Below are 520,831 nucleotides of genomic sequence, written 5' to 3' on the forward strand. Positions count from 1 at the left end.
GGTAGCCGCTGTTGACAGAAGAGTCGGGCACAACAAGCGGACCACCAGAGTCTCCCTGTGAAGTAAGATATATAAGTATAGTTGTTGTTTTCTGACAGCATATAGTTACAAAACGAAGAGTGGATATCATAGGTAAAAAACTAAACAACCAAATTGGCTTAAGCCGGCTGACAAAATTTCATCTTGTTGAGTGCTTCCTTATAACCGCATTTCCTAACGCATGTTGTTCTTACCATGCAAGACGTGGCGCCTCCGTTTCCAGCAGCACATTGGATGCGGTCGGTTATAGTTATTGCGCTACCCCACACAGCTTGGCAGTCGGCGGCGGAAACCAAGGGAATGGTTGCAACCTGCATTGTATCAGGAATTGTGGCTGTAAAGAAACAAAAACACGGTTGGAATACCACTGGTAACGTGATTTTATGTCGTTTTTGTAACTGCTTTAGATACGTTTTCAAACTTTTAAGTACTATACAATTGTTATTGTGTCTTTATGTACAGCAGTGCTTCTTTATTTTGGGGGGTTTAAATCCGAATACCTGGGAAACGGATGATGTAGCCCCATCCAGTGGTGGTTGCTATGGTTCCGGCTGCGTACTCGACTCCTGCGTCGGCGAGATCCACCAGCGCAACCTAGCAACAACAAGACGTGTGATTTAAATTTATCATTGAAATTGGCCTCTAAGCATTTATGGATGTGACTTGTTTACTTACGTTGGAATTCAAAGTGGCTGGAGATGCAAGAGTTGCAACGCTGTAATCGTAGTCAAGAGTTTGGTCATTATACTGTGGATGGGGCGTGAAATCGGTCACAGATATGGATTGTCCTGGGTTTTTCCACTCGATTGATCCCATGTTGGCTGTGACGCCACTAGAAAAGTGAAATGTTTTAGAGAGTTAAAGCAAATTCAGAAAACTCGCGGTGTTGTTGATCAAGGGACAGGTATTTTTACCGCTTTTTTAATTTGTTTTGGGTCTTTTTGACGATGTAAAAGGAAATTATACGGAAATGCTCATTTCCCTGTTTCATGACTTTAGCCTCAACAAACTAAACGAAATGCAGTGTAACAAATTGGCAAAAAATATAACAGGGGGCTAAATACCTTTGGTAAACGGTGCAGTGAGCAGCCGACATCACATATCCTGCAGCAATGAGCGAACCTCCACAAAAGTGGCTTCCAAATCGTTGAAGAGAAACCTTAAAATAAAAGCAATCTTACTTGCCCCAACTTATGCTAAAAAAACATAAAACTATTTTAATAGGTTTGTTGTTACCTAATTTACTTTTGTTATTACAAAAATCTATGTTTTTCGAATATTCTAAAAAATGGAAATATTGAAAATTTTAGCAGTTCTCTGTATGCATTCTTTGTGTTGCTATTGACAACAGTTTGTTTACCTGCCAAGGAAAGTCGCCCAGCGCGGCATCCTCACCACCGATAATTTTGGGGTTGCTTCCCGGCATTAATGGAGCATTCAGAGGGTGGAATGGAAGCTCTAAAGCAAAATCATGATAAAGTCGAAAATTTGTGGGTTCGAATCCCGTCGAAGCCTTGATGAAATTTGAAAGGCAGTCAGCACTGCTTCATTCATTAAGAACGAAAACAGTAAATCAAAGCATCTTACCGCTGAGAGCAAGTCCGATGGCGCAGAAGAAAGTAAGAACGGCGAAGACCTTCATCTTTTTTGTCGTTGTCACTGAAGTTTACAATGAAACTGTGGATTCCTTTGCAGCTCGCTTGCTTTATACCCGCGTTACTGTGGAGGTCTGGATAAGTTCACACGCAACGGCAGCAAATTCACGAGTTATTTTCGGGAACCAACAACCACGTGGGGAAACTACCACGCGTTGATGACGTGCGGAGGTTATGTCATGTTCAATCAATGACAAAGCGTCTTGTGCGTTCAGGTTAGTGGCCACAAGATGACACCAGAGCCAATTGGTTGTGCCCTGTCGCTGCCTAAAGTAAGGCCAGTCGGCAGGATGGGCTAGGAATGTGGCATGCAGTCGTTATAAATCTTTATACCCATAACTCCTGGAGTTAAACCCCGTAAAACGTTTGTTGTTTGCATTTGCTTAAAAGAAAAGACCAGTAAATGACTTTCATGTAGTTCTTTGCCATGCGCCGTAGATCTTCAAACAACCGTTTTCCAGTTCAAAAAATATTTTGCGCAGTAGCAATCCCACAAACCGCTTTATGAGGTTTACATTTAAGCGTGTTAATCAAGAAATCAAGACAAAAGCTGAAACACCTGGTTATAATTACGATGCGTATAATTACGATCTTCATATTGCATTTATAGTTTCTCTTTGCCTTTCGTAAACCAAGTCTTTACTTTAAGCCATAAAAACTCTGTCAAACGTCAAACCAACTTTCTCCCGAGCGACAAAAACTTAAGTGTTCCGTGCTTGTGTGTTCCGTGGGAGAACTCACACCTGATGTTTGCGACGTTCGTGGCCTTTGTACGCAGTTTGTGTCTCGATAAAGCGATCCCGAAATACATTATCAAGGTCTGTCGTTGTTCTCACAAGATATGATGCTGGGAACTTATTTTTGTTTTCGGCGAAACGCAATAACGTTGTAGCTTAACAACTATTGCGTCATGATAAAGTAAACAATGTCAGGGTGACATGCGAAGGTATAGTTAAACTTATTCACCTGATCGCATCAAGAGCTAATAACGCCACACCCCTCCCATATTTAGCAGACCACATTAAGCTAATTTTCGATAGTTGGCGCAAAGAGCTAAATTATTTATTTAGCAGCTAAAGAGGGGTGGATTAGGGTAAAAGTTTTAAACAAATGACATCAGCAACTTCAAATTACGAAATATATATTCCTTCATTTAAAACCGACTGATTCTGTTTAACCAAGGATTTACAGTCTATTGGTTTTAGTGTACATCAGGAACTAAGTTCTATTGCTAGTTTATTACATTTTGAATCCTGACACCTTACCCTGACCATAATAGCCTTAACAGTGAGCAGAGATACATTGTTTTAAAAGGGTGCTCTTTGTGCCACCTATCGAAAATTAGTTAAATGTGGCTCTGCTGTGAGGTATGGTGTTAGTAGCTCTACCGTATTAAGTGGCCAAATATATTAATCTTGTTGTCACCTAAATCTTCATTAACAAAGATTGTCCAACCCATCGTTATGCGATACAGCCTCATGGACGTCATTTTGTGTCCGAAACATCTAATCGATGTAGAAGAGTGTCAAATGAAAAGCTGTTTGTACCTACAGTGATGGTTGGCTTTTCAGCCTTGAACTATTCTAAAGTGTACTTAGCTTGTGTGTATGTTTAGACACGTAAAAATCTATGCTCCACATATGAACTGGTGTGTGGCCACAGCGTGAACATCTTATGTTGCTCATAGTGGTATCAAGTGTGCTCAGGAAGCTTGTGTGTATGCCCAGACACGTGAAAGTCAATGCTACGCATAAACTGGTGTGTGGCCACAGCGTGCACATCTAATGTTGAAAAAAAATCATCGGGTCGAAATTACCCATACATTGATGTAATTAACAAACTAATTTCCAAAACTGTCATAACAAGTTAATGTTGCCAACTTTGTTAACCGCATGCTTTCAGCGTGGCTATGAAAAGTGTAAAACCTGTGCTAGTGGAAACCAAATCAGTTTAATCATGCCTTTGTTTTCCTGAGGGATGTTAAAACTTCTGCTTACTTGTTATTTTTGCTTAGCCCTAAGACTAAGTCATAGTTGAAAGTCTTTGATGTACCACAGGGGTGTGTAACCTTTGTCACAGTGGGGCCAAATACAACTGCCAAGATTAGATCGCGGGCCACACCTTTATATAACACAATGTGATTTTACTTTGCTGTATATACCAATTAGGCTTAACTACAAGCAAGTAAAATTCGCATTTGATTTTAGCCACACATTGCCAGGTCGCAGAAAAATAGCACCGGGCGCATTAATCTGCTCAAAAATATATAATAACTATACTCGTTTTCCAGTACGTTTAAAATGCAAGCGTGATTGCGGGACGCGCTCAACCTTCAATCAACGGGCCGCAGGTTGCACACCCCTAATGTAAAGTATTCACCATTACGAAGTTTGACATCTTTCTAACTTAAAATCTTATCCCGTTTTTACATACTAAATCCGTTGACACATGAGATTTTTTGCACATTTTATTGTTTAAATCACGATGACACTATTACGGTGTCGTCAGCAAAACCAATTTGATTTTTATTAGTTGCCGATCTGGCTGTCGATCCAGGAACGGGCTGCGCTGATCTTCGCATAAACTCCCGGCTTAGAAGTGTCACAAGTGCCGCTTCCCCAAGAAACAGCCCCGATGAGACGGTATCCGCTGTTGGTAGAGGAGTCAGTTACAATAAGTGGGCCACCAGAGTCTCCCTGTGAAAGAAAAAACAACAATAGACGTTATATCGGCAACCCCTGAGCGATATTCAGACAATAGATTCGTCTTCGGGTGTCTCATGGATTCGAACTCTGAAAAATCAGCAAATAGTTATCTTGGTTATAATGCCGGTGGCATCACATTTACCTCTTTTAACATTTACAAATTTCTACTAGGGTTCCACACATTCCTATAAAACAATTTTGAAGTTGCAGACAGTGGTTTGACCGATAAGGTTTCAGTTTTAGAATAGGTTTAATCAAAGCGGGTGGTTTTACCATGCAAGACGAGGAACCACTGCCAGCAGCACATTGCATACGATCAGTGATCGTCTGGAGGCGCCATTGTCTTTGGCAATCTGTCTGGGAAACCAAGGGAACAGATGCCACCTGCATTTTATCTGGGAGGATATCTGTCAAAAACAAAAAGATACTTGAATTAAGTTGTCAAATTTCAAATTTTTGCCACCGCTTCATCCATAGGCTTCGAATATGAACGAATTTTTACTTGGAATAAAAATTAGAATAATATACTATTTGAAATAATTGCATACCAGGACTAACGGAGGTTAAACCCCATCCAGTGGTGATGGCCATGGTTCCGCCTGCGTATTCGGCTTCTGCGTCGGCAAGATCAATCAATCCAACCTAGCAACAAGCAAATTAAATCAATGAAACATGCGAGATATACTTAACTGTAACTCAAAGCAATTTTATTTTTTTACCATGGGATCTGCTAGATTTACGTTAGATGAAAGGGTTGCAATGCCGTAGTCGTAGTCAAGAGTGCGGTCATTCCAGCTGGGATGGGACTCCATCTTTTCTACTGCGATTAGTTGTCCCGGGTTTCTCCATTCATTAGTTCCAAGGATGGCAGAGACTTCTCTAAAAACATAGAAAAGGTAAAACTAAATTTGTTTTCAAAAAGCATTTTAGATTTTTCGAAAGTACAAAACAGGTTTAACTCTTGTAACTTCAAAATCGTTGTTTTTATAGAAAACGTATGGTGGGAATTTTGCCCCTTGTCCTTCAAACCAGGTGTGTGCAGCCTTTGTCACTGTGGGGCCAGATTAGATCGCGGGCCGCACCTCAAGTTGATTTTACTTTGTTGCATACCAAATATGCATACATGGAGTTAACAAGTAAAATTCGCATTTATTTATAGCCGTATTATTGCCAGGTTGCAGAAAAATACCACCGGGCGCATTAATCTGCTCAAAAATATCTGATAATTGGACTCGTTGGCAGTAGATCAGAAATTTCCAGCCTCTCCGCGGGCCGCACAACCTTTATCAACGGGCCGCATTTATCCCGCGGGCCGCAGGTTGCACACTCCGCTTTAAAACAATAAATTCCCACCCAATAAGATCGGTGCAGTGAGCAGCCGTCATCACGAATCCTGCCTTGATAAGCGAACCTCCGCAGAAGTGGCTTCCAAACCGTTGAAGAGAAACCTGCAGAAATAATATAACAGCAGTCTGCAGTTTATACCACAAAAACGTAAGATTCGTAAATATTCGTTGTTTGTCTGTCCAGTTTGAAACGGCATTCAAAGCATTCCAGTGATTCGGTGCAGTTTAGTGTTTCCGTATCACTACTTTGTTTTAGTTTCTTTTGATTTTTTTGATGTTTTTATTTTGTGGTTTGATAGAAAATAAAGAAGTATTTAAACAAAATATATTATATTTCACGATATTCATCGACTGATTGCGTTACTAGGAAAATATTTTTCATTCTTTGGTATAAAAAAGTAGGATTTGAAATAGGCCAGGTTTTATTTGCAATTGGTAATGTTTTCTCCCTACCTGCCAAATATATTGACCCTCAGGGGCAACGTCTCCATTAATGATTTTTCCCTGGTTGCCCGCCGTCAGAACGTGCATCGGGTGCACAGGAACCTCTGAAACAAATTCATGTTATTGACATAATATCCACACGGGACCTCAACGTTCTTGGGTTCAGTTCGAGATTAAACACAAAACTCTTTACATATTTCGCGTCGTATTTGTTCTTCCTTTACACAAAGAGTGGAGTAAGCAAACTCAACTTCTGTAGAAATGCGAATAAAATGTTTGAGCACGTGGCGTTAATGACTTGTTAAATTTGAATCATCTAAATACAGATATTGTGGTTTCGAATCCCATCAAATCCCACAGATGCAGCTGGAAGACTGTTGAGCGTTTAATCGGGCATTTCATTAGAAATGAAATTAAACAAAGCATCTTACCGCTGAGAGCAAGTCCGATGGCGCAGAAGAAAGTAAGAACGGCGAAGACCTTCATCTTTTTTGTCGTTGTCACTGAAGTTTACAATGAAACTGTGGATTCCTTTGCAGCTCGCTTGCTTTATACCCGCGCTACTGTAGAGGTCTGGATAAGTTCACACGCAACGACAGCAATTAACGAGTTATTTTCGGGAATCAACAACCACGTGGGAGAACTACCACGTGTTGATGACGTGCGGAGGCTATGACATGACTTTTAAGGTTCTTTGCTATGTCCACAAGATGACTCTAGAACCAATTTGGTTGAGCCATGTCACCTTATGCGTTTTTTGATGAGCAGGAACTTGGCTGATGGGTCCAGCGCGCCTGACCCATATACAGACAGTACCTTGATCGGGATTCGTCCCCTGGAGTGTCGTGAGTTCGAACCCCGTGAAAAACAAATTATGCATTTTGTTTGGATAAGAACCTGGCCTATCTGATCAGGTTTATCCCTGCCAGCGTCCTGGGTTTGAACTTGGTGAAAAATTAAATGCACATAGTGTGTAGGGCAAGCATTTCGAATCGTATAAAAATCCAAACCCCTAAACTTTGGGCGCCTGACTCATAGAAAGTAGTCTCATGTCGGAATATGTAAAAGAGTGAAAAAAAAGATTGAAAGAGAGAGAGAGAGAGAGAGAGAGAGAGAGAGAGAGAGAGAGAGAGAGAGAGAGAGAGAGAGAGAGAGAGAGAGAGAGAGAGAGAGAGAGAGAGAGCGAGAGAGAGGACGAAGTGAGAGAGAGAAGAGGGAAAGAAAGAGAGAGAAAGAGAGAGAGAGAAAAAAGAAAGAAAGAGAGAGGCATTAAACTTAAATAAGGTTATAAATAGGATATCAATTTAAAAATACATATTTGTTAGCAAACAACGTGTTGCATTTTCAGTCTGTTATCATACGCAATCCCTCATACTGAGTCTCTGGTGACCTACTATTATATAATAGACTACATACAGTTTACAAAACATATTCCTGATTAAATTTAGTTTACCGATTGATACATTGTGAACTTAGTCCCCCTTCCAAGCGAATAAACACTTATGATCCGTGGGAGAATTCACATCTGATGTTTGCGACGTTCATGAACTTTGTACGCAGTTTGTGTCATAATCAAGCGAGCCTGAAATAAATTATCAAGGTCTGTTATGGTTCTTACCAAATAAACTTTGACGAAAGACAATTACGCCGTTGTCTTATGTCGGATATTTGGCTTGTTAAAAAGCAACGAGCCAGATTATAATTATATTTACGATTCAATAAGCTATTTTCTCGTGAATTTAAACTAATAAAATACAATATGACCAAAACGACTATGCTGGAACTGCTCAAGTTCAATGGGTGGACAAAGTATAATAGTTTGCAAATATTTCATTGCTTTTAAAATAGGAAAAACAATTGCACGAAGCGAAATAACACTTGCTTCACGAGTTTAGTGACAATGGCCGGCGACTAATTGACCCGTAATTCTTGAGAAACTATCTGCTTTTAAAACAAAAGTCGTCTCAGAGTGAATTGCCGTTCCGAGATGCGTCATAAAAGGGACTACAACGGTTCCGTAAAAGTCTCTTTATGTTTTCAAGTCCTTGTCCAAAGTTGGTAAGAAATCTTCGCCGCGAGATAGAGCCCAAGGGCCTTAACTTAATTTTTGTCCAAAACCGCTAAAGCAAATACAGTTCATAAACTTCTGATATTTTGGACAAAGTTTAAATACTACAAATATAAAAGTAGATGTATTCGCTTCTTAATACACACGACATTTGTTGCCTTACCTTCGCCTGTGACCGACGCAAAACAGACGTAGAAACACATATTATATGAATGCGCCTTATTCGGTTCGCGTTGCATTGGTGCGTCAATTTACGTTTCAACATGACATGCAAGAACGACAAACGCGAAATCATTTGCAATGATGACATTCCAATCGCGTCAATGGGAAAGTCCCTTCTTTTGGTTCAAATAGCGTTGAATGTCGAATAATTCTCCCTTTTGCGACGAGAGGGAGCTTAGTGGTTTATATTATTGTGTACTGATGCAGAGAAAAAGGGTGCCTTTGAATTGGCCAAATAACAATTATTAAAAAATACAACCGAGTATTTATTTAGACCAAAATGTGAAATGCGAAACAGCATATTTCAATTATTACTAAACAATCTCTTATTAATGAATCAAAAACTGTATTATAATAATACACAAGGACTGAAACGTTAATCTAATGCAAAATTTAAACAAATTTACTCAGCAAGTAGCACATTAGTTGTTAGCATTTGTTGACTAATTACGTGAATTGCCCATGAAAAGGCAAATCAGGCAGTTGTTTGCTCAATTAGTTGCAAATAAACCAAGCAATTCAGGTTTGCGTTGCACAGGTAACGAACCGCGCAGAATAGCGAGCAACCAATAAGTTTGTTATGGTTGTGACGTGCTATCACGTGATGGTGTCTCGTCAGCTGTTCGGAAAAGAAAAATCAATAGCTTGGGCGCATACGGCGTATCAAAACATAAATGCCGCTAGAATATAATTTAAAATATTAATATTTACAGTTATCTCGAGCCAAAACGCTATAATGTTAATATATTTTATTAAATTAAACACAAATATTTAGTTTAAATGATCATTTTGGCTTCAAATTGGTGACAATATGAGAAAAGGTTGTATTTTGTCACGGCGTGTATGTTGATGCGTAACAGCTTTATGTTCAGTCGACGACTCTACCTCTGTTTCCTTTTGTGCCAGGCAACTGTACAGAACGCTAGTCCAGTAGAAACGCCTAACAACACGGCCATACCTCTGTTATGTGCTTGTTTTTAATCAACTAGAATCATTTCTTCGCATGGTCAAACTCTTACCCTGCAACAATACAATAACTGCAACTTTCAAATACTTGTACATTGAAATTATTAATTTTGCTGTTAATCAATGCTCTAAAAAGCTACGCACAAAAAATTTTCAGGGTTTTTACTAGTTTTGCTGTTTGCACAGGAATTTATATTTAGTTTAGGAATCAGTGGTTTGGGTAGACAGTACAATAAGGAAACAAAGTGTGGAAGTCAAGACAAGCCAATATGAAGGACATTTGTATACCAGGTAAGTGATGTGTGTTTTGCTGTTACGGTAGTTGCGTGTGAACTGCAGGTTTCGTTTCCTATATGTGTCTGTACATACTAGGCCCTACAATTTAGTTCGCTCGTTTTAACTGCGCACCACAATATTTGTTTTGGTTTCATGAATGCCTTGTTAATGGATGAACGCAGTTGGTAGGTTTCTCTGTAAGTCAAGGGATGTACAATCTAAAGGCCCGTACTCTAAGCTATATCTTGTAAACCTAAAGACAATTGGATTTCTATCATTGGTATTTTAAACTGCAACAGTTTGCTATACTCAAGTTAAAAAATTTGAAAATTAAGGTGAATTTTTGTGGCATTATGTTTAATTATCGAGGACCAACTCCAATGAAATGCATTGTGCACCAATACTGCAGCTCTACAAGGTCACTGAGGTCCACTGATAAGGCTTGCGAGCCGTAATTAGGACACAAAGCAAGGCTACCTTGACTTGGACGCGTGCAATGCGCTATGCACACACAAGGACGCACGCACGCGCACACACGTAAAGCTTTTAAAGATGCGGTGATTTTAAACTAAGTCGTTACCGCAGCAGGTCATTGCTGACACTGGCTCGTCTGTAATAAGTTGAATCATAATATTTCTAAATAGAAATGACACATCAGTGACTATTTGTCAACTGTGGTGGCTGGTAAAGTTATAAAAAACGCCATGTAACTGCGCTCTACTTACCCTTGGGCGAAAGCGTCTTCTGTGTGCTTTGGCATGTTGTATTGTTGTTTAATCAATCAACCAACAAACCAATTCGTAATAAACCCTATTGTTCCGTGACAAACTTATTGATTTTGCTACGTAACGAAACGTCATTGCTGCTATAAAACTGATTGCAGTGACAAGTATTACAATTTAATTCATTTGCTGATGCGTATAGCTTAGTATTGAGTCATTTGACGCCGAATTTAAATGCCTAATCAACAATTGTTCTTGCCTTAGCCTTTAAAACCTTGTCATAATAATGTAACTGTAATACCTAATGTATTTGGTCACATCCTTTACGAATCAAGTACGTTAGGCGTGCATCAATTTAATAGCATGTTAAAACTGCATACAATCATCAAAATATCCACACCATGTTTTCCAGGCGTGAAAAAAAAACATCATTACAACACAAAAATCAAAACAAATAATTATTTCCACGCTTCAGCCGTGAAAATCAAATAGCATTATGACGTCACAGTTAAAGGGTACATTGTCTGCAAATTAGTTTAGTAAATTGTAGCTTTGTCATTCAATTGGATAAATGTAGGTTTAGCGAGGTCGAAATGCTTCTCCATTTTAGAATGTAAGTAAATTGTGCTTTTTACGTTGTATCATGTTGCTGTAAAATATAATACGCCGATTTTCGTAGCTGGTTTTATCATTTTAAGTTAGTGTGTAAATGTTAAAACGTTTGGTTCAGAGGATATTGTAATTTATTACTTATTGCTTATCTTTATTTGCAAGATTTCATTAATAAGAAATTATTTACTACTTTATTTGCTTGGAAAATATACCATTTAAAAGCACCCTGTCAGGAGGGCATTGTAATATGCGTGGTGTTTATGTTAACTTTGAAACATTGCTAAATAACCCACAAAAAGTTGGTGTCTTAACCAGGAGTTCGCATTTGCACCCCTGTCGGACAATAAAAGTGAATAATCTTGGCACGCCAAGCGAATTACGCGTCCATATTCCAATGCTGTTTGATACTTAAAAACTATTACAGTATTTTTACGATTGAGTAGTACTTTGTGTGACTACTATTTAATTCAGCTGGTTCTAACCAGTGGTGGGATTCAATTTTGTCATCAGCCGGTTCTATCACAAAAGTCATATTTTTCAGCCGGTTCTGTTACAAATGCCATTAACAGTAGCCAGTAATGCTAACCGGTTCGCTGATCGCATAAAATTTCGTGAGCCGGTTCTACAGAACCGGTGCGAACCGGCTGAATCCCACCGCTGCTTTTAACCAATTTGACACGAAATTTTGTTACGCCAGGTCATTACTATTTTTGCATTGCATTTTTCCCAGTTTCAAACTCTTATTATTTTTCACACAGAGGGTAACAAGGGGTCACAACAGGAAACCCAAGATACCGACTTCTACATCAACGAAGGAACAGATTCAGAACAACAAAGTGATTTCAAAAGTGATTCAACACAACTGACGAACTTTAATTATTGTCAACACGAACATTCTTCCCAAGGAGATAAAAACTTTGCCGACCACTGCACGAAACGGGTTTTGGAGCAGGGACAACTAAGTGCAACATACCACTTGTGTCGGTTTGAAGGAAAAGCTTCGACTCGAAAACAAAGTCTTAGGACTCGTAGTTACGGCAGCACATCAACTAACAGTTTGAAAGAAGCAAGTTTATCTCAGAAAAACAGCTCAGATTCGTTGTCTTCGATCGGCAACGCGACAGAAGACGACATATTTGTGGAAAATGAAAGTCAGCTCTCACCAACTTTAAATCTTCAGTCCATAAATACAAGGTAAAAAACAGTAAATGAATCAGCGGTTGTCCAATAATACCGAAAAACTGGCAAACAAGTCAATTATTAGATATTTTTGAGCAGATTAATGCGCCCGGTGCTATTTTGCGACCTGGCAATTGTGGCTAGAATCAAATGCGAATTTTAATAGTTAACTCAATATAGGCATATTTGGTATGCAACGAAGTAAAATCACCTTGTGTTATATAAAGTTGCGGCCCGCGATCTAATTATGGTGATTGTATTTGGCCCCACTGTGAAAAACGGTGTACACCCTGTGCTAAAGGATTTGGTAAAACAAGCCCTTCATCCAAAATGTGATGCTATTCTCTCTCGACATAAAATGCATTATTAACCATTAGTTGACAGTCATAATGTTTAAATGCCGAAAACTGCAGTGTCTGTTAAATTAATTAGTTGGTTGGACTCGTGGACAACTGTGTTTGTTTTTACGACTATGCATATGTGCAATCTTGTATTGCATATAGCGAGATATCGATGCAAAGTTGCCCTATTTTTTCCTACTGGTGCTAAAAAAACTTTATCTGATATAAAAAAACATGTTTTTTGTCGGAAATTCCAACCAACGACGACATTGTTTTTCAGACAAAGCACTGATTGTGCGGAAACAATGGGATGCACGACAAGCATAGATGTGCACAACAGCGACGCCTTGCGACAAGAAAGCTCTAGTTTAGCTGACGAAGATTCGGATGACAACAAACATGCGACACCTAGCGATCAGGATGTTGGCCTAAAAACTGCTAGCAATGCCGATTTGCTGCAGACCCAGCGTTTGGCTCCTACTGATGTCACTAAGGGCCTGGCAAAGCGATGGCTTCGAAGTCATTTTGACGAACAAACCGGCAGAGATGCAGAAAAATCGGCTGCTGGCGGAAAAAGGCGGAAGGGAGGCAAGAAAACTGTTTCTAACTCGGATTTGGAACTTCACAAGGAAAAAAAGAAAATTGCGATCAAACCTCTACCACGTGGGGTGAGTTTGTGTGTCATTCATAGGTTGTGCTGGGTTCGAAACTCGGTTTAACCGCTGTTTATGGGCTCATTCATTGTGGTGCAAAATACATTAAAATTATTTACGCAGGGACCGTAGTGCATGGTTTTTGCGGTGAATATTTTGTTCAAGGTATAGTAAAGTGCTGTGGCTTCAAAATAAATTTCAGCAAATATTTTTTTACCACTAAACAAATTTATAAAAACGACTTTTTGGGCCAGAAAATTTATTTAATCTGAATGCGCCATTAAACATTACTTAGGCTTTCTCTTGACGCTTTGCATTGCTTTTTACGAACCTTTAAAATCTCGGGATAACCAGAAAACAGTTTTTTACTTGTGCGTCTGTGTAATGGGGAAATCATGTGAACACCTCCATATTAATGACGCATATGAGTAGGTTGAAGTATTGCAACTTTAGTTGTGTAAAACCTATGAGTGTTACAATACTATACATAGAATCGACCGTAGTGATTCGTTCTTACGTTTCATATTTAACCTCCTACTTTGACCAAGAGGTTTTTACCGGCTGACACAGATATCATATAATTAACCTTTATTGCAAAACGGTTTGGGTGTTATTTTTGAAATATCTTTAATCCCTTCATAACTACCCTGAAGATTTTGTACATGGAAAGTACATTAAGTTTTTTTCAACAAGTGTTAAAAGGGTTGCATCAAAGTGTACGTAACAAGCTTGGTTAGTGGTTAGTTTTGGATCAAGTGTTCCTAGTTTTTTTTCTTTGTCGTAATAACGCCCTAAATTTTCCAAACTTACAAAAAGGTTTTCGGTTTGAGTTAAGTTGATAGTCTTAAATAAAAGTAGCCCTCTAAGCCGATGGTTCCGAGACCCTTTCAGTTTGTTAGAAACAAACTTCTCAACTTAATAGAGCTCTTCTGGTAGTTGTATTTTTATTCCTACGTTTCGATGTCCTATACAGGTCGCCTTCAAAAGTTTTGAAACAATTTAGGTTTGAATTAATGCTTTATACGAAGCAACCGGCTTCGAAAACAAAACATAGGTCGACATTGAACGCATGGTTCTCTGAGTTTGTTTAACGATCGAGGATTACCGCAATAAACTAGGGCCACTCGCGTCCTCCGAACGAACCTCACTGCATAATTCATATCCGGCATGTGACGTGACCGAGCCTGGCGTATCGACGTCGGGGAGTACCCTGCTAGCGGAGCAAGATTTTCACCGGGCGAGAAAATTGATTTTTCTGTTGTTTTCGATCTCATCCCACGTGTCTACTCTCTTGTTACATAAGGTCGGAAGTGACAATACGTGCAGAGCATGGGGTTATGAACTGCGGGTAATTAACCCCGAAGAGATATATTTGACTTCTGTGGGTATAAGTTTAGTATGTGGGTTTTTGAAAAAATACATTTTTATTTGTTTTAGTCAATCAGGGGCTACTTCTAAATGTTACTTTCAATTCTTATGAGAAATGTTAATTAGCTTTATTGATCTGCGCTCGTTACAAATGCGAAGTATTGAATTGCCCGTGTAGGCTTTAAATCTTAACAAGGCCCAAGGGAGGTTTTTAATTCCTTGCTTCACCAGGTCAAACCAGGTCAAATTCTCAAAAACCACCGCCCATCTGGTGGTAAAAACAAGCCCTCTAAACCGCAACTGTGAAGTAAATGAAAAATACGCCTAAAAAGAGCCAGATTTTACCGTCATTTAACTGCTTATCAAAATCTATGCCAAGTAACAAAAAGGCATTTTTGGCAATCCGCAACTAGTGTTTAAAACCCGCAACTTTATGTCAAAAGCCAGCCCAATTGGGCGGGAAACCGCCACCATTGGAAAACTCGTACTTGTTACTGGGGATTCCCGTAATGGAAATCCAACAGCGCTACCAACGAGCGAATTGTTTCGTCACAGCTGCGCTCTTGTGCGCTTTGTGTGTCGGTTCATTAGGTGAAGGGCGCACCATTGTGTCGGAAATATCTGTCTCTTTTGTAATGTTTGGACGCCGTGAAAAGCCCAACTTAGTTTATTGGGTGTGTCGCTAACAGCTCGGCTTTATGCGAATGTACGTAGGTGCGCCATGTTTTGTCTGTGAGGTGAAAAGGCCATTGACTGAGTATTATACAAAAATATGCGACACTTTGAAATATGTTTTGTGTGTTGAGATCAAGTTTCAAAACAAACTGTGTTAAGAATTTAAACTCTACATTCTTTCGAATCAACAAATATGTCCTGGCTGCTACTGCAACATTCCTAAATAAAAGTGACAAAAAACGTAATTATCCGATACGTTTGTGAGATAAAAAATCTGGTTTAATGAAAAACTGTTTCTTTGAATTCTCAACAGTTTTTGCTTTGAGGCGATTGGTAACTTTTTGTGGGCGTGTCACTTGCAAGGGGGCGTGGAACATCACAGCTGTTTACATCAAGACATTTAACTGTTTGTTTCCAATCCACCTGGTCTAATATATTAGATTTTTACTGTAATATATTTACTGTACATTGTTTCAGGTTCACAACCGACTGAGTATTCTCCATTTTAACGACGTTTACGAAATTTCGGAGCGCACCAGGGAACCAGTAGGGGGCGCAGCACGCTTTGCCACCGCTATGACGCAACAAGTGAATCGAATCACCCAGGAAACGGGAGTGCGACCCCTGATTTTATTCGGGGGCGATTGCCTCAACCCTTCGACGCTCAGCTGCGCCACCCAGGGGGAGCATATGATCAACGTTCTCAACCAATTGGAGGTGAGTAAAAGGATTGGTGTGTGTTGCATAGCAACAATAGATTTAAACCAAGAAACAAGTAACTTCAAATATCGAACAGGTTTTGGTCAAGCAGTTTAGAACGCTACTTATACTGTGCAGTAAATTGCTGCTGTGGTTGTAGAGTCGTAAGGTATAAGATCCGGTTTTTGGGATTCTTGTCAATCCGACTCCATTTCGCTTCACTGAGTATATAACTACCCCAGACACACAGTAGGCTAGGCTCATTAAAAGCGTTACCGAATCAGCCAGTAACCAAGCATTCCCACATGTGCAAGGCACAGCCTAAAAAAATCTAGCCTGATGTGGGATTCTAACTCACGACTGGAGCTTTTTCCCTCTATACTAAATGAGCTACGCAGGCTCAGTAATGAACCCGCCGAAGTTGAATCACAGGCACCGTTTCTGCCTCGTATGCTGCACGCAGACTACTTTCGACTCGTGTATTGATAGGTGCTTTCATCACCTGCTGTTCTTCCCAGGTCGACGTAGCGGTGTTTGGCAACCACGAATTTGACTTCGGAGCCGAACACGCGGTGAAATGCATCTCCAAGATGAACTCGGTCTGGTTGCTTAGCAACGTGGTCGACAACTTGACTGGCAGAAACCTCGTCGAAGGCGTGACAAAGCACATTGTGACGTATAACAACATGAAAGTGAGTGATGTGGTTACCTGTAATTGTTTCCGACCCAAGTTGTGTGATTTTCTTTGTATCCCTTTTACTCCATAAACTTAAACTAAAACCAAGAAATTTCTAGAGGACGTGTATATAGGTGATATATTGTATGTGTTGACAATCGCTGTGGTTAATGTCTACAGCGGAGTTGTAAGTTGGTCGGACTTCTTGGGCCGGGTTGGACATGAGTTTCGTTAAAACGGGCTTGATTCCGGCCTAGCTTTACAGTTTTGTCGCATTTTTTACCAATCAAATTTCATATCTTTAATGGTGAAAATAACGGCCCAAATAGACGTAAAAAGCGACATGCTTTATTGTTCAAACGTTTCGGCAAATGCTCAGTGATATCACTGTTTGGGCCGTTATTTTCACCATTAAACTTATGAACAGATCCGTATATAGTGTTCCAAAATTTCATATCCACTAACAACTATGTTCTCTAGTGTACTTTGTCAGTTATGTGTTTGACCTTGCTTCTGTGAAAGTCCGCGGATAGTGTTAACAAATCTACAAATCTTCATGAAAACACGTCAAGCTCATGAATTGTCATCACTTAAACTCTACAATTTGTTTTATTCAGATCGGCTTCGTGGGTTTAGTGGAAGAGGAATGGTTAGACACACTCGCCACTATAGAGAAAGATCACCTTGACTTTCAAGACTACGTTGAAAAGGGGAGGATCGTCGCCGCCGAGCTGAGAGTAAGTGTGTGACGTCATAATAATATATGACGTCAGTAGGTGACGACATAATGGTATATGACGTCAGTGTTTGACGTTAAGCGCCAATTTATTCCAGATTTAGAGTCCCAGCTTTATGTACGTTAGTTGTTGTGGTCAAGTTTGTAACTCTCTTTTGCTGTTTTAGGCTGAAGGAGCAGATTTTGTGATCGCTCTCACGCACATGAGATGGCCTAATGATGAGCGACTTGCGCGTCTCGTACCTGATGTGGATCTGATACTGGGAGGGCACGACCACGAGTACGGCGTGAAGGAGATTGACGGTGGGTGGAGTTGAGTGTTGAACTTCCGCTAAATGAAATAGGCTATTGTTGCCAGCTGCCAGGCATAATGTACAACCCAGTATTGCTCATTCACCAGTTTTATTGTAAACAATTGACGTTTCGACGTCCTGTACTCATTCTGGTAAATGAGTTAATTTCACAGTCGCTAAGTCATTTACGAGTGCAACAATAACGTCTGAACTATGAAGTATTAACTGTATAGCAGCCGGCAGTTCAAAAAAATTGTTGTATTGTTATTATTCACGATTGAAACACCCAGTTCACTTTATACAACCTCCATCACTTGGAACTCCGTTCACCGCGCAAATCTCGTTAAGAAACCCGTTTAAAGCTTTCTCTAAAGCCTTACTTGAGCAAACTGATTTGTGTTGTGACGTAACAATAAGTAACGTTTGTGACGTAGAATGCCTCGTCATCAAAAGTGGGTCGGATTTCCGAAACTTCTCGAGCGTGGACGTATTCATGCGTGACGACGGCTGTGTTGACGTCAAACTAACGCGGTATGACGTCACAAAGAAAACAAAAGAAGACAGCGAGATGCGCGATATTGTGATGCATTATATGTCGGCTCTGGAGAAAAGTTTGGACAGAAAAATTGGTGAAGTTTGGGTAAGTTGTGAAAAGCTTACTTCACCTTAAAAACCAGCTGTGTATTCTAAATCTAAATCAAGGGGTGTACAACCTAATGCCGCTAAAATGACCGGTCGCAAATTAATGACAACGCGGCGTTCAAAACGTAGCAGCCGATAGGGAAAAGGCTGTACAACCTGGCCTGAACCAACCCTGATGACTATTACTTCATAAGGAACTAAAAAGAAATAATACGATAGTTTAAATAACATCAACAAGTACTTTAATACAAAGTCACAAATCACTTGCGTGTTGTGCGAAATCACCTCGCATGCCAACCGTGGTATCCGTACTATATTGGTTGCCCACTCCTGGTGGAGATTGTGATCTTACCCAAAAAATTAAAACCAGAATAAAATTTGGTTGTTTACAACTTGAATATTTTAACAAACGGCAATCGTGTCGTATTGGTTACCGCCCCTGGTGTAGATTAAATATAGAACATTGTAACGCAGTCCGCTTAAAGGCTTACGATTGTAATGTATTGTAAAAACGCAACTAATTAAATCCTACCAAAAAAACTAGATTAAAATTCGATTGTTTATGACTTGAATATTTTAACAACCTGGTGTTTACCACTGGTGTCATATTAGTTACCGCCCCTGGTGTGATTTATAAAATTTTGTACGTTGTTACGCAGTCCGATCTCGATGGCCGGTTTAAAACAGTTCGGACCCAAGAAACTCGTCTCGGAAACTTCGTGGCTGATATAATGGCTGCCGCAACACGAGCTGATATCGTCCTCATTAATTCCGGGACGTTTCGCTCCGATGACATACACAAACGTGGCGAGTTCCGATTGGACGACCTGATGAAGATTCTGCCAATCAGCGACACCGTCGTCACCATCGAAGTAACCGGGAAACAGCTGCTAGAGGCGCTAGAGAACGGAGTGAGCAAATATCCGAAGCGGGAAGGGAGATTCCCTCAGGTGAAAAACATTTGCTGTGTGTTTGGGACTGATTGAAATCGACTCGGTTAAAAGTATGGTTTCAAGCTATACAATTTACACACCCTTTACTGTGTGTTTTGAATCATTTGAAAACAACTGTATAATACCTGTATATTTTAATGGTCTTAAAAACGTCCCTGTTTACTTTTTTTACATTCTGCATTCTATCGAGGCAACTTCATAACTTAATTTATTGAGATATCAAGATTTGTGTCAACGAAAATATTAACTCGTTGTCGCTTGTAATTACTTTGTTGCATATAACCTAGGACCTGGGAGATTTTTTCTCGATGACAACAGTGGCTGTAATTTCATGTATATTTCTTCAAAGTTTCTAACAAACAAACAAGCCTAGCATCTGTTGCGTATCTTAACCACAGTTAATTTGACTCGCATGTTACTGAGCATCAACTATGACCATGATGGGATTTGTCCGCAATATTATTTAGTATCTACGATGCACTGTAGAGTTGCCAACTTGTTAAGGCCTAAGTTTATTTTAAGAATAAAATTAGAACCTAGGGCGGGTTCCGTTCTTTCGCTTATGAGTTTAGAGCCTAATCTCGACCTTGCAATTTTTTTTGCACCGTAGCAATAACGTTGTACTCCTGTCTCTTTGACGTAGGCTTAATAGCGCCAACCTCTCAGGAAGGCCGTGCAAAACTTTACGTCAATCTTTTTGTGATTTTTCAGGTTTCCAACATTTGCTTCGGGTTCAACCCCGAACATCCTCCTGGCCACCGCGTCATCAGGGACACTATAAGGATAGGGGGTTCCCCTCTCGATATGACGCGCGAATACACAGTTGCGACGAAGGCTTACGTGGCGCGTGGGAAGGACGGATACGAATGCTTGAAGAATTGCAAACTGAAGACCGACCCCGATTCTGGTCCGCTTCTCTCAACTGTCGTACGAAATCACGTGAAAAATGTTTTCAAACTTTTGGAGTTTGAAAGACGAGAGTCGTGCAAGGTGACTTTATGTGTAACTGCTTATCAGGTTTTGTTAAGTATCCTAATATCAGTGATTCTTAAACTATTTCTGAGACATGTCTTTACAGTCTTACTCAAATTGCAATTCATCAATCCTTGCTTTATAACTTTCAAGTTTTCCATTTTTTATGTCAAAATTCTCTAAGATTAGTGATTTTTAAACTGTTTCTTCGGCACGCAGTTACCTTTGGCTAATGCTAACACTGCTGCTTCCTATAGAACAGGGTTTCTTCCTATAGAACTGTTATGGCTTGCGGCTATGTAACAAACATTATTTTTGGCTTCCTGTTACAAATTACTACTGTAAGACCAGCATGCACCACTGATTGAAAAAGACCGCCTTACATATTTAAGCAGCTTTTGTTCAATACAGGTCTGAGCAAACGTAGCCATACTACGCCAGACCCACTGAAGGCACTGGATTAAAATAAGCTGGTCTCCCAAGCATCCGCACATTTGGCAAGGGCTAGAAAAATCTAGTCTTTGGTTCAATACCAAATTATTAGTGTCCCAAATCGGTCGTTCGCTTTTGCAGCCTTTATTTAAACGTAAAACGTTAATCACTGATTTAGGATCATAAAACATTGGTTAGAAAAAGAGGTCCAAATGTGTTTTAATGAAAGCAAAAGACGTTTAGTAAACTGTACCTAATCTGTCGCGTGGGTTTTCTTCAAGGAAATGTATTTTTTGACAGGTTTTCGTGTCAGAAGATGGACGGAAGCTTTCCACAAACAACAACCTTGACCCACACCAGGCATTCGTCGAAGTCGGTAGCCAAGACGACGAGACGCCCTTGGCAATGATCCAGAGGTCAATGGGTTACCTTGACGACGTTAACAACAATAAAACCGGGACAGAAAATCTGAACAACGAGACAAAAATTCTGCACACTCCCAATTTTATCTCGTACGCCTCTAGTGGATTGGGCGGCGATGCTTCGTATGTCCACAAGGGGGCAGAATTGAGACACCGAGTCTTGTCGGCGAATGGTGACGAGGAAAACTTGCGACTCTTGAAAGAACGCGACAGCATGCGGAAACCCGAGCTAGAGTTGAGATGGCAGGTTCTGCCTCTGCTGGAAGCGCGTATTTTTCACTGCAAGTCATTAGACGGATGATTCTTGTTTTATTGTTCCTACCGCGCCACGTTTTAGTACAGTTTCATTCTTGTTTATGCTTGTGGCAATATGCAAATTGCACGACATTGCTTTTACTGACAGAGTCTATATTTTTCAAAAATATTTTATTGCAGATACATTTTATGCTTGTTGTGTATTTTGTGTGAGATTTCTGCTTGGTGGTTCACTTTCTATCCTGGAAACTTTATTTTAGCTATAATCCTGTCATACACGTGAAACAAAAAGCTACCTAAAAATCCCATCTTTTATTTTGCTTCTATGCTAGTGTTTCACTACAAAAAAAGCTTGTTGGCTAGACAACAATCAACCCAAAACTTGAAAAAAGATACAATCAAATTGCCAGAGAGCATTTTGTTCATCACATCACCATATTTATTCTTGTTTGCGCGCTACATATATAGACCTTTAAACAATCTTTGGAAAAAGTTTTAATTTTGATTTTATTGTTGCAAATCGACAATTTTCCTAACGATCCAGCAACATTTATGTTGCGGTGAACTTAACTTAGTGGTTTGGTAATTTCACATTTGAACACCATTTGTCTTGTCACCAGTGGGTAACTTTCAAAGTCAACAATAAACTTCTTTTATCATCACAACGATTTCTTGTAAGACTTTTATTGCAGATATTCTACTTTTTGGTTTTTCTTCGGTTGCGGAAATACTTGTAACCTCCCATTGCCCTCCTCTTGGCCTGGATTTCATTGAACCTACAAGAAAGTTTGTGTAAAAATAAGACAAGTCTAATTAAATATTTAAGGTTTAACAGACTGTCACTTTTCATAATTAAGTCCAAGGGATAAATAAAGTCAACTTGTTTAAATTGAAAATAGCAAAGGAAAAGCTTTCATATAAAATACATACTTTCTCTTTTGATATCGCTTGAAATTTGCATCAGCAATCAGTTCATCGGCCAATGTTGCTTTGCGCTGCTTCTTAGGAACTCTGGAGCTATAGAAATCAGCTGCATTGTCCATGATTTTGCCAATCTGAAAAATTGATACAGTTATTAACACTTCAGCAAAACAACTAAAATGAAATTTAAATCAAGTAATTTACATTTGTTGGATATACAAAGTGCTGCATATAATTTGGTTCAGTTTCAAAGCAACAAACCTGGAAATATTTTGGAATTGTTTTTCTGTCATTTTTCTTGTAAAATCTCTTCGGGTCAAGAATTGAGCGCATTTGTAAGATTTTCATGTCGCGCTTCACTTCATCTGTCAGCTCCGGTGCTTTCATGTCAAACCTGCGAAAATGATGTAAAAGTTTAAATTTTTGCTACAAACCATAACAATTAGAAACTCAAACTATGGCATGTATTAAAAGTCTGATCCCACATGATATATACATACATGTACAATAATCCTTGGTTAAATCGGACATGTTTAGACCAAACGAATTATCCAGTTTAGATCCAGATCAACTGATGTCGATTAATTAAAGCCTTACCACATTACACATCATTTGTGCCTCAGGTTTTGTCCAAATTCGGCGAAGATCCGGATTAACTGAGTCCGGTTTAACCTAGGTTTACTGTATTTCAAATTATGTTTTGTAATATAACCGTAAGATACACGATGCAACACAATACCATTTCTTTCCAGAGGTTGCATTCTTTATAGCTCTTCTTTGTTTCTTTCCAGCTCTTGTCCCAAGTTCTTTGGGAACTTCATGTTTCGTTTCAAAATCGGGAGTGATAACAGAATATTTCATCACCTACAAATAATCGAATTGTTAAAAAAGGTCAGGCAAGTTATCATCATTTATTTGCAGTTGCATACAAGACAAATTTAATACACTGGGCATGCAACTGGTGGATGGCAAAAGTACAATACGTTAGGTATGTTTTTTACATATATTAATAAATATAAATTACTGGATCATCTTTTTGGCTTCCAGCGTACATGTCGATGATTTTTCTGTTTCCTTCACTTGGAGTATCAACAGAAATGTAACCTTCAAGGTTAAGGTCGCTCACATCAATTTCTGAAGATCTAAAACAAAATGCAACTGATTAAAATTTCATCAAAGAAAATTACAGAAGAACAAAAAACGGTTATTTATTACTTAAATGTTTGAACAAAACTGTTGTCATCATTAGTAAATTAACCTTATAATCAGGAAAGTGCCACTTGATAAATAAATTTTCAAAATAGTTGATTATTTTGACTTACAACTTGTCATTTTCTTTGCGTTTTTGCCGTGATGAATGTGCCTTTACATCCGAAGAATTTTCTTTACTGTTTTTAGACAGTCTGTTTATTAATGAATCTGCGAAAGTGTCTGCAAATGCTTCTATATCATCACTGTCAGATTCAAGTTCTTCGTCACTAACATCTTCATCAGTAGAAGAAACTGATGCATTTTCCCAGGATTCTCCTTTTAAGTTTGTTGCAGATGAGGACTCAGCGATTTCAGTTTTTACCTCTTTATCCTTTTCTATGATGGGAAAAGGTTGCTTGACTTCAGAAGTCTCGCTATCATTTCTTTCACGCAAACGCATGCTTCGTCGAGGCATGGTGACAGATTCAAAAACGGTTTTGCTATCTGTTTTTCAAGAACATTTATCTGTTATACCACTTTGTGCTGAAACAAAGGAAAAGGGTTAGTTACACCGTTAAATTTTCGTTTACTGGCCCAAATATCCACGTTGAATGCTCAACGTACAATAACTTGCAAATAGGTGAACTGCTTTCCTGTAATCTGGTTTGTTTAAAACCTCAAGAAAAATCCCCTTTTCGTGTGAAAAAATAATTGTTTTATTTCTCCCTGTAGCCATTATTACGTTGGTAAGTAAGGCAAAAATACTTTTTAGAGTTGTTATATTATTGCTGAAAGAAATTTATTTTGTTTAAAAATGTTATAAATCGAGAGTAATAAAACAATCATAAAATGTTACCAATTAGCTGTAGCGAATACAAGTACACGTGCCGTTGCAAAATCCAATGAGAACAGCGTTATGCCCATTGTTAGTTACCTTTTGCTTTGAATTTTAGATTTACATTGGTTATTCTGCTCTTAAGCCTTTAAATTGTGATTAAAAAACAACTATTTGTCATCAGAAAAGGTTTGTTTATCCAATTTGTTTTAAGTTAAAACTCAGCATCGTGCAAAACTTGTTTTCTTGTGACTTGTGTCAGTTATGAGCTCCCATAACGCCTTGTAATGAAGATGTAACTGTACACGTCGTTTAGCCATAGTCCATTTGTTGTGCCCAATGTTTTGTGCGATTCAACGTCGTTCCATTGCAATTGTGTCACTAACTTGCTAATTTTTTTTCACACAGCGAATAAATGTACAAAGTAAACTCACTCATAATTAAAACTTTTAAAAGCTTTCTTTTTTACTACAGACAGACTTGCCATCTTAATTTTTGTGACGTGCTTAAATACGTGTCAGAAGATGGCTGATCATATGAGAAAAGTAAGAAAGAAACTCAACAAACGAAAGCAGAGACAGGAACAACTTAAACTGCTCAGAGATCGGGTTCTACAGCAAGAAGAAATCACTGTTTCACAACAAAATGATTATTCCAAACTTCATGGCCAAAACAACCCTGGAGCGATAAAGGTGGAAGACGAAAATGTTGCCGATTCAGTTAATGAGGAAATTGCAAATGAAGAGTCAAGTGGAGAAAAGAAATTAGATGAAAAAGTTAACACAGTTGTTTCCACAGTTCCAGAAACCTCACTTGAAGTCAAGGTGCTGGAGGAGAATGTGATTGATGACACATCATTTGCATCCCTGGCCAAGTTGGGGGTCAGTGACTTGACCTTGAAAGCTATAGAGGACATGGGATTTTCACATATGATGGAAATTCAGGCCAAGTCAATTCCACCGTTGCTGGAAGGACGTGACTTACTTGCAGCTGCAAAAACTGGAAGCGGAAAAACACTCGCTTTTCTTATTCCTGCTGTTGAGTTGTTGTACAAGCTGAAATTTATGCCAAGAAATGGGACAGGGATTATTATAATCTCACCTACTCGAGAACTGGCAATGCAGATCTATGGTGTCTGTCAGGATGTAATGAAACACCATTGTCAAACATTTGGTCTGATCATGGGGGGTAGTAATCGGTCATCAGAAGCCAAAAAGTTGGGAAATGGAATTAATTTACTGGTGGCCACTCCTGGGCGACTTCTGGATCATTTGCAGAATACTCCTGAGTTCATGTTTCGTAATCTACAGTGTCTGATTATAGATGAGGCGGATAGAATCTTGGAGGTTGGTTTTGAGGAAGAAATGAAACAGATTGTGCGGCTTTTGCCCAAAAGGAGACAGACTATGTTGTTCTCTGCAACACAGACCAAAAAGACTGAAGACTTGGCAAGGGTGTCTTTGAAGAAAATGCCTTTGTACGTTGGAGTTGATGATGTTAAGGAGGAGGCCACGAGAGAAGGTTTGGAACAGGGTTATGTTGTCTGCCCATCTGAGAAAAGGTTCTTAGTTCTGTTCACATTTTTGCGTCGCAACAGAGACAAGAAGATAATGGTTTTCTTTTCATCATGCATGAGTGTGAAGTATCATTATGAACTTCTTAATTACATCGACCTGCCCTGTCTAAGCATACATGGAAGGCAGAAGCAAACAAAGAGGACAACTACGTTCTTTCAGTTTTGTAATGCTGAGAAAGGAACCCTCCTGTGCACAGATGTAGCAGCTCGTGGTCTTGATATCCCGGAGGTGGATTGGATTGTTCAATATGATCCTCCAGATGACCCAAAAGAATACATCCACAGAGTTGGGAGGACTGCCAGAGGAGTTCATGGAAAGGGACATGCACTCTTGATTCTTCGTCCTGCAGAGCTTGGCTTTCTACGCTACTTGAGACATGCCAAAGTGCCTCTGAATGAATTCGAGTTTTCCTGGTCGAAAATTGCCAACATCCAAAACCAACTGGAAAAATTGATTCAAAAAAATTATTTCCTTCACAAGTCATCTCAGGAAGCATACAAGTCTTATATTCGATCCTATGCTTCACATTCCCTAAAGTCAATCTTTAATGTGGAGACCCTGGATCTACAAAAGGTTGCGTCTTCTTTTGGTTTTACTGTTCCTCCTTACGTCGATCTCAATGTTCACAGCAAAAGGGCGAGCAAAGAAGTGAGAAGAAATCAGTACAAAGGGCAAAGTCAAAAGGCTAAAATATTTAAACAAGTTGGAACAAAGAAAAATGATAGGAGACAGTTTTCTTAACAAATATGGTTTCATGTGTTGGGTTATAAATTACGTGTAATAAAAAAAAAAAAAAAAAAAAATGTAAAAAAAAAAAAATATTTGCAGGAGTGGTGAAATTAATTTTGAAAAAGTTTGCCATGTATTATTTGGGTACAGGCAGTAGATTTAAACAGTAAGATAATCACTTAGACTTAAGTTTTAAAAAAAATAATGCTGCAGCCTCATTCAGGTCGGTGATGGGTTAAAACTGTTTACAAACTTGAAACGAAACCATCGAAGTCAAAACATAATTTTTTGATTTCTATTGTAACTAGGGAAAACCCGGTGGAAAAAAGTAGTTTTAACTTGCTAAATTGGTTGAGGTTCCTCTTCAAAATCAAATCTTTTTTTAATTCAACCCCTAAACTTAGCAGGATTTATGCTAGGTGTTGTTTGTGATTATAAACCTTGTTCTAACCCAACCACTCCTAGTCGTGAGCAACTGTATTTTCACAAAAGTTGTGTTAAATTAACTGCACGAATATTTACCTGTTTAACGATAAAAATCAATTCTTTCGTGTCTAGAGCCGCAAATTTTGAAGTGCCTGGAAATTAAGTGTGCATAATGGCAGGTAGAAAGACTGCTTCGAGCAAAGCAAAGAAAAAGTCACAGACCCCCAACAAAACACGGAAAAGGAGTGAAAGTCTGAGTGAAGAAAACAGCAGTGCAGCAGAACAAACACTGAGCTCACAAGATGATCCTGACTTTGTTGCAAGCACAAGTGGGTTGGACGAGACCACAACTGATGGTTCTGATAAGGATGTCGATGTATCTAGAGTTTCGGAAAAATTTGAATCACCAGTCAAGGTCAAATCCAGCTTTCATGAACGTCCTAAAGATTGTGAAAAGAATGAGCCACTCCCTCACTCATTAAGTAAGTTTTCATTTGTTTGTATTGAGACATACAACATACCTTCAATATCCACATGGGCAAAGTATAGCTGAAAGATTTCGGTTTACTTATAATTTTTTAAACCAACAAACATACAAAAGTTTGAGATTCTTAAATTTAATTCTAACCTAAAGTTAATAGTAAAGTAAAATACATACACAGTTTTGTAAAATAATAGAACTGTCAAAGGCAAGTTAAGATAACCCATTTTTTGTGTTGACAGATTTACCTAAAAATTTGGCCCTGCTTGTGATCATTGCTGCATTGGTGTTTTATGCCAGCAAGTATTTCTCTGAAAGACAAACACATGTGGAAATAAGTAACACTGAGCTATTTAAACTTAAACTGAAATCCATTGAAGATGAGATTGCGCTTCAGGACAAACGACTTTGGAAAATAGTAAGGTTAGCTATTTGTGCTTTAATAAGTTTCTTTGTGAACAAATTACAATAAAAAATATGTTCATGTACCAAGCAATGTAACATATAAGCATCAAATATTATGTGCTAAATCAAAGCCTAAAAGTGATCCATACATTTAAGGTTAGGCCTTTCCTTCCGGTCTGTTGTGCATCAACCACAACTTTGTATTGTAAAACAATCAAATAATTTCAGAGTGTGCTGTAAAACAATCATATAATTTCAGAGTGTGTTGTAAAACAATCATATAATTTCAGAGTGTGTTGTAAAACAATCATATTATTTCAGAGTTTCTTTGGTGAAACATCACAACAGTCAGAACAACAATCAACCTGCTGTTCTTATGCTTGCTGCTGATGAAAATGCTTACCCCACTGCCCAATGCCTTGCAAATAAACTCGCCGCTGTCTACTCCAGCAACTGCTCCTCAAGCATTAAGGTTCTCTCTTTTAACTATTATTGTTTTGTTCATGTTCATCAAGAATAAAACATGAAATTTTTCAGTCTTGTCTAAAATGTTTTTTGTTGTTTATGTCACTCTTTTCACTGGCTAGAAATAATAGAAACAAAACAAAACATTTCAGGAAATGTACTAACTTTTGCATTATTTCTAGGTTTCTGGTTTGGATGTGAAAAACTTACAAGCAAGTGAAGCAAAGTTTCTCTTAGATGATCAACTTACAAAACAGTTTAAATCTGGTTCCTGTTCTGCTGTGGTTGATCGGTTTGACTTGATTCCTGCAGCTGCGACGCCTCTCTTCTATCAGTTTTGTGAAAATGACAATGCACCTTTCAAGAATGTTGCCATTATTCTAGTTGTGCAGGTACAACATTTCATGCAGAAATAACTTCCAAAAACTCCCTATAACTAAAGACAGCTATCTTAGTACACCGAGGACCTATGTGAGCAACATTAGATGTGCACATTGGGCCGCACACCAGTTTATGTGCAGCGTAGATATTTTGGAGTGCTAAGTATGTGTGAACCATTAGCCATTGTGCAAGAGTCCAGCTTAAATTGAACATTCGGCTGTGTTTGTAAATGTTAAACATCTTGCTCTGTTTAGGTTGATAATGGAGATTGGAGCCAATCTGCTCATGATTTAAGTAATTTGCCTCCAAGATTGTGGGATGAAATAGTTGATAAATATCTTTCCCATTCCCTGATGAGCCGAGACCCAGAAGTTATGACAAGCGATATGATTGCTGGTTTAATGTCGAGAATAACACCTTCTGTGGCATGGGTGAAAAAAATTGACAATCTGAACTGCTGAAGCTGCTGGTACAAATGAGTAAAATATTGTTGCAATAACGCTTAAAAAACTCTAGTTTGTAATGCAATGCAGTTGTATGTGATTGTACTCCTTTCAAAGATGTCAACACATTTGAAATTTGTTTTTTTGTTTAACTCTGATTAAAAAAAGAAATGTCTATATTTTTGTGTGTGTTAAAATGTAGTGTAAGGAAAATAAACAGTCAGTCACAACTTTTTTCTTTGAATCTAAATTTATTTTTCAATCATCTGATTTGGAACTTTTCATTGGTATGAATCACTTGATTCTTCAATTTCACCTAAACATGATGCTTTTTAACAGTATGCAAACATTAACTAGTTGCGATAAGAAAACTGCATGTGCTACATATGTATTGTTTGCTGTTTTTGTATGAATCGGTTACATTTTGTTGTGTGGAAAATATTGCCTAAATATTTTTTAACAAGTTAAAAAATTCCGTTATTAATAGCGGGATTCCGTGATTCCTTGTTGATCGACATGGGTTTGATGAAGTCTGAAAAACATTCCAGTTCCAGATGTTGATCGGTTTCATTAACTGATCATGACTTTTTTATGTTTGATCGATCACATAAAAACCATCACAGCGCGTATCAGTGGTTTTCACAGTGGGCTGCATTGCCCCATAACAGCACTTGTAATTATAAAACGGTCACGGAAGAATAAATTAGCGATTAGCTGGCGCTGAGAGTAAATCATACAATATAATATAACGACACTATTAAGCGGCGTAAGTTATATGAACGATTGCTTTCACAATACTGGATACTTTCAACTCGAAAACCTAAATGGGTTGACTGTACTGAGCGCCAATTTTAAGTTTTTTTCGACCAGAGAGGAACGTATTCAATTCAACTAAATGTTTACGGGGCGTTGGAGAAAAAAGTCGAGATCGCTGATGCAGGCTAACTTGCAGTTTTTCTAAGTTTCACAACAACTCAAACTTCTTTCGAGGTTTGCCCGCGGGTGTGCGTTAATGAATAACTGGTTCAGCTGATTCCGCCACTAAGTAGCTGAACAGACGAGTTGGTTGCAGTTCGTCACGTACAGCGCAAGTAATTCAACAATCGTCCTGCAAAATGGCAAAACAAAACCCAGGTGAGATTTGAATAGGATTTAAATTCAGATATAGTTTCGTATTAATAAACTAAACGAGCTGACGATTCGAGTGGGTTTGGAAAATACGGACGGAAACTTCAATAAGTTAAAAATCACCAAACATCTTTAAAACGTTCACTGCATGAGTATTAGCAAAACAAGATACGCATTTTTAGAATCATAAAGATGACAAGCTGGCCTTGTTGTCTGCATGTGCTTCAATGAAACTTTGTCGTTGTTGTTTTAGCATTAAAAATGTTTTGTCTGCTTCTGTTCAGTTGATCGTATTTTTGTATTTGTATTAGGTCCCGTCCCAGAATTTAAATACACGCCAGGTGAAAGGTTGAAGGTCACAGATGAAATGAAAATAGCTTACGAAGAAGACGGCTTCGTTTTAGTCAGGTAATGACTACTGCAGTTTAATATTAGGTTATTTCGGTACGAATTCGCAACTAATGTGTCTACGATTTGGATGCTAAGGTGTCACTATAGAACTGGAACCTTAATGAAATTTTCGCAGACATAATTACATTGGGATTTTTTGTTTCATTTTAACCTCGGTGAGTGAACAACAACCAGAATGCGTTTAATTACAAAGCACACTTGGTCTGCTGTTGTTTGCTGTGTTGGTAACTTCTATTTATTTAAACCGATCAGGTTCAACTTGGTTAAAGCATTGCCCAAAGTTCAGGAAAACACTGTGGTCGACATGGGATTTGAACCCGTAAACTTTGGAACACATTGTCAAAGGAGGTTGCTCATCGTTTTTACCGCAGAACAATCTCTTTAACTAAAATATAATAGAAATACAGATATCAATGATGTGTTGTTGTGTTTTTCAGAGGGCTTTTCACACAACCTGAGATAGACAAACTGGAACACGCCGTAAACTTGGGTCACGTGATGAAGCACGCGATCGCTCTGACGGACGGAAAGGGAGGAAAACTTTCGATGGTTTTGTGGAATCACCCTGGCAACGATTACACGGGATTGTTCGGAAGATGCAGACGCGTCGTGGACACTACAGAGGAGGTGCGTGGGATGGAGATAGTTTAAAGTAACCAATATCTATTATTATGTATCACCGTCTCATGCAACCGGACGTACCCCGCCAGGTTCGTGCGGTCGGTTGCGATCCTACGGCAGAACATATCCAGACAACGGAGTTCAACCACAATTCAAATAACATGACACTTGACTCGATAACCCATGGTTTTTTCGGTGTCCGTTTACGTATCTGTTAAACAATGGGATGTTTTGCTCTTTATACGAATGCATAGAAACTGACCGCGGATTTGTTTACTGTTTTGCGCAGTTGCTTGGCGGAGAAGTTTATCATTATCACACAAAGCTCAACATGAAGGAAAAAGGAAAAGTAGGAGGTTTCGAATGGCATCAAGATTATGGGTAAAAAATCTGAACTGGTTTGATTGACGTGTAGCAGTATACAATACTGGTTTTTAAACCTATACATCAGGGGTTGGCAATCTCTTTTGTACTGGGGACCGTTTTTAAAAGTGAAATTTTATTGCTGACCGGTCTTCGAAAAACTACAAATATTTAGCAATCAAAACACTTAAATTAGTTTATAATCGCCGGGATACATGGGTAAAATGTTTTAATACATTAAACCTGAAAATTGTACTTCTAGCTGACCGGCGGTTGCCGACCACTGCTATACATCATATAAATATAAGTACAGCACCTAAATTGCAAGCTTGACTCAAAACTTTATTGCTGGTGACTTTTAGATATTGGTACAAGAACGGACTTCTATTTCCTAATCTTCTGTCTGTTTTTATTGCAATCGACAAATGCGATAAAGAAAATGGATGTTTAAAGGTAAAAGCTTGTGATTCTGTTTGTTTGAGAAACTTTATTTGTATGGAATCAATTTGTACCTCCAGGTGCTCCGTGGAAGTCACAAACTCGGCCGACTTGATCACGTGAGGATAGGAAGCCAAAATGGCGCTGATCCTGACCGTCTTGAAGAGGTAACTTTATCATTTAGTACAAACACAAAGCATAAAGCGTTATGATGTTAAAAACTCAAACAATTTAATATGCTTCGTTACTGCATGGTCTTATTTATGTTTCAAATTTATTTCTAGTGCAAAAAAGTTTTGGAGGAATTTTACGTTGAACTGAAACCTGGCGATGGAATATTTTTTCACTGCAACGTTTTACATGCAAGGTCAGTTTAACTGGTACAAGTTTTACAACATTAGGGTGTTCAAATTCGTGGCTATCCTCCGCAATGGGCCGTGATACCCATTCTTCGCGTGATAAAATTTCCATGTGTTTTTTAATTTGTGCCAGATGCCAAGGCGATATAAATTAGTCTGTGGTGGGTTTTAGTAAGTTTATCCTGTTGAAAAGATGATTACTATAACTTTGTTTTCGTTGTCAGCGATCAAAACTGGTCGGATCGCAAGAGGTGGGTTCTTATTCCTTGCTACAATCGGATGGACAATGATTCATATGTGGATCATCACCACGCGAGGGCGACCAAGCTACACAAGGTAATGTTTGTTGTGTGTTACCTTGATACAAGTTTAAGTTTGTACTGGACCAAACTTAGGGTCGAAATTTCCCCACACCTATGTGCCCTAGACACAATGTTTGGTACACACTGCCGTGGTGGATTGTGGCTGAAGAGTTTGTTGGAAAATATGACGTGGCTGAACTTTCAGATAATAAGACAACCCTGAAAATCGAATGTAAAAAGTGCGCAGCCCCTATTAATTCCGTTGCCACAAACGCGTGCTAACTTTACATTTGGTGGTTAATTCAGCCGTGGCCAAACTTTTAAACGATTAAAACAGGTTGAAAACAAACTCTTCGATCTAAGGTTTTGTTTTATCACAAAAAATACACAATTTGAAAGTATAACTGCAGAGACTTGTCTTTGCACGATTTTGATCTCGTTTATTGACGTTTTAACAGGTTGATGACTCTGCACTTATGGATTGTCAGGAGTTCGAAGACTTGTCCGGCAAATGGTTTATGGATCCAAGTGAGGACAAAACCATTGTGGCAAAGAAAGTCAACGAAGATGTCCCAAGTGAAAACGAAAATGCAAAACAATAAAAACGATACCACCAACATCTGACTAATTTTTATTTGCATCTTGATTCTGATATTGTTTTCTCGTTATTACCCACTTACGTGGTATACGTGGTTTGTGCAATAAAAAACCTTAAAAGTATGAATAATGTTGTTTCAAAGGTTTGGTAAAAGTGTCAACTAAATTGCTTTATTTACGAGACTGCTTTGAGACTAATGCGGGAATTGGAAAAAAAGCATTAACACGTGACAAAACAATTGTTGAATGTTAAAAAACGAGTTGTCAATATTAACAATTTTGGATATAAATGTGTTGATTTGGTCCGTAAATTTAAAAAGTATGAAAGGCCCGAGCAAGAAAAGTTTATCCAACAAAATTAGGTTGGAATCTCTCGAGGAAAAGAAGGCACTCGAAGCAAAAACAAAACTGCTTATTAAAGTTTCGTTAAGTAATTTAGTAAGTGAGCGTTTATTATTCTTACTACCTGATTTCAAATATAATTGCCTAAAAAATTTATGTCTTTATTTTCTAACATTTTATCATTTTCAAACTTATTTTTTTTTACAATGACAACAGAAAATGTAATTGTTTCTTAACAAGTTTTACTCTTGGCCAATTTCTCACTAGTGTGATCATTTTCAAATTGTTCCAGTTAATCTGCTTGAAATTGTGTGTATTTTGGTGTTTCTGGTTTCAGTTGTTGCAAATTTCTGCAACTGTAAACTGTTCTGTTATTTTAGGATCAAAGCAAGAAAACCAACAAACACTTTAAGTTTGATGACAACAGTTCTGACAGCAATGAAGATGTGCAACAAACAAACGATGATGGAAAGATAACAAAAGTATGTTTAAAGTATTGTTTGGTTATACTTATACACCAGTGTGATAGTTGCAGGCGTTTTTTTTTTTCAAATACATTTTTTGCACCCGAAAATTTTGCACCCCAGGCATTTATTTGGCTTGTCTTAACCTCTTTTACTTGCTTTGCGCCTAAATAGGTCTTGCGCTGGAACTTACGGGTTGTGCATGCGGGACATGTTGGTCCTGCACGCACGAGATCTCGTCGGGAACTGCCATGTTCTGCAGACTGGTATTGGACGTCGAAATGTCGATAGCTATAATAAAACTGCTGGATGAGCAATACTTGGTTACATTATGCCTGGCAACAAGAGCTTATTTTACATACTTATGTCAAGACTTGAGAAAAAGTGTTGAAAGTAAAGCTTAGTGTTTCTGAAGTAAATCTTGTTTACAAACAGGCTGCAGCTGTGGAAGATATTCTGGGACTTGATAATGATTACAGCGACGATGAAATCCAAATTAAACATCAGTTTGAGGGAAAACAAGGAAAAAAGTTGCTCGAAATTCAATCAAGGTTTAAAATTCACAACAATGAAGTCAGTTTGCTACAACTCTGTTCTAATTGTTTGGAATAAATTTTATAGAACTGGAATGGATGCGAGATTTAAAATGGATGAAAGATTTGTTGAAAGTAACAGTAGCTCAGAAGAAACCGAAGCTTCGGTTGATAAACAAATGGATCAAACTGATGGTAGGGTGGACTGTGTAGTAATAAAGTTATCACCACAGAAAGGTTGTATTAACTGAGTTATGTTCAAATGTTTATTGAGCCTGTTTGAAATATCATAAAAATATAAATCTGACATAAGTGTGTTGTGTACATAGCTAAAATAGTTATTATTTGATAAGCCTGGCAACAGTAAACTCTTTGATCTGGACAAAACTAAGCATCTGATGTAACAGTGTTAATTTTTACAGAGAAACGACGGAATCTTGCAATTCTCCAGCAAGTTGTAGGAGTTGCGGCTACTGCAAAAGCATTGAAGCGGAAATCTGCAACTTTTGTTGACCCTGACACCAAACGATACGACCCAACTAAAGAAGGACATGCTCAGATGGAAGTTAAACAAACCAGGTTACAGTTCGGGCATAAGTGACAAGACAAAAAACACCTTTGTGTTCAATATATATAATGTGTAGTGTGTGTGGTTAACAATTTGTTGAGTAGATTGTTAATATAGTTCAAACTATTGTTTGCACTGTCTTATACTCGTTTTTGTCATGTTGCTTTTCCTCAGTGATAAAGTTGAGAAGAAAAAGAGAAAAAAGAAAAAGAAAGACAAACCAGTTCCGGTTGACTCTAGCAAGTTTTACGAGACAAGTACAACTGAATTGAAAAGTGCATTTGGAAAATCACAAAAAGAATATAATAAGGTATATATGTTTCAAACACTTGATACACACAAGGAGATTTTGTTTTTCTTGTTATAATTACAATTACGAAGTAGCTTAGTTTATTGTTTTGTAATAATCGCAGAAAACCTACCCACATTTTGGGATTCTTGGGCTATTATACCTCTGCAAGTGTTGTCTGTTGTTTTTCTACAAAGGATAAAACCGAAGATCACAGTGAGCAAAATGATGAGGATGCTCAGACCTTCTCGTTCCTGAAGATGTTGGGAAGAGATCCAGAAGATGATCAATCTTCCGATGAAGATCAACTTCCCTACATCCATGAAGGTAAGAAACATTTTTGTACCAAGTCTTAATATTGTATTCCAGTGTTTGCTGAAGCGTATGGTGGTTCTTGTTTGTGTAAATGAAAATTGGCCCCATTACACATATTGACATGCAAGTTATAATGGTCCATGTGTACATAGGCGTCGATTTTTTAACTATTGGCAACATTTTAGGGGAGACTTTTCCATGTTTTGAAAACATCCATCAGCCGTTAAAACCCATAATTTTAGGGCAGTTGCGTTAACTGCTCCGTTGTCCTGGCGACCGCACGATCTAAGTCAGTGGTTCCCAACCTTTTTTTGACGCGACCCAAATACTTACCAAAATTTTGTTTAGTGGTTTCTCGCGACCCATGGACATGCTATTTTAGTTGAATTTTTGTCTGTAAATTCGGAAAGCTTTTTAAAAATTACTACGCAAGTTTAGCAAATCAATAACCTTATAACGAACAAATAGTGTTGTTGTTTTCGACCTAACATTTCCATTTAACCAGGACTTAGAGCTGAATCGAAGAATTATTAGCCAGACAACGCTTAACTGTGAGCTAACACATCACTTTATGACGTCACAAACAGTTTTAACCATTATCATGACAAGTTGTGATGAAATTATTGTTGGACAACAATTTATAGCCTTAGGAAATATATAAAAATTACGCTACACGGCGAAATCAAAAAGTAGATGTTCTTATTGTCACTAAAACAAGCGACCCAACAGAATGTTCAGGCGACCCAACTTTGGGTCGCGACCCATAGGTTGGGAAACACTGATCTAAGTTATGACCCATATTTGGTTGCACGTAACAAAATAAAGCTGGCAGATAGAGCAAACTTTCACACAGTCAGATAGTGAAATTGCGACAGGATTTAAGTGTACGTTGTTCAAGATGTTCATTTACATTGCGTGTGACGATTTTCAAATGACTCAACATTAAACAGAAAACGTCTTGTTCGAGGGTTGCTTGCGTTTGGCTGCAAAAATGCCTATTACTTTGACTAGTGCAGAGTTGCACAACCTGCGGGCGTTAACATGTTTATTAAAATAAATGTACTGGCGGCCGTGACGTAAATAAAAACTCTTTTGTCAAATATTTTGATTTTCAAGCTGCTCTAAACACATTTTATGGAACTGAAAAAGTATTACCAGTTAGGGATCATACGTTGCAGACTTTTTTATGCCTGTTGTATGCAAACAATGGGAAAAACCAGATACGCTAAGCGTCACAATATAGATTATGACGTCATAAACAGCTAAGACTGATCGTCAGACTTTTCAGGTCAATCTGCGCTTCAAGTTAGAAATTAATCTCAACTTTTTAGGCGCCATTAGATGGTTGACATATTATATATAATATTTCTTTACATCGGTAATTTTAAAACACAAGCAAGCAGGCAATTGGCCGGCTTTTGGTGAAATAAAGATCTGCGATGCGGCCGTCATGGCGAAGATGTTGTACAGCCCTGGACTAGTCATTTCTGCAGTTAACATAAAGCAAATATAAGATACTTTAACCACCACCCTGTGCTGGGAATAAATCAATTAACTATCACATAACAATGCCGATTGTTACTGCAACCATTGTTACGTTGCATAACAAACCACGAGACACTTGCGTTTGTCATTGATTGTGACCTTCAATCTTACAAACAGCCGGTTTACGGCATAGGCGTGTATGTGGTTTTTCTGGCAATACTTTATTTCAAACAAAAAACAGGGGAGACAATACATATGTTGTCACCCCTGTTTTTTCAGGAGGGGAGACATGTCACCCCTAAATCGACGCCTATGCATGTGTACTGTAGTAAACCTGTTCAATTATGTAGTAATGTTTAAAATAAGACGTTACCAGATGGCTTTTTATTTTAGGATTTGCGTAATTTGTATAAAATAGTTAATCAGCCCTTTCTACAATTTACATATTCTGAAGTACTTTGGTAAGAGCAAGAACAGCTTTATACACTCTAATTGCTTTATATTTGCTTTACATTAACTGTTGTTTCAAAGATTTACCACCTAAAACTGAAAAACAGAAGCTCAGTGAAAAGTTTGGGAAAAAGGTTTTCAAACATGACAGCAGTGACAGTGAAGTGGAAGAGGATGAAAAAATGGAGGAAGAACACAAACTGGATAAAGGTAGGAACATTGCTTTGTTTGTTCGGGGTTGTTTTGTTGTTCTGTAAGGTTCTAAACATTGGGTAAAGTTGAGTTGAACGAGGGTTATCTTATTATTGCGAATGACAAATGACAATCAATCACTCTGGTTGATTTTGTTGTTTGTTTCCATACAGATTGCTACTGTCAGCAAAACTTTTTGGTATGATGGGCAGCAAAGTTGTTGTGTATTGCAAATTTTTCAAGTTGTGTGTCTTATCAGTTGCCATAAATTGCATTTGACGCAGTTCATAGCAAATTATTGGTTGATAACATTTTTCCTTAAAATATGCACAAACTCATAGCAGGCAAAACAAAGATTGATTTAGAAAAAAAGTTCACATCATTTCCAAACTTATGTACAGTATGCGACACTTTTTGAACAGAATTTTGTTCAATTGTTTGCAAAGTTTCACAAATTATTACAGTCGTATATCAGAATTTTGTTCACTTTTACTGATAAACAACACTGGTCCCAACCTAAAGTGATTTTAAAATGTCCCCTAGGTTCTCCACAAGCTTCTGCTTCTACAAAACCCAGCACTCTTTTTATGCTTTCACCTAACGACGAGCGTCTGTTGCAAGGCCCGCGTTTATTTTGTTCCGGCAAAAGTATGGAGGAAATTCGAGATGAGTGGCTGGAATGCAAAGATGTGCTAAAAGCTGTAAGTCTTCTTAGATGTTCATCAACATCTATTGCTTGCTGCTGCTGCTTCATATTTTGCCACATCTCTTGTATGAGAGCTATAATTGTCTGTGCTACCGATGCATGAATCGTAGTTGCCTAATCTGTCAAGTGTAGCTGTGTAACATTCATGACTGCTTTCATTTCTTTATTTTCTGCATCAAGGACTAAAATTTCACTGCTTTAGATGCATGAATAATGCCATAGTTGCTTTTCTACTTTCTGTGGCTGTTTAACAGTTGTCTTTCACAAGCTTATAGCATTTGCATGGGGCGGTGGCTTCAATCTTGATTTCAGACAAATTAACATAGTTTTTTTTAGTTGTGCATGTTGTGGTGAGAAGATACTTTTTGTTGTATTAGTTGCTTTGATAAATTGTAATCTAAGAATGGACGAAATCAATTCAATTTGAAGAAAGCCATTGATGGAAACATTTCTATGCTGAACGTTTCCCTAATGTCTTTTCATTTGTGTTTTATCTTCAAGGATTACAAGAAAAAACATAGAAATGCTGCAAAGCTACTCAACCGTGACCGAAATCGAAAACCTGGAACTTTTGATGGGCAGTGAACCGTGACAAAATGCGTCATGGTTGGATGACTTCATGCGATTGTTCGTTTATGGTCAAACCAAACGATGCAAATGGTTTTAAGATGTGCCAATGAAGGTTGATGTTAGTGGTGGTCGAATGGTGGAAGAGGCTGGGGTGGCCTTCCCACGGATTTTTTCATCTAGTCTCTTTACCATGAAACGATGTTTGACAAATGTTTGTGATCCTGTTGCTTCATTTCACCACATTCCTGTGGTAGTCATGGTTCCAACATAATACAAATCTATTTCAGTTCTGATTTTGAAGGCAAGGTAGTGATTTAATGCAATACTAAAATACAGGTGTAAATTAAAGCTTTCCAAGCATTTAATAATTTAAGTACACTAATTTTCTGACTAAATCATCCTTTTCATCGTAGCAGATGAAAGCACAAAACTTTTATTAAGGATGTCTTAAAAATGCAAACAAATAAAAAACAATCGATTAAAATAGGCCCAGAATGTTCCTTTTATCGCTGCAAAGCCGTGCGCCTGGTGTATTGACTTGTTATCTGATCGCCATCTGTGACATAACAAGGGTTTAATAAAGAGCATTATGCACTAACAATCGGAAAGCTATGTTCTGGCAAGGGGGACTGATTGCAAGTTCTTACTAAGTGCCAACTGCACTATTCAACATGGTTTGTGTTTTTGAAACAACGAATTGAAAATGTTCTGTTTGGTCGAGCACCGAGCATCTCACTTCAACGCTCGGTGCATTATGACGTCACAAAAATCCCCTTTCTGCGTTTATCTCAACAAGGTCTCTTACGTCACCGGCGGTGTTTTATTAAGCTGCCCATAAAATACGCGTTTTTCCACCATTTAATACATTTAAAAAATCATTCGTTTTTGTTCATAGACACCCTTTAGAACACTAGTTACGTATGTTAGCAGGGCATGAATATGCAAATTTGACGCTCGGGTCAGTTTGTGCAACTACTCGGCCGCGGTTCCTTCGAAAACTGCAGGTGCGCTAGGTGCGCTTGGTCCGCTAGGTACTTCACTTGGTAAACTACAGGTAACTCGTTCTAATTCAACAAAGCCCGTAAATAGTGCAGGTAACCTTTTTTGAAACGAGTAAACTCGTAGTTACTGCGACGTAACGTAATAATGCTGTATGTACTGTTTTTAAGGTAGGGTTAGGGTTGGGGTTGGGGTTAGGGTTAGGGTTAGGGTTAGGGTTAGGGTTCAGAGTTTAGGGTTTTGGTTGTGTGTTGGGACTATCGTAACACTTTTCCAGCATTATTTGCGTGTTTTAACGTTAACTGCAGTATTTACGATTTGACGCATAAAAACAGGACAGCTGTAGTATTTTCGACTTACGTCGTACCTATTCTGAGTTTAATCGCACCAAAGAGAGTTACCTGCACTATTTTTAAGTTACGTTGCACGAAAAAAGGTTACCAAGCGAGGTACCAAGCGCACCTAGCGCACCTGTAGTATTCGAAGGCACCCCTCGGCCGAGCACCGGGCATTAAAAACAGCGATGCTAGGTTCTGTACTCGGTTCTGGCTCGGCTCGGCTCGGCTCGGCCCATCCCTACAACGAATGTGATTACGTGACAGTCACACTTATCTTGCAGCTTCAGTTTTACTAAGCTAGATAGCAGCGGCGAAATCAAGAAATTACAAAGCTTTCGCTAAAACAAATTATTCTTTCCGGTTAATCGAATCATCCCGAAATATCGGTTAAGCGAATCACACGAAATTCCGGTTAATCGAATCACCCGGAAATTCCGGTTAATCGAATCACCCCCGAAATTCCGGTTAATCGAATCACCCGGAAATTCCGGTTAATCAAATCAAAAATTGAAACACTCGAAATTCCGGTTAATCTGTGTTAAACGTTTTATCGAGTGCGAGGGCGTCGGAGTAATTTGAGAAGTTGGAATTAAAGTTTGTTGTGATTATTTGAACCACATTTTGACCCGTAGCTAACAATACCCCTGAACTGCCCCCAAACTATTCTATGAACAAAATCCACAACTTTTTTCTCTGTTTCAATCTGCGATTGGCTTCTTCGTATTTCACAACGCTGTTTACAACAATGCTACGAAAAAACGCATAAAAACAGTAATAAACGAAAAGCATGAGAAAGGCTGTACAGACAGCAACCCACGTCACGTGATTTGCTGAAGAGGAAACAGCGCACCAAGCGGTTGCAAAAACCGACCGTCAGAAATTGAGAAGCACAGTTGAGAAAGAAGCAACAATAATTTTGTACACGAGACGCAGACTTGTGGTTGGCCGCTAGTTGGCGCAAAGCAGCTTGTGATGACGTATGCATATACGTTGTGATTATAGCTGCAAGCATGACACAGCGAAAACGATTTACATACCAGTCTAAATCGTTTCTAGTTTCTAATATATACTTTGGTATCAAACGAATTGTATATTTCAATTTTTTCTCTTGAGTAAAGGCTAAGTTTTCCAGTTTTTCTTTAGCCAGGTTAGCCTTGTTTTTGTTGCACAAAGTTGGTTGAAAAACCCGCTTTGGTATTTGGCCTTCACATATTTGCAATCTGCGGATCATTGTGGTGTAAATGTTGCGATAAAGGCCTCGTAGAAAATCGCGTTACAACGTGGAAACAGTTTGAGGTACTCCGCATAAAACCTGGACTGTATGCAGTGGCACAAAAATAATGTGAAAAGCAACAACAACAACAACATGATGAAATGGAACAGAAACTATTAACTTCATGAGGTCAAACAGTGGATCGCTGTGTAAAGCCTCTCCACCAGGGGGCGTGTTTTCACCATGCGGACGCGGGTAGGCATTGACGCGCGTCAAAACAAACATTCAATGACACGACAATAAAATAAGAACAAAAATTCAGCGACTGACTCGCGTGCTCTTGTTCGGTGATGTCACGGGACTATTTTGTTTGCGCCACACTTCATATTCCTCCGCCGTGCCCGATGAACCGTTAAATACGTCACCGGAGGATAATCGCTGATGCGTGGCGCGTATGTTTTCTATGTGGTTAGGGTTGGGTGAGCTCTTTAGCGCCGCCAGATCGGTGCGTGGTGGAACTGGAGGTGTGTTGAGGTCGTCTTCTGTGATCCGCTTGAGGCGCAATGTGTTGTCGCACCCCATGTCGCTTGCGTTCCACGGAAAGCTGAATAATGGATGGTTGTTAGCTTATTTGAATACAAGGTTAAACAAAAGTTGTCAGCAATATGTAGCGCAACAAATTGGTTAAATTTGTATGTCTTGTCACTTTACTATGTGCGTTTTAACCGTCTCTCGTCAGAAATTCTGAAAATTGAGCTGTGTTTTGCAATTATTGAGTGTATATTATTTTTATCCCTGTGACAAGCCGTAGTATGCTGGTAGTTGTGAGTGTTTATGGTGCAATGTTCTTAATCAACTAATAAACTCCAAGAAGGTCAGATATAAAGGGCAGCAAAATTGATAATCCTAAAAATCTGTTGACAAACTCAGATTAAAACTTATTATTCCCGGTTACCATTTCAACCAGCTCACCTGTCAATCACCCACTCCGCCGGGTCCTTCCAAGTCACGTGACTCGTATCACTCTTTTGTGATTGGCGGATTCGCCTAATTGCCGTTATGACGTAGGGAGCTATGACGTGGTTCCACACTTGCACGAACCACGTACAGGAGGCGTAAAAGTCGGAAGGACACGACGCAAATACTCGAGGTCCTGTAAAAGTACGTTCTGTGAAGTTTCAAACGAACGTTTCAGTTTTGGTACAAAATGATTTCTTTTAATTGCTTTATTTGGGCATCAGTCGTATTTTATTTAAAACATTTGGTTTAATCTACTAGAAACGCGTGTATTTTTTAAAAGTTGTCGCAATTTGATGATGTGTCCAAACATTTTCCACAGTTACAAAAAAATATTTCTTTCGAATGCTTTAACTGGTCAATAGTCAGTTATGCGTTTTTTATTTAATATTCTCACAAATCATGCATCAAAGATACTTAACGTGCCCGAGCTATTTCCACTACTTACCTATGGTAACGTCTGTCGGACATTGGGACTCCAAACATCTGTTCACGTGGTGCCAGCAAAGAGGCAACCACGTGATCACTCGTAATGTGTTCTGGAACTCTTCATCGTCGTTTTGTTGGCCAGATATTTCGTGTTCTATAACCGCCCTCCTGAAAATGTGAATCAAGGTTACATTGTGCTTTGTCAGCAATCCTAAGTTGTATAAGTTGGAATACAAGTGGTCATCATATGCGCAATCATTAACTGCAAAACTTAGATAAAGGTGATGTGTGATTAAATCGCTATGTTGACATGATAACGTTATTAGCAATGTTTCCTCTTGGTTGTGTGCAAACTGCTTGTACAATCTGGCTTAGCAAAAAAATGTGCGCAGCTCTTATACGATCCAACATATTTTTGTTTACCTTAAGAACCTGCCGAGGTAGTCCTTCACATGCGAACTGCTGTTGGTGCATGAAAGCCACGTGAAGCCGTTCTCGCACTGGTCAGCCATCTTGCCTTGCGCCTTGCCTTGTAGAATGGTGCCTGGAATGTAAACAAACAATGTATATTTCTTGTGTGGAAATTAAAGTCACAATAAAGAAGTTTTGTCCCCCGTACACTTACCTATGACGTAAGGGCAGTTGACGTCATCAGAAAGGCCAAACAAGGGGGCGAACATGTCCTTTAGTGACGTCACCAGATGCATGTTTTCCACAATGATGACGTGAGGCACGGTGATGACGTTGTTTGATGACGTATGACCACAAATGTCTGAGATGTTTTTCAGGTAGTTTTGAAGCTCCTCAAATCAAAAAAATGAAATACATTGTTATTTTGCTTGTGATTTAAAGTTCTCAAAGTTTTGCCTCTTACATCAAACTTTAACTGTTGTAAGTTTGTCAGATTAGATAAACACACATTCGTAACTGGGATCAGCCCTGAATTGTTGGTTAATGGTAGAAATCAATTGTAACGTTTCAGGGATTTAACAAAATTTGAACCCACCTCTTCCCCGTTTTGCTTCACATCGTAGATAAAAATCATTTTTGAAGGATCAAGATTCCGTCGAACTCTCGTCACTAGGTGGTGCGCCAGGCTGTGGCAAGATTCAATTAATGCTTAAAACGTATCCACCAACATACTTTCACAATCTTAATCATTTCAAGAACGAAAGTTTTTGTATCTATACTGCATGGGTCATATTTCGTGTTAAATTAATTCTTGGCAGAAATGATTCTGGGCGAACCGCAACGATTTATGCCACAAATTTGGAGACTTTTATTTCCAGGTTAAGATCAAGTACCTATCTTATCACAGACAAATACATTTTGATATAAAAGCGTTGTCAGTCAATCTTTACTGGGTCCGAAGAAAACTTCAGCACAATATCTCATAATTGAATTTCAACTTTCTGGTGTGCTTACACTATCATTTTTGTCTACTCTGACTCCTACCTGTGAGCGAGGGAGCTCTTCCCTGTTCCTGATGGACCGTGAAGCATGATTCGTTTGTGGTGCATCACGTTGTTCACATATCGAAGCAACATATCTTTCGGTATAAGAGTGCTGAACGCAAGCAGGTCGACTGATCCACATGCTGCATCTGAACACCAAATATCCATTTCAGCAAGTTACACCCCGACATGCATGAGTTGGAAACCGAGAATTACAATCCACAATGCACATGCGATTGCAACGCTTAGTTTTATTTTAACGCAATGTTTATGTCTACAAAGCCAAAGTGGAGAACTAATTTTTTGAGATTATGCTTTCCATCATTAAAACATGGACATTCCAAAACGATGTTTTCAAAAAGCTTAATTGGAGGCCTGATGTTCCGAGGTTGTGCTACCAATCAAGCATAACGATTTCCAAACTGTTGACGCTTTGTTTTTGACATAATTGGGCTGAAACTTAACGATGTTATTCAGTCATTGCACTTCCTAGCTAAAATCTACAACATCTCCACAACAAAACTCGATCCTTGTCATCCTTGTTAAATCTGATCTAACCAACCTTTTAACGAAATCTCGACAGTGTTGACGTCACCGATGATGAAAGCACACGGAAGTAGTTCAGGTGGAGAAGACCCAGGAATTCGAGCTTGTTCGCCGACTTTGTAAAAAGCGATGCTTGAGGTTGACAAACCTAGCCTGCTGTCTCCATCCACACAACGACAATATTCCTAAAAAGCAAACAATAATGTTAGAGTGGCAATGTTCAATGGACCTTATGAATTGTAATATAAAGGGACCACTGAGGTTGGACCAACACTACAATGTCAATGCTTATTCCATAAACCATGGAGAAGTTTCACAAACAAGCGCAAAAGAAAATGTTTGAAAAACAGAAGTCAGGAACTTTAGATTAATGTGGAACTATCAGCTGTCCATGAATTAATACAGTCAAAATATGAGGGCTGTGGCATTACAACAATGTACTGCTTGCAATCAGAGACGTTTTATCAACATCCAACATAAGAACTCACCAAAAATATTTCGCTGGTTTTCCGATCCAAGTCATCCCAGCTGGCTTTCCTCGGTACAGGGACACTCCCTATGAGTAGTTCATGTCTTGATTGTGAAGATGCTACCTTTGGTGACCCTGAGGTTCGAACCACGAACTTTAGTTGCGCGCCCTCCTCCTCGCTCCCGGGCGACACTAAGCGGTGGAGTTTACAGCAATCTATGAACAAAAGGAAGAGATGGACTAATGGTTGGGTATCACTAAGGTGCTCTGTTAGAACCAACTGGTACAGCACTGAAAAGACTGAATTTAAACTCTCAGGTTATGTTACACTTGCATCAACTGTTGAACTATGTTGTCAAAGATGATGTAACATACCGACCAAAAAAAACATGCGTAGACCCAGTAAGAAGATACAAGCCAATATTTGAGTGGAAAACATTACAACGTTTCTAATGTTTTTATTGTCATCGTCAGGCAAAAGACTCCTTTAAATAAAAAGAAATAGCAAAGACATACGGACGCCCATAAAAGTAACTAACATTTGTGTTACCGCCTTTTTAACTACTTCAAAACTGAAATGACCAACCTAATCTTGGCAATCCAGGGGCGAGACTTAGCTCGTCAGGTGGCGCAGTTGAGCTGAGTTTTTCATCTCTGTAGGAGGCAAGCTCGGTTGTGTTTTGTCTTCTCAGCGTCGAGCGGTTTGACGTCATGGTGTTTGTGGCGTAATCAGGACTTGTAACACGTGACTGGAGACGTTCGTTTTCCATTCGGAGTAATTGCATCTCGTGCTGAAGTAAAGAAAATATTTGACTTCATATTGGTTTACCTCAACTTGATTAAAGATCTGATCAAAATGATTCAGAGAAGACTGCAATAGTCGTCTTATTGCTTTTTGTTCAACTGTCACTTTTAGTTGCTGATTCAGAAACATAAGAAGACCGATTCTTATGTGGCTTTTGAGTAAATATCCTTTTTTGTGTAGTATGAAAGGTCAAACACTGATTTTAGTTTAGGTGGTTTATGTTTGCTTTTCAACCTACAGGTTGGTAAAAGACCCTATCTTGCCAGCAAACCCTAATTTTGCCAGACGATGAAGCAATGAAATAAAACGAAAATGATATTCATTACCACACATGGCAACAGTTTGCCAGACATACACATGGCCTTAAACTTCACTGGACCAACCTGCATTTGAACGATCTGATCTTGTAGCTGATGAAGTTGGTGTTGTGACGTAAGTGCTGCGAGCCTGATGTCAGTGAGCTTTCGGTCTTTCTCCTGAACAATGTGGAGGATTTCGTCGTAAGAGATGCGGCCGTCGCGAGGAGTTAGACCAAGGCTAGATGGAAAATTAAACGTTGTAAGAAATACAAAATGGTTTTTGTTTAACATTGCAGTTTGAGATGATATGAATAAGCCATTCGGACCAACGGTTGCAAAACCTCTAAATGTATTTAAAACAGGTTGCTGATGCTTTGACAGGTTTTGGTGGTCGTTGTCGTGCGTTTACTGAAGAACCAGGTCATATGATAAATAAGTTTTTTTTCGCCACTGTGTGAATCTTTTTAATGTTCGTTGAAATAACACTTTTAGCGTTTCACGGACAAACGAGTGTTACAAAATGCCTTCAGGCACCTTCTTCTGTATTGATTTTTAGTATGTAAGATTTAGTTGTTTGTTAAGGCGAGTTTTTGCAAATATAGTTTATCACAGTGGGTCGCGTTTATTCCTGGTTAATTAGATATTTGATGCTTTGTGGTTGGTTTATAATAATGCGATCGGTTTAAAAAATTAAATCCAATTAATCGAGTTATTAGATTACACTACACTTGTTTCATCTCGGCCTCTGCTCATTACAATTGCATTATTGAGGGATCAGTAATTTACTGGTTAATCCGACTTATTCTTCTTCCACTTTCTAATTAAACGTTGAAACAATTTATGGGATAAGAAGAACTTGAGAAAAAGTTGATGTTATGTTTTGATGAATCCCAACATAAGAATCTTTACTTTATTCTTGTTTCTAAATGCACCCACTTTTGTTTCAGAATTTGTTATTCGTGTTTCTATATGCACGACTTATTCAACAATACCTGTTGGGCTTCTTCTCAATTCAATTATCCCAACTACAGAAATATGTGACCTTTACCGAAAGGTCAACAACATTTGTGACCTTAAGTAACCCCACACTTCTGACCCGCGGGGTTAGGCTCACCTGGGGTTATGCAGGATTCGTCTGGAGGTTGTGGGAGATATCGGACACCCGGAGTCCTCACCGTCTGTGAATTCCTGAACTCCACTCGACTGTGACGACTTGCCGCCACGTGAGAAAGCCGACTTTAACGGAAGCTGTAGGAGAATATATTGAAATCAAAATATACAATTGGATGTTTTGAAATAGTACCACGAAACAGTGAAGAAATATTGATTTCTTGTATACTTTCATTTGGCTGTGCACTTAAGTAATATTTAGGCCCAAAAATCAAGTATTGTATAGGACGCAAAAACGTTGATGTAAAAGTCATTTAAAAAGTCTCAAGGGAGGCATAATTTAAGCAGTGTCCAGAACAAAATCGAACAATAAAAGTGTTGAGTATTTGACCACTATGCGTTTTTCCAAATCGCTGTTGCCATACTGCGTTAGGGTTATTTAAAAAAAAATCTTGTAGGAATTCCCAACTAATCCCACTTTGATACCACAGGTAGTTAAACCACAAACTATTAGACGCTATCGGACTTTCATTTCAGCCCAGCCCCACTGTTCTGTTCCTCGCTCTCTAACCCCTACATCAGGGTTTACCGGGTATCATTACTAACCCAATATATCCCATCCACGATATTTAGAGCGCTCTGTTTTAAACATATCTCCGTTTATGGTGAACAGGGGAAGCGTTTGACTGGCTGACTCCTCTCGCCGTGTTTGTCTGCGGTTTTGGGGCAGAGGCGCGCCTCCGTGTGGTCAGAAGGTGCGGGTGATTAAAATATTATCGTGTATCATGTTTCTGGTAAGCGGTTCGGAAATAGAGAATTTGTTGGCTATATGCGTGGCTCAGTTGTAATGTTATTTGTTTCTGAACTCTTTCTTCAGTTTTTGGTTTGTGTTGCGAATTGGTTACAACTTTTGCTCTGTTTTATAGCGTGTTAAGTCTTGCCGTATTTGACTATCATTACAAAACTTAAACATAATACTTTTTAAAAGGTACATCATAGTAGGCCAGGTCTAATAAAAGGCGTTATACCGAATCAACCGGTCACGAAGCATTCACACATATGGCAAAGCACAGGCTAGAACAATTTAGCCTATGGTGGAATTCGAACCCACGACAGGAGCTATTCCGGGTCAGTTTGAAATGTTTAACGGTTTTGCTCCGTATATTTAGATCGCATTCTAAATAATCTAACGAGTTTTATACCAAAAAAAAACGTTGGTTCAAACTTGGGTCAATATGTTTCATACCCATCTTTTCTTCTTTGCTTCCTTCCTCTGGTCGTTGTCACCGCTACTTCCTGAGCTGGAAGACGACATGCTTGAGTGACTAGCGTGGGAACTCATGCTCGACAAACTTCCGGATGAAACTCGTTTACTCGCATTTGGTGACAGAGGGTCTGACAAAGATAAAATTCAGTGAAAATTAACTTATAAAACCCGACTTTTTTTAGACCAATGGCTGTTGCGAATCATGTTGTTAGAAAAAGTGTTAGTGTTAGAAAAAAGTTTTCTCTGATCAAAAAAAAAAAAAAAAAAAAAATGCTAAACTTTAAAACAAAATGTGTAAAAAGTCAGAATATCTTTTTCGTAGTTTATAGTTTATGGTGTTATATATCCCTATGTTAAAGCATGCAAGAGTTTACAGATAATAGCTTAGTAATTAATCACTTTTTACCGTAATGTCTTGAGTTTGTTCCCCAATGACTTCCACCATCAGACGACGACGAATACGAGCTATCGCTTTGTACATGCATCGAACCTGCACTGCCCTTCACATCAGGAAAGAACACATTTCCACCATTAGGTGTACTCGTGTGGGGGGCAAAGTTACCGCTTCTCTCCGCCTTGGCTCGCAAATCTTCGATAGTTTTTCTCAGTTTGTCCAACTCCTTCTCTTCGCCGCAAGAACCCTCCATCGCTTAAGTCTCAGTTTCGGCTTGTTATTTTTGTGCCTAGCAATCGATCGTCTGTCTCCTGCGCAAGAAAACACGACACTTGAGTTTCTTTTGTTCTTCCCAACCTTACTCGACGGGTAATTCGATTTGATTTCGCCTTAATTCCGTCGCATTTCTGCGCAGTCTCGTCTTGATTTTTCCTTGTCCACTTTCTTTTAATATAGGACTAATAGCAGCTTGCGATTTTTCGATAATCGATTGTATTTAACTCGTAAAAACCTTGGCTGTAATCCGATAATGCAACTGCTGCGACTTTTACAGCATATTTTTCTCTGACAAGAAACAAAAGCCAATATATTTAAGCTATACATAACGCCTTGACCGATCCCAACCTTTTTTATCAATTAAAGTTAAGAAAGATGTGTATTTTTGTCATAGTTTTCAGAACCGAAAATGACAACACTTTATTTGCCTTGTTTTTGAAAAAATCAAGATTTACTGATTTAACTTTCTTTTTTTACTCAACCGGCAATTATTCAGGGCGTTTTTATTGGTTAAGTTTAAACTTCACCCTCACTAAATCAGATAAGTTTAATTTTTCGGCATGTATGAACACAATAGCTGGTCTGAGTTGGTTTTTGAGACAACCTTGTATTATTCCCAGCCAAATCCATCAACACGTGGGCGAGATATGAAATCTTGGACCACAGGTTGATTGTGAATCACTTAAATCTTCACGTTGGTCGTCTCACAACTGACATCATATTTCTCACACACCTTTGATATGGGGTGTCCTTATCCATAAATAATCTGCTTATCACTTCACTATTCATTGGCTCTGATTGAAGTATAATGCTAACCCAAGAACTGTAACGCTTAACTTGAGCTGAGCGTATATATATATACGCACGACATCATCGCACAAAACAAAAACACAATTTTCGCTTTTTGCAAATCCTATTTATGAGATTTTATGCGCAATTTCAAAGGGTCCCACCAACACGCCTATTCTATTTTTGGTGCCTAGAATCGCTATAAAATGTTCATGTTTGCCACAAAATAACGCCCAGCCATCAAAACATCACAAGGCTACCTAAGATCACATTATAAAATCAATTACAAAACATGAAAAAGCTTCCATAGCATCAAGTCGGACCACACTTCTGATAAACAGGCCTCTTCCAAAACAAAACTGTTGTATACAAAGTACAAATCACACTAACATTCATGCTAAACCTTTTCAGACAACCTTCTGCTGTTCGTCCTATTAACCACCAACATTCAACCCAGCTTAACAACACAGCAAGCCATCATGTAGTGGTATATCCCGCGGCGTAGTAAACTGGCGACCCATTTCCCCATACTGCTTTTAATCCGTTGCTGTGATCCTTAGATTGCCTGAAACTATCGTGTGAACCCACCACAATGCCAATAAACTCCCTCTTACTAATCCTATACGTTTCACGATTAAACGATTATAACCTAGTGTATATGTTGCACCGGGGAAATGCTTAATGCTATAACGCCGATAAACAGTTGCGAAATGAATTCAATTGTCGGTTTCCTTGCTGCTTAGAGAGAATGAGTTGTTTGTAAATAACATTTCTGGAGACTGGGCATTTAGTGATTCTGTTCTTACGGTTGTACTTTACTGACTCCTTCAAAATCTATTTTTACTAAAGGTCACTTGAGCAAATTTCAAATCATTTATCATTTCGCATTTCTCCAAATTGGTAGAACATTGCAACTCCTTTTGCATTTTTGTAAACACTAAAAACTGTGGTTGTTGTTTTTTACTTCGGCTGCTGTTAAACAAACTAAAAGTAGTCAATTATCCAATTACGACTTCAGCAGCACGTGTCGGTATAAAGGAATCGGGTAGCTCCAAATAGTCAAAGGTTGTGGCATCAACTTGGTTAGGAAACTCACGTTTACGACTAGAGACCAACTAACGGGAACCCTGATTAGATTACAACGTTCGTAGAAGTACCTTGCGCTCATGCACTTTCCTGGTAACCAGTTATGCGCTCATTGCGTTTAACCTCTGCCAAGGTCAAACCAATTCACAGCAAGTTTGCGGTTCGGTGTGTGTTGTTTAGATTTCGGGCGCCAGCTTTCCGGTTAGCCGCAAATTGAGACTTGTTTTGCCGCGGAGTAAGTTTTACAAATCCCTTCCAACCTCGAATCCATTAGCGTGCGTTAACAGCGGGTTTAAATTGCTTTGACCCTTGCGCTGTCGCGTGCAGTCGGTAGCTAATTGCTGTTTTGAAGTGACACACATCAAGTAGCAACCAACTGGTCGGGAAAGGAGGTTAATGTTGTTTAAACACCAACCAATATTGCAAAGTTGTTTTTCGCAAACTATATTTCCTGAAATGTTTTTCCCAACTATTTGGTTAATATTACATTTCTTTTCTTCACTGCTGATAAAAAAATTATGAGTTCTTGAACAAGATCTTATCTGTTTTCGGGCTAGTACACCACGCCAATAAAGAAAAAAGCTGCCTACGTAAAGCAACTAGTGGTAACCTTCATTTACTGCAGTTAACCAAACTGCCGCTTGCAAACGTTTGATTAAACTTCTATGATACGAAGCCACTCGACAGCTCTTTACTTCACATCTATAAACCCGTGAATTGCAAAACTACTTTATACACAATATTACAAACTATCACTCGTGCAATACCCGTCTATTTGTTTGATATAACTGTCGGTTTCTAACATGGTTTCGTCCAACTGGTACAAACTGTAAAGGCGACTGTCGGCTATGAAACTGGTTTAAACCATGCAATGCGTAACAAAACCTTGCAACTAAGCTCTCCTGCTTTTGCGTGTCGACTCCTGCATTCAAATTTCTGTTTGTTCTGGAACGTCTCGCGTCGAGAAATTCCGGGATATTATGACGCATTTGGCGGGAAAACGGTGCATGCTCGAGCGATTCAATTGTTCGATCACAATGGCTCACTACGTCACTTGCAGTGTCGGTGACGTTGGTTTGTTTGTAGATAAAACTTCGTTCGGAGATTAGGACAAGTCAATTTGTGGTCGTCTCCTGTGATAAAAGCCTGTTTTGTTTCCCCATGCAAGTTTTGAACGCGATTGGCACGAATGAATTGTCATTTAAATTCTATTCGAATAAATCGAGGAACTTTGCCTAAATCCTGTAATAGCCAGGATTATTGATTCTTTAAATTGTTGTAAACTTTTTTTGAACAATGCTGCATCTGCGATCCTAGTCTTCAATACAGTTTTTGTTTTTCTCATGAACTATTTACTGATGATGACAAATGTTTTGCCAAAACGTCTCATTAAAAATGCATCCTTTTTATTTTACATGTTTAACCTTTTGCTGTATTTTCCATCTTTTCAAATAATCACATCTATTTAAGGCACAAAACTTTTAACACGTATTACTTCCAATTTAGTTATTCTTACTACAGCACCAAACACCACAAACGCTAGTTCACTTGATCAATTCCCCCTTAAAGGTTCATCGCAGTGACGAAAAAATGTGCACACCTTGTGACCTTTGACCGACTTTTCAATGGTCTTCCTAAGGTCGTTGCAAATCACATAAAGCTGGCCAATAGTAAAGGTGCCTCGCAGAATAAGGGCAAGAGTAGATCGATCGAGCGCAGATGGTCAGCACCGCAAAGTTGAGGGATTTACAACCTATGGTAGCGACAGTTGCAGCTTGTAATGGAGATTGCTTGTATTGCTTAGCTATTTTGTTTGGATCACGAACAACTGTGCTGTATTGCTGCTCTTAATCCACCAACTCACTTTAACACGTCGTTAAATATGTGAAGTTTCTGTCGGTTGGTTACCAACCCTTACAATATAGCGCGTTTAGACATTATCCACCAACTGTGACTTCCACTATATTGCGCTCCATAACGTTTGAACGTTCTGCAGCTATTAGCAAGCAATTTTTATGGGCCGTTTGTGTCGCTATGTTTATCTTCCTCTGAACGAAATAAACTCTGAATAGTATCACGATTAAATCGTTGACGTTTATGAAACTATGCAGACGAAACATCCCAAACAGCACTACAAACAGTATTGCCAGGTGAAATTTTCCAAATCCTTTAATAGGCTTGTCAAAATTAGCCAAAGAAACGCAACTGCGTAATAACTTGAAAACAATACCAAAACGAGCTCAGGGTGACTGTCATTTAAATGCTTACAAAGACGCGTGCATGTCAAAATGCAATTAAAATAACAAAAAAAACCTTTCGACAACTTGCTTAAAAAAACCAACGCGCAACTTGATGTCAGAAACAAGTTACAGAATTGGGCAGAAAAAGAACAACCCTGGCAACAGCACTACAAGCACTTTCACTATCACATCTTTCTACGCCAATCTGTGGTTTTGGCAGCTCAACTTTTAATACACACTTTTCTTTCGGTGCCAAAACAGATCTGTCTCATCTAGAACAACAGCAGCCCATAAAACAAAAATTCCACAAATTCCGGGTTTTCCCTTCAACTCGGCAAAACAAGTGAAATCAATAAAATCCGAGTGCCACTCGTATCGGCGCTGAACCCACTTAACAAGGCAAGCACCCTCACCAATCGTTGTGAGGGCTTTTCAAGTCAATTCAACGAAGTCAAGTCGCATGTAGCTGACGTCACGAGGTCAGGGGGCACCGATAAGGTAGCGTTTCTCTTTGCCTGCCTGAGGAACATCTGCAAACTTTCACGGTCATAAATATGACAACAACCTTGACCTTGCAACGTGGTTATAATGAATGAACGATCTATATCACTTAACCTCGCTAAAGTCTCTGTTGGTTAAATTATTACATTTTTGATGTTGGAGCTCACTGGGGCAATGAATTCTTGCAAAGTTATGTTTGCAAAGAATAACCCTTTCTAACTCGAAACACAAAACTAATCAGTGTAATCGCAAGAGAGGGTAAATTGTAAAACTTCTAACATCTTCTACAAATTAACTGCTCAAAAACATCGTTAATCGCTGCAAGACATTAGCTTTATATTATACCGTCAATGATACATTTAAAGTACTTTAATTTTAATGTTTTCATGTGGGAAGATTTCATGCAAATCTGACCCCATGACAAAACCACTAGAACATAACTCACTGTGCAAATAAACCGACTTCATCTCAAAGTCATGGGCTTTCCTGCAGCTCATTTTATAAATGCATGATGGGAAATTCCCACCGATAAAAAACACTGATATTTGTTGTGGTGACATCGGAAACAGTTTTGTGGTAAACAGCACAAACCTTGACCCACATAAATATTCGTGACTACCTGATGTTACCACTTCACTTTACTTGTATACACCACACACACACTGTACACAAACAAACTAAACCCACCGATACAACGTTAATGAGTTTTGTGCAAGTTTATCAAAGCGAGGATTTTAATAGATCACATGACGTCACCTATATTTAAAGGTCATTTTTTTTAAATTAAAAAAAACTAACTAACTGGTCGAGTTTTAAAGCAAATCGTTACCCCCACAAGCAGGCTGCTGGTATCAAGTTGCTGCAATCCAACGCTCTGCACATAAACTGTCTAATGATTATCGTTTTTACGCAAACGAGTAAACGAGAAAGAAACGAAATACCATTTTGCCAGCCAGAACAAACTGATTGCGTGTTAAAGTAAACTCCGTAAATCATAACCATAATGCACTTGCAAACTTCAATGCACTGCGTAAATTTGTGACAAACAATTATTTACTGCTGGTTTTTCACTGTCAATCATATCTAGCAACGCAAACAACTAAATTCTTCATTTTTGTCTGGTTTAAATTTTGTTTTGTTTTCAAAAAGATCTCAATCTTTACGAAAACTACCGTAAGCTTCAACCGAATACCTCGCTTTACTTCTGACTGTAACTAGTAGATTGACAAACTGTAGCCTTCTCTGCGCCTATTGCGGACACGGTTACAAATCTCACTAAAACATCTGTTGTCGAGTGATTGAAGCGCGCAGTGAGGTCGACTAGAAGTAGAAACACTTCAAACAAAACCATCAACTGACGAAATGACGGATTAAAGTGAAGGCATTAGCGCGCTTTGTCCCATCCACCGGGTGTCAATTAACAATCGTTTAACTGACTGCTATCATGCTGGGTGGTCAAGAAATGCGTTGAATGATTTCGAGCTCGATAATTGATTGGTTTAATTTTCTGCCAAATTCTCACCTGCCAAGTTCTTGTCAACCTGTGAGGTTTTGATTAATGACTTGTTTTTCCCAAAATCAAAATTTGTGTGTTTAAAATTTTTCTAGCTTCAAGAGTAAAGTTTTTGCCTGAAGGTAAAACCACTTTTAGATACACAATTTGCAGTTTCAAAAAATTAAGAAAAATAACTTTCGTTTTTTTAAAGTAGGTCGCAATATAGGTGACTATAACCCAGGCGTCGTACAAAAACACATTTTAATGTTATAACTGGTCTGTATAGTGAGATAAACGTAGCCCATTTGCCGAGATTTCAAGGAAAATTAGAGTGTTAAGCAAATAATTTTGGATTGAGCGTGAGTTAGTAAAGAGTTTAAAGATTGCCAATGATTTTTCATCCACCCTAAAGTGTCATCAAAACCGAGGCATTTTGTTGCCATCTATTTCTGTAGAGTACAGTCCTTAACAAATCTATTAAATATAAATCCCGATTTAATTTAATCAGTAACATCTGATTACGGTGACAAACTTGCTGACAGGATAAGTGCTTGATTTGACAAATTTAATCCTGTGTGGAAACAAGTCAACTGGAAATATCTTTTGTATTTCTAACTAATGAGTTTTTAATCTAAGCGCATCATCGCTTTATAACTTGCCGTTGAAAGAAGGAAGTCTAAAATACTTTCAATATTATTTCAGACTTATTTAGATTAAATCTTTTGTTGCATTTTTTAAACTAACCAAATGCCTAAAGTTCTTGCTTTAAGCGCATGGAATTTAATCCCTCTATAAGTTGACACGCACTTACCACGTGGTCACGAATTCCAGTTGAAGGTCACTTCAAGGTCAGTGTCCTTTGATTTTCGACCTTGACAACTTCTATCATCGGTTGTCGGCGTCACCTCTTAGTTCTTCTATGACGTCACTATGGGTGACTTTTCATCTCACGCTCATTGGTTTTGGTCCGGAGCGAGAGGGTGCGTATTAATCCGGCGCGGTGCAGTTCACACTTTTATATTTTCAAGCGACAACATTTAGTTACACGACAATTAACACCCAACACCACGCTGTGGAAAAAAACAACATCGGGTTAATTGGGTTCAAAACTTCTTGTGATTGACAACAGCCAGTAGTTTTTGCACTTAACACTTCACAACCATACAAGATAGTAATGAATACCTTTTACGTTTCTAAAACAGAAACGTCCTTCAATGGCTTGAAAAAATGTCCAACGTCTACAATAGATTTCAAAACTGATGATTTGTTTGTTTGATTTTTGACCTGGACCTTTCACTAATTACTGCAAAACTATACAAGACATATAACTCAATAATCACCAATCATAGCACGCCAGGCCCATACCAAATGATACCAAATTTGCTTCCCAAGCATTCTCGTATGGCAAGGCAGAGACTAAAAAAATATTCACCACTATTATTTATCGTTTTCCGATCACATTAGATCATTGAAATAGGTCGGTAACATACATCTGATGTCCAGTCTGATCTAATCCACAACCCCTTCGTATCCCCTCGCCCTACTCAAGACTCAACAACAGCACGTTACCCCATGTAGTTAGGTTTAGCCCGAAAACACACAAAATACTTCGTGTGCGGTTATGGACATAAACATTGCTGGGTTATTCATGTACAGAGGATGGTTGAACATCGTCGCTAAATCAACTCAAGACATTAAGTTAGTCGTTCGAGAATTAAACGTCTATTGTTAACGTGAAAGGATATTATGACGTGAATATGACATAAGTTTATCTCGGTTGTTTTGAATTAAAGAAAGATTGTCTGTCGTTTTGTTGAAATACCCAGCACCAAACCCTTAAACCAAAGTTTTGATACTTTTCTTATATGTTTCTTATCTATTACGACAACAACGCCTTCACTTCTACATTTCTCTCGGTTTTAGTATTGATTGTCATTACGTCATTAGATGACGAAACTCATCAATTATTTGTTCAAGAAATGCTGAAAGTCACTTTCTCTAAAGGTTTAAAAACGTTTCAGTTGTTTGAAGTCCTGGAAAAAACCCAAGAAAGTTGTTGACGAATTGTCTGCATCAAAAACAGAAACATTTGGGCAAATCTTCTAAGCCATTAATACTTAGTAAGAACTCCTCCTTTACAAGGTCACGATCAAAACAAAATAATTTCTAAATAACCCATTTGGCAATTCAGACGCTCCTACTTCACGTTCCTTAGTTTTCACAACGGTTGGCGCACCTTTGAACACGATTCACCAATTTGAAGCTCACGTTGCGGTGTCGGGTTACATTGTTGTTACTCGCGAGTCAAGAGGCCAGAACTAATAGCAGTTGAAAGTGAAGCGGCCTAACAGCTCGTCACGATGACTGTCTGTGAAAACCGCAGCGTGAATGAACTTCACAAAACTGTTGTACTTTCTGATCGGTTGGTTCGTATTGCGACGCGGTAGACGATTATCAAAGGGTTTCCAACGGTATTTCAGCCGAAGACCAATTAGGTAAAGCTTTTAATCCATATACATTGATAACGGAATGTTTTCTTTGAAACATTGTGTTGATAGTTGCGAAAAGGGCAATGTTTAAGCGTTTATTTCAGATAGCTCTATTAATTTCAAGTGCATTAATTCATTGAGGCCTTTACATCTGGGCAATTTTCAGATGATAATCCAACCGTCTCAAGCGCTCATTTTCGAGTCCGACAAATTGAATATCAAATTATTATTCCCCTTTTTAGACTCAACGTCGAATAGGAAAGCACAAAGTCAAATTTAATAACAGCATTTCCCAGTCTACCGTGACCTTATATGACCCCAAAACAACTTTCAATAACCCCACATGGGGTCCGTGTGTGGGGCGGAAAAGGGGGTCGCGCAACGATGAACTTGAATAGGGGTGAAAGTCGGGACCAGCTTGGGGGTAACTCGGGCCCCACGGGAAAGCGGCTTCCCAACTTATCTACGTCACTGTCACCATGGCAACCGTGGTGTTTTCGGGTAAACACGAGGATTTCGAGATGACTAGAGATTTGTGAATTCCGGTGTTGTCAGCGTAATAACCCAAGCAGCGCTTCTAGATAAGTGCAGACGTTTTGTCGTTAGCTTAGTAAACTTCATGGTTTGAATATCATTACTATTTTAGCTAAAATGAACATAAATTTATTCTCGGATCAGCCCTGAAGCGTTCATGCAGACCAGCGATCACGGAATACTTATGTATGAACCATAGTGCGCCAAGCAGATTCGGTATAACGCCTTCAAATTGCCTGACGTGCAATGATCGTTGCCGTTTTAGTATTTAAGTCCAATAAAAAAAACATTGCAAAACGTCTTGCCTCTCTTGCAGTCAGAATTTGGGATAAAACTCATATGTGCTGCATCTACTTTACTGTGCTGGCTGTAAGCTATAACACACCTCAACCACTATAATATGTTTCATCCGTAACAAGACTTTTATCCATTACGTATAACAACTTGACTTTACTTAGTAAAACGCATTTCCGACCTCAACGCACCTGTTCAATAAAACGTGTTTAACACAGCGCTGATAGATTTGCCATCTGAACTTAACACGTGTAAGCAGTAACAGAAACCCAAGCACCCCTTAACCATTAGTAGGCATCCAACTACGCTGGTGTACACAGGTGTGAAAGTGCGATGTGGCGTTAAAAGTCAAAACATTGAAACATTGTTCCATTATCGACTCGTTCAAAGTCGTGCTTCTAACAACAATGTATTTCTTTTGATACACCGCAACTTAGCCACCAACCATTTCACGCTGTAACCAACAATTTCTCCCATTACTTTTGTAAATTGTTAGCATGCTTCTCGTCTCGCTTTGAACTTTAAAACAGAGATTTGACTGCTGATTGCTAACAAATAGAGAAACTTCACACCATAGTCACCTAATGTGTTATGTAACCACTATTGCTGTGTATAAACTGAGCATGCGATGTGACCGGTTCAGCATTAGATTGGTTTTAGATATAGGTGATAACTTATATTTGCTGTACCTTGGTGTTTTGTCTATATTTCAACAGATTTACGTTTAAAACATTTATAAACCAGGAACAAAATGGGCATTGAAGTATAGCACAAGAACTAGTTTGTATTTCCTTAAACGTCTTGGTCTAACTATTTTCTTTATTAACTCAAAGCGGACATTTGATCGCATTTTCGGATATAAACATGCAAAGTGCTATGACATCACGAACTTAAAAGTGCTGCAGTTGCATGGAAAGGTGGCCAAGTTTATCATATTCGAACATTCCTCTGTTAACAAGACATTGAACTTTCCACACAATCGATCGATCATCGAAGACAAGTAAAATTGGCTGAACACGACTTGTTACGTCACTACGTGACCTTGTACTTGAATCAGGTGTTGTCACGTGACCTTCTGCTTGTTTTCGATCATAAAACGCTGATCGCTCGTTCAGTTTGTTTACGTAAAGAAACGTCGTACATTCGAGCACGGGGTTGGACTGCACTGGCAACGTTATTGTTCGCACTGTTTTAATTCACGACTTTTTGTTTGTTTCACAAAATTTCTGCTTTGTTATTTTTACTAACTTTCGAAACAACTTACTTAAATAGAACTTTCTTTGCATGAGCAGTAAAGACGAGAAAAAACTCTAACCGGCAAAGTTTTGTAACAACTTATCAAGGCTATTGACGCTATACTTCTGTTCATAAGTTAAATTATGAATATAACGACCCAAATAGACGTAAAAAGCGTCATGCTTAATTGTTGAAAAGTTTCGACGCGCTGAGTATAAAAAGCGCGTCATTAAATCAAAGCTTTCTACAATGCTTTCTTGACAAAATACTTCTAAACAAACATTTTGTTTCTGGATCAACAACTGAACTTTCTCGCTTCCAAACATTAAATGCAATAGATTTCAATCAGAGATCTTGGTGCTCAAGTTAATGGTGCAATCCTGTAATACAACATAATCCTGCTGTCACATTAGTCCACTGCTAAGATTCTCATGGGACCGGAGGTAATTAGGTCCACCGTTTCACCTCGGGTGTCCGATCTGCCCACCGCGGGAATTTTGTCGATAAATTGCGGCGGAGATCACAAGTTTTACTCAATTCTGGCTCAAGTTAACGTCACGAAACGTGGAGGCATTAATAATTGATATTTTCCAACAGTGTTTTTTTGCAGAACTTGCAAATTAAGTTTATCTTTGATGGGTATTTCCCCTGACCTGCAATTGAGCGCTCCTTCGAGAATTAAGCGGATCGTAATTATTGACGTCACAATATCGATTGTTAACCTTGTTTGAACAGTGGAACTGGAACAATTGATACAAACAGATAAAACCGGAACACACAAGCGTTTGTTTTAATTAATTTGATTGAACGATCAAACCAGCCCAAAACGACCAGATGCTAAATTTCACAAAATGTTTTTCAGTTATGGTTAATGGCGACTAAAACTCGGATTCTGATAAACCCGAAACTTTCGAGACCAACCTCACTTTCCAATGTTCAAAAAATCATAAAACCATATGACATTTTAAACTTTACATGACAACTTACAAGCTATGCTTCGACTTCCAGCGCAAACAATAAAACTCAGAAACTAGAAAACAGATTCACACCCTGCCAAATCCTGTTTATGCGAAAGTTGTAAGTCCGACACGAGAAGTTGTTTGCCAGACAAGCCGAGTGTGGAATCGTATAAAGTTTCAATCCATCTCCTAATTACTCAATTAAGCCACAAAATCGAACCTCAGCCAAAAAGCTGCTTCACATATCCGATATCACTAATTCGTCATACATGATAGTGACGTCACAATGCAAATCGCGCCTGTGTGTGACGTCACAGGGGATCGCGTTCGGTCTCGTCACCTCGTCGCTGCTGTCAATGGGATTAGATTGTTTTCTTTGTGACGTGACAGTGAGCAAACAATGGAAGGCGCGCGACGTTCGAGATAAACCGGACGCGGTCTGTTCGAGTTTTACCCCCCTCCTGTGTAAAGTGAGTTGGATTGTTGATATAACACAGATCTACACCGGGATTTCTCGAGCACAAGATGTCGCACGCATCGAATCGTTGAAGATTTCCACGTGTGTGTTGATGTTTATCGGATCAAACCATCTAACAAGGCTTAAAATCCATTCCAACTCGAAAGCCAGACATGCAGACACTTTGTGAATTTGCTTTGGCATTCTTACTTTAATAAACTTAGAGGTCTTGTTGTCGCGCTTTCCAATTAAGTAATGCTAAATGCAGACCCTTGCATGATTCGCTCGAGAGCTCACACTGTCTCCAATTGCGTTGAAGCAAATTAATATTTTGTGAAATTGCTTTGGCATTGTAACTTAAATGTCAAAACAAGCCTTGTTGTCGCGTTCCAAGTCAAAGACAAATATGCAGATTGGGGCAACCAACTGTTTTGATTTACAATCACAACCACCATAGGATGCTGTAAATATTGAACTGTTCTGCCCCAAAAAGAGGGACTCGTTATGAAGCCTAACAGCAAAAAAGCTTTTTCTCAAAACGTTTGGGCATAGACAAACATGCGAAAATAGTAAACCAAATGATTAAATTTGAAGATGATTTGGAACACTATATACGGATCTGTTCATAAGTTTAATGGTGAAAATAACGGCCCAAATAGACGTAAAAGGCGACATGCTTTATTGTTCAAACGTTTCGGCAAATGCTCATGCCATCATCAATGAAATGAAGGCCACATCAGTTACACCCGTTTATATACACTTTAGTCGCATAAAGGAATGATATAAAGCATGTCGCTTTTTACGTCTATTTGGGCCGTTATTTTCACCATTAAAGATGATTTATTTGCGAATATTGAAAGGTTGACTTTCTTGCTTGTCAATATCAGAAACAAACCGATTTTCGACATAAAATCTTACACTAAAAGTCATACAATGCTACACATTAGGAGAAAAGAACAATCTCTTTATCTAAACAACCCGAACCCATAAGCACCCGAAATTTGAAAACAACTTAATGACGCAGCAAAGATCCAACGTTGAATCGAAATCTTTTGTCATTTTCCCGACAGTGCAGCTTATCGTATCAAGTTAATATCACGTTGTTCGTTTCCTTTCTTCGCAATACAAAAGCGCCCTAACCCGTCCAGGTTTTGCCAAATTGTTGCGACGATGAAAGTGAATCATCTCATAGATACGATAATACCTAAGAGTTCGCCGGATAAAGGTTTTTTTACACAGGATCGGAAGGATTTAATGATTGTTGATGGTTTAAGTTGCGACTTTTTAAGCTTAAAGCGAACTTTTATTGTCGTTCCATTACTCTTCATCCTTTATCGTAAAATATGTATTTGTAGTGTCGTAAAATTTGAGTTTCTGAACAAGTTTTCTAAAACCGAACAATTCACATATATTCTTCTTCTGCTGTCCAATAAACGCAAAAGATTTGTTCTTTTTTGCCAGGTAAAGTGCAAGATTTTTTCTATAACCAGCGGACATATCCCCTCAACCAAGCCAAACCAACAAAACCGTGAACCAATACAGCACAACACAAGCGTTTCAACCGTCATAAAAAAACACTAATGTTTCTTTACTAAAATCTCCTTGCAAACATTTTTTTCTCTAAACTTTTCTGTCAGCGGTTTCACATTCGGCTTGGCAGAAAAAAATCAACGAATCTTTTAAAAATATTCACCAGCCAAATGTCAACCAAACTGAACTTTCAGATTTTACTATTTTTATCTCAGGTTTGAATGTGGACGCTATTTACTTTGCCACTTGACTGGATCTTTCAAGCAGCCTCTTTTCCGGCCTCGTCTCTTTCCTGCTTTTAATCTCACAACGCGACGATGGATTTCTTCCGACACCCAACAAAACAAAAATCCCTGAAAGCTCCAACCGATTCGTGTAGATTTACCACACAAGTTGAACATTGGAATAGTTTTCCTGTCATAAAGTGAGTTTTTCGAAACGACTTCTAAAAAATAATGGCACTCGGTATAGAGTCATTTCTTCTACACAAATTTGATTCCTGTTTTTTCAGATTAAACGCTCAAGTAAATATGGTCCATATTAACGAGGCTCATATTTTAAAGGCGTTTTCTACTTAACACATACTTCCTAAAGCCTAACTGTTTTGCTTTTGATATTAACCAGCTCACAATTTCCAAGTAAAAAGGACCGCATCCAAGTCTTATACAATTTAAACAAGATTTTTTAAACGTTGGTTTATGGCACGCAGTACGAGTTAGTACGTGAGTTCTGGGACGTGCTTCGCAAAGCACAAAGTACAAACTGATCTCGTTGCTGAAGTGAGTTATTGCTTTCTGTCGTCCCGGTAAAATTTGCAGGAAAAACTGAATACTTTGCCATATTGTCTCAATATTTACTTTGGATTCAATATTAGTTGTTGTGGTGGTGGCGATATATTCTCAACTTCTGCAAACACTCCTACGGCACAAAACAAATGTTTTACTCAAAATACGAAAACCAACTTGGCTCAGAGAACAACGATGTCTTTGTTCTAAGAAACTAATTAGACATGTGAACTTTATGCTCAGGTGCATGTTTTAGCTGGTTTTAGTTTTTGACCTTTCTATGTACAATAGCGTCGCCAGTAGAAGCACGCAATCATGCCATGTTTTAGCCGTCTGAATTGTAACGTCATTTTATTTTCACTGCAAGCCTGTGTTGTCTGCATCGAAGAGATCCCAAACAAACACATCAAAACTTTACAGAAAAATAAACGAAACACGATTCTTTGGAAAATTTCAAGCATTTTCTGCATATTTGTCTTACGTTTATACCTTACTTTATCCACTCATTCTACCTCATAAAATACAAATTCACATACTCTTTACAGAGCTATCATAGAGCCTGATATTCCTAGCAACAACGCACACGTTTACAACAAGAACAATAAACGACCTAATCCCCTGTCCAGCTTCACCTGCCGTCTACAAATCACAGCTTAACGCCGTCCAGAAATTTAACACTGATTCCTAATGCCGCTGGCGGATGCACCAAATTCGTCCGCTGCCCCCCTTAGCACGCAAACGACAGACGGTTAAAAACAAACACAAATCGCGAGGCTCGCGCGGCGCGAAATAATAAAAGAAGAATAAGCGATTTCCTGAATCCCAACAGCGAGATGTCGCTCGCTTGGTTGAACGTAAACAGAATAATAGACATCGAACTTTCTCCTCGCGTCGTTTCAGGTAAACTCATCGGGTTTTCGGTGGCGGTCGTGCGCAGTGGTGCGTGTCGCCGACGTTTGAAGGCAGATCGGATGAGGGGAACGATATCACGTGACCTATATGCTGAAGGTTCGGATTGCAGGGAGCGGTAAATCACGTGGAAATTGCAAATGTCTCGCGAGGGCCATTATCGTATAAAGTGCCAATACACAGGGATAAGGCGCTTTGTAATTCAAACGCTTGTGATCTCTTAGTGACTTAAATTGCGCTTGAAGCAAATTAACATTTTGTGAAATTGCTTTGGCATTATAACTGAAATGTCAGAACGGGTCTTGCTGTCGGAAGTCTCACTACCCGCGAAACTGTTGTAACTGGAAAAAATGACGAAGCATGTTACTGCCAACAAACTGGAGTACCATTAGATCGCTACTCAAGCCAACGTGCCCAATGTCTCGTCACCAGCTGCACTGATAAGAAGGTTGAAAACGATGTACTGTCTGCAGCTTAATTGTGAAATAGCTTGATTTCCAGTGTTGTTGTTGCTGGAACTCTCTACCATGTCTGCTGCGATGCGGAAAGCAAATAACATTTGCCTTGCACGATTATGCAGATACTTTTGCAGCAACTATTGTTGTTAAACTTCGAGTCTTCATCTCGCTTAAAACAATTCTATTCATTTTCCTGCTAGCAATAATCACAAAGTTTTAATCAGCCTCCAAACGTTGTAGCTGCAGCATCTTCAGTCAATACTCACCAATTGTGCCCTCCAATATTTTGCGCTCCGTAACTTTTCAACGTTACTCAGCTATTTCCGGCTTGGTAATATTTCAGGTATTTGTGCAATTGCGTCGCTATGTTTTCTTTCACCAAGCGAAATAAACTCAACTCAACCAAGAACCGAAGGTATATCTAAAGTGTTTATAAAACAACAATAAATCTCTAAATGCAACTTCTGTGCTCAAAATCACGTGCCACTGACGCAAACTAAACTTTCCGCAGCAATTTCCTCACAAGTCAACATGAAAAGAAGTTGAGTTTGAAAGTGGGTCGATCAGGCACACGCCCAATTGAGCGCCACTTTCCACAATAACTGCGCTCCCTTCGTCGTAACAGCCCCGTTGTTTTGACAGCAATAAAAACGTCACTGCCCCAGCAGAAGTAAACAAATGTTCATCTAATAAGTTGCGACGTCCAACGTAATGACCGCCTTCCCAGTACAGCCACGTATAGCTGTGAGATTATTGCATGCATTATAACTCGAAGTTGGCGCCAATTATCTGTTTGCACACCCGGGCATTACCCTCCGAAGCCAGGATAATAAACTGGAAGCACAAGCGAAAGTTGTATTTATAGTTTGTCTATGGGTCAAATTGTACACTGTATCAATAAGCAACCACAATATTAATAAAATTTCTCATTCAAAATGCGAAAAAATTAAGCCATCTCGTAAAAGTTGTCTGCACAAATATGTTTTAATTCGATCCTAATATAGATGAGTGCCGTGTTTTTTTATAAGTTTGGGTTTACTTTCAAGTTAATGGCAAAACATATGCCAAATATTTTGTAAGACATGTTAAATATGGGAAACCTACTCTTAGATAATACAGCGATGTACTTCAAAGAAACGACTTCACGGTTTAATGATAAAAGATAGCGGTGCTCGAAATTTAATTTCCTTGACCAACTGCTTTCATACTTTGCATTTTTGTTTTTCAACTTTTCAATATCAGTGAGCGCACCAACCATCAGCCACGTCACAATGTTCTTTCACACGCATTCAAGCGGGAAAACCCCAAACAAGCGCGCCAATTTAACTTTCAGCGTTCACATACTTCGCAACAAGATTGTGTTTATGTGATGCTTGCCAACTGGAAACAAACTAACAAGTTTTATAGCCACGATTCTGCGCCATAATAATTAATATCGTGTGAATTTTGATGCAAGCCCACAAACTAGTTTATTGATGGCGACTTTGTGAGAAATCACGCATTCGTAAGATGGACTGCTTTGTTTGGAAGTTAATTATTTCTGACCACTCCGGGTTTTGAGGGCATTCTGCAAAAATTCACATCTCTACATGCCAAACAAAGCGTCAGATTCAAGCATGTCACCTAAATTTTAATTACGAAAACCAATTGTTTAAAGTCCAATACGTACAGAGCCTTCGGTGTTGTTTGTGGTGACAAAACAAAATCTCGTCTAATTTTGTTTGATTTAATGTAGTTTTTTTCTCTGTGGATGAAACAATGTCAAGTAGTGCAGTCCGATTTATAACTTCGTTATCAACAAAATGTCTTGTTTTTAAATAACATTTATAATGCATGAAGAAGTTCTTAGGTTAGAACAATGCGACATAACCATATTACCCAAACTGAGGGAAAACCAAGACGGGATTCGAACCCTTATCCTTGCGATCAGTTACTCAGTAGCGATCACATTATTGCAGACAATCTCAATAGCAGCGATTAATTTGTGTGGGAAATTGAATCTCCTCCTGTCGTAAAAACGTCGCTCTTGTCTGCACGAAACAGAAGGCGGGCGCCGCTGGTCGGTTACCGGTTTTGTCGCCGACTTTCCACTGTTGGTGACCGTCTGCCGACCCCTGCTGCAAACAATCACTGTGCATCGGGCGTAATTCGTTTACGAGGCAATTAATGATGGAAATGTCTCGACTATAAGCGGCGTTGGCGCTTGTCCAACACAAGGGAACAAATGGAGATTGATACATTGCGTTATATAGTGTAATAACAGCTGGTATACGTTGCTGGGAATGTATATGCATTACCGTACACCACTTTGTTTCTTTATTAGTTTTAATTTTACGCCAATATAAGCCAGTTTATCGAGTTTAAACAGCCGGTAGATAAAAAGCGGAAAAGCCACATGTTTATCTGTAGCCTACAGTCCCAAATTAAAAGGTTTTGTAAAACAACGAGTATTAATTTCACACCACAACGGTTGAACGATACTTGGGTTAAATACAAAAAAATATTATTTTTCAATTTTTTAAGCTAATATTCTTGTGGAATTTGCGTTACATCGAGTTACAACAGATGGCATATGCTGCAGAAGAAGCATTTACATTACTACATACCACTAATTGTACCGCATTACGACATATAGTTACTTTTACCCTTTTAACATTATAGGTTTTAATATTTACGCCTTTATTCCCGCAAAACTAGTTTTTTCGTTGCTTAATTGTTCAGTTCTACTTACATTTCGCAAGTTTGTTCAATGTTACGTGCTGTTTAAAATCGTTTCACATTAATGCAGGAATTATGCAAAGTGAAAAATCTACACAATCCAAATTCCCAAATTCTCAAAAAAATGCCACATTATAACAAATCACAAAAAGGGGGGAAGACACCCAACCCTATTTGGTGCGATTGGTTTGAACACACGCAGGCAAGCAGGAGCCGCGAAATCCCACAAACAACCACAGAAAACCACAATATCAGTATGAGCGACGACGTTACAAGTAAACCGAGACGAAAAAGTGACACAAAGTGATTTTTCTGAATCCTGTTAACTTTTCCTCGCACGCAAACCCGACAATTCACAAATCCAACAACACCGAAATCCAATGAAACTTTCACACGAAGGAATTCGTCGCTTGTCGAGCGCCAGGCGTTGTTGATTTAAGGATTTTCGTGTTACTGGAGGTTGCAGGAGCTTGTTACAGTAAAACCGACGCGTAGTAAAAACACAAACACGCTTTAATCCCCCAGATTCGAATCCCTACATGGGTGTGAAGGAAAGAGGCCGTGAGATAATCCAAGCTTGACGAACGTTTGCCAGTCTTACACGGCACGTGTTGATACAGACACCGTTTCTAGAGCATAGGTGCAAAGCATTACAAACGTTAATACATTTCAGCTATTTCAAACACATACCCTAAAAGTGTAGTTGGTAATTATTTCATTTCATTCTTCTGTCGTGTTTTTCATCCAAACGCCGTATAGTTTTAAGTATTGGTTTTAGCTTTTCAGGCCAAGTTTATTCGTACCTGAGTTCAAACTCGGCCATATTTGTGTTGTCATCTCAATTGGTGATTAACAACTTTTTGGTCTAAGCTAATTCGGGCTTAATATTTGAAAAATGACTTGGCTTGTTTTTGACCCCTATCCATCTCCCCTGTTCAAATCACAAACCGGTTCTGAGAGAGTTAAATGTGTCGACAGATGGCAAATAGATATGGCTGTGAAACCCGATCTAACTGCCAAGTCTTTAATGCAAAGTGCAAACAACAACATTTTCGAAAGGTTCTCACGTTTCGCAAGTTTGCAAATTTTGTGTAACCTGTCCGCAGGAAGGACAAAAAACAAACAATACTAGTGTCAACTAAGCTTGAAAACACAATGCAGAGAACTCATTTCAAAAACCTTTCGACTTCTTCAACGTGAAAATGCACCCGCCCAAAGGACGGAGACATACTTAATGCGAGCATTACGGAACAATATATAGGGTAACAATGCCTGTGGCCCGTTTCCATCTTACAACCAAAGAACGTAAGCTACCAATGTTGGACTCCACTGCTCATCGCTGCACTGTGCAAGGGGGTTTATCCATTAAATATCAAAATATTGCTTCCGTATTTTAATATGAAAGTAAAGAAACTGGATAACCTTAAAGGAGCAATTCTTGTTGGCATCACTTTGCGATCACAAACGTTTTCCCACCTTCTACTGTATATCCTGGGAACTAATGATTGATCCCTAATCCTTATGTAAAATCCTTGTGTGCATTTGCGACACCTCTCGCATCCCTGTATAAGAACTCGCGACTTGAAGAATTTTGATCGCATACTGTACAGCCAACCACCCATCCCATACACGTACTGCTAACATGGCTTGGTTTGGTCGGGAAATGAATTCGCTGCTCGATTCCCGATTCAGCAGAAATGTCTGGAGGTCGGCGACTTATTGAATATTCTTTCGCGGAAAGTCATCCATCATGGAATGGTTGAACCACGGACGAACGCCCGATGGTTGGAACAAACATACAGAACTCTGAGGGGGTATTTGCTGGAGGGTTCATGTGAGGGAAAAACATTGACTCAGCTATTGTTAAGGAGCAGGTGCTTGAATATCGAAACTCTGATCAGCACGTTCTGAATGTTTATTCTTTGTCTGGGTTTTTGCTTGTGTTTTTCTCAGGCGAAATTGTTTTTACGCGGGGCTTGCGGATTTGCGGATTCGCCAGAGGTCGAGAATTTGAAACCTTGCTATGGAATATTTGAAACCTAAGGGTTTTCGTCAGACGCATGGATACATCATATATATATCAATTAAAGATGAATAAAAATTCATACGGGGATCAGTCGTGAAGCGTCTATATGCAGACCAGTAATCACGACGCACTCTTATATAAATTATAGTACGCCAGGCCTACTGAAAGCGTGATACCGAATCAATTCGGTAGTATATGTCACTTTATGCGACGTACCAGTAAAACACAATAGTTTAAACAGCAATTATGAACATCGATTGAAACACATCTCATTTACCACCTTTGCGTTCGTTTCAATCCTTCCGAAAGAATTGGACATTTGTGATCACAATTCAACGGTATAACAACAAAACTTGAAACAAAATACAAACTTCTGTTTGCAACGAACTGCAGACAGACATTTCAGACCGTAAACACTGATGAAACCAATCGCTTATAAACACTCTGACATCAAGGCACAAGATATCTTGTCTGGCTGCAACTTTCATTCTGTAATCCTATCAAACGCGTAACTCTTGATCAACCAACTGCAGACGTCTACATCGAAGTCAGACACAGGTTCCGCAAACACAAGAGGTCGGCCCTGAACATACACAAGCTTATTGTCCTGATGTGATGAACGCGACAGATTGCAAATCTACTCCGCTTGTTTCTGTCTGGTTGAAAACCTTCAGTAAATATTCAACATCACGTACCTCATGTCTGTCCAACCAATATTTCTTGATACAGGGTTTACACACGGCCAGAACAAACGTAAAAAGGGACATGCCTTTTGTTCAAATGTTTCGGCAAATTTCTATGTCATCATCAGTGAACTCGTAGCTCGTACCTCATGTCTGAGTAACTAATACTTCTTCAACAAGGCGTTTTTGATTTATAACGCAATACTCCTTTTATATCACCTGACCAAGGTCTAAATTATATCACTCAATAAAAGTATGGATCACATTAGGTTGGACTCCAGTCATATCAAGATTAAACAAGCACAAGCCACGCACTTCTGGAATCGAACACGAAATAATTTCCATCTGTTAAGCAAAGACTTCACGATTTATAGCAACGTTAAACTCCCACTACAAGTTGTCAACTCCATCGTCTGTTTTTGAGCAAATTTCGTGAAACATCGATTACCTAAACCGCAAGAACTCGTCCATTAGCTAAAAGCTAAACCTCTAACAGCAAAACACGCAACCTCATTAGCGAATGCAGCTTGCATACAGAAATCGCCTAAAAACTGCCCGACAACTAAAACGTTTGACTGAACAGAAAATCTTTTCAGACAGCAAACTTAGTAGGTAAACAATCACACTACAAAAACAAGTTCATTTCTGCACAAAGACAGCAAAACGTCCGTACTAAATCACCACTTGTAGCCCGATTAGCTCTGCTTAGTGCGAACATGAGTTCTTTTCATTGTACTCATTGCAAATATGCAAGAAAGTTCTTCGATGTCCTCATATACAAGAGCCCTGAGTAATTCACGAATTGCAGCCAACTCGCATTTTCAAGTTCTCTTGCGTTGAACCTCCCTCGCTCACTCACATATAGTAAAAATATTCAACATTGCACAAGTATACCAGGAACTGCTTTCGCACTTCCAATTTACATTTTGTTTAGCAAAACTTTTAAAGTCTGCATAAATTCAAAAAAACTATTGTAAAAACCCCAGCCGTAACAAAATCAACCGATGAACCAGCATAACGTATCTCTACCTTATATATAATCCTACACTGTCCGCCAGAACTTTGCGTATTCAGGCCCTTTCACTTCCTATACCTCACACACTGTTAAAGTTTCCAGTGCAGTGCGATGTTTATGCGTCGCAACTTTGCGTCCATTAGCGCTTGGAAGTCGGGCTGGAGTGAAATCCTGATCCAACCAACGGTTAATCCACACAGTGCTATCACGTGAGAAGAGATCAATGCGCGATCGAGCGGCCCCTTATTCAGTTTCTCTACCACCGTGATGGCTGAGCCGCGCGGGGTAATAGAATCTTTCAACAAACCCGGGGCACAAATAACAACTCGAGCATCTTGTGATGTAACAATGCTCTGTTACCTGGTTAAGATGCTCGCGCGCTTTTTGTGAATAGTAATCGAACGCCGATTGGCACATGTACAACGGGGCCTGGAAATAGAAGCTAATGTTTGTGAGTCGAAGCGTCTAATGGCCTGATAACACGTAACCCTAGAAGTTTGAGAATATCTGCAATGGAGTTTGCTAACCAACAAACTGGACTCCGTTTTTGATGCTTGTTTCGTATTCTTCAACACAATTTCATGTTACATAATTCCTGATGTTACCACAAAGCTACGCCAATGAACATGTTTGTGCGTTTAAACAGCGATTTTAAACGATTCTTTCGCATCCATTCAAACGTTTTTACCAAAATATCTCACTTGTCTTGACAATAAGCAAAGGCGTATTAACTTTGCATTGGATGATTGCACATATCTGGTCCGTAGACTGCCTTTCGTCTGCAATTCAAACGATAAATGATTGCAGTCTTGTATAAGAATCGTATTTACAGACCTATGTAAAATTGGATAAACCAGAGATTGTTTGTTTTCGTTTTACCAGTAAATTTGTGGTAGCGATTACTTCAAAATGTATTCACAATTTTACGAGCGGATTATGTCTCGAGTATACAATACGTTCAATCATCAGCTAAGTTGGTTTTATTGTAACTTATCCGCAACCCTAACACGTTGTGCTGCTTCACCAAACATGGAAGAAGAACTTCCACAAATTCCAGAACGTTGACTAACAAACGTCTGCTAACTTAACCGTGACTCACCTATACAACTTGCTTTCCACTCCATCATACAGGCTGCACTAATCCGTTCCACCAGAATTAAACATGACAAATGGTGATTTACAGATCTATTCAACATTCTCGTGTACATTTCAAGCGCGTTAGTAAATACACGGTTTTTAAGTATAGGATCAAGTATAACCAAGAAATGCTGTGTTGTTAAGTGATAAGTTAGATAATTACTTTGCTGTAATGTTGCCTGCTACATAAAACTCAGATTTGCAGATCAACTTAACATTCTCGCGATATAAAATACCACAAATATAACTGCAGATTATGTTGTGACGCCTAATCACAATAATTTGGGCACGATGCAATTAAAAAATGAAGGCCTTTTTCATTGTTTCAAAAGCACAAAAATATAAACCAGTTATCTACAAGTTTTTACATCAAGTACAACCCCATGTTGATTCCTAACCTTTCAAATTCCCGAATTGAAACACGATCCCGCAATTGCCATCTGCAATCCATTTTCTCTCTGCGTTAAAATGCCGCTGAAACCTTTAACTCCGCGCTGCACCATCAAGTTCTCGTATAGTGGCAGCTAAATTGAAGTGGCTCGATCGTAATTCAATAGATTCTTGTGGAAGCTTTTTACCATAATCAATGCGCTCTGTCATTATGCAGTGAGCTATGTGTCCTTATCTCAACCTGTCCAAGATCGAAAACAATGCTAAAATATTCCTTCTTATTTGTTTTGTTGCCAAAAAATATTTTAACCAATAGTCTGAAATATATTTAAAGCAAGTTGTTCATCCTTATGCACTCCAGATATGTATATTTGTGACATCTTCGGTATCTAAAGGCAAGCGCAAATCTATCAATTGGTGAAACACACATAAAAATTCAATTTTTCAAAGTTTACCATGCTGTATTAACCAAGTATCTTTTGAAATGTGTTTTTCATATTCAGTATTTGCCAAAAATGCAGAATATTTTGTGTTTACACGTCATGTTTTTTTGCAGTTTAGATCGATGTCATACGACTGCCAAGGACAGGAGTAAGCGGTCGATATCACACAATCTGGGCTCAGCGTAAAAACATCATTAGCTGAACATCACACAAGTTCAACAAATATTTCGCTTGAAACTTCTTTGCTTGCAACACATCCTCATTCCAGCTGATGGGCTTTAAAGGTTGGTTATTTTTGTGTTTTAAACAGTGGCGGCTCGTGCCTAAAATTTGTGGGGGTGCTGCCCCCACAAATTTTAGCCTCTACTGAACATATATAAGTTGGCAATATATTGAAAAGCTACATTTCTAGTTTTCTAGCCACTTGTTTTGTGCAAGTAATACAAATCTTAATTAGCAACTCCATTGTGACGTAATTTTTGTTACGCAATAATGTACACGAGTGTCAACAGCAGACGGCATCATTTGCGTATTTTGTTTACTTGCACAGCGACGGGCCAAACACAATAACGTTCAGTAATAATGTGAAAAACAAAAACACACGTGGCACAGCTTCGAAACGAAGCGGTTGTAAATACGGTAAAACACAACAGAAATATAGAAAAAAAATCGATATAAATGAGTCGAAAAAGGTCGAAGTATTTCAGTTCGACAACAAAAATTGACATGTTTCATTTAAGTAAATTTAGTCACAGTCAGCGTTTTCAACATATTCTATGACACTTCACAGATTATTGTCACACAAAAAAACTAGCCATACAGCTTTTTATTGGTATCATAACTAACAAATTTAATAACCACATTACATTGGTTTCAGAACTTGTTCATTTAAACATCTTTCTTGAATTTTTGTGTGCAGACTATTGATTGTATTTTAGTTTCTTAGCTGCTATAATTGCTGCTTGCTGTCAAATAGCTTAACATTCATTTTTTAAGTGCAAAACGCCTTCAAGCTTTAAAATTTACAACACTCTCACTTAAATTTAAACCATATTATTAAATCTTGTGGTTCCTTTTTCCAACCAAAATGAATCATGAAGTTATAGTTTGGGCATGATAATTGATAGCTTCTTCCTTAATCCCAAATGATAACTAAGAAACTGTTTTTCTATTTACTACTATAGCACTGCAAGTGCAAGTCTTTGGGAAATATTGGTGTTCCTCAGAAAAATTGGCATCTTTTTCAGTGTTAAAAAGAACTGTTTTGCCTTTGAAAGAATCATGGAAACAGCAAAAAGGATTTTTCATCCTAGTAATTTAACTTGTCAAAACATCATCTCTAGATTAATTATTTTCAAAGTAATCATGAACATCAGATCTACAGAAACATTTTCATTTGAGTAACTAGCTTTTCTTTGTCAACAATAGGATGTGCTTGGTGTCACTATTATCTTGTCTGTAGAATGTTCATTCTTAAGAAACACTTCCTGTGAAGCAATTTAGCAGCTACTGTTCAGACAAACAGTACATGTCCATTATATCAATACACATGACTGCAATTGGTTGCAAATACTGTCAACATGGTGTGTTAAGAAAGCCACACTTTAAATTGTCTTCACTCTTTTTTTGTCTTCATTTCAAAATTCCTGTTGCTAGCAGTTGTTTGTTCTGCATTTGATATTGCCTGAATTTCAGTGAGGCATTTAACTTCACAGTCACAAATTTAATTTTTCTTTGGTAGCATTAGGAACTAAAACTGAGTATTTCTTGTTGTTGCTTATTCCTGCATGACATTGGAGTAGCAGACGTTTTGTCCCATACTTTCATAAATCTTTTTAATTCAGTTATTTATTATAAAGGTTAATTGTGACTTTTAAAGGTGTTAGATGACCTTTTTTTTCTTTTTCAAGGTGTTAGATACACTTATTTAATTCAATGATAACTGTAAAAACTGAAACCCACTTGCAGTCATCTTAAAAAGTCACGACTAAGTGTCAAACAATAAATTTAATGACAGCAAAATAATTATTTAACTACACTCACTGTCGAACTTAAAAACACAGCACACGGGTTTGGCTTTGGAGCTCACTGACGCGAAGCAGACAACACAACCAGCGCTACGTCACGGGAGGGGCTGCGCGAGCCACAGCCCCCTCTCGCCTATTTCGCCCGGCATGTAGCTTTTCCAAGTGCGCATGCGCACAACTGAAAACGTCATGAAACGTCACGAAACTGGAGCTGCAGCTCCGCCATAGATAACTTATTATTATTATTATTTTTTTTTTTAAATTTCTTTTAAATAATACAAAATTTTTATTTATTTTATTTTAATAAAAGGCCGAATAATGTTATTCTTAGTATACACTGATCAAACATAAAAACTATATGTAAAGATTGTTTTGTATAACAACTTGGAATAGGAATGTCAAGTAAAAATACTGGGGGTGCTGCAGCTCCGCAGCCCCCTCGCACGAGCCGCCCCTGGTTTTAAATACTTCTCATAGGTTATTTAACTTCCCCAAAACTTAGATACTAAGCTTATTTAAATCGGTTCAAAACTTGTGAAAAGCCTTAGAATTGACTCTGGCCTTTAAACTTTGCCAAACAAACCAGAAAACCTCAGCAAATCAATTTTATTCTTTTTAACTGTCTCTAAACTTCTGAAAGGCTTCAATGCGAAAGCCAAAAGCACGTTGCAACGATGGTTACCAACGCACGCAACATGGCCACAAAATTAAAAATCTTAATACGATTACACGTATCGGTGTGAAATGAAGAAATCTTAATATGTTCAAAAATATTCGGGACAAAACTTACACGCTTTGTGTGTGTATGAACATAAATATCAAAAGAGTGAAATGTGACGATAGTGGCAAAATTTAAATTTGGTTCAACACCAATATTTTTTAACTTGAACCCGACACTGAAGCTCCGCCCGACAACAGTTCTGTCTGTCACATTTACTTCTTAAACATATCGGTTTAATTCCACAAATACCCAACATACCCGACGTTATCCTCCACTTACATTCCCTGCTTTCCATCCAGCCGCATTTATCATTAGGGCGTCGTCGGCAGGTTCTGTTGATTGAAGACAGGCGTTGGTGGCGTGCGATTGTGGTCATCAATGATAAGAAGCCTGAGTCTGACGAAAAACCCGAGCTATGTTGATTGAAATGCCGAGATTACTAATGAGATGATAAATCGGTACACGGCAGGTCGCTTTGCTACTGGGGTTGGGGTTTAAACTTGGCTCGGCTCCCTCTGAAATATTTACTGAACTGAACCTTCTGCTATGAATAACTGAAAACATTGTCTCAAAAGCGACCAACTGCACTAAAAGTCTGCACAATCTTCAAATTTAGCAATATGCTATTGACTGCGTTGTAGGGCAACCGTTAAAATGTTGCACTAGATGTTGCATTAGACTGTGTGTTGGTGAATTCCAGCACAAAACTTATGAATTTGTTAGCTTCTAAACATTTTTGTAATTGGCAAAAACGCCATTTGCGAAAACCACCTTTCAAATTCCGTCATTTTTAAGTCAAGCTCGTAATGTCTTGACTACAGGCTATTTTTGACAATTTCTTTCTGCGATAAATCGAATTAAAACACAACGTAACGAGCAAAATCAGCCTTAAACTATTCTAACCATTTACGTACCACTACACTCCTTACAGATTCTTATCTCATTCGTCTATTTGACTATACAAGGTCATAACATCGTGTTAATTCGCACATCTCTCGGCCAAACCGGCGCCAACCAGCTGGTGTCACGTGTTTGTGACGTCAGATCTGTCGTTTCGATATCGGATCTCGTAATTCAGTTTGGTGAAATAATTTTGCATCGTGACATTGATCCTCTGCTACATATTTCGATGCAAATTCAGTTACTTGCGATGATCGATGGAAAATAAATGAATTTGAATTTTTTAGTGCCGTGCTTCTGCTCGTTCAATATTGCGACTTTATCCTAGGATTTTATACCACATTCAGAATTTTCCATTAATTTGTGCAAAAAAGGCTACATTTACAAACACAGTATGTTCGGTGTTTGGAAGCAATTTGGCATGTTTGTTCGGTTATTTTTTTTGCAAAAAGCCCCGGTCATTTTGGTTTAATTAACATCACCTATTAACACTCGTAAACGACAGAGCCAGATATTTTGTTGCAACAAATTTTCCGTCTCATGTGACAAATGCTTAGCAACGGTTGTCAATATGCAGATGGGTGTGTCGTTGAACAAGATTACTACAATGCTAAAATGGTGTCAAGTGTACCGTAAAAAAATTTACTTTCTGATAACAGACACTAACGCTAAGTAAGCTACAGACAGTGCATATTGTGTCAACATGGTCTATGCCCTATCACCATCTACACGGATGAGACCTTTTAGTTTAAAACGGTTATCATTTATTGGCTTAATCCTTTTTTCAGCACTGAAACGTTTACATATAAACCAAAGCTGCAACCTTGCAAGTTTCCCACAATTAAGCTCAAGCACTTTAACGTGTCACACAGAGGTGGCACGTGATCTTATGGCCTTACTCTTACTGACATTGTATCCATGGTTCTTGTTTGATGGATTTTATCAGGTGAAAGTTTGTAGTGTTTTGACGTCTACCCGATTCATTGTTGAGCGTGGGAACCAACTGTAACGTAGCGAACTTGATACAAGCGACGCTGTCGTGTGGATAAAGTGAGGTCTCTGTGTGCTAAGGTTGCTTGCAAGGATAATCGGGGACACATATTGCACTAGTTCGGCTGCACAGATTGCTTGTGATAATGCCAACACCTGCTTAAGTTTTAAAATGACATGTAATTCAGTATCTATGTTCATTCGTTTAAGTGGCTTTCATCAAAGAAAACTGAAGCGTGATCTCATTAAATCTTAGATTGATTTGTTGATTGTAAAGTTGGTTGCGAATTTCTTGTGGCACGGGCTGGTTGCAAACTGTGTGTGATTTAAGCAAGCAGGCAAGAAGATGAAAACCAGCATATCGGTACAGGTTGGTATTAAAAGCAGGATAAAACAGTTTGGGGTTGGCTTCAAATTTCTCTCTGGAAAGATGACGGAAATCTGAACTGAGCAAAAACCTTAAATTGTGTGATCAAAACATTTTAGACCCGGTTTGTAATAACATCAGAAACGGGTAGTCAGTAGCATCTCGATAAGTAAAAAAAGAACACGAAACAATGATAATCGAACAATATAACGTAGATCGCACATTAGGGTTCGTCAAAATAATAAACGACAATACTAAAACAACAACAATAACAACAGGTACAACAGCAATAATACAATCACACAACATATCACATGACTAAAAAAATTGAAACGCACGTTTCTTAAGAAGGCAAATGCAATAAATAGAAGTCGAAGTCGGTTGAAACAATAAACTCAATACATTCAATCTTAACAAAAACTTGTTGGTATTTTTTGGACCACTTTAGTGAACCGTCAAACAGCAAAACGAAAAAAACTCCAGATTGCAAACATCGGTGCATGACACCATGGGTGTTTTAAATATAAAGTTCAGGTTCAGGTTTCTGGCAGTGAAATGTACAACATAGGGCTGAATGTAACCAATCACAATCCAACAACTCATCCGTTAGCCACCGTATTGGTTTCTTCCTCAACTTTACTCGAACGCGGTTTTAACCCGACTAATTTATCTATATCGCCACCTTACGACCGGGTCGTACGTGCGGATCTTGACCGGAAGTTCGGCATTTCCGTTACCGGCCCGAGAGTCGCATCGAGCGTTGCTTTGTATCGAACCTGACGTCCATTGTCCCACGCGTAGATGTAGCGATCACGCGGGTTGTAGTCGATCATCACTGTGTGCCTGTAAACAAAAAGTAAATTTCGAATTAGCGCAATGCGTTTTGTTCACAAGGTTGTGAGTTCTAATCCTGTCTCAGTCGCTTGTGTCTCCTCGAGTTCGCGATGGGTTTAACTAAATTGAGGGTCACCAACTGCCCGAATCCAGAAAATCGAATAAAACATAGACTTGCAATAAACAGGCAGCTCAATGGCGGACTCTTTGTATTATATTGTGATGTTACACATTGCTTGCATTTTTGTAAAAATAGCTTTTTGTAACAAGCAAAAGTATTCTTGGCCACGTGCGAGTTACGGTTGCATACTAGTTGAATATTTGGTTTAGACATTAAACCTCGGATTAACCGGATTGATTAATCCGATCTTCCCCGAATTACAACAATACTTGAGGTACAGATGATTTGTAATTGGGCGAGGCTTGAACTAATCGACATCGGTTAATGCGGATCTTTACCTATTCGGGGCAATTTTGTCTTCGCCTAATCCGAACAAGTTTAATGTAGTTTCTATTAAAGCGATTCCATCTTCTCATTTTGCACCCCGTCCCATAATAATTTAGGTTCAATAGCGCCACTTACCGGTAACTGTTGACAAAAGGAATATTGGGTCTCGTAACTTTTCTCGTTCTCAGATCCACAGCAAAGTTGATTTTAGCATTGGGAGTGTTGTAAGCGCTCACTGTGTACAAAGTCTGGCAACTAATGAAGGCGTTGGCCACCGAGCGTTTCTGCAACAGAAGAAATAGTCTTAAAAGTCTTAAATTTTGCTGGAAACAGTTTTTTGATCAATAGTTTGAAATGGATTGATCAGATTTTCAAAGTCTGTGCTAGTATTTTTGCCTTCTGTGTTGAAATAGGTTTTTATGTGGAACAGGGAACGATTGACTTGGATTCTAAACAGACATAAACTTGCTTTTTTGTTCAATCGGGAAATATTAACAAGTCATGCAACGTTTCGTCGGGTAACAAGTAACGAAAATTCAAAACGTTAATATTTATCACAATGTGGGCACTTTTTAAGTGAACTGTGCACATCACTACATACATGATCAAGTCAATACAAAAGAGGCTGCGAGTTTGATATGATCAGAATACAAACGAAGTTGACAACAGATTGAACTAAGATCAGAAGACCCCGGGTTCGAATCCCGGCACAACACGTTGTTTAACATGAAGGTTTTAGATCTCACTCACCAAAATCTTGGTCCTGATGGTTTTGATGATTTTCAACGTGTTCGGGTCCAACTTTGAAACAACGATATTTCCTTTGTTGGCGCGAGTGCTAGAAGTAAAATAAAACTGTTTGGTTGATCAAATGTATCTAGTTTGCGTTTGCCTCAAACATAATCAGTCTGTATATTTTTTCCAAATACAAGCAACTCTAATTTCCACACAAATGTTTAAAGTCCACATTTGCTTTGGATTTTTTGTTGTTGATTTGTAAAGACTGTTTAGCCTTCGGTTCCTTCTACATTTCTGAACCACAATTGTCATCAACAGTTTAACACCGAGTTTGTGCTAGTTTCGTTTTCGTGATGTCACCAAAATATTTTTCAGTTGTTTATTCCCATAAACAGTGGTCGTCGATGACCATACTGTCTGTTGAAAGGTTTGATATTGTCCAGTATAATGACTCTCACAACCTACCTGTATATCACCCATATCCCTGTCTCATCTACAGCGAGGTCGATATCAGAAAAGCCTCCATATTGGTAAGCGAACATTCCATGGTAACCTGCGTTTTTAACTTGACGCTGTCGAACAGTTCGACGAGTTCTCAGATCGAATCTGTGGAAGCAAATGTTGTTGATGGATTCTTATCTGTTACATGTAAATGCGTGTTGGGAAAAACCGAATTCGGAAATTGTTTTAAGTTTTAGAGTTTGTTTCGCTTGGTGAAAGAAAACAGGACACAAACGTGAATCCACAATTTACCATGTAAATAACCAAGAATCAAAAATATGTTTCATGTAACAGAATCAGTCAGTGATTTTACATGAAATATAATATTTCGCCTAGCTGGCATCTTTAGTGCCTACAAAACCACAGGTTAAGACATTAACAAAATAAATTATCAACTGTTCGATTCTAATTTTTAAACCCAATTTTCGAATCGTTGTCACTTGATGGCCCCTCATATCACTGATGATAGCATGAACATTTGCCAACGTTTAAACAATAAGTCATATCGTTTTTTACGCTTACTGTATTTGGGCCGCCGTTATATTCGTGTTTGTCACTTTACTATAAGGGTTTGTCTCATTTACTGCGTTAGTGCAACTTGCGGAGTTTATGAATGAAACCCGAACCTGACAATCTTTCTGGAATTCCTTCTCTGGTAATACAAACTTCCGTTGTACGTTACAGCCCCGGTACTTTCCAACGGAAACTCCAATCGATGCATGGAAGCTGGTTTACGGTCGCGAAACTTCCGCAAGTTGGCGTACTTGAGTAGCTGAAACAGAAACAATACGAATCAAATTGTGATATTAGGTCAGGCTTTGAAGACACTGCTGATTGCGACTGCTTAAAGCTGTTAGGTTAATGGTTTAAACCCCAGTCTGGTGTGTTGTGATGTGAAAAGCAATTGGATAGAAGAGTTTATTTTAAAATGCGCCAATAGATTAAGCGCTCAGCGGAATATATGGAAAATACATTAATACAAGAACTCACACCAGGCATGTTTGCTAAATGCCGTTATATGTTGCGAGTTAAGATAAACATAAATTTATAACTGGGATCAGCCCTGAAGCGTTTGCTTTGCAGACCAGCGATCACGTCACATTCGTATATAAATCACAGTACGCCAGGTCCATTGAAGGCGCCTTCTGATTCGGTATGGCGCCTTCAATGGGCATGGCGTACTGTGATTTATGTTGCGATGTTATAACATAGTAGCTCTACCGGAAACAAATAAGCACAAAACATGGAAATAGAGAGGGACACGCATGGTTACGTGTGAAATGTTAACACAAAGGATTGGTTTAAGGAACTTGAAGTCCAACGGAATTCTAACGAAGTGCGAGGGCTTATTACTAGCATCACGGATTCGTGCGTTACATTACGCACGTTGGATGTAAGAATGAATCAAACTTTATTTAATTCATCTACTTTATGGCACAAACCTTGGTGACACGAATGAAGATGACGTTAACAACCCAGATGTTCTCGTTCTGTGGATTAGCGAGCGGATCTCTCATCCACACTCCGTACCGACCGAGTGACGTAGTTGACTCTCCGACCGTTTCCGGTTCCGATAGCGACACCAAGCGACCACATTCTGCACAAGTATCGTCAGAGTTGGTTTTAATATGATCCATGGTCATTTTCTACTTTCAGGGTAAAAATGTGAATTTGGGCAATATTTAATCCTGGGTAATCCGGAACAAAAAAAACGCATGAGATATATCACTGATTAGGACAGGGGTGGGCAAACTTTTCAGTGCAAGGGCCGCATTCAAAACTTTATAATCTTATCGGGCCGCATGGTATTTCACCAACGGTCGCCAATTGCTTGCTTGTTGTTTTGTTTTAAAACAACTGATGTAAAGAATAAGGTTTGTATCATATATATACCATTTAAAGTCGCCTAAGATGGTCTGATTAACAATTTCTAACTTGTGCACAAGTTTAGCTGAACAAAGCTAACTGTTTATGACGTCATAAACTGTATTGTGACGATTGCAGTGCCCGTTTTTTCGCATTGTTTGCACATAACAAGCGGATAAAAAGCCTGGCGCATATGGTTACTAGACTGGTAATCTTTTTTCCAGTCCCACGAAATCTGTTTTAGCAGTTTGAAAATCAAAATATTTAGCAAAATAGATTGCGGCCGCAGGTTGTGCACCCCTGCGCAAAATTATTACATAGTATATTTTCAGCTTTATGCAAATACGCTTGTTCATGATTGTACAAACAGTGGTTGAAACGCTACAATTGTAATTGTTTTTTTAAAAAAAACAAGCGTTTAATTGTTGCAACAAAGGCTGAACCACGTTTTTTGTTAATGAAGTCCTTGTGTTAAAGTTTGGGCGTCAACAGTGCAAAGTGGGCTGTATTTGAAAACGTGAATCGCTTTTACTTTTATCGAACGAAGAAATTGTGTCAAGTGACGAGTTGCATAATAACGTGGCAGGCTAAAGCACGTGAAAAGTATCTGTGTTTAGTTCCAAAGTATCGTGGCAGTGTTTTTTTTTAAGGTGTTTTTGTTTTGGACCGAAACGGTCCCCCAAATTTCTCCAGCGGTTTCCCAAAATTTGGAAATGGCTATTTTTTGGCATTTAAATGAAACGCTTGCGGTTTCTTAAAACTACTTAGCGGTCACCCAAACCAAACCTTAAAAAAACCTGATCGTGCGGGTACAGATACTGTACATGGTATTGGGCAAGTCACACCCCCGGTATTTTTAAAACTCTGCGCCTGTGCTCATAGTACTATTCAGCGTTACTCGGAAACATTTGGCGGGCCGCATGAACTCCTTTGCCGGGCCGCATGCGGCCCGCGGGCCGTAGTTTGCCCACCCCTGGATTAGGACATGAGCATTTTTTTTCAGCATTAAACATGAAATACGTTGTCATTCTGTTATTAGCATATTTTCAATTCCATTCTGCAAAAATCTTTTTCTGATCCTCCATCTTATCTGAATCAAAACTGAACTTGCAAAATTAGTTGCAACAACATAAAATGGAGCTAATTTGGTGTCTGGAATCATTACAGGAAATCCAAATCACTTTCTACTGCGGATGTGAATCACTATCGTCATTGTGACGTCACCAGACAGTCTTTATGACGTCAGATAATCCCGAAACAATGTTAACGACGGCGTTGTCCCTGGAGAGGAATAGTGATTCATTTCCATACAAACAAACCACAAAGTTGTGTGTTTGGCGACTAAACGATCCCCGTAGAGTAATGATTACGATGTGGGTCTATAGTAAATTGGGTTTATATATAATAAGAGTTTTTGCGAAAATGATTTTTGGAAAGCAAGACGTTTAAAACAGTTCATGCAACTAACGTGGTCGTGGCTATCGTACACGAAAAACAACTATATTTATTACGTTCCGATGTAAAACCGACTTATTCAATATGCAGGTAAAATTTTCCTTGAAGTTTGAAACTTATTTAACCAACAAAGACTTCCAGCAGTTTAATTATAAATATCCGACATGTATACGTCCCACACGAGACACGTTTATCAGGATAATGTTATATCTTAAAACGGTACAGTATAAATTGTACACCAGAATCTCTCAGCTCATTCCCTATTAAAAGCTTGCCTTTAGATACTGAAGATGTCGCATTGGCGAAATGTATTTATCTTTAATGAATGACTTGATGATTAAATAAATTTGAATCAATTTCTTGAAAGACAAATTTATTTAACCAACAAATAACAAAATAGAATATATAAGTTAGGCTGATGCAGAGCTTTGCTGTCTGCGCTAAAACCTCTTAAACCTGTCAGCAACTCTTAAAACAGAGTCGATTAAAAAACGGCTCAAAGCAGATCCATTAAACACAACCCAGACTTCGGTGTCTGAACAATTCACCCCGATCCATCATAGCAGGGAATTAACAACAGAAAACTCTTTCAGGCCACAAACAGTGCAAAGAAATGATAAGAAGACCAAGACGTACTTTACTAAAAACCCGCAAATTATAAAAGCAACTCATGTTTGACGGACAGTTCATAACCACGCGGTCTCACTTGTATAGCGCCGTTCAGTGGCTGTCAATCAACTTAAACCGACTGTCAAGTCCATTTCCAACTTCGATTCGGTTTCATTATCTCAGCTTAAAGCGAAAATTGTGGCAAAGTGCGAGGGATTTTCGATGAGTCAGCAAAGTGTTGGGGATTTGTTGAGTCAAATCCATTATGACGGAAGTGATTCACGCAAAAAAATCGTAAATTGATTTGATGTAGATGATCACGAATATTTGGCAAAATTTAAGGACATATATGTTCAAAACAACAACTTTAGTGCAAGGGATTTTACAATCAGATGGGCGAGTAGAAGTCCTCTAATACAGTGGTCGGCAACCGCCGGTACCGGTCCGCGACGAGTTCGTTCCCGTGTCGTATACCTTTTTAGGTTAAATGCTTAAAAACATTTTGCCCATGTATTCCAGGGATGATAAATTAATTTATGCGTGTTTGTTGCTAAATATTTGTAGTTTTTTGAAGGCTGGTCCGCGATAAAACTTCAGTTTCAAAAACGATCCGCAGTACAAAAAAGGTCTAATATATCCAACTCACGTATTATGGCGAATATATTCCTGTTTGAAAGAATTGGAGAGAAAAGATTTTGAACCATGGACAGAACCGACATTTATATGAATGTTTTGTAGCATTTACAAATCTGTTGAAGTGCACACAAGGCATGGCTTTAACCAACTTTTGTGTAAGTCGTGTTGTTCCAAATCACATTACATGTAATATTGCGCAATTGTCGCAAACAACTTTCAAGTTCAAGACTCTCAACTTGACGAGTTGCAACCTTTATGACGTAACATTGACTTGCTGCCATGACGACGCACGCGCGTTATTACGTAATGTCCCAGTTGACCTCTGAAGGTCAAGGGGTCGACCGAAGGAGCCACAGGGGATACTTGAAGGGCACAAGACGAGTTATTTGAGAGTACTCAGTTTGACACGACATTGCTACTCTCACACCCGAGTACTTTCGAGTAGCGGGACTCGAGAGTTCACTCGAATACTGAAATATGACCCTAGAGCACTGGATCAAGTGTGGAAAGGTGTCAAGTAGATTTTAACATTGTTGCGGTTGTTCGAGTTATGTGTGAGTGATGGGATATGTGACAAGTTTGCAATAAGAATGTGTTGATTTCAAAATCTTGTGCGCATTCAAGTATATCATCACAATTTTTGCGTTGGTTTATGGTCGAAAGTTAAAATTGTTGTTAAAATTATGTCATCTCTTTTCAAAAAAAAATGCATTCTTGTCCATAAGAAAGGCCAAATTTCGTTTTTGTGACCTGCTTTTACATTTGCCTAATTTTAATGGTTTCGTTTTTTTAAGATTGTAAAACGCAATTAAGTTGAAGCTCATACTGGATATTTTTGTTGTACTTGTTCTTTTCAGGAAACGCCGTTCGTATTTAACAACCCTCTTGCAACGTCGCCCACGTGGTCACCAAACAGTCTAATGACGTCATTGTCACACAATATCGGCGCCGGCGCTTGGGGGGTAAAATACACCCCCTCCCCCCCCAATAAACCACAAAGTCATTAAGTCGCGAGATGTAAAACAAACCGGCAATAAACTTCGCTCCCGTGTGGAAGAAATTGCGGTAAAGTGGAAATTGTTTCTACATCTTAGATCGTTTTATTGCTTCTCAGAGTGGGGTTACTTCAACAGGATTTTAGGTTGGTTTGTTTAACATTTGGACTTGTGTAACCCAATATTAGCAAACAAAGCGTTGGTGTTCGAAATTCTTATTCAAATAGATTTCCTAAACCAAGTTTTATTAGTTTTGTTTTTACTTTTTTGGTTGACTTCATGATTAGTAAAATATTTTTAATCTGTGATGAATTGGTAGTCTATGAAGTCGCAAAAAGTGGCGTGGTTTTGCCATCATCAGTGATAAGCTTATAGGAGCAGCATATTTAGAAATGTTTGCTCTCAACTTTTATGATGTTGGCATTTCTCTTTAACTCAGGAATTTTATGCGTTGCCGGAAATATCTCATTATTTTGAAACCCAACAACTTTCCACAAAATCTTAACCCGATTAAATCGTTTTTCGGAAGCAAACCTGAAACACTTTTCTGGAAAACCGACGTTAGGTTTTTCGCATTTTTGCACAAAATTTTCGGTGCTAGTTTAGGTCATGTTGGACATTATTTTGCAACGTAACACCAAAATTTTCAGCAAGCTTAAAATAACCATGAATTTAATGAAACTTTGACTTGTATCCATAGATAAAACTGCAAGCATGAAAGCTGTGGTTTCAAATGTACAGCACAAACAGCAAAATGCATTTTCGTGTTTAAAAATAAAAACTTAAAATATCACAAAATTTAAAATTCACAGTTTGATTCTGCCCTGATCATGTAAACATCTGTTGTTGGTTGATTGCATTGCAATGTATATATGATCGTCATTTTGTTTTCTAATTCCTACTTCAATCAAAGAAAATTTGTCATAACATATAAAACTGGTCGTAAAAGTTTACATTTGTTGCTAATTAAGCACATTTGATGTTGGTTGGGTAAACATTATGAAAACACCACCACATTATCGGCAGGTCACCTCAGTTAACTTTGTCACTTTTCCACCCAATTAACATGCTTCTACGTCACGTCATCCCATGCGCAGTGACCCTTGACCTCTTGAAGTGTTTGCGGTTTTCGAGTCTGACAGAATCGGTTGGTTTTGGCGAAAGGTCAGACACGAAATTACGGCAAAGGGTTGAGGGAACTGAAAACAGATTTTCCCGTCTCAGACCCTACCTCATGTTGTTTGTGCATCTACTTATGTCTGAACGCAATGAGCTTGGCCAAGTCTGATTTCTGACTGTTCCAAAGTCAAGCAACATTTATCATGATTTATGCGCCTACTAATGACTCAAAAAGTACATCAAACCAAAAGTGATTCCTTCAGTATGCTAAAGGCACCAACTCAAAGATTAGAGACCCAATCATTCGTTATCGCACATTCGTTATCGTTTTGGCGTGCTTGTGTTTCATTCTTTTGATTCATGGCTATGACACGCAGCATTTAGCATGATTAATTCCCCCACTGACAGACCAAAATGTTAAGTTATGAAAGTGATACATGATTTATATTCCGACATATTGCAAAGTTTTCTAAATCTTATATGAGTGAAGCAGAACATGCTGCGTAGCTGTAAACTGTGTCTTGTGTTTATTTACATAATGGAGTAACAGAAAACTTACCTACACCGAAATGTAAGTTAATATTGACGCGAAAAGTTCATGTTTACAATTAGGTATCGATGCGGTTTTGTGAATGTGTTCTCAGCCCCAAATTATTGCCAATCAAATATTTACCAGTACCCATAAGTTTTGTCGTTACCCTGATGAAGGTGTCTCGTATTATGGGACGTCGAAACGTCGGCATATAATATTAAAGACTGCTGGAAGAAACTTATATTTGTCAATACATTATGCCTGGAAGCAACAGTTTATTTATCAAATATTTACCAGTTACTTGTTTTTATCTGTCTTACACAAATCGAGAGTTACCAAGTGCATCTTAGTCTTGGGAATCAAGTAGTTCCTCTCACAGTCGTTTCATGGACTTTCGCAAACATTCCTGTTTAACCCTCAGGTTGCGGTGACGACCAACCTTGGGCAAAGATGGCGACGCAACGCAGCCACCTGACAAATGCAATTTGAAAGAGGAAGGAATGTTTTTGTAACCACACCCTGTTTGTGAATGACCGAGCCGCTTCATTGTGATGTCACAATTACGTAACGCGATTTATGACGTTTTCGCCCGTTTTTTTACCTTGTGGGAGCAAAGGTCGCCCGGAAAACGATAAGAGATTGGGTTTTCCAACACAAATTTCTTAATATGTGTGCGATGTTTTAAACCGTATGAGACGAAACAGAAGGCGTTCAATACGTTCACTTTGTCAGCCAATCCGCCCTGCGTTACTGGGGATGGATACGTGGTAAGCTGCTTTGGCAGAATTTTGGTAAGAAGACAAAAGTTTCAAAAATGCTTTTCAAGTTTCAAATTGTCGCTTCGCAAATTTGACAAAACTTTAACCTCCCATTTGCCTCACTGCCTCCAATCGGAAAAGTTTAAATTTCTCACATCTAAACCTTGTTTATAGACCTAGAACCCTCAAATATTTAAAATATTTCCAGCAAACATCGCTACAACATCTAAACGTGATGTTTTAGGTTTCTTTTAAGCCGGACCCGAACCTCTAAAAATAAATACAAGCAAATCTGTATACTGAAGTTGTCTTCTACTTTGCCAAATACGTCCACATACCTTGTCGTGTGTTTGTAATTTGCAGCTGTCTCAATATTACGGCGTGCTCTGTGCAAACCGCAGGGGCCGCCCATCATAACTTCACAAATAAACAATCCTAATCCCATGATCGGAATGTGTATATCCGTACACGGTCGTACGTAGAAACAAGTTGCTCTTCTTGTTGTCGTGTTTGTTTCAATCATTTCATTCGGGTTTTACAAAACAAGGAATTTTGTTTTTAGAAGTTTACAGTCGGTTTGTGGCTGTTTGTGGCTATATGTGGTTACCGGTTATTATATTGTGACGTCGATTTCGGTTAAAGTGTTGAAATTGATGTTGATTTGTGGTTCTAGCGGCGCAAGCGGTGTTGTTTGGAGGGATTTGTTTGGAAGTGGAGAGAAAATACTTCGACTCTGTTTTGCGCTTGTGCAAATAGAAAGGCTCATTTACCTTGGGCCAATTTCATCGGAGAAATTTCAATAAAACTGACTAAATGTGGTGGAATGCAACAAACATATTTGTTAGCTCGCCCATTTACTGGAATTTGACGTATTTTTAACAGCGTTAAGGTTTTACCATTCGATATTGATGAACTTGAACGCGTAAGATATGTTTGTGTATTAGCTTAAATGATGAAGTTTGGCGCTTCATTAATATATATAATATACATTTTGTGTAAAAACAAATACCAGTCATAGTGTGTTAACTAAGTACATATTTATCGTTGCGTAGCATTAAACTACACCATTTTGTTATTCAAACATTTTCACAACACTTTTGGCATCATCAGCAATTCAGGTTCAACTAAGCAACACAACTCTATACATTGTTACTTCTATTGCAAACAACACCCAAAAATGTCACTCATAAATTATGAATGAGTCGTACTTTCTTTGCCTCAGTCAAAATGTTATTAACCCCACAGTTCGATTGAGTTTAACGTATTTTGCGTGAATCGTAACAAATCCAAAACCGATTAGACGTCAGAATCAACTAATGTCGGTCAAAAATGCTCGGCACGCTAATGTTCACACTATCTGAGATCGACACGACCTTATTCTGCTTATCTGCAGCGAAATAAGCTTCAACCGATGTGATAGTTGCCACATTGAGATTTTAGATTGCCATCTAATAACATAACGACCCCAGCTAACAACGAGTTTGACCGAGCGACGATTTAATGCCGATTTTCGCTCGTTTTCAAGGCCGCCTCCCATCATTATGGCAAATTATGAAGCAGCGCTTCACTCATAACTCAAATTCTTTGCATTTTTTCAGCAAAATTTTCCTGCCTAATCGCAATAATAAGGCGAAAAGGAGTTGACTTTGCAAATTTGATCTAAAAATAGATACGATACTTATATTTCAGGAGTTGCTATCTTTCCCTGAGGTTTTGTTGAAAGAACTTGTGTTCGAAATTAAAAATCTTGACAATCTTAACTCAAGTAAATGACAGTAAAGAAAATGGACGGATTGAAACATAGTTCAATAATTTGTTTTTCATAAAGTAGCGTTCTAAATTTAGTTTTGGCCACCTGCATAACGTTACCCACTTATTAAATCATTAGAAGTGTTTAAAATCAATCATTAGGCCCACTATCGAGCCTATTAGAGGCGTTGTACCGAATTAAGCTGGCCTCACAAGCATTTCCAAATGGCAAGACATAGTAATATATGTTCATCCACTTATCTAACACTCGTGTATCGAACTTCATCACTTGACTTTGTTTGAGAATGTTGACGCTAAGTAATAATTACGATTCGATTGGTTAATTGCATGGCCAGTGCGTTAAGTTAATAAATACACGCCTATAGCAGAACAACAACATGCTGTCAACGCGTAAGGGCATTACACCGTTTGCTGCAAAATGCCGATTAATTTATGGTTGATCGTAACTAGTCATTCTTATCATCACGTTGAGATCTGACAAGTTAATTTCAAAGCATTTCGCAAACTATCTATCAGCACTTGAAATGATGCGAGTCTTGTGTGGAAAACTGCTGAAGTTTATTAAACTACAAAACGCTTGTAGAAAAATCTCAACTACAACCTGGGTTCAGTAAAACCTATTATGACGTACAAATAGTGCCATGTACGGTTTGTGATTCTGACGTAACATCACTCGTCACGTGGTTACCAGCGCGCGCGCTTGTGGGGGGGTTTCTAAAATCTAGGTCGGCACGCGAACAACTATTCGGTTTCCCACATTACTGGGTATTTGATGCAATAAAATAAGTGTAAATGTCAATGTTCGGGACCTGAGTGAAATATGTTGAAGTTATTTGAGATTCCAAATGAATTCCTGTGTGTGAAGTTTGTGTAACAGAAGTCACTTTGATGTTGGCAAAAAGCAACGAAATATTCAAACCTATGTGCGTCTGATAAACTGTTGCTACCAGGCATTATGTAAAAACCAAATAGTGCTCTTCTGGCAAATGTATTTCTTTAAACAACGTTTCAACGTCATTTTTAGGTCGCCTTTATCTGGGCATTAACACTTCAAAAGTATGTCTGATAAACGTTTCGTCGTGTTTAGGCACGTTATAGTGTTAGTACATCACAACAAATCAAGCTGTCACCTTCCAACCAAGTAATGTTCAAGTGGTAAAAATCGTCGAACGAATTTCAAAAAAAAACTCTGAACTACTGACCGACCACCGCAAGACAAACCACTAGCAAGTTAGGTTGGCTTATCAATCAAACAGCAAGGAATGTAAAACCCGATCTTTGCAACAACAAGTGATGTTTGGCTTAGGGTTTGACTCATTAGTAAAACCACACAAGTTGAAATAACAACCCCCTCTCACGCTACACAGATTGATGAGAGTGATTTGTTGCAGTAACTTCAAAATACCGCCAACCCGGTTAAAGTTGACCTAAGTGATTCTAACCTGGGTTAGTTTGCACTAGGATGAGGCTAATTTTGGGAAAGATAACAAAAAGCGCAGTTATACAAGATGAATACGTTGCTGAACCAGCCAAAGATTAGCGTTGCAAGAAACTGATTCGTTTTGTTTCATTATCCGACGTATTTCTGGCCAAAGACGAGAGGGTTTTTGTGTGTGTTTGGAGTTTAACGAATTATTATAAATCGGTTTAACCAATCATTACTGATAACTCCTGTCAAATTTAGAGGTTTGAGTTTTCTAGTTTAAATCATCGCACTGACTAGCTCTGAGTAGAATAAATTGATTACTTGCTCCTGCCTCGCTGCTGGCCTAGATCTCTACTCACGTGAGTAATCCTGATTGTCCTCCACTTCCTCTTCTTCTCTCTCATCACAAGGTGGCGCCGACGAGTTTGCTGCAAAAAACATAGAACTATTATTTAAAACGTACGTGTAATTTTTGACCCAATGGTTTGAGGTAAAAATTCTCATGTATACGAAAAACCTGATAGAGTTTTGTAATTGGGAGCGCTATCGGCTTTAGTCCCATGAAATTTTACATAACAAGTAAACAAACAAATCACTACAATTGTGGTTGCGTGTGGTTTAGTTGTGACAAAGTGTTGTGGTTACACTTGTGAAGCAATTGCTTTTTTACTGATGTCGTAACTACTATGATATCAAGTTACCATCGGCAAAGCTCTTTCACCAAACTTTGTCGTAAAACTTATTATGGGTCCCCTCCCCCTCTTACGAATCTTAAAATAACCGGAACATTGGTTTGCCGTAAATACGCACAAACACGCCTGTGGGGACTTATTCGTTTTTGTTGGCAAAAACAATCATATGTGTAGAATAAATGATGTGTATAGTAAATTGGTAAACATCGTGTTGAGTATATAAAATGGAAGTATATTAGAAAGCCACCTTTCCAGTTAATGTTTGATCAACACGATTGGGGGGTGTTTTACTGGTTTTAGTTTATCACATGGCTTTGTTGTGTGTTGGGACATTCAGTTGCCTCGATTCCCCTGTGTGTTGTCGTCGGATAATCAAAGCGGTTTGTCGTCAACTGATTTGCGTCGCTTCCAAATTGACGTAAGCTTTACAACATGTGCGTCAGAGTGGCATATAATATGAAAAAAGCGCGTCAACTACAAAGTGTCAATTACGATGCAACGGAAAGTCATGGCACCACACAAAGGACAGGCATCCAACCCAGTTTGTAGCACAGTTACAAACAGTGGTGGGATTCAGCCGGTTCGCACCGGTTCTATAGAACCGTCCCACGAAATTTTATGAGATCAGCGAACCGGTTAGCATTACTGGTTGCTGTCAATGGACTTTTTGTAACAGAACCGACTGAAAAATATGACTTTTGTGATAGAACTGGCTAACAAAGGATGTGTACCCCACCACTGGCTACAAACCGTCAGTTACCAGTGGCGCAGCTTTTATTCACAAATCAGCCTTGTCTACCCTTGTATTTGCTTACTACCGTGGTGTCGGTTAACCAGCTCCAGCTGCACACACATCAGACAACCGAAGGTCCAAGTCTACGCACATTTGCGGGTGTTGAACGCACAAATCATAGAAATGACAAATTACCAATCCCAAAAACCTTGTTTGCTGAGCTTTTACGATCTTGAACGATCCCCGTAAAATGTAAGTTATGTTTTGCGAGGCTGTTTGTGTTTGAATGTTTGTTTGCTTGTTTGTCAGTTTATAATGAACTCTTACTGACTCTGCCATAAATCCAATTGCATTTAATCTTATGTTTAGTTTGTTTGCAACTTGGTTCGAATCGAAATACAGAGGCGTAATATGCAAAGCGCGAGGTAACGGTTTTTGTAGTTGATTTTTGTTGTTATAGATAAATTACACATAGTTTGTGAAACCGGATGGTGATGTTATCTTGCTGTGTTTAACTCTTAAAGTTTCAAGTCCTCAGCGTGTTCCACCCTAACTTGCCGCTTCTTTTGCATTACGTTGCGCAATATAAACTGAACTATGTACAAGCTGTTGCTGCCAGGCACAATATCAACTTTATAGAGGTCTTATTTACGCTAATGAAGGCGGGCTGCATATGACGAAACATCGGTATCAAAAATACAATTACCAGAAGAGCCCTATAAAGTTGATAAATTCTTACGTAGATTACGTGCAATATTTTAGTGCATGTGCAACCCTGTATTTGTGGGTAGCAGTCTTGCACAGAAACGTTTCTCCTTTTCGTCAAGTTAAGACCAGTTTTATCCCCTTTTATCTCAACAAATCCTCGTTAAAACCCACCAAAGCAACTTCCCCAACCTGCAGGTTTAACATCGAATCACGAGCCACTTCATTTTGTTCGTGTAACTGATGTGGAGTTTTACCAGACAAGCCGGGATGTCAGTTGAGAATTAAACTGGATTCAAACTTCTTGAGGTGTTTTAAGTCGTTCACATTCTCCAGATATTTCAAATCTTGTCAAAGTGCCATGTGTGGCTAAGTTGCTATATTGCTTTAACTCAGCGCTTGGCTGGGTTTTGTAAAATTAAAAATTTTAGTGGTTCTCAAACCTTGCATGAACCGATTTCATATTTGCCTTGCTGTTAGATATATAGAAAGGAAAAACATCAAAGCGACATTAAAGGTCTCGATGCCCTTTGGAGATTGTCGGTTTAAATTAAGCTCAAATAACATGATTTTACATGAGTATGTCAAAGCCTATTTGCTAAGCAATCGGCTATGAGAAATTTGGTGTAAAAACTGTAAACGGTATAGACCAGGGTAATGACCTACAATGAACACAATAACATTTGGCTGTTCCTACACCAGTAAGAGTTGATTATGTTATAGAAACGTTACCAAGCAACACAAGTACCAGCCAATAGCAACGCGCAAACAGTCAACCGATATTCAACACATTAAGAAAATTTCTATTCGTATTATGAAAACAATCAACCCAATAACCTTTGCATAAGGAGAAATCCTTCGCTTAACATAGGAATGCAAATGCCACGCCACATTATAAACCATAGCAACCCACAAATACACGTCCAATGTTTCAGACAAAATCGTTTTATGTTCTTACTGTATCGCACACTGACCCGTGTAACATTTGCACACAGAAATAGGCGAAAGGCCACAATTTTTTAATGTTATTTCCTTCGCAACAGCAGTTTATTTATTTGCGTGTTGCTTGAAAATTTGCTACCGAACCGATAACTGTATCGATGTTATCGCAAATGCACACTATTAATGGTAAACATAAGGCAATATCGCTAAGATACAATCGCTAAAAGAAACTAATAGCTCCCCGCGCATCAACGCACGTGTTCCGGCAAAACAACAACATCATGACGTCAGCAAATATCGGCGCGTTAATACGATGTCTATGGCGCCGGATATTGGAAACACCTTTTAGTTTAAATCGATGAAAACCATCTGGCGATGCGTGGCGCGTTGCCATGGTGACCGTGTTGTGATTTTATCGCGGCGTGTACGGCTGTTCTACATTATTGATGGTGCGGTCGTTGTGGTTGTGATTTCCACGCAAGATTTGCTATGCTGGAATTCTCTATATTCAAGCAAAACTACAAGAATGTCCAAAATTAAACTTGCAGTTTTACCGTAGTTGCTTTAGGATAGTTACAATACGTTTTTGCTTTGAAACATTTTCCTTTTTTATGGTTTGCCTAATATCGGTTGACTGTATATGCCAATAACAGACCTGTAAGGAGGGGTTTCGGGCTTCAATTCCAGGCCCGTTTAACACCTTGTTTCTCATTATATGCGCTGTGGGTGTTATGTTTTTCGATACTTTGCATTTACTTTGCGCATTGATTCTCAACATGAAGTCTGTGTCGTAACGGATTACCTGAGCTTGATTGACCGGCCTATTCAAAACCTGGACGTTTTCTTGTTTCTTTTTACGAATGTTCTCAAGATTGTTCAAAACATGACATTGAACATGAAGTTTTCGTGTTTAAAGAGATATAACTTCCGACATTGGACCTGACTTTGCACACTATAGGTTACATTCGTGTCGTAATATCCCCTCACTCGGGTTCTCTGTCAACAAAAATTCGGGTTTGGGTCGGGTTTTGGGCTTGCATCTCTTGTTTCGGGTTGTACTCGGATCCTAATGTGTCAGGCCGGTTACATCTTTTCCGCAACAAGCCCTTTGAGATATTAAAACCTCCGACCCACACAAACCTACTTCCTCATTCGCAACAACACTTAAAGTTGGATCAGCCAATCACAACAGCGTTTAACACACGACCCTCTCCACTCACACACTATATCTTAGGTAGACCGAGTTTTCCATTCTCAACCTCTCAAACCCAACAAAAGGCTGATAATCCAACAAAATCACTCCTATGACGTAGAAGGCTAAACCCACATGTTTGGTCAGCAAGAAACTGAAGAAGTTGCTTGAAGGGGTCGCGGAGAAATTAAACCCTACGTTTCGACCGTCTTAGTGGACATGACATGACAATTTACGTTGAACAACATATTTGATAGGAATCCATAATGAACGGGCTGTTAGGGTAAAAACAGAATTACTGAATTGGTTTGTTATAAGTGAGTGAATTTTGTTTTGGAAACCCGTAAAACCTCTGGAGCACTATAGTGGACATATACACCGATCTGTTTTTAAGTATAATGGTGAAAATTACTGCCCAAATAGACAAAAAGGCGACATGCTTTATTGCTCAAACGTTTCAGCAAATGCTCATGCCTTCATCAGTGACATGAGAGGCCACATCAGTTACACCCGTTTACAACCTCTATAACATTCATGAGCATAACTCGTAATTAAAACAAAACCATTATGTTTAAGTCAACACCTTCTTCTACTCACAGTAGCTTGTAACCAATGTAAGTTATATTAAATTTACAGCGAAAGAGGGTTTAGATTTGCCATTTAACATTACAACGTTGTATGGAGTTTCAATCTATTGTGGATTGTGGGTTTTGATCCAAAAATACTTAAAAATTGTTTTTACCCCGAATTGCAGAGAAAAAATACCCTCTGATACGCATCACTGCACATGCTGCAAGCCCACTGAGGCGTGTCTAATCTTTGTCTCAACCAACGATCTCCTTCACTAAAATATTCCAACAATTTTTGTGGCTATTTTCGACTTCAGCCATTGCGCTCCACGAAAACACTCCGTAACCACATGCACTGAAGCCCGGGTTTAAATAGTTAGTAATTTCGTTTGCGACCTGCCTGTATATGTAAGTAATGTGCGTGCAAAGAAATCAGTTGTTTTGGGGATTCATGCTGGGAATTTTCGCACGGTGTAGCTACAACGCGTTAACCATTATCCACCAGTTGTGCCATTCTCTGTTTTGCGCTCCGTATAGTTTACGGTCAGGTTTTGTTTTGACGTTATCGGGACGCAATTATGATACATCGATAACTTCAATCTTAGAGCGCCCAAGCAAGCATGCTGTCTAATATCGGTTACCGTCCAAAACACGTTGTTACCTCAGCCGAAAGGTTGTTAGCATTGACCAAAAAATTCGAATATACTCTTCAATAAACAATTAATAAGTTAAGTGGTCTATTTTTATATTGGTCTCTGTGTTGAGCCGGTTCTCAACAATCGTAGACAACGTTGACATCTTATGCATCAGTACATGCAGTTTGTTCGATCGCTATGCACCCCTAACTCTGCCCCTTGTGCACCCCTACGCGGTAACCCAATCTACGTCTCTTGTCACGTGACTAGCTTCTCGTTTCGCGGGGGTTCGGACACTTCAATCCCTTTTAATCCCTCGGATTGATTTATTGCGATTCAGCGTGCCTGGCGCCTTCATGGACACACACTTGTACACACACGAGCAGCGGCTGTTTATCAAGACGCCGCCTCCCCTGCGCGATAAACTCGTGCGAATGAAGACTTGAATCAATAGCCTGGTTGGCCGATTTGGCGCCAACTCTACAAGAAATCCTCAAAACCATCGCACGCGAACCCGAGCCCAGTGAGACAAAATTTAAAGAGGAACCGACAGATTGTTGTTGAATATTTCTGTTCACAAGGCGCAGAGAAATGTGACATTTTCAATCATATTTTCCATTAAGTAATATACACTCTGGAGTATGTTATCAACAGCACCATTTTAAACCTTAATTTGCAAGATTGTAGTTGCACGAATTTGTATATGAAAACGCTGCACTGTTTTGTGCTTACTGAGCCAACCAGCATATTTTTGAATTACACTTTCAAAACTTTGGAGTATGTAATTTAACAACAACATTTCAAGTTTGCAAGGATGTAATTTTACTATGTTTTGGTTGATAAAAAGTTTGGCGAGGTGAGATAAAACTGGTGAGTCATGTCTGTTGAAAACCATTCAGGACTTTATGGAGCGATTGCCAAGAAGAACTCTTTATTGTATTGCTTTGCATTTGTGACTATATATTTTAAAATTTTGACCAATGGTTTGTGACAAGGTTTAATGCTTGCGATAAAATCGTCAGCTCAAGTATCTTTCTTGTGAGTTCCCCTTTAAGCTGTCCCAGTGGCGCCTGAGTGCTTACGTTTCTCCGTCACATCGCGGTTAAGTTCCCCTGCTATACAATTTACAGAGTGTGGTCGTGCGGTTTCTTATATACATGCGGTGTCTAATATAATACACCGGGGATTGGGACGTACGTTGTGACTCAAACAGAATGAAGATCAGAATGTTGTGAAGTCAGATTCGCACAGTTGTCATGCCAACGAGCATCCGGGTTATTCTCGATGCCCTCAAACCAGTTGGGTTTACGAAGATTTAATTTTTAAGTTTGGTGAAAAATGTTGCCACCGAAATCAAAAAGTTTTGCTCTTTTGTTATTGGCAAACTTATTTTTCCACGCCTCTTCTTAAATGCATCAAAACGAAACACCACAGAATAAAGCCGAACCAAAACCGTAACATTTTATCTCAACATTGGAGCAACAAACCTCAATTTTTCAAAAATAAAAAGTAAACTGGAAAAGTATGCGCAGAATTTAAACGACTCAAGCACGGTGTCGATAATATTATGGAAGCTTGTCACTTGTGATAGAAGTCGTGCAAAGTCAAGCTGCAGCGCAATTAGATAAACACAGATCGCGCTTCACGACAAAAGTTGTAGAATCAGCATATTCCAATAAAACGCTACAGCGCTTCTCGTGCTATTTACCATCGACGCTCGGACTTCTATATTGACTCACTGCAAGGTTCGGTAGAAGTTTTCACTCCTTTGAAGGCACCGACACAGTGACGATTGCTTACGTGAGTTGTATGCTCCGGTGGGCACCGTTATTTTGCAAATTGACACGAGATTACGCTGATAACTTCTACTTCCGCTGAGTTTGTGGAAGCCAAATTTGCGAAACGTGACAAATCAGGAGTCTATGTCGGTTTGAGTTTGTCGATTCACCTGCCGTGTTGCGCGGTTGGGTCTTATCAGCAGCCAAGGACGCGAAGTATTCGGCAATTTATCAAGGTATTTGCCGCGAGTGCTTTGCCGTGAGCGATCAGTTTTTCGAGAATTACAATAAAGCATCGGCAAATTTAGATAGGTTTTTACGTTTTTCTGTATTCAGAACTCGCTTTCTGATGATGGACGAACTACACAAAGCGTTTGCCGTGTATTACAAAAACCATTTGTTGTGATTATTTCCTGTTAATCAAAAATAAAATTGTTGGCTAGATGCGACGCAAATGTCAAAATTTGCGTTTAAAACACCATCAAACTTAAACAGGTCCGGGTTAGAACTTCTTTGTGTGTTAAAACCTGAAGACGATTTCATCTAAAATGCGGCAAAGGTTGCAACAGAAAAACAAATCCAATCAATTCGTCGTATTTGATTTCAAGCAAAGTCTAAAACTCAAGTAATTATATTTTCATCGCGGTACCAATTGTGCGTCATAAAAGCTACTTACGAAGCAATTTAAGTGATTTTATATCGGATGATTTTCACCGCAAGCCGCAAAATAATCATTGAGGTTTGAAACGGTGTGAAAACAGAGGTTCGATTCCAGTAAGTGGGTCATATCACGTGGTCGTGCATTTCCACAGCAAACATGCGACCCCAATTCGGTGGCCCTTGAGCACGTCCAGGTATATTTGTTTAACCATTACGCTCAGGCGTGCGTATTTGAAGACCTCAAGCAATCACTTCTTGTTATCACCGATGCAAACTGATTAGCTGCGCCAACGACCCCTGGGTCCCTGGAACCTTGACCTTGACCTTGGCACGATTTATTGCGTCTGGAAGCTAGGCGCCGATTCTAATTATGACGACTTAATGTGGAACACTATTGTGACGTTGGCATGACGTATTGGTGTGTCATAAACGTCACTGACAATGGAGTATTGCTGTTATCTGGATCAGTTGTGGTTTAAGTTCAGTACGTATTGTGGTGTAATCGTAATGTCAGTTATACAATCCATGCTGCTATGATCAGAAGTTTGTGGTTACCATAAATTTGTGATTAACAAAAGCTCACCGCTCCGATTGTTTTGACGAAGTTCCGCTAAAGCTTCTTCCAATTCTCGAATCTTCTTTGTTGCGTTGCTATGACGATTCTATGAGACAAAGGATAATTGGAGAACATATCGATTTCATACAGTGCCAGGCAAAGCAGTGGATTCAGACAGAAGTAAATGAGATAAATTTTGTACAGCTTTCCTGGTGGATAAATTGTTTGTACCGATGTCTACTCAAGCCGCCTTTATCAGTGGGTAATAACACAAACATATATCACCAGTTGCAAAAATAATGGGAGCTTAGTTACCTAGTCAAATGAGTTTAGAATAACTGTAAAAGTATGATGTGCATTGTGGTTATGATATTTGGCTCTCAATAAATGAACTCAGTCGTTTAGAACAGCATGTCCAGTCCTTCAATATAAATGAGTTTTTCTTTTTGCGGCCCGCCAAGTATCCCTATTGTAATCGTTCATTGTCTAATCTTGGACCAACCTGATCTAACCAATACGAACCTCCCACGTGTCTTTATCGGTGAGAAGTCGCTCAATCTCATCCCGTTGTGTTTGAATCGTTGCCCGAATCCCCCGGTTTTCCTCATTCAAGAACCTGACTCGTTGTGAAAGAAGATCCTTCGCATCCGTCAGGGATTGTTTGTCGGAAGTCAACATCCGGCGGATTTCCCGGAGTCCGTCGTTGTCATGGTGAGCAAGAGTGAGATCATGCGCTCCCTGCTCAACTCGCTGTAGCAAATTCCGGTTCTCTACGCTCAGCTCATCCAGTTTGGCGCTGGTGTTTTGGAGAAACTCGGTCAAGTTTTGGTTCTGGACGATCAGCTTCGATCGTTCCGCTTCAACTCCCTTGACACGTGACTGAAGACGAAGAAGTTGAGAGTTGAGCTGGTGGGCGAAGTCTAGGATCGCGTCAGCTGCTCCGAGCTCTTCCTCTTCCACAACCTCCGTCTGCAGAAAGCCACGTGATGTGATGGCGTCGCCGTCGGATGTTGAGGAGTCGCTTGAATGAAATAGGAAACCTTCAGTGTCGAGTGCTCGGTTTGCGCGACGTATGAAAGTCTCAGCAGCGTCTAACCGGTTTTGCTGGCCTTCTAGCTTCGCCTCGAATCCGGTGAAGGCGTGATGTAGTTCCGCCACCTTTGCTTCGATCAACGCTGAGCTGCACTGAGGTCCGGTTGGAACGGAGAAGATGTACTGGCATCTCTCATCAGTGGAGCTGGTCGGCCTCCTCGTGTGGATGTTGCTCCTCATCAGCACAGATTCTCCCTCTAACGCCGAGAGGGCATTCAGCACTGCAGGTTCGCCGACCCTCGCTGCTTGCTCACGTTTTGATTTCACCGGAGCTGGGGTTCGAACCGACGTCGACGGATTTACGAAATCTGCGGAACAAATCAGGGAAATGCGTTTATAACACCGAAGATGTTTCAAGTTGCTAGATCTGGAGGAAGGACAAAATTTACAATTGAAACTAAAAGTCTGTAGCTGTATTGGCTAACATAAATGTTATATCTTGGGATCCTTTCAAAATATTCGAGTAGGACTGTTGAGCAACTGCTTGACAACATTTATGCAGTGAATCTACTTTACATGGAAAATCTCTCAAGTACTTAAAGTATTCGTTATTTATTTGGACCCAACCTCAGATACTTGGCAACAGCGTGTGCTTTTGATTTTTTTACAGCTTGTCATTGGCACGTAGGGTTGAAAGTGGTGTAAATAATTACATTTTATAAAGTAGTAAAGTGATCCAATGATATACTTTTTGACCCAAGTGCAAAATAACTTTGTTGCATGCGTGATTGGTTTAATTTTGGACTTCAAAGAAAGGTTAAATGTATGTCAAACCGTATCATATTCAGTTTGTGAAAAGTAGAACTGCGATTCTTTGAATTTGTGACGTAGGTAGCAATTGGTGTAAAGGGGAAATAAGAATTCGGGGAAGATTATTTGCTTAGCTGAAGCGTTGAGTGCAAATTTCAAGCTTGCCTGCACTCGAAAATGTCATCTCGACGGGGAAACTATGGATTTCAGGGCAGATGTTGAGATATTTTTGGATCGAGAGGCGCTTATTGCCGCCGTAACCTTTACATCGTGGAACCCGAGCTACGATATGAAGCACATGTCCCGGGTTAGACGCCCTCGGATAAAAGGTTATCACGGTCCTACCCTTGTTTTCGCGTGCACAGGCCCGTGTCGCCAGCCCCTTAAACTGTTGCTGGTTCGCCTTTGTTTGTTTCGGGAAAGATATTGCGGATTTACTTGCGTTGCTGACACCAACTATCAACATGCTTCGAACGTCGTAAGGCGCTAAGTCGCAACAACAGTGGTTTCCCAGCAATGTTTAGTTTGTTGCGCCTAAAACAGTATGCCCTTAGGGGATTTGATACATGCTTATCTAGTTTGAACTCAGGTTGACCTGTAAACTGTAACTGGGCAAAAATGTGTTTCTGCCACAAAAAAAAACGTTTTCTTGCCCCGGGTTTGAGATTAAGTAACTGCTGCTCAGCTTTTTGGTTATTTCCAAAGTTTAAGTGTTCTTCGCAATCTGTCTTTGCCTATTTTGTTATGTTACACGCACACCGCATATCGTAAACCAACAAATCGGATCGTTACATTCGTCTGCAAGGATCCCAACCCTTTTCCATAACACCACAAATCAACATTAAAAACCTCCGAAAGTTCTCACCGACCATGACTTAGCAAAACGTCATATTTTTTTGTGCCAAGTCACAACAGTGCGATCCATCACCGCTTTATGACAAGTAGCACCTAGATACGACCATAGTGTCACCATAAACCGACAGCTTGAGTAAATATGTGGGCGTGGTTAGAAGGATCCGCCCCATTTACTTTGAGTGGAATAAAATTGTAACTTATATCATGGAAATATTTTGTTTCTTGTTCCTATTTTAGCTTTAAAATTGGCCATAATCATTAACCGTGATGTGATGATGCTGATAGAATGAATTCGTCTGATTGTTTTCATCAGCAGTTTAATCAATGCACATTATATCAAGGATGTCTTAACTCTAAACACAGGTACACGTAAGTATTGTCAGTATAGCCGCGATTTTCGCGCCCAATTTTAAATAAAACTGTCATGATTCAAGCCTAAACTTACATTCCGTCTAATTTGTGTTTAATTTCTTCAATTCGATTCCAATTCGGGCTTTGTTTTTGACAAAAAGTATTACTGCTATTTTCCATTAGGAGCGGATACGGGCTCCAATTTCAAGCCCGCTTTACAAGACTGGTGCATTTGACCCCCTCTGTCAATTTTGTTAAACCATTTCTTACCTTGACCATCATCAGCTTCTTGGTCGTCATTATTCCCGACACTTCTTGTAACTTGCCCAGCTGACGAACTGATTGTGTGGCTTGCAGGGGCCACAACGTAACAACAGAGCACGAGGTACTTAAGTAAACGCCGCATTACAAAGATAAAGTGGAAACTACTGCTACTAGCAACTGTGGATTCGATTCAAACCACATATCTGCAAATATATGAACGAGTTGAGCAAATAGAAACGGCCAGATGAATAGAGAATGGATATTTTGTGTCCACAAGCTACAGCTAATTAAGGAATTATTTTGAAGCACATATCAGCCAGTGGTGGGATTCAGCCGGTTCGCACCGGTCCTATAGAACCGCCTCACGAAATTTTACGAGATCAGCGAACCGGTTAGCATTACTGGTTACTGACAACAGACTTTTTGTAACAGAACCGGCTGAAAAGTATGACTTTTGTGATAGAACCGACTGACAAAAAATTTGAGTCCCGCCACTGATATCAGCCCAAAGCAGAACGCTTATTGCATCAAAACTGTTACAGTTCTTGCGTTTTTGCGCACGGAAAATATGATATGTTAGATATGCTAAGGCAAGCATCGCAAAAAAGGCGTTCACCATCGATGAGAATCGAACTTACGACCTCAATACGTTGGAGGGAAATGTTACACATGTGTTGCTGCAAACCTGATCATTCTGACAAGCTATGGCGAAATATAAAAAATTGGTCTGTAGATAAAAATGTTGAACACACACACTACTGAAAACGAGGAGTGTTTAAGATTATCTTCATGTTATTGCATAAATAGGAAGTTGTGGCATGATTTGCGGACTTTGCTTGTCGGTACGAGGCATGACAAAACCGACCCAATACCCGAAGGCAATCCCACAGACAAGCCGCAAGTTTGTTCTCGAGATAAACGCTTCCCCCTTTGTAGCTCACACCCTATGTTGAGGCATTAGCTATTGTCAATATCCTACAAGGGTAAACACAATAGCGATAATCCACCGGATGCAACTCAGGTCAAAGTCGTAAAAGCGGTAAAAAGGTCGGCACGGGTTGCAATAAATTTATCATGGCGTGAAGTACAAGACTTCTGCAACTTAACGAGGTGACCAAAGAAAATTGTAATTTAGTCACATTATGTGGTCGCCTGAAATACTCAACGAATGGAAACCTATCATTATTGGCTTGATATATTGATTTCACGGAATTCTACCGAATTAAAAGTTCTAGACAAGGTCATTTTATGTAACATTGTCTAGAGCAGTGGTTTCCAACCTTTATTGACGAATTCCTCCCTTAACAATTCAAAACATTCTCATTCCTTCCCAATAGACTACATAGTGCAAGGGTGTTCAAACTTTTTTTGATGGGGGCCAATTTTTACCAGGTGAAGAAGCCCGCGGGCCAACGTATTTTAGAATTAGACCCAAATATACAGGATTTAGGGAAATTGTGGGATTTTGTTGCGTCAGCACTATGTATGCTTCCGTTTTACTGGTAAATAAAGTTCCATGGAAGGCTTTTGCGTGAAGTCGCAAGTAGCCAAAACCCAAAAACATCCAAACTATGGCGGGCCATACGCATTACAATTTAAAAAAACAGCCGCGGGCCACGCGAAATGCCGTCGGGGGCCGCATTTGGCCCGCGGGCCGCACTTTAGACACCCCTGACATAGTAGATGCTAAACCATACAAAGATCATTTAATATTGGGTGATTTTATCAACTTCACAGGTTATAGTACTGAATTTTGTTTTTGACTTTTGGAAGTAACACATGGCTGCTGTTATTCCTGTGTAGCATCAGTGCTGAATTATTCACAGCCAGAATACCAGGGCAGCAATCCTGTGCGCAAAAACGCGGAACGAAGCTTTGCCACGTTGAGTGTAAAGCAAATGGTCTCAGCTAACCACAAAAGGGTAAACACTCTCAGCAAAGCATTTAGAATCGACGTTTTAGCTGCTTCACTATACGTCTACTACGTCTATGTATCACCAGACGCGAAATATAGAATATTATAGGAGCTTATATAAATTATAGATTGCTTTTTTGCATGAAAACAAAAATGCAAGTAATAACACATTTTTACCCACTTAATCTTGTTCAGATTTTTTGCACGGGTTCACTGCACAAAGCTGGTTCAGAAACCGTAAAGAGTGACACGGGGCGCATTTAAGTAGAGGTTTGGTGAAGCACGCGGCGTTTTGGTCTCTGATTTATTGGGGCGCGAAGACCGGGTCAGATTTCGGGGGTTTGGAGCCTCGTTATCCCGCTAATCACCATCCCTGCTATCTGGGGTTTCTGGCAAACTACTCAACTTCTCATCAACTTGTTTCAGAGGGCAAAGTTCTCCTTTACCAAAACAGGGTAAGTTCAAACACGGTCAACTTCAATTTTCAACTTCAAAAGTTAGCCAGCTTTTTTTCTGCACTGTATCACAAAACTTGTGGTCCCAAGCCTATAATGATTGTGCTACTCGCCTCATATTTAGTTGAAATTCAGATAAAAGGCGTCTTGAACTACTGAAAGCCTAACTTACAGTCGGCTAAATTAAATCAGAACATTACTTGAAATATTTGACTTCTTGAAGCCCTACTCATTGCTATTAAACCCAGTTCCAGTTGATGCAAGTTCTAGCTTCAACGTCAAGCTCGTTTCAAGCATATTGACCCAACTACGTCCCAGGTAAACTACTTTACAACCTTGGCGCTAGCGTTGAACACGAAACCGAGCTATGAAATCGGCAATAAAACTTCACGTGCCTGACAGCATTAGTAGGAATGCAGCTGAGCTCAACCTATTGCTTTAATCTCTGCTCAACCGTACAGCCTGGCTCGTTGCGCCAACAGAGATTAAGTTAAACCGCGCAGAGCTTTGTGAGCTTGAGAAGTGGCTCGTGTGGTGATGCAGCACGTTCTGTCTCCGCAATTAATAAAATCTGCACCCTTAAGCTGTTTGTTATGGATTTATAAAGCACCGCATATTGCACCATAAGCGGGAGGTTGATATTTAATTGCAGGGAGGGGGAACATGCATCACGGCGCTAATGTGTTTTTAATAAGGTTTCCAGCGGTTTGTAATTTACCGACGGAAAGGCTTAGCAAGGTAAATAGACACAACAAATGTCAGACGCTAGAATCGCGTGCATCATATTGCATATTGACCGTATGAACTCTCCTGCATTCGTGACAGTAACTTGCCTCGACTACTGGTGTGTTAATAACTAGGTCACAAGACTGAGATAACATTCATACACTGCGAACAAGGTATCAGTGCTTTCTCTGATTCAACTTTCTGTTGTGCTGACGCAGCTGACCGTCTCAGACTCGTCACTTTTGCCGGGAATCGAGGCTATATATCCGGCCACCGAGCTTTTTTCTTTCTGGCACTCAGCCTTTTTCGTGAAAAAATATGTTGCAAAAAAAATTGTATCGGCCTTGTTGACGTTCGTGTTGTTGCTTTCACCACTAGGTAGCATATGCGACAAATGACTTATAAACAAAATGGGATAAGTGGTAGTTTAGTGGGTTATGTTTGTCACATTCATGCAATCGTCAAAAATTATATGACTTCTGTTATAAGATTCTTTGTGTTTGTCAAAATGGCAACATTTCTAATAGTTTTATCTTGTCGCCAATGCCCAAATAAAGTTGTTGTTGTTGTTAACAAGCTCAAGGCACTTAATACTTGGAACAAAAATGGTTAAATTCGTCTTGAAATTGTCTATGTGTACTTTTGATATATGTATTAAGTGTACGTAAATATCGTGCGAGTGTAGGGAAGCTTAAAAGTTGCGGTGAAACTGTTGTTTTTTACCCAAGTAGGTTTTCCACCGCGAAGAAGTTTTGTCGCACGCGAACTCAACGCAAAAACGCCAACTTATCAGGATTGAATGACCACATTAAAATTAATAGACGCCCGGGAATCGAGGAGTGCGCCGGCAACAATGAAATCAGGACAAGTGGTTTATTTCACGGCTAACCGACAATGAATGACGGACAAACATTAGACTGACTGGATTCCGTGCAAGATGTGATTTATTTCACTTCTCACACTTCAATCACGAATTTCTGTCGACAGATTTTTGTTGGGAGAAGAAATTTTGCGACCCCATGAATAAGTGAGTTTCTATAGGTACGGATTATGCTATGCTGTTTGTGTTGTTGAAGAGTTTTAGATAAAATTATCTCGCTTTGCCACACTTAACGTTGTTGTATACTCCGTTGATTTTTAAGTTAATATTGTCGTGAATAAATAAGTCTACCAAATCAAATGTTTATTTCTAAAAAAATAAAGAAGTACCTTTTTATCTATCGTTTTTATGCGACTCAAGTGTATACAAACGTGTGTAACTGATGTGGCCCTTCATATCACTGATGATGGCATGAGCATTTGCCGAAACGTTTGAACAACAAAGCATGTCGCTTTTAAGTAATTTATTAAAAAACAGTTTGAATTTTTTGTGCAATTTTCCAGGAATTTTAGTTCTTGTAATTTCCCAAAACACCCAATCTAAACTACTATCAATTTTAGCCGGGTTAGCTCAGGAACAGAAGCCACAAATTTGCACTAATTGATTTTGGAACCAAGTGATAAACGAGTGATCAGCTTCCAACTTCATCAGAGCAATGCGGGTGGTGCAAAAACCTGAACCTAATCCCTCAATTCAGTTAATAAGCGAAGAAGCTCAACCCCAACATGGGTAATTGGCAGCTGTAATTACGAGAGAGTAAGTTAAGTTTCTATTTCAAATCTTTTTGTATTTAAGAAGAAGCAAAGTGTATTTAAGAAGAAGTTTTTTACAAGAATGTTTTGGAACACTATACAGCATACACGAATCTGTTTGTAGGTCCAATGACGAATGTAACGGACCGAATAGACGTAGAAAGCGACATGCTGCTTTATTATCTAACGTTTCGGGAAATGCTCATGCCATCATCAGTGATATGAGGCTAGATCAGTTGTACCATGCATCCTCATTCACACTTGACTCGCATAAAATATATTGTTTTCTAACTCTAACTAAGAATGGAAATTATTTTCTAAGTAACGAAATCTGCCGATGCCTGTTGAAGGGTCAGATACTTTTGTTCAGTTCAAACTCTCAGTTTTCTAACGCTATTTTGGAATAACTATTTTACTTAAAGATCGCGTAGTCTATATTCACGGTGGGTCTACTCTACAGCATATTTTTGGCAGGTTAAAGTTTGCTTTGTAGCTTGTTGTATGATAAGTAAGTTGTTGAAAGCTTGACAGCATCAACGTTAAAATGTAATTCATATCTGTCAAACTGCCCTTTCGATGCAAAAACGTAAATTTAATGCAAATTAGGATAAACGATGGGGTTAAGCAAATGTGGGAAAGCGACCGCCTTTGCTTAACGAGCGATCGATTTATTTAACCTCACAATGATTGATGACATTTTAATCCCAACCTAAATGTTTCCTATGCTTCAAAGTTCGCAAACTTCAGGATGAAACATGCCCTGATGAACAGTGACAGCGTAGAAGTTCTTATCTTCTGCCAAACCTAACAGGTGCCAGTGCTGGATGCCAAATATAGAAAGGACAGCGCCCAAACTGCAACGTGCATGATTGTTTGTATACTCAGGGGGATTTCGTCTTGATATGTTAAACCACTGGGATTTAACTTTGCTCCGTCTTAATGTCGGGGCAGGGTTACCGCGGTACAAAAATGTGGGGAATTTTTGCGAAAAAACACTGAACTGAAAAGCAGGAATAAACTGAATAAAGTGCCTGAAGGAATAGAACTGGGATTTATGTTTTTATACACTTGAAACACTTTTGTCAATTAAATCTCCCGCAGTCAATAAAATCTAAAAAGAAAGATTCTTGCTTCTGATTTTACTTGTTATACCACTTTATTTCGACAGGCTTTTACAGAAACTGATGATGCCTTTTCATTTAAGGCGAAATATATATTTCTATTGATTTAAAGAAAGGATTTATGCTTTTTGCCTGTTTTTATGAAACATTCTAAATATTTAGACACCTTGATTTAGAAATACAACACATACCTTGCAGCTGTGTCCTGTGTTTTTGTGCAACGTTATCATATTGTAGCATTGTATGTATTGTACCGATGTGCTCGTACACAAAATACAAAACAATACAATGCATTTCAAATTTGCAGTTCGCTTACAGAGCCATCTAGCTCAGTGCTCTTCAACCTTTTTAGCGACGCGGAACCCTTAAGGTATTTTGTCAAACTTTGCGGAACCCCCATAAAATAATTTTAATGAATGTAATACAAGTAGGCTACATCAAAGAAAAAAGATGCATACACATCCAAACCACATCACATAGGTTGACTTGAATTAAACGGTTAACTGAAACGCATTGCCGTGTTATTTGGATCGGTCGTTTCTACATTAATCACGCAACTTAGCTAGAGTGTAACAAGGTTGTATATATTACGTCACAATTGATCAATGGTATAACAAAGGTTAACAATATTGCACAGGCGAGCATTGCTGTTCGAAACAATGATACTATGAATCATTCGTGTTCGAATTGCTATATACTCCCCGTGCAACCCTTAAAGTTCACGGAACCCCTGAAAGGGTTGTACGGAACCCTAGGGTCTGATCTAGCTCGCTTAGGTCGTTTATTACAACTTCAACCTGTAAATCAGGATAATTAGCCGTTGTTTCAAAGGTTTCACACAAGAAAACTTATTCTTGGCCGTTAACGAGCCAAAAAGCAATTAGACTAGTTTTTCTGGTCTAACAATTGACGTTTTCGAGCAGGTGTGCATTTATCAATGGATTATTTAACGTGTAGATTGCTAATTCACAATGATAAATTATTTTCTTGGCTAAATGCTAGTTTTCTAATTTGTTTTCAATTTATCAGCTAAAAATTACTGTTCTTTTTTCTATGAACGCACTTAAGCGTGTCGGGTGAGCATTAAACCGTGACATTAATTTTTGCTTTACGTCACATTGTGCTTTTGTTGCGTATGATGTTGATGGCAACAGCAGTAAACATAAAACAATAAATTGGTCAATTTTGTGGTTTTGACGCAATTTTGAATTAAAAACAACATATTATTAGAATGGCTACAGCATAGGTTTGTCAGGTTTTAGTGAACTAATGTGTGACATAATTTTCGGAAGTTGTTTGTTACAAGTTAATTGTTCAACATAATCATTCCGGAAGTCACGTGATGATTGTAATTTCCCAGGCAATTCATTTTCCTGTTTGTTTTTCGACGTTAAAGGATCAACTGTAAAAATGTTTGCTGTTTGTATTTTAGCTGTGTTATCAGTGCGAAGTAAAACAGTGAAAGACAGGCACTTCTTTTATAATAAAAGTGTTATATTTTTGGGAATAATAATAATAATAACTTGTAAAGTTGCTGTTGTTAAGAAGTATACTAAGAGCAAAATCGTTTCATTATCATTTATTTTGTTGCATTTATCAGGTTTTGTAAGATTATGAAAATGTGAATTTAGTGAAAACAACAAAATGTTTAACGTAGTTGCTCACAAACAATAGAAGAGCATCAAGTTAATCTACAGGACACTTAAGTGGCTTTCCAAGTGGTTTGCACAAAACCATAGAAATGGAGGTAAGTTTTAAAATGTTTTCAAAAATAGGATGTAATTTTCTTCTGTGTATCTCAGTCTTAGTATTTAGGGTATGTTAATTTTTATTCCAGGAGTATTTTTCTTGGAATATTCCACTAAAGTTCTTATTTGATGGTTGGAACGTTACAACTATTACTGGATTACTGTTCACTTGTATTGGTGAGTGTCTCTCACTTTGTTTGTCTACAAACATTTTTACCAAAATGTTGCCATCCTGTGATAATTCTGTGCTTTGATCACGCGTGTAGTGTTTCTGTGCTGCTATGTTCTATTTTTATGTCCGGTTTAAAAATTAATACAATAACAAAGTATTCATTCAAATTTTTTAAAGCATTAAGTCATTCATCCAATAGATTCAATTTAAACAAGATACTGATGATGCCGTTTAGGCGAAATATATTTATCTTGATGTGGTAAGGACAAATGACTCGAAGTTTTCATAAATTTGAATCAATAAGCAAAAGGTCCATTGTATAGTCTTCATCCACCAAGTTGGCAGATTTTGATTTAAAGTATATATACAACACAACAAAGTATTTTGATTCTGTTAATTTCTGTATTATTTTAACAATATATCTATGTACAAAAGTGTGACATTATAATATTTTGTTTTCAGCTATGTTTTGCTTGGCGATTTTATTCGAAGCATTCAGAGTCATCTCTCTTTATTTTCACAAAATATTTTTCGCGCTGCCTTTGAAAGTTCATGTATCCAGTGAAAATCTTTCAAGTCCAAACTTATCAGCTGAACAAATCGATATCCCAGACAGTGTGAATTATGTGAAAAGTCAAAGGTACAAAAATGTTTCACCTAATTTGTTCATTATGGAAAACACAATATTTGTATTAAGATATAACGATATTGGTTTAGATAACATTTGTGCAAACACTTTTTGTCGTTACCGATATGACAGAATGATAATTCCGCCTAAGCCCTATGTGTTTGCCTGAACAAGAAACTAAACCAGCAATGCTCCAAGCCTCCAACCCAGAAAAAATTAAAAGTAATCACATTGTAACCATAACCCTGTCAGGGGTTGCAAGCTTACGAAGAAAAAATGGAACAACCACACTTGACTGAGAGTAACACAATGCAGTTTTGATTCTAAATCGTTCATGGCATAAATATTACTATGATTATTCGATTAATGTACAGAAATAGGCATTTATGTCAAAATGATAACAAAGTGTTTCATTTTTCAGGAGGAAAAACCATCTGCTGCAGACGGTGGTTCATATCGTAAAAGTTGCAACCAGTTACGGTTTGATGCTTGCTGTTATGACTTACAACGGATACATTGCCATTGCAATACTTGTTGGTGCAACACTCGGATATTATTTGTTCTGCCATAAACTAGAGGAATTTGCACCGGTGCTCCCTGAGAATCAAGATGAGTCAATAACACGAAGTACAACGGCCATTTCCCCGGATCCATCAACGCAGTCCCTCATCGCCGGACCGTCCACTGTACCCACATAACCATGAAATGTGTGGTTGTCAGGCATATTTTATGAACTTTCCCTTTTTGTTCAACCGGCAAATATAAACAAGTCATCTGACATTTCAGCGACTCTGTCGGGTCAATTTCATCAATGTCAGCGACCCGATACAGTCAGCCTTGTAACACCAAACCAGGTGAAACGCTGAATAAGACATCAAAACATTCAATGAGTTGTTAACTATTGTTGGCTGAGCTAGAAGGAAGGTTTATAGCCATGGAAATTTACTATGTCTTGTTTATTTTCTTAAAACAAAATTGAATTGTGTCCATTCGTGCAAACACATCATAACTGGGAAAAGACTGAACACTAATTAAATTGAAACGGTCAACTTTTTCAATATTCAACTTAACAACATGAAATAATATTCCCACCAGAGAGCTTCTTATTATTTAGTCATTATTATTGTTTTTATTATGCCATATTTATTTGCTTATGACACACACACTTCTCATGCAGTGCAAACAAGCCATAAAGTTAGTGTACAAAACTACACTAAAATATATCTCTTTGTCTTAGTTTTTATGTACAAATGTTGACACTGTGTTTTAACCTATTTTAGATTTACAGAAGTTTATGTAAACCACAGAGCTAATGCAAAAAAAAGTCAACTGCAAAACATCAACACAGTAATTGTGATTCTCTTTTTGTTGCATTTTCTTGCCACAACGAAATTCCATTTTGCAGTCATTTTTATTTGCCTCTCTCAAATTTTGATCAACAAAGTGCAAAGAGAAAACTTACTCATCTAAAATTTGATCCCTCAGATTCTTCTAATGGTTTTTCTTTTCAATGTTTTTATTTTATATTTTCAATCGTGCTGGAAGCTTCACATATTTAAGTCTCACCGTGCTAGGTAAACTTTTACCAGCATTGAGCTTTTGTTTCTGTCACTGTTTTATTGTTTTGCTTATTTATGTCTTGAATGGCCAAGTAAATGTTTCTCTTTGTCTTTCCCATAATATGCTGTCCAGCAACAATTTTACTTGGGCAAAACAAAAATACAACAATGAAACTGATTTATGTTGCACATTTTTTAATCGCAATCAAAAGTTTTCAATAAACAGTTGTGTGAATTCGTCAAAAGTAAAGTTTGAACAGTTTAATTTGATGATCCTGGCTGCAGGATGCCAAGAAAAGTGTGTCATCGCTTTCACTAGATTTATCAGATGGTCGCCATTTTAACCTTTTCAGTGGTAAACAATGTGACATGTTCACATCAAAACAAAGCATGTCAACAAAAGAATAATTATTGGCCTCACAAATTGAGACAATTTTAATCTGTCCGCTCTCGAGACCAACCGCCAGGATGTGGGACTTTGTTTCAAATGATTTTAACGCATAAGCGACAGCGGTCACAGGTTGCTGGCAGTTGTTCACCGACTTGCGTGTCACAACAACTTTATGTGACAAGTCTTCATCTGACAGTTCCCAAACCATCACCTTTTTGTCCCTCGATGCAGTGGCAAAAAACTTGGAATCCACAGACCATGAACAAGACCAAATTATCCTTGCATGGCCAAGTTTCTTGTCACTCGCAGCAGCAATATTAGTAACAATTCCATTTTCAGTTTTCTCAACATAATGCAAAACCCACGTTCTGTCGCGCGACACTGAAAGTAAATATTTGTCGTTTGGTGAAAACTCCATTTGTGTGACAGTCAATGCGTGCCCTGGTAGAGATGCTACCTGATTCCAACTCCCAGCCTCCCACAGAATAATCTCAGAGTACTTTGGCTGTGAGGACTTAGCAGCAGAGGCAATCAGTGTCCCAGCATGATTACATGTGACACAAAACAACCCATATACATGTCCATACAACTTTCTGCACTCAGGCCACAGACTGTTTTGTGACAGATGTGTTTCAGGAGGTGGCTGTTTTAAATCAACAGGGATAAACAGGTTTTCAATGTATTGTTCACTTGCATGTTTTTTGCCACTTTCTGGTGCTGGTTCGTTTGTGTAGACGGCTTTGTTGGAAAGACCCAGTGCTGGTACAGATGCCCCTACTGCTGCTTCAGCAATATTATCAATAATTTTGTGTGAAGTTAAGTTAAGAAGGTTTGTTACAAAGTTCTGCGATGCATCGAACACTCGTAACACTTTCTCATCTGCTCCAGACACGAACCTTACACTGCTGAGCATGTGAATGCAGTTTAGGTCATACCCATGAATTTGAGGCCTGGCTATTTCATGCCACGTTTTTGTCCCTTCTAAACTTTGCCATTCTGCAAATAATCTTGTTGTCTGATCTTCGCTTGTGCTCAGTAAAAATCTTCCACACTTTGGCTCCCAATCAATGTCACTGACACTGGACGAATGTCCACTTACAGTAATTGCAGGTTGCCATTCAGACTCTTTGTTTTTCCTCCAAGCATGAAGAGCTCCATTGAAGCTGTGTGAAATAATGTATTTGGCATCTTTGCTGAACAAAGCCCCATAAAACCCCAGGGTGTTTCCCCCAACTTCACCCATTCTCTCTCCGTCAACCCACAGCTTTTGTTCCTCATCAAACTTCCAAATTACCACAGTCTTATCCATTGATGAAGAAACCAGTAATAAATCCTTCACAGTTTCAGCATTAGATGAACTCCATTGGGCGCTGTTAACCCAGTTTTCATGCCCTGAAAGTACAGCATCAATCATCACTGTGTATTTTATTTCATTTTCAACATTGTCAATTGTAGTAAAGTTGTGTTGTTTCAGCCTTAGGTCAAACGTTTCATCCTCTGCTATAGTCTCCTTAGTGTGTGTTTCATAAATTTTCCACAATCTTATGAATGAATCTTGTGAGCAACTTGCCAGAAACAGTTCATTACCAACTGTTGTAAAGTCGACACCTCGAACCCAATCTTCATGTCCCTTTAAGCTTAGCACGTTGGTCCACAGTTTATTGGGCTCATCTTGAACACAACTAGAGGGAGTATAGAGTTTAACAGAGAAGTCATCACATGCACAAGCAAGTATTGGAATATTACTTGAAGGTGTAACATGCAAACAAACACCAAGCACAAATCCATATCCAAACTCAAAAGTTTGCAAACAATCTAACGATTCCATATTCATTGTTCCCGTCCATAATTTCATTGTTGAATCTGCCCCAGCAGAAGCAACTAATATTCCAGATTCAAAAATCGTTCCATCCAAACACGTCACAGCACTTCCATGACCTTGAAAGGTCACTGCTTTGGACAATGTCATATCACTGCCTTCTGCTTTCCAACAGATTATCGAGCCATCAATTGAGCCAGAAAGCAATACATTGGATTTTGAAACGTTGTTTTCAGTGAAAGTTTTCATCCATTTAACGCAACCAACCATCGCTTTGTGAGAATTGTAAGTCATGATTTTTTGTTTCTGTTCATCAACTATGGGTTGATACAAAACCACTGAAGATGAACAACCATAAGCAACATAACCTCCTGGACCAACATCTAAGCAGTTGTGTGTTCGATTGGTGTTAGCAGAAATATGCTCAACACTTACTTTTAGCGAAGTTTCCATTTTTTATTGCTATTTGTCTTCGAACTGCATTCCCTAAAAACCTTTCAAATATACAAGACTAATTTAGACACAAAATAAATGAAATACAAAAAGTTACTTGTCTGTCCAGTTCCTAAAACACAGTTTTATAGTCACAACTTGTTTTTTTAATTAAACCTGTTTACTTTTTTTACAATTTTCGCCGGTTGTTACTACAACGTTACGCATGATTAACTCCATGCCTGCACGACCACAGACCTCGAAACTAAACATTACGTAAAAAGTTGTAAACCTGTGTTTTTCCAAATTCCAGACCAAAGTAGCAGCAAAATTTGTAAGTTTATTATTGTATTAAACAATGAACAGAAAAAATGAAGAATTTTAAAACTTTTTTGTCAGTATTTTTACAACCAAATTTCGTCTTATTTTTGCCTCTGCGAAAACGTGGATCAGTGTGGTTATTCTCACACTGGGTCAGGCTGTATTTACATTTTGGCTCATAAAACGCAAATTTCGTTTCTAGTTTGTTGCATCATGTGGTTTCTGCTATTTGCAGCTTGCTGACGCTTTCTGTTTGTTTCCAATGCTGCAAAGTTCAACTTGCTTTCACTTGCATCATCCAGACGAGAAAAAGAGGAACTTTTGTTGTTATATTTTATGTTGCACTATATAAACCAGTCAAAAAAGCATAATAGCACTTATTGATGAGTACAATATTTGGTTGTAGGTTGTTTTAAGGGGACAAAATGGCAAAGCTATTTTTGCCTGAGTACAAGACCAATTATTTTTGTTTAAAAGTTTGTGTGGCTGCAAATTTCAGTGAAACTAAAGTTGAAACAATTGTTGAAGCGTTCAATGGTGGATCGAAAGTGCCAAGGTATTAAAACATTTATTCAGGCATTGTTATTTCAGATGGTTCAATTGTGAAAAACGTTCCAAAATAATCATAATATGTTGTGTTGTTTGTGTTTAAAGTGCGTGCTTGCTAAACAATGGTCTCCGACTGTTATGAAACTACATAGCAATTTAAACTTATGTGTAAATCAAATAATGTAGGCCGTGAAAAACATAAACAGAATGTACTTACAGTCTGAAAAAAACGGTATTATTCTTTCAGTAAAATACCATGACTAATGCCCTGTTACGTTTAAAACAGATGTTATCTTTTAATATTTGACTCATACAGCTTTGTGTTTGCAAGTTGACAAACATCTGCTTTACATTCTACCACACAGTATAATACTTATAATGTTCAAGTACACACTTATCAATTTATTCCATCTCAGGTATGAGGAAAATGGTCAAGTTTTGACGGACAGCAATTCAATAGCAAGAAAGTTGAGCAACAATCTTCAGTGGGGAACATCAGATCGAGAACAAGCTGAAATTTATCAATGGATCGAGTTTGCCGATAAGGAATTACACCCCTCTGTTGCCATATGGGGATTTCCCTTCTTGGGGCTCCGAAACTACAATAAACAGGTCTTAATGAAATACAAAATTTCTTTTGAAACTATCATAGTTTGAGTAGCCTAACAATACATTTAGATGGAGGAAACTTGTTTAATTCTGAGAGAGCGCTTGTAGCATGCAAATTTTTGGATGCTTTATTATGTTGTAGTTTTTCTGTAGTTTTATCCAGTTTAAATGTCTGTTATTTGTATAAGTTGAGTTTAATTTGCTGGGTAAAACAAATAAGCACATAAATCATCCATCTGATATTCATGGTCAGTTAAACAACAACAAATAATTGAGAGCATTTTTTATTGCAGGAAGTTAGCAATGGAATTTCACATTTGGATAAATGCCTCAAACTTCTTGATGATTATCTTCTTCACCATATGTTCCTGGTTGGCAATCGAATAACACAAGCAGATGTTTCATGCGCTGCAGCTCTGTTCCTGGCATATCAACTGGTTGGTCAATGTCTCAATTGGTTGTTGGTTTATTTTGTTAGCCATGTTTGTTTCTGTTTAAAAAGGAATTTCTTTATGTCTTTTTTACTTTTTTTCAGAAGTGTGACTATTTTAATATTCTGATTTTGTTCATGGAAAAGTATTTATACATTAGTAGAATATACTTTTGGTGATTTCACAAATATTTAAACACCTTTCTTATGCATTGTAGACAAACAATCACACATTTCATTACAATAATACGCCCAAATATGCAGTTATGAAAGTGAAATTGGTCTTAAAATACTTAGTTTTCTTACATAATATTCTTTACTTGTAAAGTAAAAAGTTTTAACTGTTGATGTGTGTAAAGTTTTCCAATAAATGTGGTAAAATAAGTTCACACACTCCGTAACCATGTGGCAATTATTAGCTGGGTTAGGCCTTTAGCAGTCTAATAACTATATTTGCAATGTAGCAATCAAGTAGCCAATACTGTCACTTACTGCTGTGTTTCCTGTTTAGCTTCTGGGTCCGGAAAAGAGACACAAATACATGAATGTTACAAGATGGTTTCGAACGATTGTCAATCAACCTCAATTCCGCAAAGAGCTCGCCAACCCAGCTAGTGGCGATGCTGCAGATGAGGTACCTTTGTGTGAAGAGACTCCAAAATACAACAAACAAATTGTTGAGGGAATGAAGACAAAGCTCGACGAATTATTGTAAGTTATGTGGTTTAAATTGAGTAAAAAGCTAAGCATTTGTGAAAAAAAAAGATTTTTAAATTTAGTTTGTTTTTGGGCAAAATTTAATACTTAACTTACAGTAAAATGTTTTCTGTCTACAGCATTAATGTAAGTATGGAATGCAATCAGAGCATATGTTTGGAATTTTACTACATACTTTTCAATAAAACATATTTAAAAACACAACTGACAGAGAACTTGTAGGTTACACCTTGCAGACGTTTTAACATAATATCAGTATTAAACAATCCACCAAACAGTAACATGTAATTTGTAAAAACAGTATTCAGTTATTTGATGTGTTCATTCATTTTTTAATGTACTATTGAATTTTTTTTTTAATATTTAGGAATACTCAAGCAAATAACAACACTGGAAATGAAGCGAAGCCAAAGTCGGCTGCTCAACTTAAAAAAGAAGCAAAGAAAAGAGAAAAGATGGAAAAGTTTAACAAGAAAATGCAGGACAAGAAAAATGCCCCAGAGGTTTTTCATAACATTTGTTTCTTGATTTCAATCCTTTACCAAAATGATGTTTGTTTTAGGCCAAAAAAAGCAAATCTTCTGAGAAAGTTGAGAAAAAGGTAACAGTCATCAAATACGAGAAAAACACCCCACCCGGTGACAAGAAAGACATCACAGGTGAAATGCGGTGAACATCTCCACCAGTCGATCAACAAATAAACTTCTCATCACAATCTGTTAATTCATAGATTCATTACCTGACAGTTACAGTCCACAGTATGTTGAAGCTGCCTGGTATTCATGGTGGGAAAAAGAAGGATTCTTCAAACCAGAATATGGAGTAAGTGTGAAGTATAACATGTATAACTGAATATGGTTTTGTATCAAATTTATCACAATCATTTTTTTATATTAATGGAATAGTTGATAAGCAGTAAAGATATTTGCAACTAAACCATATGTGAAATGCAAACTGGTCATAAATTTACATTGGTAGCTTGGTAGAGTGGCACTTTGTCTAAAATGTTCCTGTAGTTGTTGGATGCAAACACATTTATAACATGTTGGTATGTAACTGCATTATAGCGTGAAACACCTTACGACGATAACCCGATATTCATGATTTGTTTGCCTCCACCGAATGTTACAGGAAGTCTCCATCTCGGCCATGCTCTCACTAACACAGTGGAGGATGTATTGGTCAGGTGGGTTAGAACATTACTTAAGCTAAAAAGATACTAAGCTGCAGACAGTGCACACTGTTTCAAACTTATAAGGTCTCATCAGTGCAGCTGGTGACAAGACATGCGCCGTATTGGCAGCCATCTAACAGCACTCCAGTTTGTTGGGAGTAAAAGGCTGAAAAAAACATGTCTCACCTAGTCTGTTTGATGCCATAACTGGGCATACACCACAGGAATACTGTGCACTGTTACAACATATCTTTGATAGCCCATGAACAACAATGCATATTTGTTATGTTCAGGTGGCACAGAATGATGGGGAAAACTGTCTTGTGGAACCCAGGAACCGATCATGCTGGTATCGCTACACAGGTATGTGACCTTATGTGCACCTGAGAAGCTTGTGGCTTTAATATTTATGTCTGTTTGTCATTTCAGGTTGTAGTTGAAAAGAAATTGTGGCGCGAGAAGAAACAGTCGAGGCATGATATCGGTCGTGAAGCGTTTGTGGAGGAAGTGTGGAAGTGGAAAAGAGAGTTAGTTGATAAACTTTGGGAGTGAACATAATTGTATCGGTGTTTATTTTCCTTGCATTTGTGAACAAACTTTAAGAAGCCACAATGTTATTTTATGCTTTAACTGAAAGTAATGTATATAGAACATCGACAAATCATTGGAAAAATATACAACATTTAGCCTCAATATTTTTTATATTGATATTTTTTCCAAAGAACATGCTGGCTTATTTTTTTCTCTGTTACATCATAGAAAGGGGAACAGAATCAATGACCAACTTCGAAGACTCGGATCCACGTTAGATTGGAGTCGTGAATTTTTCACGATGAACGACCAACTAAGTTTTGCTGTGAAAGAAACTTTCATCCGATTGCACGAACGTGGGGTTATTTTCCGCAGTAATCGACTCGTCAACTGGTCGTGCACTCTCAAATCTGCTATTTCTGATATTGAGGTACAAATATGTGTAATGCAATGCAACTTGCCTTATTGCTATTTCACCAACAATATTGATTTGTTTGTTTAACACTGGTTTCACTATAGAGGTTAACAGTATTCTCAATTGGCCAAACTTGTTCTTGCAATTACCCAAAATTTCAAATTAGCAAGTTTGGGGGTTAGTATAAAGTAGAGTGGAATTTGCAATCAGATTTTATTTGACTGAAAATGCATGCATGTTAAAAAAAATTAGACCCTTGAAAACATGGGCACTAAAAAACATTAACAGAATTGTAAACAGAACATAAGTGTTATTTAACAAATTTGTCATTCAACTGATGTGAGGCTAAACAAAATACTAGTTTTTTTCCCCTTGAAACTAGTTGAATATAAGTGTTCTAAATATGTGTGTACTGCTTACTCTAAAATAATATGTCTGCTGGTTCAAATATGTCTGCTGGTGAAAAAATAAAGAATATTTACCACATTTCAGGTGAATAAGCAAGAACTCCCAGGTCGAACGATGCTCTCCGTGCCAGGTTACGAAGAAAAAGTTGAATTTGGTGTCCTCATCTCATTTGCATATCCTGTTGTCGATGGCAACCCTGGTGAGGAGTTGATTGTTGCAACAACTCGAATCGAGACGATGCTCGGAGATTCCGGTGTTGCTGTCCACCCTGAAGATGACCGATATAAGGTTGGTGTGTTTAAAAATATTACCTAGAGTGGAAATATTGTGTAATCTTGTAAACTCTACATTTAAATTTTATGATGTTAATTTTAGTAATGACTGCTTTGATTTCACCATAAGAATCAGAAATACTATACTTATCCAATTTAAGAGTTTTTTAGATTCTTTTGCATTTATTTATGTGGTTTAGACCAAAACTTTTTTAATTTACATATTTACGGGACAGTTTCCATTTATTTTTGGAAAAAAGTCCATACCTTGTATCACAAATTCAGCAATTTATTCACATTATAATTAGGAATATACATTTTTTCGTAGTCATAAAAGAAGCACTTTATGCCATGTTTAAATGTATTCTCACCAATTACAATCCACAGCATCTTCACGGCAAGAAAGTCCAACATCCGTTTTGCGACCGACAACTTCCAATTGTGTGCGATGAAATGGTGGAGAGAGATTTTGGGACCGGTGCCGTCAAAATTACTCCGTCACATGACGCTAATGATTACGAGTGTGGGAAGGTGAATGAAGCATGATATATTATGATAGCTCTTCCATATCGTTATTGACTTGGCAATTTGACATATTGACAGTTTTGTGAGATTAGTTTTAATGTCTACTTTTAACTGTTGGTGGCAAACGAAAATGTTTTTTATAATATGATGAAAATTGTGAATCTATCTTTATATATGACAGCATTTTATATTATCTGGACACAGTAATGATCAGTTGTGAAGATTGGTTTCGGCTTAATGTCAAGTTACACAAGTCATACTTGCCTGCTTTTAAATTTTTAGCGTCACAATCTTTCCTTCATAAACATATTCTCGGACGACGGGCTTGTGATCAACACAAACACCGAGTTCGACGGAATGAAAAGGTTTCATGCGAGGACAGCTGTGTTGAAAGCGTTGCAAGAAAAGGGGCTTTACAAGGAAACTAAAGAAAACCCAATGGTTGTACCAATATGCAGGCAAGAATACAAAAAATAAACAATTGTTAAAAGGCCTGGTCATATATAGTTTTGCAAAATAGATAAATGTAGTAATACATGAAGCATTCTCTGATTTTAAATTGAGACACTTTACTACAAGGGTGGGCAACCTGCGGCCCGGGGGCCAAATGCGGCCCTTGATTAAAGGTTGTGCGGCCCGCAGAGACGCTTGATATTGAAATGTACAGACAAACGAGCCGAACTATTACATATTTTTGAGCAGATTAATGCGCTGGATGCTATTTTTCTGCAATATGTGGCTAGAATCAAATGCGAATTTTACTTGTAGTTAAGCATATTTGGAAAGCAACGAAGTAATTATACACAGGTGCGGCCCGCGATCTAATTTTGGCAATTGTATTTGCCCCCCCAGTAACAAAGGTTGCCCACCCCTGCTTTACTATATAACTTAAAACTGTTATGTTTATTTTATTTTTTTAACGAAAAAGTTTATAGTTTATAATTATTTTTTCATATTGTTTTACAAAGCAATTTTGCTGCAGTTTTCTACACAATACAGGTTTTTGAAAATAGAACTAATGCAGCTTTGTTTTGTGACATTTAGTCGATCAAAGGACATTGTTGAACCATTAATCAAACTCCAATGGTTTATGGATTGCAAGGACTTTGCCAGGCAGGGAGTTGAAGCTGTAAGGAACGGAGACCTGAAAATTATTCCTGATTTGCATTGCAAGACTTGGTTAGTGTTTTTCATGAAAAGTTGTGCAACAAAATTGCATTTCGATTGGTCGCAAACTGGCTACCAGAAACCTGACAACTTAGAACACAACACAATGTGAACCAGGATCTTCAGTCCTTGATATTTGGTTATTAGTCACAATGTTGATAATTTTACCTGTTGCACTGGTTTCCATGGTGATTTTGACAATAAAATGAAAGAATGGCATCAGTTTAAAGTTTCTAACCTCTGTACTACATTAATAGACTGTGAATTAAACAAGGTTTTAATTTATTTCAAACTACTTACTGCAAACCATGTTGGAAACACACTGTGAATAACTGTGGTCCCAGATTTCTGTCTATTACTCACAAGATGTTGATACCAATTACACAATTAGTTGAAATTTTACCTGCCTGCATAGTTTTCGTATTCCCATCTTTGTTTTTGCTAAAAACACAAAAGCATCTGTGTTGCTCTGTTTATATGTGTAACTGATGTTCACATATTTATCTGCTGTTATATTTGTGACAAAGTACATTACTTGTGGGTTTAATATGTTGATTTTATAGCATATTTTGTGTATTAGGTACCATTGGCTTGAAAATATTCGTGATTGGTGCATATCCAGGCAGTTATGGTGGGGCCATAGGATTCCTGCTTACTTTGTAACCGTTGATGACCCAAGTGTTCCACCTGGAGAGGTTGGTGGCTTTTTGCTTAAGAGTTTTGTGAAGTTTCTCTGTTACTGATACTAAAAGTGACCAAAAAAACAGTGCTGGTTGTTAATGGTCAGTTTGTTCTAAGATTATACTTGTTGATGGTACAGTATAGTTCCTCTGGTCATATGCCACAGGGATTCATGTTGTTTGACTGATAATATTAACTTTATGTTTTGTTAATTCTATGTGTTTTTGTTAATAATAATCACATGAAAGCATATATCCACTACATGATAAGGAAGCTGCAGACAATGCACACTGTTTCGACCTATAAGGTCACATCAGTGCAGCTGGTGAAACGACTTTGGCCGTATTGGCTAGTGACACAACAAACTAAGGATGCATAAGGTGACACAAGCCAGTACAGCATATCTCTTGTCACCAGCTGCACTAATAAAACCTTACAAAAAAGGATGCTCACTGTTTTAAGCAATCAAACATGTGTTAAACAATCAGGAAGTGGATGGGAAATATTGGATGTCTGGTCACAATGAGGAGGAAGTTCGAACAAAAGCTGCAGAACGATTTAATGTTTGTCCGACAAAGATCTCCCTGCGACAAGACGAGGATGTGTTGGATACTTGGTTCTCATCGGGTCTTCTACCTTTCTCCATATTTGGATGGCCAAATCAGGTACACAGAAAACTTAATCTGCTTGTAGCTAATGTGACCTGGTTTTGAAAAACTCTGTGCCTTTTTCACTGTCAGAGTTTTGCTTATATTTAACATTGTTTTATTTAAAAGATGTAATAAATTTTGACACAACCTTTAATTTTGCAGACACAAGACTTAAATAAATTTTTCCCTGGCACTTTGCTTGAAACCGGTCATGACATTATATTTTTCTGGGTTGCAAGAATGGTCATGTTTGCTCTGGGATTGACAGGTGAGAAAATTAACTTTAATGTACGATACATCATAGCTTGGGCAATAGGAGTACCAAGATTAAGGGATGCTAAAGTTTTATTTGTAAGATGTTTTATGGTTTAGGACAACATCTTGACAATCACTAAAATAAATTTCCTGATGTTGGTGTGCTGTTTTATAACTACCGAGATAATAAGTCAAACATTAACAAGTCATCTCTCTTTAGTTCAAATTTAACAAAACCAAAAAAAATCTTTTAGGCAAACTTCCGTTTAAGGAAGTATATTTCCATGCTATGGTGAGAGATGCTCATGGTCGTAAAATGAGCAAATCGCTCGGGAATGTGATCGACCCCCTCGATGTTGTTGCAGGAATCTCACTGGAGGTAAAGAGATTTTAACTTTCATGTTATTTTCTACCAAAGGACTGTATTTGTTCATTAAGTATGCTAATGGAGTTTGCGCTCAATCTAATCACTTGAAAAATAATAATGCTACCAAAGAGTATGACAATCCTATCAGCTGTTGTCATGTTTAGCTTGCTTGAAGCACCAAAAACCTTTGTTTAAACCAGCTTTTCTGGGAATAAAGTCACTGCCCCTACGTTAGGGACAATAGTCCTTTTTTTGTTTGGTTTTTTTTTTTGTCATGTTTCACTAAAATTTGACAGGAGCTTCACAAAACCTTGTTGTCGGGCAACTTGGATCAGAAAGAAGTTGAGCGAGCAAAGCTTGGTCAGAAGCAGGATTATCCAAATGGAATACCTGAGTGTGGAAGTGATGCACTCAGATTTGCGTTGTGTGCTTATACATGTCAAGGTCGGTTGAAGGACATCTATGATGCTTGTTGAAAATTTTGATTTATCTTTTACTGCGATTTTTTCAAAATCTCCAAAAGATGGCAGATATTATAAAAAGCTTTAGGAGCTGTTTAGTAATACAGACCACTCCTGAGTTGTTTTTGCTGTAAAGTAAATATTGTTTTAATTCTTTAATACAGGTAAATACATGTAAAAAAAATTACTAATGCCAATAGAAAAGTGGAAATGTTTTACACTAATATAATGGCTTATTTGTTTCTGGTTAGGATTTTTAAAACCATGAAGTGCATACTTAATAGAAAGACCAGTACAAAATCTGAACTGATTTGTTGTAACCTAAATGTTTCATAAATTTGTTTTGTCTTGTAGGCAAAGACATCAACTTGGATGTGAATCGAATTCTCGGCTACCGACATTTTTGCAACAAACTTTGGAATGCTTTTAAGTTCGCAACGAGAGGTTTGGGTGAAAATTTTGCACCGAATCAGTCACAAGAGGTGGGTGGAGAAATATTTAAAGAAAATATAAAATTTAAAAATGTTGTTATATTTGTATTGACACAATGAATAACCAAGTTATTAAATTGTTTATTAGATTAAAATAAACTTTTATTTACTGGAATAAACCGGGGTATGTTTGCTCAACTAGACGTCAAAACTGTTTTTGCAAAGAAACCTTACTTGATTTTTCAGACTTCAGGTCATGAAAGTGAAGCCGACCGATGGATTTTAAGCAAACTATCGAGAATGATCAAACTTTCCAGTCAAGGTCTTGAAACTTACGAGTTCCCAGTTTACACAACTGCTGTCTTCAACTTTTGGCTTTACGAGCTGTGCGATGTTTATCTGGTCAGTTTATTCATAACTTCTCATATTTCTTACAAAGAATATAGTTTGACTAATTTCTAAAATCTGTTTAATTCAAATGATTACAATTGTTGTTGATGAATTGATTTTTTAGTGTGTGAAATACTTTGTAGATGTCATATATTTATCCAATTTAAGAGTTAAATTTTTTTATCATGGTCACAAGTCTGTAGACTAGACATTTAAAGTCCTCATGCACACGTAAAGCTTTACTTGTTTTTTTCACAAAATATACAATTCAAATATTTTACATGTCCAATCAAAAAGTTCTAGTTAACAGACTTGAATTTCCCTGGCATTTGGGAAAAACATGATCGACTTACTAATTGTATTTGTTGCATAGGAATGTTTGAAGCCAGTGTTTTCAAGCGATGACCAATCAGCAATCGCCACATCACGCAATGTTTTGTACACTTGTCTGGAGGTTGCTCTTCGAATCACCCAACCCCTCATGCCGTTTATATGTGAGGAGCTATGGCAACGGTTGCCACGACGACCAGGGGATAACACCCCGAGTGTGATGGTTTCAAAGTGGGCCGATATTAAACAGGTTTGATTTTTTATTATTATTTTGTTTAATGCTACCTAAAAAGGAACTGAATTAAAATTATAAGTAACACATGCACATCTGTTACAAGTACAGCATATGGCACATGTAGCACATTTGCAAGCAGGCGAGAAAGCCACCTCTCGATTTTATTTGATTATTTGCCATCACATCAAAAAATTGTCTAAAAGAAGAATGTAAAATCAAGACATTAAGTTTGTTTGAAAAGTAAATTGGTAGTTTTCACTTTTTAATGTTTTAAGACGTAGCTTAACTTGTGTTTCCGTAGCATGATTGGTCCAATGATGTGATTGAGGCAAAGATGGATTTTGCGATGAATATCGTCAAAGTAACTCGATCATTACGTGGAGAATACAATCTAACAAAGACCAAAGCTAAATGTAAGCATCATCATGTACATTATTTGTATAAACCTAAAACACATCTTTACTTGATAAGCTGCAGACAGTGCACACTGTTTCGACCTATGCTTTTACATCTTTACTTGTTGTGTACTTTTTCTTTTTTGTATCTGGCATATCTTTAAAAGTCATGAGCTTTTGTTAAAAGTAGTTTTCTTAAGGCTGTTATATCTTAAAAGTTATTTGATTTCTTAAAAAGTAGCAATTTCCAATGCTTTATATATCTTTCTTCTTTTTTCTTTGAAGTTCCTATGATTTTATAGAAAGCTGTATATCTCAATGCTCTTATATCTTAAATTTCATTTGAGCTTTAATTCTTGCTATGATGCAATATATCATGTTGAAAAACATACATATCTACTCTCCCAGTATATGTCCATTGCACGGATGATGACAAAGCTGGAGTTGCTACTGAATATTCTACCATCATACAAACTCTCTCCTATTCGTCAAAAGTGGAAGTGCTCACTGGCGACAACAAACCCCCACCAGGGTGCGCTGTTGCCATTGTAAACGACAAATGTGACGTCAACCTCATGTTAAAGGTAGGTTGTGTCTCTTGCGCTGATGTATTGTTTGAATGAAGTAAATGTTATCTCAATGTTTTCACTTTATTTACATCTATTCTGTAAGCTATCAACAAGCATGGTGGACTTGGTAAAAGCCACTTAATATACAGTTAATGATAGTACTGTTGTCAAATCTCTCAAAAATATTTTTTCAAATACTTGGAATTCCTTTCCATTTACTCAAAATAGCAAAGTGACTTTGGAAAATGTTGAATAAAACACAATGACTTTGTTTGTTAGCGCTATATGCACCAGCCAATTCTTTCTGAAAGAACAATTAATGGACCCATATTTAGTGTTCCTTTCGAATTCTGTCTCTCGAATTTTATTTGATTTATGATAACATATTAATCATTGATTCAACACTACTTATTCACAGGGAATAGTTGATCTTGAAAAGGAAATAGCAAAACTCAGAACGAAACAAGCAGAACAGCTGAAAAAACTCACGAGTTTGAAGGAAAAAATGTCAAAGTCTGAATACAAGAGCAAAGTTCCTGAAAATGTTCAAACTGCCGATGCAGAAAAGGTTGGTGACATTTTAAGTCGTTGCTATGGAGATAAAAGGGTGGTTGTTCATGCCAGATTTGCTACTTGCAAGAACTACTTGTGTCTGTTGACAGCATGTTTGAACCAAGCTTTCATGATTTTGGTGCTTGGTGCCAAACTGACAACAACATTTAAGCATGGATGGAAATTAGTTTAATGTGTTATTAGGGATGAGCCGAGCCGAGCCAGAACCCGAGTACTCGGTACTGAGCATCGCTGTTTTTGGTGTTTGTTTGGTGCTCGGCCGAGCAGTTGCACAAACTGACCCGAGCACTAAGTTTGCACATTCATGCCCTGCTAACATATGAAGCAAGTGTTCACAAGGCTATCCAAGAACAAAAATCACTGTTTTAATAAATGCATCCGATGTTGGAATAACACATATTCCTAGGGCCTGTACAGCTTAACACACCGCTGGTGATGTAAGGGACCTTGTAATGCTACAAAACTAGCTGGAATTAAGAATGTTTGTGATGCCACAATGTACCGAGCGTACTCGGCCGAGCACCGAGCATTAACATGAGATGGCCGGTGCTCGACCAAACAGAACATTAGCAGTTTGGGCACATCCCTATGTGTTATGATACTTTTAAATCTTTTTTCCTGAAATTCACTATGCTAAACCTGATAACTTTTCCAAGACGATAATTAACAATAATTTCTCAACGGCCTCAAGCTTGTGACATCACGCTCTAAAGCAACAAGCAAATTTAAAAATATTCCACTGACTCAAGCTCATTTCGAAACTTGTGTGGAAAAATCTTTGTTCATTAACATTGTGAAATCATATTTGAACTCCTAAACAACAAACACTTCATCCACTTGTCACATGAACTTGTATTTGAACAATATTCACAAATATGTGCTCATAATAATTTATTTACATCACATTTAAATTGTTCACAAATCAAAAGCAGCAAAAATTGGAACTGACAACACAACAACAAGCAAATACAACAACAAGCAAAAATTGTGAACTTAATCGAAAGTTCAAAGGTTAGGGTTCATGACCCTTCCCATGAAGAGAAAGGTCTCAGTGGTTTTCTCGTACAAGATATAGTGAAATGGTTTGTGCAAAACCACTTGTGGTGGAAGGCTGAGAAATCCCACGCTCGCACCAAAAGCACCGGCAGCCTCGCTACCTTTTTCATCCACCTGACACCAAAAGTATCAGTTAATAACAAAGCGAACCCATTGAATTCTGAAAGTATAGTTTTTGACCTAGGCTCAGTGGTGGGATTTAAATTTTTTTTTAGCCGGTTCTATCACAAAAGTCATATTTTTCAGTCGGTTCTGTTACAAAAAGTTCATTGACAGTAACCAGTAATTCTAACCGGTTCGCTGATCTCATTAAATTTCGTGAGACGGTTCTATAGAACCGATGCGAACCGGCTGAATCCCACCACTGCTTAAGCTAAGGGCCATGTTCTTTATGTTGAGCAGCATAATATTTAAAAAAAATTACCCACTGAATTGTTGGGTTTAATCTGTTTAATAAGTATTGAAGGACATACACAAAAATTCATTAATATCTAGTTTTGTAAGGTTTTTTCACAACCTATCAATCAGTCCCCTTTATTCAGCAACTGTCTGCATTTCTTTTTAACAGTTGTATTTGAAAACTTGCCTTCAGAAATGCCTTGTGTACTGCAGAGTCAACAAACAAGTCTCGTTGTCCATTTATTCCATAGAAATTTGCAACACCAGGTTGAAAAATTTTCTCAAAGCCCATAGCCGACAAATGTGGTTTCATGTCGTAATCCCCAAAGATTTCAAATTTTGGCATTTTGACTCGCACCTAGAAAGAAAAAAGTTATTTGACATTTCAGGAACCTATGAGATATTGGGGAAGTTTTTGGTTGACTTTAAGAAGGGTTCACTGTTGAAAATTGTGTTTTACAATTTGTAGATTCAGAAAATTGTGGTAATAATCCTGACTACATGAGGTGCTATATGTGTCCTTAATTTGGTGTTGTGTGTGTTTAATTTGGTGCTATATACGTGTTTGACTTGTACTAGTTTGTCTCTTTTTACTTTTCTCCTTAAATTGAAATGCAAAAACTTGTCTAAAATGAAAAACAAAGCGGTTACCTCACAGCAGTTACATTAAGTTGTTGGTGTTAGCACTATAGCTACTTTAAACCTTTTACACAATCCAAACCATCATAAACATATACCGTTTCTGGTTCTTTAGCCATCAGTTTGTTGATTGCTTTGTGCAGATAACCTGACGTCCATTGTTGTTCAGTTGCAAGATAGTCGAATGTGTAGTAGCTTGGAATCAATATCATGCTTACTTGTAGGTCTCCTGTAAGGAAAAGTTGTGTTTGCTTGTGTTGTGCATTTTATGTAGAAAATTTGAGCAGCAATAGCTTACATATAGATTTACCCTAATTTTGTGTTTTTTGTTTATATTTTATTTTTATATATATTTCCTATTTTTAGTTGAAGTTCATTTGATTTGGAGAAAACAGTTAAAATTCGCTTTTGCAAAATAACACAGACATACAAAAACATCAAACCAATAAATGATAAGTAAGTTGCATACAGTGCACAATGTTTCGACATATAAGTGATGCACAATGTGAACCAGTTTTTCTATGAGGTTAATGTCCAGTTGTGGCATCAAACAGAATTGGTGAGGTATGGCTTTTCAGCCTTTTACTCCCAACAAACTGGAGTGCCATTAGATGGCTACATTAGCCAATACGACCTATGTCTTGTGGCCTTACAGGTCGAAACAGTGTGCACTGTCTGCAGCTTACTCAACAGAGACATATTTTTGAATAATGTGTTAACATTTGTCTCTGTTTAAACTAATGTATTTCATCTCACAAGTGTTATATGTTAAAAATATGTTGCTTACCGGGGAGTGACTTGTATGGTAGTTCGGCCAATTCTATGTCATACTCAGAATCATAAATGTATCTGGTATTTAATTTCTCGCTCATGTAAGTTACTGTTGTTGTTTCATTTTCTGAAATGTCGAATGATCCATTTTTCAAAGTTGTAAATGGTTCCTTCCATGTTCCCTAAATAAATGTTTGTTTTTTTCTTTTTACTTGGTATACAACTTAGCTTGTCTCTAATGACATTAGACTTAAAAAACAAAGTTGTGAGCATATCATACAAATACAGGACTATTGATTGGGCCATTGCTTTCATCCACCAAGCAAGGGGCAGGGTGATTCCAGCTTCAGGTTTCAGTTACAAGTATTTTGTCATTGTGGTTTGAAATTTTATTAGTTTAGGGAATAGAACCCCTATTTCCCTTGTAGAACCCCATCACTAGCCCTTACGCCAGGTATAAATTTCAAGAATAAATTGAAACAGAGCTTACAAATTAAAAAGTAATGTGTTTTCAAATGCTTGTAGCACTTACCTTAAAGTAGATTGCACTTGCTAGAACAAGTCTTGTGAGGGAATTTAGAGTTCCGCTTGGAAACAATTCCTCAATCCTATTTCCTGTGTTCTTGTAAACCCAGTTGTTGATGTGATTTCTCGCACTTTCCGTATCATTATGAAGGTCAACCTACAATGTGGGAAGGAAAATCTGATTAGGTTAACCTAAAATGTGGGATTAGTTTCTCTGTCGTGTTTGTGTGTTAGGGTGAAAAATCATGGTCAATTTTGCTTGAGGTAACTATATTATTTCGTTGAATGTCAATGTCCCTGGGCATACACACAAGTTTCATTAGTAAATTTGAGTATTGTTGTTCTAATTTTAAACAGAATCAGTTAATTTTAGGTAAGGAAATATATATTTCCCATGAATGCAGCTTTCAGTTCCAGTGACAAAAGGCCTAAAACCAACTCAAATGTTGTTTTGTGAACAGAATATGGTAAAGTTGCCTAGCTCTGTTGAGACATCAGTTAATATTTAAGATACTTGCAACTTTTGTCAGAAATTTTCTCATTGCCTGTTTTTCTTACCTTTTTTGCTCACTTGCTGAGTTTTGAAATAGTGTGGTTGTTCTTTGGTGTTGCTTAGTTAAGAACTTAATGTAAAAGGTTTGGAAATAGAAAATACTATTGCGTGACTAATGTACTGGACTTCTATGTTTTTTTGCAAGCAACAAACTACAGCAGACTTGTAGCTTTAAACATTTCCAGAAAATAACAATGTGCATCTTTCTACCTTCTCCATTTTAGATCCAAACAAACCAGTAAGCGTTAGAAATGTTTCGTCAAGTGTTAGTGTTGAGTCTGCGAATAATTTGCTGGCTAACTCCAGTGTAAGAGGGGAATTACTATCAATGTTTCGATACTCATTAAAAATGCAGGCTATTTCATGCTTCTCTTCATTCCTGAAACAAAAAAGAAATTTGAAATTACTCCTGTCAACAAATAAATAGTCAATTAAGTTTTGTCTCGATTTAGTGATGTTTTTTGGATCAAAAAAATTGTTAGCAGAAAAAGCTAAATTATCAAGTCAGTACTTTAAAAAATATGTATTTTTATTTATCGTATTGAAGTCATTGACTGTGAAATATGTGGAAAATAATCTGAGAACAGCCCGGACTTGCCGAATCACCGGGGTATGGATGTAGAGCACCCAGTCATTATTCACAAATTGTGATACTTTTTTTTATGTTCCATAATATTTCAACATTGCGCAGCCATTTCAGGATTGTTGCCTTGTTTTAGTGAAACACACTTAACTTATATTTATTTTACCCCCAGGGTAAAAAAAATGTTTACATATCCCTTACATTTCATAAAAATGTTTCAAATACAAAGCTTCGGTCATGGCTTTCTTTGTGTCGTTAGTAGCTCCCATGAACAACATGGAAAGTCCCATATTTACTATCGCTGGTGACAAAACAACATTTTTATTGGCTCCTTCTGACGCTGAAACTTCTTTGTACAGCTCCAAGGCAAACTTTCTGTGGATTTCAGCCAAGTCAGCAGTTCTGCAAAAATGTAAGAAAGGTCAAACTGTTAATCAACATTTCTACCATCAACTGTGTTACTATCAGTGACATCAAAAACCAAAATTTGCTTGTAAAACTATATCATTTTTTTAAGTTGGATTTATTTCATAACAGTGAGAAACAGACAAACTGTCATATATGTGTGCAAACATGAAATTTAGCCTGTTGTTTGGAAACATGCGTTGTTTAAGTTCTATATTTTACAATTTGCTGTAGAGTTTATGCTGATGCATTTGTCCCCACAAACTTTTAGGTGTCAATTTTATCATTAAAATATCACCTGCAAATTGTTTCGTCGATAAATCCACCAGCAGTGATTTCTGCAGGGTTTACATCGCGCACAACTAAACCAGCGACAAAAATGCAAGCCACAACTATCCAATTCATTATTCACTTATTTGCTTGGTAATAAACATGCACTAATCCAGTACTAAATTTTGACACAAAAACAACACTGAACACTGTGTTTCTAATTCTAAAGTTGATTGTTATTCCATCAAGTTTTAATTCTTTTCTAAACTTCAACCACAAAAAACATTTATTTCTAAGAAAAAATAAGTTGTAACTTTTTGTAAATATACAAAACAAAAAATTGTATTGCTTAAATTTGCAGCTCATATGAATCATTTCGTTTTTGACCTTACTAGCTGTCAGCCATTGCTCGCATGCTGCGTAAGTAAAACCACAGCAACTATATATGTCACGCTTACACCTTATCTTGCCTGAGGCAGTTTACATTTCTTGAGAACATCGCGTTATATTGACTTTTTTTATCTGTGACAAGCTCCTCAACATACTTCTGTGTTGTTTACTGCAATTCACTCAGATGTTGATTCAGAATTTACTTGGATGAGTTTTTTGGTTTCCTTTTCAGACAAACAAGGTTATTTGAATTATATCTTCTTGTTTTTCTTCACTTTTATTCCTTTTTTACTTACCTTTTGTGCTTCATAATCACAAATTAGCAATAAATCAAAATCCCAAACAACGATTATACAGAAACAACCTCACCAGAAATTCTATGTTATCTGTATCACACTGTATTCTCCATTTACAAGCACTATTGCAATTTTGTTTGTTAGCAAGCTACATTTTAACTCCCTACCTAGAGTTACGACATAAACAACTTGTTTTTGATTTTTTATCTTGCAAAAACATTTGTCAAAAATAAAAACGTCCATCCTTTTCGTACTATACAACTGACATTGATTACTTGACATGACAAAAAAATTAAACTGTAAGAATAATACACATTTCTGCTTTGGTAGTCTCTGAAAACTTGGATTGTTGTTTTACTTACATAAAGCATTTGTACAAGGTTTATACACTATGAGAAGAAATCTACTCAACAATTTCCTTCTTGCCTTTTTGTAATATACTACAAGTAAACTGGTTGTCACATGTTTTATTGCATCTGCAGCAAAATTACAAAATGCATCACTGATCATAAGAATTAGTCAAACAATTGTACAAATACTGGCATCAAATACAATTAGCAGAATTACATAGCATAACACAAACATTATCAACATGTGCAAACAACAAACCTTGTGAAACTAAGATAATATTAGTACGGGGCCAAAGGCTGTGATATAAATTACATTTGTATTCTGTGCTAATAGCAGAGCTACATATGTATGCATTAAACCAAAGTCATTTGATAATTACCTTCTGGAAAACACCCAAGTTACAAGGGCTAGTTGGTGATGGTAAGGAAGCAGACTAATATGCTGTAGGGTCCATAATTCTTCCCATGAACATGGGCATATGGCTGAAATGCTCGCGCAAAATAACATAGAATGGGTGGTTGATCTGGAAAGGTGTGTCGAGGATTCTTGATGCAGCTTGAGCAAATGCTGCTCCTGCTACTGTGCCCTGCTCATCCACCTGGTGGCAATAGCAAATATTTTTCCCAGTAGACAGTGCATACTGTTTCAACCTATAAGGTCTCATCAGCGCGCCTAGTGATAAGAGATTGGCTGTATTGGTTGGCGTAGTCATGTTTCCCTGTGTTGCTAATTTCTTCAGTGCATCACTAATGTATACCAATCATAATTCACTAATATGAGGCATTTATATACTTGTTTGAACTGATACTTGTTTATTTCTTCTCACTGTAATTGGTTTTAAAACTTCAGAGTAACATTGCATAGAAAGTTTCTGTTTTAGTGCTCCAACATAGGTTGAGTCTTTTCAGCACAATGTTTCTGCTTACCTTCATATAAGTGCTATGCTCAGCAGAACTGAGCGTTAAACCGTTGTCACTTATTCCAGACAGATCAGAATTTCCTGTGAACAAGTCCTGGATTCCCATAGTGCTCAAAACACCAACCAAATCTTGTTTAAACTTGATTTGAAATTTTGGCATCTCAAGGGTCACCTACAAGTATAGCCTCATTTTATAGGTTAATCAAATAGATAAATATCGGCAAATGTACATAAATATCAACCAAATAATCCTCTTCTGGCAAATAGTTGTTTTGAATGACTTTGTAACATACTATTCGGGTCGCCTTCGTCAGGGTCTTAACCATTAAAATGTTGCACTGTACTAATCGCATTCAGTGTTATTTACCCTGATGAAGGTGACCTGTATAGGACGTCGAAACGTCGGAATAAAAATACAATTGCCAGAAGAGCTCTATAAACTTGATATTATCCCTGGCAGCAATAGCTTATACATTAAAATGTTGGTTAAAACAGTACACTTGGCAGAAGGGCATTGTTTAGTTTATATTTTATGCCTGGCAGCAACAGTTTATACATCAGTAGATGTATATTGTTGTGATTTAAATCAAACTCTGATGAAACAAGTTAGAAAAGCAATTTTAAAAATGATTTGTAGGTTTTGTTGTGCAGCAGTTATAGTGGTGTTGTATATTTGTTACCTTTATATTAACATCAGTTGATATGGACAAACTTACTCTCTCAAGTTCCCTTGGGTGGGTTTCCTTGTAAAACTTGAATGCATTTAAATTATTTTCAATATCTTGTCTGATCGAAGCACTATTGCTAGTAGGAACAATCAACTCCATAATCATTTTGCAGTTTTGCGACGCTGCATGTATAGAAAAAGTATTTGTTTTTTACTAGGACATGCATTACCTTGGTGAAATAATTGTGTATTTTTCTTCTTTCAGACCTTTTATTGTACAGAAAACTTTCTGTCTTTCTAATAGTTTGTGTTTATATCAAAAGTTGTTCATCCTAAAGAAATAGATTCTACATTAACCTACTTGTCAGGTACGGCAATTCCAGTAGTTTGAATTTCATTGTTTTTGACTCCGCCATCATTAAGGTAAATACTCCGCGCATGAAATCAGTCTGAACTCTTCTCCCATCAGATGTTGTAAATAACGACCTCATTGTGCCGGCAAACGGCTGTTCCCATTGACCCTGTGTTGCATTGGCAACAATTTGAATGTCATTTCAAGGGCAACATATGTTAACTATGACTGTAAGCAGTGGTGGAATTCAATTTTTTGTCAGCCGGTTCTGTTACAAAAAAGTCAATTGGCAGTAACCAGTAATGCTAACCGGTTCACTGATCTCATAAAAACTCGTGAGACGGTTCTATAGAACTGGTGCGAACCAGCTGAATCCCACCACAGACTGTATGTATTCAATATTAACTTTTTGAGCTTTTTCAAGATATTTACCACAATATACTATTATCTTGAATATTAAACCATCAACACATTGGTAACAATTTAAATGTTGTTTCAATGGCAGACATTATACCTACTTAGATGTTAAGGTCTACATGATTACATTTGCATCACAGTATGCCAGGCCAATTGAAGGCGTTTATTCACTATTTTAGATTTTTGTTTTTAAGTGCAGATTATTATGGATAGTTACAAGCTATACTGTTTGCCAAGTTTGTTAAAGTTATTGACCATAATATGCTATAATATGGAATATTTAATCCTCAATACATTATGTTGTTAATTCACAATCTCTATGCAATTAAATAGAATTTAAGTCCCCAAAATGAGTCGTGTATTTAAAAACAGTGACTGTAACTCAGGTTTTCTGTTGAAGGTATTCTAAAGTCCAAATGTTTTTGTTACCTTAAAATACAAAGTTGACACCAGGACCAAACTAGTTTCTGGTGTAATCGAGCCGGCTGACAATGCTTCGGGGATTGTGTTGTTTGTCATTTCTGCCACCCAGTGGTTAATGGTGTTCCTAGATTCACCCGGATTGTTTCGAAAATCAACCTGGTAAATATAACAGAAGATTTGTTATATTGGCAGATGTTGGTTTTGTAAGATCAGCAAAAAATCATTTAGTAGAATTTATATCATCATCAGCATATTTATTTGCAGTTGCGTAGGCCAGTAGTTCTCAAACTGTGCGTCACGACGCCCTGGTGAGTCGTTTCAATTTTCCAAGGGCGTCGTAGAATAGTTCCGTTTCGTGACTTTTTGTTGTATCAATAAACACAACTTTAATAGTAGTTTTCTCATTAACTTTTATTTGCTGGTGCGCCGCAAGTCCTGAAAAACTTGTCCAGGGGCGTCGCAACAAAGAAAAGTTTGAGAACCACTGGCGTAGGCTATATGGTTATTACATGCAAATTAAATGCACTTGCAAGCAACTGGTGGATGTCAAAAGGATCATTTAGGCAAGGACCAAAATTAAATTTTCATGTGAAAGGTAACAAACGTTTCTGAACATAACTTTGCATTTATATGAGCCATGACATATCAAATGCAATATATGTTGCCTGAAACAATTTTTTCCAGCAACTTCTTGTTCGTACAAAATACTTCGTGCAAAATAAGACAAAATAAGGAACCATGTCAAAAACAAGGACATTTCTTAGCAATAAGGACAATACACTTTACTAAAAAAAACATTGCCCTTCAAAATATGAAAAAGTCTTAGAAAAAAGGACTGTATGATAACCCTGCTGATATCGTGAACCTGTTCCAATGAAGCTTGGTAGTAACGTGCTAAGTCATTGAGGAAAGCTTGTTTGAATGTAGCGGTCTCTTCTCCAAATAACTTGTTTCCAGCTGTCAGTGTGAACCCATGGTTTCGTTCAAACACCATCCGATAAAGAAGTCTTTGCAGTTGTGGGATTTTGGTGTGATTGAAAGGTTGATCACTAGCACAAGATTTTGAAACATTGTTATCAAATGACATTTACAAAAGTGGGAAAATACTTGCACAAATTTAAGGAGGAGTTTAAGGACTGTGTCAAACTTTCCAGTAATTTTCTCATAAAACTACTGACAGTTACAGACACAAATTTTGTGCCAATACAAGACAGATTTACTTGTGGTAATTCAAAATGCCACCCTTACTCAGTTTTACCCAGCGGTGGGATTCAGCTGGTTCGCACCGGTTCTATGGAACCGTCTCACAAAATTTTATGGGATCAGCGAACCGGTTAGCATTACTGGTTACTGTCAGTTGACTTTTTGTTACAAAACCGGCTGACAAAAAATTTGAATCCCACAACTGGATATTACATGCTGCTCGATTCAGAACTGCCCCCTGTGCAGTACAACTGACAAAATTATTCGGGATATTGCTTACGAAGTACAAAAGTTGGGTTCTTTAAGATTCTCATGACTCCATGGGAATTTATACTTTCTCTCACAAACTTTACACTTTTAGTATTCTTTATTTACTTTTTAACAACATTTGTTTTGCTTTCATAAGAGCTAACCCCAAACAAGTGGTAGAATGTTCCTTGTTCTTATTTTAGTTTGACCCTAAAAATCGCCCTGAACCAGCATGCGCCTAATGCAGACGATTCTGGTTGTGGATAATATTTACTAAACTGAAGCTTCCACTACACTTAAAGCAGTTTGTGTTTTTCGTTAAGCAATGTAAACACAAACAATATATTTCGCCGATGAATGGCCATTCGAAAAACACAAACTGATTTAAGTGTACTGGAAGCTTAAGTTTGGTAAATATTATCCGCAACTAGAATCGTTTGCAATAAGCTCACGATGGTCCAGGAAATTTTTGTAGTAGCACATTATTTTTATAGTCTGTTGAATTTAAGCTTATTCCAAATCCTAACCCACCGACTTAGATGATCGTAGCCGAGAGTGTCAAAAAGTTGTTGTTGGGTTCTGCCTCTGGCTCCGTGTAAAGTCAATGAAAGACCCGCGCTCACAACGTACGGAGCTATAAGGAAGTTTCCGTTGTCATGTGTGTTTCAGGCGATCGCATTGAATAGTCGGTGGGCAAAAATCCGGTGCGCAGTGGCGGTGTCTCGCCATCGATAAGTTCTCTGTCTGCAACGAATTGAAAAAAGTTTGAAGAAAAATTCCAAACAACTTGGATGATCTAAAAAGTTTGTTGACCAAACCACCTTAAATTGACTAAATTGTTGTACTGTGTTGAATTTCTTAGGCTTGGGGATTTGTTTTCAAAACTGGAGTTACGTAATAGCAATTTTTGTGGGTCAACAGTTGTTTTTCAACTCGCCAAAGAACCCCCCGCTGTTCATACGATGTGTTTCTTACAGTTATTTATACACGCTTACCGTATTTGACACATCATATCACATTAGTTAGTTAGGTAAACTTTATCACACATAAGTACCTCCCGTTGTTTTGGGTTCGAAGTCTTCTTGATCCGTCAACCATTAAAACTGGCACCAGGACACAAAATATTATCAACACCTTCCATTTATTGTCACAGGATCCCATAATATGTGAACTGCTGACGATACAAACTAAAACAGATATTTCGAAAACTCATTGAGCCACTGGTTTTATATCATTTTGTTTTTGTGTATAACATGAGTCAAGGCGCCAGCCGCCAGTTGTGTTTGCAAACCTGGCCTTGAACTTGTTGACCGAGCGAATTTTGCAAACGTTGCTTATCTGCTGTTTGCAGACATTCACGCGTTAGCAGGGCATGAATATGCAAATTTAATGGTCAGTTTGTGCAACTGCTCGACCGAGCACCAAAAACAGCGATGCTCGGTGCCGAGTACTCGGCTCGGCTCTAAATTTCTAATCAATACTATATCGTCTTGCATGTGTGAATATTACAAGATTAATTTAGCTTTTAGGCTTGCTTCACACGGCACCAACAACTCTCTGGCAAGCTATTTCTGCATTTGGCTTTAAGTATTTGCCATATACACACAATTAATAGTTGGTGTGAATCTTTAAACTTTATTGCATGAATTTGTAGGCTTTTATCAAAAGATACATCACACACTTTCAGAGTTGTGTTGCAAGTCGAACATAAGTAAGCTGCAGACAATGCACACTGTTTTCACCTACAAGGTCTCATCAGTGCAGCTATCTAATGGCACTGCAATTTGTTTTGGGAATAACAGCCTGAAAAGCCATATCTCAACAAACCACATATAGGTAGAAACAATGTGCACTGTCTGCAACTTGCTTATCACTTCATGACTCGATTCTTTTTTAAGCCTTAACATCCTTTGTACATTTTGTTTCAGGTCCAACAAATGGAAACAGAGATAGCCAAGATGAAGCACGCCGAAGAGGATTTTCTACGAATACTCAATGCTTAAAATATTTCCCTTGTTAGCAAAGTTTCAAGCTAGAACTTTTCTATGTGTGTATGCTTAAGTATGGTGATGTCATCTGGTTTTGCTGTAGCGAATAACAATCACTGGTGTGTCGCGATAAATAAACTGGTAAGTATTGTTGGAAAATTCAAGATAAGAGACAGCCAAGTGAGAGAAAATTCAACCATAATTTTATGTCTGATTAAGCATGCGAATGGCCCATTGTATATGAATTTCTTTTCTATGTCTCTTCACCAGTCTTAATCCATGTGAAGTGCAAGACAAGGTTTTTTATTGTTAATGATAAAGATTTGTTATTGTGGGTAACCTCTGCTCTGTTTGTTTTGTTGGATGCACCAAACAAAAAGGGAAAAAGATAAAAAAATAACAATAAAAGTCAGTGCTAAGGTTTTATAGCCATGTTAATATTTTGTTGGGTCGATGTGGCTGTCGTGTCAGTCGTGCTTTGATTCTCCTGTCGTTGTCGAATTGCGTCCATCATAGCTTGTTGCATGCGGATTCTTTTCCGTGTGTAGAACTGCCAATGAAGCAACATCTGATCCTCGATAAACTTTGCACATGGTGTGTTAACCAGTTCGGCTCGAAATTGTTTGTACTGCAACAGTTCGAGCATGTAGATGCACTGTGGGTAGCGCAGGTATTTTACATATTCCGGTTCCTTCCAGTAAAGGAGATATTTCAAATAGTTCACAAAATTGTTTTCCTGTTAAATGCAGTAATTGTTAAAAAGTGATACAAAGTAAAATACTGAGAATTTTGAAGTCTCTGTTTGTCAAGTTACCAGTAGTAAGTAACACCTTCACATTAAAGCATAGATAATGGGCAAATATATGAGTTTCGCACAGGTATATCTTACATGTTTGGCAGTAGTAAATAAAACAATACTCTATTTTTGTCCACTGAATAAAACAATTAACAATTTTTTTGGCAAATAATAGTTTTCTCATACACAAGTTACAATTTGAAAGGTAGCTCAGATGGCAGAATTTCGTTTTCTTACTTTTAAGTATCCATGTTGAGCGAGAAAGTTTAGGTAGTTTGGATTTGCGAGACACTGAACAAATTCCAGTTCAACTTGGAACCGAACAGACTCGTCGTTCAGTGAAGGAACTTTTGGAGGCAGGTTACCTTGGTTCATTAGTTGTGACATCACTTTTACATTATAAGTGAACAGACAAAGTAAAAAAAACCTTAAAAAGCCACAGTTTTACCCTTCAGTAAAGTAAACAACGGAATTAAAAAGCACTTCCAGACTATTTACCTTCGTATATTTTGGCTTTAAAATCTTCCCCGGATAAATAATGTTTGCTCATCCAGTTTGGTAGGGGGAATTACCCAAGTAATGATTTATTGCAATTTTTAATCTGCAGAAATTTGGACAAGCAAAAAGTAGCTTAGTCATGTTAAACATATCTTTTTGACATATAATTTATTTATTTCGCTAATTGATGTTGGTAATGTTCATTGGGCGATTATATTTTGCTGCTGAATTTTATTTTCTTGTTCTAACAAAGTCAAAGCAGCACCGTAACTTATGTGTTTTGTGGTTTACAGACATCTTAGTTTATTTAAGTAAGTCTGGAACAAGCGTTTGGCACAGCAAAGTTTAACGGCATGAAAAAAAGCTTCATCGGCTCCAAGATCTGTCGGTGACTTCAAAACACGCACTCTAGACTTCGCTGCAACGAAAACTTACCGCGAATGGAATGCCTGAATCAAAATCCGCTTCAATCAGATTTCGTAATCAGTTGAGTTGCTTCTTGCATTTGTCTTGTTGGTGGTGGTGCGAGGAGGTGTTAGTGTTGTAATGTAAAAGGTTTTGGATATTTTTTGGTAATGTAGTAAGTTTCAAAACTAAAAAGCATTTAGCTATTGCATGGAAGCAACCGTATTTGGTCTTATGAAAGATTTTTCCAGTTATTTGTTTAAGTTTTTTGTCACACATATTCTGATCAGCAACAGAAAGTCTCTAGTGAAAGATATTAAACTTATTTTTGGTTCTTTTTACTTGAAACTTGTGTGATTCGCTATGATGTTGTCATACTATACCTTATTTACTTACTTAGTTTTAAAGCTGTGGTTTAAATGTCACAGAATTTATGAATTATCCCATTTCTGGCCATTGAAGTAGTTACTCTGTTGTTACCTAGCCACGTTGCCAGCAAAATGTATTGTGGTTTCAGTTCAAATGGGGATTATACATCGTGTACAGTGTACAGTGTGCACCATCATCGCCCATTGTTTTTAAACGAACCAAGCAAATAGTCAGGAGCCGCTTTTGACCCAATTAATTAAAGGTAAACAACTTATATTTTTGTGTTATGGTTGCTTACTACCTATTGAGGCTACTGCATGTAAGATGTTAGCTGTCAGTGTAAGTTGTTAGCTGTCAGTGAACATATATACACGTATTGAAATCAGTCTTCAAGCGTTCATGCAGACCAACGATAATGACACACGACGCGATATACAGAATCAGCCGGTCTCCAAGCATTCCCATGTGGCAAAGAACAGGTTGCGATTTTTTAGTTGTCAAATGTCAATTGATCAAAATAACAATGACATCGTTTTTGCAAATTTTAATTATTTTTGCAACATTAATCTAACGTGTAACATATATTGACAACGTAAAATTTGGCGAATTTACACAACTTTGATCAGAGTGGATTTTGTGAAGGGCAAGTCAAGGTCACAATTCAGCAACAAATTCGGAGTTTTCGTAAGCGGCCTTTTGTTCATCGATGGATGATGAATTGGAGGAGCTGAAAAACAATTGAAATCTTGTCAACTTGCTAACATATATCAAGTTTGTTCTTGCAAACAACGAAGGAATTATAGAAATGCAGGTTTGTTTGTTTGATTGTTTTGTTTTTATCCTCGGTGGGCGGGCAACGCCTGAGTACGTTATGCTCACAATAAGTTCTCTCCTAAGCTGCCTGTTTTTGTTGCTTTATTATGATTTTTTTCGAGTGGTTTGTGATTTTTAAAAGGGGAAATTTTTAATTCGGTAAAGACTTTTTGCGCGGATTGTGCTTTTGCGCTGTGTTCACCGTTGTATGGCACCGCTGTAAGCAGAATTATATTATACATTAAACCGATACCTATTTTGTTTGTTACTTGCATGCATAGGGAATAATTTGATTTCTGTTTCAGGAAGGCTAATTGTCTAAGCAGCAGTGGCCTGTCTGTCATATGGTCGATGAGCAGAACAACAATAAAGCGAAGCCATTTGTTACCATGTGTCGACAACTTGCTAATTAAATTATTTATCATCGTTAAAACATTGACGCAAAGGAAACGAAAAGAAAGATGAACCAAAATCCCGGGTTTTGCCGTTGGCAGAAAACAGTTCTTTAATAGTTGACTTGTTCCATGGAACCATTGCATTCTAACGGTCAGATGAGGCGTAAGTAATATTTTGCTTCACTCTTGTCAGCGGCATTTTTGAAAAAGCCCATGTATTTTTCCAGATTCGCTTTTTTAATTAGTTTTCGAGTGAAATATCAGAAGATAATGAACCGAACCAGGACTTGGAAATATGAGGAATGAAAAAACACTAAACAGCAAGCAAATATTTTGTTGTCATAGTATCGGAATGGTGAGTACAGAACTTTTAAATAATGTTCACAACTAGTCTGCTGATGACGTCTCGTGTTCTGTTCCTCGAGGCTTTACAATTTGGGAACAAAACGCTTAAATGCGTTATGTTCGCAACGAATTTTCTGCCGTCACTTGATTTTACTTATAAGCTTACATAGTTTATCATGGCTTGTTAGTTAGTTTGTTTCATTTTTATCCTCGGTGTGCGGGCAACGCCTGAATGCGTTATGCTCACTATGCGTCCACCGTCGAGCTGCCTGTTTTATTATAAGTTCATTAAATCCTTCATTAAATTTGTTTTTAACTTAGGATGTTGGTGACTTCAATTTAGTTCAACCCATCGGGAACCACTGGGTTGAACAATTTCGCTCAAGTTTCTTGCTCAGGGAAACACAGGCGACCGAGATAGGATTAGAACCCATGACCTTGCGAACACAAGATCGTTGATGACAACTCACCTCCTTGGACTGGATTCTGTTGATTTCTTCCTCGCGTAGAAAGCTTCAGCGTCTTCCAGACTCTCCAGCATATCCATGCCCTTGGTTTCAGGGAAGAGAAGGGCCAGAGCAGCTGCCAGAAGCGAGCACACCCCGAATACTACGTTGGGAAGCCACGTCATGTAAGCCTGAAGACCGATCAGAAACGGAGCGATGATGCTTCCTATCCTGGCCCCTGTTGATCCGATCGCAACTGCACTTGTTCTGCGAAATAACGAGATTGTCATGGAGATTTGAAAAATCACGGGGTTCGAAACCCGATCAGTTTTTTTTTATTTCTGTGGGTCAGGCGCGCTGGACCATTCGGCCAAGTTCCTGTCCAACAAGTATTCTGGAGAGAGGTAACTTGACGTCCCCTAGTGTACACGTATGCACAGGGAATACCGGAGCTTGAGGAATCGCCATTAATTTAAATGTTTAGTGAATTTGACGTAATCAAAACCAATTGGACGATTATTTAAATTGAAAGAATTGCGTTTGCAATTCTATTGGCCATTATATTGAGATTTTGACCAGGGTTCGAGCTCAGACGAATCCAAAGCAGGTTTTTACGTATGTTTCTACCTTTTAACGGAGCTGTAAAAGGATCCAAGCTTGCGAGGCGCCCCTACTGTGTGTGTATCAGCTGGGGGAAATACCGAAACTCGTGTTGAATGCGTTGGTATGAAAGTTAAACGGCAGCAATTACGACGGATATGTAATTATTCAAGGACTGGTGCCGTGTTGCCATTTAAGTATAGCAAACGTAACTCCAGCTGTAAAAGGAATAAGGTCTGTCGATTTGGGCGAAATCGATTTCCGAAGTGTTTTGCAATGAGAAATATACAGGCTGATTTAAGTGTGTGCTGGATTTGTCAGCTAATTATTAACAGCTGTAAAGTGTTTACTGCGATGAGCAACCATTGCGAAAATCAACAAACTATTGAAGTTACCAACCTCACTACAGTAGGGTAAAGTTCGGTTGTGAAATTGTAAACGACGGCGAATGAACCTGAAATTCCCATCTTTGCTGCCAGCGCGAATACTGTGCTGAGTGTTTGGAGATCTGCAATGGAAACGTGGTGGTGGTTTTCACTTGGTTTGTGGGTGATTTGCACATACGAGCCGGCTTATGAGACAGCCACATTTCCATAACATAAACCATTGCGTTATATTTAATTCTTTAAATAATATTTTAATTTGTTTTAAGTTTATTTTTCGATGTCTTTCTTTATTGCCGAAGTTCACATTAACAATGCCAATCTTTAAGTTATTCCAAAACTCATGCTTTCCTACGAAAGGAAATGTAGGTTTGCCCAGCCCAATTAATTTCAGTTAAACCCGTCCAACCGACCTTTACTGTCTTCAGCGTATATATCGACTATGCTTGTGCAGATAACCGTGGAACCGGCCACTGTCAGCATGAACACCAGCATAGCTCGTCTGCCAGTGTAATCCATCAGAATGATGATGAAGATATACGAGGCGATCTCCATCACTCCGTCTGTGTAAAAAGTGAAAGGTGTTAAAAAGTTACAATTGTTGATTTAATAGTTGGGCAAAGTCGTTTTATATCGACAGTTACATGGAATCAAATCCGTCTCACAAGCATTCCCATATGACGAGGCACCGACTACAAAAAATCTAGTCTGCGGTGGGATTCGAACCCACAGTGTAACACGTTCAATGGGACTAGCGCACTATGATTTATATGCAGGGTTGCCATCGACTTGAAACCAAAAATAAGGACAACCGAAAAATTAAATTTCCATGCGAATCGGAACAAACGTTTTTGAACAAATATTTGCATGTATACGAGCCATGACATAATATTTGCAATATTTAGGCCAGAAACAATCTGTTCCAGCAACACCTTGTTCATAGAAAATACTTCGTGCATCTCACAACATGCCTGGTCTAGGTTCACTTCTACTTGTAGAAGGGATTTGACTATAGTAATTGTTGAAAATAAGACAAAATAAGGACTACAGTCAAAAATAAGGACATTTCTTAGAAATAAGGACAATGAACTTTTCTAAGACATGGCCCTCCAAAATAAGGACAAATCTTAGAAATAAGGACGGTATGGCAACCCTGTTTATATGAGAGTATGCCGTGATCACTGGTCTGCGTAAGCCCTTCATGGCTGTTCTCAGTATGAATGTGGAAGTGGTTATAGTTGATAGAAGGTTTGTAAATCAAAACCGAAAAACCTTCCTAATTGACTTTTCTGCGAGTCAACGTATCGAATTACCATTTACGGCGACTCTTTCCCTATGGCAGCCAAACTTAAGTTTAGGCTAGACCTTTTTTGATGCGGATGCACACTATAACAAGCAAATACTCTTGACCTTTTGTGCGGTCGTGGTGTCATTTTTCGAAAGCTCCGGTTTCGCAGTAACAATTTATAAAAAATGCTCAAACTCAATCAACAATATATTTCAACTTACTCAGTGTGTTGTTCACGAAGATGTCTCCGTTCAATGAACCAACGTTAAGGGAAATCCCGTAATAAACCAATCCATTGACGAACCTGCAATCAACAAAGCAAAGTTGTATGCGGATCCAAAACGTTGCCCTAAGACAATTTTTTTAACCGAATTAGGCCGGAAAATTAGTGAATTGTGACACTGATGATGTTTCCCGTTTCAAGCCCAAAGATTTGCAACGTACAGACAGATTGAAGATACAATGACCGTGATTTTGATAAAACATCCGAAAACAACTTCTTTTTAAACATAAAACAGAAACTTTACCAATTTATCATCACAAGAAAAGTCATGAGTCGCATTTTCGGTGCTCGGAACAAATCAATGGTTGAGTAGGTTTTTGTTTCCTTTTCCTCCAACTGTAGCGAGAATATACTCAACATTAAAACATGGTAGTAACCTTTAATTGGGATGATTTTAGCCAAAGAATTATTTTTTTATTTGCATTTTATGTGTTTACTGCGTTAAAAACTTAGAAATTTGTTGATGTTGAGTTTGAAATTGAATTACCTCTTTTTGATTCCCAGATTGCTCTGCTTCTTCCCATAAAACATTTTCATCCAATTCAACTTTGTTGTACTTGGCAATCTTCCTTGTTATCTGGAAAAATAAACGTATCAACTGTTCTCCAAACCTAAACGAATCGGTGTTATTTACCGCTGTCTTGGTAAAGGAACATATTTGTCAGAAGGTTTACCTCTTTAGCCTTTTCAATTTTACCATTTGAGAAAAGCCATCTCGGTGATTCGGGAACAAGAATAAGGGAAACCACGAATGGAAGAGTGAAAATTGCCATCACAAACTGGAAACAAAAGCATGTTTTACTTTATACCAAAGCCAGCCAGGACATTCAGCGTTTCAATGACATGAAACAAATTAACCGGCTGAAAATATATGGTTGGGAATTGGAATGTTTATATGTATGTTGTGTTGATCCGTTTTTACCGGGAAACAAACAATTGCGCTAAAATATTAACCAAATCGGAAATAGCTGCGAAACGTTGAGACGTTATAAGAGTACAATTGGTTGATAGATGGTAGACGTGCTGCAGCTACACCGTTGCTTTCAACGTTATGTGGCAGTAACTTACATTAGATGGTGAGGTTTGTAAATGTGTTACCTGCATTTTATGCCAGTTGTTCCACTGGTAAGCGATCCCTGACAGAATCATGTAACCGATTGCGAAACCCAGTTGAAAACCGACTCCAAGCATCGTGCGCCATCTACTGGACGTGATTTCCAACACTGAGTGAAACAAAAAGCCACTACTAAACATTTTAGTTAACATTATCGTGTTCATTTGTACAACCCTGGCCTTCAAGGACAGTTTCAAGAGATTTTTCAACGGCAAACCTGGCGCTAACTGACTTCCTACAGTTGAATCTACTATACTGTTATCGACAGAAATGGGGACGTATATGGTTGGTATACGGACAGTTCATCTCCTCATTAGTATGACATTATCACTCCTTTGTGCTACCAAATAAAGTGTTTTTCGTGGTAGCACAAAGGATCGTTGTAGTTTAAACTGTGTGTATTACATTATATAACTACGAGTATGAGAGATGGAGACAACAGTCGCATAAAATAACAGACTAAAAACTTTGATAATTCTGAAGTCGTCCCCCGTTAATCTATAATAAGCTCATTTATATTTTCACTTGCGCAATACCTTAAGTACTTTGTGCAAATATAAGTTTGTTGCAGCCAACGTTGTGTAGTAAATTTACTGCTTCGGTTAATTTTAGAATGGCTACCCGGGGATAACAATAATGAAAGCAAGGCTTATCACAGACCAATCTCAACTCACAATAAACGAAACTTGCCAAATAAATTCCAGACCCCCAGAAAGCAGCCATGAGTCGACAAACCACGAACAACCAGAAGTTGTGGACGAAAGCGCAACCGAGAAGCGCAAAGAAACAAAGACCCGCTGTGATCAACATCGTTGTTTTGCGGCCAAACCTGGAAATCAACGACATTTGCATAAGTGCTCAAGTTTCTTGCTCGATAAACACGAGACATGGTTAGAACCAGTGGTGGGAATCAACCGGTTCGCACCGGTTCTATAGAACCGTCTCACGAAATTTTATGAGATCAGCGAACCGGTTAGCATTACTGGTTACTGTCAATGGACTTTTTGTAACAGAACCGGCTAAAAAATATGACTTTTGTGATAAAACCGGTTGACAAAAAAATTAAATCCCACCACGGGTTACAACCCATAACCTTGTGGACAAATTGGTTGCGCTGACCATTTCTGACAAGTGAAACAAACAAATCGCACAAAACTTTAATTTTGAAACCACTTTACCTGTCAGAAACATTTCCGAACAGCATAGCTCCCAATAAAACTCCAACCATGAAAATTGCGGTTGCCAAAAAATCGAGGTAGGCTTGATCACAGACAAGGTCGAACTGAAAAACACAAACAACTTAGAAACGAATTTTACAACAAAGACAAGTTAATTCAACAAATACTAATTGTTATTGTCAGATGAAAATAATCAATGTTTAACAAGCCAGTTATACAATTTTGTATACACATGAATAAATGTTTGTCCACGTGCTTTTAGCAAGTCACTAAACTAACAATGGGCATAATTTTCATGCATACTTTCAACGACATCAAAATACCCAAAAAACGGCACTTTTTTCGTTTAGTCACAAAATAAATGATCGCAAACTTGTTTTAATCAGGGATGTTTGGCTATTTCATACCGGATTTAAAATCATATCAAGAATAATTCACCTCTGTAATAACGGTCTGTGAGAAAATACTTCGGTCATATTCGTAACCTTCATCACATTTAACAGCTGTAGCTTCTTGACTGATGCAACATGAATCCGAACAATCCGTCTGGTTTGCGTACTGGTATCTGCAATTGTTTGAAACAATTAAGAAATAGATATGGCTAAACCTTTCAAATATGCGAATCTGGTGGAAAAAGTGATTGTGCAGCATTGACGTTATGTTTAGGTTATCCTTAAAAAAGTAGTATGGACTTGGGTTTGTCAACGAAATGTGCTTTTGGATCCGCCTGTTTATGTTTCCAGCATATCGTCTTTAAAAGTCACACTATTTTACCTCATACAGTAATCATAATTTCCATCACTGTCCATTGGAGTTGTCAGGTTTAATATTTCTTCTTCGGACAAACCCTCTGTACAGTTCGTGTTCGCAATTTTGCATCTGCAGAAAAACATGTAACTTATAATAAATAATAAGATGCAAAACAAGTGACCGTAGAAAGCTTGTTGGGTATTCGTACTTAACTAACATATCAGTTTTTCATCGACAGGTTACCATAAAATTTACGCGCCACAGTACCTAAAAATCTGTAGAGCTACCAAAGTAAGAACTTACAGTAGCCAGGTTTGCTAATTTTCCGGTAGATGGCGTAAAGTGCGCAGTTGTGTAAAAATTCCAGTGAGACTTAACATAAAGAACTGGGTTTTTAGGTTGATGTTATTATTATTATCATGAAACCTCAGACCAACCCTAATAGCCCTAACCGTCAGCGGTTTTCACACAAATTGCGTTTGTAATATTTGCTTGCGACGCCTACCGAAAATTAGCAACACTGGCTACTGTGAGTTCTTACGTTAGTAGCTCTACCCTAAACACCATGCAAAATTGTCTAAAATATCCAAAGCGGTGTAGTTTTATTTTGTGCAAAAAATAATTTCTTTTCTCTCTTTAAACGTAAAAGAGTCAAACAAGTGAACAAGTAGCTTCCGTTTTTTTCAAATATCCCACAAAGCAAGTTAATAGTTCACCTGTAATCTGGAGTGTAGTTCATGAACACTGGGGCCAATGTGTTATAACCGATAGGTAGACTGCTGTACAACACCATTAACACCAGGAATATTTGGTACCTTCCCAACCCACCGATCTTAGACAAGATTACATCGAAATCGATCATGTTGAAAGTCTGCTCTAAACTTACCTCTGAGTTTCAGATTAACAAGGCAACTTTTAAAGAAGTTTCAAAGATCACAATTGCTTTGTAGGTCATGTAAACAACTTTGAACTCGTTAAATGGGTTGATAAACGAGTTTTATGAACTGAAATTACCTTTTTAAATAACTAAATGTCGTCTTTCATTTTAACCTTAACATTGAAGCTTTTCAAAACCAGCCAACATTTCTTCCCAACATTTACGACCGAGTTTAGGCAGCAAAGTGAAGAGTTTACACAATAAAGCAAACATCACTTTTCAGTCATAAACTTTAATTTCCTCGTACAAAGCCTTAAAATTAATGTTATATTTTAAAGTTATCGCTAAAAAATGCCGATGTACTGACAACTTCATATTACCCGAACTGGCAGCAGTTCGTTTGATTTGTGGTAAAGAGATTAATCACACCCTGTTAATTATTGCTAACCATTCAGAGGTTACAATAGGTCAAACCGCCTTACTTTATAAACGCGCTTTTATTCGAGTCATTTTGCTAGAACTTGCTGCCTGTAGCCATTCAATTGTTGAATCCAGTCGTATATTTGACCGCATATTGAAAAACCAGACTTTTTCTTGCTTGACACTTGTCTAAATTTGGACACAAAATTTAAATTTTTCGCCAAAGTTTTTACATTTAGCCCGCATGCCAAATTGTTGTTTTTAATACTTATCCCAAAGTATGTTAATGTCCCCCGGTTGAACACACCAAAGATAAACGTTTGTTTGACATGTTTTACTGCGATAAATGAAGAAGATATGGCAGTAAAGTGAAAATTTGTGTTAATTGTATCAAGGTGTCATTTAATTCTCTACTACAGTGTTCTGGATAAGTTTAACTTCAAAGCAGTTGTGATACAAAAATTAAAAGATGTTGTCATAATTGTCTTGCAACTGCGGTTCACAAACATGAACAGTTTGTTGATCGCATCATCGCAAGAAAGCTTGTTCCGATGAACACGGATGACTGATTAGCCAATGTTGCGTCGGTTGAACACACACACGTGTATGGTGTGTTAGATTGAACGATGCACCGTTTGTCGAATCTCGGTTGTGTTTGTGGCTGCTGACTATGCAAGCAACACTTGTTTACTTGTGGGTTAGGTTTGCTGGATAAACTCTGACAAATTGCCTGTCCGCAGAATCTCATCTCGTATTGGTTGACCCTATTGGTTTAAATTGATGTTTTATATTGTAACTATTAACTTTCGCATTAACACGATTGTTAGCTACTTCCTACATGCTATAGAAATTATATAGTTAATGTTCTAATGTAAATCAAGACGCATCGCGGTAGAAAAAATATCGATATAATTAAGCCGCACAAATTATGGTTACAACAAGAGCGAATAAATCGATACAAATAAATTTTAAAATAACGTATTTTCGGTAAATTATATTCAGCAGTTTCCAACTTTCCGTTAATTCCTTATCGAATTGCAATATGCCGGGTTATAACAACTGAATCTGTAAGGAAACCCGCGTTTGGCCCCAACTGTATACTTCACCAAGCTGTTTAAAACACAGTATTAGTTATAATAATGTTGTTTTTAATCCGGTGCAACTAGACACAACACGTTTTTAACAATCTAAACCCTACACAAATATTATCGACATCGTAATACGTTGCCAGTAATAATCATTTTGATTGGTTGTTTTACGCGGTAAAGATCTACGTTGTCGTTTGTAAACCACAAGCATTTGTTAACACCAAAAGGTGAATGAAATTAATAACTCTCTGTATCAGCTATCAAGTGAAAGTAAAAGGTTAAATCATCGACAAATATACACTAAGTTGATTGGAAACCAATATATTCGTTTCTTCAAACCAATATTGACGTAACATTTCCGTAATGTTTATGCAAATTGCTTTTCTGGCATCCAGAGTAAAGCGAAAATCACTAATGTTGACGCAATAGTAAACAGTTGTTTACAAAACGTCTGATTCTAGTTGGTGAAACGCGCAAACTAATTCAATTACCCGAAATTCAATTTGTAATTATCAACGCCTACTCCTAAACATTACTGGAAATAATTACGGGTACCTTGTCGCATAATAACCAGGTTATTTGACGCGGAGTGGTTGTTATCGGTTGTAAGCTGTGATGACGTTGAAAATGCGTTTGCGTAACTTTGATTGTTTGATTCTCAATTACATGTTTATTACTAACAAATAAGTGACGAATAAACAGCCTGGATTGTATATAAGCTTCAGGATTGCTTCAGAAATTCATCAGTTAACTTTCAGCGATCTACAACCAACAAGTTTTATTGAGACACAAGTTTTTGAAACAGAAGAAAATATTTAAGATGAAATCAGCAATTTTCTTCATTCTTTGCGCGACGACCGCTTACGCAAGAGGTAAGGATTATATGCGTCAAAAATAAAACATCACTAGATTTCAATGAATTCTATGTCTAATAGTTAATTGGCTTGTAATATATAATCCCAAAAATATCAGGAAGTTTTTGTCTCTTACATCTTTTTATTTATTTCCGTGGGTTAAAAAGACGAAGGAACATGCTGAAAGATCACCTTAATATTGTTTTGCAGTACGTTACAAACGTGTACATTTCTTGGCGTATACTTATAAAGTCAAAAAGATAAGCCAAGCAGTTACGGTTATTCGTCAATTTAAATGCAGAACACCATTAACTTATAAGTGATATATTGCACCGTTTACCACATTTTAACCGAAGTTTACTTTTGGTCATCAGTTGCTTATATCGAGGAATGGGAAGCAAATGACATGAAAGAAGGCGGGGCAAGGGGCGTGGCAGAATACGGACAGATCGGAAACGGAACTTGTATTCTACAGTTTCCGGGTCCGCTCTACTGGTTTCACGTGAGTTCATTCGATATTTACTTGTGGCAAGTCGACAACTTCCCTTAGTTAAAACCGACCCATTATATTTGATTAGGAAGATTGATTAAGCCACTGAATAATTTATTTATGGCAAACGTCCATTGGAATTTACTTTGTTAAAGTTAAAAAATTAACCAGCAACCGTCGCTGTTATCCACGCTGTTTTTCAATCAAATGCTTAAAGTAGCGGTTTGAAAGTTGTTCGGCATTTTAGTGCATTATTTAAAAAGCTTTCTTGGGGCAAAACACAGAACTAATACGCTCAATTACTGTAAAACAATCACTCTGTAACATAATAGCAACTGCAGGTATAGTCTAAAACTTTGTTGTTGTCAGTGTGAGAATTGCGACATTGTCCCGTCCATGTCCAACTCAGCCACTGGGACTTACGCACTTTCAGCTTCCAACACAGCATGGCAGGATGTTGGACAATTCACATTCGTCCTCAACTTTCTTAACACAAAGTTCGACGAACGAGATGTCCAACTTAACTGCGACGCAACCGTCAACGAACGTAAGTATCCCACATTTGTTGGCTCGTGTTTAAGACTGGCCAGTTATGATAGATATACATATAGGTTTTATGCCTGGTGTTAAAGATCTAAGGCATTCGACCAAGTGCTAGATTCTTTCTGTCAGTACATGCAGGTTGACAAAAATATAGTGGCATAAAACCTTGCATCGTAAAACCTTTTAAACAATTTTGCTTTGCCTCGAAAGATCGTTTAACACGTCAGCGGTCGGCAACCGCCGGTCCGCTGCCCGGTACCAGTCCGCGAGAAGTTCGTTACCGGGCCGTATATTTTTCAGGTTAAATGCTTTGAAACATTTTCTCCGTACATCCAGGGGATGATAAACTAATTTAATCGTTTTTTATTGCAAAATTTATATTTTTTAGGCCGGTTCGTGATAAACTTTTAGTTTCAAAAACGGTCCGCAGTGCAAAAAATTGCCGATCCCTGGTTTAAGAGACATAAAAACTCAATTCGTGTTTAGGAACCCCATGATAACTGACTTTAAAAAATAAATGCTTGTGTTGGCGATAACAGGTTGAGATACCATGACATTTTCATGTTTTCGAAAGACAAATAAATATTGTTGACAAACAAAACTTTTATACCACTCGTGATTTTTTCACAGTGACAATCTACTCGTTTCCAAGCAACACCGATCAACAATCGGCCCGAACTCGGATCTATGAACGTGGAATTGGAAGATGGGATAGTTACCTCGTTTCCTTCCCAAGCTCGGTCGCAAACTTCACTGTGAGTTTCAACAAGTCAAAATTCTATGCGAGTTTATTGACACAAATCAGCACTTGTATGTTGTTTTAATAATGTGATGAATGCTTCTTGGTGGCCGGCTGATTCGGTATAACACCTTCAAAAGGTCTGGCGTACTGTGATTTATATATGAGTGTGCCGTGATCGCTGGTCTGCATAGACGCTTCAGGGCTGATCCCAGTTATGAATTAATGTATGAATTTGTATGTGACTTGTACACTTTCAATCAAGTTCACGAGAACATTTGATTTGTAAACTGTCACATATTTGCCAAACACGACTAAGTGCAAGTTGGACATTTAGCCAGCTTTTGACAGATTTCACAACGGCTTGATTCGTATTAACAGTAACCGAAGAGTTGGTTGAATATGTTTTTGTTTGAGACCACCTCTGACTAAACTGTATGTTATAATAATTGTGGCACTTCTAAGTTCTTTCGGTTATCGACAAGTTAACCTGTTTTACCCGCTAATCTTTTGCTGGTGATTCACCAGCAGTAAGCTCAACAAGTTGTCAAATTTAAACAAACTTCTAGCATGTCTGTAGATCAAATTGAAGTAGAATTGATCAGCTGCAGAGTTTCGGTAACCTTCGCTCAAAGATAAGTTTATAAATTGTGAACTTTGTTAATTTCAGGTCAATTCTCCCAACACATTCATTGCAGCAAACCCAGAAACCTACATGATTCAGAATATCCAATCATGGCAAACAGAGGTAAAAACCTTTACTTGTCTCTTGTGTAGGGGTGGCCAATGCGCATTTGAGTTTACCGATCTGATAAATTGCCCTAAAAACGTTGTTGGTTGTTCTTATTAATTTTAGATGGAGTTATCACAATGAAATCAAATTAATATTGGTATTATTGCAGGTCTGGTTTCAATTTCGTTACGACGGTGATTGGTTCACAGCCGCTGACGTGTCAATCTCTCATACGTCAAGCTCTGATGACGAGGAGGAGGAAGAGGAAGAGGAGAGTAGGAGGAGGAGAAATGCTCATTTCTAAAAAAATGTGTTTTTGAGCAAATTTTCACTGCTTTGTCTGATTCGGCCATTTATAGATAGGTCAAGTTGTTTTTTCTGCAAAACTTTTTCGTATTCTGATGCCCATGAAATATCTTAGTTACAGCGTTGTAACGATTTTAGCCAGAAAACACTCAATCTTCTAACAATTGTCGAATACCAACGACAAAAGCCGAACGAAACCAAAGACTCGGATTTGAGTTTGGTTGTTTCAAACCCAGGTTTAACAATGGTGACATTCTTTTTACTTTATCGAATTCCATAACCATTGTTTTCACATTTTCTGTCGCTATCCTTCTATTACGTCATGTTTTTTCGCGCGCCAAATAATAAATCACATCAATATTATATTGTGTCAGAAATATGCGGTTACTTCATGAATTGAAAGATTACTATTTGAAGATTATTACTACGTTTTCAGCTAAGCAGAAATATGTGAGTTAACGTTCACTTGCGAAACGAAACATCTTTGTAAATAAATTGGTTACGTCAAATTACCGCGGCACCCACGCAGTTCTTCAAAAGAACCCACGCAAGCACGTTTTCAAATTTCAACAGAAACAAAAGCGGAGTCTGTAAATTCTCCTAAACAATCGTCAAAATAAACAAACAATATCAAGATTCCGTAAACCGAGATAATTGCGCGTTTCGTTCGAAGCGATTAAAGTAATTGGTTTCTGGGTCGCTTAATTGCGTGTAATGACGTCATCCGACCAAGGACGAACTGACTTTGATCACGTGAGTAGCCACGTGTATAAAGCGGCGAAGTCTGAGGTGACAGGCCGACAATACAAGTTCATATTTGATCAACATGTAAAGGTGAGGAAATCTCTATGTTTTTGCTCTATGTAGAGAAAAAATAGAGAAAAAAAGGGAAGGAAATATTGTTGTATCATATCGTCTAAATGTATCTTATCATACGAAACTTTTTCTAGCTTGGTTTCCAATCAGCTTTCTACGTCTGTAAAAAGTTCAAGCAAAAATTAGTCTTCATCTACTTGAATGGTCTTTTTAAGAACACAAACAGGTTACTAAAATACCTGGGAAGGTCAAGCAAGTAAGTTTAAACGTAAACCCCCGGAATAGTTTTCGGGTTGTCCCCGGTAAACGAATAAATATTTCGACATAGTTTTGTATGCTTCACTTTTCTCATAATGCTTTAAGTCTGAATCTGAAATGTCGAAGTGATTTTGTTGGTGTTCAGTTAAAATTGAAGCAAAATTTAGTTCTGAAAACATTGATTTTGTAACTTAACTTTTTAACAATGTTGTTTGGCAACGATTGTTTGGTTCTAGCAAACAAAACAATTCAAACATATTTTTCTGCAGATGTGAAAAAAATGAAACCCAAAAACACAATGTAAAACTGAAGACGCACCAGATTTTGGCTTTGAAGTGAATATAAACTTTACCAGGATGTTACGAAAGCAGAAGTGATGTTTCAAAACTTGCAAACTTAAATCGCCGACCACACAGCATTTAGAAATGTTTTTCAACATTTTTATTCCTTACAATATTCCCACACCCTGTACAGAAAACTAATCCAATACAATAATTTTGTACATATATTTGATCGTACAGAATATGCATATTTAGTCGCTATTGCTTTCATGTATCTTTTATTATGTTATTTAGTTTGTGACTGTTGTAAAATCAGTTAGATTTCGATTTGCGCAAACTGTTTTGTAAATTTTTGTGCAAAGTTTTTTTCGCGTTTCGCGTCCGTTTGTGACGTCATGAGTACAAAGTTGCCAAAATACAAGTAGATGAAAAAGTGTTGGTTGATTGGTTGAATTGCAGTGTGAAGGTTTTAAATTGCAACTGATATTATGGTTTATCAAAACCTACTCTGTTTCGTGTAGTAGCCTAGTCTTCACATGTTAGTCTTACAATGGGGTTACAATGTTTTCATCGCATGAACTGGACTGAATGTACAAACGCCCTGATGAAAAAAAAACGTTTAATTGCAAAACAGTTTGATGTTGCACGTATTTACGCATCCTGTCCTAAGGCAGAAATACTGAGATTTTAGGTCAAAAACAAGGACAGTTCTTAGAAATGAGGATAAAATCTGTTTCTGCGATATTGTTCTTCAAAATAAGGATAAATGTTGGAAAAAGGGACAGTATAGCTCAGTGGTTCTTAACCTTTTTTCCTTGCTGCACCCCTTTCAAATCAGCAACCAATTTTCGCTCCCCCTTCTGTAATTGCTTAAATAGAATAGACCTAACCAACCTTAATGATTCAGCATCCCCCGCACCCCCTAGGAACAGTTCTCGCACCCCTTGGGGGTGAGTGCACCCCAGGTTAAGAACCCCTGGTATAGCTACTCTGGCAATAGATATAGTAGACCAGGGCCCTGGAGAGAGAAAAAATATGCTGGTGCAAGTCAATCTCTGGGGCCCCCTTTGAACACTATTTGTGTGCTGATGATCAAGCGTTTAATACGTTTATTCGCCAAAAGAACAAACAAAAACAAGCTGCAGCCGCACTCATTAAACAGCTTGGACAATAACGTCAAACCTTTAGAGTTTTAAAAACCTAAAATTCCTATATTTTTACTGCATGCACTATAGCGTTAGTACAGCAAAGTAAACGCTCAAAAGGTCTTGGTATGTACTGTGTTCGCTAAAACCGGGGGTCACCACAAACTTTTTTCAGCGCCAAGACATGGTATTTCTAAAATCCCAAAATCTTGTAATGCGACTGTTAAACTGTATAGTTCAAGGGTCGGCAACCTTTTAGGCGACACGTGCCAAAGGCTGAATTTTAAGACCATGGCATAAATTGTTACTTCAATATGAACACGCAAATCGGTTGGTGTGCCATAAAAAAACACCAAGCGTGACAACCTTGACACGCGTGCCAGGGGTTGCAGTGCCTGTTATAGTTAGTCTCGTCTTACGAGCAATACTTGTATATTACGTCTCAAATAACCTAGAAAGTCAATTGTTTGCGCACAATCAACACTTGTAGTCTTGTCTGTGACGTAACAAACTGGCTTTGAATCAATCATAGGCGTTGTAATCCTATGAAACTAGGTCAGTGGTTCTTAACCTTTTTTCCCTGCTGCACCCCTTTCCAATCACTAACCAATTTTCGCACCCCCTGGGTTTTTGTATTTATATAGAGTAGACCTAACCAACCTTAATGATTCAGCATCCCCGCACCCCAGTCTGCAGAGTGTGGCAGCTGCACGCGCGAGTTTTTTTTTGAAAAAAAATTTTTGCACGCCAAGTTTTGGGGTTTGCACGCGAAAATTTTGCACCAAAGGCATTTAATTGGGCTGTATTGACCTCTTTTACTTGCTTTGCGCCTGCTGAAATTGGTCTTGCACGCGAACTTACGGGTCGTGCACGCGCGCACGCGGGACATGTAGGTCCTGCACGCACGAGATCTCGTCGGGAACTGACATGTTCTGCAGACTGGCCCGCACCCCCTAAGGACAGCTCTCGCACCCCTTTGGGGTGAGTGCACCCCCGGTTAAGAACCCCTAAACTAGGTAATATCAATTCCACATATCGCGACAGGAAAACTTTCGTAGGGAGTAGTTGAGAAGAATTAAGTCAAGTCAAGCTTTCGAAAAATGTGACTAAAGTCGGACATGAGACCCCATTACTGCTAATTTGTTTAAAATAATAACTGCTTTGACAGTAATTTTCACATAGGTACGTACAGACCAATTAAAATTGTTAATACGAAAGCAGACAACAAAGTAGCCTAAACGTCTCCACACACGCACATAACTGTCGCTTTATCGCTGATGGGCTTTAACAAATATGGCCCAATAAAGTACGTGGCTTACTACCAAAGCTGTGACCAAATCAAATATGTGTAACAAATGCTATTATAACGTCCAGAAAACTCACCAGCACTATGTAGTCAGCGCAAATGTGCATAATTCTTACCAAACAGCGGACACAACTGGCACAAAAAAGTAGAAACTTAAAAAAGAGATCTCGCTACAATTCGCGCATGCACTAACGTAACAACCATAAAACTTGTTGCATAGAGTTGCACTACCAACAAATCAAACTCCACATTCGGCAATCAGCATCAACATTTTTCAGTTTTAAAACATTTTTAAAAGTACATATTTCATCCTGTAATCTTTTGTAACTTAATAATTATGACCCCCTAGGCTCTCATGGGCCCCGGTGCGGCGCACCGGCTGCACCCCCCTCTCGTGGGGCCTGTAGTAGACAGCTGTACGAAGGACAGTCATTCCAAATTACAATCATTCACTTTTCATGACAACAACAAGCAACAAAGAACTAATATTCGTATAGATTTAGATGCAATTATTATATAGCAGGCAATCGGCCAAAATAGTTTTTAACAATTGTATTTGTGGACTTACATGCTTTCTTAATTTGTGATATTAAATCAAACCATGTGTGCATTGATGCGTAAGATCGGGAAATTCCCTACTGGTGCAGACTTCTTCAGGACCAATCGCAACAAGTTGTTCAAGAAAAAAATGGGCCACTCTAAAATACGCAATCTACGCAATCTACGCAATCTACGCAATCTACGCAATCTACGCAATCTACGCAATCTACGCAATCTACGCAATCTACGCAATCTACGCAATCTACGCAAGCTACTAACAAAAACTAACTAAGATGTTGACGGTTAGTGCTATTAGGGTCAGGGTGACGGTTTGTGATACAATTAACTTTATAATTTAATTTCAGATGCCTTTCAGGTCTAATTTTCTCTACAAGTGTTAACATGCGGTACCATACAGTGTTTAGTACCACTCTCAACACATATGAGAATATTAAGCCCAAACTGGACATCTAAAACTAAATCATAGTGTTATTTTTATTATAAACCCTCACCCAGACCCTAAAAGCCCTAACCGTCAACATTTTTTAAAGGTTGCATACGTTTTATAAGCAGATTGCGTAGATTGCGTATTTTAGAGGAGCCCGAAAAAAATGCTGGAAATTTCAAGAGACGAAATATTGTTCTTTTAAGTTTTGAATTGGGGCCGTGTAAGAATCTGTAATATTTTGTTCCGAATTTGAACCTAGGATGTTAAACTAGTTGGTTCTGCCTTTGTTGTGGACCAAAAATTTCTTTGTTTTCTTGTCAACTTGACGATGACAAAATGCCACGACGGGCGCGGAGAGCAAATAGAGATCTTTATCATTCCACTAAACTAACTCTGCAAGTTTCAAACTGTGTTGGGAATTTAAACATACAACCTTCAAGTGACCAAAACGTCACTTTCCATGTAAACGCAACGCCGTTGAACAGTTGTGTATTCGCACCTCAACAAATTATCCTTCATGGTGGTTTACCGGCAGCGCTCACTTGGTGTTTGCTACAAAGCTATCCCGGTGCTTTTATTCATTCCATGATATTAAATTCCACAAACCTGACTTCTGGTATTCTGACGGCAATTGTTGAAGTTCAAGGTGACGATGCAAACAAAATAAAATCCGACAACAATAATCGCCTGTTGAAAGAAAAGTTGCAGTCTTTATTCGAAGGCTTACTGATCCAGTTTGGAAGTATTTTTGATGATTACAGTCAGCTTAGAGTGGACAATGTGACACTTGGGTAAGAAAACCAAGATATTTTGTGACAAATATTACCTTTGATTTGATGAGCTAAAAATGATTACAAAATCAATTTTTTTTTACCTTTCTATTTTTCACCTTAATGTAAGATTTAAGCTTAAAATAAATTTCAAGTAAAGTGAATGATAAACTAACATTTTATAATAAATCTGTTTTTTAGGCAATGGCAAACCAGCACAGAGTCATGCAGGGAATGTAAGTATTGGCCACATCATTTTGCAGGGGTGGTACTAAATACTGCATGTGGCCGCATGTGACCGCATGTGATTCCTCTTAAAATACACCATGTTATGTGAAATGTAAGAATTCCAGCCCCATCAGGGGTAAAATAGACCAGATTCTAGATTGATTTTAATTTCAAACCTTCACCCAACCCGAATAGCTCTAACCGTCAGCGCTTTTTCGTAAAAGCATATTTAAGTCCTTCACAGATTCCTGCCGTGTGATAACATGCGGTCACATGCGGTATACCATGCGGTCACATGCGGCCACATGCAGTCACATGCGGTAACATGCGGCCACATGCGGTATTTAGTACCACCGATTTTGCAGTCACCATATTTGTCATGTAACATAAATATTTTATTTTAAAGTGACTTTACCATCGTCAACCAGCTCAACAAACCAACTCAGTTTGTCATCACCAACAATCAACAACATGACAGGTTTGTTTTCTGCTAAAAGTGCAATACTTGAAAATTACAAACTCTTTCGATAAGTGAAAGAATTTCTAAAACCGGACTTGTATGAAAATATATATTATGCATTTTCATATATGCTGGGCTGGGTAGTCTTTTAAGTATCAGTAGTGTTATGGCATAGATACCTTTAATTTCTATTTATGAAAATCACCTAAATGTCAACATATTTTTGCAGTAAATTTTGATAGATCCAGCAGTCAAGCTGAAAGCCCTGGTGTGGACATTTCAAACTTTGGTAAGTTCAACTGCTTTGAGAATAATCAATTAATATTTATTTATTTTGTTTAAAGTGCCTAGAAATAAAGATGATAATTTTCATGAAAAAACAAACAATACAAAAGCGCTCAGCTTGACCACATGTGCCCTAAGTATTTAAAATTGGGAAATCTGTAAATAGGTTTTGGAGTGTTTTAAAATACAATTTGGAAAAGTCAGTTGTTGTATCAAAAAATAAATTGAACATTACGCATTCTGTAAGATTCTGTAAAACTCTGCAAATCACAGACTCTACTTCTTTTTAGAATCCAAATTGAACAGTGCACTTTCTGAGCACCTGAACAAAATCTCGTACCGGCAAACTTCACTTCATTTCCTAGAACGCAAACTTCAGTGTGTGAATATGCAAATTTCTTCTCAGCCACAAACTGTGAGACAGATGTCGTCGCAAAGCACAAGAGCCGAACGAAAAAAGATTTACGGTGACTGTCGTGGTGACATAAATGTCTCGCAGATATTTCCTAAAGCATTGGAAAACATAGAACATCTTGCTGAGCGGCAAACCGCATCTGACCAAGGTAGAAGCAAGTTTATTTCCAGCAAATGTGGAAGTGTTCTGATAACAGGACAAGCTGGAATCGGCAAAACTACAGTAGCAGAAGAAGTTGCCAAAACAGCTGATTCCTGCAATCTTGAATCCCAGCATGTCATTTTCATTCAGCTTAGAGATGTTAACTTCAGGGAAAAGACAACACTTGTTGATTTTCTGTTGAAGTATGCGACAATGGGTGCATCTTTTTCTGATGCAGAACGGAAACAAATGCTTGATTTGCTGCAAACAAGCCCTGAAAAGTTCCTCTTGATTCTTGATGGCGTCGATGAAGCAAGTGTTTGCAATTTCTCAGAAAAAGCACCAAAATGTTGTTACAACGCATCTTATCCAATCGACTGTTTGCTCAAAAACATCATGAGCGGCAACATCTTGTGTGGAATTAAGAAGCTATGGACAAGCCGACCACAACATGCTCATGCGATACATTACGATATTCGACCTTCAACGACCTTTCAGGTTTTAGGATTGGATGTTGACGCACAAGAAGCTCTTGGACGTCAGATATGTGGGATCTACTGGAATAAGGTGAAAGCTTGGATGAAACAGTTCCCAGATTTGCAGGCAATGTGCTACGTACCTGTATGGTGCATAATGATCTGCTCGGCTCTTTCGGGTGGTGCCGCTTTGGCAGAAAATCTCAAAACCGTTACCCATGTGCTGCTCGTTGTGGTAAGTTGTTACCTAAAATCAGAACATCTCCGCGACATTGATGTTAAGGATCTCACAGGCATCCTAAAGCTGGCATGGAAAGGGCTTGTTGACGGAGAAGTCTTATTTTCTGATAAGCACTTCAAAGATGCTGGGGTTACAGATGAAATACAACAAGCCTTTCTCAACTCAATGATTAAAATTGGCCCAAAAGTTATGTGGAAAATAATGAATGGAGAAAAGCTGAGGTGCTTCGTGCATTTAATCATGCAAGATTTCTTCGCATCACTTTACTTGATTATGCTGCCCAGTGCTGATTTTGAACGGGAATTTAACAAAATTCGTGACCCTGCCAATGATGACATTGTGAAACTGGTTTTTGGATTACTCAATCCAAACACAATTGAAGTTTTAAATGATATTCTGCAGCAGGATTGTCAGGGTTTTGTTGAAGATAAGCTTGATTTTCTGAAGTGTGTTTTGGTGAATCAGATGCTTGAGCAACAACAGCCGATGCAAAGTGACGACTATCGTCAAATCGACATGAGAAGTCAAGATTCACTTCTGCATGTTTGGTCGTGGTGCAAAGAAATCAATCGTGACGACTTCCGCGATACTCTTGTGGATTACATGTTGGAGAAATTCAACTTTTCCGGACAGCAAGATATCGAATCTGTGCTGTTTCCCTCGGATGCCACCAGTTTCTTGTATCTAATGGAAGGAAATCAACCGAAGCGCTTCCAATCTGTGCTTCTCACGCACACAAAGTTTCTGGGAAATAGTTTAGATGTTTTCTCCAAAGCCTTTTCCCGCACGCAGGAGGTTAGTACATCTTTCGTTTAAATTTAGTTTAACGGTAAATGAGACCAGATTGCAGTGTAATTTCAATTACAAACCCTCACCCCAACCCGAATAGCTCTAACCGCCGATGCATTTGAAAGTCTGCAAAATTACAATTTTCACAACGCATATCTATATCCATTATAACTGTTTACCATGTAATAACATGCCACATTATGTAGGGATGGGCCAAAACTGCAAATGTTCTGTTTGTTTGAGCACACAGCATTAAAAACAGCAATGCTCAGTAATGAATACTCAGGTTCTGACTTGGTACTGCCCATTAGGGATGCGCCGAGCCGAGCCAGAACCCGAGTACTCGGTACCGAGCATCGCTGTTTTTGATGCTCGGTGCTCGGCCGAGCAGTTGCGCAAACTGACCCGAGCATTAAATTTGCATATTCATGCCCTGCTAACATAAGTAACTAGTGTTCGAAAGGGTGTCTATGAACAAAAGCAAATGATTTTTCAAATGTATTAGATTGTGGAAAAACGTGTACTTCTGAGGCCTGTAACAGCTTAATACACCGCTGGTGACGTAAGAGGCCTTGTAGAGCTAAAACGTAGAAAGGGGATTTTTTCTGACGTCATAATGCACCGAGCGTACTCGGCCGAGCACCGAGCATTAACGTGAGATGCTCGGTGCTCGACCAAACAGAACATTTGCAATTTTGGCCCATCCCTACTGCCCATCACTACTATCATGCAATATTTAATAGCCATAGATTAATGCTTCTTGTTCATGTAGATTGTCACATTGGACGTGAGTTACAGCGCGATTGGTTCTGATGGAGCCAAGTTGCTGATGCAATGTTTGCCACAACTTCGAAACCTTGACATGATGTTGTGTGGGGTGGACAAGCAAGGAGCCGTTCATGTCGCTGATGGTCTCCTTAATCATCCCAAAGGGGTAATACACAAAAAACAGTTATGGGTTCGAATCCCACCGCAAGTTAGATTTCTCTAGCCCAGTGATTCTCAAACTGTGTGCCGCGGCACACTAGTGTGCCATGAGAGATTTCCAAGTGTGCCGCGAAATAAAACCATGACGAAATACTGGTGTGCATAATAAAGTTTCAAAGCTCGTATACTTTAGTTACTGGAAATGAAAAGCATCCTTAGGCCTACCCATCATAATAAAGTTGAAAATAACATTCTTTGAACAACTTTTGTTATGGTTACCTGCGAAGTGTGCCGCGGCAGAAGATTTTAGTTCTTTGCTTAAAAAGTTTGAGAACCACTGCTCTAGCCTATGCCTTGCCATATAATGGTAAATGCTTGGTGACCAGCAGACTCGGTATAACACCTTTAATAGGCCTGGCATACTGTGATTTATATATGAGTGTGTCGTGAGCACTGGTCTGCATAGACGCTTCACGGCTGATCCCAGTTGTGAATTAATGTTCATGTATACAAAAAAGAGGCTATGAATTAAAGAGATTTTATGTAAATTTCAAATAAAAGCTACCATGTGATACAATGAACATGAGCCATACAAAATTAAATTACTTGAAAATATTTCAAAATGGGATGAATTAAATTCCATCGAGATTAAGCTGCTGTGAAATTTGTTTTAATTATTTGCTTTGTTTTTAGTTGGACCGTCTTGATATGAGTCTGAATGAAATTGGAGTTGAAGGAGCAAAGAAACTGTTCCATGCAGTTGGCAAAGTTAAGGAGCTTGGCTTGGAGGAATGTGGTGTGAACTTCCAGGCAATTTCATCCCTTGCAAGCAAAGCGAAGAACCTCCCAGTCCCTGTAAGTAACAACCTCGGCCAATGGTGGCAAATTTTGACATACATTTAAATGGATGGATTAGTATATTGAGTAATTATACAAATATAGGCTTAAATTATATGCAGTAAAACTGTGTTGTATTTATGATGTGAATCACGGCAGGGGTCGCGGAACCAATGTCTGTAGCGGAATTGTAAATGGGGTGGACATTGTAAACCTCATCAGGTATTTCGACAAAAAATGTCAATTTTAGGTTCTGGGTGGCAAGTGTTCCCTTTTGTACTTGCCCATAGCCTCAGCTGCCAATACATTTTTTTTGATTGGTTATTTATTATTGGTCCCCTTCCCTGAAGGAGCCACATATTGTTTTTGTCCGAATTTTTTTTGTCCAACACTGCTTTGTAACCCTTGTTTGGTTAGGAAAGAATGCTTCAAATGTATTCAAATTTGGACAGATGTTAGTTGGTAAATAGGATATAGAATATATAAAATGAAAGTATATCAGAAAGCCACCTTTCTAGTTAACTTTTTGTGTATGCAGCTTGATGAACTTCGTCTAAGCGGAAATGATCTCGGTGATCAGAGTGTTTCTTCTTTTATTCAATGTCTCCACAACATTTCCACTCTTCATGTGAGAGATTGCCAAATCACATCACAAGGGAAACAGAAGCTGACCAGAAAACTACAGCAGTTGGTGGGAAAAAGTTTTTTCAGTAACTGGCTTGACCGTATTTTTTGTTAGGCTGTGGCAGCCCTATGTAAGAAAAAGTAAAAATAATTTTTAGTCAAAAAAGGTCATAATTGTTGCAGAACTTTGGTCTGTTTTTTACTAAAGTGATGTTTGTTTTGTGGGTTGTAACTTAGTAATGCCTTCACTCATGTACAATAGTATAAGACACAATTCGAAACAAATACCTCCATAGTTTGTAATAAGTTTCATGTTTGACAGAATTCTGGACGAAATCACGGCGCTCATACCATTGTCGGCATTGAGTGAAATATGCTATCCAAAGTTAGAAGAAAAAAAGAGCCGTAGATCTTACTGTTGTGTTGATTATCTGTCACATGATTGTGTTTTTTATACTTTGTTTGATGATAATATTAAAAAGCCATTTTTAGCGACTGTATGTATGTTGATGATAGTTAATATATTATAAATATATGTTGTAGGTGCAATAGTTTATGGTGGGCCTATGTTTCAAAAAAACTGTCTTTTAACAAGTTTACAAATCAGTTATCCGTTTTATATTTATGTATGAGGAGTGCACTTAATTTTTGGTGACTATAATTATTGTTGCATGTGCTGTTTTTAAAAACTAATATTATCCAAAAGTTCAAAGTAGGTTTCACTGTATTTGCTTTTTTATAATCTGCCAATTTTGATGCTTTGTTTTTGTGCTATTATCTTGTGCATGTATATTGCCTAACTTGCAAATACCAAGATTTTTTGTATTTAGATGCAGGACAATTAGGTTTAACATTAAATTAGGTCTGAAACAATGTCTCGATATTTTGAGAACACGTTCAGTGATGAAGGTGTCGTCGATATTTCTCCGGAACTTTTCAAATCCAGAATTTTTACTCACATCAAGAAAATATTGAAAAACTTTAAACCAGATGAAAAAAATTGCGATGGAGGTTAGTGAAAAAAAATGTCTTCTTTTTGTTGCTACCTTTAGACAATTTTAGCATTGGGTAATAAAAAATACTACTTTGTTGAAATTTGATTATTTTGAAAGTTGTATAAACCATTTCCTGGGACAACATAAATAGTATTTTTGTTGCAGGTTTATATTTAGGCTGTGCCGGGGTAGCATACGCTCTCTACTATCTCGTCAAGTGTGGGCATTTCCCAGAACAATCACAAAGTTTCCTCGAATCAGCAAAGTCCTACATTTCTGCTGCACTTCACCACTGCTCACGAAAGAACACAAGGTTACAGTTGTTGGTTATTTGGAAATAACTTTGATTCAATAAAGTGCGTTCATTAAATGACCGACAAACTGCATATATTTCACTGGAAACAAGGTTTTGTTCAAACCACCTTTAATGTCTGTGTGTAGTTTTTCGAAGCTTGTGCATAAATAACATGACAAGTTTGTGTTATTTGTCAATAAGCTGTTCATTCCTGACATTAAACTAAACATGACCTTTATTGGTTTAAACTGGGGATTTTATATTTTCGTGAATAAAATGTGTAAATCCACTACATTACAACTATCACAGTTGTTACAAGGCCACTGCTTATCAACTAGTAATCATGGATAATTAACAAACCCGGTTTATGTTTGTATAAATTTGTCAACAAATTTTGCAGTAATGACAAATTATCTAAATTTGCAGACCAAGGAATCAAGTGTCATTTCTGTTGCAAAATGGAGGAGTTTATGCTGTTGCAGCACTTATTTACAAGAAAACTGGAGAACCACAGGTGATATTGTTCATAGTTATAGTAACAGGATTGCAGGCGCTGAATAGGCAGTGGCAGGTAGCACCACCGTATTTCAAAAATTCTATTTTTTAAGATTTTGATGAACATTGCATTTTATTGGAAGTTTTTTGGGCTTTGAGTGAGCTCTTATGGTTGCTCACATTAGTGACTGCATATTTTACGTCCAGCACATTGCATTATTGTAAAACTCAGCGCCTGTAATAAGGATTACTGTATTTTAAATCAGGTAAATTTATACCTCAAACTCAAATTAATTCCTAAATTAAAGTGCAACTTACAATTTAACAACAATTTGTTTGGCAATAACTTTTAAATAATTTATAGAAATCAGAGGAATACTTGCAAGCTTATAGGGCTTTGGCATCCCAGTGTGAAATTGTGGATTTTCTTGAAAATGGATGCGACGAATTATTTGTAGGAAGGTACAAAATGTTTTCAGAAAAATGTAGCTTGTGACAAATTGAATTTGTCAAGCAAAAGCACGTGACTGCCCAAGGGTTTGGAATCAACATGTTGAATTACTTTTACAATTATAGGACTTGATAGCTTAGCTGCCAAAATACTAATTTTGCTGAAAATGCACATGGGTATTTATTCAAATTTCTTAAAACTTTGATATAAAATATTTTACATTTTTTTTCTCTGGCTTCTGCAATGTTAACAGAATATCAAAGCTGTTTACATGTTTTCAGCAGATTTGTTAAGTCCTTTTTTAATTCAAGTCTTAATATTGTTTAGAGCTGGTTACTTGATTGGAGTTTTGCTTTTGGAACGAGATCTTCAAACTGAAATTCTTCCACCAAAACAACTCCAACATATATTTGAAAAAACTTTGGAATCTGGAGTGAGGCTTCGATCTCGGTTGCAGTTCGATGGAAATATTCCACTGATGTATTCCTACTATGGAACACAGTGTTTGGGTATAAGCAATGTAAAAATTAGCTGAAAATCATGATGAGTTTTTATGCATTTATAATAAGGATTGGCCAAGTCAGAACCTGAGTACTCGGTACCGAGCATCGCTGTTTTTGATGCTCAGTACTTGACCGAGCAGTTGCACAAACAGACCCGAGTAGTGCATTTGCATATTCAGTGTTCCAAACAGTATCCCAGAACCAAAATGATTGTTTATTAAAAGTATTAGATGGTGAAAAACATGTATTTCTGGGGTGTTTACAGCTTTATAAACCAGTGTTGACGTAAGGGACCTTGGCAAGCTACAAAACTAGCATGGAGTTGAGCGTGCTCTGCCAAGCACCGAGCATTAATGTGGAATGCTTACGGCTCAACCAAACAGATCATTTGCAGTTTTGGCCCTTCCCTAGTTTATAGTAGATTCAAGAAAAGATGCATTGAATTAACAAACTGAGAGTAACACTTGTCCCTCACAATAACATCAAAATTTTACCCCAATTCATTACAAGTCACTACAATAACATATAGTTTTACTGTTGCTCGCTTAATCTAAAACATACAATAACAAATAAAGGGTGGTTATAAGCTTCAACTGTTTGGGTGGTCATAAGCTATTTTTATTTTTTTCCAGGCTCTGGTCATGGCATTGCTGGGATTCTTCAGGTTCTGTTGAGTTTCCCTTCACTTCTGCACAGAAACCCTAGTGCTCAGGATTTAATCAAAACCTCTGTGGATTTTTTGCTTGATCATTGTTTGAAGGAAGGAAACATTGCAACTGATTTAGAAGAAGCTCTTACACCTTCCAGTCATGAAAAGTATCTTGTACATTGGTGCCACGGTGCTGCAGGTCAGTTAAATTAACTTCTTTATTTCGTCAACCGATGCATCAGATTTGGGTTTATTTCTCCTGGTGAAAGAACACATAGCAACGCAATTGTTGTATTCAATTTCTGTACTCAATTTCTCCTACAAAAAATCTTACTAAACTTTTGTAGAGCCTAATTAAAAACATAGCTTCCAGGGAGCTTGTGTGTGTAGAATATGTCTCATTTAAAAGTTTCATTACCATTGTGATCATCAGTGCAGGTTGACAACACAAGTTGCATTTACACATGGTTCTCTGACAGTTATTTTTTGGATTAAAGTTCTTTTTGAATCCATGTATAGTGACCTAAGTTAGTAGAGTTTGTTTAGATAATGTTGTTGTGTACCTGTAGTTGGTATTTGACAAAATTTCACCAGAGATTAAACCTCTGATTTACAAAGAGTCTGTTTTGTTTCCAGGTGTTATTTACATGTTCGCTCGAGCCTACATAACATTTGGAAGGAATGAAAAATATCTGAATGTGTGCAAACTCCTTGCTGACACCGTGTGGAGAAAAGGATTGTTAAAGAAAGGTCCGGGAATTTGCCATGGTGTAGCTGGAAGTGGTTATGTCTTCATATTGATGTTCAGATTGACTGGGGAAGCAAAATATCTGTACAGAGCGGAAAGGTTTGTGTTTCATCCACAACTTCTGATAGTGCTGTAGGTTTAAAGCAGGGGCCACCAAACTACAGCGAGGTCATTTCATCCGGCCCACGATCAAATTTTTTGCTTTGCCAAATCTTATTGATAACTTTGTAATGTTCAAAAATTAATCTACTCATCACGAAAGTTTTCCTGTCGCGATATGTAGACTAATATTACCTAGTTTTATAAGATTACAATGCCCAGGATTGATCCAAGGCCAGTTTGTCACAGACGAGACTCGTTAGTTGATACTAACTGTACAATTCAACAGTCGTATCAGATATTAAATGGAATTGTAGAAAGACCATATCTTGACGCTTCTATAAAAATCGCGTTGGGGGCTAAGTTTAGAAAGACAACGCCAGGCCATGTTAACTATGCGGGCCGCGCGAATATTAAATGTTTTATTTTCATGCAGATTTGCCAGTTTTATGTTCACGGAACAGTTCCAGGGGGGCGCACGGACCCCTGACTGCCCCTGGAGTTTGTTTGAGGGACTTTCCGGGACAACTTGTTTTCTGAATGATATGCTCAACCCTGAAACTGGGGAATTCCCCCTCATGGACGTATTTGTGAATGAACTGTCAATCAAATCTGACTGAAGTTGAACAACTGAAATGGTGAAGACAGGAACAAGAGTTGTAGGTGGCAATGTCGTAGACAAAACGTAGACAGACGAAAAACCGCGTCAAGGTCAAACTGTTATTGTCTTTTCCACCGTACTGCAAAAGGTTTCTGCAGAACTACAATGGTGCTTTAATACATCAGAATTTTGTGACTGAATTAACAGCCAATTTTGTCTTTTTATTTGGAGTATAGAAATGTTCGCATTATATTAATACTGTTATTTATTTTCACTCTATAGTTTGTAATAAGTTTTCATGTTTGACAGAATTCTGGACAAAACCACGGCGCTCATACCATTGTCGGTATTGAGTGAAATATGCTGCCCAAAGTTGAAGAAATAAAGCCATGGACCTTACTGACTGTCAGAGATTGTGCATATGTTGATACAATGATAGTTAATATATTGTAATATATTTTATAGGTGCAATGAATTGTAAATGTAACAATTTAAAAAAACAATTATCCGTTTTATATTTATGTATGAGGTGTGCAATTAATTTTTGGTGACTATAATTATTGTTACATGTGCTATTTTCTAATACTATCGAACATTTCAAAGTAGGTTTCACTGTATTTGCTCTTTCATAATGTTTCTTCAAATGTTTATGCTTTTCGTTTTGTTGGTTTCAGGCTATTTTATGCAATTGTCTGTAATTTTTGTAATTAAGGATTTTTTTGTTAGTAGATCGTAGACAATTAGGTTTAACATTAAATTAGGTCTGAAACAATGTCTCGATATTTTGAGAACATGTTCAGTGATGAAGGTGTCGTCGATATTTCTCCAGAACTGTTTAAATCAAGAATTTTTACTCACATCAAGAAAATATTAAAAAACTTTAAACCAGATGAAAAAAATTGCGATGGAGGTTGGTAAAAATAATTGCTATATTTTTGTTAAAAACCTTATTTGAATGCAATAATTTTAGCATTGGGTAATAAAAAATCAAAAAAATTGAGTAGTTCTGAAGTTGTATAAACCATTTCCCATTCTTCTCTGTTGTCAATAGTTTATCTGTGACAACAGAAATTGCATTTTTATGGCAGGTTTATATGTTGGCTGTGCTGGGGTAGCATACGCTCTCTACTATCTCGTCAAGTGTGGCCATTTCCCTGAACAATCGCAAAGTTTCCTTGAATCAGCAAAGTCTTACATATCGGCTGCACTTCACCACTGCTCACGAAAGAACACAAGGTTAAGATTTTTGGTTTGGAAATAACTTTGATTCAATAAAGTGAACACATTAAATTGCAAGTGTTTTAACAATGGCTGAAACTGCATTGTACTGGTAACTCTGTTTTTGTTCAATCTATCTCTGAAATTTGTGTAGTTTTCGAAACATACAGTATGCATAAATAGCATGACTATTTTATGCCATTGTGAGTCATTTTTTGACCAATTAGTTGTTTATTTGTGATATTTAAACACTGAAGATGACCTCCAGTGGTTTGCACTGGATTTCGACAAAAAATGGCATTGCTGTCAGACATAATGTATTGCTTTTCCAACAGTTTTATTGCAAACATCTGATGTTTCGACGTCCCAAATGTGTATATTTACTACATTATTACTATCAACGACCATTCTTTACCTATCAGTAATCATGAACGCTTATATTCTCTTATTATGTTATATTATATCAAGCTACTTTACTCTAATGGCAAATTTGTTTCAATTTGCAGACCGAGAAATCAAGTGTCGTTTCTGTTGGAAAACGGGGGAGTTTATGCTGTTGCAGCGCTAATATACAAACAAACTGGTGAACTGCAGGTAAAATTATTGCTTTTCAAAGTAACAGGATTAACATTAAAACAGTTAAATTTATACACCCATCAGAAATTACCTGTGTTGAGTTTATTTCGCTTGGTGCAAGAACACATAGCGACACAATTGCACTAAAACAATCACCAACCTGGAAATGGCTGCGCAAAGTTGAAACGTTATGGTGCACATAAAAGTGTTGGGCACAATTGATTAGAGCCAAAACGCGCTGCAGCTACACCGTCATACAACCTCATAAATTAATATGCAATTATTGATGACAACTTTTAAATTTTAACACAATCTGTTTGGCAATCATTTATAGAAATCAGAGGAATACTTGCAAGCTTACAGGGAATTGGCATCTCAGTGTGAAGTTGTGGATTTTCTTGAACATGGATCAGATGAATTATTTGTGGGAAGGTGAATTACACGTATCGCAAAAAACACAGCTAAGAACGGTTTGCTAAAGATTGATGTAAAAAGATTATGAGTATGTTTAAATTTGGACTGATGCTTTCTACTAATTTGTCCTTTGGAACATAAAAATAATCACACCATTTTTCTACTTTAACCAATTCACATGAGCCATTTATTTCTTCTCGTAAAAACTATTATGTTAATAATTTAAATGATGTGTATAGTACAGTTGTGAAATAGGATATAGACAGTGGTGGGATTCAATTTTTTTCAGCCGGTTCTATCACAAAATTCATTTTTTCAGCCGGTTCTGTTACAAAAAGTCCATTGGCAGTAACCAGTAATGCTAACCGGTTCGATGATCTCATAAAATTTCGTGAGACGGTTCTACAAAAACGGTGCGAACCAGCTGAATTAAAATGGCAATGTAGGAAAAAGGAAAAAAATGTAAGAAAACCACCTTTTAATTCAAGTCTTAATATTGTTTAGAGCTGGTTACTTGATGGGAGTTTTACTTTTGCAACGAGATCTACAAACTGAAATTCTTCCACCAAAACAACTCCAACATATATTTGAGAAAACTTTGGAATCTGGAGTGAGGCTTCGATCTCGGTTGCAGTTCGATGGAAATATTCCACTGATGTATTCCTACTATGGAACACTTTATCTGGGTGAGACCAATGACAGTGTTAGCTGACATATCAGTATGGGTTATTCAGTATAGTGTTGTTTGCATGACTTTTTATGTGCTTATACTTTAAGCTAGAACACTAAACTAGCAAATTGAGAGTAACATTACAATCTAAAACCACGGTCCATCAATGGAACAGCACTACAGAATGCTGCAATGCTTTTTTAGTGTATACTATTGCAGGGGTCGGCAACCTTTTAGGTGAAGCATGCCAATTTACTTGTTATTTCCGTGTGTTAATGACCTCGCATGCCAACGTTTTTTCTAAATAATAGTGGGTTCGTGCCAGCAGATATCAATAATAAAGAGAAAGCAGAGTGTTTTGTGCATGTAAGGCTGAATTTTAAGACAATGGCATGATAAAAACTATAAACAAGCAGTGTAACAGGTTAAATCGTTACTTCAATTTAAACAAGCAAATTGGTTGGCATGCCATGAAAAATCACCTTGTGTGTCAACCTTGGCACGAGTGCCAGAGGTTGCCGACCCTTGAACTATTGCTTACACTAAAAACTAAATATAATAGCAAAAATTGTAAAATACAATGGTTTTCTTTCCAGGTCTTCAAATATATTTAAACATTTCAGTTATCATGCTAGACTTACAAAGTATGACTATAAAGCAATTAAATTAATATCTTGCTTTACAATTTTAAGTTTTACTGAAAGTGTTTGAACCAAACAATATCAATCCTCTATTTCTTGAAAGCGATTTTTGATTTTTAGATGTTACTGCATTTTTTCCAGGTTCTGGTCATGGCATTGCTGGCATTCTTCAGGTTCTGTTGAGTTTCCCTTCACTTCTGCACAGAAACCCTAGTGCTCAGGATTTAATCAAAACCTCTGTGGATTTTTTGCTTGATCTTTGTTTGCAAGAAGGAAACATTGCAACTGATTTGGAGGAAGCTCTCACATCATCAGGTCGTGGAAAGTATCTCGTACATTGGTGCCACGGTGCTGCAGGTCAGTAAAAGTTACTTCTTTGTGTTTTTCAATTAATTAAATTCAGTTGGGTTTGTTTCTCCTGGTGAATAAACAATGCAATTGCACTAAAACAATCTGTAATGACTTAGCAACGTTGGGACTACATGGACTTAAAATAGTGGACTTGTGAAAAGATAATTTAATTGCACACAATTGCACTAAAACAATCACCAAGCCGGAAATAGCTGCGCAACGTTAAAACCTTATGTAGCGCAAAATAGTGAAGGGCACAATTGGTGGATAATGGCTGAATGCGATGCAGCTATACCTTATTATAAAGCGTTATGTGACTAGGGCTCACAAGAAAGTGAGGTTGGTGCATTGTGGGTAAACACGACTGGGGTGCAGATTTAAGGAGAAAATGTTGCTTAAAACAACATTTCATTGATAATTCAAATTACAACATTCACGAGAGAATAAACCTCTGATTTACAAAAAGTCTGTCTTGTGTTCAGGTGTTATTTACATGTTCGCTCGAGCCTACATAATGTTTGGAAGGAATGAAAAATATCTCAATGTGTGCAAACTCCTTGCTGACACCGTGTGGAGAAAAGGATTGTTAAAGAAAGGTCCGGGGATTTGCCACGGTGTAGCTGGAAGTGGTTATGTCTTCATATTGATGTTCAGATTGACTGGGGAAGCAAAATATCTGTACCGAGCAGAAAGGTTTGTGTTTGTGCTTCATGTTTTTTTATCAATTACTCTCCACTATATTGTACACTGTAGTTTAATTTCTTTTTTTAATTTGATTTGTATTCAAATCTATTTGGCAAAAAAATATGTGGCAACATATTGTCGACTACTCCTAGTCTGGAGTTAATCGACAATTCGAATTGTATTCGTAAAAATGTAGTCATGTATTCGATTTTACGAATCTTACGTTGCCAAAGGCCGACAACAATTCGAATTGTATTCAAAAAAATATCGTGTACTCGAATTAAAAAATTCTTAGGTTGGCAAGGACCTACAACAATTCGAATTGTATTCAAAAAAATATCGTGTACTCGAATTAAAAAATTCTTAGGTTGGCAAAAACCTACAACAATTCGAATTGTATTCAAAAAAATATCGTGTACTCGAATTAAAAAATTCTTAGGTTGGCAAGGACCTACAACAATTCGAATTGTATTCAAAAAAATATCGTGTACTCGAATTAAAAAATTCTTAGGTTGGCAAGGACCTACAACAATTCGAATTGTATTCGAATGAATGTACTCAAGCTTTTGTATTCGTGAATTGTTAGTTCAAAAGCGCTATCGAACGAAAGCCAAAATCATTCGAATACGGTACGAAGGTGGCAAAACCTGTATCCGAATGTATTCGAATACGAATACGAATTGCCCCATGTCTGGTCATTGTCACAAGAAATGGTATACATGCGTAAATTTATTGTAGAAACATCATTCACATGTGTGGGCTATACCCATCAAGGGGTCACATAGAAATGTCTTTTTCAAAATGGGGTCGCAGAGCAAGAAAGTTTAAGAAGCCCTGCCCAAGTCAATCACTGCGCTGTTCCTCTTTAATTTAGGGTATCAACTGACCTCTTTACTTTAAAATAGCTGTTGTAGGCTGTTTGCATTTTTTCCAACTCATTAAACTACTGTATATTCAAAAATTATTATTTTTTGCAAAATTTTCTTTATGTTTAAGTTAGTCAAATACTTTTTTATGTAGATTTGCCAGTTTCATGTTCACCGAACAGTTCCAGGGGGGCGCACGGACCCCCGACTGCCCCTGGAGTTTGTTCGAGGGACTTTCCGGGACAATTTGTTTTCTGAATGACTTGCTCAACCCTGAAACTGGGGAATTCCCCCTCCTGGACGTATTTGTGAATGAACTGTCAATCTGAAATGAACTGAAATGTTAAAGACGAGAACAAGAGCAGCTGGCTTACAAAGACACCAGACACTGTGTTTTTGTTGGAGTTGGGTTCACCCAATTGTTTCAATTACTTTTTCTGTTACACAAACACGTATTTGGGTTCGAACGTTCTAGGGTAGAGTTTCTGGCTCAAACCAAAGTTCGATGGCAAAACTGGTTCCATCAGAGGTCGTTGTCTCCCACTGCCTTACAACATACAAAATATGAACTCTGCGTAGACGCTTCAGGGCTGATCCCAGTTATGAATTTATGTTCATCTTAACTGATACTGGTCAATCTGGCGATCCCCTACTACGAAGCTGACATGTGCAGCATACGAGGCAGGCAACGGTGCTTGTGATTCCACTTTCGGCGGATTCTCTACTGAGCCTGCGTAGCTCAGTTGGTAGAGCGCGAGTCCCGAAAAAACTCCTGTTGTGGGTTCGAATCCCACTGCAGGATCCTGCAATATAACGTGGCTATGAGCTTTTCAACAGTGGTTATTACAAAATCGGACACTATATTTTTGAATTTCTCAATTTTCTGAACGAATTTCTGGATGAAATGTGCACTTTTGCCGTCTGAGGGCAGCATGGAGACGGACTCTAAGGTTGAACGCACGGAGGTGGGAAACAGTAATGTCAGAAGGTGGACAAATGTTTGCAAGCACGCAAGGAATTGTAAATATACTGGTGGAGGTGGTTATTTATTTTGCGTACTTTTGGCGACAGAACCTTTTCATTTTTCGCAAAACCACCCACTTCACTTGCACGATGAGATTTTACCACTGACATTGTGTAGAAGCATGTCCTGATACAAAACAACTTCTATTTCGGCATGACAAACTCGAAACCATGTATTATGGTTATGCACGTAGCCAATTATTTATTAGGCAAATTTGCCTAAATGTAAATGTTTAAAATCAAAAACATTTTGCCCTGAAGCTAAAACGCCATCTAACACAATAACCTGCATGATTTTAGCTTACCGCAATAAAATTAGGCTTGGTGGCTTTTACGCGCAACCAGTGACAAAACGACGAAAATCGAGTGACACCTTTCAGGATTAGAAACCGTGTTGCAAAATCTATTAAAACATGAAAATTTTGTTATTAGTGCTTGGAGTCGAAGAGTTAAATTTGCGGTGCAAGGGCAAAAAACGCGCGCCATGCTCTTACACAATGAACTATGCACGATATCGACAGAGGTGTATAAGGCGTTCATGAACTTGTGATCCTGGTGTCACATTGAGGTTACATTGTCATCACTTTTATCTTTTGCTTTACTTGGGTGCGTCGGTTTCTGCAGAAACTAGTGTTTTATAATTTGGGAAGTGTTATTATGGTCGATAAGATTGAGGGGTTGTCACAATCCTGGTTTGCTGCAAACAGAATCCTGGTTTGCTGCAAAACTCCAAAATATTCATTGCAAATAACAATGAAAAGGTGTAAATAATGTGAACACGAACAAAAATGTATTTTTATGCAACAATAAGACCTGGTATATTTGGCAGTCGCATACCTATACTTAAGGGATGCATTTGAGTATCGAAAATCAATTGTCCAAAATTTTTTTCGCAGCAAAAAAAAAGTTTTTTCGCATGATTTTGGCGCTGGCCCAACATTCGTGTTAAGTTGTGCGTGACGATAGTTAAGCGCCAACAAAAAAGTCTTCTATATTTAATTCGTGTCCGCTTAAGATTCGTGACGATTGCAAACTTTTTGCAGTTTGATCACGCGACTTCGCACGCTTAGTAGGTGAAAGTTCACTAGTTGCAATTTAATGCTGTGTACCATTTAAAAAAAAAACTTCGGTTGATTTCAAACGAACGCAGTTAAACGGGGCAGAGCATTGTAAAGTGTGGAAGTCTAGTTGGAAAGAAGTAAAGCCTTGCGTTACTGCCGTTATTGCGGTAAATTTTGTTAAATCAGGGTTGCGCAGCCAAATGAAAAATGCATTAAAGTCGTTTGCCAGAAATTTGGGTAAAAAAAGTTTTTGGACCAAATCGATACTGATTTTTTTGACATTCGCGTCCAATTGCTAGGCTTTTATTTAAGCTCAGTGGACACACTGGCGGCGGTTGTGATTCAAAACTTTGATGTCACCCGAGTAATAATAACAAGGATTTGTATCTGTTTGACCGGTTAATAAAATAACACACTCATAAAACTTTAAATAAATCTAACTAGAAAACAGTTTTTCCATTGCATGTAAAGTTTACGCTGACTTCACTGACATGGCTTCAATATTGCGCATTTTGTTTATCAATTTGACCTTGATGATAGGATGCCAAGGTCAAACCCCGAGTCAATCTTATTCCAACAACAGACAACTTGACACGGCTGGAAATGTTTTTCTCTACTGGGATTTTAACACAACACACATCACCCTGGAGGTAAAAGGGATTATAAAATACAAAATAAACTATTTTTGGCAATTATATATTTTGTCATTTTTCCTCAAATTTTTTGTTTCTCAGGTTCACGGCCAAACAGCGGGATGGGTCGGTTTCGGTGTTTCCCCGGGCGGAGGTATGACTGGGGCTGATATAATTGTCGGTTGGGTCAAGAACGGTCAGGTCACAATCAATGTAAGTGCAACTTATATCATCTATTGGCCTTTACATTGATACTGTGACACTGAGACAACTTTACTTTGGTTCCCATCCAGTTGCTTGGCCATTTTGAGCCAGTTTCCTCTGTGGTTTATGCCCGGTTGTGGCATCGAACAGAATAGGTAACAAAAACATTTCGTTATAAATAGCGTTGAATGAATTGAATTTACCGAATTTGTTTCCAGGGCCGGCATGCAATCAGCAATTTCGTTTAAGATGTTTCATTTCGCTGTCAAGTTTGCATTGCAATCAATCTGTAATATGAACAAACACTAGCACTGTATTACTGTAATAATTTTTGTACTAAGATTTAACCTTTTTTTCCCCAGGACCGGCATGCAACCAGCAATTCGTTCCCACCACTGGACGCTGAACAAAACATCGATGATTTATCTGGAGGCGAAAGTGACGGGTGGACTTGGATCAAATTTACTCGACAATTTGCGACTTGTGCTTCTACACAAGATCTCGCCATAACTGTGAGTATTTGAAATTTTTAGCAGTAAAACAGACTAAGCGTTAAATTTATATAAGCTATTGCTGCCAGGCATGATTTCAACTTTATAAAGCTCTTCTGGCAAATATGATTTTATTCCCACGTTTCGACGTCTTATACAGGTCGTCTACATCTGGGTAAATAACACTGCGTAGTACAGTGCACGATAAAACGAAAAATAATTAAGTGTTAAATTATTTGTTTCATCAACGACAAATCGATCATTTTTCTTTGTGGTTTAAACAGATTTGCAATGCTTAGTGGTAAACCTCGATTTAAAATGGAATGAATGACATTCTTCTTTGGTAGTATAAGGTAGCATAAAAAAATTCGGTAAAATTATTGCCACCATAGAATGTACGTTCGTCAAATAGTTTGTTAAACTTATTGGCAGAAAATAAAACACTACATTGTTTGCAGCTTCTGTGTAAATGTTACAGGGTCACTGTGGCAAACCGGTGCAGACTTGAGTTAAACCGACCCCTAAATGTTGCGACCTAACACGTTCCAGTGTCAGTCTTCTGTTACAGCTAATCTTACGTGCAGCAGGCGACGAGGGTGTTTGGCAGCACGACAACATGTTGTTTAAACCAGGGGTCGACAACCTTTTTTGTACCTCGGATCGTTTTTGAAACTGAAGTTTTATCGCGGAAAATGTTTCAAAGCATTAAGCCTAAAAAGTATACGGCCCGATAACGAACTACTCGCGGACCGACGGTTGCCGACCACTGGTTTCCGTGATTTCCGAAAGAGTGCCGCGACAAAAAGTTTTTGAAGGCGTTAACTTCAATCTACGATTTGGGTTCGATCACAAACGTGGTTGCGCTTGACAACGCCCGAAACCTCATTTTGATCTAATTTGTTACCAAAAGCCCTCTAAGTCATCACCCTGAAGATTGAAACATTTTTTGGGAAAACAAAAGTCTGCTGAACGTTTCAGAACCCCCAAAAATGTTTATTCTATGCCACGGGTTAGTTTAATTGTAAGATGCACATTTACAATTGTGACGTACAACCAGCACATTATGACGTACAACCACAGTACATTATGACGTATACAAATGGTACACCGCTGTCCGCATTCGAAGCTGTCATTTTGTAAGATGACGCTTCAACTTTCACATAAGGTCAAACGTGATCAGAAATGTGAAACCCAAATAATCCTTCGCGTAACTTGTATGGCCGAAATCCTTTGCGTCGTAAAATCTCCTCCATTTCACTAAAAACATGACGTTAAAATTGTGTTGTTTATCAAAAAATGCAAAATAATAAAAATGAAAAAATATTAGGCTACATTATTATGCACAATTCTGGAAAGCGAGGAAATTTATTGTAAATTTATTTATTTGTTGATGTTTTACAGGACAACACAATGAAAACAATTTACGCTTACGGTTCAAATGACCCAACTGGCGAAGATATCGTACCTGGAGACTATCATGGAACCAACAGAGGTACGATTATTTTATGTGACTGACTTTTTTGGTCCGAACAAAAATACGACTTCGACCCTAACAACATATATGTTTTCGTGGAAAATCAAAATTTCAGCAAATAATGTTTCCAGGTAGTAGAGATCTGATTTTTACCTCATCGGCGAGCTACGTGGCTCCACCTACCGGTGATTCTGTTGAAACTTTTACGCTGACGACAGGAGGTTTCGAGATTCCAGCACAAGATACTTATTACAGCTGCCATCTGCTGAAAATCCCCGAAGTTCCATCAAAGAGACATATTATTAAGGTAATTATCAAAAATACTTTTCTTCGAGAAATCCATATAGTGTTTTTCTCGTATTGTACAAGTCCTGACTTGCAGAGCTGCCTTTGTAGAGAACCAAACGTTTTCATCTTGTAATAAAGATTGGACAAAACTTTTGTCATCATTAGTAACAAGCCCAAACTTCTTGTTAAAATATAGAAGTAAAGAACGCCACTTAAACAAATAACTTGTTAGAAAAATACGCCTTCTCTGAGTTTTCGGCGCTTTCTGTAGAAAACCTAATCACCAACCCACTTTCCCTCTTGTTCTCGTCATGTACCTGATTCTAATAAATCTTTTCTTAAACCAGTGGTGGAATTCAACCGGTTCGCACCGGTTCTATAGAACCGTCTCACGAAATTTTATGAGATCAGCAAACCGGTTAGCATTACTGGTTACTGTCAATGGATTTTTTGTTACAGAACCAGCTGAAAAATATGACTTTTGTGACAGAACCGGCTGACAAAAAATTAAATCCCACCACTGTCTGGACCCCCCAAATAAAGTCCCACTTTCTGCAGTTGAGTGTTGCTTCAAGCTTGGAAACTCTAAACATTTTTTTGTTTAGATTTCTCCAGTGATACAGAAAGGGAACGAACTTTACGTTCATCACATCATTATCTTGCAGTGCGCTGACAAACTTCCGGTAGGTGTCAAGTGCATTGCGCATGGAACAGACAGAGTGAAATTTAAATGTGTGCCTAAATTTGTCTCACCAAACCTAAATCAAAAGTGATCTGAATTATCACAAACTTATCAACTAGAAGACCTGTGCTCGATAGTTGGGTATTTATGGCATCCTTCTAGTTTTTCGTTTTTTCAACAATACGTATGAGAGCGAAATATTTTCAATGATGTTGTTTTCAGAACGGCACCGTTGTTGGATCGAGCGGTGAATGTCAAACCAAAAACATGCCCGTGGAACGAAGTTATTGTACGCAAGCATTCGTAGCGTGGGCTGTGGGTGGAGATGTGAGTAAAATCCGAATAAAAATCAGATGGTAGCAATTTTGCAAAAGTCCGACTATAGTCTACATAACATTATGCTAGAATCCTAAAGCAGTGATTTTGCCAATTTGGTGTTAAAATTCGCGCGTGTATTTTGCTGTTGTTTTTTGGAGGGTTCACTGGTGCGGGCATAAACTCGTGACCCCTAAACATTACCTCGCGACCCACAGGGGGTGCCAGAGGTCCCCGGGTTGGGAAAAGCTTCTTTAAAATCATCTCGTGTTTCAGGACGTCATATTTCCTGCTGACGTAGGTTTTCCGTTCGGTGAACTCGGTGACCCCAAGTTTGTGATGCTGCAAATGCATTACGACAATCCACATCTTGATAAAGGTTAGTCATCAGCACTGATGATGACAACAGCAGTTGTTGAAACGTCTGTACTATGTTTTTGTACAAAAGTCCGATCGCAGTTAAAGATTTTGAATGAATTACTCTTTTAAGACCGTATAGAGCAGCGGTTCTCAAACTGGGGTCCGCGGTCCTTTAGGGGTCCGTAAGGCAATTTTTAGGGGACCGCGAAAAGGTTGAAGTACTTCTATTTAATTCTATATCAGTTTGTGACACTAAATACGTTAAAATCAAAGTAGAATCGACTGTCTCCATCGCTAAACAATAGCCTTTATTCCATGAAACTGACAAAAATGCAATTGTTTGTGCACAATCGTAAGTGTTATGAGCAATTTTGCATAACGAGCAAAAATCCTGCAATCAACTTTCGTTTTTATGAAATACACATTTAGGCTTAAGGACCGCGAGCTCTCGTAATAATGCAAAGGGACCGTTTTGAAAAAAATATGAAAAAGTTTGAGAGCCACTGGTATAGAGTGTTGCTATGATACGACACTATTTGTGGAGTTCGTTACCGGGCCGTACAGACAAGCTCAAGGTTGTCATTGAATCAAAGTTGTAATAACTTATATGAGCTGTAATAAACTTTCAGCGCTGAACGTTTGTTGTTTTTTAAAGGCCGGTCTGTGATCAAAATTTCCGTTTGAAAACTGGTCCGCAGTGCAAAAAAGGTTGCCGACCACTGGTTTAACCCACTTTTAAAACTCTAAAAATGACAAGTAAATAGGGCAATTAGCGCAACTCTTCGCTCTTGATATTTTGTCTGCAAAACCAAACACATGTAAAATTCCCATGCAGGTGTTGTGGACGATTCTGGTATAATGTTTACTTACACGAGTGAGATTCGAACCCACGACGCTGCAATGATGAAAACCGGCCACGTCACATATCCTTTCCTTCAAGTGATTCCACCCAATGCGTCATCCTTTCTCACATACGGGGATTGCCCTGCAAATTGCCTGGAAAAAGTAAATGTCAATCTGCTGGCTGCAATATTTTATTGATGTTTTGTTATTTCTCTGCAACAGCCTCTTTGCTTTTTATGAATCGATTATAGTCGGTGCCTTGTTTGAAGAGGATTGAAACCATTATAACCATTTTAAAAGTTTCATGATGAAAATAACGGCCCAAATAGATGTTTAAAGCGACGTGCTTTATTGTTCAAACGTTTTGGCAAATGCTCATGCCATCATCAGTGATATGAAGTGACACATTTTAAAAGTGCTTTTAAATACAACAAACGGTCACAAGACCAAAATTATATTTTTAAGTTTTAGATTTTAACATTTATGAGCGTGTTACCAAGAACGTATAAATAATGCAAAAAAATACTCCTAAACGCCTTTAACAATTTTAATTAATCGTTGTGGGAAACATTGAGCTGTGGATTTGTATTTTTTGCAACTGTTTGTTTTTGAGTAAATCAAAGTCAATAGTTTACTTGCATAGTAACTTCATCATCACATTTCCATTATTGTTGAACGGTTAAGTAAACAGCAAGCACATCGAAAAAATAACATAGGTTATCTTCGTTTAATTTACAGCTTAACCTCTTTTTCAGGCAATGGATTACTCCAACATGACAAGCATCAACATATTCTCGGTGCTACTCCACACTCACGTGATAGGCAAGAAAATCACTTTTCGACATTTCAGGTTTAAAGAGTTTTTTACAGAAGTGTTTAACAACTGCAGTTGCGGTTTGAAACAGAATTTATTCGTTTCAGAGAGGGTGTAGAATTGCCTTACATCGCGAAAGACGACGCGTATGATTTCGACTTCCAAGCTTACAGATATGTGAAGCCTGAACGCACCGTGCTGCCTGGAGACAGCATGCAAGTTCTGTGTGATTATGACAGCTCGAAGAGAAGTGGTGTAACTTATGTGAGTGTATGCGTCATGATTTCAAATTATGCTTTAATTTAATTGATAGATTCGGGCAAATTCAATTCTTCTTGCCGTTAGTCCAATTTAACGTGCCGGTATTTTTTCCGTAAAAAACTGCTACAAACTGCTAGGCAAGCAGGAACAACTAGTAATAACAAACAAAATGTATATGCCATTTAAGCACTATTACTTCTTGGTGGAAGCATTTCATGATGACAAAATAACTCAATGCCAAATAAATATTTTTATTGGTGTTTAATTTAAAGCCTGGTCTAAACCAACGGTCTGCAACCTGCGGTATGCGGGTCAATTGCCCGTTGGTTAAAAGTTGTGCGGTCCGCAGAGACGCCTGGATTTCAAATGTACTGGCAAACGAGCCCAGTTAATATATTTTTGAGCAGATTAATGCGCCCGGTGCTATTTTTATGCGACCTGGCAATACGCGGCTAGAATCGAATGCGAATTTACTTGTAGTTAAGCATATTTGGTATGCAAAAGTAAAATCGTCTTGTTTTATATAAATGTGCGGCCCGCTATCTGGCCTTGGCAATTGTATTTGGCCCCACAGTGAAAAAGGTTGTCTAAACCAGGGGTCCGCAAATACTTTTTGGCGGACCCTAAAAAAATTGCTCTAAATTCTCGGGACCCAAGTATTTTAGCATGTACTTTTGTGGAAAATGCTAATCAACTAAATATCAATATTAAGAATGCTATTATGCTATTGTCAGTTGCTATTTTCACATAAAACAGGAGGTAAACGAACGTATTTATTCTAACAAATGAGAACTGTGGGCTCTGTGTTGAGAATAGAGATGTACCGAATATTCGGTTTGCCGAATTTATTCGGCCGAATCGGCCACTTTTGCAAAGATTCGGTTTCGGCCGAATAATTTGTTGCGATTCGGCCGAAACCGAATCTTTTATGAACACATATTTAAAGCGTTAAGCGTGTCTTTCCTGCTTAGTACCAACGAAAATCCTGTCAGTTATTATATTTTTTATCACATCATCGTTTTCCCCACTGCAGACAACTAAATAGCAATTCATTGCCGGGTTGGAAATCATGCTTGAGGCAATGTTAAACCCCACAGAACTGAAATAAGGACGAAACACAACCATTCTGCACTAATTGCCTGGTAGATAAACTTATGTTTTCATGTCAAACGCGTACCGTACGACTTCGTGTGACGTCATAAATGATTCGGTTGATTCGGCCGAATTTATTCGGCAAAACCGCCGAATATTCGGTTTCGGCCGAATCGAAATTTCGCCGATTCGGTACATCACTAGTTGAGAACGCAGCTAATCAGAAAACGCATGCTTGCATAGGTGCGCTTAACTTTTTGCATTGTTACATATACTTTATGTCATAGTTACGTAGTCATACGTAACAATGCAATAATAATGAAATAGTTAAAAAAGCCGAAATTCATTAATACTGTAGATGCGATGCTTATATTCATGGGAGATTTAATACATTTCGCGACCCAGACTGGAAGGTCTCGCGACCCAAATTTGGGTCGCGACCCACTATTTGCGGACCCCTGGTCTAAACTGCAGCAAAGTGTTCCTGAACCTGGGGCGCAAGCCCCAAAGGGGTGGCTAAGCACCTTTAAGGGGGTCGCAAAGACGTATCATATGTATAATATTGTAGTAAAACTTGTTAAATGTGTTTAAGGGGTCGTGCTGTCTTAGAAACCTCCCAAAGGATGTCACAAAGTCAAAAAAAGGTTGAGAATCATAACTGCTGTAGCGTTTTTGTGAAATAAGAAAACTTGCTTCAAATTGCTGAAATGGCAAAACATATCAAACTTTTGAGTTTGTTTTTTCTTGGATTTTCAGGGCGGATTGCCGACCACCAGAGAGATGTGTCTTGCATTCATGTATTATTACCCAAGACTCCCCATCGCGAACTGTGAGTCAGGACCTGTCAGGAATCCATATTTGTACAACGCTATGGGGCTGACTGCGGAGAACATATCAGACATCAGGTAAAATTACTTCCTTATCAGTTTGAAACCTAACAAAAAACGTTACCAGTTTTTAACAAAATGTTGCAAATAATCGGATATTCAACATCAGGTCAGTTATGTTCCGTCGTTATGTTTTACACAAATATACTGGCTCTGATATTTTTGCTCGTATTGCAAATAAGTTTTGTAAAAATGGCAACATGTCTAATATTGACGAAGCATTTTTGCTAAGTTTACTTCGTGCATGTACAGCATGTTTTCATATTGGCACAGCACAACAAACTAAAGTTGTAAGTTGGTTGGGGTTTCTAATTCGGTGTTAAGTTTGAATAAACAGGACTTGATTCTGGCCTTACTTCACACTATAGGCCTCATTTGAGCCGAAATTTTACCAACTTTTGGACGAATTTCTGGCCTTGTGTGAAATTCGGGCCAGTAGGCTACTTTGTTTTTCTTGGCCCGATTTCAGGCCTCTGCAGCAAACACAAAAGAAAGATTCTAGTCCAAAAAATATAACATTAACCGCTGTATTGATTTGTGTATTTACCTCAACATATCTGTGCAACATTTATTCAGGTCTTCGATTGCAGAACTGGGTGTGTACGATTCTTATGCTGACATGTACTTCGAGAGCACTGGAATCACTGTGGAGCAATATCTAAATAATGTGAGTAAAAAAATTATGTACAACAAATCTTGTTTTCTGGGACAAAAACACCAAAAGTTGGATTCGATTTTGTGCTCCCATCTTTCTTAGTTAAAAGACACAAATGATTTCTTGGCGACTGGCTGATTCGGTATAAAGCCTTTAATCTGTGGGCCTGGCGTGCTATGACCACCTTAATACGAATATTATTGTGGTTGTCAAGGTGATTTTTGTTTTCGCGTGTGTGTGGTTTTACATCCACGTAACATTTTAATTCAAAGGTATTAAGTCTTTACAAACCTTGTCTTACTAAGTACGTTGGTTGGAAACAAGCCGCCCTCCTTCATTTGCTTTAAACTATACATATATGCTACCGACTTTTATTGGTTTACGACTTTTGTAAAAGTGTGTTGTCACTGGAATGCATAAACACTTGAGGTGAAAAAAGTATTTCTGCAAATAAAATAGTAAATATATATATATATAGAGAGAGTATATCGTATATATTTGATAAGTGACGACAGATCCGTCGGTCACCACCCAGTTACACAAGATGACTCCTGTAGTCTGTTATGGCATTACAGTTACATATCAACTGATGTTGATTTTTCAGCTTCCCTGGAACCAGCAGTTAGCTGAAAAGTTCAGTGACGCAGTGAACCGGATTCCTAAAGTGCAATTCTGCTCAAACAACAACTTCAGACTTCCAGGGGTAAGTAATACAAGATTCATGAGTTTAAATCAGTGATGCAGCGAAGTTTCGGTCGGTCGACTAACTTGGGTGACATTCACCAATGTTTTAAAACTGTATGTGAAAATTCGGCCGAAACCGAACTTTTTATTATTGAAGTTATTAATCGCCGTTTTGAAACATCAGGCATTCACTAAAACAATTGTTCATAACCTTTTCCTTGCTGCACCCCTTTCAAATTACCAACCAATTTTCGCACCCCCATGGGTTTTTGTATTTATATAGAATAGACCTAACCAACCTTAGTGATTCAGCATCCCCGCACCCCCTAGGAACAGTTCTCGCACCCCTTGGGCTTGCGTGCACCCCAGGTTAAGAACCCCTGAACTAAATGTTGAATTTGAAAAAAGACGAGCCAAGTGATCTACAAAATATTAGATGTTGTGTTCAGCTTAGGATATTGCAAAAGTTGTTAAAAAAGTTGAAAACACTGTTTTTGAGTTAAAAAAGTCATCATTATCCGGTTCATTATTAGTTTAAAGCAGCATTTGTTTTTATTCACAGATAAAACGAATCGCTCCTCCGCTTAACATCACGAAACCTTACGTGGAGGAAATTCGAACTTGTGTGAGGTCACAAACAACAACTGTTGCCATGACGACCACTTCCGGTCAAGTTGGTCTCACTGTGACGTCACAAAAACAATTGTTTATCTTGGCACTTGCTCTTTACTTCAACTTTCACTTTGTTTGAACCTAACTTCACGCACATTAGAAAAATATGCACGTTTGAAATATGTTCACTTTAAACTTACCTTACAATCACTTGTATTGCATTTAAATATTTCGAAAATATGTTTAATGTTTTAGCAAACTTATGTATGTAGGTGAGATTGAATGGGTCATAAATGTAGATCTACACAAAACATTGCAATTATAACAACAGTATTAAGTTCTATATTGTGCAGTAAGTCAAGGGCTCCTGCGAATTTTTGCAGCTTTACTGCCGAGCCTTTGTAGCTCACTTAAAAAAGCACTAGACCTGGAACGGCTTTATTCGTGGGCTCGAATTCCACCGCAGGCTAGGTTTTTCGAGCCTACGCCTTGCCGTATGGGAATGCTTGGGAGACCGGCTGATTCGGTATAGCGCCTTCAATAGGCCTGGTGTACTATGATTTATAAATGAGTGTGCCGTGATCGCTGTTCTGCATGGACGCTTCAGGGCTGATCCCAGTCATGAATTTATGCTCATCTTAACTGATACTGGTCAATCTGGCGATCCCCTACTACGAAGCTGACATGTGCAGCATACGAGGCAGGCAACGGTGCTTGTGATTCGACTTTCAGCGGATTCTCCACTGGGCCTGTGTAGCTCAGTTGGTAGAGCGCGAGTCCCGGAAAAACTCCAGTCGTGGGTTGGAATCCCACCACAGGCTAGATTTTTCCAGCCTACGCCTAGTCATATGTAGGAATGCTTGGGGGACCAGCTGATTCGGTCCTACATTTCCTGCAGACTTGGTCTATTCTTGTTACATGTGCATTAGCGAACCTTCGGCGACTATGTGTAGAAAATTAGTTTCAATTATACCTGCCTTGAAATAGAATTCGTGACATTTGTGGCAAGCCTTTGGTTTTTAGGGTAAAGGTTATGACGATGTAAACTTAGCTTTGTATGATTAGCTGATCCTCTCATGGAAGTTTTCACAACATCCCACAGACATGCCATCACAAAAGATTTAATTGTCACATGTTTGACTTATTGTTCCGACTCTTGTGATGGAAATATCAAGTTACAAACCAAGGCGCGTTAAAAGAATTTTATCATAGGGTTCCACTAAATACATTCGCTTTTGTTGAATTACATGAAACAGTTTGTGTATTTAGTAATATTAGCCGACAAAAATGTAATACAAGTAACATACGTTACCAAATGTGACATTTTAGGATAGATATCAACAGAAAATGACTATCATACTCTGGTGACTTACTGACACGACCCTGACGTGCCCATGTGATGTGTTGGGATTTCAATAAACTGGTATTGTGTCGTAATAACAGCTTCAGTTTATGAGCTGAGTTGAAATCTAAATTACAGGTTGTTGGCGGGTTAGGGTTAGGGTTGACAATACAATGAAACCAGAAATTTGATCCTACGTGAAAGAAGAATAGACAACATGCGGGGATCACTTACAGTTGTTCATTGCGATGACACAACCTTTTATAGTTCTGTGCGGTATTGCCATGTTAAGATTAGTTAGGATAGCCAGGACAATTTAGTTGTGGTTTTGTTTGTTGAATTTTAAATTTTAGTGAGCTTGTTTTGGTTGATCAAATCGATTTAATAGTCGTTGTGTTTTGGAATTGTAAAATAATGTGAAATAAATGATTGTTACTTCGAAATATCTAACTCGCTCAAGCTCGATAGCACCACATGATAAAAGCAATAGCTTAAACAAGTCAACGTTATCTCTCGCTATAATAATTGCATTGGAATAGTAGGACATTTTTGGTCAGGTAGTAAAAATTGGGTTGGCTATGGAGCCATTATGTGTTTTATTTATCGGTTTGACCTTGATGTTGGGATGCCAAGGTCAAACCCCAAGTCGTACTTATCCTTACTCGAGACAACTGGACACAGCTGGAAACGTTTTCCTTTACTGGGATTTCAACACAACTCACATCATACTAGAAGTAAAAGGGGATTTTGAAAATTGTAACTTATTCTGGTTTGGAAATAACCGCCATATTTTGTTTTCACAGCTTCACGGCCAAACAGCGGGATGGGTCGGTTTCGGTATTTCCCCGGGTGGGGGTATGACTGGGGCTGATATAATCGTCGGTTGGGTCAAGAACGGTCAGGTCACAATCAATGTAAGTTCAACGTATACGTGTTTTAACATTTTAAACCAGATCGAACAATTGTACTTGTTATGAGACGTACCTTACTTGGTTTTCCTTTCAATATTTTTTTTTCATTTTTATCCTCGGTGGACGGGTAACGCTTGAATGTGTTATGGATACAACACTCGCAATAGGTCCGCCGTTGAGCTGCCTTGAGACACAAGCTACCGAGATAGGATTAGAACCCACAGCCTTGTGAACACAATGCGATTGCCTAAACATTGTACCGTCTTTGGCTAATTCTAATGCAGTCGCAGCATTACATGGCACATCAAAACAAACAAAATATCCCGGATGTTTCATGGACTTTATTGCCCCCCATGACCAGTTTTAATCTATTGGTTACATCAGTTGCCTGACTCAGGTGTGCTTGTGTAACCCAGGACTAAATCAGTGGTGGGATTCAGCCAGTTCACACCGGTTCTGTAGAAACTTCTTACGAAATTTTATGAGATCAGCGAACCGGTTAGCATTACTGGTTACTGTAAATGTATTTTGTAACATAACGGGCTGAAAAATATGACTTTTGTGATAGAACCAGCTTACAAAAAATTTGAACTCCACCACTGACTAAAATTGGATTGGAAATTCGTTTGGGATGAGTTTAAGATTTAAAATTTTTCATTCCGTTCTCAACGTCTTCACATTGTGGTTATATTTCTAACATGAATAAACACAATATTCCCAGGACCGTCATGCAACCAGTAATTCGTTCCCACCACTGGACGCTGAACAAAACATCGATGATTTATCTGGAGGCGAAAGTGACGGGTGGACTTGGATCAAATTTACTCGACAATTTGCGACTTGTGCTTCTACACAAGATCTCGCCATAACTGTGAGTAATTATGTTGTGTATAATAAGTAGTACTGGGCCAACATACGATAGGTGTAGTCCGATTACTTTAATCCCTGAAAAACTATAAAATAAATAAATTGCAACCGCAATAACTGCATTTTTTACTGCAAAACAACTCACTGTGTACAATACAAGGTCTCCGGTTAAAAAAGACATTTTTTTTTATCAAACTTAAACAAAACAGAAAGGTTTTTATACTACTAGGTGTTAGATCAGTGGTTCCCAAACTGGGGTCCGCGGTCCTTTAGGGGTCCGTGAGGCAATTTTTGGGGGACCGCGAAGCGGTTGAAGTAATGCTATAATCTTATTTGGCGTCAGTTTGTGCCACTAAATAAGTTTAAATCAAAGTAGAATTGAGAATCGACTGTCTCCATTGCTAAACAATGGCCTTTATTGAATGACAACTAAAAAAATGCAATTGTTCGCGCACAATCGTTTTTGTCCTGTTTAATGTTTTTGTCCTGTTTGTGATGTCACATGCTGTCTTTGGATGACTATTATGCGCAATTTTGCACAACTAGCTAAAATCCTGCAATAAACTTTCGTTTTTATGAAATACACATTTAGGCTTAAGGACCGCGAGCCCTTGAAATAATGGCAAGGGGACCGTTTAGAAAAAAATATGAAAAAGTTTGGGAACCACTGTGTTAGATAATAAAAATGTTGGTTTTGATGTAAAATTTTGCAAATTCCAAACCTAATTTAAGTTTACAACCGTCATGGCGGTAACTTGTATTAGACTGCTTTGTGAAATCTTGTTACCAACAAAGAATTTTAGAAATTTGACACCGGTCTTATGAAACAACTTCACAGGTGGCTTTCGTTGTCATTTGTCACTAGAATATCATTTACAGTCAGGTGACACGTTGTAAAGTGACACAAACGTTTGAACCTTTGATGAGTCATCAACTTTTGTTTGCTTCCATGGCGACGGTGTAAGGGAATATTGTGACAAAAATAATTGCCTTCAATCCATCGTGTATAGCCTCTGACAGGCGACTTTCAATAGATCGTATGTAATTCGATGTGGTTTTATTTTTAGGACAACACAATGAATGTAATTTACGCTTTTGGTTCTACTGACCCAACTGGCGACGACATCGTGGCTGGAGACTATCACGGAACCAACAGAGGTGCGATTAATTTTTCACGGAACCAACAGAGGCACAATTATTATTTTTCACCAACAAACCAGCTTCGGTTTTGCGCTTTGTTCATTGTTATTCGTCAACAAATTTTGGAACTCATATAGCAGATTTGTTGGAAGAAATTGGGTTCCCCAAACTGTTTTTTTTTTTATATAATGCAGCGGTAGTTAACACAGTAAAATTGCAAACGCGGCTGAGAGCCCTGTCCGGTCACGTTAAGACAGCCAAGTGTTGAGACCTGAACCAAACAAACATTTATTTTTTGCAGGAAGCCGAGACATTATTTTCACACAGACGGCCTCCAGAAGCTCTGTGACGCCCCCTGATGGCGAGACAGTTCAAACTTTTACTCTGAGGACAGGAAATGTTACGATTCCGACACAAAACACTTACTACAGTTGCCATCTGCTACAGTTGCCTGAAGTTACAGCTAAACATCATATCGTCAAGGTAGATTGTAATTACATGTTTTCATCACCTCTAAATGCACGACATTCTTGTAATATAAGCCATATATTATAAGCTGTAACCAGTGGTGGGATTCAGCCGGTTTGCACCGGTTCCATAGAACCGTCTCACGAAGTTTTATGAGATCAGCGAACCGGTTAGCATTACTAGTTACTGTTAATAAACCGGCTAAAAATATGACTTTTGTGATAGAACCCACTGACAAAAAAATTGAATCCCACCACTGCTGGGTGTATCATAATAACTGCCTTGTATTCAAACAATAAAAATATAGATTTGTCAAACTTGAGACTGCTAAAAGTCAAAAATAAACATATTGCCAATGTTCATATATCTCGTGTGACTCCGACTGAGGATATATTTTAAAGCTTGTTTTACTTGTTGTTAACTTATTCAGATTGCTCCTGTGATCGATGCTGGAAACGAACTCTACGTTCATCACATTGTTGTTTACCAGTGCGTCGACCCGCTGCCGGTGAGATACCGTAAACATATAAACTACGCCAGTCAACCAGAAAAAAATTTCAAAAAATATGAGTAATAAGATCTGTCGAAATGTTTGCATATCATTCCTTGACTTGATTTTAAGTCTTCGACAAAGCTTTACTTGAAATAAAAAATTAAACCTGTCGACTTCCGTAATATATAGCATTGTTTTACAGGAGGTTAGGCTGAAGTGTTAAAACGGCTCTCGGGCTTTTCTTCGCGTAAAGTGGCATTTTAAATTTAGCCACACAGTGTCGTGTGCTTCGTGTGAAAAACGAATCCGCCTGTGTTTGCCCAACTTGTAGAATGTTAACCAGCCAGAGTTGCAAGTTGGGCTGGGCTATTCGGCCCTGATTCGAACGCAAATTTGAATAAAAACCGACTAAATTTGGGCCTGACTTCACACACTGTCATAATTCACTTCACTTAAATCTAACTTTTTGGCCTAAATTAGGCTCAATTAGATTTTCACTTTTCATGAAATTTTTTTTTATTCCAGGCCGGTGTCACTGTTGGAACGGAAGGTGAATGTTACACAGCGGCAGCCCCTATCTCCTCGGCCATGTGTAGTCACGTCATCACAGCATGGGCTGTAGGTGGAGAGGTAAGTTGACATCTGTCAAACATGATTGACAAGTGGATGCTGTCAATCAAAAAAACTTTATTTGTAAATCAATAAACAAAACGCCCAGAGAATCGAGTTGTTTAGAAATTTTCGCCATACCATGATTGCATGTTGTCGAAAAATGTTGTTCAGCCATTATCCACCAACTGTGCCATTTACTGTTTTACACTCCATAACGTCTTAACGTTGCGCAGCTATTTCCGGCTTGGTGATTGTTTTTAGTGCAATTGTGTCGCTATGTTGTCTTTCACCAAGCGAAATAAACTCAACTCAACTCAATTAAAAAGTGAAATTTAAACTTTACGTTTTTTTAACTTTCCCTAGCAATAAAGTTTGTGTACATATACAGATAAGTTTTTTGTTTTCACAGGACATCGAGTTTCCTACCAACGTTGGTCTTCCATTCGGCGAGGCAGGCGACCCGAATTTTGTTGTGCTTGAAATGCATTACGATAATCCCGATTCAACTGTAGGTCAGTACCGAAAAGAGATTTTAAGCTTCAAGTTTTATTGTAAGAGAGTAAAGTTAGTTTATGTGCAATTTTGCTCAAAGTTGAAAAGAAAACTTAATTTATAACCAATTGTCGTGGGTTAATATGTTTTGTATAACTCGCTATTGCAAAGAAAATTTTGAAGTTTCAGTTCATTCTGCTGACATATTAAAATATTTATGTTTCAAAACGCGAAACCACTTACATCGCGCACAATGTTTTTTCTAAAAAAAAATCTTGATGTAAATATTTGTGAAAACAAATCATCTCAAATCAAATTCAAAATTACAAGTAACAAACTTAACAACCATATAGAGCTCTTCTGGCAAATGTATTTTTATTCCGACGTTTCGACGTCCTATCTACAGGTCGCCTTGATCAAGGGTAAGTGACGTGCATTGTACTAATCACATTCAGTGTTATTTACCCTAATGAAGACGACCTGTATTGGACGTCGAAACGTCTGAATAAAATTACGTTTGCCAGAAGAGCTCTATAAACTTGATTTTATGCCTGGCAGCAACAGCTTAAATAACAAACTAAACACTTTCAATAAATTTCGTTACTCACAGGAGTCGTGGATAATTCGGGTTTGATGTTCTCCTACACTGCTCAGGTTCGAACCCACGACGCTGGGACTTTGCAAACCGGTCAGTCAGTCAATCCTTTCTCTCACACAATTCCTCCACAAGCTTCGTCCTTTCTCACTTACGGGGATTGCCCAGGGGACTGTTTGCAGAATGTAAATTTTGTGAATGGAGAAATGAAATGGTTAAAATTTGTTGATTGTGTATTTTCATTGTAATTACGTAAATTATTTTAATCATAAACATTACTGCCAAAGTACCGGTGTATATATAGAATACAGCACTGATGATGACAACAGATTGTTGAAACGTCTGCATGATGTATTCCTCACACACAACGACTCTGGCAGTAATGTTTATGATTAAATTACTTTTCAAGTCCGTGTAACAACCATACACGTAAATTATTATACGCATGGTACTTTCGGTCCGCTCGGTGCGAAGCAAGAACGTGGTCAAAAAAATAAGTTTTCTGTGTTTCTCTGCTCTGCCCAGAACAGCAACATATTATAACAAGTTAAAAACATATTTTAGGCAATGGCCGCATCAAACGGCGTCACAAGCATCAACATATTTTCTGTGATGCTCCACACTCATTTGACGGGAAGAAAGATCACACTACGCCACGTCAGGTAACAGAGCTCGGTGCATTGTGACTTTTGTAGGAAATGTAAAGTATGGCCTTGAAACAATGATAAACTGGAGCAAAAATAAACCAACCAGTATTTGGTTGTAAAGGTCACAACGTTTCGACAGTTTTTGTTGTCACCGTCAGGAAATAAAATTAACAGAATAGTAAGCTTATTTGGACGCACATGCAAAGTTAAAATAAGTTTTAGAATGTTATAGAAACAAAATGTTTTCTAATGGAGTGTAAATTGAAGATTTTTTTTGCGCAGTGGTGGGATTCAATTTTTTTGTCGGCAGGTTCTATCACAAAAGTCATATTTTTCAGCCGGTTCTGTTACAAAAAGTCCATTGACAGTAACCAGTAATGTTAACCGGTTCGCTGGTCTCATAAAATTGCGGGAGACGGTTCTATAAAACCGGTGCAAATCGTCTGAATCCCACCACTGATATAATATGTAACACGACAGGTAATAGCAATAACTCGAGCACCAAAACAAGCAAATACCAACCCACACTGAACCATCACTTCTTTACACAGAGACGGAGTTGAACTTCCCTTTATAGCGAAGGACGACGCTTACAATTTCAATTTCCAAACTTACCGGTTTATTTCCCCCGAACGCGAAATACTTCCCGGTGACGACCTCCAGGTTTTATGTGATTACGACACAACGTCTAAAACAGGATTCTCATATGTAAGAATCTATAGAAATCTTCTATTAACAAATTTGTGTTTTCAATTTATGTCACTACCCTGTTGATTGTGTTTTGAATGGGACATCAAAACGTCGGCATATTATAATAAAGAAAGAGCTAAAAAATTTGATACATTATGTCTGACAACAGTTTATTCAAAAATCAACAGTTTATTCAAAAATCTTCTATGTTTTAAACATTACCTGCCGACTTCACTTTGGTTCCCGAACAGCTGCTTAGCCATTGTGAGCCAGTAAACTCTGTGGTGTATGTCCAGTTGTGGCATCGAACAGAATAGGTGAGACATGGCTTTTTACCCTGTTACTCCCAACACTAGCCAATACGGCCGATCTTTCGTCACCATCTGCACTGATGAGACCTTACAGGTCGAAACAATGTGCAATGTCACTCAAAAATTCAGGGTATTCGAACCACATAATATTTTTCCAGGGTGGACTTTCAACAGACAGGGAAATGTGTTTAGCATTCATCACATATTATCCTCGCATCACAATCAGTCAATGCGAAAGCGGGATTATTGTTGACCCGAATTGGTGGAATGTGATCGATCTTACGGATGCGCAAGTCGCAGATCTCACGTAAGTTCCTGAATCGTTGTGTAAATTTGAACCGAACGGCATAACTTCGTTATTTTTTTGATTGTTTTCTTCAAAACAAAAATTTTCTGCAGTAAACTCTTGTAAGCGTGTCGTGCCGTAACAATGTGCCTCTTTAAGTTTGATTCAAATGTAATTAAATAATAATTTAGCTTTACTATATTTCTTCCCAAAACAAACATTTTGCTGAGCAATATGACATTTAAAAAAATCAGTTTAATTTTCACAACAACAACCGCAAAATATCCTAAAAAACTTTGCGTCTTTGGAAAGTGACACAAATTTATTCCGACATTTTGTTTTTGTTCCAGAACCTCATTGGCGTTTGATGGTGTCTACGACTCGTGGAGAGATTATACGTTTCAAGCTACAGGACAGACTTTGGAAGCATATCTTAACGGTGTAAGTTGGATGGAACTTCGCTGTTTTCAAACAACGGCAATTAATTTTAAAAGAAGACGTTTAAGATTAGCTACTAAAACTGTAACTGTCATTGGTTTTAATTATAATTGAGTATTACTCATCCAGCAGTTTTGTTATAAACAACCGTCGTTGCGACGTCCCATACAAGACGCCTTCATCAGGATAAAACTTAATTGTTTTAACCAAAGTTTCGGCATGTCCCGTTGATCACCTCTTTGTAAAGTTTAACTTGTAGAAAAGGCATGAAAATTACGGGAAGAACTGTATTTATTTAATAAACAATGAACAAGATTTACAGAAACAATTTACTATTTAATAAACGATATCCTTTGCGAGCTAAACTTAAGCGAATATACGTTCTAATGTAAATGTTGTTTACCAGCTAAATTGGGATCAAACACGAGCGGCTGATTACAGTGCAGCGATCAACGAACTACCGAAATTCCAAGTTTGCAACAGAAACGGTGTTTCGCCCACTGGAGTAAGCAAAACAAGTTGATAACTTTATAAATGAACTTACTGTATTACTGAGATTTAAACATATATGCCTCATGATATGTGATTGAAAGATTTCATGTGAGATTCATTGCCAAGTAATTCGTAACGTAGATGTATAAAAGTTGCTCATAGTAGTTGGCTCATAGTTTTCTTCCTGAGATGAACAGACATTCATAACTGGGATCAGCCCTGAAGCGTTGATGCAGACCAGCGATCACAGCACACTTATGTGTAAATCATATTACACCAGGCCTATTAAAGGCGGTTAAAGGGCTACCCAAGACAACTGCAGTTATTTTTTGTCATATTTACCAATTTTACTTGCTATTTTTGCAGCTGCTCAGCAGTGTTCCGGCACTGAGGGTCACTCAACCTTATGTTGAAGTTTCACAAACTTGCGTCACAACCACCACCACAACCACCACGACCGCATCTACTTCAACCTCTACTACAACACAATCCACCACACAAGCAACAACAACTACAACATCTGGTCAAGCTGGGCTTGCATCACTCAAATCCGTACACCTTGTACTCGTATCAGTTCTTGTCTACTTTATCGGTGCTTTTTAAACTGGATGTTTCACGAATCATATGTTTATGTTTGGATATATGTGGCCACCAGTTAGCACCTTTTGTACTTTGTTTATAGATTTGTTTTGTTTAATCCAACATTCACTGTAACTCATTCTCTAGATTGTTTAATTATGTGTCGTTTCTAGAACGTCTTTAAACAATGCCAATGAACTATTACTCTAAAGTTTAGCGCTCTAAACCACAACAATGAAGACTTTGTTCAGATTTGCACTTTTTTGTTTGTCTATACTTTGTACATATTACTATCTATCAAAGAAAAATTGTAATGTTTTTTTTTTCATTAACGATTCCAGAAATTTGTATATAACCCAGTTACATTATGTCGTCACAAGGAATTTCGTAACAAAGCAATTTTCAAATAAAGGTAAAGTTTTAGCTCAAATATGTTTTCTTATCCGATGGAATGCGCTGAAAAACATAAAGAACTCGTTATATTCGTTCTTCTTACGTCAGCCTACGTCACGCTATCATATTGCGTCATCACTTATCTCGAAAACATCGGTGATTTGGGGACAAGTAAGCAGAAACATATTAAGCGGAATTTGTATGTTGTACCACCTGTATAAAACTAGTTACTGAAGTTTATAATTATTAAATGCAATGCAAGTCAGGTATTTTATTGGAAGTGGTTGCAGCACTGCGTCAAAATTTATTTAATTTGTTGCAATGCCTTGTCAAAATACCGAACAAGCGTTTCGTCCACCAGGTTGCATATTTAACAAATTTGTCGTTCAAATGGTGTAATGCTAAACAAAATACTGGTTGTTTTTATCAAGAACTTGTATTTTTGCTAACGTTTCGCCCACCAAAACGGTAGGGCTTCATCAGAGCAATGAATTGTGTATTGCGAGCAACAAGCGAAAAAGCGCAAGAACAGCGGGATACGATAAAAAATAATTACACAATAACAAAGGCGATCCGAACAGTTACATAACGATTTGTAATAAAGGTGTCATCCTACTAATTTAGCCGTTACACCACCAATTGTGGCCCCCACTATTTTGCACAATATAGTTTTATATTCTGGTTTGGTAATTGTTTTAGTGGGGTCCAACCGTGTATATCGCACTGCAAGTTATCTGCGTATATTTTTAGGTTTAAAAATCGTGATAGCTTGTTGCGGATATGTTCTGTTGTTGATCATCATTCTACCGTCGAGAGCACTCTACAAGAATGGATTCTGCGACAAAAATTTTGGCCAAATCAGCGTTTTGTGGACTCACAACACTTCGTCGCATGAGTTGCCGAACGGCGATTGAAATTTGACCGTTTTGTTGTGTTTGAAAATCGACATCGAGTTTTACAATGATTTTTTACAATTTCCGCTAACATCGAGATTTACAATGCATGCAAATATAAGTGTTCACTGTGCAACTAAAATAAATTCTGTTTTTGATAAAATGGACCGGATTTTTCGAGATATTAACTGTTTGTACAAAGTCTAAAAACACCAAAAATTTAATTTCAATTAAATTTAATGAACTATTTAGGGAATTTCCCACATGGTACTTCATTTTTGAACAAAAAATTGAATTCTTTCGATGTGGAAAAACATTCAAATGAAAAGCTGTCGAATTCGAAATTCGAATACCTATAAATTGTGACTATAAAAACAATAAAAAGTGTTGTGGGTTTCAACGCTGATATTATTCCAATCTTTCCACAAGTGTTTAAACTTCTTTCTTGTACAAGCAGCGCCGTAACCATGGAAACTAATTACACAAGCCACTTGAAAGTTAATCTCAATGTGCTCGAGGCTTAATTTTACAAAAGCCAAAGAAGTTTCAATGAGCTTAAGTCGGCGTTTATATTGTTTAATTACAGCCACAAAAAGCTTGACTATGGCTATACTAGCTGTTACATGTATTTCAGCATATCTCATTTAGGATTTCTTTCTTGCTTTATTATAACAATTTAAAGTTTTACAAAATCGACGTTTGGAAGTCTAAAACAATTTGTTTTTGCAGAAATTAGGTTGCTTTACTTCTACTGTGCCAAATGGCTGAGTGCAATTATTTAACTACAAATGAAGATTTAAATGAAACCTTAACTGAACTGGAAAAACTTCATTTGGCAAACAAATATGCAAACCAGTTGCTGGAAAGAGATGGGAATCACTTTTCACACCTAACTTCATTGGGTAAGACACTTAATACATTATATTTAAAAAAAACAGGCTAGTGTAGTTTTTATGGTCTTCATGGCAGCTTTACAGTATTGTTGTGTTTAAGGTTCAATGAAGCCAAGTTATTTGTGATATGTTTTACTGCTAGGCCATTAGGTGAATATAAGCTTAAGTAAGTCTCTACGAAATCAGCAAGTAACATATTCAAACACAGAACGTTCAATACAATGTATTAGAACTATAGTTGTTATATTTTGTGTGTAAACTAAGTATGATTCCAAGACCATTTAAGACATTTGTTTGACCATTTATTGTGTGATCACTTGTTTACTAATTAATATCTTTTAAATTTAGAATCAAAGGATGATAACCTGGAGGGTAAAAACATCAACCAACAACCAACATCACCCACAGATTTTCTGTCAGATCATTGGGGAGCAAACCGATACCTGAATGCAAAAAAATTTGACTTTGTGAAAGATTATTTGCAGAGAACTGACAAACTGCTGGAGAAAAACAACCAACTGAAGACTGTAACAGCTGCAAGTACTTATGAAGTGGTTGAGTCAACTACAGATCTATTTACAAAAGTTGAACATAATCATGTTGGTGCACAAACTGTCACTGACATAACAAAAGCACATGAAGAAAAATCAAGTCAGGTTAATGGCAAAGAACTTGTGTCTATGTCAGAAATAGATGGAGAAACGTTTAATGATCGTGAACAATTATCAAGCCTGTTTAATGTCAAAGAAACCGAGTTTATGTCAGAAACAAATAGCGAAAAAAGATCAAATTTTGTCAGTAAAGAAGATCTTGTTTTCAACCCTGCTCTAGTCGAAGACAAAACTACATTTCATGCCACGGATAAAGATGTTCTGCAGGTTCCCCAGGAGGATGAGATGTTACAGATTGTGAGCAATGAAAAGAAAAATGTTATTGTCTTGTCTCCTGCACCTTTGGAAGAGAAAAGCACTTCCAGTTTTGCTATACAGTCCGACACTTTGCAAAAAGCTGACCATGATTACACAGAAGGTGGTAAATTGGAAAACTGTGTTAATGTTAATGAAACCGCCACAATTATCGACACACCTGATTCACAGACATTTAATGGAGGCATTCAATATGATGTTGACTTGTTGGACGTATCTTCCATAGAAAGCAGTTTATCTTGTGATACTGATGAAATAAGTGTGACTTTCAATTCACAAGAAAATAATGTACAGGATACTGTCATACTTTCTAAAACTGATAAACAATGCAGCAGTTTTCCACAAAATAATGTAAATTATGACCATGAGTTGGAAGAAGCCAAGGATTGTATTTTGGAAACACACCGACCACTAGAAGACACACAGCAGTTTGTTAAAGTTTTTTCAACCTCAGCAACACTTGAAGATTACCCAAAAGCTCTTCCTGCCTCATGTTGGTTCACCCCAGAACAAAGTTTCAACAAAGAAAGTCCAAAGAAAGATGAGAAGGTTAATGAAAGTTTAGCAGACACACAACGCCATGGTTCAATGTTTCATGATTGTGAACAATGTCGTAGTCACCCTCATTCAAACTACTTGACATCTGATTCCATTATTCCTCCAGCTAGTTTCTCACAATTGCTTCACAACAAAGAACCAACCAGCAAAGGTGCTGAAAAACCCAAAGAAACTTTTCTGAACAATTTACAGAACATAAACTCATCCAGTCTGATTGCTGTCACAGAAAATATTTTACCAGTAGTTGGAAATGTCATGACTGTCGCAGATTTTGCCAATGAAAAACTTGTAAATTTGCCTGAATTGACCCAAAGCTCTTTGCCTACCTCTAGTTCTTCACCACTTTTATCACTTTTAATGCAAAGCAATACAAGCACAGATTTAGCTGGGAGTGGAGATTTTAATGGAAATAGTAATCAACAGCCATGCATCATAGAAACAACAAACAAGCCCCTCACGCTTTCTACAGAAAATGTTGAAAATGCAAGTGTAACTAAAACCGGCCAGAAAAGGGACGAAAATAATTCTGTGCCAAAACTGAATTTGAAAGCAGTTGTTGGGCAAAGCACAACAAAATCTAGAGGAAAGCCCAAAGACAAGTTGCCAGTGCGTCCAAGAAGCGCAGGATTTTTGAAATCGCCTTCAAAAATAAATGCACAAAGGACAGAAAATAACAAAACAGTAAACGTTGCTGAAGATAGCAAACAAAAAACTGAACAATCCCCAATCCAGTTGAACCAAAGACCAAAGAGTGCAAGCAAAGTTATGGACATAAAAAGGTCAGTGAGTCCACAAAGAGTTTGGGAAAAGTCTAGCATTGCTTGGAGTTCGTATGGGCACAGAGAGCTTAATACTTGGTCCTCAATGAGCATTAGCCCCAAACGAAAAGTTGCATCCCCTAAAAAAGTGGTGTCACTTGCTCCCAACATTGAGTCCAGTGTTGCTAAATCACCAAGAGTGTGGATAGAACAAAATTTACGACCGGTTAACTTTTGCCAAAATTTGAAAGACTTTCCGGATGAAATAATTTTGGATATATTTTCCTATCTTCCATTTCCACAACTCACAATTGTGGCTAAAGTTTGCCAAAGGTTCAACACTCTGGCCAATGATTTTATGCTGTGGCAAAATGTGCAAGGTAATGATGTTAAAATCAGCGATGCCTGGTTGTCTTCTATAGGAGAGCGACAACCTAAATCCATAGAAATGACAAACTGTTGCGGAAAAACTGTGACAAATAGAGGTTTGCGGAACTTTTTCCGAAATTGCAAGACTCGTTTGGAGTCACTGCATGTAAGTAAGTGTACTGGATCACAGCTAGCAGGGGATTCTGTGTTACTACATGCGGCTTGTTACTGCAGATGTTTGACGAAAGTATGTGTTCCATGGACATCAACAACAGATAATGGTTTTTCTGCAATTTGCACAGCGCTTAAAACCATTACTGATGTGAATATCAATGGAAATTCATCAATAACTGATGAGTCATTCACTATACTTAGTAAACGACACAGCAAAACTGTTCAAAGTCTCGAAATGTCAGGTTGTTTTAGTGTTTCATGCACAGTTCTTTCCGGTTTGTTGAACCAAACCACAAATCTACACAAACTTAACATTGGTTTGTGCAGCAAAGTGTCAGTGGACTTCATGTTGTTGTGGTGTAAAAAGCTTACACATTTACAGCACTTGGATCTTCATGGTATTAAGTCAATCAATAATGACTGTTTACATGAAATCGCCAAGAACTGCACACAACTGACAACTTTAATTTTGGCCAACTGCCCCTCGATCACTGATGTTGGTCTTAGTTCCATCTCAAAGCATCTGCCAGCCATGCTACATCTCAGTTTAGCTGGTTGCCCCAAAATTACTGACAATGGCATTGCTGATTTCATTTTAGCAGCCACTTTATTGAAGCATCTAGATGTCAGTAGCACGTCCGCCACCAAACTGACGGTGGATATGATTTCAAACTACCGTCATGAACAGATTGAAACCCTTAAAGTGAGTTTTTGCAAAAATATTACACAATCATGTTTGTTGTCGTTGCTTGAAACTTGTGCGTCCCTTCGCTCCCTGCATGTTTATGGCTGCAAGAGGATAAACTTGCATGCTTTGATCAAAACTAACAGAAATGTTGTCATTGAAAAATGATATTTAAGTGATCAGTGATATTTTGATGGTCGCTTTCTGAGTAAAGCATTTTACGTTGTCTTCTTCATATGCTTGCATCACTCTATTACAATTCCTTATTACAGTTTTCTTACAAGTTCAACCATTTTTACATTATATTCATTCACTGATTTGCACAAGATGTTATTGCCATCATGATTATTTGTGTTTTATACATCAGTTTATAAAGTTTAACCAAGTTAAATCGAACTGTTTAGGCATTTAACGACGGCACTAACGACGTTTCACTTCAAAATAAGTCACAAGTCCTTTGCATGGCTGCTGTAGTTGACCTAGTCAGTGTAATTCTCGGAAGGCTAGTTAGATTCGCATCTACGCCTGTTGTATGACGCATGGATGGGGTAACATTCTGTTTTTTGCTTTGAATCAGTGCCGGATTAACCATTAGGCAAAGTAGGCAAGTGCCTACAGGCCAGTCAAAAAATCCAGGCCACAACAACGATCTTTGTGACAATGATTTGGCAACACTGATAATTCTACTTTTTTAGTTGGCAACCCTGATTTTCGGGCCACTTAAAAAATGTGCCTACAGTGCAGCAGACCCTTAATCCAGCACTGCTTTGAATGTTAATACTCCTGCCTTAGGTTCAAATCCCACCGAAACAGAATAGATTAAGCCGGACGCCTTGTCACATGAAGATGCTTGCTTAGAGAGCTAGGTTAAATTGGTATAAGCCTATAAACGTTCATGTATAATGATCTGCACAGCTTGAGTCGTCATTGTTGATCTACGTGGCGATGCGTATTTTGGGAGTAGCACATCAGCTTAAACGATTCAGGACTGATACCGAACATGACCTACACATTAATAGGTTAGGCTAGCCTACAAGCGAACGCAAACTGGCGACGGCCGAACGAATTGATTGTTTAACAGATGAAAGTCGCATTACTGCTTCCCTAAGCCGGCTGATGGACTTAAGTTGGTTTCAAATCGAAAATATTGTTTCAAGCGAAAAAAACAAGAAAAAAGTTGAAAGCCGCAAGGCTGGATGCGAAAGTTTCCTTCTGACGCCCGCATCAAAAAGAAACGCAAACGGCATATTTCCCCAAAGCACGAACATACACAGCTAGTAAATCTAAGTTGGAATTGGGAAAGAATATTAACTATAAACTTAATGCTTTCGCAAGTAGAAGATCAACCTGTCAAATTGTTGGTTAACAACATCCCGTGCTGTTCTAACTCAAATCCAAGCTAGGATTCGCCCGCATTTTAGATCCAATTATTTAAAATAAGATGTTAAACAAAATTACAATCAATTAAATGGTATTTGGCTAGAGTTTTAAGTGTAATTGTGTGGCTCTGTTCTCTTTTACCAAGCGAACTAAACTCAACTCATTCACACATAATTATACCATCAACACCCCAAATCATGTCCACCCACAATGGCAATGCAATTGTAGCACGTTTAAATAGGATCCAGCTTGGTGATTGTTTTAGTGCAATTATGTTGCTATGTTTTTGTTGTTTCAATTAAAAATATAAACACAACTCAAAAACATTTTAGTTTGGCTTTGGCTAAATCATCACGGTTATGGGTCACCGCGCATGACCTCCCGTGCAATTCTCTGCAAAGTGCAAAGTGACGTGCCTGATGACAAATTTGTGCTGGTTTCATTATGAATGTGTCAGACGGAAGTAAGTGTGCTGTTGCATTTATTTAGATCAGACAGCCTAACCTACTATTGAGCAATCTTTGTAAGTTGTATTTGTTATCGCTTCTCTCGGGCTAAGCAAAAAGATTAGAAAGATTTGTTCAGGACTCTTGACTTGTCAAAACTCAAAACTTTAGATGTGGGGGAACGGGAACGTATTGTGAATGAATGCTAAATCGAAAATAACCCAGATTTTCGAGTTAAAGAGCACAAAGAAAAGAATGTTTACCTATCATGCCAAACCGTGGTCAAAAAGAAAGCTCTAATACAGCTCTATCTACAAGTAATTATTTTGGACTTTGACTTGGTGTGTGAAAAATCTCAAAATTGTATGTTGATAAATTATTCCAAGTAAAGCAACATGTAGTAGCCTTGGAAGATAAAAAAACAGCCTCATGTCTTCAAAAGCTTTTGTTACTTTTGTTAGTTAGCCCAATTGTTAGTTTTAACTCAGTTGCTTTATTAAGATATTTTGCAAGTAACAGGTAAATTATGTTCAGCTAAAAGTTTTAGCTGTTTTTTTGCAAAATACTTGAATATATGAAGGGGTAAATAAATTGCATCGTGCTTTTCTTTGGACAATGTCTTCCCCTGTGTGTACTTTTAGATGTGTATTTGAATTTTGGTTAAAAAAAGGTTTTACAGCGTTTAAAAACTTTTCTTTTTTAAAAGAAAACATAGTTTTTTCATGACGTTGTCGACCTTAGTCATGTTTTTAAATCACTGCTGTACGGAATTCACTGAAGTTTGCCACACAACAGTTTGGAGGTTTTCCGACCGTGATCTCATTGTTTAAAAATCACCAAACTCCAGTTGTTTAGTGATAAAAGAAAAGTATACGGAAAAGCATGGCGAATAATTTTAACAAAGACACGATGACAGAAGAAGATGCACTTCAGAGCTTCAGGGAGGCTTGGAAAAGTGAAGTGGCTGGGAAGAAAAATGAACAAGAAGTCAAGAAAAGTTTTAATCAGCAGAGCGACCTTGATCTAGTTCAAAAAGCCAGGAAACTATTCCAAAGTGGGATTGACTGTGAACGCAACGGAAAGCTTCAGGATGCAGTGCAATGTTATCGACGAGCAATACAACTGGACCCAGAGATCGAGCAACACATGTCTGACACAATTGATTTCACTTCACCAGTTGAAATAACGGAGACAGATTCAAATACTGATGACATTGAGCACTTTGACCTAGTGAAGAAATTCTCATCATTGTCGGCTTCAGGAAACCAAGAACCTTCAACTTCCAGACAAGTAACTGTGGTGACACAATCTCTTCACATCAATCAACTTCCAGATGATGTTATGATTGAAATATTTCGATGGGTCGCTTCTTCAGACCTTGACTTGTCATCAATAGAAACCTTGTCCTTGGTCAGTCGAAAGTTTTACTTATTGGCGAGAGATCCTTCAATATGGCATGCAGCTTGTCAGAAAATATGGGGTCTGCATACCAAAGTGAAGCAGTTTAAATCGTGGCGTAGGATGTTTATTGAACGTCCACAAGTCCGTCTTGATGGTGTGTACATCAGTAAAGTGACATACTTCCGCCAGGGTGATCCCAATCTCCTGACCTACACTCCTTTTCAATGTGTGGAATATTACAGGTACGTTAAGAAACTTCAGCAATTACTGGATGTAATTTGCAACCTAAAGATATCCATGACTTTACAAAACTTTTATCATGGTATGCAATAGCTCTGTATTTAATGACAAACTAATATGTGGTTTTGTTATTGACAGGTACATCAGATTTTTCAGCAACGGACAAATGTTGTTTTACACAACCCCCGATGAACCAGCACATGTTGTGTCTACGTTAAGTTTGGAAAATAGGCAAAACTACAATTTCCGAACTGGGCAATACAAACTGACATCAAGACACAATGAAAAATCAGCAAAGATCACAGCGATCCTTATTGCAGAGAAAAGTCAATATGATGTCAAGAAAATCGCCAAAAGCAGACGAAGAAGGGATTTCAAATACATTGCAACAGATACACAGTACTTTGTGGATTTGGAAGTAGCATCATCCAGTTCTAAGAAGAGGTTCAACAAGATTTCGTGGGTTAAGTATTCTTGTAGATGTGTGTTTGGTGGAGGGGAAAACAGTTCAGTAACTGAATACGACCTTGAAGATAGTTTTCCCCCATTTTATTTAAGTCGTGTAAAATCATTCAATGAATATTCTCATGAGTCTTTGTAGATTTATATTTAAATTGTGAGAAATATTTTTGGTGGCTGTGTATATAATGCAATTGTTTGTTTTTTTAATCTCCAACTGTATTGTACATTATATTGGGTGAATTTTATTTTTATGACTGATTACTTTTATGTGTATCCATGTCGATATATAGTTCATTGTCGAGTTTGCATGCAATGAATTGTGTTTGCATTTGTACAGTTGACTTTCCTACTTAATGCAGTTTTGCATTCTTTGTAGCCTTTGCATCCTAAAGTGGGTGAAACAATTAATGGTGCACATCGATCCCAACATGGGTTTGTTCATTTTATTGTGTAATAAATTGGAAACAAAGTAAACCACAATTTTGTTACAATGCAAGTGCAGAAATAATTAGTACAAAAATACAACTTTGAGTAATTTCAATCACAGTCGTATCTGTTTCGGGTTAGTTTTAAACCCAAAACTGCACCCATGGAATATTCATAAACAATGCAACATTAAACAATTTTAACGCTAGTACCATTACGAATTGCACAAAAACCAAGATTGGCAGCACAGATTATGTTATGTTATTGCTTGTCACATTTTAAAGTCATTTTATCAGCGATAGTTGACAGTAATTTGTAAATGCTGTTTGATTCTGCATGTGAAATATCCAGCGGTTCTTCGTTGACGTAAACATGGTTTAGTACTGTTGCTCTGCTACAATATTTCACATGTGGCTTTAACATAGCTGGATCTTGTTCGAATATCCATAACATTGAGAAACATGCGGTATCTGGAGAAATCGTCAACTCAGGCAGTAAAAATCGCATCTGAAAATGTACAGACATTCCTATTATTTCTGCCATAATAGCTGTTTAGAAAGTGCACACTGTTTCAACTGAAAATATCTCAGTTGTGAACCTGGGGACTACAGATCGCTTTAGTTTGTTTGGAGTAACAGGCTAAAAAGCCAGCTTCTTATTTATTGGCTTGATGTTTGAAGTGTTGTTTTCTTATTATCTCTGTTTAAACATAATTTTGTGTGTGGTTAAATGTGAGTTGTGGATTGTTGCTTTCTTATCTTGCAAAACTGTAAACCCTTTAAAATGCTTTAAAATCAAGTTTTTTCAAACATTGGAAAATGATTTTATGGTTTTATCAGGTATGAATGTTGATACATACCAACCACATAATGGGTGTAACCAGATACCAGAACAATGGTGGTAGGATGCTTGCAGTGATGTTTGTCACAACTGTCCCTGGATCGGCCAAATGACTGCAAAATTAAAATGAATTAACAACTAAACATAAGATGTGAAATCAAAACTTGAAACCTGTATATATTCCTTGAATTTAGTTGGTTGTTCAATTCTATGTTGATTGCATTCATCATGTATTTGGAACTAGCATAGGGTTCTGTTCTGTGTGAAAAGCAACAAATAATTGGAAATATGAATTTTCTAATCATGTAGGTTTGAAGTTGTTACCCTCTCTCACACATGTAATCGCTCAGGTGGAAAGCAGCTTTGTTAGCATTTGTTGACGTCGTCCAAATCAACTGGGATTTTGTTTTTTCAAGCAATGGAATTAACTCCTGCACCTGCAAAAGAAATCTGTTGTCATAGCTGGGAAACACAAGATGCAAAAAGGATTAAAACCAACAATCCAACAAGCTATTGTGCCATCTTTTAGCTGGTTACCATTTAACTACTATGGCTATTTAAACTTTACATGTACAGCAAACAGAGTAGAAGAACCAACCAAAACAAAATGTCCCAAAACATTTGTGGCAAAGATTGATTTTATTCCTTCGTTGGTTGTTGGGTCGATCGCCGCAAAAACTCCATTTCCTGTTCGAAACATTTCAACTGCCTCCCTAAGCACAACATTAATGTTTGATTAAATCCAAATCAACCACATCAAGAAATGTTGAGCTGTTGCGTTAAGTAATTGACTGTTTTCAGGTTTTTTGGTGGTAGTTTGTATGCTGACCAACTTACAAGGCAAGCATTTTCTGACCGATATATTTCCAATTTAAATTCGACACTGGCATTATTCCAGCATTCAGAAATATGCAATCCAGCTGAGGACATCTAAAACACATCAAATTTGGTAACGCACACATACATAAATGTAATATATATATTAAAGTCTGCATTACATGGTTTTAATTTCCTTGCATCCTTGTAGAACCGAACTGATAATCCCAATATCCATTTTTACAACATGAAGCTTTAATCTTTGGTGATATTCCAACAGTTTGTTTTTCAGGTTTTGGCCTTTTTGGATATTACGGCAAGCAACAACAATGTGAAGGGTCATTGATTTTCCATATTTTTCAACAATCTGAGTAATCAAGGAAAGACCGATCCCACTGTAAGCAAAGTACAATTTTGCTTATTTGTGTACATAAGTATGTGACTATTTAATAGCCAACTCAACTACCTGGTGGCCCCAGTAATTAAGATGTGCTTCTCCATTCTACAGTGTTTTTATTTTGTTTGGTAACAGGTAATTATAAAATCTACCAAATCATTCTATATTTAGTACGTTACTCCGGTTTTCAAAGTCCTGAAATAAGACACAATTCTTATTATTGGCCGATTTTTTAAGTGTGTAAAAGAACGTGTGCCCATAAAAAGTTTGGACATGAAAAGAGACTAAATGGACCAGGAGTTCAGTCAGTATGAAATACACAAAACATGTAACACAGTGCAAGAAGTTCAAAAATATTGTCGCTGAACTGAAGATTGAGGACAAATTTCTTTTAGTCTTGTTGCGATCTTTGCTGTTCTTGTATTGATCTCGAATTTTCGCCGGGTCTCGGACCTCGAATGTTTTTCCATTCATCAAGATTTTGTTTTTCAACAACTTCTAGGTAAAGTTCTTCAACAGACTTTCTTGGTTTTCGTTCCAAACCAAACTCTTTGGCCTTTTCATCCAGTTCGGCAGCTTTTCCCTGATGTTCCTTTAAGTCGTATCTAATCTTCGCAAATTCGACCAATCCAAACCATGCAACCACCATAAACGTCAGAAACGACGATCCGTATTTGAAATGTTGGTTTGCAAACAAGCGCTTGGTTGAGTTGATCAGTTTCTCCATTGGGTTTTAGTGAATTCCGTTCAGAGCTGCGTTTATGAATCGATCGATTTTCGCGTTCAAATCTCCCTTCACTTTGTAAACATTGCGCTACAATCACGTGATAGGATAATAGTGCTGCATCATTTTTTCAGTTTTATCGTCATATTGTTTCAGTTTCAGCTAAAAAATGCCTCATTTGCGACGTCACACATCAGTGCCATTTTCCTAATTTCGCTAATGTTTAGATTTTGCACAGTAAGGTTGCCCGATGCAATGTGAGATAAAATATTTACTTAACCGGTTACATATGCAGAGTTCGTTAAATATGACTGGCCTTGATCTGCTCTGCACTGAAAGACGACCAAACTAAGCCGTAACCTTGAAGTGGATGATCATTGTGAAATGTGCCTGCGTTTCCAAACTTTGGGATTCAGACAAATCCGTACTTTGTATAAGCTGTTGCTGTCAAGCAAATATCAAACTTAGAGCTGTATAGGTTGTCGAAACAAAAATGCAAGAAGAGCTCTACAAGGTTGAATTCTTTCACTTTACTAGACAGTCTCGCACCCCCTACTGCATTTTTCAACCGCCATGTATTAATAATTTTTACCCTAAAGGTTGGTTGAAACTCTCTACAAATCTCGAACTTCTTTCTACAACAAATGTCACAACTTCACATTTTCATGTCCACAATTTATTGGATCACTTTGCCAAGGTTTTCTGACTCCTCAGTATCGCAGATGCTCGTCTCAATGCTGCCATCTTTAGATCCTTCCTGTAACGATTTTTGCGGATGGTTTTGCTGATGGACTGAAGGGATTTTCTCGACCCACGGCTGAGTGTGACGCGGTTTAATGATTTTCCTGGCTTCTTCACAGCTGTAATAGTTAAATAAAATTGTGCAAGAGAAAAAATTATAAACCATTATTTGTTTAAAACAGAACAAATGCAACCAACAACAAGGCACTGTTACAGCAACGTGGTGGAAAGCCCAGTTTTGGTGTTGATCAAAAAAGTTGACGAACTGAAGGAAGATTTTAGGCTTCAAAAAGTTTTATAACAGCAATAAATCAGTTTTTCTTTCAGTCAGTGTTTTTGAAGCGTTCCATTGACCACCCAAATGCATGTGCTGTTGTAACACTTCTTATGGCTATTTTATGCACCCTTTTAGCCCAATAGGTCACTTGACACAGAATGGAAAGTAAGAATGGCCAAATCACCAATACAGTTATGAGTAGTCAGTTACTGTTGAGATCAACATTTTTTTCGGGCAAACTTTGGTTCATAATATCACAATTAACAAAATGACAGGTGAGTTTGGTTTGGAAAGAAAACCAAGAAAGTCAATATTTTACAGGAACTGCTGGTTTGCCAGGCAGTTGTAAGAGTTGTTTTTTGTGCTTACAGGGTTAATCATAACAAGGTCCCATGTGTAAAATGAACCTACATAATCCTGACAAACCGCGCAAAACGGCTTCGGAGAACACACAAAGCATGTATGTCTTCTTACGATCGCGTAGGTGTAAAAGGACTCAATTCATTTGTCAACAACAAAACCAACACCTTAAAGTGGACAAGAAACTTACACTTTGGTTTCTTGGTGATAAGAATAACTCCTTTGCCATTTTCAGCAGCTTCGACTCCAACAGTTTTCTTGTGAACAAGTCCATTGAATCTTAACACAATGAGTACAAAACGATGAACCATTAGATATTCTAAAAATGGTGGCTGTTTTGTGCTTCAAAACCACATAGATAATTTTGTATAGGATTCCTGGCTTTTTTGTACACTCATTGACATCCAAATATAAATACTTTCACTATTGAGCCTGTTTAACCCACCTGAAGCTGTTCTTGTTTTTCAGATTATTTGGTTCTTTAGTAAACTGTGTTTTGTTTCTTTTCATCAAGAAACAAGAATTGTTGCGAATAACCATCCATTGCAAATGTGCAGACATCTTTATGTCGTTTCTGTAAATAAACACATGGTAATTATATGGACACAAAAGAGTTTTGGGCCACCAATAAGTAGGAAATAATGGCTAATCGGCTGTTTTGTCTAATTTCACAAAATATTTGTCTCTGTGAAATCACATTTAGTCATAAAACGCTGAATTTTGTGAAACAGTACTTTTTTTAAAAAAATTGTGCCTTTCGATGGTTTAGTGGCTGTACAATGTGAAATATTTGTTATTAACTTATGAAGGAAAAATTTCGACTCACGTTCTTCGCAAACTCCACGAAAAGAACGATTACATTTATCCTCGTCAGTAGCACCAGACTGGAAGCGTGAGTTGGAAGTCGTTTTCAGGATAAATATTAAAACTTTAGTTTTTTTTTATCTTGTGTAAGGGATCAAAATGATGCAATCAGCAATCTAAATTAGAATAAAAATATCAAATACATTACTTCATGGTCGCGCAATGATTGTGCAATTGACAAAATTCTTCTTATTTTGATATATTTTCTGCTATGTTGTTCGGCTATTAGTTAAGCAACAATGCTGTTTCAATATAATATATTTATTTCTTGTACAATCAAAAAACAAAGCAACAAAACGTTATTTTGCAATAAAGTGACTAAAATCTGAGGAAAGGTCAAGCTTGACTGAGCAAGCGTGTGAAAACGTGAAGGGGGTTTTTGGCTGCCCTTCACCTTCACTGTTTGTTGAGTTGTTGTTGACGTCTGTCAAACTTTGTTTGTGCTGTTTACGTATTTGTTGTGCAAGAAAAATTACTGTTACATGTTAGAATATAATGATATTTTTATCAATCAAATATATGTGACGTAGTAAAATAAATAGCTCAGTTTTTGTTATGCAAATTTAACTCAGCGAAGACTAAGAGCATTGTTGCAACTTGCAAACTTCGCTATTCCATTGTCAGCGGTTATGCCAAACCTGCTTATGTTGGTAGTGCAAGTAAATCATAAAACAAACATAGTTTTATTCACTGCATTCTTAGTGTTTTTTATTATATAACTTAGTTTAAGAAGTGTGTCTGTGTCGGACTGTTGGGTCATTTAGTATCCATTTTTTGCAGGAAAGGGAGGCCATACTACTCAGGAACAATGTTAGGGCTCACATCACCGTACCAATGGACCTTCCTAATATGCATGTACACCGGGTACATGATGTATATATTCAACCGTAGATCGTTCTCATTTGTTATTCCCACTGTTGTCAAAAACGAAGGAATGACAATGAGTGAAATTGGACAAATTGTCAGTTCCATTGCTATGGCATACAGCATTGGCAAGTTTGTATGTGGAATGTTGGCGGACAAGCTAAGTCCACGTTTGATGTTTGCATCTGGCCTCTTCATTACTGGCATTGTAAATGTGGCATTCAGTATTTCCGAACCAAAGTATTTCACCCTTCTTGCATTTGCAAATGGACTTATGCAGGGTCCTGGATGGCCAGCATGTGCAAAAATTGTAAGAAGGTAAGTTAAGGATGTTGTGTTTTTTATGTTTCACATGTTTGCTACACTCTTAAATCAAACAATTACTAAATTAGACAATTATCAGCTGCAGAAAATGCACACTGTTTCAACCAACAAGATATCATCAGCACAGCTGGTGATAAGAGATGAAATAGTTTTTAAAAATTCAAAGAAAAATTATATTGAAAGTTAACGCGCATTAAAAAGCATTCATCATTATATGTTTATGTGTTATTGTCAGGTGGTATTCGCCTAAAATTTTCGGAAGCATGTGGAGTCTTCTTAGCACAAGCATGAACGTTCCAGCCAGTATTGGACCTCTCCTCTGTGCATACGTGCTTGATCGGAATGGAGGAAATTGGAGAATGATAATGTCTCTATGTGGGACAGTGTCATGTGGTTTTGCAGCTGTTGCATTTTTTGTGTTGAGAGATCATCCCGAGGACGTTGGCTTGACGCTGGCAAAAATAACCGGAGATGAAAGTCTGAATGAAGCGAAACCGGAAAAGGAAACAAAAGAAACAAACAAAAAAGCTAAACAGATGACCATTAAACGGATTTTCTCAAGTTTCTATACTTATGTTTTGTGTGTTGGATTTTTGATGAGTTTATTTCTGAAGGGGGTTGTGGATAACTGGTCTTCCTTGTATCTTATTCAGGTAAGCCCAGTTGTGTTAAAATGAATTAATTGTGTTAGGCCATATTAGCTATAAAATTATTAACGTTGTATGGTTTGCACGGAAATTATATGTATTTGCAAAATAGTTTGGGTTTTAATTTTTTGTCTGTAGACTTTGCATGTTTGTATGTGATATATGCAGTTAAGTTGCGTTTAAACTTTCGCCTTCCTAATTGCGAGTTTCACAGAACAAAGGTTCCAACCAACTTTTATCGAGTTCATTCATGGGTATGGTTGAGATAGGAGGCCTGATTGGAAGCATTTTGTCAGGTATGACCTTGGGGGTGTTAATTGCCCCTGACATTGACCTTTGTGATTCCTAATTGTGTGGCGATAATCAAAGATTAGTCAATGTGCATTTCGATTGTGTTTCTTGATGTTGTCCATGTCACATGGCAAATTTGATTGGTGCAACTGATTAACTATGTTTCTTAAAATAATTGACTAGTTTGTATGCAAAAACTTTTAAAAACAATTCATGTTGCCCAATCAAGTTTTGCATTTTTAGGACATTTTTGTGTATTATTTGCATATTTGTTCCATTGCAGGTATAATAAGTGACCGACTTGTTGCTGTGAATGGATTTACACCAAAGGGCCAACCCAGACACAATTGGTTGATTGCATGTCATGTTGTTTTGCTTGGCTCATTCCTTTCATTCTCCAACTTCATCACTGATGCTGAAGCCCAGAAAATGAGTCTTTCAATATCTGGATTTTGTATTGGTTTTTCAATGTACAGCATCATTAATTTGGTTGGAGTCTTAGCAATTGAAAATTCTGCTGCTGATATCTCAGGTAAAATACACTTTGTCAGTCAACTTATACTTAAAAAATGTTTCATTTGTTTCAAATTAATGTAACAAGTAGGGATGTTCAAAGTAGAATAACGAATCCTTTGGATTCGAATCCAGTTAGATTCGAATCCATTTTTGCCGTTTATATCGGGTAATTGGAACCGATATAAATGTGTGCTCTCGCCGTTGGTAAAAATGTAAACACATGTGTTACCTTTTTTACGTCGACGCCCGGTCATTGTACCAGTTGCAAAGACAGCAAATTTATCGCGCGGTCAAATCAGTAAGCGCTATACAACGTTATAACGGCAAGTCACGAGTCGCTATAACAACGCCATAGCGACGGTTGTGCGTTGGAGGCACAATTAACGATTAGCGCACTTGTTACGCATCTGATCACGTGATTATGCTTATGCCATTAAATGACATACGGCGACTTTTTGCAACGTCTTACCAGCATCTAATTGTTTCCGACTTTTTTCCGAGACAACAAAAATTTAACGGTGATGGCGTTAGGTAGTGATTGAAAGCATGGGATTGTCTGTTAATATTGCAAAAACAGTGACGGAATTCCATAACTGTGAGGTTTGCGTCATTTTTTAACCCCATACGAACATAAAAATACAGTACACGCTGCAAAGTTCACATTTTGTGTTGCAAAATCGCTGGTAGCTTAATTGGAATTTAAAATCACCCAATGTCCCAACTTTACATCACCCAATGTTTTAACTTTGCTAGAGTGCCTGTTTTTGCAGTTGTTTTAGGTTAACAAACGTTATATTTTAGTACACTAGGGAGTCTATGTCAGACCTCTACCATCAACAAATCAAATTACCACAGCATGCTTACAACGTGGTTACTTCTACTGAAGGCAATAATAATCACTAAATAAAAGTGTAAAAGTTATTTTTTATTTTTCTGGCTTAGTGGATTTTGGGTCATTTAGTTTCAATGCAGTTGTGCAAAGTTTTTTTCCAGTGTTTTTCTTTGTTGTGTTTGGTTCTTTTTTTGCATTATAAATAAAAAATATGTTTTATAATGTATTAAACTGGTCTACTTTAGTTGTAGTCAAGATTAATGATTGCTCAGTCAAAAATAATATAAGAATTGGATTCGATATTCTAGATTCGCATCAATTATTCTAGAATACCTAATTGTTCTACTTTGAACATCCCTAGTAACAAGCAGTATATATATATATATTCAAACAAACAACATTTTGATCAGGGTCATCACATGCATATTGTGCACTCATGGGAAATATTGGTATCATGTTAGCAGGTCTTCCATTCTCTGTGATGCAACAATCACTTTCATGGAATGGTTCCTTTCAAGTTTGTCAATTGTCTATTGTTATATCTTTGTTTCTCTTTGTTATATCTCAGTTCACTAACTGTAGAATAGGAGATTTGATCAAGGAGGATTAGAGATAATGTGTAATTGTGAACTAAATATGCTGGTACCTAATGTTAAAACAAAAACACTGAAAAAGTTTATGAAGGGTTTAAGACCATTGCTTGTTGTAGTGAATATTTGTGTATCATAATCTCACTGTAATGCCATGATGGGTTTTGTCATAACTCGGTTATGTGCCTTACTGATATAGTATAATTGTTACTGACATATAAGTTTCATAGCTGCTGCCCTTTTAGCTACCTGTGAAGTACAAAAATGCCAAAGGCAAAGAGATTACCTTATTGTTACATGAATATGCAATTTTATTTTTCAAAATTTAAAGTAGTGTTTAATTGCCTACCTGATTGTAGTTGCAAGGTTATTTTTGTTGATTTTATTTGTTGGTGTATTTTGTTGGCTGCAATTTTATGGCAGTTCATCCAAACTAAATTTTAACAACCATATAATTTTTTTTGGTTGATAATTCTTGAAGCCATAGTCTTTGTGTGCTACCTACGTTGAACTGTTTAAGAATGTAACACTCTCTTATTTGTTTTTATTTGTCTACTGTCCCAAAAGTATAATCAAACTTGTTTTTACAAATTAACTGCTAGCAGTCTACTAATATAAATGTATTCACCCTTTATTTATTTGTATATAATTGCTTTACTAACAAATGCAAATCCTTGTTAATTGCGCTGAGGTGTTTGAGTTTTTTCCATGGACTTTAAAAGCAATAAAAACTGCTGCGGTTGTTTACACAAAGTGCCTGCTACCCAATTGAATTATATGAACTTGTTGCTATGAAGCAGAGATTTTATTTGCTAACCTCTAAATTTTGCATTTTCCCTATCAAATTTAAAACGTGGCCGTCACAATTCACAACTCATTCTCACAAAACTTTGTGTGTTAACAATCATACATTGTGACATCATAGAATATAGTTTATAGTCGTGCAAACGTTGGCGAAGGCCAACGCGAGTTCGGAGAGCCGTTCCAGCGAAATGCTTTACAGTCACCTGGCAAAGATTTAATGTCCAACCAACAAAGTAAACTCGTAAAATTGGTGAGATTTCGAGGTACCGAGTTCTACTAGTTTGATGTGAACCTGGTGGAAGGGAGGCCATCAAATAGCTGATGATCATTCATTATGGTGGAAAAGCCTTAAACTTTGTGAGACGTTGAATCTTTTAACTACTTTCGTTGTGGCTTCCTTCTGGTAAGAGTGTATAAATAAGAAGTTTAATGTTAGTTTGTGAAATATTTCAGTTTGTAAAGCGTTGCTTATTGTGCTCTGTTTAAAGAACTTGTTTGTTACGAAACAATGCTGATTATGTAAGTGTGTTCTTGGCGTATAATTGTGAAGGATTTATTTTTAGGCACTCAAACCGTGGATTATTATGAACAGCAGCATAGCTATCGCTTGCGTGCTCATGTTCAGTTGTGTCGCAATAAACGGATTCGCGCTTTTTGCATTGTTACAAATTCGAAGACGAAACCGACTCCCGAGATCAGAAAAGAGTTTATTATTTGCTGTGGTCGTTTGCGGGATTGGAACAGCAATATTTTGTAATCTACCAACTTTCTTTATATTTGATGACGACGTTAATAAGGTAATGGAAACTTCGTTTTTATTAGTATAGTGCGTAATAGTCTTTTTAAAGGTGTTGGAATGTTTTTTAGTGATTGCTTTTTGTATCTTGTACATTTGTAACATATTGTCCCAACAAAGTTATGATTTTAGACGCGATTTGTCTGCATTTGCAAATCTGTTTTTACGCGTTTTTAGCAAAAGGTCGTCGCAAAACAATTAAGTCAGCTGGCACAGGTTGGGAAACAAAATTAGTGAAAAATTCTATTTGTTACGCTTAGTTTAAGGCACAGTGATTAGATTTTTACATCTTTCGTTTGGGCGTGTATCAGCAGTTCAGCATTTAAATTTTCACCCACATTCGCATTTTCGTGTTTCTTACGTTTTTCAAGAACGAGGCAAACCTGTTGAACCTACAATGTTGCTGTTCATTGCTTACATGACGATAAGCACGTGACTTGTCGTTAACCAACCACCTTCGAGTTTTATGGCGCTATTAGGCGTCCATTTAAATCGTGACAGTAATCCAGCAGAGTAAATGGGAAACTGGAATGATTTTTACTGGTGCTGAGTACAATTTTCACAAATAAATTCGAAAGGTCTATGATGTCACCCTAAGTTGTACGGTACACTTTGGCATAAAATGAAAACTTATACAACCAGGCAAACAGTAGTGTTACAACAACAGAAAAGTTGTGTTTCATTATTGCATTAATTCTGGAAGTTTTAAAGTTGCTTTGGCTGTTGTTATCAGTCCGTTAATAAATTACTGATCGTTTTGCCCGGAGTGGAAAAAATGATAATAATCTGAAAATTACATTAGTTAATTATGGGTATTGCGCTGTTCGATTCTGTTGTACATTTTGGCGAAAATGGTCACGTTTTGTGCTTTCAATCCGTTTTTGGTCGGTTTGGAACAAATTATTTGCCCGAAACCAAATCTGAAATGGCTGATTTGGCCGCATAAATTCGGAAAACTGCTCAGTCGCTGCGACCAGTTTTTTTTCCATCTGAGGTAGTTTGATTTGTTTGTTGCTGTTTGTGGTTTATTATGATAAGTGAGCGTAGAATTATTTTTTACATCGAAATCTACTGTTTTAGGGTTTGCTGTTGTTTGGGAGTGTGCTCGGGGGTCGTTAAAATCGTCCATCCATAGCAATCGTCCATTTATACTTCCCGTTTTAACAGTGAGTTTAACAAACAGCCCGCGTTGTATGGCTGGTTGGTAAACATGGACGAAAACAAACTAACACTGTCAGATGCGTATGTTGTAAACATTCACTGCAACGCACCGAACAAACGCTCTGTTCGATGTAACAAGGGCTGATACAGATTGAAAGCAGCAACATTTCACCGTAAAACTGATGTTATTTGTTTCCAGGCGCCACCAGTGTTTTGTGAAGTTTTCGGATTACTAGGTTCGATTTTCATGTCAGCTTCATCCTGGTTTGGAGCTTTGCTTTCATTCAATCGCTACTTCATCATAACACGGTCGTTCCGCAATCGCGCCCCTGATTCGAAATGGAGACTGGCAGGAGTCCAACTCGCGGTCTGGTGTTCTGTTACCATCGCTTACGTCACAATGTACGTGCTCGTCGAGTCGCACATCGGCGTTCCAGAACTAGGAAAAGCGACAAACTCTACAACAGCGCCACTAGCGGTCAACTGTAGTCTAACAGACACAGGTGCGCCGCTAGTGGGTAGTACGAACTGCTCTCTGCTGGCTCTAACGGACACAGGTCAACAGATCCACGTAGGTTTTATGGTGGTCGACATCCGATCTGGGATTCGTTGCAGTCCACATTGGAGGTTGTTGTTCAATTACCTCATAGCTGCGTGCGTTCTATTTTACTTGCTTCCACTCTGTGTCGTCATAATTTCCTATTTTCTCATCACGCGAATCGCTTACAAACAAGTGCGGAACATACGGAGAGTAACCGTTCGCTCATCAGGCGAATCGCGAACAAGTACGAACGTAAACGCCGTGGCGCCATCCAACGGTGAGGATCTACCACGTATTTCGGCCGTTAGCGGCGCTGATGAGATGGTCCAGGGTTACACGAAACCACTTGTTCATTTCCGCAAGATGTTGCGCGAGAGCACGTTACGTAGAAACACGAAAGCTCGACGTCGGAAAGCGACTGTTGTGTTTATTATCGCGATCTTATTGTTTGTGTTTTCGTGGACTCCCTACTACTCCTACTTCCTCATAGAGAGCATTTCCTATCAGGATTACGTCAACTCGCCAACCGACCAATGGGAGCCTCCCTTTCCACTCGGCGCTTCTATGTTTATGACGTGTAGCGTTATCATTGGTCGAACGTGGTCGATTCTGATGATCGCGATGCTCAACCGACCGTATCGACGCACCATGCGCGACATCTTGTGGCAGGGAGGACTTCGCGTCAGAAATTGTTGCCGTAAAATTTCAGGAAGCAACAGAATCGAAACGCTCAACGACACTGTGTTCTCAATCTCCCACCTAAGTCGCCCTACCTTTGTGACGTTTTTCAACAACAATGCTCGCCATGACAACCACGATGACGCGCCAAGGGACAATGTCTCAACCAATCAGCTGCAGCTTCCAGGTCATGTGACTCACCGACATAGCGTGGAATCCCCTATAGTGAGAATGAAACGTCGTTCAAGGTTAATGTCGGAAAGTGAAGAGGTAAAGTACCACGAGGGAAACTCCCGGCGTGCACGTCATAGCTCATCAATCGTTTCCCAAGGTTGGCTTTGATACTGTGTTCCTATGTTGTTTGGGATTTTTTGAATACACAAAGTTCCATTTGTGCAATATTTATTGGTTTTATATTTGTTGATGTGCCGGTCACTAATCCAGGCTGAGCTGAACCCTCCAAATGTTTCCATCTAATATTAAGTTTTATTCGGTAGTGTGTCTTCAACAACAAACATGTGTGACATTGCTGAAAACGTTTCACAGCTCAGCTTTACTTCTGTGCAGCTGGTCTTGCCATTTTATTGAGCAAAATATTTTAACATGGTGCTCTTAGACACGTCCTCACCATATAGATATAGTTTATTTGAACGAACGATTCACTGAAGTGTAATGTTACATGGGTTGTTTATAATCTTCTCCAGCCTGTTGCTTAAAATGTACCAAAGATTTAGCCATTACCTTTCAATTAATCAATCCTGACCGTACAGTGTAACACAACAATATCTAGACTGCACTGTCATGCATTCTTGTTCACAACAATAATAGTGCAAACTAGAATGCTTTCAATGCTTCCATGAATGATACAAAACATCAGTATTATGTATCATTCCTGTTGTAATTGTTACAACCTTGTGGTAAAATGCAACCAAACCACTGCCACTGAAACAAAACAAAAGAGATTTATTTACAAATATACGACTACGGCTTTGGCTCTGGTTCAATAAAGGGGTCAAATTCTTCCTTAAAAGATTTCGGTTCTTCTCTGTTCCGTTTTCTCAGTAATCCAATAATATGCCCACTAGCTTCAAGCAAAGTTGTATCCTTTGATGCTCCTAGAAATCTAAAAAAATGAAAAGTAAATTTCTTGCACAAGTTACAATGCCCGTCATGCCAATGAACTCATTATGAACCAGTTTTCTTAACGCTAAATAAGCTGCAAAGTTACATTTTAGGAATCGGGGCATTTTTTAGGAACTGTTTCGTTTAGGAGTACATAGTCCTATTGATTGCAAAGTTTACTTGATATGATTTAAACTCATATATTTACGATGAAACTGAAACAGAAAAATTAAAGTCACCTGGCTGATAATTCGAAATCGTGAAGCATGACTGAAACCAGTCGACCGCGACGGTACTCTTCTTGATTTTCTTCAGGTATCGGACACACAAAGTGAAATTTACCCCCAAAGTCCACAAATGCATTGTTGTCTTGAATCTGAACACATTTTAATTAGTTTTAGATTTACATGCAGTTGGTGTCAAAAAAGCAAGAAAAGCTTTGACCACAATATTATTTGCTTTTCCCGTGATCAAACTGTCAGCATCATTATATGTATATATAACCAGTGGTGGGATTCAGCTGGTTCGCACCGGTTCTACAGAACCGTCTCACGAAATTTTATGAGATCAGCGAACCGGTTAGCATTACTGGTTACTGTCAATGGACATTTTGTGACACAACCTGCTGAAAAATATGACTTTTGTGATAGAACAGTTGAAAAATATGACTTTTGTGATAGAACCGGCTGACAAAAAAGTTGAATCCCAACACTATGTATAATGCAATATTTTACATAGGCTCCATATGTTTATTGTGACCTATCTTTCTCCACAGAATACTTTGGTTATCCAAACACAAAACTGCTCATGATTTATGAGATTATTAGTTTGGTATTTTGATTGTACCTCCAAAATTTTTCCAACAGCATATGAATTCTTGAATTGACCAAGATGTATAAAGCCAGAATTGCGGAGTAACGTTGCAAACGATTTTGGTTTTTTGGTGCTAATTGAAGTTTCTTGTACCTGAAAAACAGAAAAAATAAATCTGCGTAATTTTTTTGTAAAAAACGCATACCGGTAACATGTGGTGTTAATTATGTTAATGACAAATTATGAATTGTCAGAAAATGTTATTTAATTTACAAAGCTTATACATACAGGTTGCTGAGCTAACTGTCTGGCCGATTGGGGTGTGCTATCTGATTGAGCTTTTTCATCTTTTTGTTCATTTTCTTTCTGGAATTCAAAACAAAAGCATTCAGTTGTTTATATCACTTCATATAAGTGTGGTAAGTTTACCCTCGTGCCAATGTTAGCTAGAACGTGGTCCATGGAGGACAAGCCATCTCCTGACGCAAATCTTTTTTGAGACAGATTGAACAATCTTATATTCAAACCCTTGTGCCTCCAGCACAATTTGGCGACAGCTGACATTTTTTGCACTTATTGCAAAACACAAAATCTTGAGGTTGGATTTTGTTGGTAGTTTGTTGTTTTTTTGTGTTGAAGACTTGATGTTGGAATTTTAGTTTTGTCCTTTACAAATATTTCACTGTTTCCATGTGATGAATGCCTTTGAATAATTTTAGACATATTGTCATGCAAATAATCACCTAACTTACAAAAAAAAATCACCTAACCGTCAGTGTCAATAATTGTCAACATATTATTTTATTTAATAAGGTTAAAGTTTAAAAAATATTGTTGTCATACGAAACATTCTGATCATATAGTTTAGTTGGATTAAAAACTATGTTCAACCATGTTTTAAAATTAATTTACTAAAATGCAACGCATCATATTCCAGTCAGTTTCGTACCATCCACTGTTGGTCCTTAATAAATAATGTTGCTGTTTGTTGTCAGGGAACGCTGTTGGTGGGTTTGCCTCGCGTTTCACCCAAAGAAAATGTGAGGTGTCCTAAAAAACAAAATACGTAGCACTTAAAATTGATGCAAAAAGATTTGCCTTAGGTGTTATTGCAATTATCTTCTGGAAAGGTTTCGTGAAAGTTGAACACCAAAAAAAAAAACACAGTGGTAACTTGCAAGTCCAGTCAACGCGTAGGCACTGAAACAGTTATATTAAGTAAAACTAATTCCATTAAACAACTGACCCAATGCAGATTGTAGCAGAAGTAACGAAAGCTGAAAGTTATTGGTTTTACCTGGTACCGGTTTTTGATAAACTCGTCTTCTAGTTCAAATTCCTCACTGGCAGTGTTTGGAAGTTCTTTAGACTTTTCTGTTTCGTTCATACACAAATTATTTGGAGATCAGGCATTTTTTTGTGTTGAGGCAAAAATGTAAACAATCCAAATCCAACGCATTTTCGAACACATGTTATTTCTTTTACGGAACCGTTAGAGATCTCTTTTTGTCCAAAACGAAAATCCTTTTTAGTATTACGAAATTTATGTTTTATGTCGGATATTTTTAAGTTTATTTCGTTGTTTGTTATTTCGTAGTTGTTTCAAAGTGCTCATATAAAAATATAACTGATGCATCATGTTATTACTAAAAAAATAAAACATTGTACCGGGTCAAAAAAGGAACTAACTTACGAAACAATTTGATTCATCCAAAATCATACAATCGTTGGATTCCAAAACTCTTTTCCCTTTCGAATAATGTTTTCCGGTATACATTTGTCATTCATGCTTTTTTGCAAAATACGTCAGTCATTCTTTGTAATGTTTGTTATTTCTTTCTTACGCTTCGTGCTGTAGTAGAATTTGTTTTTCAGTTTTTCGGATATCCTCGTTTGAACTTAGTTGGCGGTGGTAAAGTGTTAAAGACACAATAAATAGAAAGATTGGGGAGAATACAAAATAGCACCAATCAAAAAGCGACACGTAAGACTAAAGGCCGGCCCACGCTACCTTAAAGGTCGGAAGTTTATTTGTGTTAAATGCACTTTCAAATTCGAGTTTATTGCCGCCTTAAGCCATGAAATAAATAAGGACAGCGTGGCCAATGACCATCTCTATAATTAGACAGAAACACACATTGGTCGGAATCAGTTTTTCAAAGGAGTGGATGAGTGCTTCGTTTGTTACATTGGCACGCAGGTTTAGTTTTATTTGAAAAGGACGTTTGGATTCGATTTGTTATGTACAATATGTATCGAGTTATAGACTTTTGAGTACAGCTTTCCCAAGGGGTGGTATCTGGTGCGAGGCTCAAGTCCTGTTCCCACTTCTTTGTTGCTTTTCTAGGCAAACCGTCACATATTGTTTTGTTGTGTTGTAGAATCTGGCGATCCCCTACTACAAAGCTGACATGTGCAGCATGCAAGGCAGGCAACGGTGCTTGTGATTCAACTTCCAGCGGGTTCACCACTGAGCCTGTGTGGCTCAGTTGTTAGGACGCGAGTTCCGGAAAGACTTTTGTCGTGTGGGTTTGAATACCTGTGCGTGCTTTTTTCTAATTTTTCGAGCCTACGCCTTGCCATATGGGAATGCTTGGCGACCGCCTTGATTCGGTATAACGCCTTCAGTGAGCCTGGCGTACTTTAATTTACGTATGAGATAAAATAAAGTTTAGGAATTTTAATTGCGAAGAAAACTTTTAAAACTTTGTTTATTTTATTTGTTAAAAAAGTTCCGTAGGCGAAATGAATTCGATATTGATTGTTCGAAGCTTTATGACGTCATCAATGCAGACAATTGCAAGTTTGCGAGGAAAGACGGCGGTTGTGGTTGCAGGGACCAAAGGAATCGGTTTCGCTGTAGCGAAGAGGCTGGCGCTGGCTGGAGCTGATGTGGTTGTGAGCAGCAGGAAACAATCAAACATCGATAAAGCGGTTTCCACTCTGCAGGATGAAAACCTCAATGTCATTGGATTTCCTTGTAATGCGGGTAAATCGGATGATCGGAAGCGTTTACTCACGGAGGTTGAAAATATCTACGGCGGATTCGACATTTTAGTTTCAAACGCGGGAATAAATTTGCATCATGGTCCAACTTTGCAAACACCGGAACCAGCGTACGATTATATAATGCAACTCAACCTCAAATCGACGTTCCAATTAATTCAAGAAAGCGTTCCTATTATGACGTCACGTCCTAATTCTTCTATAACTGTGATGTCATCAGTCGCAGGGGCTGCGTCACTCGATCATTTTTGAGTTTATTCGATCAGCAAAGCAGCTCTAAGTTCGTTGACAAAAGTTCTTACTCCGGAGCTTGCCAGGCAAAATATCCGGATCAACTGCGTCGCTCCAGGTTTGATAGAAACCGATTTCAACGACCCAACAAACATGTCACCACAAACGAAAGAGTACTTCCAAGGGCTCCGTAATACTCCTCTGGGCAGAGCTGGATATCCGGATGATTGTTCCGGAATTATTGCGTCCCTCTCATCGGATGAAGCTGCTTTCATCACAGGTCAAACTATTTTGGTTGACGGAGGTTTTACAAACAGAGGAAATTAAACCAGCTGTGGGATTCAGTCGGTTCGCACCGGTTCTATAGAACCGTCTCGCAAAATTTTATGAGATCAGCGAACCGGTTAGCATTACTGGTTACTTGCAATGGACTTTTTGTAACAGAAATGGCTTGAAAATATGATTTTTGTGATAGAACAGGCTGAAAAATATGACTTTTGTGATAGAACTGGCTGACAAAAACTTGAATCAACCTACAGGATTAAATATGAACGCTTAGATACGATTTTTCGAATCGACAAATAAAAGCATTCGTGGTTTTCATGTTGTTTTCTGTCCGATCAAGTCGCTTAAGGATAGAATCAGCTTGCAGCGCAAGTAATCATTAGAAAACATCTAACTTCGGAATCGTGCAAAAACAAATAGGCTACAGCGAAAACTAGCGGATTTTAACACAACAGGAGATAATTAAGTTATAAACAATCTGGACTAAACCGCATTGCAGTATTAGTTTCAAAACATGATTGATTTGTGACAAGCAACATGTCGAAGAGTGGAGTTGAGTTTATTCTGATTTATTGCAACTAGTAATATTCGCTATGTTTAAAACTTGAATTTTAACATCTTTAAACTTATTCTATTCGTCCAGAATCTATATTTTAGTAATTTACTAATTAGCGAGAGGAGTAACTTTGTGTCTGGACGAAACATGTCGAACGAGGTTAAGCAATCACTAATCAGTTTGGACAAACAAAATCTTGAGTTGGTTTGGGTAGATAATAACTTAAACAGGTGAAAGATTATCAGCTAAGTTTGTTAGGAATACAAATATTCTGCTGACGTTGCAGCTATTTTCGGCTTACTATAACCGCATGCAAGGTATATACGATTGAGGGTTAAAGGATTAGGGGCCGGTACAATTGGTTGATGATGGCTGAACGAGTTGCAGCTACAGCGTAAGGGTATATTATGAAGCGTTATGACAGGGACTCACTAGAAAGTGACGTTGGCGCATTGTTGGTAAGCACGACTGGGGTTGGGATGTTGGTGGAACCAGTCGAAAAAGCCCCATTAAACTAACCACCTGTGTTATGAAAGATGGTGGGGTTCAAGTGGCTTAATTATTTTTAAGCTACCTAATTTTTTAAAATGCTGACACTTAGTTGGTCTTGTTTAACAAGGCATTTTAGGGCTGTTTGACATTAGATCAGGTCCAGTAACTGGATGCGTGGCTAGTTAAATTTATTTAAAGAAATAATGACACAGAGTGTAAAGTCATCAGGCCCGAATCAAGCCTTTTTTTACCTCAGCCCAAATTCAACATCTTAAAAAATTATGACAGTATTTTTGCTGAAGCGTAGCCGATTCCGGAAATGTGCAAAACATGACGTATGTAAGCACAACATCGTTATTTCAGAGTTGACACAGATTAAGCTTCGATGTGAACGATTGTGTGTCCCATATTTGATGTCTTACAAATGCTTGAGAAGCAAATGTTGATGTGACTATTTGGAATAGTTTCTCCAACTTTAGAAGCTTTGCTCATATGTTTTTGCGCGAAAGAAGATTCAGACAAAATGAATTCGAGTTTGATTGTTCGAAGCTTAATGACGTCATCAATGCAGACAATTGGAAGTTTGCGAGGAAAGACTGCGGTTGTAGTTGCAGGGACAAAAGGAATCGGTTTCGCTGTAGCGAGAAGGCTGGCGCTGGCTGGAGCTGATGTGGTTGTGAGCAGCAGGAAACAATCAAACATCGATAAAGCGGTTTCCATGCTGCAGGATGAAAACCCTAATGTCATCGGATTTCCTTGTAATGCGGGTAAATCGGATGACCGGAAGCGTTTACTCACGGAGGTTGAAAATATCTACGGCGGATTCGACATTTTAGTTTCAAACGCGGGAATAAATTTGCATCATGGTCCAACTTTGCAAACCCCGGAACCAGCTTACGATTATATAATGCAACTCAACCTCAAATCGACATTCCAATTAATTCAAGAAAGCGTTCCCATTATGACGTCACGCCCTAATTCTTCTATAACTGTGATGTCATCAGCTGCAGGCGCTGATTCAACCAGTTATTTTGGAGTTTATTCGGTCAGCAAAGCAGCTCTAACTTCGTTGACAAAAGTTCTTACTCCGGAGCTTGCCAGGCAAAATATCCGGATCAACTGCATCGCTCCAGGTTTGATAGAAACCGATTTCAACGACCCAACAAACATGTCACCACAAACGAAAATTTTTTTTGATGGTGTCCGTGCTAAAATTCCCCTGGGCAGAGTTGGATTTCCGGATGATTGTTCCGGAATCGTTTCGTTCCTCTCATCGGATGAAGCTACTTTTATCACAGGTCAAACTATTTTGGTTGACGGAGGTTTTACAAACAGAGGAGATTAAGTCAGGAAGATATTGCTGTACTAAACATAGGGTTTTGTATATGCTTGTTTTGTATTGGTTGTAAATTTATCAAACGATTTTTGGAGACATGTTTTACAATAATGATTACGTGCTGTGTCAATTACATACGCATCCATTGTATACAGAAGGTCGTTGGAGAATATAGTAGGGTGCATTTCAGGAAAAGACTGTTGCGTTTAGTTCGTTCAGATTTGTTGTATGTTTTAGTGATGTTGTAGTTTCACAATGTTAACTTGTTGATGCTAATGTTGCTTACTTTTCTCGAACTAAAGCGGGCTTCATATCCCAGCAGTGCAATGTTTAATACCTAAACCTTGTTTTGTGACATTACTTGCTTCGTCGTATCAGAGTTGTAGGGACACTATAAGGACACTTTCACAAACCTAGCTTCACGTTTTGTGAAGGAAATGTAACTTTCTTAAATCTAGAAAAATCCAAGTTGCCAAATTTCAGCAAAGAAATAGAGATAAAATTTGTATTAAAGTTTATTGGAACAAATCTTCTAACTCTTGACAGTGAATAAAAATCCATCGCATATTGGAAGTGTTGAATTAATTAAGTGAATTTGGCACAAAGTCTAAAGTGAATGAAACACAACGTGCACGTTTGGCAAATTAACAAGGTTTAATCTCAAGTCGCAATTTTCTAACTTGTAAATATTTATGTACAGACCTTAACAAAAGGTAGGTAGTAAATTAGACAACGCATATACTGGTTACCCTAGTAACCAAATATAGAACAGGCGTAATTGTGTCGTAACAAAGTGACAGTGTCGCTAAAAAGACGAAAACTTCAGCGGTGAAAAATATTTGTAAAAGTTTTCAGTAAAAAATCACACTTCAAAAATAAATCCTCAGGCTCTGATTTAAACATTCAGGTTTTCTCCTTCCATCACCCAGCGGTAGTTGCTTCGACGTCTGCGCAGCCGCACGATGGCGCTGTCGATACTTGATGCAACTCTCTTGTCTCTCATATCGTCGCTTAGACGTAGTCTGGCCAGATGAAGCAGAGCGACGTTTCGACTTGTTGCCTTCAGTGACTGAGACAGACCGACGTTGCCCTGCAGCAAAAAACAGGGTTTTCAGCAGTGGTGAGGTTCAATTTTTTTGTCAGCCGGTTCTGTCACCAAAGTCCTATTTTTCAGCCGATTCTGTTACAAAATGTCCATTGACAGTAACCAGTAATGCTAAACTGATCTCATAAAATTTCGTGAGACGGTTCTATGGAACCGGTGCGAACCAGATGAATCGCACCACTGATTAGCGTTAATTAGATTAGCGTACAAGGTGAAAATTAAGTGGTAAAATAATAAAACAAGGGCTATGTTGTGCTAGAGGTGTTGTTGCACAATTCGCGTTTTTGGCCATTAAAATTAAAATTACGATAACGTATAATTCAACTGAGACTGGGCAAGTCGTTCAAACCAAAGTTTTTTGACGAAAAATTTTACAAAAGACAAAAATTAAAATTACAACTTTATCAGTGACATCACCAAAGTAAAGTTTAAATGCACAAGATTTTGAGTGACAGTTGAGTTAATGTGGGTTGTAAGTTCACTGTGTAATGTCAGTTTTTCACATTACTTACCTCAATCAAGTTGTGAGCTTCGGGCAGTTGCGTTCCAGGGTGGCGTTGGTAAACTTTCACCAGAGGTCGGTTCAACCTTTCCCGTGTTGTCAAATCGTTGTACGCAACTGGACCGAGCGAGTATCCCTGCGCCTTCTCTGTGAGGTCATAATGCCTTTGTGACCTGTGAATAGCTGCTCTGTTTTCACCGTGATTCACTTGTAGATGTTGCTGAAAATCAAACAATGTTGTTGAATAATCATAGTATTGGAGTCTAGAAACAGTTTCAAACCAAACATGGTAACAACAGCAGGTTAACATAGACCAATTATGCCGCAAGAAACCTAAAAATTATGCCGAAAGTTTTTCTAGCCGGAAGAGGGTTGAAACCCGATGTCTAAGAGAAAAGTTAAAACATCTTGGTTGTAAGCTCCACTTTCAGTTCAGTTTCAACTAATAACGCCCTAACAAATATGTAAAAACCTCAACTTTTGCGCGTCTTGACGTATAATGTTGCACAGATTCTATGCTGTAGATAACTTAGCAGTCCGTAATAACTTACAGTGAGTGTGACCGTTTCAGCAATTTTCTGCGTCATTCCGTTGTTGACAGTCATGTGTGCCATCTTCTGCTCAGACTGGCATCTGAATTACAAAAAAACTCGTTCTAATACTTGAATAACTAATAAAAGTTACTGAATTATGTAAATTAACAATTTCCTTTTTTAATTATGACGTCACCTGTCAATGACGTCACGAATTTCACGCCTGAGTGCGGACGAGCTTTGACGCGCGTCGGTCGCTGATTGGACAGCCTCGGCCGCTTCCGGAGTGTAAGGACCAATCGGATCCGGTTCTGGTGTTTCCGGTGGTTCGTAAGCTCTGAAAATACGTCACAATACGCTGACGTCATAAGTGGGTAAGAGTGACGCGACAATAAAGTATGACCAATTAAACTTGTTAGGTGGCAAAGTGGTTGGTGTTGATGACAAAAAAGCAGTGTACTATTATCTTTTGACGTTGGAGTTTTGGATTTAGGGGTTAAATAAACACAAAATCGAAGTAGACAGATCAAGTTACATTGCTTAGGTCTGCGGTAGAATAAATGTTGTAACAGAATTAAGCTGAAGGGCCGGATTGTGGTAATAAATCCAACTTAACAATAGATGCTGGGACAATAGGCTTGCTACATAAAAGCCAACCGAGATTTTCATGGGCGTTGCGGGCAGACTCGAAAGGTTTGGGAAAACATTGAAAGTGGCCGACGCCGTAGACAAGTGCTCTTGAACACAAATTTCTGACGGCTGTGCTCAATTCGCTACAAATACCGATACGTGGATATATTGAAGTAATACGACATGTTGTTGTATTTTAAACGCCATTTTGATTGCAATTTTGCACATAATGTGTATGAGATATATGTTTATTGTTGCCAAATCATGCAAAACTGCCATTTAAACATATATATTTGCCTTAAAAATAGTGTTTAATGTTATGTTCTATCTTGTTGTGTAGATTGCAACTAAATGATGCCTTTATTTTAAAATACAAAGACAAACTACTCTTAAATCAAATGTTTAATTTCAAATTTGACATTTTAGGTTCACTTTGCTTTTTTATGTAATATTTTCATGTCAACTTTGTTCAAAGTGACGCAATATATTTCATTTAAGCAACAAATTATATTTACCCAGTTGAGTTTCTTCCAGTTGGTGATGTTGGTCGGGCAGAAACCCTTCCTGAAGATGGTCTTGCTGAAGACACAGCGTGAGTTACAAGATCCAAAACTCGATTGCGTTCTTGAAGTGTATCTGACAATCGTTTGCGAGCAGTTGCCAGCACCTTTAAAATGATTTAAAACAATATAATCTATGGCACAAAGTCCCAACAAACAGCTGTTGACTAAAACAACACAAGATTGGTAATCTCCGTGAAAAATTTAAGGTTACAAGAAACAAACAAGCTTGATATAAAACCTGTAATTGCTTTTGAGTTGCTCTTAGCTCGCCCTCAAGTGTGCGTTTGATCCGAAGCAGTGACAATCGTTCAGTGCTCAGCAAATTGTCAGCTCCGTCGACTACCTACAAATGGAAAAGAAGAAAACAATATTGTAAATAGGCAATTGATAATATTGTAAGTGTAAATAAAAAACAAAAAAACAACTGGATTGTCATTAAAATAGTTGCAGCACACAATTTTGAGAGCAAATAAGGTCAATCTTAAATGACCTTTTTTGACCTTGTTTAAATCTCAGCAATTCAGAAACTGTTTCCTAACTGCTGTTACTGTCAGCAGATAATGTGACCTACTGGTTTCAATGACATTTCAGTTATATCCATTACAGAAACATGATATCAATACACAACCCACACGACTTTGTACAATAACTGACATGTTTCAGGTCTGAGCTGAGCATAAAGCAAAACAAGAAGTGTCAAAACCTTTTCGGTGCTGAAGGGTACAGTCAACCAAATCAAAACATAACTTATCGCACATCAAACTTTATACTTTGTACACAATTTATAAACTTTTGTAAGGGGAAAATGGCAACAGCCGGTGTTGAAACACAAGTATTGACTTGCAATAAATGATTAAGTGAGATGATATGTTCATTTATTTATTGATATTGCTTTCCTGTTGTGAAAAAAACTTGGCAAACATGACAATTCTGGTGAAAGCAGACCTAATTTACAAATTGACATCTCCAATTGCAATGTACTATACATTTAAGGCATACTACTTCACTAAAAGACCAAAAGATCATTTCCACTAAAAGATTGCCATGAAATGTCTTAATATTCATATTATTTTTGTGTTTACAGTCTGGGTTTCCTTTTGTTATACATTTTAATCACAACATGATCAAAATATAGATGTAAAAAATAAAAGCACTTAGTAATCACACATTTAGTCCATTATCTTACCCTTTCTCTGGAAGGTCGAGATGTCCTGATATAAATGCTCTGTTTGTTCAGAAGAATATCTTTTCTAATGTGTTCCAGGGTTTTTTCTAGGGCCTCTTTTCCACGAATGAGAGATTTGATTTCTTCATTTGTATCTAAAAGGCTTTCTCTCAGCTTTACAACCACTGCTCGGGTTTGCCTCACATAACTGTGAACTTTTGCGTTGCTCTGCTGGACGCAGTTGTCCCTAAGTGTAGGCAGTGGATCCAACTGTCTTCCTAAATCAGTTCCTTTGTCACCCTTTTGGATGACATTTTGTGAAACTTTGATGTTTTTCACAGTCGCATCACGCCAGCATTCTGGACCAATGGTTGCTGTTGCAAGTGGTAATGTTGCCCACGTACCTGTTGCCATGATTTTATTATTATTAATGCTAAACAACCTGGTTTCTTCACTGGTGTTTCTTCAATTACAAATTGCCGGCGTTCCTTTCCAACATTCAGTGATCTAATTTGCACCGATCACGGCCTACATTCTGAAATTCAACATAAATACAAAGTTACACCAATATTTGCTGCATAAATGTACATTTTGGTTGGTTAAACTTACGAAAAACGACTTAAATTACAGTTGCACTTTCAATGCGCCTTCAACATTGAGCTTAAGCGTCTCCTCTTGTTGCTAGGAGACACAATTGAATTTTACGGTTCAATGATTTTACCAGTGTTTTAATAGTCTTGCTTGAATAATTACGCTTTTTAGGCCAAATCTCCGAATTTACTTAAAAAAAAGGTAAAAAATAACATTTAAGTACAATATTTATGTTTTTAGATATTAATAAAAAAAATATAGCAACGTTATTTTGTTTGTTGTAAACAAAAACCTAAAACAGAAGATCTACAATAAAAATACTTTATTTATTTTCTCAAGAAAGATGTGTCAGAAAATTGAGTATATTTACATGTGCAATTCAGTTTCATGTAACTTTATGATAACTATAACTGTACCCTACTATTTGATTCGAGTTTTTGATGCGATTCTATTTAATATTGGTGCCGGTGGAATAAAATCAAAAAAATGGCAAATAACAATTTTTATCAAAATAGATTAAAAGCGCGCCATTATTTAAAGGAAGAGCCAAAGCTTTCTTCAGGGGCATGATGTCACGCCCTGTTTTGACTATAAAAAGGATCAAAACTTTTCTATTTCCTTCATTTTGTGGAAATCGTGAAAGAAGAAGCAGTTTGCAGGAGAAGCACTTGAAGGTAACTGGATAAAACTATTATGTTGGTTTTAAGTAATTCTAAATAATAACTTTGTTCGTTGGTTAAATAGTTTCATTGTCTGTAATACGCGTAGACACGGGTTTTGTTTATCACATAACAAACAAATTGTTTTATACTTAAAAATGGTGATTATAACTAATGGTCGATTTATCTATGGTTCTATTAACAAATTTTAGTTACTTTCATTCAATTGTCATGTTTCATTTACTCGTTAAACTGTAATGATTAAACCCATAAAGAATTCATATTCCCTGAAAGAAACCAATGCTTTAGCTTGTCGTTTTGTTTGCAACGACCTTTACGCCGGCGTTTGCAATCCAAGATGCCTGTGGGTTTCACGCTTTGCGCTGATTGGTGCTGAACCTCCGGCATTGCAACATTACTCAGTTACAAAACTTAATTGTTTGATGCAATGGTTTTCATTAAACAACATTTGCAATACCAAAGCCCTTGTATTTAACGAGTATTGTGCAGTTATGTGTTAAAACCAAACCAGATATTGTTTCAAATGTATTTTAGTTTAATGACGAAGTCTTTTGGCAAATGCTCATGCCATCATCAGTGATATGAGAGGCCACACTAGTTACACTCGTTTATATACACTTGAGTTTTAAGTTAGTCCATATATTAGTTTCATTATCAAATTTTATGGCATTTTGCGTTTGTTTCTTTTGCAGAACTCCCCACTGATGACGCATGGAAAGATGATGTCATTCAAATGTTGACAAAACTGCATTGATTAAATAAAAAATCGCAATAATTTATTCATGACGCAATAAATAAGGACATTCCCAGAACCTTCCTCCATGCGTGTGCGTCTCGTTTTATTTCTCTTTCATTTTCACTTTCCTTATTTTCTTTTTGTTCAATTTGTATTTTATGTTAGCCGGACTCGTAATGGGAAGGATGTGCACGGTTCTTCACGTTACGGCCCGGTTTGAAACGAGGTTCTGGGATGTTTCAAACGCATAATTTAATGTTTCACAATCTCATATGTGATTTACATAATCTCATATGTGATATGTGACTACAATTTGATATACAATCGATATGACGCAACAATTAAAACCGCGCTCGCAGTTCCCAAACTGTTTTGTCACATTTGCATGACGTCAACCAATCACCGGATCCGGCAAAACACAAACGATCGCTTCGTGGAATGTAAGTTACTTGTTTGTTGGGAAGCCTGTCGCACAAATAACGATATTCTGACAAACACAGGGTATGGAAAGATTTTGAACAGCAGATGACAAGAGCAACGTTGATGACGTCATAAGAGGCATTGTTCCAGAAGAACAACGCGACTTGGGGAGACGAATGGCACCGGGTTTTACTAAAGAGATGGTTTGATTGACAAGTGGTTTATGTATCACAACTGGTTAATGTATAGTTATGGCATAATATTGTTTAACTTGTGTAGTTGTGCCCAGTAATCCAGGGCTGTAATTTGTTAATGATCATATTAGATTTGATTTTGTGGTAATTTATGGTTTATTGGATCAGATGTGTGCAGTAGGTTGAACTTTCGAGGGAGGGGAACCAGCGATGTGAGAAGCAATGAAGACACGTACACCGACATACTCTTACACAAGGGCAGCGCTGTTACAATGAAAGCAAACTGCTGAGGTAATTTTTGTATGTTTGCCATAAACATCCATTGCTAGATTGTTATCATGATCTATTTGATCAGCTGAAGTTTGGAGGGGGAGATCAGCAGCGATGGAATGGCAAGTGGTGAACACCCGGCAAGTGCTGAGAGTCACCGATCCCGAAACAAGGCCAACCCTGAAAACAAACTCCGGAGGTAATTTTTGTGTATTTGTTGTAACATTTACCATTGCCAAAGTTGTTGTCATGATCAGACAAGAGCAGCAGGCTGGAGTTCTGGACGAACCACTGATGAACGACAAGCGGCGACCACACGTGGAGTGCTGTGAGACGTCGACTTTAACTCAAGGCCAGCGCTGTTACAATCCGAACAGGCTGACGAGGTAAAGTTTGTTTTGATATTTGTCATCAACTTCACCATTGCTAAAAGTTGTTATGATTTATTCGATTAGCTGAAGTTTGGATGGACGGGAACCAGAGATGACAAGCGGCGAACACGACAAGTGCTGAGGGCCACCGACCCTGACTAAAGGCCAACGCTGTTACACTGAAAACAAACTACGGAGGTAACTTTTCTATATTTGTCGTAAACTTCACCATTGCTGAAGTTGCTTTCGTGATATATTTGATCAGACGCGAGCAGCAGGTTCAAGGTGGGAGCAACCAGTGATGAACGACAACCGACAAACACGCTGTGAAACGCCGACCCAGACTCTGCAACAATGCCAGCGCTGTTACAATGCGAAAATATTGCGAAGGTAAAATTTGTTTTAAAATTTCCCACAAACTTTAACATTGCTGAAATTTCGGTGATATGTGTTATTGTCATCTGTAGATTGAAGAGATTGAGCAAAGCGTTAAACTTGGATGGAGGAAACTAGGGAGACGAGCGATAAAAATGGCGGGAGGTTTTGACTTGAATATCTTTGTGTAAAGTTTTGTGATAGGCTTGATAGTAATATTAATAATTTAGGCTTTAAACTAACCATAACCATTCACGTTTTTCAGGTTTTGCAGGAGCGAGGTTAGTTAGTTGAGGAAAGTTGGAAAGAAGAGACAGTGGTGCTCTACTGGGTAAAATTACGAAAGCTCCAATTTTATTTAATGGTATAGTTGGGTATTGTACAAATCTGTAATGCACTTTAAATTATTCCCACCCAAACCCAAGTGATCAATTTTTTTAAGAAAATTATTTTTAATTAGATGACAAATCTGTTAAACAGTTTGCACCTCATGATAGCATAGGTTTATTTTTAGCACCTGTATAACGTCAAAATTATTTTTTCCCCATTTCAGTAAATGTCAGAAACGGTAAAACGAAGGGCATTACATGATTAAGGATATATACTAGCATTAACATAATCATAAACAGGCCAGTAGTTAGGAAGGGATCAAGATACTAAACAATTTGTGTGATATCACTAATTGTCTGGGTAAAATGGCTATTCATTAAGCACCTTGGTGGCTAAAACAATAATCCCGCTCCAGTTAATTCAATTCTAACACAATTTTACCCATTTGCAATATTCACTTATTTGCCCAACGTTCGGAAATCAAGCCCTTAGAATTAGATAAATGGCTTTACATTGTAAAACTAAATACTCATAGCAATTGTTTGTTGTGTGGTTCTCGTTTTTATTTCTCTTTTTCTTCACTTCTCTTTTATTCTTTACATTCCTTGTATTTTTATTTGCCGCGAAAAATAATATGGAGGATCTAGTGCACTTCCTTCATGTTATTTCAGCGGATTTTTAAACTATGTTCGGACTTGATTAAAAGAAACAATATCAAAATTGTTACATGCGTACGACTAATCAAAAAAAAAAAACCGACAACTAAATTGTTAATCTATTTTTTACGATTTAATTTATGTTTAGATAAAATAATAAATTATTTAAAATATAAATAAAATAACATAAATAATATATTATTACCTATACAGGTAATCTTTACGTAACTGAGTCGATATATGGTTATGACGTCACCGCATATATGACGTCATCACCACGGGTATAGTGTCACTCATTTGTGACGTCACCACATGTATTATGCCACTCATTTATGACGTCACCTGCCCTGCTCATGCCTCCATCCCATGCCTATATAACGTCACAGTTGCTAGTTTATTACGTATTATATTAATAAATAGCTAGTTCTATGACAACATAAATTTGCCAGCAGTTACAATCTTATCGATTTAATTTACATCTCATGATATATAGGTGGGATTATGTCCATATTGCAAGGTATTTCAAATGATACATAACTGGGGGTCCATATGTATCCGTGGTTTACCCAGTACAGCGCCATCGTCAGTATAGTTAGTGTTTGAGGTTTGGATATACATGAATGGATTACTGCTGCATCGGTTACCTAAAATGTGAGTATTATTCATAATTCATAGAAATATAATTCCAAAATCAAACAATTTATATATTTTTAGGCGATCTCATCGAGGTGTTTGCGCTTTTCGTGCGCCAGTCTGTTTTCCTCGTTTCGGTTGTAGTTCTGCACCGAACGAGGGTTTCTCTACTGCCTTAGATGAAACCCATTGCGTGGGTTGACACCTTGCCGCGGTGCAATGGCTTTCAAACCAAGATCAACTCGCAGAACCATATTTGTTACTGTATTAAATTTCAATAAAATCTGCTGGAAACATTCTGACTGTATTAACTTTAGTAGAGCAGGTACACCATTGCCTGTCGGGCTTTTACAAGATTTCGTGTTACTTGAAAGGTGAATGTTTAACACTTCAGCTTGGGAAAAATCCAATGCCTAAGCTGCATATCTGTGAAAAACATTTGCAAAACTCCCGTTGTCTCAATCGTGCTGCATTTATCATTGTCCTAGCAATTTGTTGCTTGGAAAAGAAAATTATTTAGAATGTAGGAAAAGGAGAACCTTTTGTACCAATAAAATAGAGCTTCTGTGAGAATATTTTAGCAAGTTTCAACAAAAATCACTACAAAAAATTGTTTGGTTTCAAACGGCAGATTCGCATCTGTTCAAAACGGATGAGCTTGGCGAATGCGTCCTTCACGTCACATGAGCCCAGCTCTCTGACACCAAAAGCGACTGATTTGGCTTTAAACACCATTGTCATTCTGCCAGAATAAAATCGAAAAAAGGAATGCGATACGAGAGAACGTCAAGGATGGTTGCGCAACGAACGTTTTGGCCAAATCAAAATATTGACAAAATACGCTAAATTTAATACGATTTTTGAAATCTTTTCGGGCCCATTATTTTTTTTTTAAATCGCAACATTGCCTTATCTTTTAGTCTATTTTAATAATCCGTTTTCGAAAAAGTGAACCCGACTCGATAATTACAGCAAAACGCAATTAACTAACACCCACTTTGGGCCAAATGCCGAAACTGACGAAATACGCTAACTTTATTAAAAATTTTGAAATATTTTCGGGCCCATTATTTTCTTCAAATTCGCACCATTGACTCATCTTTTAGTCTATTTTATTAATCCGTTTTCAAAAAAGTGAACCCGACTCGATAATTACAGCAAAATGCAATTAACTAACACCCACTTTGGGCCAAATGCCGAAACTGACGAAATACGCTAAGTCCAATACAATTTTTGAAATCTTTTCGGGACCATTATTTTTTTTAAATTCGCAACATTGCCTCTTCTTTTAGTCTATTTTATTAATCCGGTTTCAAAAAACTGAACCCGACTCGATAATTACAGCAAAATGCAATTAACTAACACCCACTTTGGGCCAAATGCCGAAACTGACGAAATACGCTAACTTTATTACAATTTTTGAAATCTTTTCGGGCCCAATATTTCCTTTAAATTCGCCACATTGCCTCATCTTTTAGTCTATTTTAATAATCTGTTTTCAAAAAAGTGAACCCGACTCGATAATTACAGCAAAATGCAATTAACTAACACCCTCTTTGGGCCAAATGCCGAAACTGACGAAATACGCTAAGTTCAATACAATTTTTGAAATCTTTTCGGGCCCATTATTTTTTTTAAATTCGCAGCTTTGCCTCATCTTTTAGTCTATTTTATTAATCCGGTTTCAAAAAAGTGAACCCGACTCGATAATTACAGCAAAATGCAATTAACTAACACCCACTTTGGGCCAAATGCCAATAGGGACGAAATACGCTAAGTTCAATACAATTTTTGAAATCTTTTCGGGCCCATTATTTTTTTTAAATTTGCAACATTGACTCATCTTTTAGTCTATTTTATTAATCCGTTTTCAAAAAAGTGAACCCGACTCGATAATTACAGCAAAATGCAATTAACTAACACCCACTTTGGGCCAAATGCCGAAACTGACGAAATACGCTAACTTTAATACAATTTTTGAAATCTTTTCGGGCCCATTATTTTTTTTAAATTCGCAGCTTTGCCTCATCTTTTAGTCTATTTTAATAATCCGTTTTCAAAAAAGTGAACCCGACTCGATAATTACAGCAAAATGCAATTAACTAACACCCTCTTTGGGCCAAATGCCGAAACTGACAAAATACGCTAACTTTATTACAATTTTTGAAATATTTTCGGGCCCATTATTTTCTTTAAATTCGCACCATTGTCTCATCTTTTAGTCTATTTTAATAATCCGTTTTCAAAAAAGTGAACCCGACTCGATAATTACAGCAAAATGCAATTAACTAACACCCACTTTGGGCCAAATGCCGAAACTGACGAAATACGCTAAGTTCAATACAATTTTTGAAATCTTTTCGGGCCCATTATTTTTTTTAAATTCGCAGCTTTGCCTCATCTTTTAGTCTATTTTATTAATCCGTTTTCAAAAAAGTGAACCCGACTCGATAATTACAGCAAAATGCAATTAACTAACACCCACTTTGGGCCAAATGCCGAAACTGACGAAATACGCTAACTTTATTACAATTTTTGAAATCTTTTCGGGCCCATTATTTCCTTTAAATTCGCAACATTGACTCATCTTTTAGTCTATTTTAATAATCTGTTTTCAAAAAAGTGAACCCGACTCGATAATTACAGCAAAATGCAATTAACTAACACCCACTTTGGGCCAAATGCCGAAAGTGACGAAATACGCTAAGTTCAATACAATTTTTGAAATCTTTTCGGGCCCATTATTTTTTTTAAATTCGCAGCTTTGCCTCATCTTTTAGTCTATTTTATTAATCCGGTTTCAAAAAAGTGAACCCGACTCGATAATTACAGCAAAATGCAATTAACTAACACCCACTTTGGGCCAAATGCCAATAGGGACGAAATACGCTAAGTTCAATACAATTTTTGAAATCTTTTCGGGCCCATTATTTTTTTTAAATTTGCAACATTGCCTTATCTTTTAGTCTATTTTATTAATCCGTTTTCAAAAAAGTGAACCCGACTCGATAATTACAGCAAAATGCAATTAACTAACACCCTCTTAGGGCCAAATGCCGAAACTGACGAAATACGCTAAGTTCAATACAATTTTTGAAATCTTTTCGGGCCCATTATTTTTTTTAAATTCGCAGCTTTGCCTCATCTTTTAGTCTATTTTAATAATCCGTTTTCAAAAAAGTGAACCCGACTCGATAATTACAGCAAAATGCAATTAACTAACACCCTCTTTGGGCCAAATGCCGAAACTGACGAAATACGCTAACTTTATTACAATTTTTGAAATCTTTTCGGGCCCATTATTTTTTTTAAATTCGCAGCTTTGCCTCATCTTTTAGTCTATTTTATTAATCCGGTTTCAAAAAAGTGAACCCGACTCGATAATTACAGCAAAATGCAATTAACTAACACCCTCTTTGGGCCAAATGCCGAAACTGACGAAATACGCTAACTTTATTACAATTTTTGAAATCTTTTCGGGCCCATTATTTTTTTCAAATTCGCAACATTGCCTCATCTTTTAGTCTATTTTAATAATCTGTTTTCAAAAAAGTGAACCCGACTCGATAATTACAGCAAAATGCAATTAACTAACACCCACTTTGGGCCAAATGCCGAAACTGACGAAATACGCTAAGTTCAATACAATTTTTGAAATCTTTTCGGGCCCATTATTTTTTTTAAATTCGCAGCTTTGCCTCATCTTTTAGTCTATTTTATTAATCCGTTTTCAAAAAAGTGAACCCGACTCGATAATTACAGCAAAATGCAATTAACTAACACCCACTTTGGGCTAAATGCCAATAGGGACGAAATACGCTAAGTTCAATACAATTTTTGAAATCTTTTCGGGCCCATTATTTTTTTTAAATTCGCAACATTGCCTTATCTTTTAGTCTATTTTATTAATCCGGTTTCAAAAAAGTGAACCCGACTCGATAATTACAGCAAAATGCAATTAACTAACACCCTCTTTGGGCCAAATGCCGAAACTGACGAAATACGCTAAGTTCAATACAATTTTTGAAATCTTTTAGGGCCTATTATTTTAACCCTGTTCGCCTACAATTTTTATTTTGCCGGTATTGGTTGAAAGCCACTACACCAACGTCAAGGTTCCGACAGCAGTAGTGGTTTGATTTTTTGCAGATAAAATCTTTGTTTGGACAAATTTAGTAGTTTAACCATTACAATGTACTGTTGTTTTTTGGGCTATGGTTACAATTTCCTGACCAATTATTTGTCCAAACAAAGAAAATAAAACTGCTAGCTTTCATGCAGTGCATGCACATAGCGCAACATTGTAACATGGAAATGCAGTTTTTTCATGCAATGCGATTTTTTTTCATGCAATTTTTTGATGGAATCATTTAATACGAAGATCAACATTTGTATTCGTTTTTAATATCATTGAAAAGTTTTTGTCGACATAGCCATTTCTACGTACGACATATTCTTCACCTTCATGTATATAAGCTTCCAAATTTAGTACGTGGGTTAAAAACAAGTTGACATCAGAAGGAGTATTTTCAAGCGCGGAAGAAATCAAACTTCCTGATGGCGAATATTCAGATTTCAGTTCTTTTCCCACATAAGATTCTCTAAATATTTGTTGTCCAATAATACGCTGCCGCACGCGAGAACGACAGAATTTGTGATCAACAAAGCGCACAACATTCTCAAGGCATTCTTTATTTAAACCCTTACAAAACCTAAATTCTTGATTGATGCGAATCAGTTCACTTCTGCGCTTTTCATGAAACAAACACATACGATAACACTCGGGTAAGCATTTGGCTTCATTAAACGTTTTGGAAAGAATTGTATGCAGACTGTGAGCAATATACTTGTACGTTTCTTTTGTTTCTGAGTATAGGTTTTCAAAGTCCGAAATCAGAATTAAATTGTCGTCAACTGATTGCTGTAGATCTATGTCTTTGCTGACAACAATGTCTTTCGTTGTAACAGATGACAAGTTGCAGTGACGTCGCCGTCTAACTATTACTTTAACTGACGTCGTTGGAGTTAGAGTTTTGGCAATTGCGTCAACATCTCCGCCGATTCGTTTGTAAAAAAACAGGCAACTTCCAGTCAGAATGTTTTCTTTTTCGCATTCAAATAATGTCCGTTTTACCATTTTATCATTGAAGAGGGTTAATCCTGGTTCATCAAATCTATAGCACTCGTAATGACCAGATGCAACGTTAGATCCCATATGAACTACCACAGAAACTAACTTGTGAGGATACGTTTGCGAAAAACATTGTAAGGATAGAGTTCTATCAGGGTTTACTGAAGTACAACACTTCTTTTGCAAAAACGTCAAAACGTTGCGAACAATTTCTTTGAATGCCCTATGAATATTCTTAAATTTCTTGCCGTTTAAAATTTCTGATGCCAATAACGTGGAGATGTATCCATATTGATCAGCACGAAAATAGTTACAAAGACGAACAACTCGTGCAATATAATGATCAACAGCCTTGTCTGTTAACCAACCAAGCGTTGTATCGGAGTGGGACTTATATGCGTTTTGCGTCAAAGCTGTGTACGTAGAACCAATTGGCTTAGGACAAATAGAGCACAAATCCAGCCATGATAACGTTTGATTACATGGCATAACAAGAGCCGAATTTGCAATTGTTACTGGGTTTAAAGGAACTTTATTCCAAACGAGACCTGCTACGGGTTTACACGTTGCAACAACATCGTCATTATTGGGACAAAATATGAAAGCAGGAATAACTGGGGTGTCTGTCATTTCGGTACTGTCCTGTAACGAAGTTGCCTTATTTTGATATTTTAGCTGTTTCACGAAACCTTGTGACGAGTAAAAACTGGTCGCATTGCGTTTTCTGTTCTTAAACCTAGACACAACCATAGGCATCGAAGTTGTAAACGGAACCAATTGTGTTTTCGAGACTTTTTTAGGAGTTGTTGTAAGGTGTTGCACAGAGTCGGCGAACTGTTTTTGTAAAACCTTTATGGCGTTGAAGTATTTTACCACGAAGTCGTCAATTCGCCCTACACGCTTGCCATCAATAAAATTAACTTTCATGTCTCCGAAATGTTCTTCAATTATACCTTGAGTTTGATTGTTTACCATAATAGTTTGGTGACCAGCTTGTTGCAAAATTTCACACTTTTTGAAAAATGCTTCGTACGCATCAAGTTGTTCGCTTGAAAGATTGCCTTTTGTGTCATGCCGAGTTAAATCTCCAAGTATTAACTGCGAGGTTGCGCAAATTCTACTTAAAATAATTTCCAGTACCTTCTCTCACAACTGAGGGTTGCAATAAACATTTTCGTCGCAATTCGTATACATGTGATCCTTGCACACCTGCGAAGTATTAAAATTATCTAAGTTATTTTTGTACCTAACGTAAAACGGTGAATGACGTTCCTGCAATCTGTCGGACGACTTGCAAGCATAAAAATAATCAGTGCTATCGTCGCTGCCGTTCTTACCATTGCCATCGTCGGTGTAGTCCCGTAGCCGAAATAATTGAAGGCGTTTAAAATGTTTTTCAACCAACGCAGAGGTTTTTTTACAGTTTGTCAAAATGTAAAAACTTTCTACGACCTCATCTAGTTCAGGTAGCGTCGTGCATGAAAACATTACGTTAATACAAAACAAGTAAGTTGTAACGATTTTACGCTTATTGCTGTATTTATGGCATAAACACTTGGCAGCTTTCATGGCATGACTGTAGCAATTATGAAAGATAGTTTTGGTCAAGTCAACCTCGTCAAATCTCCCGGTCACAATTTTGAAACAGCGGTTGTAAAAGTCTAATCGCGTTTCATGCAATATCGCTTTCAATGCAGCGTTCCACATAGCCATTGACCCATCAACTACAATTAGCGATGGTTTTTTAGCACGACCACAAATTTTAGCCACGTCGAACAAAAAGTTTTTCAGCAAATGACTAATTGTATTTGCATCATGTAAACAACTGACACATGTTGTTACGGGAAGGGGAGTTCTACCTTGTGTTGGGTTTGTAATTAATAAGGTGTACACCTGAAAGTCGGAATAATTTTCAAAACGTCGCAAAATGCTTCCTGTCGAATCGTAGTACGCAATATCAAAAACACAAATTTGATTGAAAGTTTTTACCTGCGCATCGGAATACATTACGACCATTGGCGGATGAACAGAAATGTGTCTGATAAAGTATTGACTTTCCTTTTCCATTTCTAAGCGTAAAGTATTTAGGTACCACAATTTGCTTATTCGGCGACCTAGACTTCCTTCACTTTTAATATTATTCAATACAGATTGGGACGGCAGATATGTGTGCGCACCTAACCAACGTTCTTCCGGTTCCATTTGGTCGTAAAGTTCTCTGTACTCTTTAACAGCGGTCTTCGTTTGCATGCTTTGGGATTAATAAAATAGACTAAAAGATGAGGCAAAGCTGCGAATTTAAAAAAATAATGGGCCCGAAAAGATTTCAAAAATTGTAATAAAGTTAGCGTATTTCGTCCCTATTGGCATTTGGCCCAAAGTGGGTGTTAGTTAATTGCATTTTGCTGTAATTATCGAGTCGGGTTCACTTTTTTGAAAACAGATTATTAAAATAGACTAAACGATGAGGCAAAGCTGCGAATTTAAAAAAAATAATGGGCCCGAAAAGATTTCAAAAATTGTATTGAACTTAGCGTATTTCGTCAGTTTCGGCATTTGGCCCAAAGAGGGTGTTAGTTAATTGCATTTTGCTGTAATTATCGAGTCGGGTTCACTTTTTTGAAAACGGATTAATAAAGTAGACTAAAAGATGAGGCAATGGTGCGAATTTAAAAAAATAATGGGCCCGAAAAGATTTCAAAAATTGTATCGAACTTAGCATATTTCGTCCCTATTGGCATTTGGCCCAAAGTTGGTGTTAGTTAATTGCATTTTGCTGTAATTATCGAGTCGGGTTCACTTTTTTGAAAACGGATTAATAAAATAGACTAAAAGATGAGTCAATGTTGCGAGTTTAAAGAAAATAATGGGCCCGAAAATATTTCAAAATTTTTAATAAAGTTGGCGTATTTCGTCAGTTTCGGCATTTGGCCCAAAGAGGGTGTTAGTTAATTGCATTTTGCTGTAATTATCGAGTCGGGTTCACTTTTTTGAAACCGGATTAATAAAATAGACTAAAAGATAAGGCAATGTTGCGAATTTAAAAAAAATAATGGGCCCGAAAAGATTTCAAAAATTGTATTGAACTTAGCGTATTTCGTCACTTTCGGCATTTGGTCCAAAGAGGGTGTTAGTTAATTGCATTTTGCTGTAATTATCGAGTCGAGTTCTGTTTTTAGAAACCGGATTAATAAAATTGACTAAAAGATGAGTCAATGTTGCGAATTTAAAGAAAATAATGGGCCCGAAAAGATTTCAAAAATTGTATCGAACTTAGCGTATTTCGTCCCTATTGGCATTTGGCCCAAAGTGGGTGTTAGTTAATTGCATTTTGCTCTAATTATCGAGTCGGGTTCATTTTTTCGAAAACGGATTGTAAAAATAGACTAAAAGATGAGGCAATGTTGCGAATTTGAAAAAAAACGATGGGCCCGAAAAGATTTCAAAAATTGTATTGAACTTAGCGTATTTCGTCAGTTTCGGCATTTGGCCCAAAGTGGGTGTTAGTTAATTGCGTTTTGCTCTAATTATCGAGTCGGGTTCACTTTTTCGAAAACGGATTAATAAAATAGACTAAAAGATAAGGCAATGTTGCGAATTTAAAAAAAATAATGGGCCCGAAAAGATTTCAAAAATTGTATTGAACTTAGCGTATTTCGTCCGTATTGGCATTTAGCCCAAAGTGGGTGTTAGTTAATTGCAGTTTGCTGTAATTATCGAGTCGGGTTCACTTTTTTGAAAACGGATTAATAAAATAGACTAAAAGATGAGTCAATGTTGCGAGTTTAAAGAAAATAATGGGCCCGAAAAGATTTCAAAATTTTTAATAAAGTTGGCGTATTTCGTCAGTTTCGGCATTTGGCCCAAAGAGGGTGTTAGTTAATTGCATTTTGCTGTAATTATCGAGTCGGGTTCACTTTTTCGAAAACGGATTATTAAAATAGACTAAAAGATAAGGCAATGTGACGAATTTAAAAAAAATAATGGGCCCGAAAAGATTTCAAAAATTGTATTAAATTTAGCGTATTTTGTCAATATTTCGATTTGGCCAAAACGTTCGTTGCGCATCCATCTGTGACGTTCTCTCGTTTCGCATTCCTTTTTTCGTTTTTATTCTGGCAGAATGACAATGGTCTTTAAACACCAAAACAAAAGATTGCATTGGAAGTTTGGAAGCGAAGTAACAGTTGGACAAAAATGCGGTGTTCGTTATTTTTCTTGTCTTGCTTTGCTCTTTTTATTTTTGTGTCGTCAAAGTCGATCATTGGCCAAAATGGAGCAATGTTCGAAGAAAGATATTTCACCCAATTCGTCGATCATTTTAACATGGAAACTTTCGGAACAACGACATACCAGCAAAGATATTTAATAACTGGTGGGTGTTTTTGCAAAATATCTCTTGATTACTGGTTTGCGATGTACTACTTGACTAATGATAATAAGAGTTGACAATAGTATTATGAAAATGCCGGAGTTGTAAAAAGTCGCACTAAATACAAGATTCTTCACTTCAAAAAAGGTTTTGTTCTTGGCCTTGTTTTTCGTATAGTTTTGGTTTTTAGTGTTTTGTGTGCTAGCAGTATTCCATGACTTGGATATAATCAATTTTACAAATACATTCCAAAACAAACTATAAAGATGTGGTTATAGTTTCATTGATCATGTGAGACCACCCCACCAACCAAGCAATAAAATTTTTAGTTGAAACTCAAAAATTATGTTATGTTTGTGTTTGTAGACGAAATTTACTGATGGAAGTTTTTAAACAACCCCATTTACTCAGCATTTGATGGTGTGTAGTATATTTTTCGCCTTTGCTTTGTTGGTACAAAAAATATTGCAGCAGAATTTGTAAACATTTCATCCTATAATAGGCTACATGTTTTCCAGGTAGGATGCAAAAATGGCATAACGCTGGTAATGATAGTGCACAATCATGTTGCAAAAAACTTAAAATATGTCAATATATAACAGCACTGCTTGTTGGTTTCAACACAAAAATAAGATAATGACCGAGCATGGCTTGTTGAGTCGATCACATGCTTGCTGGTAATTGTCCAATTGTTTACTCACAAGCGATACTGGTCACATGAATCTTTCAATGACTAACAAACTTGCTTTGTGAATCAGCAGTTTTATTGCTGCAATTAATCCACTCAGGAAAACAATTGGCACAATCTGTACCGGTCTCCTATTATTCTGTGCTGCTCATTTTTAAACTAAAGAAAATTAGGTTAACAAATCAATATTAAACTAGGGACACTATGCACAGACTTTAAAAGTAATTTAATCATAAAAAGAACTGGTGTGTATATAGAATACATTCTGCAAACGTTTCAACAATCTCTGATGTCATCATCAGTGCAGGTATTCTATATAAACCAGTTCTTTGGCAGTTGTGTTTATGATGAAATGTTAAACTAGTTAATATAAATTTTACATGTGACAAGATCGACATGTTGTGCAAAATGTATCCAGCTATTCAATAGATAAATATTTAAACGCTCGTATTCAAATATTTTTGTTTGCAGAGCAATATTGGACCAAGGGAAGTGGCCCGATATTTTTCTACACTGGAAATGAAGGAAACATTGAAGGATTCCAAAAAGCTTCGGGTCTTCTCGTGGATCTCGCTGCAAAGATGGGGGCAATGGTTGTGTTTGCTGAACATGTACGAAATTTATGTCATAAAGTGTGACAAAAAATCGTAAAAAAAACAAGAAAAAATTGTACAAAATTTGGTTGATGTTAAGTACTTTTACTATTCTACTCTAATTTTTAGAGATTTTATGGCACATCACTTCCGTTTGGAAACAACACGTTTATGCACAAAAACATTGGCCTCCTTACAGTTGAACAAGCAATGGCAGATTATGCCTATCTTATTGAGCATTTGAAGGAATCTTACAATGCAACACATGTTCCCGTCATTGCGTTTGGTGGAAGGTAACTTGATGTAAAAACAATTTTCTGAAACCAGTGGTTCCTTACCCGATGTTTATAAATTCGGAATATATATATATGTTAAAAATGTGCAAGTTTCTAAAATAGGTTTATTGCCTGTAGCGGTCAGCTGACTTTATGAGTTTTAAAAAGTGTTTGGTGACAAATAGGTTGGGACCACTGTCCTAAACTGTTTGATTTGAATATTAATCACATTAAATTCGTCAAGTTTGTCCTAATTGCAGGATTGTTAAATTTGGTCACAGACAAACCTGCAGAAACAAACAAATACAACATTTTAAGGAATATATTGATCGATATAAAATCAGCATTGTGTTTTGCTTATTTAAGATTATAATTATCTACTTTTTGTGTATAACTGTTTTACACAAAAATTTTCACAGTTACGGTGGTCAGCTTGCAGCATATATGAGAATGAAATACCCGAACCTGATCGCTGGTTCACTCGCGGCAAGTGCTCCTCTGTATTGGATAACTGGGCACGGAGATCGTCATGGTTTCTGGAAATCTGTGACGGAAATATTCGGAAAACAAGGTTCTGCATGTGTGGATAGAATCAAGGAGGGTTTCAAAGACACAAACGAGTAAGTTGACAATTTACATCATAAGTTTGTAAAGTGTTGTGGTTTCACACACTAGTGTAAGTAGTGTATTAGTAATGTGACTACAAATTATGGGATGGTACCAGTGGTGGGATTCAGCCGGTTCGCACCGGTTCTATAGAACTGTTTCACGAAATTTTATGCAATCAGCGAACCGGTTAGCATTACTGGTTACTGTTAATAGACTTTTTGTGACAGAACCGGCTAAAAAAACGTAACTTCCGCTGGATGGTACTAAATACTGCATGTTACCACATGATACCCCATGGTTTGCTGCTTAAAATACTGCATTGTGTATGAAATGTGAGAATGCAAGCCCTAACAAGGGTAAATTAAGACCAGATTAGGCATATTCCAGTCCTTTACAACTCCCTACCATGTGATAACATGCTTTGCAGTTAAATCTTGTGTTTCAGTTTTATCTATTTCTTCCTTAAAACTTTTGTGTTCCCAGTTTTGCCGCAAAAGGGAAGTTTACTGAAATCACTGCAGCTTTTCACACTTGTGAGCCGGTGACGAGCGAAACATTGGACCACTTGTATGAATGGATTCGAAATTCATTCACTGACCTAGCAATGATGAATTATCCTTATCCGTCCGACTTTCTTGCTCCACTACCGGGACATCCTGTGAAGGTAAATACATATTTGTGCTATTTTTTGCTGCTGTCATTTTAAACTATGTGAATGACTAAAGAAGTGGTACAGGTTTTCTGAATTTTTATGCAAAAACTGGTGTTTATGTGTTTGAATGGACAACTCAGAGTTTTGAAAATCTGACCCAAATTTTATTCTGATAAGCTGCGATGACAAAGGAAAGTGTTGGAACGTGGCCATGCTTTCTACATGAATATTGGTTATGATTTTTTGCTAAGAATATTTAAACCGTGCATAGTGCACCAAACCTAAAATTGTTTTCATACAATTTGCTGGTTATGCAGCACTTGCTTTTTCACAATTTTGCCTGAATTAGTTTCTATCTTGATTTGTGTAAGCAGCAATTTAGATTACTGTTTTGGTTAAACCACCAGTAAAAACAGAAATTATATTTTAGGCAGCTTGTGAAATGATTACGAGTGCCCCAACAGCCATCGAAGGGCTGGCAGCAGGTGCAGGACTTTTCTACAACGGCACATCGAGTCATGAAACTGATAAAGTTTCCCTCCAGTGTTTCGATATTATGAAGGAATACGTGGAATGTGCCGACCCAACTGGGTGTGGGCTTGGCAATGATGCTCTTGCTTGGAACTATCAGGTTATACATGCTACATTTGTTACTGCGGTTCTGTTATTTTAAGAGGTTGAAAAATACTTTCTTACAGTTAAAATGCTGCTCGGATTATTTTAAAATCCCATCTTTCTTAATCTGCCTTGTTTTATTAAAACAAGAGGTTGGAAAATACTTGTTTGTAAAAAATTGTCAGGATTGTTGTACAATCTTGTTCTTTTCAGCCTACCTTGATATGGTGATGATTTGAATCCCTTAATTTTGTGTTACAAAAAAACAAACATTTATTTCAAGCTTCAAATCAGTTAGCTTTCTAACCAGAGACAAGTATATTTCACTGTAAGTATCATCAGTGACAAGAAAAACACACAAATGGGATTAAAAACGAACAGTTGTGTTTTTGTTTCTAACTGAACAACCTTTTCTTCCTCTACAGGCTTGCACTGAGATAGTTCTACCCGGGGGAACCAACAACATCACTGATATGTTTCCTGTCCTTCCATTCACGCTGGAGATGCGAGATAACTATTGTGTGAAGAATGTTGGAGTTAAACCAAGAAACAGATGGCTCAGTATTAATGTGAGAAATATATATGTTAAACCTAACATTGCATCAGTATAACTAAGAAAAAAAGGTGCAATTAAAAAAAAAGGTGCAGTTGTTGAAGCATAAAGCATTAAAATATCCAACTTGGGAAAGTAATAATCCTGTTGAGCCAAATCTATATTATTAGTTAAAATAAACAATTTTGCATTTTGAAATAAAATTCTATACTGATCATTACCAATAAGCTATTGCTGCCAGGCATAATGTATGACTAAGTATTGCTCATCCAGCAGTTTTATTGTAAACAATCGACGTTTCGACGTCCTATACAAGACGCCTTCATCAGGATAATGACATAACTTGCAGGACAAAAAAATTTGTCCTGCAAGTTATGTCATTATCCTGATGAAGGCGTCTTGTATAGGACGTCGAAACGTCGATTGTTTACAATAAAACTGCTGGATGAGCAATACTTAGTCATGATCATTACCAGTTTGTTTATAAATATCAAGTAAAAGTTTCGTAAACTTTCTAGTTCTGGAGTGAAAATTTGGACAAAGCGTCGAACATAATATTTTCAAATGGTGATCTCGATCCCTGGAGAGATGGAGGAATTCTGACCGATCTTTCCCCAACACTGAAAGCTCTTACTGTTGTTGGTGGAGCTCATCACTTTGATCTCAGGTGACTGATGAATTAAGTTTGTTTTTCACCATGTTAGTATTTTTAAATAGTGAAACTCTGAATCGGCCAAATTAGATTTGGACCAAAACCCTAAAATTGCGATTTAATTGAATCATTTGTGACATTATGCAAAGTATTCTGCTGCAGTTTGTAAGTTTTGATGCCTTGCAAGGTGTTGTGACAAAAATGCAGTAGTGTTGTCAGTTTGGTGGATTGCTGGCTTTGGAAACTATATGCTATGTGACACAATGTTATTTCATGCGCAGGGCATTTTAAAATATTCTGTTGTACGTATCTAGCCACAAACAGGATACGTAAAAGATTCTATTTCGGGTTGAATCAGAACAAAGTATTCAGCCAAGACCAAGTTATCATAAAAGTGGCTAAACATTAAATATATAGGGCAACTTGAATATTCGGTACATTTCTAGTTTAATCCTGTATGTGAGATACACAGCAACTAGACCAGTTAGTTGTTTTAAATTCTACACTGCAAAAACACCTTAGTTTATGCTTTTAATATCACTATTCCATGTGTGGGTATTAAATCTTAATGATATATTCTAAACATAAATGACCCCTTGCCATATGGTGGTGAATGCTTGGTGACCGGTTGATTCTTTATGGCGCCTTCAATGGACCTGGCGTGTTGTGATTTATGAATGAGTCTGCCGTGATCGCTGGTCTACATAAACGCTTCAGGGCTGATCCCAGTTATGAATTTATGTTCATCTTAACATAAATAATTTCATTATTAAACAGAGGTTCCCACAAAGATGACCCACAATCTGTTATTGATGTGCGAGAAAAGGAAGGTGCCATTATAATGGATTGGGTGAACCAACATTGGAGCAAAATATATTTGCCTGACATTCATATCACACTGTGATTTGCAGATCTATGTTTGTTGTCATTTCATTGATTGTGCAATTATTATTTGATTGTTTTCCATTTTTGCTGAGTTGAAGTTGACAGTTCATGATTGGACCAAGAACTATTCACATTTGAAAACTTGTTTGAGATTATGCATGTGTTTATGATTTCATGTTGTGTAATACCCTATCCTGGAAATAAAACCATTTCATTCATTTGCAAACAAATTCAAAAGTATTTTGTTCATTCCATGAAGTCTTAAAAATGAAAACCTAGTTATGGGTCCCCTTCCCTGAAGGGGACACATATTGTTTTTGTCCGTATTTTTTTTTTCTTTTTTTCTTTTTTCTTTTTTCTGTCTAACGCTGGTTTGGTCAAGAAAGAGTGCTTCAAATTTATTCAAATTTGGACATATGTTAGATATTAATCCAAACTTGGTCCACCTGAAGTTTGACCCCAAATTACCCAGCGGTTCACCCACAGGCCCCCGAAACGTAAAAATTTTAACGCTGGTTTGTAACGCTCGTTTAGTGAAGAAAGCGTGCTTCAAATTTATTGAAGTTTGGACATATGTTAGAAATTAATCCAAACTTGGTCCACCAGAAGTTTGACCCCAAGTTACCCAGCGGTTCACCCACAGGCCCCCGAAACGTAAAATTTTTAACGCTGGTTTGTAACGCTCGTTTAGTAAAGAAAGAGTGCTTCAAATTTATTCAAATTTGGACATATGTTTAATATTAATCTGAACTTGGTCCACCTGAAGTTTGACCCCGAATGACCCAGCGACACACGCTCGTTTGGTCAAGAAAGACACTGTAGGCAGAAGTCCCAAGAGAGTACGTTTACGAATAATAGGGCAGAGCGGGAAGGCTCAGCTTGACGTCGGACAGACGTTTTACGAGACGTCGTTTCGGTGATTAGAAATCAGCTGTTTTGCACAGCAATGCTATGTCGTTTTATTAAGTTATCACTCACATTTTCAGTTTCGGCAAAGGTTTCACACTTATGACGCGATTTAAACCTAATAAGCGTGCTTCGGTTTCGTATAATGTCAAGCAAAACTTTGTTAAACAAACTAAATATAAAAAAATAAACTTGACTTTTTTACAAGATAAAAGTTTTTTTAAATGCTCGTTGTCAGGTTGGCCGCTGCATGACCACGGGTTACTTAAGGTCAATTAGTAGGTATTACTAACACAGTTCAGAACTTTCTTTCGTCATAACGTAGCGTTTTCTTTTTTTTGAATCAAATACCCAAGGCATGTATAAATTAGGTCAAACGGTGTTGTTGAACACCAAGGACGGCGTGCTATTGAAAACGGTGTCAAAAGGTCAAACAGTCGTTTGGTGTGTGCATCCTAAAAGGTTACTACATGTCAATGGTACTCGTTTTGCGAAACAAAGTTAAATGAAAAACTCGTTTTACGAAACAAAGTTAAGCAAGAGATTAAATTGAAAGTATTTGTTTCGTTCTTTTTTAATGTTTTTGTAATTATACGACAATAATAGTGCAAAAAAATACAACAAAATTTTTCATTGTTGGGTTAATGCTTTCTAAAAATTTGTTTTAAGAATTTAAAAATCACCGCAACATTAGTTTACCGTAAATCCGCACAAACACGCGTGTGGGGACCCATTAGTTTTTGTTTACAAAAACAATCATATGTGTAGATCAAATGATGTGTATAGTAAATTGGTAAATATCGTATAGAATATATAAAATGGAAGTATATCAGAAAGCCACCATTCTAGTTTTTGTTTAATTTCACTGTCATGCATTTGAAGTTATTTGAAATAAATAATGTCATAAACATTTGTTGTTTCAAATTGTAAGGCAAGGTGGCATTCTCATGTAACGAACAACATTGCGAAACTCAGCAAGAGTGTGTGTGTGTGGTAGCTGCACTGTACATTTCGCATTGTGTTGTAGCAGCACCGAGTGGCCAAAACTGTGCTGTCTACACTAAGCAACAAGTCTGCTCCCAGGAAATGACAAAAACGTGAAAATCGTAGGAGATCTCTAGTGTATTACAGTGGTTTGCAATATGTGTTATTTAGGTGGTTCTCAACTTTCTGTCTCATACTTTTTACCTATTTATTTGAAGAGTGTTCTAACCAATGCCTTCTTGGTCTTTAGCAACCTTAAACTTTTCTACCGCACACATTTTGTGCTTTTATTTGTCGGCACAAATCAACAAACATCGCTAAAGTGACAAAACCGTTAAATGTTGAACTGACACAAATAATTGGCAGGAATTTTGCACCAAAGTTTATAAGTGAATATTTTCACAAACAGCATATTTTCAATTTCATGCAACTTTTAATTTAGACACAACGTTTGGTAATGTGTTGAAAAATTAAACAAAGACGTTTTATGTTTTGCAATAACAGGTATTCAACATTTCTTGCGTCTAATAAACAAACAATGGTGGAACAAAAAACACAAAATCAGTTTGCTAATAATCACTCTTCCACAATTTGATACTGCGGTCATTTTCGAGAGCTCCTGTCGCGATAATGTTCTCTGTTGGGTGACAAGCGTTGCACAGAACAACATCTGACAAAACACAAAATAAATTTTAAAAATGACCAATTTGCATCCAATATGCTATAGAATTTTATGCTCCAAGCGTTTTGGGCTGATTTATATTCAAAGTAGTTTGTCCAAGTCTTCAGTCATAGGGAAATACACAGGTTTCAGAATTGGAAGGTATGAGGTACAGGGATTAAACATCTTATTCCAATTAAAAGCAGTCCCACTTATGAAACCTTGACTAGGAATTATGTTACACTATATTGCCACTCAAAAACTTAAATTCTGTGCAAATCCTTACCTGTGTGACCCTGTAGTTTTTGCACAATTTCTTTGGTTTGCAGATTCCAAATATACAGAGTATGATCTTCAGACCCACTAACTATCCATTTTCCACCAGTCACAGAAAAATTTGCAAAGATGCAATATTTTTCATTACAATGTCCAGTATAGGTTTTTAAACACTGAAAAAACATTTAATGTTCACTACATTAAAAAGAGAAACAAGAAAATGTAGCAACACTTACCTTTCCTTTTGTGTAATCCCATAACTTTAGTGTGCTGTAATTAAATGTACAGTATGTTGTATATCGGCAAAATTAAAATTATGCAGTGTTGAATTGCTTTAAACAAAGCAAAATATTTATTTTCAAACTTACTTGTCTAGGGTGGCAGCCAAAATATATTTTCCGTTAGGTGAGAACTTAACAAATGAAACTGGGGGATTATCGTCATCTATGAGGGTTTTTAAACACTGTCCAGATGCAGTATCCCATATCCTGCACAACCCATCGTAACTGCTTGATACAATAAGTGAACCATCTCTATTGAAATGGACCTACATACACAAAAACATTTGTGATTTCTCACATTTATGTCACCATTGTGAGAAAAGTTACAAATAATTCATAGGAAATTGGGCAATTTAGGTGCAACTAAGCATAGATCAATCATTAATTGTTACACCACATAAACTACCGTGGTAGGCCGGTAAACTGCATAAGAAGAAAAACAGCAAATAGACATCTACTTTGCTCATAACTCACCGCAGACACTGGGTCAGAATGAGCTGGAAGAGTTTTGAGGCATTTTCCAGTTCTGACGTCCCATATCCGAACGCTTTCATCAAACTATACACAATTAAAAATTTTCGTTAAATTCATGAAAAATTGCTGTTGATAAGTTTCAACTTACAGATCCAGAAACAATCAAATTAGACTGTGGATTAAAGTTGCAACAAAACACATAGTTGCTGTGTCCTTTCAAGGTTTTCAGACATTTAGCAGTTGCTACGTCCCATATCTTCAGCGTTTTGTCATCAGATGCTGAACAGAGTAAATGTGAGTCAGACGACCATGCCACATCAGAAATTCCCTGCAAATTTTAACAAATGCATACAGATGTTTTGAGAGTGAAGAGCTCGTTCAAACCATGGCTTACTAGTTTATGTCCAGATATGGTCTTTTCATATTTTCCATCATAAGCTCCCCAAATTTTTATTAACTTGTCCGCGGCTAAAAAATAAAAACAGTAATAAACCTCTACTAAATACCTTATAATTCATAATTGTCACACAAACTAAAAAAATACTTTGCACATCAAAACAAGGCTTTTAAAAATTATATCATTGCAAATTAAAAGCATAATGTTAAACATTATTTACATGAGCTTGCAAGCCATTGACCATCCGGACTAAACTTTATCGAAGACACTGCTTTTGTATGACCGGCCATTGTAAACTTCAGCATATAGTTCGGTTTCGGTTGATTATTTTTCAGGTTTGCTGTTGATGTCGGTGGTTTGTGGACAGCTTTGGTTGCAGTTGCTGCAGTTGTAGTGTTTGATACTGGGGGATTAATAGTTGCATCGTTTGTTTTTAACTGATCTTCAGATCTTTCTTCTTTTACTTCAGAAGTTTGCTGTTGCCCATTTTCTGACATCTTCCCCAAATTGATTTTCCCACTGGGTCAACTCGGGAAGAAATATAGTAACCAAAACACAATTTTACATCCCAAAACCTTTTTGCAGGTCATTAAATAATCCAGAAGAAACGGCAGTTTCAAAACTGTCTTTCCTTTTCAAAAAGCAAATCCTATTTTAGTGTAGGCTAATAAAATAAAATAAAAACATTCTGACAAACACATGTAAACTGCCAGCACTGGTGCACATAATACGAGTTGTAAACAATACCTGAAAAAAATCAATGCATAATACGTATGTTTAATTCTAAATTTCCAGTTTTAAAAACGTCTTTTGATGAAACACGTGGCCATCTCTCAAATCTCGATGACACATGTTTCAGTTTTCGGACTTTCCATTTTAGATTGAAACGTACACTTGAGATAAATTTTGCCATTTTCTTGCACTACCTTTTTTCTTTTCTCATTTATAAACCAGCAAGGGCATCAAAGAAAAAAAAGAATTACAATCACGTTGCGAAGTTCGCGCATTTCAGCGTCGACGCAACCCTGTTACGTCACATACCCACAATGCCTTTCGGTTCAATCGTAAACAGACGTTCGCAGTCGAGAAGACAAAGCGGCAGAACGCGCCATCGCGGTGGTGTGGTCGCTGCTTGCTTTGTAGTTTGTCTCAGTTTAACTGGTATTACCAACCTATTACTTGAGCTTGTTTAGTTACACGCAAATGTAATTTTAGGCAGATGTAGAAGTTTGACTTTTTGCGGTTGGATTTCATAGAAAATTTTGCAAGATTTTTTGCCATTGTCACAAAGCCTTGTGTTTGTAATGACGTCATGCATTATGGCGGATTTGAAAAAAATAAAATTTAAAGTAGCTAGTGTTTCTTAAATTTAATTCCATTTCCAAATCGATAAAAATGTGGTAAGTATGTCTTTTTAACCCAATAAAGTCAACAATGCTCCTTAAGACCGCCAGAAAATAAAAACAAGCGGTTCTTGTGCTATTTTTTTGTGACGTAATAATTTTGTTTTGTCACGTGACAGGTCTCGACCAATCGGAGCGCGCGGGATTTGAAGGGACTATAAAAGAAGGTTGGCTGGCGGCTCGCTTCACAGGAGAGCGGCAAGACAAGTTCGAGAGCAGAGCTGTATCAATTGTTTTCTTGATTATTCATCTGCCATCCTGCATTAGTTACACGTGTATATGTTAGTTAATTAGTCTGTTAATAGTTTGTTAGTAATTATCAAGGTAATAAGAATGAACCATCTATGTTTTGAAGAGCTGCAACTGGAGTTATACAGACAGTAATAAACTAATTTGTTATGCTGACGTAATTAAGTACATTTTGTAAACAATAGTGTAATTAATAACCCAAATAAATACACAACAATTACTGCGTTGAATTTGTTATTTTGAGAAGCTAAACGTTAGTATGCATCGAATAACTGTAGACAGTTCTCCTTCTCAGCAAGGCGTCGTTGCCGCCCAGCAGTCGACTAACCGGCTTGCTGTAAAAATTTCCACAAGAACGCGCTAAAAGTCTTAAGTGACCGCGCCAAATTCATTTGCTATCCTATTTGTTTACAACACCACAGAATTGTATTTATGTGTTGCATGAAACTGGAAATAAATAAATTCGTGTTGATTTTTTGTCTTGGATTGTTTTACAGGCCATTGCTCCATGTTTGTTACGCAGAAATATGTTGTGTTCTTTTTTGACTTGCAAATTGAAACGGGTTTTAAATTCGCTCACAATCTTACAAGGGTGTGGGAATAAATAAGCAGTGTTTATTCGAAATTCCACCACAAATATATGCTTGGTTAGCTTGGGAATTATAACTGACACATTGGTAACTCCACTTAACTTCGCTGTACATAATCACTAACATCTGGGACGCTGTTCTTTCGCTTGTGAAATGATGTTCTTGTTTCCAGCAGGAAGTTGCGCTTTTGTCCGACTGCTTTTGCAATATTCTAATTCGCCTTGCAGCTTGTCAGTTGTCACTGCGCTATCCCGTCGCGAAACGTGATTCCACCTGGCAGACGGGAGCGCCTGCTTTGCGTATTTGTTTTGTGAAAAGCTGGGGGTCTATTTAAGGGCGTCGCATTATTTCAAACGAAGCAGCAAAACAGGTCAGCGCGCGCGCCACTATTGTGTAACGGTTCTGTGCGCAAATCACGTGCGTGTTGTGACGCGTGACGCCTTTCTCCATTGAATTGGGAGTACGCGTTTTGTGATATAACAAACGGTGCTTGTTTACGGCGTGCTGAGTGTATTACATCACAATGCCGGTTTCCTGTTTTGGTTGAAACTATTGTCAATATGTTAGGCAATCAAACCGCAGATTACTTTCTATTATGCAGTGGGTGGTTTATGCAACTGCTTGTGTATTTTAGTATTTAACTTCGCTGTTTCTTATGTTACATGACGGAATGCTTTTAAAAAGGAAGGAAACTTATGATGCATTGCTTACACAATGTTTCTTTTCTGTGTTGACAGCATTAGGAATACTGATTTGTTGCTGCCTTAACTTTACATTAACAATATCCCCTTAAAAGGGTGAGAGCAGCAATACTGGATTTCCTATTTTCACAGACTTTACGAAGTTTGAGGGCAAGGTGCCTATAAAAAGATGTCTTCCATCGCTGACAGTGCGGGTGTAAGTTTGTTTTCAATACCTCAGCAATTTTGTTCATGTGTTTCTCACAAATTGAGACACAGAGTTCAGGATTTCCATTCAAATCATTTATCAGATAAAATACTATGTTGCAGTCGCCAGTTTCCAACTCTGCAGACATGACTGAGGAAGATGTGGCTGAAAAGCCAAGACGTGGTCGATTGACAAACCAGTTGCATTATTTGCGGAAAGTTGTGCTCACAGGATTGTGGAAACATCATTTTGCCTGGCCTTTTCACGCCCCAGTCGACCCTGTTAAGTTGAACTTGCCAGTAAGTGCTCTGCTGAAATCCAGGATGCACCTTTTCAAATAATGTGTAGTAACTTATTGACAAAATATTTTGTTCTGTTTCAGGATTACTTTGAAATCATCAAGCATCCAATGGACATGGCACTTATTAAGAAGAAACTGGATACAAACCAGTATTACTCAGCAAAAGAATGTCTGCAGGATTTCAACTTGATGTTTTCAAACTGTTACATCTATAACAAGGTGAGCTTGATAATTTGTCTTCCACTGCCAGAGTTGTTTATCAAACGAAGTAACCATCAGTTTTGTCAACAGTTTGATCATAAAAATGTTGAAAACTGCCCTTGGTATTTGTTAATGAAGCTATTTTGCATTTGCTCTGATGTGTGACATTAAAACACACCATTGTTTTCAGCCGACTGATGATGTGGTGCTGATGGCCCAAACACTGGAGAAAAATTTTCTCCAAAAAATCCGCGACCTTCCAAAAGAAGAAGTTGAAATTCAGCTTCCAGCGAAGGGAAAGGGCAAAGCAAAGCGAGCACCTCGTACTGCTGCAGTAACCACTAGAAACCAAGTTGCACAGGTAAATATCTCCCCCGTAACACCACTGAAACAAGCACTAAAACCATCGAATTATCGTGTATAACTAAAAAAATCATTTGTTTTTGGTAAAAAGTTTTTGGACATTTAATAACAACAACAAAACTGTTTCAGCCTCCCCAACCCCAGCACACTGTGACTTCAAGCAATGATGCTGTCATCCCTCCACACCCTGCATACAAAACTGAAGCACAAACCACAATTCCCCAGCCCAGCGACCTTTCACCTACTGCTGTGGTCACTTCTGTTCCACAGCCCAACAAGGCCATGGTATGTTGAATTTGTAGAATACGGATTATTTATCATTTCAGTTCTGCTGATTGCCATAATTTATGCTCTTGGGAGTTTGGTTTTAAACCTATGGTGTGTGTTTAAGTCAACTTTGTACTTTAGGTTGCAGCACAGGCACCAACAATTCCTGCCAAACCAAAAAAGGGAGTCAAAAGGAAAGCCGACACCACGACACCGGTTATAACAACTGTAGCCGGGAAAATTCCCACTGCCGCATCCCCAGAGCAGGACACGTCACACAACGAAGATTCCTCCATTGGTATGGACGACATCGACCCGACAGAAACCACAATGCGGGTTCCGGGCCGTGTTCAATCCCTTGGACGGAGGGAAAGTTCGGGAAGGACAATCCGACCACCTCGCTCTCGTGACCTTGATTCTGAGGAGGGCGTAAGTGGTGTGGTGATAAAAACCACTTAGTTAACATAGCAAAGGTGCTTTATTTAACAAAAGCCTTACAAATTATTTGCAATCCTTTGATTTATGACTTCACTTTACAATGGGTTTCTGACTCTATGATACAAAAACAGCATACATTTTTTTTGTGGGGGAACTACCGTTTTTCTTTAATAAAATTGTTTTGTTTTTATAGCAGGAACACCACAACAAGCGCCAAAGAATCACCAAACTTACTGAGCAATTGAAATATTGTAGTAATATTCTAAAGGAGCTACAGTCAAAAAAGCATGCTGTAAGTTGCACAACTTTTCATTAAGTTCATAAAAATTCTGTGACTTTCTGTGTTAAATTTTTTTTCTGAAACTGGTATGTGATTGGCTGTCATACCTATAACATGTTAGGGATGGGCCGAGCCAGTACCCCGAGTACTCGGTACCGAGCATCGCTGTTTTTAATGCTCGGTGCTCGGCCGAGCAGTTGCACAAATTGACCCGAGCGTTAAATTTGCATATTCATGCCCTGTTAACATATGTAACTAGTGTTCCAAAGGGTGTCTTTGAACAAAAATGAATGGTTTTTAAATGCACTTTGATGGTGGAAAAACACATACTTTATGGGCTTGTAGAGCTAAAACGTAGAAAGGGGATTTTTTGTGACGTCATAATGCACCGAGCATTAAAGTGAGATGCTCAGTGCTCGACCAAACAGAACATTTGCAGTTTCGGCACATCCCTATAACATGTGGTTTGTTTTGTCAGAGCTTTGCTTGGCCATTTTACAAGCGGGTAGATGCTGAATCCCTCGGCCTACATGATTATTACGACATGATCAAACACCCAATGGATCTCGGCACTATGCGCAAGAAAATGGACAACAGGTATGAGATTTCTTTGACTGCACTTTACATAATACCTGATAAGTTCATTGTTCCAATATAAACTTGATATTTGTTTGCAGAGAGTATGCCACCCCTGATGAGTTTGCTTACGACATGCGAGTGATCGTTACCAATTGTTACAAGTACAACCCACCAGATCATGATGTAGTTGCAATGGCAAAAAAATTATCTGATGTTTTTGAAATGAAGTAAGTGGCAGTTGGAATTATGTAAATTAACGCAGCATAAAGTTTGAAATTGGTTTATTGTTTTTTTACTTCTTTATTTTGTTGGGTGGTTTAATCCCATCACAAGAACCAACTTTGTACATTGATTAACACGGAAAAGCATTGGGATTTGAAACTAAACATCACATATTCTTACAGATTTGCTAAAATGCCTGATGAACCAAAAATTGATCCCTCAAGTTTTACTCATCAATCTATTTCGAAATCCGACATGATGCATGTTTCCGGTGAAAAACCCAAGAAGGAAAAGCGACGGAACAAACACCGACACATGTCGCCGGATGACAACCTCGATTCCTCGTCTGACGAATCATCATCATCATCATCAGACAGTGAAGACGAAAGAACAAAAAAACTTGCACTTTTGCAGGATCAGGTACGCTTCATAATTGAGTTGTGGAAATATGAAGATTTCATTTTTCACAAATATGAAAATGTTTCCAGTTAAAACAAGTTCATCAACAGTTGTCCCAACTCACCGAACAACAAACACAAATTCTCAGTGAAGACCCTAAAAAGAAGAAAAAGAAAAAGAAAGACAAATCAAAGTCAAAACACAAAATAGTAAGTAAATGCACGAAAAAGTGTTAACTATAACAACAATTTATTTGCTTGAAAGAACACCTTGTTATTTGAATCTGAATTGCATATTCAGACATTGTCCCATTCTATCAGCATTTATAATAACTTCGTTTTAATGTTGAGATACATTATACTTCATGTTTGTTCCTAATTCCGTTTATTTTACACAACATTTGTTTCCAGGAAGAAGTAGTGAGCAAATCAAAACGTAAAACGAAGAGTTCCAAAGTTGAAAGCGCACATGCAATGCCTCCAGCACATGTTTCAAACTCAAACGTGCCAATGTCATCCACTAAACTGCCACCAAGCAAGCAAAAACCGGAGTCAAGCAAAAGGGGAAGAAAAGGGTAAGAAATACTGCCCACTTCTGATATTTGCTTTGATATGTAAAAGTTTTCTGCACTCATTGCTACTCCTTTACCTACAAAAACTTTTTAAACCTGTTTGCACCAAAATGCACCTACCACTTTTGTAAGATTGTTACAAATTTGTTGCAGCAAAAACAGTAAGAAGGCTCCACCTGGTGGACAAGCACAGTCTGATGTTTACCAATATGAAAGTGACGACTTTGAAAATGAGGAAAATGAATCTGCAAAACCGATGACGTACGACGAGAAACGTCAGCTGTCACTCGACATCAACAAACTTCCGGGTGACAAACTTGGAAGAGTTGTCCATATTATTCAGGTGTGTTAAATTAATACAAAGTTTATCCCTAGAACATGTTGCTCCAGCAACATTTTGCCTCTGAGGACTCTCATACTTTTGGTAAAATTGTTGTCTGTTTGGCACTAATGATTATGATAAAGGCATTAGGTGTTGTAAAAACATTCAGTATATTAGCTGTTGCTTGTGATTCTGGTAAAAAAGGCCTCGAAATCCTCTTTAATGTAGAAACTCTTTTTCACAGACTCGCGAACCATCATTAAAAGATTCCAACCCTGATGAAATCGAAATTGATTTTGAAACTTTGAAACCTTCAACATTACGGGAGCTGGAAAAATATGTGATGACATGTTTGAGGAAAAAGCCAAGAAAACCTTACAGTGAGTGTTTGTGAATGTAACAACAGGAGGCATAAATATCTTGTAACGGGTATAGATGTTGTATGGATGGGTTTTAAGCCATATCTTGTCAGAAATTCTGATTTTGTTCCTTGCTAGTTTGTGTTAACTTAACTTCAACTGTGTTTTAGCTAAGAAACAACCGGCCACAAAAGAGCAGATGACCCAGAAAAAGAAAGAAGAGTTGGAAAAACGATTAGAAGATGTTAGTGATAAACTTGGAATGCCAAAGAAACCAAAGAAAAGTGAGTATTGACTTCTGGTCTATATGAATACTATCCATACAAATCAGTAAATATTTAGACTGTTTGATAAAAACAGGTAAAATCACAAATCTTTCTCAAAATCACAGAAATATATATTTCGTTTTGAATAAACAGGCATTGCTAGTTTCTTATTCAAATAAATCTTATTCAAAAGTTTTTTATGAAACAGTCCACTATTTATCTGATCGGAAGCAAGAACCTTTCTTTTTTTACATTCTATTGCAAGTGTTTCAGCATAAAAATCCATAATAGTGTTATGGTCTTGTACATTAAAACTCACTCTATCAATAGGAAGTTGAACATTCACTGATTATTTGTGTTTTTCGTAGGTAAAACTGTTCCTGCTGGAGGTGGTAGTCGTTTATCGGCCAGCTCAAGCAGTTCGTCTGGTTCCGACGACTCCTCTTCATCAAATTCATCCGATACATCCGACTCTGAATCAGGTAGTTAGTTGTCGGTGACTTAAAACATGTCAACTGTATGTCGCACCTCAAGTGTAGGTTGTCGGGAGACTAAAACGAGTTGAAAGTATTTGGTAGCCATGAAATAATCTGCTCGATTACACAAAGTTTAGCTTTTAAAATTCCACCCAAATCTGCTACCTCAAAATGACACCAACTGCTATAAAACCAAACCAAGTATACATTGTGATGATATGTGGAGGTTTAAGGCCCACTGCTATTGTTGTTCTGGGCTATATTTGAAAAGTTTGCATATCCTTATTGTTTGGATTTGTTTGCGACGAAGTTACTTTTATGTGCTAGCAAAGTTGAGTTTAGACAGAAACAGGCAAAATCTTCCTTATGTGGCACACACACACTATTGGCATTTTGATACAGCAATGCATTTTCACCACATTTCCTTATTTTCTGTCCAGTATTTGGACGTCTGCCGAATTTTTGATGGTTTCTTGCGCACGAGTAAGTTTGCAGTGTTGTTCCGTATTTGAACTGTTAACAATCTGTGAATTTGTGTCAAAAATCATTTCTATGATATATTTGCTGCTGTCAATTGGATGGAAGCAATGGTGAATATTATTGCTGAAGCAAAATTGCGTCTAGCTAATTAACATGCGGAGCGTTGAACATTTAATGTAGGTTTCTACTACTTGCATTCTTACTGTGGCAATGGAATAAAATTAAACTAACATTGAAAAATTTTCAATTAAAAGACAGTGGGGTGTAAAACAACATTCTGTGCGTCTTTTACAAACATTGCCATAGTTGAATGCCGGAGTGGGAAAAATGCGGTTCTAGTTTTGCACGTTACTTGGATTAATGTGAATTATGTAATGCTGTGATAGTTTGTGTTGCTGGAGTTGATCCAGTTTGAAGCTCACCAAACTCTGTTCATTCTGTATCAATTGCCAAGTAGTGTCGAGTGCCAGTTAAGGAAAAGATTGCCTAAGCGCAAAAACTTAACTGGAATTTTTAAGTTAAGAATAAAAAACAAAATTTGCGATGACAAAAAAGTAACTTTCCAACCTCTCTTCACTTCATTTTAAGTTGTTTTTGTTAGTATTTTGTCTGTACATGTGCACATTCAACATTTCTTTAGTTTTATGATTTTTGCTGTATATATTTCTTGCTCTCTTTATGTGCTGTCATTGACCCCCGAAAACCCCCTCTTAAACCCACCCGAATACCTTCACCCCTATTTGCTGGCAACTTGCATTGCTGTATGAAATGTATGCCGATTTCATCAAATTAATTTGGAATACAACTTGATTTTTTGTTACACAGTCGGTGTGTGTGTGTGTGCCATTACATAAAGTTATACTTGTACAGTTTTTAGCTCCTGATTTCCATAGCATTGCCAAATATCAGTTTTTGTTATGTTAGGCCAGTCGCTTGGTTAAGGTTTAATTTTCAAAGAAGGGTTTGAAATTAGCACAGATCTTGACATTGATTGAATATGTTATGCAGTGGAAATGTTGTTAAGTAGGAAATTCGTCGCCAGTTTTGGGAGTTCCACGTTACACGCATCAAAATTTTAGAAACTCACAATAGCATTTCTCTACTTCATGCTGTCAAGTACTTTTGCCACAACCAATACCGAAACTAGATAAAACACATCATCCACCAACTCATGCAAGCTAGATAAAACATGAATCTTGTTGAGAAGTTATGTTGGTTCCTAATCACACTAGTTTATGTGTCTTCAGGAAGGATTAGTTTAGGAGTCATTTAAAGTGCAATTAGTTGAAAAGCTTTAGACATGTTCAACAGGAATGATAGCAGTGCAATGTCCGATGTGCCCTACTTGTATTTGTCTGGTTTTACCTTGTTTCGTAACTTGAACCTAACCAACAACTTGTCATCCAGAAGTTGAAAAGGTTGTTCCCAAACCAACAGGATCCAATCCAATGCAACAACGCCCTCCAGTGAGTAGTTTTGTTGAACATACTTGTCATTTCATGTTGTTTGAAATATATTTGCCATTTTTAAGTGAACAAAACGATTATCAGTTCTGTCGTTTTTTTTCTGTATTTGATGTTTGTTTGATTTTTATGTGAAGGTTGCAAGTGCACCCCCTCTGTCAACTGCATCATTACAGCGCACCCCCCCAACCCAGCAATACCACTCCAACGTTCACCTCAATACTCCAGCTGGAAACCCAAAACCTATGCAAACACAACAGGTGGATATTGTATGTTGTTTACTTCTCTTTGCTTGAACCGGTGATTCTCAAACTTTGTGCCACGATATGCACTGGTGTGCTGTGTAAAAATTCAAGCGTGGCGCGAAATATTCGCTGTTTTGAATTGCAAATATTTTTTGCTGTTGGCGATCAAAAGATAAAACACGGTTGTGCATAATAACGTTTTCAATTTGCCATAAAAAGCAATGTGACTCACTAAATTAAATTTGTAAATTAGCTTTCTTTTCATAACTTAAAAGGATCGGTTAGTTCATTAATAACCTGCATGCTTGAAAAACTTGCTTAAACCCACTTTAAAAGCTAATGATCAGAATTTTCATTTGTATTTTGTTGGGTTCAGTTTTTTTAAAGCATTTAGTTTCCTTGTGCCTACTTGAATTTTTTCCTAGTCAAAGAGTTACTTTATTATTTCTGTTTTTTTAATTGCCTAATATTTCTACATGAAGTAATTTGTGTTCATTGTAACCTCAGATGGAGGTTGCTCGTCCCAACAACAACACGAACCCTCCTCGCCGTGTGGAAGCGATACCCAGCATGCCGATAATGCCTCAATTCCCTCCTGTGCCTTCCAGCACCCAAATTCCGCCTGCTGTAGCCCCAAGTTTACCCCACGTTGCCACACATCAGATTGACCCAGTTGTACCATCGTTACCCCCACATCAAGCTAATGTGGTGAGCTCCTATGATAAGGTCGTTACTTGTACAGTTTCAGTTAAAATATGCTATTGGGAAGGTTGTTGTGGCAAAATTGTGTAATAAACAGTATTAAAAGTGCTTTTGGAGCCTATAACTAATCTGTTTATGTATCCCTTGCTCTTTGCTCTGATTTGTAGAGTAGTTTTCCATACATCGTTGTTTAATGTAAGTATTTTCTGAACTTTCTGGTTTATGAGGTCAACTTTACACAGACTTAATATGAATTGCTCCTCTGTTCAGCCAACCAATCATCAACCTGCTGCAAGAAATGCAAGTAACGGGCAAAATCACGATGATTCAATCATGAGTCGCTCGCTTACTTCACCCGGGGAACCCCCTATAGACGAGGGAATTTCTTTGGGGCTCAATAAATCGGTTTCATCTGCGTTAGATGATTCGCGAGCAATGAGTGCAAGCAAAAAGGTTCGTAGTTAAGTATTGCCGATGTAAGTTAAATAAAATTCTGATTGGCAAGATCAGGGCTTCTCAAACTTTCTTGCTCTGCGACCCCATTTTAGAAGAGAAATTTTTACGTGACCCCTTGATGGGTAAAGTCTCTACACGTGAATGATGTTTAAACAATAAATTTACGCATGTATACCATTTATTGTGACAATGACATAATAACGCATGATGTTTCGCGACCCACAGTTTGAGAAGCCCTGGGCCATATGACAAGCTTCCAGTATAGCCATGTGTAGAATCTGTACTTGGTTTAAAAATTCATAATTCCAACATAGGCTGAAATAAAAATGAAGAATCGCAGCTCGTGGAGCAACCTTGGTTGGGCTGGCAAAGCTGGAGGTAACGCTCCTGGGTTAGGAGGCATGATGGGACAAACACCACAATTACCCCGTCCCACTAATGCTGCTGGAAGTTTCGAAACGTTCAAGAAACAAGCAGAGGAGAGGAAACACATGGAGAGTTTGTTGAAGCAGCAGGAGCAGAGGAGGTTAGAGAAAGAGCAGACGGAGCAGGAGAAAATGAGGATTGAGAAGGAGAGGCAGAGGTGGGAGAGTTTGATCAGTTCCACATGTTGAAATTAAAAATCAATTAAAGTTTGTGTTCATTGTGTGAGGGTGCCGTATAAGTTTCTCCGGGATTTTCAATTCTGTTTTCAATCTTTAATCCGAAACGTTTTTACACAGAATGCGTGAAGAACGCGAGTCGATGGATAGCGCACGGCGCCTCCAAGCGGCCACCGAACAACCTGTACCCAGTCCGCAAGTGGGCGCTAGCGATGCTGCTGAGGCTGCGCGACAGGATAAAATCGCCCGCATGAGGGAGCAACAGAGGTTACGCCGCAAACAAATGGCTGGACAGATCGACATGAACCAACAATCTGATATAATGAAGAAATTTGAGGAGAGCCTTCTGTAAAAACGTTATTTCAGTTTCTAATTTCTTGTAATTCTTCGCCTGTGTTTTCTAACCCGCACCGCTAACCCTATGACGTAACGCGTTGACGTCATGTGCTAAACCAAACACGTCATAGTGACGTCATCGCCATGTTTACCTTGGAAACGAACTTTTCATTGTGACGTCAATAAGCTATCGGTGACGTAACACTTAGAGAATTGTGATTGGTCGAAACAAATCTCATTAGATTATTTATTTATTCGCGGGGGAATTCCCTCTGTTGCGAATCTGATTTGTTGAAAGTTTTTCTTTGTTTTATTTTTCCGCCTCTTTTTTGTTTGTTTGCGAATAATTGCTACGAATTTTTTTCCAGCAACCAAAACTTTGCGGCTTCTGACGAAACATGAGGAATTAAATTCATTTTCGTGTTTTGCAAATTTTCCAAACAGAATAAATCGACACAAAAAAGTTGAGACGAAAAGTCGAAAAAACGCGATTTTAACAGAATTGCGTATTTGATGACGCAAAATGTCGTAGTCGAGTTGTGGTATGTCATAAGCAACGATTGTTGCGTCGTCTTTTCCTCGTCTGACTTGTGATGTCACAGAAGGAGATCCATGGAAAGCAGTGTTTCGTCATAGTAGGTGACTGGTCGAATCTGAAGGTTTCGGAAGCTTGTGCGCTGATTGTGACGACAACGATTGTTGGAAGATCTGAAGTGAATCCACTTGTCACAACACCTGGTATAAAGTATAAGCTGCTGAAACACACAGGAAAAAACATGAAACAAAAACGGATCAAACTGGATTTTATTTCACCCAAACTTAAGTTCAACACTGATTGAAACCAACCTGTTGATGGCTCGTTGTCGGTGTTTGAACAGTTTGCCGATGTTTTTGGGATTCGGTTGCACATTCCGAACCAACAGAAGACGTCCACCAAACTAGTTGATCAAAACAAAACGTTATCAGAAGTTTTACCAAGTTTCGATTCCATCAAAACTGGTGGCGTACCTTGGGATGCTCTCACTTTTTCATATTCTTCTCTTGTCCTTGCGATGACCTTATCTTGAACCCTGCATTCCTACCAACCGCGTCACACACCCATACGTCACACACACCACACCCACTTACCCATTCATTACACTTACTTTGGAGTAAACGCTTGAAAGTCCGGTTTCGGCTTGATAGAGCTCGTTTGTCTGGTTCGTTTCACCGCTTCCTGCGAGAAAACATTAATACAAGAATAAAATTGTCTCTTACATCGGGAATCGGGAATCCATTATTGCACTGCGGACTGTTTCAAAACTGATTTGTTTGCGGACCAGCTTTAAAAAACTGTAGTAAAAACACATAAATCATTTTGTCAAAGTTTTTAAAGCATTTAACCTGAGAAAGTATACAGCCAGGTAACTAACTCCTTTCAGGCATAGACGACAATGCAACTACAAATTGTTTTGTGATTCCCCTCAACTGGTTACTGAACAAGCTTGTGCCAAATTGTGAACAGTTACTGTCGAGTTTTCTTTACAACTCTTCGACGTTTGACTGAGCAAAGCTGGTCAACTAGAAGCTTATAAGGAAAAGACCCTGTGTGTTTTGAGGTTAGTTTCAAGCCTAATTTAACACAGTGATGCAGGTTTTTTTAATGTGTTCAAATGATCAAAATATTTTCCGGTTACCTTCTAGAAATCCGGATATTGATTTTTGCAGAGCTCCCATGATCGAGTCGAGTTTGTTAAAAGTGTTCAGAGTAAGAATTTTACTTTTGTCCGAAGCGATCACCTGAAAATCAAACAATGATCAGCTCAGACATTTAAGATGTCGAAATATCTGTTTCCCAGGAACGTATTTTTTTCACTGGAAAACACTAACTTGCCTACCTCAGCGGAAGATACCCTATATCCAGTGGTGGGATTCAGCCGGTTCGCACCGGTTCTATAGAACTGTCTCACGAAATTTTATAAGATCAGCGAACCGGTTAGCATTAATGATTACTGTCAATGGACTTTTTGTAACAAAACCGGCTAAAAAATGTGACTTTTGTGATAGTAGGCTGCCTGGTTGACAAAAAATGTGAATCGAACCACTGACCCTATCCTATATCCTGTCGGTCTTGAGGTCGAAATAATTCGAGAAAATGAAATGGATGAAACTTGCCTGTAATTCTGAGAGAACGTACTTTTGCACTCCAACTGCATAAGACGAAATTCCTTCAAATCTTGCTTGTTTTGCGGCATATTTCAAATGGATCGTGTCATCTGATCTGAAAATGATTGCCAAAGTCCTAACATTTGCACGTGTTAGTGCTATGGGAGCGAGTTGTTTGGTTAAACAACAAGTTTTTGAGTCCCAGTCTAAGCAATGGAGCCGGTGATTTGATGCAGATAAATGGTTCCTACTTCACTTTGTTGTCTTTTAATTACTTTTATTCATCTTTTATTGTGTTTTTTCCTCTGGTTTTGTAGGAACTGAAGATGCCAGTTATTCGAAATATTATATTCCATGAAAATTCATAGACTAATCCTATTAGTTGACAATTATTTTTCATTTATTGTTAGTTATTTATTCTCATAAACAGTGATCGTCAATAATAATGTCTGTTGTAGGGTCTGATATACTGTTCGGCTTAATTTGCTCTCAGTTGAGTAAATTTTATCGCAAATTATTCATTTTAAACCACAGGTAAAACACTCACTTCCCGTCTGTAAGAAGAACCATAACTTTCCGATTCCCGGGATTTTTGTAATTCGTCGAATTTTTGAAGGCACGTATTGTCCGCAAGATGGCGCGCGCGGTGTGAGTCGTGAATTTGTGATGTTGGATGTTGTCCACGGCTCGCTGCGGTAAAATCAAGGAGAAGGTTTAAATAATTGAAGCAAAATTTTTGTAACTTTTTTGTTTTATTTATTTGCATAAGGACCGAGTTCCGTTGGTGTAGTTTAAGTCAGTGGTTCCCAACCGGGGAGGAATTTACGATTTGTTAATAGACACTTAAGCTCTGGGAATATAACCTGTGTAGTTGATGAAAGACCCAATTGTTAATGATATTTGTACGGTTTATCATCTACTAAGTAGTCTATTGGGGAGGAATGAAAATGTTTTCAATTGTTAAGTGAGGAATTCATCGAAAAAGGTTGAGAACCACTGGTTTAAGTTATGAGTATCGACTTTGAAAAGATAAAAAAGGTGTTTTTTACTAAAAAAGCTTATGACAAAAAGTGGGGAAAACCCAATACACCCTTAAAAGTATTTTTATATTTTCGTAGTCGCGCTTTTCAATTGAGTCCGTACTTACATTAAACTCCGTTCTGTTCGGGTATTGGCCGATCGCAATTTCCTCTTTAACATAGGGTTGGCGGCGCCAGTAACGAGGTTTCGTCCAAAGTCGCCGAGGAACTTTTCTATCGTAGAAATGCGAATACTGCACAACACCTATACTAGTTGTGTTGGAGGAGAATTTGGATGAAAAAAGTTTAACCCATTGCTTGACTTGCACGAAATCGGCGTCTGGGATTGATCTGGAACCGTCCAATACCACCACAATGTCGATGTGTTTCATCGGACAAACTGAACAAAACAAATTTTGTGGCAACCTCGCAACATCGCAAGTTTGTGGTTTCGATTTCCGCCATCACTTCGATTTCTTGCTTTATTTTTTTTATTAGTTTCCAATTTTTGCAAACATAGGGGTATAGTTTTATATGATGATACAAATTGGTAGGTTTTCAATAAAAACATTAAGTTTAAAATTTTACAAAACTGAATTGAAATTTTTGGGGGAAATATTCAACAAATAGCTACACGAGACTCAATTTGCTTGAATTTTTAAACGTCACAATTGTAAAAGAAACACTTTTTCAACCAGGTGAAAGAAATATATTTGATTTAAATAAGGTACACAAGACATGGACTTATATAGTAGCTTTAATTAAAACCAAATTGCCAGCGATGTAGAATAAAACGTAGACATTTTATTAAACAGACGTTTCGACAATTAAACAGTGCTTGTTTCCGCTTGTATGTTACATTATATTTTCACTGATGATGACAATTGTTTTGTCGAAACGTCTGTTTAACAAAATGAATGTGTTTAATTCTACATCGCTGGCAATTTGGTTTTGATTTAAATTAAGTCGCGGTTTCACTTTACTTACATCTGTTCGCTTGACGCGTCGATCTCAACCACGTGCCCTTCCTGTATCTGTAACAAACACCGTTTGTGACGTAGTTTGTCGAACAATTCAACATCCGGCGCGGAGCACAAACCTAAGCAAGGAGTAATCTTATTAGTGTTTCCCGCATTACTAGCATTACTCATTACGTTAAATTTAATCGCCCTGCCTCGCACTAAGTTATTATTTCGCACCTTTTAAGTTTTTTTGAGGGATAAACAAGCTCTTTTGTTTTATGGAGACGACATGATAACTTAATTATCGGCCGGTCGTCACATGTTGAGGCGGGGAGGGGCTTCACCAACTTTATAAGTAAAAAAAACTCACATTACTCGGTTTACTCGGTTTACTCGTGTAACTCGTGTTAATCATGTTACTCGCATTACCCGCATTACTCGCATTACACGTGTTACCCGCATTACTCAGCTTACTCCCAATACTCGGTTTACGCGCATTACTCGGTTTACTCGCATTACTCGTGTTACTCGTTGTTTTACTCACCGACAACTCGCTCCTGTTTCCGATATTCCTTCCGGCCAAGTTCAAACCCACAGCTGCGTCATCGCTTAATACAGGGGGATTTCCCGGAGACCCCTTAGCCCCCGGAGTCGAATCGTTGCAGCTGATTTGGGAGTTCGGACCCCGGACGCACATGAACATTGCGCCGGGATAATTCGGGGATTTACCGTCGCCCCCTGCATGTGGGGCTCCAACAAACATTCTGCAGAAAAAAATCGTTTTGTGTGAATCCTGAATACTCTTCGGCTCCATCTAGTGTCACAAACTGCAAGCCTTGAAAGCGATCATCAAACTTATTTTTGTGGCCTTTGCACTTGCTTCCTGGAAAGCGTCGTTTATTTTGTCAACAGGCAAATAGATCATTGTTATTAATCACCGGTTTCATTATACTAAGTTGGCGCTTAACAATGGACTAAAAAAGTTTATTTGATTAATGTTTTTTGGCAGACATTGCACATTGTTTCGACCTATAAGGTCTCATCAGTGCACCTGGTAACGAGATATGGGCCGTATACAGCACTCCTGTTTGTCGGGAGTAACAGGCTAAAAACCCATGTCTCACCTATTCTGTTCGATGCCACAACTGGACATTAACGACAAAAAGAACTGGTCGACAATGGCCAAGCAACTGATTGATAAACAAAGTGATGTCGGCACAGTGTCACAGTATTAATGTAAAAGCGCCGAGCCATAAGCTGCAGCTTACCATGAATTTGTTCAGTGCGTTTACAATAAAGTTTAGTGATATTGAAACTTACGTGAATGGTCGGTTGTCGATCCCCGTAAACATTTTAAACTTGTAACCAAAATAATTGGACTTGTTCGAAGTTTTCGGTCCCACAATCGTTTCATCGCTCATGAACAAATTTAAACCTCGAACTTCCCCGACCAACAGAAGCGACATCACCACGAGTGTGACGTAATAATGCCCCATTTGTATATGTATTGTGACTTAAGCTTCCGGTGAGGATCGAGCGGAAGTTGGCGATCCATGAAAAGTTGGAAGCTCATCAAAATTCCTTCTACCCGCCGACTGCAAACATTTTTACGCCTACCACCATAAAATGTTTAACAATACTGCAAACAAAATCGGATAACGTGTAATATGCGAATAATTTGTTGTTGTAAACTTTGCTATACTTTCATTTCGTTGTTTCTTGACACGCATGATAACTTTGGAAATTAAACGACATTTTTTTTATAGAACTGATGGTTTAAGAGCACCCAACATAAACGCGCTTGTTTCCGCTTGTACATTATATTTTCACTAATGATGACAATAGTTTTTGTCGTAACGTCTGTTTAACAAAATAAATACGTTTAATTCTGCTTCGCTGGCAATTTGGTTTTTATTACACGTTATAGTTGATTTGCTACAACGATTTGTCGACAAACTTAGTTATTTTTTTCACTTTTCTCGAACAGTTCGAAACCGACAAACCATTATTTTATTTACTTCACTCCCCTGTACAGGTTGTTTGTATTCAACCAGAAAACTTTAAACAGATTAAATTTCTAAACAACCCGCAATTTTGCGCAGCTTTCTAACGCCCTTACATTTCCTTATTACTCCCAACAAACGCAAAGTCATCAATTACCAAATCCCAACTTCCTTGTATAGGTTTTGGAATAAACGCAAGCGGTAAACTGAGCCTGCCATTAAACAAGTCATCTCCGGTTTCAACCAAACAATAGCGAGAGTTTAGAAACTGAACGGAAACTTCATTGTTCATTATGGGTCCCCTTCCCTGAAGGGGACACATTTTGATTTTACTCGATTTGTTTGTTTGTTTTTTCTTTGTTTTTTCTTCTTCCCTCAAGTTTGTCCACCCCACTTTGCCAAGAAATGTTTGATGGATTTGGATGAAATTTTCACAGATGGTAGATATGGTTATGTAGATGTGCCATTTGTTTTGTTTGACTCGATAGCCCCAATATTTACCCCACTAGCCCCCTAAAATGGGTGATTTTTTAAACAATGTCCGAATTGGATGAAATTTGGACAGTTTGTTCATTGTTCCATTTTAGGGCGTCGATTATTGTGTTTCACCATGTAGCCCAATATTTACTGCTTAAGCCACCTATTGTTTATAGAACGTCCGATTTGGATGAATTTTTGATAGTTTTTTGAATTTGGCATTTGTAGCTGTCAAATATTGTGTTCCACCCTGCAGCCCTAATATTTACCCTACCAACCCCCCAAAATGGGTGAATTAATCAACAATACATTTTGACAGTTTGTATAATATGCCATTTTGAGATGTCAGTGTTTTATGCTATTTAGGCACACAAACTTATAACAATGTCTCAATTGCATGAGATTTGGACAGTTTGTACTTTACATAACTTGTTTTTTTTTAAGTAACACTACCAATCACTGTGTTTGACTTTATAGCACCGTTTCTTATGGTTGTCTGTTTACAACTTTGCGGTTTTGGGGACCCATGAGTTTCTGCCTGCAGAAACAAATCAAGATTATAAAAAATGTTGGCTAATATGAGACCCAATAAAAATAAATATAGAGAATATATTACAGTTTGCAGAATAGGTTGTAGTGTATATGCTATAGTAAAATGTGCTAAGCCACCCTTCTAGTTTAAAACGGAAACTTCATTGAATTTAACTTTCTTTCTTTGTGACGCAGCTTCCATGTAAACAACAGAAACTTTTGTTTTTCAGTGTAGAAATTAGCTGATCTATTGACCTAATATAACTTATAAGCTATTGCTACCAGGCATAATATCAAGTTTGTAGAGCATTTCTGGCAAATGTATTTTTATTCCTCTGCGACCCCATTTTAGAAGAGAGCTCTTCTGGCAAATGTATCTTTCTTGCTCTGCGACCCCATTTTAGAAGAGAAATTCCTACGCGACCCCTTGATGGGTTTAGCCCACACATGTGAATGATGTTTAAAAGAATAAGTTTACGCACGTATACCATTTATTGTGACAATGACATAATAACGCATGATGTTTCGCGACCCACAGTTTGAGAAGCCCTGGGCTGTATGACAAGCTTCAAGTATGGCCATGTGTAGAATCTGTACTTGGTTTAAAAATTCAAATTCCTAATTCCAACATAGGCTGAAATAAAAATGAAGAATCGCAGCTCGTGGAGCAACCTTGGTTGGGCTGGCAAAGCTGGAGGTAACGCTCCTGGGTTAGGAGGCATGTTGGGACAAACACCGCAATTACCCCGTCCCACTAATGCTGCTGGAAGTTTCGAAACGTTTAAGAAACAAGCAGAGGAGCGGAAACACATGGAGAGTTTGTTGAAGCAGCAGGAGCAGAGGAGGTTGGAGAAAGAGCAGACGGAGCAGGAGAAAATGAGGATTGAGAAGGAGAGGCAGAGGTGGGAGAGTTTGATCAGTTCCACTTGTTGAAATTAAAAATCGATAAAAGTTTGTGTTTATTGTGTGAGGGTGCCGTATAAGTTTCTCCGGGATTTTCAATTCTGTTTTCAATCTTTAATCCGAAACGTTTTTACACAGAATGCGTGAAGAACGCGAGTCGATGGATAGCGCACGGCGCCTCCAAGCGGCCACCGAACAACCTGCACCCAGTCCGCAAGTGGGCGCTAGCGATGCTGCTGAGGCGGCGCGACAGGATAAAATCGCCCGCATGAGGGAGCAACAGAGGTTACGCCGCAAAAAAATGGCTGGACAGATCGACATGAACCAACAATCTGATATAATGAAGAAATTTGAGGAGAGCCTTCTGTAAAAACGTTATTTCAGTTTCTAATTTCTTGTAATTCTTCGCCTGTGTTTTCTAACCCGCACCGCTAACCCTATGACGTAACGCGTTGACGTCATGTGCTAAACCAAACACGTCATAGTGACGTCATCGCCATGTTTACCTTGGAAACGAACTTTTCATTGTGACGTCAATAAGGAATTCCCTCTGTTGCGAATCTGATTTGTTGAAAGTTTTTCTTTGTTTTATTTTTCCGCCTCTTTTTTGTTTGTTTGCGAATAATTGCTACGAAATTTTTTCCAGCAACCAAAACTTTGCGGCTTCTGACGAAACATGAGGGATTAAATTCATTTTCGTGTTTTGCAAATTTTCCAAACAGAATAAATCGACACAAAAAAGTTGAGACGAAAAGTTGAAAAAACGCGATTTTAACAGAATTGCGCATTTAATGACGCGAAATGTCGTAGTCGAGTTGTTGTGATGTCATAACCAACGATTGTTGCGTCATCTTTCCGTCATGGAAAGCAGTGTTTCGTCATAGTAGGTCGAATCTGGTAGTTTCGGAAGCTTGTGCGCTGAATTTGTGACGACAACGATTGTTGGAAGATCTGAAGTACGAAGTAAACCCACTTGTCACAACACTTGGTATAAAGCTGCTAAAGTACACAGGAAAAACATGAAACAAAAATGGATCAAACTGGATTTTGTTTCTTCCAAACTTAGTTCAACACTGATTGAAACCAACCTGTTGTTGGCTCGTTGTCGGTGTTTGAACAGTTGGGTTGGGATTCAGTTGGATCGTTGCACATTCCGAACCAACAGAAGACGTCCACCAAACTAGTTGGTCAAAACAAAACGTAGTTAGAAGTTTTACCAAGTTTCGATTCCATCAAAACTGGTGACGTACCTTGGGATGCTCCCACCTTTTCATATGCTTTTCTTGTCCTTGCGATGACCTTATCTTGAACCCTACATTCCTACCAACCGCGTCACACACCCATACGTCACACACACCACACCCCTGCCACACCCACTTACCCATTCATTACACTTACTTTGGAGTAGACGCTTGAAAGTCCGGTTTCGGCTTGATAGAGCTCGTTTGTCTGGTTCGTTTCACCGCTTCCTGCGAGAAAACATTAATACAAAATAAAATTGTCGCTTAGATCAGGGATCGGGAATCGGCAACCCATTATTGCACTGCGGACTGTTTCAAAACTGATTTGTTTGCGGACCAGCTTTAAAAAACTGTAGTAAAAACACATAAATCATTTTGTCAAAGTTTTTAAAGCATTTAACCTGAGAAAGTATACAGCCAGGTAACTAACTCCTTCCAGGCATAGACGACAATGCAACTACAAATTGTTTTGTGATTCCCCTCAACTGGTTACTGAACAAGCTTGTGCCAAATTGTGAACAGTTACTGTCGAGTTTTCTTTACAACTCGTCGACGTTTGACTGAGCAAAGCTAGTTGGGAAACTCGCTTTAATCAACTAGAAGCTTACAAGGAAAAGACGCTGTGTGTTTTGAGGTCAGTTTCAAGCCTAATTTAACAAAGTGATGCAGGTTTTTTTAATGTGTTCAAATGATCAAAATATTTTCCGGTTACCTTCTAGAAATCCGGATATTGATTTTTGCAGAGCTCCCACGATCGAGTCGAGTTTGTTGAAAGTGTTCAGAGTAAGAATTTTACTTTTGTCGGAAGCGATCACCTGAAAATCAATCAACGATCGGTTCAGATATTTTAGTTGTCGAAATATTTGTTTCCCCTTTTCCCCTATCGAATGTTTTTCAATGGAAAAACACTAACTTGCCTACGTCAGTTGGAAATACCCTATATCTAGTTGGGGGGTCGAAAAGAGGTCGAAATAATTCAAGAAAATAAAATGAACCGCGAACTTCACAAATTTAATTGCCAACTTGCCTGTAATTCTGAGAGAACGTAGTTTTGGACTCCGACTGCATAAGACGAAATTCCTTCAAACCTCGCTCGGTTTGCGGCAAATTTCAAATATTTTCTGTCGTCTGACCTGAAAATAATCGCTCAAAGTTCTAACATTTGCACGTGTTAATGCTGAGGAGGCGGGTTGTTTGGTGAAACAGCGATAACTTGAAGATTTTAAGTGCCAGTCTAAGCAATGTCCCCGGTGATTTGGTGCAGTTTAATGGTTTAATGGTTGTTTTCTTCACTTTGTTGTGTTTTAATTCGGTTTATTATGTTTTATTCTGTGGTTTTGAAGGAACTAAAAATGCCAGTTAGAACGGAATATATATTCCATGTTAATTCATTGACTGACTATGTTACTTAAAAATATTTTTCATTGTCAGTTATTTATTCTCATAAACAGTGACCGTCATTGATAATGTCTGTTGGAAGGTCTGATACTGTTCGCTTTAATCGCTCTCAGTTGAGTGAATTTTATTGCAAATTACTTATTTTATGACACATGTAAAATTTTCACCTTCCGTCTGTGAGAAGAACCATCACTTTTCGGTTCCCGGGATTTTTGTAATTCGTCGAATTTTGGAACGCCCGTATTGTCCGCAAGATGGCGCGCGCGGTGTGAGTCGTGAATTTGTGATGTTTGATGTTGTCCACGGCTCGCTGCGGCAAATTCAAGTAGATATTTAAATTTTTTGATAATTGCAGAGAAGCATGCGCCCAAGTGTTTGTTTAATTTATTTGCATAAGGACCAAGTCCGTTGATATAGTAAGTTTACGTTCAAAGTGTGGACTTCGAAAAGAGAAAAAAGGTATTTTTTAACCAACAAAAATTGGAGAAAACCCAATATTCCCTCTAAAGCAACCGTTCCCAACCTATGGGTCGCGACCCCAACTAGTGTCGCTCAAGGCATGGTTCCCAGCTCGTTTTAGGCCATGGACAACTAGCCCCAATATAATACACTCATGGACCACTTCATTGTTGAGAAAAAGGTACAGCAAATTTCAATATATAGCCTACTAACTTTATCCTTCGGACACCGCGACTTGGAAAATGTTATCAAGGGGTCACAGCACCAGAAAGGGTGGGAACCGCTGCACTAAAGTGTTTTTCCCTTTCCTTAGTGATCGCTTTTTAATTGAGCCCGGACTTACATTAAACTCCGTTCTGTTCGGGTATTGGCCGATCGCAATTTCCTCTTTAACATAGGGTTGGCGGCGCCAGTAAATAGGTTTTGTCCAAAGTCGCAGAGGAACTTTTCTATCGTAGAAATGCGAATACTGCACAACACCTATACTAGTTGTGTCGGAGGAGAATTTGGATGAAAGAAGTTTAACCCACTGCTTGACTTGCACGAAGTCAGCGTCTCGGATTGATCTGGAACCGTCCAATACCACCACAATGTCGATGTGTTTCATCGGACAAACTGAACAAAACAAATTTTATGGCAACCTCGCAACATCGCAAGTTTTTGGGTTCGATTCCCGCCATCACTTCGATCTCTCACTATATTATTTATTTATTTTTTAGTGTCCAATTTTGGTAAACACAGGGATATAGCTTTATTTGCTGACAATTATTTGTAGGCTTTTTAATAAAAAATACATTTTAACAAACTTTAAACCGAATTTTTTTCATGTAAGTATTTAGGGAATACATAAGCAGCCACTTGTTTGTATTTTTGAACGTCACAATTATGAAAGAAACACTTTTTTGAACAAAGAGTGTGAAAGAAATATATTTGATTAAAATTAAATCGCGGTTTTACTTTACTCACATCTGTTTGCTTGACGCGTCGATCTCAACCACGCGCCTTTCCTGTATCTGTAACAAACACCGTTTGTGACGTAGTTCGTTGAACAATTCAACATCCGGCGCGGGGCACAAACCTAAACAAAGAGTAAACTTATTAGTGTTACTCGTTTTACTCGTGTTACTCGTTGTTTTACTCACCGACAACTCGCTCCTGTTTCCGTTATTCCTTCCGGCCAAGTTCAAACCCACAGCTGCGTCATCGCTTAATACAGGGGGATTTCCCGGAGACCCCTTAGCCCCCGGAGTCGAATCGTTGCAGCTGATTTGGGAGTTCGGACCCCGGACGCACATGAACATTGCGCCGGGATAATTCGGGGATTTACCGTCGCCCCCTGCATGTGGGGCTCCAACAAACATTCTGCAGAAAAAAATCGTATTGTGTGAATCCTGAATGCTCTTTGGTGCCCTCTAGTGCAGTGATTCTCAAACGCGACTCTCAGGGCCGCATGTGGTTCCCAACTGCCTAATTTGCGGCTCCCACCAAACCTCAGAAAACCACCAAAGATTGCTATTTTAGCTTTTAAGGTAATAATCTTTAGTGATTTTCTCAAGTTTTCGTTTTTGCGGCTGCTTACACACAAAAAATACCATTTGGTTCCGACAATAAAAACGTTTGAGAACCACTGCTCTTCGGCTCCATCTAGTGCCACAAACTGCAAGTCTTAAATAACAACATCAAACTTATTTTGTGGCCAAAACACTTGCTTCCTGGAAAATCTCGTTTATTTTGTCAAAAGGGTAATAGATCGTTGTTATTTATCTTCAGTTTAATCATTATAAGTTGGCGCTTAACAATGGACTAAACAAGGTTTATTGGAATTGATGTTATTTTGCAGACAGTTTATAACTTGTCATCAGTGCAGCTGGTAAAGGGGGAGATTGGCTGTACTGACTGGTGTAGTCATCCAACCGCACTTCAATTTGTTGGTAGTAACAGGGTAAAAAGCCACATGCCTCACTTGTTCTGTTCGACGCCACAACTGGGCATTAACGACATAGTAACCTGGCTTACAATGGCAAAATAACTAATGAATAAACAAAGTGGTGTCGGCTCAGCGTCACAGTATCAATATAAAAGCGCCGAGCCACAATCTGCACATTATCATAAATCGGCTCAGTGCTTTCATTCTAATGTTTCGTGATATTGAAACTTACGTGAATGGTCGGTTGTCGATCCCTGTGAACATTTTAAACTTGTAACCAAAATAATTGGACTTGTTCGAAGTTTTCGGTCCCACAATCGTTTCATCGCTCATGAACAAATTTAAACCTCGAACTTCCCCGACCAACAGAAGCGACATCACCACGAGTGTGACGTAATAATGCCCCATTTGCATATGTATTGTGACGTAAGCTTCCGGTGAGGATCGAGCGGAAGTTGGCGATCCATGAAAAGTTGGAAGCTCATCAAAATTCCTTCTACCCGCCGAGTGCAAACATTTTTACGCCTACCACCATAAAATGTTTAACAATACTGCAAACAAAATCGGATAACGTGTAATATGCGAATAATTTGTTGTTGTAAACTTTGCTATACTTTCATTTCGTTGTTTCTTGACACGCATGATAACTTTGGAAATTAAACGACATTTTTTTTATAGAACTGATGGTTTAAGAGCACCCAACATAAACGCGCTTGTTTCCGCTTGTACATTATATTTTCACTGATGATGACAATAGTTTTTGTCGTAACGTCTGTTTAACAAAATAAATACGTTTAATTCTGCTTCGCTGGCAATTTGGTTTTTATTACACGTTATAGTTGATTTGCTACAACAATTTGCCGACAAACTTAGTTATTTTTTTCACTTTTCTCGAACAGTTCGAAACCGACAAACCATTATTTTATTTACTTCACTCCCCTGTACAGGTCGTTTGTATTCAACCAGAAAACTTTAAACAGAATAAATTTCTGAACAACCCGTAATTTTGCGCAGCTTTCTAACGCCCTTACATTTCCTCATTACTCCCAACAATCGCAAAGTCATCAATCACCAAATCGCAACTTCTTGGTATAGTTTTGGAATAAACGCAAGCGGTAAACTGAGCCTGCCATTAAACAAGTCATCTCCGGTTTCAACCAAACAATAGCGAGAGTTTAGAAACTGAACGGAAACTTCATTGAATTTAACTTTCTTTCTTTGTGACGCAGCTTCCATGTAAACAACAGAAACTTTTGTTTTTCGGTGTAGAAATTAGCTGATCTATTGACCTAATATAACTTATAAGCTATTGCTGCCAGGCATAATATCAAGTTTGTAGAGCATTTCTGGCAATTGTATTTTATTCCGACGTTTCGACGCCTTATACAGGTCGTCTTCATCTGAGTAAATAACACTGAATGCGAGTAGTGCAGTGCACGATAAACAAAGAGAAAACGAAAGAATTAAACGTAAGCACGTCTTTTTCTCTTTGTTTGTCGGAATAAAAAAATACATTTGCCAGAAGAGCTCTAAAAACTTCCTATTGACCTCATGTCGTTATTGTAAATGCCGTAAAGTTTTCTAATACTTAAATTTCTTGATTTTGCGTTTTAAATTCGCTTAACTGCAAAGAAGACTCTCAGTCAAGTTCGCTTCAGCCTTCCCTGCTGGCGTTGGTTGCAGGTTATGTTCGCGGGAACGCACAGGAGGGCGGAAATACGGTGTAAAGGGTAAAAAGCAATAAAAAGCTAAATCTTGCGTGTTATATGGGGTCATCCAGCCATTGTTGGACATTTGCCAATGTTACGTCACAATATACAACTGATTACCGATTATTGCGTCACAACAACTTTACAAACAATTGACAATTAAATAATTCCACACAAATGAATCAAAACGTTTGTTCGCTATTATTTAAGTATTATTGCTGAATAGTTTTTAGCGCTGAATGTTGCTGTGTACTCGCGCCGCCAACTACCTGACCTGAAGAGTCGAGTTTGTTGCGAACGGGGGAAAAGTTTGTCGACAAAATGTTAGGAAACTACTGAGGAAGTTGCTACGGTCGTCAGTGTGCGTGGAAATTAATGAACACTGCCTGTTGTTGTTGTTATTGTTGTTTTGCTAACTACCAAAATTTGTTGTTGCAACATTAACAGGCCGCACCCAGCTCTGCAAGAGGGATGTACAAATTATTTTGTTTACTGGGGCGGTTGTGACTTTAACAATGCTTGTGCGGAATGCAGTTCTATTTTATGCCGCAAAATTACCACATTGAATGAACAAGTTGAGTCAAAACGATATCGAAACAAATGCATTGTTACACTGCACGAATTTCGATATTTGCAAAATGGGTATTAATAACACGAAATTTTTTGTGCAAATCGAGTCATAATATTACAATATTACCTGCTAACTGAAGTTTAAGCGCAGGAAATATGTCAAAATGCCAGGAAATATGTCAAAAAAATAATCGGCATGTCGTTGACGTCGGTTGAATTCCTGATACTTACTGATGTTGACTTACCGCATTCGATCACAACGTTCTCGTTGTAGTGGAATTACAACCTAATTTACAACAATTAAGACGTGGATGAATAGCTGGGGTCAGCATTGAATTTAAGAAAACAATGCACTCTTTTACCAAACACACTTCGCCGTCATTTGAACAGGCATATTTAATAGCTAAAAAGCTAATTTAGCTTTGGCATAAACCGACGTAGATAACAATATTTTATGAGACAGGTATGGTGTTAAACGGGTTCACTCACCGGTTTTAAAACTTTCGGAATTCCTCCCTGCACTTTCCGCTGATGGGACGTGAGCAAAACCACTCACCCGTGACTACTTCGTCTTGTTTCCGTTGTGTAATTTCCGTCGATTCTCGTTTGATTTTAACTAGATTTTACCTCAAACTGACTGACTTGCTTATTTACTACTGATCCTGACTAACTGTGTTCGACACCCGGACGCACATATTGCACCCAACACCCCAAACGTTGCTTCCCAAATATTAAAGTGTGGACAACAGTTTGAAAGTTTGTCACGCTGTGACGTCATGCGGTTACGTCACAAACAAGATTTGCGTCATAGTGACTTTGTTCTGATGTCACAGTTGCTGCTCAATCTTAACCACAGTTGTGCGACAAACTAACGAAGTCTTGTCCACGTTATAGGTTAATTGAAAAAAAACTTTCCGCCGTAGTTTCATTCTCATTGAACGCATTCAAACTCGGCAACATAACATCCATGGCATTCACAACGAGTCATCCAGTATCATTTTCACCCATGCATCCAGTGGTGGGATTCACGAAATTTTATAAGTATAACTGTCAACGGACTTTTTGTAACAAAACCGGCTGAAAAATATGACTTTTGTGTAAGAACCGGCTGACAAAAAACATTTAAATCCCACCACTGCATACATCACCCACATTACCCACCAACAAACTCCACACATTTACCGTTTTCCCGAAAGTTCCCGCGATTCCATTCTCAGCTTGCCACAATTCGTTATGTCCGATGTTATCTGCAAAAAACAAAACACGTGATTAAACTTACATGAAAACTACAAGGTGTTGGAGGTCATGGACAATTAGGACGTCAGCTAACAATCGTTGCTCCTGAATATACCATCATGTGGCGCCCCTGGTGGTATATTTACTAAAATCGAAAGTTTTTTCGTTCGATTTTTTGGGAAACGCTGTTTTGGAAAGGTTAATTCATGGTTTCGTTGATGTTTACAAAAAATATTTTTACATAACGATTCGTTTTTGTGACATCAATATTTTAGAAAACAATGCTCGACGCAAGATAAGCAGAATAATAAAGGTAAAATATTTCGAAATTGCTTCTTTGTCTAAGGCCCAATCTTTTTGCAACTTATGACAGTTTTTGCCTGCCATTGTTTTCACTTCTGACCTTCGCGTGACCCCGTGATGGATTGAGCGAGTGACGTCACAATCTTGCTCAGCTCGAAATAACTTCTCACTGTGTAAAGATTTTCGGATTTGTTACGAAGCGAATTCTGCGAAAGAAAAAAACAAAACTTACACATTAAAAGCGGGTTAAGGAGCGAGCTTCGTGCTAGTAAACCGTGACGAAGCTGTTTCAAGTTGAAATAATTGTGTGAAGTATACTGAGGAATTACCTCAGCTGCTGTAATGGTTTTAAAATGGCATTAAACCGATCTTTTATGCTTTATAATTTAAACGTTTCGGCAAATGCTCATGCCATGAAGGGCCACATCAGTTACACCCGTTTATATACACTTTAGTCGCATAAAGGAATGATAAAAAGGTGCGCAAACTTAAAAACGACAGATGAAAAGGCTTTTATACCTTTCACCAAAACTAAGCAACATGCCTGCAAGCGAACCACAGCAGTACCAACCGTTTTAACCTCTGTTAAACTCACCAGCAGTTGCTGTTTGTTGAAGTTACCAACAGCGATCGTATACAACGTGACGTCAGAGTTGAAGACGTCATCTACAGCTGATTTGAGGACGTCTTGGTCATTAGCTCTGAAAACAATTCAAAGTGGTTTTGATTGACAAGATTTAATGACGCATTTTGCAAAATGGCAAATTTGCAATGATTTTCTTTCAACAATGTTTTGCGGTTGTAAGGAGTAAAGCGAACAAAATTTGTGTTATAGTTACGTGAAATAAATATATTTTTTATTTGTAGGGCTCATATTTACGTGTAAAAAACACAAAATTCTGATAAAGTGGTAAAGTTATTCCCTTAAATTCCCAAAAGCATGTGTTTTTTTAACTGTATTTATTAATTCGATTTCTGTAAATGTTTTTTTCGTGTATTTCGGCATTTTGTCAGTATTAAAAGGGAGACGACAAAATAAGTTTTGTCGAATCATGGTCGGTCGTCACTTTGTTGAGGCGGGGAGGGGCCTCTACTACATTAGAAAAAAACATGTTTGCGTCACAAGCGCACAAGCCTGGAAACCACTGAGTTTGATTATAAGTCCCCAAAAAATAAGTTGACTGTTACTATGTTGAAACAACTTTCCAACCTCCCGTCTGTTAACACGATGATGAATTTCTCGCAATTTTCATCATGATATCTCGGCGAGTTTCTTAATTCTTTCATCGCAAGATTCACTGCTGCTCCGGTATTTGTATGAAGTTGTTTCAGGGTCATTTTGTCGATCGTTTGCTGAAAAATACCAGATACAATGACATGTTGTGCGGATACAGAAGTTGAAATTGAACAAAACTAAGATATCAGGAAGCCACTTCACTGTATCTATTTAATGTTCGTGCTATTGTCTCGGGTATAAACGCGTTTGACTAGTTGCTTTTATGTTTAACTTATAGTGTCGCCTTTTCTTTACTGTTGTACGCCACCAAGTTACATTCCTTATGTTGATTTTATTTCACCTGACGATGACAATAGAAAATGAAACGTTGTAATGTTTTGCACTCAAATACTGGCTTTGGTCGTTTTGTTCGGAACATTTTAAGTTTCGACAGTGCAATTGAGTGTTTGTTCAACTTTTTTCTTACATTTAACTCTCGTTGATCTTTGCAAGTTCCCAACCCGACCTCCACTTCAACCCTGCAAATAAAGAGTTCGGTTAACTGACTAATCACAGCAAGCAGACGGATCACGTGACCACTCACGCGTTTGAAAACTTGATGATCCCGACGTTCGAAGTGTTCTGGATATCGAGTTGACTTGTGACGCTTTTCGTCCATTTCTTACTTTCCAGGATTTCGTTTTGATTCACCGAATGTGAGAAATCGATGAGAATCATAATATCCTGATGCACAGCTTTAGTGCATTCTGCGAATTTTAATCTTTAGATGAAAATTGTTTTGGTGTTTTTAAAATTTGTGTCTTTATACAAAACAAAGCTTGTTACGACAATTTAGCCCCACTAGAATATCCTCCGCTGGGTTTCTCTGTTGAAGCGAGTGCTCAGTGCCGGATTAACCATTAGGCAAAGTAGGCACGTGCCTACAGGCCAGTCAAAAATCCAGGCCACTTTGCAAATTGCAACAACGATCTTTGCGACAATGATTTGGCAACACTGATAATTATAAGTTTTAGTTGGCAGCCCCGATTTTCGGGCCACTTATAAAATGTGCCTACAGGCCAGCAGACCCTTAATCCAGCACTGCGAGTGCCCGACCAGTTTTTGTGTAATCAGGCGAAATGGGCAGGAACTTGGCCGAATGGTGAAATCATTATCAGGAAATGATTTTAAATTTAAACTGTGTCAAATTTTGCTTAAATCTTGCATCTGTTTTAGGGAAACTAGCTTGGTTTACATACAACATCGAAACATTTGTTTAACCATTGTCACCAGGAAAATGATTACTGCATTATGTTGCAGAAACATGTGCTTTGTGTTTTCCTTCAATCTCCAGCTTATTATTAAACCTCACCGTCAAAATCTTGCGCCAATTCCTTCCCAGTTTCAGCGACGTAACAAGCCCCAGGGTTTTGCATTCCGTTCGAACAATTCAAAGTCTTTTGCGGAGAGCAAACCTGGCGATAAAGTGGGAAATTTATCAATGCAGTGGGTTTCCTTAACAGTGTTGCAGAAAATATAATTTTCAGAACTAAGCAGCAAAATTCATTTTTAAAACCTTTAAATCTATTTTAAACAAAAAAACAAAAGTAGAGTTTTTAAAGCTTTAAACCAGATACTTTTCCCATTTACTCCCGGCAGACCTAAAACATTAATTTAACCCCAAAGTTCCTTCACACTATACAATCCCGCACACCTAACTGACATTTACTCCAGTTACGAGTCTTTGCATAGCACAGCAGAACTCCTAAACCACTTGTTGCTTATAAAATAAACAAACTTTTCCAAACTTGTAAATTCTGAGCTGCACAAAAACCTGAAACCCACCATAATATCTTTGTCCGTTTGAGAGAAAACCGTCAATCCAAGATTCAAACTTTCCGGTATCATATCGGGGGAGTCACCGACCATTCTCGCCAGCGAATTGCTCGGACGGACGCAAGATGTCGCTAGAGGGCTGTACTCGCACGAGAACAATTCACCCGTTTGTGACGTCACCTTTCCAGTTCGGGATTCGCTTTTCGGTGATCCGACGATAAACCTGGAAATCAATAGAAATCTTACAATTTGTTTTCGATAATTTTATTTAAAGTTCTGCATCACGTTGTAATTCTAAACCAGTGTGGTCTAATTTTTTTGTTGCAGTCCATTAAAAATTGTTAAATTTTTCCGCTTTGCAGCCACACATCGCTTAAGACAGCGCTCAGTGAGATCACAAACAACGTATTTCGTCACAAATTCATCCATTATCTCGTCACAGAAGGCTGTAATTAAATTATTGTTACGCAACAGTTTAATCAGTGGGAAATAAAAAAACTCTATGAAACAAAGTTAAGAAATAAATGTTCTTGTCACAAAAACAGGCGAACCAACAAAATTTTCAGACGACGCAACTAAGGAATGTAGAAACACAATCACAGTTTTCTTACTTTGTGTTTCCGTTGTTTGTCTTCATCACGAAATTGTAGCCGAAATATTTCGAACCCGTTTTGGGTTTTTCGGGATTTTCGATCAAACTTGGAAGTCGTTCCTCATAAATTTGTGAAAATGCCGGTTGGATCAAAAATATTAGAAAAAAATTTAATATAATCATTTTCCCGTTTCCCCCTTAAATTTCTTTTTCCACCTTCTGTTTAGAAATAAAACATCTTTCTTCTTTTTGGGGGCTTAGTACAGTTTTAAATGTAACAAAAGACTGATTTAAGCGTAATAAAAGCTTAAGTAGGGTATATAAGAGCATGTATTTTACAAAAATAATTCACTAAAGTTAAAACTTTATACTTTTAGCCATTTAGATAACTTTGCTGCATCCCCAGCAAATTATCTTACACCTAAAGATGTCACACCTTGCTTAAAGTCTACACGAGACCGAGTTTTCACCAGACAAACGGATTTATACGGTGTCTATCCCTTCTACACACCATTCAAGGTCAAACCAAGGTCTGTTACCGCCTTTTTCTATTGTGACCGAACAATCCCCTCTTCATTGTTTCTGATTGAAAGTGGTCGACAGGTCACTATGGCAACGGAAGGACACGGTTAATTTAGTGGCGAACAAAGTCTAAAACTTATACAGACCTTCACCACGAGTAAGCGAGCGATACATCAAATTGTCCAACCCCTTATTATGTACGGGGTTGTGATTTGCATCAACCATAAGTCAACTTTCGTAAGCTGACCGACTTTCACAAAACAACAAGAGTTAGAAAGTTCCCGCACAACTTTAGTGTGGGAATATTCTGAGGTCACCCGTTCATAAGTTCCACGTTTTTCCAAACACAACAAACTCTGCCCCCTATGCTGTCGAGTCAATGAAACCAAACCCCTGTTTACGTCATGTTGTCATGACAATCTGACAACTTCCGGTGCATGATGGATTTTCCAGCACGCCTGAAGTGACATGATCAACTTCAGGGCGTTTCGTAAACTATGTTTTTGTCAAAAACATAATTGGCAGGGAATTGGTGTAGATAGAACACATCTTACTGCAGACGTTTCAACAATCACTGTTGTCATCATCAGTGCAAGTGACAACAGAGATTGTTGAAACGTCTGAATGATGTATTCTATCTACACAAGTTACTGCTGCACTTAATACTCCAAATAAGTTGAAGTCGTTTTGGTGAATTAGTACGGATTCTGCGAAACAACTTTTATATCGTGTGATTCTGCCTGACCCCATTTATTGCACTGTGTGCTCGGATTCAACCTGTATTCTAACTCTTGATGATCTTTTGACAAATGATACATAGTAACTGCCTATATATATTCTCTAGTCTTCGATCAAATCCAGCCTAAACTTTTTTGTGCCAACTATATCTTTGACGTTTTTCTTGCGTTTACCTTGTATTTGTTACTGAGACAATTACAATAACTGAAAATATAGATATAACAATCTTTCAGTTATTTTTTCCAACTGCACCAACCTAAGGTCGATTGGATCTCAGTGTTTTAACGTAACCGATGCTTTCCGCGTGGGTTCCATGAATTCACGCATCAATGAACACGCACCGGTAAAACTGCTTTGTTACGTCACAATTAACATGCATAAAACTGTCTCCTTCATTGCTTACGACATTTGTGACATGTTAGAGTTCTTAATTTGTTCGTATATAATATAACTACAAAAAACTATAGAAATTCTGCAAAATCGCCGCCCAAAAATCGTAACAAGATTCTAACAAGGAAAATATTTGTATAGAACATGACGTTTCAACACCAACTTGTGTCATTTTCAAATAAAATATATCTAAAAACCAAGCAGCACGCAAAAGCAGTAATGTTGCTGTAGGAACGTCATGTTCTGTACGAATACATTGGCTTGTTTATCGTCATAACGTTATAACTATAGAGTTTTCAAAACCGCAAATTGTGTACCTGTAATCTAAGAGCATTGCTCAAGCCCAGTACAAAATCCCGTTGAAAACCTTTGCCGCAAACTTACAATAACCTGTGTCAATTTGCATGTCTTTATATAATCCATGAATTGTTTAGGCTTTATGCAAATTTCATGATATATTTATTGCGTCATGAGTTTGATTGATCAATTTCAAAACCGGAAGCTCAATTCAGTTCACTAAAATAAACCCTTGAGGGCGTCATTGTTTCAATTTTACTTGCAGACGTCAAAAACTATTGTTCCTAATTTCACTTTTAGGTCAAAAGGGTCACGTGTGGTGACGTAACCGACTTTGCCGATCACGTGGTTGCTTGATTGACAGGCGGCCCTGTGAAAACCTCAGGTTGACATTTTGAGTCGATTTCCTGAAAACTTTCGTTTGACTTGTGACGTCAACACAAATGTCACAACCCAACATTTTCAAAGACTCAAAATTTTCTTGTTTTGAAACGAAACTGGTTTTACTTCGAGGCAAATTTTAAATTAACATCGTTTGTTGGCATTTGTCTTGTGCAGACCAACTAGCTTCGCGCAGTCAACCATAAATTTTTAAGCAAACTTGCCTGCAATGTTATTGAAAGGTAGTTTCAAGCAAAAGATACAATCATTTGTAAATTATGAAATCGAATTAAATTCACTTATTCAAGGTTGACTGCACGAAGCTTGTTGGCAAACCTGCTTCCGGCGAGGTTCACACCCTGTATGACATCATAATGCTACAGGCTTGAACCCGAGTAACCCCAGTTTGAAACTTGTTAATTGCTTCTGATTGGTTCGTTGCAATCAGGAAATAATCACAAGTTGGAACAAGGTTTTAATCTCCGCAATTAATTGATTGAAGCGGCTGCAATTCCATATGTTTGAAGAAAAATTGCCAGAAAAGTTGGAGTTTGTATTTGACTGTCAGTTTAAGATAAAAATGTTTGTTGTTAGTTTGTAAGACAGTAAGTTTTTCGTTTCGCCATATTGCAGCCATGTTTGAAAGTGAATTTAGTTGTGTTGTATTTTAACTTTCATTATAATAATAAGGTGTCTGTGAGAAATGGTAAATTTGTTTTTCGAATTTTGTCAAACATTGATGCTTTGAAGAGTTAACGAACAATGAATTATTTTAAAGACTGAAATAAATTGCCACAAAAACTTGCAATGTTTATTGTTGCGCCGAAATTTACAAGATGTCTGTGTCTCTTTGTTGATATCGTTTAGTTTCCTTTGATATCACTTAGTTTTCCTGCAAGATTGTGTGATTGCTGCGCGATGCTAAATATGGAAAACAATGCGTGATTGTCTTGCGTCAATCGGCATTCGATGAACTCTGTGACATCATAACCGCATTGCGCAAACAATGTGACCTTTAACCTCTGGGCTGACAGGTGATTAATTGATGGGTGTCAGGAAAATGTGAAATGTCGGCGAAAAGTTGAAAATTTGCCAAGTTATCGAACTTTCAGTGATTTCTGATGTTTTTCTGGAAAACACTGGAAGTAAAATGAAAAGATTTTTTCTTCGCCCGAACAAATTGCAACAGTTGCATTTTAATTGTTTCAGTTGCTTTTATGATTGCAATTTTATTACGATTTTAATGAGGTTTTATCAAAATTTAATTGCTAGTATTGTAAGTGCGGGAGGCAAGTGGTTGAATTTGTTGGCAATTGAAAATATTTGACACATTTTAATTGTTAACGGTTGTAATTATTAATAACTGTTTTAATTGTAGTTGGTGGTTCGCAAAAACGTGTTGTAATTTTCCCTTAATTTGTTGCACTTTGCTCAAAACTTTTTGTAGTCTTATATATTAGACTTTATTCACAAAAACACAAAAAATAACTGAAAATATAGAGGTTTATATTTTTTGCTTTTTTACAAATCATCTATGCCAGGGCACACAACTAAGGCCTTTGGCGTAAATCGCTTTGTTCACTTTAATTTCAAAGTTCTGCTTTAGGAAAAACTACGCAGCTTTCAGGCATTATTCTTGTAGTTATCCGTCCCGCTGTGAAAACGTCGGGTGACCCCAGCTCTGCGTATAAACGATTGTTTCATCAGCAGTAGTTCACCTTTTACATTTGTGGGGTTGGAATCAATTGGGCCATGTTTGGGTTTTTGCGAAACAGTTGAATCACTCCCCGTTTCCGCTTGCTAACAAATCCCCTACACCAGCAGCAGCGTGTAAAGGTTAATCACACAAGATACACGCGTTGGTCCAAATCACCAGTGGACTCTGCTAAACCCGATGCAAAATATTGGAATCCGTCCAACGACAGATTCGACAAATGTTGTCGCTTGATTCAGATGCAGCCTATAGTTAGATATAGCAAGTTGAAAAGGTGGCAGGTTGTTTAGTATTTTCAATGAGTAAATGTCATTTGCAAGGTTGTTTGTTTTGTGAAAAACCGTATTCAAGCCAATAGTGCAGATTATATATTTTAATCTTTTTGCGTTTGCTGAATGTAAATACAAACATCAAAATTTTCAAAAAAGCATTTAGGCCAGTCAAACAACTTTGGGTCAGTGTAGATTCAATTCCCTGTTCGTGCAAATGTCAGTCACATTGACGCATGCGTCGGTTAAATTCATTGGAATCAAACAACAGTTTCAATCGTTGTATTAGTACGAATTTGTGATTTGGCCGCTTTTAACAACATTTTTTGGTTTGCCATACAATGTTGCAAAATCTTTGACAGCATAAGGACAGAAAAATAGATTATGTTTAAGAAACTGTCAGTTTCCATTTGTATCGTAGAAAAACCTGTATTTTGTCAATTTGCAAAATAATCGCCAATTTTCCCAATTTAAGTGGCAATTGGTCCGTTTGTTGTTTAGGCTAATCTTAGTTAAGTTGAGTTTATTCCGTTTATTCGGTGCAAAATGCGAAAAATGATATTCATTAAGTTTAGTTGTGTTTTTATGAAGGTTATTTACTATTCAACTTTTGTAGTTTATTCCTTGGACAATGTTTGTTCGTTCAACTACAAAAATCATTTGCTTCGTGTTTTTGTTTTCACGATTTGTATTCAGTTGGAACATTGACGTCATCTACACGAAATATTTACGAGACGTGGAAAGTTTCAATTCGTCGACGTCAAATTTCTTTGGATACCAGATTAAAAGTCGTGTTTATGAAAAACAAAATCAATCAAAACCAACGTAAGTAACCATAAGGTAGAGATATACAAAAGCCCATCAGATAATAAGAGAGTAAAAGTTTTTGCTGGTTTAAATAGTCAATTCTGCGACCGCTTATTCGTCGGTAGCGTGGCCGAGTGGTCTAAGGCGCTGGTTTTAGGCACCAGTCATTTCGATGGCGTGGGTTCGAATCCCACCGCTGCCAAGCTTTTAAGATTTTGTTTTAATTTGCCACATTGCGAAACGTTTTCAAATCTTACTAACTGTCGCTTAGAACAAAATATTTCATTCTCAAATCACTGGTTTTCCATTGAATAAATATTGGCAGTTGCCACAAATAATTAATACGTACACTTGCATTTGTGTTCTTAAAGAGCTGTTTTGCAATCCTAAACTAAAAAGTTTATTAATGTTATTAATCTCTGAAAGATATGACTTTTTGAAACTTTCTTTCGCCATAATTGTGTGTTGTGTAACTGAACCTTGCATAATTGTGTGGATTAGAAACATAACTGACTTCATAACTGTGTCGGCTAGATTGCTAATTGCTTCCCGTTTTTAACAAACTCACATTGAATCAAAGCATTAGTTAAATTTAGTGGTGGGATTTTTGTCGACTGGTTTTATCACAAAAGTCATATTTTTCAGCCGGTTCTATTACAATCAGTCTATTGACAGTAACCAGTAATGCTAACCGGTTCGCTGATCTCATAAAAAAATTCGTGAGACGGTTCTATAGAACCCATGCCAACCGGCTGCATCCCACCACTGGATACATTGTCTGTAATATGTAAATGTTTTGAAGACCTGGGGCGCATATATAATCTACTAATATTTAGATTGTGTATCTCAAGTTTTCAATCTTCACTTCATTGATATTCGGTTGATAACTTTTTCAAATTTTCCTTCCAGCTTTCTGATTGGTTCACCAAGAAGTTGGAGTCAATCCACAGGAAGTGACGAATCAGCTGGACTGGAAGGAGATCTGCTGTCGTGCTCATTCGACTTTACCGATCCCTCATCCGATTGTCACTCAGTGAGACCTCCAGTGGCGAATCAAACTTTATCTGACGACCCAATTATATCGGACAGGGATGCAATTGGGCTTGGGCTGTTTGGAAATCCAAGTTCACAAAATATTATGGTAGGTTGCTTGAAATAAAATTAGAGTTTTTGTAGCAGCGATTCCATACTTGTGTGAAACCCAGGATAATCAGTGGTGGGATTCAGCCGGTTCGCACCGGTTCTACAGAACCGTCTCACGAGATTTTATGAGATCAGCGAACCGGTTAGCATTACTGGTTACTGTCAATAGACTGATTGTAATAGAACCGGCTGAAAAATATGACTTTTGTGATAGAACCGGCTGAAAAATATGACTTTTGTGATAGAACCAGTCGACAAAAATCCCACCACTAAATTTAACTTATGCTTTGATTCAATGTGAGTTTGTTAAAAACGAGAAGCAATTAGCAATCTAGCCGACACAGTTATGAAGTCAGTCATGTTCAGTCGGTTCGCACCGGCTCTAAAGAACTGTCAAAAAAATTTGAATTCCCACCACTGGGTACAACCTATGCATGAAATATTCACATTATGTTGTTTATTTTTCGTCCAGTCTTGTGCTCCGCTACGAATGAAGCAATGTACGTCATCAGTTCTGACGTTGGGAACTTGCTATACGTCATCAGATTTCGGGAACACGTGGGAAAGCGATGAAAAGATGCCTCCAGTCGGTACGTGTTGATACAATGGCATGTCACTTGGTGGGCAAAAGTACACTAAAACTAACGTATCACAAACAAGGCAACGATATTTTCAACACTTTACAAAAAAGCGTTTTTTACAACAAATTACTTGAAGTACAACTACATTAACGAATCACACACAGTGTCGTGACACTTTAACGTAACCGAAATTACTTTGACTTTAATCGGAAAACACAATGTTTTCCTGTGGTTCAGCTTGTCCTTCAAATCACCTTGAAATCATGTTCGTATTGGACGGATCCGGTTCAGTAATCACGAAAGATCCGCGGAACTTCGACAGGGTGAAGGGTTGGGTTAAAAACGTCACCCTCAAGTTCAACATCGCAACATCAGCTCGGGTTGGGGTCGTTCAGTATTCGCATTTCTACGATGGAATGTGGGTTGAGATGTGAATCTGGGTCTAATCAGGCGAATTGTGGGTTTAACAGAGTATTTATTTTAGGGATCTTGTTGACCAGGAATTCATTAAAGTGGAAATTGGACTCGGTGAATTTACGGAGCAAAGACAATTTCAGGTGATTGCGGTTTATAATTTTACTTCGCAACTTCGCAACTGTTTACTTGATGCAAATCAGATAATCACCAAAGTTTTAGTCAACAAACTTTATTTCTTGCATTTTTATTCCATTTCATAAACAAAGACAATTTCAAGCATAAAGCTTCACACTTTTGCTCATAACGTTGCTAAATTGTTGACTTGATGTGAATCAGAAAACACAAATTTTTGGGCAATTTAAATACATTTACTTTTTCTATTTCAATCAGGTTATACATTTTTCCGTGAATCATAGCACACCAGACCCATTAAAGGCGTCGTACCTAATCAGCCGGTCACCAAGCATTCACCAAATTTTTCTAGCCTACCCCTTGTCATGGGAATGCTTGGTGACCGACTGATTCGGATGACGCCTTTAATGGGCCTGGCGTACTGTGATTGATATATGAGTGTACCGTGATCGCTGGTCTGCATAGACCAGTGGTTCTCAACCTTTTTTCTTTCGTGGCCCACATTCATTGCAAAAAAAATTCTGTGGCCCAGTAAATTTTTAAGATAGAAAGAAAACAACTATAAAATAGGTTCAGAACAAAAAACAAAACAAAAACATTCCTTCTCAATTCCTCCCCGAGCCATTATTCTTGTAAAATTGAGTGTAGCGACACAAATGAAAATTCTCAAAAAAAGCTTTTTATTTGATTGGTCTGTGGCCCAATCAAAATGCTTCCATGGCCCACTGGTTGAGAACCACTGGCATAGACGCTTCAGGGCTGATCCCCGTTGTGAATTAATAAACATTTTTTCGTAGTACGCAGTGGACAACATTCCGTTCCAAGGCTTCACCACCTACACAGCGCACGCGATAAACAGAACAATTCTAGAATTCGAAACATCTCCACGCTTCAGTGATCCCACCAATCAGAAGGTGATGGTCCTCCTCACTGATGGAAGGTTGGTCACGTGACTAAACTATACAACTTAACTATTAAAAGGATGAAAACCACTTGTCAGCAAAAACGCCAAAACTATATATGTTATTATCTGTTTATTATTACCTATAAATTCGATTGGATTTCTTCTTTATATTATTTTTTTGCACGTTTGGTAAAACCAGATGCAAAGTCGTCAATCTTAAGCGATTGAACGATTCCGGGTTAAGTACTATTGCTTTAAGGGTGCGGCTTCCAATCTGTTTAGACGGCTCTAAGCGGTTTTGCCCATTTGTAAAATTCAAGAATGGTTCAAAGTCAGGCTTTATACTAGAAATACTTATGACTTATTGTGTTCCAGATCGAACGACTTCTCCCACTTGCAAGCTTCAGCATCTTACGCTCGATCTCTCAACATTACAATGTTTGCTGTTGGAGTGGCCGGCTATTCCAAATCTGAACTACAGGTAAACCACAGGTTCTGGGTTCGATTCCCAGCCATTAACGCTGGCTGTTTTTATAAAGTACTATTGTAATCAGCTACTGTAAAGTGTTTTGTTTTAAGTCCGTTGTGCTGTCAGTTTTATTGTATTTGTTTTGTAAATCGTTGACTTTAATTTGCAACAATTCGTCGAGTTTGGTCGGTGCGATGACGCTTTATGGTCAGATAAAGAAAAATCGATACTGATTTCGAACTAGCGACCTTCTGATAAAAAAGCGGCAACAATAACCATCTGATATGGTGGCAAATTATGTTGCAAGTTTCCAATCTGCTTAAGCGTAACAAATCTATACAGAGACAGTTACGTCCATTAAAAGAGTTTTTAATCTCCATTGCATTAGTTCGCTTGATCTTTTACCAGTATTTACCCGACTTGTTTAGATCGTCGCTTCAGGGGAACTAGGTAATGACGAACGAGTTTTTGGTTTGGGAGACTTCACTGACCTTGATACGATTGTTGGAACTCTGCAAAGTTCGATTGAAAGCATTCTAGAAGGTTTGATAGCAAACAGTATGTGGATTTGTGACGACATAAACGTGATATGTTTTGTGTTTGTTAACAGGTGGATCGACAATGAACAACACAAACGAACTGCAACAAGCAGAAACGGGATTGTCTGGAGTATACGGACAGGTTGTCTGTGTGTGTGTTTGTTTGTGTGTTGTGTTTATGTGCTGTGTGTTTGTGGGCGACATGTTGCTGAGAGTGCGATTGGGTTTTTTCAACAGGGGTGGTTTCTTTCCCTATTTACCACAGCTTAGATGAATTGAAAGTTAGCTAGAATAAGCAAGATCACAGTAGTCGTAAGTTTAGATAAGATTCACCTTTATTTAAAGATAGGTGAAGTCAAGGGTAATTACAAAATTTCTAAAAAGGTAAGAGTATTGTTTAAATCTTTGTTCTTATGAAGTAAGTTTTCAGTTACACTAATGTTTGTCTTGTAAAAATCAAAATTTATCGATTATAATCGGATAATTATCCGCCTAATTAATTTATTTATATTTGACAAACAAATTTGTTTTCATTTTAGTTTCGGTGCTGCACCGTTGGGTGAATTCCAATCAAATGAGGATTAAAATGGCGGGAATTTAAGAAAAATAAAAACAAAATTTTCTTTTTCAAGTAATAGATGTCTAAAAACTTTCCGCTTTAGGCAAAGTATCGTGGCTTTTTTAAGTAAATTGTTGAAATGGAAATGCATGAAAAATGTTGTGAAATAAAATCTTTGGCTCTGCAACTAATCGATGAAAATTTGAGGCTGGATGATTTGCTCAAAGAAATCGAAAATATCGTGAGTTTAAAATTACTGAAAAACTTAAATTTTGTTGGTCTTGAAATCCTGAAACGTAGAGTGACTTTTTTAGATTTTCCAGTTAAGCAAAAAGTAAAGTTTATAAAATATGCCTGGGAACAACACTATATTTATTAAATTTAAATCTTGTGTTTGTTAAATTTAAAACAATTGCATGTTTTTTTAGGATGAAGAAAAACAAGATACAAAGTGTTTTGGTAACTTCATTTTGCGTTGATTATTTTTTTACAATTTACATATAAACAGACTACAGAGCTGTTTGCCAGAGTGGCAGTGCCAGTGCACAGAGCATACTTGTTAAATTTGCTCACAGAGCTAGCTGATTTTCTTTTTGTGCTTAATTCAATTTTTGCAAACTTTACTTACCAGAAATATCTGCTAACTCTTTTTCATGATGATTTTTTTACCAGACAAACATACAAAGTCTTCGTTACAAGAATATATCGAACTTTACTCAAAAACATTTGGCGTGGACAGTCGTAAAGCTTCGTTCAATATTCTGCTTCAACAACTTAACAAAGTTTCTTCCACTTTCGTGGTTATTTTGAAAGGAACCGAAAAGGTTTGGAGTTTACATATACTGTTAGAATGCTGGTAATACATATTCAACATTGCTTGTATTCGTTTGTAAAACTTGAATTGTGTTTAGGATTTTTTCTCAGCATTGTTGGAAGCTGTTATTTCAAATCTACATGGATTTGAAATTCTAAGTGGGATTACTGATATTAAGGTGTGCTGCATTTCATTTGTTTTTGAGTGTTTTATGTTTTTTAAGCCAAAAGATGTAAAACCTTTTGCTTAAAGTCATACGCTAGTTTGACCTTGTGAGAGTGGACAGGTTTGTTTATGAGTTTGTCATCTTAACAGCACGCTCAACAAATCTTGATGTAAATTTAAATCCACAAATTCTCAAATTAAAGTGGAAAGAAAAGCATTTCTCAGATTCTACGTTTTCAACTTGTAATATTTTTGTTTGTTTTCAACAGCATTCGTTTCCTCTCGATGTTTTGATGTTACTGATCCAATCTCACATTCTGACTTTGCAAGATTATTTGAAACTGTTAGTAATATTAATATCATATGTTTCTTATGTTGGTATGCCTGTTAAATTTTGCAGTACGTTTCAGGCATTATGTGCAGCTACATCACTTTGTGTGTAGGAATTAGATAGGTATAAAATATTTTGTCTGAAGGCTCGTTGGAAAGAGATCATTAATGAGCGAGTTCGTTGCCGCTTTACAAGAAACATGTTTCACTTCCGATGAAATTCATTTGGAAATTGTCTCAGGTGGGCCATGGTGTACATGCATCACATTATTTGTCGCAAATCCTATAACTTGGTAAAATTTAATTTTGTTTGCTTCAGAAATTATTTGCAACATTATGTCGACATCATCCGACCAATCTTCATCCAAAGCTGTTACCAAGGTAAAGTAAAAAAAAGTTATTGAAGAATTGTAGATCGAAACATTTAGTTACAAATGTTTGAAATTTCAGGTTTGCCAGTATATTCTGCATAAAGTTATCAAAAGTAGGTTAAATATTTTACTTCATTATAAGTTTGTGTTTATAATTTTTAATGATTTTCTGTGAAACAGACTATTTGGAAAAACAAATGACAAACACCAAACAACAAGTTTCCAGTTTAAGGTAAAATAAAGAACATAAATTAAAACCAACATTGAAGTGTCAGCACTGTTTTCCATTTCCAGTCTCTTCCAATCAATCCGAATTAGTTTACAAGAAGACGTTGCACAAAGTTGTTTCAGTCAGCAGGTGGCGCTATGGATCACCAACGAACCTATTTTGAAGGGTTTGTGACAAACACTCAACAACTGATAGACTTATATAAGCTGTTGCTGCCAGGCATATTATCATGTTTCTAGAGCTCTTCTGGCAAATGTAATTTTATTCCGACGTTTCGACGTCCTGATGAAGGCGACCTGTATAGGACGTCGAAACGTTGGAATAAAATTACATTTGCCAGAAGAGCTTTATAAACTTGAACTGATACACTTAGTAAATCTTTTCTTATTAATGAAAATTCTTTTAAGTAAAGCAACTGTGACAATTCAGGGTCATTAAAATCAGATCAAGAAAATTCTGCATGAAAACCAATAAATCGGTCGCTGTGTTAACTGAAAGACTTTTAATAACAATTTCTCTAATTTTTACTTTAGTTTCTGACGCAGTGAAACAACAACAAAACTGGAAATCTTGCAAATTCCCTCAAATATTTGTTGAAGAAATCAAGCAGGTATCCAATTGGTTTTCAATATTTGTTTACAAAAGTTATAGTTTTTCTTTTCTTCTAGATGTTGTTGGTTATTGGTTTGGAAGAATCTGTTGCATTGATCAGAAAAACTTTGGCTAAGAAGGAGGTGGGAATTTTTTGTATGTTGCAAAATATATACATCAAAAAAACATTTATTTTTGTATTAATTTTAAAACAAGACATAAAAAAGGTACATAACAGTACAAAAACACAATGCCACAGAATCAGTGCACAAAACTTACAAAAATATTCAACAATAAGTTTTGAAATGTCATGCCTGTCACTTTCAGGTCAACTGGAAGAATCTCCTTGTTTTCGTTTCATGTCTCACAGTTTGTTTAAAAAATGCATCAGCGTGTATTGAAGGTATATATCACCCCAAGCATTACATGGCGATGTACAGATAATAATACTTGTGGTTTTTTCCATCAGATTTGATTAAGGATGAAATTCGAATCGGACTCAGTTCATTACGTCTCGATAATCTTGTTGTCGGAATTTTATTTGCCAGACAATGTTCATTGGAAGGTTCACATTTGTTTCCACCCTACTCAACAATATTCCAGGTATAGGTTGTCATGTTGACCTAAATTTTATGAATCCTGATAAATTGATTCTAAAATTTTATGGTCGTTTTTTTATGAAAATGATTTTAAGTGTGAAATGGAATGAGTTCGAAGTGAAGGTGTTTGCAACAGCAGATTACCCTGACTGGTTTGCAATTTGCTACTTTTTCTATCACTTTTTCTATCCTGTATATATTCTTTACCAGTTTCATGAAATGAACATTTTATGTGGTTCAAACTTTATTTGTTGCAGAGACATTTCGGGCACACAGACCCGGGGATTCCCCCTCCCCAGTACAGATTTCTCTTGAAATTTTTCACTGATATTCTTCCGTGTGAACAAGCTGAGTTTCTTAGGGTAAGTTTGAAACCAAGCTCAACTAACAAGAAAAAACAAACAGTTTTTTTCATTCAAAATAGCTTACTTTAATTTTTCAACGTTGTTACATGTGTATTACAATCAGGGTTACCACCATTAATGCTTGTTGCAATTAGGCGGCTGCTATTCTGTTATAATATGTCAAATTTAAATTGCCATCTGCTCTCAATAGTTTATGCTTGTAATAAGGTATGGCCGACTCCATCTTCAGCAGTAATTCACAACCATTTTGCTCTGATTTACCCATTGCTGATTTCACCAGTAACATTTACCCCAATTTTCTTTAATCTTCGGGTTTTCCATAACTTTTGCTTGTTGGATTTTCTCACAAAGCTTGTTTAAGTAATCCATGGTTGTGGACATGTGATCAACACATCAGACTGTAACCCTCCACTTCTGTACATAACTCAGCATATTAATGTTTTTTGTCACTAAACCATTGATAATATTATTACAGGTTCATGTCATGAAACCTCCTCACCCGTGCAATTCAGCTTGTCGTGAAATATTGCAGGAATATTTAATGTTAGCTCGAACCCGACTCTCCGATATGAAACCAAGCAGTTCCATAAAACAAACTGATGCAAGCACTCTGCAAGAGGTATTATGTATGTATGTTATTATATTTAGCATCGAATCACATGGCTTGGTTGATTGGCCAGAACTAGTTGTTTAGTGTACATGGCTTTCACGCTGTTTTTGACAAAATGTTTTTAAATCTATTCAAGCACTGAACAATTAAAACATGGAAAACTTTGTTTGTTTTTATGTTGTAAACTATTTGGGTTTACTTTTCTTGTTGAAGTAATTTGTTTTGTATCTTGAAACTATAATAATGTACAATGCCAAATTTTTAGGTAGTTGCTGCTGTAAAATTGTTTGAAACTTCAGGAAAAATTCCACCCATGATAATGGAAATGAGGTAATAAGATAATTTATTGCTGCATTAACAGGCCTTATTTCTTTAAATAAACTTGAATTGTTGTAGTATGTTCAAGAAATCCCACTACTACGAAGAATTCCTTCCTGCATTGTTAGAAGCTCGACCTGTAAGTTGATTTTATATTTGTGATAATTTTAGGGGGAAATATTTTATGCGATATTTAATATTTTCAGCTTCCCGATAAAGAGGACTCCAAAATGAAACTCATTTCTGCACTTTTCAAGTAAACTTATTGTTTTTATATTTTCCAACCACTAATTTGTTGGTTTTAACTTTATTTCTTTGGTTTCAGACAAGGAAGGATTGGAAAGTTGCTTCACAACAAATATTTGGAAGATTGCAAAGCAGAATCTGAGAAGCTGCTTCAAGGTGAGTTGAAAGAAAAATATGAGTTGAGTTACATTGATTTTCACAATCTTCACAACTTGTTTGTTACTTTGATTAATGTTTAGATGTCATTATGATGGATGAAGAAGACGGATTCAAAAGTTTTGATGAAAAACTGGAAACTTTAAAGAATTTGGTCGAAAACTTTATACAATCACAAGCAGAAGGTCTGAAATTTTGTTTTTGGGGTCAAAAGCTCGTTTTGTTTGCCGTTAAAGTACAATGATGACTTAATTTAAGGATGTAATTCACACATAAAACTTAAAATGTCCATCCTATTCTTCAGATTGTGACTTGGCCCAAGAAATTCATCGCTGTGTTTCAAATTTACTCGAGGATCTGGGAAACCCCCAAAACAGTGACATTTTGGAGGAAGTGGATCTCACAAGTTTGGAGCCGACAACATCACAGATTGCTAAGGTACAACACCCAATTATCCTGGAAATATAAACACATTTACACTTGCATCTAATGCAGGGTTACTTGGTGCAATGTTTTTGGTATTGGAACTATGTCATGGTCAATTTTTGAAACATCTGTGATGCCCTTGTGTTCTCACTCTATAATAATATTCATCAGCCCAGGATGTCTTATGGTTCAGTGATGGTCAGAATTGACCAAAACCTAAACAAAAGTGATAAAAGTTGTTAAAAGTTCTTAGCAACAAGATACATGCCTGTATGTGAGCGTAAAAACATCACAACATTGCGACAGTTAATATTGTCATGAATTAAATGCCAGGTTGACAATAGAAACTCTCGAAATGTTGGGATATTTTATCCTGAACTTGTATATTTTGCTCAGAATATTTAGAAACGCATGTTGTGTTCCTAAGTTTGTCAAAAGTTGTTTTTTCATCTTGCAAGCAACTTACCTCCATTAATATTTTGTTATTATTTCTCTTTAGATCGCAGACTGTTTGTTTGAAGGCCTGACCTTGATATCAAATCATTCAAATCAATTCAAAAATGTGAAGAAATTATCTGTGGTGCTGGGTAATTTCCCTGTGTTAAAACTCGCTCTGTGTCAGAAATCTATGAACATTTGTTCACAGGTAAAATGCCCAAGTTTAACATATTGTTTTTGTCCATATTTTTTTCTGTCTAACGCTGGTTTGTTCCATGCATTTGGTTAAGAAAAGGTTTCTCATTTAGTTGCGATTTTCTAATTTTCTGTGAACTTTATCGTTGCTGGCCTAATAAAGTGGTTGAAACATCGGTTACATTGTTGGAATATTCTAAACAAATAGGATTTATCTGCTATGTTAATATCCAAAATATTTAAGTTTGTTTTTACTTTCAGCCATTAAAGTCATTGGCCGGTGTTGCATTGTTTGTCATTGGAACTGTCCTCGACTCTGATTGGTCGGTTATTTATTATCCTAACCAATCTGATCTTGCGATTCGAAGCTGTCACATGACGTATTCAAGGAATCAGTGCGAAGTAAGTAATCATTATCTTAATTCTTCATTGTCAAGTTCAGCAGTTCCCAACCTTTCTGGTGCCGCGACCCCTTAAAACATTTTCCAAGTTGCGGTGACCCCACGCATAGGCGCCGAGTTTTACAAAAATGCAAGGTGGTGGATTTAAATTATGACGTCACTAATGCGTGCAGCCAAACGAGCTCCAACTCAAAGCCCAATATACTTTTAATAAAAAGCAAAGTTCGTTAATTTTAACAAAAAATTGTTTTTAAAATAATATTGATTTGGAACAATTCGCTTTAACGTTTTTTTGGTTTAACAATGTTTAGAAACAGTTTCGTCAAGTCGTTGCTTTTGTATCACCCAAAGTGACCATTTATTACAGAACAATCGCATTCTACACCATAGTGGCTAATCATTCACTTCCAACAATTGTGTGTTTGACGTCATACAAGTAATGCACCAACCAAACTAGTTGCTTTTTCGTCAGCACGCTTGTTCAAAAGCAAAACTGTTCCCAAATTTGTTCAGATTTTACAGTGTTTCGTAAGATACTGATACAAACAAACCCAAATATCCAAGGTGTTCGCCACCACCCATGCAACCACCGCCTATACGGCGCCTATGACCCCAGGGATAAAATTAGTAGGCTATACATTAAAATTGACTTCTAAATACCGAAAATTTATTTCTCACTATACTTTCTTTTCCTAATACTTGTCTTTCGATGCATCATTGACAGCCTGAAATTTTACAAATTAAATTTTAGTTCTGTTGACTATTAAGTTGGAGGATAGTGATATTATTGCGAGAATACAAAACAAGTTGGCAGGTTCGTACTTGATGATTATGTGAATGCAGTATTATTACGTAATACAAGGCAATAATTAGCATTTTGTGAAAACAATTAAGTCTTCGAAAATTAAAGATCCACCCCAGATATAGTTACTAGTTTACATACTTTAACAAACAATGAAGGGAAGGAATGTGGTGTCCAGTTCTTTTGTTTTTTATTTGTTAAATTAGTCTATGGCCTAAAATGAGTTGGGAGCCATTGCCTTAGGCGACCCCAGGCAAATTGTCAGGCGACCCCAGTTGGGGTCGTGACCCACAGGTTGGGGACCGCTGACCTAGTTGTTTTTGCATTGTTGCATTTCAAAGAGCAGTTTTTCCTTTCATTGTAAAAGTGATTTATTTCTCTTTTTTAGGACTTAGCTTCAAACTTTCTGTAAAATTCTGTTGAAATTAAACTTTAAAATTTATTTTGCAGCAGAAAACTTCTCTTGTGTCTGACTTATGCACAGCAGTCATCCATTCCCTGCCATATTACTCCGACTCATCCAGTTTTGTTTGTGCCGCAAATTTTCAAAATCAATTTGTGGAACTTGTTCGAAATTTATCTTTATTAGAAGACCCACGATTTGAAAAAGTTCTTCAATTAAGTTTTAAAAATTTGCAATTTTTCTTGATGCGATTGTCAGCATTAAGTGGTCATGGTAAGATTGGAAATAGTTAATAAGTTGTATTTTTAAAAGACAATTTATTAAAATATTACTGCTGTTGATTTGTGTGATAAAAGTAAATAAAAATGTTAAATATGTGAGCAACTTATTGCTGTGTTTTTAAGATTCAACTCACAATAAGAGACAGAAATTTGAGAATGCAGGTATCACTTTGAAATTGTTCAAACATTTTCACATTTTACTGGTTTTGATATTTTTGCAGAAGATTTTCAGGAATTACTGCAAGTTACCACAAACAACTGCAATCTACTTCGGAAGGAGCTGAAAAATCTGAAAACATTTTCAGTAAGTTTATACATGAGACATGTTTGCCTTCAAATTTTAATCCAACATTTCTTCCTGTTTTCCATAGATTCAGGAGTTTATGATCCGAGAAGTTTTTGTCGAAACCATCAATGACTTTCTGCGACCTTGGTGAGGTTATCATGAAATAAATTTATAATCTTTGAAGTTATAAACCAACTTTTAATGTTTTTAGTGAAAAATCGGAATTATACTGTGAAGTATTTTTTGGCACAAAACCAACTTTGGAAAATCTTCAGGATTGCGTTCATTTGATTTTCAACAACTGGAAAAAAATGTTTGTTGACAAAGATATGGAGGTTGGATATTGATTCGAATTTTTACTTGTTTCGGCTTTCCGTGATATTTTTCTGTTTTTTAGATTTGTTGCCCAGTTTTCAAATATTTCTGTGACAACTTATTACCACTAGTGGGCACTATGAATCACTCGGGAAGTGCAAATTGGTTGATTAATTTGCTTTTGTCGAGACAGAAATTCATCAGACAAACGTTTCAAGGTAATTTAATGTCACAAAAAACTTTAAAACCCGTTTTCCGGCAAACTTACACATTATTGCAGAAAAAACTTTGGTGCAATCGAATCTTATTCATGAATTTTCAAAACAAAGTTGTCGGTTGCTACTGCACCTGCCCTGTAATTTTCTATTCACATCAAGTTCCTATCAATCTGACCCTACTTACCTGGTAAGTTTTATTTATTTTGTGTTGTACATTGATTTTACAAGACTGTTTTTTCAGATTTCCCAACTCCAGATTTTCCTGAGAGAATTTTTCAGTCCAATATTTTGGTCGGATTTCACAAAAAACTTTCATCGATTGTCGAAACAGCTCACCGCTCATCTTTTGCTGGGTTATTTACAACAGGTAAAATTATCTAAGTAGTATTTTTATATTAGCAACAAAAATGGAAAAGTTGTAAGTTTTAGTTCTTTGGTGTCGCTATGTTCACCATACATAACAAACTCATCTTAAGTCAACCAACAAGGTGTATTAAAAATTGTCTGCCGACAGTTCACACTGTATCAACACATAAGATCTCATCAGTGCAGCTGGTGACAAGAGATCGGCCGCATTGGCTAGTGTAGCCTTTCAACAGCACTCCAGTTTGTTGGGAGCAACAGGGTAAAAACCCATACCTCACCTAGTCTGTGCGATGCCACAACTGGGCATACAGTCGATCTCTTCTCACCAGCTGCAGCTTATTTGACCTCATAGGTTGAAACAGTGTGCAGCAGCTTGTTATGTGTTGGCTCGATGCTATAATATTAAAAGTAGCTTAAACACTGTGAAAATAATAAACAAATATACAACCGACTTTGGTGGTTGTGTTATGACAACTTTCTGTGGGGTGTGAATATTTTTTATGAAGCGATGTGAATATTTTGTTTAGATTGAACCCACTGTGGAACTGAGTGTGAACAACTTTGTGGAGATTCCACAACTATTACTTTCACTTCTGATTCACTGGGAAAGTTTGAAACAAATTCAATTTATTTTGAAACAGAGGTTGGTTTTAAACTTTAATTGTTTGTGATCTGCATCAGAATATGTTGTCACAAACTGTTTGAAATTATGTTACCAGATTTACTTATTGTAAGGTGAACATAAATTCATAACTGGGATCAGCCCTGAAGCGTCTATGCAGACCAGCGATCACGGCACACTCATATATAAATCACAGCCTTCAATGGGCCTGGCGTACTGTGATTTACTTATTGTAACTCGCATTTTGCCATGTGAGGTACTATTGTTGCAATAACACTTCTTTATGTTGCTACATGGTACAACAATTTGTCATGTACCCAGCAGAGTGTATGTTGACGTGTAAACCCAACATAAAAAATAATTTTAAAAGCGAAATGAAAATGACATAAAAATGTAAGCCGCCCTCGATAACAAGCTGTCCTTGACTGTAAACCGCACAAACTGTGGGGTGAAAAGCATCTTAAGCTTACAATCGAATAAATGCTGTAGCTAACAACTCAATAAAATTTTGTATTTAAAACAAGAAAACTTATAACTGACTCTTGTATATTTAACTGCAAATTATAATATTTAGATGTAAATTGATAAAGCTTGCTGAATTTTATTTATTTATAGACATTCACATTTGCACGAAGTTTTATCAAAAGTCAGTGACACCAAAACATGGGCGAACTTATCCCAGCTGTTTGTTGATTGTGATGATGACAAATTTTGTTTCATCTATTTAACATCGATTGTTTGTCAAGTCTTGCGGAACAACACTTGTGACATCACAATCTTAAAAAGAACTCTGTCAGAACTAAAGAATGATTTTAAAAAGGTTTGGTTGAAAATTTGAATGAAAAATTTGAAATCAGTTTTTATAATTTTTTTCTGCAGGTTTATCTTCATTTTCTGTCAAGTTTGGTTTTCGTGATCGCAGCTCATGAGAAATATTCACATGATCATGAGATTAGTGAAACTGTCTCATGTGTTTTTCAACTTGCCACCTCTCTACTGACACCTAGCCAATTTGTGTCTTTCATCCAATCAACAAATCATGAATATTCAGATATTTTTCCTGAAGGGACAGAAAATTTTAAACCATCATCTGTTATAAGGTGCTGGTCGTTGTATTGTTTATGAGTTTTAAAAAAATACTAAAAATAAACTGTAAAAGCATCATGCCAATAAATGATAAGCTGCAGACAGCGCACACTGTTTCAACCTATATGGTCAAATGTTACTCACCACAAACTGGAGTGCCATTTGATGGCTATACTAGGCAATTCGGTCTATCTATTGTCACCAGCTGCACTGATGAGACCTTATAGGTTGAAACAGTTTGTACTGTCTGCAGCTTACTAAAAAAATACTGTTTGTAACTATAACATGTCAATGTGTTTTCAATGTTGTTTTACTTTGCAGATTACTTTCCAAGTCACAAATTCATGATGAGATATTAAAGCAACCTGAATTTTTACAAAGTTTGGTAAAAATGCATCAGAACTGTTCCAGTGAATATTTGGTGACAAACTGTTGGAAATCCACATATTTTGTTTCTTACTTATTTTTCTTGTTTTATTTCAGGAGTTTTGCAGAGATGACTGGTCCAGGTTATTGGTGAAAGTTTGCAGTAAATCTCCGACACTTTCCCTCAAACACACTTTACAGGTTCGACACAAATTAAATGAGATTGTTGCAAATTAAGGTTGTTGTGCGGAGAATCTAAGGTTGTTAATGAAAAAGTTAACAAGAAAAATTAGAGCGAACTGACTGCACTAAGATAACTGTGACAAACTGTAAGAGTGTATGTAAAATTTAATAATGCAAACATTACAGAAAAAATAATGCTTAAACAAAACACCACACAAGAAAGACTTACTTTTCAGCAAAAAAATCTTCGAGTAAACGTACCATGCAGCCCCTATTTTTAGCTAATCGATTTTTTCTTTCATATAACGTGATTATTTATAGTGAGGAGTTAACGTGTTGTTTTAACCCGTAAATAAAAACGTGAAAAAAATAATAATAACGGTGACGAAAACGTTTCAAGAAAAAAAGGTTATATGAAAGTAATGGGATTGGGGCGTGTAACAAGGACGTTGGCTATTTTACAAAAGAAAATAATTAGTAAAACAATAAGTAATTAAATCACGTATGTAAAGGTTTGGTATACGCATTAAAACTCGAAATATGACGAATGCATCGCTACGAAATGAATCTCTAAATTTTAAGACGTTGATATGTTTATTTATCGACTAAATCAACTGCCAAAATACTCATCAATAATTTTAACTGCAAGTGAGTCCAAAGTTAACTATTAATGGCGACTGGGGATTTGTTGTGTGTTCTTCCTTCCGGCGCTTGAAACTATCCGGCAGGGCTTCTTTCGGTGGTTTCTTTTCCTGTCGAACCCCACCCTCTTTCCTTAACACGGGTGGTTAGATTCTAGGGCCCCCGCGACTGGTCCCACCATCGTTTCCCCCCCAGTCGTGTTATACTCACTCTGCGCCACACTCACTTTCTTGTGAGCACCCGACACATAACGCCTTATAATACGGTGTAGCTGCAGCGCGTTCAACTACTATCCACCAATTGTGACCGACACTTTTTTGCGCTTCATAACGTCTTAACGTTGCGCAGCTATTTTCCGGCTTGGTGATTGTTTTTAGTGCAATTGTGTCGCTATGTTGTCTTTCACCAAGCGAAATAAACCCAACTCAACTCATCGTCATAAGAAATTTATTATTTACTTTTTTCACAAATAGTGGTTTCATTTCGAAATATTACATGAAATTTCAAAACATCACCTTTCATTGAATTTTGCTTCACAGGAAAAGAATCTTGACGTCACTACCAAAAGTATTTTGAAAACCGAAGCTTTTCGCAGAACCAGATGACGTCACAAACTTTCCTCACACAACGATTACGCCATTAATACGTGGTGGTGACGTCACTGAAAAATTCAAGTTGTCGCTATTGTAGATCGAAAAGGCTTTTTGTGAATCTAAATTAAATATTATTTTGTTAGTAAACATGATTTTGCATCTTGGTATCTAGACAGGATTGTTAAGGATGCTGTGCAAATAGCGTACCATCATTTAACTTTTTCAAATCAGAAACCCGTACACAGCGATAACACAAACCGGTTCAAAGCGGCTTAAATACGTAGAGAAATGCAGGCGATCGCTCGCTCATTTTCAAGGGACATGAGCGCCCGTAATCGGTCAAGCGCAAAGCCAGACAGAAAAAATCAACGAACTTACGCAGATTTCATTGCAAACGTTGCGCGCGTGGTGTGAGCGGCCACTTCTTTTGTGCGTGTTTTTATGCTGAGAGCTTGTGTGGTACATGTGGCTTACAGTGTTATAAAGGTTGCTTGTGCTTTCAGGTGCAGAATATGGTGACTACATTGTCTCATAAAGTTAAGTGAAGTTGTGACGTAAACAGTTTTGTTGGCATAATGCGGGTTTCAAGCGAGCTTCGTGCAGTCAAGCATGTATGTTCTTTGCAAAAAAAAACAAGTTCGGTCGCTTTATAAGCTGGTTTAATTCACACAGGAAGCTAGACCAATATTTGCTGACACGTGACTGTACGCTCCATTTCACATTAGGAACACTTCATTCTTTCAGTTGTTGAGAATATTCTACTGCGTTTAACTGCATAAACTTCAGTTCAAACCATGGAGGAATTGGCGAAAGTTTTGCCCGCTGATTTACTGCCGAGTGTTCAGGAATTATTTGATGAGTTTTCTTTAGCTGGAATGAAATCGGCAGGGGTCGAGGTTCAAGAGGTCAAAGGTTACAGGTTAACACCCGGCGTAACCACTGATGCGCTGCAATACGCGTATGACGAATGGAGTTTCAGGGAAGGTGATGTTCTGCTCGGTTCTTTTCCCAAAACCGGTGGGTTAAAATTGTTGTGTTTAAAGTAAAACTGGTGAATATAGTTTACAGTTTGACTTCATGTCAGCCGTGTCCTGACCGGTGCTTTCAAGTTTTTAATTTCACAACTCTATAATGTCTACTTAGCCACAAAATAAATGGAAAAGTATCAAGTCATTGCATGATAAGCTGCAAACAGTGCACACTGTTTCGCCCCTTAAGGTCTCATGAGCTAAAGTAGCCACCTAGCGGCACTCCAGTTTGTTGGATCTCCCGTCTCCAGCTGCACTGATGAGACCATGTAGGTCGAAACATTGTGCATTGTCTGCAGCTTAAGAAAATTAAACCCTGAGACAGATCATTTTCAACATTAAAAAAATTACAAGAAAAAGGTTTAATAAGAAGACATTGATTGTAATTCACACAGGTACGAACTGGACGCTTGACATTATCCGACGATTGTTGTACGACGAATCCAGCTACAATTTGTGCAAGAATCTGCCGCTCAGCACTTTAATATTGGAGGCCGGATCGCGTAAGTTCCAATCAAATTTATTTTTTCCTTCCGCATCGTATTTTTGTCCCAAAATACATTTGCCAGAAGAGCTCTATAGACTTGATTTGCTTAGTAAACTGACCCTGACGATATCGTCTAAAAAATTGTGGATCGTTGTGATTTCGGTTAAATAAAATTGTTGTAGTTCAGCGCAACACCAGTTGTGGGACTCAGCCGGTTCGCACCGGATTTACAGAACCGTCTCACGAAATTTTATGAGATCAGCGAACCGGTTAGCATTACTGGTTACTGTCAATGGACATTTTGTAACAGAACCTGGCTGACAAAAAAATTTGAATCCCACCACTGGCCACACCTCACCAATATTACTCGCAGATAATAATCACAACCACCAACTCTTTTAAGCAAGTCGGCAAGAAAAGCTTAAGCAGCAAATTATCGTTTAATTTAATTTTTCTTCCATTGTTTTATGGCAGCTCTGAAGTTTTCTGTGCTGGACAAACTTCCATTGAAACGTCGCCTCATGGGAACTCACCTTCCAGCCGAACTTTTAAACCTGAAAAAACTGAAGGAGTCGAAAGCGAAGGTGAGAATGTGCGGTTACCATCACTGTTTCCAAGACAACTATAAAAGCGCGTCTGCTCATAAACTTTTGCGGAAGCTAAGTTCACCAAAAGAAACTTTGTTGACAAAGAATTAAAACTTTGCCGCAGCCTTCGGCGAAAAATGATGCTAGGGATTTGTGTGGACGTGCCCAGTTGTCATGGAAACAAACACAAGAAAAAATGTCGGTTTGTAGTTTAATTTAACCCGACCGTTTTGGTCCGGTTTGTGAAAATTTTGACATCAAACGAGAAAAAAAATGTGCACAAGGGACGTTATGCAACGCAGCGTCGTAAAATTAACATTTTATACACCTAGGAAGTTTTAGGCCACTTGCAAACGCAGTTTTAACCGTGTAAGTGTTTGGATTACCTAACCTTGACTTAAAACATTACTTGATTAAAATACTTTTTGACTTTTTTCAGTTGATCTACGTCTACCGGAACCCGAAGGACCAGCTTGTTTCCTGGTTTCACTTTATACAGAAAATTCCCCACCTGGTAAACCACCCTTTAGGTCACATGATCAACCAGGGTTTCAACAATTTCTTCGAGCACGCTTTGAAAGGTGGGTTGTAAAATTTTTTCCACACTTTAAATAATCACAAAATGAAGTTTGCCAATTAACGTGTATTGAAATTATTAGAAAATAACTTAAACCTAGTTTATCTGCAGAACTCGGTTTGTAGTCAATTTAAAAAATGGGGTCGAAATTACAATCTTGTTGCATTACATCTTTCAGGGGATCTCCCTATCGGTACTAAACCGGGCGAAGGATATGCAAATCACCTTTTGTCGTTTTACGAACATAAAAATGACGGCAACGTACTTTTGCTTTGCTTCGAAGATCTGAAAAAAGTAAGTATTGCCGTCATGACAAATAGTGTTTTTTTCAAACCAAAAAGATTGGTTTGTTTTTTCCCGAACGACATCAGAACCACCTGATTTAATTTCAACAGGATTTTCGCGGTCAAGTTGAACAAGTGGCGAAATTCCTGGACATAGAAATCACAAACGATAGAATTTTAGAAGTCGAGAAACTTTGTTCGTTTCAAACTATGAAGGAAAATATCGACACAAACAAAAACCAACAACTGCAGGAGTTTCAGACCGCTAATATGCGGAAAGGTACGTGCGGTCATCCGACAACCACGGTTTAACAGAAATCATATCCATCACTTGAAGGCGCTCGTCACTACGCATTTTCATACGTGGCCGACTGGTCCAAGTCATTCGTCCCATTTACATGAATGCCCGGGGTTTGAACCCCGAACCATATGTTGTTTCAAAGCGAGGTTTAACACTGAGTTTCTACCAACCCTAGCTGGATATATTAGTTGTTCTTTAATGCCTGTGTTTTTAATCTGATTTTACCTTGTTTTGACCTCGCTGAACAGTGCGGTTGTGTCTGAGTTTACAACTCAACTTTCCCATTGTGTAGGCCTATAGTTAAAACAATTCGTTTTCAACAAACGCATGCGAACTGAATTTTGTTGATTTTCTCCACTTTGCATTTGTTTCAGGTGATGTCGGAAGCTGGGAAGAAGTTTTAACCGACGAACAATCAAAACTTGTCGATGAAAAATTTAACCAAGTTCTAAACGGAACTGACGTCAAATTCGTTTATTCTCTCTAAACTTTCTGATCGAATCGTTGTCTTTATTTTTTTTTTGCTTTAATAACATAAATTTGTTTGTTCCGTCGAACACGAAAACTTTAGATCGAAATAAAACTTTCGCGACCAAATTATGTGTGATTTGTTTTTTTGTTGCTCTGCAAGCGCCTTTTCCACACCAGTGTTTGTTCGCCACTTGCGACCTAACGTTTTTTGTCCCTATATTTCCTTACCATTTGTCCCTGTTTTTTCCTACACGCGTTTAATTTTCGACTTGGTGCGCGAAGACCTGACGCTTGTAGCAAGTTGTCCCTTCGATCCACCTTGTAAGCCGTTTTATTACTTGATGTGGTTTTTACCTTACACCTGAAGTTTTGCAGCGAATACCGTGTATGTTTATTGTAGGTAAACCGTTGTAAAATTGCTGACACACAGAAGTACTGTTGCCTTCCTTAAGAACATTACTAACGGTTGGTTTGGGAGTAAAACACAAACAAAGTACAAACTAACTACAATTGCATCACCTCCTCGCCTGTTAAGGTCCAACATACTGTTGTTTAGGAGTTTAATAATTGTCCAAGCGTCAGTTTGTTGCATCATCTTGTTTAGGAACGTTTTTGGCGACAGCAGATAAATCAAACGTTGCCAGGTTACCGACGTTGTATAGGACGTCACAGCATATATTATGACGCAATAGTCGACAACGTGGCAAAATTGTTTTCGTGAAATGCGATTTTGCGAACGGAAGCAATCCGTCTGTGACCTTTATACAGACTTCTTATCGAGCCCGCAAATTATTGCTAACTAAAAAAATGAAATTCATAAGAACTTATTTCTGAAACTGAAATTCATAACTATTTATATGGAGTTGCAATTTGCAATTTTGTTGCCTTTAACATGCAAAAGTGTTTCTGGGGCATTGAAAATTTTTTGGGCCCTGAAAGTTTGGCATTTGCAACATAAATGATCCCTGAGTTTAAGGCATTCAAACTTGAACCAGAACCTGATCTGAAATCTGTGCCAAAGAAAAAACCCTCCAGAACTCTCCCCCTCAACTTATTAAATACCAGCAACCGGCGTGATGAGTTCGCGACGCAAACATGCTTCTTGTGACGCAATAATTGACAACGCGGCAAAGTGATTTTCTTCCAACAATGTTTGCGCGGATCACGTGATCGCGAATTGTGATTTTGCTCTGCGAACTTTCACCTACTTTCCACTAATTCTCCATATGTGGTGTTGAGTACCATGAAATAGAATATATTAATTTATGTTTATCTGTGAGAATGACCAACATACGCTTTAATTGTTTGGTCATGGGGACACATAGACAGTTGATGACGTCACAAATCAACAGAACATTGAACTTAAAGTAAAAATATCAGATTGAATTTTAAGCATAAAATGTTTCTGAAAACGCAAACATCAGTTGAATCGTAATGTTTGTGAAATTAATTTTGCCGAAATATTTGCCGGTTTGTAAAATGTATATTATGACGTTTAAATCGCGGTCGCGTGTTTCGAATCTCTGTTGACAAAAATCCCTCCATGATGTCACAAACGTACACGTGGCAACAGCATGCGACATGTTTCGTCATAAACAATACCGGTTTCAAATTGTGTCATCATAAACAGGTTGCGGGTATAAAAGTGCGCACGAGAATATGTTGGGAGGTAGAATCAAATCGTGTTGAAGTTCAATCTTTCAACGTTCGCATGTTTTAATTTATAGCGATAAGCGAATTGCTGCGCTTGTGTTGTTTGTAGACAAGCATGTAGAGTTTGTTCACACGCTGTTGCTCGCACACTTGCATGCTTAACATGGAGCTGGAGTACAACGCGACTTGCTAACAAACGCAGAGTTAACCATTTATAAAGTAAGTTTCAATACGAGCGTGGAAGTTTTTTGTTTTGAAATCTGCAGTAGATTGTGTTTTCTTAACTACTACTACTGCTGTATTTAAAACTCGCATAGTTAGTAAGATAAAGTTTAAATTTCCTTTTTACAGCTTGCAAGTGATAAGAGTGTTGCGATTTTTCAGATTCGTGTTTATGTATTGAGTAAGAATTGGCATTTTTCGAATTTGCAACTGTTTTTCGGTTTTATAGTTTATTAGGCATTTTCCACTGCTAAGTATTACAGTTGCCATCAAATATGGAGCCGACCCTGCAGAAAATGTTGCCTCCTGATTTGTACGACGATGTTATGGAGCTCGGCAAAGCTTTCTCGATGGAAAAGGTTAAAAGCGCAACTCACAGTGAAATCCCGACTTGGAAAGGTTTTAGGTTTCCACCCCACTTCTCACCAGAGCTGGGAAAGTTTGCTTATGACAACTGGTCGCTGAAAGAAGGAGATGTTTTGCTGGCTTCGTTCCCAAAAACTGGTAAGAATTGATTGTTTGTTTGATTAACTGGTTAAACAGGCGTACACTATTTTGTAGCTTATTTCATTGCAGTTACTAAACAGGCGTCTTAAACAGGCGTTAAAGGCTGTTTGACATTAGGTCAGGTCCAGCAACTGGCTCCTTAGCTAGTCAAATTTATTCAAAAACATACTGACACAGAGTGTAAAGTCAGGTCCGAATCTGGCCCGATTATTCCAGGCCGACACCTGCAACTCTGGTTCCTATAATGCGTTTTTGCTGCTAAATGTAAATTTGTAATATGTTGGTGATTTTTACTCAAAAGTCTACTCAAAACAACTCGTAACATTCTGTCCAAATATCATTGTGCTGCTAGTGATAAATGTTATCGTTGTTTAATAAACGTCACCTGTACAGGTACAAATTGGATGATGACAATTTTACGTCGCCTTTTGTACAACGAGGAGGAAATGGAAATGTACAAGCAACTTCCGGTGAGTCTTGGATTGCTGGAAGCTGGAGGAGGTGAGGTTATGTTTGTTGTGCTGGACAGAAGATGAATCAATCATATGTCAGGATAATAAATAAAAATGGAAAGTATTTTTCTAGTAACGAAATCTGACAATGCATATCTTGGAATATATATATTTCACCTAATGGCATCTTCAGTTCCTATAAAAACCACAAGATAAAACATCAATAAAAGGAATAAAACTAAAAACAAAACAAAGTCAAATACTCTCAGTTCACGGATAATAAGATGCACAAATCGCAACAAATTTTTCGTTGTATCTTTGCAACATGTTTGTGTGCAGGGAAGAAACTCGACATATTGGACCGCCTCCCGCTTAAACGACGAATAATCGCGACTCACATGCCAGCAGAACTGATCAACCTCGAAAGGATGAAGGAAAATAACGCGAAGGTAAAAAATATTCCGTTGTTTGCAAAGTTTTGCTGCAGGAGCGTTTCTGTGCAGAAAACTTTGTTGTTTCGCGCAACATATCAAGGCTAGATGGAAGTTCACACACAAAACCACAACATGTTGTTGAACATTCCACAAGAACCTTTGACTCCCCACGTTGAAACATTCCGTTGACTGCTGAGTACAAACAACTCCTTATAACTATATCAACTATATAAGCCTGGCGCCAGTTTATTAACTTAACATAAGGTTTTCGTTTTATTCGATAAATACCGAGGGTAAATTGTTCAAACAAGAAAAGCGATTATTATCGGCTGAGGAGGGTTTGGGGGATGCCAGGACCCCCTTCCCTTCCCGTGCGAAATGTGAACGGCCCCTTTCGTTTCAACAAATCAGCGAAATACTTAGCAAACCAAATATTTGAACAAGATGATTTATGCTTAATCGTGGTTATACGCCACATAAGCTCACCTCCTCACATCGCCAGAAACGTTTTGTTTTTTAGCAATATTAGAAGTAATTGTTGCTGCTTGGACATATGGGAAATTAAATCGACGCCATGCGCATCATCACGTAAAAAAAATTACCTTGTTTTTTTTACAGGAAGCCTAATTTTTACCTTGTCCATGTGGACCTTTGACAAAACTAATTGAGTAGCCCTGCTTTATTCCTCATAACTACTGTATTTTACCTCTTGATAGTTCACCCTCTCTCTCAGCCTCTCTGCAATGGTCCTTGTAAATGTGTGGAGTCGTTTTTTGATGAAAACCTCTGCAGAAAAATTTCAGCAAGTTTTCAACAGTTTTTTTCTTCCGCTAGGTGGTGTACGTGATGCGCAACCCGAAGGACCAATTAGTTTCCTTCTATCACTTCACTCAAAAACTTCTGGCCAAAAATCAAGCTATGGGAGAGCTCATAAACAATGGCTGGGAAAAGTTCTTTGACAACGCCGTTAATGGTACGAATAATGACGTAATATTTTTACTTTTAATTCGATGTAATTTAACAAATGTTTTTACGAAGTCAATTTGCAACGAAGATTTTTGGTTTTCCGTTTTGTAACCCTCTTGTTTCGGTTTAGGTAATCTCCCTTCAGGTACTTTACCTGGTGAATGGTATCCGCACCATCTTCTCGCCTGGTACAAACATAAAGATCACAAAAACTTTCATTTCGTTTATTACGAGGATTTGAAGAAGGTTTGTTCGGTTGAAATCTTCTTCCGAGTTCGAACCACAACATTCGGGTTTTATTGCAGGATTTCAAGAAGGAACTGCGCCAACTTGCGGAATTCCTGGGCGTGGAAATAACGGAAAAACAAGCGTCGGAAATCGAGGAAAAATGTTCGTTCGGGAATATGAAGCAGGATATTTCGTCGTATACGAAAGACGCGAAAATATTTCAAACTGCAAATATGCGTAAAGGTCAGTTGCTGTGATGATGTTAATGGTTGATGACGTCATTGTGTAGTTGGTGACGTCATGTTACGTAAGTAGAGGCTAAAAAAGAAAGGTTGTCCCCGTGATAGATAAGGTTAGGACAGTGGTTCTCAAACTTTTTCATATTTTTTTTCAAAACGTTCCCTTTGCCATTATTTCGAGAGCTCGCGGTCCTTAAGCCTAAATGTGTATTTCAAAAAAACGAAAGTTGATTGCAGGATTTTTGCTCGTTATGCAAAATTGTGCATAACAATGAACCCCATTTTAAGAACCGCTGTGTTAGGCGGAGTATAGTTGGTTTTAATCTTCCAACAAACTGTTTTAACTTAATGTGATTTTTATTCAGGTGAAGTTGGCGATTGGAAAAATTATTTCACCGTCGCCCAATCTGAACTTGTTGATCAGAAAATCAAAGAATGCCTCGGTTCAACTGACGTCACATTCACCTATTGTTTGTAAATTGATTGTGACGTCACACTTTAGTGACGTCATGCTATTGTGACATATTTGTCATCGTTTAAATGTTCATGATGTTTTGTAATAGTGACGTCACTAATGCAACATAAAGTATAGTGACGTCACAGTGTGATTGTGACGTACCAACCCTGTTTATGTATGACATCACTATTGGGGTATTATCAAAAGTTATTGTTGTTTGTAACTTGGGTTGTACCTTGATAATTTGCCTGTGTTTTTTATGTATATCTCGCAAGTATTGTATTTTTGTTGATGTTTAAAAATAATGGTCGCTTCAGCCATATTTTGTCCAATGTAGATTGGATTTGCTGAAAAACTGGTTATAGTTTTCATTTTCATGAATGATGTAGAAATTAATCAGCCATGCACTTTAATATATTTCGTGTAAAGTTGCCATAGGAGTCAGTTGTCGTTGGAAACGGAAAAGAACAATTCTAATGCTTTTGACAAACAAAAACCTTTTATCGGCACAAATGAAGCGAAGAGTGTGTGGTCATGCCCGTTTAGTTCGAACTCAAGCCCTGAGCAGAACCGAAATCTGCGCCGTATAAAAGGCCCTCCTTAATTTTTCCCTTTGACTTGCAAAAAAGCGGTCATGCGGCCCGCGTAATGAAATCGCCTTAAAATCGACAAAGATCATAAAAGTATTTTGTGAAACACTGCGGCCGTAGTCAGGCTTTTAGTCGACCCCAGCGTATTTTGTTTGAGCAAACATGCAAAGTTGATTTATCTGCTGTAGCTGGCATAGTTGCTTGCTTAACATATAGGTGAAAGGCCAAGAAGTATAACGCGATTTGCGCACCACAAATTAAAGCTTTTTCAAAGTAAATTTGAATAGTTTTAACAAGTCGGAGGCAGTTGTTTGAATTTCAAATAGTTGAGGTTTTCGCTTCTACTGCTTCTGTGTTTTGATCAAAACAAGCTTTAGGCTCGCAGCTCACATAGTTAGAAAGCTGAAGTTTCAAGTTGAAGATGCTGTTTCTGATTGCTAGTTGTGAAGTGTTGAGTTTTATCAGATTGCTTAAAACGATTGAGGATTGTTTACTTCGTGTTGTCATTACAACTTTTGTATTGAGCAAGAATTAGCATTTACCATAATTGCAACTTTTGCGTCTTGTTTAGATTTTTTCGAGAGGTAAGTAATACAGCAGTCTTCGAACAATGGAGTCGCCCTTGCAGAAAATGTTGCCTCCTGATTTGTATGATGACGTTGCGGAGTTTGGTAATTCTTTCTCAATTGAAAAGATTAAAGATGTCACTAAAACAGAAATACCAACTTGGAAAGGTTACAGGTTCGCCCCCCACTTTATACCAGAACTAGGGCAGTTTGCTTATGACAATTGGTCACTGAAAGAAGGCGATGTTTTGCTGGCTTCGTTCCCCAAAACTGGTAAGAATTGGTTGGTTTATATAAGTTGTTGCTGCCAGGCATAATATCAAGTTTATAGAGCTCTTCTGGCAAATGTATTTTTATTCCGACGTTTCGACGTCCTATACAGGTCGCCTTCATCAAGGTAAACTTGATGACTTTGTTTTTCTGATATTTCTTCAGTTAAAATGGCGTTTTGTTTACAATATTTTGAGGCACATTACGTTGCAGTTCCTGGTGCAATTGCTAAACGTGTAAGTTTGGTAATATGTTAGGAACCTTTACCTATATGTCCACTTAATAATTTTGCAAAAATATGTCTAAACATCATTGTGCAAATGGTTAGGGATTTTTTTTAATCTTTGATAAAACAACGTCACCTGTACAGGTACGAATTGGATGATGACAATTTTACGTCGCCTTTTCTACAACGAGGAGGAATTGGAATTGGTTAAGCAACTTCCAAACAGTTTGGCATTGCTGGAAGCTGGTGGAGGTAAGATTATGTTTGTTGTAAAAATTAACCTTTCACGGATAATTAGATGCAAAATCGCAAAAAATTTGTCGCTGTACAACATGTTTGTGTGTAGGGAAGAAGCTTGACATATTGGACCGTCTCCCGCTTAAACGACGAATAATCGCGACCCACATGCCAGCAGAACTAATCAACCTCGAAAGGATGAAGGAAAATAATGCGAAGGTAAATAGAGCAGGGTTTGGTGGAACTGCAGAAGCGCTAATGTGTAGAAAACTTGTAGTTGTTTCGCGTAACATCTCGCGACCGTTTAAAATATAACATCGCAAACCATAACGTGTCGTCGAACATTTAACAAGAAATAGATTTCGTTAACTGCTTGCTACAAACAACTTCTCTATATATAAGCTTTGCGCTTCATTAGGTCAACTTAACATATGTTTATGTATTACTCGATATATACCGATGGCAAATTGTTTAAACAACATCAGCTATTACGGGATTAGAAGGGTTTGGAGGCGTGGGGAGGCACCTGCACCCCCTCCCTCCCCATGTTCCGTGTGACCAACCCCCTTTCGTTTAAACAAATCTTTGAAAAACTCAACAAACCAAATATTTGAACAAGATGATTTATGCTTAGTCATGATGATACGTCACATCACATCGCCAGAAACGTTTCGTATTTTAGAAAGATTACAAGTTATTGTCACCACTTGACCCTTGTGAAACCAAATCAACGTCATGCGTGTAATCATGTAAACAACGCATTTCAAAACTTACAGGATTTCGTGTTGTTATTTTTTCACGCTTCTTTACCTTTTAAGCCGCCGGTGACCTTTGTACAGCCTGCAAACATTTCTGTCATCGAGTTGATTTGCAGTTGGTATAAATAGCCTTAAACAAGACGCGACGCTATTATTATCAATTTGCATGTGAATATGTGACTATTGTGAGATGACGAGGGCTGTTTCGCGTTTTTTGAAAATAATAACCAATCCCTAATATGGCCTTCTATTATCTCAGTTTTGGGCTAACCAGCTGTTCCAAGTATTTTTTTGCCTCTCGACTATCACCTCTTCTCTCAGCTTCTCTCCAATGCTGATTGTAAACGTGCAGAGATCCTTTACATTTAAAATTTTTGCAGAAAAATTTCACCAATTTTTAAACATACTGTTTTCTTTCGCTAGGTGGTGTACGTGATGCGCAACCCCAAGGACCAACTAGTTTCCTTCTATCACTTCTCGCGGAAACTTTTTGGCAAAAATCAAACAATGGGAGAGTTTATCGACAACGGCTGGGAGAAGTTCTTTAACAGCGCCGTCAATGGTACAAATAATGACGTAATTATAAGGTTAATTTGTGACTTTCAGTTTTTAATGAAATCATCTGACAACAACTGATAAGAGTCAAAAATAAAACTATTTTTAACAAAAAGTGACAAATGTTTTGTACAAACTAAACTTTAAAACAACGATTGTTGGTTTTCTGTTGCCTTTTAGGTGATCTCCCGACAGGTACTTTACCTGGTGAATGGTATCCGCACCATCTTCTCGCCTGGTACAAACATAAAGATCACAAAAACTTTCATTTCGTTTATTACGAGGATTTGAAGAAGGTTTGTTCGGTTGAAATCTTCTTCCGAGTTCGAACCACAACATTCGGGTTTTATTGCAGGATTTCAAGAAGGAACTGCGCCAACTTGCGGAATTCCTGGGCGTGGAAATAACGGAAAAACAGGCGTCGGAAATCGAGGAAAAATGTTCGTTCGGGAATATGAAGCAGGATATCACGTCGTATACGAAAGACGCCAAAACGTTTCAAACTGCAAACTTACGTAAAGGTCAGTTGCTTCGTTGCTATAGTACTGGTGTCATTGGTTGATGACGTCATTGTGTAGTTGGTGACGTCATAGTGTGGCTGATGACGTCACCTTACGCAAGTTGAGACTAAGAGCTGTAACGTGAATATTAAAAAAAATGCTGTCTTCAGTTGGTTATACCAGTTTATCAAAACCAAAAATAGCGATACTGGTCAAACTGGTGATTCCCTACAACGAAGCACATGGGCAGCATGCGAGGCAAGCAACGGTGCTTGTGATTCGACTTCCGGCAGGTTCTCCACTGAGCCTGTGTAGCTCAGTTGGTAGAGCGCGAGTTCCAGAAAGACTCCTGTCGTGGGTTTGAATCCTGCCGTGGGCTAATTTTTTCAGTCTGTGCCTTGCCGTATGGGAATGCTTGGAAACCGGATTAATTCGGTATCACGCCTTTAATAGGACTAAAAGGAAGTTTAAAAAAACTAGACTTAAACTTCTTCCAACAAACTGGTTTTAAGTTTTGATTGATTTTTAGGTGAAGTTGGTGATTGGAAAAATTATTTCACCGTCGCCCAATCTGAACTTGTTGATGAGAAAATCAAAGAATGCCTCGGTTCAACTGACGTCACATTCACCTATTGTTTGTAAATTGATTGTGACGTCATGCTCTTTACTCACGTGATGTAATATATTTTTTGTTGTGGAAAAGGAGCCAAAGTGTACACGTTTTTTGTGAAAGTTACCCTCAATAATGCAATCATTAGAAATAGTGACATCACATTGTGATAATGACGTAACAATCATTAGAAATAGTAACATCACATTGTGATTGTGACGTAACAAAACTCCACCCTCTGTTAATTATGTAGGACGTCACAACTTATTGGCAATCGTTATTGTTGTTTGTAGTTTATCATGTACCGTGATAATTTGACGCCGTTTTATGTGTCAATGTCGTAATTGTTGTGTAATTTTGTTTGGCCACAATCGTCGTTTTAATCACATTTTGTCAAAATTGTTTTAAACCTTACCAATGTTTTATGACCTACGAAAAAAACTCAGTGTGTGATTCGCACTTGAAACAATTCTTCCTTGTAATTTCGCAACACCACGTCATTTCACCATGGAAACCCCGTTATTGTTTGGCGGGAAGTTACTGTGACATCATACTCATGTCATCCAGTGTTGCGCCATTGTGACGTTATAAACGAAATGTGTCGAGAAAATGATGAAATTTCATGAAAGTTTTGTGAAAACGAATTATTTGTTTTGCTCCTTGTTTGGAGAAATAAATAAATAAAATCCACATTTATTTATTTGTTGCCACCTGATCAAATTTTCTATTATCTGCACGTAACAAAGGGCTTTATGTTTGCATAATAACGTTTGTCAACAATTGCAGCAACAGGTCGTAACATGCCTTATTTGGCGCGAAATGTTCGAGTCGAAAAAGTTAAAGACAAACAACAGAAAATATGAAGCATTTTAATAATTGTCGCTGATATGGAATCTTCACTTTATATCCATTCCCCACAACAAACATTTTCCCATTCATAAAATCGCCGAATTTGGTTCGAGTTACGTGGAAAGCTTCGGTCGAAACCACGTGACCGGTTGAGCGGATAGTGTGTGTGACGTAACACTGTAAACACGCACGGCGCGATATGCCCAAATATGGAAAGTCGATCGCCGTGTTATTGAAAACCACCTCAGGGCCGGGATTCGGTTATAAACGGAAGTTGGTGGTGCTGAACCAACACATGTCGTTGCGAGTTGACATGTTTTGTGGAGGTTCATTCAATAAGAACAGTCTTACTGGACTTGCTCAAAAACCTTAACCTTAACGTTGGTTCTCTGCCAAGCAGTGAATAATTTGTTATTGAAAATACTGTTCAGTTAACTTTGAGAAAAACTCACGAAACTTTGCAGTTAGTTTGTTGGGTGCTGCGAGATGCAACAATTCTGTCAATAATTTGTTTGTTGACAAAATCGAAGGGATATTTGGGCCTTACTGGACTTAAGGCTTCAAAATCATTGGTGTTGGTTTTGTAACAAGCTTTATCTTTGAGTCGAAATTACTGTTCACTCTCAGACAACCACATGAAAAATTAATGGGGTCGCAGTTAGTTTTCAGGTTGCTGCTACTTGCCACTATTTTGTGTCTATTTAATTGCTGACAAACTCGAAGTGTTATTCGAGCAAACCTACAAGCAATGCCCAAAGCTTAGCTGTAAATATTTGTTCACTTTGTCGAGCAATTGAGGCGAGGCCGGCGTAGTTGGTCAGTGGAAAGCCGCCTGAAGCATCTTGCTGGAGTAAAGTATTTGAAAAGTTGTTGTTGTTGTTGTGCTCCTAATTCTGTCGACTGCTAAACCTTGCAAACAAGAACTTTAATTACCCAACTAAAAGTTTGGAATGATATGTATTAGTTGTGATGTGGCATATTGCTATTTTTGACAACTTTACAAGTTTTTCAATTGCATTTGATCACGTTATAATTGTCGCCTGGGGCTCACCAACCTCTGCGCGTTGCTTATTTCACCGGCAATTGTGAAACAACAGCTTATGGTTACAGACACAAACGATCTGCAGCCGATCTGTCACCGTCAAGATAAGGTTCATTTTACCAGGCCAAGTAGAGTCTGCAGTATCAGCTTAGTTGGTTAGCGCAGAAAACTAGGCCTGAAGCGTCAATTGCAAATTCGTGTTGCAAATTATGGAAACTAATGAAAACAGTTGTTTTTGAAATACAAATAGTAGTAACGTGCTTTATGTTTGAACTGTATTAAAGTCAAACTTATTCACCAGATATAAAACTGTACAAGCTAACATTTACTACTCGTAAAACACGTGATCAGTAACCATGGAAACGATCGCACAAAGCATTCCAGCAGAACACCGAGATGTCTGGGAGGGAATGGTAAACTTCGACTTCGCCAAAGCTTACGGCAAGGTCACCACGGCCGAAGTCCTGGAGGTCAAAGGTCACAGGTTGCAACCAACTTTTCCGGCGGAAGGAATCGAATACGCGATGGACAATTGGACGCCGAAGAATGGTGACGTGTTTGTTGCGTCATTTCCCCGAACAGGTGAGAGATTGTGATGGCATAAATGATGCCGATCGAAAAAACTTTCTTTAGATTATTTTTTACGAGTTTTTTGTGGTAGTTTGGCAAAAATTGTGGCCCTATTTAAATAGTCTTTTCCGAACGTTGGAATTGTTGCAAATTATTTTGACGATATTGGCTCAAATATTTTGAAATACGCAGAAGAACAAAATAGGTGTAAGACAAGTTACACTTTTTTTCAGGTACAAACTGGACGACGGAAATTGTTCGTCAAATCATCTACGGACGAGATCCAGAAAAAATGAAAATTGCCAAAAGTATTCCGCTTCCGCTCATGCTGCTTGAAGGAGGGCTCGGTAAGAATGAAAACAGAATGCAACTTGTGACGACATAATGACTGTGGAATTGCGTAATACCTAAAATCCGTGTATTGTTACAGCAAGCGGTAAAACGCATTTAATCTTGAAAAATATCTATATAACTTTTTGCACATGTTGTTAAATTTTTAATTTACTCAAAATACCTAAAAAAATTACCGATTTAAATGTTTTGGAATCTGCCTCGGTTGACCAAACAAAGCTCGTTTCTTCCACCACTTGATTCGTTCACGGGAGCAGAGCAAGTTTAGTTGTGAAATATTTTATCAACCCTCTCGTTTTCAGCGAACAAGTTCAAGATCGCCAACCACATTCCGATCCCACGAATGGTCGTCGCAACCCATCTTCCCGCAACTCTCATCAACGTTGACAAGTTTACTCAAGCTAATGCTAAGGTGAGCAATCTAATATTACCTTAAACCAGGGGTTCTTAAACTGGGGGGCGTGAAGGGTTCCCAAGGGGGGCGCAGCACAATCTGGCTGCAAAGTTTTCGCTTGCAAACAATTGTAAATGAATGTATTGGAATTATGTCGGCGCTAATTTCGAAATTATTGTTTAAAGTAAACGCTTCATTGCTCTGAAATGGATGTCCAGTTGTACTAACCAAACTTTTTTCCACTGCGGACTTTACATGCCCTAGTGCCCTCTTCTCAAACTTAGCCCACGAGGCGATTTTTATAGGGGCGCCAAGATATGGTCTTTTTAAAAAACCCATTTAAAATCTGTTAAATTTTATAGTTAGTCTCATCTTACAAGAAATGCTTGTATATTACGTCACAAGTAACACAATAATACAATTGTTTGCGCACAATTAACACTTTTTGTTTTGTCTGTACGTAATAAACTGGCTTTGGATCAATCCTGGGCGTTGCAATCCTATGAAAGTCGGTAATATTAATTTTACATGTCGTGACAGTAAACTTTCGTAAGAAGTAGATTAATTTTTGACAGTAACAAAGTCATCAATACGTTTTGGCAAACCTAAAAAATGAGATCGCGGGCCGTAGTTTGGTGACCCTTGTACTATATAGTCGGCTGCACGTGAGAGGGGGGGGGGGGGGGGGGGGGGCGTGAGAATAAATAAATAGTGTCAAGTGGGGCACGACCGAAAAAGTTTAAGAACCCCTGCCTTAAACTAACGGGTGTATTTTCATTTGCTTCAACACACATCTGCAATTCCTTAGCAAAAACACATGAAAAGATTCATTTGATTGAAAAGATAGAAGATCATATTTTGAAATATTTTTTATCTCCGGCTATTCGCGCTGTTTTCTCGCTTTTTTTACTGCTTTTCTGGTTTTTTTTGTGCTAGTTGTTTACATTTACATTTATTTCATTTGAGAATGACACAAGTTGATGTGAAAACGTCAAGTTTTGTGCAAATATATTGGCTTGTTTGTTTCTCTTTGAAATCATTTTTTGACTTTTAGTTTCACTGCCTTACAATTTTATCCCAGGTGTTTTTGTTTTTCTCTAATGTTTGGGTAAGAAAAATGCTTGAAATGAATTATTCAGTTCCTGATCACCCTGTATATTGTGATCTCAACAAGTTTACCTGTTTTACATTCCAGTTCATCTGCGTTGTTCGAAATCCGAAAGATCAAATCCTCTCCTGGTTTCACTTCGCCAAAAAACTTCCCTACCTCCATCTTGAACCGATCCGCGATCTGTTTCAGTGTGATTGGGAGCAGTTCTTTGACAACTACACTACAGGTACGAATTATTACATCACACAAAATGAATTTTGGCAGGATTTTTAGCGAATAATGCTTGGGTGGTTCAGTAACAACAATTACAGTCCAATGGCAGTTCTTTTTGAATAAGAACTGATGATGCCATTACAGGTAGCGGCGAAATTGATTTTCTATTTTATTACATCGTATAACCGATAATGCAGACTGATTTAGGCGAAACCGAAAGCTTCAGTTAGGTTTGATTATCCGCTGATAGAATCGTTTGCATTAAACGCACGCGGTTCAGAACCATTTTAGATAGCGCAGTTTATGCACATCCGCCATAACAAAGCGTTTAACTTTTATCACGTGACTTGTGAGAAACTAGCGTCACTTTTCTAACCATCACAAACGGTTGCAAATTTTAATTCGGTATTTCCCGTGTTAAGTTGGTATTTCCAGCGGTTTAAGTTGGTTCGATGCAATTTACTGGAAATTTCAATCACGTTTTAAACCACCGCACCAGATACACGTGGATATTGTGGTTTGAATCAAGGTGTGTTAATCCGATATAACAGCCACAGGCGACACGATGAGAATCCGGAATCAACTGATTTCACATTACACTGAGTATCAGTAAAACCAATTGTTAAAAATTTATTGACCAAACGTAATATCCCCACTTAGAACGGTAATTTTCTAGTTCGGCAAATTACGAAATATTTTAAGTTGAACAATTACCAAAAGAGCTTTATAAACTTGATTCATGTTGAACGTTGAGGTTTTATTTAAATGCAATAATACAAAGTTTGATAGGTTTACCTGCAATGTGTTTTAAACTTGCATAGTTAATGAAACTTAATGAAAAAAACGAATGAAAAAAAACACCACGTTATGTTGTCACCACCGTATTACTAACTTCGACTTTGCATAGTATGGTATTTCGGTTCTGCGCAAATCATTGATAAGCTATGCCAAAAAATCCAAAAAGACACAGAATTAGAAGATGTTTAATAAAAAGAAGGTTTTAGTGATTTCTTCATTGTCAGGTTGCGCAGTCTTTGTTCAACTCATGTTGGGCTAATATTCATTGATGGGTGTAAATTATTTTGTTGTCGTTGTAGGAAAGCAGCCGATCGGTTTAAAGGAAGGTCAGTGGTATCTCGACCATCTCCTCACCTGGAACGAACACAAGCAAAATAAAAACGTTTACTTTGTTTACTTCGAAGATATAAAAAAGGTAAAAACAACTAAAAATATCTGCAAAGAAAAATCTCTTTATTTCTTGAAGACAAAATTGTGACGTATTTGAAGATTAATGTACAAAACTAAGAGAACTAAAAAACAACTAAAAATGTCCACAAGCGTTGCAAAGGTACTTTCTTTCATCAACCACGTAAACTATAAAGATCAAATTAAAACTAAAAGTAAAAGATAAAATTTGATCAAAACCGTAAATCAGAACTTTAGAATAATTTAATGAAAATATGACCTTCAAGTTTTATTTTCAAGGATTTTGTCGGTGAGATCCACAAGATGTCGCGCTTCTTGGGAGTTGATCTTAATGATGAAGAGGCGAGGGAAGTTGCGATGAACTGCGGGTTCGGGAAAATGCAGCAAGCTTCCGCTGATGGGACGAGTGACCACGATCGGGTGAGAGGAGAGATCGGAGTTCTCAGGAAAGGTTTGTGGAGTTTGATTCAAATTTGAATCTTGGTTATGTCACAATTTCTTTCGTTTCTATCATTTATTGCTGCACACAGGTCCTTTAAAACCGCGTTATTTTGGCAAAACTTAATTTAGAATCGTTTAAATATGGCAATAGGTTCCCAAGGAAACAGAATCAGATGAAAACTTAAGAATATAACTTATATTTCGCCTTGAAAAATAGAATCTTGTACAGTGATTATCAATAAGTATGTTGCCTGTCAGATACAGTTCAATCGATTGATTCTGAATTTAGAAACGTGGTTTAATTATACTTGTACAATATAAAAGTGGGATAACTTACATACGTAAAAGTGGGATAACTACATTTTTTTTATAAAGTAAAAAGGTTTTCTGACGCAACCGCTACAATTTTTGAAACATGATATGATCTCTATGTGGCAAAACCGCACACATAAATCTATTTAACTTTTTAATTTCAATTCAAGGTGAAATCGGAGGCTGGAAGGACAAATTCACACAAGCCCAGTCCGATGAAGTTGACAGACAAGTCAGAGAGAAACTGGGAAAAACTGATTTTAGGTTTACTTTCGAAGCCTAAACAAATTCCTATCAAATGTTTTGTCGCTTTTTTGTGATTCTGTGATCTGTTTGAGATATTTTAACGTTTTCTTAAAGTTTTGCCCAATCATACGTTCCCATCAATGTTTAAGGTTGTCATACTACGCCAAATTGTACTTTGTTGATCGTTTTCGAGCGCTTGTATTTGAATATTTGACGCTATTTTGACGATTATGAGTTTTTATTTTTGTCAAGTGATGAATGTTTTGACAAAACTGTGTTTTCTATTTTGATTGAGTTCAATTATTAAAATTGATTCTAGTTAAATAAAATCCTCCATACTCGAGACTTACAACCTAATAAGGTTTAGTGGCAAGCTAAGTGATTTTGGCAATGATAAATATGAATTTTGTGTAACGAAATAAATCTTTATAAATGTTGGGCAAAAACATATATGCGCCTATAGACGGTGGAAAGTTTGTGTCCACGACGTATCGTCGTATAGTTGAGTTTATTTCGCTTGGTGAAAGACAACATAGCGACACAATTTCACTAAAACAATCACCAAGCCGGAAATAGCTGCGCAACGTTGAAACGTTATGGAGCGCATAAAAGTGTCGGGCACAATTGGTGGACGATTGTCTTATTGGACACTTAAAACTATTCAAAGGACAAATTTAATTTGAAACATTTTAATAAATCTAAAATAAAGGCAAAGCAGCGATTGTTTAAACAACCATAACAAGATCAAAAAATAAAATTGAAATTATATTTCCATGAGCAACAGACCGTGAAGAGGGTGGAACCCCCAAACCGCGACGTTATATTTCTTTCCATCAGAGTTACAGTTTCAAGTTAAATATAATTACCTGCAATACTTGGTTCCTTTTCATTACATGAGTTGGTTGTTGGAATCCAGTTCAAGTTGCAATGGCGGCAGTTGATCCCCGCGAACAACTTATAACCGCCAAGAAACGTATAGTTGAAGCACTTGGAGACAAAGAAAAGGCGTAAGTTAAACATTTGGTTTTGTCACAATTTATTTAACTTTTTTGCCACAAATTTTGTTTAATACAACACCTTCACATCTGTTTATTAATGAAGTTGGCTGGTCCATATTAAAGTAACATACAACTAGTTTAAACAAGCGTTTTCCATAACCAGTATAAAGGTTTTTGTTTGGTAGAGAAATTTGTTAAAAGACTCAACTTTTAAGGTGGTGCACAAAATAAACAGTTCATACTAAATTTTGAATTAAGGAATAAAAGTTTTTGAAGTACTTGTGCTTGTCCCAGCTTTGACTATGATTTGTTCTCACTTCTGTGTTTTGGTTTCCTTCTTTATACTAGAGACAGATCTTTAGAAACTTAACAGTCCAGAAGTTTGTGCAGAAACCGCTGTTGTCTTTGACCCAACTTAATTTTCAACAGGTACTGGTTAAATATGAAGCGATGGTTTAAACACCAAATAACAAAAGAGGAATTTGATGCAGAATCTCGGAGATTATTCCAGAAAGATGAAAGACATTTTCACAACGAGTTTCTTTTGGCTGTTTTGACAAAATGCCATGTTGCTGGATCATCAAGTAAATATTTGCAATTTCATGTTGTTAAAAATGTGCAGCACAATGTTATAACCTACATAGAGTAAATTATTTAAACAACTTTTTGACATTTAGGCGTTTCCAAAGACAACCAGTCACTTCATGCAGCAAACAAAGCTAAGAAAACGAAAAGAATCCAAGCTGTAAAGCGAAAGTTTGAGGTGAAATGAATATTAATTTTAAATCACAGTGTTAGACCTACAGAAGTTGTTAAACTGGGCACCAAGCATTTCCACATATGGCAAGGTGTAGGCTAGAAAAGGGAATGCTTGGTGACTGGCTGATTCAGCATGGTGTCTTCAGTGGGCCTGGCGTACTGTGACAAGTGTGCCATGATGGCTAGCCTGCATGAACACTTCGGGGCTGATCCCAGTAATGAATTTATGTTCATCTTAACTAAATATTAATGTTACTACATAATAAATGTTCATACATTGACTAGCAAAGGTATTTCCTAAATGCTGAAAATGAAAACACATTTTCAACAAACTATGAACTTTTGCTCACTTCACTAACTCTCAGTTGTTCACCGTACACAATATTTTCTCAGCATCGATTTGTTGCTGTCAGTCCGATGTCTCAAGTGCCTTCACTTCCGAACTTCGACAAATCAAATCTTCCCAACAAAATATCTCTCTCAACTTTGCAACAACCAATCAAATCGTGTTCACGGTCGCTCGAAGTTCCGACCGTCTCTGAAATGATCGGGTTTGTTTCCGTCGTTTCGTGGGAGATGGGATTGGACGAAGCGACTGACGATGTTGTCGCCATAGCAACTGATGCCGTTCATGTAAGTGTGACCAAATTGTTTTCGATGAAGTCAAATAGAAAAGTTATAACTGGGGGTTGGATGTGAAAACCTATACTAAACAGTCTTATATAATGTCCAAGGGAGTTTTTTTTATTAATCAAGAATTTGGGGTGACTTGTTACGTAACCAATAACCTCTAAGAAGGGTCTTTAGACTAAAAACACATGTAAATAAATCAGAGCACCAGACCCAATTATCGTATCAATGAGTATGCAATGACTGCTGGGGTCCATGAACACTTCGTGATTCCAGCATGAATATATTCATCTTTGCTCACGTGTAGGTAATGTTGATTTTTGGATAAAAATATACATCAAACAACGTTAGTTTGGGGCAGTGAAGTGCATAACATACACAATACAGATAGTTTACTGTTTAATTGTTTACGGAGCATCTCTGATACAACCATGTTTTAAACTCACAAAAATCTGTTTTTGTTTCGACAGATATTTCTCAAAAACCTTCTGTCAGCAATATTTTCGCGCCGTTCTGCATACCAGACGCCTTACTCAGGAAATGCAAAACACTCATTCGGACAAAGCCCGGCAAATCCTTATTTGTTTTCCAACCAAAATAATCCCGAACACCGCCCCTCAAGGTAAGTTATAACTTCTTGTTGTTTGGAAAGTTAAGGTTTATTCTTCCACATAGTTTTTTGTATATCAGTGGAGTAATAAATAAAGATCTACTAATCAAAAAAGGATGTGATCCTAAAGAAAGGTGCTGCATTAAACAAATAGTTTAGGAAAGTACTATTGACGCTCTTTTTGTGGTTTATTCGTGATCGTTTGGCACAAAATGTTTGATTGATTTGCATTCAACTTTCACAGCTGGTAGATATAGTGATGTGAGTGCATTGTTTGTTTTTCATTGACCTAAATCATAACCCATCATGGTAAATTGTTTAACAATGGGGAATGTGACATAATTTTCAGAGCCGATTTGGGCATCATGCCAGTTGGCCACTCACACAATCAGTGGTGGGATTCAAATTTTTGTCAGCCGGTTCTATCACAAAAGCCATATTTTCAGTCGGTCCATTGACAGTAACCAGTAATTCTAACCGATTCGCTGATCTCGTAAAATTTCGTGAGACAGTTATACAGAACCGGTGCGAACCGGCTGAATCCCACCACTGCACACAGTCTATTAGTTGGTTCTATAAATAAAGAATGCAATATGCAAGTGTGACACAAATGAGCCTAATGTTTTATAATGCAGGTCTTATGATGTAACAAAACATTTGTTCCAACAATGTCGGTTAAAACAAAACTTTGGCCAGAAGAGTGTTATTTAGTTTATATATTATGAAGCATTTGTAGCTCATTACATCACACAATCGAACTCTAGCTGTTGTTGTCGCATTTTTATTAAACTCAGTGGTCAAATGGAACTCAGTGTACTTATCAAATCAATTTTTTACATTTTTAGACTTTCCCATGAAGAGATGGAATTGGAAGAAATAAAAGTTTTTGGAAAAGAATCCCAGGAATGTGAGAAGGAAAAAATGCCAGTAAATACATTTGACCTTCTTCACACATTAAAGGTATTGAAAAAACTTTACTGTATTGTGCGATATGTTTCACCTCACGGCATTTTTGTGGGCCATCACATACATTTGAAATGAGCTAACTACTTTTGCTTGTAACTGTCATGAAAATACATCGGTCAAAAGAGAAATTTTGCAACCAATAACATTTTATTATGCAGACTTTTCGGAATTCCGTTATTCCATCACACACAGTGTATTCGATGGCAACAGAAAGAACAATTATGAATTTATGGCATCCTGACCATGAGGAAATAAAGCAAGATAAAATTTACGCAAAACTTATGAAAACTTGACTGAGGCAACTCATGTTATTTCCATTTTTTCTTTACACAGTTCTAGCTGAATCTGTTTGTTCTGTGAAAGTTTGTTACATTCATCTCAATCAGTTGCACAAAATTGTCTTGAATCTAAATTTTGTAGCATTAATTCCAATTTTTGAAAGAAATCTTCACATTAGAATAGTATTTCTATGTCATGATATCGCTTGTTCGATTTCTTCGGGGACGTCAACATCTGTTTTATCCACCGGATGGAGCCAGACAACCCACTTTCGACCACCTTGTGTGATTCGCATCACTGCATATTCCAAAAACCAACTGAAAAATGTGAGTGAAATTATCAACAGAAACGATATATAAATCTCTACAACCCTGCAATTGCAAACTGCCTTTTTTGTAAACATGCATCACAGTATATTTTTTTCTTTTTTGCCTGTTAGGAAATGTGTTTTTCACTCCGCCTATTTCTCTTATGGTAATATTTTTTCTAACATGACTTGACAGTATAAAAAAAATTACAAATCAATTGGAATTAATTTAATCATAAACATTACTGCCAAGGTAGTGGTGTATATAGAATACATCGTGTAGACGTTTTGACAATCTCTGATGATGACAACAGAGATGGTCGAAACGTCTACACGATGTATTCTATATACACCACTACCTTGGCAGTAATGTTTATGATTAAACTACTTTTCAAGTCCGTGCATAGTGTTCCTAAGTAAATTGGAATTAACATTTCATTAATATAACATGGGAACATATATTTCCTTTGTGCTAAGTATCAAAATTCCCCTGTTTTTCAAATTTGTATTTTGCAACTTACGATTTTTGCCATTCCAACATTTTTTTGTATTTCTCCCTGACATATATTTTTATTTACCTTGCATCAGGGTTTTCTCGTGAAGACAAAGTAAATATTTCACCCTTTCTTGTGTTGCCTTGAACTGGAATTGTCAACTGTAACATAGTAAGGCAGCTAAGAGCAAAAGTATCACACTGATAGTTGAGTTTGTGGTGAACGATAATTTAAAATTTCCCAACAAATACTCATGTAGAAAAATGAAAGTACTTTCTGTTGATTTTAGCAACGTTTTGGGCAAAAATTAACTTGACTTGTTGCATGAAATTGAAATTTCACCAAATCAGAAAACTAACAAAGGTACTCATGATATTTCTTGCAAATACATGGGATCAACAGTTTCAAACAAAATATTGTATCTTAGAATTAGAAAAGGAAACAAAAGAGATAATTCAATTCCAACCTTTGCTTGTTGTGGACCGATTTTAGCCAGCCTTAGATTGATGTACTTCACTTTAATCGGTGATCCACCAAGAAGTTGGATTCCATACTTGTTTTCTGCCAAAGCTTTCAATGGTAAAGTGCAGTAATCACGATTTCTGTGAATCTCTGCAGAATATAGGTTTGTCAATTTACTAACAAAGCAAAACAACGATCCATTAGTAAGTAATACTCTGGAATCATAATACACTTCACTAACTGTGTATATCCAATATGCCATCAGCCACCGGGTTCTGTCTAAAACTGCGAGCCTGTTTAGCCCATGTAGCTCACAATAAGGCTGCTTGGCCCCTGTTTAGCCAATATTATGCAGGTTTATACAAGTGCATAGCAGACTAAACCAAGGGCTAAGTGAGTGTTTGGGGGACTGAATAGGGGTGAGGCAGGCTATGTGGGCTAATCATGTGTGCAGTTTTCGATGTTACCGTCACCCATTCACACTTAGTTTACATGCACAGGGTTAAAACACCAGCTTACTTTGAAGTTTGTTGTATCCGACATTAACTCCGATCGTTCCCACAACTGCAATCCCAAGTGCAACTTTACCAAGTACAGTGTTCATGCTAAAATATGTCTAACATCTGAAATACACAGTTAATAAGCTCAGGTTCTGATTTCATAAACATACACACTTTTGTTTTTTCACATCACTGTGGTTGAAACAAATCAACAAATACAAAACAGAACGACAACATTTCAATTCAACAAAGCATTATGTCCATGTTTCCAAATGTTGATAGAACAAACAACTTCTGTTTAATGTAAACATATTATCTATTGGATAATGCATTGTTGCATCATTCTGGAGTTTTTCACATTTTTACAAAATACTTGATTTCTGAATCAAATGTTGACTGTGTTTATTTGCACAGTTGTTTTGACACAATATCACACATTTGTAACAGCAGAAAAGTATATTGCTTCAAATTGACCACTGTGTTCGCATGACAAACACTCAACATTGTAAATGCAAGAAACAACAGCTTAAAGCAGGTCATAAATCTGCCTGAAAGAGTTAATTGCTTTGCAAAGTAGCAGCCCTCCAGTATGGCTCACTAAACTTGTTTGCTGTAAAGCAGTTCTCAAGGTCAAAATGTCATTGGGCATTAGGACTGCGGACAAGAACAGTTTATACTCCTGCAGTCAGCCACACATGTTGTTTATCATCGCTTGTAGCTTCACATAAAAATCACAGAGTCATGTCTTTCTACAAGCCCGAATCAGCACAAGTGCCCAGATAGTGAAAACTGGAGCAAGAATTAGTGAAGCTTGAGCGCTTGATGGATTTCTTTCCAATCCTTGACACAGAAGCATCTAAAAAGTAAACAAATAATTTAAGTCACAATTTTTGTGGAGACTTTTTTCCACATTTAATTCAGAAGAGTAGGACTAAACATTGGTTATTGGATTGATATCGCTCATGTAAACCAGTAACACACATTTCATGATGGGATTTACATTTTTCTCACAAACCTTGAACAGGAATAGCAGAGCCAAGCACGATGCAACCCACAAAGCCCTTCTGTATGCGTTGGTTTTGTCACCCGCTGCAATAGCTCGGATGAACACAATTGTGCTGAAATAAAGACTGCATCCGTCTGCTGTGAAAAGGGGAATAAAAATGCTCCACCACGACCAGTCGATAGCTTCTTCCACCTGAAAATAATGTTGTCAATGTCATCAACAAAGTGATATTGCTGCAAATGATGATACAGAAATGTTTTTGGGTACTGTTGAAAGAAATGATACTTTCAAATTATTAATTAAAGTAATTAGCCAGGAGAGGTTGGGACCCAACCTAAAACCAATTACCCCAAAACTAAAAGAATGACACAGAAACGTTTTTGGGTAAAGTATTGAAGTGGAATAGACAAACGGCAATGTCAACAAATGGTATAATGATGTTTTAATAGGCAATTATTGTGTTGCTAAACATAATATGTGTAGCGGTCATGATATTGCTCGGCTACACACGTAAGTTCCAGTTTAATAAGTGTGTCTGTTGTGCACCTCAGGTTTAGTTGAAAGATGAAAAGATGTATTCTTACCTTCAGCGTGAGAAAGATTGTAAAAATTATGACGGCGAGTGTTTGCATCCACAATTCGAACACAGAGAAACCGACAAGTTTAAGAAGTTCGCGATTATCATACAACATTTTGCTTGTCAGTGCTGCCTTATAATAATGAAAACTACAACACAACTGATTTTTGAACACTGTTCCAATGGCCGTCCTAACTAGCTCACAACAACAAACATTTACTAAACGTATATTTTACAATGTGTTTTATTTTTAATTCGACTAATTTAAGTCATAAAAAAATCTTAAAGCCCAACAAAAATAAAAACATTCCACAAAAATTCCCCTGCACAAACTAAAATCCCCCAAACAGCGACCGACTTTTCATTCATCATGATGACGTAACGATTGAGTTCGTTTGTGCAACCTTTGGGTAATTTGGTTGGTTTTTCTTTGGTGATTTTTGTTCTTGGTTGCGAATTTACATGCGTGTATTTGTGTGTTAGTAGTAGCTTAAGGTTGAAATAAACGGTAAGTTTTATAACCAAGTATTGCTCATCCAGCAGTTAAGTTGTATGTTAGTTGTACAATTTGTATTTTATTTCAAGTTTGTGTTTTAGATTTGTAAGTAAAGCACTTGTGTTTCATTTGGAAAATATCAGTTGTGACAATTGAAATTGAGATTTATCTGATTTTGACAGGTAATGTCAAACTTTGGGTAAAACATGGCTTCTTTATTCAGAAGATCATTTCAAGTTGTATCTCGAGTTTTAAAACTTCAGCCAGAAAAACATTTTGTTGGAAAAGACTTTGATGGGAACAATTACTATGAGATTCCTCCGCAAAGATATTTTCTCGGACTTGCGCAACAATCGAAAGCCAAGCGTATTGCGATTCCACCTAGTGGCACAGAAACATCAATGACAACTTTTAAATTCACGAATGAATGGAATTCTTGGCTTCAACATAAACGAGATAATCCTCCAACTTGGGAAGAAATTCAAGCAAATGAAATAAAACGTGCGACTATTCAACACAGAGCAGAAAATCTGCAAGTTCCAAAACCGAAAGTTCAAGAAAAAACTAAAACACCTGAAAAAGATGAAGAGCAAACAGTTGAATCATGGACAGACCAAAAATAGTTATTATTTTGTCCGTTAATTTGGATTTCATTTTGTTTTTTCGCAACTAGATATTTTTTCTTGTTGTTTACAACATGTTTTGGTGTGGTGGTTTACTTCACTGCTAAAGTTTATTGTTGTTTGATAAAAGTTATAATGTTGTTTCAAAAAGCTAATTTAGCAAAATGTTGAAAGCCAAAAAATGTTTTTTTATCAAAGTTGCAACTGTTTGCTTTACAATGTACTGAAATTAACTCTCTTTACTGTTCACCTTAAATTATTTTTTCATACAAAACTGTTGAAACTTTGTTCCTTTAATTTTTTTACCAGGTCAACACTGAGTAAGGATAATGAAAGCTGTACATTCTGTGTTAAGTCTGCTGGGAATATTTGGTATTTTTACAACATGGCTCTATTTCCTGAGTCAACAGTTCGATTCAAATAATGTTGAAATCCATTTTCCAAAAGACCTTGAAGATTTAAAGAACTTATCAGCTTCGTTGAGACAACATCAGCAAGATAATTTTGCCTTGGTTTTCCTTCTATTTTGTTCAGCTTATATTTACAAACAAACTTTTGCCATCCCTGGGTCAGTTTTCATGAACATTTTAGCTGGTGCTCTTCTGGGAACGTGGATAGCATTTCCATTGGTTTGCATTTTAACAGCAATGGGAGCAAGCTGTTGTTTTCTTCTGTCAAAGACATTCGGTCGGGATCTTCTCTTGCAAAGATTTTCAGATCGAATTTTAGCATGGCAAAATAAGTTACAAGAAAACCACAGTCGACTTTTTTTCTTCCTTTTATCCGTGAGATTATTTCCTGCAAGTCCGAACTGGTTTTTGAACATGACATCACCGATTGTTGGTGTTCCTATAAAGTTGTTTTTTATTTCTGTTTTATTTGGTTTGATGCCTTACAACTTTATTTGTGTACAAACTGGCTCCGTTCTGTCATCGATTAATTCCTTGGATGATATTTTTTCCACCACCATGTTTCTCAGCATGTTACTCGTGGCTGCTGCCGTATTTTTACCGGGAATTTTGATGGGCAAAATCAGTAGAAAACATGAAAACTAAACACTTGCATTCGCTTACACTTTTACCCCGTGCAATAATTATCTAGCCAAGAAAATATTTTACTTTATGTTACACCTTGTTGACAAACAAACTGTTTTACTCAATTGACTTTCAGAGTTTACTGCATTTTTTAATGTTGTGTAGATGATTTACCCATATACTATTTGTTGTTTATAAATAGAGATCATGTATTTATTTGAGTTTTTCTTCAATTGTTTCCTTAATTGTTTTACCAGATGTTTCTTCTACCAAATGTTTTGTAGCAGTAGATTCCATGTGTTTAAGATTTTTAAACAAACTAACTTCTCTACGAAACTTTCGAAACATGGATTAACAATTGATCACAAAACTTACTCGCAACTTTCGCAAACTCAGCAGGAAATAGTGAAGAGACATCGTGAAGCTGCCGATTGTAATCAACTCTTCTACATTGACCCAGAAACTGGTTATATGGTGTTTACGAGGGAAAAACATTTGCAGCGTAATAAGTGTTGTGGCTCTGCATGTAGACATGTAAGTTTCATGTTCATAATGTTGTTGTCGTTTTCATTGATATTTTTTTTAACCAGGAATTATAAACTGGCAAATTGTTTGAAAGTTTATGTAAGTTTGATGTTTACTTGTTTCCTGCATTTTTCTATATTTTTCTCTTGCAGTGTCCATTCGAACAAGTCAATGTGAAAGATCCAACTTTGAAAAAGAAGTTTAATGGATACTTTTATGAATAGTAAGTATAAATTTAATCAAAAAGCACAACTGCCAGAGTACTTGGAATACACCATGCATACACTTCAACAATTGCTGTTTCATAACTCTATTGACAACCTGTACTGATGATGAAAACAGCGATTGTTGAAACGGCTGCATGATGTATTCTATATACACAGGTTCTCTGGAAGTTGTTGATTAAAGTCTGTGTATAGTGTTTCTAATTATGTGTAAAGTTATTTAACTGCATATTTTCTGCAAAACGAACTTCTGAATCAGCAGTTTAAACCTGATTATTTTTGCAGACACGAACACCGATGATGACCGACATCGAGTTGTTGTTTTGTTTGGAAGTCAAACAGGAACAGCTGAGGAAACAAGCCTACGGTTGGCGATGCAATGTCGGGGTTCTGCTTTCAGGTAAAAATCATCGAAACTATACAATCACAGTATGCCAGGCCTATTAAAGGCATAATATAGCCAGCCACTATGCATTTAAACCAGCTGATTCGGTTATGTCCCCATCAAACCGCCTGGCGTACTGAGTGTGATGTGATCGCTGGTCTGCATAGACACTGATCCTAGTTATGAATTTATGTTCATCTTATCATCAAAACTTGTTGTGGTTTTGGATTAAAACACTTCCTTGCTTTCCAACAGATGTCATGTCTCACCTCTCGATGCTTACGACATTAAAAACTTGGTCAACGAAAAGATTTTAATTTTTGTTTGTGCCACTACCGGTCAAGGGGAACCCCCTGATAACATGAAGGTAAAATTGGAATTTTCACAGAAACAAAATTCTTGTTTGGGAAAAAAAATTGTGGTCTGAAAGAATAAATTGCTTGTTCAATCAACCTATGCATTACATCTGTGTTCTTTGCTCCTTTAAGTTAGAACTATTCAAAATGAAAACTTAAGGTAATGTTTGGTTGTGTGGAATTTTGCAGAGATTCTGGAAGTTTATTATGAGAAAGAATCTTCCAAGTTCAAGTTTGGATGACGTTAAGTTTGCTGTTCTCGGTTTAGGGGATTCCTCATATGCAAAGTTTAATTTTATTGCAAAAAAACTCCACAGAAGATTGGAGATGTTAGGTGGGGAATTTGTAGAAAATCCCAGTAAACAAAAATGCAATAAAGTGTAACAGCACTTTTGATCGTGATTTTCAGCTTTTTTGTGAAAACATGAATTCCTTGTTATCCTGCTTTTAGTAAATAAAAATCATCAGTGTTGATGACACCATTACTTTCTTTATGCAGGAATCATTTGTATTTAATTAAAAAAAAGTTAAGCGAGTATCATTGTTATTTATTGAAATTAAAGCAGTTATAAACCCTAGCTTGTGTTTCCGTGTACACCACAAATTTAATGTGCCAATGTTAGTCTTTAAACTTTTGTACAGTTTCAGCACCGATTTTAAACCACAGGTGGTCGACCACTGATCGAAGTCGGACTCGCTGACGACCAGCACGAATGGGGGAGCGATGCTGTCATCGACAAATGGGTGATGAAATTATGGGGAACTTTATTAAGGGACTTTCCCACTCCAGCTGGGGTAAGAGACAAAGACATTTTAATTAATTCTGCAAAGTATAAATTGCTTGGCACACTTTTTACATTTACTTGGATAAGAGACAATGAGATTTTAATTATAAATTGTTAATTGCTGAAAATGTATTTTTTACAATAATATTATGTTTATTAGTGGCATTATGAACAAAACATCATCGTTACCAAAACCAGGAAGTCCCTATGTTTTGATGTAACAATTTGTTGTTGTTTTGTAAACTGGTTGGCCTCAATTGTTAGAGAACGCATAGGATGTGTAAACCAAACTTTATTATTTTCACAAGTTGTGTAAAATTGATTTCATTAAATTTCCAGAAATCCAGTCCCCTTGGCAACTCTCTGCCGCCACCTGGTTACCATGTTGCAACTTATAAAAAGGAAAACAATCAAAAAATTCGTGAACAAGAATTTGGTAAATTGATGTTTGTAAAAATGACTGCGTAACAAAACAAGTGCAGATAAAATTTTGTTGTACTTCAAGGAACATTTGATGAAAAACATCCTTTCGAAGCTAAGTTGATAGAAAATAGGAGGGTCACTTCAGAAGGGCATTTTCAGGTAACTTAGTTGCTTGCGAACAATTTTCTTTTGAAGTTATCAGTTAAAAATATCCAGTTCAATATCGTGAGTTCCTGTTTCAACTTTTTTCAAATTATTTAATTACATTTCAGGACAGTTAACTTGGTTGTGTGTGAAAATTTTCTCATGAAGTCATCAGTTGAAAATCACGAGTTTTTGTTTCAACTTGAGATTTTTTTGTTTGCATTTCAGGACACTCGCTTGATTTCTTTCGATATTTCTTCGGCCCAAAGCGATCTTGTTTACCAACCCGGAGATGTTGTGATGATTAAACCTCAAAATTTGGAAGAAAATGTCAAAGAATTTTTGGGTAAATATTCACATTTTTTATGTTGTATCTGAACCTAGTAATATCCGCTTTTGGCATTGATATTTCATGGGTAAAAATCGCCTGTTTGTTTGGTTGTATTAAACCAGTGGTTCCCAACCTGTGGTACGGTACCATTGTTACAACTGAGCTTTTTAGGTGGTCTCACAAGTAGCTTTCTGCTATACTTAAACTAAGTCAGATCGGAAAATGCAATTTATCTGACCTAACTAATCAGTTCTGGTTTAGGGGAAAACCAGTGGTAGGATTCGAAAGAAAGACGGTTTATAGCAGGCCTGTCAAACTCGCGGCCTGCGGGCCGCATGCGGCCCACGAAGCCCTCCAATGCGGCCCACGAACAGTCAACAACAATTGTAGTATTTTGTCAGACTTTTATCTAATTACACTAAATTTGTCTTACTTTTCAAGTTGAAAGCTATTATTTAAACTGACGTTTACCGAAACTTAATTTATACATACAAATTCATATGTTATGAATAGAAACGATAGTAATTGAACCGTTCCTTAAAGTTTCAGTCAAGGGTGTACAACCCGCGGCCGTACGACCACATTAAAATATATGTACTGGTAGGCGTGATGTAATTAAAACTCCTTTGCCAAAACTTTAGATTTTCAAACTGCCCTAAACAGATTTTGTGTTACTGAAAAGAGTATTACCAGCCTAGTAGCCATATGCGACAGACTTTTTGTAGGCGTATTGTGTGCAAACAATGCGAAAAACGGGTACAAAAAGCGTCACAATATAGATTATGACGTAATAATAGAGTTAAAACTGCGGGTCTTCACATTGTGGAGCTTAATCTGTACAATAAGTTGGAAATTAATCTGTGCGTTTTGGGCGTCAATAGATGGTATATATATACATGATATAAACCTTTTTCTTGTAATTTTTAAACAAAAACAGCAGATAATTGGCTGCCGTTGGTGAAATAAGGATCTGCAAAGCGGTCGTCGTAGCGAAAAGGTTGTTTAAGTGTATACAACTAGATTAAAAATCACATGCGGCCCACGGCATAATTCCCAAACTGCAATGTGGCCCGCGAACCCCACGAGTTTGACACCCCTGGTTTATAGAACCATCTCACAAAACTTTATGAGATCAGCGAACCGGTTAGCATTACTGGTTACTGTCAATGAACTGTTTGTAACAGAACCGGCTGAAAAATATGACTTTTGTAACAGAACCGGCTGAAAAATATGACTTTTGTGATAGAACCGGCTGACAAAAAATTGAATCCCACCATTGGGCAAAACATGTGTTTTGGTTTAGACATTCTTTATGAATTGCTAATCTTACTGGTTTCTGAAATATGCTAACCTGGTCAAAAAATGGTCTATTTATTGGTCTACCTATTCAAACTGGTTTTAGGTGGTACCCCATATTTGAGGTTGTGAACCACAGTATTAAATTCTATGTTAGTGTAAGAATTTGTTTGTAATAATACTCTCACTCATAGAAATCTTATCACTTGACCCTGACGACCTGTTGACCTTTGACCCAATTGAAGATGATGACATCACAATGGACCTTCCACGACCCGTCACGCTTCGACGATTAGCATCAGAATACTTGGATTTCATGTCAGTGCCGAGGTGACGTCACGGATTTGTTATTTCAAGTTTTTCTGGCAACAAATAACTTCGTATAACCGAGTATTGCTCCTCCAGCAGTTTTTCACATAAACAATCGACGTTTCGTCGTCCCATATACGAGACGCCTTCATTAGGATAACGGCATATTTTGCAAGATATGTCGAAACGTCCATTATTTCTAACAAAACTGGTTGATGAGCAATACTCGGTTATACATTATGCCTGGCAGCAATAGCTTATTCAATAACTTTGTGTTTGGTTAAGTTGGTGTATCAACGTTTTGAAAGGAATACACCTTAATCCAATTGCGTTAACTCCAAAGTACATCGAAAAATTCGAAATTCGAATTTTTTAATTTAACTAGGTTAGACCAATTGCAACACACACAAATCTTTTGTTGGAATTTCTTTGTGTTGAAAGCACTCGGACTTAAACCCATAACTTTCTGACAATTCATCGGTCCCAGTTTATTTATTTGTCGACGAATTTTGTTGCTTCTACAGACGAAGTTTTTTCCAACTTTTGTCGCATCTGGCCAAAGATGAAAATGAACGAGAGAAATTAATCGAGTTTGGCTCACCAGAGGGCACTGATGAGCGATACAGTTATGCGAACCGACCGAGGAGAACAATCCTTGAAGTTCTGCAGGTTGGTTGAGTTGAGTTTATTTCGCTTGGTGAAAGACAACATAGTAACACAATTGCACTAAAACAATCATCAAGTTGGAAATAGCCTTGCAACGTTAAAACGTTATGGGACGCAAAACAGTGAAGAGTACAATTGGTGGATAATGGCTGAACGCGATGCAGCTACACTGTATTACAAGGCGTTATGTGACTGGGGCTAACAAGAAAGTGAGGTTGGCGCATTGTGGGTAAACACGACTGGGGAGGGACGTTGTTGGAACCAGTTTAGGGCTCCCTACAAACTCGTGTGAGGGAAAGAGGGTGGGGTTCGACAGGGTAAGAAACGTTTGAACTTTAACACAATAAATCTTCTGCTGCGAGTCATCACAAAAATGTTGTTGACCGCCTGAAACAACTTTGTGGGTGAAAGATTCATTTTTGTTAATTTTTTTATTTAAGGATTTTCACCACACAGCCTCGGTGATTCCACTTAACCGAATCCTCGATGTCTTTCCTCTCATCCGACCTCGGGCTTTTTCTATTGCGTCATCACCTACTCGCCACAAGGGGGAGCTACATATTCTTGTGGCAGTCGTTAGGTTTGTGAGATGACTTGTGCTTTAACTTGTTGGTTTGTTACCGAGAAAAGAATCAATAATTGATTTTAACCCATACTAATTACAATTTTATTATTCCCAGATACAAAACCCGTTTGCACAAACCGAGGAGAGGTCTTTGTTCGACCTGGTTGTCAAGGTTACGTGAGGGGGAGACCGCCAAACTGTGGTTACGCTCTGGTGGGATCCGGTTTCCATGGGAACGACCTTGCGTGATGATTGGACCTGGAACCGGAATCGCTCCTTTTCGAAGTGCGGCGCACGAGCGGCACCAAGTGGGTGAAAGTGGTACGTGAACACTAGCGGCGCTATGTGCACCCATAATTGCTGTTTATATTTTGTTTCAAGAAGTAAAAATATTAACCAGTAATGTGAATAAAATCTAACTCCGTAACACAACTGTATATCACCACACATATACTGTATAACCTTGGTGTTCTTAACCTAGCTCTATTTAATTACGTCATATCGTTGTAGGTGACGTCATATTCTTTGGTTGCCGGAACGAATTAGGAGATTTTTACTTCCGGGATGAATGGGAGGAAATGAAAGTGCGCCTCCACGTGGCGTTCTCACGGGACCAGGAAGAGAAAATTTATGTTCAGCAAAAAATCGCCCAATGCGGAAGTGAATTGTGGGATTTGATTGACAGGAGGGGAGCTTATATTTACGTTGCAGGGTACATGACATGAGATCAGCTTATATATACGGATGTAACAAGTTTGTTTTTATTTTTTCAGAAACTCCAAGAACATGCCGGACCAAGTAAAAGAAGCATTTCTAGAGTTATTACGTAACAATGGAAATATGACGCCTGAGCAGGCAACTGATTACGTCACAAAACTGCAGCAATCGAAACGTTACCAACAAGAAACCTGGTCATGACGTAATCAATGTTGTCTGCAACTTTTAAGAAATATTTTGATCCGAACAAAGTTTGTCTTGTTTTTTGTTGTCGGGTTTTTCAGACAGTTTTGCGCGGAATTTTGCGGCCTTTTGTCGGCGGAGTTCTCTGTCTTTGACCGGAATACGTCATAATACAGATTTACGTAGATAATCCGCTCAGCAGGTGGTCGCCATAGCAACAAAAGAACGCGCGTGTGTTGCCTCAGTGCCGCGAGATTGTGACATCACAATCGAATGTGTATTTGTGATGTAACAATGTGTTTCCTGGATTTAGTTCCGACGAGTATTTTCACCTGTTTACCGGGTGCAGTGATGCGGAACGGATAAACACGTGACCTAATGCTTGATTTTGTTCAAAAATATTTCAAAGTCAGTTTTTCGCACGACGATAATCCGCTGTTTGCTACGTCACAATGCGCTTTATTTCACGGCTGAATGATTTCCCTGCTAAGCTTCCTACACAAACTTCGCATTCTTGTAGAAACACTTTCACATGAGCGGGAGGTTAAAGTTACGGACAGTGACAGTTTCAGTGAAAACATTTATCAGTGCAGGGTAAACATACGACAGCGGGTTGGGAGTAACATCTGGTTTGGACGGACGCGCATTTATTGTTCCCAGGTTCAACTTCGCCTGTCGCGTGGCAACCGAGTTTGTCGGAAGTGGTACAACTTTGTTTGAATTTACTTTTTTACATAAAAATTACGAAATTGCGGTCTGGAGTACACGCAATAATAGGATTTTAAACAAGAAAATACGTCAACCAGACGGGGAACGCATTTGTGATTGGGTGAAACTTATGGTTTGCAGAAGGTTGCAAATCACGTGATTTGTTGATTTTCGTTCGTCAGTTTATTTCTCCAAAGACTTGTTCTGATTCTTACGGGACGCTGTATTATGACGTAACAAGGAGGATCATTGTCGCGTGGCGATATTGATTTTTATGGATATTCGGGAATTTGAGGTGCTAATTAGAACCGAATAACCCCCAACGGAGATTTGGACAATATGGTGAAAAATAACTAACAAATAAAATTGAAGGTTGTTGCCGTTTCCTTCTGATATCTGCATTGCTCAAACAGAGTAATATTGGTTTAAATTATCAGGGACATTGGAAAGGAAAACAAAGTGATTGAGAATCTTGGGTTAAACTCGTCGAGACGAAGTGAAAACGTTTCAGCCACTTAACAATTAGCGGAAGACAATAGAATTCGAATAAAACCTGCCGCCCTCCCCCCACTTAACCGTCAGATAACACTTAACCCTCCCCTGTAACATTTGTATCTATTGCTCAGCTCTTTATTCAACAGACAAACTCAACAAAATGAGATAAATCGTTGAATTGTCGAAAGTCGATTCAGCCCGGGCATTTTCGTTCCACAAGCTGCTTGTAACAATTGAAAGTTTCTGGTGGAACAAAGGATCGCGATTGAGTCGCACTTGAGTCATTGTTGTGACTCCACTTGAGTGAGGGAATCAACTGAGGATCCTTTTCGAACTTTTTACCCCCTTTTATTTCGCGCCATATATTTAGTGTGTTTAATCAAGCGTGAAAGTACCCTTGTGACGGAACTATTAAGCCATTGTTCTCAATTTGTCGTCATAATGCTGGGATTTGTCGAGCAACAGAGAAAATCCACAGGTGGCGGGAAAGCTTTGTTGCGTCCCGGGATTAAAACGGAAATTCGTGTTTGCTCAAAAATATTACAAGTATTTCAAATTTCAATATTTTTGCTCTAAAATATTGCAACATTTTGATTTTTGGAATTAGATTTGCATAAAATTGTTTTTAACGCAAGTTTCTTTGTATCCGCCATTTTAATTATCGAGTCAATGAATTTAAGTCAAAGCGAACAAAAACGTTTTTCGACAAAACGCAAACTTTCAGTTAGCTTCTGTGGGTCAAAGGTCAGCGATGTTAAAAACATGAAACTTTTTAGATTTGTTGCCAAAATATTTCCTGCTTCTACTTTAAGCGGCGACTTCACTCTTCGCATTTTCACCGCGAATCTTTCAGCTGCTCCACGAAATGCTTCAGAGTTCGGTGTCGGAACCGCTGAGGTCACGGAGCCGCTGTAAAGTCGCGTTTCCCGAAAACAAACTCAACATTCGCGAAAAGCGCCAAACCCGAAGCGGCTGAAATATGACGCCATGTTGGCATGACAACCGACGCGCGAAGCATTTCTTGCGCTCAACCGTAAACCTCCTCCCCCCAGCCCTCCAACGCGTCGCGCGATTCAATAGTGACGTCATAATTGTAAAAAAAACGAGCGGAGGAATTTATTGAGACGCATAGAATTAAGCAGGGGGGAGCCGGCCCTGTACGCTATTCTATAATCCCGCTTATATTTGTCGCCGCTTGCAAGCCAACGCCGCCTGTCAATCAAACTCCAACCACCGTTTTTCCCCTTGGTTGTTGTCGGCCATATTTTGTTTCCAAACTCAGCTCAGCTCAGGTGCCACCAGATTTCGGTTTGAAATGTGCGAGAGAGGTTTGTGTGAAGGTTGCAGCGCAGCCACAGAAGCTGAAAGTGCTTGCGTTCAGGTTGTTTGTTTCAGTTCAACTTCAAGCTGAGGATGTATTTTAGTATTTTGTCGAGTTGAAGTGAGGACTGAGAATTACCTACTTTCGTACTTTCGTAATAAGGTACTGAATCACTGATGATGTCGCATAAGCGAAATATATTTGCCTTCAAACCACAAGAAAGGATAACTTTTAACTTCTAATAAATTTTCAATCAGTTCGTACTTCGACTTAAACACTTCTTGTCAAAACGTTTTCTCGGATTTTGTGGCGACGATTTTACCAGACCTTGATTAGAACATAAAGCTATAGTTTGTTTTGTTGGAACAGCTGATTAATGCAGAAAAGTTTGAACGAATTTAGAAAGTTCAAAACATTGCATTTTTTACTTATAGGTTTCGCTACGTCGGAAAATAATCAAAAATACCCACTTTAAATTTTGATAATTTTATTTGGCACTTTCAAGTTCAGATTTTAGGGTTACAACATTTTGTGCGAATTATTTCTAACCGGTATTAATGTTTGAGATAATAAAATTGATTTTCACTGATTACTTGAATTATTTCACTTTTACACAAGAAACCAGAAAACTTAGTTCCAAATGATTTAGCTAAAGCATTAGTTGAACCCACAGGCCGTTTACACATTTGCGTGAATGGGGTTAGGAGCTTAGGGGTAACTTACAGGGTACGGTGCCATAATGTTACCCCGGTTTGAAACCCGATATTAGCTGGGTTTGCTGGCGGCCGGTTCGGTAAAAGTTGCAGATTTCACAATACTGCGTCGAATTTATAGTTTTCATGTTTCAACTTTTTGCTTTGCATGGAGCACTACATACGGATCTGTTCATAAGTTTAATGATGAAACTGAAGTGTTATAAACGGGTGTAACTGATGTGGCCCTTCATATCACTAATGATGGCATGAGCATTTGCCGAAACGTTTGCACAAAAAAATGCTTTTACGTCTATTTGGGCCGTTAGTTCCATCATTAAACTTTTTGCTTGTTTTGTGAACATAAACTATGAGAGATTTCATTGATAAAAATTCAAGGTTGGGGCTTTTAATATTAGTGCAATTTTCAGGACATGTTGAAACGTCGACCTGTAGGTGATTCGCCTTTCGTCGTGTTACTATCAGCCACAATTTCAAACCTTACCCGGGTTTTCGATTTGAAAATGCCGCAGAGGCCTGTTTGAAATCCTGGGATCCCATGTACGGGTTTAGGTTAGGAATAAGTTAAATCAAAGTGTAAAGAGTTCTGGCATGTTTACTTTTTTCAGTTTATTGGATTTAAACTTTTATAATGGAAAATGGTGAATTTGACAATCCGCAAGTGGCCAATCAGGAGATGCCACGTCACTGCTTGTATGAAATGACGACTGCAGTCAACAACAACCAACAAAATCCACCAATTGATGTAAGTTGCAGAAATAGTATTTAGGAACACTATACACAAACTTAATTTAATTTAATCATAAACATAACTACCAAATAACTTGTGTACAAAGAATACATCATGCTGACGTTTGTTCGATAATTTGGTGCAATTCTACTTTATGTATTTCACTGTGTGTAACACCATATGCGCTTGTCCTGGTAAATATTACACGAAGTTGTAATTCAACAATTAAAACGATTTGATTTTATGTTAGTATTTATTCGAAACATTAAAAGTTTAAATGTACTTGTTGCAAATTTCTTGAAGTAATTTTTAATTTTATTTGATTTTTTTGTTTCAGAATTTTCCGGTCTGTTGCGGTTGCGGTCACGTGATCGACGATTCCGCTTTTCTATTGGTCGGATTTTCCCACTGGCACGTCACGTGTTTAAAGTGCTGCGCATGCGCAGTGCCGCTTGATGCAGCTCATTCCTGTTTTGTGAAAGATGGGAGAGTTTTCTGCAAAGAAGATTACGGCAGGTGAGGGGCGGTGGGTTTTGGAGTAATTTTGTGGGTCGGGTGTGAACTGGTGGGGTAAAGCCAGTGGTGGATTCAAATTCTTTGTCAGCCGGCTCTATCACAAAAGTCATATTTTTCAGCCGGTTTTGTTACAAAAGTCATATTTTTTAGCCGGTTCTGTTACAAAAGTCATGTTTTTTAGCCGGTTTTGTTACAAAAGTTATATTTTTTAGCCGGTTCTGTCACACAAGTCATATTTCTCAGTCGGTTCTGTTACAAAAAGTCCATTGACAGTAACCAGTAATGCTAACCGGTTCGCTGATCTCATAAAATTTCGTGAGACGGTTCTATAGAACCGGTGCGAACCGGCCGAATCTCACCACTGGGTAAAGGGGATGTTTTATAGTTTACTTTGTTATTATCACTATGACAACCGAGCAAATATTCTCAGGTTGTTTTCGATGCGTCCCTGCGCCCACTGCGGGATTTTCATCGAATCACATGAGTGGGTCATGAAAGTTCGTGATCACGTGTATCACGCCACCAAGCGGTGTTTCAGTTGCTCGGTGTGTCAGCGCCCTCTGGTGAGAGGAGAACGTTACGTCACAGATTCGAAAGGACTTATTTGTTTTTCGTGCGTCGATGTGAGTCGGTTTACAATTTGTAACCTATTTTTTTCTTAAACCTAATTTGCAAATTCTCAAATATTCCAGCTGTAATTTTTTAACATTAGAATTTTAAGGGATAAATTTGTGAGATCAAAATGGCTTCTTTGTTTTAAGCGAAACAACTTATTTAGTTCAATAAAAAAATTCATCGTTTCACATTTAGAAGTGATCCTTGTTTGATCAGAAGAAATGACCTTGAAAAGTTTTAACCTTTTTCAGATAGCAGGTGATTTCTATGGATCTATCCACAACAAAGTTGGAAGACCGAAAAAGAAAAAACTCAACGTGACGTCATCGCACTTGGACTCGATCTGTGGGATGACGATAAACTATGCGACTGGTGAGAGACTAAAGCGGGCGCGGTAGTTTAATCGGATAAAAGCTATAGGCGAGTCCCAACAAGATGCAAATACTTCTGAATTCAGATAACACAAAATTGTTGATCGAGATATATATCTTGCCTATATACAGGCATCGTCAGTCTCTAAAAACTGCAAACAAAAAGGTTAAGTGGAGAAGAACAGATTTAAAAGCAAAAAATAAATAAAATAATGAAAAACTAAAAACAAGCGGAATTAAACCACCTCAGGTTAGCTAACCAGACATCCTACTTTATTGAGAGGTTTTAGCTTAAACACGTTGAACAAGATATCCAGAGCAATTATCAACTAAACATGTTTGCATTGTCATTGAATACATTTTGTCGCGTAAACCGTCTTAGTTGAATAACAAGAGTTGTTTGTATTGAACGTACGCGCTTCAGGGTGATTTATGGCACAGTTTATGTGGTGGCGTAAAACTTGATACAATTTGACTTCGATTAAACAAGTGAACAAATCGCTGTAGCGAACTTGGTTTAACTTCGGGCCAACCTGTCAATCAACGAATATTTTTCCCACGTCCTCTTCTTGACCATCTTAAACCAACAAATCGAAGTGAAAAACTTTTGCACTGCGTCAATATTGACTGAACGCAGTCAACCGGAAAAGACACTCGCGCGGCGAAGTTTGAGAAGTTTTGGGGATTTTTTTTTCGGCAAAACTTGATTTTGCAAAACAAAGTTCGCAAGAAAAATAATTTAATTTTCGAAAATAATTAAGTCGTAATATATAAAATTGTTTCCAATTTAAAACCACCGAATATAACTGTCAAGTTTTATTGTTTTTTTTTAGGGCCTGAATATTAAGTTTAAACCAAAGCGCCACATTTATGCAATAAATATTAAAATTCGAAACCAACCAGTCACAATTTGTCCTCACACGTTTCGAATCGGTGAAAATATTTTTCTCCAATGTAGATTTGTATAAATTTTGTGGTTAACATCAAAGAGGAAATGTTGCAAAACTTTGCGGTTTTCGTTGTCACAAATTTTAACTCCCGCATTTTATCGATGCCAGTAGAAAGGAGGTTGCTAACTGAAAGACGTTGTTTCACATTAAACTTTCAGGTCGGATATAAATACTTTTTTATTTCGCCACAAAACTACTGGATTCACCCAGTTTAATCTAATCTAGTTTGTTTTGAACAAAAGTAACAATAATGTTTTTTAAAGTAATGTAATAAAAGTAAACATTTTTTTATTCACTTTTCTTGTGAATTTACAACTTAACGATGTGATATGAGGGCCACATCAGTTACACACAAACATGTGAGGTAAAAAACAAAATGCAATTGCGGATTTGGGGAAAGTCCCGAGTGTGGTTGAAACCCGAGCTATTGTCGCCATTTTGTGTGAGTGGAGTGTGGGGGGGGGGGGAGGAAGGCGCCATTGTCCATCATTCGAAAACAGATGTTTCGACGTCTGGCTCCGGTCTGCTGCTTCGAGGCTAAAACGCGCCACCTTTAATTGGAAGAGAAATGACCCTCCCCATTCAGCTGCCCGTGTTTTGACGTCTGTGGGCAGTTACCCCACTCCTCCCCCACTGACCACCCCACACACATGGGTTACGCTACTTGACCTCAACACAACTGACATGGGGCAACAAGTGTCAATCACTGAAACATTTTTGTCTTCCCCTCAACGTTTGTAGGTTTTCTTGTCAAAGTTTGTTATTTTGTTTACAAGTCCGTGTTTCCACATTTTTTCTTGTGGCACGGAATTTGTCTGTTGGAATTTGTTTTTAGAAATCCTTTACCCACGCATTTTAGTTACGTGTGAGTTTAGGGTTGGACACCTAGCGGTAAACGGCAAAGTTAAAAAAGTGATAATAACGAAATTGTAATAAATGAAAGCTACAACTCGATTTAAATGTAAACAGGATTTTTTTATGAGGTGTTATTGACAGTGCTTGTTAAAAGTTCTGGTTTGGGTATGAATTGTTACGCAACAATTGATTATGACGCATGAATGACGCGCAGGTGTTGTTCGATTTTTGTTGTCACAAAATCTGTCAATTAAATTTGATGAGTCACAAACCATAGAAATCAATACGAAACTACATAAAAATATTATTAATGTTTTTGTGCAAGAATGCGCATAACCACTTGCAAAATGTTAAACAGCGACGCGCCGTTAAACAAAATAATTGATGAAATATAAACGCAACGTAATTAAAGTATTTCCACTGTGCACTGTAGCGGCATCAAACACAATGCGTTAAATGCAGTGGTGCTATAGAACCGTCTCACTAAATTTTATGAGATCAGCGAACCAGTTAGCATTACTGGTTACTGTCAATGGACTTTTTGCAACAGAACCGGCTGAAAAATATGACTTTTGTGATAGAACCAGCTAAAAAAATTTGGATCCCACCATTGGTTAAATGCCTGAATTTTCTTTATGTTGGACATATTGGTATATCGCATTTTTTGTTTGTAGACGAAGTTTCACCACTGGGTGGCGGTAGTCCATCGTACCACCCTCCAAAGTCGAAGCGCATGCGCACAAGCTTCAAACACCACCAACTTCGATCAATGAAGGCTTATTTCAACCATAACCACAATCCCGATGCAAAAGATCTCAAGCAATTATCGCAAGAAACCGGACTCACTAAGAGAGTTCTACAGGTAATTACTTCTTAACTGGTGCAAATTGTTAAAACACATAAAACAATTAAACAAAAGCATCGTTCTTTTTGTCCCAATCAGGTTTGGTTCCAAAACGCGCGAGCAAAACATCGACGTAGTTGTGTTCAAGATGACAAGGACAAGTCAAAAGACGACGAAAAATTAAAAAAATCAAAATCCGAAACTACTGATGTTGAATCAACAAGCGTCGATGATTCTCCTAATTCTAGTTCGTTTATCTACGACACAAGCAGCCATTGTGACGAAATGTCACCCGAGGACGATTACCAGCAAAATTCCTTCACTGCTCAGGGAAATTACCTTCCTTACAACAATAAGCTATTCATGGGCTCTATGACGTCACTAACGAGCGCGGCATCGCCTACGTCACCAGTTTCGTCGGCCTTGGGTTCGGTGCAAGCTATTACGTCACCATGCAATATGTGACGGCATAAAGAAATGACATCATGTTTAATATGTTCCTATCATAGTTCGGATCGTATATTTACAGTGTTTATGTTTACCGTCCCATTTCAGTTTGTTTTTATTTTTTAATTCTTCGCATTTTCTAGGGTTTTCCCCTATTTTGTTGTTGTTTTTGCTGTTGTATTTCTGCAAAGCCATTTCCATATTTATACGTCTGTAATGTAACTGTATTTGTCCTTAGCTTGGTATTGTTAAAGTCATGAGAAATGTATTAAACTTGAAAGGAGTCTTTACAGTATCTCCCAACAAGCTATCCAGATAGAGAATTGGGTAAATAAAGAAGATTCCTATTATCCTACGCCTTCTGAGGTAACAATATTACGACACAAATACAATAAAGGTATCCATTGTAATGTGATATCACAATCGATTGTCACAAAGAGCATTGTGAGTTTCTCAACAGTTCGATGAATGAAGGCTTCCAGCTAAATCTGTGTTTGCCGTCTACAAACGATTTGCTACCGCCGGCATGCAAGCTGATAGGCTGGCTGTTTGGTCGAGGAATTAGCGTTGTATTTTGAGATAAGCAATCCAGGTTTTGCCGGAACAATTGTACAGTTGCAGCCTACTTAGTTAGGAAGGTAGTTGTCCATTTCACAGTGGATTACAAGCATAAGTTTACACACCAGTAAGACAGCTGTACAATCAGGTCTATTAGGCAGGCTAGCTGAGTATGCCTGAAACAGCCGTCGGCATTTATAACTGCAGGTGAACAGTATAATATTGCCTGACACGTTTGCAAGGGTTAACTAATTCTATTGATCTGGTGATAAAAAGTCACAGAGTTCACAAACAGGAACTGACCAGTCGTCACCCGCCCAAATAACGCAGTTGCTTCACGTTTGTACGCAGTCGATTATAGCTGGCCGGATGTGGAAGAACTCATACAGCTTAAGCTTCCCAGTAAACACAGCACAAAACCTCCACAACGAGCCTTTTTTGATTTGTTGCTGCAGTTCCATACGATGCCTGTGGACAGGTTGGATAGATTATGTTGCAATCAGATTTGAGTTTAGACTGTTTGCTGTTTGTATAGATTCTACCATGAACCTATAAATTTGAAGCCGTTATAAATCCTACCATAAACGTTACGACCGTATTGTTGGTTTGTCGCGATCCGTTTGGCCTTTTTGGCCATATGTGAAGTGGAATTTTGGAAAAATTGTCATTTAGTTTCGCACATGCAGTGGTAATTATTGGCCATTTTCTTGTCCCACGTCTCTTGTGTTGCAAACGTTGAACTGGTTTAACTTTGTAAACCACTGACCATATTTTCAAACAATTTGCCCGGCTTGTATAAGTCCTGAAAAGAAGGTTTAATTTATCACCACACTTAGCTGAACAGAACTGGGTCGTTAACCTGTTTCAGGCGAAATTTGTTGGGTCAAAAAAACAACAAACATACGTGACTGTAGGTTTGAATACGCGCTCAGTAATTTGTAGCGCGTTTGACAAAACCGTTTAGATCGTGATGTCACAGGAAACAGAGACAAGTCATTGTTACGCGATGCTTCCGTTTTAGCGCTGCTCGGTTTGTGTTTTGTGTTCGCGGCGCTTAGTTTGTGTTCAGTTCGGTTATATTTGTGCAGTTGCATCAACATATCAGCAATGTTGCGCGGAATGTTGTTTTAATGCGTCGTACCCTTCTATATATAGCTTCGCACAGGATGCAGAATGTTTTTCAATGCGTGTTGTGACGAAGCTCCCCTGCCAAGCTCACTTAGCCGTGTTTCTGTGTCAACGATGTTTATGTTTCAGAAATGTGATCGAACTATCAGTTATCGTCAGCATGTAGGCCACAGGAGAACATAGGTGAGATTTACGGGGTTTTAGTGTTGATTATTAAGTAACTGGTTGCAGTATATAATGTGTAGGTAAGAATTCTCGAAATACTGACAGTAATTTAGCGTCGAATTTGTTAAGGCGCAAGCTTATGGCTTAAAGGTGCATTCAGTGTTATTTACCCTGATGAAGGCGACCTGTATAGGATTTTAAAACGTCGGAATAAAACACATTTGCCAGAAATGCTCTATAAACTTGATATTATGCCTGGCAGCAATAGCTTACATATTCTTATGGCTTAAAGCTGTTTAAGTCTCATCATGTACACATAGGAAAATCTTTGTTGTTTATTCGAAAGTGCCTAACGCCCCTATCCTACCATAGAAACTGCCTAACGTCCCTATCTTCTGTCCTTTTTTAAAAGTTGGGTAAAATGTGTTTATGTGTTGTATCATCTCACATAAAATTGTTTTGTGTTCAGATGTTGCATGTGTAAAGTATTTACTAACTAAACCAGTAACCATGGATATATCAACAACCGCAAGAACCCAAGGATCAATAAACCCCAGGTTTTTCCCCGGTTTAAACCCTGAGATCCTATTCCGTACAACTGATGCGGCGAATACTTCGCACCCAGCCCAGGAATACCACCCATTATGTGCCCCCTACCCCCTATGTGACCCCATGGGTTGTGGTACGGGGTCCCCTATAGATTGTGGGGAATGTGACAAAGCTGGAGTTGGAATCGCGCTGGTCGGGATGTGTTTGTTGGCTCTTGTAATCGTCATATGTAAGTTACCACTTTAAACTTGAACGTTGGCTATATGTCACAAAATGATGATGTATCCAGTGGTGGGATTCAGCCGGTTCGCACCGATTCTATAGAACCGTTTCACGAAATTTTATGAGATCATTGTAACAAACAGAACCGGCTGAAAAATATGACTTTTGTGATAGAACCGGCTGACAAAAAATTCGAATCCCACCACTGCATACCTTCATACCATTGAAAACATAATTTTTAAAATGGGTTCAAGAGAAATACGAAAGAACACTAGGCCTGGTCATATGGTTTGTTCTTTTAACTGTTTTATTTAAACATACAATTGTCAGCCGGCTTAACCCTAAACATAACTATGGTAACTTTCACAAAATACGAGGCAGTTTAAAGTTTAAACAATCATTTGACCGGTATTATTATATTTTCAATCGCTCGCCTAAATGCTTCGTTGAACGTTTGCCCTATTGTCGCATTTTTTCAAATATTTGCAAACCGAATAATTTCTTATGACGCCACGTTACCAGGCAACCTGCTCGTGATAATGATCATCACTCGGACTCCGACCCTTCAGCGTCGCCATTGTTACATCAAGGTGTCCCTGGCAGTTGCGGATCTTCTGATCGGTCTCCTCGTCCTCCCATCTTCCATCTACAATCTCTCCACCACTCTCTATCTTCCGCCAACTCGCAACGTCACACCACGTGGCCTGATACAGACCAATCAGGTCGCGAGCGTGTTTTTCGGGACGGTTCTCATTGTTTCGCTCACAGCTTCGATTTACAACCTGCTTCTGCTCAGCTTGGATAGGTGCGTATAGTATACTGATGTGCGACAAATTATATGTTGTCTGAAATTTTACAAAGTTACTTTGCCCTCAAAATTTACCCATAGTACGCCAGGCCAGGATTTTTTTAAGGTTTGGTTTGGGTGACCGCTAAGTAGTTTTAAGAGACCGCAAGTGTTTCATTTAAATAACAAAAAATCCAAAGTCCAAATTTTGGGAAACCGCTGGAGAAGTTTGGGGGACCGTTTCGGTCCCCCAAAACACCTTAAAAAAACACTGCGCCAGGCTTATCGAGCACAGGTTAGATTTTTCTAGCTTGTGCCTTGCTGTATGTGAATGCTTGGGAGACCGCCTTGATTTCGGTATGACGCCTTCAATGGGCCTGGTGTACTGTGAATTATAAATGAGTGTGCCGTGATCGCTAGTCTGCAATCTACATAAAGGCTTCAGGGTTTTTCCGGTCATAAATTTGTGTTTATTCAAACTACGTTTAAAGATTATGATATTTTGTGTAACAACAAAAATTAAAATATGAATTTCTCAATTATGCACCCAAGAGCAGACCAGACTGTTAAATTGTGACGTCAGTGTAGCTAGTATGACGTCGACATACATTGTCTGTGAATTCAAACTACTTTACATTTGCATAAAGTGCTGACACAATTTTGGCAGGTTTCTTGCTGTGGCGAGACCGCTTCAAAACCGATCTGGAAAATATTTCTCCAGACAACGATTGAGCATCTGTATCGGGATCGTCTGGTTCATCGGTGAGTTGTAGCGCCCTCCAGTGAGCTTGTAGGATCGAGGTTTTGGTTTTCCCGCAAACCTCAGGTCGTGACGCAATCAGGGTTGAAACAAGGGACAGGAAAGTTTGAGTTACCTAACTTACCTTAAAATTATCTTAAAACCACCCGAACTTTTTTCCCTTCTCTAAATTGCTCATATTTTTTTTGATGGTTTGTTGCCTCGATATTAAACCAACCCTGACTAACAAGATAATGTCCATAAATAACAATGAATTGGAAGCAAGACTGCTGGAAAATTTTGCATACAGTGTCCTTTTAGCCTTTTATTTTGGTCCGCGTTTTGTTGCCCAGGTGAACAACTTGTATAGTGTTGGGATTGTTACGTCACACTAGCTAGCGCTCGGTTGTTATTGTCCTCATCTGTCCCAGCCGAGTTAAAAATAGCTGCGTACCAGGTAATATAGCTGCTTAGAACCTGTTGTAAAGGAAGTGTGTGCACGTATAGAAGCGTGTGTGACGTGCGTGCTGCAATTAATCAACGGGATGTAGAAGTGAACAAACAACAACAACATGACGATGTCACATACTTGGGTGTTTGCAAATACAAGTGGGGTTGAGGAAAGCCCACCTTGATGGCACATTTTCAGGTTTAAACCATCCAATTTATTTCATGTGAGCAAAATTTCCCACGCACAGAAATTTCCCTATATACAGCAAAGTTTTTTTCGGAGTGAGGGTCACTTTACTATGTGCATGACGTCATCTTTCCCCACCTAAATAACCGCTTTTAACCTACCTAAGTTATGTGATTGTTGTCATAACCACACTTTCATGCGACATTTGGTTGTTTGGGCTTCAGTCCTCTTCAACCTATTTCCCTCACGCTGTTTTAAAGTGCTTGGCTGTACGTTATCCACTTATCATACACATTGCTCATCACTTGCAGTTCTTACAGTTACGACTTTATTGCTGAACACATTTGCACCCACGTACCAAGATTGGAAAACGCTGGTTTAGCCAGAATTTGTTTTTGTTTTTCTGTTTTTTTTAGAATTATTCCTTTTTTTTTGGTTCTCCGATGTTTATTATTTATCTTCTTGTTTCTCTTATGACGTCAGTTTGCTTTTACTGTTAGGAATCCTTGTTTCGTCACTTCCGGCTATGATGTCACAAAGGTTCAGTTACGTCATGCACCCGACAACATTCTTCTACGTCATGACGACAGTTCCAAGTCACGTGGGTGAAAGTAGGGGGACCGGGCCCATCGCATTGTTTGCTCTCGTTGTCATGGGAATACCGTAAGTTCGTTTAAAATAAATTGTTTGGGAATAATTTGATATTGATGGAAAAATATAACTTACGTTTTTATTAGTGATGCGCCGAAGTTTCGGTTGGCGGAAACATTTTGGCCGAATACGCTGTTTTCCGATGTTTCGGTTTCTGCCCGAACTATTTTGAAAATTCGGCCGAAACCGAACTTTTTGATTGCATGGAATTAATACCTAAACTAGCATTTTCACCAATACGAAACGTCATAAATTGAACAATTGTGGTATCTATAAAATACGAGCCATGTTGTCTGCAAAATATTGCAAGTTTAGTAAAACTTCCAGAAGGTGTAAGTGATTTTGATTTGTCATAATTGAGTTTACCCGCATCAACAACACAAAGTTCAGTTGAAAACATTTATAGAAACAGGGATTTTTGGTTCGGCCTGATTCGGCCGAAATTATTCGGTTTCGGCCCGAACTTTTTTAGGCGGGTTCGGTGCATCACTAGTTTTTATACCAAATATACAAATTTTTCAAGTATACAAATTTTGTACACCGTATTTACTCGATTGTAAGCCGCATGTTGAGGTGTTAAAAAATAATATAAGCCGCCCTCGATTGTAAGCCGCACCAACGGCAGGTAAAAAACAGTATAAGTCGCGGCTTACAATCGAGTAAATACGGTTGTTTATTAAACACTGCATACAAAATCCAGTTTTTCACATTCGTAGAAGTGTTATTCACTTCAATGGATGCAGAATCCAACATTTTCTCAACATATTTGTGTCGTGCAGATATTTCCTGACCGTGACCTTTAACCTCGTGACCCTGACAATCACCTTGAGAAAGTTGGCGACCCGGGAAAGGTTGGGAAGCATGTCGGGAAGTTTGAGCAAATCAAAGCGGGCAAGAAAAACTGAGGAAGCAAAGAGGTACGTGACGCTCTAAAAAAAAGTTGTGAACTTTGTTGGATTTAACACCGAGTGATGAAACTTCAATTTTAAACTAGTTTCTGTCTACGCCAATATTGTCGAATTCGTTTAATGTTGAACTTAGATTCACCCTTTAAATCTTGCGTAGATTGAAAATGATTTTGGATTCTTGTCCCGAAATGAGTGAATCGAGTGGAACAAAAAGCGGCTGGTTTGCCAAGAAAGGTTGGAACTGGAATAATCACAATAACGACAAGGTAATGACTCTACTCATGCAAAAATTATGGTGACTCAAATCGTTTTTTTTTTTCGTGCGTTTCATATTGCGTGTTTACAGTCGGTTCAGTCTGTTAGGCTTTCAGTTGAGGAATGATTGTGCGTGTGGAGGAACTATTTACCCTTTCCAATTGTAGTCCCTTTTATTGCTCTTCGTAGACACTGAAGATGCTTTTTTGGCGAAATATATTTGTTCGTTATAACATCGTCAACTGGTTTTAACCTGGAAATAAACATTTACCAACTTGTGACTTAAATCTAACAATACTAAAACGAGTCCCGGAAAGACTCCTGTCGTGGGTTCGAATCCCACCGCAGGCTAGATTTTTCTAGCCTACACCTTGCCATATGGTGGTGAATGCTTGGTGACCGGCTGATTCGGTATGACGCCTTTAATGGGCCTGGCGTACTGTGAATACTAAAACGAATACGTATTTTCTACAGCGACCTGGCCGTCTTTCCCAGGACCGGTTGGAAAGCATGAACGCTTCCTTCACCAAAAACAAGAAACCTGTGAATCTCAACTACAGGGTGACAAGAATGATCATTTCAATGGTCGTCGCATTCACAGGTGAAAACTTGTACCAAAAAGTTTGGATCACAGAGACTGATCTAAATCTTAATGACAAATATAACGGGCCAAATAGACGTAAAAAGTGACATGCTTTATTAAGCGTTTAAACAGATCCGTGTATTCCAAAGTAATCTAAAGCTAATCCCAATGTTGGCCGTGATAAACGATTTTATATGTGTTGGCTGGTTTCAAAGGAAAGTTTCAAAAAAATATGACCACAATCTAACGCAGATAAATTGTTACCTTCAAGCTGTTTTGCTAAAACCCACTGATCTGTATCTCAATAAAATTCTTTGTTGGTTTTTAGTTTGCATCTGTCCATACGTTGTGGTGAACGGACTTATGGTTGATGGAAGTTTGAACTGCTCAAATGTTGGTGTTGTGTACAACGTTGTGTCTTATCTGGTGCTGATCAACAGTGTCATGAACTTCTGTATCTACAATCTATGGCACAGAGAATTCAGGTTTGAAATATATTTATATCAGGTTGTCAATAACACGATAAAACGGGTTCTAAATCAGCAGCAAAAAAACATTTCTAAGTCCAATCACACCGTTAAAACAATAGAAAGTCGATTAAATGTCCCCTCTCAACTACATTAGGAACACGATTTATAATGTGTGTGACGTCATAAACGTCTGACATACAACAACATACAATTTCTGTTTGTGGAATAATTGAGATTTAAACGCCACCAGCACAGTAAAATGTGTATGTGTCGTATGGTTTCACATCTTACAGCATCTCACCATGTTCATACAACCATGTTATAAATATTACAATTTACAACATTGAAATAAAACATGTTGAATTGATTTTCAGACACGAACTTGTAGCGGTGTTGACGTGTGCAGCCAGGCGAAACGAGAGGCGAAAATCGTCGAACGGATTCGGAGCATCCGGTTCCAGACAATGGCCGATTGTTCGAGACAGTGGGAAGCTTTCTGTTCCGTCACAATTATCATCCGGTGTATCCTCGTTTCAAGCCCACAAGTGAAGAGGTCGATGTTTTCTCTGTTGATAAACTTGGCACTTGAACTTGAAGCAGGATGTAGCGTGTGAAGGTTGAACAATCCATAAAATGGAAAGTGAATCCCACTTTGAACTTGGAATTGTTAAAACACCGACGAGAAATGGGACAGAATGAAAAGTTTTCGTAGCAATACAACAAGAGCCGCTCCGATCTATGATGATATTGTTGGTGTAGTTCAAAGAGTTATAGTTAATATTGTCATGGTACCGCTTCAATCTGAACCCGTTGTTTATTGCTCGTTATTCTTTTTGCACTGATTTATTGGTAAATTTTCGTGGTGTTATCTGTATTTGATCTAATGCCCTGGTTCCCATCGTGGATGTGTACCACACGACAGATGAACTTAAAATGTAAAATGGATGTTTAAAATAAAGTTTTTGGTACAGGAACTGCCTCTAATGCCTTTCATACTTTTCCACACATTTATTTCTGAACAATTTTATTCTTAAAACTCAGTTTTTGGTTCCAAATAAACAGCAGAACTCTTTGTTCAGTTTAAGTAAGGTTTTGGGCACAAAACAATGGGAAATATCTATGTATCTAATGTGTGTGTTTTCTAGTATGTTTGGTGTGAGCGTGTGTACGGTAAATGGAATGCACTTTTTGTAATAAACAAATGCAAATGTTACAACCCCTGGTGTTCCAACATTATTAAACATAAAAATCATAAAATACAACGATTTCTATGGATGTTGTCTGCTGGATTTGTTGTTTCTGCCTAAAGAAGATAAGTTTAGCTTTATCTTATGAATCCGACACAAAAACAAATTAAAACATGGCTCAACGTTTGCCAAAATACAATTACGGACTTTTGGATACGTCGGAGAGTTCTGGTTTGAGCAATTTGGATACAACAGGATTTTCAACGACTTTGGATGAAAGAAGTTTTCATCAAAATCCCGACAGACAGCCAGGTCAGAAAAACATTCAACAAGATAAGTAACAACAAATTTACAAATCCGCCTATGTCAACTTATTTACTCAGTAACACCCAACCCGGGAAACACTTCTGCATCGACTGGAATTCTTGGAAGTGCTGAAGTTTCAAAGGATCAGAGTTCAGGTACTACAATCCTTTCTGTGCATTAAAATTTGTTTAAATGTAGCAAATAAAGCAGCATGTACGTAAAACTTAAGTTTAAATTAAACATGGTAATGTTTTTGTGTAATAGTGTTTCAAGTTCCACTGCAACCTGCACTTAGAAAAGTGACTTCCTCTTTGCGACCGACTCCAAAAACCCCATCAGCAAAAATACTTGGATCAAAATCTACTCCTGGGTATTTAATTCCTATTTGTTATATTAAGACAAGGTTGCTCATACACTTGCAATGATTATAATTGTAAATCTTTTTTTGTAATTCAAACATGGCTTTATGTCACTGATCAATCCACTTTGTTTGAATCACAATTTGTTTAGCGCAACTCCAGCACGGTCGTCGGTTCGAAGCACTCCAATCATGAAAGATACTCCTCGCAGTAAAACACTTGAAACTCCACGAGCAGTTGAGCCTTCGGTGATTGTCACTTTAGTCGAAGGCCGTGGACTTGCAAGGTGACCATGAATGTTTTAATTGTACAGTAGAGCATTTTTAAAAGTTAATTTGTCAATTGGCAGTGTTTTTAGAATAAATCTACTTGAGGTGTATTAATTTCACATAATTGCCCAAATAGATGTAAAAAGCGACATGCTTTATTACTTAAACGTTTCAGCAAATGCTTATGCCATCATCAGTAATATGAGGAGACCACATCAGTTACACCTGTTTATGAAGACTTGAGTCACATAAAAGGTTGAGAAAAAGGTTCTTTACTCTATTTTTACAAATTAAACAAAGTATTCTGTTGCAGGGGTGAAGTTGGGATGGCTTCAATAGATTTGAAGAATCCAATCCTCACTTTGTCTCAATTCTCTGACACTCAAAATTATGTGAAAACGATGACAAAACTACAAATCCTTTCACCCATAGAAATTATATTTCCCAGCACAATGTGTGATGGTGGAAACGCTGCCCCTGTCTACAAAATTGTCAATGAAAACTTCCCGGTTTGTACAAAATGTTTCACTGAGAAGTTTTTGTACACATACTAACAAATTTCTGTTTAGGGATCAAACATCACAACCATTCAACGGCATTATTTCAATGATCACAATGGACTGGACTTTATTAAACGACTCGTTATTGAAGAAAACAATTCAGTGGTCATGGCTGTAAAATCAAAGTAAGCAACATACTCTATTAATGAGCTTTATTCAGATGTAGTTTGTTATTGTCAACTGAATTTTTTATTGAATTTACAAAAAATCTTAAAAACTGGAAATCATAATCTGCAGACAGTGCACACTGTTTTCACCTATAAGGTCTTATCAGTGCAGCTGTTGCAAGAGATAGGCAGTATTGGCATGGGAAGCCATCTAATGACACTCCAGTTTGTTGGGAGTAACAGGCTATATTGATAGATTTTTATGAGTGATAAATATATACTAACGAACAATTTGTTAGGATTAACTTTATGCATGAGGATTAATGAGGATTGGCATTAACTGTTAAATGCTTAACTAGTTTGAGCTGAACTGGTAGTTTGTATGTGAATAACAGTGATTTATTGTAGATATTACTGTCTTGCTGCTGCTTCTGCATTGATAAAGTATGTGGAGTTTATCGAAAACATGGTTTATGCCCAAGAATCATTGAGGGTTGTTTTCCAAGGAGGTGAACGAACAACGATGATTGATGCTGGGACATCTTCTATACTGGAACTTGTTGTCAACCTGGAAAACCTAAAGTAAGAATTTGATCAGCATGTTATCACACCATTTTTAGATAGGAGATGTATCCCAAACAATTGATAATAGTTATAATTTATGTATTACAACAACACTACCACATAGTTTATCAATTTGTTTGCTGCACAGATTAATTTATTTTTATGTTTTGATTCATGCATGTTAGATAGTTGTGTTTTATTGGTACTTACAAGGATTAAATAGATCTTTTTGGCATGTTTTATTTTTTGCAGGAGCTCACACTCATTGTTCAGTGTCCTGAATCGCACAAAAACTCCCAGTGGCACTCGCTTGCTTCGTAGCAATATTTTACAGCCTCTCAATGACAGAGAAACGATTCAAGCTCGGCTCGACTGTGTTGAGGAACTGACAGACTCCTCTGAGTTTTTCTATGGGTGGGTTTATGTCATCTTCACTGCAGTAAAAAACATAGTGATGCAATCATACTAACCAAATAACCAAGCCAGTAGTATTTGTGCAATGTACAACTTTGGTGCTAAATACAGGAGGGGAGCAAAATTAGTGTTTTGCAGCAATATTTACCATTATAACAAGATATCATGTGGTGAGTAAGCTGCTAAAACACAACATGGAAAGGCGCTTAATGCCAAGTAGTTGATGTTTACCTAAATTATGTAGACTATTACTGGATTAACAAGTTTTAAGCAACATTCAACTTTGACAAATCCTGCCAACCACCTTTTTGTGTCCCAAAAACAGGACAGCTAGATTGATGTTATCTTGTAGGTCTGTTGCAGTGTTTGTAAACTATCAGTGTCTGTGATGTTTTGTGTTAAAGGTTGCAGTCAGCTTTGGAAAGATTTGAAATTGATATCGACCACCTCATCGCGTCATTGGTTCAAATCGCCAAACAGGACACAGATAAAATTCGTGAGAGGAGAATTAACACAGCGATCCTGCTTAAACACGTGACAGACACAGTTCCAGCTCTCTGTGTAAGTTAGTCGCATTTCTTACAAGATAATTTAATAAGAAACTTATTTTGACTTGATTTGATTTAGACATACAGGCAGTATAATTTTCACCCACAGTTGTTAGTAGTTTGTAGTGATGGGACGGGTACTCGGTACTCGGTATCGATGGTATCGAACGATTTCAGTGGTATCGATACTCGTACTCGGTATCGAAATATTTTGTCTCAGTTTTCGATACCAACGTTCGAGTACCGAAGGCCAATTTACACTATAAGAACACTGAAAACTTTGTGCCAATATATGCTTCGGACAGAACAAAATTAGGAAAAAGATCCGCCAGGTTACGTATTTTTTTCGCTATCGTATGGAGATTACTTTTTTCTGCATGTGTGTGTGCACGCCTGTACACCGGCCATGGCAGATAAATTAGCAGGTGATATAGAACTAAGTACAACACTGCACTGTACTTAAGTACTCGGTAATCGTACTCGGTACTCGGTATCGAAGGTATATACATGTGGTACTCGTACTCGGTATCGGTACTCGCTTCAAAACCTGGTATCGTCCCATCACTAGTAGTTTGTAACCAGTTAGTCAGTCTGCTCAGTTCAGTTGTATAAGTTTTGTATATTGTCAGTTGATATATTGTGTCAGAAAATAATGAGCTCACCCATGTAGCCAATAAAGTTTGGTTGAATAAAATATGTTGTTGTATCCACAGGAAAGTTTATCCGAGGGCAAATGTGATTTGTTTCAAGCTTACAGTGCTTCACTAAAGGATGCAAGATTTTGTAAGTGTTTCGTAGACAGTAGATAAAGTGTAAGGCTATTCTCCTTGTTGGTAGTATTGGCAGATTTTGATGAAGCATAACACCTCTGTAGATTAGTTTTTTTGTATATTTTATGCAGATCAATGTCTATCTGTACTAATTGCAACATTAAATCAATGTAGTGAATTCCTTTGTGTACAGCCATAACACCTCTGTATTTGGTATTTTAAATTATATAAAGTGTAGGGTATTGGAGCTAAATAGCTTTGCGATTTAGACTTTTTTATATTTCATCTATTTCAGGTTTTGTATCAGTGTTTTAAAAATAGAATGAATCATAAATGACTTTGTGTAGATTCAATTCAAATCATTGATTTCAGTGTTTGATATAAAGTGTTCAAATCTTCTATCTTTCACCTATTTTAGGTTCTGTATCAGATTTGCTGAGCAACATCTTGAATGAGAATTGTCGATACACGAAGGGTTTGCTGAACATGCGATACCAGCGGTGCTTTGCAGTGAAACCCGGCATCAGTGCCGTTCTCGATATGTCACGTCGGGTTTATTCCGAGATGATTGAGGATATTGGTGGTGAGAGTTTGTTGCACATTAACACAGAAATATGCTACAGACAGTACACATTGTTTCAACCAGTAAGGTCCCATAAGTGCAGCTGGTGATTTTTTTGTATGATTTGAGGATAATACTTGACTAGTTGTAAGCTAATGTGTACAAAAAGTTGTAACCACTTCAAAGACGTTGAAAGTTTGTTGCGCTGTAACAAGAATGTTTATGAAATTGTGTGAGAATAATACTTAAATGGGTTTAAGCTTATTTATGCAACTAAGTTTGTGTATAACCAAGTTTTTAATTGACAAGGTAGAACATATGTTTGTTAGATTTTTTGAATCTAGCAACTTCATACTTTCCTTTAAGAATTGATTGAACAGCTAAACGGAAAGTACAACCTTCCATTAAAATCCTGCCACAGTTCAAGTAGAGGATTTCACGTACAAATGTTAACCAAAGATGCTCCATCCAAACTTCCAGAGGATTTTATTCAGGTGAACTACAACGACACCAGTGGTGGTTCGCCGTAACACTTACCCCATCTGAGACATGTATTTGTTTGCAGATTTCGAAGACAAGAAAAACTTTGAGTTTCACAACACAAGAGCTGAAGACAATTAATGGAAACATCATTTTGCAAATCAAAGACATCAACATGATAACAGATGCGTAAGTACAGTTTTCTGACTTTGAGTTTCTTCATCCTGTGGCACTAATGTAATGTTTTTGTACAATTATGTACCGTTTTATGTCAAGAATTGTAATTCACACAAAACAAAGTAAGTACTGACTTGAAATAAAATGCCAAACTTTATGTTGTGGTGCAACCATGCTCACAGGCACAATCCTGTATATTTGTTTGTCTTTTGTTTTGTGTTGACAGAATGATCAAACATTTAAACGCGAGTGTTCGATCGAACATCGGTTGTCTCTACAACTTGTCGGAAATTGTTTCCACCCTCGATATGCTTCTGTCATTTGCCCACTATCGGACTACAACTGAATGCGGTAAATTATCTGTTGCATTGAAATGTTTTGTTGATTATTATTATCAATACAAACACAAACAAAACCTAAACATAAAAAGATTTTCCTTGCCATGGTGCAATTTTTAAATGAAATCAATTTTGTAAACCCTAAGCCCTAGGTTGTCCTCTAAACCTTTATGGACAGTTTGGTCCAGGTTATTGAGACTAAGAAAGACCTAATGAATATTCTTTGCAGTCCGACCCGAATTCACGGACACACTTGCCATAAAGAACGGGCGCCATCCAGTGTTGGATAACGGTAGGAGATGTTATGTGCCGAGCAATGTTTACGCAGCGGAGGGGAAAAACTTCAACATTGTCACTGGACCGAATATGAGTGGGAAGACGACATACCTGAAGATGATTGCACAACTACAGGTGGGGGATGTTGTGTGGTGCAGTTGTGTGTTGTGGTTCAAACAAAGGGGAGTCGAACACCTGTAAAGACAGCGCCAAATTAAAAACCAGCGAATGTTAAGAGGAATATTCTCTGAACGTTTCAAAGAGCGCCTCTGACCTCATGTCGTTCATTTCGGTGTACATGGTTTAAAGCAGGGGTGTGCAACCTGCGGCCCGCGGGCCAAATGAGGCCCTTGAATAAAGGTTGTGCGGCCCGCAGAGACGCCTGGATTTCAATTAGACTGGCAAACGAGTCCAATTATTACATATTTTTGAGCAGATTAATGCGCCCGGTGCTATTTTTATGCGACCTGACAACATGTGTCTGGAATCAAATGCGAATTTTACTTGTGGTTAAGCATGTTTGGTATGCAACAAAGTAAAATCACCTTGAGTTATATAAAGGTGCGGCCCGCGATCTAATTTTGGCAATTGTATTTGGCCCCACAGTAACAAAGGTTGCACACCCCTGGTTTAAAGCAGTGGTCGGCAACCGCCGGTTCGCGTGGAGTTCGTTACCGGGCCGTATATTTTTTCAGGTTAAATGCCTCAAAAAATGTATCCCGGGGATGATAAACTAATTTAAGCGTTTTAATTGCGATATGTTTGTAGTTTTTTATGACCGGTCCGCGATAAAATTTTAGTTTAAAAAACGGTCCACAGTGCAAAAAAGGTTGCCGACCCCTGATTTAAAGTATCCGCGTATTAGTAACCGAAGAATATTGTTTTTACAAAATTTGTGAGCTAATAAGCTTAAAAAGCGTGGAATATTGTGTCAAAATTTCGGTATCGTATATATTACAGTTTTGAAAAATGCCAGTGATAACACCAGTTAAGTGGAACGTTACATTGAGCCTTTTTATTTGTCCAGGTGATGGCGCAAATGGGTTGTTTTGTTCCGGCCGAATTCGCTTCCTTCCGGGTTGCCTCCCAAATTTTCTCACGGGTCGGAAGTAATGACGACATGGAAACGAACTCGTCCACGTTCATGGTCGAGATGAAAGAGGTGGGGATTCGAACCACGGACCTTTCGATGTTTGTTGCGTAAAAACATTGTAAAAAACGAAACGTGTTGCTTATTGTGACAGGTGAATTACATCATTCAAAACGTCACAGACACGAGTGTCGTCATAATCGATGAATTGGGAAGAGGGACATCTAGCGAGGAGGGGGTCGGATTGTGTTGGGCAATTTCAGAATTTCTACTTTCAGAAAAGGTGGCTTCCTTTATTTGATTATTGCGTCACAGTGTTTAATTGTTGCTTTGTTCCAGGCTTTCACGTTTTTCGCGACTCACTTTATTGAACTTTGTCGAATGGAGTCGATTTACCCGAATATTGAGAACTACCATTTCGAGGTTGGTATTTCAAATCCCATCAAATATTGTTTTTGCGACTCAATGTTTTCAATATATACATAAGCTATTGTTGCCAGGCATAATATCAAGCTTATAGCTCTTCTGGCAATTGTATTTTTATTCTGACGTTTGCATTTGCCAGAAGAGCTCTATAAACTTGAATGTTTTAAATCTTGTTTCAGATCAAACACGTGACTTGTAACCAGGGGAGATTTCGCACGGTTCAGTTCACATACGCTTTGTCACGTGGTTTCACCAGAGAAGTTCACTACGGTGGGTTTGCCATTGTTACGTCAAACAGACTTGGACAACTAGATTTTTTTTCGTTTTTTCAAATTAGATTAGAATTAAAATTAGAGCATCCCAGTTTTTACAAATTAGATTAGAATTAAAATTAGAGCATCCCAGTTTTTACAAATTAGATTAGAATTACCACATTCTCAAAAAAACATAAATTAAACTAGAATTCGAACTAGAATTAGATTTAAAACCAACCAACTGTGGTACATTTCAAATTTAAACTTCACGATTTGCACGTTTTGAACTGTATAATACAGCGTGGTTAAAACTCGTTTACATGTTTCAGTGATGAGGTTTGGCCTTGTTGGTGACATAGGTTTGTTCGCTTAGCACATACTTGTATCACATGCCTAAAAATGCTGTTGGACAGACTAGCGTTTTGGGGAAAATTGTGAATTAGACTAGAATTAGAATTAGAGCTTACTCGGTATGTCTAAATTAGATTGGAATGAGAATTACCGCCATTTTTCTCTAATTTGACGAATTAGATAACTAGAATTATCTAGTTGTCCAAGTCTGACGTCAAAAGTGTTAACTGTTGGTTATTAAGTGCATGGTACGGTTTAATACACAAAGATGGTTGACAAACCACCAACTATTTGCGAAAATGTTCTCGACACAAATTCCCTAAGATTGTAGCATTATGTCGATCACACAAAATATAGTTCAAATGAGAAAAGTGACTTAAATCCTACAAAATGGCCTTAACTTTTCGACCAAAACCAACCGTGTATGATATAATATGGCACAATTTGTTTTGCGCTGAATTTACAGGATTTTGTTTTCAGGTCTTGACCTTGCCGAAATGTTTGACCTTCCCCCTTCACTTATCCAGAAGGCGCATGTAATTGCGGATGAAATCGATAAACGAACAGGTGAAGCAGATGCGAGTGTTACTGATGAGCAGAAAGCGAACAACGCTGCGTACAAGTACGTTTATGTTGTGTAAATTCGTGTCTTCTGTTGAAAGTATTATTGTGTTTCTGTCAGGGCGGAGACGGTTGAAAACTTTCCGACTTCACTGATTAAAAAATACTCCGACATGACTTGATTTAAGTAAACCGACTCCGAAAAAAACAATTTAGTTTTTGAGCAGTTGCCTTATTTACATTCAATTTTGATGATCGGTAGTAATTTCAACAAATGTACCCTTCAGTTTATTCTGCTAATCTTATGAGACAATCCTTTCTGTTGCTCCTACACAAATTATTGCAGTTTATAACAAAATTTGCCCAAAGTTAGAATCGACAATAAAGGTCACGACCCTTACCTCATGCTTCTAAAATAATCTTCTGTTGAAGTTAATTGCAGCATGATTTACTTGTGTTAGTTGTTGCCGTTTCCCAAAGTGTTTTTGTGCATCATGGTAACATGTTACAACCGATTTGTACTCACAGATTCGCGACACGTCTCTTGCAGGTTTCAAGAAGTTCAAGGCTGGATGACGTAGCGTTAGTGGAATACGTCAGAGGGTAAGCCCCCTATATATTATGCAGTAACCCAGGTGCACAACATGCGGCCACAGAGACGAGTTTGTGCGGCCATGAACGTATATGCTAAAATATATGTGCATTTGTAACATGAAAACAAACGCAAGCAGGTAATTGGCGGACGTTGGTGAAATACGGATCTGCGATGTCGCCGTCGTAGTGAAAAGGCTGTGCACCCTGACGGTCTGTTTGCTCGATTCATGTGTTGGATTGACCGGCCTGTGTATAAACTCATCTCAAATCTCTTCTGTCAGTTTACGTTCGATTTAAAGTATCTGTGTCTTCAGGTTGCGGAATTCTTACTTGAATGAACTGGATAATCTCTCAGTTTGCCAACAAACTAATAATGACCCGAAGTCACCTCGTGGTTCAAGGGTCACTGACCAGGAGTTACCCCCAAGTTCAGAAGTCGTTGACCCAGACTTGCCGGGGAGTTCAAAGGTCACTGACCCCGAATTACCCTGTTGTTCACGAACTATTGACCATAGGGTCGCAAGCACAAACGATAATTAGGAAAAGATTGTTTTAAGAATCTATTTTTGTAATTCTTTGTTGTTGTTTTGAAAATATTTGTTGTTGCTTATTTTTTTCGATCATTTTCAACTCTTTCTTTTCTAAACTTGCCATTTTTTTGTGGTAGATTGTTTTTTTTTATCTAAAAGCGACATAAAATGCGATAGGATAACCAACAAACATAACAAATGCACACAAACCAATAAATAACTTCTCAATTACGTAACTTCTGTCGTCCACTTCGGTTGGTGTTGTGCATGAATCGGTGTGGGATTTTTTTCCCAGCTCAACGAACATCCGGGACGCTGAAACCGGATGGATCCGGTAATATCCGGTTCGACGACCCGGAGTTGTCAGAACATTCCGGGTTTTCATCCACAGTCGAGTCGCTAGAGCGATTTCGCTGTCGTCTTTTGACTTTTCGCTGATGGGATTAAACTCTTCTCTTAAGTTTTCCTCCATTCGTTCCGGAGGAGGCAGAATTTTGGCTGACAAGAAAAAAATTGTGTAACTTCGAAATCGACGATAAACATTTATCCGGCAAATGTATAAACGTTGAAGCTTTTTACCAATGTGGTGATATATGAGTGTGGGTTGATATTTCAATAATTTTCCTTTGTTAAACACTCGACGGGTGAGTAAAACAACAACAACTTGGTCATATTTGACAAGATATTATTATCTGTTTGGCTGATAACGCCCGTTGGACCCCTGATCTGCAGTGAGGCGCAACAAACCAGGATATGGAATATCTGTATCCTGATATCACAAACCAAACGTGGAACGCCAAACACACATGGTAATATTCGAGATATAAAGCAGTGGTCGGCAAACGCCGGTACCGGTCCGCGAGGAGTTCGTTACCGGGCCGTATAATTTTTCAGGTTAAATGCTATAAAACGTTTTGCCCATGTATCCCGACCAAGATAAACTAATTTAAGCGTTTTTATAGCTATATATTTGTAGTTTTTTGAAGACCGGTCCGCGATAAAAATTTTAGCTTCAAAACCGGTCCGCAGTGCAAAAAGGTTGCCGACCCCTGATATAAACGACCTCCTTCAGTCATCGCGCTCGACGGATTAAAACCTGAATGTTTATGTGTGGTTTGGTGAAATCTAAAAATGAACTGGTTTGATCCAAGAACACACAACATTTGAGGTCCTAACCTTTCCTATCGATTGATTTGCTGCTTGGCCATGTTGTGTGAACACAAAAATCATAAATACTTTCGTCATTAGCAACAACACGTGAAGAGTGTTGACAGGTCTTTGCGACGTCATATATCTTGGAGCTTACATAACAGAGAGACGTTGGCAAAGTTATGCAATGGCGTCAGTTATTGGGGCGGTTTAACTGTGGAAATTGTCATTTGGGCATTCAAGTTTTGTGTACGCCTGCCCATTAAAGAATCGCCTCAAAAGCTAATTTGCCTATAAACTAAATTTAGACTAATCGTGTCAAACTAAACGCATTATATATAGGCAGATCAAACCGGCTATATCAAAATAATCACTTTACAAAAGCAGCTAGTAAGTAGTTAATCTGTTGTCGCTATGGCGCATTTTAATAAATATTTTATTAGTTCATTAACTTCATGTAACAATGTCTCAGTGTTAAGAGGTTCATATAACTTGAGGTTGTTGTCAACGTGTTTCGGTTACGACTGATCAGATTTTAGAAAGCTCTGCGCAGACCTCGCCGTAATTCGTTGTAATGAGCATAAATAATTAAACTCTACCCCGTTGACCCGATGTTCTGAGATTTATAACATTACCAGTGAAATGCTCTTGTGCGTTTTCAAGCTTCGTTTCCAGTTTATCTGGAATATTTTCACCTTTTCCTTCCACACAAGTGCTAATTTCCGTTGTGGTTTCACTCTTAACATGTCGCTTGCGAAGTTGTGAACCAGAGTCGCCGTTAGCCATGATTTGCTCGCTGGTTATAAACTCCATTGCTCGGTAAATTTTATGTTTGAGTTTCTGCAAGAAATGCCATTTTTCACTTCAATATAACTGCGCGTGTTATGTCACAATACGCGATTGTTTTACGTCGTAATACCCAAAAACCAAAAATCCCTATTTGGAGACGTCCGCAACTTTTTGACGTCACAAAGTCAACAGAGCGGGGATAAGCACGCGTCGTGTGACGTCATAGACAGACACAAAGAAGGCCGAATGTGTTTCCTGGGGCGTCGCGATCCATTTCATGATTCGGGTTTTATGTAAAGGTCGATCGTGATTATGGCAGGTAGGAAAGTTCTCCTAAGATAAAGTGCCAGTTTTATCAGAAAACTGATTTGTTTTCGTGATGAAAACGAGAAAAAAGTCGATTTTGCGATCTTTGGTTATAGGACAGTCGCTCTGCTGAATCTAAAAGTACACTTTTGTTTTGTTGTTATAAACGTGATTTTAGAATAATTACTGTACTTTGTTTGGGGTTTGTTTTTATGTAGCTTAAAAGTACTGTTTGCTTCACAATAATAACAAGGGTAATTCTTAACAGGGAAGTTTGGGTATTATTGGAAAGCAGGATTTTGTAGGTGGGGAATTCAAAGGTTCCTTTTGTGGGAAGAAACCTGGTTCTCGTTTCTGTGGCCTTGGTGGTGAAATACTGGGGATTTTTGGTTCCCTGTATTATGTCTGCTGCTTGATTTGACTTTGTGTCATAAGGTTTCACTTTTAGCTAGCTAGTGTAATATGTTTTGTTTTTGTACATTAAGCTTTCAAAAAGAAAACAGTTCTAATTTTGTCCTAGAATAAAACCCTGGGATCAACTATATTGTAATACATTGCATAATTTACTAATACAACTTTTCAGGTGTTTTTATTTTGTTTGTGTTTTTAATTAATCTAAAGTTCAGTACCGAAAAACTGTTTTTTGTGTTCTTGAGCGCGGATACATCATGTCTGTTGAAGACCCATTTTTTGTTGTGAGAGGGTAAGTATGAGAATTTTGCTGTTACATAAATCTCTCTTTTTAAATAACTTTCCCAGCTGTATTTAAATGTAGTATGCAAGATGCATGCAAACTAAACATTAAATGTTCTTTTCAATGAATTGAAAGAACTAATTTATCAAAGAATATGATATTATTAGTTTTGTGTTTGAAATTAATCAAATATCTGTTTGCAGAGAGGTAGAAAGATCCGTAAACGCTTGTCGGGAATTGCAGCAGAGGTGGAGATACATGTTGGATGACAGCTCAGCGTTAAAACGTGATGATTACGACCGAGTTAGCAACGAATTGCGCAACAGTCTTCGGAGTATAGAATGGGATTTAGAAGATCTTGACGAAACTATAGATATCCTTTTATTCCAAGTTATTTATAATACACCTAACTTTAAAAGTGTTTAACAAATTTTTAGCTCTTTCAGCAGTGTTTATTATAATATGCCGACAAGGTGTTTTGTATAGGACACCAAAACGTCAACATATTATTATGAAGACTGCTGGAAGAGCTAAAATTTTGTTGATACATTATGCCTGGCAGCAACAGCTTATTCTTTAAATGTGTTGTATGAATATATTTTACTCCTACCAACCTGAGCAACTTGTAACTAACTGAGATTAGGACACTGGGTTTAGGTTTATTCTGTTTTGGGGACCTACTTAAATATATTTTAAGTTGTATTCCAAACATTGGTATTGGGTCTCAACTATATAATTAACTTTATGTAATAGTTGGGTGGGAAATGATTTGTGGCAACTAAACACTTGATGATGCAGAAAAGTAGCGATTAAATAAAAATTGATGTCAATTACTTGTCAGGTATAGATTCCGGTGTGGGTGTGGTAAAAATGATTGTCACCCTAAGCATTCGACCATGAAATCAGTAAATGACTGCCTCTAACAACACTTAATAGTGAAAAAGTGTCCAATATTTCAATCTTTCATTTAACCATATGTTTGAAAACGTGAAATGCAAAATCACACCTTGTTTTGACAAACATTAACAAATAATCCCTAAAATGGATTGAAAAAATGTATTCATGTTGGTTAAAATGTATCACTATCAATGTTGGTTGTGTTTCTGAGAGCTTATAATGTAGTTTTTGTCCTGCTTTCAAAAGTGTATTTCTCTTAACCTTGTCATACGAATTGTTGAGTCGAATCCCCACAAGTTTCACATTTCACCCGGAGAGTTGGATACAAGGAAAGGCTTCATACAAAATACAAGAAACAATATCCAAGATATGAAGAATGAACTGAATGACCCTGCAGTAAAAGCAAAAGCCGACAAAATATTACGCAAGGTAACATTGTTGGGTAACCTGGTGTATTGATTATCGTTAGTGCTATTTCTAACCACGACTGTTATTGCAGAGTTTGTTACAAAATGGAATTTCAAATCATAACAAGAATAATTACGACCGATATTCAAAATTAAAGCAATCAATGGAAAATGACAACGCGGGTTTTATCGAAGATCAACATCAAAAACAGCAGGTAACTAATGTTTTTGCTTGTTGCAAGTGGACCTGACAGATGTTAGTTAGCTGTTACTGATCAGTGAAATGTCAATTAGTGAGTGATGGTAATTGGCAGTGTGTTACCACTTGTTGAGGGTAATAACATTTAATTGTACCAAGAAACAACCTACATTGCTGCAGGCCAGGCTGAAATCAATAATATTTAGTTTCTCCCACATATAACAATTCCACCTACATTATGTTGAAAAAAGTGTTTGTCCTTTAAATGTCACTATTTGCATGTAAGGTCAACATTCTCTGACGATTCGTTGAAACCTTTTCATGACATTAATTAGGGGGAAAGTTGTAATTATGCAGGCTGGGACGTATTTTTGTTGCTCATGAAATTTTATTTTTGTTGCTCATAAATGAGTATGTGGCAAGTTTCATTCTCTTTAGCACAAAAATATCCCTACAAAAATTTGAAAACTGTTGACTGCAAATTGTGATGGTTTTTGTTGTAAAAGAAATAACTTTAAAACCAACAAATCATCCAAAACATATTTATGTTAAGTCGTTTTTTTATTATTGTCACTCAAAAATTCCCAGCAGTTACTTTAAAGTCTGTATTTCATTATGCCCTTGTTTGTTTGCAGCGCTTACTTCAGTTTCAATGCTTAGTAATACAAGTAAAGAGCTGTACCAACATAACCTCAAAACATATTGGAATATTGATTTTGTTGGGCTTTTAAGGGTTCTTCACCAGACCATGTTAATAACCTCACCATCAGCTTTTTAAATTTGTTTGTAGAGAATATGCAATGTTTCTTAAGTTTTAATGTTAAGTATAGAACAATAAACCAGTTTTTCAGTTAAACCAACTTATCTTAAGCTGGCATGTGTTTGTATAATTAATTGGTTTCCATATTTACCAAGGACAAAGCAAAAAGTTAATGCAATTGATGTAAAATGGCAATTAATACACTCATTTCATTCTTTTATTTTATAGAACATGTTATTTGTGATTTAAAGAACCATAATAAGGTTATGAATTTGGTTGAAGTATTATTTTAGTCCCATGTCCTTATGTTGAGTGGTGGTGTTATATAAATACATCCGCTCTCCAAGCAACTGCTTGTGGATGACAAAACCTGACTGGCAACACATTGTGTGTCAAGTTGCCTTTGCTAAGTTGCTAGGAAACAAGTAATATTGCTAGCAACACAACTGATGCAATGTTACTGTATGTATTTGTTCGTGCATTTGCATCACTAAGAAACAAAACAGTTAAAAATGTTTAAAGTTGTTGAGTTATGTTTGATGTCAAATGTACATTTGCTAACAAAATTATTTTAGTAATGCCCTGTAACTTCCATTATAAGCCATTATACAGAAATTGTAGCCTCCAAATTAGATCTATATTTCTGTCTCTTTACATTAAGTAATAAGCAAATACTGAACAGATGGGGTTGGTGTCATTTACACAAATGTCATGAGTGGCATGAATGTCATATAACTCAATGTGATATCAAGACCAGATCATGTTTTTGTAAATACTAAAATGAAAAAGTACTTTAACCTTCTAAAATTTACTATAAAGCAGATATTGAGAAAATTATGCAGAAGTTTGTTGTTTTAATGTTTTGCAAATTTCAACTTTTCTGACCAAATTGCGTTTATTTTCAGCTGATCATTGAACAACAGGACGACCAACTAGATCTTGTTGCGGACAGCGTCGGAATTTTAAAAAACATGTCAAAGTAAGTGTTAGAAACACTCCTAATGTAGCGCTTCCGTCAAAGCGTTGTAATCTCTCAACACAGGCTGGTTTTGTAGGAAACATGGCATCAAGTTTCAGCTAACAAACAACTGTTAACAATAGCTGTGTTCCATAATGGTTGTGACATCACAGTGGTGTGGTTCTTGTTAGGTTGTAACCTTACTTTATGTCAACACTGTGGGTGTCTGATGGGTTCAAAGTATAACCAGTTTTGCAGCTCAAATTAATTACCTTCCAAAGCTTTGCTCAAACCATTGCCACCTCAGTGTGTTAGAGGCTGTGCTGTTAAATTTATGACAACACAATCAATATGTGCATTCACGCTATTTTCTTTGTCTTGACATGAATTATTAGTAAACAAAGATAGTTTCTTGTTATTGATCACCACACCAGTGTAATTTATGTTGAAATGTAAGCAAGTTTCCATGTATTGTTTTAAAAAGTGTTTTTAGTCCTGCTGTTCAAAGTGTAGAAGGACAAAACTTGCAAAATGTTATTTGTTTTGCATCACTACTAAATTTTTTTTCTCTTCACAAGCAGTTTGTGGTCTGTTGTAGCAAGTAATCCTATTTCCCCAATCTCCATTTAAGCGAGTTCATAACATAACTGTGAGATGTAACAATGCTTCTTTCTGATGTAACAATGCATTGCTGCAAATGATGTGACAAAGTGCTCTTGTTGCAGAACAATAGGTGGTGAATTGGACGATCAAGTTATTATGTTGGATGAATTGGGACATGAAATGGAAAATACACAAAACCGAATGGATTCTATGTTGAGGAAAATGGCACAAGTTACCCACATGAACAGCGGTAAGATGGGTTGTAAAGTTGGTAAAGCTGTTGTGTTATTTCACTTAACAGACTAGCTTGGATGTAGGTGGCTTAGTGTTTTTTTACTGCAAAATATGAACTTGTTCACACGTTTTCTTGTTGTTGACAGATAAGAGACAGTGGTGTGCCATCGGTGTCCTCGGCTCTTCTATTTTTGTCCTTTTTCTTTTATTTTTTATTCCTTGACTCCGCTAGCATTGAGGGGAAACCCTATCACTAGTTGCTTCAGTGCCATGAGATGTTCAAAGCGTTGGATGCTGTAGTCTATACACCATATTACAAGGCCGGTGATCAATGTGTTGTCACTTGCTTATCGCTGGGCTGTTGGTCAAACTCAAGTCACTTTTGGGATTTTACACAATTTAATTAAAGTGAAAATACGCATTGGGGCAGAAAATCAGGCAACATCCCCTTTTAAACTGTGAGCTTGAATTACTTTTCTTTGTGTTGTTGCATCACAATAACCCGTCTGTTCTCCCTTGTGACGAAACAATGCCCTTCCTGTCGCCCTTTGTTATGCTTCACTGCCTCTCACACCCCCCTCTCCCCCAATAAGTTCTGTTTTGCCAACCCTACAACTCACGTGACATCGATTTTATTATCGTTCCGCTTCGATGCATACGGTACGCGCATGCGCACTAATCGTGGCGAGTGCAATCTTTTATGTTTCACGTTAAATACCTTGCGCTCATGCGGCGTAGGCTTTCCACACATCAGAAGTGTTATTTTTTGTGTTGTTTCTATTTTATCGTCTTCGCTTTACTGTTTTGCAAAAATCAAACCGACCAATATTTTCCCACAACTTGTCACATTTAATCAAACAATTGTACTGTTACGTCGCAACCAGCGGTGGGATTCAATTTTTTTGTCCGCCAGTTCTATCTCAAAAGTCATATTTTTCAGCCGGTTCTGTTACAAAAAGTCCATTGACAGTAACCAGTAATGCTAACCGATTCGCTGATCGCATAAAATATCGTGAGACGGTTCTATAGAACCGGTGCGAACCGGCTGAATCCCACCACCGCTTACAACAGTGGAGCCAACGCCAACAAAATGATCGAACAAGCTTTATATGAAGATAGCGACTTCTTAGTAATTATATCGGCCCCGCCCATATTTTCCACCAATCACAGTGTGAGGTCATTCATGCGTATCAATTGTTTACCTCTCACACATGTGACGTCATCAATGTTGTGGTGCTTTCCCTTTTTGTTTCATCTCGTTTTAAATAAAATGTGAAATTTTGTGAACGTTTGTTGTCATTTCAAGTTTAAAGTTAACCGACGGAATCATATTGGACATAACATAACTGGCGAAAATATTTTTTGCAACTTGCCTTTAATCGCCGCCGGCTTTAAATTGAAATTATGTATTGGTAGATTTCTTACTACAACATGTTTTTCCGGTTCGTCGAACTTGAGATGCAGTTCGGTAAGAATGAGAGAAAATAAAACGGCATATTTCTATTTTTGCCCAAACTGCAGCATAAGCATCCAATTCAGGTCAAACATAAATGTTGGCGGGCGATCGCAATTAAATCGCGGAAGTCAAAAAACACTTTCAACAAAACAATAGGCTTCTTTACTTGACTGATTTGCCACTTTTCTTAAACACATTTATGCTTTGTAGTTTACACAAATTGTGACAATCTGAGAGTCATCTTTGGCCTTCTGTTAAACTTTATTTAGTTGTTTATATTGTTGGCAGCCTACAGCCATTCCTGAAAATTGCTTATTAGTTTGTTATGAAGCAAACGTTGTGCCCACTGATTGGTAATATGCCTATGCTTTGTTTAACTATTCTGCATGGAATACTTCTACATTTTGTTCACTTCTATCGCCCGTGGTTCAGCAACGTCTGAATGAGTTATGCTCGGAACAGGTACGGCGTCGAGCAGCCTGTTTTATTGCAGAGATGTCCGAGGTCGGAGTTTGCCAATATTTGGCAGGGTATAGGCCAGGGGTGGGCAAACTTTTCAGTGCAAGGGCCGCATTCAAAAGTTCTTAATCTCAGGGGGCCGCATAGTATTTCACCAACGGCCGCCAATTGCTTGCTTGTTTTTTTAATAACTGGTGTAAAGAATTAGGTTTATATCCTGTATATACCATTTAAAGCCGCCTAAAATGCTCAGATTAAAAATTTCTTACTTGACGCATAAGTTTAGCTGAACGGAGCTAACTGTTTATGACGTCATAATCTGTATTGTGACGATTGTGGTGCCTGTTCTTTCGCATCGTTTGCACACAAAAAGCGGATAAAAAGCCTGGCGCATATGATTACTAGGCTGATAACCTTTTTTCCAATCTCACGAAATCTGTTTTTAGCAGTTTCAAAATCAAAATATTTGGCAAAATAATTTTAGTTACGTCACCGCCGCCAGCACGTGTTTTTTGACATACATGGTCACAGCCGCACAAACTCGTCTCCGCGGCCGCATGTCGCCGTACGGCCACCCTGATTTTGCCCAAAATATTAACGGAGTATATTTTCAGGTATGTGCAAATACGTTTGTTGTCACTGAAATTATTGGACAAACATTGGCTGAAACGCCACAATTGCAATTGTTTCAAAATAAACAAGCATTTGTTGCAACATAGGCTACACCAGTGGTCGGCAACCACCGGTCCGCGGCCCGGTGCCGGTCCGCGAGGGGTTCGTTACCGGGCCGCAGAAAATTTTCTGAAGGTCCACATTGTATCAAAGTTGTAATAACTGTAATTAGGTTGCAGTGCTGAACATTTGTGATTTTTAAAGGCCGGTCCGTGATAAAAATTTCAGTTTCAAACCGGTCCGCAGTGCAAAAAAGGTTGCCGACCCCTGGGCTACACCACATCTTTTTGTTCATAAATTCTTGCGCCAACATTAAACAAAGCGAGCCGCTTTTAGTAGCCATTTTTAGGTGTTGTGCGGGTCTGTGTTAACGATTCTAAAGCCGTGTTTAATGTTCGTTTGCAAAGTATTGCAACGACCTAAACTTGATCCAATGTGAACAAAGTTTTGGCGTCAACAGTGCAAAGTGGGCTGTATTTGAAAACTTGAATTGCTTTTACTTTTATCGAACGAAGAAAATGTGTCAAGTGACGATTTGCATAATAACGTGGCAGAAACAATAGGCTAAAGCACCTACAAGTATCTGTGTTTAGTTCCTAAGTATGGTACGGGTACAGATACTGCACATGGTATAGGTATCGGCAAGTTGCACCTTCGGTATTTTTTATTATTTTTTAAAACTCTACGCCTGTGCTTATAATACTATTCAACGTTTCTCGGTAACTTTCTCTTTAAAATTTACTAACATTTGGCGGGCCGCATGAACTCCTTTTCCGGGCCGCAGTTTGCCCATCCCTGGGCTAACCGGACCCAGATTTCATGTTGCTTTCATTAAACAGAAATAATAACACACGTTGGTGTATTTTTTACATGATTTATTGATATAGATACTTGTGTTTTGTTGTGCTAGTAGTTTAGCAACACAAATGAGTGTTAGCCTACTTGGTGAATAAACTTTCAATTAAAAAACGTTTGTTTGTTACACCGAAGTATAGTGAGTTAGTGACTTTAATGTAGTTCAACATAACTTGCCGCTTCAGTTTCTTGCTCAGGGAAGCACAAGTGGTCGAGACAGGATTAGTTAACAACCTTGTGAAGCGGTTGCTGTAACATTTTAGCCAAACGCAACAGTTGGTTGGACCAGATTTTTTTCTTTACCAAACGGCTTTGTTCTCGTAATTTATGTAATGGGCTCATCCGATGTAGGAATGTTCTGGAATTAGGATGAGTGAAACGCGCTTATTGTAAACGTGATTGGAAATAAATTGTTGAGATTTATATTTCTTGAATAAAAACTTTAAAATGAGCGAAACTGAGGTAAGGTTTGGAAGTTTGAAGGCGGATTTGGAGGAACTTGAACAGCTTCTTGGAATCGCAAAACAGAAAAGAATCATAATTTTGCTCAAAGCGGAAAAAGCTGTTGTTGAAAAACAACTCCAACAACTCAACAAAGCGGCATCACCGAGAAACGTTGTCCCTACTGTAACTATCACCTCATATGGCAAGTTAAATAATTATAAACTTTAGAAGCAGTTTTATTTTGTTTATCTGTTGTTTTTATCAATATGTATGTATATAATTGAAGGGTGTTTGGAGAACATAAACTGCTCAACTCACAACTTGTATTGATTTTAAACTTTGTACTTTGTTGTGGTTTTAATATTTTTTCTAGTATTTGATTTTTATTGTGGATTTTTGTTTACAGCTTGGGATCAATCAGAGAAGTTTGTGAAAATCTACCTTTCCAACCTGGGAGGAATTCAGAACATTGATCCAACAAATGTTACTTTGAATACAAAAGAACAACCGAACACAGTTAATGTGAAAAACTTAAAGGGGAAAAACTATGTTTTCCAAATTCCAAAGCTGGCTCATGCAGTTGAAGAACCAACTATAAAAGTAAGCTTGTTTGTTAACTAAAGTTCTTCTGTAGGATTGATTATTTTTATTAAACTGTTCATCAATGACAATTGGATATAGTGACAATGCAAATAAAAACTCGACTTGACTTGACTATTTGATTTATATGTTGGTACATAAGTGTTCTGATAATACATTTGTGGAATTTTTATTCGTTTTTAGATCAAAACTGACATGATTTTAATCATGCTTAAAAAGCAAGAGCTAAGAAAATGGGACGTTTTGACTGATAAAGAAAGAATCAAGAAAGAGGAAAATACAGTGTAAGTCAGAACTTTCTTTTTAAAATTTTAGCAAACATATATAATACCTGATATCCTACTTTCAAATCATTGCACAACTGGTCATTTGTCTTGTATAAGTTGCATTGTTACACTGCCTACATTTTGACTTCTAGCAAAATACAACATAGCAACTTTTATTATCGCTGCATACTACCCAAACTTTGAATGGTTAAACCAAACCTATTTTAGTTATGTGGGCTTCACTGGGCTAGCATGTTTTTGAAACCAGTATGGTAGGCAATACAAAATAATACAAAAATAAAAAAAAAATAAAAAAAATAAGAGTTTTAGCAAAAACCAGGACTAAGTAGTTGGGTCAGTTGAGTTGTAACTTTCAATATGGCTTCAATTGACCATAATAGTTAACTGTTCATGTACCCACTAGTGGTATGCATATCACTGGTTAAAAAACAGTGCTGTAAAACCACAGGGACCAAAAAATTTATGTGTTTCACTCGTCAAAAGTTTCATCTCTTGTTTCACTCATTGGGTGTTTTATTGATATTGTTACTGCAGACCACTTTCAAAGCAAAACGAAGACGCAGACCCTTCACAGTCTATCATGCACATGATGAAGAAAATGTATGATGATGGTGATGATGAGATGAAAAGAACAATCGCAAAAGCTTGGACACAATCACGGGAGAAAAATGAACCAATGTTGTGATAATCATGTGCAACTGATCGGCAAAACTCTGTAACTACGATGAATCCCCACAAGAAACAACACTTGTGTATTTCTGGGTCAAAATCATTGCAGCAATGGGTTGTTTCTTGATATTTCTTCATGTAATTGTGCAGTGCTTAATGCAAACCATGTAAAACAGTTTTTTACCAGTTTTTTTGTACACATTGGTTAGATATGGAGCAGGCATTTGTCACATAATGTGAAATAACTAATTGTCATATGGCTGCAATAAATTTGTATTGATTACTTTTCAAACGTTTTTTTAAAAAAACAATCAACACGATGCGTAATGCAGGGCTGCAAGCAGGACACAATTTGCACATTAGACGATTCTTGCAAGCTTGCACGGACAAACGTGGCAGATTAAAACAGTTAGGCAGAATTCAGACAAGAATCATCATAAACTGGAGGGAATGGAAGAGCTTGTGAAGGTTGTAACCTAAACAACAGCATGTTAAAATATGTATGCCAGGTTCACAAAAAGTTTATTCCTTACCAGTTGCGCTTGCTCCACGCTGATTGGCTGCTTTCTGTCACGTGATATGTGTAGATATGACGTGAAGACTGTGACGTATTTTTCTTGCTGTAATGATGGACCTAAAAAATGAACGCAACATTTGAAGGTAGAAGCCACAACACGGCAACCTAGGGATCAAACCTTTCCGTGAATAAGAACCAGTGATCCCCGCTTTACTGGTGTTATCTCGTATTTGTCGAAAGGAAGATGTTCCATCTCACCTTCGAACAATGTGTGCGGGAGGGCGCCATCAACCGGATTCCTCACCATGCGCATCGTCACTTCAGCTAAAGAAGTCAATTGTCTAATTTAAAACAACACGCTTCCGTTAAAAGGTAACAATACTTGCTTACGGCCTTCAAGCGCGTTATGACTGATTCAGTTGCCACTGTTGCTAGGCGTAATATGCTTGAGGGGGTTTCTTGAAGTAAACTTAATGAACCGTTTGTTCCACTCCGCTGACAAGTTTGAGAAGCAAACACGTTGGAAGATGAAAATATTTGATAACAGCTCGCGACAATAGTGTTATAGTGGACTTAATTACCGGGGTGATTTAATTGGAAGGGGTTATTCGCGTAAAATGCTCGACAGAATTTCCTAATTTACCCTCCCTTATATTTTTGGCTTTTTTAATGTGCACAAAGTTATTTCGTCTAATCCGAGCACAACTTACTATTTTTGTGCGATCCTCTCGCGAACCACATGCATCCGTTCTCCTCAGTAGCATCCTGCAGCGCTACCCAGAACCCGATCAACTTGAGAGGTTCGGAATAGAGAAAACTCGCATCAATGTGGCGACATACCTCTCCTCCTATACCTGGCGGCTGTGACAGAAAAAGTTGATGAAAACGACGAAGTATACGCAGGCCACACGAAAGGGAGTCAGTCAGTGCGCTGTATTAGAGCCTATTACAGTCTAAGCGGACACATATATGAGAATGGACAATTACGTATTAATTTTAACTGTTTTTATAAAGTGTTGTTGTTAATTGCCCAGTGTAGCATTTTGGTACAAATAACAACTAATTCAATTGTGACTTTTGTTCAATTATGGGACCAGAAAATGTCTTCACCAGGACACGTTTATTCTCACCAGGAAAAAAGTTGATGCAAACGATAATTGTTTGTCAAAACCCGTCGGTATGATACAAAGTGGTTTAGTGTAGCGATGTACCGAATTGGTTGAATTTAGTTTATCAGCGGTTTTATGCGCTAAAAAGCTTTGCTTTGTTATTGTGATTGATTGAGTCATAGGTAACTGACACACATACAGCGATGTGACGGGGTTCGAACCCAAGACCCTTCAATTGTAACCCGTTGGAATTTTTACAGAAGTTTTCTCCCTGAAGCAAAGTTTGCAGGAAGCGCAGACGAACTGACCAATAAAGCTCGAGGTCAAGCACACATTCCACGTTGTAGGTTTGTAACCAGTCTGTCTCACTTGGTTGCTGGTTTTGTTCAACATGCATCTGCTTTGTACATTTGTTGTTTCTGTTTGTTGTATTGTAAGATTCGCTTTTTCGTTTCCAGTAGAAAGTTTTGAAAAGGTAAGAGGAAAAATAAGCTTTATATTTTTTTGGCTTAAATTTTATTTTCATTTTTGTTGATATATTTTCATTTCGTAATTGTGGTAAACTACCCAAGCAACCTTCAAAAATTAGTTATGTTTGCATAATTTTTATTTTATTTAGCATGTTGATACGGTGTCCATAAGTTACTTCAAGAAAAAAAATGGGTATTGTTCGAATGTGGTAAACCCTCGGGTCCTTAGCTCAGCAGCCCAAGTGGATGATAACATGTTTTACAGGATTTGGAAAACTTGCGAAACTCGAACGAACAAAATTTGCCGGAAGTTGACGATTTACGTGAAGTGACACGTCATATCCGGTTCAAAGTTGAGAAGAATTTTCAAGATGAAGTTCAAGTTGAGAAGAATTTTCAAGATGAAGTTCAAGTTGGGAAGAATGAGGTTTCGACCGGTGTTAGTTATGGTGTGGCAGAATGGTTGATACATGGTTGAACTTTGTACTTAAACAAGGCGGGGATGCTGTTTTTTTTGTATTTCGGGAGCCACAAATTTTATTATAGCTTAGCAACAAAACATATATTGTTCATTTTGTCATTAAAGTCTAACCCACCCTTAAAAAGAAGCTTTTATGTGATATTTTTTCTTGTGGTTTAAATTGAAATCAATTTTGTAACTAAATGCCAAAACAAATTTTACTATTTGTTTTCTCGGATTTTCCAACCTTTTGTGTTACAGCGAAGCAAGAAAGTTCTTCAACTGAAATGTGCGACCTGCATTTTGCTGGTGAACTACGAACTGAGCAGAGTGAAAATATTAGGCGGAGATTTTGCTTCAGTAGATGATATGGTCCACTGGGTGGCGGACAAGTGCAAACTCCTCAAACTTGAAACTGCTCGTGTCTGCAAGGGGGCACTAGAGAACTTCGGTGGAGAGGTTTCTCGAGTTTTGTCTCAGGTTCGTGAAAAATTGAGGTTGGTGATCAGGCGTGTTAAATATTATTAATGTGATGAGCTTGTTTCCAAACCAGATTTGTGCGTTGATCCCAGTTTGCTTCGAGTTGTGTGAAATTCGTAAAAGCTGATTTCTCGCGACCTTTTCTCGGTTGGCTCGAAAATCGCCAAAAAATATTTTATTTCTAGGTCAATCTGACAGCAGAAGAGGTTTGTGGCATCACAATGCCAGATGCATGTCCAAATTACAAGGTAACTACGGACAATCACAAGACCGCTTGGAATGTGTCGTTGCCACCGAAATCCCATCTCATACCGATTTCACCACGAAAGTTTACAATCGAGGGCCCGACGTTAAAGGTGGATCGGTTTTGCTTGTGATGTACATGTACTGAATATTTTGTCACCCGCTGCATTTTTATTTTAACTCATAACTAATTGAGTTAAGTTGAGTTTATTTCTCTACAGAATTTCGGTAAAAGAATTTGTTTAGGGTAGTCACTTATTTTGGGGCTATTTGTTTTGTTTGGCAGCAGAAATTAGCTTGTAATGTTACGTATTGAATGTATCTAGCAAATTTTGTCATCAACTGTATTTGACTTATGACTGATTGATATACCAGGGTAGCCTAGTCACTTATTTTGGGGTTTCACCGCTAGGTACTCCACCTAACCGACGTCCACGTGGACTCCTTGTACAAAGTTGGTTCAACAGCAAACTGCAACGAGCCGCTCTGTTGCCATGGCGATGACGTCACTGGTGATGACATCATCGAACCGATAGACCCGGAACAGCCTGTTCGTGACGTACACGTCTCAAAGCAGCCTGCAGGACAGTGGGGGGACTACAGGTATTGCGACCTCCCGTGGTGGACTTTCACAGACATGATGAAAAATATTCAAACTCGCAAAATCGATTACGTCATATGGACAGGGGACATCCCCGCGCATGACGTATGGTCGCAAAGCAAACGTCAACAAACCGAATTACTTTTCAAACTGACGTCAACTCTTGTGGAATATCTTCCGTTCGTTCCAATTTATCCGGCAGTAGGGAACCATGATAGTTTCCCTTCAAACAATTTTCCACCAAGCAAGGTTCGGACCAGCGGGAAATATTCGGTAACTTGGTTCTACAAAGCTCTGGCGAAGGCGTGGGCTCCGTGGCTCGGCCCTGAAGCTTTGAAGGTCAGTTGAAGGTCAAACCAAAGTTTACTAATTAACTTACTAATGGTGTATATGAGTGTGTATGATAAACCCTCATTTCAGTAATAAGATATCCATTTTAGCGACAGCAGTTTGTTGACGAAATATTTTGTTTCAGACGGTTGAAATCGGTGGATTCTACACAACCCTGGTACGGCCCGGTCATCGGATTGTTTCGCTCAACACAAACTTTTGTTACAACGAGAATTGGTGGATCTGGCTGAACCAAGATGACCCATCAGGTGAGCAGCCCTTCCTCTCATCCGTTTTACTGGTGATGCACCGAACCCTACTCAAAATGTTCGGGCCGAAACCGAATATTCGGCCACAAGACCGAATAATTTCGGCCGAATGAGGCCGAACCAAAAATCTCTTACTGATTGATGTTTTCAACTGAACGTTGTGTCGTTGATGCAAGTGAACTGGTTTTAGGACACTCCAAAATCACTTTCACAATGCGATAATCACTAGTATAAATCTCACCACGCTCTCCCCGACAGGAATGTTGCAGTGGTTCGTACAAGTTTTGACCGAAGCCGAAAAAAACAACGAGAAAGTACACGTCATAGGTCACGTGCCACCGGGAAAGTCCCCGGATTGTCGAGAAGAATGGAGTAAAAATTATTTCAGGTTTCCAACTGTTTTATCTTTGAGTTGTAAATGTTTGCGTAAACCGGAAGTGACACTTACGGCTCTTATTGTTTGCTCAGAATCGTGGAACGCTTCCGTGACATCATTTCCGGTCAGTTTTTCGGGCACACACATTTCGACGAAGTTTTGGTTTACTACGGACCGTCACAACGATTGATGTCGGTGGCTTACATTGGACCGAGCGCGACCCCTTATGCGTGGCTCAACCCGGCTTACAGGTGGAATATGTTCAACATAATTCAATGGTTCCCAACCAGGGGGGAATTTGTGTCACAATATTAATCTCTCACTGGTTGTCTGTGCTATGTGTTATTGCTGCATTTGCCATATATGAGCTGAGAAAAAGAAAGTTCTCGTATGATCGATTTAAGGCAGCGGACAAAAAAGGTTGGGAACCACTGACTTAATTCCTTCACTCAAACATAGTGACATCTTCGTTTGTTTTCTGCTCAAACTAATTATTTTCAAACATAAACTTGCCAAAAAATCCATCGCTCGATTTTTGTTCCGCAGAATTTATGACGTCAGTGGATTCGGTTCCGGTTGGTCGGTCACAAACCATCGCACTTACGTCATGAATCTCGCTACAGCGAACACCAGAAACACGACAGTGTGGTATGTGGAATATGACGCGTGTCAAGCTTTCGGTGTTGATAAGCTCAGCCCTGCCGCATGGGATAAATTACTGCGAGAGTGGGTGAAGTATAATGAAGATCAAAGTGCAGTAAAAAGTAAGTTAGTAGAGCTTGGTTTAATATTTCCAACCGGTTTGATACTGGGAATCTTGGAATTTAGGGAACTTTTGATTCTGAGTATATTGCCGCTATATTACCGGAAATCAACTTTGAAGGCTATGGGGTTGAGGTTTGTCAGGTAATTTGAAAACTCGTAAGCATTATTCCAAAGTTGCTAAATCAATGCGCACTTGCCACTGAGTATGTTGATAACGGCTGGTGCTTTACACAGCCTCCGTATATTGCACGACCAGCAATGAATAACAATGATTGCTGCTTTTGCTGCTGATGTTAATGCAACTTCAAGTATCATTAGAGCAAGTCAAGTTGAGCATAGTTTGTTTCGTTCCTACTTGTTTAAGGTTAAATAACGCTTGTGTGGCAGAAAGCTTGTGTATAAGTTTCAGTCGGTAACTATTTGTTTTTAGTTCCAGAAAGTTTGAAGAATTACGTCAAGTTTTACGTCAGAAACGATGAAATCTCGATCCCAAAACTCGGAGGAGAGTTGAGTTGTTCAACTCTTGAAGATTGTGTGAAGGAAATTGTTTGTAAGATTCCGAAAAATAAAACGTTCGATGTTTGTCGCAAAGTATGACCAGCATTGATCGGAAAATAAAAACTTTGAATTTGATTCCGATTGTTTTTTAGCATCGATTTGCAGTCAATGCATTTGAGGGTTCGGTTTGTTTGCAGATGTGAGAACCGAAGTCGCGTTTAAGTTGGAATTAAATACTGAACAATGGGGTTTGGGTGCGAGTGGTGATTTCAAACAAATATAAATTGCCAGTTGAAACGAAAGTGTCAGTTACGACTTGATAGAAGTTGTAACGAAATAGACCTGCTAAGTAATTAGGCCTACATGTCTATCAGTGTAAGTTTTTTGGTAATAAACAATGAAACCGCTTTTCTGCAGGAATTTGTAAGCGCGAGACGTAACAAGGCTGCAGGTTGGCTGGTACAAGTGATAAAAAAACTTACTTTAAATATGTACATGCTTTGGGGAACCACCGGACGCACAAATCTGAGTTTGCGAAGAATTTCTTTCACCCTGGGGTCAAAGGTCGCGGTTTTGAAGGTTGGGCTGAGAGCGTGAAGAGCTGGGGACGCAGAAAAATATTAAGTAAATTGACGATTTCAAACTAATACATAAACCAAGTGTACGAAAATAAATAAAATTTGAAACACATTGTTTGTGTTTAGTGCGCTTCAATACGCAATCTATTGCTAAGGTTTCTATTAACTACAAGAGAAAATGAATCCGCTTAGGGCGCAAATCACGCTTAATAATTGTAGGGATTTTACATTTTCAATTGTATTGGCACAACGTTGTAATTAACATTCGTTTTTCGTTGTTTGATGCAACGATTTCTGTTACATTGCAGTGATAACAACTGAGCAAATAGGTTTTGCAAAGTTAAGATGTTTTCACCAACCATGTCCGATTTTATTGATGGATTCGTGTTTCGGTTTCAACAAACTTCCGTCGTTATTTATTGCCTCTTTCTCCCAGAAAAACCCAATCTTGTCGCTGCTGTTCAGCAAATATTCTGATTTCATCTGCAAATGAGAGATAAGGTACGCAGGAAAGATTAACGACCAAAAAGACGGGAATTTTATTTTCTGTACTTGATTCTTTAACACAAAACCCAACGTTTAAACTGATATTAGGGTCCATAAACAAACGCAGGTGTAGTTGTACTTGTATTGTACTATTACACACGACGCCCACAATACGCAGTATACTAGCCACGAGCTAGTTTTCATATATATTGACAACAACCAAATATTATTTGTTGTTTAAACATCGTGCTTTACCTGTTCATGATCATCTGTTGAAAACACTTCCCTGTGGTCGAGCGGATTCATTTCATCAACAATTCGGAAGCATTCTTTCTGCATTTCATCGCATTGTGACGAAGTGAAGAAATCTTCGATCACCAGGAATCCGTCATCTTCAAACTAAACAAACAAGTTTCAAACAAACTTCGATAACATCCGTCCTGGCTAATGCGGTCAGCAATTTTCCACCAATCGTGCATTACGGAACTCGTAGCTATGACGTCACAAACCACAACACGCGATGCAATGCATGTGTGTGTGCTTTGACTAAACGCGTTCGATGCTGCAACACAACATACCTTTTGCTTCTGAGCATCGGTAAAAGCGTAATCCTTCATCGCAGGTTTCTGTAAGCTGCTTCTTTACAACAAAACTTGGAACAACCTTACATGTGCCCCTAAAACTGCTACAACAACAGCAAGTTTTTCATGTATTGTAAACATGTGCAGTTACTTACTACTTGTATAGTAAAGGCTCACAAACACCATTTAGTTTCCGATTAGAAGGTCTACTGCACTGTAGTCTCACAATGTTACGAATATGTTTACTGAATATGCGTTCACTGTCTGCAGTGTCTGGGTCTGGACCCTGGCACTGAGCAGAAACCAATTTAAACTTGCAGCAAACCTGATGCATTCAAACTATTTCAGAAGATCGCGATACTTGTTCGAACCTTTTTTGTGTAAACGACTGCAAACTTAAGCTACAGGGCAGGAAGACATCAGTACAAACAACATTAGCTCCAGTTTATGTTTGCCCACGTGCGGTTCACTCGCGCGCCAGAGAAAAAAAAGCAACAAAAGATCGACTTACGCTATGCCTGTGACGTCATAAGACTGTATTGTTCAGAGGCGCGAATCATAAACAGGGTTTTGTAAAACGACGAAAAAGTGCTGCCTCGATGTTTACCCGACCCGTCTTCACGTAGTTTGACAGCTTAAGGACTATATCACACTTTTTGCTTGTGTTTCTGATGCATTTTATGAAGTCAAAAACATGTTAACTAAACATTGGGGGGCGTATGCTTTGTTGCGGCAAACATTGTATGTACTAATTAACATGGCGAACTGCTGTTTTGTTTATTTGTAATGTTAACCACCAATAATATGTGATTAAATATGGTATAATGTCACATAAAAAGAAAACCACTGTTGTTACCTTTTATACTTTAAAGGAGACAATATGAGTATGTGTGTTTCAAAATGCACTTTCAAAGTACTTTTTGTTTGTAAACGAAAAATATTGTTGTGAAAGTTTTCGAAATTTCTTTGTTTTGTTCACTTTTGATGTTTCTTTTCCCGCAAAAATAGAATAATCCGAATGGATCTTTTCATGGAATCATGAATTGTTCGAGTGTTGATTGTGTCCATCGCGATCTTACGCTTGAAAAGGTTCGTTCTTGTTGCAAGTTAAAAAATCTAAACTTTTGGGTTTATGAACTAATTCCAAGCTAGAAAGTATAGAAAAAATAAGATTGCGTATGTCAAACTTGCGTTTAAACTGGACCGAAAATTTATTTTCAGATAATGAATCAACAATGGTATTTTTTCAGAACGCATTTCGTGTTGAGGCTTGCAAATCTGAAAGTTTGAAAATAAATTATCTGATTGTACAAATAACAAAGTCATCACTGAAAACGATTGTGCTTCCTGTAAGTGCATCAGACTCATTTGCACAGCCATGGTACGTTGAGAATTTTGTGCAAAGATTATTAAACTGCAAAAATGTTAAATAAAGTATTAAAAAGATAAGTAATTCAATCTTGTCCATTGTGAACCGTCAAACTACATTGTTGAGGCATGGCTTTTAAGTCTGTTACTATCAACAAACTGGAATGCAATACTGCCATTAGATGGCTACACTAACCAACATGTTGCATAGCTAATTGAGACCTTGTATATCTAAACAGTGTGCATTGTGTGCAGCTTACCAATTATTTATTGGTTTGATGCCTTGAAGAAACTAAAAACATTTACGAAAATATGTAAAAACTCATTTAGAATTAAGCAATAATCAGTTTCTTGAATATTTAGGCTTGCATCTTTATTCGATGTCTTGTGTCCACCAGGCAACTTGGATGAATATGAGGAAGGATTCCTTCTTGCAATTGTAAGAATCTGAAATCATCCTGTTTTTTATTATTTTTGATAATTACTTTGACTTTTTGTTTGCTTTTTAGGTTGGACATTCATCATCCAAAATTGTTTATCATAAAGTTATGCCAGGAATTGCAAACATTTGTCCAACAATGAAGTTAGGAAGCATGTTTCAAGATCAAGACCAAACTTGAACTGAACAAACTTAAAATCAGACAAACAACTGTTATGCAGAAGTGCAGAGATGAAAAGAGCAAAAATATGTTATTCACAAAATGAATACTGCCACTAAGTTTACGAAGATATTAAATATGCAGCTTGCATTTCATATTGAATTGTTATTTCAACATAAAACCAAATGTTATTGTAGCAATGGCAACCTAATATTGTATTGTTTCTTGTATCAACAGGACCAACTGATAGTTAACATGTAAATATGTGTTGGTAATCATAAGACCTTGTTCGTTGAATTTAAGCTGTGTTTTCTGGGAATGTCAAATACAAAAGAGGAAGCTGAAGATGTAAAAGATGAAAAAAAGAAAAAGAAAGAGAAGAACCTGATTTCTTCAAAGGTATTTAGTGGCAGAGATAAGCTGTGCACAATTTCTGATTTTTTAAGTTGTTTAAATTTTTGGGATCTTGAAAATAACTTGTTGTGTAAATCACCACTTCCCAGCCGGTGGTAGGCTGCAAAGCATTAACTTACAGAGCAGTTGCAATTGCCAGTGTTTTTGTAAATGATCTTTATAGTTTATTCTATATTTTTTTGTTAATGCAGAAGTTGTTGGTGATATACAGTCTACTATGCACAAACAAGCCAGAAATTAAAGCTTTGTTACAAATCAAACATCAATATAGATTTTTTAACTGTCCTTGAGAAAAATGAATGAACCTTTTGCTAAGTTGGAATTTTATAGGCAAACATATACATTCTGTGTACGTTTTTTTCTGTAAATCCAATGGTGGTTTGAAAAACAAAATCTATTTGAAATTGTGGTTGCATGCTGAAAGAGGTTAGAAAGTATTGTTGCAAGTGGTGAAAACATTTTACCAGTAGTTTTTCTTCTTGTGCAGGTTATAGTTCGTCGATTACCACCCGGATTCACACAAGAGGAGTTTTTGAAGGTTGCTGACCCCGTTCCTGATCACGATTATTTCCGATTCGTTCCTGGTGATCGCACGTAAGTCCTCGCCTGCAAAGAAGTTTGTTCCAACCCAACATGTCATACAAACTTGTTTTGCAGGTTGGCACCGAATAATTTTTGTCGGGTTTATATTAATTTTACGAATGTGGAGGAAATTGTAAAATTCAGAGACAAGTTGGATGGTTTGGAAATTGACAAAAATGGTCAGTTGGTTTTTTTATTCATTACAAAAAAATGTTGGTCTTTAAAATAAAGTTGTCAAAATGTGCAGGACACAGGACTCAATGCATCGTGGAGTTTTCTCCATTTCAAAAAGTTCCCAAGAAGTTGAAAAAGAAAGAAGACCCAAAAGTGAACACAATCGAACAAGGTAACTTAAAAATTGTTCCAAACTTATTCTGAATTGGGGTCAGTGATTTCGGTTACTTAACATCCCATTCCCAGGGTTAAACATTCTCGACACCAGATTAGTGTTTTCCATTTTTGTAAATTTTGTAGATCCAGAATATGTGAAGTTTGTTGAATCTCTTGAAGAAGATGATGAAAAAAATATTCTCGATGTTGAAAAGTATCTCGACGAGTTGGAGAAACGAGACAAGCAGTACAGCAATGCTGTCGACACCCCACTGACCACTTACATCAAACAAAAACGAGAGGAGAGAAAGGTTCATGGGCTGCATGTGTAGCAGAATACAGTTTTAATGCTCTGTTTCTTTCTAGTTTGACTAATCGGTGTCAAAAAATTGCAACACAGCTTATGTATGGGCTTTGTTTAAACAATATTTTTTACACAGAAATTGAGAGAAGAACGCAAACGACTTGATATTGAACGACGCAAGAAGAAAGATGAAGAGCGTAGAAGGAGACGAGAATTGGAGAAAAAGAAACGAATTGAAGCTGAAAAAGCTCGAAAGAAAAAAGAGGTATTTGTTTGGTAACCTATTACATGTAAGAGAGTTTACTGAATCGCCCTTATTTTGGCTTGTTGCACTGAACTAAGGCAACTTTCTATGCTAAAGGTCGTGTTTTCTGGTGGGCTGCAAAGTATTCTAAAGTTTTTGTACGGACAGTGCTGTTGCAAAAGCCAGAGTTTATATGGACAAACGTTTCAAGTTTACAGCTGCGTGTCAGCAAAGTTGCTCACTGGCAGACATATCTAGACCTATCTACTGCCTACTATGTATAAGCATGCAAGTTACAAAACAAAGCTTGGTTATGAAACAGTTGTCAATTTTGATGTCACAACAGGAATCTTCAAAGAACTGTATGGTTCTTTGTGTTAAAAGAATTTTACACATAACTTTTTTGGGAAAATATTGGTTGCCTAGAAAACAAAATATTTTTGGAAAGTGGTTTGCAAACTGTTAACATTGGAAGTACTGTTTTTAGTATTGTTGGGTTGTTTAATGTTTGTGTGTGTTTTTTGTTTCGTATTCATGGTTCCAGTTTGTGACTATCACATTTTGTACCGGCACAACATAAAACCCAGCACCAGTGTCCTGAACAACTTTGTTTTTCGACAGAAAGTTCTTAATGGTTTGTTGTTATTCAGGTGAATGGAACTGATGACCCAAAGAAAAAGACTTTGGCTGAAACAATGAGGGAGGCAAATGCACGACCAAAATCATCCCATGATGATGATGGGAAAATGAAGGTAACAAAACATATAATGCTGCAAAAATGACCAATGTCTCCAAACATACAAAACATAATTACTGTGTCACTATTTCATGCACAGACTGTCAACTTATCTTATCAGTCTCAGTTACATATGCACGAGTATACAAGGTTTGTGTTAAATGATTTTGGTGTGTCTATAATTTTGTAACCAATTATTTAATGTGCAGAAAAGGTCAAGCTTAATTTAAATGAAAAAAAGTAAAATTTGTTGTTTGTGCAGATTCTCCAAAAAGATGGTGTTGATGCGAAGAAGCAAACTTTATTAAAGGTATGTTAAAATTCCACTTGTTTTCTTCACCTTTGTAATGTTTGTTTTTGCTAAATCAAGCATGTTGCAGTTGAAAGGTTTTGTGAGTAATTGAGCAATATGTGTAGGAGTTTCGGGCTGGAGTTTTTTCGCATCTTGACTTGGAAACTTCGTGGGCAGATAGTTTTAATCAGGAATGGCCGCAGTTGTTTGAGGTAATTCAGTTAGACGAGTGTTTAGAAGCCAGAATAGTTAGATATGAGGTGTGTACTTGCAAGGGCAGGTTATGTTAAAGCAGACTAAAGGTGAGCTATGTGTAAGTTGTTACTACTGTTAGAATCCACAATTGCCATGCATTGGAAAGCTGCAAGTATAATTAGTATTCAGTGAGTGAGACTAAATTTTACACAGAACGACATGAAAAAGTTTAAAGATTATTAACCGATAAAAGAGGATAATACTGTTTCATTAAATATAATTTTGTTGATGAATAAAGATTTTGAATTTTTTGTGGTTTACAAATTTCAATTTAGGCAACGACCAACAATGAATCGGCAAGCAAACCTGACAACCACAAGGAGGCGAGGAAGAGTCAAACACTAAAAGAGAGCGCTCCTCCCCCGCGCTGGAGGAACGAGGATGGGAAAAACGAAAAATATCTGGAGAGTGGAAAAAGAGATGACAAGCATGGGAAAGGGAGCACCAACAAAGTGAGCTCTTTGGTTTGGTCCTTCATCACCACATGAAGTTCGCTGTTTGTTTAATTGTTCCTTTACATCAGTGGTCGGCAACCACCGGTCCGCGAGGAGTTCTTTCCCGAGCCGTTTGTTGTCATTTATTTTGTTTCGGCATCAATAATTCAACTTTGCATGACTTAATTCCAAACTCTTCTTTGCATCCATTTATATGTCAACTTTTGTTTAGAAACCCGACCGTCAGATTTACCGACCTTCATCGCCTCGAGGTCGTGGCTCTTCACATCGACCAGGATCGGGCCGAGGAGGAACCAGACCACAGAAATACAGCGAACAGCGGAACCGAAGTGCCAGGAAAAGTGAGGCCGACCAATAATGTGGAACCGACTTGTTCCAGAGCACTGCAGGTGGTTGTTGATTGAAGAGAGGTGAAGAATAAGGAGGCTTCCTCGCCCTGTAGACCGGGGTATCGAGCAATGACTCTCAATGATGGATGTTTTTACTTGATCATACAAGAAAAACAACTTGTTAATAAAGCTCTGGCATTATATATCTAGTAGAGTGGATAATTGCATCTCTTGGCAAATCCAATTAACATACTTTGGTGATTTCGTATATTTTGCAGCTATATTGTTTTAATTTGTTTTGTTGTTGATTTCTGTTGGAATAATCTGAAATACAAGTTTGCTGGGACAGAAATCCGCTAAACATGAAATGAAACGTTATATTGCGTACATTTGGAGGTTTGTAGCAGACACAATCGGTTAAACATGCTTCACAGGACTCATTGAAAACGAAGATTTTCCGCAAGCATTTGTTTTATATATTAGGTATGTTTTGATTTAAAAAAACTCGAATTTGCGGGGGACGTTTTTTATGGGAAATACAAGGTTTGATGTCAGTTTCTTCACGTTAGCTGCAAAATGAGAGAAACATATCGAATTCAAGACATGGTAAATGTAGACACAAAGGTCGACAGGTCAGGTGGATTATTATTTTGCGACGTTATTACAAATATAGAGAATCCAAACGTATAAGCTACAAAGCAGCAAAATTTTACGATTTTTTTATTTTACGACATAAAAATAATAGGCTATTGCTGCCAGGCATAATGTATAACAAAGTATTGCTCAAAATTCTTATATAGCGACAAAGTGCAAAACACACACAAAAAATAGCGATAAGAAGATCGCGCGGCTGCAAACTCGCACCACGCAATGATAACACAACTCGTGCTGTAATTGCGTGGTGCGAGTTTGCAGCCGCGCGATCTTCTTATCGCTATTTTTTGTGTGGGTTTTGCACTTTGTCGCTATATAAGAATTTTGTCCTGCAAGTTACGTCATTATCCTGATGAAGGCGTCTTGTATAGGACGTCGAAACGTCGATTAGTTATAATAAAACTGCTGGATGAGCAATACTTTGTTTTTAAAAATAATAGTTCGTACATTTCTATTGCACTGATCCGACTTCACATTCTCGGTCATCCGAATTCCGGACATCAATTGTTTTGGTTTTAGTTGCTTACTTGCTTGGCCTTGTTTTATATTTCCAACTTTACTTTATGCGAAGTTTTCTAGTTTTTTGAGTAACATACCAGCAGGTTCTTGTGGTGAGTGTGCTGGGAAAAGTTTAAGTGATGGCGGACGGAGGTTCAATGCAACTCGACCTTGAGCAAGGATACAACGCATTAGGTAACTACAGGATCGAAAAAAAGATTGGAAAAGGACAATTCAGCGAAGTCTACAGAGCAATATGTTTATTAGACAACAAACTTGTTGCCCTAAAGAAGGTTAAGGTAAGGAACAAATTTTTGTGCAACTTAAAACTCAAAAACTGTTCGCATAAAAAATATCATTATAATATAGTTGGTGTTTTACTGTTTTTATAATTTCAGATCTTTGAGATGATGGATGCTAAAGCTCGACAAGATTGTATCAAGGAAATTGACCTGTTGAAAGTAAGTTTGATGGAAGCTAGAGAATAATTAAAATTTGTGTTAAATTAAACTAAATAACCTTTGTTCACAAAACTTTATGTTGGTTGTACTTGTCATGCCCCATTTGTTGGTTTAATTGTTGTTTATCTCAACAAGCATGTTTTTTCCTATTTTGACAATTTCAGCAACTCAATCATGGGAATGTGATTTGTTACCTTGCATCGTTTATCGAGGAAAATGAGTTGAACATCGTGCTGGAGCTCGCGGATGCCGGAGATCTCAGTCGGATGATCAGGGTAAAATCATTACTAGTTGAGTAAACAGGAATTAACCAACTAAAAATGATTTGTGCATCTGCAGCATTTCAAGAAGCAAAAGCGACTTATTCCTGAACGAACCATCTGGAAATATTTTGTCCAGCTTGCCTCAGCTGTTGCTCACATGCATTCAAGAAGGTAGATTTGCTCAGTGCATTGCTTTACTTTGTGGATGTCCAGCTTAATTAAAGGAATATTGTTGTCCATCTGATTTTTGAGTAAGGATAAAGAAAACATCATATTTGGGATTTTGGGCTTGAAATGTGTTTCTTCAGAACAGAGTTTTATAAGTCATGTAAAGTATTTGACAGCTTATGTTCCGATCTGAAATCTATTTTGGCAGTCGGTCACAGCAAGGACACCGAAAAACACAGCCTAACGAGTCTGGGTGTGTTCTGCCATAAGATCAGACACTGCACATATTTCTTGCAAACATAATTTTCAGTTAACCATCAAATGTAGCAGACCACTCCTCTACGACCACAGCTTAGCTGAACAAAATAACAATTTAAATGTTTTTGTTTTTCAGAGTAATGCATCGCGACATCAAACCCGCCAACGTTTTCATCACAGCTCAGGGAATTGTTAAACTCGGCGACCTGGGGCTTGGAAGATATTTTTCATCAAAAACAAGCTTTGCACAAAGTTTAGGTAACTTGTCTGCAACATAAAAGTCAAATTTTAAAACAGTAGCAAGTGATATATGTGTGCTTCATTAAAAAGTGTGAATTTTGTCTACAACTGTTAAACTTGTCTTATTTATGTAGCATGTATGTAGAGCAGTGATTCTTAAACTAGTGTGTCACAAAAGATTTCCCAGTGTGCCGCGAAATATTCCCTGTTTTAAAGTGCAAACAATTTCTGGTAATTTAGGGCTCACTGATGAAGTACTGGTGTGCTTGACAAAGTTTCAGAGCTCATATTTTAGTAATAAGTTGTGGGTTGAATATAACCCCACTGTGTGTTTTAACTTTATCAATATGTTGTTGTAGTTGGGACTCCATACTACATGTCACCGGAGAGAATTCATGAAAATGGCTACAACTTCAGATCTGACATTTGGTCTCTCGGATGCTTGTTGTATGAGATGGCTGCCTTGCAATCCCCATTCTATGGAGATAAAATGAATCTCTATGCTCTGTGCAAAAAGATTGAGAGTTGTGAATACCCTCCCCTGCCAGCTGATATCTACTCTGATGAGGTTTGTGTGATATTAAGTTAAAATCATATTTCCTAAATCTACTAAAACCACAAAAGAGTATGCAGTATATGCATTACAACCTACCAGTGCAAGCATGGGCGGCGGCGGCAAAAATTTTTCCAAGGGGAGGCAAAAAATATATGTAGTCGCTTTGCGTCAACGATAAAAAATCTCTGCACAGCCACGCAACTATGTACCATTTTGTCCCCCTCTTACCCCTACGAGCCGGTGCCTAAAAGGCTTCACTTAATGTCAACACAATGTAGGGCCTAAGTGGTTAAAATTCCAACTAAAATTTAATCTTTTGTTGAAAATAACTTCATGATAAAAAAAAAGTTTTTGTTTTCCGTTTCAGCTTCGCAATCTGGTTGCGATGTGTATCAACCCTGACCCTGACAAGCGACCAGAAATCCAATACATCTTCACCGTTGCCCAAAACATGTACGAAAAAACTAAACCAGAAACCTGATTCTTCAAATTTCAGCTCTTCAATAAATTTACCACTGTCACAAGAGTGATAGAAAATATGTCTGATTTTTTTGCTTTTTGCCTTTTTTTGTGGCTTTATCAGTATGAACTTTGCATTGTTTACTTTTGACGTTCGAACTTAGAAATGTTATGATTGTGTTTTAGTTTTACTTTTAGATTTTATGTTTTCACGTAACTTTTCACATTATCCAAATTCATATACGTCTGTTTTTTTTACTTTTTGCAACTTAAGCCCCAAAATACATGCTGCGTCGTAAAAGTTTTTGCAATCCTTTACATTTAACACCACAAAAGTTTTAAACCAAAGCATTCCAATTACAAAACTTTAACAAATGACCAAGTTTTTTTCTACCTACCTGTGGTGCTTTTGTAGTTTTTGTATATTACTGTAATGATACCAAATGTTTACGTGTAGTTCATATATAGTACTTTACCAATGTGCACTTTGGTGTGTCAGAATAAAATTGTACTTGGCTTTGCGCTGTACCTGTGTACCTGTTTGTAAAAAGGTTTTGGTAGTTGCCTGTCCAGGGGTCAAACTCAACGACAATATAGCAAATCCTAATTCTAAATAATCTGGCTGATCGAAATCTTGCGGCAAGGTAAATATGTTAGCGGAATTGTGTTACTAAAGCGAAATTAACTGGTGAAGGGTAAATTGTGTTTGATGCTAATTTTGTCAAGGACAACTGTATTTTAACTTACATTATTGACAAATAGTGTGAATTTACAGTAATAAAAACTTATGTTTGCTTTGTTGACAACCTGAAAGACAGCTTTTCGAAATTAATTTTGTGGTTTCTTTTGATAAAGTTTAAGTCCCCAAAATTAAAAAATAATTTCCCACGGTCCGGGGTCATGACCCGGCATGTGCGGAAGACCGAACTAAACGAAACGAATTCGTTCCTTTCCCGATGTGAAACCCCAAGACCGAGGCTACCTGAAATTGTGTCCCAAGTTAATGCTTTAACTGGTCCTTAAACATGGTACGTTACAAATCGAAACCGTGCTGAAGTCAATCCATATAATATTCAGCAACAAAAACTTTTAAGGAGAGACTTCTTTGCGATGTAATCGTTGTGATTTAATCGGATTACTAAAATGACTTGATTTGTTTGTCTGCCAAGTGATAGCAGATCATCGATTACATTATAGAAACCGTAGTGAAAACCGTATTTATTTTGGTATTTTTCTTCAGGGATTCGTAAAAGTTGTGAAAAACAAGGCTTACTTCAAGCGATACCAAGTGAAATATAAACGGCGACGAGAGGGTAAAACTGACTACTTTGCCCGTAAACGTCTCGTGGTTCAAGACAGGAATAAATACAACAGTCCAAAGTATCGCATGATTGTAAGGTTTACAAACAAGGACATTATTACTCAGGCAAGTTGTTTAAAACAATGAAATCTGTAAAATAATAATAGAACCGAAGTTTTTGCCACAAATCTGTAAAATAATAATAGAACCCAAGTTTTTGCTCTGCGCAATTTATGAAAGAAAACTGTCCTATTTTTTTTTAATTGTCTTAATTTTAAACCAATCCTATTTATATACATTTTACACCCAAACTACTGCCTTACATCTGAAAAATTGGTACATACTTATTTACTTTTTCATAATATTTGGTACAATACAAAAACATATTGAGGCACTTTGAGTTTAACCTGATTATAAATTTGCAGATAGCGTATGCTCGTATCGAAGGAGATGTGGTTATATGTGCTGCATATGCCCATGAACTTCCCAGATACGGAGTCAAGGTCGGGTTGACCAACTACGCCGCTGCGTACTGCACTGGTCTACTTCTCGCACGTCGGGTCAGTATTTGTTTTTCAATATTTTTCTTGTGTGTCAAAAGAATGTGCTAATAGCTATCTTGTACTGATGTCTATTTGGGCGACTGCATTATGCCGTTTAAAAATTTCGGGAAACTACCATTTCATATTTACAACTAAACATGGGCCATTGTTTTAGCTGTTGAACAAGTTTGGCTTGGACAAGATTTATGAGGGACAAACAGAAGTTGATGGAGATGATTTCAATGTGGAGGATGTTGATGGACAGCCTGGTGCATTCAGGTATTTGGATTGTTTGTTTGTTTTTTTGGTTGTTGCCAAGTGTGTGGAAACTAATACAAAATCGCTAGTTTATTTTACACAAATGGTACTAAATTGCATGTAATTTGGAGAGTTTGTTAGCATGCCATTATGTTGTATTTATGGCTCTTTTTCCACAACTGGTCAATCAGTGTGAAGCCAGTAACCAAATGTTGGTAATTTTTTGTGAACTGCTTGGCCGGTTAGTTTGTACAATATGTAATATGTAATCCAATGTACAGTAATGTGTATGGTAAATATATGTCTCTTAAAACGGGTATGTCATGGTAATATGTTTTAGTATTTTTTTCACTTAACTTGTTGTTTAAAACATTATACTTTGTTTAAATTAGGTGATCAATAGGTTTACAATCAAAGCAGTGTTTGGTGCATAAATATATTTGCGACTGGTCAATGTGTTTGTTGTTAAAATTGATCTGGATTTGCATAGTTGTATTTTAGCTTGTTATAACACTTTGTGTTAAAACTTCATTTTGCAGTTGGCTTCATTTGCAAACAGTGTAGATGTGTGGCATCAGATTTTCCAACAGTACCAAGCATTTGTGCTTTTAGTTTCGGTACATATTTATTATCTTGAAGTAAAATGAACCTTTTTATTTTGTTTACCTGCAAAACATTGTTAAACAAATCAATAAACTACTACATGTCAATAAAAACATAAAAATGTGATTAAGTGATTAAGTGGTTATTGTCTTGGCTTCTTCACAGCAGCAGATTACTGCCGGTTAAGTTACATGTACCAGGTTTACTTGTTATGAACTACCTCTTTATATTTGACATGAATAAAACTCATCAAATGATACTTACGTTTACCATCCAGCAAAACATAGTTGTTAAACATTAAGCATAGTCAGCTTTTACCTGTATGTAACTGAAACTGTGTTAAACGGTCATTGTCAGCTTTCACATTGCACAAAATAAAAGGGTACTGCAGTTCAACTTATATATATGTATTACAATTGCATTGTTATGATGGAGATCTTTGCTGTAAGCTCACTTGTTGATCTGTCCGTGTGTTTACGTTTTCTTAAAGCTTGACTAAAAGCTAAAGGGCATTGGGTATATTTTTATCTGTTTAAATGGGAACAGTTTTGCTACTAAATATATTTTGATGGTCAACAAACGGTTGTTTGTGCAGAGCTTACCTTGATATCGGCTTGGCTCGAACGACCACTGGTGCAAGGATATTTGGTGCCATGAAAGGAGCTGTTGATGGAGGTTTGGATATTCCTCACTCCAACAAGAGATTTCCTGGTGCGTTCTGCTGCTATGTTGCGACATGATAATGTCGTGTGATGTTTACTGTGTAGTCTGCTTTGTTTACTGTGGCTTTGTAGCAAGCACCTTTATCATTTGAATGGTGTTTATCAGAAAATGCTTTGTTCTTGTGAAAGCATTGCCACATAAATGTGGATGTGCTGCTCTTTTATAAATAATTGGTTCTATCATATATATTACCCATTTGTGATGTACCATTGACAACGAAATCTTATTTAGTGATTTAACTTTTTCATGCAGGTTATGATTCCGAATCGAGTGAATTCAGTGCTGAGGTACATAGAAATCATATTTTCGGACAACATGTTGCAGAATACATGAGGAGTCTGGAAGGTGATGATGAGGATGCTTACAAGAGACAGGTCGGTGGTTGTTTATCATTATCATGGGTCGATGATGTGTAGACCAGGATTCTTAAAATGTGGTAAACCACAACCTTTTGGGTTGTGCAGGCATAGCTTTCTGGTACTCAATCTAAGTCAGGTCCAAAATTGCTATTCAAGAAACCCAACATGGTTTCAGACATCCTGGTCAAGAAAAAAATAGGCTCTCGGTGTAGCAATTCAAACATAGTTCAGTAAGCAAGGATAGAAAGGCTTTAAGATCCTACGCGAACCATATTAGGTCGAGAACCACTGAAGTAGATTGTTGCAGCTACAATAACACATGATTTGACTGTGTAGAAATAACAAGCATTTTGATACTGTGTAGAAATAAAACCTGCATTACCTATATCATGTTGCTTATGTTTGAGTGTAGACTTCTTTTTCTATTGTTCAAAGTAGGTTTCTTTCCTTGCATTTACTTTTCTATTTTGTGCTGAAATTGATTAGGTTTTCACATATGACTTGCAACCACAAATTTGTTTTAATTTGTCCAGTTTTCCCAATTCATTAAGAATGGTATAACTGCCGATAATGTGGAGGAAATGTACACAAAGTGCCATGCTGCAATTCGCGAAGATCCAACACCTAAACCGAAAGTTGACAAGCAGGTCACCAAGAGAAGGTGGGAAATCTTGATGTGTATTTTAAACTTGAATCCCAACAATTTTAAGCTTAAGTCGAAACAATGAGGAGAAATAATCTTTTTAACTTCATTCTTCGACCAACTGTCCAATTTTTTGCTATTGTTTTCAAATGATTTTTAGGCCATGGTTTCCATGTATTCTAAAAATTAAACCAACCTAATGTGTTTTATATTGTCATAGTTTATTTATTTGACTTGGTACAAAATTTAATTCACGAAATGATTTTCAGGTGGAACCGTAAGAAAATGTTGTTTTCAAACTTAAACCCTGGTTTCTGTGTTTAAGATTTCTATGTGACCCAATTAAATTTCTAAGCAGATTTTAGTTCAAACAGTAAAGAGAAATAATTTTGCTTCATTCATCGACCAAACTGCCTGATTTTTAGTGTATTAACGACTTTCAGGCTTTGTTTTTTATGTTCTAAAAAAATTGAAACTAAACTTTACTGTGTGTCATGTATTGACATATTTTTTCTATTTGTTAAAAAATTTTTGGTTTTTAATTTACGAAATGGTTTTCAGGTGGAACCGTGAGAAAATGTCCCGCGCCCAAAGAATGGACAGTGTCAAGCAGAAGAAAGCTTCTCACAAACGAGCACTGGAGGCCGCTGGTGACAACTAACAGCTTATTGTGCGTCACAAATGAGCCTGCAAATATTTGTGTATGCAATAAAAATATCACAAACACAACTATGCGTGTGTTTTGTTAGGGTAGAACAGGCTCTAAACTGTCGTCCTCCTGGTGTGGTGTTTCGTATAACACCACAAACCAAAGCATATTATGCCAAGACTCAGCTGCTACAACACATTTTGGTAATGACGGTGGCACAGCTGATTCTTTTGCATGTATTTCTGTTCTGTATTATTTTTGAAGTAAATAACGTAATTGCAATATGTGTCTAAAAAATCTTACTCTACCAGTATTTTTTATACTTACATAGCCCTCTATCTTGGCTTAATATTCTGCTTTTAACTAAGAATGTAAATATTTTTGTGGATTAAACGATTAATATCGTTTTGATAAGCTGCAGAAGTGGCACGGTCTGTTTCGACCAATTAAACCTCAGTTCAGCTGGTGACAAGACATAGGTCGTATTGGCAAGTGTAGCCATCTAACCACACTCCAGTTTGTAGGTTCCCAACCTTTCGTGGACCATGGCCCCCTTAAAGTAACTTTTTGGCCTCGTGGCCCCCTTCAAGTAACCCTGTAGGACCTGGTTGGGAACCACTGCTCTAGTTTGGTGAGACATGCTGAAAATTCTTGTCACACCTATTTAGTGTGCACTGTCTGCATCTTATCATTTATTGGCTCTATGCTTTTACATTAATATTGTTTTGAGTTTGTTGAAATACGCTTAGCAATAACCAACGAACTCATTGTAATGGCTTGTGTTTGTTACAGCGCGAAAATAGATACAGTGGAACACAAAAATAAAACTATGATGCGAAGTCAGTAATTATTCATACATTGCAGTTTTAAACAAAACAAAGAACTTTAATTGTCGCAAATTTTTACTCACATTAAATTTTTGCGAGGTGGAAATTATTTTTTAAATATTTGACTGACGGAAAGTTGACGTTCGAAATCTCGTTTATATTTGGTTCTGACGTATCTTGCTCTCCTTGCGTCTTCGTAAGCTTTTCGTGGGTCGGGCAGACGGTGAACCATTCGGACTCTGTCATCACAAATTTCAGTTTTAGATAATTTCAACATAGCTGTCTTTACTGCATAGGTTGGCACGTGTACACCAAGTGATGTGGAAGTTTGTATTTGTAAACATCTTTGGTAAAATTTAAACTAGTTTTAGAAAGTTGTTCTGTGTTTGTTATGACGTAGTAAGCCTAAAACCCATTCTACACGCATGATTCTGTGTCATTTCTATCCAAATCAGATGACATTAACCACTATTGTAGCAAAAATGTTGGCACGCTAAAGCAAGATTCACACCAGACGCGGTTGGCGGATAGCGACGCATTTTTGCGTTCGACGGCAAGCGACGGGGTATTCACACCAGACAGCGACTTGCCGTGACGGCGTGATTTTCTCGGTTGAAACGGCTGACGGCAAAGTTAAATCGGATTTAACTTTTCCGTCAGCCGCGCTAGACTGCTGGATGAAAAACTTGATATTCGGCGGGTGCTCGACTTGTTTATGATACATTTCTGCCTGATTTAGGTCTTTTTGTTTGTAGGTGGGTTGTTTTATTTTTATTTACCAGGAAAATAAGAATAGAGTTAATCTTGTTTTCATTGTTTTTTGGCTGTTTTTAGCAAATTAGTTTGAAATGGTCGTTTAATATTTTTGTAAACAGTTTGAAATTAAATACTGAACAAAAACCCACTAAATTTTCTTACCAGTGGCTTAAAGAACTTTTATTTACAGCTTTTTGTTTAGTCTTGGGCTGGTCAATTTCAATTTAACTGGTCATTTTTAATGAAATTATTTTGCAATTATGTAACCACGAACCACGACTTTGCAAAAAGAAAAGTACAAGAGAGGTGCTGCTGTTGAAATCTTATCAGGAAGGAAACACTATTCATATGAGCCTATGTGTAGATAAATTTTGGTATAAGTTCTAAATGTATTGCTCCTTTAACAACTTTGATTTGTTGCAGAAGTGTAGGAACGTTTCCTAATCTACATGTCTATGACTAATTCAACAACTCCAGTGCATCTGTTCAATAAACTTCGAAAAGAAAACGTTGTATATGGATTTTCAGGTTGGTATACTTGAATAAAAATGTAGTTTCTGCTGATCAACTGTTCCATATATATTTCCATAGAGTTCAATATATGAATTTATGACATGTTTGTCAGACTATAGAAAGCAATTTCCCAATAAAAACCTCATTCAACATCACTGAGCAAATCGATGAAGCTGCAAACTTCAGAAAAGTATGCCACAAGCCAAAGAATACCAGTTTTCTTCTTGCATTTGACAACATCTAGCATCATTGTGATTGTGCAACAATGTGCAAGTTTATTTATGTACATGCATCTTTTTACATAGAAGCTTTTTTTGTGTGTTGTTTTATGATTGCTTTCTTTGTGTTTCTGCAATCTTGTCTTTTCTAAAATGTGTTTGTTTATGTTATTGCTATTATATTACCAACTTTGAAACATAAAGTGTCTTTAAAACAGGGAAGTGTGTTTCAACAGCAATGACAGAAGTAAACTAAATCCAATATTGCTGTTGCAATTGTTTTTGGAAACATTTTACCGTGGAATGATGATCAACGTTATATTTTGTCACAAAATAAACTAAACGGAATTTTGTAGCAACTTTCTTAAGACGTAGAAACACTAAATATGTCGAGCACATTGACCTAGTTTTCTTTGCAACAAAATCGTCGACGGCAACCGCACTGCCGGTGTGAAGGGCCAACGACGTTACGCGCAAAATCCGCCAACAACCGCCGGCGCTGACAGCGCTAGCCGCCACCGTCAACCGCGTCTGGTGTGCAGAGCCCTTAAGCCATTACAAAATAAACATGACAAGTAACTTGACACGCGGTGTTTGTTGCCTTTGCTAGTTTGTTACTGCAAGCGCATTGAATTTCTGTGTCACACACTCTGTGTGGAAACGAACGTATCACATACAAGTACCTTCCATCGGGGGCGTAAAAGTCTGCGTTGAACGTGTTTGCATCGTTTGGGACGTTTTGAGGTTTTATCTGCGAAATGTGGTAAAGATAAGTTTGTGGCTACAGGTTCAATCGCACCCAAACAAGTAATATGAAAACGAACCTCCGGTATTGATGACGGGACCACTTCGGGCGTGTCTTCGAAAACGTCATCGCCTTGTGTGACGTCACCTGTTGTTACGTCATCACCAGTGTTACGTGGCGTGACGTCAGGCAGTCGGACAACCCCGTTGTGTTTTTCGGCGAATTCGTCTCGGAGAAATCGCATGTGTCGTAGATTTGGCGGAACTGATATCGAAACTGAAATTACAAATAAGTTACTTTGAGCTGGCTGCCACGAAACACGTGTAGAGGCATTATTGTGAAGCAAGTTTCATGTGCTTGTATTATTGGTGAATAACGGCCCAAATAGACGTAAAAAGTGACATGCTTTATTTTCCAAACGTTAGACGTAAAAAGTGACATGCTTTATTTTCCAAATGCTCATGCAATCATCAGTGACATGAGAGGCCACATCAGTTTCGTTATGACTTTGACTGTTGATTTGTATTGGTGAGATATTTGATGGAAGTTTAACTCACATTTCCGTTTGCTTGAGTTTCTGACAGACCACGAGTTAACTCTGTCTTGAATCTGTTCGTTCTGTTTTTTCTGTTGCTTCAGTTTCTTCTTTCTTCGTCTTTCCGCGACGGGATCCTCGTCATTATCGAGATTGTAAAATAGGCTGCAACGTATGAACGTAATTCGTCATAAAGTGGTTAATTTTTACCTTTGAAATTTACGAGAGAGTCTGGGTTAAAATTTTACATCGAAGAAAACTCGTAAAGTTTATGTGGATTTATTGTCTGGAAATGATTAATTTCTCCCGGAAAACTTGTTGCTTTCCTGATCGCTCCAGTAAAAAAAACAACTCAACTGACTCAAGCAACTCACTCGAGTGACTTTTCGAGTTCTTTTGCTGTTTTGTGGTGGTTTTTGTTCGATCCTGGGGCACTCTGGTATTAAGTAATTTCTGCCGTATCCTGGAATCGACAAAACACATTAAAGTGTATTCATGGAGAAAACAAAATATTTACACAAACCGTTGTCAATTTGCGCGAGTGTTGGTTGATTTTTGATCGCGGAATTTTCTCGGCTGTTTTCAAGTTGTGGCTCTGCAAGGTGGATGACACCTGCGTACCGGAAGTTTAAGTTAATTCACATCAATACCTACCACTGGAGGTCGCCTACCGTGTTTGCGGGCTCCCATTTCCTTTGCTGTTTTCGCTTCTTCCAACAACTTCAAATTTCTCAATTCTCTCTTGAGCATTGTCTGTTCCCGTTTGATCTGAGCCATATGATATCTATGTCGAAATATGCTGGTTAGTTTGCAGTAAGTTCAGCTGGTTGGTCGGGTTGGGGCGTGTGAAAAATATCATCAACTATCTGTACTTATTACACAATCTATGATTTCATGCGTTTAGGTGATAACGAAGTTAACAAAGTTGCCGGTACATTGGTCAGTTTACATTTTAATGACAATATTTACAGTGATTTGGTGAATATTGTTTAAGTTTGTTAAAATCACTTGGCCCACTGGGAGCCTAGCAACAAAAACGTTGCCAGTACGTCGATATATTTAAATTATATTCGTCAGGATTTCACCGCCATCTTTGCTGTTGAAGCGACCGAGTGGAAACCAGTCACGTGGAATGTTTGCATAAGCCCAATTCACTCATGTACATTCTATATGCAGTTGAACAACACTTGAGACAAGATATTACCTCATTTCGTCATCGATGCCTCCTACGTCATTGAAACGGCGTGCTAGCCTCGCATCAGCCCTTTTGCTGGCTTGTCTTGCAGCTTCGCTCCGCTTGAAAATATCATTATTGAATCTCTTCATTGTCCACAACAATCGGCTTGTTCTTATTCTAACAGTTGCTTATTTTTGTTACGTAACAACAGATATCGCGAAAATGTGCTGGGCTGAAATCACATGAACTGATGTGAAAAAGAAAAAACTCGACTATTGCGTTACAAAAGGACATTCTACTTAACATTGTTTTTGACAACAACATTCGCGAAGCACCACTAAACTGAAACTAATGACAACTAAATGACTTTCGTCCACAAACAGCCATAAACCTTTTTCGATTTCATTCACGTCATATGTGATTGTTACGCTCACAACAGGTGGTTATGACGTCACAAAGCCTTCGCGTTAGAAGTTAATGGAAGTTCGCGAAGCAACAAATAAAGTCGTAATTTGCGTGTCCGATTTTCTTCCGCTTCAGCTATTCCTACTTTCCACTTCACATTAAATCACTTTCAGTTAACTTGTAACTTGTAACTCTCCTGTGGTCAACTTTTGATTCAATACTTCAATAATACGTTCATCAAAACTGCGTTTTCTTGTCTTAGCTGGTAACTCGTCTCAAAACCTTCCCTTGCAATTCTGTGCGAATCCCATCAGACCAAACAACGTTGACAAAAGCCACCGCTCCGTTTATATTTGTCTGGTAAATATTTACAGAGCGCAATAAAACATTCAATCTCGGTCGCATCGACCTCGCAGAGTCGGTACCTACTTTCCCAGCTTTGCTACGTCACAATCCGCGAAACCTTCTCGGATTGTGACAAAACTTTAACTGGTTGTTTTTGGTTGTTTCGTCATAGGGCTTGAGCGCGGAATCGATTTTTGATTGGTTGGGACAATTCGTGTTGTTAAAAGCTCCCCTTCATATTGTTGTTGTAACCTCCTGCCCGAACCGGGCCACTGTAAAAATATTCGCTCTCCAATTATGTCTGGTATGCTTGTAATGGTTTCACCTCATTACTACGTTGAAACGAAATAACTTAATCAACTGTTCTTTTCTTATAGACGGAAACTGACGATGCCTTCTAAATAGGCGAAATAAATATTTCTGCAAATAGAAGATTACACTGACGCTGATCGTATGCCGCTGTTTTTCAGTATATTTTGTACATCAACTGTAACAAGTGCGGAATTTCAACTAAACCTTTAGTCACGTCTGACGTGGGTTTCTGTAGAAATCAACGATACAACTTTGAAACAATTTGTCATCTACTTTCTAGGTTGATCAAGTCGTCTTGCTCTAACATGATATTATCCACGGCGGGTCTTGTTGAGGTTTCAAAACAGTTGGCGGTGATTATAAGCGCGCAGTTTTGTAAACATGCGTTTGTAATTGTCTGAATGTAACTGGACACGGCAAATACTTACGGGTTTATGACATAGGCATGTTTACGTTACTTGATACGTTTGTAAGTTAGTGTATTGAATAATGCGAGCATAAACAGCCGGAAATCACTTTATTAAGCACTCCAATCAAACGCAGCGTTTTGTTAAGAAAAACATTACAAATCACCTGTTCCTCCTGTTTTGTCCGAATTAGACAAAGATCCGGATTAACAAAATCATTCCATGTCCGAAATTTTAGCCTCTATAACACTACAATTTTTTTTGACCGAAATTGTCTTCACGGGAAGATATAAGCGAAGGGGAATAAATGCCTCATCACATTAATATTCGAAACCGATTGCTTGGTTTTTTCCTTATTTTAGCGAACAACGATGTTTAGGGCGGTTTACGATTTCTTTTGTCTATGCGGTTTTGATACACAATGCTATAAAACATAATATGGCCCCAGTTCGGTATGTTTTCAATCAAGCTGTAGAACACGGTATATAAAGCACTATTTATAAAAAAATGTCAAGAATTTGCTCACTTATATATGGCAAGCTTATTGTAGATGGGTTTGATAGTCGATTAATTGGTGAAAGGACGTCCGTACTATGCACTAACATTCGGAAACCCGATTTATAAATGCCCGACTTTAAATGCCGAGGAAATCTGACGCAAAATTTATTACATCATTCGGTCGTTTTTAGCCTTTATAGAGCGCTTAATTACTATAATTGTGATGGATAATTTGACACTAGCAATTTAGCAAAAAATTGCTCTAAGCGAAGTTTTTTTAGTTTTGCAACAAAGTGTTAAATCTCCTGGTTTAAATTCTAGCTTTTTTCGTGAGTACTGCTAAAAGGAATATAAAATATAACATAGTTTTCTTTGGAGGAAATAAATCAAGGCTACGTCTAAAAGGGTAAGTGGGGATAAGCGACAAAAAGTTTTACTTTGCATTGATAAAAAAGGGTGTGGACTTTGTTTTGAATCAAATGCTTAAAAAATGGTTTGAATTATTTAGTTCTTGGTTTAACCAAGCTAGATAGGGTAAAGTTAAAGACGGGTTTCATGAGCAATTTATTTAGACAACATCGCTTTGTGTAATTTATGAATGCTACACTGTGACATCACATTCACAATTACGTACTTAGAATAAACAGTAATTAACTTTCAGGTAAGGCAGGAGGTGCAGTCGGCGTGTTGCTGGAGTAATCAGTGCAACGTAACGTTTTAGGCAAGTTTTGCTTGAGGCAAGCGCTTCAACATTTGCAGTCTGTTCCGACTTCAGTTTTGCTGTGAGGTGTTGGGCTGCAGTTAAATGGAGTTTGTAAGATTTGTTGTACCACAGTTTAGTTTAAATGTAGTGAATACATTTTGCAGGCATTTCTGCATTTTAAAAACATGTGATTTTTGCAGAACAGTTTATTTCTCTTCTTAAATTTTGTACTGAATACATTCTCTTTTGGATATATTTTCTATCACATATATTTTCGAAGGATATATTCGCCGAGGTTAAAAACATGGAGCCCTAATGGTTGAAATGTAAGTGAACTTTCCAAATATAATTGGTAACAATTTATTAAATTTTTTGTTTAGTGAAGCAAACATGAATAATAATTGCACAACATTTGTCAAACGTTTCAAACATTATCATAACAATGTTGTTTATTACACATGAAATTGTCATTTTTAAATTATAGCTAGCACTTAAATTATTTGTCGTTATACATTATTTATGATTTCTTTTTACATCATGTACAAAATATTGAAAATTTTTTCACAGTGGTTTGATTTGTTTAGAAAAGTTGTTGCATGAAAAATCCAATGATCGCTAGGACCGATACAATCATCAGGTTTTGAAGTGGTCGATTGGAAGCATTCATCCCTGAAATAAGTAAGATGTTTTTTCAGTTACCAGTGGAAAGCAAAAACATGATTTATTACAATACCATAATATTGGATTGCATACAATTGTCAGATGGGAGGTTAATTTTGTTCGGTTTATTAGAAGTGGTTTGAAAAGATCGTTTTTGTGGTGTTTGTAAATTACCCTAATTGTCGGTTTACCGGATAATTGGTTTTGAATTATTGTTTTTGCGTTTTTTTGGTGTTGGTAAGATACCTTGGTTGCAGCCGTCCAAGATGCATGTTTTGTTGCATTCCATAAAAGTTGTTTGGTCGATCACACTTTCTGAACATCCGTTGCCGATTTCAACATGCGCACAACCCCGGGTGATTGACCTTGTGTAACCTGTGCGACCGTGCAGAACTTGACCTGGAAATATTGTTGGTTGTCAGCATTAGGTGTTAAGGCATATCTCACTGGTTGCTATGGGCGACACGAACCTGTTAAATCGCCCGACTTTCCGATATCGTGGTAGTAACACCGAGACATAAACGGCCAAACACATTGTGTGGGGGCGGGAGGGTTGAACAGACATTCGTCATAACCATCAGCAGTGCCGGACGATGAACATTGACTGCACGTGGGACGGTTGGCTGCAAATTTAAAAGTCATACTGTTAAGAGTATACAAGTAGTTTTGTGAACGAACACTATATTGTGGTCAGTTTGATTTTGGCCATCGTAGGTTAATTACAGGAGTTATTTTGATTTTTGCGCTGAATAGAAAAACCGCAGAACTTACGCCACCCGATGTTACATCCGTCGATTTGACAGCTTTCCTGACAAACTGTTTTGTAGCCGCTTGTTGTTCCTAGTTGGGTTTCTGTGCATTGCGCAGTGAGGGCGCTTGTTCCGCATCCACGCTCGATCGAAACGAACTTGTATTCAGGCAAAGCTGGAAAAAAATATCGATGTAAAGTTGTGGATAGCGTTACTGAAACACCGCGCAAAAAACTTCCAAAAAAGCAAAAACATAGTTGCTAACGCTAGTGCTAAAGCGCTTGTAACTTTCTACCTTCGTTGGTGCTGAGGTCGGTCTTGTTGGAAGTGTAATAAGTCGTTGTCGCATAGCAGTGTGTGGACGCAGCGGGGCAGAGTGTCCTGCTGACAGTTGACGATGCGCAACTACCCGAGTCAATTACATCTGTGCACTGGAGGCAGTATAGAGCAGTTATTTCACTTCCATCCAATAATCCGTTTGCTGCGGAAATAAATTTTCAGTTATGCGTGTTGTGGACGTTTAGTTTTCATGTTGTGCAAGTTACGTGTTGCTGTGTTGCAGTTGTCAGTTGCGCACGTGCTTACGCATGTGTATTCGTTATATGCGCTGTACTGAGGGTCGGTAGGAGTGGAGAAAAAGCATTCATCTCTGTAGTTTAGCTCAGTAGCGCAGCCTCTCACAGCCCTGGTACGCACCACATTTTCACCTGCGCAAAAAAATCATTTTTTTTTCTGCTTGACCTCACATATCTTGCATCAACTTACTGTCGTCAAAGAGGGTCGTGTGAGTTGTGGTGCAGTAGTTTTGTGTTGTAAGTGGACAAGTGCTTCCTGTGGTTCTGCTTGCACAAGTGGAGTCAGTTTCTTCATCGCATTGAACACAACTACGAAATGCTGAGGTTGAAACTGTGCAAAAAATGTTTATCATTTAATTAACAACTGGTAGGGGCTTTTCCAAATCTGCGCTTTATGTGTAGATGAAAAGGCAAAGCACTGATAAAGTTACCTGTGGTTGAACAGTCCGCTCCAGTGAATCCCGAGTTACACATGCAAGTTCCCGTAAAATAATCGCAGTTCCCTTGTCCTAAGTCGTTTGAGCAGTTGCTCTGGCAAACCTGAAGATTGTCTGCAATCGAAATATCCGAAGTTAATTTAGAATCATTCCTGCTTCGAAGTAATGTTTAACTCCATGTTTATGTTTTATTTATGACTGCACTAATTTCAAGTAATATTTAAAACAAGTAAAGTTAGGTCTTTTTGGGATTAGGACGAACTAACGGTTTGAGCTTACTTGTTGTCACCGTGTTGCAGTTGTTCGTTGTACATGATTGTTGGCATGTTGTTCTTTCCACACCATTGTTGAATGATGTTGAGCATTTTGTGGTTGTTGGAGCACCAGTTTCAGTTGTAACTGGATCGCTTGATCCGTCATAACATCCACGCTGGACACTCACCACTAAACCTGAACGGTAACACAAGCATGTAAAAATATTTTCGAAATGCTCTGGTTTTTAGGTCTTTATAATTTCGTCCGCAGCTAAAGGTTTGCAAATATGTGAAAGACTAACAGCAATTTGCGGCCTACCGTCATCTATCTCAAAAGTTGCGTGGCAATATGGAGAGCTTGTGGTTGGGCACGTGATGAATGCGACGCTTGTAGCTCTGTCGTAACAATCGTTGTTGATGTAAGGCTCTCCGTTGAAGTAAGATTGGGAACAAAACCGACAGGTCCTTGTGATTTGTCCTGGTAAAACCCAATGCATCGAGTTAACTGGTGAACCAAAACACAAACATTTCATGTAACTCACCATTTACGAGCACCAAAGAAACCGCAAAGATTGTCAACAACAACAACTTCATTTTTTCAAATAACCAGTTTACAACTATCACCTAATCCTACTTCTGCAAAACAAAACACATATTGCTATAAACCAGAATAAGGTTATGAACAAAACGTTTCCACCAGCGCTCTGCCTTCGACAAAGTTCTGATTTATCTGTTTAATCACAAAATGCCTACATTTCTACTCCTCTGACACAAACTTGCATTTTCTGTCTACATTGAACTAAAACGTAGAAAATCGAAATGTTTGCTAGTACGAAAAATAAATTATCGCGCGTGCTGAGACTGCTCGGACCCACCCTGCTTGCTTTCAATCTCCAAGCTTAAACTAAAGTGGTTATTTGTAATTACCTGAGTTGATCTTGCATTTATGTCATAAAGCAAGTTTTTTAATCACAAACTCCGCGTTAGTATTTTGTGCGTCATAAAACCTCGTTGGTTTCAACACTCCCTGAATAAACTTGACTCTCGATTAGCATTAACTCTTGCACTAATACTACTTTCACAACACTAGAATAACGTTTGCCAAGCCATGGTGTAAACTTGGTCACCACTATGGGTAGACAGAGAGATATGTTTTGCGCATACAACGTTGTGACAATGTATGAGAAGCTTACCTTCCAAGGTACCTGCAAAAAAATATTTAACCAAACTTAATATCATGAAATTATTCAGATTAAGTGCTTTTATATGGGGTCGCGTGAAACTTAAGGTGTTGTTTTGTTAAAGTATATTTTGAAATTACCCATGCATTTAGCAAGCATTTAGCTTTTTGACGGAAGATTAGCATTAATGCTGTATTAAATAATGCTTATACATGTTGTTAGAATGTTATCACTGTGGTTCAGGTTTTTCGTTGGTGATGTTTACCATTTTAGTACATATGTTCGATGTTCAACATTTAGTATGTACAACGGACAATATTAAAATGTGTCGCTGAAATCTAAAGGCTTTAGCCCGAAAAACAAAAATGTGTTTGGCATACAGCCTACAAAACTGGTGCAATTATTGCGCACAGAAGATTAGCAACTTTATAATCTTCTAAACAAACTGCAAATTAGCTTTTCAGAACATTGGATACTACTGTTGGTTTATTAAATTCAAACTTCTTGAACAAAATTATATATATAACATGCAATAATTACAATCTCAAAATTATAAAATGTGGGAAATTATCTACACTACGTGAACTAACATTAGACAAACACATCAAATTATGTAAAATACACAGCAATGCACAAATAACAGAATTAAATTTTCATGCTCGTCGAAACTGAACAGTCCACTCCAGTTCTACATCCGGCAACAAATTATTCGCCTTCATTTGGAATCGGAGAGGTGGAAACAACAATTGATGGGGAAATTGGTGAATTACTGAAATTACAGTGAGTGGTTGGTGGGATATTTACACTGAGTTGTTTGGTCGGTTAAGCGGTTTGCTGAAGAAGGTAGCCGAGCATAGCGGTGACAAGGATCACCAACACATTCTGCACTGGAGAAGTTGATCCGCTGCCTGTAACAGAGCGAGAAACAATTGAAGTTCATCAATGAAGTTTTTCCCTAGTGATGCAATATGCACAGAAATCCCGACCAACGCGCATAACCGATATTTTAAATCAATATTATTCGAATATTATTCTTTAATATTGTGGGTTGAACAGTTTTTATCTACAATTTTTGGTTTGCGTAACAGAACTTAAATATAGCGCACCTTGGTTGCATCCATGTCCTGTGCAGGTTCTGTTGCACATTCTGTAATCGATTCCATCAACAGTAGTCTCGTTGCAGCCGTTGCCTTGATCGAAGAAAGCGCATCCTCTGACGACTTCTGAAGTAAATCGTTCCTTTGAACTTTCCGGACCTAAACATTTTCACAACATGTACATTTTGGCCCCCAACCATTGTGATGCTCCTAAAATTTTAGTTTGCTTACCGATTTCCCTGACGAAGCAGTATTGGTGAGCAGGATTGGAGCAGACAGTTGCCACTGGTGGGTTTTTAAGGCAAATGTCGTATCCAGCCACAAGTCCGTCAAAGCTAGATGAAGATCTTTGAGTACTGCATTGCACACATCTGCTTCGGGTTGCTGTAAAAAAAATTGTGAACAAACTTTATTTTCCAATCTAGAAAGTTTTAAGGACGGAAGTAAAACTTACGAAATCCTACGTTGCATCCGTCTTCAGTGCAGCTTTCCTCGCAAGTCACTCTCAATGCGCTGCTTGTTCCAAGTGTTGCGTTCGTGCAAGAATTCACAGATGTTGTGGAATCACGGCATCCGCGTTCAATTGATTCAATCCAAACATCGGGATTAGCTGAACAACAATCCACAATAAAGCACAAAGAAAGTTTGATTCAAACACGAACCACGTACCTTGGTGTCGAAGATCGCCTTTTTCCTGGTAGTAGTAGATAATTTTTGAGTAGCACTGATTCGCTGCACCTTGGCAAAGTGTTCTTCCGGTTGCGGTGGTGCATGAGTGAGAATTTCCGGTTCCTGTACATTGTACGCACTGGAGAGCTCTATCTGCGGCCGCTACAACTCCATCAGCTGCAAACATTCACTTGTCAACCTCGCTGTTTTCCATATTATTGCTTGTGCTTACGTGTTCCTGTGTTGCAGTCATCGGTCTGACAAGTACTGGTGCAGGTCTGTTCAGTGTGGTCGGTGAATCTGGTGTCAGAAGGGTTAGAAAACTCGCATCGGTCTTGGAAGTTGTTGGTTGTTGTGCATCCGCGGGTTATTCGGCTCGCCACCACGGCCCCAACTAAAACATACGTGAATATATGAAAACATAAAAGTTTTTTTTTCATCTGGACTGATCAAAACTTTTGTTCACTTACCGGTATCATACAGGGTAGTTCTAGTTGTTGTGCAGTAAACATTTGCAGCCGGCTGATTAATAGAGCAAGCTGTTCCTGCTGTTTTTGTGGCACAAGTGCTGTCAGTTTCCTGGGAGCATTGGACGCAAGAACGACGGGTAATTGTCACTGTGTGTAGAAAGTTGGATAAATTTGTAATGGTCGCAAATCTGATGTTAATATTTACCTGCAGTTGTACAATTAGTTCCCATGAAATCTCCCACACAAACACACTGACCAGTGAAGTAATTGCAATATCCGTTGTTCATGCATGTTGATGCGCATGACATCAAGCTGTCTATAAGTTAATAGTATCTATATTATCTTGTAATGTTTAGCGAGGTGGTATCAACTTACTCGGTGCGATCGTGTTGCAGTTATTAGTTGTACAAATATGGTAGCAAGTTGTCTCTGCAACATTGCTGTTGGCGCCGAATACTGTGTTACACTTTGGCGATGCTGGGACGGTGTTTATTGTCGTGTCAAAGTCGGCAGGAGTTTCAGCATCTTGTCTGCTTCTCATCATCAGGCTCAGAACGCCTAAACAGATTTATCAAGACATGCAACTTCAAGTCCAGTAACGTAATTCACTTATTCTCACCGTCGCTGAACACACTTCTGGTTAAGCAATATGGAGTCATAGATGAAGTTACAGTTGGTGGGGTTAAGTTAGTTGCGTTGTCGTAGCAATGGTTGTTGGTCTGAGTCTGGTCAAAGAAGCCCGTTGTCGTGCACTCTATACATGACCTGTTTGTTTGGCCTAAAAAATGTCGTTGTTAGAAATTGTTAGATGATCTTCCACCGCATATTAATATTTTTCAAGAACCTCAGACATTTACATTATTTAACTTTTATTAACCTTAAAACTTACCATTCACAGAAACGAAGCAGGCAACCGCCATCATCACACAAACTGTCGACAACTTCATTTTTATCACTTATTTAACGTTTTTAAATTAAACAAAAAGTTTCCTACAACCTGAAAAACAGAACAACAACAACACTTAGCGGTTGAAAGTCGGATTCTTTCAAAACGAAACTAAATTGGATTCTTAGTTTTTTTGCCTATTAATCTGAAGCTGCAAAAACAAATTTAACTTTGAAAAGTTTTGACCGCGTTCCGTCGAACCTGAAAGTAAAAAGATATCAGTATTAAAAAAACTAGTTTTATCTTTGACAAAATTGTTAATGCTTGATTTTTTTCTCTATGGCGTTTGTGTTTAATATGGTGATATAAAAAGAATCCTCCAAAACGCCCAAAACAATCTAATTTTTCTGTCACAAAGATGTGAGTTAAAAACAAGTTCCCGCCGTATGTCGTTTTAAGTTTCTGTTTTTTTGCCACGGCAAAGCATTGCAGAAGTTATGAAGTTTTAATAAACTCTGGTTTTGATTGATGTCGCTATACATCGACAAATTGAAATTCGTTTACAATTTTCTTCAGTTAAATGGCGTGTTGGATGAAGTTTGTTCGCCAAATTTGCCGCTGTAACGTTTAGTGTGAGGATATTTGGTGGAGAATTGAAAGCTACTCTTAAAGGTTTTCCACACAGAAAAGTTTTTGGTTCAAGTTTTCGTTGCAAGTAATTGTCTGGCTTTATGTGCAAGTTCGATTTTGGTTTAAATTATTTTTAGTCAATTTTAGTCAATTCGCTTGGGCACTTTCAGTTGAACGGTTAATTATTAACATTATTACTGTGGGTCATTTTAAACAGGGTCTGACCTATTCGAACGAGGCTCTGTTTTAAAATATTCGGTTTTTGTGCGAATTTGAAAACGCTGCCGGGAAACAGAGCATCCTTAGCAGCATCTTGTCCAGACCATACTACTTTGTGTTGCTTGATACGGGATGCTTTAAAACAGGGGTGTGCAGCCCGAGTCCAATTGTTCTATATTTTGAGCAGATTAATGCGTCCGGTGCTATTTTTCTCCGACCTGACAATATGAGGCTAGAATCAAATGGGAATTTTACTTGTATTTGTTAAATAGGCATATTTGGTACGCAACAAGGTAAAATCACCTAATATTAAAGGTGTGGCCCGCGATCTAATTATTGTAACTGTATTTGGCCCCAAAGTGACAAAGGTCGCACATCCCCCGGTTTAAAACATCGGTTTGGCTAAAATTTTGGAGGTGCCATATAAAGTTTTTGTGAGGTTTGGAGCTTTTTAAACTTGTTTCCACTCAACGATCGGAATGACCGTTAGTTTGTGTGAGGTCAGGTTTCATAAATATTACGGTGCGGCGAGATTTTAATTTTGGTTGGGTTGCGCTAAAATTTGTGCAGAAAAATGGCCGACGTTTAACTCGCCGGCGTGAGTTACACGCGTGAGTGATTATGCCACGGTTGGCATGGGAACGGGCGGTTGTCGGGAGAGTTTTGTCATGCGGAACGTTGCGTTGAAACATTTCCAACCCACGCGCGAAGTTGGCAGGTTGTACGGTTAATTTCGGGATATTTAGGGGCGTAACTTACCGATCAAACTTTGTAAATCCAGTGGTGGGTATTTAAGTGGTTGAATATTATGTCAACGTGAGTCGGGCCCTGCACCTTTGAATACTTACAGCACACTGTGCATACTACGCATGTTTCATTGCACCGCAACCTATTTGTTTCGATGCAGACTAAACTAAAGGCGGTTTTCATGGTTTGTAATCGAGAGTTTTCGATAAACCCCCGTTTGTTTGTTAAGCCCATATTTAGTAAGCTTTGGGGGATTTTATGTTGATTTTAACTTCCCCATACATTGAGATTGCGGGTGCAAAGGTGCGGGAAATTACAGTGTGCTATATCTGCAAGGGTCAACAAACTAAAGCTGAAGCGGAAAAAAATCACAAAGCAGCTTTTTGAATCAGCGTGAAGCAAGCAAGCATAAATCGTTGTGTGAATAAGCTGCATGCACGACTGCACGTCACATTGCGGAAAGCAGGTTTTGCGATTAATAGAAAGCATTTGTATTTTGCGGCACACAGAAAACATTCAATTATCTTGCCAACTGAAAAAGTCAACAATCATGCAATGAACGTCCAACTGTGCGCTAAATATTCACCAAATTGAAGCAAGCATTAGCGAATAAGCGGAAGCATTGACTACAAGCATTTCCCTTGCTGGGATAAAATAATAATTATTTCTACATCATGCAAATCACTCAGTTAAAACGTCACCCAGCAAACAAACAAATTCTCTTTCCATTTTACAACGAGAAGAATCGTTGCAAAGAATATCCGACGAGTGGAGGGAGAGACATCATCAGCAAATTCTGCAATGGCATCACAGACCCGTTGCCTGTCAACAAAACTTTTTTAAATACTCGATCAAGTGGGTTTCGCTTTTTATTTAAAGCGGCAAATCATATTAAGTGCGACTTCATTTGTCGAAAACGCTTGGGAACGTAGAATTCTGGGTATTTATATTCTGAGGCAGTTGTTTGTTGCATTTTATATTAGGACGCCTTTTTGTCCAGTTTTAATTGGAAGTGGATTCCTAAACTTTATTAAACTTTTCACAAATCAACTTTGGTGCAAAAAGACGCAGGAAAATGTGACTGGTTTACACTTGCATGTTTTATCGTAACACGCACCTTGGTTGCAACCATGTCCTGTGCAGGTTCTGTTGCACACCCGGTAATCGACCCCGTCAACAGTAGTCTCGTTGCAGCCGTTGCCCTGATCGAAGAAAGCGCAGTCTCTGACGACATCTCGGCTGAAACCTTCTCTGTCTTCACCTGAACCGAAAAAGTTTGGGTCAGAAACGGCACTTACTGTTTTAACCAACAAGTTTGCTTACCGGTTTCCCTTACGAAGCAATATTGTTCAGCAGGGCTTTCGCAGACAGTTGCCACTGGTGGGTTGTTCAGGCAAATGTCGTATCCAGCCACAAGTCCGTCAAAGCTGGACGAAGATCTTTGAGTCCTGCATTGCACACAGCTGCTTCGGTTTGCTGGGGGAAAGTTAAGGTAAACATCTAAACTGGGATCAGTCCTAAAGCGCCGATGCAGACCAGTACAATAAAATATTTTTAAACTAGAACGACCGAAGTGAAACTTACGAAATCCGACGTTGCATCCGTCTTCAGTGCAGCTTTCCTCGCATGTCACTCTCAATGCGCTGCTTGTTCCAAGTGTTGCGTTAGTGCAAGAGTTTACAGATGTTGTGGAATCACGGCATCCGCGTTCAATTGATTCAACCAATACATCGGGATCAGCTGAACAACAATCCACAATAAACACAAAGGAAGTTTGATTCAAACACGAACCACGTACCTTGGTGGCGAAGATCGCCTTTTTCCTGATAGTAGTAGATAATTTTTGAGTAGCACTGATTCGCGGCACCTTGGCAAAGTGTTCTTCCGGTTGCGGTGGTGCATGAGTGAGAATTTCCGGTTCCTGTGCATTGTACGCAATAGAGAGCTCTATCTGCGGCCGCTACAACTCCATCAGCTGCAAACATTCACTTGTCAACCTCGCTGTTTTCCATATTATTGCCTGTGCTTACGTGTTCCTGTGTTGCAGTTATCGGTCTGACAAGTACTGGTGCAGGTCTGTTCAGTGTGGTCGGTGAATCTGGTGTCAGAAGGGTTGGAAAACTCGCATCGGTCTTGGAAGTTGTTGGTTGTTGTGCATCCGCGGGTTATTCGGCTCGTCACCACAGCCCCAACTACAAGAAAGCGAATAAAATGGTTGAAAATCGTGCTTACCAGGAACAGAATATACTTTAATTTGCCTTTCACAGCTTCTCATTTTTGAAATAACTTACCGGCATCGTACAGGGTAGTTCTAGTTGTTGTGCAGTAAACATCTGCAGCCGGCGAGTCAATAGAGCAAGCTGTTCCTGCTGTTTTTGTGGCACAAGTGCTGTCAGTTTCCTGGGAGCATTGAACGCAAGAACGACGGGTAACTGTCACTGTGTGTAGAAAGTTGGATAATTTTGTGATGATCGCAAATCTGATGTTGATATTTACCTGCAGTTCCACAACCAGTTCCACTGAAACCTGAATTGCAAACGCACTGACCAGTGAAGTAATTGCAATATCCTTGGTTTGTCGTGCATGTTGATGCGCATGACATCAAGCTGTCTGTAAGTTGCAACAGGTGATTTATCTTGTGATGATAAGTAATAATGTTGTAAGGTATCAACTTACTTGCTGTGATCGTGTTACAATTGTCAGTTGTACAAGTATGGTAGCAAGTTGTCAGTTCAATTCCGTTGCCGAATACTGTATTACACTTTGGCGATGTTGGGACGGTGGTTATTGTGGAGTCAAAGTCACTTGATGCATCTTGAACGCTTCTTTCCACAGATCTTAGGTTTCCTTAACAACAATATTCTGTCAATACCTGCACTTAATCAACCAAATGTAGCCACTTAATCTTACCGTCGGCGATTGTGAACGTGGTGAGGCAATATGGTGTTGTGACTGTTGTCAATGACGCTGTTGGTAAGTTGGTCGTGTTGTCATAGCAATGGTTGTTGGTCTGAACTTCGTCATAAAACTGAATAGTAAGTGAGCATATTCTGCACATTCTTGTGGTCGTTGTTTGGCCTAGAGAGAAAGGAAATTTTACATTATGAGAACACCTTGCCCCGCTTGTAAATATTTCTCAAGAAACTTAGGCATTTACATTATTTAACTTTTGTTAAACTTAAAACTTACCATCGACCGAAACGAAGCAGGCAACCGCCAACATCACACAAACTATCGACAACTTCATTCTTATCACTTATTCAATGTTTTTAAATTAAACAGAAAGTTTCCTACAACCTGAAAAACCGAACAACAACAATTGTTAGTAGGAGGATCGGACATGCGTATTCGCATCAAAAGTGAAATAAAGATGCTCGTTTGCATTTTAGACTCAGTATTAATTTGAAAACTTTTTTCTGATGTTCTTGAGTAAAAAGTCATTTTTTCCATTTCCAACTTCGCTGCAAAGACCTAAAAAATGGCAAAAACATGATTTTATTTTAGATAGATTTTGCACAGTATGTTTTGGAAGCCAGTGTTCATGTCGAAACAACCCATTGTTTTTTGTTAATTTCTTGAAATGAAGCGAGAAGATGTTGGCTGCAATTTGTTTTCGCGTTTGCAATTTGGTCATATATCGAAGGACACTATTTCATTAGCGTTATTTAAAACCTTGAATCGATCGACTGAAAACCAAGTTTCAAGACTGTGGAAATTTATTTAGTAACATAATATTAGACCAACATGTTTGTGTCGGCAGCAGCTGTAAAAAACATTACAAAGCCTTCGCATTAAGTTCAAAACGCTTGAAGTATTTTTAGTCAACCAAAATTACAAACGTTGGCAAACAAAGACTTGATTATTTTGGATTAACTTGGTAATTGGCACACAACGTTCAAAAAGTTGCCGACCCCTGATCGAAAGATTTTTACTGAAATATTAGACGACAGGTCTGTAGCACGGCTGAATTTGACTCATAACGCAACTCTAAAAATTAATCAACGAAATGTAGTGGTTTACAAATCAGAGGGAATATAATTTAGTAAAATTAGTGAAAAATGTTGTAATTTGAAAGAGTTTAAAACTAAGTGTTCCTGATCGGTCTATACCAGTGGTTCTCAACCTTTTTTCTTTTTTTTTGCCCATTTTCATTGCTCAAAACTTCTGTGGCCCAGTAAACTTTTTGAAAGAAAAAAACAACAACTATTAAATAGGTTCAGAAAAGAAATGCAGAACATATTTCAAACAGATTATAAGTTCAAAATAACTTAATGCAAAAAAATCATAAAACAGCGCTTTCCCTTCTTTAATCAAGCATGTTGAGTTATGACCGAGTAATTGGACAATTGATATGCTGCTATCTGGCTTTATTGTAATCACAAAGTAGTTTATTACATCATAAACATAAAGTGTTGTAGAAATTCAAAGTTACTTTATACCTTAAATAGATTAATTCAAATTAATTTACATTCCTTCTCAATTCCTCCCCAAGCCATTATTCTTGTAAAATTGAGTGTAGTGACACAAATGAAAATTCTTAAAAAAAGCTTTCTATTTGATTGGTCTGTGGCCCAATCAAAATGCTTCCATGGCCCACTGGTTGAGAACCGCTGGTCTTTACCGTAAGCTAAAGTGCAAAAACATAATAATTATTGCACTTATAAATATTGCTATAGTATTACTAAATAGCTGATAATACAAACCGCACCTTTCCAACATCTTGAAGCTTGACCTAAAAATGTTATCAATATGAACGCAACCGGTTTAAAAATTGTGGATAGAGAATGAACTTTACTACACGACATAACAGCTCTATGTTGGTCTGGCGTATATATCCGTCTGTTAAAATCCTCCTTAATAATTTCAGGAACATCGAAGCATGCGATCAATTTTCAGACAAGATACTAATTGAACTTACAGGGTATTCCGTCTTGAGTTTTGTCGTTACCAGGAACATGTTTGTTTGTTACACAAAACATGGGAAGAATTTTTCTAGGTTACTTCTCAGCCACCGTTTTTCAATTCAAAAAGGCTGAATTTTTCCGCTACATGCTGTGATAGTTTTAACTCAATTAACTCATGCCTAAATGGTGGCGCATGCTTTTCTCGTTGTCGTGGAAACAAGCGGCAAGTTTTCATGCAAGATGCGATTCAGGGATAAACCACAAGATGGGCCATGTCCAGTGTTTCTCAAAATGGGCGCCAAATCATTTACGTGGCTGTTCGCAATAATATAGGGGGTCCGGAGGTTAAATGGATTATTCGGGGCCCTGAAATAAATCTTCGAACTTAATACAGGGACATGGACAATTTGTTCACATAATACTTTAGGTAAAATGTTTGTTTTTTTAAAAAAACATTTCTTTTTAAAATTCGAACTTGGTCAAACAGTGTCAGTGTTTGAGCCTAAATTGTCCGATTTTTTTCGTTGTTTTAGGCCGTTAGAGAAAGTGTATTGCCATCACCAGCGGTTTAGAGGGGTAATATGTGATAGAAACTTTTGAGAAACACTGGTCTGGTCACTAAACGAATGCGTGCAGTATTGGGTAAAAAATATTTAATCTGCCAGATACCGGTTGGAATAAATCACGCTACAACATGCAAAATGTACAACATGATACGCTTTTGCAATAAACATGGAAACTTTGTATTTGATGACATGCAGATCATATTCAAAGTCGCGCCAACTGTCAAAGTCAGCAATCATGCAAAGAATATAAACTGCTTCAATAAATTTACAGTAAAGGTTTATAACCGGAGTTTAACACTACATAATATAATCTACATCATGCAAATCACACAGTTTAAACGTCACCCAGCAAACAAACAAAATCTCTGTCCATTTTACAACGAGAAGAATCGTTGCAAGGAATATCCGATGAGTGCAGGGAGAGACATCATCAGCAAACTCTGCAATGGCATCGCAGACCCGTTGCCTGCAAACAAAACTTTGTTTAAATACTCGACCAAGTGTGTTTCGTTTACTTCATTTGTCGAAAACGCTTTTGAACGTAGAATTCTGGGTATTTATCTTCTGAGGCAGTCGTTTGTTGCATTTTATATCAGGACGCTTTTTGGTCCAGTTCTTATTCAAAGTGAATTCTTAAAGTTTATTAAACTTTTCACAAATCGACTTTGGTGCAAAAAGTCACAGAAAAAGTAACTGGGTTACACCGGTATGTTTTATGGTAACACGCACCTTGGTTGCAACCATTCCCTGTGCAGGTTCTGTTGCACACTCGGTAATCGACCCCGTCAACAGTAGTCTCGTTGCAGCTGTTTCCTTGGTCGAAGAAAGCGCATCCTCTGGTGACGTCTCGGCTGAAACCTTCTCTGTCTTCACCTGAACCGCGAAAGTTTGGGTCAGAAATGTCATTTTCCACTTTCATTGACAAGTTTGCTTACCGATTTCCCTGACGAAGCAATATCGATGAGCAGGGCTTGTGCAGACAGTTGCCACTGGTGGGTTGTTGAGGCAAATGTCGTATCCAGCCACAAGTCCGTCAAAGCTGGATGAAGACCTTTGAGTACTGCAGTCCACACATCTGCTGCGGTTTGCTATAAAAAGATTGTCAACAAACTTTATAATTTCCAAACTGGAAACAGCGCTGAAGCGTTTATGCAGAACAACGATCACGGCACACTTATTATATGTATAAACCATAATACGCCAGGCCCATTGAACGAGTCTTATCGAATCAGCCGGTCACCAAGCATTCCCGTATATGACAAGACATAAATTAGAGAAATCTAGCATGCAGTGGGATTCGAACCCATGTCAGGGGCCATTTTCACGTCTTGCGCTTTATCAACTGTTCTAAACAGGCTACGTGTCGAGCCATAATTCAATCGGTCTGGCGTACAGTGAAGTATTTCCAAACTAGAAAGGTTTAACGACCGAAGTGCAACTTACGAAATCCAACGTTGCATCCGTCTTCAGTGCAGCTTTCCTCGCATGTCACTCTCAATGCGCTGCTTGTTCCAAGTGTTGCGTTAGTGCAAGAGTTCACAGATGTTGTGGAATCACGGCATCCTCGTTCAATTGATTCAATCATAACATCAGGATTAGCTGAATAGCAATCCACGTTAAAGCACAAAGAAAACAGTAAAACCAACGGACGATAAAATTCTTGCTAGAACAGAATACTAAGGTTTTTATCGTCCTTTGGTTTTACTCTAATAAAAAAAAGCAAACAGTGATCGTCAGTTTAAGTCGTGCTGTGATGGTTTTCATCGATTACTAAAGTTGTCATTTTGAAAGCACAACAATTCAAACACGAACCACGTACCTTGGTAGCGAAGATCGCCTTTTTCCTGGTAGTAGTAGATAATTCTTGTGTAGCACTGATTCGCTGCACCTTGGCAAAGTGTTCTCGCGGTTTGAGTGATGCATGAAGAACCTCCGGTTCCTGTGCATTGTACGCACTGGAGAGCTCTATCTGCGGCCGCTACAACTCCATCAGCTGCAAACATTCACTTGTCAACTTCGCTGTTTTCCATATTATTGTTTGTGCTTACGTGTTCCTGTGTTGCAGTTATCGGTCTGACAAGTGCTAGTGCAAGTCTGTTCAGTGTGATCGGTGAATCTGTTGTCAGAAGGGTTGGAAAACTCGCATCTGTCTTGGAAGTTGTTGGTTGTTGTGCACCCGCGGGTTATTCGGCTCGTTACCACGGCCCCAACTACAACAGACGTGAATAAAAATATTAAAGTTTTTTTCCGTCTGAGCTTGTCACAACATTTGCTTTTGTGCATTTTTAAAATAACCTACCGGCATCATACAGGGTAGTTCTAGTTGTTGTGCAGTAAACATTTGCAGCCGGCATATTAATAGAGCAAGCTGTTCCTGTTGTTTTTGTGGCACAAGTGCTGTCAGTTTCCTGGGAGCATTGGACGCAAGAACGACGGGTAACTGTCACTGTGTGTAGAAAGTTGGATAAATTTGTGATGGTTGCAAATCTGATGTTGATATTTACCTGCAGTTCCACAATCAGTTCCACTCCAATCTCCCGCACAAACGCACTGACCAGTGAAGTAGTTGCAATATCCGTTGTTCATGCATGTTGATGCGCATGACATCAAGCTGTCTGTAAGTTGCAGCAATAAGTGATTTATCTTGTAATGATAAGTAATAACGTTGTCATATGTCAACTCACTTGCTGCGATCGTGTTGCAGTTGTTAGTTGTGCAAATATGGTAGCAAGTTGTCATTTCAATTCCATTGTTGAATGCTACTTCGCATTTTGGCGATGCTGGGACGGTTGTTATTGTGGAGTCAAAGTCACTTGCAGCATCTTGTCTGGTTCTCGTCATCATGCTCAGAACACCTAAACAGATTTGTCAAAACATGAAACTTCAAGTTTACTAACTCAATTCACTTAATCTCACCGTCGCGGAAAACGCTCGTGGTTAAGCAATATGGAGTCATAGATGAAGTAGCAGCTGGTGGGATTAAGTTAGTTGCGTTGTCGTAACAATAGTTGTCCGTCTGAGTCTGGTCAGCATACAAGCCCGTTGTCGCGCACACTATGCATGATCTGTTTGTTTGGCCTGAAAGAAATGTCGTATTGTTAGACGATCTTGCGTCGTGTAACTAACATTTCTCAAGAAACTCAGACATTTGCATTATTTATCTTTTATTAAACTTAAAACTTACCATTGACAGAAACGAAGCAGGCAACCGCCAACATCACACAAACTATCGACAACTTCATTATTATCACTTATAATTACTGTTTTCGAATTAAACAAAATGTTTCCTACAACCTGAAAAACAGAACAACAATAGTTTGTGGTGGGAAGACGTATTTTTTTAAAACTTAATTGGATTCTCAGTTTTTCTTATTAATGAATCTGAAGCTGCAAAACAGAGTTAACTTTGTCAAGTTTTGACCGTTTTTCCGCCGAACCTGAAAGTAAAAATATCAGTATCAGTAAAAATCTTTATCAGTAAAAAATTTTTTGTCTTTAACAAAATTCGATTTTTATTGCTTGATTTTTTTCTCTACGGCGTTTGTATTTAATATGGTGATATAAAAAGTAACCTTCCAAAACGCCCAAGACCAATCTAGTTATTCTGTTACAAAGATGTTATTTAAAAACAAGTTCCCGCCATGTTGTGTAACAATATTTATGTAACATAATAATTGCTGTTGTAAATTTTTGTACAAATTTTTTTGGGTATGTATTTCCATTGTGTATTTTGCTCCTTGCTGCAATTTTTTCCGGGTAAACGTTTTTTTTTTTCTTAGTCTTAGTACTCTTCATAGTAAATGAACGTTGAGTAAAAAAATTTACGTTGATTGGGCAGATAGGGCTAGGTTTGCGTTTTTTGCCATGGCAAAGCATTGCAGAAGTTATGAAGTTTTAATAAATTGTAGTTTTCCTTGGTGCCGCTGTACATCGACAAATTGAAATGCGTTTACGATTGCAATCAGTTAAATAGCGTGTTGGGTGAACTTTGTTCGCCACATTTGCCGCTTTGACGTTTAGTTTGAGGTTTTTGGTGGCGAATTGAAAGCTACTCTTAAAGGTTTTCAAAACAGAAAAGTTTTTGGTTCAAGTTTTCGTTGCGAGTAATTGCCTGGTTTATGCGCAAGTTCAATTATTTTTCGTCAATTAAGACCACTTACTAAACAATGGTTCGCTTGGGCACTTTTAGTTGAACGGTTAATTTTTAACATTATTGTTGTGGATAATTTTAAACAGGGGCATCCCCATCGACCGTACGGTTTTAAATTTTCGGATTTTGAGCGAATTTTAAAACGTTGCCGGGAAACAGAACATTTTTAGCAGCGTCATGTCCAGACTAAATTATGTTGTGTTGCTTAGTACGGGTTGGTTTAAAACAGGGGTGTGCAGCCTGCAGCCCACCGGCCAAATACGGCCCTTGATTAAAGGTTGTGCAGTCCGCAGTGACGCTTGGTTTTCAAATGTACTGGCAAACGAGTCCAGTTAATATATATTTTTAAGCAGATTAATGCATCCGGTGCTATTTTTCTCCGACCTGACAATATGTGGCTAGAATCAAATGTGTATTTTACTTGTAATTGTTAACTCAATATAGGCATATTTGGTATGCAACAAAGTAAAATCACCTTGTGTTAAAGGTGCGGCTCGCGATCTAATTATTGAAATTGTATTTGGCCCCAAAGTGACAAAGGTTGCACACCCAATGTTCGAAACGTCGGTTTGGCTAATTTGCAGGTGCCATAAAAAGTTTTTGTGAGATTTAGAACGTTTTTAACTGTTTTACCCTATGATCGGAATGAGCGTTAGTTGTGTGAGGTTAGGTTTAATAAATATTACGGTCCGACAAGATTTTGATTTGGTTGCGCCAAAATTTAAGCTGAGCAGAAAAAAATGTCGAAAGTTTAAGTCGCCGGCGTGAGTTACACGGATGAGTGATTACGTCACGGTTGGCATGGTAACGAGTGGTATCAAAAGAGTTTGTCATGCGGAACGTTGCGTTGAAACATTTCCGACCCACGCGCGAAGTTGGCAGGTTGTACGGTTAATTCTGGGATAATTTGGCGCGTAACTTACCGGTCAAACTTTGTAAATCCAGTGGGTGGATATTTAAGTGGTTAATATAATACCAACGTGGATTGATCCTTGCACCTTGGACATACTTACTGCACATTCGACATACTACACATGTTTCATTGCACCGCAACCTATTTTTTTCAATGCAGACTATAACAAAAGGCGGTTTTCACGTTTTTTTGCCATTTTTGTAAAGCCCAACATATTTAGTAAGTTTTGGTGGATTTTATGTTGATTTAAACTTCCCCATACATTGAGATTGCGGGTGCAAAGTTGTAGGAAATTACAGTGTGCAATATCTTCAAGGTTCAGAAAACTAAAACTGAAGCGGAAAAAAATCACAAAGCAGCTTTTTGAATCAGTGTGAAGCAAGCAAGCATAAATCGTTGTGTGAATAAGCTGCATGCACGTCACATTGCGGAAAGCAGGTTTTGCGATTAATAGAAAGCATTTGTATTTTGCGGCACACAGAAAACATTCAATTATCTTGCCAACTGAAAAAAGTCAACAATCATGCAATGAACGATCAACTGTGCGCTCAATATTCACCAAATTGAAGCAAGCATTAGCGGATAAGCGGAAGCATCGACTACAAGCATTTCCCTTGCTGGGATAAAATAATAATTATTTCTACATCATGCAAATCACACAGTTAAAACGTCACCCAGCAAACAAACAAATTCTCTGTCCATTTTACAACGAGAAGAATCGTTGCAAGGAATATCCGATGAGTGCAGGGAGAGACATCATCAGCAAACTCTGCAATGGCATCACAGACCCGTTGCCTGCAAACAAAACTTTGTTTAAATACTTGGCCAAGTGGGTTTCGTTTTTGTTGAAGCATTAAACTTTTGTAAAGTGCGACTGTGGCGGTTGGACACGTCCCAGGTGCGAAGTAATCACGAGTAACATATTCAGGTGCAATCAATAAAAGCAGAGTTTGATCGCTAATACTTGTGCGTACGGATCGAAAACCCAAATAGTTAAACTTTATTACAAACCTTATTTCTGAACAGTGGCGTTTTAAATTCTTACTGCCTAGTTGAGACACCGGTTTGTTTTATCGTAACACGCACCTTGGTTACAACCATGTCCGGTGCAGGTTCTGTTGCACACTTTGTAATCGACCCCGTCAACAGTAGTCTCGTCGCAGCTGTTGACCTGGTCGAAGAAAGAGCATCCTCTGACGACTTCTCTGCTGAAACCTTCTCTGTCTTCACCTAGACCAAGAAAGTTTGGGTCAGAAACGTCACTTTTAACTTTCACTGACAAGTTTGCTTACCGGTTTCCCTGACGAAGCAATATCGATGAGCAGGGCTTGAGCAGTCAACTGCAATTGATGGGTTGTTCAGGCAAACGTCGTATCCAACCACAAGTCCGTTGATGTTGAGAGTAGTTCCCCCAGTGGATGCCGCGACGGATCTTTCAGTACTGCATTGCACACATCTGCTGCGGTTGGCTGCAAAAAGATTGTCAGCAAACATTAGTATTTCCGAATTAGAAACGTTTTAACGACCGAAGTGAAACTTACGAAATCCTACGTTGCATCCGTCTTCAGTGCAGCTTTCCTCGCATGTCACTCTCAATGCGCTGCTTGTTCCAAGTGTTGCGTTAGTGCAAGAGTTCACAGATGTTGTGGAATCACGGCATCCGCGTTCAATTGATTCAATCATAACATCGGAATCAGCTGAATAGCAATCCACAATAAAGCACAAAAAAAGTTTGATTCAAACACGAACCACGTACCTTGGTAGCGAAGATCGCCTTTTTCCTGGTAGTAGTAGATGATTCTTGAGTAGCACTGATTCGCTGCACCTTGGCAAAGTGTTCTGTCGGTTCGAGTGTTGCATGAGGAACCTCCGGTTCCTGTGCATTGTACGCACTGGAGAGCTCTATCTGTGGCCGCTACAACTCCATCAGCTGCAAACATTCACTTGTCAATTTCGTTGTTTTCCATATTATTGCTTGTGCTTACGTGTTCCTGTGTTGCAGTTATCGGTCTGACAAGTACTGGTGCAAGTCTGTTCAGTGTGGTCGGTGAATCTGCCGTCAGAAGGGGCGGAAAACTTGCATCTGTCTTGGAAGTTGTTGGTTGTTGTGCATCCGCGGGTTATTCGGCTCGTCACCACGGCCCCAACTACAAGAAAGCGAAAGAACTAGTTTAAAATCGTGTTTAACGGGAACAGAACATACTTGAATTTTGCTTTTCACAGCTTCTCATTTTTGAAATGACTTACCGGCATCGTACAGGGTAGTTCTAGTTGTTGTGCAGTAAACATTTGCAGCCGACATATTAATAGAGCAAGGTGTTCCTGCTGTTTTTGTGGCACAAGTGCTGTCAGTTTCCTGGGAGCATTGGACGCAAGAACGACGGGTAACTGTCACTGTGTGTAGAAAGTTGGATAAATTTGTGATGATTGCAAATCTGATGTTGATGTTTACCTGCAGTTCCACAATCAGCTCCACTCCAATCTCCCACACAAACGCACTGACCAGTGAAGTAGTTGCAATATCCGTTGTTCATGCATGTTGATGCGCATGACATCAAGCTGTCTGTAAGTTCCAGCAATAAGTGATTTATCTTGTGTTGTTTAGTGATAATGTTGTCAGGTATCAACTTACTTGCTGTGATCGTGTTACAATTGTCAGTTGTGCAAGTGTGGTAACAAGTTGTCAGTTCAACTCCTTGGCTAAATACTGTGTTGCATTTTGGCGATGTTGGGACGGTTGTTATTGTGGTGTCAAAGTCACTTGATGCATCTTGTCTGCTTCTGTCCACAGATCACAGGTTTGCTTAACAAAATTCTGTCAATACCTGCACTTATCAACTAACTGTATCCTCCACTTAATTTACCATCGGCGATTGTGAACGTGGTGAGACAATGTGGAGTGACGGATGATTGCAACATAGATGCTTCATTTGTCGAGTTGTCATAGCAGTGGTTGTTGTTCTGGTCTTGGTCATAGTGCATGGAATTCGAACATACTCTGCACATTCTGTCCACATTTGTTTGGCCTGGAAATAAATTAATAAACAACAATTGAACAAAACTCCTGTAACGTGGGCATTCGTATGATTCATCTTTTGTCAAACTTAAAACTTACCATTGACAGAAACGAAGCAGGCAACCGCCAACATCACACAAACTATCGACAACTTCATTATTATCACTTATTTAATGTTTTTTAATTAAACACAAAGTTTCCTACAACCTGAAAAACAGAACAACAACACTTAGTGGTGGAAGGCGGATTCTTTCAAACAAAACTAAATCAGGCTCTTAGTTTTTTTTGCTATTAATCTAAAACTGCAAAACAAGTATAATTTTGACAAGTTTTGACCGTTTTCCGTCGAATCTGAAAGTAAAAATATCGGTGTCAGTAAAAACTATTTTTTTTCGCTCTGGCAGAATTAGGAATAAAAAATGTTTTACTGATTTTTTTATTGCAAGATTTTTGTCTCATGCTGGTAATAAATTTTATTTCCCTGAACGTCCAAGGGTCGTCTAATTTTCCCTGTTACAAAAAAAATTTCCTTATGTTGCTTAACAATGTGTTTATTTTATTCGATAACTGGTGTTGTTAAAATTGGTGTACACACTTTTTTGGGTTTTTTATATGTTTTTATGACTTCTTTTGTAATATCTGCTTCAGCCAAAACTGATGGATTTAAACAGGTGACGTAATTGGTTGATTGCAAGCAGCTGCAAATTTTGTTTTTACAAATTTTTAGTTTAGTATGAACGCTGAGTAAAAACGAGCACATGTTTTGAACAGATCCGTTTAAATGCGGTTGCTTGACTTTCTTCAGGTTTGTAACACCAATATTGTGAGGTTTGAATGCTGCCGCTGTGTATGGACAAATTGATATACGTTTACTGTTGCCATCAGTTACATGGCGTTTTGAGTTTAGATTGCTTGCCAGATTTGCATCTTTAACGTTAAGTTTTTGAATGTTTGGTGACCAAATAAAAGTTACCCTAGTGGTTTGCAAAACATGAGAGTTTTTTTCTGCGTGTTTTCTTCGCGAGTAATGTTCTGGTTTTATACGCAAACTCTCTGAAGCAAAATTTTGTTTGGGCACTTTCAGTTGAACGGTTAATTGTTAATATTATTGCTGTGGATTTCTTACTCGGGTGATTCGTTTTAAAGATCCGGGTTTTATGCGAATTTGAAAACGTTCTCGGGAAACAGAGCATCGTTAGCAGCGTCATGTCCAGACTAAACTATGTTGTGGTGCTTAATACGGGTTGGTTTAAATATCACTTCAGCTACCCTAGCAGGTGAAACAAGGAATTTTGTGAGGTTTAAAGCTTTTTGAACTTGTTTCTACTCTATGATCTGAATGACTATTAGTTTGTGTGAGGTCATGTCTAGTATTACGGTGCGGCGAGATTTTAGTTTTGGTTTGGTTGCGCTAAAAATTAAGCGGAGCAAAAAAGGGTGTGAAGTTTCACGGATGAGTGATTACGTCACGGTTGGCATGGTAACGACTGGTAGCATTAGGGTTTTGTCATGCGGAACGTGACGTTAAAACATTTCCAACCCGTGCACAAAGTTGCAAAGTTACACTAAAGATTTTTGCTGCAATTTATTTTTAAACTTTGAATTGACCGCTCGATACAAATTTTGAAAAATGTGGAAATTTATTTAGCAACAGGATATTCGGTCAATATGTTTGCTCCGGCGAACGCTGTATTTTTCCCGTACAAATGTTATTGCATGTGATTAAAACCGCTTAAAAATTTTTAGTCAACCAGTATTACTCGCATAAATGTTGACACACGCAGCCATGTTTAATTTGAAATGGCACGTAAGTTGTCAAACAGCTTTTAAAAACTTGCCGAGCCTTGATATGCAGTTTGTAACTGAAACAATAGACAATCAAAGTTGCCAAAAATGAAAACTCTCATACGATTTAATTCGACGCATTTCGCAACTCTAGGAAATTTATCTGCGAAATATATTGAAAAGGTATAGATGCGTAAAAAGTGTTGTCGTTAGAAAACGGTGTGAAACTTGTTACATCAGGTTTGAAGGTATACGTCGTAAATTAAAGTATGAAAACATAAAAATTATGGTAAAATGACCAAACAGTTGATGACACAAAGCGCGTCTTCCAGGAGCTTTATCTGAAAATGCTGTCAATACGAACCCAACCGATTTGAAAGTTGTAACAGAAAATCAGGTTATAAATGAAATAACTATATGTAATTCTGCTTACGAATTAGTTTTCTGGATTATTTCATTAACATTAGATAACAAAGTTAATTTGCCGAAAAGTTACTGGACTAAACAACAAGGTATTTCGTGTTTCAGTTTTGTGGTTATCAAGGAACATGGTTGTTTTACAAAGCATGGGAACATTTTTTTTACTTTATTAAACGACGATGCATTTTGCCTTTACGTGCTGTGATAGTTTTAACCCATTTAACCCATGCCTAAAGGGTGGCGCATGCTTTTCTCGTTGTCGTGGAAACAAGCGGCAAGTTTTCATGCAAGATGTGATTCAGGGTTTAAACCACAAAATTGTTTGTCTAGTGTTTCTCAAAATGAGCGCAAACGCATTCATGGGGCTGTTCGCAATAATGGTCGGGCGCTGGAATAAATCTGGGCAGTTGGAACCCTAAGCAGGGACAAATGAAATTCGTTCACATATCCATTTAAACATCCAACATGAGCAACTTGGGTAAATGTATTTGTAAAATCGATTCCTACGGAAATTCGATCTTGGTCAACCGGTGTCAGTGTATAAACCGTGGTTAAGTTTTTTTAAAGAAACTGTTTTGCAAATGGCAAGCAGTTTAGGGTAGTGATAAGGAAAACTGTTTAAAAACACTGGTTTGGTCAATAATAATTAAATGCGTGCAGTTAACGCTACAACATGCAAAATGTACAACATTGTACGCTTGTGCAATAAATATGGAAAATTTGTATTTGATGACATGCAGGTCACATTCAGAATTGAGCCAACTGTAAAAGTCAGCAATCATGCAAAGAATAGAAACTGCTTCGATAAATTTACAGTGAAGGTTTATAACCGGAGTTTAACACTACAAAATATAATCTACATCATGCAAATCACACAGTTAAAACGTCACCCAGCAAACAAACAAATTCTCTGTCCATTTTACAACGAGAAGAATCGTTGCAAGGAATATCCGATGAGTGCAGGGAGAGACATCATCAGCAAACTCTGCAATGGCATCGCAGACCCGTTGCCTGCAAACAAAACTTTGTTTAAATACTCGGGTTTCGCTTTTTAGTTGAAGCCGCAAGTCAAGTTAAGTGCGACTTAATTTGTCGAAAACGCTTGAAAGCGTAAAATTCTTGGTATTTATTTTCTGAGGCAGTTGTTTCTTGCATTTTATATCAGGACGCTTTTTTGTCTAGTTCTTATTGATAGTGGAATTTTAAACTTTATTAAACTTTTCACGATACAATTCTGGTGCAAAAGGCGCAGGAACTGTGACTGGTTTACACTTGTATGTTTTATTTTAACACGTACCTTGGTTGCAACCATTTCCGGTGCAAGTTCTGTTGCACATTTTGTAATCGACCCCGTCAACAGTTGTCTCATTGCAGCCGTTGCCCTGATCGAAGTAAGCGCAGCCTCTGGTGACTTCTCGAGTGAAACCTTCTCTGTCCTCACCTGAACCGAGAAAGTTGGTGTTTAGAACAGCCATTTTCAACTTTCACTGACAAGCTTGCTTACCGGTTTCTCTGACGAAGCAATATTGTTCAGCAGGGCTATCGCAGCGTGCTGCCACTGTTGGGTTGTTGAGGCAAACGTCGTATCCAGCCACAAGTCCGTGGTAGTTGGTTAATTCTCTTTGAGTACTGCATCGCACACATCTGCTACGGTTGGCTGGAAAAAGTTAAGATAAACATAAGATCTAAACTGGTATCAGTTTTAAAGCGTCGTTGCAGACCAGCAATCACGGCACACTTATAAATCACACGCCAGTCGCCAGGCCTATTGAACCAAACACTCAGCATTCCGTCATATGGCTAGGCGTAGGCTAGAAAAATCTGGCATGCGGTGGGATTTGAACCCATGTTCGCATCTTGCGCTCGATCAAGGCTCAGTGGCGAGCCTAAATACAAGGTCTGGACGTACAATTAAATATTTTTCGAACTGGAAACGTTTTGACGACGAAAGTGCAACTTACGAAATCCGACGTTGCATCCGTCATCAGTGCAGCTTTCCTCGCATGTCACTCTCAATGCGCTGCTTGTTCCAAGTGTTACGTTAGTGCAAGAGTTCACAGATGTTGTGGAATCACGGCATCCGCGTTCAATTGATATAATCCAAACATCGGGATTAGCTGACCAACAATCCACAATAAAGCACAGAGAAAGTTTGATTCAACCACGAACCACGTACCTTGGTGGCGAAGATCGCTTTTTTCCTGGTAGTAGTAGATAGTTTTTGTGTAGCACTGATTCGCTGATTCGCGGCAAAGTTTTCTCGCGGTTGCATCAATGCATGTGTGGCCATTGCCTGTTCCTGTACATTGTACGCACTGGAGAGCTTTATCTGCGGCCGCTACAACTCCATCAGCTGCAAACATTCACTTGTCAACCTCGCTGTTTTCCATATTATTGCTTGTGCTTACGTGTTCCTATGTTGCAGCCGTCGGTCTGACACGTGCTGGTGCAAGTCTGTTCAGTGTGGTCGGCGAATCTGGTGTCAGAAGGGGCGGAAAACTCGCATCTGTCTTGGAAGTTGTTGGTTGTTGTGCATCCGCGGGTTATTCGGCTCGTTACCACGGCCCCAGCTACAACATACGGGAATAAAAGTAATAAAGTTTTTTTGTCTGAGCTTGTCTCAACTTTTGCTTTTAATATTGCCTTACCGGCATCGTACAGGGTAGTTCTAGTTGTTGTGCAGTAAACATTTGCAGCCGGCGAGTTAATAGAGCAAGCTGTTCCTGTTGTTTTTGTGGGACAAGTGCTATCAGTTTCCTGGGAGCATTGGACGCAAGAACGACGGGTAACTGTCACTGTGTGTAGAAAGTTGGATAAATTTGTGATGATTGCAAATATGCTGTTGATATTTACCTTCAGTGCAATTAGTTCCCATGAAATTTCCCACACAAACGCACTGACCAGTGAAGTAATTGCAATAACCTCCGTTCATGCATGTTGATGCGCATGACAACAAGCTGTCTGCAAGTTGCAACAAGTGAATTATCTTGTGATGTTTAGTGATAATGTTGTCAGGTGTCAACTTACTTGCTGCGAGAGTGTTGCAGTTGTTAGTTGTACAAGTGTGGCGGCAGGTAGTTACTTCAACTCCGTTGCCGAATACTACTTCGCATTTCGGGGATGCTGGGACGGTGGTTATTGTCGTGTCAAAGTCACTTGCAGCATCTTCTCTGGTTCTCGTCATCATGCTCAAAACACCTAAACAGATTTATCAAAACATGAAACTTCAAGTTCACTAACTCAATTCCTTTATTCTCACCGTCGCGGAAAATGCTCGTGGTTAAGCAATATGGAGTCATAGATGAAGTAGCAGGTGGTGGGGTTAAGTTAGTTGCGTTGTCGTAGCAATGGTTGTCGGTCTGGTCTTCGTCGTAAAAACCCGTTGTCGCGCACTCTATGCATGATCTGTCTGTTTGGCCTGAAAAAATTTCGTATTGTTAGACGACCTTGCGTCGTGTTTAACATTTCTCAGAAAACTCGGACATTTACATTATTTAACTTTTATTAAACTTAAAACTTACCATTGACAGAAACGAAGCAGGCAACCGCCAACATCACACACACTATCGACAACTTCATTATTTTCACTTATTTAATGTTTTTTAATTAAACAAAAAGTTTTCTAGAACCTGAAAAACAGAACAACAACGATAGTTTGTGGTGGAAGGTGGATTCTTTCAAACAAAACTAAATCAGACAAGTTTTGACCGTTTTTCCGTCGAACCTGAAAGTAAAAATATCAGTGTCAGTAAAAAATATTTTTTTCACTCTGGCAGAATTAGGAATAAAAATTGTTTTTTACTGACTTTTATTGCAAGATTTTTGTTTCATGCTGGTAATAAATGTTATTTCCCTGAACGTCCAAGGGTCGTCTAATTTTCCCTGTTACAAAAAAAATTTCCTTATGTTGCTTAACAACATATTTATTTTATTCGATAACTTGTGTTGTTAAAATTGGTGTGGACATTATTTGTTTTTTTATGACTTCTTTTGTAATATCTGCTCCCACCAAAACTGATTGGATTTAAACAGATTGCGTAATTGGTTGATTGCAAGCAGCCGCAAATTTTGTTTTTACAAATTTTTAGTTTGTATGAACGCTGAGTAAAAACGAGCACATGTTTTGAACAGATGCGTTTAAATGCGGTTGCTTGAATCCTTCAGGTTTCTAGCACCAATATTGTGAGGTTTGAATGCTGCCGCTGTGTATGGACAAATTGGTAAACGTTTACTGTTGCTGTCAGTTAAAGGCGTTTTAAGTTAAGATTTCTCGCCAGATTTGCAGCTTTAACGGCAAGTCTTTGGATGTTTGGTGACCAAATGAAAGCCCCCACGCCTAATGGTTTTCAAAACATGAAAGTTTTTTTCTGCGTGTTTTCTTCACGAGTAATGTTTTGGTTTTATACTCAAACTCTCTGAAGCAAAAATTTGTTTGGGCACTTTCACTTGAAAGGTTAATTGTTAATATCATTGCTGTGGATATCCTATTCGAGCGATTCGTTTTAAATATACGGGTTTTGTGCGTATTTGAAAACGTTTTCGGGAATCAGAGCATACTTAGCAGCGTCATGTCCAGACTAAACTATGTTGTGTTGCTTAATACGGATTGGTTTTAAATATCACTACAGCTACCCTAGCAGGTGAAACAAGGAATTTTAGGAAGCTTAGAGCTTTTTGAACTTGTTCCTACCCTGTGATCGGAATGACCATTAGTTTGTGTAAGGTCGGGTTTAATAAATATATCACAGTACGGCAAGATTTTAATTTTGATTTGGTTACGCCAAAATTTAAGCAGAGTAAAAAAAGATGTGAGGTCGCCGCCGGTGTAAGTTACATGGATGAGTGATTATGTCAGGGTTGGCATGGAAACTGCCCATAGCATTAGGGTTTTGTCATGCGGAACGTCAAAACATTTTGCAGGTTATACGGAAGTTTTTGCTGCAATAAGTTTTTTTTGGAAATTTATTTAGCAACAGGATATTAAGTCAATATGTTTGCCCGGCGAATGCTATTTTCCCCGTATTATAATGCTATTGCATGTGATTAATACGCTTAAACAATTTTTAGTCAACCAATATTACTCTTATAAATGTTGGCACACGAAGCCATGTTTTTGATTTGAAATGACACGTAAGTTGTCAAACAGCTTTTAAAAACTTGCCGAGCCTTGATATGCAGTTTGTAACTGAAACAATAGACAATCAAAGTTGCCAATAATGAAAACTCTCATACGATTTAATTTGACGCATTTCGCAACTCTAGGAAATTTATCTGCGAAATATATTGAAAAGGTATAGATGCGTAAAAAATGTTGTCGTTAGAAAACGGTGTGAAACTTGTTACATCAGGTTTGAAGGTACGTCGTAAATTAAAGTATGAAAACATAAAAATTATGGTAAAATGACCAAATAGTTGACGACACAAAGCGCGTCTTCACGGAGCTTTATCTGAAAATGCTGTCAATACGAACCCAACCGGTTTGAAAGTTGTAACAAAAAATCAGGTTATAAATGACATTATGTAATTCTGCTATATGTAATGTGTAAACTATATGTAATTCTGGTTACAAATTAGTTTTCTGGATTATTTCATTAACATTAGAATACAAAGTTAATTTGCCGAAAAGTTACTGGACTAAACAACAAGGTATTTCGTGTTTCAGTTTTGTGGTTATCAAGGAACATGGTTGTTTTACAAAGCATGGCAACATTTTTTTTACTTTATTAAACAAATTTGCATTTTTTCGCTACATTCTGTGATAATTTAACCCAATTAACTCATGCCTAAAGGGCGACACATGCTTTTCTCGTTTTCGTGGAAACAAGCAGGAAGTTTTCATGCAAGATGTGATTCAGGGTTTAAACCGCAAAATTGTTTGTCCAGTGTTTCTCAAAATCAGCTCCAACGCATTCATGGGGCTGTTTGCAATAATGGTCGGGCGCTGGAATAAATCTGGGCAGTTGGAACCCCAAGCAGGGACAAATGAAATTCGTTCACATATTCATTTAAACTTCCAACATGAGCAATTTGGTTACATGTTTTTGTAAAATCGATTCCAACTAAAATGCGAACTTGGTCAATCGGTGTCAGTGTATAAACCGTGGTTAAGTTTTTTTAAAGAAACTGTTTTGCAAATGGCAAGCAGTTTAGGGGAGTGATAAGGAAAACTGTTTAAAAACACTGGTTTGGTCAATAATAATTAAATGCGTGCAGTTAACGCTACAACATGCGAAATGTACAACATTGTACGCTTGTGCAATAAATATGGAAAATTTGTATTTGATGACATGCAGATGATATTCAGAATCGAGCCAACTGTAAAAGTCAGCAATCATGCAAAGAATAGAAACTGCTTCGATAAATTTACAGTAAAGGTTTATAACCGGAGTTTAACACTACATAGTATAATTTACATCATGTAAATCACACAGTTAAAACGTCACCTAGCAAACAAACAAATTCTCTGTCCATTTTACAACGAGAAGAATCGTTGCAAGGAATATCCGATGAGTGCAGGGAGAGACATCATCAGCAAACTCTGCAATGGCATCACAGACCCGTTGCCTGCCAACAAAACTTTGTTTAAATACTCGACCAAGTGTGTTTCGTTTCGTAGTTAAAGCCGCAAATCACATTAAGTGCGACTTCATTTGTCAAAAACGCTTTTGAACGTAGAATTCTGGGTATTTATATTCTGAGGCAGTTGTTTATTGCATTTTATATCAGGACACTTTTTTGTCCAGTTCTTATTCAAAGTGAATTCTTAAAGTTTATTAAACTTTTCACAAATCGACTTTGGTGCAAAAAGTCACAGAAAAAGTAACTGGGTTACACCGGTATGTTTTATGGTAACACGCACCTTGGTTGCAACCATTCCCTGTGCAGGTTCTGTTGCACACTCGGTAATCGACCCCGTCAACAGTAGTCTCGTTGCAGCTGTTTCCTTGGTCGAAGAAAGCGCATCCTCTGGTGACGTCTCGGCTGAAACCTTCTCTGTCTTCACCTGAACCGCGAAAGTTTGGGTCAGAAATGTCATTTTCCACTTTCATTGACAAGTTTGCTTACCGATTTCCCTGACAAAGCAATATCGATGAGCAGGGCTTGTGCAGACAGTTGCCACTGGTGGGTTATTTAGGCAAATGTCGTATCCAGCCACAAGTCCGTCAAAGCTGGATGAAGACCTTTGAGTACTGCAGTCCACACATCTGCTTCGGGTTGCTGTAAAAAGATTGTCAACGAACTTTATAATTTCCAAACTGGAAACAGCCCTGAAGTGTTTATGCAGAACAGCGATCACGGAATACTTATAAACCATAATACGCCAGCCCCATTTAAGGAGACTTATCTAATCAGCCGGTCACCAAGCATTCCCATATATGAAAAGACATAGGCTAGAGAAATCTAGCATGCAGTGGGATTCGAAGCAATTTCAGGGGCCATTTTCACGTCCTGCGCTCTATCAACTGTTCTACACAGGCTCAGTGTCGAGCCTTAATTCAATCGGTCTGACGTACAGAGAAATATTTCCAAACTAGACAGTTTTAACGACCAAATTGAAACTTACGAAATCCGACGTTGCATCCGTCTTCAGTGCAGCTTTCCTCGCATGTCACTCTCAATGCGCTGCTTGTTCCAAGTGTTGCGTTAGTGCAAGAGTTCACAGATGTTGTGGAATCACGGCATCCGCGTTCAGTTGATATAATCCAAACATCGGGATTAGCTGAACAACAATCCACAATAAAGCACAGAGAAAGTTTGATTCAACCACGAACCACGTACCTTGGTGGCGAAGATCGCCCTTTTCCTGATAGTAGTAGATAATTTTTGAGTAGCACTGATTCGCGGCACCTTGGCAAAGTGTTCTTCCGGTTATGGTGTTGCACGAGTGACCATTTCCGGTTCCTGTGCATTGTACGCACTGGAGAGCTCTATCTGCGGCCGCTACAACTCCATCAGCTGCAAACATTCACTTGTCAACCTCGCTGTTTTCCATATTATTGCTTGTGCTTACGTGTTCCTGTGTTGCAGTTATCGGTCTGACAAGTGCTGGTGCAAGTCTGTTCAGTGTGGTCGGTGAATCTGGTGTCAGAAGGGTTGGAAAACTCGCATCGGTCTTGGAAGTTGTTGGTTGTTGTGCATCCGCGGGTTATTCGGCTCGTCACCACGGCCCCAACTACAAGAAATCGAAAGAACTAGTTTGAAATCGTGTTTACCGGGAACAGAACATTATTTAATTTCTTCTTCACTCTCAGTTTTGAAATAACTTACCGGCATCGTACAGGGTAGTTCTAGTTGTTGTGCAGTAAACATCTGCAGCCGGCGAGTCAATAGAGCAAGCTGTTCCTGCTGTTTTTGTGGCACAAGTGCTGTCAGTTTCCTGGGAACATTGGACGCAAGAACGACGGGTAACTGTCACTGTGTGTGGAAAGTTTGATAAACTTGTGATGATCGCAAATCTTATGATGATATTTACCTTCAGTTGTACAATTAATTCCCATGAAATTTCCCACACAATCACACAAACCAGTGAAGTAATTGCAATAACCTCCGTTCATGCATGTTGATGCGCATGACATCAAGCTGTCTGTAAGTTGCAGCAATAAGTGATTTATCTTTTAATGTTTAGTGATGAATGTTGTCAGGTATCAACTTACTTGCCGCGAGAGTGTTGCAATTATTAGTTGTACAAGTGTGGCGGCAGGTTGTTATTTCAACTCCGTTGCCGAATGCTACTTCGCATTTTGGCGATGCTGGGACAGTGTCTATTGTTGGGTCAAAGTCACTTGCAGCATCTTCTCTGGTTCTCGTCATCATGCTCAGAACACCTAAACACATTTATCAAGACATGCAACTTCAAGTTCACTAACTCAGTTCACTTAATCTCACCGTCGCGGAAAACGCTTGTGGTTAGGCAATATGGAGTCATAGATGAAGTAGCAGGTGGTGGGGTTAAATCAGTGGCGTTGTCGTAGCAATGGTTGTCGGTCTGGTCTTCGTCGTATAAACCCGTTGTCGCGCACACTATGCATGACCTGTTTGTTTGGCCTGAAAAAATTTCGTATTGTTAGACGACCTTGCGTCGTGTTTTAATATTTCTTAAGAATTCTAGACATTCACATTTTTTTACAAATAGCAACTTACCATCGACCGAAACGAAGCAGGCAACCGTCAACATCACACAAACTATCGACAACTTCATTCTTGTCACTTATTCAACGTTTTTAAATTAAACAAAAAGTTTCCTACAACCTGAAAAACAGAACAACAATAATTTGTGGTGAAAAGATCGGATTCTGATAAACTAAACTATATCTTAGCTTTTTTAGTTATAAATCTAAAGCTGCAAAACAAATGTAACATTGACAAGTTTTGATCGCGTTCCGTCGAACCTGAAAGTAAAAATATCAGTATTAGACAAACAAGTGAGCTATTATCTTTGACAAAATTAAAATTGTAATACTTCATCTTTTCTCCTCCCAAAACGCCCAAAACAATCTAATTTTTCTGTCACAAAGATGTTTATCAATTGTTAATCGTTTATTTTTTTTACCCGCGAACGCAAATATTAAGTTGAACAGTAAAGTGATGGTAAGGAGGCATCGATTAACCTTTCGGTTTTCGAGTGAAGATGCCCCCCAATAAACGTAATTAAACATATAAAGTTACAGGGTTAATGTGATTTGAAAGAAGTTCCCGCCGTGTTGTTCAACAATATTTATTTAATTTGATATTTGCTGTTGCAAATCTGTCTACAAATTTATTTGGGTATTTATTTTTATTGTATATTTTGCTTTTGCAAACCATTTATTTTTATGGTACTTGGTGTTTGCAAGCGGCTGCAAATTTTTAGGGTAAAGGTTTTTGTTTTTATTACTTTTCATATTAAACAAACGTTGAGTAAAATATGTTACCTTGATTGGATGGATAATTAATGTCGTTTTAAGTTTCTGTTTTTTTGCTATGACAAAGCATTGCAGAAGTTAAAAAGTTTTAATAAACTCTGGTTTTGATTGGTGCCGCTGTACATGGACAAATTGAAATGCTTTTACAATTGCCATCAGTTAAATGGCGTGTTAGGTGAAGTTTATTCGCCGAATTTGCTGCTTCAACGTTTAGTTTGAGGATATTTGGTGACGAATTTAAAGCTACTCTTAAAGGTTTTCCAAACAGAAAAGTTTTTGGTTCAAGTTTTCGTTGCGAGAAATTGTCCGGTTTTATGTGTAAATTCGATTTTGGTTTAATTGTTTTTGTGGTCAATTAAGACCACTTACTGAACAATAATTCACTTGGGCACTTTTGTTTAAACGGTAACTTTTTAACATTACTGGTGTGGATATTTTGTAACAGGGTCTGCCCATATTCCAGCGACGTTCCGCTTTTAAATATTCGGGTTTTATGTGAATTTGAAAACGTTGCCGGGAAACAGAGCATCCTTAGCAGCGTCATGTCAATACCATATTATTTTGTGTTGCTTAATACGGGTTGGTTTAAAACAGGGGTGTGCAACCTGCGGCCCGCGGGCCAAATGCGGCCCATTGATTAAAGGTTATACGGCCCGCAGTGACGCTTGGATTTCAAATGCACTGCAAACGAGTCCAATTATTATAAATTTTTGAGCAGATTAATGTGTCCGGTGCTATTTTTCTGCGACCTGACAATATGCGACTGGAATTAAAAGGTAAAATCACCTGTAACTGTATTTAACCCCAATGTGACAAAGGTCGCACACCCCCGGTTTAAAACATCGGTTTGGCTAAAATTTTGGAGGTGCCATATAAAGTTTTTGTGAGGTTTGGAGCGTTTTAAACTTGTTTCCACTCAACGATCGGAATGACCGTTAGTTTGTGTTAGGTCAGGTTTCATAAATATTACGGTGCGGCAAGATTTTAATTTGATTTGGTTTCTCTAAAATTTAAGTGGAGCAGAAAAATGTCCTAAGTTTAAGTCGCCGGCGTGAGTTACACGGATGAGTGATTATGACACGGTTGGCATGGCAACGGGCAGTGTCGGGAGAGTTTTTTCATGCGGAACGATACGTTGAAACATTTTCAACCCACGCGCGAAGTTGGCAGGTTGTACGGTTAATTCCGAGATAATATGGCGCGTAACTTACCGATCAAACTTTGGAATTCCAGTGGTGGGCATTTAAGTGGTTAATATAATGCCAACGTGAGTCGGGCCCTGCACATTAGACATACTTACCGGACATTGGCATACTACACATGTTTCTTTGCACTGCAACCTATTTAATTGTTTCGATGCAGACTGAAACAAATGACGTTTTTTACGGTTTGTTGTCGACAGTTTTAAGTAAACCCCCGCCATTTTTGTTAAGCCCATATTTAGTAAGTTTTGGTGGATTTTATGTTGATTCTAACTTCCCCATACATTGAGATTGAGGGTGCAAAGGTGCGGGAAATTACAGTGTGCAATATCTTCAAGGGTCAGAAAACTAAAGCTGAAGCGGAAAAAAATCACAAAGCAGCTTTTTGAATCAGCGTGAAGCAAGCAAGCATAAATCGTTGTGTGAATAAGCTGCATGCACGTCACATTGCGGAAAGCAGGTTTTGCGATTAATAGAAAGCATTTGTATTTTGCGGCACACAGAAAACATTCAATTATCTTGCCAACTGAAAAAAGTTAACAATCATGCAATGAACGACCAACTGTGCGCTCAATATTCACCAAATTGAAGCAAGCATTAGCGAATAAGCATTGACTACAAGCATTTCCCTTGCTGGGATAAAATAATAATTATTTCTACATCATGCAAATCACACAGTTAAAACGTCACCCAGCAAACAAACAAATTCTCTGTCCGTTTTACAACGAGAAGAATCGTTGCAAGGAATATCCGATGAGTGCAGGGAGAGACATCATCAGCAAACTCTGCAATGGCATCACGGATCCGTTGCCTGCAAACGAAACTTTGTTGAAATACTTGGTCAAGTGGGTTTTGTTCTTTAGTTAAAGCATTAAACTTTTGTGAAGTGCGACTGTGGCGGTTGGACACGTCCCTTGTGAGAAGTAGTCACGAGTAACATACAGATGCAATCAAAACGGGGGAGTTTGATGGCTAATACTTGTGCGTAAGGATCGAAAACCCAAATAGTTAAAACTTTATTACAAACCCCATTTCTTAACAGTGGAGTTATAAATTGTTACTGGCTAGTTAAGACATCGGTATGTTTTAACTTAGCACGCACCTTGGTTGCAACCATTTCCGGTGCAGGTTCTGTTGCACACTTTGTAATCGACCCCGTCAACAGTAGTCTCGTCGCAGCTGTTGCCCCGGTCGAAGAAAGAGCATCCTCTGACGACTTCTCGGCTGAAACCTTCTCTGTCTTCACCTAGACCAAGAAAGTTTGGGTCAGAAACGTCACTTTTAACTTTCACTGACAAGTTTGCTTACCGGTTTCCCTGACGAAGCAATATCGATGAGCAGGGCTTGAGCAGTCAACTGCAATTGATGGGTTGTTCAGGCAAATGTCGTATCCAGCCACAAGTCCGTTGATCGTTAAAGCGTTATTAGTGGCTGCCGCGATGGATCTTTGAGTACTGCATTGCACACATTTGCTGCGGTTTGCTGTAAAAAGGTGTCAACACGCGTTAGTATTTCCGAAGTGGAAACGTTTTAAGGACGGAAGTGAAACTTACGAAATCCTACGTTGCATCCGTCTTCAGTGCAGCTTTCCTCGCATGTCACTCTCAATGCGCTGCTTGTTCCAAGTGTTGCGTTAGTGCAAGAGTTCACAGATGTTGTGGAATCACGGCATCCGCGTTCAATCGATTCAATCATAACATCAGGATCAGCTGAACAATAATCCACAATAAAGCACAAAGAAAGTTTGATTCAACCACGAACCACGTACCTTGGTGTCGAAGATCGCCTTTTTCCTGGTAGTAGTAGATGATTTTTGAGTAGCACTGATTCGCTGAACCTTGGCAAAGTGATCTTTGGACTGCGTTGTTGCACGAGTGGGTGTCACCGGTTCCTGTGCATTGTACGCAATAGAGAGCTCTATCTGCGGCCGCTACAACTCCATCAGCTGCAAACATTCAATTGTCAACTTTGCTGTTTTTCATATTAATGCTTGTGCTTACGTGTTCCTGTGTTGCAGTTATCGGTCTGACAAGTACTGGTGCAAGTCTGTTCAGTGTGGTAGGTGAATCTGGTGTCAGAAGGGGCGGAAAACTCGCATTGGTCTTGGAAGTTGTTGGTTTCTGTGCATCCGCGGGTTACTCGGCTTGTCACCACGGCCCCAACTACAACAGACGTGAATAAAAATACTTTTTTTCCGTCTGAGCTTGTCACAGCATTTGCTTTTGTGCATTTTTAAAATATCTTACCGGCATCATACAGGGTAGTTTTAGTTGTTGTGCAGTAAACATTAGCAGCCGGCTGATTAATAGAGCAAGCTGTTCCTGCTGTTTTTGTGGCACAAGTGCTGTCAGTTTCCTGGGAGCATTGGACACAAGAACGACGGGTAACTGTCACTGTGTGTAGAACGTTGAATAAATTTGTGATGATTGCAAATCTGATGATGATATTTACCTGCAGTTCCACAATCAGTTCCACTCCAATCTCCCACACAAACGCACTGACCAGTGAAGTAATTGCAATATCCGTTGTTCATGCATGTTGATGCGCATGACATCAAGCTGTCTGTAAGTTGCAACAATAAGTGATTTGTTTTGTGATGTTTATTGATAATGTTGTCAGGTATGAACTTACTTGCTGTGATCGTATTGCAATTGTCAGTTGTACAAGTGTGGTGGCAAGTTGTCAGTTCAACTCCTTGGCTAAAATCTGTTGTGCATTTTGGCGATGCTGGGACGGTGTCTATTGTCAAGTCAAACTCGTCATTAGCTGCAGCATCAATTGGTCCTCTAAACACGGATGTCGGGATACCTGAAAAAAAAAAAAATTTTGAGAAAATTTGTAATTTCGATCAGCAAAAGAAACATCTCACCGTCTAGGAGTGTGAACCTGGTGAAGCAATATGGAGTGACAGTTGATATCATCGCAGTATTTTCCATTGTTGCGTTGTCATAGCAATGGTTATCAGCCTGGTCTGCGTCGTAATAGCCGGTTATGGTGCACGATCTGCAATTTCTGTCGACATTGGTTTGCCCTGAAAACAAGTTCGAAAAAAAACTCACAGAAATGCTATACAAACGAAATTTTAATAACTCATACTTTTGTGTTGGGAAAATATCATATTAATTAAATGTAAAGTGTTGAACAATTTTTGTGGTCGTTGTTTGGCGTGGAAAAGTGTTATATTATGAAAACACCTTACATCATATATTAAATACTTATAAAAAAAACCAGACATTTACATTATTTAACTTTTGTTAACCTTAAAACTTACCATTGACAGAAACGAAGCAGGCAACCGCCATCATCACACAAACTGTCGACAACTTCATTATTATCACTTATAATTACTGTTTTCGAATTAAACAGGAATATTTTTGAACCTTCACAAAATGATTCCAGATTAATATAGTAAAATATGCCTAATTCAACTTTTCTAATACTCTTGCTTCCAGAACTAATTAACGCAAAGGTTGATATTACTCCTGCACTCAAACACAAAACGCAGGTTGTCAACAAATGTTATCTGTTCTATCACACGTATTAAGAGCTTGCCCACATTATGAGTAATTATCAAATATAGTAACAAACAGTGGGTGGGTATTAGGTGGGTGAACCACAAACACGTACACACAACCTGTGACACCAACCTAAACTGCCATAATAATTATTTCGAGTTATGCAAGCTTCGTTGACCAGTAAAAACCTTATGCAAGCTTCCTTGACCAGTAAAAACCTTATGCAAGCTTCGTTGACGAGTCGAAACCTCAAATGAAGCTTGCCCGGTTACTTGCCCCACTGAAATACCCCACCCTGTTACCATTAACGACCCGATCAACAAACCACAATCTTCAAATCTTCTTGGTGACGGTTGCCAAGCGTCGACGAATGGCCGTTTCTGTTGGGCGAAGCGGGACAAACATCAGAGGTTTTTGTTTTTTTGTAAGTGACACCAGCAGCGTTGAAAGGAAACCTCTTGGGGCTATTATTCGTCCGCGGGTCGCTAACGGAATCTCTTTTGTTCCTCTGCGACGAATGTTCTTCCGTTCACGCTCTGGGCTGTCGTGGCACGTTCAGGCAAAATCTCCGTGAGTATTTTTCCATTAAATCGATTTTTTATCTGCTCTACCTTTTCCACCAGCTACAGAACTTCAAATTTCCAAACTGTATGTTTTTACCGTTTTTGATTTGGTTTGTGTCGAAATCACCTTTCTGAAAGTAGGTTTTTTCAAGCACTTTGTTCTTTGTTTTGAAAGTTTCATTTCCAAAAAGTGCCAAAATTGCAGTGACGTTTCTTTGTGAAAGAAGGTTTGAAACCGTAACCTAAAAGAGTTTGAATAAAATTTAGTAACTGGTTTTTCTTTCTGTTTATATTTGGCGACTAGAAACGTAATTTTACGCCGCAATTGTTCTGTTGCGTTCTGGACGAAGTATTTTCTTAGTGGATAAGAATACATCACATGATACGAATTGTCGTCGCAACAATATGTCAAATATTTTTCTTATTCTTTCAGGTTAAAAAAATATTGTTACAGAAAAGAGAAGGTATCTATCACAATATAAAGGCTTTCAACATTTATTACTTATTATCGTATTTGCCCAACTTGGAAGAATAATGAAAATGTTTCCAAGTTGAATTCGACGCGATTTAATTTGACCCCAGGGTTATTTCTTTTGTTGAAATGAATCCATTGTGCAAAGCCAACTAAACTTGTAAAAGCCAATTTGTCGAATCACTAGCCGAGAAGGTTTTTGGTACGAGTTGGGGAGAAATGTGACTTGCCTTTGTATTTTCTGTGGAAATCTTTAAGTTGAATTCTCGTAATTTCCTATTTTGTTGCAAAGCGTTTTCTTTTTTAAGAAACGGAGCTTTTTGTTGACAAATGAGGTTTGGCCAGTGATTGAGTTAATGGGATGGGCAGGAACAGAAAGAAATCTGCGTCGCCTGTGTTTGTTCGGGATCAACAAACTTATTTTGTCGTTTAACTTTTTGAAGCGTAACACCATTTCTTCAATGAAAAATGTGTTTGTTTAGGAAAAGGGGCTTTTTTCGACGTCGACAAATCGTTTCCCCAACAAATAACCGCAATATTTTGAAGGCTTATTCCCTGCGTTTCCTACTACAAACTTTTGTACTACTTCAAATTGCATCACACAGTACGGAATATTTTACAAATCCGTAACAATGGCGCTTCTCATCTTTATCTGTTGACAACTCGTCTCCGTAGCAACGCTTGCGTCCAAGTCACATGATATTTATTGTTGCGTGATAAAAAAAACAATACGTCCCCGACAACGCGGCTTTGTGCATTTGTTCTAAAATAACAAGCAACAATGCTTGGAATTGCGTGGGACGAATTCCAACTGGTGAATTGGCAGAGCGCAAACTTTCCTTTGTATTTCGGTGTGCAACCCGATATCCCCTCGCCCCCCTACAAACACGCCCACGGATTAATCAAAGGTTTCGTTGAAAATGTGTAGAAGATTATTTTTGTTGTTTCCCTGAATTTTCCTTCTTTTTGCCACATCAGCATTTTGCCTTATATGACACACATATATATATATATGTTGAACAGAAATCAGCAGGGTGGGTGAACTTGTGTACGAAAAGTAACTACGAAAACGCCTTAAAATATGACAAGACACGATAATTTATTTTCTTTAATAGAAATGTGCATATATTTAATGGGGAAAGTATTGAATGCTGTAATGTTAAAAGCTGTGTTAAGTTGCTGTGGAAATGTTTCAGGGTGCTACGTGATGTCTGTTGGTAATTCGATCACGGACCGCGCGTCACACATACGACCCCCTGCCCTATTTCGTTTGTTAGTTGTATCCATGGAAACGCTGACACATTCGTCATAAACAGGTTTACACTGTATAGTAGAAATGACATAGTAGTTCGGTTTATTTATATTTGTGAATGCTTTAATTCGTTGATAACGGTTTTGCGCGATTTAGTGTGACGTATGAATCAAGGGTGACTTGTTGCGGTTTCCCTTCGTCCTTGAAGGGACGTTAATCCACTAACCAAAGTTGTAAGTTGGGACGGGCTTTTCTGGCCGGGTTGAGGCCCGAATTGTTTTCAGGCCTGTTTACAACTCTGGAACCAATAATCAAGTATTTGTTCCAAAGTACCGTTATCACAACTTTAAACTGAACAACTTAAACAGCAGAAGGAATTTTATTTTGCAGCAAGTTATCGAACTTTGGTTGAGTTTGAAGAAGTCGCTGACGATTCGCACTAGAGTTTTGCACCACACGTCATGTACAGTAAAACACCTCATCACACAAAGCAAGAAAAGTACGCAGCACAATGTAAGGTAACAACAGCAGCAACAGTGTGCAATAAAAGTGTCGAAAAACTGGTAAAGGCTTTTAAATAAATATTCGGAATGTTGAAGACAGAAGGTAGGTAAGTCAAGTCTGGCGCGTGAAATTGATGCGGAGGTTGTCGGCTAACTCGGTCCAAATAAATTCACTGTGATGTTTGTGTACGTCGGGTGTAGATCACGTGACACAACCTGTCCAATCAAAACGTGCAATTCTTATTTCAGGAAATATTAATTTCGGATATTAGTCGTTGGGCCAGACAGGTTGCTGATGGAATATTTAGTCAACCAATGCAGGTTATAATTATTTTACTGATGGTTGCGGCTAGTTTGCTGGGATTCCACCCCCCTGCACGGAAACTGACTCACTTGATACTTGAGCGTGTTCAGTCCATCTTGATTCATTGTCTGATGAGTTTTCTGGATCATTTTGAACCTTTCAGGGTTTGCTTCGTTTCCTCTTTCGCGTTGGTGGGAAATCATCTTGTAGCTGCGACAAACACTTGTCAATCACAGTTCATGACGCTCAGTGACCAAACAATGACAATGATGGTGACGAAACAATCACAATAAAAACGATGGAGGGCATTTAATAAAGAGGGTAGCTTCCCAACCATTTGCAGAATCGTAAGCATTGTTTTGGAAAACAGCTTTTTGTCATCACAGCCCACGTGTTGTTACACAATCCCGCCCACTTAATTACACAGAGCATTCACTGCATAATAAAATGTGTATATCGTGAAATCTCGGATAAAATTTGTCTATCGTGGGACGCGTCCCGCACCTGGTGTACACCAAGCAATCTCGTTTCCCCCTTTACTTCAAACACAATAAGGAAGGTAGACGAGCGGTTGAAAGAAACAGCACTTATAAGGCAGTGAACGAATAATTAAAGACCTGTCCATATTGCTTGATAAGCCAGGTTGTCTCATTTTTTTACAGGCTTTGAACCCAGGACACTCCCGGGGACGAATCCCGATCTGTTTTTTGTCTCTATATGGGTCAGACGCGTCAGATCATTCGGCCAAGCTCCTGCCCACAAAGTTGACACCACACAAACAATGCGCACTGCGTCACCTGGTGTCGTAATACAAAATAAATACTCACCGCGAGATGTCGCTCGAGTAGCGCATAATATTCATTCCCTTAGTTTTGATTCTGCTGTACATGTCGTCGTCCTCCCCGCCCCATCCCCAGAAGGAATTCGAGTATCCGTTCACTTTCACAAACTGTTCGCGCGTCAGCTCCGTTACGCCACCTAGACAAAATAATTTTCAAAATCAATATTTTTATCTACGAAATATTTACGATTACAGGCTGGTAATCGAGACTACAAACAGTTTTGCCACGGTTTGGTTTTCAGGTAATTTAAAAGGCTGGCAGGATTTTTTTATCTTATACAAACAATATGTTGTTGATTTATCCAAAGTAAAAATAGGTTTGCAGCGGTATTGCGCCGGGCGGACATCGATAACTTTGGAATATGCGAATCCTAATACCTTCTGATGTTGTAACTTACACATTTTTATAAAAAACAACAACCACAAACTAAACTACTTATGTCCAGCGTTTCAGGCAACATTCGTTTGTTGCAGCTTTCCCAGGGAATCACGGAGTCGGCGACAATATCGAAGTTGGGAGGCCGGCGAGATTTCAAGTACAAAGTGAACAACGCTTGAGCCCCATTTTGTGTCGCTTGAAAATACACGCTTGATGGAAGTGCTAGTAACCCGGATGTACGTCGCTATCCCCCGGTTTAAGACGTCACAACAGTAGTTTATGATGTCACGATTAATGAAAATGTTTTAAAAAAGTCTTTCAAAAAACAGGTTTTAAAGTAATTAGAAAGAAATTCCCTTGTTTGGGCAAAAAATGTTGACTTGAAACAAAATTTTACATTTCAATGATTCTGCTGTTTGTTCACCGCGTGTAAAACATAGTTAGGAATTGCTGAAAACCTGAGCGATATTTGGTCATAGTTGTTGGACGACACCTTTAATGTTTACAAACAGTTCCTTTTAAAATATTGATTGACTTGCGTGATTGTGAAAACCGGCTTTACAAAACTTGGAGCACAATTCGAAAGGGATTGAACGTCTAATTAGCGAGTTGTAAACGACTGTTAAGTGGTCAAGTGCTTTCCATTAGTTAAACAGTAGAGTTGACCGGCTATTGTCTTTACAACAACAGACAATCTTTTACGAGTTTAGGGTATTTGTTTTCAGCAACGACTTTAACTATTTCGCAAGTGGACGCGCAGATTGTGAATTTGTTACGAACCAGTTGCTAAAAGTTTAATTTCTGTCTGGTTGCCAGCTGAGCAACTTACAGACGAACACTGCAACATATCCTGGTGCAGTTGCAAGCGAATCGCGAATCACCCGCTGAAAGTTCGCCTGGGAAACCGCACATTGGTGTTAAGTTTTCAACCTGAAGCTGCGATGCTTCGTAACTCTGTTTCCCACAAAAATTTCCTACTTACTAAACTTTATTGTTGGCAGTTGGCATCGTCGGGATTGCCCCAGATTATCGGGAAAATAAAAGCAAGCCTTCCTTCCCGACTTAACTTCCGGCATAATCCTATCCAATCAATTTCCACTATGACCCAGTTATTGGCAGATTATCGCAAATCGAATGAAGTTTACGACCGGCTGTTGTATGTACTTTGCTTGTTGCAAACGCTTTTAACTATTATTGGCCAGATTTGGTAGCGTTTTTACGTCTGTTGCGAAACCCTACAAACCCTACACTAACAAATAATATACCCAAGCACTTGGCAAGTAAGTCAATTTTCTTAAGTGTTTCAGAAACACTTCATTTTTCCACTTTCCTCACCCAACTTGTGTTACTCACCAAATATGGCCGAATACGGAAGACGATAATTAAACTTGTCAACTCCCACGGATAAATGTCGTGGATTGTTTGGGCACGTGTAAAGGCACTTGTCATTTTCCAGGATTAAATCAACATCGTGAAAAACAAAGCAACCAAAATCATAATCTTTGGAAGCTTCCACAAAACCAATGTTCATCAGCTTGGCACGATTAAATTTCCCCGAGCCAAACTGCAAAGGTGCAAATTAAAAGTTTGGCCAATGTTTTTTATTGCAACAAAAATTTATAAAAGCCTTCTAAAGTTAATAATTTTCTACAAAAAGATTGTTTGGCTTTTTTGACTGTAAGTTACTTTTAAACTCTGGGTATTGACATATGTAGCAGCAAAACATTTATTATTTAAAGTCTTTCAGTTAATGACCATCTGGTTATGTGGACTGGCCACTCCATCAATCTTTCATAACAAGTGTTTTAAGGTGTTTGACCACTTGACAATATAAAAAACGCATTTTGATTTTTGTTACACTTCACTAAAAAACATAAAAACCAATGTTGTATAGTCATGGGATTAAGGAAACTTATTGGCTAATATTGTGATTGTAGCACTTCCTTTATTAGTAAACTGATCGTTACCTGATTGATGATGTAAATCCTGAAATCTAATTGCTGTCGTTGCAAAATTGGAAGCATAAAGTGCAAAAAATACTGAAAATGTTGATCACGATTGCGAAAGGGAATAATAATAGCAACCTGAAAAAAATGATTTACTGCAGAATTACAAATTTAGAAATTTTAGACCAACTTTGTTGACAGTGATAGTTTTTTAGTTATGAAGGGCATCTCAAACCTTAGAGCGAGCTTTACAAAATGGGGGCTGAAAATGTCCACCATCCTTTCCAAGTGGGTTGTCAGCAGCTATTGCATCAAATGTTCCTGGTTTATTGGAAAAAGAAATTTCCAGGGAACCCTGAAAAAAAAAATTTTAAATATTTTTACAAAACAAAGCAAATATCTTTAAAAAGGTCTTTGTTTGAATAACCTGTAAATGTGGGGGATCAGCCGGACAATCTGGCAATATTTCCCCTGTACTGTTTCTTCCAGTTGTCGACCCAATATGTTTTATTGTTAGATTGAAATTTTTGGATGTAGCTTGATCTTGTTCCTCTTTACTTTTCTCAGCAATTGTTGTCAGTTTTACAAAAGTTGTAATTGTTGAAGGTCTTTCTGATGCTGATATATTCAAAGTTGATATGATTGGAGTGACAGCAAATAAAAAACTTGAATTATGGATGATGCTTGAACTGTTGTTGCTACTTGTTGTATTCTTGTGACTCAACCATCCGTCGACATGAACAGTTCCATTCCTCAACAAATTTGTAACTTGGGAATTCAATGAAAGTTTGGCCATTTGGACCCATCGCTGATTAAACTGAAGATCAATCTACAAAAAAATTAAGTCAATAAAATTTTTTGAGCTGTTTGTGGAAAGTACACACAGAAGAGACAATAGGTAGAGTCTACCCATTACAACTTCAGTTGCTTACCTGGGAAGCTAAAAGAGTCCATAGTATTGGCACTTGGATACAAACCACAACAAAAAGGGCAATTCTTCTGCTTCGCAAATTCAGGTGTGAATGAGATTCTCTAATTTTTTCCAATGAAGTAGAATCAATTTTAATTTGTACCATGACTTCTGCATCTGCTTTCCAAAACCTCTCCCACACTCAGAAACATTTCACTTCATTTTTAATTATTTTCAAACTACAGTGAAACAGGGAAATATATTGCACATATTTTCAGTCTGCCAGAAAATAAAAAAAATGCTTAAAACGCCACACGAAATTTACTTCATCCCACAGGAAAATGAGTGCAAGCAAACCTGGGCAAAGTATCTGCCAACCTTTCTAATACAAGGGCGCATAATGTGCACTATCGCTTGCAATCATTCAACCTTTCGATTCTGCCACTTTTCCCACTCTCTAGTCTCATGTGTGACCGAGCTGGGGACGCAATGTTAACCCGCTGCTTGTCCAACTGTGTCTGCCCACTGTGAGTGCAACGCTACAGACACTCAACACACGAGCATAGCACTGTTGTTTTTTTGCCCGGTTCGCCTTCGGGGAAAACCCATCTTGAAAACAACTTAACAGCGCCACCGCCTGGCGGTTTATTTGACGCGAACCGGATAAAATCGGTGCCATCCAGCAACAACAGGGGAATGAGCGAGTCATATGGCGCTCCAATAACGTTCTAGATACGACGCTTGTCTCGGTCGATAAAAGAACACAAAATCGTGACCGGAAGCGTTTAATTTAATCCGGCGGAGTACATCGTTCGCATCATATTTGCCAGTGGGCCACCTGTGCACAGTTTGGACAAAATTAGTTTGACAAAGTCTCTGTCATGCTGGTGACAAGCAGTGAAAAAAGTTCTGGAAAAACATTATCTCTGGGACGGCGTCTACCAACTAAACCCAATGGCGAAAATAGCCTATACCGATTATTAAGTATATTTGACTTAAGTTCCTTTGCTGAATGAAATCCCCGGATAATATTCGTATTCTTATGAAAAACTCTGAAGTGATTTTATTCTCAGCTTTCAATTGTTTATTTTATTTCTGTGACTTTGATAGAATTAGCCCAATTTTCTTACTGGTAAGCTATACAGAGTATAGTCGCTTTACTTTGAAAGAAGTAATTTTGCAGATATTTTTCGTCCACCAATAACAATAAACCATAAAGCGATGATCGTTACAACTGCAAAGTATGACAAACAACAGCGGGATACAAAATTAATAATGTGACGGACAAAAGTTCTTCCCGGAACAAAAGACGCACGAAAACTAACAGTTCACAAACACCGCTGCTTTTCCATTTAATCTTCGCAGTAAAACTTTCAAACGATTTTTTTTAAATTATCCTTACAATTCAATAGCAACAGAAAAATTTAATAGCTTATAGGCCATCACATAATGTTACAGGTTTATAAGCTTTGTGGCAAACTAACAATGATTCATTCTAGGTCATGGGTCTGCAAAGTTCGGTCCGCCGGTTTGATGCGATCAACCAAGATCTTTAGTCCGGGCTGCCGTGCTTCCGTCAAACATTCTTAAACAGTAAATGTCGGAATTAATAAGAAATATAATTTACCAAAACTAACTTTATAACGCTACATGTTACAGCGAAGCCGATACAGAGATGGCTGCGAAAAGTTTTAAAGTTTAAATTCGAAAACAAGATGAACAAAACAACACCTGTGAGCCCCATACAAATATGTTGAATATCATTGGTCAAAGATTTGTTTTTTCTGACTTTTCGCTTCGAGTTGAGCCAGGTAAATTTTCACATGCATAATATTACACAACTTCGAATAGAATGTTATCTCAATACTGCCAAGGCGGTCCCTGAGAGGGCCGCAAAGTGATGTTGTTGGAAGCGCTGTGAATTGGTTCCGAAAAAAATTAGTCTTATTGTGACATAAAAACCTGGGTCGTTAAATATTCTAACCTATTTTGATCCCAACCTTAGCGTATTTTTAATACTCGTGTTAATTTCACTACCCGCTGAGCATGAAATAGTTTGCAGACCCTGTGAAAGGCCATGACCCACACTATGGTAACCACTATTTTATCCGATCGCCGTGTGAACGATTTTATTTATTGGCAATAGTTTCAGTTCAATCCATCACAAGTTTAGGAATGAAGTTCAAAAGGCAAGATTAAACAAAAAAAATGTTTTGTTTGTTAACGGCAATCTGAAGGCGCAGTAAAAATATATATTCAATAATCTGATTTTTAAACCTAAGCATATTTTTTAAATGTATTCAGCAAGAACTCGACAAATGTTTTTTATTGTCTTCGGGATGGTGATTTCTATGTTTCAACTCAGTTTGGTCATGCAAGACTGGTTTTGTTTACACAAGGAATGATTTTGTGGACGACAAAAGATCAAGTAAAAGTTTCGTTGCTTTGTTTCCGTTTTTAATTTATGTACCCTAAAATATTTGCACCGTTAGTAATATATAGAAAATAGCGGTAGTTATGTAGTTTCTCTGCTGGTTCAGTCTAGATGGATGAGATAACCGTTCTTGTGTTATGTACACTAATATCTGTAAAGGTAACTGGGATACTCATTACTGGATTTGGTAGGTATTATGTACATCTGTTGAGGGTTTAGTTGGACATTTTTAACATATTGTTTGGTGACAACTTGTACAAATTACACAAGTTGTAAAAGATGACAAACCGATGCATGTTTAAAACTCAACTGCCTAATGTTGATCAACTTTGCCATGCAGTTCTGCAAGTTGCTGAAAGTAAACAACAATTCCACCACCAAGTAGGTTTCTCCTGACAAAATAAGCAGTTCTGACTGAATGATCATATTCTTGCAGGCACTAAAATGTCGTCAACTACTTTTCTTATGCAAAGATGTTATTGCTTCACCAAACATGGAGAATATAAGAAACATTGATGTCGTTATGCAAGTTACATTTTATAAAGCCAAGTTATTGTCAGTTTGTAAAAGGCTCAACTTAAAGGTAGGTTGTATCTTATTTGTTATAACTTCTGTTCAAAACAGTTCTTTTTATCAGCGAAAAACTCCAATTACTTAAACAAAATTGTAGTGGGTCCTTGGCTTCAGAAATTTATTGCAATCTGTAAAATTAAAACCAATAATTTAAAAAGCATATTTAAATTTTAGCCACTGCAAGCATCCAAGGTTGCAAATTATGTACTGGAAAGATGTGCAATGTACACAATCAAGTTTAAAATGGTTTCAATTTGGCCACAAGTTGGACAAGTGTTAATTAACAATCCTGATTTTATTTTATGTCGTGGAAAAATGCCAGCAGTCAGTAAGTACAAGTTTTAAAGTTTGTTTTCCCATAATTTCAGCAGAGCATAGCGGAAACATTGATTGCATATGTGTTAGGATGGTAACTATCTTTGTGTTAAACTCGGATAGGACAAATGCCTAAAAATCTCACCAATATTCGTCATGTATTATTGTCTTCTGAGCATTTTTTTTTAACTTTGTAACAGTACGTAAAAATACCATTGAGATCAATAGCAGTTAAGCAAGATTCACACCAGACGCGGTTGGCGGATAGCGACACGTTTTTGCGTTCGACGTCAAGCGACGGGGTATTCACACCAGACAGCGACTTGCCGTGACGGCGTGATTTTCTCGGTTGAAACGGCTTTCTCGGTTGAAATCGGATTTAACTTTTCCGTCAGCCCCGCTAGACTGCTGGATGAAAAACTCGGTATTCGGCGGGTGCTCGACTTGTTTAAGATACATTTCTGCTTGATTTAGGTCTTTTTGTTTGTAGGTGGGTTGTTTTATCGTTTTTACCAAGAAAATAAGAATGAAGTACTGATAGTATTGGTACAAATTGTCTTGTTTTAATTGTTTTTTGTCTGTTTTTAGTAAATTAGTTTGAAATGGTCGTTTAAATAGTTTGAAATTAAATACTGAACACAAACATACTAAAATTTTCTTACCAGTGGTTTAAAGAACTTCTATTCACAGCTTTTTGTTTAGTCTTGGGTTTTTTTCGAAATGATTTTGTAATTATCTAATCACTACTTTGCAAAAAGAAAAGTACAAGAGAGGTGCTGCTGTTGAAATCTTACCAGGATGGAATCACTATTCATATGAGCCTATGTGTAGGTGAGTTTTGGTATAAGTTATAAATGTATTGCTCCTTTAACAACTATGATTTGTTGCAGAAGTGTAGGAACTTTTACTAATCTACATGTCTATGACTGATTCAGCAACTCCAGTGCACCTGTTCAATAAACTTCATGGCAAGAAAAGAAAATGTTATATTTGAATTTCCAGGTTGGTATACTTGAATAAAAATGTAGTTTCTGCCGATCAACTGTTCCATATATATTTCCATAGAGTTCAAGATATGAATTTGTGACATGTTTGTCAGACTTGGAAAGCAAATTCCCAATAAAAACCTCATCCAACATCACAGATCAAATTGATGAAGTTACAAACTTCAGAAAAGTATGCCACAAGCCAAAGAATACAAGTTTTTTTCTCGCATTTGACAACATTTAGCATCATTGTAATTGTGCAACAATGTGCAAATTTAATGTAAATGCATCTTTTTACATTTAAGCTTTTTTATATGTTGTTGTATGATTGTTTTCTTTGCGTTTCTGCAATCTTGTGTTTTCTAAAATGTGTTCATTTATGTTATTGCTATTATATTACCAACTTTGAAACATAAAGTGTCTGTAAAACAGGAAAGTGTGTTTCAACAGCAATGACAGAAGTAAACTTAATCCAATGTTGCTGTTGTAATTGTTTTTGGAAACATTTTACCGTGGAATGATGATCAACATTATATTTTGTCACAAACTAAACGGAAATTTGTAGCAACTTTCTTAAGACGTAGAAACACTCAATATGTCAAGCACATTGACCCAGTTTTCTTAGCAACAAAAGTCGTCGACGGCAACCGCACTGCCGGTGTGAAGGGCCAGCGTCGCGTCAAACGTTACGCGCAAAATCCGCCAACAACCGCCGGCGCTGACATCGCTAGCCGCCACCGTCAACCGCGTCTGGTGTGCAGAGCCCTTTACTCTTGACCAATGAGTTTGTAAAACAGCCAACATAAAGTTTGTACCATACGCAGTTTCGGAACCTAAACGTTATTTTGAGAGTAAATATTTTGCGAAACAAGAGAAAAGTGGTGTTCTTGAGGATGGTAGCACATGGATCTTTGTGTAATATTTAATGCGGTTTTGCAATACACAAACATACACTCATGGGAAAAACTGACAAACATGATAACATAGCCAGATAGCCTCAAATATTTGTTATTCTATTTTGTGGCATACCTGCTAAAAAACAAAGTTGTTGCCTACAGCAGCTATGATAGTGTTTCTCAACCTGGGGAGGGGTGTGTGGAAAAAACACTCAAGTTATATTGTATATCCCTGAGCACATTTATTTTTCTGTTGGGTTAAAATGAGCTGATTTGTTACACTTTAGTGAAGCACTGTTTAATGTGTTTATGCAGATCTTGAACTACGAGTGACTGGTGAAGAAATGATTATTCATGTGACACCGTATCTTGTGAAACTTCCACCGACTCACTTGGAAAGTTTTGGGATTTGTTCTGAAGTATTGCTTGCAATAGAAATATATATATATTGCCAATTTACTCACAGAAATTTCATATTTCTCAAGGCATTGGAAAGATTTCGATTAGACCCAAACTATGAGATAACAGAATGCTTCATCAATCTATCTTGGTGCCACATTTTGCCATCAATGAAACGTGGTCAGATTGTTAAAATTACAAGAAAACTTTCTACAAACCTGGATGGAATTATTTTTGCAGATTATGAAGCTATTCGCAAATATTGGAGAAATCAGGTAAAAATGCAGCACTAAACATTTATTAGAAAGTTATATGAAACCTCTGATGTTAAATAGGATATGTAAGAGATTTTTAAAACTTCCCACCAACCAGCTGGTTAATGTGCTTCATTGGATTAATCATAGCTCCGAACATGCCTTTTATATTTATTTGTGTTGGATGGTTTTAGGTTGCACCTATAAAATGTAAATGATGAAAACCGTTGCCGGTATTGTGACATGATTCTTTAACTAAATGGATGGCACTGCTGTTGTATTTGGATTTAAAAAAGTTAGGCAGTATCTTCAAAAGCTTGTTGTTTTTGTGTAAAGCCATATCACCTGTAGGTTAAATTAGTCGGTTTGGAACATGTGTTAGAAACTGGAAGCATTGGCTTACGTGAGTAATTTGTTGAAACATTTTTTTTCTACAGTATGGATATCGTCTCCCTGCAGAAGATTGTGACGTGATATATTGCAGTGTATACATGAAAGCACTAAGCGAACACACTTTTACATATCCACTTTCTTGTGTAAGAAGCCACAAAGTGCTGCATCTCCCTCGATGTGATGGACATAACATCATCAAGGTAATATTATAAAATCATATTGTTCTTCACCAATATTTGTATGTTTGTACTATTTTTATCCTAGATATGCTTACAATAAATTTGCCTCCAAGATGCCTGTTTTATTGCAACAGTAAATTCAGGTCTTTTACAGTTTTTTGCTTGGTACCCTTTAGTTTCATAAATTTTTACCACCCCTCCTAAGTGTTTAAAACATACAATCTTGCAAATGTAAGCTTTTAGTTATTTGGCCTGTATCAAACACTCATTTGTTGTCAGCAGTTTGTCATCTGAAATATTACTTTCTTTTATACCACTGTAACCAGTTCATGTTTTAAACACTACGAGCATGTCAGACAGGTTTGTGTGATCCAGTATTAGACGCTTATCCCATCTTCTTCCCAAACACCAAAAACACTGAGAGGTTATATTTATTTTGTAGACATTTTTGGCAAACATGCATGAAAGAGTTGATACAATCTGTGGAAGTCGATTACAAGTTTCACCGCAGATGCTCAACACAACCACTCATCTCACAAACTCCAAGCAGGTTGTTATAGAATTTTGTTGCTTGTAATCCGTGTAACTGACATTCGCTTACTTCACATTAGTTGACTGAGAATTTCAACAGCAACATTTGTGAAGATAAATCGTGGGACAACATTCCTGAAAAACCACAAGTCGTTCCATCCAACTCGACTCTTATAAAGTACTCTCACCAGAAATCTTCACTTCAATGTGTAAATAAACATGCTTTGCATAACTTTTGGTTGCTTGTTTTTTTGTATTTCTTAACAAAATTAAAACCTGTCTTTGCAGGTCCCTGGGAGCAGTGATGTGATTCCTTCAACGCAACAAACTATGAACAAAACTAATAAAAGTAAATTATGTTTGTTTTCACCACCGAGCTGACTCAAGCTACCAATAAACTTTGTGTGTATTTGGATTGTCAGGTAAAATTGCAGGAATTGACAAAAAACTTCTGCACAAATTTCCACTAACCAGCTCTGGAAAGTATATCCCAGTTTTCGGCAATCCATCAACACAAAGTAAACCAGGTAAGCCATAAAAACATTTAGCTTTATTTATTGAGAAGCATAGTTAAAAATTTACACATGCGAGATTGAAAACATAGGAAGAACAGAAAAGCTCAAAAATAAGGATGTGGATAAGAGGCAAGGTAGGAAAAGGAAGCAGCCGAGCAGATGTGAACCAACCGGCAGTGCCAGCAAGTTTGACAGCCTGTTTGCATCAGCTAGCAAACAATCTTGTAAAAAACCTTCTGGTTCAAGCCCTTTCAGTTCCATGGAAGTTGATCGTGGTAGTGGTAACTCGAAAGCTTTCGACATGATATTCTCCAGCGCCAGAAGCAGCAAATAAACAGAAGTTTGGCTTTAAATCATCTGAAATAAAACCGTGCATCACAAACAGCAGGAATGTGGGCCATAAGCTACCAGTGTTTAATGCTCAATATTATAACTGACAGACAAGAACAGTTCCAAAAGAAGCGAAATTTGATGGTTGGTTTAAGTTGTGTTTTCTTATTGAAGCTTTCTTTAATTTGTTTGCAATAAAAAAGTTTGTTTACCTTTTGTCCCTTGAGTTGCAAGTTCCACTCAGATAAAGTTTTGCTGATTTTAGTCGATGCACAGTTTCATTTTTACCAAGCATCGTGATAATATCAACTATCGAAGGCCCCTCCTATAATTGAGTGTATTTAATGTCTAGCAGTCACCTTCAGTATCATTCCACCAACCTTCCTGTCGATCAGAATCATGCGCAGAAATTGCATAAGTTTTCCAAAATTTATGTCCTGCAGTTTGGAAAGATTTCGAAGTTCCTTCATTACAGAAACCAAATCACTTTCCAAATTACTTTCTTCGAGAAACCTAAGCACAAACAATGATTTTTGAAAACAGAAATTTAACATGAATCTAAACTCATTTATTATTGAAATAAGCTATTGCTGCCAGGCATAATGTATGACTAAGTATTGCTCATCCAGCAGTTTTATTGTAAACAATCGACGTTTCGACGTCCTATACAAGACGCCTTCATCAGGATAATGACATTTATTATTGTTTACTTTTCAACTTTTTCAAGTGCTTGAAGAAACTCTGTTTGCGCCGGCAAATTTTCTGTGTCCGTCCTCACCCACAGGTATTTGTATTCATCATCAGTAATGTCAAGTATTCTTGTAATGTGACCCTGCAAATATTTGGTAACAAAATGCACAACTGCAACAATATTTCAAATTTACCTTTCGAACATCAAGAAGTGTTTCAATGTATTTCTGTGATTTTTCATCCAAGCTCTGTGGGTTTATTACGCAGTTGTCCCCATAATTTTTAATAACTTTGTTGTAAACATCTTTCACTAGTTTTGCAAGTTGTTCTGGATGAGCATTTGTGATTTTTCTTTCAGTTAAAACTCGACCAAACTCTTCAAGTTTGCTAAAGTTCATGCGAACGTCAGAGTGAATGATCTATTAAAATATCTAATAAACAGTTATGTAAAATATGATTTCATATTCATTGCCAAAAGAAAATACCTCACTAGGACTAAATCTTTGGATAAGGATTTTCAAAACCTCTTCATAATTGTCATTACCGATCGGAAATTTATCGGTTAAATCTGGAAAAGCTGATCCATGGCTTGCAATAAAATTTAACATTGTGGCTGGGGAATATCCTTTGTTACGATATTGTTCAACAAACACATCACCCTGAAAAATCCAAGTAACATTTGTAATAAATCCTCAATCACAACAAGAACCATTCACCTGTCGTTTCGATAATTTTGAACCATCAGGATTCACAAACAGAGGTAGGTGTAAATACTGTGGTGGATTCCAGCCAAAATATTTATACATTATTGTATGTTTCACAGTTGATGTAAGCCACTCCTGACCGCGGATAACATGACTGATTTGCATGAGATGGTCATCAACAACATTAGCTAGATGGTAAGTGGGGAACCTAAACATTAAACTTGTTTGTTCTACTGCTTGGTGAATAACAATATTCACGCACTTACCCATCTGTCTTCAGCAACACTGGATCACCTTCAAGCTGGGATATATTGTAGCCAACTTTCCCATGCAACATGTCCTCAATGAACTCTGTTTCTTCTGGTAACTTTAATCGGATTACATAAGGGATGCCCATTTCCATCTGCTGCTGGACTTTGTCTTTGGATAAATGTCTACATCTGTTGTCATATCTACAGAAAAAAATCAAATCAAAGACGAAAACTGCACATTGTTTTCAGTTATACCCTGCCTGTTTATTAAGGCAAAATATATATTTCTGTTATTAAAAGAAAGGGTTTATGCTTTTTACCTGTTTTAGTGAAACAATCTAATATTCTACTGATCAGAAGCAAGAATCTTTCTTTTATACATTTTATTGTCTGTGGAAGATTCGTTAAATAACTGTTTCAGTGTTACCTTGTTTGTTCTTTTCTTGTTTTTTGACCTTTCTTTAACAAAGCCAGTCGTTGTTGTGAACAAAAACATTGGTAGGCTGCCCCACTTTCTACAAGCTGGTTTGCAAACCTGTAAAAAATAAGTAAGTCAGATTCTCAGCAGACAACCAGCATTTAAATTGAGACTGACTTATTGTAATGGTGCAACCTCTCGCTTTGTATGTATGGACCATGACTACCACCATGCACACTACTTTCATCTGGAACAATTCCAACCCATTTTAGAGACGACAACAAATTGTCGACGGAGTTTGGAATAAATCTGCTCTGGTCAGTGTCTTCGATTCTTAAAATAAATTTCCCATTGTGTTTTTTAGCGAAAAGGAAGTTATACAAAGCTGTCCGGAGTCCTCCAATATGCAAGAAACCTAAGCAGATGAAATAAAACTAATAATTAGTCACATAACATTACAACTTTGCACAAATAACCTGTTGGGGACGGTGCAAAGCGAACCCTCACTGCTTCTTCACTTTGAATTGATCTCACAGGAATCAAAAACTTTAATTTATTAAACTTGTATAATTGTTTCAATTCGTGACGGGTGAATAACGCTTTCATGCTTAACAACAAGTAAGCATTATTTATAGCCAATTTGCAAATCGTGTAAACACAAAAGTTGTCACAAAATAAACCAAAAAGCACAAAGACATGTTTTTTAAGTGTTTTTAACTAGAATATAATTCAAGATTTAAGTGCTGTTTGTGGAGATAAGTTTGTGGTCTGCTGAAGATGTTCCTGGAATCGCTGAGATATTCTTGCTGTTGCTTTCAGATACTTTTGCAGACAATATGTAGAGCAAACATTTTCGGACGAAGTTACTTTTCGTGACGTGAAATCATGAACACAATCTCCGAAGCATTCTTCCGTGATTTTGTTGTACGACTGAAGAAACTCCTTGAATTGTTTTATTTGATCTGCTTGATTCGTTTGATCAGAACCCGGCATCGCCATTTTGAAATGTTGTTAGAAGCAAATCAATTTTAGAAATATTTTTTTGGAAAGTTGAACTGCGTGGTGTTGCAGGCTTTTCTGAACAGGGGATTTCCGGATTTGTTCGTGTGACTTGTCGTAGATTTAAACACAAAATCTACGAAATCCCGTTTTTATATCAGAAAAATTACAATGGAAAAAAACGTTTAATTCCAAAACCCGTTTCACGTTTTTTAGTCTTTGCTAAACTTTAAAAAAATGTTCGTTTATATTTACAAAACACACAAAAAGACACACAAAAGCTTATTCGCAGTTGATTGACAAATTTTGAATGAAAATTGTTTTTCATAAAAGCAAAAACGGGAAAACATTTTTAGCATTGGATTTAAATTTAGCAGAGCGTCTAGTTGGAAAAACACAAAACAAAACTTGTGGAAATTTGGAATAATTTGAGATCGGCGGTAAATTAAATTCTACGCATGACTGGTTCCATCCACTCATGATCGACCACGCGCTGCTTTTGTACGGGGCCGGGTCTTAATGCACGGGATGTGCTTTGGCGTGTTTAAGCTTTCCGTAAAAATGATGGACAGCGGCTTCCTTGCAGTTGGTATTGTAAAAGGTATTTAGTCGTTATGTGCTTTGACTGACGTTTGTGAATTCTCATTTTTTTTACTTCTTTAATTTAATGCTTGATAATTTGTAATTGCAATATGTCAGTGTCACTGTATTAATTAATGAACATTGCAACAGCGAATTTGTTACATTTATGGGAGCTATAGATAGTTCACAGTGAACACATGTGCGATGTTGGTAAACTTTACCTTGCAGATTTTGAAACACATTTCCGTGCTGATAGTTTTGGTTTAACATATTGCAATTTTGTTAAAATTGTGTTTGATTTTAGATTTTGTAAAATAGGGTTTAACTGATAGAATATGAATTTTTTATTGTTAATTGTCTTGGTTGGGATTCTCTCAACTAGCTGTGCCGATGATGAAAAACAGGTCAGAAAGTTTTTTATTTAGTTTCTCCCAACAGTGTTTATAACTTTTAAGTTTTACAGGCACCAAAATATTCCACACCGATAGCCAAAGGGGATGTTTACCTGCAGGAACCATTTGATTCTGACGATGCCATTGACAGGTTGGTTAATATTTGACATGTTTTTAAATAATAAATGATATTTGAAAAAAAACATTGTGTGTGGTCCAATTGTTTGATTTTTTTGCCAATAAGTTTCATTTTCCCAGTTGGACAGTATCGAAGGCAAAAAAAGATGATGTAGACTCAGAAATTGCAAAGTATGATGGGAAATGGAAAGTTGAAAGTCCGCAGGAAAATGCTTTGCCAGGAGATTTGGGGCTGGTTTTGAAAAGCAAAGCAAGGTGATACATGGTTTCATAAATATGGATCCCCTTTCTTGCAGAGGCCTGTATTTATTTTTGTAAAGTTTCACCCCAAAGGACATTTCTGAACAGGGTTGTAACCATCTTTATTGCATTTATGACCTTGCACAACTCAGCAGGTTGATAACCGTTTTAGAAATTTGGACCACATGCTTTTTAGCAGTTGACACAGCCAAAGGTATAAGTTAAACTTGCGTTACGCTTCTACTTGGACAAAGCACCTTGCTGTATTCCAAAGTGTCGTTTAAATCACATAACAGAATACGTCAGGAAACATATTGACAGGTAAATACAAGGGTGCAGCCAAGCACATCACCTCCAAAAAACATGCACAACAATATGCAAACAAAAGTTGTTCTTGTTAAATGTTGTACAACGTTGAGATCGGTGGTTAAAACTACTTAAAGCTGGCACAGTTGCATTGTTCCCATGCAATATTTCAATTTCGTTTTGTGACACTAACAGATAAAACCATATTAGTATCTTTACTAATTTGCATATACAAGTATGAATAAACCCATCCATTTCTACCAGTAGAAACAATTGTGTGCTTTAGAGTTTAAACTCCCTTTGACATTAAATATGTAAATTGGCAACATGAGAAAGCCACCTTTCCAGTTGCTGTTAATTTCACAAATTAATTTTTCAATTTTCTTTTCAGACATCATGCCATAGCTGTTCCGCTTGATAAACCATTTGTATTTGATTCAAAACCATTTATTGTCCAATACGAAGTAAACTTTCAAACAGGGATTGAATGTGGCGGAGCATACATGAAACTTCTCACACACACTGAAGATCTGAATCTAGTAAGTTTTCAAGTTCTCTAAATGTCTGAATATTTTTTTTAGCTTGTGACTACTTGTACCTTATGTATTTGAGAGTTTTAGAAAATGTGATAAATATGTACTGCTTTAAAATAAGCCGCTGTGTTTGTGAAATAGAACAACATTATGGTGTTCACCACTTTGGTGTTCAGCACGCCAAAACCACTGGACTACGTGGTCACACTGTCAGTGTGTCTAAGAAGATGTAAACAATTTTCTTTCTTAACTGAAAAATTGCTGTAACTTTTATCTGCAGTTGTGCATTTACAAAATAAATGTTTTCTAGGAACAGTTCCAGGACAAAACCCCTTATACAATCATGTTTGGGCCAGACAAGTGCGGAGAAGATTACAAGGTAAAAATGGTGATGTGCTGCAGTGATTAATTTAAGCTAGCTGTACACCTAACACACTGTTTCAACTTATTGTGCCTTATCAGTGCAGCTGGTGACATTGACTAGTGTAGCCTTATTATACAATCCAGTTTGTTGGGCGTAACAAACTGAAAAGCCATGCCATAGCTTATTTATCATGTATATGGCTCCATGATTTTTTATGTGTGTACAATTAAACATTTTTACTTAACATGTCTTGTTTTATTCAGTTGCATTTTATATTCCGCCACAAAAATCCCAAAACTGGTGAATTTGAAGAAAAACATGCAAAGAAACCCACTGTGGACATCAAGTCGTATTACACTGACAAAGCTACTCATTTATACACACTTATGTTGACCGAGGACAACAACTTTAAAATCTACATCGACCACAACGAAGTGAATTCTGGAAGTTTACTGACAGATTTCAGGTAATTTGCTGCGGCATGAATAACTATTGGTTGATGTTCAACATTCCCTTGTCCTTGCTGTAACTTTGTTAGTTGCTTTAAATTTGCTGGAATTGGTTAGCTTTAGTATAAAGAATAAATATGTTTCCCTGACACTGAACATGCTTGCATAAGCGAAAAATATTTGCTAACTGATTTCAGCCTTAAAACAAACACTTCCAAACTTGTGATACATAATATGAAAGGTGGAAATCATTACAACAATGGTAACAGAATAGGGAATGTTTCCCAAACTCATTTTACTAGGATTAATGGATTTAATGGTTTAATTTTTCCCCCAAAAAAGTCTAGTTTATTAATTTTTCCAGCCCCCCTGTCAACCCACCGAAAGAAATTGAAGACAAAGACGACAAGAAACCTGAGGATTGGGATGAACGGGAAAAAATTGCTGACCCAGAAGCTTCAAAACCTGATGACTGGTTAGTTTACTGGAAATATTTGTTTTCCCACATTATGGTAAATAGTGGCTACATGTTAGATGACAAATATTATAAGAATCAAAGCTGACAGTCACTTTCAGACCTAGTTTTGCAAACACACAATTTAACAGAAAACAATTCATAATTGCAACACACAAACATTAAGGGTTGTTTATGAAAGACTACTCGCAAATATGCAATCTATGCAAACTGCAGTTAGCAATGGCCAGACTTTGCTGTGTAAATTTCGCACCAGAAAAATAACTATATCTAGAATATATTGTGTTTGAACAAGGCTAGGCCATTTGATGCACATTTGTCACAATAGAAAATGTGAATAACATGGTTTGAATAGCACTTTGCTAGTTGTAGTTTGGTAGAAGCAAAGCACATTTGCAACATTGTTAATTGTGTTCAGGGATGAAGATGCTCCAGCTAAGACTGCTGATCCGGATGCGGAGATGCCGGATGGTTGGTTGGAGGACGAACCTCTGTACGTGGATGATCCTGATGCAGCAAAACCTGAAGATTGGGACGATGAGATGGATGGGGAGTGGGAAGCACCTAAAGTGAGATCATCAAATATTTTTTAACTTAAATTTAAGTTTTGCTGTTCGTTGAAGTTGTGAACTTTAATCAAAGCTGCCATATAGAATTACCTGAAATGTGACCTTAGGTTGTAAACATATTTAACTGATGTGGCCTCTCATATCACTGATGATGGCATGAACACTTGCTAAGCCAGTTGACTCATACAGCATGTCACTTTTGACAGCTGTTTGTGCCTTACTTTCCACATTAAACTTATGACCTTGGGTCAGTGTTGCAAAAAACTCCAATTTACAGTTTTCAATTTAGTTTCGCTTTTGTGTTTTTTTATATGTTTACCAATTTTACTTAAGCTTGTGACCAAACCATGAACTCATGCAACTTCACAGGTTGACAATCCTAAATGCAGTGAAGTTGCCGGCTGTGGAACGTGGGAACCACCGATGATTTCAAACCCCGCCTACAAAGGAAAATGGCGCCCTCCGATGATAAGCAACCCTAACTACAAAGGAATTTGGAAACCAAGAATTATCCCGAACCCAGACTTTTTCGAGGATTCACAACCATTCAAGATGTTCCCCATTGTAAGTTGATGAAACATATTTCTGATCCTCGTGGTTTTATGAAACTTGTGATTTCATTTTTAGGGTGCTGTTGGATTTGAATTGTGGTCTATGAGTGAAGACATTTTATTCGACAATATCATCATAACATCGGATAAACAAGTTTCAGATGAATATGCGGAAAAAACCTGGAAAATGAAAAAACAAGTCCAAGCGGAGAATGAGGTTCGTTGTAAGTTAATTGTCAGGGGGAAATTTTGCTGAATCTTATTCATGACTCAGCAAATACAGAGAATTCTAAAGCAGCAGAAAAGTGTGAAGTCAAAGAGAAGAAAGAGAAAGGTTTAATTTTGTTTGTGGGTGGATGGTTTGGGTTGAAACTTGCATGAGTAAATTACTTTGTTGTACAGAAAAGCAAGAAAAACAGAGGACACAGAAATGTCAAGGTTTTGCATGTGTAAATTCTAGAATAAACACTGAAAGTAGAATTTTTTGGATGATTTAAAATTTGCTTTAGGGTTTAGTTACAGGGGGTAGTATATAGTTATTGGAGGTTGTAGATACAATAGTTATAAAATTAATGGTAATAAAATTACACTATTCAGTTTTAGTGGAAATGTTTTTGAGCTCTTAATGTTTTTTTAATTATTTTCAGCCTGGCTTTGTGCAAGGCTTGTTGTCAGCCACAGAAGAGCGACCCTGGCTGTGGATTATTTACGTCTTGGTTGTCGGTTTGCCGCTCGTACTCCTCTTCACATTCTGCTGCAGGTTTGTTTCACAAAAATCTCGACGATAAAAGAAATAAATTGTAATCCTAATTTTTTTTCATGCAGTGGTGGAAAGAAAGCTGATCCGAAGAAGACTGATGAAGCGACTCCGGATGATCCTCATGATTCAGAGGAAGAAAAGGTTTGTTGATGTCACTTGAATCTCTGCTTGACTAGTGTCGTTCGTATCTGGTCAGAAAATATGTTTTGCTTGTTCGTTGTACTATGAAGTATTGATTATAAAAGACAATGGCTAATATGGGACCGGGAATATATTTCTGTTTGAAAATAGGCATAGCATGCAGCGCAATACACAACTAATTTTCCTTGCTGCACACTTTGCAGGTAAACATAACAAAAGTTGTTTAAAAATGTTAATTATGGGTCCCTTTCTATGAAGGGAAACACATATTGTTTTTGTCCGTATTTCTTTTTCTGTCTAACGCTGGTTTGTTATACACGTTTGGTCATGAAAAAGTGCTTTAAATTTATTCAAATTTGGACAAATGTTAAGTTATTAATCCAAATTTGATCCTCCTGAAGTTTGACCCCAAACGACCCAGCGGTTCACCCGCAGGCCCCCAAAACATATTTTTTAAAAAACGGCTGTACTGACTAAAGTACAGCATCTCTGAGTGATATGCTTTGTTGTTTGGTGCAATATAAGATATTTCAAAGAATTTTGTATCTTTTTTTCGATTCACCCATTTTCACCCCTAAAACCCCAAATATTCATTTCTGTCTAACGCTGGTTTGTTAAATGCGTTTGGTCAAGAAAGAGTGCTTTAAATTTATTCAAATTTGGACAGATGTTAGTTATTAATCCAAATTTGATCCTCCTGAAGTTTGACCCCAAACGACCGAGCGGTTCACCCACAGGCCCTCAAAACGAAAAAATTAAAACGGCTCTACTGACTAAAGTACATAATCTGAGAGTTTCATGCTTTGTTGGTTGGTGCGATGTAAGGTATTCTAAAGAATTTTGTAACTTTTTATTGGATTCACCCATTTTACCCCTTAAACCCCAAAATAATAAGTTTTAGGCCAAAAATACAAGCCCTAATGTGCTGAAATGTTAAACAATTGTTTGCAGTAGGTTATTCGTTTAGTGTGTAAAATTTTGCCTTAATCTGCCAAATAGTTACTTTTACAGCCCATAATATGTGTACACTGTCAATCAGATAGAAGTCTCAACTCTCAAGGGAGTAACTCACTTGTTTACGATTAAGGCGGATGTTTACAAGACAGTCATGTCAGTGATTAGAAATCAGCTGTTTTTGCGCAGCTATACTATGTCGTTTTATTAAGTATCAAGCACATTTTCAGTTGTGGAAAATTGTGTTTGAAAACTGACCTTGAACGACAATATCAAGGTCAAAGCATAAGATTAAATTAAAAGTATTTTTCCCGTACTGTGTTTTGTAATTATATGACAATAATGATGCAAAAAGAATACGGACAAAACTTTTAAAGCTGGGTTATTGCTAAAGTTGGTTTCACCCAAAGTTTTTTCTTAAGAATCTAAAAATATGCAGGACGTTAAATCTGCACAAACGCGTGTGTGAGGACCCATTCGTTTTTGCTTGCAAAAACAATCATATATGTACATCGAATGATGTGTATAGTAAATTGGTAAACAGCGTATAGATCATATAAAAAAAGTATATTAGAAAGCCACCTTTCTAGTTTTCAACCTAATTGTGGTGGGTAAGGATGCTTTTCATTACTAATAACTCAAATATGAGGTTTGCAACGTTATCTTGCACTCCAGTATTTGTCATGACGTCCTAAAACACCAGAGAATGTTTGCACTTTAACACAGGGAATATTTTGAGGCACACTTGGAAGTCTCTCACGGCACACAGTTTGATAATCACTAGTGTATATGCAATGGTTAAGATTGCTAAGCCACCCTTCTAGTTTCTTGTCTATCATTGTGATGCAGTGTGTATCTGTTTTTAAGATCCGGTTTGCATGATTTTGTGTACTTCTAGTTTAAGATTGGAACAGAATCAGCTGATTTGTTTTCTATCAAGTTTATAATTCTGTATATTTTGCACAGGAGGCTGAGGAAGGATCACAGAAAGATGCGACCGAATCCCAAGGAGAAGAGGATGGAGGTGATGAAGTGAGCACAGCGAGATCCGGGGAAGAGGAGGAGGAAGGAGGCGATGGGGAGAAGCCGGTGACAAAAGCTGATCTGGAGAAAGATGAGGAAGATGTTGATGATGATGACAGTGGTCCTGTCAGGTGGGTTGGAACTTTGTGTCTTCTGGTTCTTACTAGGGATGCGCCGAGCCGAGCCAGAACCCGAGTACTCGGTACCGAGCATCGCTGTTTTTAATGCTCGGTGCTCGGCCGAGCAGTTGCACAAACTGACCCGAGCGTTAAATTTGCATATTCATGCACTGCTAACATATGTAACTAGTGTTCTAAAGGGTGTCTTTAAACAAAAACGAATGGTACTTTATGGGCATGTACAGCTTAATAAAACACCACCGGTGACGTAAGAGGCCTTGTAGAGCTAAAACGTAGAAAGGGGATTTTTTGTGACGTCATAATGCACCGAGCGTGCTCGGCCGAGCACCGAGCATTAAAGTGAGATGCTCGGTGCTCGACCAAACAGAACATTTGCAGTTTTGGCACATCCCTAGTTCTTACTATAAATTATTAAATTTCTTGATAAAATCTGTTGCAATATAATCATAATAGATCATGTATTAAATAGATCACGAAAAAACACTTGTAACTTCGAATCGCGGAGCCTGTGTAGCTCAGTTGGTAGAGCGCCAGTCCTGGAAATACTCCAGTCGTGGGTTTCAATCCCATTGCAGGCTAGATTTTTTGTCTGCTCTGTGCCTTGCCATATGTGGGATTGCTTGGTGACTGGCTGACATGTTATAATGCTATGGGCCTGTTGTGCAATACTTTATGAACAAATATGCCTTGAGCGCTGGTCTGCATGAACGCTCCCGGGCTGATCACAGTACGTGTGTAAGTTTACCTTAGCTGACACACAAAAATCTTACACCAAACAATTTTGCTTCCAACAGAAGATCACCTAGAAAGCGGAAGCCGAGAGTCCAGGACTGACAAAAAACTAAACAAACACGAACAGAATGACAAATTTCTCCATCGGACGTGGACACATGGCACTGTGGCCATTTACCAAATGCATGGGAAATTAAAATTGTTAGTAGGTTAATTATTTGTAACAAATTAGAAGTTCTAGACCAGCAGTTTCTTCACCAATTAAATATGTCTTGTTTTGTTTGTTAACCGTGTTGTGTGTATTGTATTTGTAAAAGTAGTTTAAATATGTTGTTAAATCTTTTTTTGCTGAAACAAATTTTCTTTACCCTAATATGTTTACACAAATTTTTTTTCTGCGGATAATAATGGTAGGGCTGAACTGAAAAAGCTGCAGTTTGAAATGCTATGCAAGTAATTGTCAGTTGTGAGATCAATGATAATGTCACCAAGATTTATTATAGTTTGCTGATTCGGGATGCTGCTGTATATTTGAGGTTTCTCAAAATTGTTTGTTGTTTAAATGAGAACTGGTCCCAGCAAATTCTTCAGTGTAGTAAAAGTATTGATTGTGTCGGTGTTTGTGATATTACGCAATAAACTGGAGCATTTGGTGGATGAAAATTTGTGTTTGCACGAGTAACTTCCTATATAGGGCCTGTGAACACAACTGAACATTCATTTGCTACAACTCACATAAGTTCAAATGATTATATTGATATAAAAAACTTAAAGTTTAAAGTGCACCTTGGAAATTACAGAACATAGAAACATGCAAACCGTGTAAAAGCAACAGTCAGAAAACAAATTGCACTTTAATTTGACGAGCTTGCGCCATGTAAACTTTCCCCGGACTCATTTGGGTTTTGGGTTTCTTGGTTGGTGGCATTTTGAGCAAGTTGTAAACAGTTTTCATCAGTTGCTTGTTTAAGTGATGTTTCTGCAGTTTGTTCTTTGGTTTTCGAAACTTCCAGTTTGTGATCTTCTTCCTTTGCTTCCTGACTGATGTTCTGTTGTTCCTTTGCTTCTTTATTATTCCTCTCTTGTTCCTTTGCTTCAAGAACTTCTTCTTCCACATCGAGCTTCATCATCAACTCTTCCAACTTCTTCGCCTGTGAAAAAAAAACTTGTGATTACAAGTAGTAAATTCCCAGTACCTCGGCAAACTACCTTTCTTTCTTCATTAGCCTGGATCATGTGATACAAGTGTTCTGTGAGATCTTCTTTCTTCACAGTTTTCTTGTTAAGATCCAGTTTTGCTTCTACATATTCTGCTTCAGCTTTATTGAATCGTTTTCTGAACAATTTAAGGTTAGTTTGTTTTTTAGGCTGGCAAAAAAGTTTTTACCCACTGTGCGTTTGCAAACTCGAAACAAGCCGTCTCTATACGATCCCGAAGTATTGAAACATCAACGTTTAACATTTGGTCGAGTTTTGCCAATTCGTTTTGGATTTTGACGAGTTTGTGAGATTCAGCAAAAGCTTTCTTTTTCCTGAAATGTATTTCTTTGATTATTTAAAGCTTCCAATGAAAGAAATATTTAAATTTTACCTTTCAGCAATTTCCTTTGAGAGCATTGCTTTCTTTTTTCTGTTTTTTTCTTCCATTTGCTTCTGTCTCAGATGAACATCTTCAAGTTTTAGTTTCTCTTTTCTGCAACAAAGTTTTTATGTTAAATGCAAAACAGTTAAAAAAAACAAGTCTCTTACTCTCGAACTGATTCTTCATCGATTACGATATTTTTCTCCAGTGGAATATTTTCAGGAATCGCTTTGTTTTCTTTCGGTGTTTCTTGTGTTGTTTCATGACTGTTTTGTTTAGCAGCAGAAATTTCATTTTTCTTGATTTGCTGATCATGTTTTGGTTGGGACAGGGCAGCTCCCGGTGGAATGTGAGAAGTTGTTCTGGTTGCTTCATCTCGTCTTGTCTGCAAACATTAAGGTTACTTAACCATGATTTGAAATGCACTGAAAAATATTGTTTTAGGCTGAATGCAACACTTGTAGCATACAGAAGGCTAATTGCTGGGGCCTTGTTTAATCTATGTTGTTGGGTGATTGTGAATATTTTTCGTCATTTAAAAAAATGTTCTGCAAAAGTTTATGAAAGAAAGAGGAAAAAAATGTGCCCCCTCATTGAATGAACCACGTAATAACATACATTAGACTTCGGTCTTCTGTTGTTTGTGTTCAGCTTTGTCTTTTGTGCTGTTACTGGTTTGACAATTTTTGGTTGATTTTTCTTCTGCATAGCTTTTGGATTATTTTTCATTTTTTCCAGATCAGCATCAGTAAACCCTACCCAATCTGCCATGGTTACATAAAATGTCTGAAAAAAACAACAACGAACAAACGAAGTTAAAAGCAGAGTTGCAGGATCAGGATCTTAGGTTCAGAGTTGGGGGTTTAGGTTTAGATTGAGACTCTTTAGAGCTAGAATCAGAAACGTAAAAAGTCTGAGGTGTCTAAACGTACCCTAATAATGCCTGCAACCTGGAGGTCGAACAGCAACAAACTGTTAATTTGCCAGTAAGCCCGGTTTTATTTCAAGAAATGATTTTCGGAGATTTTCTTTTGTGTTTTCGTCTGCAAATATGTGGTCAATTGCGTCGTATGAAAGTTTAAACATTTCAGATCTTTTGTAGCCAAGTGCTGAAGCAGCAAGTGAGTATTCATATGATAGAGTTGTTGAGAAAACCCCTTTGTCATCAGTGCACACAACACATGGATGTTTTGACTCAAGCCATGTTGTGATGTGATGTTTTCTGTAGTCTAGTGGGCTGGTCTGTGTCTTAATATTTGATGAAATGCACAACTCCAGAGGAATTTTGTTCTTGAGCACCATTTCATGTGATTTATTCCTGTCTATGATGTAAGTTCCATGACCAATTCTTTCGGGCAGAACTTGTAAAAGTTTCCAATCATCATCCAAATATCCTGGCACCTCCGCAGTGTGAATACTGAGTTTCAACTCCGCCCTCCTTGCAAGTTTAAGTGGGGGAAGAAACTCTCCAATGTTTCCCTGGTACGGATTTCCACTCAAGTCAATACCAACAACTTTGGATGAAGAAACTTTAAATTCCTCGGCTAATTTCACTGTTTCAAATGCATTTTCAATATTCTGGCCCCTGTCTAGTGATGGCAGATAACGAACATCAATGCATCGATTATTGTTGACATTATCATGTTCGTATTCATTAATCCCGCTTAACACACTTTCAATGTAAGACCTTTTGTTTAACCCAGTTTTTGGATTGTCCCTCGGAGTGCTTCGCAGTTCCAAATATTGAACACCATCCATTGCAAAGTCATTGATGACATCTTTAGTGGCTTGCTTTACCATTTCTGCACTGTCAACTATTTCGTGCAGAATTCGAAACATTTCAAAGCACTCATCCATCGTCCTTTGATGCCCTTTCCCAATCACAACACGAGCAGCACTTTGGTCAATTCCAGGTTTTCCTGACAAAAGACCTTGGACCGTTTTTTCGCTTAAAGAACCTCCAAGATGGGCGTGCAATTCAACTTTCGGCAATTTTCCACAAAAATCCAAATCAACTGCCATTGTAAATCTTAATGGCAAAATAGTTTGTTTTCTGAAAAAAAATAACGTTTGCTATTATTATTTAGTGCAACCACCAATACTACTTATAAGTTACTAGTCACAAACTTACTTAACTGAACTTTATCGTAAACTACTGAACTCATCTGTTGTTGCGTGACGTAGACGTGTAAGGTCATGGTTCATTGATTGTGGTCATTCATCCGTTTAATGTAAATTTTTGCCTGTTGGTCGACTTGCAGCAAAGTCTTTTAAATTGTTCTATAAGTTAGCGAATGTATTTTAAGTTTAATCATCCCTTGCCAAAATTAATAATGCCCACGAAATATGTTGTTCAAGTTACTTTTATATTAGGTTATGGTCGCATATCCAACATGTTTCTTGTGGTTTCGCTAAGAACATGTGCTTAACAACGCACCACAGTGGCATGGGACACACACAGAACAGATTTCTGCTATGCAGCTGCTAAAAATTGGATGTTCTTAGGTTAGGAATCAATTTATTGGCTCTGGTTTATCGCGAATCTGACAAAATTAAAACTGTAAAGTCGCAAGGTGGCACTGCGCAGCTACTGACGTCACATGTTTACTTACTGGCCTTTTTCTTCAGATTTGCACGTGCGTAAATTTTAAACGGCAGTTTCAGGTTGTTTGTATGCGTGCGTGCGGTTGGAGCTTCTAATCTCGTAGTGCTTGGCATGCATTTAAACATTTTTGTGTGAAAAATTAATACAGGAACCAGTGTAGGGAATTTAGGCCAGTTTTGTAAGTTTTGTAAAAAAAGTAATGGCACCCGAGATGTTTCACCCTGAGTTCGATAAAGCCGGCAAAACAGCTGGATTGCAAATATGGAGAATTGAGGCAAGTTTACATGTTTGTTTCATGTTAACTTGTATTTAACACAAAATTTTGTTTTCCAGAATATGGAAGTTGTTCCTATTCCCAAGAAAACTTATGGAAGCTTTTTCAGTGGGGATGCTTACATTGTTTTGCAGGTTTGTGTGAAATTATTGTACCTGCTCTGGTTGTAAATTAGTGTGGTTTTAAACATGCACTCATAGCTCGTCATATTTTTAGTCGAAAAAGGTTGGATCTGGATTTTCATTTAATCTTCACTTTTGGCTTGGAAACAATTCTAGTCAGGATGAGCAAGGTATTTAACTTAAAAAATGGTTGTTTGTTGAACAAAACTTACCATTATTGTGGCCACAGGTGCTGCAGCAATGCTTGCTACTCAGTTGGATGATTATTTGGGGGGTGATCCTGTACAATATCGGGAAACACAAGGCAATGAAACAGAAATGTTCAAGGGATATTTCAAAAGTGGAATTCTGTAAGTAAATTAAAAACTTTAATGCCTAAATCATTGATTACTGAAAACCATTAATATAACTGATTTTGGGTAATTTAATCATGTTTTGGCAAAAATCTATCAAATGGAAACTGAAATCTATATGCTTGATATTATGTCTGGCAGCAATAGCTTATATATCTATCAAAAGGGAGTAAATTAAATATCTGACCATATTTGCAGTTATCAAAAAGGTGGAATTGCATCAGGTTTCAAACATGTTGAAACGAACCAGTATGATGTTCGACGCTTGTTGCATGTGAAAGGAAGAAAAACTGTCACAGCCACTGAAGTTGAGTTTTCGTGGGATTCCTTTAACATGGGAGATGTGTTTCTTGTTGACCTTGGAAAAGTTATTCTGCAATGGAATGGACCAGAAAGCAACCGCCTTGAAAGACTAAAGGTTTGTATTTCTGTTTTGAAAATAGGTTTACTCAACTGTTTTTGACAGTCTTTTTGAGGGTTTTTAAGTGTTTATGTATTGTGCACCCTTGGTCCGAAATTGCAGCAAACTGTGTAACATTTTTCAACTGAATAAATTAAATGAACGGCCGTATTCCTCTATTTTTAAGTTGACATATAATTTCTATTGATGATTTATTGCAATAAATTTGACCAGGCTACAGTGATGGCAAAGGAAATCCGCGATCGTGAAAGAGGAGGTCGTGCACAAGTAATGGTGATTGACGGGGAAAATGAAAGAGGGAATGGAAAAGCTTTCGACGTAAGTATCAAGATGTGGAAGTTTCATCTCCACAATGTGTGGATTTTAAAACTGTTTTCATAACTGCAGCAATAAAATGTTGCATGGTTTACATATGCTTTCTTTGAAATGATGATACTTTACTCCAAAGTTCCATCTTGTGTTAGCCAGCAAATTGCAAAACATGTAGACGTTTAAAATATTTCATAACTACAGGATTAAAATGTTTCATGGTTTTCATGTACTTTTTTTTAAATCATAATACATTTGAAAATAAATTATTCAATTTTTCGTATGTTTTAGGCACTTTTAAAAATCCTGGGTGCAAAACCGAAGAGCATCAAACCATCAACACCGGATGATAAAGCTTCAAGAAGCAAGATGGCTCAACTAAAACTCTTCCAGTAAGAAATATCTTGTAACAGGCAGTAATCTACTTTAGAAATTCCAACAGACATACTGGGGTAATTTTTGAACAAACAGTTTGTTAATAAATATTTGAAGGTGGCTGATTGGGATGTTTGCCTAAAAGCCATTTCCTGCTCTGTTAAAATTCGTTTGACTGCTGATTTGAATTCAGTTGGAACTTGCGCTGTTTCTAAAAGACCTAATGTTGTAACCAGATTTAGTGGTTTAAACGCAAACAAATGCCAATATGGAAATTCATTTAGCACAAGCAGCAAACCAACATATTGCAAATAAATATTTAATAAGCTTTGAGCCACACGTTTTGCCGCCCACCAAGTGAACACATTTACTAGTTGTTAATTTTTAATGGAAAAGGTCGGCTTCGTTCTAATTGACGTTTCCAATCAGGTCCGCACGTTTGACCCGCCGCTACTAAGTAAAGCGATGTCAATTAACAGATTTACACGAACACGATTTTCCTTTACTCGTTACGTCCATCAATTTCTTGTGGTCGTGTCGCATAATGGAACCGCGTCATTGGAAGCTGGACTGTACATTAGGCTTGCTTGGACAAATGTTATTGTAGTGTGGATGAAACACGTTGTCATTTGCAGAACGTTGTGGTTGGCAAAGATTTGGTGCGGCTTGCCCTAACTCTCTCCAACTTATATCTTCCCTTTTAATAGGACGAACGCACTTAAGTATCCACTTCAAAATCACTTTCCCACATTCTCATCAGCTCTGTGTTGAATTCACAGCAGCTAACTCGAAAACAACATAAAGGCCACAATTTAATGCTGAAAATAACTTGTAATTAGTTTAATGGTGAAAATAACGGCCCAAATAGACGTAAAAAGCGCCATGCTTTATTCGTTTCGTCAAATTCTCGTGCCATCATCGGTGATATGAGAGGCCACATCAGTTACACCCGTTGCAATTAGTTTTTTTCACATTCCATTACCGTTAGCGAAATAAGCCTTGGGTAGGATAGGTCGGTTTGACTCGCGATTGAATCAATATTTACTGAAAGATCGGTCGCATAATAGGCAACCCTTGGCCCATGTTTGTCGACGTCTATTGTGTAAAATATTACCTAAGAAGTCAATTGTTGAACTGGGGAGCTTGCTTGCTTGCTTTTAACACTTTATATTTGATTTTGAAATCAAAGGATTGAAGGAGACAGGTCTGTACGAGCTTGTATGTGTTACGTTGTAAATATTAAAACATTTTTTGGTGTTTCGCGTTTTGGTGAAATATGTGAAACCCTGCCATTGTTTAAGGCGCCTCTATATTATTATCTGCATGCTAAAACTCCAGTCATGGATACACCGGCTGTCGAGAAATACCTCGTAATTTTTAATGAAATTTACTGAAAGTACAGGAAAACTTTACTACTAATTATTGTGTCACGTCTGGCGTATTGTTGACAAAAGTTTTTCCTTCCCAGTGTTTCGGATCAATCAGGTCAACTTACTGTTCAGGAAATCGCCACAAAACCTCTCACGCAAGATCTACTTAACCATGACGTAAGTGCTGGTGACGTCAATACTTTGATGACGTCAACTATATAGTTAATACTATGCTGGTAGCAACAGCTTAATTTGATGACGTGTTTAGGATTGTTACATTCTGGACCAAGGAGGCAGCAAGATCTATGTTTGGAAGGGGAAGGGAGCGAGTCAGGAGGAGAGGAGCGGGTCGATGTCCCGGGCTTTGGTAAGCAAACATTTCATCACTTCCTCTCATAAACTGGGATGGGCTTTCCCAAATGTTCAGTTCTTATCACCGATTTATTCACGCCTTCATTTTTATTTTGAACCCTGAAGTACATGTACTAATATTTTCCCCTTTTTCAGGGTTACATACAAGCCAAGGGTTATTCCCACCACACCCAGGTCGAAACAGTCCCGGATGGAGCTGAATCTGCGATGTTTAAAACTCTCTTCAAAAGCTGGAAGTCGAAATACGACGCAGTGGGCAGAGGTTCAACCTACAACAAAGGAAGAATTGGTAAAAAAATATCCCTTATTAATTTCTTTAAGTAATTTCTGTTTAACTGGGTAATAGAATGCACAGACCATTTGATTCAGAATACCTCGCGATTTGTCCAAGCTGTATACCTTGTTTTGTTACGATGTCTGGCTCGTTTATATTTCGCGCATCTGCAGATGTTGGATATTTCTGTGCTTTCAAAAATCGCGTTACTATTTATAGTTACAAGTTTCGTGGTGTGAAATCGTGGCACGCTCGTTTCTCGGCTTTATTACATCACAGAGTAAACTTAGGGCGTGGTGAGGAGGCGATGACCATATATGGTAGTGCGATCCGACAATGCACGATCATCGACAAACTGGATTGTGTGCAAAACCCGAGTCAAACATTAACTTCGCTCGAGCATGTATGCGACATTAAATTGGCCTATGCAGGGCTTATGAGACTTAAGTTAAGATCCCAGTGACATGTAATGTTTGTGTTTTGCTTTTACCATTTTATTCAATTGGATATGGTTGTTATTTTTTAGCGAGTGTCAAACAAGTGAAGTTTGACGCAACATTAATGCACGCCCAGCCCAATGTTGCTGCCCAGCATAGAATGGTTGACGATGGCTCCGGTGAAGTTGAGGTAAGCCCAACAACATTCCCACAAACTTACAACTTTAACACAAAACTGACGCTTTCAGATTTGGCGGATTGAAAACAACGAGCTAGCCGAGGTTGACAAGAACACATACGGCCAGTTCTACGGGGGAGACTGCTATCTTATTCTCTACACATATTTAAACAACACAAAAAAGAACTACATCATATACTTCTGGCAGGTGGGTTTTAACATAAAGCCGCGTAATACCGACAAAGGCTGTGAATAAAGCATGTGCTAATACAGCGAGCGTCTGAATTATTCAATTTGTTGTCGCTCAGTCAATTGGTAAAACTTATCAATAATTAATGAAGTGAGCAGTGCGTGTTTGCCGCCACCTCAGCTGACCAACTAATGTTTGGTAGGGACGCCACGCAACTCAAGACGAAATCGCAGCTTCGGCGTTCCAGGCAGTCGCACTAGATGACAAATATGACGGGGCTCCGGTTCAGATCCGGGTAGTAATGGGGAAGGAACCGAAACACTTCATGTCCATCTTCAAAGGGAAGCTTCTTATATTTGAGGTATTTGTGCAGCGACACGTCACTGTTGATGATGTCACGCGTGTTTTATGGTTTCTCGTTTGTGTACGTTTCCGGTGGAACATGTTTCCGCTTGTCATGTACTGCGTTCCAGGTAATTTGGAGCAAATCCACTAAATCATAAACATCCGATGAAGCCGTGCGTGTTTGCGTGTGTGTTCGTGCGTGCGCGCGTGTGTGTACATGCAACAGTTTTCTTTTGGAATAATGAAAAGCTTTCGGAACACTATGTGCGGATCTGTTCATAAGTTTAATGGTGAAAATATTTTCCGTTTCAGGGCGGGACTTCTCGCGAAGGCGGCCAATCAGAAGATGCCCCGTTCCGTTTGTTCCAAGTGAGGGGAACCAGTGAGTTTAACACAAAAGCGATTGAAGTCCCTGTAAAGTAAGTCATGAAATCGCGCGTATAGATGTGATGATTGTGACGTGATAAACATTGTGCAGATCTTCGTCTCTCAACTCGAACGATGTGTTCCTGTTCAAAACCCCGAACGCGATGTGGATGTGGTGCGGGAGAGGAAGTAGCGGTGATGAGAGGGAGATGGGAAAGTTGGTGGCTCCTGTCATCTCGAAACGGTATTTCACATTTCCAAGTCTTAATGTTAAAGGTTTTCCGTCAAACCCCAGTCTGACATTCCGGTTTCCTTCAATCAGAATGTAGTTGTCTTTTTTAAATTTACACGAGCAAATCACAGCCGAATATAACTGCAGCCTCAAAAAATATTTTTTGCTCTTCTGATCAATATCGCCACCTAGTGGTCAAATGTTTGCGCATGAATGAAACGAATGTGTAGAATCTTAAGTACAAAGTTTTTATATTTTGTGTTCAGGGATCTTGAAACTATTTCTGAGGGAAACGAGAATATGGAATTCTGGGCGGCTTTGGGAGGGAAAGTACCTTATGCGGATTCCCCTAAACTCCAGGTAGGGCTGAGGAAATTTTAAAGAAAAATTTCGTTTTAATATTTCGAAACTATTTTCCCAGGAGCAAGACGGAAGTGACGAACCACGATTGTTTGAATGTTCCAACGCTTCCGGTAATTTCAAATGTGAGGAAATCAACAATTTCGACCAAGATGACCTCGACGAAGATGACGTCATGTTGCTAGACAGCGGATCGGAGGTAACTTGTGTGACGTAACGATGATGTATAGTTGGATGACGTCACATTGTTTCAGATTTATTTGTGGATTGGAAAAGGCGCGAACGCCCAGGAACGCAAGGAGTCGGTTGTTATTGCTCTCAACTATCTCAAAACCGATCCGACCGGTTCACGAGACCCGCACACACCCATCATCACTGTCAAGCAGGGATTCGAACCACCGACCTTCACCGGTTGGTTTCTTGCCTGGGATCCTTCAAAGTGGAGCGTGAGTGCTTTACGTCAGTTTGGTGTCTGACCCAGTGGTGGGATTTAAACTTTTTGTCAGTCGGTTCTATCACAAAAATCATATTTTTCAGCCGCTTCTGTTACAAAACGTCCATTGACAGTAACCAGTAATGCTAACTGGTTCGCTGATCTCATAAAAAATTTCGTGAGACAGTTATGCAGAACCGGTGCGAACCGGCCAAATCCCACCACTGATCTGGCTCTGTTTTCTTCGGTTTCTTACGATGTTATTTATGCAGAGCAACAAGTCTTACGAGGAGCTGAAGCAAGAGCTGGGCGGGCAAGATGATTTGTTTGATGCCGTCATCGCATCGGCTATTCCTAAACCGGCCGTTGTCAATAGCAACAGCACTGCGCCATCCAGCGGGATTTCGAACAACGAGTTGGGAAGTTTTACAACTTATGCATACGAACAGCTGAAGGGAGACGCCGAGCAGTTGCCTTCTGATGTTGTTGTTTCACGAAAAGAGGTAAATGTGTTTAAAGCCTGGATTTTGCGACAACCTGATGATTCAGTGTTGACCCAACGTTATCTGAGCGGGGCGGAATCGTATTTAACCTGTTTTGATTTCCAGATGCATCTCAGCGACTCGGAATTCGAACTAGTTTTTGGAATGAACAAACTTGACTTTGTCAGTAAACCGGGTTGGAAGCAAACTTCGCTCAAAAAAGCAAAGGGATTGTTTTAAACCTCCTCGCCGGAGCAACTTTGTAAATAAACTCATCCCATCAATTTATCATTCCAGACTTTTTGTGGCAACGTAGATTTTACTGATTTTCTGTTTTCTCCCCAAACAAAATCCAATTACATTGTGACGTAAACAATACCAACTGTGACAGCATCAACTGTGACGTATTTATATGCGGGAAATAGCTTCAAGAATTTTCTTTTCGTGCCCTTGGGCGAGTTTTAATAACCAGCGTAATAATTTTGCACTATACTGTATCATGCTTGTAATTGTTTAATTCTTCGCGAAAACACTTATAACCAAGTTTCCCAACCCATGATGGCTGTTTTTGCACTAGATGTCGCTGTGGGTTTTATAATCACATGCACTTGCTGCTACAAAATAATCGGTTGTACTTTTTAATTTGTTTTGATAATTATATGTTCCCTGTGCAAACCGCATTTCAGGAAACAGTCGGTACCTGACGATAATCCCATGTTTTATGTTTGTTGATGTTGTTTTCAAGACGTATCGTATTTACAGGGTACCTCTTGTCATTCCGAATTTATGTTTTAATTCGTTTCCGCAGTTAATATTAAATAACGTTGAGTGATTTTCATTGAACAGAGGAATTTGTGTTTATAGCTTGTAATCCAACACATACACGCTGCGCAAAACATTTCGGTGTGTCCGGTCGCGGAAATGTTTCGCGTCTCGTTGTTACATTCGGTGGAGTTTAAGTTGCGCCCACTGACAATCATCCGGTAGAGCTACTGACCCAAGAACTCACAAAAGTTTGCGAAATATCGATGGATGGCGTAAATAGCGCGGCTATTTAAATTAACAGTGAGACTGGATTAGGCTTAGGGGCACAACTGGGTTGTTAGGTTAATTTTATTGTTACTATTATAAAACCTCAGACCAACCCTAATAGCCCTAAGTTGGGCCCCTAACCGTCAGCATTTTTACGCAAGTTGCGTTTTAAAATTAGCGAATGCTCTGCGTCACTTCACAGAATTGCGAAAACTTTTATTTTGTAACTTTTTGTGTCCACAGTAACTAGTTCCGCGTGGAAGTTTCGATTCGAATCTTTTCACGAAGTTCGTAAAAGATTCGGTTTCTGCCAAATCGCAACAAATTATTCGGCCGAAAACGAATCTTTTACGCACAAAAAGCGTAGTTTTCCTTTAAAACTGAAATTTGGCAAGTGGGTCAAACCGCACTAAAAGCAACAGCACGCCACAAGTAGTTAAGACGCAGATGAATAGCTGGGGTCAGGCCTGAGGCGCGATGCCAACCAGCAATCACAGCATACTCGTATATAGTGAATGTTTGGTAACCGGCTGATTCGGTACAAATCTTAGGCCTCGCGTACTGTGACCGCGTCAAGTTGTTAACGTTTTGTCCACTCAAAATATATCATTCCGTGCGTTACTAGTGGTTACCGCCAAACGGTACTTGTTAACAAAAACGCCCCCAAGTGGTGACAAAATCAGTTGCAAAACTGGCACGATGTCGCGGTTAGAAGTTTCACGTGGCGGAACAACTTGGGTAGATGGATCACAAACGTATGATACCACAAATATAGTGTTGTTGCCAGGCAATGTTTCATAAACTATTGTTTTTTTTGTTCAACAAGCAAACAATAATATGACTGCGTAATTGTAACAATGCGCTCTTTTTAGGCATGTTTTCCATTTTTTTAGGTATTGACTTTTTCATAATGTTTCCTAAAATGTGCACTATGCATAACTAATTTTTCACGGGGAGATTTGTTTATCTTATACCAACAACATGTGATTCTTCGACTCGAGTTAGTAACCAACGTCACCAATAACAAACACAAGTTTAACGAAATACAGACAAAATATTATTGCGGTAAAGGGCAAGTTAATAGAGCTCTTCTGCCAAATGTAATTTTATTCCGACGTTTCGACGTCCTATACAGGTCGCCTTCATCAGGGTAAATAACACTGAATGCGACTAGTACAGTGCACGATAAACAAAGGAAAAGGGAATGGAACGCAAGTACATCACAACGCAACGAAAACACCGCGCGATTACGAATGATTGGGCCTCTAACCTTTGAGCAGGTGCATGTAGCACGCTGAAAGCATCACGTCTGTTTGTCGCATTCAGTGTTATTTACCCTGATGAAGACGACCTGTATAGGATGCCAAACCGTCGGAATAAAAACACATTTGCCAGAAATGCTCTATAGGGTAACAATAGGTTCTGCACTTGACGATCTTACTAACACGCGTTGATTTTGCTCTTTGCTGAAAGCAACGAATTACAAATAATTGCAATTGTCAGTCAGTTATAAAAGCCGGATTTAAGTTGCAAAAGTCGGGTAACAATTGGCCTAAAAATGTCGGTGATCATTTTAATCTTTAAATACCGTGTTCATGTTCTAGTCAGGACTTGTTCATTTTGTAACAACACACAAAGGTATAATCAAAAACTATAAAACTATTTTGTTAAAGAAATTTCTTCGATTTACAGTCGATTAATGGCAAACTCAGCTGTTTGATACAAATTTTCGAAGTATTCCTTAATTTAATTTGGCCATTCATGCACACTTTGACCTAAGCTATCAGACCATTTTTGCAGTAGCGCGAGGTGACGACAAACGAGCATTGTGACGCAGGGTGACGACATACGCGCCTGACCTTGTGACATCACACTTCACGAGCAGCTGCGAGAAAAAATCTCGGCAAATATAAGTGACCGCGACCGAAGCAAATTCATCACTTGTTTGATTCAAGTTTCGCAACCACAGGTAAGTTGGGATCTTTACAACCATCACTGCTCGAAACCCTTTGCTGTAATCATCGTGTTTCAGTTCAGTGATACATCGTCACCATGGCAACCTTCGATTACGAATCAGTCCGAGATGCTGCTCCTTATCTTCGGATGACCCACGAGAAGATTCTGGAAAACCAGACCAAGAAACCCGACGGTAAGGAGAAAGTTTAATGGAAAGCGTCGTCGTTTCAACAAAATTTGAAAACAAATTATTCAACGCAGGCAAGAAATATGTTTGGTTTCCCGACAAAGAGAATGCGTACGTTGTTGGTGAAATGATCAAGAACGAAGGTGGAAAATGTACGATCAAATCAATAGATGCTGGAAAAGTAAGAACCATTTGACTGGTATAATGTAAATAAAAAACAAATCTATAAAGAAGATTTTGCTTTGCAGGAAATGACAGTGAAGGAAGATGACGTGCAAGAGATGAACCCGCCGAGATATGAAAAGTGTGAAGATATGGCAAACATGACTTTCCTCAACGAAGCGAGCGTTTTAAACAACTTGAGAACTCGCTACGAGTCTTTCATGATTTACGTAAGTTTCAATCCACGAAATGTAAAACAGCAAAATCGAAATATTATTAAACGTGAAATTTGGTTCGCAGACCTACTCTGGTCTCTTCTGTGTCACCGTGAATCCCTACAAGATGTTGCCTGTGTACGCTCCATACGTCATCTCTGCATACAAGGGCAAGCGACGAACTGAAATGCCTCCCCATCTTTATTCGATCGCCGACAACGCTTACGCCAACATGTTGATGAGTAAGTACCACAACAGAAGTTGAACCAAGTCACCTTTAAAATGTGAACTTTCTATATTTTTTTTAGATCGGGAGAATCAGTCCATGTTGATCACGTGAGTTCAAACCATGTCATGTTGTCGGTTGCTTTGTTTGTTTTAAACCAACATTTGTGAATTTTATCGCTTTTGTGTTCAGTGGCGAATCTGGAGCTGGAAAAACCGTTAACACGAAGAAAGTCATCCAATACTTTGCTTTGGTTGCTGCCTTCGGTGGAAAACAAGACGAATCCAAGGTGTGTTTCACAAAATCACAAAACATTAATATGATCTGTATTGCAAAGAAATGTTTGTACACAGGGAACTCTCGAAGATCAAATTGTCCAGTGTAACCCGGCTATGGAAGCTTTCGGCAACGCAAAGACAGTCCGTAACGACAACTCTTCACGTTTCGTAAGTCGCATCGAGATATTAACTGGTTGTTCCCGTGTTTGACACAAACGTTATTTGAACAGGGCAAGTTTATCCGAATTCACTTTGGTAGCACCGGAATGTTGGCATCAGGAGACATTGAACATTGTGAGTTACCACTAAGTAGTCGAACAGCAACAAACAATTACACCGACTTTGTTGTTTAGATTTGCTGGAGAAATCTCGTGTCATCTACCAACTGGGAGGTGAACGTAATTACCACATCTTCTACCAAATCATCTCAGGAGGAAAACCGGAACTAATTGGTAAATTTCATGGAAACATTCACTTGTCGCTATCTAGTCAATAGCTTATGATAAACTTTGGTTGCAGATCAACTTTTGGTTTCCAAAGATCCTTACGAGTACAAAACCATCAGTCAAGGTGTTGTGACCGTCGACAATCTGGATGACAGTGAGGAGCTGTTGTTGACTGACGTAAGAAACATTTTGTGATTGCGACAGAATACCGAATTTTACTGATGTCTGATTTCAGGAAGCTTTCCGCATCCTCGGATTCAGTCAGGAGGAAATCAGCGGCATCTACCGACTGATGGCCGGCATCCTTCACCAACAAAACATGAAGTTTAAGAACAAGCAACGAGAGGAGCAAGCTGAACCTGACGGCACTGAAGGTTTGTAAACTAAACAACATCAACGGATCCACATTGAAACTCGTATCATAAACTCTTGTGCTTTGCAGAGGCCGACAAAGTGGCTTACCTCTATGGTCTCAACTCTGCCGATTTCATCAAGTACTTGTGTCATCCACGTGTCAAGGTTGGAAATGAGTTCGTCACCAAGGGGCAATCTTGCAGTCAGGTAACCTTGTGTTTACAGACTTCTGGTTTGTTGCGGTTTGTTTCGTGAAAGTCTGACGTTTGAATACACAACATAGGTTTCATATGGTATGGGAGCTCTCAGCAAAGCCCTGTTCGGTCGCCATTTTGACTGGTTGGTGAAACTTATCAATCAAACTCTGAGCACCAAGCTGCCAAGAAGCTTCTTCATCGGTGTGCTTGATATAGCTGGGTTCGAAATCTTCGATGTAAGTAAACTTGCTGTTGTCAACATTCTCGCAAACAACTTTTTACTGACCACATTTGTGTTGGCAGTGCAACAGCTTCGAACAACTCTGCATCAACTTCACCAACGAGAAACTTCAGCAGTTCTTCAACCACCACATGTTCGTCCTTGAGCAGGAAGAATACAAGAAGGAAGGAATCCAATGGACTTTCATCGATTTCGGAATGGACTTGGCAGCTTGCATTGAACTTATTGAGAAGGTATAGCAACCGCATTTAAACAAATGTTGCAAGTGGATTCAAAATAATTCGTGTGTTTTAACGCAGCCCCTTGGTATCATGTCGATTCTCGAGGAAGAATGCATGTTCCCAAAAGCTTCTGATAACAGCTTCAAGGAGAAACTTTACCAAAACCATCTCGGAAAGAGCAAAGCTTTCGGAAAACCAACAAAGAAGTCAAAATACGAAGCCCACTTCGAACTCTACCATTACGCTGGAACTGTAAGCAATGCTTATGGCTCCGTTGTATTTTGGTTCTTAGTTGTGTTTTTATTGTAACAGGTTGGTTACAACATCTGTGGATGGTTGGAGAAGAACAAAGATCCAGTCAACAACAGCGTCGTTGAACTTTACAAGAAAGCATCGATGAAACTGATGCAAACCATCTGGGATGGATGGGTGAGCCCAGACGAAGGTAATGATTGAATGTAAATGTCGAGTTATGATAAAGTCTAACGTAATTACGTGGTAGCTGCGAGCGGTGGCGGAAAAGGAGGAAAGCGTAAGAAAGGAGGATCTTTCAACACTGTCTCATCTCTTCACAGACAATCCCTCAATAACCTCATGACCAACTTGAGGTAAGAATTAAGTTGTTAACTTGCAGCAGCAGAAATGTTTCATCCAATTTGTAATTCCAGATCGACGTCTCCTCACTTTGTCCGCTGTCTGATTCCCAACGAACAGAAACAACCAGGAATGATGGAGTCTCATCTCGTTCTTCATCAGCTTCGTTGTAATGGTGTATTGGAAGGTATCCGTATCTGCAGGAAGGGATTCCCCAACAGAATTCCGTATGGTGACTTCAAACAACGGTTCGTTTCGTTCCCAGTTTGTCTCCACAACCCAACATACACTTTATAACGATGATGTCTGTTTAGTTACCGCATCTTGAACCCAAATGCCGCACCTGAAGGTCAGTTCATGGACAGCAAGAAATCATCTGAGAAACTTCTTGGAAGCATCGACATCGACCATGAAAGCTACAAACTCGGTCACACCAAGGTAAAAACAAATCGCACGTTTCGATTCCACTTGTGCAACACAACATAAAAACATTCGAATGTTTGTTAGGTGTTCTTCCGTGCTGGTATGATCGGTAAACTCGAGGAAATGCGCGACAACAAACTTTCATCAATCTTCAAACTTGTCCAAGCTCGTATGAGAGGAATGATCATGAGACGCGAATATCAGAAAATGATTGAGCGAAGGTAAGATACCAACTGGCTACGTAGCTGAGTCAAAATTGCATTGGATAACACGTACACTTTCATGTTTAGACAAGCCTGCCGCGTCATTCAGTCGAACTTGAGAGCTTACTTCGGAATGGCAACATGGGAGTGGATGAAGCTTATGTTCAAGATCAAGCCACTCTTGAAGACTGCTGAAGCCGCAAAGGAATTGGAAGTTCTTGAGAAGGATTACGAGGAATGCAAAGTTAACTTGGAGAAGGAAGTGAAAAGACGAAAGGAGTTGGAGGAGATGCAAGTTTCGTTTATTCAAGAGAAAAACGATCTTCTCATGCAACTTCAAGCTGTAAGTTTGACTAATTCATGCTAGAACTTGATAAAACATGAAATAAACTTGATGTTAATCTGCAGCAACAAGATCAAATTGATGATGGCGAGGACAGATGTGATCAACTGATTAAGACCAAGGTTGAGTTGGATGGAAAGATCAAGGAACTTACTGAGCGCTTGGAGGATGAAGAAGAACTCAACAATGAGCTTGTGTCGAAGAAACGCAAGTTGGAAGATGAATGCTCCGAGTTGAAGAAAGACATCGATGATCTTGAGATAACATTGGCTAAAGTTGAGAAAGAGAAACATGCAACTGAAAACAAGGTAAACATTTGTAAATTTGATGTTAATAAGGTGGAAATTGTTGGTTACACAAATTTTGTCGTTTCTTCAGCTGAAAAATCTCCAAGAGGAGTTGGCAACACAAGATGAACAAATCGCCAAACTGCAAAAAGAAAAGAAGGCTTTGCAAGAAGCTCATCAACAAACTCTTGACGATCTTCAATCGGAAGAAGATAAAGTTAACAGTTTGACAAAACAAAAATCTAAACTCGAACAACAAGTCGATGATGTAAGTATAAAGATGCAAGTTCTTGTGTTTGTGCAACGAACTCACAATTTCCTTTCGTAGTTGGAGGCTTCTCTTGAACAAGAGAAGAAACTTCGAATGGAACTTGAAAGAACCAAGAGAAAGTTAGAAGGAGATCTTCGTCTCACTCAAGAAACGGTTATGGATCTTGAGAACGACAAGCAACGACTTGAAGAGAAATTGAAGAAGCAGGAATTCGAATACAGCCAGCTCGCTACGAAGTTGGAAGATGAACAAGCGTTGGTTGCTCAACTTCAGAAGAAGATCAAGGAGCTTCAGGCAAGAATTGAAGAGCTTGAGGAGGAACTAGAAGCGGAGCGAGCTGCGCGAGCTAAAGTTGAAAAGCAAAGAGCTGATCTGTCACGTGAGTTGGAAGAGCTTAGTGAGCGACTTGAAGAGGCTGGCGGTGCAACTGCTGCACAGGTGAGATGGATGTGCCAAGTGTTCGAGCAGCAAGTATTTCAACTTTTCATTGTTTCAGATCGAACTAAACAAGCGTCGCGAAGCTGAATTCGCTAAACTCCGTCGCGAGTTGGAAGAATCCAATTTATCTCACGAAGCTACTGTTTCAACTTTGCGTAAGAAGCATGCTGATACTTCAGCCGAAATGAGCGAACAGGTAAAAATGTTTTGTACGAAGTCGTAATGTTCACTTCTAACGATTGTTTGTTGCAAAGATCGACAACCTGCAACGAGTTAAACAAAAATTGGAAAAGGAGAAGAGTGAGATGAAGATGGAGATCGATGATCTCGCATCTAATGTTGAGAGCGTCACCAAATCCAAGCTTAACTACGAGAAGATGTCTCGAAACTTGGAGGAACAACTGAATGAGGCAAAGATGAAGAATGATAACTTTACCAAGGAGGTCAACGAACTAAACGCCGCAAAGGCAAGACTTTCATCCGAGAACGGTAAGTTTTAAACAAAGATGTTTTGGTGTGAACATTTTAACTACTCTCATCTTTTCTCAGGTGAATTTGGTCGACAACTGGAGGAGCGTGAACACTTGATGGCGCAACTGACGCGCAGCAAGAACAGCTCAACCCAACAAATTGATGAACTGAAGCGAGTGGTTGAAGAGGAAACCAAGGCCAAGGCAGCACTCGCCCATGCAGTGCAGGTGGATTTGCTTGCCCTTATTCATCCATTTTTAAAAACAAATCAAACCAGCATCGTTGTACAAATTTGTTGTTGTTAGGCCGCTCGTCATGACAACGACTTGTTGAGGGAACAATACGAAGAAGAACAAGAAGCAAAGGCCGAACTTCAACGAGCCCTGTCGAAGGCAAACGCTGAAGTTGCTCAGTGGAGGAACAAATACGAGACAGATGCGATCCAGAGGACTGAGGAATTGGAAGACGCAAAGTAGGAATCTTTTTCCGTTAAATCCGTCACCTTAGCTTAAAATTTTAATGATGCGCAGGAAAAAGTTGGCGGTTCGACTTCAGGATGCTGAGGAACAAGTAGAAGCAATGCAGGCCAAAGCATCGAGTCTTGAAAAGACAAAGAACCGTCTTCAAGGAGAAATCGAAGATCTTACAATCGACTTGGAGAGATCCAACTCGGCCGCAGCTTCTCTTGACAAAAAACAGCGAAACTTCGATAAGGTTTGAAATTATATCTTTCTGTGCCAAACTGCAGCTCATAACATAAAAATCTTTCCCAGGTTCTTGCTGAGCATAAACAAAAGCAGGAAGAAGTCCAAGTTGAGTTGGAACAATCCCAGAAAGAATCTCGCAGTCTTTCAACTGAACTCTTCAAGATGAAGAACGCTTACGAAGAATCTCTTGACGCACTTGAAACAGTGAAGCGAGAAAACAAAAACTTACAAGGTTCGTTTTGGGTTTAATACCAACCTTTGGGTTTCAATACCAACCGACAATTGTCCTAATCAATTTTCTACATTGCAGAGGAGATTGCTGATCTCACTGATCAATTGGGAGAGGGAGGAAAGAGCATTCATGAACTGGAAAAGGCCAAGAGAACTTTGGAGCATGAAAGAAATGAAATGCAAGCTGCTCTCGAGGAGGCTGAAGGAGCGATTGAAGGAGAAGAGTCGAAGGTTCTCAGATTGCAAGTCGAGCTTGCTCAAGTGAAGCAAGAGTTTGAGAGACGAGTTTCAGAGAAGGAAGAAGAAATCGACAACCAGAGGTAAATCTCATCATTGAATATGTTATTGGTCATTTGGTAAAATTCTGTTCTAATCATTAGACGCAACCAACAACGTGCAATCGAATCCATGCAAACCACGTTGGACTCGGAAAGCAAATCTCGCCAGGAAGCTGTTCGTATTAAGAAGAAAATGGAGGGTGATCTCAATGACCTTGAGATTCAGCTTGGTCATGCAACTAGACAAGCATCTGAAGCCCAGAAACAAGCAAAATCCGTACAAGCCCATATTAAGGTAAGTAATGAGAAAAACATCTACTACATGTCAAAAGCGCAGAAAGTAATCAAGTTTGTTCTCAGGATCTTGAAATGCAAGTTGACGAAGCTCAAAGACACTCGGAAGATTTGCAGGAACAGACAGCGGTGATCGAGCGTCGTGGTAATCTTCTCACAGCTGAGATTGAAGAGCTTCGATCCGCTCTTGATCAAGCTGAACGCGGTAGAAAACTGGCTGAAACCGAATTGCTTGAAAGCAGGTTTGTAAGAATCAAACAGTGGATATCCGAGTGTGCTGGTTTTGCTTACTGATCGAACTTGTTTTGTTCAGCGAACGATCAAATCTTCTTCACACACAAAACACGGCTCTCATCAACCAGAAGCGAAAACTCGAAGGCGAACTGCAAACCATGCAATCTGAAGTTGAGGAATCTGTTCAAGAACAGCGCAACGCTGAAGATAAGGCCAAGAAGGCGATCGTTGATGTAAGTTGGATTCATCGATTAAGTATGTTTGTTCCGTTTGTTTCAAATTTCCTCGATCATGTTTCAGGCTGCAACAATGGCAGAGGAATTGAAGAAAGAGCAAGACTTGTCTTCTCACTTGGAGAGAATGAAGAAGAACATGGAACAAACTGTGAAGGACCTGCAACAACGATTGGATGAAGCTGAGAACATCGCTCTGAAGGGAGGAAAGAAACAAGTGCAGAAACTTGAGACAAGAGTAAGTGCTTGTGCTTGTTGATTCACAGTAAACGTTGTCGGGCGCTCATTGTTATTTTACTTCCAGATTCGCGAACTTGAGAACGAGCTTGACTCTGAACAACGACGCAACGGTGATTCGGTGAAATCGCAACGTAAACTTGAACGCAAGTTGAAGGAGATTACTTACCAAGGTGAAGAAGATAAGAAGAATCTCACCAGAATCCAGGATCTTGTTGACAAACTTCAAATCAAGGTCAAGACATACAAGAGACAAGCTGAGGAGGCTGTAAGTAAAAGTAGTTTAACCGACACACACCCTTTCATTTTAACACAATGCGTTTGATTGACAGGAGGAGCAAGCAAACACAAATTTGAGCAAGTACAGAAAACTTCAACATGAACTTGACGATGCTGAGGAGAGAGCTGAGATGGCAGAGTCTGCTCTCAACAAGATGAGATCTAAAGCAAGAGATCACAAGGTAATTTGTCGTTTTTCATCCTATATGGATAAAAACCTTTACAAGTTAAGGTATGTATGAGTTATGAGACAAAGCAAACTAACACTTTTGCATTTGTTTTTAGGAATAAACTGTTGCTCACCCGTCATGGATAAGGAAATTGTTGTGTTTATTTATTTATTTGTTTGCTTGTTTACTTTAGTGTGGAACGCAATAAAAATCTGCTTTTGTTCAGCAGTAAAAAACACTTGGATTTCTATGTGTCAGTTGCAAGTTTGCTAGCATTTTAGTTTTATTCATGAAATGACTGGTATCAGAAGGCCAAAATGAATCAGTAAAAGCGACTGTGTCTGACAGTCATCGCCATTTTACGTGACAAAACGTATTTATAATGTACACATACTTACACCTCACAGTCAATTTACGCATATTTGTAGGTTATTACACATTGGAATACATGCGCCCTATTAAACTGCTGATCATATCTGAAAAACTCGCCACAAAAATGCCTAAAACAAAATTTATCGACATTTTTCCACTCTCTCCCCATTGCCCGCAATGCATTTTTGGGGCTTCCTTTTCAGCCGCCATTACGCTTCAATTTGCTTCAAAAACCACCCAACCGTTCAACGGAGTAGCGCAATCCAGGGTTTATAGAGATCAGTGGATGACACGCTGGTTGTCAATAGTTTTCAGTATGTCAGTTAGGTGTCACGTGTCATAGCAAACTGACAATGGTCGGGTATATTGGAAAGTCAAAATCCTCAATTTATTCCCGCCGCTGTTTAATCTGGCAGAGATATATCTAAACCTATTATCAACAACAACAGAGGTCACTAAAAAACACCAGTGCACTTCACACAAAAGCTGCACCAGTCGTTCACATTTAAGTAATCACAGTAAAACTAGAGCAGCCGCAGCCATCTATGGAACGCAGTTGTCAAATGAATTAAGTTGCAGCAAGTTAGGTAACTTGGATGGATTGAGATAAGAAACATAATAACACAATTGTAAACAATCACCAAGCCAGGAGTAGCTTTGCAATATTACAAGTCATAAAGCATACATTTTTGCGAAACTCGGTGTTTGCATTTTTTGTATTTGATTGTTGTATAGTTGGTCTGCCATTGTTGCAGCATATAGTTGGACTGCAACAAATTACCAGTTATTAATATCAGTGTTAATTACCAGATTTTTGCTGTTTTGCAGAAATATGCTATGTTGTTATGTCATGCCAGAGTTCTCTTTGAAGTCAAGTTTAGAAGAATGTCTCCTAAAACTTCAAATGAGTAATATAGCCAAATCATAATTGCTAAACTGCAAACAATTCCTAAGGTTGTAATTTTTTCTTTAAAATTATGCGCTGTATTGTTCCACTATACTGTATATTTTCCACTATATTTTTTTCAGCAAGTTGAGTTTGATAAAAACGTTATATTAGCCGCAGAAAACAAAAAATATAATCCAAATCCTAATTTTATCATGTTTTCATTGTTACGCATGAATAAATATGCGCGTGTAAGCATGACGAAGTGACATCACAGCTAAACAGCTTTGATTGACAGCTCGGGTTTAGTTTTTGGATTTCAGTTTAGTTGCGTTGAAATGTTGACGAGTTAATTGCTTAAAAAACAGAAATTTAATATTACTTCGCAATTCAATTGTTGTTTGCCGTTTTTCAGTGATTTTTCGGCAGAAAGGGACAATAATGTGCGAAAAATGTTAAAAATCAGGAAAAAACCTAGGTTATCTACAGAAGAAACGGTCGGTAATGGTGCTGTAAATGGGACAAACTATGGAAGTATTTCATAAACAAATGATATAAGTAAGTTTAATGTTATTTAAGTGTGATTTATTGATGTTTTTTCTATGCATAAATCACATGTGTGAAAATGTTTACTTTGATTTTTATTGGTTCAAAAACAGTTTTTTGAAGGTTGAAAAACAAATTTTTAACTAGTTTTAATGTTTTACAACAGTTTCTAAATGTTCATCATTTTAGTTGTGTAATGCAGATCGTTTATTTTTAAACAAAAAAAATTTAAACAAACTTTATTTGTAGATACTGAAGATTTTAGTTACGTAAAGTTCAGTGGAAAAGGTGGAAGGACTTGTCTGACATGCAAAGACACCGGACGGATTGCTAAATGTAAAACATAATATTCCTGCTGGTGTGCAGTTACCACATGTAGACTGCAGTCTCAGAGTTTTTATAACTGCGCTTTTTATATCTGTGCCAGTACTCAAATTTATTTGAAAAACAGCACTTTTGGGGTTGGTAATATGTAACAACATGCCATACAATGCACTGTAACGAAACTTTTGTGTCACCAAATATAGTTAAGTTATTGAACCGTTCGGAATTTTGCCCAAGCAGATGGTAACCATAATATGAATGTCTTAGCTACTTGGAATATCCTGGTGTGATTGTCAGCTTAAACAAGTAAACCATAACTTTATGGACTTCCTATAGAATAACTTACCATCTGATAGAACAGTTTGCTGGTATAACTGTGAGCATTCAAGTGATGGTAAAAGTGTGGCCGTGTAAACTTTTGTCTGCACATAGAATCAAAACCTTAGTTGTGTAACTCTAATTCAAAAAATTAAATCGCATTTCCAGGCTATTGTTTTTTGTTATCAGTGTGTTTATCAGCACAGGTTATATATATAACTACAGTGGACATTGTACTATGGTAGATAACAAGCTACGAGTCTTTAACGCATACCTACTGTGGTTTGACACCATAACAAACCACATCTATAGTAAATATATTTATGACATGTTTTTATTGCAGAACAAGAAGATGAATTGGTTGCACTGATTCCTTACAATGACCGAAGACTTAAACCAGGGGTGCACAACCTGCGGCCGTGAACATAATTAATATAATGTAGGTACTGGTGGCCGTTACAGAAATAAAACTCTTTTGCTAGATATTTTGATTTTTAATCTGCTCTAAACATTTTTTGTGGTACTAAAAAGAGTACTATTACCGACCTAGTAGCCATATACGTTAGTAGTGATGGGACGATACCAGGTTTTGAAGCGAGTACCGATACCGAGTACGAGTACCACATGTATATACCTTCGATACCGAGTACGATTACCGAGTACTTAGTTGTATATCACTGGCTAATTTATCTGCCATGGTCGGGGTACAGGCGTGCGCACACACACATGCCGAAAAATGTAATCTCCTCGTGATAGCGAAAAAGATATACGTAAACTGGCGAAGCTTTTTTCCAATTTTGTGCTGTCCGAAGCAAATATTGGCATAAAGTTGCCCGTATTCTTATGGTGTAAATCGGCCTTTGGTACTCGCATGTTGGTATCGAAAACTGAGGCAAAATATTTCGATACCGAGTACGAGTATCGATACCACTGAAATGGTTCGATACCAAGTACCGGGTACCCGTCCCATCACTATACGTCAGACTTTTTGTTCGCCTATTGTGTGCAAAGAATGCGAACAAAAACATGTATCACAAGCATCACAATATAGATTATGACACCATAAACACTTAAGACTGATTCTTATACTGTGCAGCTCAATATGTGCACGCTAGAGACTGATTCTTATACTGTGCAGCTCAATCTGTGCAAGCTAGAAATGAATCTGAGCTTTTTAGGTGCCATTAAATGGTATATTTAATAAACTCAGTAAATTTAAAACAAAAATAAGCAGGCAAATGGCGGCCGTTGGTAAAATGAAAATCTGCGATGCGGCCGTCATAGCAAAAAGGTTGTGTATCCCTGACTTAAACCATCCAGAATGTACGTAGAGAAGAATAACATTTGTTGAGTTATGGGATGTTTAACAGATGAAGTATTTTTTCAATATGTCACATGTTATTTGCAGGAAGTTTTACGTGCTTCTGGCAGTCGTTATTTGCTTGTTACTTTGTGGGTTGGTTTTGTTTTTTCTTCTTCAAAGAACGGTCACAATCACTGAAGGTCAAATAGTAAATTACAATGTCCCTCTTCACAAAAAGGACTCCAGTGGTGTCATCGTGCTCACAGTAAGACTACTGTTGTGATGTCATAAAAGGTTTTTGTCTACCTATTGTTTTAACAGAACCTGTTCATTGTTTCCAACACCAAGTTTTTTAAAGTTCAAATTTCTCACGTAGATGTGGAGGCATTTTTTGATCAGGTGACAAATTTTTAACTTATTATGGGTCCCCTTCCCTAAAGGGGACACATATTGATTTTACCCGAATTTGTTTTGTTTTTGTTTTCTTTTGTTTTTTTAATTTTTTTTCTTCCCAAAGTTTGTCCGACTCGTTTTTCCATGAAATGTTTGATGGATTTGGATGAAATTTACACATTTTTCTTGAGGTGATTTTATTATTTTTTGCATATCTCACATTCATTGTAACATATGTATTAGTTGTAACCATTTCCACCATCCATGTTTCAACCACACAAAATATATTTTACAAACACATGGATAATGCTATGTAATAAATAGTCAAAAACTTTGTTCATCGGCAAACATATGCTTAGTGCAATATTATGAATATTTATAAAACTTTGTTCGCTGATAAAACCTTGCCCACTTGGTGGTGCAAGTGATTAGATTTGTGAAACTTTTGTGAATTGTGTTCACTGTCATAAACTTATTTACTGTTGTCATTTGATAGCTACCACCCTGCATTGTAATACTTATGTACATTTACCTTGTTGCATTTGATTGTGTTTACAACAAGATTTACCATACTTATAACTTTTATTATAGACTGTGAATTTACTGACACAAATAAGTGACATTGTGTTGATTTATTTCAGGGCAAACTCCAGGAGTGTTTCAGGCAGTTTTATCTGATGAAACATTCTGGAAGGAAACTCACGTTTCAATCAACTCTCGGACATTGTGTCTTGAAAAGCAAGTTTGAAAATGTAAGTTACTAGGTTGTAAAATTTAAACTTCAATTGCTTTGTTCATCATGGATTATAGCAGTAGTTCCCAACAGGGAAGGAATTTACTTTGATGTTTGCATGTGGTTTGTAAATAGACACTTCAGCTCTGGGAATATAACCTGTGAAGTTAATAAAAGACCCAAATTTAAATGATCTAAACGCCGGAACTTTATAAACGAGTAAAACGTTTTTGTCATTTCTTCCCAAACATTTTGCGAAAAGTCATTTTGCACAAACCTTTTACTCAGTCGCCAGTACATTACTACTTATTCTGTTGGTTAGTGAGTTTGCTGTTCGTCTATGACAGGGGTCACCAAACTACGGACCGCGAGGTCATTTCATCCGGCCCGCGAGGTCATTTCATCCGGCCCGCGACGACATTTTATGGTTTCCAAATCATATTGATGACTTTGTGACATTCAAAAATTGATCTACTTCACACGAAAGTTTTCCTGTCGCGATATGTAGAATAATATTACCTAGTTTCGTGGAATTACAACTCCCAGGATTGATCCAAAGCCAGCAGTTTGTTACGTCACAGACAAGACTACATGTGTCAGTTGTGCGCAAACAATTGCCTTTTTTGTTACTTGTGACGTAATATACAAGCATTGCTCGTAAGAGACGACCTTTGTAGTTTATAGGTCGCATCACCAGATTTTAAATGGGTTTGTAGAAAGACCATATCTTGGCGCACCTAGAAAAATCGCCTTGCGGATTAAGTTTGGAAAGGCGGCGCCAGGGCATGTAATCTATGCGGCCCGCGCGAATTACTTTTAAACTTATCCGGCCCGCAGTGAAAAAAGTTTGGTGACCCCTGGTCTATGAGAACATATAAGACGCGTCTAAAAACTAAAACGATCCACTTGTCAAGTTCTGCCTACTCCACATGATCCAGTTATTGTGCCTCAACTGAGGTCACTTTGAACGAATACTTAATACTGTTTTGAAACAGTTAAAACTCTTAAAAAGTATCTAAAAGTGGCAACAAGCAATAAACCTTCAATTCTGTTATATTGTCCTAATAAACTTCACACACCCATGTTGTTTATATTTGCAGGTTGAAGAAAAAATTGACACGGCCGGACGCGTTTTCCGGGACCGACAATATCAGATAGATGCAGCCATTGTTAGAACAATGAAAATGAGAAACTCTTTGTCGCATCAACTTCTAGCGTCCGAAGTTTACGACCAACTCAAGTTCCCGATTAAGGTACAAGTTTAGCTTCATATATTTCGGGGTTCTTTACATTGTGCCTGAAAACTATGTTCACGGCATTTTACTCAAACATTTTTGTAAGATTTACCTTACCGTGTTGAAATGCTTGAGAGACCGACCCAATTCGGTGTGTGTGCGTGGGACTTCATATGATTTTTGGGATGTTCGTTTCTCTAACACGCATTGTGTCTGAAAACGAACACGTTTTGTGTTTCTGCCCTGGGTTTAATCCCTGTTTTTGTAATGTTCCGTATTGATATGCTTGAGAGGCCGACTTGATTCGGTGCAGCCCCTTCATGACGGACGTTTTCTTCTGTGTGTTAATGTTTTGTTTCAACTCTATAATGTTGCATGTAACAGAATGGAGTCAAAAAATCACAAGTAAACTGCAGACAATGCACACTGTTTTGACCTATAATGTCTCGTCAGTGCAGTGCTGGTGACGAGAGATCGGCCGTATTGGCTAGTCCAGTGGTTCTCAACCTTTTTCCTTTCGTGGCCCACTTTCATTGCACGAAAATTCTGTGGCCCAGTAAATTTTCATAAATGAAATAAAACAACTACAAAATAGGTTCAGCACAAAAAAACTGCAGAACATATTTCAAACAGATAATAAGTCCAAAATAACTTAATTTAAAAAAATCATAAAACAGCACTTTCCCTTCTTTAATCAAGCATGTTCAGTTATGACCGAGTAATTGGACAATTGATATGCCGCTATTATCTGGCTTTATTGTAATCTCAAAGTAGTTTATTACATCATAAACATGTAGGGTTGCAGAAACTCAAAGTAACTTTATACCGTAAATTGATTAATTTAAATTCATTTACGTTCCTTTTCAATTCCTACCCAAGCCATTATTCTTGGAAAATTGAGTGTAGTGACACAAAAAATGCTTCCATGGCCCACTGGTTGAGAACTGCTGGGCTAGTGTAACCATCCAACGGCACTCAGTTATTGGGAGTAACAGGGTAAAAAGCCATGTCTCACCTATTTTGTGCCACAACTGGGCATACACCACAGAGTTTACTGGTTCAACTTAATGTTTCAATTTTCTAATATTTCCAAATATTTTTTCACAGCCGACCGACATCAAGAAACGGATTGAAAGTTCGATCGAACGCGATTACATGCAAAGAGACAAAGACAACACGAACCAGTACCGTTATGTCGCATAAACACCCATTGTAGTTGGTATGACGACGAGCTGTGACAATATGACGTTGTAGGGATTGTACAAATAGGGAACCTTAGTTTCTTGACAATTTTGGCCACAAACAAAACTTTACGTAAATATTTTCGCTTTCGCTCGAATTTCTTTTGTTCCACGCTTCTTGTTCTTTTGATTGTGACGCCACAATTACGTTTAATTTAAACGAATTTTCTCGTGATGTGTTTGTGTTCGCTATAGCGAAAAACGCCATCCTACGTCATTATATTTGTTTAAATTAGCGATGCACCGAAGTTTCGGACGAATATGTCGTTTTTGTTGATGTTTCTGCCCAAACTTTTTATATATTCGGCCTATACCAAACTTTTGGAACTTAAAAATCAATGCCCGAGAGACCAATTCAAAAATTGATAACTAAACAAACTGTTTTTTTCACTAGAACAACTTTTTGTGCTTGCGCGCCACACTAACAATCTACGTTTGTTCGCTATACACTTTACAAGGCTTAAAACACGAAAAGTTGCCACCGAAATTATCTTTCTGCTTCTTATTCTGGGTGTGGCTGCTTCTGGCAGCATATAAGATGAAATAGACGTTCCATTGTTGTCACACAATCACGTTTGTCACAAAGCTCTGCACTTTATTGTTGTTTAGTTTGTTTGAAACGGGATAATCAAATCCGTCCGTGTAACAAAAAGAAATGTCTGCACATTTGCGTTTTCAGTCCTATATATCGTAGCTTAAACCCAGTTTGAAATACCGTCTCATTAAAGCACTATATGTGCGATAATTTTCTGGGGGTACATTTAGCCCCCCTAGGTACGTCATTGTGTATTTAGTGTGTCGTCGGTCCGAAATAAGGTTATGGAATCATTTTGCGTCAAAACGTTTAAAACCTGTTGCAGTAAAGTGTTTGGAATACTGTAACCCTAACAACCACCGTAGCTTGAAACCAAACCCTAACAACCGCCGTAGCTTGAAACCAAACCCTAACTCCAACTCTAACCCTAATAGCCACCGTAGTTTAATGCCAAACCCTAACTCCCAACTCTAACCCTAACAACCACCGTAGCTTGATACCAAACCCTAACCCTAACAACCACCGTAGCTTGAAACCAAACCCCAACTCCAACTCTAACCCTAATAGCCACCATAGCTTGAAACTAGAGATGTACCGAATATTCGGTTTGCCGAATTTATTCGGCCGAATCGGTCATTTTGCAAAGATTCGGTTTCGGCCGAATAATTTGTTGCGATTCGGCCGAAACCGAATCTTTTACGAGCACCCATTCAAAGCGTTAAACGTGTCCTTTCTTCTCAGTACCAACGAAAATCGCGTCAATCATTATATTTTTTGACATATTGACGCTTTTCCCACTGCAGACAAAAAATCAGTTTTCCATTGTTGGGTTGGCAATCGTGCTTGGGACAATGTTAAACCCCACAGAACTAAAATACGGACGAAACACAACCATTCTGCACTAATTGTCTGGTAGATAAACTTCTGCTTTCATGTCAAACGCGTAGGATACGACTTAGCGTGACGTCATAAATGATTCGGTTGATTCGGCCGAATTTATTCGGCAAAACCGCCGAATATTCGGTTTCGGCCGAATCGAAATTTCGCCGATTCGGTACATCACTACTTGAAACCAAACCCTAACTCCAACTCTAACCCTAACAACCTCCATAGCTTGAAATCAAACCCTAATTCCAACTCTAACCCTAACAAACCCTAATTCCAACTCTAACTCTAACTCTAATAGCCACCATAGCTTGAAACCAAACCCTAACTCCAACTCTAACTCTAACAACCACCGTAGCTTTTTTTCAAACCCTAACTCCAACTCTAACCCTAACAACCTCCATAGCTTGAAACCAAATCCTAACCCTAACAACCGCCGTAGCTTGAAACCAAACCCTAACTCCAACTCTAACCCTAATAGCCACCATAGCTTGAAACCAAACCCTAACAACCGCCGTAGCTTGAAACCAAACCCTAACTCCAACTCTAACCCTAATAGCCACCGTAGTTTAATGCCAAACCCTAACAACCACCGTAGCTTGATACCAAACCCTAACCCTAACAACCACCGTAGCTTGAAACCAAACCCCAACTCTAACCCTAATAGCCACCATAGCTTGAAACCAAACCCTAACTCCAACTCTAACCCTAACAACCTCCATAGCTTGAAACCAAACCCTAATTCCAACTCTAACTCTAATAGCCACCATAGCTTGAAACCAAACCCTAACTCCAACTCTAACTCTAACAACCACCGTAGCTTTTTTTCAAACCCTAACTCCAACTTTAACCCTAACAACCACCGTAGCTTGAAACCAAACCCTAACTCCAACTTTAACCCTAACAACCACCGTAGCTTGAAACCAAACCCTAACTCCAACTCTAACCCTAACAACCTCCGTAGCTTGAAACCAAACCCTAACTCCAACTCTAACCCTAATTGCCACCATAGCTTGAAACCAAACCCTAATTCCAACTCTAACTCTAACAACCGCCGTAGCTTGAAACCAAACCCTAACAACCACCGTAGCTTTATTTCAAACCCTAACAACCACCGTAGCTTGAAACCAAACCCTAACTCCAACTTTAACCCTAACAACCACCATAGCTTGAAACCAAACCCTAACTCCAACTCTAACCCTAACAACCTCCATAGCTTTAAACCAAACCCCAACTCTAACCCTAACAACCACCGTAGATTTATTTCAAACCCTAACTCGAACTATAACCCTAATAACCACCGTAGCTTTATTTCAAACCCTAACTCCAACTTTAACCCTAACAACCACCGTAGCTTGAAACCAAACCCTAACTCCAACTGTAACCCTAACAACCTCCATAGCTTTAAACCAAACCCCAACTCTAACCCTAACAACCACCGTAGATTTATTTCAAACCCTAACTCCAACTCTAACCCTAACAGCCACCGTAGCTTGAAATCAAACCCTAACCCTAACAACCACCGTAGATTTATTTCAAACCCTAACTCCAACTATAACCCTAATAACCACCGTAGCTTTGTTTCAAACCCTAACTCCAACTCTAACCCTAACAGCCACCGTAGCTTGAAATCAAACCCTAACCCTAACAACCACCGTAGATTTATTTCAAACCCTAACTCCAACTATAACCCTAATAACCACCGTAGCTTTATTTCAAACCCTAACTCCAACTATAACCCTAACAACCACCTTAGCTTTAAATCAAACCCTAACTAGTGGAAACTTTTGCTAAATTCACAGAAGATTAGCATTTTTTCTCTGAATCAGTATGTTAGTGAGGGCCACTCCAAATAGCTTGACAGGCCGGTTGTGGCCCGCGGGCCGCCTGGTTAACAGCCCTGCTTTAAACCAACCCCAAAGTCAGGGATTGAGACTCGACTAATAGGACTCGTTACCCATCCCTGGTTTAAACCAAACCCTCACTCCTGCTCCA

At 37.9% G+C, this 520,831-nt stretch overlaps 75 protein-coding genes, 4 long non-coding RNA genes, 2 other non-coding genes and 4 pseudogenes across 96 annotated transcripts in view; 51 read left to right on the forward strand and 34 right to left on the reverse strand.

Annotated features, from left to right (window-relative positions):
• Window positions 1–1,681, reverse strand: part of LOC145205625 (chymotrypsinogen A-like) — a 2,247-nt gene extending 566 nt beyond the window's left edge. Inside the window, exons 1-7 of the mRNA XM_080078357.1 lie at window positions 1,627–1,681; window positions 1,400–1,497; window positions 1,104–1,198; window positions 715–871; window positions 540–633; window positions 234–373; window positions 1–55 (exon numbers count right to left, since the gene is read on the reverse strand). The exon at window positions 1–55 is cut by the window's left edge and continues 105 nt beyond it. Coding sequence (XP_079934483.1) covers window positions 1–55; window positions 234–373; window positions 540–633; window positions 715–871; window positions 1,104–1,198; window positions 1,400–1,497; window positions 1,627–1,681 — 694 coding nt within the window. The remainder of the gene's footprint in view (window positions 56–233; window positions 374–539; window positions 634–714; window positions 872–1,103; window positions 1,199–1,399; window positions 1,498–1,626) is intronic.
• Window positions 1,682–4,222: 2,541 nt separating this feature from the next.
• LOC145205627 (chymotrypsinogen A-like) lies at window positions 4,223–6,675 on the reverse strand. The gene is made up of 7 exons (XM_080078358.1): window positions 6,621–6,675; window positions 6,199–6,293; window positions 5,753–5,847; window positions 5,119–5,278; window positions 4,948–5,041; window positions 4,673–4,806; window positions 4,223–4,390 (listed from the first exon to the last, which is right to left on the reverse strand). Exons 1-7 carry the CDS (start codon window positions 6,673–6,675, stop codon window positions 4,223–4,225), a joined length of 801 nt encoding a protein of 266 aa, XP_079934484.1.
• Window positions 6,676–9,602: 2,927 nt separating this feature from the next.
• On the forward strand, window positions 9,603–22,016 carry LOC145204390 (snake venom 5'-nucleotidase-like). Its single transcript, XM_080076906.1, has 11 exons — window positions 9,603–9,736; window positions 11,814–12,249; window positions 12,856–13,243; window positions 15,749–15,988; window positions 16,489–16,662; window positions 17,264–17,383; window positions 17,550–17,685; window positions 18,110–18,315; window positions 18,977–19,267; window positions 19,982–20,260; window positions 20,975–22,016. The coding sequence occupies exons 1-11, from the start codon at window positions 9,715–9,717 to the stop codon at window positions 21,395–21,397; spliced, it is 2,715 nt and encodes a 904-aa protein (XP_079933032.1). The 5' UTR covers window positions 9,603–9,714; the 3' UTR covers window positions 21,398–22,016.
• Window positions 21,841–24,027, reverse strand: LOC145204392 (deoxynucleotidyltransferase terminal-interacting protein 2-like). Its single transcript, XM_080076908.1, has 6 exons — window positions 23,595–24,027; window positions 23,297–23,414; window positions 23,012–23,136; window positions 22,534–22,666; window positions 22,282–22,406; window positions 21,841–22,127 (listed from the first exon to the last, which is right to left on the reverse strand). Exons 1-6 carry the CDS (start codon window positions 23,936–23,938, stop codon window positions 22,049–22,051), a joined length of 924 nt encoding a protein of 307 aa, XP_079933034.1. The 5' UTR covers window positions 23,939–24,027; the 3' UTR covers window positions 21,841–22,048.
• Window positions 24,028–24,307: 280 nt separating this feature from the next.
• On the forward strand, window positions 24,308–26,655 carry LOC145204391 (ATP-dependent RNA helicase DDX18-like). The gene is made up of 2 exons (XM_080076907.1): window positions 24,308–24,487; window positions 24,773–26,655. The coding sequence occupies exon 2, from the start codon at window positions 24,823–24,825 to the stop codon at window positions 26,614–26,616; it is 1,794 nt and encodes a 597-aa protein (XP_079933033.1). The 5' UTR covers window positions 24,308–24,487; window positions 24,773–24,822; the 3' UTR covers window positions 26,617–26,655.
• Window positions 26,656–27,050: 395 nt separating this feature from the next.
• LOC145203716 (torsin-1A-interacting protein 1-like) lies at window positions 27,051–29,705 on the forward strand. The gene is made up of 5 exons (XM_080075991.1): window positions 27,051–27,512; window positions 27,754–27,934; window positions 28,238–28,388; window positions 28,564–28,773; window positions 29,017–29,705. The coding sequence occupies exons 1-5, from the start codon at window positions 27,203–27,205 to the stop codon at window positions 29,221–29,223; spliced, it is 1,059 nt and encodes a 352-aa protein (XP_079932117.1). The 5' UTR covers window positions 27,051–27,202; the 3' UTR covers window positions 29,224–29,705.
• Window positions 29,706–29,769: 64 nt separating this feature from the next.
• On the forward strand, window positions 29,770–33,547 carry LOC145203717 (L-proline trans-4-hydroxylase-like). Its single transcript, XM_080075992.1, has 9 exons — window positions 29,770–30,339; window positions 30,645–30,741; window positions 31,182–31,371; window positions 31,655–31,746; window positions 32,091–32,181; window positions 32,247–32,333; window positions 32,451–32,533; window positions 32,750–32,861; window positions 33,286–33,547. The coding sequence occupies exons 1-9, from the start codon at window positions 30,321–30,323 to the stop codon at window positions 33,427–33,429; spliced, it is 915 nt and encodes a 304-aa protein (XP_079932118.1). The 5' UTR covers window positions 29,770–30,320; the 3' UTR covers window positions 33,430–33,547.
• A 65-nt stretch (window positions 33,548–33,612) lies between these two features.
• LOC145203715 (nucleolar protein 8-like) lies at window positions 33,613–39,631 on the forward strand (annotated as a pseudogene). Its single transcript, XR_013853375.1, has 11 exons — window positions 33,613–33,862; window positions 34,147–34,248; window positions 34,405–34,496; window positions 34,666–34,781; window positions 34,852–34,958; window positions 35,186–35,342; window positions 35,506–35,641; window positions 35,818–35,947; window positions 37,952–38,080; window positions 38,606–38,763; window positions 39,270–39,631. The product of XR_013853375.1 is annotated as a nucleolar protein 8-like (transcript).
• A 2,090-nt stretch (window positions 39,632–41,721) lies between these two features.
• On the reverse strand, window positions 41,722–57,135 carry LOC145203967 (neuron navigator 2-like). Its single transcript, XM_080076353.1, has 15 exons — window positions 56,877–57,135; window positions 49,691–49,989; window positions 49,264–49,412; window positions 48,022–48,155; window positions 46,992–47,145; window positions 46,390–46,594; window positions 45,823–46,019; window positions 45,351–45,519; window positions 44,790–44,937; window positions 44,341–44,431; window positions 43,960–44,137; window positions 43,758–43,878; window positions 43,354–43,502; window positions 42,861–43,041; window positions 41,722–42,492 (listed from the first exon to the last, which is right to left on the reverse strand). The coding sequence occupies exons 2-15, from the start codon at window positions 49,929–49,931 to the stop codon at window positions 42,207–42,209; spliced, it is 2,403 nt and encodes an 800-aa protein (XP_079932479.1). The 5' UTR covers window positions 49,932–49,989; window positions 56,877–57,135; the 3' UTR covers window positions 41,722–42,206.
• Window positions 57,136–79,218: 22,083 nt separating this feature from the next.
• LOC145203714 (uncharacterized) lies at window positions 79,219–104,818 on the reverse strand. 2 transcript variants are annotated; one of them, XM_080075989.1, is made up of 11 exons: window positions 104,601–104,818; window positions 102,379–102,682; window positions 101,805–102,303; window positions 101,310–101,388; window positions 93,180–93,248; window positions 83,097–83,251; window positions 82,281–82,426; window positions 81,619–81,759; window positions 81,166–81,253; window positions 80,551–80,699; window positions 79,219–79,976 (listed from the first exon to the last, which is right to left on the reverse strand). In XM_080075989.1, exons 1-11 carry the CDS (start codon window positions 104,734–104,736, stop codon window positions 79,817–79,819), a joined length of 1,926 nt encoding a protein of 641 aa, XP_079932115.1. In that variant the 5' UTR covers window positions 104,737–104,818; the 3' UTR covers window positions 79,219–79,816. The 2 variants fall into 2 exon arrangements, with proteins under 2 accessions (XP_079932115.1, XP_079932114.1); XM_080075988.1 differs by having other exon boundaries at window positions 101,805–102,682.
• Window positions 104,819–105,368: 550 nt separating this feature from the next.
• Window positions 105,369–108,919, forward strand: LOC145203718 (uncharacterized). Its single transcript, XR_013853376.1, has 3 exons — window positions 105,369–106,516; window positions 106,705–106,964; window positions 107,213–108,919. It is a non-coding gene; the product is annotated as an uncharacterized LOC145203718 (long non-coding RNA).
• A 3,100-nt stretch (window positions 108,920–112,019) lies between these two features.
• On the forward strand, window positions 112,020–114,728 carry LOC145205057 (protein SLC31A2-like). Its single transcript, XM_080077698.1, has 4 exons — window positions 112,020–112,190; window positions 112,281–112,368; window positions 112,826–113,003; window positions 113,413–114,728. The coding sequence occupies exons 1-4, from the start codon at window positions 112,185–112,187 to the stop codon at window positions 113,687–113,689; spliced, it is 549 nt and encodes a 182-aa protein (XP_079933824.1). The 5' UTR covers window positions 112,020–112,184; the 3' UTR covers window positions 113,690–114,728.
• Window positions 114,729–117,284, reverse strand: LOC145205056 (elongator complex protein 2-like). Its single transcript, XM_080077697.1, has one exon. It carries the CDS (start codon window positions 117,211–117,213, stop codon window positions 114,790–114,792), a length of 2,424 nt encoding a protein of 807 aa, XP_079933823.1. The 5' UTR covers window positions 117,214–117,284; the 3' UTR covers window positions 114,729–114,789.
• A 604-nt stretch (window positions 117,285–117,888) lies between these two features.
• LOC145204002 (valine--tRNA ligase-like) lies at window positions 117,889–142,526 on the forward strand. Its single transcript, XM_080076397.1, has 27 exons — window positions 117,889–118,069; window positions 118,479–118,674; window positions 118,965–119,108; window positions 119,613–119,812; window positions 120,186–120,321; window positions 120,381–120,477; window positions 120,549–120,640; window positions 120,886–121,004; window positions 121,286–121,355; window positions 121,422–121,519; window positions 121,752–121,953; window positions 122,431–122,634; window positions 123,006–123,149; window positions 123,426–123,601; window positions 124,188–124,322; window positions 124,891–125,005; window positions 125,480–125,656; window positions 125,804–125,909; window positions 126,151–126,275; window positions 126,560–126,707; window positions 127,079–127,206; window positions 127,402–127,557; window positions 127,919–128,125; window positions 128,412–128,523; window positions 128,914–129,089; window positions 129,493–129,642; window positions 142,044–142,526. The coding sequence occupies exons 1-27, from the start codon at window positions 117,939–117,941 to the stop codon at window positions 142,116–142,118; spliced, it is 3,819 nt and encodes a 1,272-aa protein (XP_079932523.1). The 5' UTR covers window positions 117,889–117,938; the 3' UTR covers window positions 142,119–142,526.
• Window positions 130,524–135,151, reverse strand: LOC145204003 (serine protease inhibitor-like). The gene is made up of 8 exons (XM_080076398.1): window positions 134,877–135,151; window positions 134,375–134,575; window positions 133,801–133,969; window positions 133,045–133,194; window positions 132,529–132,694; window positions 131,840–131,970; window positions 131,290–131,460; window positions 130,524–130,817 (listed from the first exon to the last, which is right to left on the reverse strand). The coding sequence occupies exons 1-8, from the start codon at window positions 134,981–134,983 to the stop codon at window positions 130,653–130,655; spliced, it is 1,260 nt and encodes a 419-aa protein (XP_079932524.1). The 5' UTR covers window positions 134,984–135,151; the 3' UTR covers window positions 130,524–130,652.
• Window positions 135,987–140,870, reverse strand: LOC145204004 (serpin B3-like). The gene is made up of 7 exons (XM_080076399.1): window positions 140,647–140,870; window positions 139,529–139,712; window positions 138,670–138,819; window positions 137,833–137,992; window positions 137,521–137,654; window positions 136,812–136,976; window positions 135,987–136,483 (listed from the first exon to the last, which is right to left on the reverse strand). The coding sequence occupies exons 2-7, from the start codon at window positions 139,655–139,657 to the stop codon at window positions 136,319–136,321; spliced, it is 903 nt and encodes a 300-aa protein (XP_079932525.1). The 5' UTR covers window positions 139,658–139,712; window positions 140,647–140,870; the 3' UTR covers window positions 135,987–136,318.
• LOC145204005 (mediator of RNA polymerase II transcription subunit 31-like) lies at window positions 142,391–143,458 on the reverse strand. The gene is made up of 3 exons (XM_080076400.1): window positions 143,398–143,458; window positions 143,137–143,326; window positions 142,391–142,839 (listed from the first exon to the last, which is right to left on the reverse strand). The coding sequence occupies exons 2-3, from the start codon at window positions 143,284–143,286 to the stop codon at window positions 142,519–142,521; spliced, it is 471 nt and encodes a 156-aa protein (XP_079932526.1). The 5' UTR covers window positions 143,287–143,326; window positions 143,398–143,458; the 3' UTR covers window positions 142,391–142,518.
• A 1,081-nt stretch (window positions 143,459–144,539) lies between these two features.
• LOC145204546 (organic cation transporter protein-like) lies at window positions 144,540–152,796 on the reverse strand. The gene is made up of 14 exons (XM_080077141.1): window positions 152,483–152,796; window positions 151,791–151,895; window positions 151,455–151,581; window positions 151,017–151,120; window positions 150,513–150,667; window positions 149,823–149,947; window positions 149,399–149,503; window positions 149,212–149,301; window positions 148,969–149,060; window positions 148,663–148,745; window positions 147,567–147,716; window positions 147,170–147,278; window positions 146,195–146,437; window positions 144,540–144,898 (listed from the first exon to the last, which is right to left on the reverse strand). The coding sequence occupies exons 1-14, from the start codon at window positions 152,626–152,628 to the stop codon at window positions 144,826–144,828; spliced, it is 1,707 nt and encodes a 568-aa protein (XP_079933267.1). The 5' UTR covers window positions 152,629–152,796; the 3' UTR covers window positions 144,540–144,825.
• Window positions 144,585–149,947, forward strand: LOC145204548 (uncharacterized). 3 transcript variants are annotated; one of them, XR_013853500.1, is made up of 6 exons: window positions 144,585–144,650; window positions 144,814–144,982; window positions 145,290–145,542; window positions 145,607–145,734; window positions 146,046–149,033; window positions 149,229–149,947. It is a non-coding gene; the product is annotated as an uncharacterized LOC145204548 (long non-coding RNA). The 3 variants fall into 3 exon arrangements; XR_013853501.1 differs by having other exon boundaries at window positions 146,046–147,734; XR_013853502.1 differs by having other exon boundaries at window positions 146,046–146,574; window positions 147,608–149,947.
• Window positions 152,797–153,947: 1,151 nt separating the features above from the next.
• LOC145204547 (uncharacterized) lies at window positions 153,948–158,179 on the forward strand. Its single transcript, XM_080077142.1, has 6 exons — window positions 153,948–155,023; window positions 155,380–155,507; window positions 155,865–156,042; window positions 156,669–156,793; window positions 157,448–157,525; window positions 157,680–158,179. The coding sequence occupies exons 1-6, from the start codon at window positions 154,972–154,974 to the stop codon at window positions 157,812–157,814; spliced, it is 696 nt and encodes a 231-aa protein (XP_079933268.1). The 5' UTR covers window positions 153,948–154,971; the 3' UTR covers window positions 157,815–158,179.
• A 401-nt stretch (window positions 158,180–158,580) lies between these two features.
• LOC145205033 (uncharacterized) lies at window positions 158,581–159,607 on the forward strand. The gene is made up of 3 exons (XR_013853576.1): window positions 158,581–158,650; window positions 158,767–158,888; window positions 159,160–159,607. It is a non-coding gene; the product is annotated as an uncharacterized LOC145205033 (long non-coding RNA).
• A 2,808-nt stretch (window positions 159,608–162,415) lies between these two features.
• Window positions 162,416–169,634, forward strand: LOC145204016 (NACHT, LRR and PYD domains-containing protein 12-like). Its single transcript, XM_080076417.1, has 9 exons — window positions 162,416–163,401; window positions 163,582–163,616; window positions 164,015–164,086; window positions 164,298–164,357; window positions 164,644–166,421; window positions 167,188–167,349; window positions 168,036–168,197; window positions 168,718–168,870; window positions 169,126–169,634. Exons 1-9 carry the CDS (start codon window positions 162,947–162,949, stop codon window positions 169,171–169,173), a joined length of 2,925 nt encoding a protein of 974 aa, XP_079932543.1. The 5' UTR covers window positions 162,416–162,946; the 3' UTR covers window positions 169,174–169,634.
• Window positions 169,632–173,658, forward strand: LOC145204020 (lanC-like protein 3). The gene is made up of 8 exons (XM_080076421.1): window positions 169,632–169,814; window positions 169,964–170,111; window positions 170,520–170,607; window positions 170,953–171,050; window positions 171,367–171,548; window positions 172,175–172,390; window positions 172,828–173,038; window positions 173,475–173,658. Exons 1-8 carry the CDS (start codon window positions 169,676–169,678, stop codon window positions 173,656–173,658), a joined length of 1,266 nt encoding a protein of 421 aa, XP_079932547.1. The 5' UTR covers window positions 169,632–169,675.
• Window positions 173,659–173,739: 81 nt separating this feature from the next.
• Window positions 173,740–180,411, forward strand: LOC145204021 (lanC-like protein 3). The gene is made up of 9 exons (XM_080076422.1): window positions 173,740–173,807; window positions 173,949–174,549; window positions 174,728–174,875; window positions 175,364–175,451; window positions 175,768–175,865; window positions 176,352–176,533; window positions 177,300–177,515; window positions 177,992–178,202; window positions 179,214–180,411. The coding sequence occupies exons 2-9, from the start codon at window positions 174,411–174,413 to the stop codon at window positions 179,386–179,388; spliced, it is 1,257 nt and encodes a 418-aa protein (XP_079932548.1). The 5' UTR covers window positions 173,740–173,807; window positions 173,949–174,410; the 3' UTR covers window positions 179,389–180,411.
• An 802-nt stretch (window positions 180,412–181,213) lies between these two features.
• LOC145204017 (DBH-like monooxygenase protein 2 homolog) lies at window positions 181,214–192,532 on the forward strand. Its single transcript, XM_080076418.1, has 15 exons — window positions 181,214–181,793; window positions 181,878–181,988; window positions 182,342–182,491; window positions 183,872–183,962; window positions 184,076–184,251; window positions 184,838–184,915; window positions 185,137–185,241; window positions 185,506–185,608; window positions 186,425–186,594; window positions 187,188–187,282; window positions 187,354–187,510; window positions 189,356–189,504; window positions 190,063–190,153; window positions 190,746–190,844; window positions 191,388–192,532. The coding sequence occupies exons 1-15, from the start codon at window positions 181,635–181,637 to the stop codon at window positions 191,574–191,576; spliced, it is 1,923 nt and encodes a 640-aa protein (XP_079932544.1). The 5' UTR covers window positions 181,214–181,634; the 3' UTR covers window positions 191,577–192,532.
• Window positions 192,185–192,258, forward strand: Trnap-cgg (transfer RNA proline (anticodon CGG)). The gene has a single exon. It is a non-coding gene; the product is annotated as a tRNA-Pro (tRNA).
• Window positions 192,533–193,396: 864 nt separating the features above from the next.
• On the forward strand, window positions 193,397–202,223 carry LOC145205628 (DBH-like monooxygenase protein 2 homolog). The gene is made up of 14 exons (XM_080078359.1): window positions 193,397–193,693; window positions 194,412–194,561; window positions 195,625–195,715; window positions 195,999–196,180; window positions 196,596–196,673; window positions 197,184–197,288; window positions 197,680–197,782; window positions 198,373–198,542; window positions 198,922–199,019; window positions 199,556–199,712; window positions 200,164–200,312; window positions 200,642–200,732; window positions 201,136–201,234; window positions 201,588–202,223. The coding sequence occupies exons 1-14, from the start codon at window positions 193,397–193,399 to the stop codon at window positions 201,822–201,824; spliced, it is 2,007 nt and encodes a 668-aa protein (XP_079934485.1). The 3' UTR covers window positions 201,825–202,223.
• Window positions 202,224–203,795: 1,572 nt separating this feature from the next.
• Window positions 203,796–207,818, forward strand: LOC145203704 (uncharacterized). Its single transcript, XM_080075980.1, has 2 exons — window positions 203,796–203,988; window positions 204,328–207,818. The coding sequence occupies exons 1-2, from the start codon at window positions 203,847–203,849 to the stop codon at window positions 207,615–207,617; spliced, it is 3,432 nt and encodes a 1,143-aa protein (XP_079932106.1). The 5' UTR covers window positions 203,796–203,846; the 3' UTR covers window positions 207,618–207,818.
• Window positions 207,819–209,952: 2,134 nt separating this feature from the next.
• On the forward strand, window positions 209,953–211,852 carry LOC145203707 (F-box only protein 9-like). The gene is made up of 2 exons (XM_080075983.1): window positions 209,953–210,918; window positions 211,055–211,852. Exons 1-2 carry the CDS (start codon window positions 210,158–210,160, stop codon window positions 211,515–211,517), a joined length of 1,224 nt encoding a protein of 407 aa, XP_079932109.1. The 5' UTR covers window positions 209,953–210,157; the 3' UTR covers window positions 211,518–211,852.
• Window positions 211,808–213,994, reverse strand: LOC145203708 (3-keto-steroid reductase/17-beta-hydroxysteroid dehydrogenase 7-like). Its single transcript, XM_080075984.1, has 8 exons — window positions 213,927–213,994; window positions 213,643–213,855; window positions 213,482–213,574; window positions 213,243–213,357; window positions 212,969–213,081; window positions 212,816–212,902; window positions 212,664–212,757; window positions 211,808–212,311 (listed from the first exon to the last, which is right to left on the reverse strand). Exons 1-8 carry the CDS (start codon window positions 213,959–213,961, stop codon window positions 212,066–212,068), a joined length of 996 nt encoding a protein of 331 aa, XP_079932110.1. The 5' UTR covers window positions 213,962–213,994; the 3' UTR covers window positions 211,808–212,065.
• A 56-nt stretch (window positions 213,995–214,050) lies between these two features.
• On the reverse strand, window positions 214,051–215,241 carry LOC145203713 (cytochrome c oxidase assembly protein COX16 homolog, mitochondrial-like). Its single transcript, XM_080075987.1, has one exon. The coding sequence runs from the start codon at window positions 214,582–214,584 to the stop codon at window positions 214,249–214,251; it is 336 nt and encodes a 111-aa protein (XP_079932113.1). The 5' UTR covers window positions 214,585–215,241; the 3' UTR covers window positions 214,051–214,248.
• LOC145203712 (large ribosomal subunit protein eL28-like) lies at window positions 215,242–216,520 on the reverse strand. The gene is made up of 3 exons (XM_080075986.1): window positions 216,405–216,520; window positions 216,150–216,238; window positions 215,242–215,441 (listed from the first exon to the last, which is right to left on the reverse strand). The coding sequence occupies exons 1-3, from the start codon at window positions 216,518–216,520 to the stop codon at window positions 215,266–215,268; spliced, it is 381 nt and encodes a 126-aa protein (XP_079932112.1). The 3' UTR covers window positions 215,242–215,265.
• Window positions 216,492–221,640, forward strand: LOC145203706 (glucose-6-phosphate exchanger SLC37A4-like). The gene is made up of 7 exons (XM_080075982.1): window positions 216,492–216,550; window positions 216,769–216,851; window positions 217,604–218,005; window positions 218,247–218,664; window positions 218,873–218,954; window positions 219,233–219,481; window positions 220,708–221,640. Exons 1-7 carry the CDS (start codon window positions 216,509–216,511, stop codon window positions 220,905–220,907), a joined length of 1,476 nt encoding a protein of 491 aa, XP_079932108.1. The 5' UTR covers window positions 216,492–216,508; the 3' UTR covers window positions 220,908–221,640.
• A 65-nt stretch (window positions 221,641–221,705) lies between these two features.
• On the forward strand, window positions 221,706–225,268 carry LOC145203705 (uncharacterized). The gene is made up of 3 exons (XM_080075981.1): window positions 221,706–222,094; window positions 222,255–222,488; window positions 223,848–225,268. The coding sequence occupies exons 2-3, from the start codon at window positions 222,276–222,278 to the stop codon at window positions 225,207–225,209; spliced, it is 1,575 nt and encodes a 524-aa protein (XP_079932107.1). The 5' UTR covers window positions 221,706–222,094; window positions 222,255–222,275; the 3' UTR covers window positions 225,210–225,268.
• A 542-nt stretch (window positions 225,269–225,810) lies between these two features.
• On the reverse strand, window positions 225,811–228,252 carry LOC145203709 (small ribosomal subunit protein bS1m-like). Its single transcript, XM_080075985.1, has 7 exons — window positions 228,100–228,252; window positions 227,752–227,852; window positions 227,232–227,505; window positions 227,091–227,168; window positions 226,836–226,955; window positions 226,229–226,365; window positions 225,811–225,990 (listed from the first exon to the last, which is right to left on the reverse strand). The coding sequence occupies exons 3-7, from the start codon at window positions 227,364–227,366 to the stop codon at window positions 225,849–225,851; spliced, it is 612 nt and encodes a 203-aa protein (XP_079932111.1). The 5' UTR covers window positions 227,367–227,505; window positions 227,752–227,852; window positions 228,100–228,252; the 3' UTR covers window positions 225,811–225,848.
• A 52-nt stretch (window positions 228,253–228,304) lies between these two features.
• Window positions 228,305–230,136, forward strand: LOC145203710 (dehydrogenase/reductase SDR family member 4 pseudogene; annotated as a pseudogene).
• Window positions 230,137–230,868: 732 nt separating this feature from the next.
• Window positions 230,869–233,212, forward strand: LOC145205251 (dehydrogenase/reductase SDR family member 4 pseudogene; annotated as a pseudogene).
• LOC145205250 (tektin-like protein 1) lies at window positions 233,206–237,867 on the reverse strand. Its single transcript, XM_080077923.1, has 8 exons — window positions 237,816–237,867; window positions 237,228–237,741; window positions 236,280–236,384; window positions 235,994–236,145; window positions 235,045–235,185; window positions 234,867–234,948; window positions 234,326–234,535; window positions 233,206–233,798 (listed from the first exon to the last, which is right to left on the reverse strand). Exons 2-8 carry the CDS (start codon window positions 237,618–237,620, stop codon window positions 233,604–233,606), a joined length of 1,278 nt encoding a protein of 425 aa, XP_079934049.1. The 5' UTR covers window positions 237,621–237,741; window positions 237,816–237,867; the 3' UTR covers window positions 233,206–233,603.
• A 479-nt stretch (window positions 237,868–238,346) lies between these two features.
• Window positions 238,347–240,759, forward strand: LOC145205519 (uncharacterized). The gene is made up of 7 exons (XR_013853676.1): window positions 238,347–238,471; window positions 239,170–239,653; window positions 239,714–240,118; window positions 240,183–240,296; window positions 240,355–240,483; window positions 240,553–240,666; window positions 240,734–240,759. It is a non-coding gene; the product is annotated as an uncharacterized LOC145205519 (long non-coding RNA).
• Window positions 240,760–251,732: 10,973 nt separating this feature from the next.
• On the forward strand, window positions 251,733–257,717 carry LOC145204018 (dipeptidyl peptidase 2-like). Its single transcript, XM_080076419.1, has 9 exons — window positions 251,733–251,968; window positions 253,125–253,264; window positions 253,376–253,539; window positions 253,941–254,141; window positions 254,614–254,794; window positions 255,213–255,413; window positions 255,823–255,966; window positions 256,469–256,617; window positions 257,380–257,717. Exons 1-9 carry the CDS (start codon window positions 251,791–251,793, stop codon window positions 257,504–257,506), a joined length of 1,485 nt encoding a protein of 494 aa, XP_079932545.1. The 5' UTR covers window positions 251,733–251,790; the 3' UTR covers window positions 257,507–257,717.
• Window positions 257,718–259,650: 1,933 nt separating this feature from the next.
• LOC145204024 (WD repeat-containing protein 5) lies at window positions 259,651–262,281 on the reverse strand. Its single transcript, XM_080076427.1, has 8 exons — window positions 261,687–262,281; window positions 261,464–261,537; window positions 261,218–261,397; window positions 261,070–261,153; window positions 260,683–260,861; window positions 260,551–260,584; window positions 260,325–260,487; window positions 259,651–260,047 (listed from the first exon to the last, which is right to left on the reverse strand). Exons 1-8 carry the CDS (start codon window positions 261,961–261,963, stop codon window positions 259,947–259,949), a joined length of 1,092 nt encoding a protein of 363 aa, XP_079932553.1. The 5' UTR covers window positions 261,964–262,281; the 3' UTR covers window positions 259,651–259,946.
• Window positions 262,282–264,416: 2,135 nt separating this feature from the next.
• LOC145204014 (bromodomain-containing protein 3-like) lies at window positions 264,417–274,339 on the forward strand. Of its 3 annotated transcripts, none has more exons than XM_080076415.1 (22): window positions 264,417–264,605; window positions 264,719–264,895; window positions 264,979–265,116; window positions 265,289–265,459; window positions 265,591–265,746; window positions 265,870–266,157; window positions 266,363–266,458; window positions 266,925–267,043; window positions 267,124–267,252; window positions 267,430–267,667; window positions 267,736–267,855; window positions 268,057–268,220; window positions 268,371–268,560; window positions 268,784–268,919; window positions 269,069–269,182; window positions 269,533–269,646; window positions 271,528–271,586; window positions 271,721–271,843; window positions 272,336–272,536; window positions 272,801–272,983; window positions 273,301–273,569; window positions 273,709–274,339. In XM_080076415.1, exons 1-22 carry the CDS (start codon window positions 264,579–264,581, stop codon window positions 273,938–273,940), a joined length of 3,444 nt encoding a protein of 1,147 aa, XP_079932541.1. In that variant the 5' UTR covers window positions 264,417–264,578; the 3' UTR covers window positions 273,941–274,339. The 3 variants fall into 3 exon arrangements, with proteins under 3 accessions (XP_079932541.1, XP_079932540.1, XP_079932542.1); XM_080076414.1 differs by having other exon boundaries at window positions 264,418–264,605; window positions 266,360–266,458; XM_080076416.1 differs by having other exon boundaries at window positions 264,418–264,605; window positions 266,360–266,458; window positions 267,757–267,855.
• A 7,206-nt stretch (window positions 274,340–281,545) lies between these two features.
• On the forward strand, window positions 281,546–282,657 carry LOC145204026 (uncharacterized). Its single transcript, XM_080076428.1, has 2 exons — window positions 281,546–281,963; window positions 282,103–282,657. The coding sequence occupies exons 1-2, from the start codon at window positions 281,707–281,709 to the stop codon at window positions 282,332–282,334; spliced, it is 489 nt and encodes a 162-aa protein (XP_079932554.1). The 5' UTR covers window positions 281,546–281,706; the 3' UTR covers window positions 282,335–282,657.
• LOC145204022 (integrin alpha-D-like) lies at window positions 282,649–287,640 on the reverse strand. 3 transcript variants are annotated; one of them, XM_080076425.1, is made up of 9 exons: window positions 287,222–287,640; window positions 286,205–286,424; window positions 286,029–286,140; window positions 285,406–285,677; window positions 284,771–284,913; window positions 284,233–284,338; window positions 283,918–284,020; window positions 283,053–283,433; window positions 282,649–282,915 (listed from the first exon to the last, which is right to left on the reverse strand). In XM_080076425.1, the coding sequence occupies exons 1-8, from the start codon at window positions 287,401–287,403 to the stop codon at window positions 283,342–283,344; spliced, it is 1,230 nt and encodes a 409-aa protein (XP_079932551.1). In that variant the 5' UTR covers window positions 287,404–287,640; the 3' UTR covers window positions 282,649–282,915; window positions 283,053–283,341. The 3 variants fall into 3 exon arrangements, with proteins under 3 accessions (XP_079932551.1, XP_079932550.1, XP_079932549.1); XM_080076424.1 differs by having other exon boundaries at window positions 282,649–282,960; XM_080076423.1 differs by having other exon boundaries at window positions 282,649–282,963.
• Window positions 287,641–287,656: 16 nt separating this feature from the next.
• LOC145204023 (integrin alpha-M-like) lies at window positions 287,657–294,661 on the reverse strand. Its single transcript, XM_080076426.1, has 9 exons — window positions 294,471–294,661; window positions 293,869–294,082; window positions 293,396–293,498; window positions 292,628–292,790; window positions 292,511–292,562; window positions 292,018–292,160; window positions 291,403–291,508; window positions 290,908–291,013; window positions 287,657–290,515 (listed from the first exon to the last, which is right to left on the reverse strand). Exons 1-9 carry the CDS (start codon window positions 294,632–294,634, stop codon window positions 290,391–290,393), a joined length of 1,176 nt encoding a protein of 391 aa, XP_079932552.1. The 5' UTR covers window positions 294,635–294,661; the 3' UTR covers window positions 287,657–290,390.
• A 4,732-nt stretch (window positions 294,662–299,393) lies between these two features.
• Window positions 299,394–304,238, forward strand: LOC145205629 (integrin alpha-11-like). Its single transcript, XM_080078360.1, has 9 exons — window positions 299,394–299,587; window positions 300,479–300,710; window positions 301,185–301,302; window positions 301,531–301,711; window positions 301,778–301,850; window positions 302,640–302,782; window positions 303,122–303,227; window positions 303,644–303,758; window positions 303,826–304,238. The coding sequence occupies exons 1-9, from the start codon at window positions 299,394–299,396 to the stop codon at window positions 304,026–304,028; spliced, it is 1,365 nt and encodes a 454-aa protein (XP_079934486.1). The 3' UTR covers window positions 304,029–304,238.
• Trnal-uag (transfer RNA leucine (anticodon UAG)) lies at window positions 299,690–299,771 on the forward strand. Its single transcript has one exon. It is a non-coding gene; the product is annotated as a tRNA-Leu (tRNA).
• A 143-nt stretch (window positions 304,239–304,381) lies between the features above and the next one.
• Window positions 304,382–316,877, forward strand: LOC145204221 (uncharacterized). Its single transcript, XM_080076699.1, has 38 exons — window positions 304,382–304,554; window positions 304,742–304,772; window positions 304,986–305,137; window positions 305,225–305,305; window positions 305,562–305,635; window positions 305,769–305,863; window positions 305,942–306,003; window positions 306,073–306,106; window positions 306,174–306,225; window positions 306,288–306,388; window positions 306,756–306,832; window positions 306,891–306,956; window positions 307,141–307,216; window positions 307,283–307,416; window positions 307,670–307,774; window positions 308,253–308,396; window positions 308,653–308,717; window positions 308,784–308,844; window positions 308,912–308,961; window positions 309,031–309,107; window positions 309,191–309,292; window positions 309,412–309,545; window positions 310,033–310,179; window positions 310,428–310,568; window positions 311,820–312,045; window positions 312,177–312,215; window positions 312,275–312,357; window positions 312,425–312,486; window positions 312,551–312,674; window positions 312,737–312,872; window positions 312,935–313,059; window positions 313,114–313,239; window positions 313,766–313,881; window positions 314,476–314,680; window positions 314,740–314,960; window positions 315,268–315,367; window positions 315,430–315,513; window positions 316,677–316,877. The coding sequence occupies exons 1-38, from the start codon at window positions 304,453–304,455 to the stop codon at window positions 316,740–316,742; spliced, it is 3,876 nt and encodes a 1,291-aa protein (XP_079932825.1). The 5' UTR covers window positions 304,382–304,452; the 3' UTR covers window positions 316,743–316,877.
• A 53-nt stretch (window positions 316,878–316,930) lies between these two features.
• On the forward strand, window positions 316,931–325,943 carry LOC145205630 (uncharacterized). The gene is made up of 14 exons (XM_080078361.1): window positions 316,931–317,747; window positions 318,154–318,261; window positions 318,720–318,829; window positions 319,272–319,413; window positions 319,588–319,703; window positions 319,805–319,973; window positions 320,369–320,466; window positions 322,595–322,844; window positions 323,241–323,348; window positions 323,639–323,748; window positions 324,568–324,706; window positions 324,830–324,945; window positions 325,005–325,170; window positions 325,532–325,943. The coding sequence occupies exons 1-14, from the start codon at window positions 317,525–317,527 to the stop codon at window positions 325,642–325,644; spliced, it is 1,968 nt and encodes a 655-aa protein (XP_079934487.1). The 5' UTR covers window positions 316,931–317,524; the 3' UTR covers window positions 325,645–325,943.
• Window positions 325,944–326,769: 826 nt separating this feature from the next.
• Window positions 326,770–337,015, forward strand: LOC145205631 (uncharacterized). Its single transcript, XM_080078362.1, has 14 exons — window positions 326,770–327,052; window positions 327,420–327,527; window positions 327,622–327,731; window positions 328,694–328,832; window positions 329,006–329,121; window positions 329,181–329,346; window positions 329,855–329,964; window positions 332,174–332,408; window positions 332,630–332,743; window positions 333,050–333,159; window positions 334,337–334,478; window positions 335,563–335,678; window positions 335,951–336,122; window positions 336,595–337,015. The coding sequence occupies exons 1-14, from the start codon at window positions 326,824–326,826 to the stop codon at window positions 336,705–336,707; spliced, it is 1,980 nt and encodes a 659-aa protein (XP_079934488.1). The 5' UTR covers window positions 326,770–326,823; the 3' UTR covers window positions 336,708–337,015.
• Window positions 337,016–337,480: 465 nt separating this feature from the next.
• LOC145204310 (transcriptional adapter 1-like) lies at window positions 337,481–341,845 on the forward strand. The gene is made up of 7 exons (XM_080076804.1): window positions 337,481–337,677; window positions 338,098–338,252; window positions 338,346–338,431; window positions 338,821–339,060; window positions 339,528–339,679; window positions 340,513–340,627; window positions 340,792–341,845. Exons 1-7 carry the CDS (start codon window positions 337,598–337,600, stop codon window positions 340,924–340,926), a joined length of 963 nt encoding a protein of 320 aa, XP_079932930.1. The 5' UTR covers window positions 337,481–337,597; the 3' UTR covers window positions 340,927–341,845.
• On the reverse strand, window positions 340,762–342,850 carry LOC145204312 (uncharacterized). Its single transcript, XM_080076806.1, has 4 exons — window positions 342,695–342,850; window positions 342,180–342,325; window positions 341,798–341,874; window positions 340,762–341,229 (listed from the first exon to the last, which is right to left on the reverse strand). The coding sequence occupies exons 1-4, from the start codon at window positions 342,777–342,779 to the stop codon at window positions 341,106–341,108; spliced, it is 432 nt and encodes a 143-aa protein (XP_079932932.1). The 5' UTR covers window positions 342,780–342,850; the 3' UTR covers window positions 340,762–341,105.
• Window positions 342,802–344,654, reverse strand: LOC145204315 (transmembrane protein 203-like). Its single transcript, XM_080076808.1, has 3 exons — window positions 344,266–344,654; window positions 343,691–343,873; window positions 342,802–343,531 (listed from the first exon to the last, which is right to left on the reverse strand). Exons 1-3 carry the CDS (start codon window positions 344,371–344,373, stop codon window positions 343,415–343,417), a joined length of 408 nt encoding a protein of 135 aa, XP_079932934.1. The 5' UTR covers window positions 344,374–344,654; the 3' UTR covers window positions 342,802–343,414.
• A 55-nt stretch (window positions 344,655–344,709) lies between these two features.
• LOC145204314 (NADH dehydrogenase [ubiquinone] 1 alpha subcomplex assembly factor 2-like) lies at window positions 344,710–345,686 on the forward strand. Its single transcript, XM_080076807.1, has 2 exons — window positions 344,710–344,766; window positions 344,937–345,686. The coding sequence occupies exon 2, from the start codon at window positions 344,961–344,963 to the stop codon at window positions 345,375–345,377; it is 417 nt and encodes a 138-aa protein (XP_079932933.1). The 5' UTR covers window positions 344,710–344,766; window positions 344,937–344,960; the 3' UTR covers window positions 345,378–345,686.
• On the forward strand, window positions 345,687–346,669 carry LOC145204311 (transmembrane protein 41A-A-like). Its single transcript, XM_080076805.1, has one exon. It carries the CDS (start codon window positions 345,707–345,709, stop codon window positions 346,430–346,432), a length of 726 nt encoding a protein of 241 aa, XP_079932931.1. The 5' UTR covers window positions 345,687–345,706; the 3' UTR covers window positions 346,433–346,669.
• Window positions 346,670–346,674: 5 nt separating this feature from the next.
• Window positions 346,675–353,388, forward strand: LOC145204309 (NADPH-dependent diflavin oxidoreductase 1-like). The gene is made up of 15 exons (XM_080076803.1): window positions 346,675–346,945; window positions 347,089–347,159; window positions 347,446–347,560; window positions 347,801–347,912; window positions 348,091–348,235; window positions 348,569–348,696; window positions 349,026–349,122; window positions 349,192–349,268; window positions 349,482–349,599; window positions 351,075–351,210; window positions 351,714–351,858; window positions 352,296–352,435; window positions 352,536–352,741; window positions 352,931–353,132; window positions 353,194–353,388. The coding sequence occupies exons 2-15, from the start codon at window positions 347,141–347,143 to the stop codon at window positions 353,336–353,338; spliced, it is 1,785 nt and encodes a 594-aa protein (XP_079932929.1). The 5' UTR covers window positions 346,675–346,945; window positions 347,089–347,140; the 3' UTR covers window positions 353,339–353,388.
• Window positions 353,389–355,158: 1,770 nt separating this feature from the next.
• Window positions 355,159–362,235, forward strand: LOC145204154 (LIM/homeobox protein Lhx9-like). Of its 2 annotated transcripts, none has more exons than XM_080076604.1 (7): window positions 355,159–357,109; window positions 357,166–357,302; window positions 357,625–357,803; window positions 358,234–358,426; window positions 358,670–358,790; window positions 361,269–361,456; window positions 361,538–362,235. In XM_080076604.1, exons 2-7 carry the CDS (start codon window positions 357,189–357,191, stop codon window positions 361,901–361,903), a joined length of 1,161 nt encoding a protein of 386 aa, XP_079932730.1. In that variant the 5' UTR covers window positions 355,159–357,109; window positions 357,166–357,188; the 3' UTR covers window positions 361,904–362,235. The 2 variants fall into 2 exon arrangements, with proteins under 2 accessions (XP_079932730.1, XP_079932731.1); XM_080076605.1 differs by having other exon boundaries at window positions 355,159–357,097.
• A 332-nt stretch (window positions 362,236–362,567) lies between these two features.
• Window positions 362,568–370,753, forward strand: LOC145204152 (5-hydroxytryptamine receptor 2B-like). The gene is made up of 10 exons (XM_080076602.1): window positions 362,568–363,754; window positions 364,206–364,514; window positions 365,030–365,312; window positions 365,962–366,056; window positions 367,171–367,333; window positions 368,101–368,238; window positions 368,387–368,495; window positions 368,959–369,085; window positions 369,396–369,552; window positions 369,912–370,753. The coding sequence occupies exons 2-10, from the start codon at window positions 364,247–364,249 to the stop codon at window positions 370,084–370,086; spliced, it is 1,515 nt and encodes a 504-aa protein (XP_079932728.1). The 5' UTR covers window positions 362,568–363,754; window positions 364,206–364,246; the 3' UTR covers window positions 370,087–370,753.
• A 58-nt stretch (window positions 370,754–370,811) lies between these two features.
• LOC145204150 (mutS protein homolog 4-like) lies at window positions 370,812–383,086 on the forward strand. Of its 2 annotated transcripts, XM_080076598.1 has the most exons (22): window positions 370,812–371,036; window positions 371,108–371,185; window positions 371,295–371,400; window positions 371,541–371,675; window positions 371,972–372,167; window positions 372,228–372,343; window positions 372,734–372,907; window positions 373,142–373,303; window positions 373,708–373,864; window positions 374,565–374,634; window positions 375,040–375,204; window positions 375,550–375,677; window positions 375,749–375,852; window positions 376,067–376,191; window positions 376,408–376,589; window positions 377,482–377,616; window positions 377,699–377,827; window positions 377,884–377,967; window positions 378,150–378,240; window positions 379,056–379,197; window positions 379,665–379,739; window positions 380,045–383,086. In XM_080076598.1, exons 1-22 carry the CDS (start codon window positions 370,898–370,900, stop codon window positions 380,268–380,270), a joined length of 2,919 nt encoding a protein of 972 aa, XP_079932724.1. In that variant the 5' UTR covers window positions 370,812–370,897; the 3' UTR covers window positions 380,271–383,086. The 2 variants fall into 2 exon arrangements, with proteins under 2 accessions (XP_079932724.1, XP_079932725.1); XM_080076599.1 differs by lacking the exons at window positions 370,812–371,036; window positions 371,108–371,185; window positions 371,295–371,400; window positions 371,541–371,675 and adding an exon at window positions 371,850–371,913.
• On the reverse strand, window positions 380,399–382,222 carry LOC145204160 (uncharacterized). The gene is made up of 2 exons (XM_080076610.1): window positions 382,045–382,222; window positions 380,399–380,758 (listed from the first exon to the last, which is right to left on the reverse strand). The coding sequence occupies exons 1-2, from the start codon at window positions 382,220–382,222 to the stop codon at window positions 380,409–380,411; spliced, it is 528 nt and encodes a 175-aa protein (XP_079932736.1). The 3' UTR covers window positions 380,399–380,408.
• Window positions 383,086–388,543, forward strand: LOC145204157 (syntaxin-6-like). Its single transcript, XM_080076608.1, has 7 exons — window positions 383,086–383,207; window positions 383,402–383,571; window positions 384,367–384,524; window positions 384,595–384,717; window positions 386,367–386,440; window positions 387,145–387,272; window positions 387,403–388,543. The coding sequence occupies exons 1-7, from the start codon at window positions 383,173–383,175 to the stop codon at window positions 387,477–387,479; spliced, it is 765 nt and encodes a 254-aa protein (XP_079932734.1). The 5' UTR covers window positions 383,086–383,172; the 3' UTR covers window positions 387,480–388,543.
• A 2,430-nt stretch (window positions 388,544–390,973) lies between these two features.
• LOC145204159 (calcyclin-binding protein-like) lies at window positions 390,974–392,981 on the forward strand. Its single transcript, XM_080076609.1, has 4 exons — window positions 390,974–391,344; window positions 391,549–391,742; window positions 391,926–392,026; window positions 392,564–392,981. Exons 1-4 carry the CDS (start codon window positions 391,146–391,148, stop codon window positions 392,712–392,714), a joined length of 645 nt encoding a protein of 214 aa, XP_079932735.1. The 5' UTR covers window positions 390,974–391,145; the 3' UTR covers window positions 392,715–392,981.
• Window positions 392,956–400,635, reverse strand: LOC145204155 (phytanoyl-CoA dioxygenase domain-containing protein 1-like). The gene is made up of 8 exons (XM_080076606.1): window positions 400,459–400,635; window positions 400,136–400,279; window positions 399,754–399,877; window positions 399,299–399,417; window positions 393,926–394,076; window positions 393,394–393,539; window positions 393,232–393,332; window positions 392,956–393,174 (listed from the first exon to the last, which is right to left on the reverse strand). Exons 1-8 carry the CDS (start codon window positions 400,495–400,497, stop codon window positions 393,108–393,110), a joined length of 891 nt encoding a protein of 296 aa, XP_079932732.1. The 5' UTR covers window positions 400,498–400,635; the 3' UTR covers window positions 392,956–393,107.
• Window positions 394,638–398,951, forward strand: LOC145204151 (sphingomyelin phosphodiesterase-like). Its single transcript, XM_080076600.1, has 10 exons — window positions 394,638–394,799; window positions 395,060–395,221; window positions 395,516–395,734; window positions 395,920–396,090; window positions 396,390–396,917; window positions 397,054–397,177; window positions 397,436–397,565; window positions 397,646–397,804; window positions 398,100–398,317; window positions 398,749–398,951. Exons 1-10 carry the CDS (start codon window positions 394,716–394,718, stop codon window positions 398,913–398,915), a joined length of 1,962 nt encoding a protein of 653 aa, XP_079932726.1. The 5' UTR covers window positions 394,638–394,715; the 3' UTR covers window positions 398,916–398,951.
• Window positions 400,636–400,799: 164 nt separating the features above from the next.
• LOC145204161 (uncharacterized) lies at window positions 400,800–402,665 on the forward strand. 2 transcript variants are annotated; one of them, XM_080076611.1, is made up of 5 exons: window positions 400,800–401,202; window positions 401,470–401,550; window positions 401,712–401,842; window positions 402,193–402,268; window positions 402,339–402,665. In XM_080076611.1, the coding sequence occupies exons 2-5, from the start codon at window positions 401,500–401,502 to the stop codon at window positions 402,447–402,449; spliced, it is 369 nt and encodes a 122-aa protein (XP_079932737.1). In that variant the 5' UTR covers window positions 400,800–401,202; window positions 401,470–401,499; the 3' UTR covers window positions 402,450–402,665. The 2 variants fall into 2 exon arrangements, with proteins under 2 accessions (XP_079932737.1, XP_079932739.1); XM_080076613.1 differs by lacking the exon at window positions 400,800–401,202 and having other exon boundaries at window positions 401,488–401,550; window positions 401,683–401,842.
• A 3-nt stretch (window positions 402,666–402,668) lies between these two features.
• On the forward strand, window positions 402,669–406,747 carry LOC145204153 (uncharacterized). Its single transcript, XM_080076603.1, has 10 exons — window positions 402,669–402,827; window positions 403,330–403,436; window positions 403,500–403,603; window positions 403,672–403,770; window positions 403,899–404,065; window positions 404,195–404,323; window positions 404,953–405,054; window positions 405,301–405,348; window positions 405,861–406,037; window positions 406,252–406,747. Exons 1-10 carry the CDS (start codon window positions 402,747–402,749, stop codon window positions 406,396–406,398), a joined length of 1,161 nt encoding a protein of 386 aa, XP_079932729.1. The 5' UTR covers window positions 402,669–402,746; the 3' UTR covers window positions 406,399–406,747.
• Window positions 406,748–407,371: 624 nt separating this feature from the next.
• LOC145204156 (serine/threonine-protein kinase Nek7-like) lies at window positions 407,372–410,452 on the forward strand. Its single transcript, XM_080076607.1, has 7 exons — window positions 407,372–407,820; window positions 407,920–407,982; window positions 408,147–408,257; window positions 408,322–408,416; window positions 408,808–408,929; window positions 409,271–409,479; window positions 409,835–410,452. Exons 1-7 carry the CDS (start codon window positions 407,662–407,664, stop codon window positions 409,946–409,948), a joined length of 873 nt encoding a protein of 290 aa, XP_079932733.1. The 5' UTR covers window positions 407,372–407,661; the 3' UTR covers window positions 409,949–410,452.
• A 410-nt stretch (window positions 410,453–410,862) lies between these two features.
• On the forward strand, window positions 410,863–415,083 carry LOC145204162 (large ribosomal subunit protein uL18-like). Its single transcript, XM_080076614.1, has 8 exons — window positions 410,863–410,954; window positions 411,167–411,352; window positions 411,652–411,786; window positions 411,944–412,047; window positions 413,225–413,340; window positions 413,605–413,726; window positions 414,245–414,372; window positions 414,916–415,083. The coding sequence occupies exons 1-8, from the start codon at window positions 410,952–410,954 to the stop codon at window positions 415,013–415,015; spliced, it is 894 nt and encodes a 297-aa protein (XP_079932740.1). The 5' UTR covers window positions 410,863–410,951; the 3' UTR covers window positions 415,016–415,083.
• A 683-nt stretch (window positions 415,084–415,766) lies between these two features.
• Window positions 415,767–420,452, reverse strand: LOC145205632 (uncharacterized). Its single transcript, XM_080078363.1, has 8 exons — window positions 419,802–420,452; window positions 419,269–419,381; window positions 419,121–419,210; window positions 418,972–419,041; window positions 418,620–418,762; window positions 418,142–418,338; window positions 418,001–418,068; window positions 415,767–416,069 (listed from the first exon to the last, which is right to left on the reverse strand). The coding sequence occupies exons 1-8, from the start codon at window positions 419,921–419,923 to the stop codon at window positions 415,937–415,939; spliced, it is 936 nt and encodes a 311-aa protein (XP_079934489.1). The 5' UTR covers window positions 419,924–420,452; the 3' UTR covers window positions 415,767–415,936.
• An 11,296-nt stretch (window positions 420,453–431,748) lies between these two features.
• Window positions 431,749–434,265, reverse strand: LOC145205633 (uncharacterized). The gene is made up of 11 exons (XM_080078364.1): window positions 434,208–434,265; window positions 433,929–434,096; window positions 433,695–433,865; window positions 433,515–433,628; window positions 433,310–433,456; window positions 433,049–433,210; window positions 432,817–432,993; window positions 432,603–432,758; window positions 432,342–432,494; window positions 432,136–432,279; window positions 431,749–431,840 (listed from the first exon to the last, which is right to left on the reverse strand). Exons 1-11 carry the CDS (start codon window positions 434,263–434,265, stop codon window positions 431,749–431,751), a joined length of 1,542 nt encoding a protein of 513 aa, XP_079934490.1.
• A 2,592-nt stretch (window positions 434,266–436,857) lies between these two features.
• Window positions 436,858–439,730, reverse strand: LOC145205635 (uncharacterized). Its single transcript, XM_080078365.1, has 11 exons — window positions 439,673–439,730; window positions 439,405–439,566; window positions 439,173–439,343; window positions 438,993–439,103; window positions 438,788–438,934; window positions 438,537–438,698; window positions 438,308–438,481; window positions 437,932–438,087; window positions 437,424–437,576; window positions 437,218–437,361; window positions 436,858–436,954 (listed from the first exon to the last, which is right to left on the reverse strand). Exons 1-11 carry the CDS (start codon window positions 439,728–439,730, stop codon window positions 436,863–436,865), a joined length of 1,530 nt encoding a protein of 509 aa, XP_079934491.1. The 3' UTR covers window positions 436,858–436,862.
• A 2,165-nt stretch (window positions 439,731–441,895) lies between these two features.
• Window positions 441,896–443,246, reverse strand: LOC145205039 (uncharacterized). Its single transcript, XM_080077674.1, has 4 exons — window positions 443,093–443,246; window positions 442,844–443,020; window positions 442,638–442,781; window positions 441,896–442,346 (listed from the first exon to the last, which is right to left on the reverse strand). The coding sequence occupies exons 1-4, from the start codon at window positions 443,232–443,234 to the stop codon at window positions 442,255–442,257; spliced, it is 555 nt and encodes a 184-aa protein (XP_079933800.1). The 5' UTR covers window positions 443,235–443,246; the 3' UTR covers window positions 441,896–442,254.
• Window positions 443,245–444,724, reverse strand: LOC145205636 (uncharacterized). Its single transcript, XM_080078366.1, has 8 exons — window positions 444,667–444,724; window positions 444,416–444,577; window positions 444,184–444,258; window positions 444,004–444,114; window positions 443,799–443,945; window positions 443,537–443,698; window positions 443,301–443,481; window positions 443,245–443,248 (listed from the first exon to the last, which is right to left on the reverse strand). Exons 1-8 carry the CDS (start codon window positions 444,722–444,724, stop codon window positions 443,245–443,247), a joined length of 900 nt encoding a protein of 299 aa, XP_079934492.1.
• Window positions 444,725–447,352: 2,628 nt separating this feature from the next.
• LOC145205637 (uncharacterized) lies at window positions 447,353–450,351 on the reverse strand. Its single transcript, XM_080078367.1, has 11 exons — window positions 450,294–450,351; window positions 450,032–450,190; window positions 449,800–449,970; window positions 449,626–449,733; window positions 449,421–449,567; window positions 449,181–449,342; window positions 448,949–449,134; window positions 448,734–448,889; window positions 448,277–448,429; window positions 448,070–448,213; window positions 447,353–447,783 (listed from the first exon to the last, which is right to left on the reverse strand). Exons 1-11 carry the CDS (start codon window positions 450,349–450,351, stop codon window positions 447,692–447,694), a joined length of 1,536 nt encoding a protein of 511 aa, XP_079934493.1. The 3' UTR covers window positions 447,353–447,691.
• Window positions 450,352–452,520: 2,169 nt separating this feature from the next.
• LOC145205638 (uncharacterized) lies at window positions 452,521–455,971 on the reverse strand. The gene is made up of 11 exons (XM_080078369.1): window positions 455,914–455,971; window positions 455,659–455,817; window positions 455,427–455,597; window positions 455,246–455,356; window positions 455,041–455,187; window positions 454,784–454,945; window positions 454,552–454,728; window positions 454,337–454,492; window positions 453,838–453,990; window positions 453,632–453,775; window positions 452,521–453,336 (listed from the first exon to the last, which is right to left on the reverse strand). Exons 1-11 carry the CDS (start codon window positions 455,969–455,971, stop codon window positions 453,245–453,247), a joined length of 1,530 nt encoding a protein of 509 aa, XP_079934495.1. The 3' UTR covers window positions 452,521–453,244.
• A 2,332-nt stretch (window positions 455,972–458,303) lies between these two features.
• Window positions 458,304–461,699, reverse strand: LOC145205038 (uncharacterized). The gene is made up of 11 exons (XM_080077673.1): window positions 461,148–461,699; window positions 460,746–460,907; window positions 460,508–460,684; window positions 460,328–460,438; window positions 460,123–460,269; window positions 459,877–460,038; window positions 459,645–459,821; window positions 459,430–459,585; window positions 459,185–459,358; window positions 458,979–459,122; window positions 458,304–458,687 (listed from the first exon to the last, which is right to left on the reverse strand). The coding sequence occupies exons 1-11, from the start codon at window positions 461,203–461,205 to the stop codon at window positions 458,596–458,598; spliced, it is 1,560 nt and encodes a 519-aa protein (XP_079933799.1). The 5' UTR covers window positions 461,206–461,699; the 3' UTR covers window positions 458,304–458,595.
• Window positions 461,700–464,038: 2,339 nt separating this feature from the next.
• Window positions 464,039–468,859, reverse strand: LOC145205168 (beta-1,4-galactosyltransferase 4-like). Its single transcript, XM_080077827.1, has 8 exons — window positions 468,584–468,859; window positions 468,079–468,480; window positions 467,887–468,006; window positions 467,673–467,789; window positions 467,059–467,269; window positions 465,313–465,463; window positions 464,575–464,695; window positions 464,039–464,397 (listed from the first exon to the last, which is right to left on the reverse strand). Exons 1-8 carry the CDS (start codon window positions 468,725–468,727, stop codon window positions 464,332–464,334), a joined length of 1,332 nt encoding a protein of 443 aa, XP_079933953.1. The 5' UTR covers window positions 468,728–468,859; the 3' UTR covers window positions 464,039–464,331.
• Window positions 468,860–470,875: 2,016 nt separating this feature from the next.
• On the forward strand, window positions 470,876–475,936 carry LOC145204520 (uncharacterized protein C18orf63-like). Its single transcript, XM_080077112.1, has 9 exons — window positions 470,876–471,376; window positions 471,432–471,578; window positions 471,743–471,896; window positions 474,081–474,184; window positions 474,251–474,439; window positions 474,856–475,011; window positions 475,433–475,540; window positions 475,602–475,730; window positions 475,810–475,936. Exons 1-9 carry the CDS (start codon window positions 471,275–471,277, stop codon window positions 475,900–475,902), a joined length of 1,182 nt encoding a protein of 393 aa, XP_079933238.1. The 5' UTR covers window positions 470,876–471,274; the 3' UTR covers window positions 475,903–475,936.
• Window positions 475,937–476,056: 120 nt separating this feature from the next.
• On the reverse strand, window positions 476,057–479,157 carry LOC145204519 (nondiscriminating glutamyl-tRNA synthetase EARS2, mitochondrial-like). Its single transcript, XM_080077111.1, has 11 exons — window positions 478,906–479,157; window positions 478,607–478,844; window positions 478,439–478,546; window positions 478,027–478,212; window positions 477,773–477,968; window positions 477,542–477,715; window positions 477,251–477,475; window positions 477,077–477,198; window positions 476,747–476,879; window positions 476,579–476,691; window positions 476,057–476,393 (listed from the first exon to the last, which is right to left on the reverse strand). Exons 1-11 carry the CDS (start codon window positions 479,033–479,035, stop codon window positions 476,390–476,392), a joined length of 1,629 nt encoding a protein of 542 aa, XP_079933237.1. The 5' UTR covers window positions 479,036–479,157; the 3' UTR covers window positions 476,057–476,389.
• Window positions 479,158–480,289: 1,132 nt separating this feature from the next.
• Window positions 480,290–488,440, forward strand: LOC145204518 (calnexin-like). The gene is made up of 14 exons (XM_080077110.1): window positions 480,290–480,414; window positions 480,474–480,553; window positions 480,661–480,795; window positions 481,478–481,625; window positions 481,930–481,998; window positions 482,247–482,449; window positions 482,797–482,907; window positions 483,326–483,476; window positions 483,846–484,040; window positions 484,104–484,244; window positions 484,675–484,787; window positions 484,853–484,928; window positions 486,849–487,036; window positions 487,840–488,440. The coding sequence occupies exons 1-14, from the start codon at window positions 480,346–480,348 to the stop codon at window positions 487,877–487,879; spliced, it is 1,719 nt and encodes a 572-aa protein (XP_079933236.1). The 5' UTR covers window positions 480,290–480,345; the 3' UTR covers window positions 487,880–488,440.
• A 73-nt stretch (window positions 488,441–488,513) lies between these two features.
• On the reverse strand, window positions 488,514–490,350 carry LOC145204522 (uncharacterized; annotated as a pseudogene). The gene is made up of 6 exons (XR_013853496.1): window positions 490,292–490,350; window positions 489,978–490,145; window positions 489,527–489,744; window positions 489,369–489,470; window positions 489,169–489,309; window positions 488,514–489,113 (listed from the first exon to the last, which is right to left on the reverse strand). The product of XR_013853496.1 is annotated as an uncharacterized LOC145204522 (transcript).
• Window positions 490,145–491,433, reverse strand: LOC145204523 (N6-Methyl-AMP deaminase-like). Its single transcript, XM_080077113.1, has one exon. The coding sequence runs from the start codon at window positions 491,379–491,381 to the stop codon at window positions 490,335–490,337; it is 1,047 nt and encodes a 348-aa protein (XP_079933239.1). The 5' UTR covers window positions 491,382–491,433; the 3' UTR covers window positions 490,145–490,334.
• Window positions 491,434–492,078: 645 nt separating this feature from the next.
• LOC145204517 (villin-1-like) lies at window positions 492,079–499,695 on the forward strand. 2 transcript variants are annotated; one of them, XM_080077108.1, is made up of 21 exons: window positions 492,079–492,238; window positions 492,298–492,372; window positions 492,455–492,530; window positions 492,590–492,710; window positions 492,912–493,131; window positions 493,348–493,452; window positions 493,735–493,835; window positions 495,008–495,022; window positions 495,287–495,365; window positions 495,457–495,555; window positions 495,696–495,849; window positions 496,361–496,461; window positions 496,520–496,657; window positions 496,842–497,000; window positions 497,297–497,403; window positions 497,463–497,594; window positions 497,849–497,942; window positions 498,004–498,141; window positions 498,197–498,388; window positions 498,648–498,878; window positions 498,984–499,695. In XM_080077108.1, the coding sequence occupies exons 1-21, from the start codon at window positions 492,164–492,166 to the stop codon at window positions 499,095–499,097; spliced, it is 2,526 nt and encodes an 841-aa protein (XP_079933234.1). In that variant the 5' UTR covers window positions 492,079–492,163; the 3' UTR covers window positions 499,098–499,695. The 2 variants fall into 2 exon arrangements, with proteins under 2 accessions (XP_079933234.1, XP_079933235.1); XM_080077109.1 differs by lacking the exon at window positions 495,008–495,022.
• Window positions 499,696–501,778: 2,083 nt separating this feature from the next.
• On the forward strand, window positions 501,779–510,303 carry LOC145204516 (myosin-7-like). The gene is made up of 39 exons (XM_080077107.1): window positions 501,779–501,858; window positions 501,922–502,038; window positions 502,107–502,213; window positions 502,281–502,424; window positions 502,495–502,651; window positions 502,718–502,745; window positions 502,828–502,924; window positions 502,989–503,081; window positions 503,144–503,207; window positions 503,267–503,365; window positions 503,433–503,536; window positions 503,595–503,733; window positions 503,802–503,920; window positions 503,997–504,146; window positions 504,214–504,384; window positions 504,451–504,624; window positions 504,685–504,817; window positions 504,875–504,980; window positions 505,041–505,214; window positions 505,281–505,404; window positions 505,474–505,610; window positions 505,680–505,935; window positions 506,001–506,243; window positions 506,314–506,490; window positions 506,551–506,931; window positions 506,990–507,127; window positions 507,186–507,420; window positions 507,481–507,629; window positions 507,708–507,874; window positions 507,933–508,116; window positions 508,176–508,341; window positions 508,420–508,660; window positions 508,721–508,913; window positions 508,979–509,154; window positions 509,226–509,379; window positions 509,447–509,617; window positions 509,684–509,884; window positions 509,949–510,077; window positions 510,181–510,303. The coding sequence occupies exons 2-39, from the start codon at window positions 501,942–501,944 to the stop codon at window positions 510,184–510,186; spliced, it is 5,784 nt and encodes a 1,927-aa protein (XP_079933233.1). The 5' UTR covers window positions 501,779–501,858; window positions 501,922–501,941; the 3' UTR covers window positions 510,187–510,303.
• Window positions 510,304–511,681: 1,378 nt separating this feature from the next.
• On the forward strand, window positions 511,682–518,082 carry LOC145205467 (cullin-4A-like). 3 transcript variants are annotated; one of them, XM_080078196.1, is made up of 8 exons: window positions 511,682–511,881; window positions 512,119–512,205; window positions 512,855–513,834; window positions 513,920–514,079; window positions 514,136–514,213; window positions 514,849–514,959; window positions 516,041–516,193; window positions 517,283–518,082. In XM_080078196.1, coding segments are annotated over exons 3-8 (600 nt in total). In that variant the 5' UTR covers window positions 511,682–511,881; window positions 512,119–512,205; window positions 512,855–513,832; the 3' UTR covers window positions 517,379–518,082. The 3 variants fall into 3 exon arrangements, with proteins under 3 accessions (XP_079934322.1, XP_079934321.1, XP_079934323.1); XM_080078195.1 differs by having other exon boundaries at window positions 511,684–511,881; window positions 512,855–512,950; XM_080078197.1 differs by lacking the exon at window positions 512,119–512,205 and having other exon boundaries at window positions 511,684–511,881; window positions 512,855–512,950.
• Window positions 518,083–520,831: the final 2,749 nt, after the last annotated feature.

This window comes from Phallusia mammillata, chromosome 8 (genome assembly GCF_965637545.1).
Source record: "Phallusia mammillata chromosome 8, kaPhaMamm4.hap1.1, whole genome shotgun sequence".
NCBI lineage: Eukaryota > Metazoa > Chordata > Ascidiacea > Phlebobranchia > Ascidiidae > Phallusia > Phallusia mammillata.

Bases quoted from the DNA above. Each gene is read 5' to 3' on its own strand.
- LOC145203705 (XM_080075981.1), top strand. From the start codon at position 222,276: ATGAACAGCAGCATAGCTATCGCTTGCGTGCTCATGTTCAGTTGTGTC. The intron at 222,489-223,847 runs GTAATGGAAACT...ATTTGTTTCCAG, and splicing joins TTGATGACGACGTTAATAAG to GCGCCACCAGTGTTTTGTGA.
- LOC145203704 (XM_080075980.1), top strand. From the start codon at position 203,847: ATGGCTGAGTGCAATTATTTAACTACAAATGAAGATTTAAATGAAACC. The intron at 203,989-204,327 runs GTAAGACACTTA...TTTTAAATTTAG, and splicing joins TTCACACCTAACTTCATTGG to AATCAAAGGATGATAACCTG.
- LOC145204153 (XM_080076603.1), top strand. From the start codon at position 402,747: ATGTCAAATACAAAAGAGGAAGCTGAAGATGTAAAAGATGAAAAAAAG. The intron at 404,066-404,194 runs GTTCATGGGCTG...TTTTTTACACAG, and splicing joins AAAAACGAGAGGAGAGAAAG to AAATTGAGAGAAGAACGCAA. The intron at 406,038-406,251 runs GTGAGCTCTTTG...ACTTTTGTTTAG, and splicing joins GGAAAGGGAGCACCAACAAA to AAACCCGACCGTCAGATTTA.
- LOC145204003 (XM_080076398.1), bottom strand. From the start codon at position 134,983: ATGAATTGGATAGTTGTGGCTTGCATTTTTGTCGCTGGTTTAGTTGTG. The intron at 132,695-133,044 runs GTAAGTGCTACA...ACATTTATTTAG, and splicing joins CAAGTGCAATCTACTTTAAG to GGAACATGGAAGGAACCATT. The intron at 131,971-132,528 runs GTAAGCAACATA...TTTTCCTTACAG, and splicing joins ACCATACAAGTCACTCCCCG to GAGACCTACAAGTAAGCATG.
- LOC145204016 (XM_080076417.1), top strand. From the start codon at position 162,947: ATGCCACGACGGGCGCGGAGAGCAAATAGAGATCTTTATCATTCCACT. The intron at 166,422-167,187 runs GTTAGTACATCT...TTGTTCATGTAG, and splicing joins CCTTTTCCCGCACGCAGGAG to ATTGTCACATTGGACGTGAG. The intron at 168,198-168,717 runs GTAAGTAACAAC...TTGTGTATGCAG, and splicing joins CGAAGAACCTCCCAGTCCCT to CTTGATGAACTTCGTCTAAG.
- LOC145204159 (XM_080076609.1), top strand. From the start codon at position 391,146: ATGAGCGAAACTGAGGTAAGGTTTGGAAGTTTGAAGGCGGATTTGGAG. The intron at 391,743-391,925 runs GTAAGCTTGTTT...ATTCGTTTTTAG, and splicing joins TTGAAGAACCAACTATAAAA to ATCAAAACTGACATGATTTT. The intron at 392,027-392,563 runs GTAAGTCAGAAC...TTGTTACTGCAG, and splicing joins AAGAAAGAGGAAAATACAGT to ACCACTTTCAAAGCAAAACG.
- LOC145204154 (XM_080076604.1), top strand. From the start codon at position 357,189: ATGGAAAATGGTGAATTTGACAATCCGCAAGTGGCCAATCAGGAGATG. The intron at 358,427-358,669 runs GTGAGTCGGTTT...AACCTTTTTCAG, and splicing joins TTTGTTTTTCGTGCGTCGAT to ATAGCAGGTGATTTCTATGG. The intron at 358,791-361,268 runs GTGAGAGACTAA...TTTTGTTTGTAG, and splicing joins GACGATAAACTATGCGACTG to ACGAAGTTTCACCACTGGGT.
- LOC145204519 (XM_080077111.1), bottom strand. From the start codon at position 479,035: ATGAAAGCGTTATTCACCCGTCACGAATTGAAACAATTATACAAGTTT. The intron at 478,213-478,438 runs GTAACACTGAAA...TTTTTTCTGTAG, and splicing joins ACAAGAAAAGAACAAACAAG to ATATGACAACAGATGTAGAC. The intron at 477,969-478,026 runs GTAAGTGCGTGA...TTTAATGTTTAG, and splicing joins GTGTTGCTGAAGACAGATGG to GTTCCCCACTTACCATCTAG.
- LOC145204162 (XM_080076614.1), top strand. The intron at 413,341-413,604 runs GTGCGTTCTGCT...TTTTTCATGCAG, and splicing joins CTCCAACAAGAGATTTCCTG to GTTATGATTCCGAATCGAGT. The intron at 413,727-414,244 runs GTCGGTGGTTGT...TAATTTGTCCAG, and splicing joins AGGATGCTTACAAGAGACAG to TTTTCCCAATTCATTAAGAA.
- LOC145203709 (XM_080075985.1), bottom strand. From the start codon at position 227,366: ATGTCAGCTGTCGCCAAATTGTGCTGGAGGCACAAGGGTTTGAATATA. The intron at 226,366-226,835 runs GTACAATCAAAA...AAATGTGTTCAG, and splicing joins CTGTTGGAAAAATTTTGGAG to ATTCAAGACAACAATGCATT. The intron at 225,991-226,228 runs GTGACTTTAATT...TCATTTTTTTAG, and splicing joins GATTTCGAATTATCAGCCAG to ATTTCTAGGAGCATCAAAGG.
- LOC145203712 (XM_080075986.1), bottom strand. From the start codon at position 216,520: ATGTCTGCACATTTGCAATGGATGGTTATTCGCAACAATTCTTGTTTC. The intron at 216,239-216,404 runs GTGGGTTAAACA...CATTGTGTTAAG, and splicing joins AAAAACAAGAACAGCTTCAG to ATTCAATGGACTTGTTCACA. The intron at 215,442-216,149 runs GTAAGTTTCTTG...TAACTATTACAG, and splicing joins TATCACCAAGAAACCAAAGT to CTGTGAAGAAGCCAGGAAAA.
- LOC145204151 (XM_080076600.1), top strand. From the start codon at position 394,716: ATGCATCTGCTTTGTACATTTGTTGTTTCTGTTTGTTGTATTGTAAGA. The intron at 396,091-396,389 runs GTGGATCGGTTT...TTTCACCGCTAG, and splicing joins TCGAGGGCCCGACGTTAAAG to GTACTCCACCTAACCGACGT. The intron at 397,178-397,435 runs GTGAGCAGCCCT...TCTCCCCGACAG, and splicing joins GAACCAAGATGACCCATCAG to GAATGTTGCAGTGGTTCGTA.
- LOC145204020 (XM_080076421.1), top strand. From the start codon at position 169,676: ATGTCTCGATATTTTGAGAACACGTTCAGTGATGAAGGTGTCGTCGAT. The intron at 170,112-170,519 runs GTTACAGTTGTT...CTAAATTTGCAG, and splicing joins TGCTCACGAAAGAACACAAG to ACCAAGGAATCAAGTGTCAT. The intron at 172,391-172,827 runs GTCAGTTAAATT...TTTTGTTTCCAG, and splicing joins TTGGTGCCACGGTGCTGCAG to GTGTTATTTACATGTTCGCT.
- LOC145204026 (XM_080076428.1), top strand. From the start codon at position 281,707: ATGAAGAATCGCAGCTCGTGGAGCAACCTTGGTTGGGCTGGCAAAGCT. The intron at 281,964-282,102 runs GTGGGAGAGTTT...GTTTTTACACAG, and splicing joins ATTGAGAAGGAGAGGCAGAG to AATGCGTGAAGAACGCGAGT.
- LOC145204516 (XM_080077107.1), top strand. From the start codon at position 501,942: ATGGCAACCTTCGATTACGAATCAGTCCGAGATGCTGCTCCTTATCTT. The intron at 504,818-504,874 runs GTAATGATTGAA...ATTACGTGGTAG, and splicing joins ATGGGTGAGCCCAGACGAAG to CTGCGAGCGGTGGCGGAAAA. The intron at 506,491-506,550 runs GTAAGTATAAAG...TTCCTTTCGTAG, and splicing joins TCGAACAACAAGTCGATGAT to TTGGAGGCTTCTCTTGAACA.
- LOC145204518 (XM_080077110.1), top strand. From the start codon at position 480,346: ATGAATTTTTTATTGTTAATTGTCTTGGTTGGGATTCTCTCAACTAGC. The intron at 480,415-480,473 runs GTCAGAAAGTTT...TAAGTTTTACAG, and splicing joins GTGCCGATGATGAAAAACAG to GCACCAAAATATTCCACACC. The intron at 481,999-482,246 runs GTAAAAATGGTG...TGTTTTATTCAG, and splicing joins AGTGCGGAGAAGATTACAAG to TTGCATTTTATATTCCGCCA.
- LOC145205039 (XM_080077674.1), bottom strand. From the start codon at position 443,234: ATGATTGAATCAATTGAACGCGGATGCCGTGATTCCACAACATCTGTG. The intron at 443,021-443,092 runs GTAAGTTTCACT...ATCTTTTTGCAG, and splicing joins CGGATGCAACGTAGGATTTC to CCAACCGCAGCAGATGTGTG. The intron at 442,782-442,843 runs GTAAGCAAACTT...TTCTTGGTCTAG, and splicing joins TTGCTTCGTCAGGGAAACCG to GTGAAGACAGAGAAGGTTTC.
- LOC145204021 (XM_080076422.1), top strand. From the start codon at position 174,411: ATGTCTCGATATTTTGAGAACATGTTCAGTGATGAAGGTGTCGTCGAT. The intron at 174,550-174,727 runs GTTGGTAAAAAT...TTTTTATGGCAG, and splicing joins TGAAAAAAATTGCGATGGAG to GTTTATATGTTGGCTGTGCT. The intron at 178,203-179,213 runs GTTTGTGTTTGT...TTTTTTATGTAG, and splicing joins TATCTGTACCGAGCAGAAAG to ATTTGCCAGTTTCATGTTCA.
- LOC145204022 (XM_080076425.1), bottom strand. From the start codon at position 287,403: ATGCAAATGGGGCATTATTACGTCACACTCGTGGTGATGTCGCTTCTG. The intron at 285,678-286,028 runs GTGAGTAAAGTA...TGTTTTGTTCAG, and splicing joins GACGCGTCAAGCAAACAGAT to TTTGTCCGATGAAACACATC. The intron at 284,021-284,232 runs GCAAGTTGGCAA...ATTGATTTTCAG, and splicing joins ACGTTCTCTCAGAATTACAG to GTGATCGCTTCCGACAAAAG.
- LOC145205636 (XM_080078366.1), bottom strand. From the start codon at position 444,724: ATGAAGTTGTCGATAGTTTGTGTGATGTTGGCGGTTGCCTGCTTCGTT. The intron at 444,578-444,666 runs GTAAGTTTTAAG...ATTTATTTCCAG, and splicing joins CTGCTTCGTTTCTGTCAATG to GCCAAACAAATGTGGACAGA. The intron at 443,946-444,003 runs GTAAACATCAAC...TTCTACACACAG, and splicing joins AGCTGATTGTGGAACTGCAG to TGACAGTTACCCGTCGTTCT.
- LOC145204391 (XM_080076907.1), top strand. From the start codon at position 24,823: ATGGCTGATCATATGAGAAAAGTAAGAAAGAAACTCAACAAACGAAAG.
- LOC145203967 (XM_080076353.1), bottom strand. From the start codon at position 49,931: ATGGAGGGTTCTTGCGGCGAAGAGAAGGAGTTGGACAAACTGAGAAAA. The intron at 44,432-44,789 runs GTAGGAGTCAGA...ATCTTGCCACAG, and splicing joins AAGAGCTCCCTCGCTCACAG to CCTGGCGCACCACCTAGTGA. The intron at 42,493-42,860 runs GTGAGCTGGTTG...TCCATTATTCAG, and splicing joins GCGGAGTGGGTGATTGACAG to CTTTCCGTGGAACGCAAGCG.
- LOC145205168 (XM_080077827.1), bottom strand. From the start codon at position 468,727: ATGGTACAAATTAAAATTGATTCTACTTCATTGGAAAAAATTAGAGAA. The intron at 468,007-468,078 runs GTTATTCAAACA...TTTTTTTTTCAG, and splicing joins CTGATCCCCCACATTTACAG to GGTTCCCTGGAAATTTCTTT. The intron at 464,398-464,574 runs GTGAGTCAGTTT...TTGATTGGACAG, and splicing joins TGAACACGCTCAAGTATCAA to GTTGTGTCACGTGATCTACA.
- LOC145204157 (XM_080076608.1), top strand. From the start codon at position 383,173: ATGTCTGTTGAAGACCCATTTTTTGTTGTGAGAGG. The intron at 383,208-383,401 runs GTAAGTATGAGA...ATCTGTTTGCAG, and splicing joins CCATTTTTTGTTGTGAGAGG to AGAGGTAGAAAGATCCGTAA. The intron at 383,572-384,366 runs ATATCCTTTTAT...ACCTTGTCATAC, and splicing joins AGATCTTGACGAAACTATAG to GAATTGTTGAGTCGAATCCC.
- LOC145204547 (XM_080077142.1), top strand. From the start codon at position 154,972: ATGAAATCAGCAATTTTCTTCATTCTTTGCGCGACGACCGCTTACGCA. The intron at 156,043-156,668 runs GTAAGTATCCCA...ATTTTTTCACAG, and splicing joins CGACGCAACCGTCAACGAAC to TGACAATCTACTCGTTTCCA. The intron at 156,794-157,447 runs GTGAGTTTCAAC...TGTTAATTTCAG, and splicing joins GCTCGGTCGCAAACTTCACT to GTCAATTCTCCCAACACATT.
- LOC145205635 (XM_080078365.1), bottom strand. From the start codon at position 439,730: ATGAAGTTGTCGATAGTTTGTGTGATGTTGGCGGTTGCCTGCTTCGTT. The intron at 438,482-438,536 runs GTAAGCACAAAC...GAATGTTTGCAG, and splicing joins TAACTGCAACACAGGAACAC to CTGATGGAGTTGTAGCGGCC. The intron at 437,362-437,423 runs GTAAGCAAACTT...TTCGCGGTTCAG, and splicing joins TTGCTTCGTCAGGGAAATCG to GTGAAGACAGAGAAGGTTTC.
- LOC145204150 (XM_080076598.1), top strand. From the start codon at position 370,898: ATGGCTCAACGTTTGCCAAAATACAATTACGGACTTTTGGATACGTCG. The intron at 371,037-371,107 runs GTCAGAAAAACA...TTATTTACTCAG, and splicing joins AAATCCCGACAGACAGCCAG to TAACACCCAACCCGGGAAAC. The intron at 376,590-377,481 runs GTGGGGGATGTT...TTATTTGTCCAG, and splicing joins AGATGATTGCACAACTACAG to GTGATGGCGCAAATGGGTTG.
- LOC145204160 (XM_080076610.1), bottom strand. From the start codon at position 382,222: ATGGAGTTTATAACCAGCGAGCAAATCATGGCTAACGGCGACTCTGGT. The intron at 380,759-382,044 runs GTAATGTTATAA...TTTTCTTGTCAG, and splicing joins CGCACAAGAGCATTTCACTG to CCAAAATTCTGCCTCCTCCG.
- LOC145204221 (XM_080076699.1), top strand. From the start codon at position 304,453: ATGGAAATGCATGAAAAATGTTGTGAAATAAAATCTTTGGCTCTGCAA. The intron at 309,108-309,190 runs GTGAGTTGAAAG...ATTAATGTTTAG, and splicing joins ATCTGAGAAGCTGCTTCAAG to ATGTCATTATGATGGATGAA. The intron at 313,240-313,765 runs GTAAAATTATCT...TATTTTGTTTAG, and splicing joins TGCTGGGTTATTTACAACAG to ATTGAACCCACTGTGGAACT.
- LOC145204004 (XM_080076399.1), bottom strand. From the start codon at position 139,657: ATGGTGTTTGAACGAAACCATGGGTTCACACTGACAGCTGGAAACAAG. The intron at 136,977-137,520 runs GTAAGTTTGTCC...CTATACTTGTAG, and splicing joins ACCCAAGGGAACTTGAGAGA to GTGACCCTTGAGATGCCAAA. The intron at 136,484-136,811 runs GTAAGCAGAAAC...TATTGCCACCAG, and splicing joins AGCATAGCACTTATATGAAG to GTGGATGAGCAGGGCACAGT.
- LOC145205631 (XM_080078362.1), top strand. From the start codon at position 326,824: ATGGAGTCGCCCTTGCAGAAAATGTTGCCTCCTGATTTGTATGATGAC. The intron at 329,122-329,180 runs GTTTGTTCGGTT...GTTTTATTGCAG, and splicing joins ATTACGAGGATTTGAAGAAG to GATTTCAAGAAGGAACTGCG. The intron at 329,347-329,854 runs GTCAGTTGCTTC...ATTGATTTTTAG, and splicing joins AACTGCAAACTTACGTAAAG to GTGAAGTTGGTGATTGGAAA.
- LOC145204024 (XM_080076427.1), bottom strand. From the start codon at position 261,963: ATGTCAGAAAATGGGCAACAGCAAACTTCTGAAGTAAAAGAAGAAAGA. The intron at 261,154-261,217 runs GTAAGTTGAAAC...AATTGTGTATAG, and splicing joins ATTTGATTGTTTCTGGATCT to TTTGATGAAAGCGTTCGGAT. The intron at 260,585-260,682 runs GTAAGTTTGAAA...ATTTAATTACAG, and splicing joins TTGGCTGCCACCCTAGACAA to CACACTAAAGTTATGGGATT.
- LOC145204018 (XM_080076419.1), top strand. From the start codon at position 251,791: ATGCGGTGTTCGTTATTTTTCTTGTCTTGCTTTGCTCTTTTTATTTTT. The intron at 254,142-254,613 runs GTAAGTTGACAA...TTGTGTTCCCAG, and splicing joins GGTTTCAAAGACACAAACGA to TTTTGCCGCAAAAGGGAAGT. The intron at 254,795-255,212 runs GTAAATACATAT...ATTATATTTTAG, and splicing joins TACCGGGACATCCTGTGAAG to GCAGCTTGTGAAATGATTAC.
- LOC145203713 (XM_080075987.1), bottom strand. From the start codon at position 214,584: ATGGAGAAACTGATCAACTCAACCAAGCGCTTGTTTGCAAACCAACAT.
- LOC145204161 (XM_080076611.1), top strand. From the start codon at position 401,500: ATGAATTGTTCGAGTGTTGATTGTGTCCATCGCGATCTTACGCTTGAA. The intron at 401,551-401,711 runs GTTCGTTCTTGT...GTATTTTTTCAG, and splicing joins GCGATCTTACGCTTGAAAAG to AACGCATTTCGTGTTGAGGC. The intron at 401,843-402,192 runs GTACGTTGAGAA...TTGAATATTTAG, and splicing joins GACTCATTTGCACAGCCATG to GCTTGCATCTTTATTCGATG.
- LOC145204520 (XM_080077112.1), top strand. From the start codon at position 471,275: ATGACAAACCGATGCATGTTTAAAACTCAACTGCCTAATGTTGATCAA. The intron at 475,541-475,601 runs GTTGTTATAGAA...ACTTCACATTAG, and splicing joins ATCTCACAAACTCCAAGCAG to TTGACTGAGAATTTCAACAG. The intron at 475,731-475,809 runs GTAAATAAACAT...CTGTCTTTGCAG, and splicing joins AGAAATCTTCACTTCAATGT to GTCCCTGGGAGCAGTGATGT.
- LOC145204005 (XM_080076400.1), bottom strand. From the start codon at position 143,286: ATGTCACAACTAATGAACCAAGGTAACCTGCCTCCAAAAGTTCCTTCA. The intron at 142,840-143,136 runs GTAAGAAAACGA...TGCATTTAACAG, and splicing joins CTCAACATGGATACTTAAAA to GAAAACAATTTTGTGAACTA.
- LOC145205632 (XM_080078363.1), bottom strand. From the start codon at position 419,923: ATGAAGAGATTCAATAATGATATTTTCAAGCGGAGCGAAGCTGCAAGA. The intron at 418,763-418,971 runs GTGAGTTGCTTG...CATACGTTGCAG, and splicing joins GAACTCGAAAAGTCACTCGA to CCTATTTTACAATCTCGATA. The intron at 416,070-418,000 runs GTACTTGTATGT...TTGTGATGACAG, and splicing joins TTTTACGCCCCCGATGGAAG to AGTCCGAATGGTTCACCGTC.
- LOC145204392 (XM_080076908.1), bottom strand. From the start codon at position 23,938: ATGCCTCGACGAAGCATGCGTTTGCGTGAAAGAAATGATAGCGAGACT. The intron at 22,667-23,011 runs GTATTGTGTTGC...TCATTTTCGCAG, and splicing joins GCAACCTCTGGAAAGAAATG to GTTTGACATGAAAGCACCGG. The intron at 22,407-22,533 runs GTTTGTTGCTTT...TCAATTTTTCAG, and splicing joins CAATTCCAAAATATTTCCAG to ATTGGCAAAATCATGGACAA.
- LOC145204390 (XM_080076906.1), top strand. From the start codon at position 9,715: ATGAAGGACATTTGTATACCAG. The intron at 15,989-16,488 runs GTGAGTAAAAGG...TGTTCTTCCCAG, and splicing joins ACGTTCTCAACCAATTGGAG to GTCGACGTAGCGGTGTTTGG. The intron at 18,316-18,976 runs GTAAGTTGTGAA...GTTGTTACGCAG, and splicing joins GAAAAATTGGTGAAGTTTGG to TCCGATCTCGATGGCCGGTT.
- LOC145203714 (XM_080075988.1), bottom strand. From the start codon at position 104,736: ATGCGGCGTTTACTTAAGTACCTCGTGCTCTGTTGTTACGTTGTGGCC. The intron at 93,249-101,309 runs GTGAGCTTTTGT...TGTTTTTTGCAG, and splicing joins TCGTCAAAACAATCGGAGCG to CAAACTCGTCGGCGCCACCT. The intron at 80,700-81,165 runs GTGAGTGAGATC...CTTCTGTTGCAG, and splicing joins CCATCAGGACCAAGATTTTG to AAACGCTCGGTGGCCAACGC.
- LOC145204309 (XM_080076803.1), top strand. The intron at 349,269-349,481 runs GTAACTTAGTTG...TTTGCATTTCAG, and splicing joins CTTCAGAAGGGCATTTTCAG to GACACTCGCTTGATTTCTTT. The intron at 353,133-353,193 runs GTACATGACATG...TTATTTTTTCAG, and splicing joins GCTTATATTTACGTTGCAGG to AAACTCCAAGAACATGCCGG.
- LOC145203716 (XM_080075991.1), top strand. From the start codon at position 27,203: ATGGCAGGTAGAAAGACTGCTTCGAGCAAAGCAAAGAAAAAGTCACAG. The intron at 27,513-27,753 runs GTAAGTTTTCAT...TTGTGTTGACAG, and splicing joins GCCACTCCCTCACTCATTAA to ATTTACCTAAAAATTTGGCC. The intron at 28,774-29,016 runs GTACAACATTTC...TGCTCTGTTTAG, and splicing joins CCATTATTCTAGTTGTGCAG to GTTGATAATGGAGATTGGAG.
- LOC145205467 (XM_080078196.1), top strand. The intron at 514,214-514,848 runs GTGACAAATTTT...GATTTATTTCAG, and splicing joins TGGAGGCATTTTTTGATCAG to GGCAAACTCCAGGAGTGTTT. The intron at 514,960-516,040 runs GTAAGTTACTAG...TTATATTTGCAG, and splicing joins TGAAAAGCAAGTTTGAAAAT to GTTGAAGAAAAAATTGACAC.
- LOC145204155 (XM_080076606.1), bottom strand. From the start codon at position 400,497: ATGAAGGATTACGCTTTTACCGATGCTCAGAAGCAAAAG. The intron at 399,418-399,753 runs GTTGGTGAAAAC...CTGCGTCCCCAG, and splicing joins CATCAATAAAATCGGACATG to CTCTTCACGCTCTCAGCCCA. The intron at 394,077-399,298 runs GTAAGTTTTTTT...TTTCTGTCACAG, and splicing joins AAAGCATGTACATATTTAAA to CCGCCAGGTATAGGAGGAGA.
- LOC145205250 (XM_080077923.1), bottom strand. From the start codon at position 237,620: ATGGCAACAGGTACGTGGGCAACATTACCACTTGCAACAGCAACCATT. The intron at 235,186-235,993 runs GTAAATATAATT...ACGTATTTTCAG, and splicing joins ACTGGAAGAAACTCAACTGG to AGCTTACGAACCACCGGAAA. The intron at 234,949-235,044 runs GTGACGTCATAA...TTTGTAATTCAG, and splicing joins ATTCGTGACGTCATTGACAG to ATGCCAGTCTGAGCAGAAGA.
- LOC145205638 (XM_080078369.1), bottom strand. From the start codon at position 455,971: ATGAAGTTGTCGATAGTTTGTGTGATGTTGACGGTTGCCTGCTTCGTT. The intron at 455,357-455,426 runs GTAAGTTGATAC...TGCAACTTACAG, and splicing joins TTGCAACACTCTCGCGGCAA to ACAGCTTGATGTCATGCGCA. The intron at 454,946-455,040 runs GTAAGTTATTTC...GATTTCTTGTAG, and splicing joins AACTACCCTGTACGATGCCG to TTGGGGCCGTGGTGACGAGC.
- LOC145204002 (XM_080076397.1), top strand. From the start codon at position 117,939: ATGGCAAAGCTATTTTTGCCTGAGTACAAGACCAATTATTTTTGTTTA. The intron at 122,635-123,005 runs GTTGGTGTGTTT...TACAATCCACAG, and splicing joins CTGAAGATGACCGATATAAG to CATCTTCACGGCAAGAAAGT. The intron at 125,006-125,479 runs GTTGGTGGCTTT...TTAAACAATCAG, and splicing joins CAAGTGTTCCACCTGGAGAG to GAAGTGGATGGGAAATATTG.
- LOC145205056 (XM_080077697.1), bottom strand. From the start codon at position 117,213: ATGGAAACTTCGCTAAAAGTAAGTGTTGAGCATATTTCTGCTAACACC.
- LOC145204315 (XM_080076808.1), bottom strand. From the start codon at position 344,373: ATGTTGTATGATAATCGCGAACTTCTTAAACTTGTCGGTTTCTCTGTG. The intron at 343,874-344,265 runs GTAAGAATACAT...CATTATTTTCAG, and splicing joins CAATCTTTCTCACGCTGAAG to GTGGAAGAAGCTATCGACTG. The intron at 343,532-343,690 runs GTTTGTGAGAAA...TTTACTTTTTAG, and splicing joins CTCTGCTATTCCTGTTCAAG to ATGCTTCTGTGTCAAGGATT.
- LOC145204156 (XM_080076607.1), top strand. From the start codon at position 407,662: ATGGCGGACGGAGGTTCAATGCAACTCGACCTTGAGCAAGGATACAAC. The intron at 407,983-408,146 runs GTAAGTTTGATG...TGACAATTTCAG, and splicing joins AGGAAATTGACCTGTTGAAA to CAACTCAATCATGGGAATGT. The intron at 409,480-409,834 runs GTTTGTGTGATA...TTTCCGTTTCAG, and splicing joins CTGATATCTACTCTGATGAG to CTTCGCAATCTGGTTGCGAT.
- LOC145204310 (XM_080076804.1), top strand. From the start codon at position 337,598: ATGGCGGCAGTTGATCCCCGCGAACAACTTATAACCGCCAAGAAACGT. The intron at 338,432-338,820 runs GTGAAATGAATA...ATATTTTCTCAG, and splicing joins CTGTAAAGCGAAAGTTTGAG to CATCGATTTGTTGCTGTCAG. The intron at 339,680-340,512 runs GTAAGTTATAAC...TTACATTTTTAG, and splicing joins CCCGAACACCGCCCCTCAAG to ACTTTCCCATGAAGAGATGG.
- LOC145204014 (XM_080076414.1), top strand. From the start codon at position 264,579: ATGTCTTCCATCGCTGACAGTGCGGGT. The intron at 266,459-266,924 runs GTAAGTTGCACA...TTGTTTTGTCAG, and splicing joins TACAGTCAAAAAAGCATGCT to AGCTTTGCTTGGCCATTTTA. The intron at 272,984-273,300 runs GTTCGTAGTTAA...ATTCCAACATAG, and splicing joins CAATGAGTGCAAGCAAAAAG to GCTGAAATAAAAATGAAGAA.
- LOC145205630 (XM_080078361.1), top strand. From the start codon at position 317,525: ATGGAGGAATTGGCGAAAGTTTTGCCCGCTGATTTACTGCCGAGTGTT. The intron at 317,748-318,153 runs GTGGGTTAAAAT...TAATTCACACAG, and splicing joins CGGTTCTTTTCCCAAAACCG to GTACGAACTGGACGCTTGAC. The intron at 319,414-319,587 runs GTGGGTTGTAAA...TACATCTTTCAG, and splicing joins CTTCGAGCACGCTTTGAAAG to GGGATCTCCCTATCGGTACT.
- LOC145203717 (XM_080075992.1), top strand. The intron at 31,372-31,654 runs GTGCGTGGGATG...TGTTTTGCGCAG, and splicing joins TCGTGGACACTACAGAGGAG to TTGCTTGGCGGAGAAGTTTA. The intron at 32,334-32,450 runs GTAACTTTATCA...ATTTATTTCTAG, and splicing joins ATCCTGACCGTCTTGAAGAG to TGCAAAAAAGTTTTGGAGGA.
- LOC145205628 (XM_080078359.1), top strand. From the start codon at position 193,397: ATGTTGGGATGCCAAGGTCAAACCCCAAGTCGTACTTATCCTTACTCG. The intron at 196,674-197,183 runs GTGAGATACCGT...TTTTTATTCCAG, and splicing joins AGTGCGTCGACCCGCTGCCG to GCCGGTGTCACTGTTGGAAC. The intron at 199,020-199,555 runs GTAACAGAGCTC...TTCTTTACACAG, and splicing joins ATCACACTACGCCACGTCAG to AGACGGAGTTGAACTTCCCT.
- LOC145204546 (XM_080077141.1), bottom strand. From the start codon at position 152,628: ATGATCGATTTCGATGTAATCTTGTCTAAGATCGGTGGGTTGGGAAGG. The intron at 151,121-151,454 runs GTGAATTATTCT...TGTGTTTTTCAG, and splicing joins CACAGACCGTTATTACAGAG to TTCGACCTTGTCTGTGATCA. The intron at 149,504-149,822 runs GTAACACATTTA...TTTTGTTTCCAG, and splicing joins ACAACTGGCATAAAATGCAG to TTTGTGATGGCAATTTTCAC.
- LOC145204017 (XM_080076418.1), top strand. From the start codon at position 181,635: ATGGCTTCAATATTGCGCATTTTGTTTATCAATTTGACCTTGATGATA. The intron at 184,916-185,136 runs GTAGGTGTCAAG...TGTTGTTTTCAG, and splicing joins AGTGCGCTGACAAACTTCCG to AACGGCACCGTTGTTGGATC. The intron at 186,595-187,187 runs GTAAATGTCAAT...CCTCTTTTTCAG, and splicing joins CTGCAAATTGCCTGGAAAAA to GCAATGGATTACTCCAACAT.
- LOC145204523 (XM_080077113.1), bottom strand. From the start codon at position 491,381: ATGGCAGTTGATTTGGATTTTTGTGGAAAATTGCCGAAAGTTGAATTG.
- LOC145204312 (XM_080076806.1), bottom strand. From the start codon at position 342,779: ATGAACACTGTACTTGGTAAAGTTGCACTTGGGATTGCAGTTGTGGGA. The intron at 341,875-342,179 runs GTTGGAATTGAA...ACTATGTTACAG, and splicing joins TCGGTCCACAACAAGCAAAG to TTGACAATTCCAGTTCAAGG. The intron at 341,230-341,797 runs GTAAATAAAAAT...CACATTTTTCAG, and splicing joins CGAGAAAACCCTGATGCAAG to TTGGTTTTTGGAATATGCAG.
- LOC145204023 (XM_080076426.1), bottom strand. From the start codon at position 294,634: ATGATTATATTAAATTTTTTTCTAATATTTTTGATCCAACCGGCATTT. The intron at 293,499-293,868 runs GTGGGTTTCAGG...CTTTATCGCCAG, and splicing joins AAACGGACAAAGATATTATG to GTTTGCTCTCCGCAAAAGAC. The intron at 292,563-292,627 runs GTGAGTGGTCAC...CTTTATTTGCAG, and splicing joins ATCATCAAGTTTTCAAACGC to GGTTGAAGTGGAGGTCGGGT.
- LOC145205627 (XM_080078358.1), bottom strand. From the start codon at position 6,675: ATGAAGGTCTTCGCCGTTCTTACTTTCTTCTGCGCCATCGGACTTGCT. The intron at 5,848-6,198 runs GTAGGGAGAAAA...TTATTTCTGCAG, and splicing joins AGGGTCAATATATTTGGCAG to GTTTCTCTTCAACGGTTTGG. The intron at 5,279-5,752 runs GTGGGAATTTAT...CTATGTTTTTAG, and splicing joins CACTGCACCGATCTTATTGG to AGAAGTCTCTGCCATCCTTG.
- LOC145204311 (XM_080076805.1), top strand. From the start codon at position 345,707: ATGAAAGCTGTACATTCTGTGTTAAGTCTGCTGGGAATATTTGGTATT.
- LOC145204517 (XM_080077108.1), top strand. From the start codon at position 492,164: ATGGCACCCGAGATGTTTCACCCTGAGTTCGATAAAGCCGGCAAAACA. The intron at 492,239-492,297 runs GCAAGTTTACAT...TTTGTTTTCCAG, and splicing joins TGCAAATATGGAGAATTGAG to AATATGGAAGTTGTTCCTAT. The intron at 496,462-496,519 runs GTAAGCCCAACA...TGACGCTTTCAG, and splicing joins ATGGCTCCGGTGAAGTTGAG to ATTTGGCGGATTGAAAACAA.
- LOC145204314 (XM_080076807.1), top strand. From the start codon at position 344,961: ATGGCTTCTTTATTCAGAAGATCATTTCAAGTTGTATCTCGAGTTTTA.
- LOC145205629 (XM_080078360.1), top strand. From the start codon at position 299,394: ATGTTTGTTCGTTCAACTACAAAAATCATTTGCTTCGTGTTTTTGTTT. The intron at 300,711-301,184 runs GTAGGTTGCTTG...TTTTTCGTCCAG, and splicing joins CAAGTTCACAAAATATTATG to TCTTGTGCTCCGCTACGAAT. The intron at 301,303-301,530 runs GTACGTGTTGAT...CCTGTGGTTCAG, and splicing joins TGAAAAGATGCCTCCAGTCG to CTTGTCCTTCAAATCACCTT.
- LOC145205057 (XM_080077698.1), top strand. The intron at 112,369-112,825 runs GTGAGTGTCTCT...TTTTGTTTTCAG, and splicing joins ATTACTGTTCACTTGTATTG to CTATGTTTTGCTTGGCGATT. The intron at 113,004-113,412 runs GTACAAAAATGT...TTCATTTTTCAG, and splicing joins AATTATGTGAAAAGTCAAAG to GAGGAAAAACCATCTGCTGC.
- LOC145204152 (XM_080076602.1), top strand. From the start codon at position 364,247: ATGGATATATCAACAACCGCAAGAACCCAAGGATCAATAAACCCCAGG. The intron at 364,515-365,029 runs GTAAGTTACCAC...CCACGTTACCAG, and splicing joins GGCTCTTGTAATCGTCATAT to GCAACCTGCTCGTGATAATG. The intron at 367,334-368,100 runs GTAAGTTCGTTT...TGTGTCGTGCAG, and splicing joins CTCGTTGTCATGGGAATACC to ATATTTCCTGACCGTGACCT.
- LOC145205637 (XM_080078367.1), bottom strand. From the start codon at position 450,351: ATGAAGTTGTCGATAGTGTGTGTGATGTTGGCGGTTGCCTGCTTCGTT. The intron at 449,734-449,799 runs GTAAGTTGACAC...TGCAACTTGCAG, and splicing joins CTGCAACACTCTCGCAGCAA to ACAGCTTGTTGTCATGCGCA. The intron at 448,214-448,276 runs GTAAGCAAGCTT...TTCTCGGTTCAG, and splicing joins TTGCTTCGTCAGAGAAACCG to GTGAGGACAGAGAAGGTTTC.
- LOC145203706 (XM_080075982.1), top strand. From the start codon at position 216,509: ATGTGCAGACATCTTTATGTCGTTTCTGTAAATAAACACATG. The intron at 218,665-218,872 runs GTAAGCCCAGTT...CGAGTTTCACAG, and splicing joins CTTCCTTGTATCTTATTCAG to AACAAAGGTTCCAACCAACT. The intron at 219,482-220,707 runs GTAAAATACACT...CATTTTGATCAG, and splicing joins TTCTGCTGCTGATATCTCAG to GGTCATCACATGCATATTGT.
- LOC145203708 (XM_080075984.1), bottom strand. From the start codon at position 213,961: ATGGAGAAGCACATCTTAATTACTGGGGCCACCAG. The intron at 213,856-213,926 runs GTAGTTGAGTTG...CTTTGCTTACAG, and splicing joins TTAATTACTGGGGCCACCAG to TGGGATCGGTCTTTCCTTGA. The intron at 213,575-213,642 runs GTAATGCAGACT...GATGTGTTTTAG, and splicing joins TGCAAGGAAATTAAAACCAT to ATGTCCTCAGCTGGATTGCA.
- LOC145205038 (XM_080077673.1), bottom strand. From the start codon at position 461,205: ATGAAGTTGTCGACAGTTTGTGTGATGATGGCGGTTGCCTGCTTCGTT. The intron at 460,270-460,327 runs GTAAATATCATC...TTCTACACACAG, and splicing joins AACTGATTGTGGAACTGCAG to TGACAGTTACCCGTCGTTCT. The intron at 459,359-459,429 runs GTAAGTTTCACT...ACCTTTTTACAG, and splicing joins CGGATGCAACGTAGGATTTC to CAAACCGCAGCAAATGTGTG.
- LOC145203707 (XM_080075983.1), top strand. From the start codon at position 210,158: ATGGCGAATAATTTTAACAAAGACACGATGACAGAAGAAGATGCACTT. The intron at 210,919-211,054 runs GTACGTTAAGAA...TGTTATTGACAG, and splicing joins CAATGTGTGGAATATTACAG to GTACATCAGATTTTTCAGCA.
- LOC145205633 (XM_080078364.1), bottom strand. From the start codon at position 434,265: ATGAAGTTGTCGATAGTTTGTGTGATGTTGGCGGTTGCCTGCTTCGTT. The intron at 434,097-434,207 runs GTAAGTTTTAAG...CTTTCTCTCTAG, and splicing joins CTGCTTCGTTTCGGTCGATG to GCCAAACAACGACCACAAGA. The intron at 432,759-432,816 runs GTACGTGGTTCG...ATTGTTGTTCAG, and splicing joins AGGCGATCTTCGCCACCAAG to CTGATCCCGATGTATTGGTT.